The sequence below is a fragment of the Nomascus leucogenys genome, chromosome 5 (assembly GCF_006542625.1).
Source record: "Nomascus leucogenys isolate Asia chromosome 5, Asia_NLE_v1, whole genome shotgun sequence".
Classification (NCBI taxonomy): domain Eukaryota; kingdom Metazoa; phylum Chordata; class Mammalia; order Primates; family Hylobatidae; genus Nomascus; species Nomascus leucogenys.
The window spans coordinates 125,688,697-126,170,203 of record NC_044385.1 but is presented as its reverse complement, the minus strand read 5'-3'; the positions used below and the strand labels follow the sequence as shown (position 1 = coordinate 126,170,203).

Here is a 481,507-nt window from a genome sequence, read left to right as displayed (position 1 = left end):
GTAATCCAAAAGGGCGTAGGAGGAGGTGAAAAATGAAAGTAAAAAACAACTGTTTTCTATTTACAAATTTAAATAAACAGAACAGCCTTCCCCGCGGTGTTTGTCTAAGAGTAGCAGCGTTGCTGCTGTGTAGGTCATGAAAAGGTTGGTGTAGAGTTTAAAACTTCCCATTCTGTTAATTTCTTAAGGAACAGTCGTCCAGAGTCTCGGCACAAAAGCTCATGATTTAATGAGGAACAGAAACAAAATCTCTGATTGTTGGTGTTTCAAACTTCATTGGCGTCCTCTGGCAAGCACAAGTTGATCCCTCTGCAGCTTCAATACCCTTTAGCCTTCAATATAAGAGTACATGCTGAATAGGGAACAATGGCTGGTTGTTATGTTTATTTACCCTTACTACAAGCTGGGTTAACCTCTTCAAAACAGCTTTACTAAGCCCGTTAACCACACCACCCATCTGACCTGCAGCCGCATCTCTAATGTGATGCAAATCTCGCAGGGGCCACATGCACCAGCCCGGTGCATTGTGTCTTCTGAGACGCTACAAGTTTATGACTGAGGGAGTCCTGTCCCGGCCATACATTTCCAGGGGGAAATGGCCTCAATGGCAAACAGTTAAACGAGAAAATAAAGGGGGAGAATGGATGGTCTTGTGTTTCTGCACATTTATTTTTTAATTGCCGGTAACGGTTGACCCACAGCATTCACCCAGGATGACAGCTTTCGTGTTCATCATCTAGCGGTTCAAGGAGATGGATGTTTCGTTTTAGGGGTGGAGGTTAATAGCAACCAGTTTTGAAAGTTTATTTTTAGAAAGTGTCTTTTCAAGCCAATATAATACTTAGTATCCTTTTTTGATGCCATCTCTGTTGTTTTATCAGATTACTAGTGAAATAGAGATGACCCCTTAATGTTGTTACTATGTTTTAAAGGCCTGGCTTTTCTTAAAATTATCTGTGGTGTCAGCTGTATAAATGAAAAAGCAGGAAACATTTACTAACATGAGAAGGGTGGAGGGAATATGTCTATTTGGGAAAGATACGTTTCATTAAAGACCTACCTTCCCCTCACAGCCCATCTTTCCCCAGGATCTTACCTCCCTGTGAAATCATAAGCCCATATATGTAATACACTAAAAACAATAAAATTGTAAGCTTGGATCCAAAAGGAAAAACGTTCATTTTTTTAGGGGAACAACTGGCCAGTAAGACAACAACAACAAAATGGTGATTAACATGAACTGTAAATGGAGTCAGGTCCCAATCTGGCATCCTAACAAGTTGCTTTGAGTATTGTGGTTTGTCTTTAAGAAACCCACTGTATATGCCTCAGCCCACCTGATGAGAGCTTCATTTAACAGATCATTTTTCCTTGATGGAGGTGGCAAGCGTCACAGTGTTCTGGGCCTGCTTCAGTAATGGCATGTCGATCATACTCCCTTGGAAAGTAAAGGCTCCCTGGAAAACAGAGAACACGAACTTCCTGAAAGACTACTCGAAATTATAGGTTTCCTTTCTGTGCAAACTTGTGCAACAAGAACATTTTAGATTCCACCTGAATTATAGACTTTCCCACCCAACTTTTGAGAAAGCCAAAGTAAATTACAGAGGAAAGACTTCTTTTTTCCTCCTAAAGAGGGGAAAAAAATAAAAATCTTCAGCATTTTAATGGAGAGGAGAAACACATTGGACACAAGACAGCAAACTGTTCAGTTAACTCTTGAAATCAAGCAGAAAACAGCTGTGGAAGGAAAATCTAAATACTTCCCTATATATTTTTGAAATATTATGTAGAACTTTAAAAGCAGGAATATATTCTGGCAACTGATTATTGTTTTAAAAAATTGTACCGTCAGGCTAATGGCAAAATCTTACCTCCTTGCTGTAACATAATTGAGAGGTAATATGATAAGGTGATGAGAAAATGCAAGGTAGGATTGTACTGAGTACAAAGAGATGAGTCTCTTGGTACACACTTACAGAAGACGATTAGAATTACCAGGGACGGCCGGGAGCGGGTGGCTCACGCCTGTAATCCCAGAACTTTGGGAGGCCGGGGCAGGCGGATCACCTGAGGTCGGGAGTTCAAGAGCAGCCTGGCCAACATGGTGAAACCCTGTCTCTACTAAAAATACAAAAATTAGCTGGGCGTGGTGGCACATGCCTGTGGTCCCAGCTACTCGGGAGGCTGAGGCAGAAGAATTGCTTGAACCCAGGAGGTGGAGGTTGCAGTGAGCCAAGGTCACACCACTGCACTCCAGCATGGGCAACAGAGCGGGACTCCATCTCAAAAAAGAAAGAAATACCAGGGGCATGGGCTGTAACAAAGGAATCAAAGATCTGTTGAATGTTAAGATGGGAAGGCATCTCTGAAATCTCTTGGAATAGTCCCGTTTTACAGACTCATTTTTTAAAAAACTTCTACCACACTTATATAGACTGTGTCAAGTAACCTAAGCCCTGTTTTAGATGAGGAAACTGCGGCTCAGAGTAGTAAAAGAAGGAGAAAAAAAAGAAGTAATCTTCCAAGGTCATGTGACTAGGGAAAGCCAGAGCTGGGGCTGATGCTTGGGTCTCAGAGCTTCAAACCTTCATCAGAGATCCCCACATTAAGACGACAAGGTAGCTTCTTTAAGTGCATCAGCAAAAAGATAGATTAAATGGACAGAAAGCAGCATGCTCAGAACCCAGAGTTAATGTCTGGTTATTTGTGTTCTTTTCAACACTTCCTTTTGCTGCTTACAATGATAGCCCCTCATCCTAATCCACCCTGCTTTGACCTGTTGGCAAGGATGCTGGTGTGAGTGATGCTGGTGTGAGTGATGCTGATCCTTCGAGATCTGGAGGTGGTTGGGGCAATCCTAATGCACATTGATGATGGTCCATTTGCATCTATTGCAGCCCGTTTCTGGATTTCACAAGTACCACTTCCCAACAGTCAATGCTGATGTTACTCAGGGCTGCCGGGACAGGAGTGCTGGGCTCCCATGATGAGGGCTGAGAGGTAGTAACTTATGGTTATACATAGGATGGAAGTAAAGAAAAATGGGGGGAATACTTAGCAATGACTTTTGGGATTTATCATTCGATTGAGAGAGATTCTAAGCCTACTAGGATTAGAATTTTTACCAGCAGTGGTCAACCTTTTCAGCCTTAGAAATGTTGACTCTTACTCATATGAACACCTGTGTGGCCTAAATTCCTGTATTGTAAGTCACTTCCCAGCCCTCTCGTTTTTACTGTTTATACCCCTAGATTGTCCTTTCCATAATTTCATTCAGCCTCTAACTAATTTTGGTCACCTCTGTGACCAGGAGGAACTTTCCTAATTTGGTTGGAAGTTCTGAGTAGGTCCTGCAGGTTGGCATTACATGGAAATCCGGGCCTGGGTCACATGCTGTTTTACAAGGCAATCGTCTAGTTTTCTTATTGGAGTAAATGATGAAGACCAAAGCCCTCTTGGTTATCCACCCACCAGGTGGATTATGGCCCTGTAAAACAGCACATGTCCTGCTAGGGTTTAAACAATAGGCTGGGGAGACGAAATTAGCATAGATGCACACGAAATCAAAATGGTGCACAGAGAATCCAAACGGTGGCTGTGAGTCTGTGCCACATTCCCGAACCTGCTTTGGGTTCCATGTGCACATCAAAGATAAAAAACACTTCATGTAGTTTTTCAAGACTGGGAGATCATTTCTTCTATGGTAGCAGGTTTTGCTTGATTTTCTTTAATGAAGCTTAAGGTGCAAAATAAAATGTAGCATTTTTCTTGTTTCCTGCATCTCTGCAAATGGAGGATTGTAGTGTTATGAACGAGACTGCCTGGCGTGAATATCCCCAGGCTCTCACATAGCCACCTATAATTTAGGTGGTATTTTTTTAACATATGGATCTATAGGTGAGATGAAAAATAGTCTATTGGTCAGGATTTGGAAAAATGCAGTTCATCAAAAAGCTACTTGGATTTTTGAGGAGAGTTTGAAATCTTCCTTAATGATTATATTTTATATTTATTATATATTTTTTGAGACTGAGTCTCGCTCTGTTGCTCAGGTTGGAGTGCAGTTGTGTGATCTCGGCTCACTGCAACCTCCACCTCCCGGGTTCAAGCGATTCTCCTGCCTCAGCCTCCCAACTAGCTGGGACTACAGGTGCGTGCCACCACGTTTGGCTAATTTTTTTGTATTTTTATTAGAGACAGGGTTTCACCATGTTGTCCAGGCTGGTCTTGAACTCCTGGCCTCAGGTGATCTGCCCGCCTCGGCCTCCCAAAGTGCTGGGATGACAGGTGTGAGCCACCACGCACAGCCTCATGGTTAAATTTTTTAACACCCATGCTACTGTAATAATAATAGCTGTAAGTTTTTGAGCAGTTCCTAGTCTGGGGCCTGTTGCCTGGCACTTTACATACATTATTTCATGTGATGCTCATAACAACACTTTGAAGTAGATACCATTATCCATCCCCAGTAAAACTTTTTCTTTCTAGTTGTGGCAAAAACATAAAACATAAAATTCACCATCTTAGACGTTTTTAAGTGTACAGTTCAGTAGTGTTAACTCTATGTACATTGTGCTATAGATATCCAGAGCTTTTCCTTCTTGCAAAACTGAAACTCTGCAGCCTGTGCACGGTGGCTTACGCCTGTAATCCCAGCACTTTGGAGGCCAAGGTGGATGGATCACCTGAGGTCAGGAGTTCGAGACCAGCCTGGCCAACATGGTGAAACCCTGTCTCTACTAAAAATACAAAAATTGGCTGGGCATGGTGGTGGGTGCCTGTAATCCCAGCTACACGGAAGGCTGAGGCATGAGAATTGCTTGAACTCGGGAAGCAGAGGTTGCAGTGAGCTGAGATCATGCCACTGTACTCCAGTCTAGGTGACAGAGCAAGACTCCATCCTAAAAAAAAAAAAAAAAAAAACCCAAAATCCCTGAAACTCTGTATCTATTAGACAATTCTCCATTTCCACGTCCCCTGCCCCCAGCAACCACCATTCTACTTTTGACAAGGATCCCGAAAGTAGAATCCTTGGGTTTCACTCTGTCACCCAGGCTGGAGTGCAGTGGCATCATCACGGCTTACTGCAGCCTCGACCTCCCAGGCTCAGGCCATCCTCCTGCCTCAGCCTCCCGTGTGGCTGGGACTATAGGTGTGCACCACCATGCCCAGCTAATCTTTTATGTAGAGACGAGGTCTCCCTATGTTGCCCAAGCTGGTCTCAGACTCCTGGGCTCAAGAGATCCTCCTGCCTCGGCCTCCCAGAGTGCTGGGATTAGAAGGCATGAGCCACTGCCCAGCACCATTCTCCTTTCTGTCTCTGAGTTTGTACTCATCCTCTTTTAATAACTGAGGAAACTGAGGCAGAAGGAGCTTAAGAAATATGTGCAACTTAGCCCTATAGTTAGTAAAGATATAATAGAACAGGGATAAAGCTGACTCTAATGCCAAGCCTGTGCTCTTAGGGGCCTGGTGATTGAAAAGGGTTCTCTGAGTGTGTTCTGTGACTCCCTGAATCAGAACAACGGGCAGGGGGGACTTGTTAAAATGCAGATTCCTGGGCCCAGTCCCATGTGATTGGTGCAGAAAACCTGGAGGTTGACTAGGACTCCTCTGGTGATTCTAATGCACATTCACGTTTGAGAACTTCCATGTTTTAGCTCCCCCAGGTAGAAATGGTTAGGCTGGCTTGGATATGCAGGTCTATAAAGTGAAGAGTCCTCTTGCAGCCTTCTGTAAATGATGCCTTTCTCTTGTAAGGCATCCCTAAGATGCCAAATGACAGAATTTCCTTAGGTTAGTCACCACTTATCCATTCATCAATCAAGTATGGACCGAGCAGCTCCCTTGTGACAGGCCCTGGTGAGTCACTTGGGACAGTGAGAGGATGAGGCTTGGCCCTGCCCTCTGGGAGCTTACTATTTGCTGGAGGGGAGAGGGAAGGAAGAAGCAGGTGCTACCTGATGCCACAAGAATCGGAGAAAAGGCCAGGGTGGTGAGCACAGGGACGATCTGAGGGCCTGCCACAGGTGCACTTCTTCCCAATCAGGGCCATCTTTGCGGGACTGCACTGCTCATACAGATACGACATTGGGTACCTAGAGCAATGCCACGCATCTCTACGCATTGCCGTGGAAATCCAGATGCAATGGGCTTTTATTTGACAGTTACCTATGGTGTTATTTGTTGTAATAAATCACTGGTCAATTGCTTTGCACATCTTACTGTACATATGTCTATGATTTCAGACTCCTGGAGGTGAAGGCCTGTATCACCATGGCACACGTGTCTTCTGCGTAGGAAGGAAACAGTCACCATCGAACTGTAGTTTTTCTGACACCTCGGCCATTGCCCGTGGATCAGATAAGCACTGACATAATCTGACTTACAATTTGATGGTGAAGGTGATGATGACAGCGTGATGACAATAGTGATCACCATCTATGGGAAATTGTCATATATTTTGCATTTCTGGTACTTAGTACTTGACTTTTTTTTCTCCATAGTCCTAAAAGAGTAATTTTCTAGAAACCACAAATTGATGTAAGTCTTTCCCTATTCACTATGTTTCCAAATTAACTTCTGTGGACACTGAGGGGGTTCCTTCTGGCACATTCTGATGATGGTGTTGCTGTGGCTCCCTGAGAGGGAGTTCTCTGTGAGAATTAACGCTAATATTTGAATACAGCTGCTAGAGTCCCTCTTTTTTGGGGTATCACCCTTATACGGTGCTAAGTCTTTCTGCTCAATGAATGAATGACTGGCCTCACAGCAGTTCCCAGGGAATTCCTAAACTTCTAGCCAGTGTTGGCCATGATCAAATTTCTCCTCGAGATCCTGGCTGTGCCTTCTACTTGCTAAATCTCTCAGCCCAGCTGTGGCCTCCTGGGATACGGCTCTTCCTTACCTATGAAGTCAACAGCACCCTGAAACTCCTCAAAAAAGGCGGAAGATGATGCTCCCAGAGACACTCTCAAGGGCGCTGTTTTATTCTTCTTTCCTATTTTGCAACTTCTCCCACTTGGCAGAGTCCTTAGAAAGGCCCTCGTGTGCCCTTGGTTCCCTCTCAGTTTTGTTGTGACATTTATTTTAAGGATGTCCGTTTGGGTGCCAGGCACCCACAGCTCAGTGAGGCTTCCCAGCTCCACAGCTGGCTCCTGGAGCTCTCAGGGACATGGTGCCAGGATGTTTATAGGGGGTGGCACTTTTCTAGTTGGGAGCGTGCTGTTATCTTTCTAAAACAGATCTGATGGAATCATCCACTTGCTTTAACCCTGCCATGGTTTTCTTTGGACTTGCAGAATTAAGTGCAATATCTTCAGTGGAGACCCAAGCCTGCCCATGATGGGAACCTGCCCCCCTCAGCCTCGTCTCCTGCCAGTCCCTTGAGGCCTGTCCCCCAACACACACCGCCCTGCAGCTCTGCCACATGCCCTGTTCTCTCTCTGAAGGCTCGTTCCCTGTCTGGCAAACTCCTCCTGATGCTTCCAGATGTCAAGGTGTCACCTCTGTGAAGTGTTTTGAGGCCTCCTTGGTAGAGCAAATCCCTCTCCACCTTTTCCCTGTACAGCTCCTGGTATAGCCTGTGTTCCCATCTAGTGAGACTGTTTACACTGCTGTCTTTCACAATGCTGTGAGGCCCGTGGGGAGGCGCCAGGCCTCATGTGCCTCTGACTCCCAGGACCCGGCACCCAGCACCCAGTACCTGCCAGGTACACGGGAGATGCTCTGTGACCACTGACCTGGTGATGATGGAAACGGCTGAATGCAAAGCCAAGAGCAACAATACTGACCTGCCTGAATAGAGGGACACACGTTCCATAGTTGGTGATTTGGGCCATTCTTTTTCTTTAATTTGGGACCTTAGGGAAGGGACTGTAGTGGTTTGGGCAAAGCTTTGCTATCACACATACCTGCTGAGTCTTTAAGTCACCTGGAATATGCAGTGAGGCTTCATCCCAGCTGGTCTCAGAGATATGGGGCTCTGCCTCCCACCCCATCAAGCTGTGCAGGATGCCCTGGCCTACACCTGTGCCTATCAGCTCCCTGCACTGACACGGATGCAGAGCCTACTGCATACCTGGCGTGCTGCAGGCCCAGGGACCTACGACAGCAGGGAACAGGACAGATGTAGTCCCTGACCTCACAGGGCTTCCAGTCTAATGGGGGGAAAGACATTAAATAGACAATGATAGAAACGACTGTTACTTATGAACTGGAAAGTTTGCTCAAAAAGCAAGGCACGGCCGGGTGCGGTGGCTCACGCTTGTAATCCCAGCACTTTGGGAGGCCGAGGTGGGAGGATCACGAGGTCAGGAGATCGAGACTACGGTGAAACTCCGTCTCTACTAAAAATACAAAAAATTAGCCGGGTGTGGTGGCGGGCGCCTGTAGTCCCAGCTACTCAGAGAGGCTGAGGCAGGAGAATGGCGTGAACCCGGGAGGCGGAGCTTGCAGTGAGCCGAGATCGCGCCACTGCACTCCAGCCTGGGTGACAGAGCGAGACTCCGTCTCAAAAAAAAAAAAAAAAGGCAAGGCACAGGCGAGTTGAAAAGCAATTGATAGGGGACCTAACCTGATCAGGTGGGGCATCCTGTGGGACGTGATGTTTAAACTGACATGTGAAGGGTGAGGAGCAGCTACGCAGGGGAAACGGACAGCAGGAGGGAAGGAAGACAGACCAGGGCACATGATGGTTCTCTCTGGAGTGCGAGCTGGGTGACTGAGGGGACAGTGATAGAAGACAGAATCACCTCAGGTCTCCACAAAGCTTTCCATCTCTGAGCTCACCCTTCTCCTCTCCTTTATCTGCACGTGTCTCTCTGTGCCCCTGGTCTGGTAATATTCACTGGTCAGTTGGCCAACACTTGCTGAGCCTCTGGTAGGACACCATGGCTGACCTCAAAACTGGTAATGTTGGGGCCAGTGTGGTAGTGTAATCCCAGCACTCTTGGGCTGAATGGGGAAGATTGCTTGAGCCTGGTAAAGGCTGCAGTGAGCTGTGATCACACCACTGCACTCCAGCCTGGGTGACAGAGTGAGACTTTTTCACAAAAAAAATTTTCATGTTGGCTTGGGCTCAAGTTAACTCGTGCAAATGACTTAACAGTTAAAGGGCAAGTGAGTTTATGACGTTTGTGGTGCTTCAGGGCCAGGAGCTGCAGAGAGAAGGAGCTACCACAATGGCGTTTGTTTGGCCAGAGAAGGGCTTCAAGGAACAGGTATTTAAAAGTCAGCTTTAGAAGGTCAGGGATGCCAGGAGAGCCAGGAGAGTCAGGAGAGGGGCGTGGGGACTGGAAGGGGACACAGAGAAGTGTGCATGGAGTTGGCTTTCTTTGTTCTGCAGGAGCCTTGTGTCTCTGGTCACCAGTGACATAACAGACACACAAAACTAAGGGGTGTGGTAGGAGACACTGGATCTTTTTGTGGCTCTGTCTGTGGCTCAAAAGCTGTCTCCTAGAGCCTGAGGACATGCAGCCTACTCCAGCCTAAATTAAAGCAATCTGGAAGAGAGATGACATTTTAAAATATTGGTTCTGCTATTTTTTTTTTTTTTTTTTTTTTTTTGAGATAGAGTCTAGCTCTGTTGCCCAGGCTGGAGTGCAATGGCGTGATCTCGGCTCACTGCAACCTCCGCCTCCCTGGTTCAAACGATTCTCCTGCCTCAGCCTCCTGAGTAGCTGGGATTTCAGGCGCCTGCCACCATACCCAGCTAATTTTTGTATTTTTAGTAGAGACAGGGTTTCACCATGTTGGTCAGGCTGGTCTTGAACTCCTGACCTCATGATCCACCCGCCTCGGCCTCCCAAAGTGCTGGGATTATAGGGGTGCGCCACCGCGCCTGGTCGGTTCTGCTATTTATTAGCTGCTTGACTTTTCTTATGACAAAGCACATAAAGACAGTCTCTATTAGATGAAGCTGGACTTGAAACCCGGTGGGGTTCCTCTGTTCTTGCTACACGCACTAATGGGCCCATATTTGCTCCTTCCTGGACCCTAAGCAGAGGAAGTTGAACCACCTGTTTCCTTTCCTTCACTCTGGGTGTTTTTCCTCTGTCCAGAAGGTGGTCCGAGGATCCAGCGATTGGGAAGCTATGAGCTGGACTGGGCTGGCCTGGCCCAGCCCTACTTCCGAGTGGGACAGCATGGATGGATTGTCTGGCATGGCTTTCTGGGCGCCAGGGGAGGGTAAATCTGGGGGAAAGGATGTCAGTTTCCTTGAGGAGGAAATAGGAAGATTGTCTTGGCAACAATAACCTCTACTCTAGTTAACTATACCCTCAGTAAGCCCTGGAATATTAGTTTCCAAACTGAAAACTGGAGGAAAAAAAGAGGTTTCATTTGATAGTACTTTATACTATTACAAAATATTCTTTTTTTTTTTTTTTTTTTTTTGAGACAGGGTCTCACTCCCGTCTCCCAGGCTCCCAGTCTCCCAGGCTGGAGTACAGTGGCACAATCACAGCTCATTGCAGCCTTGACTTCCCGGACTCAGGTGGTCCTCCCACCTCAGCCTCCCCACTAGCTGACTAGCTGGGACTATAGGCATGCCCCACCAAGCCTTGCTAACTTTTTGTATTTTTAGTAGAGATGGGGTTTCACCCTGTTGTCTAGGTTGGTCTTGATCTCCTGACCTCAAGTGATTCACCTGCTGAGGCCTCCCAAAGTGCTGGGATTATAGGTGTGAGCCACCGCGCCTGGCCCAAAATATTTTCAAAGACATTTTCTCACCTATAGTACAGAAGGTATGATTATTTAGTTTTACAGGTGCAAACAATGGGGTTCAGTACTAGTTAATCTTATAAAAGAACTTAAGAGGACAAGACTAGAATCTAAGGCTTTTCACCCCAAATCTCAAATTCTTCTTATTAATCATTGTAACTCAAAGTATGGCTGATAACTGGTATTTGGGATAATTATAGAGAAAGTTCTAATCCAGCAACATATTTATTTTGTATATACTATGTATTTTAAATTATATTTAATGTAATTTATAAAAATAGCATATTTAAACTATTTCAGAAATATTATTACTTAAGATGAGGCTAAAAATACATATAGATAATGTACAGATAAGCAAATACATGGAATTGCAATTTTAACAAGAGAATTTGGGAAAAGGTAAAATATAACATTTTTCATCCTGGGCTTCCATTTGAAAGTTCTTATAATTTATTAAAATAGCAGACATGGGCCAGGCGCGGTGGCTCACGCTTGTAATCCCAGCACTTTGGGAGGCCGAGGTGGGTGGATCACGAGGTCAGGAGATCGAGACCACGGTGAAACCCCGTCTCTACTAAAAAATACAAAAAATTAGCCGGGCGTGGTGGCGGGCGCCTGTAGTCCTAGCTACTCAGAGAGGCTGAGGCAGGAGAATGGCGTGAACCCGGGAGGCGGAGCTTGCAGTGAGCTGAGATTGTGCCACTGCACTCCAGCCTGGGCGACAGAGCGAGACTCCGTCTCAAAAAAAAATAATAATAATAAAAATAAAATAAAATACCAGACATACTAGAATTCAATAATACAATATATGAGTGGCATTTTAAGTCTTAAAAACACCTAAAGCACTTGTTAGGAGGATTGAAGGCGGTGATATTTGGTCCTTGTATAACATCTGAATATCAGTAACCTTTTGTTTTATGGATAAACATCTTTAAAAATTGTAATGAAGGCTGGGCACAGTGGCTCACGCTTGTAATCACTTTGGGAGGCCAAGACGGGAGGATTGCTTAAGCCCAGGAGTTCGAGACCAGCTTGGGCAACATAGTGAGACTGTCTTCTCAAAAAAAAAAAAAAAAACAATTAGCTGGGTGTGGTGACACGCACCTGTGGTCTCAGCTACTCAGGAGGCTGAGGTGGAAGGATCACTTGAGCCTAGGAAGTCGAGGCTAAAGTGAGCCATGATCATGCCACTGCATTCCAGCAACAGAGTGAGACCCTGTCTCAATAATTAAATAAATACACAACTGTCAGGAAGATAGTAAAAGAATATGACTGAAGACTCAGAAAGTATAGAACGTGTTTTTCATCTTTTTAACACTTTAAATTGTAGTGATAATTTGATCGGTATTTTAATAATATTTTGAATTGAAATTCAGCAGCCATTCGTTCCTATTGCCAGATAATTTACGGATGCTAATGTATCTCTACATGAAATTTCTGAAAGTTCAACTGAAGTCGTTCAACACGGACACCAATTCACATTGTGCTAATCTATGGTTACCTATCATGGAATTCAGACGGAAGACACTCCATGGCCTTTGATGGGGAAGCCCTTTAAATAATTCATAAGAATGTAACAGTGGGAATATCGGGTTTGGGGTGGGATGGGGTGGTGTTCATTTTGCACCTGACTGGGAAGCACAGTGAAAAGTCAGACGGGAGCAGCATGCTGAGCAGCTGGGGAAGGCCCCGGAAGGCACAGGTTCAGAGAGGGTGCTGAGTTTGGGGGTCGTGCAGGAGGTTGGTTGGATTCTGCACCCTGGGCAGTTAGTGGATTAATTTTCCAAGCTCTGAAAGGTGCAGAAGCCTGAAGAAGCTCCTCTTTATCCCTCCCGTCCCCTCCCCCATAGCTCTCTGGCTGTCACTCAGAGGGCAGGGCCATGAGGGGCACGGAAGGGAGGCCTCTTGTATTCCTGGGGCAGCTCCACCTGCCAGGTCAGTGATGGTCTGAGCAGGCACGAGGGATCATCTTCTCCACACAGAAACAGGGCACTCTCCAGGATGGGCACAGCCTGCGGTGGCTCTCAGTAGCCTGTGGCTGCAATGAAGGGGAACGAAGCTCCCTGGAGAGAAAGGATCTGGCTTTTCTGGGGGTTTCCCTTAGAAGCAGCTTCATGCAGAGGTTAGGGATGTGGACTTTGGGCTCCATTACACCTGACTTTGAATCCAGGAATGCCTTTTCCTAGCTGTGTGATCCACAATGAATAAAGCTATCTTTCCCAGTCTTAATTTCTTCATCTGGAAAATGGGGGATAATATCACCCCTGTAGGGCTGTTGTGAGGATTACATAAAATAATATATGCAAGGGCCAGGTGCAGTGGCTCATGCCTGTAATCCCAACACTTTGGGAGGCCGAAGCAGGCGGATGACTTGAGGTCAGGAGTTCGAGACCAGCCTGGCCAACACGGTGAAACCCTGCCTCTATCAAAAATACAATTAGCCAGGCATAGTGGCATGCGCCTATAATCCCAGCTACTCGGGAGGCTGAAGCATGAGAATCGCTTGAACCTAGGAGGCAGAGATTGCAGTGAGCCGAGATCCCACTGTCGTACTCGAGCCTGGGCAACAGAGCAAGACTCTGTCTCGAAAAAAAAATTATATATATATATATGTGCAATGGCCTGTCACCTAACAGGCTCTCACAGTAAATGGAAGCAGTTATGCTACCAGCACTGTCACTACTGTGGCCACACCACTGTCATGATGGCCACAACTACTGTTAGGAGTGTGATGATCTCTCCTCTGGTTATTATTACCACTCCCATGACCACTGCCCACATGGTTACAGCTACCACCATTGCTACTGGTATTGCTACTGTTATTGCTGGCCAGAGATTATTTAATTCCACTTATCACAGAATGGCCCAGTGAGAAGCAGACTGTTTGAATTCTAAGTGGGTTTTATGATTTCAGAGTAGTTTTAAGACCTGCAAGAGCTTGAGAGACATGAGTGTTTTTGAAAATACAATGAATAGAAACAGGCTCATGCCTGAAGCTTCCTGTCCCCTCTAAACTCTTATAAATCACAGATTTAGTTGGCTCCTTAAGAAACTAGACTCAGGGATGCTATATATTTGGCAGAGCCTCAGGAGGAAAACAAATAAGCTTAGAAAAATTAAAAAACTTAGAATATCAGCAGAGGACAGATGCTAATCAAATGCAGATGATCTCAAGTCCAGAGCTTGGCTTACACTGAGGAGGAGGTACTGAAACGCAGGACACAGTTCTTTCAGCAGATGATGGACCAGAAAAGGAAGAGGTGTAGCAAAGATGATGGCTAGACACATTTGTTCAAAAGGGAGGACATTTCTTGGAATGTGGAAATTGAGTGGATGTAAAATGAATGGACAGCGTTAACATTTTGCTTTTTACAAAGGAAGGATGAAATTATTTACCTTTAGCTAAATAAATGGAAAGATGGGGCTAGAAAATAGAAAGATTTGTGTGTTGTTCTTGGTAAGACTAATTCAGGACTTTACCAAGAGTTCCAGGAAGTCGGGGGTGCAATGGGGAAGGAGAAGCAGTAGAAAGCTTGGAAGATGGATTTGGCAGGAGAAGGGCAGGAAAGGTCGAGGTGGCTGAACAGCAGGGAGGAGAGCTGAGGTGCATGTGTGTGCCAGTTATCTGCATATGTGACCATCCCGAATCATCTACTTGCCCAGGTCTCGGTCTCCACGGACCAGAGCCATGCTTACTTTAAACACTGATCGGAGAGACCAAGGTAGCCTTCTATTTTTAAAACTTTCCGGCCGGGCGCGGTGTCTCACGCTTGTAATCCCAGCACTTTGGGAGGCCGAGGCGGGCGGATCACGAGGTCAGGAGATCGAGACCACGGTGAAACCCCGTCTCTACTAAAAATACAAAAAATTAGCCGAGCGTGGTGGCGGGCGCCTGTAGTCCCAGCTACTCGGAGAGGCTGAGGCAGGAGAATGGCGTGAACCCGGGAGGCGGAGCTTGCAGTGAGCCGAGATCGCGCCACTGCACTCCAGCCTGGGTGACAGAGCAAGACTCCGTCTCAAAAAAACAAAAACAAAAACAAAACAAAACAAAACTTTCCTCGGGGTCTAAACATGTAGATGGCAAGATTTCTCTTTAAAAATATTCAGGCAGAATAATCAGGCAAGAGTAGGCAAGTCTTTGTTTTCGATCTTTTCACAAGGAAATCTGGAAAAATAAAGCCAAGTATGCTATGTAGAAAGCTATGTATTGAGGTGAAGACAATTGGATTTATAAGCGTATCAAAATCTAAGGGAGTTAACACATTAGCCATCAAATTAGGTTTTGTGCTTAATTTTCTCAATTTTTAAAGTGGCTTTATTGAGGTATGATTTGCATACCATAAAATTCACCCATTGTACGTGTATAATTCGTTGATTTTTTAGTAATTATGTTGAGTTCTGCTACTATCACCTCCATCTCAGATTTCTTTTTGAAACCAGAAATCTTGTTTAAAGATTTTTTAAAATTATTTTTAAAACCAAGACAAATGTGTAACAGGCCAAATGTTTAAATGTCTTTATTTAAAAATGTTTGACATCAAATTTAAGCTCCTATTGCCTATAAGAAAAGCAAACAATGAATGCCATTTATAGCATTTTGTAGCTAAGACCAATAACGCTAAACTTCCTCTATTTCATACATGGCAGGCTTATTCTTTCTTTGGAAAACAGATTTAATGAGTTAACATTAACTAGAAGAGACTGAAAGATTTACTAAAATACTGGTACATTTTTTCAAAGCACAATTGATGAATAACAACTGATGAAATAATTGATGGAAACATCTTTCAATTTTTCTAGAAGGCAGCAAAAGTATGTCATATATATTGTTAAAAGTACATCTAATAAATTTTTTTTAGCATTGTCAGGAATTTGGAAACCAGTTAGCTAAATAGTGTTTACTAAATGTGTTTCATGGACCTATTTCTGCCCAAGATGCTGCAGGGAGGTGCGTGCTATGGTAGAGAGAATTTTTTATTCCCTAGGATAGTGGTAAGAAATCGCCTCACTCTTTTTTTGAGGCCCACTGACCTAAAGTGGAAAAAAAAAAGAATTATAGAAATGGTTGCTTTATATTTTTAATAAAATTCAATATAAAAAGAACTACAAAATTCTGGGCTGGGCGCGGTGGCTTACGCCTGTAATCCCAGCACTTTGGGAGGCGGAGGTGGGCAGATCACGAGGTCAGGAGTTTGAGACCAGCCTGACCAAAATGGTGAAACGCCATCTCTACTAAAAATACAAAAACTAGCCAGACATGTTGCGTGCCTGTAATCCTAGCTACTCAGGAGGCTGAGGCAGGAGAATCACTTGAACCCGGGAGGTGGAGATTGCAGGGAGCTGAGATCATGCCATTGCACTCCAGCCTGGCTGACAGAGCAAGACACTGTCTCAAAAAAAAAAAAAAAAAAAAAAAAAAAGAATTACAAAATTCTTTAATGAATTAATGAATACAACCAAAAAATAAATAAATAAAAGAATGCTCTGAAAGTCTCTATTGTAATTAGCTACAGGAGAGAAGGCGAAGGATGGCATGGGGTGTGGAGATGATGTAGTGAGAAAGAAAAAGGTGTAAAGAGAAAGGAAATGGAGAATTGGAGAATTCAGGGCAAGGAAAACGAGGGTGGAACAGAAAGATACACACACAGACCCACCCATCCTTCCTGGGAGAAATACAGGAAGAGGAAAGAGAGGGAAAGGTGTCCAAGGAACAAAATGATCCTCTCCTGGCCATCACTTGTATCTTGCTGTCATAGGCACTGAACGCCATGGGGTGTGTGTGGTCACAGGTGTAACTGGGAGTGTGACTCTGGGGACCTGTCCTTTGATGTCCTTGAGATGACTTTGGGCTTTGGAGTAGATATGGCCTCTCTACCAAAGGCTCCCCAGGCTTGCTCTGGGAGTTTCCAATCTATGTTGGGAGACTGAACGACTGATAACTAATGACGTGAAGTGGGGTTTGCAGTGAACAGAGCCTAGAAGCCTTCCTGGCGCAGGGCTGGGGGACGAGGGCAGGGCAGCACTGAACAGGGAGGCGTGTGGGGAACGGCAGGTGGAGACCCTGGTTTCTCTCTTTCCTCACTGGTTTCTGCTTATCCTAAAGAAAAGACATACATTGCAACTACCCAAATCCAGACTTTGATTGTGACTGAGTGCGTTTAAGGCTCTATCTCGTTTTGGTCATGAGTGTGGGTATTCACTGTAATTCAACTGAAGCCACATTTATGATATTCCATATCTTTACTTACCAACTAAGCCTTGAATTCTGCTCACAGCCCTCTCTCCACCTTGGCCGTGAGTGACACTGGGCAGCTTCTGAAGCCTTGCTGGGTTTCCGTGCATTAAGTCATAAACTGAAGGCATCTGACTAAAAGATTTCTGAGATTTCATCCAGCTAAAATAATGACATATTTAAAATCAAAATTGGGCAAATAAAACCCTGAAAAATATAAACCTGGATAAAGAATATTTTGATTAAAATATCCTTAAGCGTATGTTATAAATTAAGGACAAAGCAAACAATTTAAAACATTGTCCGATTTAATCTACATTAAAAACACTCTTTTTTTTTTTTTTTTGAGATGGAGTCTTGTTCTGTCACCCAGGCTGGACTGCAGTGGTGCAATCTTGGCTCACTGCAACCTTCGCCTCCGAGGTTCAAGTGATTCTCCTGCCTCAGCCTCTCAAGTAGCTGGGATTACAGGCACCCGCTATCACACCCAGCTGATTTTTTGTATTTTTGGTAGAGACGGGGTTTCACTATGTTGGCAAGGCTGGTCTCAAACTCCTGACCTTGTGATCTGCCCACCTCGGCCTCTCAAAGTGCTGGGATTACAGGCGTGAACCACTGCACCCAGCCTATTAAAAACACTCTTATCTTCTAATACCAAACCAGCCATTTGCCACTAAAAAAGAAAAAGTGAAATAGGATATGATATGATTTCAATACTTTGTAGCAATTCATTACTTTGCTTTAAATGTTTAAAATTTCACAATTTTGTGTTAATCCATCCAATCTTAAAGTCATCATTGGCAGACTCAGATTTTCTAAGAACTGGACTTTTAAAAGTCAAAATTATGGCTGATCTTTCTGAAAATGTTAAACGAACAGGGAAATAAAGGGAAAAGTGCAATTACTAAGAATCTCTAAAACAGAGTTATGTCCCTTTATCTTTCATTTTCACTACAAACCTCTCAGCTCTGATTTTCGTGTTTCTGCTCACAAATCCAGAGGGAAGGCTGTGGGCGGTGGGCTGGATGGGTGTGAGAGGATACACTGTCGTCTAATAGTGGAATCAACCCTTTCAGTTGACAAAGACAACAACCACATCTTTAGATGGTTTATTTGATCTGCGTGAAAGAGTGGCAGTGGGATTTCTGGCACTTGAATAAGCGGAAACAATATTTTTGGCTAGAGAAACTTCTCCTGAGTTCTCTCAGGGAGGCTTCTAGAAGGCCATCTGGACCAAGCAATATTTCTTTTGTAAAACCCTGCATTTGGAAACAGAAATGAAAGGTGTGTGAGCGGCAGTCAGACACCTATGAAAATGATGTGCTTTCAATATTTTGGGAGGAGGGATGTATTACTGTTGGTAAAGTTTCTAGATGAAGAGACTTACATAAGAAAAAAAACTCTTACTTTCTGTTTTCTTTCTTTATTAAGAGATAAGTTTCCAGTTTATATTCCAGCAGAAGATGTACTTACTAATGTGAACTCATCAGCTTGCACTGTTTTTCTCTCCTGAGTGAAATGAGAATGTTGGTTGTGTGATGCTTACAGTTGTTAGGCCAGGTAGTGATCTTGTTTCTGACATTTGTAATTGTTAATTGAACCTACAATTTAAAGATGAACACTTCCCCTTCCTCAGTCTTTAGCCAACTTGTGAAGCTATAACGAAGGAGAAATGTGGAAAAAGCTAAACAAAATCCTTCCAAAACCAAACAAAGCACGTACAGCCAGGATACGAATCAAAGAGAATGTCTGGAAAACTGAAAATGAAGCAAAGCCATTATTTGTGGCCAGATACTGCAAAATATGAATATTCTAGCAAAGTATCTTTAAAAATTTGACACACATAATACATTGTGCTATTCCTTCACATTTTTCTGTTAGAGTCTCCATTTGGAAAGAAATAGTAAATTCCTATATCAAGATTTCCTGTAATTAGTGACTGTTTTAAAAAAGCAACTGACTGTGCCCTGTAGCTTTCATTTTTGCCTAAGAGTGATGAACATGGAAAGATAAAAACTTTAGCACTAAGTTCATAATATAGATTTGAGGAAATACACATTATCATACATACTTGAACGTTTATATGTTGTATAAACATGTATGCTATATGTATTTGTTTATATCAAATTATTTCTACTGATATCAATTAATATTAGATTATTATTTGCTTGAGATGTTTTCAAGTATCCAATTTTTATACTATATAAAATTCTTTAATGATAAAAAAGAACTATTGAAATCCTATTACTTTAATAAGCATATTCAGTTTTGAATGAAGAATTTTCAAATATTAATGGAATCACCATTATTACAAAAAAAGACATAAAAATGGAATTAACTTTTAAGAAAATCCTTCATAAATTTAAAGCAAATCACGTGGAAATGATTTATCCTGGCTAAAGCGTTTTACCAAATAATTTGAAACTAAAATAATTAATGGTATGCAGGTTGTATCTCAAAATACATTTTTCTGGAAGGATGGAAGAAAGTCAGTTTGATTAATATTGTGGATGGAGACCTTACAGCTGATGTCGGCTAAATTAAAAACATTTTAGTTTCTGGGAATTAACACAGGAGCAGAGATTATTTGGAATGTTTAAACTTTTTCCAACAGATTTTAATAAGATAAGATAACCTAGAGTCCCCAGTGTCAGTCTCTAGCCCTAACTCTGATTACTGGACTACTGTGCCAAGCACAATTTTTTAGCCTGAAAATACCTTTCAGTTTCCTGAAACAAAGCAGCCACAAGAATCACTGCCTGCCAAACAGGGACAGATGATATGGGCTGATTGTTATTTGTTTTAATGTAAAGTGACTGTCAACCAATATTATACCAAGGACACCAAACTTTATTTCCTTAGAACTTTTAATTAAAATAAACACCCCCAAAATTCTGTGATACCAAAGTCTGAACCCCAGTAATTTATCTGCTCATGGTCTAAGTAGTCCCATGAATTTTGCCATTTGGAGAGGACAGGAAGAAAAGGTAGAGCTTTTATGTTTGAATAATAGTAATGATTATTACTATAGAAAACACAAATGGCTCAGCACTAACTGTGAACTTCAGCTACACCTTTCTGTTTGGGCAGGATAGAATTTAAGATGACAGCAGGAAGAAGTGGAGAAAAGCAAAGATACATAATTTTTCCTTCTTGTGTCATTTCTACTTAAAAGCATTACTTGAATGAAATTTTCATCAGAGGGAGGAAAAAGGTCTTTTGGAAATTTGTGACTGTCACACTAGGACACAAACCATCAGTTTCCTATCTTTGAGAGAGTCATCTGTGCTTCGGACAAAATATCTGAGGGTTCATGTGTTCATCAGTGATTCACATTTGACATAAAACAGACTAGCTGTTTGTTGGAAGCAATACTTTATACAATTGTGCAACCTATTTACACAAAATCTTTACAAACAGAACCCACATTATTTAAACCCCAAGATCCCCTCAAGATCCAGAGTCACCTACCTGCAGATCCAATTTCTGTGGCCGGCCAGTTTATAGGCAAAGTGAAAGAAACACGCTAACTGGATAAAATAACCATATGTCCCTACTGGAAGCCCCATTACTTGAATCATTTCAACCTTGCTGGACAAAACACCAGGAGAATTTGCTGTAGGAAACAAACCTCCACAAATGGGGCAGGGAAGAAATTACCTAATAGTTAGTCTCCCCTCTGCTCTAATTTCTATGGTTCTGTGTTAAGAAAAGCCGTCCTGCCACACTGTTGTGAGAGCTTATGCCCCAACAAGAGGGCATTTCTAATTTAAAAAAAAAAAAAAAGTCCAGAATTGAACATTGAAGTTGCCATCATCAAAAGGTGTGGCAACTTTGGGAGCATTTTCCCAGGGAACAACGCTTTTCAAGATACAATGGAAAAGGGCCATTTTCCTCATTCAAAAACTTAAATGCTGAGCAAAGCAAGTGTTTCTGGTTTGACTTCTGTTTGTTGGCTACTGAAATTCAGGGAAAACTCTCCCACACCCCTATCTGCTTACAATGCCAACTGCCCTCCTTTGACGCTACCCAATGTGAAACCCAGCTGGGATGGGTCATAGACACAGTGCTGGCCCAGACTGGAACTCTGCTCTCTCGTTTCAATGGTCCACATGCTGCCTCAGTTTCCTATTTCACCAGGAGGTGTTTATGACATGCCTGTCCTCAGCTGGCACAAGGCTTGTAGCAGAGGTATAGAGCATTCAGTGTGGGTGTGTGTGGGCAGGTATGCGAGGAAAGGGGGTGGATGGGCGTGTGAATGAGAGTCCATGGCTCTTCGTTCTAGGTGAATAGATTTGTTCATGGGAATCTTGATTTGGGGTTAAGACACAAAAATGGACATTAAACACAAGGTCAACTTAAAATATTGTTTCTATGAAATGCATTACTTTTCTGATGGCCACTGTTGATGGGAAATGGAAGGATGCTATTTATCATGAAATTGGTATAAGTCCAAATTGGGTATTTCCAACATACTATATTCTGCCGTTGGATATTAAGTGTGAGTTTGTACAAAGATGAGCCTGCTGGTGTGTAAGTGTGTCCATGTGTGCATGGGTTGAACATGGACATCCTTAGGGAATGACCCATTTAATATTGTTGCCCACTTTGGCAAGTCCTGGGATTTTCAAGTGTCCTTGCCGCCAGTGAAAGGTGCAAGGGACATGTCTCACATGGATGTCACAGGTTCAGGTTCACCACTAAAAACCAGGTTTCCTTTTTTTTTTTTTTTTTGCAGGGGGGAATGTTTAATATTCAGAACTGTAAAAAATTTTCAATATTCTTTCTCCTAAGTAATTTTGCATTATAGGTATCAAAACTTTACTCCTTCTGGAAGTCACAGGCTGAGTTTAGAGATTACCTCTAGGATAGATTTATAAATATAACTTTCCCTCCTATCCTCTTAAAAAGAGGCAAACGGTATTATTGCAAATAACCTTTAAGATAATTAACTGACAATGCTGCAACTAGCATAAAATCTTCCTTCAGGCGACACCTAATTTAAGTGTTACTGGCACAAAGTGGAGACAGATTGTGCATTACCACTGCAATATTTACATAGCAGAAACCCACAGAGCAGGAAACGCGAGGCTCAATGATGCACTAAATTAGGAACAACCGTACTCCAGTGTTAATTTGCTTTCCATTCCATCCAAATCTCAGGTCCAGAAATTGGTACAAACACATATACAACCTCCCACTCTTAAATGACTAAACCGGAGGAGATTTCTGTACTTTTTTCCCCCCAAATTAAAATAACTTGAAATTTATTTCTTTCCTCCACAAGAACCATTTAGTCAAACTGTGTTTATTTCATTACGACTTGTTCTCACTTTGATCTGGGATTATTTTCATATGAATGCTGCATAGAAGTCTGTAGAGAAAAACTAAACAGACTTCTATTTTCTCTAAGGCTGCCAATATATTTTATGAAAAGAATAAAATGAGAGACCAGAGAGCCAGTTAGTGAAGTATTTAGGAACACGGGCAGGGCAAATCTACCTCAAGCAATTTTCTCACTGGTGAATGTTGTTCCCTCCCTTTCCCCCCTCCCCAGATACAATGAGTTTTCTTAAACCATTCACACAACATATTTGCTTCATTCTTCCCGACAATATTTTCAATACTACTTTCACCCAAGGCATTCACAAAACATTTACCTTTCCTAATTGTTGATGTTCTTTAAAGGCAGCAATCAGTTCTTCAGCCCACTTAATTTTTTCAGGGGAAGGAGAAAACTGCTCCTGGACCACGGCAATTTGGTTAGGGTGAATCACCTGCTTACCTACGAGAAGATTAATAACATCGGAACCACGAAACAACCAACAGATGTTCAAACAAAATGTTTCTATCGCATGAGGTTCCTGAAGGCCTCATAGACTGTATGTTAAATAACTAATTTAAAACTTTTTATTGAGAAAACAAAACAAAACCAAACCTGCAATCAGACAGGCTTTTCCAGAATACCACAGAAGCACAACTACAACAATGGAAGTAATTGTGTTTCCGACCCTATAGAAATGCCACCTTAGGGCAGATAATCTCTTATTTTTAGTTACAGGTGGGCAGACTAGGCAGCTTGTTGAATAACTGCTTTGGCTGGGACTTTAAAGGATAATGTCTGCAAATTAGAGGGATTATTTTGAGTTGAAGTAGAAAAAAATTAAATGAGAATTCTCTCAAATTTTATAAGGTGTCTTTTGCTTTGTTTGTAGAATTATACCTCTTTCCATGATTTCTCTTAGAAATGGTCTGCTGGTTTTCATAAAGCTTACAGATGCAGTCATTACAACTATGTTACTATCAAATACAGTTTTACAATAGTATATATATATTTTTAGATGAACATAGTTTATGTGTCATTTCTAACCCCTAATAGAAAATTGGATTTGAATGAAAATATTTTATTCAGTATGGTAAAATAGAAGGCAGATTTGAACACTGCAGCCTCTAGATCACTCCATTTAAAAATTAAAAAATAGATACTTAAAGTTTCTCTGTCCAAAAATATACCCAGATTTTCCCTTTTGGCTTATAGAATCAAGACTGGGTATTTCCCTCTTTATAGTACCCTACATATCCCAGAAGAAATCTTATCTCTGTAGAAATACCTTCCAAAAAGATTGATGATTATTTTTATAGTTGAAAGATTTTAAATGAAAACATCATATAAAGATAAGAGCCACAGGATTTTGTGAAATAATGCAGTCGTTAAAAAAGCAATTTAACAATCAGGGAAGTGTGGAATCCAATCAGATCATTAATAAAATGCAACATAATTTAATGTTATAATAATGATGAGATTATATTGTTATGTGATAAAGTTATGAACATAATTGACTCTTTAAAAATGAATGCACACTTAATGATCATTTACTCTGCTAAATATATTTGTTGGTATATCAATTTGCTTTGCTTTTGAAATAGCTATTTTAACATTTAGACAGCACAAATTATATCCTTGATGTTTTATATCCTTGCTGTCAATTCCTATTACTTGTCATTATTCTATTAGAATGAAAAAAAGGAATGATGCTTGTAAAACATATTTTTAGTGTTTCATGTAAAAGAGTTTAAGTGGATAAATATAATAATATTGTTTCTTTCCAATGGCATAATTAAAACATCCTCACATTGCTATTTCATTCTTTTCTGTCAGCATACTAATAAAATGTTAAACACTTATATAAATAAAGATTCTTTAAATTACCTGAGGAATAATTTCTGGGAACGAATAACATGAGGGATGACAAGAGGGCTTTTTTCAGTAGTAGGTATTGAGATTATATTAATCTAATAGTTGTCAGGATATTGTTAATAAAGGATGTCAGTTCTGGTAGTCATTTCCTACTAATTGTTAGCCCTGAATTTCATAATTTATGTACATAATTTACACCAATGCATAAAAAGCCAGATTTCATGGGAACTTCTTGGCACATGCACTATAATTTGAGGAGCAAAACATAAACTACTTAAAATATTGTGAAATCACTGCTAGCTCTCCATCCTCCAGTACCTATATTTTGGCAATGAGGCTAATTTTAAGATACATGTTAGGTTTTAGAAATGTGTGAGCATTCATATGTGAAGTTCTCTTTTGTCACATCTTATATATTCCAACAACTGTATAGCAGACTTTAATGCCATGCGGGAACCAGGCAAATATTTTATACAGAAGAGTTGTTATTGACAAGTTACTGAGAGGGTGCAAAATTGGAAGACATTAAAATTTATGACCATGAAATCCTTTTTACAGTACCGCTTGATATATCGTGCTTTAAATCAATACCTGTCAAGTCTTTTAGGTAACTGTATGATGGTGTCATTTTTGTCTTCTACGATAGACTGCAAAAAAGAAGAAAACCTATAGTGCTTCATATTTATAATCTTTCTTCTCAGCATGTAGCACTGGAGTAACTGTAATGACTAAGTTAGCTGTTAGAGCTTTATTCCAAGATTTAGTTTTGGTTTCTTTTTTTATAAAAAAATTCCTAAAGTTAATGGCCTTTTATACAGCCAGTGCATTGATTTAAAATCAATCAACATGGACTGTGACTCTGGGAAACGACCGCAGAAAAGAAACTACAGCTAACTTTTAAAAACTACAACTCATTAAAAATGTGTATCATTTTTAAATGTAAAGGAAATCCTTATAGCACAGACTTAGTCTTCCTTACCAGCGTTATGGATAACAAACACAATAGTTTCATTGGATTTTAAACCTTCCAACCACCTGCTTCAGATAAGGCATGTCTTCCTTCCTCCATCCTTCCCTCTCTCCTCCCCACTTTTCCTTTCCTGTTTTTTCTTTCCTTCTTTTTCTTCTCCTTGTGCAAGGCCCAAGGTATGGCAATCAAATGCCAAACAACTAGGACAAACAGATCCTGAGTGGTCTAAAATACTCATTAAAAAACACTTATTTTTAAAAACGACTACAAATAATCTCCTATTTTATCATCAGATTGATTACCTCTTATTGGTATGCAGAAATATAATTGGGGCAACAAAGACTTTCTCTCTAAAAATTGCAAACTGCCTACGAAGTGTGGCTCCCTAGTTATGGCCTCGTTCCCTTGAATATATAATGGGCACTGTGCCCTCTGTGCCTTCCCATTATCCTCGCTTCCCCCCCTTTTTTTTAGCGATTTAATACTCCCCGTCGTGGAGAGACAATAGTGCCAGGTCCATAAGCTCCTCGTGCTGAGTTGGGCACAGTCTAGAAATTTAAACCTGATTTGAAATAGCCTGTCTTCTGCGATTGAATTAGGGGCCAAGTTAATTCAGTCCTGTATCTTGGAGACACTCTCCAGCTCCCGGAGAAGTTCTGGGGCAAACATTTACCCCAGAGGAGGCAGAGGAAACTCAGATTCTGCTGGGTGATGGTGGAGGGGCCAGTGTCAGTGCAGTGCTTTCTCTTTTTTATCGAATTAGTTCCCATTTCAGAGCAACATCTGGCTGCCTGGCAGCCAGTGCCATACATTGCAGGCCAATAACATCAGGGTCTATTAGATAAATTTCATGGAGTTTTTCTCCAACTTTTCCATTTGGGTCACATCCTAACCAGTCGTTGGAAAGAGGCAGGAACAAGCACAATCGCATGGATGTGGCAGAGGACTCCTTTCTTCCTCAGTCACTATGCAACGCAGGGAGAATTCGTTTATTAATAGTTCAGATAATTGAAGAATATTTCCCTATACGGGATCACACTTATTTAAAAAATTGGGATCATATTTATTTTAGCTCTTTGTGTAAAAAACACAAGAACAAACTCAGAGCTTTATTTAATTCGAATATAACACTAGAATAGCTTCTTAGGTCATTCAATTTTATTTTGGACTAAATCATCATCCATTAAGATATTTTTTACGTTTAAGCCTGCTTTATGAAACGTTTCTTTTGGTAACCGGTACCTAGATATATTTCAAAAACAGTTATAACAGGAATATCAGGATGCTCATCTCTTTTCCTTATTATTCGGGTGCCTTTCTGATATTAATATTCTTAGAACTTTCAACAGAAGAACAGGTAAGAGTGAAGGAGCGCACTGTGTTCTTCCCATGGTCGTCAGTTTGTGTGTGTGCAACTGCATGTGTATGTTTGTGTGTAGACTCCTATTGTGGTTTTTCGAAAAATAGATCTCTGTTGTAAAAACACAATTTTCTGTTGCTCCCCTGGCTCATGGGGACCTGAGTGACCAGGCACACCAATCAACAGATACCTGCCTGTGGCCCAGACTGGACTGCAAGGGACCCACTGATCCTAGTGCCAGCCTATGCCCGTAGGTGTCGCCAGGTACATGGACACTTACTGGGAGGTGGGAGAGAGAGGAGGGGCTTGGAGTGGCAGAAGAGCAAAAAACTAGTTATGAGTAAAAAGCAAAACAAAACAAAAACCAAAGACAATACCACCAACACTTTTTTTCAGAAATGAATTAAATTTTGGATATTCTAGGAGATTTTTCTTCTATCCATCAACCAAAATTCTTATGGCGGTTCACTCAAAAACACTTTTTTAACAGCCTCATCCCTCCCTACAGGTCAGCCAAGACTACAACAACATGATTAAGAGGATGGAGAAAAAAAAAAAAAAAAGCAACTAAGATAAAGAGGAAGTAAAATGAGTGATTTGTTGACTTGCAGGGCCAAGGAAAACCATGCCAATGTGTCCGGCAAGTCCTTCCCCTGTGTGGCTTGCTCCTATTTCAAATAGTGGAGTAAGTATGGGAGATATCTGATGAGATTAGAAGTGTTTTGGGGTCAAATTTCTATTTTTCTGGAATGCTTGCTAATTTAGACACTGCTTTCTAAGACAGGAATCATACCAGTGAAGCCCATGGCGGCTCCTTCTCGTGACTGTCTAAGAAGCCCAGCTCCATCTTGAAAGTCAATGTACACCAGATCTATGGCTTGGAGACCAAAGGCTTTCGCTATGACAACAATCTTTTGCCGGGCGTAGAGAATATCCAGGGTTTCTTTACTGCTTGTTGCACCTGAAAATGGGATGTTAACAGAAAAAGGAGGCTTTAACTTTGGAAACCGCACCTAGACGCTTATTATAAAACCTCAGTTTGTACAGATATCTATACCTCCCTGGGAATTGCTCCTCCGCAAAATAATTCTTCAAATATAAATGAAGACAGGGATATGAGGAGGCCAAGCTAAACCTCGTATGTGCCTGTTTAACTGACAAGACATCTTTCAATAGAATTACTTCTACCTGCATTAAGAGAAGGCCCCTTCTCCATTCTGGGAGGCTGGGTCAGGGTCGCAAGGGACTCCTGATACATTTTTTTCCTTCGTATCGTGGTTTGAAAAGTGCCAGTCCAAAGACAGCACCACAAAAGGTGGCCCAGCAGCTATGCAGGGCAATGGTTCGTGTTTCACAGCAAGCACAGAACTGTGTGTGCTGTGATTGCCCTGTCCAAACGGAAGTTCTGAGCCAAATGCTTCAGCTTCAGGGTCTGTGTGGATGGAGAACTTGGGGAGATGGGAGGGCACTTGTTTTGAGAGGGCTGGAAAGCGTCGATATGCCTTCTGTAGCCCGCTGAACCGCTGGATACACAAATCTCCTGGAAAGACTCGTATTCAAATAAATTCAGTTTTTTCACCCTGAGGGGAGGGAAGTGTCCCTGTTTATATTTAGAGCATGCCAACTCCCTGCCTAGGGAAAGTGCCTGTCTTCAGGTCACCAGGGCTGGTTTCTGTGGCCTCGGCCTCTTTTCTAAATGCTTCACAGTCTCCAGTCAAACACGCAGACCCCTCAAGTGCAGCTCACAAGGGATGGTGAGAATCAGTGAAAATCAGCACATTTAATACTAAGAGTTCGGACACATATTGTAAGAGAAATTTAAGATCCATTTAAAATAATATTCACATACCGCATATTCTGTAGAAAACAATTCATTAAGGCAAATGTGAAATCACCTTAAATTTGCGTTAGAAATCTAGACAGCCCACAGACTGATGTGAAAACAAAATACTGAAGCAACGGTGAGGCTGTTCGCATAATGTATTTATTAGGGGCAAAGGAGATGCCATATATTCCTGAGCATGCCTGGGGCTGCAACAGGCTTTCTATTGCTCGTGTTTTTTGTAAATGAACAGAAGTAATAATGCAGTGTTCTAGAAGTTGGGCAGCTATGAGGAGCCCTAAATTATCAGGAAGTAGTGTCCATTCCATTGTCATGAAAAACCATTGTCACGGTTGGCAAATATACATTGTTATGTAAATGTCCATTCTTGAGGGGCAAAGAAAAAATATATACACACACATACACACACACACACACAGAAAAAGAGAGAGAGAGAGGTCTTTGACACCTATGCTGGCTCGAAAGTCTTCTCCTCCAAAAACGACTGCATCTAGAAAGAGACCTACTTGAGGCCCGACCTTTAGGGTTTCTTCACACACTGCCTGTAAAAGAGCAGAACAGAACCAAGTCTCACGGAAACGCGTGCGTCAGAGGGAAGAGGCACGGTGCATTTCAGTAACAAGACGACCTGACTCTTAACACAGTTTGGCTGAAAGCAGTCCTAAAAACGCAGCCCAAATTTACCCCTTTCAAAAGGTATTTAGTATCATCCAAGATAAGTATATTGTATATATTTGCTCTGTTTAATGGATTATATGAATATAGTTATAATGTTCAAATTGTAGTTCATCTCATTTTTGGAGAAACTTTGAGTTAACTCATTTTGCTTGTGCTATAAGTTATTTATGTCGTTCCAGAATTTGTTTTTGCTTTAAGAGACTCTCGTAAAACCACAGGGGAGAAGGAAGGAATTTTAAAATCAAACTAATTGAATTATTTGCATTAGGATCAAGCACATGGTCTCAGGATTAAAGACAGTACAAAAACCTGCAACTCCAGAGGGGAAAACAAAAATTCAAGTCATCCAAGATGTGTTCATAAAGCAACTTCGACATTTATATATGAAAGTCAAGGCAAATACCATTCGTTGTAGACATAACCGTGAATCTTGAAAGATGGAGATATAAGCTGCTAATATATGTGGGACGGAAAGAAACGAGGAACCGGTGGGGACACTGTTGATTAATTTCACACATTGTAAGTGCTTTTAAGTACATTATGGAATAAAATGGCGAAGCAGTGCTTACAATTAAATCACTGGATGAATCTGGTTGTATCTAAGGGATATGCTTTTGATTATAATCTCAGGATTCTGGGGCTGGCTGGAAGAATTTATGGTTAGTTGTGTAAACAAGCTGCTCACAGGACAAGGCTTGAAGCAGCTCCCCAAACATTTGCACTCGACCCCTTCTGCACATCCCAAGGCCTCAAAGTTGCCGCTCACACATTCTCTCTCCAGTACAGTTCGACTATGTTTTTTCTGTTGTTTTTAGTGATTTCTTTTCTCCTGCCCTCTGGGGGGGCTGGGGTGGGGGAAGGGAATCTAGGAACTCTGAAAGGGGGTGCTAGATTGATGTTTGCAGGTCAGGTGGAATGAGAGGCATATTTTGGAAAATAATATAAACGCCCCCTGATAAACGAGAAAAAAACCAGCTAGCTCTGAATTTGTTAAGGTAGGAAGTTTAGTGAAACCACACAACGGCTGAAAACACTTGGCTCAGCTAATATTCCCGCATGTATATTAGAAGATATTCGATGTTCTAATGTGGCAAACTGAAAAAATGTACTGCAAATTATTTGTGTGCATGAACTTACAAACAATAATCTTCTCTGCTAGACATTACTGATAATGTTGCTACAGAGAGGGCAGAACATTTCCCAATGAAAAGACAATTGATAGAAAAGAACATTTCAAAGTTAACTCATAAGGGTGACAAAATAAATTTTCATGTACATTTAGTCCATAAATGCAATAATTCAAAGCATATAATTACACAGTGATTAATTAAAATTGTTACTAGGAATATATAAATGCTTCATTTAAATATTTTGGACTGGGAAGCTTTTCCTTCTACTCAACTGATTTCACTGTTTTCTAAGATGCTGGTAACCTGGTTTTTGGACTATTACAGATAACAAATGGTGCTCAACGTTTCCTTTGCTTATAAATCCTTCTAGAAACACATTTTAAGAAGATGTTAAAATTGAAAGCAAAAGTTCTTTAGGTGATAAATAAAATGCTAACTTATTAACCATATTATGGCTTCCTTACCTTAAAATTGAGCAAACCCATTGCAGTTTCCACAAAAGGGATTAAATTCATTGGTTGTTCAAGTTTTCGGCTTTTTAAGTGGAATGAAAATTTGTCTGCAAACTAAAATCAGAAGTGTCATAGGTGATTAGTGGGGAAAAAATATACAATCACGGAAATGTAGACACAGAAGTAGTATTTAAGTCTTTGACCTGAGGAAGTAATATCCAAGCCTCTTTCGTCCACACAAAAGAATTTTTTTAAAAAATAAGAAGAAAGTCCAAAGAAAAAGGTAATGAAGTTCCCACCAAACTAAACAGTAAAATCCTAAGCATTACAATTTTTTTTCTCCCAAAGGAGCAACTTGAGGCCTAGGAGTTAGAACTGGAAGGAGAGAGTATAAACGCTTTCCCTGAAAATGCATTTACTTAAGACCTCTTGCCCTCGCTTTCGTTAAATGCAAATGATAGGCCCTTAAAACAATGAAGTCTTCCTCTACCTGCCATTCTGTTTTTGTTTCGTGCCCAGCACTGACATCATTGTAACTGTTCAGCAGCCTTCTACGTGGAGTCCATATTATTCATTATAGCACCATTACCCTTTGTTCAGAAGGTTTTTCTTCATAATTTTTTAGCTTACCTAGGAAGACCTTAAAAAGGAAGTTTAATTCTTTGAAGACCAAAGCTCGCCAATTTTTTCCATGAGACCAGTTCACAGCTAGCTCTGTGCTGCCAGTGGGGTAGCCCAAATTCCAAAATCTATCATCTGGAAACATACAAAAGCTCTTGCCCAGAGTCCTCCCCCGCCCTTCAAAAGGGGGAAAAAACACACTCTAAATTGTAAATCTATTATGTCTATCTAGATCTAATAAGATGTGGGGAGATAGAGAAGAAACACAGGTATGATAAAGATATTTTTGTAAATAAAGATGAAAACATATATATCCATTTTAAATTTAAGGAATATTCAGCCATTAATAGATATCAAAGGAAAAGGGAATTTTAATCATCTCTCCATTCAGTCTCAGTTGGGTAAATCATATCTAAGAGATTTGCATAAATATAAACCATCAAAGACTTTTCATCTTCAAAGGGGGTTTCAAGACCCTATAAGCTTTGTACTGTAATCATCACAGGTCACCACCCTGCAGGAATAAGGCTGCTATGGCAACATAAAAAAACTAATGCTTAAGGCTTAGCATAATATTCTGACTAATAGAAAGGAAACTCATTTGAAAAGCTGGCAGCCTATTTACCAGAAGCGGGATTAGAGGTGTTATTTCCCCTTCTAGCTGCCCCCTCCTTGCTGGTGCACCACCCCCCTAAAAAATCTAATCACTGGGATCTTTAAAAAGCTTTTGAGCAATTTGCAGTAACTTTACAATTAGGCTAAAATAAATCACAGCTTTCAGTAATGAAGAATTATTCCCAGTTGCTCCCACTGCCCCCCCTTCAAAGGGCATCATCATCACCTCCTTAGTAAGTTTTCAAGGGAAGGAATAACTCAACCAAAACAGCAAGAAGGAGCAGGGGGCGACAATTTAAGGGGATAAAATGTATAGTATTTGATGCAGATGAAAATAAAACATAATTTATTTCTCATTTATGCTAGAAAGTGGTAGCACAGTATTGGTGGTTTTGGTGTTAAAAATGTAGTAGGGATATTTTTTCTCATTAAAAAAAGAAAACTTGTGAAGTGACTTGCCCCATTCTTTGTGATGACAGTTATAACTACAAAAATCATGGACTTTAAAACCAAGTCAATGCTTTACAATATATTCCCTGTTCTTAGTGAGAACACCCCTAATGCCTTTTGTTTTTAAGCCAATGGGGCATTTAAAAATTAAATATTCTAGCCCATCCTCCTCCTCCTCCTCCCCCTCTTTCTTAAAAAATTGCATTAAGTACTAACACAAAAGGTAACTAGTGGAGAAGTTTCAATTAATTTTTTCAAAAGGAGACGATTAAATGTTTCCGGCCTGGTAAAGTGTTCATTTCAGCGAGGTGGAGGGGACTGGGGTAGGGGGAGGAGAAGAAGGGGGAGAAATCACAAAGAGATTGGGGAGGAGATGAAGTAGCAGGGCTCAGCGATTCTTTCAATTCCAGTGCACACCCAATAGTGTGTTGGAAGAATGCGCCCTGTTCGGGATTTGTGGGAGAATTGTCCCACGACAAAGGAGGCAGGGTTACGCTTGTTATAGTCCAATAAGCCGTGCCAGTCAAACAAGAACCCACACTAGCGACAAAAGGCGAGCAAGAGATTCTCACACAAAAGAAAACAAGTAAGCCCATCTTTCAGTTGTGCATCAGGCTCTGGGTTTTATGCTTCGCATAAATACAAACGGAGAGGAAAAAATAAACAGCCAAAAGGACTTCTGTTAACTAGAAGTCCTACTTAAATTTCTGTATGTGTCTCACTTCCAAGGATTTAAAACGGTGAACAGAAGCCATAGTGGAAGGCTGGCTGGGCTCCCCCTCCCCCATCTTAAATTAAGGGTAATAACGGTGATAAATAGGCATTAACTATGAGACCAAAAGGGAACAGTGACTTCAGAGTCCATTTCAATCACCTTAAGACATATCTGAATGGGCTCAGGACCTTCCAGGATATTAACATACTCTTAACTAGTATCTCCCAGCTTCTGAGGGTAACCCTGGAGAGAAGAACTCCAGCTTAGTCAATAAATAACTGCTCCTTGAATACGGGTCTTCAAGAAGGATCCAACACAGAGCTGTCCAAAATAAACTGTATAGCAGCAGCTACATATATAATTTTAAATTTTCTCATAGCTACATTGAGGGTAAACTGAAACAGGGGAATTTAATTTTAATAGTATCTTGTATTTAGCCCCATAGATCCCAAATATTATTTCAATGTGTAATCAATATAAAAATTTTCGAGATAGTTTACATTCTCTTTTTGTCCCCTTAGTGAGTCCCAAGTCTTCAAAATCGCGTGTGTATTTTGCACTTCCAGCACATCTCAATTTGTGCTGGCCACGTTTCAACGCTGAGAAGCCACATGTCATAGTGGCCGTGGCACTGGGCAAAGCAGACCTGACACATCGGGTGCATTCAGCAGGTGAGCAGTTTCATAGGTGTTACAACGATTCAGGGTATTGCTGTGGTGGCAGCCACAGCCTCAGAGATAATACTAGATGTGGCTTCCACGAAACCACCACTGCCCACTCGCCCCGACCACAAACGCTTCCAGTTTTCACACCTCACAGGCCCCAGAATGACATATTTTCTGCCCCAGAATGACACAGTGAAATGTTATTTAATTCGGTAGAGATCTGCAGAATAATAGCGACCCTCAAATAAAATCTAGCCCCTCCACCCTTTGTCAATTAAAACAATCATAGTGTAATTAGGCCCATTTCAAAAGTTTTCTTAAGTAATTTGACATGCCAGCCACTTTACATTTCAGGTTTTTATTGGCTGAAAAGTCTGTCATGAAACACAAACACACCTGTCAGCAATTTAAAAAGGATGCACTAGAGAACTGTTCAGGAAATAATATCAGTGCTAATTAAAACCACTAGTTAAAAGCTTCCTGTTCATTCCTCCAGTTGCCCTAAGGAGTGACCTTTTCCTCCCCTTCTTTGAGTTCATTTTTTCATATGCGGCAAATGTGCCCTCCCTGCCTGGGATGATTTCAGATGAATCTCAGTAAGGGCCACTTACGTCACTGCTCTTCCAGGTGGAGGCCTTGGCTTAGGGCCGGGCAGGGTGGAGGAAGGGATGAGATTCTCGGGCAACCTAGTTTCCAGGGATTACTCTGGGAGGGCTACTGAGGAGGCTGTTCTGGCCAAACCACACATCCAATTAGGAAGCGAAGCATCATTTCAAAAGTGCAGTTGTTTCACAGAACACTTTGGGCAAAGGCGAGTTTTCCTTGTGTGACAGAAACGGATCCTTGCGCTTACTGCTTTTTCTCAATTCCCTTCCTCTCTGCTCTGTGCATGCATTTTACAAACCTGTGGCATCCAGATCCCTTCTTCTTGCTACTCCTCCTTAGCTGCTCCTGAGTCTTAAGGCAAAGCATTAGCTACTCACCCACTGGATTTCTTCAGGACTTTCCACCTTTGGTAGCATCAGGCTGGAAGGAAGGACCCGGGATTGCAAAAGGGTCTCTAGGTCTTCTTCCACCAGACCACTGGACACTGAGTTGACTCTCACACATTTTTCAGTAGGACCCAGATCAAAGTGTTCAAGAGTTTTTACAATTCTCAGTCGAGCTTCATTCTATAAGTGTCAATAAAAAGTTTATTGTTTATTTTTATCATTGAGGGGAGCACCATCAAATGGTTGATGAAACTGTTATGTGGATTCAGAGTCTGAGCACCATTACTCTATCTACATATTTCCTGTCCACCAAATAAATAATATTTGAAAGAAGTCATCCAGTCTGAAAGGTGAGCAGCTGATAAGGCTTCATTCGCGATAGCTATAACATGGCGGAGACACACTGCAGTGCACACGGGTGTGCTTCTGCATGGAAGTATCGTCTTTCTCATTAGCATTACTTCCCAATGGGAAGGGGAAAATAGTTAATGGGTAATTTTTCACTGACTGAGCATTAAGTGCTAAGCATGGGTCTATGTTCCTTACCTGCACTTTCTCATTTAATAAACATAAGAAATTGGTTAACATCTAGATTGTGGCTGTCTCGTCTGTCAGCTTCTTCACATTAGGGAAAAAATAAGGATTTTTCTTTTTCCACATGCATCATGCTTTTTTTACTATTTTTTTGCAACTGGTTAAATCTTGACATTCAATTAAGAAGATGCTCACAGGAATCTGACAATGTGTACTACAAAAAAAGCTCCCACTTCTTCAGGTGGAAGGCAAGGAATCCCTTCACGAAGTGCTTGACAAATACATTTTTTTCTTTGACTTGACAGGCTCTGCTCCACAGTTCAGAAAAGCTGAAAGGCTGAAAGTCTGCTTCAGTATTTGAATTGTCCCCAGAAAAACTATATGAAACCAAGTATGTTATTTCTTGGCTTTGGCTTGGGGGTGATGAAGGTGGGGTGGGGGAGAGAAAGAAGTGCATGGAAAGGGTGAGGGCTGGAGTCAAGAGAAAGAAAGCACTTGGGGTCATTACTTCCTGCCAATTTCAGTTTCAAAAGCAAACTCTTCCAACTTGCCAACAGCCCTCAACAAATTCTCATTGTCAGAATGAACACTTATCAAAAGTAGTTTCATTTGGGAAAGGTTTTTATGATACTAATAAAACTTTAAAGCTTCTCACTGCTGATGAATGTAGTTTAAAAAAAAGGTCTCAACAATATATAACCATTTGAAAAGCAATACCGATCTAGGAAAATAGCAAACCAAAGCAGAGACAAAAAAGAATTATTTAAGCCAAATATTGAGTCTAAGTCCCAGCAACAAGACAACCCAACACGGTAGATTTAAACCAGACAGATGTGGGTCTATGAGCGGGGAGAAGCAAGGAAGGCTTCCAAATGTGGTTTGAGTTAAACAATGTGAGGAAACGGTAGCTTACAGTTGTCAGGTCAGATGGAAAGAGTACCTAAGACAGTTTAGGACTGCTCTGTGAAGTCCTGATTTACAGAGCTTCATCTGCCAATAATTAGGCCAAACTTAGACAAAAGCAAGAGAGAGCTCAGACTAGCTGAGGTCAGAGATGATGCAGCCAACAATGGCTTGGTTCCACATCATACCTTTGTTTTATTCCATAGATATAAAACTCGCCCACTTGCTCTACCATGCATTCTTTATTACAGCCATTAAATACGAAAATCTTCTTTTTTGAGACAGAGTCTCACTCTGTCACCCAGGCTGGAGTGCAGTGGCACAATCTCGGCTCACTGCAATCTCTGCCTCCCGAGTTCAAGCGATTCTCCTGCCTCAGCCTCCCGAGTAGCTAGGACTACAGGCACCCGCCACCACACCCAGCTAATTTTTGTATTTTTAGTAGAGACAGGGTTTCACTGTGTTGGTCAGGCTGACCTTGAACTCCTGATCTCAGGTGATCCACCCGCCTCGGCCTCCCAAAGTGCTGGGATTACAGGTGTGAGCCACGGTGCCCCGCCCTAAATAGGAAAATCTTACAGGTGAAGAGCAGAAGTTGGCTCAGTATCTTGCCTCTAAAGCTGTCTAGAGCTGCTGGGAGAAATACTTGAGCTCTGGGCTGGGCGCGGTGCCTCACACCTGTAATCCCAGCACTTTGGGAGGCTGAGGGGGTGGATCACCTGAGGTTAAGAGTTCAAGACCGGCCTGGCCAACATGGTGAAACCCCATCTCTACTAAAAATACAAAAATTAGCCGGGTGTAGTGGCACATACCTGTAGTTCCAGCTACTCGGGAGGCTGAGGCAGGAGAATCATTTGAACCCAGGAGGTAGAGGTTGCAGTGAGCCGAGACTGTACCTCTGCACTCCAGCATAGGACACAGAGAGAGACTCCATCTCAAAAACGAAAACAAACAAACCAAAAAACTGAAATACTTCCAGGTTTTTGGAAGGCACATTTAGATCCATGGCTGTGGAGAACCTAAAGCATGTTCTGCTCTGTGTAGCCTATGCAGCTACACAAAAACGAGATAAACGAGATTGCTGGAGTTTGTCAATGTAACTTCCAGGTTCCCTTTTAATAGCTAAGTCAGCCTTGCGAAGAGTCTACTGGGACAGTGTGAATGGAAAATTGAAGGGAACTCACTCGATTTTTTAGGCCATACTGCATTTTAAAGCTTAAATTATTTGAGTCATCATCTCCATCCTCTAATCTGCATGTGTGCTCAAGGATGTGGGATCCCCGGCAACATCAACTTCCTAAATTGTTAATGTTGGTTGGTGTCAAACAAAATCTGATCTCGAAGCTGTTTGGTTTCACTTGGATTTGAAGGGACTGTTTGTTCAAAGCTCATGTTCTAAACCTGTTTGTGATTTTTATCTAAAGTCAGATTGCCATGGTTTCAGCACATTCCAGTTTACTTAGCAAAATTCGGCCCTTGTGAAATTGGCTGCAAATGAAGTACTTAATTCCAATTTTAGGCATAATCTGATTAGTACTTTTCATATTATAATAATGAGCAGTGAATACTCAGCATTTAAAAAACTTTGGCTCAGAATGAAAACCAAGCTCTTTCCACTTCATCATTCTGTACATTTCCAAAAAGAGAGGATGGCTTTTGAGGTATATTGCCATACGACACCCTTATTAACAGGCTGTTGCTTATTACAATTTACATAAACCAAGTGTGCATCCCTCTGGTATATATCCCAAAACACTCAACAACTTCAGTGAATTTACCCCAACCAACGAGCATGTTGAATTTTTTTTTTCTTTTTGGTATTTTCAGGGTGAAGTATGTGACTGTGCTAGCAAACACGCCCATGCCATCTGTTGGGTTGGGAGGAAGGCAGTTTCTAAGAACAATAAAGTTTAGTTCTGGGTGTTCAGTTCAAGAGAGTCACAGTCCACCCAGTTGTGAAAAGAAAGAAATTCTGTTCATTTTATTCTCTCACTTTTTCCCACTCTCTCTGCAGTACACACTGTACTTCTCGCTAACAGCGCTCTCAGCTCTCTCATCTCCACCACCTCGTCCTTCACGCTTCACACTTTCCTTCTTTTTCTTTCTCTCTTTCTTTGGCTCCTGGTTGGCTCTGACCATCCCTCCAATATCCATCTTAGGTGGATTAGCAAGAGGCTGCCCGGCTGACCCCGGCTCTCAGAAGGGCTCTCAGGGTGATCTGCTACGACTATTAGGAGGTAAGTGCTTCCTGGAGAAAGGAGAAAAAGGAAATTAAGGTAAAAGCGGCCACCCCAAAAAGAGCTTTTATGGGGGCTTTTATATCCTGGGAGCAATACAGGTTGTTTAAAATGAGGTTTGAGAGGGACTGCATTTTAAACGTGTTAACACTACAGGACAGCCTTGGTGAGCCATTCTCACTGTGGAATGAACTTGTCCCCCAAGATCTGACAAGCTGGAAATGACTGAATAATGGAATTAAGGCCTTTATCAACAGTTACATTAGACCTTCGAGGAGACGAATTACCATAGTGTGTTCTGGATCATGTTTGATCCAGAGGTGGACTCTGCCCAGGTCATAGAGGAAGTTGGCACAGATTACAATCTTTGCAGGCCCCCATTCTAAAAAATGGTGTTCCCAAAGTTGCCGCATTCAATCGATATTTCGTGCCATGATGCTCAGTGCAGTGGACCAGTGGCTAATAAACTTGTCCTTATCCATAAGCCACCGTATTATGTGACTCTGTCTGGGCCAGGAACCAAGGCGTGCTATGATTTCAGAGACTGGATTCCTATCACCTGGGGAAGAGACACGCTCTGGTGACGTAAGAAAGCAGAGAAATCAACCATCACCAAAACCTGCAGACTCTGAAATTAAAGGAGAAAATATGCGTGCAGTTGGTTCAATTGGCATCCATTAAAGCTAATAACTAATCATCCTCGCAAGTTTCTAGCTCAGAATGATCAAATCTGCAAAGAAAACAACATCCGTCCACTTTTACACTCCAGTGGAAGAGGTGGTCCCTCGCGGCAGGGCGGCACAGTCTCGCCATCTGGAGAATAAATCGAGTGTGAAGTACAGTATAGTTTGGGACCAAGCTCCGTGGCGGCAGCTCAGCAGTCAGTTCATTAGTTCCAAACTTCCAGGGATTAGAGCGGCATCAATTCTACTGTCGGATAGGATGAGACAGACAGGATACGAGATTCAAGGGGGATTGTGACAACCAAGAGGAGCCCCTTGGGCTTATTTATAAAACTACAAAGTCTAAACATACCCAAATAAGTGCCTTAAATAATAGCATTATCACAGTTTCATAACATCTGAATTATCACCTTTCCCTTCGCCTCCCAGCCCCTGACTCAAACCTTGAATGTTAATGTATAGTTGTTTTCAGAGGAAATGGCAGAGACAGCCCTGGGTGCAACAGGAACAACGAGAAAGCTATGTGCGACCCAAGATTTGGTAATTAAGAAATAGGAAAGACTTTCTAGACTCCAGGGAGATCCACAACATTTGTGATGAAAGAAAAGTACAATGAATATTTTCATCCAGCAAAAGGCAATTGCCATGCCACGGATTCAAAAACGTCAGTAAATTCTATCCCTTCTGAATTTGTCCATCTCATCTGATTTTCATTTTATCTAATGTGTAAAATGATGTCATGTCACGGGCATGAAATGGTCCAAATTTTGAGCAGAAGGCCCCAGGAGCATCTCTGTGAAAATCTTATTGAAAATGTCAAGATCAAGTTTGGTTTAAAATAAAAAACGGAATGAATTTATTCTATTTAAGGATCGCCTTTTTCATGTAACTTTTTATCAATTTGTATTTAAAAACAGCATTGCTTAGGACACAGACCATCATCACTAGTCAATTATATTGGATTTTTTTCATAAATGTGTAAAAATTTACTGTAATAATGATCAGAGACTGTTGTAGTGACTGCATTGAAAAAAAAAGGCAAATGAATTCTCACTGATTTTTACAACCTGGTAGTATGTTTCATCAAGCAAGGTGAGTGTTGAGTTTTCTATCCTGTTATTTTTTCCACATGAAAAAGAAAACTTGGTTCGCCTGTTTTTGAAAAAAAGAAAACCTATAACAATATTGAGCATACTGTATGTTAACTGGCTGAAAATTGTATGTGCTGATTCATCTTACAAAGCGTTACATACCAGCCACCCTGTTTACTCTGAAAATGTAGATTTTGGGCAGAGCAAAGTTTTTGATATGTTAATCATAAAACATACATTAAAACACAGGTTTATAGTGAAATGCTAAACCAGCTTTCATTCAAAAGACTAAGAAGGCTGAGGATGTGTATAGATGGGTTGCTTATAATATATAATTGGTATTTCTGCCCTTCAGAGATATAATTGAAAAAGAGAAAACCTTACCAAAAAACTCCAACACTAAAATACAATAAATCTATTAAAAGAATTTGTTTTGAAGGTCTCCAACCAATTAAAAATATTTTTAAAGATGTTAGAACAATGGCTTTGAGTCATGCAAACTTATACATTTGTCAGAATTCATAGAACATATACTTTAAATTTATGCATTTCATTGTATATAAATTTCACCTCAAAAACACAAAGAGAACTGTAAACAAATATTGAACTCTAGTTATTCATATGCATGCACGAGTACTTAAGGGGAAGTGTACTGCTGTCTGCAATTTACTTTGAAATGGATATATTAATACAAAGCAAATCGATGGATGGAGAGAGGGACGAATGGATGGTCAGATACAGATTAAGTCAGGCACAGTAAACATTAATGGGAGAATACAGGAGGTGAGTATAGTATATTGGTTTCTACTGTACAATCTTCCAACTTTTCTGATGCTTGAAATTTCTGTAATAAAGTGTAGGGGGGAAAAGCACCCTAAAACACTGACAATTTTTGGAGCTGACTGATGAGTATATGGGAGTTCTTTATACTATCTCTTTACATTTGTATATATTTGAATATTTCCACAGTAAAAAGTTAAAAACTATTCTAGTTAATGACTGAAACATCACTTTAGTTGTTATTTGTGGGAAATAATTTTGGTGAAAATTATTTTTAGGTTTGTGATTTTGATAACAGCTTTAACGAGATAAAGTTCACATGACATACAATTTACCTAAGTGTACAATTCAGTGGCTGTTAGTGTATTCATAGAGTTGTACAGCCATTACCACAATCAATTTTAGAACATAAGCCAGGCCTGGTGGCACACACCTGTAGTCTCAGCTGCTTGGGAGGCTGCAGTGGGGGGATCACTTGAGCCCAGGAGTTTGAGGCTACAGTAAGCTGTGATTGCACCACTGCATTCTAGGCTGGGTGACAAAGCAAAAACAACAAAAAAAGAAGGTATGTATCACCCCGAAAAGAAACCTCATACTTCTTAGCAAGTCACTCCTGTTTCCCCAACCCTCCAGACCTAGGCAACCACTATTCTACCTTCTGCCTCTATAGATTTGCTTATTCTGGAATGTATAAATGGAACCATGCAATAGGTAGTCTTCTCTGACTGCCTTCTTTCACTTAGTATGTTTCAAGATTCATTCACGTTGTAGCACCTGTCCATACTTAATTTTTTTATTGCCAAATTATATTCTATTGTATGGATAGGTCACATTTTGTCCATTGTTAGTTAATGGACACCTGGCTTGTTCCCACTTTGTGGCTATTATGAGAAATGCTGCTGTGGACATTTAATACAGGTTTTTATATGGACATAGGTTTTAATTTCTCTTGGGCATATACTTAAGGAGAAAGTAGAATTCCTGGGTCATATGGTAACTGTGTGTTTGACCTTTTGAGAAACTGTCTGCTGTTTTCCAAAGTGGCTAAGCCAATTTCTGCTCCTGCTAGTTGTGTGTGAGGGTTCCTTTCCAACTGCTCCACATGCTCGCCAACACTTATTACCATGTGTCTTTTTTATTCTAGTCATCCTCGTGGGTTTCACCAAGTGGTCTCTCATTGTAGTTTTGATCTGTGTTTCTCTGATGACTAATGATGTTGAGAATCCTTTCATGCGCTTATTGGCCATTTTTATATCTACTTTGGTGAACTGTCTATTTAAATCCTTAACCCATTAAAAAACTGGGACAATATATATATAAAACAAAGTTTTCCTTTTAAATCATCTTTAAATGTACAGTGTGGCACCGATTACTTATGCAACACTGTCAACCATCACCACTATTTCCAAACTTTTTTTTTTTTTTGAGGTGGAGTTTCGCTCTTGTTGCCCAGGCTGGAGTGCAATGGTGTGATCTTGGCTCACTGCAATCTCTGCCTCCCGTATTCAAGTGATTCTCCTGCCTCAGCCCCCCGAGTAGCTGGGATTACAGGCATCCGCCACCACACCCAGCTAATTTTTGTATTTTTAGTAGAGACAGGGTTTCGCCATGTTGGCCAGGCTGGTCTCAAACTCCTGACCTCAGGTGATCCACTCAGCCTCCCAAAGTGCTGGGATTACAGGCATGAGCCACCACACCCCGCCTATTTCCAAAACTTGTAATCACCTCAAACAGAAACTCCCTAACCATTAAGTATCAACTCTATTTTCCCCTGCCCCCAGCTCCTGGTAACCTCTAATTAACTTTCTGTACCCATGAATTTGTCTATTCTAGATATTTCCTATGAGTGAAATAATACTTGTTCTTTGGTTCTGGTTATTTCACTAAGCATAATAATGTTTTAAGGTTCATTCATGTCATAACATGTATCCAAACTCCATTCCTTTTTATGGCTGAATAATATTCCATTTTATGTCTATCCCACATTTTGTTTATCCATTCATTTGTTGGTAGACATTTGGATTGTTTCACAATTGGTTATTGTGAATAACGCTGCTATGAACATTGGCATATGGGTTTCTCTTTGAGTCCCTCTTTTCGATACTTTTGGGTATATACCTAGGAGTAGAATTGCTGGATCATATAGTAATTCTACATTTAGCTTTCTGAGGAACTGCCAAACTGTTTTCCACAGTGGCTGTACCAATTTGCCTTCCCATTGGCAATGCACCAGGATTCATATTTCTCCACATCCTCACCAACATTTGCTATTTTCTGTTTTATTGATAGTGTTTTTGGTCACAGCCAACCTAGTTGGTGTGATGTGGTCGCTCAATGGGTTTTGTTTTGCATTTCTCCAATGGCTAATGATGCTGAGCATCTCTGTGTGTGCTTATTGGCCATCTGTTTATCTTCTTTGGATAATGTCTATTCAAGTCCCTTACCCACTTTTAAACAGGCCTGTTTGTCTTTTTGTTGTTGAGTTATAACAACAACAAAATAACAGTTCTTTAGATATTCCGGACATCAAATCCTTATCAGATAGATGACTTGAAAATATTTTCTTCCATTCTGTAGCTATCTTTTCATTTTCTTGATGGTGTCCTACGAAGCACAGAAGTTACAATTTACTAAAGTCCAATTATCTATTTTTCTTCTGTTGATTGAACTTTTGCTATCATCTTGAGACCACTGACTGCCTAATTGAAGGTCATGAGATATATGCCTATGTCTTTCTCTAGGAGTTTAATAGTTTTAGCTATAACATTTAGGTCTTTAATGTATTTTGAGTATATATATTTGTATATGGTGTGGGTTTTGGGGATCGTGATATTTTTGTTTTGTATTTTCACTCTTTATTTTTCAACCAAATACAATGGAATTCCCAAAGGAGAGAAAACTCCAGTGGAAAGAAGGGGCTTACTTCCGTTTGCCTCCTTGCCTGCCTTGCCCTGGCCCTGACTGGCAACTGGCTAGTGCTGGCTCTCTGCTGCCATAGCCCTATCCATCACCTTCCCCTCTCTTCCTCCTCTTTACCTTGCCCTTTTTCCATCTCCTCCTGGTGGATTTTCCTTAACCATATGTGCCAGGCCTTTGGTATTTCTGTGAAGACCTTGACAGGCATCCTTAGGGCCTCTGAGGCACCTGCGATTCAAACTCATAGGGCAATGTGGAGCTGGTGCTGAGAAGATGCCCCTGGTGGGCAGGCACTGCCGATGTTTTATGATTCAGTAGTGTGGCTTTGAGGTACACTTTGCACAGATTTTTTTTTTAAGAGACAGGGCTGTGTCAGCCAGGACTGTGTCAGCCAGGCTGGAGTGCAGTGGCAGGATCATGGCTTACTGCTGCCTTGAACTCCTAGGCCCCAGCAATCCGCCCACCTTGGCCTCCTGAGTAGCTGCGACTACAGGCATGCACCACCATGCCCAGATAATTATTTGCATTTTTTGTAGAGACAGTGTCTCAATGTGTTGCCCAGGCTGGTCTTGAACTACTGGGCTCAAGCAATCCTCCCACCACGGCCTCCGGAGTAACTGGGACTACCGACATGCACCACCACACTTGGCTGCACATAACTTTTAAAAAAGACAAAGTATTTATGTGCCACAAGCTTACACTGTCTTTCTCAATAGTTTTGTTTTTTTTTCCTTTTTTCTTTTTTTGAGATGGAGTCTCGCGTGTCTCTCAGGCTGGAATGTAATGGCACGATCTCGGCTCACTGCAACCTCCACCTACCGGGTTCAAGCGATTCTCTTGCCTCAACCTCCCGAGTAGCTGGGATTACAAGTGCCTGCCACCACGCCCAGCTAATTTTTGTATTTTTAGTAGAGATGGGGTTTCACCACATTGGCCAGGCTGGTCTCAAACTCCAAGCCTCAGGTGATCTGCCTGCCTTGGTCTCCCAAAGTGCTGGGATTTTAGGCGTGAGCCACGGTGCTCAGCCATCTTTCCCAATACCATTAACAACCGCCATGCTCAGATTTGTCTGTGGTTGTGGAATCTGCTAGCTCATGGCTCTTCCCACTTTTACTCTGTGTTTTCACAGCTTCAGAGGAGCAAAGTTAGAACTTCTGGTTTCCAGCAGGGCAGCAGTGGCACAGGGAGCCGGGACAATCTGTGGGCAGAGGAATGCGGAGTGGTGCCCGCTGTCTCCGAGGGGTCCCAGGGAATAGGTGGCAGAAGGATCCAGAGGAAAACTGAAAAACACAATCACTCATCTTGTTGTTTTATGTACTTATGGCCAAACATCCGGATACTTGAAGGCATTTAGGTAACAGAGGATGTGCCCTTTTTTAAAGAATGTTTGTGATTCCCAAGAGAAAACTTCCGGAATACCATGCCCAGATTCTGCCTGATGATGCTGGTCTGGTACATTTAAAACTTTTTATCCAGAGGGATTAATCAAATGCAATCCACTGCACCACGTGCTGGGGACAGGTGTGGGGGGATAGGGAAAAGATCCATAAATCACTCCCTGTTAAAGTCTGGGAATTTATCATCCAGTTGTGGCGATTAAGGCCCCATATAATGCGAAGTGAAGTAACAGTTGGTGTCGGTGGAACAGATCCTGGGGCCCTTGGGACTTAGAAGCAGGGGACGGCACCTCGGGCTGAGAAGGGGGTTGGAGGAGGGGAGGCTGGGACTCGGGTGGCCTCTGAAGACTGAACAGGATTTCAGTAAGTGCAGAGGAGGTGAAAGAGCCAGAAATTGGCAAAGAGCAGTGGCAGGAACAGTGAGGGAACACAGCAAGGCGATGATTTGTACATATGAGGCTACGGAGGGAGGGAGCTTGAACTGGGAGACAGACAGACAGGCAGACAGAGAGACAGGCAGACAATGGAGAGCCCCGAAGGGCAGGGGCAGCCCAGGACTTGGAGACACAAGGAATGAGGCTCCGTTCCATTGGGGAGAAAGGACCATGGTGGTGACAGGTCATGACTCACAGCTCAGTTGAGAAGTATCTCTGAGAAGCTGCCCTGCAGCCCTGCCTGCCTTCGGGAGGATCCACCCTCAAGTTGAGGGGGTCCCTGCTCACTCCACCAGCCCAAGAGCTCCTTCCTTGGAAAGAGGGTCTGGAGCCCCAGAGCTACTCAATGTTGTCTTTGGAATGAGTGTCTGTACGTGGGTTTCTGATGTGGGGTCCTCAGTCCGGGGCACTTAAAGAATTCTGGAAGCCCCACAGTATGGTGGCAATGCGGACCCGCTCCCTGGCACGTGCCTTCTAATTGGTCTCGCTTAGCCCGGGCTCAGTGAGGAAAGAGAAGGTAGCTGCCTTCCCCAACCGACTGGTACAAAGTACAGCCTGGAGCAAAGCTGCTCTCTCCCTCTCAACTTGCTATATTTATGTTTCCCCACTTCTCTGGGTTAGAGGAGGTAATTAACTGTTTTGGTTTAAAAGCCTCCTGCTGGGTCTCAGTCTGCATGGGAGAATAAAAGTAAACAAGCAAAAGGGAACAGTGTCATCAAAGGACCTCGCACCTACCTTTCTTCATTATGAGGATGAAAATGTGCCTTTTTCCACAGGTGCCATGAATTACCTGTGCAGGGCAGGGTCCGCCAACCTTTCACTCTTTTTAATGGTAAATCAAGAGTGATTGGCTCATAATTTAATGGGGCAGCCTTACCATGGTTCCACATCAGTTAACAGACCTGTCACCTGTCCCTGGCCTGAGCAGTTTAGAGTGATGTTCACAACATCTTTCAGCCAGTAACTCCCTCTAGTTCTCCAGCTGACCTGATACACATTACTGGAAACCGATCCAAATTGTCCCCTTCACACAGATATCAAAAACCAATTTGTTTAAAAAAAAAAAAAAAAAAAGCAAACTTTTTCCATTTCTGTGGAGGAAAACACTCATTTCCCTGCCCATCATCAGTTTCTGCAGGTATGAGTAGGGCCCGCTTGTCTCTGAGGATGCCCTGAGGTGGGTTATGACCGACTCAGCTGTACCCACGTTGCTGTGGGAGACTCCTGTCTGCATGCCAACTGCTTCTACAACACTTCTCTAAGGTGCTGACATAAAGAATCTTGTCTCCATACGTAGATTATAAAGTTTATCCATAGAAGTATAAATGTCTAATGACAAAGCACACATAGCCTTGCAATTAAACAAACTGAGCCAATGCTAATTTCAGCCAGTGGCAGAAGCCAGTCCTTGACTTCTTGTCTTTTGGAGGAAGTGCTGCCTTGTGTGGCACAGCAGCATCCCAAACAAGGATTCTTTAGATTCAGCAGCATGTTAATTAGTCTTCCTGGCAGACACGAATGAAGAAATCAGGTAACACAATCAGCTATGTGATGGCAGGAATAGAACACAAAGAAATACTTCTTGCAGGTACGTGATACTGCATCATTATTTTCACAAACTATTTTTAAAGTAGACAGGGCTTTAAAACAAAAAGGAATAAAAAATATCTCCACACAGGCTGAGCTTGCAGTGAGCCGAGATCACGCCACTGCACTCTAGGCTGGGTGATAGAGTGAGACTCTGTCTCAAAAAAAAAAAAAAAAAAAAAATCTCCACACAATATTTGGTAATATTGGTAATATCCATCAACATTCGTAATGTTGGTTCCACCTTTGTATGTTTTCATTTCTGTTGCTTAAATATATACTGAGTCCTTTAGATCATTTATTTTACTTATTTATTTTGTAGAGACAGGGTCTTGCTCTGCTGGCCCAGGCTGGAGTGCAGTGGCTATTCACAGGCACAATCAGAGTTCACTACAGCCTCATGCTCCCCCATTTATTTTTATTTATTCTTGGTTGTTTTGCTTGCTAATTATTTCCCAAAGAAAACTATAACTGAAAAATGGCTTTGTTTTTTTTTAGGTGGCAAATGTATAGGTATTTTTAAGGGTAGTACTTTTCCATCCTATTCTTTGTCAATTTTATTTTCTTCCAAAATCAACAAGGAAAAGAAAAATATAATGTGAAAAAACCAGAAAATGAAGGAGAAGAAGGACGGCCAGCAGGACACTTAATTTTTTAAAAAAGGCAGTCTCAGGATTGCTGGAGAATGGAGGCTGTTACAGCTAAGGGCCCCCCAGCAAGGGCCAGCCCCCTGGGAGGTGGCTTCTCTTCGCAGCCTGTCGCGGTGTGCCACAGTTCCTCTGAAGATGTGTATCGTGGAGCAAGTGGCAGAGCCTGCGTCATGTCACCTAGCTCACAAACACTGGGAGCTTCCGATCTTCTATAATTAAATGTTTTCCTCGAGCAAATGCTAATAAAACAATGCCGTGGCTGGCACCGCATTTGATTTCCTTCGCGCTTTCCACCTTCTCCTCTTGCCAGCTCTTCACATTGACTTTTTCTGCAGCTTCATTCCTTCACTGGTGCCAGGCAGGTGCACTGCACAACCACTTGGGTTTTCTTCCCTCTTTTTGCGCCCGGTAAATTTTCATAAAGCATTTAATGTGAGAACGAGCAGGTTAATTTCCCGTGCCGTTGAGCCAGGCGCCCTGCAACACTGCCATGTTTTGGCTTCTGAGTCAGAGGCCTTGGTCCCAGTGGCAAAAACTCTTGCCAGAGCCTTCTCTATGCAGACACCAGGTGTGATTTAGCATAACAGACTGTGTGACCGCTCAACGGCTTCTCTAAACTGTGCGTCAAAACGTAATTGTATCCTTCATGCAAGATGAAGATGGAAGTCTCCTGGGCTGGAAGTTCTGCCAGGAAGGGCCTCTGGACATACAGGAAGTGGGAAAATCACCCTACCTTACAACACATACCTAGTTTCAGGACCACTAATGTTCTCCTCCACAATGTTAGTACCTGGTTAAAATCCCCCATCATTATCACAACGCTGTTTTCCTCTGATGGTAGGTAGGCAATGAAGGATTTTTAAAAAACATAAAAAGAAGATGGAAAAAATGGAATTGTAAGGAAATTTAAAACCTCATTGAATCTGGTCTTTGATACCTAGTCAATGGCTTGAACCATGCATGAAGCCCTGGTTGACAGTGACTTTGAACGCCGACGCACTAGGTGTCAGCTCTCAGGCTATGGGGAAGACTTTCAGGGAAGAAGCCTAGCTTTGTGGCTGCCACAGTGTAGACCCGAGATGAGAACAGCCTGTTTTCGAAGATGGCAAGATTAGTGTGCCTCAAGAGAAGGGCAGGCCCGAAGCTGAAACACAGGTCGCCCCATGGGGAGAGTGACTGAAGTCACAAGAGGACACCGAAGATGATTTGAGGACAAGCTTAGCAAACACGACTGCCAGAATCACCAGTCTTTTTATCCAGACCACTGCCAGGGGGATCTTAACACTTAGTGATGTACAGGCAGCTAACAGAGAGGACCAATGGTGTCCCAATGGTGTGCCAACACCGGGGGCTTGGGGATAAAATGCATGTGCTCCAACGTTCAAAATCACCTGATAATGATGATGTCAATATATACACAGTCCTTTTCTAACTTTTCAAAGGGCTTTCATGCCTGTGATCTCATTTGCTCTCACAACAGTCCTGCAGTGTGGACAGCACAGATTTTATTATCCACATCTGCCTGAAGAACAGAGAGGTTAGGAGACTTCTCTGGAATCCAGACAACTAGGCAGCAGTTGAGGTGAGGGAGAACTCCCATCTTGGGCTCCCAATCTTGCATTTGTCTGCAGAACCCTTCCTTACACGCTCGAGGGTCGGTGAGTTACCCGATAGCCTGTAATAAACTATTTTGTTTTCTGCTTACACTCAGTAAACGAAATTCCGTGGTTAGCTGCCAGTAGCCCTGGCCAGTACAGCAACCACACTGCACATGCATTCTGTCACCTGCGTTTTTTACTCAGCCACAGGTAGGGTATCTCCTTATGCTCGACATGATCCACACAATCATTTCTAATGACTTCCAAGTATTCTATTGCATGGATAGGCCAATTCCCTATGGAGTAAGATTTAATTTTTTAGCCAGGCATGGTGGCTCACACCTGTAATCTCAGCACTTTGGGAGGCCAAGGTGGGCAGATCACCTGAGGTCAGGAGTTTGAGACCAGCCTGGCCAAGGGGGCGAAACCTCATCTCTACTAAAGATACAAAAATTAGCCAGAAGTGGTGGTGCACGCCTGTAATCCCAGCTACGTGGGAGGCTGAGGCAGGAGAATCGCTTGAACCCAGGAGGCAGAGGTTGCAGTGAGCCAAGATCATACCACTGCACTCCAGCCTGGGTGACAGAGCAAGGCTCTGTCTAAAAAAAAAAAGATTAATTTTTCCCCAGCTGTTTGCCATTATTATGTTCATTTCATTCAAGAAATATTTATTGAATATGCTTTATAGGCCAACTACCATTTTAGGTAATGGAGAGAACAGCTCCCTGCCTACATGGAACTTATATTCCAGTCAGGAAAACAGCTAAGAAACAAGTAAGCCAATAAACAATTGTAGACTGTGAAACTACAAGGATAGCAGAATTAACTAATGGGATAGGAGTGATGGGGGTGTACTGCCTGAGACAGGGTGGCAAGACAGCTTCTTTAGGGATGTGACAGTTGTCCTGAATCCTGAAAGATGATAAACCCAGCTGCAACAAATATCCCAGAACATTCATCTTAGAGTCCTTTTGTCTGACTGTTCCCTTAAGACAAATCCTGGAAGTGGAAATGCCAGGCCAATTACCTGCTCACTGAGGCTCCAAAGGAATGACCATGAGGCTCCAACTCTCACAGCCTCCTGCAAGCCATCCTGCTTCAAGTCCTCACTATGCTGATGGCTGCCTGTGTATGAGACAGGGACAGTCTCTTAACCTCACTGTGCCTCAGTTTCCTCATGTGAAAGATGGGGATAAGAATAGTGCTTGACTCAAGGGTTGATGAGTATTGAAATCGTATAACATAAGTAGTTAATAAATGTTAGGTTAAAAAAAATGCCTTTTTTTCCCCCGCAAAGGGATAGGGTTTTGCTATGTTGCCCAGCCTGGAGGGTAGCGGCTATTTATAAGCGCCATGACAGCTTGCTGCTGCCTCAAACTCCTGGGCTCAAGGGATCCTCCTGCTGCAGCCTCCAGAGTAGCTGGGAACACAGGCTGACACCACATTGTCTGGCTAATATATCCCTGTTTTAACGTGTAAACTAAAATTGCTTTTTTTTAAAAAAGGGCTGTACAGATTTAAACTCCCATTTCCTGTGCACACCCACTTGGGGTTGGTTCTGAGTTCATATTAGGTTGGCCCTGTTTTCAGTAACCAGATGTCCTTACATCAGCACTCTGACCACATTGAGGACTGGGAAGGTAGCTTATTTATAGCTCTTGTGTCCCTAGTGCCTGACCAAAAGGAAAGAACAGGAAGCTAGTCTTTTGGCACCAGGAGAGAGTCCCAGAAGGGGCAAATCAACTCACAGACAATGAGAGGCAGCCTGTTCATTGATGGGGTTCAGGACACACTACCCAAAATGTACATTTGAGAAAACAGCAGAAGCAAAAAGGTCTTTCTCTCACCTTTCCCCCACCCTTCTCCCCAAAGCAGTCAAAAACTTTCATTCCAGAGGTGTCCTCTCTATACCTGAAGGAAAGGAACATCCTTATCCTTGAAGACACAGAGATGCCAAGAAGAACCTAAACAAACAGGCCTTGCCAAATTCCCCTCGGTTTATTACTGTTAGATCATGCCCACCTCGTCCAATCACACTTCTACACGACTGTTGAGTTGCATCAAATCTAAGCATAAAAATACATAGGTGTTCCAGCTGGGCACGGTGGCTCATGCCTGTAATCCTAGCACTTAGGGAGGCCAAGGTGGGCAGATCACCTGAGGTCAGGAATTGGAGACCAGCCTGGTCAACATGGTGAAACCCTGTCTCTACTGAAAATATAAAAATTAGCCCTGGGCGTGGTGGTGTGCACCTGTAATCCCAGCTACTCAGGAGGCTGAGGCAGGAGAATCTCTTGAACCTGGGAGGTGGAGGTTGCAGTGAGCTGAGATCAAGCCAATGCACTCCACCCTGGGTGACAAAGTGAGACCCTGTCTCAGAAAAAAAAAAAAAAGAAAGAAAAAAAAAAGAAAGAAAAAAAAATACATAGGTGTTTCTGTTTCTTTGGGTCTTATTTGGGAAGGTTCCCATGTTGTCACATAAAGCTTAAAGTAATGTGTGTAGCCAGGCACAGTGGCTCACGCCTGTAATGCCGGCACTTTGGGAGGCTGAGACAGGCAGATCACCTGAGGTCAGGAGTTCAAGACCAGCCTGGCCAACATGGCGAAACCCCGTCTCTACTAAAAATATAAAAATTAGCCAGGCGTGGTGGTACGCGCCTGTAGTACCAGCTACTTGGGAGGCTGAGGCAGGAGAATTGCTTGAACCCAGGAGGCAGAGGTTGCGGTGAGCTGAGACTGTACCACTACACTCCAGCCTGGGTGATAGGCTGAGACTGTCTTAAAAATAAATAAATAAAATAAAGTATGTGTGTGTTTTTCTCTTGTTAATCTGTCTTTCATTATAGGTACCTCAGTCATGAACCTTAAGATGTGTGAGGAAAATGTATTACTTTTTCTCTCCTACGGCATCTAGTTTTAGACCTCTCATTTTGTATGAAATCAGATCTTAAAGATCTAGAGTCTGCTTTCCTCCAGGCACCATGCTCTTCAGGTTGCTGAATTCTTTAGGAATCCAGGTAGGCCTAGTATGCTCTCCACCTCTCGATAAAAAATTACAAAGAGCAACCTGCTCAATGCTTTTGTTCCAATTTAGAAACCTTAAGTCCTGAATCAGTTTCTCAGCAGAAACACAGGCTATGGGCTGTAGATGGTCCTTTACTCATTGCAGTGTGAAAGTACTTCATATTAGTATGAAATGTGACCACATTCCATTTCTTCCTCTGTCCATCTGCTGCTGTTATGGTTTAGGAGAGAGACATGATTTTAAAATGTGTAAGCTGATTTCTTAAGCCACATTTAATACGTTTGGGCAACAAACACTACCTTGGTACTGTTTAACTAAGAAGGCAGTAGGGAATACGTTTTTCTGCCTTTTTTCATATGCATATGTAACCTTTTTTTTTTTTTTTTTGAGACAAGGGTCTCACTCTGTCACCCAGGCTGGAGTACAGTGGTATGATCACAGCTCACTGCAGCCTTGACCTCCTGGGCTCAGGTGATCCTTCCACCTCAGCCTTCCAGGTAGCTGGGACTACAGGCACATGCCCCCATGCCTGGCTAATTTTTTGTAGAGACAGCGTTTCACCATATTGCCTAGGCTGGTCTCTAACTCTTGTGCCCAAGCGATTCCCCTGCCTCAACCTCCCAAAGTGCTGGGATTACAGGTGTGAGCCACTGCATCTGGCCTTTTGGTTTTTGTTAAAATTATTTTTAATAGAGACAGGCTGTCGCTATGTTGCCCAGGCTGGTCTTGAACTCTTGGCCTCGAGTGATCCTCCCACCTCAGCCTCCCAAAGTATTGGGATTGCAGGCATGAGCCACCATGCCTGGCCTGCATATGTAACCTTTTTGAATGGAGGTGGTTATGATTAAGATGGGTGAATTGTATATAGTGATTTTTTTTTTTTTTTTTTTTTTAAGGAAACGAGAGCAAGGGCTCAGGAGGAGAATGAAGGGACGAGGACCACAAGGACGGAGTTCCCGAGGTCTCCTGGTATCTCTGACCATCGCAGGGTTGTTAGTCTTGTCTCTATAACCAGATAAATGAGACAGACATTGAGGTTGGGACTGTGTTTAAAGCCCTCAGAGTTCCCAGCACGGGGTGGGGCACAGAGTAGGTGCCCTACCTGGGAACCCTATGCTTGTAAGATAGAGAATAGAAGGATGGTTACCAGAGGCTGGGAAGGGGTGTGGGGAGTGGGGGTGGGTGGGTGGGGAAGTGGGGTTGGTTAATGAGTACAAAAAAAAAAAAAAGAGTACAAACAAAAATGAGTACAAAAAAAAATATGTTGTTAGAATGAATAAGACCAAGTATTTGATAGCACAGCAGGGTAACTATTTTTAATTGTACATTTAAAAATAACTAGAAGAGTATAACTGGATTGTTTGTAATACAAAGGATAAAGGCTTGAAGGAGATGGATACCCCATTTTCCATGACGTGATTACTACTTTTTGCATGCCTGAATCAAAGTATCTCACGTACCCCATAAATATATATATATACCTACTATGTACCCACAAAAAAATTTTAAAAGATTAATCTTTTAAAATTCCATGCCCCCACCACCACTCTGTTCTCTTTCTCACCCATACACACACCCAATGGTGTGTTACACACACACACACACACACACACACACACACACGAAGCATTATTTCCCCATGTCTGTCAGATTCGTATAGCTAGGATTCTTTCTTGTATTTTGTAACCATGATCAGTAGGTTAGGTCCTGGAGTGAGAATCACAGAATCAGAGTCTTGGAGTTGGGAAAGGTCTTCATAGTTACCTCAGGAGCTCTGGCCAAGGCAAGAGCCCTGCCATCCTCTTGGCAAGTGGTGATCTGTTTCTGTGTAAACACAGCCACTGGTTGGACCTTCAGATATATGAGTGTGGTCCATATGTTTCCCTGGGTCTTCTGTCTTCGAACCCTCCTAGTTCTGATCATTGTCTCTCTGAAACCCTCTGATACACTTTCAACATCCTCTGCCCTCTTGAGTTGCCCTGCTCTGGACATACCCAGGTTTGGTGATGCCCCTTCTAAACTCTGAGCAGGCGCTCCCGCTGCTCTTCCAGATGCTATGCCCTGCCTGTAAGTGCATTAACTCCTGGCTGGCGGGCTACACTGGTGACTCACATGGAGATGGATAAAAAGGTTTAGTTGATTACAAATGTAACTCTTCATCTGCTCAATATGCTTAACAATATGGCCTTTAGTGTGGTCTTCTCAAATCTAACCATTCTTAATACCAGTTGCTCAGTTTTCCAAAAGGCTTTTAAGAATGTGAAATGTTTGACAATTTATAGTAATATGGGAAGATTACAGTATTTAACAAAAGTCAGTGTTAGCATTCTTCTAAAGCTGAAAAACAGTACATGGATTGAGAATTTTCCAGCAACCCATTTTTATGTGCCTTGAAAAATACGCCATACATGGTGGCATTTCTGAGATAAAAATTGTAGGCGTTGGGGACTCAGTTTCTACAAATGCAAGATAAACTCTAAGGTTCTTTCTGGCTTTAACATCCAACATTCTCTGTATAACCCTCCTCTGATCAGTTATCTCGAGAGAACCCCCCTCCTCCAAACAGTAGAGATACTCACCTTTGTTACTTCTTTTTGAATAAAAATAACATATTGCTGGCCTAATATTTCAACTTACTATGCATCTTATGGTAGGAAAATGCAAAATATCTAATGTTTTGAGTATCCCTTAGTTTTAAATATAAAAGCTTTCAATCTTTGTCATTTTTGATAAAAATTATGTTTTAAAAAGTTAGCTGAAACTTAATATTTACCTTTATAAATACATCTAATATATAATTACTTATGCATATTTGAAGAAGAGATAAAACCTATCATTTTTAAACTGTATTCAAGAAGCATTCGCAGATATAAAAGCATTGGGATTTTGAGAACTTAAAACCACTTGACAGAGAGGAGGGAAAATCAGAGACATCATGTAAAAAATAATATTTGTAATTTACAAAAATGTTTCTTATTTATGGTTAAGAAGCTTAGTACATGTTTTGGTATGTAGAGATTTCTGTCTCCACTCTTCTTGGGGATATCCACTTTATTTGCTTTGATGGGTGTGTGGTGGGGCTTGGACACGTGTTTCTAAAGGCTCCCCTTGTGACCATGCTGGACGGCCAGGGTTGAAAAGCTGCTGCGCTGGTGCACACATAAATGCCTCGCCTGTTGGGCAAACAGTGCCCAAAGCACAGAGAAGAAAGGCCTGCCTGAGAAGAGGAATTCAGCAGCCCCTTGAGCACGCGCCATGAATCCTCAAAGAGCATTTCCCCATCATGCACATCTCCACGAGGTAGCTCCATTTTACTAGGTGACATTTCTACTTGCAACACTACTGGCAAATATTGTGGCTAAAGCAACTTGAAATCATGATAATTTCTGCTCTTGGTTGGTGACCTATATCATGACTGTTTTTTAAACATTTTAGTTTATTTTCGAGACAGGGTCTCGCTCTGTCACCCAGGGTCTCACTCCACCCAGGCTGGAGTGCAGTGGTGCAATTATGGTGCTCACTGCAGCTTCGACTTTCCAGGCCCAAACAATCCACCCACCTCACCCTCACAATTAGTTGAGGGTACAGGTGTGTGCCACCATACCTGGTTAATTTTTCTTTACTTTTTGTATAGACAGGATCTCACTGTGTTGCCCAGGCTGGTCGCAAACTCCTGGGCTCAAGCGATCCTCCTGTCTTGGCCTCCCAGAGTGCTGGGATTACAGATGTGAGCCACCACACCTGGCCCTGACCCTTATTTTTCCAGTTCCCACCTGTGCACTGAAGAGAAGAATCCCATGAGAGCTGAGCAGGAAGAGAATGATATGCATTAAGTGGGGACCTCTGAGGCCAACTCTCCTTTTTTTTTTTTTTAATTATACTTTAACTTTTAGGGTACATGTGCACAATGTGCAGGTTTGTTACATATGTATACATGTGCCATGTTGGCGTGCTGCACCCATTAACTCGTCATTTAGCATTAGGTATATCTCCTAATGCTATCCCTCCCCCCTCCCCCCACCCCACAACAGTCCCCAGTGTGTGATGCTCCCCTTCCTGTGTCCATGTGTTCTCATTGTTCGATTCCCACCTATGAGTGAGAACATGCGGTGTTTGGTTCCAACTCTCCTTTTACAGCTAAGCAAGGACCACAGAAATGAAATAATCTCTCTAGCACCACCATCTTGGAAGAATTTAATGATTTAAGTGGCATTGTTTTCTGACTATAAAAGCAATATATACTTTTTATAGAAAAAGCTTAAACATAGGAAAGTGCATATAAGTATTTTAACAGATCCCTGTAATCCATCACACTGTGGCACCGTGGCATCACCGTGCGGAGCCCTGAAACTGGGACTTTGTCCTCTGAATCGGTAGTTACTAGACACTGTGACAATGGGTAAGTCCATTCTTCACACACCTGCATTTGGCGCGGGCCTATTTCCTCCTGGCCCTACCTCCTACCTTACTGCACTGTAGCTTCTGGAAGGTTACAAATTCCCTCACATCAGCAGCCACTCCCTGGAACACTGTCCGCTCTGTGTGCTGGAACTGAGGCTTGGCTTTGTCCCGCTTTGTGTCACCACCCTCTCCAGGGGAAGAAACGACTCGCTCCCCTGTATGCAGGGCCAGGGGTAGAGGCAGATATCTTCTTTCTTTTTCTTTTTTTTTTTTGAGGCGGAGTCTCACTCTTTCACCCATGCCAGAGTGCAGTGGCACTATCTTGGCTCACTGCAAGCTCCGTCTCCTGGGTTCATGCCATTCTCCTGCCTCGGCCTCCCAAGTAGCTGGGACTACAGGCGCCCGCCACCATGCCCAGATACTTTTTTGTATTTTTAGTACAGACGGGGTTTCACCATATTAGCCAGGATGGTCTCAATCTCCTGACCTCGTGATCTGCCCGCCTCGGCCTCCCAAAGTGCTGGGATTACAGGCGTGAGCCACTACGCCCGGCCGGAGACATCTTCTAGATCTGTGTCTCTGTCCTTCCTCCCCTCACCAACCAATGCTGCCCCTGGCAGAGTCCACACTGTCTGATTGTGTCACCCTTTCAAGTCCCCCCCATACTCATGGCTGGAAGCTTCTCCATGAAGCTCCAGGAGAAATCCCATCTCATGACTACATGTTCCCCAACACCCACCCTGAGGACTTGGTCATACTTTGGCCTCACTTTTCTCAAAATTGCCTCATCCCGAATTCTCAAGCCCTGAAATCCACCTCTCTAATGACAGCTCCTCCCTCAGCTGCCCCTTGTCCTTGTCATCTGGTTTACCTTCCTCTGTCTTCCAAGTCCTGGCCCCTGGGCGGTCAGCTCACTGTCCGATTTTCTTGCCAATCTACCACTTACCCTGGACTTCCCAGTTAACTGTGCACAGTGATACCTTCACAGCACCCTCAAGTCTTGTCTCTGTTAGTTCTGTTTTGCCTTGTCTGGGTCTGGGGTTTGGCTTGCTGGGGGAAAAAGGCCCTCATCATTCACTCAGTTGTTCAACTACTCAGCTGTGTTAGGCACTGTTCTAGGTCCTGGGGATGCAAAAATGCAATAAAGAGCAATGTAAAAATGCAGTGCAGGGTGATGTGCAGATATCACCTGTGGTTGCACAGGGGTGTGGCAGAGACAGCTGATGGCTCACAGCAACCATTCTCCCCTCTTCAAGTTTTGGCACTTCTTAAAGCCTGCATGTCCCAGCCCCACTTGCAGCTAGCGTGTGAATGGAACAGAAGTGGTGTAGGCAACATTCAACTCTTAAAAGGAAGCCACCTGCCCTCCACTCTCTCTTCCTCCATCTCAGATGCTGGAACTCAAACATGGTATGGTGAGCCAGCATCAGCCACGCAGATGAGGACGTCAGAGCAACAAGGCAGATGCAACGTGGGTCTCTGAATGAACATGGAGGAGGAGCACTTCCCACCTGCCTCGGACCACCTGGCTACCTCTTTCTGTACTGTTGGGTGAGAGAGAAATAAACTTCATTTGGTTTGAGCTACTGTAGCTTTGTGTCTTTTCTGTTGTAGCAGCTTAGCCTGCACACTGACACAAAAGCAGAGATGAATCACCTGCTCACAGAGCGTAGAGGCGATGGTGAGAACACAGTAGTGGCAGGGGCAAGAAAAGCATCTGGAAAGAGGTAGCCATAGAGAGACAGGCTCTGGGCTTGGGCACTACTTGACAATGTTTTTACTGATCTTGGAGAATTCCCTTTCTCACCGTGTGTGTTAGGAAGAGGGAGGTGTGTTCCAACAATAGAGGGAACAACAACAGGTAGAATTTGGGGGTACGTGTACATGATTGTTTTAGTTTAGAGGTGTTTGTTTAGGATCTCGATAACATCACCTCTTGATCATCAACATTCTGAACCAATTCAACAATAAGACAAAAGGGTCAGCAGGAGGAGAATTAGAACACTTCCTTCATTTCTGATAAAGGCTGGGTTGAGGACAGAAGTGAGTGAAACAGCCACATGGTCTTTTAATACTGGGCCATGGAGTTAGACTGACTTATCATCAGGCTGCAGAGGACCAAGAGTACCCCGTTCCCTAGAGAGTGGGCCCCGGGGAGTGGGGAATCAGTCACACTGCCTGTGAGCAGCCCACACCCTCGAGGAACGAAAAAGGAGGAGGCAGAGCTACACATGCCAGGATAGCCACTGGACGCGTCACCCCGGCTCTGCGGAGGTGTGGGCTGGGGTGGGAGAACCACAGCACTGCACCAGTGGAGCTCCCTCCTGAAGGAAGCAAACTTCAGGAAGGGGGAATGAGTGTTCCCTGCAATGCTGACTTCGAGGCTCCTGCAGGCCACCTGGGAAGGCCTTAGGATTCCTTCTCTCATAAGCCCTCTATATGAGTCAGGACTGAGTAATCTATTATGGGACAGGACCTACTCTTACGCCCTCCCAGGCTGTGGGCTCACCAGGAGTCCTGGCGTAAGCAGGTTGAGACAGTTACTTCCTGGGCCCACCTGCTTGACACTGGCTTGGCACCTTGGCAGGGATTACTTTATTTTCTCCCAAGGCTCCCGTGGTCCTGAGGGGTCTCCCAACCCTCTTGGAGCACCTTAAAGCTGCGTGAACCAGGCACTGGCCAGAAGGTTACCCTCTTGTGGGACTCTGGCTTTGTTCTGCCTCCCACTGCATGCTTAGCCATGCCCACCTCTCTCGCCAGTTATCCCTCCCACTTCCAAGGAGGCAGGGCTGGAAGTGCCCAGGTGTCCTCATAATAAGCAACACAGGGCCGGGCATGGTGACTCACGCCTGTAATCCCAGCACTTTGGGAGGCTGAGGTGGGCGGATCACGAGGTCAGGAGACCGAGACCATCCTGGCCAACATAGTGAAACCCCGTCTCTACCAAAAATTCAAAAATTAGCTGGCTGTGGTGGTGTGTGCCTGTAATCCCAGTTACTTGGGAGACTGAGGCAGGAGAATCGCTTGAACCAGGCGCTTGAACCAGGGAGTTGGAGGTTGCAGTGAACTGAGATCGCGCCACTGCACTCTAGGCTGGTGACAGAGTGAGACTCTGCCTAAAAAAAAAAAAAAAAAAAGCAAAACGGTGGCCCTTTCTTGTCACATTTGGTGCTCAGGGGCTCTGGCAGTGCCAAGTACCTAGGCACTCAGGGATGGTTTTGCCTTTGAGTATGTGTTGGGGGAGGTGACTGGAGGACTCTGCTGGCAGAGTTCTAATGATTTATTCATGCATTAATTCATTCACTCATTTTTAGTTTGTACTTTCCCATAAGTTGGGAAAAATGGGTTTACTACTTTCCACACCATTATGTAGCTATGGCAGCAATTCAAAGATTCTAATGTAATATAACATTTAGGGCTTATTTAATCCTTCTTCCCTTTAAAGAATAAGAATTGGTAGAATAAAAATATAAACTACTGGCCGGGCACAGTGGCTCATGCCTGTAATCCCAGCACTTTGGGAGGTTGAGGTGGCTGGATCACGAAGTCAAGAGATCGAGACCATCCTGGCCAACATGGTGAAACCCTGTCTCTCTAAAAATACAAAAAATTAGCCGGGTGTGGTGGCAGGCGCCCATAATCCCAGCTACTTGGAAGGCTGAGGCAGGAGAATCGCTGGAACCTGGGAGGTGGAGGTTGCAGTGAGCCAAGATCATGCCTTTGTACTCCAGCCTGGGCAAAAAGAGTGAAACTCCATCTCAAAAAAAACATGTATATATATATATATGTGTGTGTGTATATATATATGTGTGTGTGTGTGTGTGTGTGTGTGTATATGACAATACTTCAAAATCTCTTAAACTTTGCCATTAATATATAATGGTTATATAATGAATTCTTTTGGGTTTTTTTCTTTTCTTTTTTCTTTCCTTCCTTCCCTCCCCTCCTTTTCTTTCTTTTTTTTCCCTTTAACAGATTTGATATAACATATCCCAAATTCAATTTGCCTCCACTGGTGGTCCTGTGGAGCCATTACTGATGTTTTCCTCCCACTCTGTGACACCAAAGGATAATATGAAAGCCAAGCTCCTAATTCTAACTGTGACAAGTGGTAAATGGCTAGCTTGCCCAGTCCACTCAAGGGATGAGTTCTTGAACTCCCTTGGATGATAACTTCAGGACTAGAGAATTATGTCCAACAATAAAAGTCCTTTTCAGGGTGTTTCTCAGTTTTTACATAAATTTAAATACGCTGGTTCAACCCCACACGCAGTCTAAGTGTGTGTTGCCTAGGTACTTACCCCATCAGATCTTATCACTATTTAATGACATGCCCTGTCTATATGTTGGCTTCCTCTACCTGGGTAGCAGGTTGTAAGTATTTAATATATGTTGTTGAATTGAATTGCATAATAAGAAAAAGAAGTAGAGGGAAGGTAACGATGAGGTCTAAAGTGGGTTCTTTCAAGAGATCATTGGAGGATGTGGAGGGAGAAACAAGTGGTACGACCCAGTGGTCTCGCACCATGGAAATGCAAAGCTGCCAGGAAGAACAGAGACCACTACAAGATAATCGTTTTCAGTGTCTCCCTAATGGGAGTCAACCATCAAAGCAAAGTTTCTCAGATGCTGGAACTGGATTGTGAAAAGCAAATAAGAACACAATGTGCTGTTAAAAATCATTCCCTTGGAAATAAATACATCCAATATGGCCACAAACACTGTAAGCTATTCATCCTCGACTGGAAGCTAGTAAATTGATTAACATCATATTCTAACATTGAAATGAAGACTATGTTGGAAAACAGTTATCAAAAGACATATTGAGACAGAGCTCTGAGAATAGGCCAAGAAATTCGGCCAAAAGACCAGATAGTGAACTGTTTGATAAATGTATAATAAAACAGCAGGATTGTATTGATACTATTGCTCTATGAAGCTAAAATACCCTAAACCACACAGGTTGATCGAGTGTGGATCTGGTACAGAAACAAAGTTACCAAAACAAGGCCAGGGATGGAGGGATATCAAAATGGAGCCCCTTTTTTTCTGGTAGTGTGTGTTTCCTTCTACAAAAAAAAAAAACAAAAGGAAAGAAAATTGTGGTTCATCCAAGAAGCAGGTATTTACAGACAGATATTACATGGGCAAAAAAAAAATGCTTACTTTAAAAGATCTAATATTATCCTTCAATAATATTGTTAATGTGTTTTAAGACAGAGTTATTTTATTTTATTTATTTGTTCATTTTTAAAATTTTATTTTAAGTTCCAGGATATATGTGCAGGTTTGTTGCATAGGTAAACATGTGCCATGGTGGTTTGCTGCAACTATCGGCCCATCACCTAGGTATTAAGCCCAGCATGCATTAGCTATTTATCCTGATGCTCCCCCTCCCCCTGCCTCCCTGAGAGTTCTTTTATTCTTATTATTAGTCAGAACAACCATGATGTTAATTAGGAAAAGAGACCTTGCAGCTCCTGATTAATGATATTAATGATAATATATCTGAGGTGCATTAGTTTCTTAGGGCCACCATAACAAATTACCATAAAATTGGCAGCTTAAAACAACAAAAATACATTCTTTCATCGTTCTGGAGCCCAGAAATGTGGTTTCGAGGTGTGTGCAGGGCACGGTCCCTCTCTAGTGGATCCTCCTTGCCTCCTGCAGCTCCTGCTGGCTGCTGGCAGTCCCTGCAGCTGCCGCCACCCAACCTCTGCCTCTTCCTTCATGTGCCCTTCTCCTCTGTGTCTGTCTTCTCCTCTGTGTCTGTCTTCTCCTCTGTGTGTCTCTGATTTCTCTTAAAAAGACACTTGTCATTGGATTTAGGGTCCACCCAGATAATCCATGATGGTCTTTTCTCGAGATCCGTAACTTCATCGGCAAAGACCATTTTTCCAAATAAGGTCACATTCACAAGAGCCAGGGATTAGGACATGGACTTATCTTTTCAATGCAATCCACGACTGGATGGAATGAACACTTCTTTAAAAGAGTTATTAGAAAGCAGTATGTTAACAAAGGTAAGTTCTCCCTTTTCCATCTCTCCCTCTCCTCCCTAAGTCCCTTAAGAGGAACAGTGCCTGGACTATTTGAGGTCTTTGGTAAGATCTCTAGGGGTGTCACTGTGTCCTAGGATACAGAGCTTGGAACTGTCACAGACTCACAGAGTAGTTGAGTTGGACAGAACTTAGAGGTAACTTGGGGCAACCCTAATCTCACATATGACGCCTCTCTGCAACATTCCTGGGCTGAGGGGCACCCACACTGCTCCAATGTCTCCAAGTCCATCTTTATGTCCTTGGCTGGCTCTAGGTGCCACTTTCTATACCGCAGTGGTGCCTGGAACCACGCTGAGCCTCCTGGTCTTTCTGTGCATCAGTGCCTGTCCTTCCCATTGTGTTGTTCATCTCTACCAGGAGGGCACTGATCTAAACCACCGTCCGTAGGATGTGTGCATAGAGTAATTCTTTTCATCAAGAATGCTGGCTCTTCCACTTAGGCCTAATAAATATCTTTCATCATGCAGAAAATGCATTTTTAGATGACTGGTTGAGTTTCAGAATCACAGAATTTTAGGGCTGAAGAAAGCTCTACAATTATCTAGTCATTTTAGAAACAAGGAGACAAAAATTCGAGAGATCAACAAATGACTGAAGGTCACTCTGACGCCGGTGGGAGAGCCAGGACTTGAACGCACATCCCCTGAAGCCCATCCGAGAGCTTGTTCACTACATCACGCATGATACAGAATGTGACCCAAAGCTTGCTCCGGTGTGAATTACGCTTGACATGCTGGCCCCCTTGGTGCCACCCCGTGAGACCATCAACCCAATGATCATATTCAACAATATTTCCTGAGTGTGTGCTATGGGCAGACACGCTCTCCGCTCTCACGGAGCTTATACACTCAAGTGAGTAAATGATTAAACAGTACCTGAAAGGCTGCAAGGCTCTAATCAGCTGTCACATTTGGGAGTTGATTGGGACTGAGGTCAGCTTGTTCAGCTCCTGATCCTTCACTGTACCCTTAGAGGAAAGGTGACGTAACTGGAGCTAATGCCCCTACTTTAAAGGTTCCTAGAAGTGTCCAATGTCATCATTTGAGTCAAAAGCACCTATTGGTCTAGAAAATAATTCTCCTCACTTCCTTTCTAGTGCTCAACTCCAAGATAAACCAGAAACCCAAGATCAATAATGACAACAACAACCCTGCTTTTATTAAAACTCATCATTGCCCGTAAAATAAAGTAGATCTCTTGGGAAGAGTAAAGCCACCGACTAACTACTTGTACATGAGAGAGGCATTTTCTGGTTGACACAGTGAGAAAAAAGCCCCAGATGGCGGATCTTTTTGGCACGGACTTCCCTGCTCCGGCTGTCTAATGTGTTCCTTCACTGCGTTCATTCTTCCTGCAGCAGAACCGCCTTGGCAGTTTGCTTATTTCCAAGGAAGAAAAAAAACAGGAAGGTTTGCATCTGCAAGATTCCTACCTTCCTCCTTAGATGCTACAGTGCCTACTCACAAGAGGTGGTGACTAAAATGACCTGGAGCCTTGAGTAAAAAATTTCAAATCTCTGTCCCGTGACAGGTTCAACACAGTCCCTTCCTCGTAAGAAAGGAAAGGGGATTTGAGTTTTGGAGGACGTTACCTAGGTGGGATCTGATGCCTGATGCAGATTCTGAATGTATTTGAAAACAGGTTTTGGCATGTGGGGATGTAGCATGTTGCATGGCTGCTGGCTTCAGAGTACGTCCCGTGGGTTCGCAGCCTTGTCTTCCGTCACGAGGAATCCCTGCCAATCTAGGGTCTGCACACTGCTTCTGCCAGCCAATCTCTAATTTAGCATATGTACAAAGCCAATTTTTGGACACCATGATGGAGCCTGGCACCTCTGCCGCCCTACATATTTGCAAGGCTCACAGTGAAATAACAAGCAACGAGCAAGAAAGAAAAAAAGATGACATGAAAAGGCTTTCTAAATTCCCAGATAAATGGTGTATGTACTATATATGTGTGTGTGTCTCCCTCCTCCTTTTCCAACATAAGCTTACCCTATGCCTTTCCTTGTAGTTATTTCATTTAGGTTTTCAATCTGGGATGCACTTAGCAATAGCCAACACTGACGAAGAGAAAACCCTGCTCCCCACTGAGAACATCTGATTTTTAAAATGTAGAAATGCTGCTCTTTACAAAATAGGACATTTCCCTTTTAATTAGTTTCAAAATACACCCAAATAATTTGCCACTAGGAAATGATACCATTTTAGAGTACTTAAAAATAATTCCCATGCATGCAATTTGATGAGAGGCCCAAGCTAGTGAAACCTTCAGTTCTGAGATAAATTGAGCTGTTTCTGTGGGAACAGCTGTCATTACCATGGGAAAATTCCCCTAACCCACAGGCTTTCATCACTAACTTCACTCAGAAAACCTGTGTTTAAGATGTGTTTGTTGAAATATAGGGGAACAATTGCTAATTGAGTCTCGAGTGCACCCATCGGACTTAGCTGAAACTGTGGCTCTTCCTGCCTCCTTCCCTTCTATAGAGTTTTTGCCCATCATCTAGTTTTCGAACAGTTCTTCAAAAGAGAACAGGTAGCCACAAAAACTCTATGGTGTTATTTCATGTTGTCTTTGAAAATAAATACATATATTGTGTTTGTACACCCTGCAATCCGTGGGTCCTGCGTCCCCAGAAGGGCACCCCTCAGGAGGGGCATTTCAACTCTTCCCTGTGCACAAATGAAACGAAAATCTCTGAATCAAAGGGAAGGGGAGACTATATAATTTTCTAATGTATATTTCTTCCAACACATGGATTTGATTCATGACAATGGCCAACTTTTTGACTATTCTGGTGAGATCCCTGCTCCCCTGCGCAACTAAGCCTTGGCGGGTAGGCACGCTAGCATGGGATGAATGAACCCTCCCGAACCATACCCCATCCCCACATACGATGGCGCCTGTCGGGACAAAGCGAGAGTCTGAGCCTTGCATGTATAAATATAAATATTTCAAGAGCTTGGCTGCTGGCAAGCTTTGCACGGCATGCAGAAGCCAAGCTTGATTGCCCTGCCCTGGTGTGGGGCTCCCCAGGTGGCAGGGGCTGAGAGCGGGCAGTGTGGTTGGTAGGGGGTGGATGTGAGTGCCTCCAGTCATTCTGAGTAGCCCCTGGGCTGATTAGTGACAAGGGCTGACAGGCTCCTAAGGGGAGGTCCTGTCCAGTTTCTTTCTGCAGCGGGGATGATGGGCCATGCATGGGGTCCTGAGGCAGAGACTGGGGACTTTTTTGTGTGACTGTGACTACATTCCTCATCAACAAGACCACGCTCATGGTCTCTTTGGAGGCCATTGACTCACTGGAGGATTACCATTAAGGGACGTCTGCTCAGTGGCGCCAAGTCCTTTCCCCACCCCTCAGGGGCTCCGCCCAAGCCAGACAGAAGGGCAGGGCACTGGCTCTGGGAATTAGAGAGGGGAATCGATATGTGTATACGGAACACAGTCACGGACAATTGAAAAGGCTCACACGTAACCCCACTGGGAACTGCTTCCAACTGGAGTCTGTGGTAAATGACTCACGGAACCCAGACCCTGCCTCATCTGCCTGGGAATGGCCAAAGGTGAGCCTTGTAACGTTTGTGATTCAGACTTAAAGTGATTAAAATGTATATGAAGGGTTCCAGAAATGACCCTGTAGATAAAAATAATAACTTAAACAGGGAGGAGCGTTTCTCTCCTGAGTGATCTTGGAACCTGGAATTATGACATGACAACTTTTTCAAGTTTAGTGTCTTTCAAGGAAAGACACCTTCATTGACACCTAAAGCTTACAATGTGAGTCCCACTGCCTCGGTTCCTGAGACAACTCCAACTCGGTGGTGTATGGAGATTCCTCGCCAAGGGGCATGTGTTCCAACAGGGCGACCATCTCAGGGAGTAAGGAAAGGCTGAACAGTGATGAGAACCAAGACAGATACAGGATTAGAATGCAGATGATTTGAACTCCCCACTTCTGATGAGGTAAAATGGATCAAGATTTTTTAAAAGATAAAATATGTACCTTAGTTTTAGCAAAGCTTAGTAGATTTCAAGATCAGAGTTGGACTATGATTTGGGATTCATTTGCCTGGTTTGTTGTTCCAGTAATGCAGTTGGTTTTCCTAGTGAAAAGAAAATGTTTCATAGCCTGGATTGCTGAGAGTTGGATTGCAATAGAGTCAAAGAAAAAGGTAATCTCTGGATAGAGAGCAGCTGTATCAGTCAGGGCTGTCCAGAGAAACAGGATCCATAAGAGATACACAGATAGATAGATTGACTTATTTTAAGTAATTGGCTCATGAGACTATGGATTGACAAGTCTGAAATCTGCAGGACAAGCTGGCAGGCTAAAAACTTAGGTAGGCATTGATGTCATAGTCCTCAGGCAGATTTTCCTTTCCAGGAAACCCCAGTTTTGCTTGTAGGACCTTCAACTAATCAGAGGAGGCCCACTCAGCTTATGGAGGGCAATCACCTATACATAAATCAACTGGCTGTAGTGTTGACCACACTCACAAAATACCTTCCTTTTAATCAAACATCTAGTGTTTGATTAAATAACCGGGTACTATACCCTATCTAAGTTGACACTTAAAATTGACCATCACAGTAGCTTTCTTCCAAACTGTGAAGAAATTTAAATAAAGGCCTTCAGGCCCTGAAGAGTCCAGGCTTCTCCCTTCTAGAAAGATCCCATAAGCCACTGCCTACTATGAGAGTTATGATATACTGGCGGATCTGTAGCCCTTTGTCCAGTGGGGTGACGCTGCAGATTCTGCAACTTGTGCGGATGGTGGGCAGAGAGCGGACTGGGAAGCAAACTGAAACAGCGGGCAGGAAGACCCATCTATTTGATGATGTCTATTTGGGTTCTACCAGTGTCCATGAGGGACTTACTGCAATCACAGCCAGTGCAGGAATGGCAATCTGTGCCGCCCACCTGCCCAGTTCCTGACACACGTTCTCCCTCACCACATTCTCAGATATTCACTAAGTGGGCCTGTGAGCATGATGTGCTCTCAGCGTGTGCAGAGCCTCAGGAAACAGGATTACCAGCGTGCTGTACTGAGCCAACAAGTCATGGCGTTCTCATCCCAGAGAAGCAGGCTCCCTTCCCCACTAATTACATTCTAAATCATTCCTCTCATAATTTTTATATTAATAAATGCTTTAAACAGCAGATCATCCCTCATAAAAAAGGCGACTAAGCCAAAGGGGAAAAAGTACCTGGAACAAAAATGTGTCATTTTGATTCTTATCTCTAAGGTCAGCTAATAAGCAACATTTACAGGGCACCTTCTCATTCTTTATAAAGTGCATTTATGTGCACTTACTTGGTTTTTATCCTTGTAGCAACCCTAGGAGGTAGTTGATATTATTCCCATTTTACAGAAGACGGCACTGAGACTCACAGGGGTTAGCAGACTGTCCTGATGTCACACAGCCATCAGACTGCCAAGCAAGGATCTTCCGCCCCTAGTTCTACCTTGGGCTGCCCAGACTCCTCCAGGGCTTGTCGCTAGTGAGCAGCTCAGCCTCTCAAACCTTACCTTATGGAATTACATAAACATGGCTAGAATCTGCCTGTCCAATAAACCTTGAAGCTACTGCTTATGGCCATCTTTGTTGAAGGTAGCATACCCACAGACGGCCAGGTACCATTTCTTCTCCATGTGTCTTTCTTGGGTGCAGAGAGCTCTACTGGAAATCAGCGGGAGGCCTCTGCCCAATAAAGAGTGGGGGGCAGGGGGTGAGAAGCAGGATGTGAACCTATTCCATAAAGTGAAAACTGACAACCTAACAAATAATTAGGGAAAAATTCGAGGTTGTTTCCTCAGCTGATCATCACCGGCGGAGCCAACTTTGGATTAAACACTTCTGCTCAGTGGTTTTGACATTCTCAGTCAGGCATATCTTGATGAAATTAGAGATGCAGAAAATATTTTTTGATGGAGTGTGGGGACAAAACAGCTAGGAGGCAAGCCAATTCTGTGCGCGAACTTGTGCAGACTGAGATAAAGAGGAAAAGAAAAGGCAAGACAACAAGGGGCGTGTGCTCGTGTGAGTGTGTGTGTGTACATGAAGGAAGATGAAAGCAAGTGACAGAAGAGGAAAGGCAGGCTGGGCTGATACTAATTAATTAGACTTTAAGATCCTGGCAGCAAGAGGTGTGTTTATAAACAATCTTCACTAAAACATACCTTTCCAACTATTAACTGTTTTATTTGCCAGAAATAGTCTCTGCTCTAATTATTCTGTACTTGTTTCAATCCAAAAGTGTGGAGAGAAATACTAATAAGTGACAGTAACCATTCTTATGCTATAATACATATCTCTGCACAGAAGTTAACATTTCCCATGCTCAACTAATGAAGTAAGACCAATTCAAACCAATTCACAAAAGGATTAGCTGGGGCGGGGCGGGGGGGTGGCTATTAGAAGACTTTCAAGCTAGTAGAAAAAATTAGACCAAAAATAGAAGAAATAATAGAATTCCAACCATTCAGGAATCTCTTCATAGTATGCTTCTGCCAAGCCACCAGCAACCTGATGTTTTTCTACTGGGACTCATTTAAGTCTAGAAAAGTCTCATCTGTGAGGATAGAATAAATATTTCTTGCAGACCTGCCAAATCTTTTTTTACAAAATTATTTCCCATATTATCTTTTCCGAGGAACTGACTAGAGGATGTACTCCATTAAAATGAAGGAATAAACCAAGAAAGAAAAAGACATAAGATCCAATAAGCAAAAGACTCGACTCAGAAATCAGGCAAAAAGACTACCTGGATGACAGAATGGGAAACTACCAGAATGATTTGCTGGGCAGTCGGCTCAGATGGAGCAGTGGATGACAACTTGTTGGGGAAAAATAGAACATATAGGTTACTTGATGTATTTAAAGACACTTTACGGCTCTGTTGGAGAGTCCATAATTGAATTAGTGATAGATACACAGAAAAAAAGCAAATTGAATAGGTGAATGGATAAACAAACTGTGGAACATCCAGACAATGAAATATTATTCACCAATAAAAAGAAATGAGCTATCAAGCCACAAAAAGACATGGAGGAACCTTAAATGCATATTGCCAAGTTTTAAAAGCCAGTCTGAAAATGCTACAGACTGTATGATTCCAATTATATGACATTTTAGAAAAGGCAAAACTATAGAGATCAGTGGTTGCCAGTGGCTCATGGAGGCAGGATGAATTGGTGGAGCACAGGGATGCTTTCAGGGTAATGAAAATATCCTGTATGATCCTGTAATAATGGATACGTGGCATAACGCATTTGTAAAAACCTGTAAACTAGCCAGGTATAGTGGCTTTTTTGCACCTATAGTCTCAGCTACTTGGTAGGCTGGGACAGGAAGATCACCTGAGTCCAGGACTTCAAGACCAGCCTGGGTAATATAGTAAGACCCCATTTCTATTTTTTAAAGAAATTAAGAAAGAAAAGAAACTCATCAACTGTATAACACAAAGAATCGTAATGTAAACTATAGATCTGAGTTAATGAAACATTTTTAAAGAAATAAATAAATTCAAGGCAATTATTAACTTCAGGAAAAACAAGAAAGTAAACATAAGTATACAAATCAAACATGGCTCAGTTGTGAAAAAATTTACAAGGTCACTTTAAGTAACAATGAACATTGATATAATCCCAAAATATATTTATGTTGGAAGGATGAGGAAATGAGAGAAGGGTAAGAGAGCTCAATCCTCATCTTACATAGAAGGAAGTCAATAGATAATATCTTACATTTAAAAGTCAAGAAATAACAGTCTGACCATACTATCTAGAAATATGGAAGTAAACAGCAAGGAAGTTAAAACAGTTGAAAGTAATTTCATCTAGAAAGAAAGACTTGGGGAAGAACAAAGAAGGCTAATTTTCATTATGAGCTTTATTGTAACAGAAAAGAGACCCCTAAATCAGCTACGTTTTCCCAGTTCCTCAACACTTTGGGGCACAGTGTTTAGTCAGAGCTGTGATCACTTTCTGAGCACGTGGATTGTATCTTAATTTTCATCTCATTGAAAATGTGTACCATTTATCCAAGTGAAAACTGGGCTGGAGCATGACTGTGACCACCGCCAAAGAAATAGCTAGACTTGCTAAGGTCTGCTGGGGTGATTTGTGATTGTGTTGTGCTTGATCTTGTTGAGCATGGCTCTTTTAAGTCACCATACCTGCCCCTGCCAATGCACCAAACACCAACTTAAAGGGACTTTCAGCTTTTGTGAGTCAGTCTCAGCCTTACTTCTGAACCATTTCCTTGACTTCTTTCATGACTCTGATCCTGTCCCAGTTTTAAGCCTCCCAGCCACCAGTCATGCTGTTTTGCTCTGCTATTTACATTCTTCCCTACCTACTTTGGACTTGATGGTATGCCTACTATATTAGTTATTTATTGGTGTGTAACAAACCACACTGAAACACAGTGGCTTACAACCACGACCATTTTATTTTATTATCGGCAGAATGTATATTGGCCCATAGGCATGATTCTCCTGCTGGTCTCGCCAGGGGTCACTTATGTGGGTACAGTTATCTGGTGGCTTGACTAGGGCTGGATGATATAAGATGGCCCTACTGACTTGTCTGAATAGTGGTGCAGACTGTCACTAAGGACCTGTGTCTCCAGTAGGAGAGTCTGGGATCCTAAATTAGGTGGTAGAATTCCAGACGTGCAAGCCTGCATGTGTTCCACTGGCCAAGCCATGTGGCCTAGTCCAGAATCAGTGTGGGAGGGGACTACACGAGGGTGTGGAGATGGGAGGCATGAATCACTGGGGTCTACTACAGACATTTTCCTGGTTATACTCTGGGTTCCTGCTTGACATGTGGCTAGCAGCCCTCAAATAGGGACTGGACAGCTCTCTAGGAAATGGATGTGCTATTTTCTTCCCAAGTAGAATGCAAGCTCACTGGGAATTTATTTTTCAGTCCTTTATTGCCCATGCAAAGGAGAAAGCAAAGGTGATCAACTTTTATGAAGAGAACTAAGTCCTCCTGAGTCTGGACTCAATACCATTGGGCTAGGCCAGACCTGTGAGAGCTGGGGAGAAGAGGAGAGCTTTGACCACATATGTGTAGTACCTTGGTGTGCCTTGCAACACACATCAAAATTCCTTGGCTATGCCCTTCACAGACAGCAAAAAGCCTAATTTTCCATCAAAAGAAAAACAAAGAAAAGAAAATTAAATGTGTATTTATCCAACAACAGGAGTAATTTTTGATAAATTGTGACACATCTGTTCATTGGTATATTCACAGAATAATGTGAATTAAACCAACTAAATACCAGGCACTGTTAGGTGCTGGGCATCCAAAGATGAATATATTAAGTTCCTGATCTTATGATGCTCAAAGCCAAGTCGAGGATACCAATAAATATAGACATCCCTCAGTATCAAAAATCTAACCCATTCCTGAAAATGGTAAGTTTTGGATAGTGGGAGCCTGTATTCCATTATTAGGAATAGGACCAAGATTACTGTGTTCCCAGCCCATCCTCAAACCCCAATCAATTCCCTCAAATAACATTAGAAAGCTTAATTGCTTCCACCAAGCAGTTTCTACATCACATAAAGTATTTCTATATCATATAAAGCATTTAAAACACAAATCACCTAATTATTTAACATTGAATGCGCATTCACTGCATTTTGTACACTACGTGATACTGTACAGTAGTAGACACAATTTATGTTTTCCTTCTATGCCATATTAAACATGTAGGATAATGTACATAAACAATGAAACAACATGCTAAGGATCCTTCTTGGAAGACATTTTCACTTAATAACACAGGACGGACGCTTACGATAATGCACACATTTAAACAACACATGGTGCCATCCCAACCGGAGAACAGCTGAGCTCCTTCCGCTCCTCTAATCTGAGTTCACACGAAACCTAAATGTTTTTCCCAGCACACACATGCAAATTGTCGGAATTTTGATCCAGATGGTGAATTCTGGGTTAAATATTTCTGCAAATTGTTAGAGTGACTACTCCAACGGTGAGAATGTAGATGGTGCAATATTAATCTTGTACTAAGATTGAGACTGTGAAGCAACATGACAATGATCCCTGCAGAGGGTTACAGGACCAAAGGAGAAAACAAAACTGTCTCAGACAAATACAGCTAGGTAGACATTCTTTGGGCGGGGGTGGGGATTCAGGGGGAGGTAGGCAAACAAAGTATATGGAAGCAGTCCATGGATTGTTGGGCTGTTACTATGGTAAGTTTCTGAGTGATTGTTTCACTCTTGTTTGTGCAATAAAGACAAAAATTTTAAAATATGAGCATGTAGAAAAACAATGGATGCAAATATAAGTGTGAGTGCACGGGAGTGCAGTACCCCCTCACTGCCCCCTAGACACTCCTCAGTGCCTGGGCAGACCATGTGCAATGTTCACCTTAAAGCCCAGGTGCCTTGCCACCTGACAAGGCAAACTGCCCTTTGACCTCTGAGCTCATGCAGAAGTGTCAGCTCCCCCATCCTATGCTAAGAAACAGACACAGCAGCCTCCGCAAGACACAGCATAGATGGGACAACAGATGGAGAAGGTCCGACACTTGGGGAAAATCACCTGGGTGAGGTCTGCTTTAGGGAAGCTGGGATTCTCTGCAACCAGCAGCCACTGAGTGTAAATGTTCAACTTTATAGGTATAAATCTGTGATGGTTAATTTTATGTGTCAACTTGGCTGGGCTAAGGAATGCCCAGATCATTGGTAAAACATTTCTAGGTATACCTGTGAGGGTGTTTTTGGGAGAGATTAGCATTTGAATCAATAGACTAAGTAAAAAAGATCTGCCCTCACCAAGGTGAGCAGGCATCATCCAATCCGTTGAGGGCTCGAATAGAATAAAAAAGTGAGTAGAACGCAAAGGACAAATTCTCGCTCTTCCTGAGTTGGGGCATCTATCTTTTCCTGCCTTCAGAGCTCCTGGCTGTGGGGCCTTCAGATCTGCAGACTTACATATGTGGCCTCCCTGGTTCTCAGGCTTTTGGATTCAGATGAATCACACCACCTGCTTTTCTAGGTCTTTCGTTTGCAGACAGCAGATCGCAGAACTTTCCAGCTTCCCTAACCACATTAGCCAATTCCCATAATAAATCCCCTCTTATATATCTATATATATCCTATTGGTTCCGTTTCCCCAGACAACCCTGACAAATACTATATATATATAATTTTTTTCCAGTAATAATACAGGTACTTTGCTCTGTACAGTAGGTGACTGAGAGTCTATTAATTTTTTTTTTTTGAGACAGGGTTTCACTCTGTCATCCAGACTGGAGTGCAGTGGCATAATCATAGTTAACTGTAGCCTCAAATTCCTGGGCTCCAGTGATCCTTCTGCCTCAGCCTCCCCAGAAGCTGGAACTACAGGCATGTGCTACCATACCTGGCTAATTTTTTAAAAAATTTTCTTTTGTAGAGATACCATGTTGACCAGGCTGGTTTCAAACTCCTGGCCTCAAGCAATTCTCCTGCCTCGGCCTCCCAAAGTGCTGGAATTACAGGTGTGAGCCACCATGCCTGGCCTATTAAATTTGTGTAATTTAAATTATACCTTGGAAACATAAGGCACTCAATATATAAAAGTCCCCTTGTAGAGAATTTTTTTGTCTTGATAAGTTGGATTTTCTCAAAGTAGGATATAACAGCAACATCTCACACTTGTTTTAGACAATTACAGTGCATCAGCTTGATGGAATATTAAGCAGTCATTAACATTTATAATTATGAAGACTGTGGAGATGTAGAAAAATGTTTCTGGTGTGTTAAGTGAAAAAGAGCTAAATGTAAAATTATATTTAAACTGTTACTGCAACTAAGTACAAACACCCAGGGAAGGGCTGGAAAAGAACATGGAATAAGGAAAGCTTTTTTACACACACCACATTTCAATCTCAAGTGGATTAAGTGAAGCTTTGTAAAAAGCAAATCCTACATCACAGCCATAGAAACGGAAGAGGTTAAAATGACTTCGCAACACATTTCAGCTCCAGCAATGAGTTGTTGTAACAGAGGAACCCCACAATTAAAGAGGATTAGCATAATAGTAGTGCCTTTCCTGTTCATGTCGAATCTGATCAGTGGCAGTGTGTGTCCGTGTGTGTGTGTGTATGGGTGTGTGTATGTGTGTGTGTATGTGTATGTATGGGTGTGTGTGTGTGTGTATGGGTGTGTGTGTGTGTTTTCTGCTCCATGTGATCTTCAGGAGCCCTGGCTGCCAGTGGCTTTATCATTTTTAACCCGTAACTCCCACGGTCTTTCTTTATTAACAATCAACCCGAGGGTGGAGAAAGAACACAGAGAGTGAAAAGTTTTGTGGGCAGGAGCTGGAAGTAGTAAACATCCTTTCTACCCACACGCTATCAGCCTAAGTGTAATCCTAAGGTGATAGATAACTGCAGAGGAGGGGTGGAAGTAGATCTGTGTGCCAAGAGGAAGAGGAAATGGGTTCTGGTGACCAGCTGACTGATCTCTGCCACGTAAGTTCTCATATCTGATCAGAAATAGGGCAAGAATTGGAATCCAGGTCTTTCCTTCTTTTTTTTCTCCCTTCCTCCTTCCCTCACTTCTTCCGTCACTTCTTTCCTCCCTCCCTCCCTCCCTTCCTTGTCTTCCTTCCTTCCTTCCTTTTGAGACAAGTTCTCACTCTGTCACCCAGGCTGAGTGCAGTGGTATGATCACAGCTTACTGCAGCCTCAACCTCCCGGGCTCAAGCAATCCTCCTGCCTCAGACTCCCATGTAGCTGGGACTACAGGTGTGCACCACCACGCCCGGCTAATTTTTAAATTTTTTTGTAGACATGGGGTTTCACCATGTTGCTGAGACTGGTCTTAAACTCCTGGGTTCAAGCAATCCTCCTGCCTTGGCCTCCCGAAGTGCTGGAATTATAGGCATGAGCCACCATGTCCTGCCCAGTGGTTTTTCTTTACTTTAGCTCAGTGCTTAAGTTTTCACATCTTCTCTCTCTTAATCACTTTCTCTCTCTTCTCTTCTCTCCTCTCCTCTTTTCTCTCTCTCACTCTCGCATACACACATTAAAGCTAAAGATATATATGTTGAAATCTAAACAGGAGAGTTGTTCTACCTCTAAGAACACCCAATATACAATCTATGCTTCTTTTGAGGAAACACTCTACGATCTCAATGAAAATCATTCCTCGGGAAAGAAAGAGTTAGCAGGGATAAATCCTGGTGATGGAACAAGAGGATCTGGCTAAGAGCTGACTCAGCTGAAAAAGAAGGAGTGAAAGCCTACATAATTACATAGCCTTCACTCACATTTCCGGGGTCATTCGCATCTTTGTCAGGCATTATCCCATGGTTGATGGGTAGGAGGAAGTAAAACCCTATCCGCAGTGCACATTCAGGATCCCCATCACTTCCATGAAGCCCCAGCCTGAAGGCGCTAGAAAACAGCTGGCATATTTATCTTCTTGGGAGCCTTAGTCCATGTGGGCTTCTATAACAAAATACCATAGACTGGGTGGCTTACAAACAATAAAAATTTCTTTCTCACAGTTCTGGAGGCTGGGAAGTCCAAGATCAAGGCACTGGCAAATTTGGTGTTTGGTGAGGACTTGCTTCCTGGTTCGTAGATGGAACTTTCTCACTGTGTCCTCCCAGGGCCGAAGGGTTAAGGGAGCTCTGAGGAGCCTCTTTCATACAGGCGCTAGTCCAGTTCATGTGGGCTCCATCTCATGACCTAATCACTCCTCAAAGGCCCCACTTCCAAATACCATCACGCTGAGGTTTCAACACATGAATTTGAGGGTGACACATACATTCAGGTCATAGCAGGGCCCATTTTACGAGGCTACTGCCTCGCTTTTGGGGTTCTAAGACACTTGCCTGTTTTCAGAGCAATTTCACTGTGCTCCTGACCAGCAAAAGTAAGGGCACAGTCACTGAGAGCCAGTTTCAAGCAAAAACATCCTAAATAGCACATCAAAATATCATTTGGGGGTAAGCTTCAGCATCTTGGAAAACAGATATTTGTCCCAAGGTTGGCATTTTGATGTTAAATATTCTCATTTGTTAAACAGATGAGTTCAAATCAGAACAAATGACCAAATCTTATTGGTCCTTGGTGACTGTTGTTTATGCCAAATATAGAAGTTGTAGCCAGAGCTTAGACTGGACAATGTGAAAAAGAAAATTGCTATTTTATATTTCTCTGTGCTCTGCCAAATCTAACCAGTGCAATGCCTTGAACATTTGGGCACTTGGTAAATACTAAGTTAGTCATTGTGAACATAACTACTATGTTAAGTTGTTTGACTGGAATTCAGAAACAATTGAAGTATGGATAACTGTACCTACACAAAATGTAGCCAGGCTGCTCTGCTCTGAAAGATCTTTAACAAAACATTTTTAAATTTTTAATTAAATATTAATTAATTATTATTATTATTATTTTTGAGACAAGCTCTCACTCCCCCTCACCCAGGCTGGAGTACAGTGGCGCAATCTTGGCTCACTGCAACCTCTGCCTCTCGGGTTCAAGTGACTCTCCTGCTTCAGCCTCCAGAGTAGCTGAGATTACAGGTGCATACAATCATGCATGGCTAATTTTTGTATTTTTAGTAGAGACGAGGTTTCACCATGTTGGTCTCGAACTCCTGGCCTCAAGTGATCCGCCTGCCTCGGCCTCCCAAAATATTGGGATTACAGGCATGAGCCACTGTGCCTGGCCAATTTTTTTTATTTTTAGAGACAAGGTCTTGCTCTGTCACTCAAGCTGGAATGCGGTGGTGCCATCATCACTCACTGTGGTCTTGAATTCCTGGGCTCAAGGAATCCTCTGTCCTCAGCCCTGCAAGTAGCTGGACTGCAGGTGCATGCCACCATACCCAGCTATTTATTTTTTCTTTTGCTACACCTGGCTAATTTTTTTTTCTTTTGGTAGAGATGGAGTCTCACTATTTTGCCCAGGCTTGCTCTGATAGATCTCTGAGCTCTTCATAGGTCCATCTGTCCCCTCATCTACACCATCCCCATGCACCATCCCCACATGCCATTCACACACACGTACACATGAGTTATATCTTGCAGCACACAAGGTTTTAGCTCCTTTCCCAGATTTGAGTTTTAATCTGCTGTTCTTGGGAATGCAGCTCCCCAGAATTGTTCCATGGAGGGATCCTTTGTCCTGATTAAGAGTGGGTTCTGAAGTGACTCCCCTAGAGGCAGAGTGAGACCATGTGGGGTGTGTTACCTCTGGGACCACTCAAGAAACCTGTGCTTTAAGAGGCCCACCCTGGCTTGCTCACTTTTTTTTTTTTTTTGAGATGGGGTCTCACTCTGTTGCCCAAGCTAAGTGTAGTAGTGTGATCATGGCTCACTGCAGTCTTGACCTCCTGGGCTCAAACAATTCTCCTGCCTCAGCTTCCTGAGCAGCTGGGACCCACAGGCATGCACCACCATACTGGGCTAATTTTTGATTTTTTGTAGAGATGAGGTCTCACTATGTTGCCCAGGCCAGTCTCAAACTCTTGGACTCAAGCAATCCTCCTGCCTCAGCCTCCCATAGTGCTGGGATTACAGGCTTCAGCCACCACACCTGGCCTCTTTACTTTCTTTTTTTTTTTTTGAGACAGGGTCTTGTTCTGTTTCCCAGTCTGGAATACAGTGGTGTGTTCACAGTTTACTGCAGCCTTGACCTCCTAGGTTCAAGCAGTCCTCCTGTCTCAGCCTCCCAAGTGGCTGGGACCACAGGTGAATGCCACTATGCCTGGCTAGTTTTTTAATTTTTTTGCAGAGAAGAGGTCTCTCTCACCATGTTGCCCAGGCCGGTCTCAAACTCCTGGGCTCAAGCGATCCTCTTGCCTTGGCCTCCCAAAGTGCAGGAATTACAATCATAACCCACTGTGTCTGGTCTTCTATTTTTTGTTTCCATGTTCAAAGGGGCAAACAATGCCTTTGGGAAAACTCTAGGAGGCTTAGTTCCCATGCCCTGAATTCAGTCTCTGTTACTGACTATATGATCTTGGGTGAGTTCCTTGATTTTTCAGTGGGTTTACCAGCTTTTGAACCTGGGCTTGTTGTAACCTATAATATCTATATCATGAGGAGAGGGGAATGGCAATTTAAAAGCAGGTATTGGAATTCTTCACGGAGAGAACTGTCTTTTTGAAAATGTCATTGTAATAATCATCTTCAATATAATTTGTATAGAAAAACTTAGGGTGGAAAGAATGATCTTCAGTTAAAACAAGAAAACAAGCAAAACCTCGTTGGGCCGTTTGTGAGTGGAAAGAGAGCCCTCAGAGTAAGGCCGGAATGGATTAGTGAAAGAAACCAAATTTCGGTGCAAAATGAAGTAGGAAGAATGAAGAGGTTTTGGCAGTTGGAGAAGGAAAGGGAGAGGGAGTTCAGAGTCCAGAAAGGTGGCAGGACTTTGGTCCATGGGGATGGCCTATGGACTTTCCCATTTTAAGTAGCTTATTGTGCTATAAGATGTGATTCTCAGAGGCAGAAGGACTTGGGGACGGCAACATATCCAACATCTAGTTTACAGGGAAGGTGTATGGAGCACTTATATATAAGTATATATATACAGTACTACTGTCAGGCATTACGTTAAGCATTTTACATGCATATTCTGATTTAATCCTCATACCCACTCTGTGTGACAAGCCTGTCGCTATCCCCATTTTACAGATGAAGACACCGAAGCTTGCTGCAGTCAGTTAGTGGTAAGTTAGTAAGTGGTAAGTGGTTAGTCAGTAAGTTAGTGGCAGAGGCAGAGCCCAAATCTGAGTTTGACTGACTCCAAAATCTATCCTGTTGGTCACTAGAGCACACTGTCCGCATGAACACTGAAGATTGCAATACCAAGCTACTGAGCAGAAATTATTTGTGGTTTACTAATTAAGGACAATAAAAGCACCCCAGAAATGCAAAGTACTAAATAAATACTAGTATTACTGTTCTTGCACTTGACCACTGACATGTGAAGACAGCACTGTCATCTAAAACGGAAACGTGAAAGCCAGAAAGGGCTTATTAATGTCAGATGCAAATGATATGTTTAAATACTCATGTTTGCATTCCACTGGATATTTCTATTCCAAGGGCCATGTTCTCAGGCATGGGACCCCCATTAAGGTCAGGATCGTTTGCAAATCTAGAAAAAAAATATGGCAGTATCATTTCATTTTTTTTCCCTGAGACAAAAATAAAAATGGTTCACCATTTTGGTGCAGAATTTTGAAGCAAAAATCATGGTGTTTCTAACTACTCCAGATTAAAAAAGAAGAAATTATAGCTTTTCATTCTCCTAGCAGGATGTAACTAAGGTTTAGATGAGTGAACAGATGCATGCAAAAATCAGCCACGCGCATAGAAAACACTCATTTTCACAATCTGGTAAATCTGCTAGGTATGCATGAAATGGAGCCAAATCAATTTCAGCAGTATGTGATATCACAGCTTTGGCATGACAGGGCCCCTCCTTGGCCCCACTTGTCTCCAGGGCTGCTACCATCCAGAGGCTGGGTATTGATCACTCAGCACCCAAGGATCTGAGTAGTTCCGTAACTGGTGGCATGAGTCACCCCAGTTAACCGGCTGGTGTTACTTCCATCTCCAATCAGGGTCCAGCACGTGATTACGCTTTTCCTTTTCCCACTTCATGCGGAAAAGAGACCTTTTCTGAGCTTCTTGCTACTTGGTCCTTTACTCCTCCTATAGGGAGGTCATAGAACACAGAAATCTGAAAACCCGAAGTGTGTGTAGAAATCATCTTGTCCTGTTCTTTCATTTTATGGATGAGGTCCGGGGAGGAGAAAAGTCTTGCCCAAGGCCACATGGGCATTTAATAATGACCCGGCCACATTCTGATTCCCAAACCCATGTTTTTCTCACTGCAGGCTGTCTCCATTGGAAACTGTACTCAGACTACATAAAAGGGAATTATATAATTCTGTAACCCAAACATCTATGTCTATAAAATATTTATAGTGCAAACGGTTCTACTGAGTCTTCTCTGGGATTTCTTGTTTTTCTACTGGACTGTGAGTCCTCAAACCCATAACAATACGAGCGTGCAATCCCTTGTTAGAAAACCCTGGACAAATGTGTTTTGGACTTAAGTTTTTGGACTTTAAAATGGTAAGACGGCACCTAGACAGTCTATTTAATATCTCCCCTCCCCAAAACCTGGAGCAAAATGTAGGAACAGTCACACTATGAGGATGAAGTCTCAAACAGTCTCATAGCAGTTTAGATCAGGCTTTGCTGCCCAATGTGTCGGCTGCAAACTTAATAATAAAACTTTTGGTTTTCAGCTTTTCGGATTTTGGAATAGTGGATACAGGATTGTGGATTCATGCTACTCTCTTCATATGGGAAGCATTAAATAAATATCAGGGACTAGTTGGCTGGTATTGCTTTATCAATAAGAAGTGTGGTTTTTCCTGAAACTTGTCAAGACTTGTATTTCTCTGTAGATTTCAGTTATTCCAGTTGCCTCTCAGTCGGTTATATTCCAGATAACAAAATGGAACAGCCCCCAGAGAACTGGGTTTGGAAGCTGAGTGCCCTGTTTGTTTCGTGGATTTTTCATAAAACAAATCCAGCCAGGATCACCAGAGGGGCGGGCTGCTTTAGGAGGCAGCTGGAGGTCGTGTGTGGACCGGCAGTGGCACCTGTCCTCCTGGGCGTCAGTAAAAGCAGCGCAGAGAGCTCCTGCCACCAGGTCCCCAATGGGCAACTGATCCCGCCTGCCATTTCTGGGCTTTCTCTGGCTCCAACCGCTTCTCAGCTTCCTCCTTCTCATCAGATGGGCAGGTTTCCAGAGCTGTCAGATTTTCTTCTGCCCAAGTTAACAGGGACATTGATTTTGGAGGAAGGGAGGCCCTTCCTCCCACCCCCGTCCTTCCCTGGCTCCTGGCTGAGCCACGCCAGCTCTGTGGCATTGTCCGGTTTTATTATTACTGCCTGGCTGAGGCCTCCCTTCCCAGGTGGCCCCTGTGGCTTCCAGCCCCTCTCCACTTGGCATGTTGACATGCATTTTTGGTCTCCTAGGGAGAGCCTGCTTACCTGGATAATGGGCACTTGACCCCCTGGTTTCCAAAGTGGGCTTCTGTACCACAGCGGGACTTGCATCTGTTTTTATTGTTTTCTGGACTGTCACCAGGAGGGAGTCCTATAAACGTGACCTTGCTTGGCTGGCTTTGGGATTGATGGAAATCAGGTCACTTTGGGGGTTCTAATGGGCCTGGAGGTATGGGGTTTAGAGTGGCACCACAGGGTCCACTGCGTGTGTGGAAGAGGTCTTTGCTCCTTCAGAACCGGAATGCGGCTCTCCTAAAATTTGTTATCTGCCATGGCATTGTAGGCTCCTGTTTCTTTGAAAACTTTCCTAGGAAGGACAAGAGAATGGAATTTTGCTTAGAAAACTGGAATGGTCTTCTAAGAAAAAAGAACCCACTTCTGCCTTTTGGAGCCGACAGGGGGGCTATGTTTGGAGGGCAAGGAGGGAAGGAAGGAAAGGGAATTCAGTCTCTGATATCATCTGTCTCCCTCATCACCCTCCACTCTTCTCATTGACCATGGTGACGGCCTCCCCGTCCACACCTGCCCAGCTCAAATCCATTCTGCTGCATTCAGAATGCTATTTTGCAAGACACGTATCTCTGCTGCTCGAAACCCTTAGTAGCCTTCCATAACCCTTAGAATACATCTAAAAGCCTCACTGCAGTCCAAGTCCTGGATCACCAGGCCCCTGCCTTCCTCTCTAGGCTCATCCTGCATGACCCCGGGCTCTGGCCGTTCCAGCCAAGCTTCGCTTCTCACAGTTTCTCGGCAGTGCCCAGCTTCTCGTTGCCCCTGGGCTTTGGCATGTGCCTCCCCCTCCACCCACAGCCTCTCTCTCTGCTCCACTCCCCACTGTACCCACACTTAGTCTAGTTACCTCCTCTCCTAGTTCAAATGGGATTTCCAAAGGGATTCCCTCTCCACCCTGGAGTCCTGTTTTACACTCTCCTGTATTTTGTCTTCCCATCACATATGACAGTTCACAACCAAACTTTGATGTGAGTGGCCACTGGAATGATGTACGTCTGTCTCACCAGCCATAAGCCCAGAGAGGAGAGGAGCTACACTTACTTTCCCCACCTCTGTCACCTCTAGTGATAGCCTTGTGTTGCCAGAAAGTAGTTTCTCAATCATTATTTGATGAGTTACTGAGTGAATCATTTATCTAGCTAGTATGACTTCACCAACAATGTTACTCCCATGTGATAATAATAAAAAAATCTGCCTATGCTATTCTAATGTAGAATGGACATTTCCACTTGCCAGCAAAACTTGGGCATAGGTTATTCTTGAGCGTTTTGAGCTAGTCGGGATGCATGAGCTGATGTCCCCACTCCCTGGGAACAAGTCTGCTTGGTGGCTTCATCCAGCTTCATGTTGCTCTCTCAGGGACATTGAGAAGTTCCTTCAGGCTCTCTCATTGGCAGACTGGCATGTCTTCCCGAGTTGGCCAAGAGGAACATGTCATATTGGCAATAATGTCAGCAGACTCTGAGGCCACTAAGGAGAGCAGCAAGTGAAGGCTGGGAGGGAGCCTTGGAAGGCAGCTCATTACCAGAGGCGCCAGCCGTCACACCCTCGATGGAAGGGCATAATTGCTGAAAACAGCTAATCGCTAACAGCGTGACAGCCAAGGGGCCTGCAGCCATCCCTTTCTTCGCTTCAGGATCCATCCCCCCATGAGGGGAAAGGTGCCAAAAGAGGAAGCCAGGCAGGAAGACACAGATCTGTCTCACAGAAGGGGAATGTCTTCCCCCAACTTTCACAACACTTTGGGAACCCTCTCTTCATTTGTTACCAAGCTTGAAATCTTGATGCTGCCATCCAAATGAAGTGCCTCTGGACTTCAGAGATAGAACCTTGAGCCCAGCATCGGAGAGGATGGTCTTCCACATGACACTGGTCATGCACAGAAGGCAGGCTCCCAAAAGTAACATTTTGTGTTCAGGAGAGTTATGCAGACAAACAAGGACTGAACACCCCTTGTGTAGATACTCCTGAATACAGCTCCTACAGGAAGATTCAAATAAATAATACTCCCCGTAATTTATTTGTTAAATTATATTTATTATAAATATACTTATAGTAATTCATTAAAATAAGTGGATGGCTTCATTTAGCAAATGTCCAAATAGATATCAAATGGAAGTTGTCGTAGGAACTTGGGAGGTGTGTGTCTACAAAATTAACAGGCATATAGTACCAGGGTAAATTCAAGCATTTCTTTTCCCCCAACCCACCTCCCTCAGCCATCTGACAAGTGTCTTGTGTGTGTGTCCAGCTGTGCTAGATGCTCAGGACATGAACCTGCTTGTGGCCTTAAGGAGCTTAGTACTCATGGGAGAAACCCACAAATAAGTCAGCAACTGTACTTTAGAGTAGGAAGGACCAGGATCAGAGCTGTCAATTGTGAGTTTTTTGATGTATGAAGGCCGCTTTTGAACATGGAAAAGCTCATGTAGGTTACTTTGGTTTTTAAGTTAATATTAAATTCACTAAAATTACCAATTCAAAAAATTCACCTTCCTTAGGCCTTTGTCCTCCACCTCCAATGTTATCATCTTGTTTATAAATAAAATTGATTACTTCAGGTTGAATATATCTAAACAAGTTGAAATCTCAATTGGCACCATTTACAGCTTTATTAAATTCCCTTAAACTTTCAAAACTATATTCATGAATTTAATACAGTCATTTTCTTGTCCTTCAAAAGCTTGATCTAACAAGAAAAACCTCAAATACTTCAACACTGCTTCTAAGTCTATAATTTTTTTTTAAGTCTATAAATTATAGTACTATCTCTGGTGACTAAAGTTGCTTATGGGCCAGAGATCTTCTCCAACACAAAGGGCTCAGGTGACTGTTCCTCTACAAGAGGATCCTAGGCCAGACACAGTAGCTCACACCTAAAACCTCAGCACTTTGGGAGGCCGAGGCAGGCTGATCGCCTGAGCCCAGGAGTTTGAGACCAGTCTGGGCAACATGGCAGTACTCCATCTCTACAAAAATACAAAAAATGAGCCTAGAGTCAGGGTGTGGGCCTGTGGTCCCAGCTATTCAGGAGGCTGAGGCACGAGAATTGCTTGAGCCCAGGTGGTCCACACTGCAGTGAGCTGTGATTGTGCCACTGCACTCCAGCCTGGGTGACAGAGGGAGACCCCATTTCAAAAACAAACAAACAACAACAAAAAAATAAACAAACAACAACAACAACAAAAAACAAGAGGATCCTGAACCTTCCCAAGGTTGCCATGACCACAGGGAACTTCAAGTTCATATGCTTTGGACAGAGTTAGTCTTCTTGGGTCTAAACTACAATCTATCCTAATTCTTTCCTCTGCCTTGAAGAGGAATCTCTCACAAGTTGCTGCTAATTTTTTTAAAAATTCTTTGAACTCTTCTCATATTCTTCATATTCTGGATTAGGCCCAAGTTATTTTTCTTTTTCCTTTTTAAAAAATATTTTATTGTGGTGAAACATACCTAACATAAAATTTACCCTTTTAAGCCCTTTAGAGTGTACACTGGCAGTAAGTACGTTCATCTTATTGTGCAACTAACACCACCGTCCATCACCAGAACATTTTTCCTCTTCCTAAACTCCCTCCCCGTTCCTCCTTCCCCCTCTGGCCCCTGGAAACTGTCATTCTCCTTTCTTTATGAATCTGATGACTCTAGTACCTCATGTAAGTGGAATTATACAGGATTTATCCTTTTGTGACTGGCTTATTTCACTCAGCATAATGTTCTCAAGGTTCATCCATGTTGTAGCATGTATCAGAATATCTTTCCTTTTTAAAGACAAAGACACCGCATTTTGTTTGCCCATTCATCTGTGAGCAGGCACCTAGGTTGCTTCTACCTTTTGGCTACAGTGAGTGATGCTGCCAGGAACACGGGTGCTGGCTCTCAATGCTTATGGGTAACTGAATACCAGCCAGTGGATTCTGCATCAAATCAGACCTTCATGGCTTAGTCATGCACATGCAGGGAGCCACATCTCAGTAACAAAGCATAAAGAATGCACCTATCAACTACTAAGTTCTGAATAGATGTGGACTGGACTTTCTGCCCCTTCTTGCTCTATCTGAGGAGAAATCAATGGGTTGTGGTTTGTAACTGCAGGAGTCACAGGAGTTAGCAGTGGAGGCTGAACTGGCTGGAGACAGGAGGCTACTTTCCTCCTTGAATACCATTGCGAATGGGGTAGCCCCACCTCAACAATCCTGTGTGAACACCAGCTATAACTGGAAGCACTAGGGTAGCTCAAATGGGGTCTCTGTACATCCTTCCGCCCCTGCAAGTCCACTGTTGATCACCCGTCCACATAACACAAGAATGTAGACACAGCCATCTGGAGTTAAAATGCTGTTTAGTCTGACCAGATCACACCCATGTGTGAACCAGATGGCAGGCCTTGCCCTTGCACAAACTCTACTGCCCTTACTTCCGACTCCTAGCAGCTCAACTACCCAAGGGTAAGAGGTAATACAACTGCAGATTTAGAATATGATAAGAGGAGGAAAAATCAGACAGACGAATGGCTCTACATAATAACAGTGAAGATACCTAATCTTTACAGAGCATATTCCATGTGCCAGGCATTGTGCTAAAGTGGTTCAGATACATTACCTCATTTGATCTCTGAAATAATCTAATGAGGTAGGTACTACGGTTGTTTCTGGTTTTAAAGATCAGAAATCTGAGGCTTAACAAAATGAAATATAACTTGCCCAAGATTAAGGAAGTAACAAAGGTAAGAACGGAATCTACCTTTGCTTCTGGTGTTTGGTCTTAATTACAACACAATACTTCTAGGGTCATCCAATAGATAACTGGGTAAAAGGTGTAATGAGACAAAATACATGTGAAACACACTTACTAAGCATATGGAAACCATGCAATTAATTTTAAAAACTAATTAAGGCAACAATAAAGTATAATTATATATATACTAAGTAATAAAACAAAGTTAAAAGTAATACTTTATGTGGAGACACTGGCATACTCCAGTATTGCTGTTGAAAATGTATTATCAATCTTCAAAAAATCACTTTTGAAACATCCCTTTTATAAAACACTTCAGCAGTGTATAACAAAATTCACAAAAATGTTTCTACCCATTGATTTGGTAATTCCAGTCCTAGAAATGCATTCTAAAGAAATAAGTATAAGAGGAAAAAAGTTATGTACATGAAACTATTGCTAAAATTATAAAATCTTATTATAAAACAATTATAAAATAATAGTGAAAAACTGAAGACAATCTAAATATTCAATGGTAGGGGAATAGTTAACTGAATTGAAGTGAAATCATTAGATGCATATTATACATCTGTTAAAATAATAAATACAAAGATCTCCGTAGCAATCTAAAAAGCAGAAAATGAAATTTTAACAATGCAACCATTTAAAAATTATGGCTGCAAAGGGATCAAAACTGGAAAAGAATAGGGCAGTACTGAGGTGAATTTTGTGTGAGCTTGGTGGATTCAGAATTGTTTCTTCCCTTTTAAAGATATTCTTCATTGCTTTTAAAAGCAATAAAAATTAAAAATGTTAAGTACCTGACAAGACTTGTCCATAAAAATAAGGGCACCTGCTGAGTTGTTTTGATGATTAAATAAGTTAATGGATGCAAAAGCACCTCGAAATAATCCCTGCAGGCACTCAGTAGCTCTCCCTCTGAGTCCCCTCCCCCGCCCCCTCCTTCCTCCCAGCTTTAGTATCCTGAGGGCTTGGGAGCAACCGGGCACATTGGGGTGGTAGAAGTTTCTTGTCAATACCGCTCCCTTTCTCACAGAGAGTGTTGACTTCACTTCTTGTTTTTATCCATGACTTCCGGGGCTCAGTAGGCTCTGGACACTCACACTTTCTGACTCTCTTCAAATTAACTTGTTTTCTTCTCCTTGGTTATATAGGTTTTTAAAGTATATGCTATTAACAGTATGGCAATTCCTCAACAAATTAAACAAAGAACTACCAGATGATCCAGCAATCCCACTTCTGGGGATATACCCAAAAGAATTAAAGCAGGGACTTGAACAGACACTTGTACACCCATGTTCATGGCAACAGTATTTACAACAGCCAAAAGGTGGAAGGAACCCAAGTGTCTATTGACAGAGGAGTGGATCAGCAAAATGTGGTATCTACATGCAATGGAATACTATTCAGCCTCAAAAAGGAAGGACATTTTGATACACACTATAACACAAATGAATCTTGAAGACAGTAGGCGGAGTGAAATAAACCAGTCACAAAAGGACAAATACTGCATGATTCCATTTCTATGAGGTATCTAGAGTAGACAAATTCATACAGACAGAAAGCAGAATGGGAGTTGCCAGGGACGGGAGGGGGAAATGGGGAGTTACTGTTGAATGGTAAAGTCTCTGTTGGGGAAGATGAAAAGTTCTGGAGATGCTGGTGGTGAGGATTATACAACAATGTGAATATTCTTAATGCCACTGAACTACACAGTTAAAAATGGTTTAAATGGTAAAATGTATGTTATGCATATTTTATCACATTTTTTAAAAGCATATGGCATTAATATGGTATCCCTCACAGGTGATATATTAACAACTTACCAGTTACTATATTGACATTTATCAAGTATTTTCTGGAGGCGATGCCTTAGCTGAAAGATGAGGGAAAAGGGAACATTTCAGGTATAAAGGCAGGCGAGACAGAAAGACTACAGGGCAGGGAGACTTTCACTTCCCTAAAAACTGCACTGCAGCTGCACAAATCCCATTACTCTGTCTTCACGTATAGGATCTCTCTGATCATCAAGGGAGCATGGAAAAAAAAACAGTTAGAGGTGAAAGGTCAGTTTGGGTGGTGCTTATAGTGGCCAACAGGAGAGGAAGTCAGAAAAAAGGTGGAGGGAATTCAGAAAAACAACAGTGACAGTATAACCAACAGAGAAGCTCTCTAGATCCACCTGCTGTAGCCCAAACAACAAGAGTCTGCTGAATAGTTTAACGTCAAATCCAGATCTTTGCAAGAGCCCTTGGAGGCCATGTGGCCCAAACTCCTGCAGCAGGACTTCCTGATGAGTGGCTGCTGGGAAGGGGAGCTGCTTTGTTGATGAGGCGCTCGCTCTCTGCCCTTGTGCACTGCTAATTCTCAGACAGTTATTTCTCCTGTTGAGTGAAAGCTTACATCCTTTGTCGATGGGGTCTGTCCTCACTCCACCCTCTGAAACAGCACAGAACGATTCCACTCCCTTTTCTCTTTGAAGTCGTTTCTGTTTTCTGGTCATCTTTTCTTCGGTATTAACATCCTCAGCATCTTCCGCTGTTTCTTGTTCTCTAGTTCATGGCTACAAGACCTGCACTCCAGCCTTCGGGTGTGATTTGATCAGTACTCTCAACCTCCGTTAGCTGGACACTGTTCTCCAGTTAGGACTGTAGTCGAACCCCACTGTTAGTATGACCGTGAATGTCTATCTGACTCCCATACTAGATGGTAAACTACTTGACAGTTCATGTGCAAAGGACCAGAGAGTTTACTCATTTCACTGTTGATCAATTCAACCCACTGGACCCCCGCAAATCAACAAGTGAACCATCTCCTAAATGGAAAAGAAACAACATTGGCTGTGTTTTAGGCACTCTGGTAAGTGTTTTACCTGTATATTTACTTTGTTCCACACATCAACCCCAGGTGAGAAGTATTACTTTCTCCATTACACATATTAGGAAAGTCAGGTCAGTTCACACTGCTAAGAAGAATCAAATCCAAGGTATTGGACACCAAAGCCCATAGGCTTTCCACCGCAGTTCCTTTTCAGTTAGGATACATTGGGCTGGAAGATTGGAAACCCCAATCCAGACTGGCTTAATTAAACACTAACAACATTTATGTGACAAAATCCAGCGATGGGCTGGTGAAGCCAGCAGCTCAGCAGTGTCATCAAGGATGCCCATTCATTCTCTACCCACTCTCCAACCCACAATGTTGCCTTTGTTCCAGGGCAAGCTATCCTTAGTGACTGTAGCAACACATCCTTTTGTCATTGTTAGCAGAAAGGAAAGACTGATTTGCCATGGCCTTCTCTTAAGTGGAAGGAAAACCTTCCTGGAAACCTTCAGCCAGCCACTCCACATCTGTCACTGGTGATGAAAAGTCAGTGCTGGCAAGGACGGCTGAATTACCCCTTGTTGGTCTAGTCAGACTTAGCCCTTGAGCTTGGATGAGTTACCGACTTGCTTGGTTACAGAGAAGGGGGATAGATCTTGAGAGTCCACCACAATCATGCCATTCCCACCTCCACTAAGAGTAATGAAGTGGCACATGCTGGGACAGCATTGGGTGCTGGCAATATAGACCCAATCCCTGCCTGCAGAGTGTCCAGTCTAGTGTGAAAGGTAAGCGCTGTATGTGTATTTGAGGTTTGATGCATGTTACAGAAGAGAAAGTACATATAGCACATGTAGAATATACGGCCAGGAAGATAACTGAGTCTGAGTGGTCCTGGAAGGCCTCATGAGTTAAGATGTTCCCAGCAAGACCCAAGGATGCTAGGCAGAGGGAAGAGCACACAAGCAGCTTGGAGTGGAGAATACACTGTCTGTCTCTCACACTCCCATCTAAAGTCCTGGGGATGCCTTCCAGCCACAGACCAGTCATTTATGGAGTCATTCATTCACACATGCATTCATTTCACAAATATTTACCCGCAGCAAGTGAGAACTTGTATACTGCACTGGTGAGAGGGACTTAAGAAATGAGGTCTGTGAATGAGTGAAGCATTATACCTCCCCCCTTTCCCATTAGCCATCCTATTGTTTATCTGAACTTCGATTAGAGTCTGGACCCCCCCAAAATAAGTGAATTTCAAACTAAATGTGGTACATTCTGCTATGTCTAAAGTTTGAGTGAAATTTAACAATAACAATAACCAAAAAAGAGTTTGGAATTATTAAATTAAAATGAGGTTTTAAGATTTCTATGGACCAAATATATCCCCCCCAAATTCTTACATGGAAGCCCTAATCCCCAATGTGATGGGGGATTTCTTTCCTGGTCATGTGAGGATACAGAAAGAAGGCAGCCACTTGCAAACCAAGAAGAGAGAGCCCTCACTGGGAACTGGCCAGCACCTTGATCTTGGATGTACCAGCCTCCAGAACTGTGAGAAATAAATGTTTGTTCTTTAAGCCACCCAATCTACAGTGTTTTGTTACAGCAGCCCAAAGGGACTAGAAAAAGATTCTAAGTAAATTTCAGTGATGTGTGTTTTCTTTCTTTTTTTTTTTTTTCTTTTTTGAGACGGAGTTTCGCTCTTGTTGCCCAGGCTGGAGTGCAATGGTACTATCTTGGCTCACTGCAACCTCCGCCTACCGGGTTCAAGAGATTCTCCTGCCTCAGTCTCCTGAATAGCTGGGATTACAGGCATGTGCCACCATGCCCGGCTAATTTTGTATTTTTAGTACAGAAGGGGTTTCTCCATGTTGGTCAGGCTGGTCTTGAACTCCAGACCTCAGGTGATCCACCTGCCTCGGCCTCCCAAAGTCCTGGGACTACAAGTGTGAGCCACTGCACCCGGCCATATTTTCTTATTAGGTGTTTCTATCAACTGTCACATTACCTTCTTATAAACCTTAGCATATGCAGAAAGTGACAGTATTAACAAGAATAAAAACTGAAGGAGAGAAGGCACAAGCTGTTAGCCAAACAGAATTTGGTAGACAAAGCATATAAACTCCATTTTGCTCTTCTAAGAAATAGTCTATGTAACTTCAAGGAGAATTCTTTTTTTTCTATTACTTTCTTTTCCAAAACTTTTGTCTCTTTCCAAATCAATAATTATCAGATGTCACATTCAGGCTGATTAAAAAAAAATCCAACTGTCTACTGAAATGGCAATAAAAGAATGCCTTGGAACAGTATGGTTCTTGCCATGAGGACACCTATTTTTTCATTTATTTTGGTGATGGGAACTGCACTTCAACATTAATGTGTAATTAATATTACAAACTGTATTTGATAAATATCAAAGTAATAAGAATAGGCAGGGGGAAAAGGGAAAACATTAAGCCTGCATTTAAAAGTCTTTAACAAACATTCCTCACAGCTTGAGCTCAGATGCTCAGAGGCCAGGAGACTGGGGCACTCCAACAGGGACGTGTGGAGGGGGGGCACCTGGTGACAGTTGCCAAGAGCAGCTCAAGGCCTACAATAAGGGCGACAGTGATGTTATTTAAGCCTCAGCTTCCCCTTCTGCCCTCACTTACACCCTCAGAGCTCCTCCTTCCCCTACTGGGGCTGCTCCTATGAAATTTTGTTCTTTAGGAAAGACTCAGATGATTTTATCCTATCAGTTTGGGCCTTCTGAAGCAAGGGGGAAGAAACCTAATTATGTGGGTTTTTTTTTTTTTTTTTTTTTTTTTTTTTTTGAGACAGGTTCTCACCCTGTCGCCCAGGCTGGAGTTCAGTGGTGCAATCTTGGCTCACTGCAACCTCTGCCTCCTGGGCTCACGCGATTCTCCTGCCTCAGCCTCTTGAGTAGCTGGGACTACAGGCATGCGCCATCATGCCAGGCTAATTTTTGTATTTTTTGCAGAGACGGAGTTTCACCATTTTGGCCATGCTTGTCTCGAACTCCTGACCTCAGGTGATCCACCCACCTCGGCCTCCCAAAGTGCTGGGATTACAGGCGTGAGCTACCAAACCCGGCCAAACAATTATGTCTTAAGCCAAAAGGGATTGTATTGGCTCAGGTGAGCCTTTCCAGGCCAGGGATTTTGCTTCAGGGACTGCTGAAATCAGGCCCAAGCAGTATCCTCAGGACAGGATTTCTCTCCACCTCTCAGATCTGATTTCTGTAGGTGGCTTCATTTCTGGCTCCATTTGTTGGCGCCTGGACCTATCAGGCTCTCCCAGGCACTGGTTGCAGCAGCAGCACCAAGCTCACCTCCTCAGGTAAAATTCAGAGAGAAATGAACGCTTCCTTCAATTTCTCCCCAAAAAGCCTGATATTCACTCTGATTGGACTGGCTGAAGTCATGTGTCCTGGCCTGAGCCAATCATGGTGGCCAGTGGAATGCAGCGCACTGATTGGTTGGCCCTGAGCCCCAGACTCCACTGGGGCTGAAGCTACACCCAAACCATGTGGGCTGAGAAGGAATTGGGAGGCAAGGTCTGAAGAAGGAAAAAACAGATGCTGGTGAGGGGAGGACGACAAACTGCACGTTCTTCTACATGCAGTCATGTTCCTCCCTGGAACATTTCCTTTTGGCAGGAGCCAAAGCCTTAAAAGAAAAGAATCTCAACAGGATCCCTAATCATGGCATTTCCAGTGCTCTGTGGAGGAAGGCCACGTTCTGAATGGCCCAGCTTCCTTACACACCACACCGCTGCAGGTCCCTGGATGGGTGCACGCGACATCTGACCTGTTCTCCCACATAAGCAGGCAAACAATATGTGTGCTTCATGTGTAACCTGTACCAGAAAACCAGGTTGTTGACATGATTGATATCCACGTAATTAGCCACTTTGGTACATGTGATGGATCTGCACAGAATTATCTACCTCGATACCTATGTGATTGATCCCCATGTGATTATCTGCCATGTAGACACACCCTTCCCTGCTTCCAGCACAATTACCTTCCTCCAGATAGATGAAATTGAAGCCCACGTGATGACTTGCTCCAGATACACACATGATTGATGCCCATGCAATTATCTAACACAATGATATGCCAGTGATTGATGCCCATGTGATTATCTGCTAAGATGATACCCGTGCAAATGAAAATTGGCAAGTCTCGTAACCTCTAATAATCACCCTCACCAGCATGTGAAAGCCAACCGCTAAGACTCAAGAAAGGCTCTTTAAAAAGGCCACCCATGCCGGGTGCGGTGGCTCACGCTTGTAATCTCAGCACTTTGTGAGGCCGAGGCGGGCGGATCACCAGGTCAGGAGATCGAGACCACAGTGAAACCCCGTCGCTACTAAAAATACAAAAAAATTAGCCGGGCGTGGTGGCGGGCGCCTGTAGTCCCAGCTACTCGGAGAGGCTGAGGTAGGAGAATGGCGTGAACCCGGGAGGCGGAGCTTGCAGTGAGCCGAGATCGCGCCACTGCACTCCAGCCTGGGTGACAGAGCGAGACTCCGTCTCAAAGAAAAAAAGGCCACTCATACGCTATTAAGAGTGTATGTGTGTGTGTGTGTGTGAATGTGTATATATCATGCAATATACGTGTATATATTTATATGTATGTGTATAAATGTATATATGTGAGATATATCCATCTTTCTGGAGCGTTTGAAGTAAATCTTTGAATAGGACTATAAAAATTAAATAAATGTCAAAGTTCTTTCCAGCTCTATAATTCTCAGATTCAAGAGTTTAATAGTAACTGAAAAAGCATTACTGACTTCACAGAAAATAGCAGACATTTATTCAGCTTTACTGCCCAGCCTCCATTGCCTTTCCCTTAAAAACAAACGGTCTCTAAGTAATAGCATGTTTGGCCATTTCTCGTTTCCTTTTCCCAATTTGCTGTTCTTACTTTTGAGAAAAGCATGTAATATCCCTACACAATTTGATGATTTTCTTTGTTATGGTCAAAAAAAAATGCTAATCCATGAAGAGTCCCTTCCTGGGTTATGTTAATTCAGCTGCCTGTTTTATAATAGGATTATGTTTCCCAGGATTTAAAAATCCCACTTGTTAACTACCAAATAGACTTCTACAGCAGCTATAAAAATCTAATTTAATCCCTATTGGCATTAACAAAATAGGTGAGGTACAATTTATGTCTAACTACACTTAACACCCTACAACCTCCAATAAATATATAACATTTCTTTTGAAGTTATAAAACGAAACTGTTCAGTGGGATAACTGGAGTCTCGTGGGTCCAATCATGCAATATCTCTAAGGCAGAACAAATGTTGTTTACATACGGTAAGGATTACGGGGAAAGTTTGTTTAAACAGATTAATGGATGTTTACGTGTATTAATACTCTCTTTTACATCATGCAAATTCCAGTTAAAATGATCTTCATTTCTTTCATTGGAAAATAATTACGGAGGGAGCCAACTATTTGCTCTGTTACCATTTAGTTTAAGAATCTAATTAGGTTAGAATAAATTTCAGAATGGAACACTCACCAAACTTGAGGTAGGTGGCTAATACCACATTTCACTTTACAAAGGGGGAAGGCACTTTTTGCTGAGTGAGTGAAGATGATGGAGGGGGAAAGAGCCCAAACATGATCCCGTGGACCAAAGAGAGCAGTAAGCAGATTCTCTTTTGTCTTTGGGTCTTCATTCTTATATTACTCTCTCTTCCAAAAATGGAATTGAGATGACATTAAAGGGCCTTCTGGGAATGTAAAATTTGAGCGCAGTGAAACAGAGACATATTTCTTCTCCTGCCTCTCCCCTCCCTCCTTCTTCAGATAGGTGACTATGGGGAAGCTTATGGTAAGCCAGATGGGAACAGAGAAACGCTGGCAAATATTGTTTCAAGATGAAGGAGAGGAAAACAAGGAGGCTGACATGTAACATATCAAAGAATATCCAGGCACTCAAGTTGAACATGAATCTCAGGGCAGTCCAACCTCTTTAAAGATGCAAATTGCAGTCAAACACAGAAAACAGTAGGGTTCTGTTTATCCTTTCACAAAGGGTGCAAACTGCTAATCAGGCTCCATTGCTGGGCTGGCCACTTTGTTTATCAATAAACAGGAAGACAGTTAAGACTATAATTTTCCTGCCTAGTACTGGTAGCCAAAAGGAAATGCTGGCAGCTTGGTAGTACTGAGTTCCAGTTGCATCAAAACCCAATTATTATTGTAATAATGTATGGGTGTTTGCAAGTTGCACAGGCGTGCTACACATGTCCACAAAATCACGTGAAACATATTGGCAGAGAACGAGCTTGGTGATACACGGACTAAGGGGAGCTGTCAAAATAGGCCTGGTCCTCCAAGAGCTCAGCTGTGGAGTGTTGTTAAAACACACACACACACACACACACACACAAACAGCTAACATGGCAGACATAGAAATCTTTTATATATTAATACAACACAACAAAAACATGATTTGAATAAGATCAAACAACAAACAGGCAATAAATTCAGCTCCAAAACCAGAAATTTGACTGGAATATTTTCTAACTGCCACTGCAAGTTCTGTTAACATGGAATGCTTATATATCCTCTGAAAGAGACAGTTCAGAGTTATTTTCATGTCAGTGGAACTACCTTCCTGAGATACTATAAGAGCTTAAATCTTAAATATAGTGTAAGATCCCATATCTAACATATAACAAAAATTCAGTCATACATGTATTTAGGCATTAAAATTACTCAACTCATGACTCCAGTTCTTTAATTTCTGTCTCCACACATGCATCTATAGGAGACTAAGATGCACTCTGAACTCTATATAACTCCCAAAGTGGGGCATGACAAATATAAAACAAAAAGGGACTATAATTTCTACAACATGGTGCTTCTATCAATGTTGAAATAATAGCAAATTAATAACAGCTACCATATATTGATCACATGTAACCCATTTATTCATAAACTATTTGCTGAATACCTACTATGACTATGTCTCGGGCACCCTGGTAAGCAATGGGGGATACGATGGCACCCTCTTCATAAAGCCAAGAGCCTACCAGGGAAGCAGGTATGAAATAAGTCATTACATTAGGGTGTGGTGACTGCCCAGATGGAGTAGGTGGGCTGCCCAATTTTGCTTGTACCCGACCAGTCTACACTACTGTGTCTGACTCTCCAAGATGCCACCCCACAGCAACCTGTCTGGCAACTTGAGATGGGGAACCTTGGCTCACTTCTGCTAGGAAGATATTGGACAAGTGAAAATCCAGCAGGTTTTGTGTGGCCCTGTTAATAACTTTCATTAGCAAATGTGGTGATCAAAGTGCAGCTCTGGGATACGGACTGCCTGGCTTCCTTGCTTATTAGCTGTGTGACCTTGGGCAAGTTTGTTAACCTCTCTGTATTCCACTTTCCTCATCTGTCAATGGGGACAATAACAGCACCTCTTTCGTAGAGTTGCTATAAACGTGAAATGAGTTAACCCATGCAGAGCACTTAGAAATAGTGCTAGCACACAGGAAGTACTCCCTAAATGTTCTCTGGAATCAATCTCTGATCACCTTCAGCACCACGGTCAGTTCCATGGCCTGGCCCTCTTAGGAAGGAGAGAGGCTGGAAGGAACTATTGTGGTGAACTGCCTTCGGTTTAGGAATGGGCCAAAATTCAAGGAGGCCACTGTCCTCCAGCCAAACCCAGGAAGGAGATGTGTTAGTGCCCACCCCATCTGGGGCCCTCAAAGTTGAAGCCTGATGCATGCAGCATGTCTCCAGTGAAGCAGCCCAATCATGGCAGCCAGCACAGGGAGCCATGATGGCCCTGACCAGTGGAAGTTCCTAGATCTGTTCTCCCTAATCCTCTTATGCCTTGACCACAAATTTGGGCTCTCATACCCACCTAAGGCTCGCTTTGCTCTGACTATGTGGAACAGTTTTTTTCCACTTATTGGCCCTCTCTACTTTGCTTTTCCCTGTGTGCCTGTCCATCCACAGCTCTAGGAAAGAGAAGCTCTTGACAACATTCCACTCTGCCCTATGCCCTGCAGACCTGCACCAGTTGGGCCAGGTTATCAGCCTTCCCCTGCAAAATGGCAGGGGGCTTAGATGAAATGCTCAGCAGAATGCCTATTGGTGTTCAACCCTAGTTTCATTCTTCTACCCCGGGAGGCTCCAAGAATTCACCCTCCAATTCTTGAATAGACTTTGGGAAACCAAAGACAAAGCTGGCCTTTTATCTCCTGCCAGCTCCCTGGCTCATCTTTCTCTCTAGGCTTTTGAGCTCTTCTGACAGATGTCTAGGGAGAGTTTTTGTTTTTTTGTGTTTTTGAGACAGGTTCTCACTCTGTCACCCAGGCTGGAGTGTGGTGGCATGATCATGGCCCACTGCAGTCTCAACATCCTGGGCTCAAGCAATCTTCCCATCTCAGACTCCTGAGTAACTGGGACCACAAGCACATGCCACCATGCCTGGGTAATTTTTTTTTTTTTTAGAGGTGGGGTCTTACTATGTTGCCCAGGTTGATCTGGAACTCCTGGCCTCAAGTGATCCTCCCTCCTCAGCCTCCCAAAGTGCTAGGATTACAGGCATGAGCCACTATCCCTGGCCCTAAAAAGTCTTTTTGGTTTAATTATCTGGAGTTAATCAATAACTTGCCCAAGAGTATGCTGCTTCTTAGACTAGACTTGGCTGAGAATTCAGGGCCCAACTGTTAACTTTTGGAGGTTAATTTCTGACCAGTAAATGTTTAACACAACTGCATTACATGGAGGAAACTGCAAAAACATATTTGAAATAGCATATTTTTAGTAGAAAGGCAGGCTGTGTCTTGAGTTAATTCCTGACTTGACATTTGCTCCTCACGAGCCACACTTTCCTCCTGTTTTATCAGCAAAACACCACGCGTCCTGCATGGCTGGTACAGAATAAGATTTAAGCCACCACTACCACCATCCGGAGAAGCTTTGATGTATTTAAAAATCCTTGGCAAAAGTATATTATTGCTGAACTCTGTCTCTAAATCAGAATATTAAATTATGACTTAAAATACATCCACTGATTTATTACTAAAAACATAGTATTTAGCCTGGGTGTGGTGGCTCACACCTATAATCCCAGCACTTTGGGAGGCCAAGACAGACGGATCACCTGAGGGCAGGAGTTCTAGATCAGCCCGGCCAACATGGTGAAATCCTGTCTCTACCAAAAATACAAAAATTAGCCAGGCGTGGTGGCACATGCCTGTAATCCCAACTACTCGGGAGGCTGAGGCATGAGAATTGGTTGAACTCGGACGGTGGAGGTTGTGGGGAGCGAAGACAGCACCACTGCACTCTAGCCTAGGTGACAGCGTATGACTCCATCTCAAAATAATAATAATAATAAATGAAAATATAGTATTTAATACTTTGTTATAAATTGTGGCAAATGAAAATTTTAAAACCTGAAAAGAATACTATGTTTTGATATGAAGCATGTTCTCTGCATGATTTCACACCATCTCCTCTTTATTTTGGCAGTGGTTATACACACTTGAATCTTTTTTTTTTTTGAGATGGATTCTTGCTCTTGCCAGCCAGGCTGGAGCGCAGTGGTGCAATCTTGGCTCACTGCAACCTCCGCCTCCTGGGTTCAAGTGATCCTCCTGCCTCAGCCTCCCGAGAAGCTGGGATTACAGGCATGTGCCACCACGCCCATCTAATTTTTGTATTTTTAGTAAAGAAAGGGTTTCATCATGTTGGCCAGGCTGATCTTGAACTCCTGACCTCAGGTGATCTGCCTCCCTCTTTGGGATCTGTAATCCCAAAGTGCTGGGATTACAGGTGTGAGCCACAGTGCCTGGCCACATATTTGATTCTTTAGTCACAGATTTAGCAAACCAAAACCTCTTAAATTTATTTTGTAAAAATCACCTGTGGTCCTGGTCCAACGGAGAGATTTTAATTAGTAGCTATATTTGGAATAAGTAACTTTAATGATTTTCACCATAGTCTCCAAGCTATTTCTTACTTCATATTAGAGGAAATGGATGCAGTTTCCACATTTATAAAGCTTTGAATCATTTAAGCTGCGTTTTCTTTCTTTTTTTTTTTAAATCTTAATTTTGAGCTGGAGCTCAAAGATCTGTTTTATTGCCTAGGCCTGGGCTTTCTGTAGCCAGATATATCACATTATGGATCACACTCAGTCTTACTTAATTGGATTCCTAGGAATTGCAGGAAAAGAAATAACTGGCAATTTAAAGCCTGCATCTCTTTGTAAAGAGACTTTGCTGAGCTCATTAAATAGAAATTGCTGACTATTATGACCCTAATAGAGATATTTGAATCCTTGCATCAAGAGGATGCCTGGTTTGAAGAACAAAACAATGAGAAAAAATTTTTTGTTTTTTATTTATTTTTTAACAATTACTGTTCAAAAGGGGAAAGGTTATTTAAGGGTATGAAGAGATTAATAAAAGACTGAAAACACTTTACTACTTTTATAAAAACCTGGATAGGTTTTTATATCAGAACCTTTAAGGATCAAAAAGACCTTGCAGAGTTCCTAAGCACAGTTCAGCTTTCCACACTGTTCCAGAAAGACTCAGATATCCTAATTCCTATTGAAGACATCTCCCGAGCTCTTAAGTCTTTTAATAAAGGCAAGGCACCTGGGAGAGGAGCCTTCCCATCCTAATTTCACACCCCTATTGAAGAGGAGTTGGCTCCCCATGCCCCTGTATACATTTAATCATTCCCTGCACATTAGTTCACTGGCTCACTGCGGGAAGTACACACCTAGCCGCTCTACTAATTTATTTCAACAAAAGTGACAGCACTGAGGAATTTAAAAGTTAGCCAAATGGATTCGTGTATGTGTACAGTATGTCTGTGTAAGCATAAATGGGGCTTTAAGGTCTATGTAGTTTGTGTGTGTATGTGTGTGTGTATGTGTGTGTTATGTATGCACATGTGCACAAGAAGTGTAAATGAGAGCACAAAGTAGAGAGAATATATACGCTCAAGTAGAAAGGACCCTCCATCTGTATGGCAACTAAAGTAGTAATAATAAAGAGTACTAATAAAGTAATAATAAAGAGTAATAATAAGCCAATAACTTTGATTGATATTGGGTGTTTCTTTCTGAGCAACTCACACTGACAAATGGAGTGCCTCCCTGGTTCTGCAGTCTAACAAGTGACTACAGGAGGCCTTGCAGGAATTTCTGTTTGGGAAAGGCACTTAGGAAGGGGCTCACTGTGAGGGTCATAGCTGCACTCCCTTCTCTACAAGGTGGCCTCCAGTTGTTCTCACCTCCACAACCACTCACCTTCTTTTAGGCCTTGGCAGGAGAAGCATTCAAAGAGCATGGCCCAGTGGAGAAACTCCAGGGGTGGGGCATGGGGTGGGGTGTGGGGTGGAGGGGCTGCCAAAGCACTGACCGCCACTTAGAAGGCATTTGCCTTCTTCCTCTTGTGTTTCACAGTGGAAGGCAGCTGCAACAAGCCAGCCCTCCTGGCTGCCCCGAGGACTATGCCACGTGAAGCAGGTGGCTGAGAAGAGAGCGGCTGCTCTGATCCCCACTCAACCAGGTGCTTCCCTTGCCCCCTCTACTGAGGGTGGCCAGCTCTCCCCAGACAATCCCAGCCCACCCACAGCTGCCCTCCCATCCCTGTGTTTCCCACAGTGGGGAAGGGTCACTGTGCCTGGGTCTTGCTCAATGCCCAGCTTCCAGCCCAGCTCCCACTTGCTCCGAACTGTCCTCAGCCAGATGGTGCTGCCTTCTCTGGACTTTTTCTTATTCCCTTTCTTCCGAGAACTGCTCAAGTATCTGGCACAATAACGCAAAGTAAAAATCTATTTTTTAGCAGTTCAAGAAAACGATTTATTTTTCTCTCTGGCTTCTGGAGGGAAATAAATAAATAAAATATTTCTTAGATGGCTGTTTCCAGCCCCCTCATGTTAAGAAATCTATATAGGAGCTTAAGTGGAAAAGTGGCATTTTTCTGGCATTAGAGTCTTTTCTTTGTCTACCATAGTCAAGGGGGGAAGGTTAAAAAATAGCAAAATTGGCAAACTCCATGATATTTAGAGAGAAAACCTATCTGTCCCAATACATTACCCTGTGAGAGTCAGGACTCTACGGTAATAATCAATACCAGTAAGTCTTGGCATTTTAAAGCAATCAATCACCAGAGACTTGAACTGATGCTCTCAGACCCTTGTTTGGGAGCACGGTTAAGACAATAGCTATGTATGGATTTATCAAATGCTCACATAGCACTTATATGTGCTGGGCACAGCTCTAAACACTTTATAAATGTCAGGCCCCTTTAATCTAATTCTGTGGGGTGGAATACTACTCTTAGCGTCCTTACTCTTATTTTACAGAAGAGGAAATGGAAGTACAAAGATGTGGAATTAATTTCCCCAAGGTCACATTGTTAGGACAAAATGTTATCAGAATCCAGACACAGGCATAAGCAATATGGCTCTAAAGTTCCTGACTATCGAATTATGCTCCTGTATGTTAAAGAGATACCTTAAGGGATGTACTAATTACTCACTCTCTTAAATTTACTAAGCTTTACCTCTTTAAAAATAACACCACTGTTTTGTTTTGTTTTTTTTTTTAAAGACACTATTTATGTAGCATTTGAGAGTTTACAAAGGGCTTTTCTGTTTGAGCCTCACAGCTGGCCCTGTGGTGGGTGGTGTGCGTTTCATTATCACCAACCTCATGGGATAGATTAAAGAAACAGAGGCTCCTGAGACTACAGGACTCAAATTCCCTAGCTAGCAAGTGTCAAAACTGGGAAATTTAAATGAGTTTTCTGTTGCCAAGCACTCTACCCTTTCCACTAAATCAGACTGCTGCTATCAAATTAAGTTGCCCACAAGTGACATCCTAGACTTTATTAACTTAGGTTCCCAAGAAAAAGCTTTCCTCAAATCACAATTCTGAGTTACTCCTTTGGTTTAGACTCCGAATATATCTCTACTCTTTACAAACCAAATTAGAAAAAAATGAGATTATGTTCATATAAGTTGCTTCTGTGCTTCAGAAGGAAGCCATTTCTCAGGAGCCATCGGTGGGTATGCCTCACCCAAACAGAAACATACCTAGAAACGAAAAGTCACAGGATGTAGAAAACAGGACACTGATCACAACGGATAGGTGAAGGGAATCCCCAAAATGGTGGGGAAGGGAGGGTTCAGGATTCCAGTTGTGCCACTGCCTGAAGGACCAGCAGCCCAGACTTCAAGGGACTGGATGGTTCAGGGAGAGACTTCCCCAAGAAATGAACTGATAGAACACTGGATGCTTCTGAACATACGAAGGGGAGATTCAGACAAGTAGTCATGAAGCGGGTATTGAATTAGTGACAACTTAATAGAAAACTAAGCCAGAGTTACCCACAAAGGGAAACCCATCAGACTAACAGCGGATCTCTTGGCAGAAACTCTACAAGCCAGAAGAGAGTGGGGGCCAATATTTAACATGCTTAAAGAAAAGAATTTTCAACTCAGAATTTCATATCCAGCCAAACTAAGCTTCATAAGTGAAGGAGAAATAAAATCCTTTACAGACAAGCAAATGCTGAGAGATTTTGTCACCACCAGGCCTGCCCTAAAAGAGCTCCTGAAGGAAGCACTAAGTGTAGAAAGGAACAACCGGTACCAGCCACTGCAAAAACATAACCAATTGTAAAGACCATCAAGGCTAGGAAGAAACTGCATCAACTAACAGGCAAAATAACCAGCTAACATCGTAATGACAGGATCAAATTCACACATAACAATATTAACCTTAAATGTAAATGGGCTAAATGCTCCAATTAAAAGACACAGACTGGCAAATTGGATAAAGAGTCAAGACCCATCAGTGTGCTATATTCAGGAGACCCATCTCACGTGCAGAGACACACATAAGCTCAAAATAAAGGGATGGAGGAAGATCTACCAAGCAAATGGAAAACAAAAAAAGGCAGGGCTTGCAATCCTAGTCTCTGATAAAACAGACTTTAAACCAACAAAGATCAAAAGAGACAAAGAAGGCCATTACATAATGGTAAAGGGATCAATTCAACAAGAAGAGCTAACTATCTTAAATATATATGCGCCCAATACAGGAGCACCCAGATTCATAAAGCAAGTCCTTAGAGATCTACAAACAGACTTAGACTCCCACACAATAATAATAGGAGACTTTAACACCCAACAGTCAACATTAGACAGATCAACGAGACGGAAAGTTTACAAGGATATCCAGGAATTGAACTCAGCTCTGCACCAAGCAGACCTAATAGACATCTACAGAACTCTCCACCCCAAATCAATAGAATATACATTCTTCTCAGCACATCACACTTATTCCAAAATTGACCACATAGTTGCAAGTAAAGCACTCCTCAGCAAATGTCGAGGAACAGAAATTATAACAAACTGTCTCTCAGACCACAGTGCAATCAAACTAGAACTCAGGATTAAGAAATTCACTCAGAGCTGCTCAACTACATGGAAACTGAACAACCTGCTCCTAAATGACTACTGGGTACATAACGAAATGAAGGCAGAAATAAAGATGTTCTTTGAAACCAACGAGAACAAAGACACAACATACCAGAATCTCTGGGACACATTCAAAGCAGTGTGTAGAGGGAAATTTATAGCACTAAATGCCCACAAGAGAAAGCAGGAAAGATCTAAAACTGACATCACAATTAAAAGAACTACAGAAGCAAGAGCAAACACATTCAAAGGCTAGCAGAAGACAAGAAATAACTAAGATCAAAGCAGAACTGAAGAAGATAGAGACACAAAAAACCCTTCAAAAAAATCCATGAATCCAGGAGCTGGTTTTTTGAAAAGATTAACAAAACTGATAGACCGCTGGCAAGAATAATAAAGAAGAAAAGAGAGAAGACTCAAATAGATGCAATAAAAAATGATAAAGGGCATATCACCACCGATTCCACAGAAATACAAACTACCATCAGAGAATACTATAAACACCTCTATGCAAATAAACTAGAAAATCTGGAAGAAATGGATAAATTCCTGGACACATGCACCCTCCCAAGACTAAACCAGGAAGAAGTTGAATCCCTCAATAGACCAATAACAGGCTCTGAAATTGAGGCAATAATAGCTTACCAACCAAAAAAAGTCCAGGACCAGACGGATTCACAGCCGAATTCTACCAGAGGTACAAGGAGGAGCTGGTACCATTCCTTCTGAAACTATTCCAATCAATAGAAAAAGAGGGAATCCTCCCTAACTCATTTTATGAGGCCAGCATCATCCTGATACCAAAGCCTGGCAGAGACACACACAAAAAATAGAATTTTAGACCAAAATCCCTGATGAACATCAGTGCAAAAATCCTTAATAAAATACTGGCAAACTGAATCCAGCAGCACATCAAAAAACTTATCCACCATGATCAAGTGGGCTTCATCCCTGGGATGCAAGGCTGGTTCAACATATGCAAATCAATAAATGTAATCCAGCATATAAACAGAACCAAAGACAAAAACCATATGATTATCTCAATAGATGCAGAAAAGGCCTTTGACAAAATTCAACAGCCTTCATGCTAAAAACTCTCATTAAATTAGGTATTGATGGGATGTGTCTCAAAATAATAAGAGCTATTTATGACAAAACCACAGCCAATATCATACTGAAAGGGCAAAAACTGGAAGCATTCCCTTTAAAAACTGGCACAAGACAGGGATGCCCTCTCTCACCACTCCTATTCAACATAGTGCTGGAAGTTCTGGCCAAGGCAATCAGGCAGGAGAAAGAAATAAAGAGTACTCAATTAGGAAAAGAGGAAGTCAAATTGTCCCTGTTTGCAGATGACATGATTGTGTATTTAGAAAACTCCATTGTCTAGCCCAAAATCTCCTTAAGCTGATAAGCAACTTCAGCAAAGTCTCAGGATACAATATCAATGTACAAAAATCACCAGCATTCTTATACACCAATCACAGACAAACAGAGAGCCAAATCAGGAGTGAACTCCCATTCACAATTGCTACAAAGAGTAAAATACCTAGGAATCCAACTTAAAAGGGATGTGAAGGACCTCTTCAAGGAGAACTACAAACCACTGCTCAACGAAATAAAAGAGGATACAAACAAGTGGAAGAACATTCCATGCTCATGGGTAGGAAGAATCAGTATCGTGAAAATGGCCATACTGCCCAAGGTAATTTATAGACTCAATGCCATCCCCATCAAGCTACCAATGACTTTCTTCACAGAATTGGAAAAAACTACTTTAAAGTTCATATGGAACCAAAAAAGAGCCCACATTGCCAAGTCAATCCTAAGCCAAAAGAACAAAGCTGGAGGCATCACGCTACCTGACTTCAAACTACACTACAAGGCTACAGTAACCAAAACAGCATGGTACTGGTACCAAAACAGAAATATAGGACAATGGAACAGAACAGAGCCCTCAGAAATACCACACATCTACAACCATCTGATCTTTGACAAACCTGACAAAAACAAGAAATGGGGAAAGGATTCCCTATTTAATAAATGGTGCTGGGAAAACTGGCTAGCCATATGTAGAAAGCTGAAACTGGATCCCTTCCTTACACCTTATACAAAAATTAATTCAAGATGGATTAAAGACTTACATGCTAGACCTAAAACCATAAAAACCCTAGAAGAAAACCTAGGCAATACCATTCAGGACATAGGCATGGGCAAGGACTTCATGTCTAAAACACCAAAAACAATGGCAACAAAAGCCAAAATTGACAAATAGGATCTAATTAAACTAAAGAGCTTCTGCACAGCAAAAGAAACTACCATCAGAGTGAACAGGCAACCTACAGAATGGGAGAAAATTTTTACACTCTACTCATCTGACAAAAGGCTAATATCCAGAATCTACAAAGAACTCAAACAAATTTACAAGAAAAAACCCCATCAAGTGGGTGAAGGATGTGAAAAGACACTTCTCAAAAGAAGACATTTATGCAGACAACAGACACATGAAAAAATGCTCATCATCACTGGCCATCAGAGAAATGCAAGTCAAAACCACAGTGAGATACCATCTCACACCAGTTAGAATGGCCATCATTAAAAAGTCAGGAAACAACAGGTGCTGGAGAGGATGTGGAGAAATAGGAACACTTTTACACTTTTGATGGGACTGTAAACTAGTTCAACCATTGTGGAAGACAGTGTGGCGATTCCTCAAGGATCTAGAACTAGAAATACCATTTGACCCAGCAATCCCATTACTGGGTATATACCCAACAGATTATAAATCATGCTGCTATAAAGGCACATGCACACGTATTTTTATTGTGGCACTATTCACAATAGCAAAGACTTGGAACCAACCCAAATGTCCATCAATGATAGACTGGATTAAGAAAATGTGGCACATATACACCACGGAATACTATGCAGCCATAAAAAAGGATGAGTTCATGTCCTCTGTAGGGACATGGATGAAGCTGGAAACCATCATTCTTAGCAAACTGTTGCAAGAACAAAAAACCAAACACCACATGTTCTCACTCATAGGTGGGAATTGAACAATGAGAACACTTGGACACAGGAAGGGGAACATCACACACCGAGGCCTGTTGTGGGGTTGGGGGAGGGGGAAGGGAAAGCATTAGGAGATATACCTAATGTAAATGACGAGTTAATGGGTGCAGCACACCAACATGGCACATGTATACATATGTAACAAACCTGCACCTGGTGCACATGTACCCTAGAACTTAAAGTATAATTAAAAAAAAAAAAAGAAAACTAAGCCAGAAAAAAAAAAGGCAATTATGAACTCCACCTCTGTGGAAAACAATAGGTCAGGCAGAAATAGAAAGATAATCATTTATTACTATATAGTTCAGCTCTAAATAGTTTTTACACTGAATACTAACCTTACTAAAGTTAAAATATAATTGTATTGGGACAACTGGGGGATGGGCAAGGTTCACATATGGCAGAGACAAGGTGGAGAGGGAGGAATGATAAATCCTCATTCTCCATAGTGAGGAGTCAATATATCATGCCTGAAATAGAAAAAGAAATAATTAAAGAAATGTATTATTGCCAAGCGCAGTGGCTCACGCCTGTAATCCCAGCACTTTGGGAGGCTGAGGTGGGTAGATTACGAGGTCAAGAGTTCAAGACCAGCCTGGCCAAGATGGTGAAACCCTGTCTCTACTAAAAATACAAAAAAATTAGCCGGGCGTGGTGCTTGGCGCTTATAATCCCAGCTACCGGGGAGGCTGAGGCAAAGAACTGCTTGAGCCCAGGAGGCAGATGTTGCAGTGAGCAGAGATTGTGCCAATGCACTCCAGCCTGGGTGACAGAGCAATACTCCATCTCAAAAAAAAAAAAAAAATGGTCGGGCACAGTGGCTCACGCTTGTAATCCCAGCACTTTGGGAGGCTGAGGCAGGTGGATCACGAGGTTAGGAGATCGAGACCATGGTGAAACCCCGTCTCTACTAAAAATACAAAAAAATTAGCCGGGTGTGGTGGCGGGCGCCTGTAGTCCCAGCTACTCCGAGAGGCTGAGGCAGGAGAATGGCGTGAACCCGGGAGGTGGAGCTTGCAGTGAGCTGAGATTGCGCCACTGCACTCCAGCCTGGGCGACAGAGCGAGACTCTGTCTCAAAAAAAAAAAAAAGTACTATTTAGAAATATTGAAGAAACTGGCATACGAATAAGCTAGAACAGGTAAAAGGGATTGTCTCTGGAGAGGGGGAAACTGAATAATGGTTGGGGGTTGCTTTATAATTATTTGGCTTTTTAAATAATGTGTAAGAATGAATTTTAGACTAATTGTTTTAAAGTTTATAACCAAGCCTGGGCAACACAGAGAGACCCCATCTCTACAAAATAAAAATAAAAAAATTAGCCAGGCACAGTGGTGCACATCTGTGATCCCAGCTACTCAAGAGGCTGAACTGGGAGGATTGTTTAAGCCTGGGAGGTTGAGGCTGCAGTGAGCAATGACTGAACAACTGCATTCCAGCCTGGGTGACAGAGCAAGACCCTGTCTTTCAAAAAAAAAAAAAAAAAAATGCCAGGTGGAGTGGCTCACGTCTGTAATCCCAGCTCTTTGGGAGGCCAACATGGGTGGATCACTTGAGGTCAGGAGTTTGAGATCAGCCTAGCCAACATGGTGAAACCTCATCTCTACTAAATATACAAAAATCAGCCAGGTGTGGTGGTGCACACCTGCAGTCCCAGCTACTCAGGAGGCTGAAGCAGGAGAATCACTTGAACCACAGAGGCGGAGGTTGCAGTGAGTGGAGATCGCACCATTGCACTCCCAGCCTGGGCGACAGAGTAAGACTCTGTGTCTCGGAAAATAAAAAAAAAGTGTCAAAGGATGGGTACCTTGTTTTGGAATGGTTGATCATGTTCTCTGAAGTGCTATCCTACTGTAAAAATAGACACATTTCAACAAAAGTACTTTTTAATGCAATTTTGCGCTCAGTAGAATGTAAGAGAATTTTCAGCTGGGCACGGTGGCCTACACCTATAATCCCAGCAGTTTGGGAGGCTGAGGCGGGCAGACCACCTGAGGTCAGGAGTTTGAGACCAGCCTGGCCAACATGGTGAAACCTGTCTGTACTAAAAATACAAAAATTAGCTGGGCCTGGTGGTGGGCACCTGTAATCCCAGCTACTCGGGAAGCTGAGGCATGAGAATTGCTTGAATCTGGGAGGTGGAGGTTGCAGTGAGCCAAGATTGAGCCACTGCACTCCAGACTGAGCAACAAAGTGAGAGTCCATCTCAAAAAAAAAAAAGTAAGAGAGTTTTCCAGAAGCAGAGGAATAACGAAAAGCAATAGGTTGAATTCTGATTTGTGAAAGAAAAATAAGGACATGGGGAATCAAATACCTATATCAGACCTAGTATCAGAATACTAAGCCTTCAGACCGCTGCAAGGTTAGAGAGAGTAAATTGAGACTCCCACATTAGTAGTATCTCTGACTCTCAGTAGGAGCAAACATAAATTCTCTTTGGAGGAAAGCCTTCTCACTCTAAGCTCTTGAGATCTAAGAATTGATTGAATTAATTCCAGTGAATATGGGTTCATGATCCTTTTGTGGTTCATAAGCATGATGATTGACTTCTCATGCTATTGTGTGAGATGTACCTCCTTCAAATCTTGTTGCAACGTTGGCACATTACCAATCTGATGTGAATAAAATATAGATATGAGTTCATGCCATAAGTAAGAGTCAGCAGAAACAAAAAAAATGATTTAGATAGGTTATTTCAAAGAGGGCTCATGAGGCTATGAAACCAAGAGCTCTTAATGCTATGACCAAAGATTGAAGTTCTCTATAGAATGCCAAAGCACTCAATAATATTATGTTTTCTTGAGGCATATAAGACTTTACCACTCATAATCATGACATAATAATCCATGATTGTTGATGTGGGAAAGTAAACAAGTGTCCCAAAGTTTAACCAAAGTTTCTCTTCTTTAGATAAAAAATGATTTACAGCCGGGCACGGTGGCTCACGCCTGTAATCCCAGCACTTTGGGAGGCCGAGGTGGGCAGATGACGAGGTCAGGAGATCGAGACCATCCTGGCTAACAAGGTGAAACCCCGTCTCTACTAAAAATACAAAAAATTAGCCAAGAGTGGTGGTGGGCGCCTGTAGTCCCACCTACTCTGGAGGCTGAGGCAGGAGAATGGCGTGAACCCAGGAGGCAGAGCTTGCAGTGAGCCGAGATCGTGCCACTGCACCCCGGCCTGGGTGACAGAGCGAGACTCCATCTCAAAAAAAAAAAAATATTACATCCCAAAGTACTGAATTTATCAGATTCATAATATACCAAGCAGATATGTAGAAGAACCAAAAAGAACTTCCAGATATGACAAATATAATAATTAAAATAAAAAACTCAGAGGATGGCCCAGGCATGGTGGCTCACATCGGAAATTCCAGTACTTTGGGAGGCCGAGGCAAGTGGATCACCTGAGCTCAGGAGTTTGAGACCAGCCTGGCCAATATGGTGAAACCCCATCTCTACTAAAAATACAAAAATCGGCTGGGCATGGTGGTGCATACTTATAATCCCAGCTACTTGGGAGGCTTAGGCAGGAGAATTGCTTGAACCCAGGAGGCGGAGGTTGCAGTGAGCTGAGATCATGCCACTGCACTCCAGCCTGGGCCACAGAGGAAGACTTCGCCTCAAAAAAAACAAAACAAAAACCAAAAAACAAAAAACCTCAGAGGATGGGTTAAATGGATTAGACACAATTGAAGAGAGAATTAGAAAACTGGAAATTAAACATGAAGAACTGAGAATGTAACATACGGAAACGAGAAAATATGAGAAGATATTAAGAGAGAAGGAGGATAGAATGAAGTTTCCAACTACGTGTACTCAGCATCTCTGAAAGAAAGAATAGAAAGCAGAAACAGAGGCCATATGTGAAGTACTAATGGTAATTTTACAAAACAGATAAAAGACATGAATCTACAAATATAGGAAACACAACTTATACCAAGCAAAAAGGAAGTAAAAATGTAAGGCAGGAAGGGTGAGAGAAAAACAGTAATAAATAGTCACATTTTAGTAAAACTTCAGTATACCAAAGGAAAAAAAAAAGGACTTTTGTTGAAATGTATCCATTTTCACAGTAGGATGGCACTCTAGAGAACACGGTCAACTGTTCCAAAACAAGGTACCCATCCTTTGAAATTTTATTATAAACTTTGTTTTCCCCCCAAGACAGAGCCTCGCTCTGTCACACAGGCTGGAGTGCAATGGTATGATCTTGGCTTGCAGCAACCTCCGCCTCTGAGGTTCAAGCAATTCTCCTGCCTTAGCCTCCTGAGGGTGGGACTACAGGTGCACACCACCATGCCCAGCTACTGTTTGTATTTTCAGTAGAGATAAGGTTTCACCATGTTGGCCAGGCTGATCTCAAACTCCTGACCTCAGGTGATCTGCCTGCTTTGGCCTCCCAAAGTACTGGGATTACAGGTGTGAGCCACCACACCCAGGCCATAAAGACATTTTCAGAAAAACAAAAATGTAAACTTTATGATCAACCAACTTTCACTATAGGGAAATTCTGAAAGATGCACCTCAAGAGAAAGAAAACTGACCCCAGGAAGAAAATCTGAGATACAAAAAGGAATGATGAGCAAAAAAAAAAAGTGGGAAAACATACAAGATAATATAAAGAAATACTGTGGATAGGAATAATATAAAATGTAGAGGATTAAAGAGAGATAACTAAAATATTGAGCAAAAATAATACATACAGTGCAAGAGAAATAACTGGATTTAAAGTTTTCCAAGATTCTTGAGCTGTCCAGAAGAAAGATATGGATTAATTTTAGGCATTGTTAAGTGTGCTTAGTAAAATTTCAAGAGTAACCAATAAAAATTACAAACACAGTCCTAACTTATAAACCAAGAGAGGAAAGAATAGACTAAGAAAATAAACAAACTGGCCAGGCATGGTAGATCATGCCTGTAATCCCTGAACTTTGGGAGGCCGAGGCAGGTGGATCACCTGAGGTCAGGAGTTCGAGACCAGCCTGGCCAACATGATGAAACCCCCATCTCTACTAAAAATACAAAAAAATTAGCCGGACGTGGTGGCAGGCACCTGTAATCCCAGCTACCCAGGAGGCTGAGGCAAGAGAACTGCTTGAACCCAGGGGGCAGAGGTTACAGTGAGCCCAGATCGCACTACTGCACTCTAGTCTGGGCAACAAGCAACAAGAGCAAAACTCAGTCTCAAAAAATAAAAAATTTGGCTGGGCGCGGTGGCTCACACCTGTAATCCCAGCACTTTGGGAGGCGGAGGTGGGTGGATCATGAGGTCAGGAGATTGAAACCATCCTGGCTAACATGGTGAAATCCCATCTCTACTAAAAATGCAAAAAAATTAGCTGGGCGTGGTGGCGGGCACCTGTAGTCCCAGCTACTCAGGAGGCTAAGGCAGGAGAATGGCGTGAACTGGGGAGGCGGAGCTTGCAGTGAGCCAAGATTGCACCACTGCACTCCAGCCTGGGCAACAGAGCGAGACTCCATCTCAAAAAAATAAATAAATAAATAAAAAATAAAAAATTTAAAAATATATATATATTTTAAAAGGAAAGAAAGATGAAAAAAGAAACATGAAACAGGTGGGAAAACATTATGAAATATAATGGTGTAATTAAATTGAAACTCGTCAGTAATTATATTAAAAGTCAATGGATTAGCCGGGTGCAGTGGCTCACACCTATAATCCCAGCACTTTGGGAGGCCAAGGCAGGTGGATCGCCTGAGGTCAGGAGTTCGAGACCAGACTGGCCAACATGGTGAAACCCCATCTCTACTAATAATACAAAAATGAGCCAGGTGTGGTGGGCACCTGTATTCCCAGCTACTTGCAAGGCTGAGGCAGGAGAATTGCTTAAACCTGGGAGGCGGAGGTTGCAGTGAGCCAAGATCACGGCAATGCCCTACAGCCTGTGCAACACAGTGAGACTACGTCTCAAAAAAAAAAAAAAAAAAAAAAGACAATGGATTAACATTCTAGTTAAAAGAGAAATTGTTGGCTGGGCCTGGTGGCTCATGCCTGTAATCCCAGCACTTTGGGAGGCCGAGGCAGGATCACCTGAGGTCAGGAGTTCGAGACCAGCCTGGCCAACGTGGGACCCCCTTTCTACTAAAAATACAAAAATTAACTGGGCATGGTGGCAGGCACCTGTAATCCCAGCTACTTGGGAGGCTAAGGCAGGAGAATTGCTGGAACCCAGGAGGCAGAAGTTGCAGTGAGCCAAGATCATACCATTGCACTCCAGCCCGGGCGACAACAGCGAGACTCCTTCTCAAAAAAACAAAAACAAAAAAACCCCACTCAGAACCAAATGATTAAAAAAGGAATATGTTCTCACAGACCTATTTTGCTGGATCATAGCTATTTACTTTTTGCCACTCTCAACAACAGCTTGTGTCTCCTCCAGGTTGGGGATCTGCCACCATTTTTGTCTCCCTCCTGCCTGCCATGGCAACTAGTTGAGTAGGTACTCAGTATTTATTTAAGTATTGATTAGGTATTTAAATTTAAATACTTAAATAGTAAATAAATTTAAAGAATTATTTAAATATTCATCCAACTGAAATGGCAGCTGTGGAATCATGCCTCTTCCTCCTCAGCGCCTACTTTCTTGGCCTCACCCAGTGTCATGGAGTTACATCAGAAATCGGTGCATTACTTGGCATATTTTTACTGTGGCCCAGCAAGCAGTAGCTTAGACAGCCCCACACCTCCTCATGCATTTAACAATGAAAAGGAGGAGATAAGAGGGAGTGGAGGCAGTCTTTTTATCATCCGTGCTTGGGAAGGTGAGCTGGTAGTGCCATCCTTGACATGAAGGAGCTACTTAAACACAAATTGGATTAGCAGGACAGGATTAGAGACTGCTGGAAGGTATTATATACTTATAAACTGCTTTGTGGAAACTCCTATTGTTTTCATTATAAGCCCATACTTCAGAGAGTCAATCAAATGAAATATGGAATTAGTCTATTAATAAAAAAAGAGATATAAAATGAAGTGACTATGTTTTAATAATGCCAAGAAAGCTGAATTAGGCAATAATGATTCAGTTTAGCCAGACTCTAACTAGATAATGTGAAATTAAGAGTTTTAATATGGATTTCTTCTTACTGAGAAATAAACTCACTAAAAATGGTCTCTATGTCCTCCATCAAGAGAATAATACTCAAATAAGAAACATGATTAAGAGGTGACTTCAAGAAAGAAAAGAGAATATGAGATATTTGAGAAGTTTCAGGCTTATCTGGACTTTCCAGTGAATTGAAGCTCCTAGGTCTAAATGGATGACAATCCCAGTCCCAGGACACTGAAAGAGTCTGCAGATGGGAGCACAGAGCTCCTGTCAGTTACCTTGGAGAGATAATGGAGAACAGGAAGCTGACAAAAGATAAAAAGAAGCCAAGGCACTCGCTTTCCAAGAAAGACGAAAAAGGTGGATTAGGACATATACGAGCAAGTGAGCTGGAGGCTGGTTCCTGGCAAAAATTCTAGGAGTTTCAAATCTTGGTTCTGCTATTTAATGGCAATGTGACCTTGTACATATTTCAAAACATTGCTATAAGGATTCAATAGGATAACATATGTAAATGAGATAAGGTATGTAAATAACAATATATGTAATACAGCACTTGTAACAGAAAATTCTCAGGCTGGGCACAGTGGCTCACGCCTGTAATCCCAGCACTTTGGGAGGCTGAGGTAGGCAGATCACGTGAGGTCAGGAGTTCGAGACCAGCCTAATATGATGAAACCCCGTCTCTACTAAAATTACAAAAATTAGCCAGGTGTGGTGGCATGCACCTGTAATCCCAGCTACTCAGGAGGCTGAGACAGGAGAATCTCTTGAACCCGAGAGGCGGAGATTGCATTAAGCTGAGATCACACCATTGCACTCTAGCCTGGGCAACAAGAGCAAAACTCTGTCTCAAAAAAAAAAAAAAAGAAAAGAAAAGGAAGAAAGAAAATTCTCAGTATAGCGTTTTTGTATTTCCAACAGTTTACAAAGAGGTGCTAACAATGAGGTACTGACTTGGGGTTCCTCAAGAACAAGTCTCATTTACCTGACCTCACTTTCCTGGTTAGGTGGAGGTATTGGGGGAGAAGGTATTTTTGGACAAGTAGATTGGGAACATATCTTCATTGTGAAAAGGCATTTGATGAAAATATCATAATATCTGCATGAAAAGATTGGATTTTAGGAGAGTTAGGTTTCTGAGTAAGCACATTCATGGTATAGTTCATGAACTGGGTTGGGCGTGGTGGCTGGATGCCGTGGCCTGTAATCCCAGCACTTTGGGAGGCGGAGGTGGGCAGATCACCTGAGGTCAGAAGTTGGAGACTAGTCTGGCCAACATGGTGAAACCCCATCTCTCCTAAAAATACAAAATTAGCCAGCCATGGTGGTGCACGCCTGTAATCCCAGCTACTCAGGAGGCTGAGGCAGGAGAATCACTTGAACCCAGGAGGCGGAAATTGCAGTGAGTGAGCCGAGATCGCACCACTGCACTCCAGCCTGGGCAACAAGAGCAAAACTCTTATCTATGAAAAAAAAAAAATTCATGAACTGGATATCTCTGTGCCTCAATTTCCTTACTTGTAAAATGAATGTAATCATAGCACCTCATTGGCTTGTCATGGAAATTACAGCACCCAGCATATCATCAGCACTATATAAATCTCTGTTCAATAAATTGGAAAAGAAGTTTTTTAGCGGCATGCTTGTGCAGCACTTGGCCCCAACCTCTTCAAAATTTCCCAGAAACTTGTTAAATTTTCATATGATGTGCAGGTCAAATTCTCAGATGATATAAATGTTGGATAATGAATCAAAATCCAAAATGACCTTGACAGGCTAGGGCTATGATGTGAAATATGTGAGATAAAATTAAGTCCTAGATAGAGATTTTAAGAAAAAAAAAAAAAAAAAAACTTTTTTTTTTTTTTTGAGACAGAGTCCTGCTCTGTCACCCAGGCTGGAGTGCAGTGGGGCAATCTCGGCTCACTGCAACCTCCGCCTCCCAGGTTCAAGCAATTCTCGTGCCTCAGCTTCCCGAGTAGCTGGGATTACAGGTATGTGCCACCACATCTGGCTGATTTTTTGTATTTTTAGTAGAGATGAGGTTTTGACATGTTGCCCAGGCTGGTCTTGAACTCCTGGCCTCAAGTGATTCGCCTGCCTCGGCCTCCCAGAGTGCTGGGAATACTGATGTGAGCCACCGCACCTGGCCAAGATTATTATTATTATTATTTGGTTTTTGTTTTTTTTGAGACAGAGTCTCGCTCTGTCGCCCAGGCTGGAGTGCAGTGGCACGATCTCGGCTCACTGCAAGCTCTGCCTCCTGGGTTCACACCATTCTCCTGCCTCAGCCTCCCCAGTAGCTAGGACTACAAGCGACTGCCACCACCACGCCCAGCTAATTTTTGTATTTTTAGTAGAGATGGGGTTTCACCATGTTAGCCAGGATGGTCTCAATCTCCTGACCTTGTGATCTGCCCACCTCAGCCTCCCAAAGTGCTGGGATTACAAGTGTGAGGCACTGTGCCCAGCCTATTATTATTATTATCTTAAACAAAGACCAGTTTGGCTTTCCAGAAGTTTCTATGGATGAAAAAGAGAATTTTGGCCAGACATCATGGCTTATGCCTGTAATCCCAGCCCTTTGGGAGGCCGAGGCAGGAGGATCACATGAGCCCAAGAGTTCAAGACCAGCCTGGGCAACACAGCAAGACCCTATCTCTACAAAAAATAAAACAATTAGCTGGGTATGGTGGTGGGTGCCTATAGTCCCAGCTGCTCAGGAAGCTGAGGTGGGAGGACTGCTTGAGCCCAGGAGTTGGAGGCTGCAGCGAGCTATGATGACACCACTGCACCCCAGCCTGGGTAACAGAACAACCAAAAAAAATTTTTTTAATGAAATTTTAGCTGACTCTGAGCTTAGTATGCCTAAAATAGCGTGTCTAGCACATTGCAATGTCCAGCTGCATTAGGAGAATGAAAATGTCCTAGTAAAGACACTATGTGGACATATGTACTTCAAGATGGTGGGCACAGCTTGCCCATCATTAACTGTTCTTTCCCTTCTCCTCCTCACGTTTCCCCTAAGTGGTAGCACAGCTGCTACTAGTATGGAGATAAGGATGGCTTTGGAACCCAGATAAACAATAAGGAAATGTAAAGCAGAAATAGACTATATTTCCAACTCATTTGAGTGGCAGAAAACATTCTCAGGTGGGTATTGGAGGACAGCCTCAAGATTTGTGAAGAACTATAATTAGAAGTTTATCAGGGCACCCAATGGCTCACTGTGCTACAATGCTAAAATAAATTCCTCTCTAATCATGATTACTACAGGATTTATCTAATCTATTTCCTACAGGAAATCAAGCTACTCCCAGGTACTTTATCAACTTTTTTCTCATAATAAACCCTGTCCCTGACAAAAGAAGATATTGTCATCCCTACAGTATAGATAAGAAATTGAGGCAAAGAAGTAAAGTGAATTGCCATGGGTCACACAGAACTGGAATTACAATTTAGCATCTAATCTTGGAGTGCACTACACGAGGTATGGGAAGGAGCATACTGAAATCACATTATAGCCTTCAGAAAAAGGCCTATTTACTTTAATCTCTGGGAGAAGGATTAATAGTATTTTCCTTGGCACATGCCAAAGATGTTGAGTAGACATTTTAGATTCCACAGGCTCATTCTAATCCTTTTCCAAATACTTGGAAAGCCTTAGTTTGACCATTAGGAAGATACTGGAAATTAAATTTTTTCTTTAAAATTAGGCAAATATTTGCTAGAAACTCCAGAAAAAGCAATTAATCCAGAAAATTGTATGGTACAGCCACATTGTTTCCGGTCACCTGGGGCAAGAAACTTTCAAGTACGCATAAATCCAGACAGCCAGCTCCCTCATCCCCCGCCCCACGAACCATTCCCAGCCCAACCTCATTGTCTAGGGCCTGGATAGATAAAGGTCAAGCAAACTCATGTTTTTAACTTTAAAAGTTCCATGCAAATGTAAGTTATTGTTATAATGATTTATATATCTCAACTAATTATCAAATGAATCCATGTTCATTAGAAAAACATAGAAAACAAAGTTGAGCAAAACAAAATAAAAAGCAACTACTATACAATCACGCAGTAAGAGTCTTTTGTACCTATTTACAAATTGGTTATTTTGTTTTTTTAGAACTTTTTTGGAGACAGGGTCTCACTCTGTTGCCCAAGCTGGAGTGCAGTGGCACGATCATGGTTCACTGCAGCCTCAAACTCTCGGGCTCAAGTGATTCTACCACCTCAGCCTCCTGAGTAGCTGGGACTACAGGTACACGCCGCCACACCTGGCTACATTTTTTTTTTTTGGTAGAAACGGAGTTTTGCTATGTTGGCCAGACTGGTCTCAAACTCCTGAGCTCAAGCGATGCTCCTATCTTGGCCTCCTAAAGTGCTGGGATTACAGGCATGAGCCACCTCATCTGGCCTACAAATTGGCTATTTTCTAAGGCTCATCTCTTTGGTCAGGCCATGAGGAAATAAGCCAGAAGCTACAGCCAACCACTAAGGTTCTATGTGTCATTTCCCTTAAATTAGGTAGAGAAAATGGTGATTTATCTATGAAAAACTGTGCTTTATTCTCTTGACACGTATCCTAGAAAAGACCATTACTCAGTACACCTGGTGGTAAGAAGAAGAAATAACTTCCTAGTTGCATTTTATCAGTCTGAAAATCTTACACTACAATTTTAGAATTATCTAATTCAGTGGTCCCCAACCTTTTTGGCACCAGGGACCTGTTTTGTGGAGGGTAATTATTCCATGGGAAGTGCGGCGGTGCAATGGTTTCAGATGAAACTGTTCCACCTCCGATCATCAGGAATTAGTTAGATTCTTACAAGGAGCGTGCAACCTAGATCCTTCACATGTGCAGTTCACAACAGGGTTGTGTTCCTTGAGAATCTAATGCCACTGCTGATCTGACAGGAGGCAGAGCTTAGGCCATAATGCTTGTTCGCCCACTGCTCATCTCCTGGGGTCTGGCCCAGTTCCTAACAGGCCTGTACTGTGGCCTGTACTGGTCCATGGCCTGGGGATTGGGGACCCCTGATGTCACTCATTTACTTAGACCAGCAAATATCATGGCCAAAATTGATTGTCTATCTTTTTATCTATACATACACATAGTCTCATCTACTGAAGGTCATGATTTTAAAATATATTTTGGTGGGATTCTTCCTTTCTCTCAGAGAAAAGAGATACACATTTAGAACTTATATAAAAGTAGATCAAAGAATTGTTAATAATCAGCAAAAGATGAGTACGGTAGAATCTTTCCAAATAGCGGGCAATGTCACTATTCAGAAGAGAAGCAAATTTCAATACCTTTCTTTTTCTCATATTAAAATCATGCCATTACCTTTTTGTTTGCAGCCACTCCATCCTCACAGTCGAGCACTGCACAATCTACATTCAGGGATGGAATCTTCTTTATTTTCTTTTCATCATTTCCAGGTACATAAAGCACTGCCCTCCGGGGGATGTACTTGTGATTAGATGAGGAACTACATCCAAGTCTGGGGATATCAGCTGATAGAGACGCTTTCCTGCAAGACACATGATTGGGGTTAGTCCAGAATGAGATTTCTGTATTTATAAACTTGTGAAAAACTATATTTTAATGCAAAATTAAAATAGAACACATGGATAATCTCTTTTTTTTTTTTTTTTTTTTTTGAGACAAGGTCTTGCTCTGTCACCCAGTTTGAAGTGCAGTGGTGTGATCTCGGCTCACTGCAACCTCCACCTCCAGGCCCACGTGATCCTCCCACCTCAGCCTCCCCAGTAGCTGGGACTACAGGTGTGCGCCACCATGCCTGGCTAATTTTTTGTATTTTTTGTAGAGACAGGATTTCGTCATGTTGCCCAGGCTGGTCTTGAACTCCTGGGCTCAAGGGATCCATCTGCCTTGGCTTCCCAAAGTGCTGGGATTATAGGCATGAGCCACCACGCCTGACTGGATAATCTTTTAAAATTATGGTGGAATACAATCACACATAAAAACTAAGAAAACAATAATAGCAGAAATAATCAATGAACTAAATGTTATTTTGGCTGAGGTTTAAAAAATAGATAGGACTGTTTACCGACATCTTCTGAGAGAAAGAGGAGGGTGTGTGTATTTCTTCTTGGAAAACACTTCCAGTATTATTATACTGTCTAGATAGCATCCATGGAAAAAAAGGAAAGAAAATGTCTATCCAAAAGATACTAAACAATAATACTATCTACAATTATACCTAAAAGTAAAAAAGTAGAAAAAAAAAACCTAACGAAGTCTATGGCCCCTGCCCTGCCAATACATCTTTTGAAGGGCGAAAATCAGTGATTCACATCCAATTTTAACAAGACAAGATACACTGGTTCTTTTTGAGTAGGAAGGACAGTGAATGCCTCTATAATTGTAGGCAACTTAATTACTGGTAACTTCGGATTCTTCATCTATAAAAATAATACTCATTTTGTAGGTTGTTGAGAAGATTAAGTTAAAGGAAATAATGCACATGAAGCACTTAGCCAGAGCCTGGCAGATATTTTAGCTACTTGAAATGGTGGTGGGTGTAGCAGGAATACCAGCAGCTGCTGTTGTTATTAATGGAGAATCTCTAGCTGTCAGTAGCCCCTGCCTGCTTCTAAACTATGCTCTTTCTTTCCCTTGCCTATCATACCAAGTACAGTCTCTGGTAGAAATAAAAGGTGTTGACCAGAAGCTCCTTTGGCTTACCACCACCCTTGCCTGGTCCATAGTTTATCCTGTGAAAACCATGTTTAGCTCATACGATATGGTGAACGAAGATGAAATCAGCTCCCATAATCAGGACCAGTGATACAATTTGTGGGGCCCAGTGAAAATGAAAATGCAGAGGCCTTTGTTGATAATTTATTAAGAACTTCACAATGGCAACAGAATAATATTGTATCAGCACTAGGTATGTCTAAGAGCACAAACTACATGTCCATGAAGCCAACCCTGCCCATAAGAGATGAAGTTCTATGTCATGAAGACTGCCAATTAGGCCTTAGGCCACGTGTGGTGGCCCACGCCTCTAATTCCAATACTTTGGGAAGCCAAGACAGGCAGATCACTTGAGCCCAGAGTTTGAGATCAGCCTGGGCAACATAGCAAAATCTCAGCTCTATCAGGAAAAAAACTCAAAAAGCAAAAATTCACCAGGCGTAGTGCATATGCGTGTAGTCACAGCTACTCAGGAGGCTGAGGTGGGAGGATCGATTGAGCCCAGGAGGTCAATGAGGCTCCAATGAGCTGTGATCACAAAGCTGCACTCCAGCCTGGGCAACACAGCAATACCTTGTCTCAAAAAAAACAAAAAGGGCCCCGCGTGGTGGCTCACGCCTGTAATCCCGGCACTTTGAGAGGCCAAGGCGGGTGGATCACGAGGTCAGGAGATGGAGACTACTCTGGCCAACATGGTGAAACACCATCTCTACTAAAAATACAAAAATTAGCTGGGTGGGCGCACACCTGTAATCTCAACTACTTGGGAGACTGAGGCAGGAGAATCGCTTGAACCCAGGAGGTGGAGATTGCAGTAAGCCGAGATCGCACCACTGCACTCCAGCCTGGCAACAGAGCGAGACTCTGGCTCAAAAAAATAATTGCCAGTTAAGAAAAGTTAAAACCCGGCCGGGCGCAGTGGCTCACGCCTGTAATCCCAACACTCTGGGAGGCTGAAGAGGGTGGATCACCTGAGGTAGAGAGTTCGAGACCAGGCTGGGCGCAGAGGCTCACGCCTGTAATCCCAGCACTTTGGGAGGCCGAGAGGGGCGGATCACGAGGTCAGGAGATCCAGAACATCATCGCTAACACGATGAAACCCCGGCTCTACTAGAAATACAAAAAACTAGCCAGGCGTGGTGGCGGGCGCCTGTAGTCCCAGCTACTCCGGAGGCTGAGGCAGGAGAATGGCGTGAACCCGGGAGGCGGAGCTTGTCGTGAGCTGAGATTGCGCCACTGCACTCCACCCTGGGCGACAGAGCGAGGCTCCATCTCAAAAAACAACAAAAAGAGTTCGAGACCAGCCCGGCCAATATGGTGAAACCCTGTCTCTACTAAAAATGCAAATATCAGCCGGGCACAGTTGCGGGCGCCTGTAATTCCAGCTACTTGGGCAGTGGAGTAGCGAGAATCCCTTGAACCCGGGAGGTGGAGGTTGCAGTGAGCTGAGATCGCGCCACTGCACTCCTGCCTGGGCGACAAGAGCGAGACTCCATCTCAAAAAAAAAAAAAAAAAAAAAAAAAAGAGAAAGAAAGAAAAGTTAAAACCCTAGCATACTGATGTTTTACTCTCCCTAGATAAATAGCATGATCTTAAAAAATATATATGTCAGCTATATTCTTTACGAAAACTCTGGATATCAGTAGTTAACACTATCAAATACTTTGCACGGTTTTAACATTTCACCATGATTAGTGTGCTTGTGACTTAATATATCTCAAGAAAAATCACTGTCTTTTGGAGCCTTGCAAGTTTGTGTGGGGGCCCTCATTCCTTCTTGTAGCCAACCTTACCTTAAGGAATGCTAAAACTTGAGTCTGGGTCTTATTTTGCCACAACATAAGCACTGTATCAGGTGAGGTATGGTGAGATAGAGATGGATTTTAAAAGTGTACATGGCTTATGAAACATTTCATTTAATATAAAACATATTATGGCCAGCTAATTGAAGACTCCCTGAAATATCTGTCATCGTTTTTCATTGATTGAAAATATCTGGTTTATCTAAAAACAGGGAAAAAACATGATGATGTAACAGCAACAAACACATTTTACTTATCATTCACACTGGAGACTAGAATTTGCAACATATACATTTCCCTAAAAATAACAAGAAATGTTTGGGGCAAATTCTGTGCTCATCAGGATTTAATGTAACCACACATGTGAAAATCTAAGGGAGGGGGAAGATGGTGGAGTAGAAAGCACCAGCAATCTTGCCCATCCAGACAACTGCATTAGCAAAATCTTCCTGCTGTAACTATTTTGAAACTATCTGGAATCTATTGAAGGCTTGCAACTTCTTGGGGAAGGCTTGGATATTAAATAATAGTTAATTTTGGTCAACTTCAGCTCTTAGCAGAGTAGCAGCTACCCATCCCCCACCTCTCAGTCACATGGTAGGCAGCTGTGCCCACGTTCCTGGAGCAACCTGCACATAGCTTGAGGGAGCCAGGGTGGGCAGAAACAAAGACCCTGACCCTCCAAATATCAAGGATCTGTGCTCTGATCATTGATTGCTGGTTCTAATCACAGAAGTGCAGACAAAGAGGCTGAAAGCCACTGTTACTGTATCTCCCTCCAATGTTGCAAGCCCCTCTCCCTTGGGCTGAAGTGATCTCCAGGTAATTTAAAGGGCCAGCACCTCCCCCATTAATTTTTTGCTTTTTTCCCTTTTAGAAGCCAGACTGTAAAGACTAGGACATTCAAAAACAAACACATACATAGGGGAAGATAGAAATGACCATGGATGTCCAGAGAAAGGCTCAGAAAAGACCTGAGAGGCTGGGAGTGCTAGCTCACGCCTGTAATCCTAGCACTTTGGGAGGCCGAGGCAGGGGGATCACCTGAGGTTGGAGTTCGAGACTAGCCTAGCCTATATGGTGAAACAACGTCTCTACTAAAAATACAAAAAATTTGTATTTTTTTACATTACAGGCGCATGCCTGTAATCCTAGCTACTTGGGTGGCTGAGGCACAAGAATTGCTTGAACCTGGGAGGTGGAGGTGGCAGTGAGCCAAGATTGCACCACTGCACTCCAGCCTGGGTGACAGAGTGAGATTCTGTCTTAAAAAAAAAAAAAAGAGGTCGGGCGCAGTGGCTCACGCCTGTAATCCCAGCACTTTGGGAGGCTGAGGCGGGCGGATCATGAGATCAGGAGTTTGAGACCAGCCTAGACAACATGGTGAAACCCCGTCTCTACTAAAAATTAAAAAATCAGCGGGGCGTGGTAGCAGGTGCCTGTAATCCCAGCTACTCGGGAGGCTGGGGCAGGAGAATTGCTTGAACTCGTGAAGTGGAGGCTGCAGTGAGCCAAGATCGTGCCATTTTACTCCAGCCTGGGTGACAGAGCGAGACTCTGCTAAAAAAGAAAGAAAGAAAGAAAGACAGACAGACAGACAGACAGAAAGAAAGAAAGAAAGAAAGAAGAAAAGACTTGAGGAGACCTTACATTTATACCTCAGGCTTATATTATCCTCAGCATACACACAGTATACTACCATCAAATAAGTAAACAAAAACAGTGAGCCCAGGGAGGGGGAGAATCTGATTTCTAGATACCACACTATTAGATTCAAACATTCACTTTTCAACAACAAAAAAATCACAAGACATATGAAGAAAGAGGAAAATATGGCCCAGTCAAAGGAAGAAAAATAAGTCAACAGAAACGGTCCCTGAAAGAGACCTGACGGCAAAGACTTTAAAACAACTGTCTTAAAGATGCTCAAAGAACTAAAGGAAGAAGTGAAGAACATCAAGATAATGATGTATGAACAAAATGGAAATATCAGTAAAGAGACAGAAAACTTAAAAAGATACCACAAACCCCAGAACTGAAAAGTACAATAACTGAAATGAAAAATTCACTAGAGGGATTCAAAGGCAGATTTGGCAGGCAGAAGAAAGAATTAGCAAACTTGAAGAGAGGACAATGGAAATTATCAAGTCTGAGGATCAGAAAAAAGACTGAAGAGAAGTGAACAGAGCCTAAACGACCTGTGGGACACCATCAGGCAGACATACACACACACTGTGGGAATTCCAGAAGGATAAGGAGAGAGAAAAGAGTAGCAAGAGTATTTTTAAAAGATAATGGCTGAAAACTCTCCAAATGTGGTGAAAGACTTAAATACAAACATCCAAGAAGTTAAATGAACTCCAAGTAAGATGAACTCAAAGACACCCACACTTAGGCATATTAAAATCAAACTTTCAAAAGTGAAAGACTTCCAGTTCTGAAATGGTGGCATAGAAGTAAGCTGGCTTTAGTACCCATCCCTCCTCAACAGAAAAATAAAAACAAATACACAGTGCTGAAATTATCACCAGAAGGACTTCATAACTCAAATATGAAGATGAGACAGTTCCCAGGACCCCAGAAAAAACCCTGAGCAGATGGTAAGACGATTGGATTTCTACATCCATAACAACATTCCCCACATTATGCCAATCACCAGGCATGCAAAAATGTTTCCTCCAACTCACGGTTTCTACACTGGAAAAAGTGCAATTGAGGTGGACATTCAGCTTCTCTACCATCTTGGGTTCCCTGGCAGGAGGCCTTCCCTGCCTTAATCCATGGAAAGCACTGAAAGTGCCTGAAGGGAGAAATATCCCTGAGGACAGACAGAGGCAAAGCAGGGAGGTGGGACTACCATTCCCAGCTCTGGAATCTCTGTTCTGTAACTCAGCAAAAGGAGATGCCAGATCAGAGTGGCTGTTTAGCAGTACCACACTATAGGAGGTTTGTCCCACAGATCCCCTGGGCATGGACCCCTAGCCAGCCTTCCCACACTGCCAGGAAAACCCCCTGGGGGACATCCCCCATTCAGGAAGAGCAGCGTTCTGATAGTTTACTAACAGCTGAGGTGAACCTGGGTTTAAGGCTCCACCTAGAGCTGAAAAGGAGGCAGTGACCCAGCAGCAAAAAGCCTCTCAGCAAATATATCCAATAAAATACAAAAACAAGCCAGCCAGAGAAGACTGGATTAAATGAATAATCCTTCAATGCAAAGATGTACACATCAACAGGAAACAACAGCAAACAGGGAATCATGATCTCCCCAAAGGGACATAGCAAGGAACCAGTAACTCACCCTAAATGAGAGGATGATATGTAAGCTCCCTAACCAAGAATTCAGAATAGAAGTTCTAAGGAAACTCAGTGATCTTTAAGATACCACAGAAAAGCAGTTCAGAAATTTATCAAATAAACTTAGCAAAGAGGTTGAAATAATAAAAAGAAATCAAACAGAAATCTTAGAACTGAGAAATATGTTTGCAGAACTGAAGAATTCCTTAGAGGCTTTCAACAGAAGAATGGATCAAGCAGAGGTAAGAATCATTGAGCCTGAAGATGGGCTATTTGAAAATATGTAAAGGATAAAAAAAATCTTTAGAAACTGAGAATCAACAAAGATTGCCTACAAGATACAGAAAATTACCTCAAAAGACCAAATTTGCCAAATGAGTTGGCTCATGCCTGTAATCCCAGCACTTTAGGAGGCTGAAGTGGGAGGATCACTTGAAGGCAAGAGTTCAAGACTAGCCCAGGCAACATAGTGAGACCCTCTCTCTACAAAAAATGAAAACACTAGCAGGGCATCGTGGTGCATGCCTGTAGTCCCAGCCATGCAGGAGGCTGAGGTGGGAGGAGACTGCAGTGAGCTGTGATCACACCACTGCACTCTAGCCCAGGTGACAGAGTGAGAACCTGTCTTAAAAAAAAAAAAAAAAAAAAGACTCAACTGGGCGCAATGGCTCATGCCTGTAATCCCCGTACTTTGGAAGGCCAAGGTGGGTGGATTGCTTGAACCCAGGAGTTCAAGACCAGTCTGGGCAACATGGCAAAACCCTGTCTCTAGAAAAAATACAAAAAATTAGCTGGGTGTGGTGGCACGTGCCTGTTGTCCCAGTTACTCAGGAGGCTGAGATGGGAGGATTTGCTTGAGCCTAGGAGGTCAAGGCTGCAGTGAGTTGTGATTGCACCACTGCACTCCAGCCTGGGTGACAGAGGGAGTAAAAAAAAAAAAAGACAAAATTTAAGAATTATTGAGGTTCAATAGGGAGTTGAGCAAGTGCAAGGGGTGGAAAGCTTATTCAAAAAAAAAAAAAAAAAGAGAGAGAGAAAAACAAACTTTCCAAAACTTGAGAAAGATATAAATATCCAGGTATAGGAAGGTTAGAGAACACCAAACAGATTTGACCCAAATAAGACTACCTCAACACATATAATAAGCAGACTCTCAAAGGTCAAGGACAAACAGAACCCTAAAAGCTGCAAGAGAAAATCAGCAAATAACATATAAAGGCACTCCAATGTGTCTGGCAGTTCTCAGTGGACACCATACAGGCCAGGGGGAAGCAGTAGAATGACATTTTTAAAGTGCTTAAAAAACTGCCATCCAAAAATATTGTATTCAGCAAAGTTATCCTTCAAATATGTTTTTCCCAGGTAAATGAAAGCAGGGAGAATTCACCACCATCACCTGTCTTACAAGGAATACTAAATATTGAGTTATTCAATCTGAAAGAAAAAAACACTAAAGTGCAAAAAGAAAAAAAAAGAAAAACACTGGAAGGTATAAAACCCATTGGTAAAATTAAATATAAATACAAGGGTTGGCCATGGTGGCTCACACCTGTAATTTTAGCACTTTGGGAGGTCGAGGTAGCAGGATTGCCTGAGGCAGGAGTTCAAGGCAAGCCTGGACAACATAGCGAGACCTGTGAGACCCCATCTTTAAAAAAAAAAAAAAATTAGCCAGGTATGGTGGTGCATGCCTGTAGTACCCAGATACTTGGGAGGCTGAGGCAGGAGGATTGCTCCAGCCCACGAGTTCAGGGTTGCAGTGACCCATGATCATTCCACTGCACTCTAGCCTGGGTGGCAGATTAAGATGCTGTCTCAAAAAAAAAAAAAAAAAAAAGATAAAATACAAAAATTGACAAGCCCTTGGTTACACTAAGAAAAAGAGGGAAGACTCAACTAAATAACTTTAGAAATGAAAAAGGAGACATAACAATTGAGACCATGGAAATACAAAGAATCATTAGAGACTATTATGAACAACAATATGCCAACAAACTGGAAAACCTAGAAGAAATGGATAAATTCTAGCCATATACATCTACCAAGACTGAACCATGGAGAAATAGGAAAACTCAATAAACCAATAACGAGTAGTGATATTGAAACCATAATAAAGTCTCCCATGAAAGAAATCCCCAGATGGCCTAATGGCTTTATTGCTGCATTCTACCAAACATTTAAATAACAAATATCAATTTTACGCAAATGCTTCAAAAAAACTGAAGAGCCAGCCTGGACAACATGGCAAAACCATGTCTCTACCCCCCAAAAAAGAAAAAACAATTAGCCAGGCATGGTGGTACATATCTGTAGTCCTAGCTACTTGGGTGGCTGAGGCAGAGAATCCCTTGAGACTAGCAGATCAAGGCTGCAGTGAGCTCTGACCGCACCACTGCACTCTAGCCTGGGTGACAGGGCAAGACCCTGTCTCAAAAAAAAAATTTTTTTCTTTTTTTTTGAAGAGGACTGAATACTCCAATACTCCCAAGCTAATTCTTTGAGGCCAGCATTACCCTGATACCAAAACCGGAGAAGGACATAACAAAAAAAGGAAAACTAAGATGATGAACACAGATGCAAAAATTCTCATCAAAATACTAGCCAACTGACTTCAACAACACATTAAAAAGATCATTCACCATGATCGGCCAGGTGGGGTGGCTCACGCCTGTAATCCCAGCACTTTGGGAGGCTGAGGCAGGTAGATCATGAGGTCAGGAATTTGAGACCAGCCTGGCCAACATGATGAAACCCCGTCTCTACTGAAAATACAAAAATTAGCTGGGCATGGTGGCATGTGCCTGTAATCCCAGCTACTTGGGAGGCTGAGGCAGGAGAATCGCTTGAAGCCAGGAGGCAGAGGTTGCAGTGAGCCGAGATCGCGCCACTGCACTCCAGCCTGGGCAACAAGAGCAAGACTCTGTCTAGTAAAAAGAATAAAAAGATCATTCACTGTAATCAAGTGAGATTCATCCCAGGGATGCGAGGATGATTCAACATATGCAAATAAATAAACATGATACATCACATTAACAGAACCAAGAACAAAGACTATATGATTATTTCAATAGGTGCCAAAAAAGCATTTGATAAAATTCAGCATCGCTTTATGATCAAAACCCTCATCAAACTGAATACAAGAAGAACATACCTCAAAATATAGGGGTCATATATGACAGACCCATAGCTAACATCATCCTGAACAGGGAGAAATTGAGGACTTTCCTCTAAGATCTAGAACAAGACAGGGATGCCCACTTTTGCCACTTGTATTTAATATAATACTGGAAGATCCTGACCAGAGCAATTAGGCAAGAGAAAAAAATAAAGGGTATCCAAACTGGAAAGGAAGAAGTCAAATTAGTCTTGTTCACAGATAACATGATCTTATACTTAGAAAAACAGAGATTCCACCAAACAGCTGTTAGAACTGATAAAGTAATTCAGTAAAGTTGTAGAATACAAAATCAACATACAGAAATCAGCAGCATTTATATACACCAGCAGTGAACAATATGAAAAAGATATCAAGAAAGCAATTCTATTTATAATAGCTATAAATAATATTAAAAACCTAGCAACCAAATTTAACCAAAGAAATAAAAGATCTCTACAAGGAAAACTATAAAACACCAATGAAAGAAATTGAGGAGGACACATCAAAAAATGGAAAGATATTCTAATCTATGTTCACAGCTTTAATATCATTAAAATGACAATATTACTCAAAGCAGTTTACAAATTCAATGCAATCCCTATCAAAGTACCAATGATATTCTTCATAGAAAGGGAAAAATGTTCTAAAATTTATATAGAACCACAAGAGACTCTGAATAGTCAAAGCAATCCTGAACGAAACAAACAAAGCTGGAAGCATCACACTACCTGACTTCAAAATTTACTACAAAGTTATTATAACCAAATCCGCGTGTTACCAGCATAAAAACAGACACAGGCACATAGACCAGTGGAACAGAATAGAGAAACCAAATATAAATCCATGCATTTATGAGCAACTCATCTTTGACAAAGTCTCTACAAACATGCAGTGAGGAAAGAATTGTCTCTTCAGTGGTGCTGGGAAAGCTGGATAAATACATTCAGAAGAATGAAACTAGACCCCTGTCTCTCACCATACACAAAAATCAAGTAAAAATGGATCAAAGACTCAAATCAAAGTTTTAAAAACTTTGAAACTACTAGAAACAAGACACTGGAGAAACGCTCCGGGACATTGGTCTGGCCAAAAATTTTTGTGTAAGACTCCAAAAGCACAGGCAACCAAAGCAAAAAAGACAAATGGGATTACATCAAGATAAAAAAACTTCTGCACAGCAAAGGAAACAATAAAAAAATGATGACACAATCTGCTGAATGTGAGAAAATATTTAGAAACTACCCATCTGACAAGAAATTAATAACCAGAATATATAACGAGCTCAAACAACTCAACAGCAAAAAACAAAAAATCCAATTTAAAAATAGACAAAAGGTCTGAACAGACATTTCTGAAATGAAGACATACAAATGGCCATCAAGTATGTGAAAAAATGGTAACATCACTTGTCATCAGAGGAATGCAAATCAAAACTACAATAAGATACCATCTCACCCCAGTTGAAACAGCTTTGATCCAAAAGATGGTCAGTAACGAGTGCTGGTGAGGATGTGGAGAAAAGGGAACCCTTGTACACTGTTGATGAAAATGTAAATTAGTATAGCCACTATGGAGAACAGTATTGAGGTTCCTCAAAGAAACTAAAAAGAGAACTGTGCTGTGATCCAGCAATTCTACTACTGAGTATATATCCAAAAGAAAGGAAATGAATATATCAAAATGAGTATGTTCACTCCGATGTTCACTGCTACCCTATTCATAATAGCCAAAATATGGAACCAATCAAAGTGTCTATCAATGGATAAAGAAACTGTTAGGCCAGGCGCGGTGGCTCACGCTTGTAATCCCAGCAGTTTGGGAGGCCGAGGCAGGCGGATCACGAGGTCAGGAGATCGAGACCACGGTGAAACCCTGTCTCTACTAAAAATACAAAAAAATTAGCCAGGCGTGGTGGCGGGCGCCTGTAGTCCCAGCTACTTGGGAGGCTGAGGCAGGAGAATGGCGTGAACCCGGGAGGCGGAGCTTGCAGTGAGCCGAGATTGCGCCACTGCACTCCAGCCTGGGCGACAGAGCGAGACTCCGTCTCAAAAAAAATAAATAAATAAATAAATAAAAGAAAGAAACTGTTACGTGAATGTGTGTGTGTAAAATCTGCCATAAAAAAGAATGAAATCCTGTCATTTGCAGCAACATGGACGGTACTGGAGGTCATTATGTTAAGTGAAATAAGCCAAGCACTGAAAGACAAATATTGCATGTTGTCACTCATGTGGGAGCTAAAAATACAAATCTTGTGAAGATAGAAAATATATATATTTTTTCTTGAGTCAGAGTCTCACTCTGTTGCCCAGGCTGGAGTGCAGTGGCATGATCTTGGCTCACTGCAAGCTCCGCCTCCCTGGTCCACCCCATTCTCCTGCCTCAGCCTCCCAAGTAGCTGGGACTACAGGCACCTGCCACCACGCCCGGCAAATTTTTTTGTATTTTTAGTAGAGACAGGGTTTCACTGTGTTAGCCAGGATGGTCTTGATCTCCTGACCTCGTGATCTGCCTGCCTCAGCCTCCCAAAGTGCTAGGATTACAGGCATGAGCCACTGCACCCGGCCCCCAAAGATAGAAAATATTAACGGTTACCAGAGGCTGAGAAAGGTAGAGGAAAAGTGGGTATGAAGAGAAGTTGATTATGGGTATAAATATATGGTTTGATAAAGAAGTAAGAATAGTGTTAAACAGATCAGTAGGGTGACTATAGTTTACAATAATCTATTGTATATTTCCAAATAGCTAGAAGAGAAGAACTGAAATGGTTGTAGCATAAAGAATAGACAAATATTTAAAGTGACAGATATCCTGAGTATGGTGCTTTGATCTTTACAAAGTATATGACTGTATTAAATTATCACATGTATCCTGAAACTACGTATATCCATTATCAATAAAAAAGGAAATAATTTTCAAAATAGTAAGAGATACAAATCATCACATACAAGGTATCTTCAGTAAGATGATCAGCAGATTTTTCATCAGAAACTTTGGAAGCCAAAAGGCAATGGGCCAATATATTCAAAGTGCTAAAAGGAAAAGACCTGTCAACTAGGAATCCCATGTATGGAAAAACTGTCCTTCAAAGTGAGGGAGAAATTCAGATATTCCCAGATTTTAAAAAGCCAAGGGAGTTTGTCACCAGTAAGCTGCCCTGCAAGAAATGCTTCGGTGCAGAGTGAAAATGAAGGCCCAAAGGTATATGAAAACATGAAATGAAAAAATGCTGGACAGTAACTTGAACCCACATGAAGAAATAAACACCTTAGTAAAGGTAAATGCATAGGCAATTATAAAAGCTATATAAGAGCAGTGATAATGAAGTTGAGAACAGAAAAGCAACAGAGAAAATCAATGAAATGAAGAGTGGATTTTTTGAAAAGATCAACAAAATTGACAAACTTTTAGCTAGTGGGCTAAGAAAAAAAAAAGACTCAAATTATTAAAATCAGCAATGGAAGTGGGGATATTACTACTGATTCTATGGAAATAAAAGATCATAAGACAGTACTATGAACAACTGTATGCCAACAAATTGAATAACCTAGATGAAATGGACAAATTCCAAGACAAAACTGTGAAGAAACAGAAAATCTGAATAGCCTAGATAAACAGCAAATCTGACTAGTAAGGAGATTGAACTAATAATCAAAAATCTCCTTTTATAATTGGCTTAAGCCAATAAAAGCATTTAAAAGGTCTCAAACAGCAAAAATAGTGGAATGTATTAAGCTGAACTATATGAAATTGCTGATATTTGACCATTTTTGACCTACAAAATGGTAATTTTATATGATTCAACCTAATGTTTTGACTGGCAGTCAGGAGATGGGGTAGGAAGCATCAATTTCTTCTTCAATGAGAAACAACATAATAGCTACTTCTCACAGATGAAAGCTCATCGTGAAGAGTAAAACAAGTAGTCGGTAGATACAGCTACTATAGTATTAACTGCCACTTGTCACCCATGGGTGCTGCTGGTTGACATGGCCCAGCACCAGAAATTGTGTCTCATATCCTTACCTAGAGCTTGAGCTCTCTGAGGGAGTGGGGGTGGTCTCACATCTTTCTACATTGCTTGTTTCAGGGCCTGACATCAGAGGTGCATCACTCCTGTTAACTTGTCGCCTCACCAAAGCCACCTCTCCAGACTTGGGTGGGTAGAACTCACCCGCACCCCACTGTCCCTGTTCTTCTTGTGGAAGAGTCAAACGTTAGTGGTGACTACAGGTAGCAGGTAATTTTTATTCCCTCTCTCCTTTGCCATCCTTGAACCTTAATCCAATCCACCACCTGTTGCTTCTGCTCCTCTGTTCATCCCCTGCTTTCCATAATACATTTACATTCTAGTTTAGGGCTTCCTTAACCTTGACCTAAATGACTATGAAAGCTTCTTATTTATCTTTATTGACTCTATTTTGTTATTTTGTTCATGCATTCATTCATTCAGTGAGCACTTAGTAAGCACCAATGGGTGACCTGCTCTGGGCCTCCACTAGCACACAAGGCAGCACTTACATGCAAACTGGAAAAAGGTGCCCCTTGGTGCCTTCTAGCGAATGGAAGAGCAGAAAGGCAACTCTGGCTCCTGCTGCAGCATACTGGCCCAGCCCCTCTTGTGCCCCTCACCAGGTGCCCTCTCTAGGGCACATCCTGCACAACTGTATCCAGTGGCCCTGAGCTGCACTGTGCTAAGCATGGTCAGGAGGTGGCACAAAAAAAGGCATCCCCAGAGGTCCAGAGAGGGACACCCCAAAGAACAGCCTGTGAATCAGAGGCAGGACAGCACAAGGCCGGCACTGAGCAAGCTCTAGGGGAAAAGATCAAAGGCAACAAAACTGTTTGAAATAATATAAAGAAGAAACGTACAGGGAGGATTGGGGCTTCAGGTTCTGTTGCAGACTCTGTGGTCTGGAGGGGGGCTGTCACTGGGCAGGTGGCAGGAGCCCAGTCGTGGCAGTCACCGTTCCGGAGGAGAAGGAAGGCTTTACCACGCCTCCCTCCTCCCTTCCCGCTGGTGAGTCCTCTCCTTCCCCCATCCCCAGCTGTTCCAAAATCTGTTCTGTGCTTGAGTTGTGTTCAGCACTGTCTACAGCGTACGAATACAATTGCAGTAGGTGACAAGATGGAACTTGTTTTATTTTATCTTACATATTTGGAATTAGGGCCTCTAGACAGTCAACATATAACTGTATTCAAACAATATGCAAAGCAGGGGCTTAAGATTCATTGAAAAATCTGGTAGCCTTATGGTGAGTTCTCTCTAAAGAGGGACCTTTTTAGATATGCCATCCCAGAGGGGGGCCCCCACCTGGCCTTGTTTTTGTCTTCTCCCTTCCCCCTTCACCTGATGCCATTAATTAACCATTTATATAACAAGAGGCATAGCTGGCCTATAGCATGACAGGGGTTCCCAACCTGGGATTCAATATAATAGTCACCTGGGGAGCTTTTTAAAATTGTCAAATTCAGGACCCTACTCAGTGCCATCAAATTAAATTCACTAGTAATAGGACCCAGGCTTTTTAAGCTTTCTAGGTCCTTACCATTAAGTGAGCTGTTGCTGCAGGTCAGCACCATTGCTCTCTTATTGCTGTCATGTGAGAGCTAGTTAGAAATGCAGGATTTGGAGCCCATCCCCGTCCTTCTTCATCAGAGAATCTGCATATTGACAAGATTTCCAGGTGATACATATCACATAAATGTCTCCAGGTTATTCATTTTCAAACTTGGTGGCATGTTGGAGTCCCCTGGGGAATTTTCAAATATGCTGATGGCAGAGCCCCAGCCACAGACAGTTTGATGTAATTGGTCTGGGATAAAACCTAGGCGTTGGAACGTTTAAAAGTTGCCAAGGCGGCCGGGTGCAGTGGCTCACACCTATAATCCCAGCACTTTGGGAGGCCGAGGTGGGTGGATCACCTGAGGTCAGGAGTTTGAGACCTGCCTGGCCAACACGGTGAAATCCTGTCTCTACTAAAAATACAAAAAATTAGCCAAGCATAGTGTGGCCAGTGCCTGTAATCCCAGCTACAATGGCGGCCGAAGCAGGAGAATCGCTTGAACCCAAGAGGCGGAAGTTGCAGTGAGCCGAGATCATGCCACTGCACTCCAGCCTGAGTAACAAGAGCAAAACTCCATCTCAAAATAAATAAATAAAATAAAATAAAATAAAATAAAAGCTGCCAAGGTGATTCTAATGTGCAGCCAAGCTGGAGGGCAGCTGCACTAGCGAATGCCAATATAGCCACTGCCTTAATGCAAGAAATTTTGCCTCAATAAAAATTACTACGTGAGTCAAATGCTACCATTATGTACAAATAGATGCTGTGAAAGCAATGAAAATCAAGTTTCTGCAAATTTGAAAAAAATCTGTATTTAAAGTCTTTTGATTAAAAAATATATATAACACTTGGCCAGGTATGGTGGCTCATGCCTGTAATGCCAGCACTTTGGGAAGTCAAGGCAGGAGGATCACTTGAGCCCAGGAGTTCGAAACCAGCCTGGGCAACATATGGAGGCCCTGTCTCTATCAAACATTTTTAAAATAATTGGCCAGTGTGGTGGTGCAAGCTTATGGTCCCCACTACTACTGAGGCTGAGGTGAGAGGACTGCCTGAGCCCGGGGGTCAAGGCTGCAGGGGGCCATGATCACGTCACTGCACTCCAGCCTGGGTGACAGAGTGAAACCCTGTCTGAAAAAAATAATAAAATAACATTCAAACTGCAGTGATTCAAAATAGCAATAATAATCAAATAAGCTCATGTCCATTTGAAGACACAATTTAGTACATGACTTCTAAACCCAAGTGAATGGCTTCTTTACTTAGCTGGTAGCTAGTTCAAGGATCTCTGCTTTGCCTGAACATTATGATCATGTGGGAAGCTTTAGGGCCGAAGTGTCTAACCTTTTGGCTTCCCTGGGCAACAATGGAAGAGTTGTCTTGGCCCCACATAAAATACATTAACACTAGCCAATGAGCTAAAACAAACAAACAAACAAAAACAACAACAACAAATCTCATAATGTTTTAAGAAAGTTTACAAATTTGTGTTGGGCCACATTCAAAGCTGTCCTGGGGCACATGTAGCCCACAGGCTACAGGTTGGACAAGCTTGCTTTAGGGGCTAAAAAACCAGGCCACATTCCAAACCAATTAAATCAGTCTTAGGGTGAGTCCCAGGCCTCAGCACTTCTTCAGAGCTACCAGAAAGACTCCAAAGTGCAGCCAAAGATGAGAATCTCTGCACTAAGGGTTGTAAGTACAACTAAGGTGTCTTATTGATCCCAGAAAGGACTTGGGGTTGCTGAACATTAATAGTAACCAGAATTTAATCCTATTACATTTAGGCAGGGGAGAGAGGTATCAATCACACAACCTTCCACTGATCAAATGATAATTTTGAGATGAGCAAAAGTTTCCCTTGTTTGAAAATCACGTTGCTCCACATCCCCACCCCCTGAATCCATGGCCATCATTGTAGCGGTGCAGGGGTGAGAATGGGGTGAACACCAGGAAGTCCCTGCTGAACTAGGAGCTTCATGCTAGATTCTGATATCAAGTCCACAGTGAGATAATACACTTGCCTTCGTTAATGGAGAAGAAGTCTTCTAATCTCCAGCAGCTTAAGGGTCTGAATATAGAACTCTTAGGAGGCAGAGTGAGAAAGGAATGGGGGATTTGAAGTAAAGTCCTTGTCATGGGCAAGACAAAGCCCTTCAGATGGTGACAGCGGTTCAGTGGGGAGAGCCCAAGTAATGAGACCGGGCTGAAGGTTCTGCCTGGTCTACTCCCCCATCCCAGGAACATGCAGGACAGTGACAGTGGCTAGAGAGGTAATGGGAATGTCCAAGCTGAGGGGGTGTGCCAACTTCCCACTCACCCTTTGGGAGACTTCATGGGAGCTCTGCATCAACACGGGGCATGGAGAAGAGCAGACACAGCAATATGGATTGTTCAGGCAGAGAAGGGCAACAACTATCCATTCCCCGAGGATGGAAGAATCCAGAAGTTTCAACTGACCCTTTGGCAATGTGCCTGCAAGGGAGCTGTCAAGAGTCCAGGAGTGAGGGTGCCCATATCGGAGGTAACAGGCTGGCTGGTGTTGGGTGACGGACAGCAACAGGGAGAGAAGAGGCAGGAGCTGCCCTGTCTGCAGGGCCATGATCACACCTACTGGGCAAACCTCATGCATTTCCTGTACCCCAAGGACAGACCACAGGTCCAGTGACCATTAGTACAGCATCAGAGACCAGTCACCAAGGGCCAAGACACATGAACAACTTCACTGGAGCCCACAGGGAAGGCTGACATGACATGGTTTGTACACTTCCTCCTGGGCCCCCTGTGGCTCAGAAAAGGGGAGGGCGGAAATCATAACAATGAATAGCTACTTAAAAGAGATCATCTAGGGCCAGGCGTGGTGGCTCACGCCCATAATCCCAGCACTTTGGGAGGCCAAGGCGGGCAGATCACGAGGTCAGGAGATCCAGACCATCCTTGCTAACACGGTGAAACCCCGTCTCTACTAAAAATACAAAAAATTATCCGGGCGTGGTGGCAGGCACCTGTAGTCCCAGCTACACGGTGGGGGCTGAGGCAGGAGAATGGCGTGAACCTGGGAGGTGGAGCTTGCAGTGAGGTGAGATTGCGCCACTGCACTCCAGCCTGGGAGACAGAGTGAGACTCCATCTCAAAAAAAAAAAAAAAAAAAAAAAAAAAAAAGAGATCATCTAGGCTGGGTGCGGTGGCTCATGCCTGTAATCCCAGCACTTTAGAAGGCTGAGACGGGTGGATCACGAGGTCAGGAGTTTGAGACCAGTCTGGCCAACATGGTAAAACCCTGTCTCTACTAATAATACAAAAAAAAAAAAAAAAAAAAAAAGCTGGGCATGGTGGCCCACGCCTGTAGTCCCAGCTACTTGGGAGGCTGAGGCAGGAGAATCACTTGAACCCAGGAGGCGCAGGTTGCAGTGAGCTGAGAACATGCCACTGCACTCCAGCCTGGGCTACAGAATGCGACTTTGTCTCAAAAAAAAAGAGATCATCTAGAAGAGCTGGGCATAGTGGTGTGTTCCTGCAGTCCCAGCTATTTGGGAGACTGAGGTGAGAGGATTGCTTGACCCCAGGAGTTTGAGACCAGTCTAGGAAACAGAACGACACTCCATCTCTCCTTTTTTTTTTTTGAGACAGGGTCTCACTCTGTTGACCAGGTTAGAGTGCAGTGATGCAATCACAGTTCACGGCAACCTCCACCTCCCTGACTCAGGTGACCCTCCCACTTCAGCCTCCCAAGTAGTGAGTACCTGATACTACTGGCACGTGCTACCATGCCCGGCTAAGTTTTGTACTTCTGGTAGAAATGGAGTTTCTCCATGTTGACCAGGCTGGTCTCACACTCCTGGGCTCAAGCGATCCGCCCACTTTGGCCTCTCAAAGTGCTGAGATTACAGGCATGAGCCACCACACCTGACCAAGTCCTAATACTTTTTTTTTTTTTTTGAGACGGAGTTTCGCTCTTGTCACCCACGCTGGAGTGCAATGGCACAATCTTGGCTCACTGCAATCTCCACCTCCCGGGTTCAAGCAATTCTTCTGCCTCAGCCTCCCGAGTAGCTGGGATTACAGGCATTGCCATCAGGCCTGGCTAATTTTTGTAGAGATGGTGTTTCACCATGTTGTCCAGGCTGGTCTCGAACTCCTGACCTCAGGTGATCTGCCCGCCTCGGCCTCCCAAAGTGCTGGGATTACAGGTGTGAGCCACTGCGCCCGGCCAAAGTCATAATACTTTTGAGTCATCTAAGTAGCAGTCCAGACTTGACTAAGTGCAGAAAATAACTTGGTTCAGGGCTTTAGAAAGTCATAACATCACTCTTTAAATTCAAAATGAAGTTAAAAAGAGATTGCCACTAAAATAATAACTTGAACAGCACAATAAATTCTAAGTCATTTTAATAAATGTAGGTAAATGTATCAACAAATTTTAAAGACGTACTAATCAAACCCAGTATCAATCACGTATTCCATGCATTCCAGCTCCTGCCAGGGCCTTTAGGATGGGACTTACATCCTACCCTACATTACAAACTGGAGAGCTAACATACATGGGCGTTAACTGTGCCTTGCACGCACCTCTGCACTGTATCTTCCCTATCCTGGCCCAAGACACCATCACCTTACTCCCGACTGGTTCCTGGGGCCTCTGTCCCTCTCCGGTCCCTTCTCCACACCACAGCCAGTCTGGACTTTAAAAAACACAAATCAAATCATGATGCTCCTCTGCCTGAGCCCCTTCCATGGTTTTCCAGTGTTCTCATATTAAAAACCAAATGTCTCACCCAGACCGCAGGGTCCTGGCTGCCTGGCCCATCCGTCTCCTCTGCTTACCACCCTCAGTCACAGGGATCTGCCGCCAGTTCCCTGACACACCACGTCTTCCTGCCCACCTCGGGACCATCGCATGAGTGGTCCCCTCTCTGGAAGGCTCTTCTGGATCTCAGCATGTCTGCCACCCTCTCATCCCTCAAGGCTCAGCATACATGCTCTGTCCTCAGCAGGACCTTCCCCATGCCCCCTCCTGGGATGCTGTCCTCCAGAACCCTGCCCTTCCCTTCACAGGCCTTCCCCTTTTGAAATGAATTAATTATTGGCTTTGTTTACTTGTTCACTGTCTTCCACTGGGTTCAGAGAATTTTTCCTTTTTGGCTGTCCCAGACAGGAACACCCTTCCTGCTTGGTGGGGGTGGAGGCAGAGACCCCCGGGTCCTTCTCCCCATCCTTTGAAAGCTAGGGAGAGGCCACAAACACAAGCTTGGCCCATGAGATGCTGCAGGTGGGGCCTTTGAGCCGTGAGGGGTGACACAAAGAAAGTGTGAGCTGGTGAAGGAAAGAGGTGCCCACAGCAAGCGTCCAGGATGGCAGGAGTGAGGACAGCAGCGCAGGGACAGCAGCAGGAGGGAGCAGGGTAGACAATCTGGTTTACCCTGGCCAGACTGCCCTGGCCTGGGCTGGGCTGTGTTCTTAGGGGCTTGGTTTGGTCACTGCCCATTTTCCTATTCTCCAGCCTGTCCACCAGCCACCCAGAAATTCCTTTTCTGCAAAAATCAGCCCCAGCTGGTATCAGTCATGTGCAACTCCACAGCCCATGTGCCACAGGCCCCCTGTGGGCAGGGACTTGGTCTGCTTGGCTCAAAGCTGTACATGGAGCTCACAGCACCATGTCTGGCACATGCAGCCTGAATGACAGAATGGACTCCAAGCTAGGCTGGGTGGCAGGCTAGGGAATGTTCAAGGAGAAAGGGCCACAAGTTTCCATTAGCCTCTGTCCTCAGAGGGCTAAAAAGGTTATTGGTGTGATCATTTAATACTCTTCATCGGCTTCACCAAACTGTCTTCCCAATGGAGTTGTGCTAATTTACACTTCCACCAGCGGCATATGAGAGTGCCCGGCTTGCTCTCCCATCCATGGCCCTCTGCACTGTCTATGCCCAGGGTTTTGTATGTTGAGTGCGTTGTGAGTTGGAATGTGTGTAGTGAGCAAAGGTAGCTGTGGAAAGGGACTGGCGATCTGAACCCTGGGGAAAGTTTTATAACTTCCTGATTTGAGCAGAAATAAAACAGTAATACATGAATCATTTTAAGATCGTTGTTTCCTACCTTGAGCTGATCTATAGGCTATCATTTTATACCCCCCACCATGTGAAATACTACTATTTTTTTATTGTGGTAAAATATGTATAATGCAACATTTACCATCTGAACCACTGTCAAGTGTACAGTTCAGTGGCATTGAGTAAATTCTCACTGTTGTGCAATCATCACCAGAACCATCTATCTCCAGAACTCTTCATCTTGCAAAACTGAATCTCTAGCCCCATTAAACATGAATTCCCCATTCTCTCCTCCCCCCGGCCCTTGGCAACCGCCATTTGACTTTCCATCTCTATGAATTTGACTACTCTAAGTACTTCACATAGATGGAATCACATGGTATTTGTCCTTTTGTGACTGGCTTATTTCACTCAGCATAATATCTTCAAGGTTGACCGGGCGTGGTGGCTCACGCCTGTAATCCCAGCACTTTGGGAGGCTGAGGTAGGAGGACCACCTGAGGTCAGGAGTTCAAGATTAGCCTGGTCAAATGGCAAAACCCCGTCTCTACTAAAAATGCAAACATTAGCTGGGCATGATGGCAGACACCTGCAATCCCAGCTTTTCGGGAGGCTGAGGCAGGAGAATCGCTTGAACCCGAGAGGCAGAGGTTGCAGTGAGCCAAGATCACACCATTACACTCCAGCCTGGATGACAGAGTGAGACTCCATCTAAAAAAAAAAAAAAAAATTCTTCAAGCTTCAACCATGTTATAGTGTATGTCAGAATGTTCTTCCTTTTTAAAGCAGAATAATATTCCATTGTATGGATATGCCATACCCTGTTTATCCATAAATCTGTCAATGGACACTGGGGATGCTGCCACCTCTTTGCTAATGTGAATAACGCTGCTATGAACATGGCTGTACAAATAGGTGTTGGAGTCCGTGCTTCAATTCCCTTGAGTCTATACCCAGAAGTGGGACTGCTGGATCATCTGGTAATTCTATGTTCAATTTTTTGAGGAATTGCCATATTTCTTTCCACAGTGGCTATATCATTGTACATTTTCATTCAAATATTTTTAAAATTTTTAAGCTGTACCCATGTCCAGTTACCACTGAAGAGCTGTTTTACAACCAGAAAAAAAAGACATATCTTTTATATATCCTCTGGAAATTGTCTCCACAATTTCTAATAAATTTTGGTAAGTTTTTATTTGTTCTTAAACATAATTTTTTTCAAAAAGAGGGCATTATTTAAAAATAATACATCAATAAATTTCTTTCTTTCCTTTTTTTTTTTTTGAGGCGGAGTCTCCTTCTTTCACCCAGGCTGGAGTGCAGTGGCACGATCTCGGCTCACCACAACCTCTGCCTCCCAGGTTCCAGCGATTCTTCTGCCTCAGCCTCCCGAGTAGCTGGGATTACAGGTGCCTGCTACCACGCCTGGCTAATTTTTAAATTTTTGGTAGAGACAGGGTTTCACCATGTTGGCCAGGCTGGTCTTGAACTCCCGACCTCATGTGATCTGCCTGTCTAAAGGCTGGGATTACAGGTGTGAGCCACCGCGCCTGGCCATCAGTAAATTTCTATGTAGAATACCACACAAAAATGCTGTGGCCCTTTAGCTCCTTTAAAGAGATTTTGACTCTAAGGGCTGCTAACGGTTGAAAATAAACATTTCTTAGAGAAAAGTGTGCACATATCCACAGCAGTATGACAGATTCGTAATGGATTCCTCTACTTAGCGCTGTATCTCCAGTCCTTTGAGGGGGCTGAGGTGGTTGCAGGAGCATAACTGCGCTCTGTCACTGCCTCTTTCTCTGTTCTGTGCTAACAAAAACTAAATTCTGTGTTGTATGGCCTGTGGGTCTGACCTCGTCTGGCAATTCCAATGGCTACAGAAGAATCTGTAGTACTGAGTGAAGGTAAGAGCCTATTCACCCATCTTTCCCTACTCTCTTAAGTGACAGCAAATTTCACCTACCAATTTCAACCCGCTTTGACTATTAATAACTAGGTATTTACACCAGCATCTATGATAATTGAGGCCTACTTATGTTCTCACTTTGCTAAGTTCCCAAGTACCCTGAGAGATTCCTTCCCTATTTTGAAGAACTATTTTTTTTTGGTTACTATGGCAACCATGCAAGGAGAAAGGCGAGCTTTCCATGGACACGGGAGCAAAAGAACAGCTATTTGTCCTCCCACTGGCGGAACAGGGCCATTCGTGAGATTAGCATGTGGTGCCAATACAAATAAGCGTGCAGCCTGCTTCAGGAAGGCCGAGAAGACATTTTCAGAGCAAACTCTCTCCTGAAGCAATTATATCACACCTCAATCAAGTGCACTGTTTTGTGCTGAAATGAAGACACGGTCTTTTGTGCCCAAAGCAGATACACAAGGGAAGCCCGTTTGTGGTCCACGTGGGTTTGCTTCTAAGGAAGGACTCGGTACAGGATGGGGGCAACTCCTAGGCCAGCCTTCTGGCTATTGTGGGGTTCCTGGTACAAAACAGGGGCACCGGGGAGGAACGGCCCTCCTGGTCTACCCTGGCCACTCTTTTTGTCATGGAAACCCATGAAAAGGGTTGGACATCAGATAAAGGACAGGCTTGGCAAGAGTCAAAAAAAAAAAAGCAGAATCCGTATTCTTGTCCAGTTTAGTAAAGTTTGTGTTATACTGCCTCACTGCAGCATACTGCCTCCTCAGACCATCGGGACAGCAGGGGCGAGGGACATTCCTACAAGTGTCTCAATGACGGAAGTCTTTTTTCTTTTTTTTTTTTGAGATGGAATCTCGCTGTCGCCCAGGCTGGAGTGCAGTGGCGCGATATCGGCTCACTGCAGGCTCCGCCCCGCGGGGTTCACGCCATTCTCCTGCCTCAGCCTTCCGAGTAGCTGGGACTACAGGCGCCCGCCACCTCGCCCAGCTATTTTTTGTATTTTTAGTAGAGACGGGGTTTCACCATGTTAGCCAGGATGGTCTCGATCTCCTGACCTCGTGATCCGCCCGCCTCAGCCTCCCAAAGTGCTGGGATTACAGGCGTGAGCCACCGCGCCCAGTGGAAGTCTTTTTTCTTTTTCTTTTTTTTTTTTTGAGACAGTCTCGCTTTGTCGCCCAGGTTGCAGTGCAGTGCTGTGATCTTGGCTCAGCGCAACCTCCACTTCCAGGGTTCAAGTAATTCTCATACCTTAGCCTCTCAAGTAGCTGGGACTACAGGTGCACCAGACACCACACTGGCTAATTTTTGTATTTTTAGTAGAGGCGGTGTTTCACTATCTTGTCCAGGCTAGTCTCGAACGCCTGATGTCAGGTGATCCACACACCTTGGCCTCCCAAAGTGTTGGGATTACAGGCGTGAGCCACCGTGCCTGCCTGGAAGTCTTTTTTCACACAGAATGAGAGAGCAAACAAGCAACCATGTCAAAAATTAAAGTTGCCCATTATGCTGAGTGAAATAAGCCAGACACAATAGGACAGACATTCTGCAATTCTCACTTCCATGAGGTATCTAGAGTCATCAAATTCATACAGATAGAAACTAGAGGCTGGGCGCGGTGGCTCATGCCTGTAATTCCAGCACTTTGGAAGGCCGAGCCGGGTAAATCATGAGGTCAGGAGTTCGAGATCAGCTTGGCCAACATGGTGAAACCCCGTCTCTACTAAAAATACAAAAAATTAGCTGGGTGTAGTGGCAGGTGCCTGTAATCCCAGCTACTCAGGAGGCTGAGGCAGGAGAACTGATTGAACCCGGGAGGCAGAGGTTGCAGTGAGCTGAGATCGCGCCACAGCACTCCAACATGGGCGACAGAGTGAGACTCTGTCTCAAAAAAAAAAAAAAAAAAAGGAACTAGAGTGATAGTTGCCAAGGGAGAATTGGAGTTTTTGTTTTTGTTTTTGAGACAGAGTCTTGCTCTGTCACCCAGGCTGGAGTGCAGTGGCGTGATCTTGGCTCACTGCAACCTCTGCCTCTCAGGTTCAAGAGAGTCTCCCACCTCAGCCTCCCGAGTAGCTGGGACTACAGGCGCCCGCCACTATGCCTGGCTAATTTTTCTATTTTTAGTAGAGTTAGGGTTTTGCCATGTTGGCCAGGCTGGTCTTGAACTTCTGACCTCAAGTGATCTGCCCACCTGGGCCTCCCAAAGTGCTGGGATTACAGGTATGAGCCACTGCAGCCAGCCGAGAATTGGAGTTTTTGTCTAATGGGTATAGTTTCAGTTCAGTTTGAGATGAAAAAGTTCTGGAGATGGGTGGTGGTGATGGTTGCACAATAATCATAATCTACTATTTAATGCCACTGCACTGTATGCTTGAAAATGGTTAACATTTTATGTTATGTATATTTTACTACAATTAAAAAAATAAAATTACCCCATCTATTGGCCTTATCACATCCATGCTATCATTTCATAAACAAAAATGTATTGATCAGATTCAGGATAAAACACGTATTCAACAAATATTGAGTCCACCACACGCTGGCCCTCGCTAAGAAAGGCCTCCTAAGGTAGGCTGTACAAACACGGACCAGAAGCTACTGTCTGTTAGCACTTCATTGTCACTCACTGAATCTGCCTGGTAAGGCCACTGAGCCCTAGTTGTCCATGGCTTATGTCAGGGAAGTTCCAGGAACAGGAAAGACTCATACCACTGAGGTGACCATTCATGAATCCCAAATAAGAGGGCAAGTTTTCCATGAAAACAGAGAGCCCCATTTGTCTCCCGTGCGGGTTCATGTTTCTATAAATGTGGCCGTGGCAGCTCCTGGAGTGGCTCTACCTCACAGCACGTGGGCACCTGGTAGCTCCGTTGAGGGTAAACACTGACGCTTTTCTGAAAGGAGGATAAGCATGAGGAAAGAGTTGGCCTAAATCAGAGCGGCAGGAGGCAAGGAGGAAGACGAAGGCAGGAGAAAGGGCATTTGAGAGCAGGTGAGAGAGAAAACCAGAAAAAGGAGAAGGGGGCCAGCTGAGGGAAAGCCCGGGTGGATAAGAAAGTGGGAGGGTAGGAACGGAGGAGGAGGGGAGGAGGAAAAGAAAGGGAGCATGGGGGCGGGGCGGGGGGGAGAGGAGAGGAGCTTTTTGTTTTTCTGCAAAGCTCCTTGTTTTGTGTCGAAGAGGGAATGACAATGGCGCATGTGCCTGTTAGTGGGTATTTGCCTTAATCCCACTTTCTGGCTCTACTTTTGGTGAGAGAAGGAGGAGCAGAGGTTTTATCTGTCGGAAAAATGGAGGGATTTTTTTTTCCTGCCGTGACTCCGAGGTCAAGAGGGAAACCTGCGCTCCTTCACTGAACACGTTCAGGCACACAATGTGATTAGCATCTCTTCTGTTTCTGGGCTGCTTCTAGCAGGGGCTCCTGGAAACACAAAGGAGTCAAAGGATGTTGTTCATTAATAGTTAACTGTTAATGTCGCTGAGAACTTGGTCCAAGAATGACTGCTCAGGACTCTACCCAAGGAGATTTGATAGATGGATTTCCAAGTGTAATCCCAGCATCGGGAACGATGAGGTATAGCACCTGTCAAGTGCATGACATGGGAGGATTTGGTAAATTGTAATTAAAACAGAAAGGACATGCCAGCCTGAGTTCTCTTTGCCTCTGTAGAGATAATTAATAATTTTGGATCCTGGAACTCTGTGTGTAAGGAACAAAGAGGAAACTTGTTCCCTTACTGACCAATGAGGAACATTCAAAGCAGAGGCCCCTAGTTAGAATGCCCATTGTTGATCTTCCTAAGGGGATCTTATTCTAAAAACAGACGCAGAAAAGACAATATTTAGTGGCTAATGTATTGAAATAGCCAGTGAAGAGCACAGGACATATCATTACCATGAGACCACCAGAAATATCCACTAAACTCTTCCATTTAGAGATTCCATTAGTACTGGTGATTCTATGTAAAAAAAAAAAAAAAATAGTATTTAAAGCTGACATGACTATTTCCTAGCTTGTTCAGTTAGAGGTAACTGAGCATATGTGAACTAAAAAGATCAGTTTCTCCTTAACTTTTTTTTAAAGGTCATGAAAGAAGACTGTCAACCTGACAGATGTAACCATGGATTCTTTTACAGAGTTTTTCAAAAGCTCAAAGGCTGCTAAACGTGTCAAATTAATGCATCTCCCCCAAGACTGGGTACTTTGATATGAAAGTAATCATGGAAGAGCATTTTTTTTTCTTCTAGAGAATGGCTCTGCAATTTTGAGAAAATAGTTATTCCCACATCTGAAAAAAAAATTTTTTTTTGGTAACTGTCATGAAAATGACCTGGGTTAATGGAATCTCCGTTTTCTTCCTAGATTCTCTCAAAAATTCCTTTCAAGTGTCAATCTCAATGAAATGAGGCCAAAATGTTACATAGCTTAGAATTGTGACTTTTTTTTTTCTATTTAGCCACGGTCCCTTGATTATTCTGATTTGTAGATTTTTGGGAGAGTTTAATATTGATCACTCTCTAGCACTGAATAATTTTTAGAAAAAAACACAGTCTGAGTCTAATTGCCAGACCCATACCACACACACGAAAGCTGTGAATACAAGCTGTGATCACGAATCACGTGTATGTGGCTTTGATTGTATAGGGCCCACGATAAGATTAAGATTGTTTTTTCCTTCTTAATTATTCAGAGCTAAATGTGATGCAAATTAAAACTAAACATATGGATGTGATCCTGAAGGCTTTTCTAACATAGTTGGGTTTTGTTTTTGAAGTATGTTTAATGTGCTGTAAGCACTAATTCCTTTAAATAGCTATTTAAGGCAAGACTTCCTAGAACTTCCTCTAATTTTAAGGGAGCTTAATATTTTTTTTCTTAATTCAGTACCACACAGCAATGCCCCAGTTTAAAGTGCAAAACAGTTTCTTTCCCCTTTATTTTCAGCTCCCTGCCAAACCCACTCCTATGGAATATACACAGTTACTTAGTTTCCAGTGGAACTAACTGGTCAAATTCAGAGAGTAACACTTTTATTGTAAATACAAAGAGAATAAAACTGAAAATTAAGAGGTGAATCTTTTACAAGCTGTATGTCTATAATAATCTATGTTATGGTTTATTTGTGACTTGATTCCATTTTCTGTGACAATGGCAAGAAAGACAGAATAGGTCAGTCAGAGATGGAGAGAACCAGAAAATCTTTGGTGTTTGTCTTTTGAATTTGGTAGCTGACATTAAAAGCAAATTTAATCTTATATCCTCTCTAGCTAACACTGATATTTGTCTTCCCTTGGAATGTGCTAATGACATGCTAAGGGATAGGTGGCTGGGGAAGTATGTTGGGTGACAATCTCAAGTGGTTTCACGAGATTGAAAGGTTGTTGCAGGTTTTCATGGCACCAAATGGACAGTCTCCAAATGGTCCTGCCTGTGATTCCAGATGCAGCAATGCAGGTGGAGGACAGAGAAACACTGAGCTCCAAATAGGCAGCCCTGAAGCATCCAGGAACAGAGAGACCTACTACCTGGGATGCAGCTTCTGCCTGCTCAGCACACTCCCCATTGAGCCCTCTATTGCTCCTTTGGTCCTCTTTCATCTCATATCTTCTCTTTCCCTTGCCCTGGGTACCTCCCATCTCTCACTGAGTGCTAGGCCCCAGCTCCTAAATGCATTTCCATAGGAAATTTAATCCCCATCTATCTCTCTGAATTGGTGCTTACTCCTTTGGTCACTTAACTTGGATTAGGCGTTCTCCACTTGTACAGGTCCTAGAGAGCTTAGCGATTTTAGGTCTGAGGCTGGCACATCCCAAAACAGTCCCTTCAGTCATAAGAACCCTGCAGACTGCTGGCCGCTCAGATGGACCAGCCAGCTCCCAGTTGGTTTACGGCTGACTAGGTCACCCTTGCCAGATCTCTGTATGGTAAGAGAAGTTCCAAATACCAGAAGATATCTCAGAACTTTTCCCTCGCACTACAGTGTAGGTGTGATGAGTAACTATTCAAAAGTCAAATAAGGGAGCAAACTTTCAAGTGGTTCTCCCTGGCCTCCAACATTTTAAAGAAAGTGGAGTGTAGCTGGGCGCGGTGGCTCACGCCTGTAATCCCAGCACTTTGGGAGGCCGAGGAGGGCGGATCACGAGGTCAGGAGATCGAGACCACCCTGGCTAACACAGTGAAACCCCGTCTCTACTAAAAATACAAAAAATTAACCGGGCGTGGTGGCAGGCGCCTGTAGTCCCAGCTACTCTGGAGGCTGAGGCAGGAGAATGGCGTGAACCCGGGAGGCGGAGCTTGCAGTGAGCCGATATCGTGCCACTGCACTCCAGCCTGGGCGACAGAGCGAGACTCCGTCTCAAAAAAAAAAAAAAAGAAAGAAAGTGGAGTGAGGAAGCAAAATCTAAGAATTCAGGTTATCCTGAGTCCCCGCAATACCACTAGACTGCAGGAGCAACCCAAAGGCGCAGGAAAGCGACAGGATATTAAATTACAAAATACCAATATTTGCATTGTGATTCCCACTAATTAAGAAACAAAGATGTAAGTTGTTTGTTATAAACAACACCAGGTCTTAAGCAAACACCAAGAGCTCACCACAGAGCCGAACCAACCATTCTTCAAATCACAGCTGCTTTCCCAAGCGTTTCCTCAGTACAGCCACAGAGTATGCATTTTATCACACATGCTAATAATCCCAGTTATGGCGCCTACATTTTAATCATTTGTTCTGGGCTTGTTTCTCAAACAATTAGCGCTAATGAATGGCCAGAATACCTTGGATCATATATGTCTAATTGCAGTCAAGAGCGGTTCTTGTCTGCATGTACATTTCAATTTACCTCTGGGGATAATGTTTGTTAATTGTATTTCTTTATACGCAAGTGAAGAAAAAGGCAGCTCAGGCAAAAAAGGGACTAAGTGTTCTCCTCTTTCCCTTTGTTCCCACAAGAAGCTAAAGTCACTTCAAGAGGCACTTAATCCCATCATCCGCGGTTACAATTGCCTTGCAGCATCAATCAAAAAGAATCTGAAGTAAAATGATGCAGCTATATTGTGTAATTAAAAGCAATTCAGGTAGTTATTGCTTGGGGCCCTTTATGGCTCCAAATACTTAAAATGGCCCTGCAGGGATCCTAAACACTATAGTGTTTTAAATTTGGTCAGCAACAATCTCTCCGTGGAAAGGAAGGAAGATGCAAAGAAAAAAAAGAAAAAGAAAAAGAAAAAAACCCGAACCCAAACAAAAAGCCCGCTACCCTCTTCTAGTGCAAATTGTAAAGCAGAAGAAAAGAAGAGGGCTAGCAAAAGTGTGAAGTGGAAAAAACCTGCAACTTGCAGCCACCAAATGAAATAAACACAGAAGGAAAGGAGGAGGAGAAGGAAAACAGATGATGTTTTCCAAACCAAACAGTCCCTGTCCCAATCCAAGTTCTGCACTTAAGAAAGAAATGTGTAATAACATTGGCTGGGTCTCTTCAACATCCAACAGTCGTGTTGGCTCTATAATATAAAAATAAAGGCTTTCCGAAAATTCAAATTTATTAAGAAAATACAGGGTAAATTTATGGTGTGTCTAATTCCACAGTTACTTGTAAAGGCAAGACGTGAAAAGTACTTTTTAAAAGTTTGGGCACAGATTTCTAAAGCGATTTACTTAAATCATCTTTTAAAGGATTTTAAAGTGCTGAGACTTTTGGGTGTCTAATCTGGCTTTTAAAGCCAAGAAGAGCTTAACAGTGTTTTCTGCTGCGAACTTTAAAAGAATGAAGAGCCATCATTGACAGAGGCTGGCAACAGGCATAATTCTCTGGTTTTGTTTTTAAGTAAAAGCGTAACTCTTTAACAAATACAAGACTAGATGTTAAAATAACAATATGTGTAACTTTTATCCTCATTTCTCCTTTTATAATAAAAACAGCAAAGAAGGCTTCCTGCTTATTTATGAAAGAATTTCAGGAAAAAGTGCTAAATGCATGACTGGGTAAGCTGCTGAATGGTAAGGAATTTTCCAGAAAGACACCAGGTTTCTCCCAGTGCAAGGGGCGATCTAGAAGCAGTTGATGAGTGAAAGGGCTCCCGGAACCGAGTGCTCCACAGCAGCTTCAATAAACACGTTCCAAGGTACAAATTAACGGCAAATGTAATTGCAGCTGAAAACAAGTACGTGTGAACATGTCAGGGTCTCATTGCAAGTGAACATTCAAATCATAAAATGATTGTCAAGTGAGATATTTATACACAGAATCGCCCTCATTTTCCACATAAATATTCTAGCAACTTAAGTCAGTGCAAATGCTGACAAGTGACAAAGGCAAAAGTACAACCTCATATGAACTACTGATGCAGAATGGTAGAATGGAACAATGATGTTTCTGTCCCTAAGTAAACTAAACTTTAAAAAAAAAAGCTCTCATTGTAAAACTCTGCCTTACCATGCTTTTTCAACTAGATTGATCATATGGTTAGAGATACTACATATGCTCAGCTGGTCACGGTGGCTCATGCCTCTAATCCCAGAACTTTGGGAGGCCGAGGCAGGTGGATCACCTGAGGTCAGGAGTTCGAGACCAGCCTGGGCAACATGGCAAAACCCCGTCTCTACTACAAATACACGAATCCGGACTAGAGTGCAGTGAGCTGAGATCATGCCACTGCACTCTAGTCAGGGCAGCGGAGGGGGACTCCGTCTCCCGCACCTCCCCCGGCAAAAAAAAAGATACTACATATGCTCAAATGGTTTTGTGTTGAGAGGTATTTCCTGTAAGTTTAAACCTATTATTCAGCAGTCAGCCTTCAAGTATCCCCACAAAATCACAAGCCCTCGATGGATGGAGGTTAGGGTCTGCCATGCCGAACTGCCATGTTCTTGTCACTCTCTCCTTCTAGTGGCCTGGTAAGGTGACATACTCCCTGGGACTATGAAGAAGTGGGTGACAGAGGAGTGCCTTCTGGCTTATCTGAGCTTGAGTCCGTGTCTCTCCAACACCACCAAACTTCCTAGAGAATTTATTTCATAACAGGCATGGGTGCTTCTTTGCCCCATTTGTGCCACTGAAGTATCTGTTTTGTGTCCTACAGTTTTTTCCCACTAGCTTTAATATTCCTATCTGTAAGTACTTCTTTTAGGGAAAGGAAGTGTAAACTTTAACAAAGGACACCCTTTGGAATTTAGGAATACCCAAAACTGAACTAAGCAAGAAGGGAGAAAAATGAATTCATTGATAATGAATTTCAGGCAGAAGTCAGTACTTCAATTTGTCTCCAATAACAATTTTGAACAGGATTTGCATCGACAGGTGCTTTATAAATATCACATTTTTTCACTTTCGCACCCAGGTCCTGCACCATCCCTTGTCCCTAATGCTTTCCTGGAATTCTCCAGGGACGGTGCCCATCACAGGCTGCCAGGAGCAGCCCCACAACTGGGTCCTTCAATTCCTGCCATTGATCCAGCTGTGTGCACGCCATTAAATGCTGCCAGGTCAAGCTGGAGAGCAGGACTTGAAAATTCAGTGCTAATTACTGTGATTACAATCTGTGTCCCAAGCAGCCAAAGCCTCCAGGAAGAGTCTACGGGCGACCTGTCTACGAATCAAAAATCTCAGTTTGAGAGATGCAGAATCTATACGTGTCGACTTTCCAGCTCGTTAAGTCATAATATGGACGTCAAGTCGCTAATGATACCTTCTCCTGAATGCATATGAACTCAGGCAAGACCGGCACATAGAAAATACAAGACAGACGGAGAGGGGAAATGAGTAAGAACCCATGTAGCCACAAAAATGTCTAACACCAGATCCTGCAGCGTGATGCTCAGATGGCAATTTTCTTAAGATGTCTTGAGACTCACTGTATCCAAGCCAGCGAGTGAGTGGGCGCTTAAGGAAAGATGCTTACAGACATCATTGCCCTGCAATGTATAGGACAGCATTTGTCATGAGACTCTCAAGCCTCATGCTGATTGTGTATTTACCATTGAGCTCTCAAAGGCAGATTCACTAGAGTCAGAGGAAATGATTTCACAAATATCTCCTACGACATTAAAGGATCACAGAAAGAACTAATGCTAGAGAATGCGAAGATAGAGCGTTCCTGGGCATGTACAAATTTCTTTAAGTTTGAATCATTTGGAAATGGTTGAGAAACAAGACATACTTATGGCCATTGGGAAGCAGCTAGTTGCTCTGGAGTACACATGGCTCATTTTCCTTTCTTCACAGACTGTGCAGATATGATGGTCTCTGTTCAGGTTTTTACAAATACAGTTTTTTTGTTTGTTTTCTCAAGACGGAGTTTCGCTTTTGTTGCCCAGGCCGGAGTGCAATGGTACGATCTTGGCTCACTGCAACCTCCGCCTCCCAGGTTCAAGCAATCCTGCGTCAGCCTCCCAAGTAGCTGGGATTACAGGCATGCACCACCATGCTCGGCTAATTTTGTATTTTTAATAGAGATGGGGTTTCACCATGTTGGTTAGGATGGTCTTAGAACTCCTGACCTCAGGTGATTCACCCACCTTGGCCTCCTAAAGTGCTGGGATTACCCGCATGAGCCACCACACCCGGCCATAAGTACAGTTCCTCCAGGGCATGAAAATTAGAATGGAATTAACTGCTCTGAATTATCATGTAGAATCCTAAAGGGATTTCCATACCCACAGTGACATAGCAATTCTAGGCTTCCAGAACATGGCCAAAGAACTGAGTGTGATTTCAGATCTAAACAATCACAGGGACCCGTCAGCAGTTGGTGGGCATCCACAGGCTTTCCGTGGGCCCATAACAGGGATTCCGGAGGCAGAAAGGCACCTCGGGGGACACCCTGGCCAGTGTGGTCCTAAAACAGTAGGCAGAACCTGACCCATCATTTTTGAGCCTGGCCAGAGTCTGCCAACACGTGTTGAATACTACAGAGTCCTTCATGAAAATGACTTAAAATATTTTCCTTTCCTCCCCTCATTTCCTTTCCTCAAGTACTAAGTTCACACGGTGTGTCTAAGTGTGTTTATTTGAAAATGCAATCCCTTTTAAAGGGCTTGACTGTTTCACATTATGAACACTGAAATTAGGAGAAAAAAATTTCCATATAAAACCATTTATAAAACACCATTATTGGATGACTATTTCATCTTGTTATTGGTTTCTTATTTGACCTAAATAAATTTTTAAAAAGAGACGTGATCCTATGTTTTAAGATTTTGGTATCTTCGGAGAGCAGTTTTACTCTTTTTAAGAATTAAATGAAATCACAGTGTTAGCTTGGCAAAACACACCAACCCTGAATTTTTAAAAAGCCACTGATGTGTATTCCCTGCACTTTTTGAATCCTCATGACAATGTCTGTTAACAGCATGAGAGTCACAGCTGAGTGTCCAACTAGTCAGGGAACGCTGTGCAGTACAGTGACAGATGCAAGACTTGTCCCCCTCCCTCCTCCCAGGCGACTGCCCCCATTTTCATTTCCTTCCTTCTTTTCACAAGAATTTATCGAGCTCCACACCAGGCATCTCTGCCACTCATAAACTGAGTGATCTAGTAAAGTCTAAACTTTTGAATACCTAAGTTTTCGGGGTTTCCATTTTGTTTTTTACCATGTACAATCAGAGGCTGGCAAGTCCCCTTGAATCTCTGGGTCTGTTTAGTTTGACACTGACACAAGCTTATCACCATTGAGCACAAGGCCTTTTCCGTGGCTGCACTCAGGTGTGTTGACTGACTGACCAATGGACAGACGTGGCAGCCTCTACCTGGTTAATTGCAGGGACCATCCAAGTCATCATCTGGGGAAATGTCTCCTTTCTAAGTGGTCAAGAAACCCTTACATTTGATCCATTTCTCAGACAAATTCTAATAACAGTCTGCCCTATACAATGCCATAGCCACCATCTGTCCCCTACAGGCTGCAACACAGCTTACTCGAGAAAACAGCTAAACATAAAATGAACCAAAGATATGTTCTGATCAATACAAATACACAGAAGCCTATCCCAGAAATACTTTTAACCAATTTTATACAACCAATTGGTTCTTTCAAGGAGCCTTTAATTTACTCCATCCCTAATTAAGTTGTCACATGAATCACGAAGGTTTAAATATTAAGATAAAGGCAGATATTTCAATCAGGGAATACCCACCATGGTTTAATTAAAGAATTTTTGCATCTCACTTACAGAACATCGCTCCTTAAGTACTGCATGGCATTTATTTAAAATGTCCCGGAGGCAATTAAGCCCTTGATTAACAATAAAGTTTTCTTCCTTAACTTCATTCTCAATTACCATGAAGCTCATTTCTCATTGCCTGGGACTTCCTGCATGTGGTACTCAATAAATGTAACTCGTATGTAATTGCATATAAGCCACCAAAAAAAGGTTAGAAAAAATTGACGCGCACAGTAGCTAGCCTCTTATAAAAGTTGGAGGACTTCACTGTGGTGCAGTCTGCCTCCCTTATCACCTTCAGCTTACAGCCTAGCACATCTGTGTTGGGATGACTCCACTCTGGGTCATGGGACAAACAAGGGAAACTGGTGACCAGGATGCAATTCCTAACTCTTGACAGTTTTGTTTTTCTTGAGCTCAGGAGGGGAAAGCATAGTGATTAATGACACTCTTGCGCACATGACTCCTCTAGTCTGTGCTTCAAGGAGAAACAACCAGTCATGAGTCCCGAGACTCGCCAGCTCCAAAAATCTTGCCACTTCCCTGGAAAGGAGGTGAGAGGTAAGGAAAGCCTAACAGTGAAGAGCATGGGCTTTGGAACCCGGCACACCTGGAGTTGGTGACACCCTAAGCATGTTACTTAACCTCTTTAAATCCCAGATTCATATTAGGAGTTGGACATAATAATAGGATTGTTGTGAGAAGTCAGTGAAAAGATACATGTAAAACCCTTGATGAAGCACCTTGTGCACAGGAAGCCCAATTGATAACAGCGACTATGACTGAGAAGACCCTTGCCCCTTCCCCTCTGACCTCCATGGGCTAGACACTTGGGCCTGGAACACCGTGGCAGGCATTTTGCCACATCTAGGAAACACACTTACAGGGGGACCAGGGAGCTGCTGCTGTGCTAAGGAGCTGGCCCTGCAGAAAATAAAGATGGATTTGTATCAACTCTCTGATGCCCCCCATATTCTTCAGAACTTAACCCTCAGACAAGCTATATATAAATTTGGGCTTATCTGTGAATTTTTAATCAACACTAAAATAATGTTATGATTATCTATTTATATTGTCTATATCTAAAAAAGAAAAATCTAAAGGGTTTTTTTTTGGCTTTCATTTTATTTTAGTGTTAGACAATTTTTAGTCAGTATTTCATTGATTCAACAAATAGATACTGGGCACCTAAGCCAGGGTCTGGGAATATGAAAATGAGGACAGAATTCAGCCTTGGGGGAAGTTGAGGTCCAGCGAAGGCAACAGACAAAAAATGTGAACACTGGTAGAAACCAATGGCCTGAAGCCTGGTGGGGAGGGGCTCATTCAGCATAAGAGGGCAGTGGAGAGGGTTCTCAGAGGAGTGGCAATGAAATCTGGCCTTGGAGGGAGAAGCACAAGCTCCAGAGTCAAAGATGCATTATGGGAGCCACAGGGTGAGGAAAACAGGCAGGACCATAAATTTCATCTCCTCAAGCAGCACCACAGATTTTTTTTTCTCTTGAAAATGTCATGCATATTTCTAACTCTTATCTGTCGATTTCATGCAGGTAGACAATTCCCAGGCATAAATATTAGCTATTCAAAATCCCAAGACAGTGTCCCTTTCCGATGCTGTAGTCTGTCACAGATGGTTAGCAAAACACTGACCCCCATTATCCTAAAATTTTCTGAACCAAAAAAACCTCCTCTTTTGCTCTCCAATGAGATTTACTTATACTTTAAAATTTTATCTTAGAAATGTATAGGATGGCCGGGTGCGGTGGCTCATACCTGTAATCCCCACACTTTGGGAGGCTGAGGCGGCCGGATCACCCAGGAGTTTGAGACCACCCTGGCCAACATGGCGAAACTCCATCTCTATTAAAAATACAAAAATTAGCTGGGCGTGGTGGCATGTGCCTGTAATCTCAGCTGCTCAGGAGGCTGAGGAAGGAGAATTGCTTGAACTCGGGAGGCGGAGGTTGCAGTGAGCCGAGATTGCGCTACTGCACTCCAGCCTGGACGACAGAGCGAGATTCCATCTCAAAAAAAAAAAAAAAGAAATGTATAGGATATAGTAATTCTGTTTCAAATAAACAATGGTCTTCCTTTAAGAAGACCCTTCCTTTAAAATCAGAATTGTGTTGAAAAGAGATATAGGACTATATTTTGTATTAACTGAAATTGATGAGAAGTATGATTTAGGTATCTACAGTGTATTAGGGATACTGTATCTGTCTAACATACAGTATGCTAAGATAAAAGATACCAAGTCTTGTGCAAACAAACATATTCTCAATGGCAGATTTTTTTCTCTTTAACATTTATTAAATCCCTTATTTACATTATCTCACTTAATCCTTTAGACAGTCCTTTGAAGTAGGTACTATTATTGCTGCCTGTTTTATATATGGAAACACAGGTTTATTTTATTCTGTAAATTTTTAAACAGGCAGCTATTGACAATATTATACCACATTTCACAATTGTACAATTAATATCAGTTTTCTTAGGGCACTGCAGAAGCCAGAGCCTATTAACTCACATTCACATTAACCAGAGAAACTTCACTCTTAAAAAAAAAAAAAAAAAGTGCTGGGTGTGGTGGCTCACACCTATAATCCCAGCACTTTGGGAGGCTGAGGTGGGAGGATTACTTGAGTCCAGGAGTTCAAGACCAGCCTGGGTAATACAGCAAAGATGCCATCTCTACAAAAAAAATTAAAAATTAGCTGGGTGCAGTTCGGCCCGCCTGTGGTCCTAACTACTCAGGAGGCTGAGGCGGGAGGATGGCTTGAGCCCAGGAGTTTGAGTCTGCAGTGAGCTGTGATCACACCACTGCACTTCAGTTTGGGTGACAGAGCGAGACTCTGCCTCTAAAAACAAACAAGCAAACAAAAAACAACAACAAAGAACCAAAACAGAGATTCAGGCAAAGACAAAGAATGATGGTGAGAATATCTTTTTTTCCCTTCAAAATCATCTCTATTTGTGACAGCTTAGAGCAGCACTCAGCAAACTTCTGACTGAAAGGGCCAGATAGTAAATACTGCGGACTTTGCGGGCTGAGAGACAAATGGGAAGATGTTTTATATGCGCTGGTATAGCAAGTGAGAACAAAAATTTGGGGTTACGCTGCAGTCACTAACAGTCATGGGACAGAAAAGCTGAAAGCCCACCAAAAAACAGACAGGGAGACAGAAGCTGCACTGCTCCCCACCTTTCGTATGGACAGATATTCTAGGTGAAGTGTCCTTGCCATTGTGAAATTCAAAATAAAATTGGGTATATTTTATAGTAATATAGTTCTACTATATTTTATAGTAGACTTCTATAGTAATATAGTTCTACTTGTGAGAAGAATGGAAATCTTTTGGGGGGAACAGCATTTTGCTTAACTGGGGTTCAAAGGTAATGTTCTCTATCATCGAATCATTCATCTAGAAGACTCATTCTCAGGTAGAAGGCTGTACAAAAATGGGTGGTACATGGGATTTGGTTCATGGCCCCTGCTTTAGAATATATGCCTATGGGTGTAGCCATAGACAAATAAACATATAGGTCCTGATCTAAGTTACAGGGCAAAATGGTTAGGACTGAAGGCCTCAGCTATCAAATCCCAGCCCCGTGTATGGGCCCTGGTTATTATTCAGAGACATCAGTAAGTAGAAAGATTTCAGGGCTCCCTAATTTGGGAGGTTTGAAGTCATTGACACACCTACTAGTTTGCACTAAAGGAAAGTCAGTTTCGTATGAATTACAATGGCCAATGTTACATTCTCCTCCGTTTTTTTTTTAAATCTCAATTTCTCTTACTTTTCTTATTCCCCCTATGCTGATGCCAATCAATTTCTTTTAGGAAAGTTTTAACAGATCGGTTTTATGTTTTGAAGTATAGCAAGTATTTCATCCTCTCTTTAAAATACAAAACCCAGAAACCCAGGCTTTTGAGGGCTCTCTGCTCTTTGTGTGATCACAGGGGAGGGGAAGAGAGGGGAATGAGGTGAGGAGGGAGGTTATTGGCTCACAAAAGTCCAGACAGTATTTGACTAAAAAAATGCAGAGCAGGGGAGCAGGGCAGAAGAAATGAATCAGAAATCCCACTAACAGAGAAGGGTTATTTTTCTTCTAAAAGATTAAGGATCATAGGTTTTCGTGCTTACTCAGATGGAACGAGAAAAGATTTTAACCTCTGCCTCATTCAGTTTGGGTCTGAACAAAATAAAAGTCGAGCACATTCAAAACATCCATTAGAACTTTCTTCTGCCCTTAAGATGGTGAGACAACATCTGGTGAAAGATTTGGGGTTACGCTGCAGTCACTAACAGTCATGGGACAGGAAAGCTGAAAGCCCGCCAAAAAACAGACAGGGAGACGGAAGCTGCACTGCTCCCCACCTTTCGTATGGACAGATATTCTAGGTGAAGCGTCCTTGCCATTGTGAATTAAACTCCAGTTTAGCATCAAGCAGGACACACTAATTCCAGTTGTTCAGAAGGAACAGAGACGTGCGCATGGCTATTTTATAAGTGTCCAGAGGAGCATGGGCTGTTTCTGTTGAGGGAAGGAACCATATTTTCCAAATTAGTCCAAGGGGTAGTTGATGGGCGGAATGCCCATTTATCTACTTCGATAATGACCTGGTGTTCCCGATGACTAATAATGCCTTCAGGAAGTAGTTAAACACCACTATGTTGTATACTGGTGGTGCACAGATAAAAAGCAAGGGAAATAGGCAAATGAGGAGAAAAAGGAAGTTCAGGCAATAATTTTGACAATAAAGTGGAAAAAGTTTTAAGCATTCAAATTACGACGGGTTCATTCCAGCCTTACCAGCCCTCTCTGTCTACAGGGACAATTTTGGACAAGTCTGTTAATTTCTCTGGTAGAGTCAATTTCCTAGTGATCACAGTTTTGTTTTTTTTTTTTAAAGTTCTGTTCTCTACCCATCTCTACTATATATTACATTATTGGGATTATGAGATCTTAAAAGTTAATATAAATCTCTGATCACATTAACAAGGCTGAATAGGGAGTAATCTTTGAGGAGGAAAAACAAAGACAAATAACTGATTTCAAGAGCCATGATTTTAGGAAGTACTCTTTCTGCTGACTCCAGCACTATACTTGACACATAACAGATGCGAATTAAATATATACATGAATAAATAAATGCAAAAGCCAATTACCTTCAAATTGGCTTCATACAAATTCCCTTTCCTTAATCATACAGTATCATTAATAATTATTTGTAAAGCATTTTAAAAATTAGAAAAGCAAGTAGAATTACCTATTTACTATTTACCTACAAACCAATGTGCTTCTGTTAATCATTCAAATGAAAAACACTGACACAGAAGTTTCAAAGAAAGCTGATGTATTTTTAAATATCTTTGGGTCAAGTATAAAGTTATCCTGTCGAGACTGATGGGCAGGGAAAAGGTAATGAATGCCTCTTATATTACAGCGCAGTATTTTCATATTTTCGTATCTTATTTTCATATCTTAACTCGATTTTTAAGCTGCCAAGATATTTGTAACACCTTGAGTTAATAGGTATGTTCCCTGAGATCAGCAACTGGCTACAGGTTTTAAAACTCATTTAAAATAGCAAAATTATAAAATAATGACCCATGATCACAATCCCCCTATCCACATAGCTTAAGATACACAGGAAACTGATTTCTCTCTGAAACCAAAGAAAGAAAAAACACCTTTAAAATAGGCCAGGCACAGTGGCTCACACCTGTAATCCCAGCACTTTAGGAGGCTAAGGAGGGAAGATTGCCTGAGCCTAGGAGTTTGAGACCAGCCTGGGCATCATGCTGAGACCCCATCTCTACAAAATATACAAAACTTAGCCGGGTGTGGTGGGATGTGCCTGTGGTCCCAGCTACTTGTTGCGGGGTATGCTGAGGCGGAAGATTGATGGCTGGGCCCGGGGAGGTTGAGGCTGCAGTGAATCGTGTTTGTGCCTCTGCACTCCAGTATAGGTGACAAGGTAAGACCCTGTCTCAAAAAAAAAAAAAAAAAAAAAAAAAAAAAAAAAAAGGCTGCCATATAATGCTGACATTTCTAAAATAATTTGGTGTGGAAAATCAGTAGTCTTTATAGAACATAATGCATCCAGAAAAAAGAAACAGTAAGAAAGAAGGGAAAAAGAAAAAACAAACATAGCCCCAAGGAAAACAAAGCCCCAGCAGAATGTGCTGCAGCTATCCCAAGACCCTGGTACCATTCGTGCAGGGATGCCTGCATGCCCTGTGCTCCAAAGTATGTCACCACATCAGCCTCCAGGGTAGAAGCAATTAAAGGACAGTTCTCACTGCAGAACTGAAGCCCAGTTCCTGAGATACGAAAACTAAGTGAAACCATTCTGGTGTGGAGTATGTTATTCAGTTTACTTCTTGGCTAGAAACAAAGAGGTTAAAATTGAGAACACAGGATTCTTCACATCAGGAGATGTCCGAGGCCCTTCCTTCCTCCCTCCGCCCCCATCCAGGGCTCCACTGTCGATGTGGCCCCAGCACATCTGTGACAGCCATCCTGCTAACACCTATCTACCCTCTGCTTCTGTCTACTCCGACTTTGAAACTAATGTATGGCCTTCTTTATCACCTAGCACAGCTTAAACAGTGGCCAATGTCTCTGTTCTACTGGTGAAACCATCAGTGAGTTTTATTTCAATGTTTTGAGGTATTCTTTGGCCTTTTTTTTTTTTTTTTTTAAATATAAGCAGCCACAGTCTTTTATTTATTTTTCTAGAGACAGAGTCTTGCTATGTTACTTAGGCTAATCTCAAACTCCTGGCCTCAAGTAATCCTCCCACCTTGGCCTCCCAAAGTGCTGGGATTACAGGTATGAGCCCCTGGGCTCAAAAAAACCAGGACCCCTCCTCTCCTCGCCAAGCCCCAACTTTTTTTTTTTTTGAAACAGTATCACTCTGTCACCCAGGCTGGAGCGCAGTGGCACAATCTCGGCTCAATGCAACCTCCACCCCTGGGGTTCAAGTGATTCTCCTGCCTCAGCCCCCTGAGTTGCTGGGACTACAGGCGTCTGCCACCACGCCCAGCTAATTTTTGTATTTTTAGTAGAGAAGGGGTTTCACCATGTTGTCCAGGCTGGTCTCAAACTCCTGACCTCAGGTGATCCACCTGCCTCGGCCTCCCAAAGTGCTAGGATTACAGGCGTGAGCCACCGTGCCTGGCCCAACCCCCCACTCTTTAGGGGAAAGAATGGGGAGGCTGCTCCGTGTGTTTAGCAGGATGGTCAGCACTGCCTCTGGGGCTCCCTCCCTGGTCCTGTGTCCATGCTCCTCCCGCCGAGACTCCAGGCGTGGTCCTCTGGCCTTCAGCTCCTGTCTATCATCTGCTCTGCTGCTCCCTGAGCCTCCGGAGTCCTCTGCTCAGAGGCTCCACTGTCCCCAGGCTCACCCCATCTCCATACCCAGAGGGAGCCACCTTGCCCCTCCTCTTGGCCTGGCATGGCCTGTCTTGAGGAAAGCCGGAAGGGAAAGTGCTGCCAGGGGCTGTTCTGTATTCTCACTAAGAGTCCAGTCAGCCAGGACACCCAAAGCTTTCTGCTCTCCCTGTGACTCGCTCCAGCCACCTGGGCAGTGCTGGGCTGCCCCCACGAGCGTGCTGCACCTCCCCCGGGCCTGACAGGTCCTCAGTGCACTTGCAGGCTGTGGTGGTAATTGGTTCTGCCACAAGTGTTAGTCAAAGTTTAAAAGGAAGATCTAGATACCAAAGGAGTACATGGATGCAGAAAAGTGAGGCCTCAGCTGCCTAACCAAGAGGCTGGTTTCCTGAGTGTCCTGGGTGCACCTTGAGATCCATGGCCACTGTGACAAGGCCTTGGAAAGATCAGCAGCTCCAACAGCGGCCAGCCATCCTCCAGCCAGCAACTGGGTCACAGCACTGGCCACGCTGACGCGGGGCCAACAGTGGTGGAGGCACCGGCCATGCTGATGCGGGACCGACAGTGGTGGGAGCACAGGCAACGCTGATGAGGGACCGAGGGTGGGAGGGGGGGGCATGGGCAATGCTGATGAGGGACTGACAGTGGTGGGGGCACGGGCAACGCTGATGAGGGACCGATGGTGGCGGGTGCACCAGCAATGCTGACGCAGTACCAATGGTGGTGGAGGCACCAGCCACACTGATGCGGTACCGAGGCTGGCGGGGGGAAGGGCCCCACTGCCACAGGGCCGACGGTGGCAGGGGGTAGTGGCACCGGGGAGTCAGGAGAATACATGCGGAATACTCAAGTGCAGGCTGAAAGTGGTCCAGGATTCCGTCTTCCTCTTTCTCCTTTATTCCTAAACTTTATCAGTAGAAGACCATGATTTGCTAATTGACAGAGAAAGGAAAAGAATGTTTTCAGTGACTGCCGAGTGCCTTGTCAACAGGCCGATGGCCGGCTGTACTTTCCGCAGTCCCCTCTGGAGGGTAGAGAGCAGTGATGATGAATCTCCGGCCTTGCGTTCCTGCCTCCCATTTACACACATTTCTAAAGTCCACCAAACCCCTAAGATACTTAGCCCGAAGCAGATGCAAAGGCACACATCTTACTGACCAGATGAAATCACGCCTCAGAGATACATTTATCTCTGGCTGCCACCACCTCCAACCACCATTCCCTATGTCTTTTCCTTCAGCAGAGCTGATACTCAAGCAGATGACTGACAAAGCAGCCCAATCTAAAGGGCTGCTGAAGGAAGGTTTGGAGAGCCTTTTGGCTAAGATCACATGTATGTTATCCCCATATAGATGGCCAAGTATATTTGTTGGTCACCGACAATGTGTCAGGCATAACACAGCACAGATACTCCCTCCCCTCTTTAGGCCTCACACTTTTAAAAGACAAGAGAAACAGTCCAGATCATTCTTTTCAGTACTATTTGTTTCCAGCTGAAGATGAGAGAGATCTTTTAATGCAGCCCTTCATCCTGGTCTCCAGGAAGGAGACAACTGGATGGCCCTGGCCGTTCTGCTTTCTCTGGTTCCCACAGCAAGGCCCTGCAGAACTTCTAGAACACAATTACGAGGAAAGAAGCTCTCAGCATTCCAAAGCAGAAGGAACAACTGTCTTGAATATGTCGAAAATTGCTGTCTTTAAGGTATCAAGGAAGGACCCAGTTTATATTTACTGGGGTGGGGCTGGGCATGGTGGCTCACGTCTCTAATCCCAGAACTTTGGGAGGCTGAGGTGGGAGGCCTGTTTGAGCCCAGGAGTTTGAGACCAGCCTGGGCAACATAATGAGACTCCATCTCTACAAAAACAAAACAAAAAACCACACAGTAGCCGGGCATGGTGGTGCACAACTGTGGTCCCAGCTACTTGCAAGGACTGCTTGAGCCCTGGAGGTTGAGGCTGCAGTGAGGCGTGATTGCACCACTGCACTTCAGTCTGGGTAACACAATGAGACCCTGTCTCTATTAAAAAGGGAAAAAAAAAAAGAAGTTGGCTCACACCTGTAATCCCAGCACTTTGGGAGGCCGAGGGAGGCGGATCACGAGGTCAGGAGATCGAGGACCTCCTGGCTAACACAGTGAAACACCATCTCTACTAAAAATACAAAAAATAAGCCAGATGTGGTGGCGCATGCCTGTAGTCTCTGCTACTTGGGAGGCTGAGGCAGGATAATCGCTTGAACCCAGAAGGCGGAGGTTGCAGTGAGCCGAGATCATGCCACTGCACTCCAGCCTGGGCGACAGAGCGAGACTCCATCTCAAAAAAAAAAAAAAAAAAAAAGAAAAGAAACATATGTATATTAAGTATTAATAAGTACCCAGTTTATATTTATTGGGAGAGGGGGCCAGTATGGTGGCTCACACCTGTAATCCACTCCCCCCACCACCCGCCCCACCGAAACACAGAGCTTTGGGGAATACCCTCACAAAACTCATGAAAAGAAATATAATGGGATCTGTAATATTAATACTAATATTGTCTATATTTTTATTTTTTGAGACAGTTTTGCTCTGTTGCCCAGGCTGACGTGCAGTGGCATGATCTCTGCTCACTGCAACCTCTGCCTCCCAGGTTCAAGCAATTCTCCTGCCTCAGTCTCTTGAGCAGCTGGGATTACAGGAGCTCACCACCATGCCTGGCTAATTTTTGTGTTTTTAGTAGAGACGGGATTTCACCATGTTGGCCAGGCTGGTCTTAAACTCCTGGCCTCAAGTGATCCACCCACCTCGGCCTCTCAAAGTACTGGGACTACGTGTGTGAGCCACAGCACCCGACAATAATGCCTTTAAGTAGAGACCAAAAGGTACCTATCATTCCCTGTCCTGAGATAGACAGGACAATGTTCTTCAGCTGGTGTTTACTGCATAGTGTTTACTCCCACACTGGCCACAGGAGAAATAACTAGTTATATCTAGACAAACCCAGGTGTCTTGCTTGCCTGTCTCTCAAAGAAAATGGCTCATTTGCTAGATGGACTATTTTTGTTACTTCTTGGATCCTAGATCTGACCTGAAGGAGGTTTGTTGGAGGCAGAGTGAAATGTGTTTGTGTTTATTCCTTTTTTTCTACTTGGTTTCAGGAGATGAAGCACCCAGAGGACCACAATCCTCGGATTTTATGACAAGACCTTCTGCCCTGCCTGCCCTTTGAGACCTTTATCTGAAAAGGAATCTGCAATCCTGGAAGAGAGGTAGAGGCAGGCTTGATTTAGTTAAGGAAGTTCTTCTCAGCAATTACCACGCCGATTCTGTGGAAAAGCAACATTTGGAAGACGAGAGAAATCCACTGTAGGAAGTATTAGAAATACCTGCAATTAGGCTTCACACAAGCAAACGAGGCAGGTCTATTCCCCAGGCCTAACAAGTCTTTGAGGTATTGTGCACAGGAACGAAGTTTTTTTTGCTTTTTTTTTTGAGACGAAGTCTTACTCTGTCACCCAGGCTGGAGTGCAGTGGCATCATCTCGGCTCACTGCAACCTCCGCCTCCCATGTTCAAGTGATTCTCCTGCCTCAGCCTCCTGAGTAGCTGGGATTTCAGGCGTGTGACACCACGCCTGTCTAATTTTTGAACTTTTAGTAGAGATGGGGTTTCACCAAGTTGTCCAGGCTGGTCTCGAACTCCTGACCTCAGGTGATCTGCCCGCCTCAGCCTCCCAAACTGCTGGGATTACAGGTGTGAGTCACTGTGCCCAGTCAAAACCAGGTTCTGAATGTACATCCTTGCACTCCTTTTTTGTGGCACAGAGCAAGTGGTAACCAGGTAACTTCCCTGGCCCTCTGCCTGCATGAAGGAAATAAGAATGTAGGTGCCTGAGGCCCTACAGACACTACTGCCTTAGGGATAAGGGGCTGGGGAGGGGCGCTCATGGGGGGACGCACTGAGGGCCAGGTCTGTGCCAGCCGCTTTACCTTATTCAGAGTTAATTCTCACACCGACCCCTGAGCTGCTGGCTCTTCCCTTTTCAGGGGAGGAAAAGTAAACGACAGCCTGTGTCCTCGCCATGACACCACTCTGCCTCCATGGATCTCTCCAGTTTTAAGTCTGGGGAAATCTATCAATCACACAATTTCAGTTAGCATTCCAAGAACTAGGGGAAGGCCCGAGTAATCTATTCAAAGGCCTGCTTCAGAAAGAACACACCATCCCCATGGAGAGTTAAACCTGATTACTAAGAAGCAGGATACTTAGGTGTTTCCGCTGTTTTACATAATCACTGTAAATATAAGCTACAGACTAATTACAATGATAATTATGACAATGAGCCTGGCATGGAGGAAGAGTTTAATAAATAATATTTGACGAATGAATGAGTTCATCTTTGAGTTCTTAATCTTGAAACATTACCAGAAAGAACAAATGAGAAGTCTAACATCTTAATTTGAAAATAATAATTTAAGAAAATTCTTATGATTGGCTATTAAACTTTTAGCACAATAGCAGTAATTATCATGAAACATACTCTAAAATTAATTCTGAAATCTTGCCTTAATGTGTTTACATAAACATATTAGATGTATACATTCATGAAATCAACCCATCTACACTCAACTGAAAAACAGATGCTTCAACTGGAGAAAAAGGGATTTTATCTATCCATATCCAAAGCTATCTTAAATTAGGACTTTTAACCTGTTGCCTTCGTGCGCATGTGCAGTAGCTGGATTAACAGGAGAGAAAGCAACAGCCCAAGAACCGACCCTCCTGCATCAAATGAGTAAACCAAAAAGGAAAGGGGATTTACGCAAACACCACAATGCCTCCCTGGGAGCCGTTCCAGTCCACTAGAACCAAATCCACCCTTTCAGCGGCATGGAAATGTATGGATACCGAACAGACCTTGCATTTACAATAAATAAACATTACATACATTTTCCAAAATGAGCTTATAAAACACAACAGGTATGGGACTCAGTTTAACTAAGCACTTTAGACATATCCTAACACCAAAACAGTTAACCTTTCCCACTGAGTTTCTATAGCATACTACTAGAATGTCCCTTCATCTCTCTGCTGCCCTCTCCACAAACAAGAAAGCTGGTCAATAAAAGAAAACAAACGACAATAGAATCCAGTTTTCTACCTGATCCTGACCATCCTGGGGCCAATCTTCAACTTTCCCACAACAGCCCCAGTGAAAGCTCACATTGCTAGCCCTCACTTTTCCTTTTCTTTTGTTCCCCTTGAGAGCAGTTCCTGAAACTTACCCAAGCTGTGAGCATCTGAGTAAGAAGCAGGTCCAGAACCTCAAAAAAAAAAAAAAACCCACGGTGTTACCACAGTAAATCACCATCTTACTGTTCGGTCTTCTCTTCTTTTACATCAAGATTTGTTTTCTGCCAGCAACCTGAGAGCGGGCTCTTTCCTAAGCCGAGATCCCAGATCACGGTCATGTGTAGAGGCCAGCCCTGCTTGTCAAGGCTTAGAGAGCTTTCTGCAGTGCGTGCCTCTTCCCCATAGCCAAGTAGGCCCGAGAAATGCTAATACTCAGCAGGACGCATCAAGAACTTTCAGCCTCAGCAATGGCTAAGAAGAAAGTATCACAAATTGACTGAAATTATCTATAGCACAAAAGAAAAGAGAAGGAATTAATCAAAGTCTCTCTCTTAATGCAATGCTTGATTGAACTACCCCAATCCCTTTTTAAATAGGATACTGGTGGCAAGTGACCCCAACGACACGCCCTAGAGAGGTACACAAGGAACACTTGTTCCATTTTTTTCTTTTATGACCTCATTAAGGAGGATTTTGAAGATTGTTCCCGAATATAAGAACAAAGTGTCCTAAGACATCTCTAACTTTTTATGTCTTTAGCCTTTTGCTGCTGCAATGGCCTTTGCGTCTGTGTTTGTAACTCGGTGCGTTCTGCTCGTGCTCGCCTCCCCACCAAAACAAGAACTGAGCGAGAAGTCTGCACGAAAACAATCACAGCTGTACCCTCTAAATGCAGAGATGAGCTGGTTTCTTACACCAGAAAGTTTTGCCAAGACCAACTTGGGAACCATTCTTTTTTTTTTTTTTTTTTTCATCTTCTCCAAGTCGGAGCTGCCATTAATTAGCTCTGGGGGCTGTTTCCAGGCTCTTATCAAGGGAGGGTGCCGGCTGCCAACCCTGCCTGGTGTGAAAATCTCCACCGCCAGGAACATTTTCCTCAAAGTGTTTGTTGATTCCACGCTTTGGTTTAATATGCAAGATTATATTTTACAATCAGAAACAAACAAACAGATTTATAACCGAAGGCTTGAAAGGCAAATAGGGGAAAATCAAGCAAAGACTGAGCCTAAATGTAGTATTTTTATTGACTTCTTAGAAACCAAATAACCTGGCATATTAGTGTGTGCATTCTGCAACAGACATTCAGCCCCATTGTACTACTTAGAAGAGAATAAAAAGAAACCCTACTGTTTGAAACCCAGCGGAACATCCCCACAACAGGGCACAACTGTTCCCTCATGCATGAATGGGAAGGAGATGAAAGAAAAGATGGACTTCTGAGGTACAGCAAAAAACAAAGACAACAAAAGTGCTGACCATGAGGGAATGACACAACTCATTGCAGCGAAAAGGATAAGAGAAAGGAGCTCAGACAATGGTGAGGACAGCCAAGTGACACGGAGGAGAATTGAAAAATCTACACAAGTGTCTTTTCTCTCCGCCCTTGATGAAAAACAATTAAATGTTGGTACATCTGTCACAAAAAAGATCACTGAAACCTGTAACCATCATGATGAATGGTAACTTACCTACCCAAACTGGAACTCTCCAGTTAAACCTTGTCACCTCTGTTTCTTACTTACCGTTACTAAAATGAAAAGTTTTCATTTCTGTGACAATTTATCACATCTGAATATGCTGTAACAAATTCTTATAGAGAGACTAAGGGGCATTGAAGATGCCCGTGTACCCATGGATGGGAACATGGATACGCAGGTTTAAAACACTCCACGGAAAAGATGGGCCTCAAGAAATTTCCAGAGAGAAACTACGGATTTTCCTCTTGACTCACATTACGATTACAGCCCTATTTAATCTAAATTTCAGATTGGTTTTCATCCAGCAGCAGCTCCAACATTTTGGCTTTAAGAGTCGTTGATCTCAAACCCTACTGCCAAGAAGATATTGTTTGTAAACATTTAATATGAATGAAGAAAGCTCATGATTTAATGCTACTTTTAGGTAAATGCAGTCATTGGTATGTGATGGCAATAATTACCTTTTGATGTTTCTGTTTTTCTTAAACAGAGCACACCTGTCCACACTTCACTAACGCTGAGCCCTGCTAATGAAGTGTTCAGTGAGAAAATCCCATCTACCAAATATATGAAAAACCCACCATATGAAATCCCCACTAGATGTTTATTGCTCCGGAAGTCCACCAGCCTGGGAAAGTCACACGGTGTTTTAAAGCCAGCTCCTGGGCCTTATTCCTGGCTTGATAACGTGCAGCCCTGCACAAGAGCCAAAAAGCAGTTATTGACCCTGTCAGAACGCCTGATTAATGGATAAACGCTGTAATTGATTAGCAGAGAAGTGTGAATTAAAACAGGGCATGGCATCAATAACCAGCCTCTGACAACAGCAGTTGACGTACAATGTAAAACAAGAGCCTGCAGCTATATCTCATCAAAGGCACACTTTTCTTAAAACAGGGGGAAAGGGGGAAGTAAACAGGCCTAGTGTCCTGTCCTCTTGGTAATGATGCTGTGTGAAGCCACCAGCAAATGGCATGGGAACTCAGTCATCAGTCCACCTTCATATATCAAGCAGTACAAAGCAGTTAAACATTCCTATTGTTTTGGGACTTAAAACAAAAGCATAGAAGAAGCCCTATTCTCTTTTCATTTTTTCACTGGGAACTCTCCACGTATAACCTCAAAGAAAAGTGAATTCTGCCTGATTCAGTGCTCCTGGAGAGGTAGGAGGCACGGCTCACTGGAATATTGCTTCTATCTGCTACTGGAAGTGAAAAATGCATTCATTCATTCATTCACTCATTCATTCATTCATCCAGCATCTTGTATGAACCAGTGACTGTTCAGGGTTGGAGAGTACAAAGATGAATAAGGTTTGTGGCAGGCTGAGTTGATGCAGACCCACTCCTGCTGAAATTACACACAGCTACTGGAAAATCTAAAGCAACTTAAAAAAAAAAAAAGGTTTCATGCATAGCTCAGCTTGACAGAAAGAGGAAAGAGAGATTCCCAAGTGCCAGAAACAAAGCAGAATCTCCAGGGATGGGAGGAAACCTCCAGCTGATGTATCCACCGAGGGCTGTCAGCCCTTGAAACAATAAGTAGGGGTCAGAGTGTCAACACCCCTGGGGACAGAAGACACCAGCCAGGCCTGTGCAAGATGAGGGGGAAACTGGACCAAACCGGACCCCTTAAGAAGCTACCCAGTCCATGAAAAGGGAACTGGAAGACCCATGCTCACCAAAGAAACAGGAAGGAGGCCTGAGCTCTGGCTTGAGCTCTGAAAAGTAACTAAAAGCTTTTGTATGAATCATCTGAATCAGGAACCTGTGCTAAGAGCAAATGCAGGGATTAAGTTGACACCACCCAGATGGGTTGGAAATCACAAATAGAGAAATTAAAAAAACTTGTTCAAGACCCTAAAATAACTGAGCCTTGGTTTGCAGAAGAAAAAGGCAAAGCAGTGCTCCAGAAACGTCTCCACAATCCAGGGCACCTGGACTCCCCGAGGCAAAAACAACCCCTGCTGAAGATGAGCTCACAATAAAAAATTCCAACCAGGCCAAGAACGAACCTACCACGCCAAAGGTCAGCAAGTACAACATGCGGGCCAGTGGGTACCTGGGAACTGGAAACAAGTGAAAACCTAAAAAAGAATCTGATATATGTGTTTAGAGTTATTAAAGTGATACAAGATGGAACAGTAACCACTGAAAGAATAGGACATGATTGAAAATAAAAATTGAGGGCGGGGGAGGGATAGCATTAGGAGATATACCTAATGTAAATGACAAGTTAATGGGTGCAGCACACCAACATGGCATATGCATACATATGTAACAAACCTGCATGTTGTGCACATGTACCCTAGAACTTAAAGTGTAATAAAAATATATATATTAAAAAAAGAAAATTAAAAAAAGAAAAATTAATTTGAAAGAGAACCAAACAGCAGATTTAGAAGGAGAAAAACCGAGTCACTGAAATAATAAGTAAATTAGTAGATTATATACGGCCAATAAAAGAATTAGGAGCCGGGAGTCATGGCTCACACCTGTAATCCCAGCACTTTGGGAGGCTGAGGCAGGCGGATCACTTGCGGTCAAGAGTTCGAGATCAGCCTAGCCAACATGGTGAAACCTCGTCTCTACTAAAAATACAGAAAATTAGCCAGGCATGGTGGTGGGCGCCTGTAATCCCAGCTACTCAGGAGACTGAAGCAGGAGAATCGCTTGAACCTGGGAGGCGGAGGTTGCAGTGGGCAGATACCACATCACTGCACTCCAGCCTGGGCAGCAAGAGTGAAACTCCATCTCAAAAAAAAAATAAAAATAAAAAAGAATTAGGGAACTACGGAATGGATGCAGGGAAATCATACAGAACATGGCACAGAGAGGTAGGAGATGGAAGATGTTAAGAAACGAGGGAACATGAGACCTTACAACAAATGCTAAAGAGAGAATAGAAAGAATGAGGACGTATGACTGAGATGTTTTCAGAATGGAAAGAAGCATTTAAGTTCTCAGACTGAACAGCACAGTCAGGAGCCAGATAAACAATCACAAATCAACACCTAATAGTGAAACTACAGAACACATAGAGAGAAAAGACAGATTACCCATGAAAAAAGAACAATTTTTTTTCACAGTAGAATGTTACTAAGCAGCAAAATCAACCCAAAATTAATGGAATAGTATTTTCAAAGTATTGAGAGAATACAGCTTTTAGCCTTGAATGCGACTAAGCAATCATCCAAGAGGAAGGGCAAAATAAACACGTTCTCCAGGTAAAGGCTGAAGAAAGTTACTATTGTTAGACCTTTACTGAGAGAAGTGACCAATGGTATATTTCAGGATAAAAAGACTCAATCCAAGGCCGGGCGCGGTGGCTCACGCTTGTAATCCCAGCACTTTGGGAGGCCGAGGTGGGCGGATCATGAGGTCAGGAGATCGAGACAACGGTGAAACCCTGTCTCTACTAAAAATACAAAAAAATTAGCCGGGCGTGGTGGCGGGCGCCTGTAGTCCCAGCTACTCGCAGAGGCTGAGGCAGGAGAATGACGTGAACCTGGGAGGCGGAGCTTGCAGTGAGCCGAGATTGCGCCACTGCACTCCAGCCTGGGTGACAGAGCGAGACTGCGTCTCAAAAAAAAAAAAAAAAAAAGACTCAATCCAAAAGAAGAGTGGGATCCAAAGGAGCGATGGTGAGCAGAGAGCTGTAAACATGTAAGTAAATCTAAATGAGCCAGCAATATCAATTATAATGTTGTCTCATTTAAAACAAAGTACTGAAAAAAAAATGAACCAAAAAGTTAAGTACTAGACTCTGATAACATGCTACACAGGTAACACGAAAGACTGGGAGTGAACATCAGAACCAAAATATTCCGAGGCATTTTGATCAGGAGAGCAGAGATATATCCATTAACTTTAGACTCAAATAAAATATGCATATTCAATTATAAATGTAATCACCAAAAGAAAAAATAGAATGTATAAGTTCTAAATCAATAGGAAGAAATAAGCAAAGTAGAATAAATAAGAAAACTATAATAAAATAAAATAATAAAACTTAAAAAAATAAAGAGAACTAAGTACAATGAAAAACAGGAAAAGGGGAAATACAGTAAGTAAACAGCATAGTATATAAAATTAGTAAAATACGGTAGTAAAACCAAATTTGATTACATTAGCAATCACAACAAATGTGAACAGATTAAATATACCTGCTAAAAGACCACGATTAAATTTAAAGAAAAAAAAAGTTTCAATTAAATACTGTTTATAAAAGATACATCTAAAACAGAAGGACACAGAATGGTTGAAAGTAAAAAATAAGGCCGGGCGCGGTGGCTCATGCTTGTAATCCCAGCACTTTGGGAGGCCGAGGTGGGCAGATCACGAGGTCAGGAGATCGAGACCACGGTGAAACCCCGTCTCTACTAAAAATACAAAAAAAAAAAAAAAAAGAAAGTAAAAAATAAAAAGTTGATTAAAATAAAAAGATATTGTCAAGCCAGGTGCAGTGGCTCATGCCTGTAATCCCAGCACTTTGCGGGGCTGAGGTGGGGGGACTGCCTGAGGTCAGGAGTTAGAGACCAGCCTGGCCAACGTAGTGAAACCCCATCTCTACTAAAAATACAAAAAATTAGCTGGGTGTGGTGCCGGGCACCTGTAATCCAAGCTACTAGGGAGGCTGAGACAGGAGAATCGCTTGAACCCAGGAGGTGGAGGTTGCAGTGAGCTAAGATAGCGCCACTGCACTCCAGCCTGGGCAATAAGAGTGAAACTCCGACTCAGAAAAAAAAAAAAAAATTCTCAACAGGTATTGCTGAGTGAGTGACTGAATTAATTAATATCAAACAAGATAGAAACTAGGGCAAAAACATTCTTAGTTATAGAAGATCATTATCTAATGATAAAAAGAACATTTTATCAGAAAGAAATATTTCTCAAATTGCAGACATCTGAAATAATAAAATTATTAGAATTACAGAAGTAATTGATAAATTCACAACCAGAAGCAGAAATGGACAGATCTAATGGACACAAATTTAGTAAGACTTGAACAGCATGTGAAGAAGCACTGCCTCATAGACAGGAGTCCAGGAAATACCAGCCCAAATATGCTGAATTGGTTTGCTGGTTACTTCAAGCTGAAGGCATTTGGGAAATAGCAAATGCACAGAGGGGCTTTTCCTGAATCTCCCTTATCCAATGAAATGCAGATTCTCCAGAAGGAAGCCAATTGTCATGAAAACCCTCTCTAGGTTTTTTTTTTTTTTTTTTAAATCTATCAGGAGAGGTTAACAGGCAACAGGAGTCAAACATAGAAGAGGCTGGAACTTGGCACCTGGTCCGGACAGGCTACTGCCTATTTTTGCAAAAGCCCATGCCCCTTTTCATAATCATTTACTCCCTAAGTGGCCCCTACTTATCTCCCCATTCCCCCAGGAAGGGTGTAGAAAAGCTTCTGTGGCTGGGAGAGGTAGCTAATGCCTATAGTTTCAGTACTTTGGGAGGCCCAGGCGGGAGGATCACTTGAGCCCAGGAGTTATAGACCAGCCTGGGCAACTTAGGGAGATCTGTCTCTACAAAAAAAAAAAAAAAAACAAAAACAAAAGCAAACAAACAAAAAACAGTAAAAGAATGCTAAAAACAACTTTATGGCAATAAACTTAAAAACAGAGAATGTGAACTATATTCCAGATAAATATAAGTAATCAAAACTACTGTAATTCAATAAATGAAAGCTAGGAAATCTGAAGAGATCCTATGTTATTAAATATGCTGCGTTAGTAGTCAAGACAGATACACACACACACACATACACACCCAAGTTGTACAGATAATTTCTAACAAGTTTTAACAAAAGCCTTTAAGAAACAGATTATTCAAGGCAGTGAATTCACAGTGGCTCACCCATGGAATCCCAGCATTTTGGGAGGCTGAGGTGGGACGATCACTTGAGCCCAGGAGTCTGAGACCAGCCTGGGCAACATGGCAAAACCCCATCACTACAAAAAATACAAAAATTAGCCAGGCATGGTGGCGTGTACCCGTAGTCCCAGTTACACTGGAGGCTGAGGCAGGAGGATCCTGGGAGCCTGGGAGGCAGAGGATGCAGTGAGCTGAGATCGTGCCACTGCACTCCAGCCTGGGCAACAGACCAAGACCCTGCCTCAAAAAAATAAAGAATAATTCTTTAATTTTTTCTTATTTTTTTGAGATGGAGCCTCGCTCTGTCGCCCAGGCTGGAGTGCAACGGCACAATCTCAGCTCAGTGCAACTTCTGCCTCCTGGGTTCTAGCAATTCTCCTGCCTCAGCCTCCCGAATAGCTGGAATTGCATGTGTGCACCACCATACCCAGCTAATTTTTGAATTTTTAGTAGAGACGGGGTTTCACCATGTTGTCCAGGCTGGTTGTGAACTCCTAACCTCAGGTGATCCACCTGCTTCAGCCTCCCAAAGTGCTGGGATTACAGGCATAAGCCACCACGCCAGCCCAAGAAACAGATAATTCATATCTTATACAAGCAGTTCAAGAAATTAAAGAGGGGGGCTGGGCGCAGTGGTTCACGCCTATAATCCCAGCTCTTTGGGAGGCCGAGGTGGGAGGATCACCTGAGGTCGGGAGTTTGAGACCAGCCTGACCAACATGGAGAAACCCCGTCTCTACTAAAAATACAAAATCAGCCGGGCATGGTGGCACATGCCTGTAATCCCAGCTACTCGGGAGGCTGAGGCAGGAGAATCGCTTGAGCCTGGGAGGCAGAGGTTGCGGTGAGCCGAGATCGTGCCATTGCACTCCAGCCTGGGCAACAAAAGTGAAACTCCATCTCAAAAAAAAAAACAATGATAGACTGGATTAAGAAAATGTGGCACATATACACCATGGAATACTATGCAGCCATAAAAAATGATGAGTTCATGTCCTTTGTAGGGACATGGATGAAACTGGAAAACATCATTCTCAGTAAACTATTGCAAGGACAAAAAACCAAACACCGCATGTTCTCACTCATAGGTGGGAATTGAACAATGAGAACTCATGGACACAGGAAGGGGAACATCACACTCCGGGGACTGTTGTGGGGTGGGGGAAGGGGGGAGGGACAGCTTTAGGAGATATACCTAATGCTAAATGACGAGTTGATGGGTGCAGCAAACCAACATGGCACATGGATACATATGTAACAGACCTGCACATTGTGCACACGTACCCTAAAACCTAAAGTATAATAATAAAATAAAAATAAATAAATAAATAAATAAAATTACATGAAAGCTTAAAAAAAATAAAAAAAGAAAGAAATTAAAGTAAGAGGGAAAGTTTCCCACATAATTTTTTCCCAGTTCATTTCTGAAAAAAGCATAAAAACCGAAGGAGGCAAAAACAAGTATAGGCTGGGCGTGGTGGCTCACGCCTGCAATCCCAGCACTTTGGGAGGCTGAGGTGGGTGGATCACCTGAGGTCAGGAGTTTGAGACCAGCCTGACCAACATGGTAAAACCCTGTCTCTACTAAAAATATAAAAATTACCCAGGCATGGTGGCAGATGCCTGTTATCCCAGCTACTCGGGAGGCTTAGGCAGGAGAATCATTTGGACCCGGGAGGCGGAGGTTGCAGTGAGTCGAGATTGCGCCATTGCACTCCAGTCTGGGCGACACAGCAAGACTATTAAAAAAAAAAAAAGAAAAGAAAAGAAAGAAAAATATAGGCCAGTCTCAATTTTACATTTCTATAAAATTCAGAATTTCAGCAAACTGAAAAACGATGTCTGCCGGGCATGGTGGCGCACATCAGTATTTCAGCTATTCGGGAGGCTGAGGCAGGAGAATCACTTGAGCCCAGCCTGAGCAACATAGCGAGACCTTGTCTCTTAAAAAAAAAAAAAAAAAATTACACCAATAAAGCAAGGACAATTTAACATTACAAAACACTTTATTGTTCACTTCATTAACAGATGAGAAAAGCCTTTTGAACATCTCAGGAGATGGAGAAAAAGCATTTGATAAAATTCAATACTCATTCATAATTTAAAAAAGAGTTTATAAAGTTTGCTAAATAACATGGCAGATTATTATCAGTATTTGTCTCTGCTTTCTTTCTAAACCACAATGAAGAGGGGAGGAGTATAAATCCACAGAAACAGATACAACAGAAGAATCAATCCCTTATAAGAGATGTTAACAAACCACTGGAAAATGGAGAGTGGATCAACAAGTGAAAACACTGGCTACTAACTTCCTGCAGCCCTGGGACCTGAGAAACATGACAGGCCAAAAGCATCAAGCTTATTTCTACCACAGGACTCTGGAACAGCTTAGGAACTAGAGATTCCTGGTATCTCTGAAGGCAGGGTAGAGGGTTGGAACAAAAGGATTGTTTGAAAATCTGTATAGGCCGGGTGGGGTGATTCACACCTGTAATCCCAGCACTTCGGGAGGCCAAGGCGGGTGGATTCCTTGAGCTCTATAAATAATACAAAAAATTACCTAGGAATGGTGGCATGCACCTGTAGTCCCAGCTACTTGGGAGGCTGAGGCAGGAGGATCACCTGAGCCCTAGAGGTCGAGGCTGCAGTGAGTTGAGATCACACCACTGCACTCCAGTCTGAGTGAGACTGTCTCAAAAAAGAAAAGAAAAAGAAAAGAAGAAAATCTCTATAAAGAGCACTTAGACCTTAACCTGTCCCATTCCAAAAGGGCAAAGGAAGTAAATCCCTGGAGAAATGGAACCCCAAAAAGCTTTCACTTTGTGGAGGCAAAACACAGTGAAGGGGAGGAGTTAGTCAAAAGCTGAAACAGGGGCTGAGTCCAGGTATGGAATAATGAGAATTCCCCAGTTGCCTCCTAGCCTTGGCTTCTAGAATGCTGGAAGCCAGGTCTAATCCCCCGAAGCTGGAGAGCACAGGATACCTCTCTGAAAAACAGAAGACCCCAGGAGAGCAAGCCTACAGACGTTGATATGTGGTGATCCTCTGGTGAAGCTGGTGGGCCCCCAGCTGATAACCTTACAGTGAGGCCCATCAATTCCACACACAAATAACTCTCTATTGATGGTTAATTTCCTCATTTTTATTTATTTATTTATTTAGAGACAGAGTCTCGCTCTGTTGCCCAGGCTAGAGTGTAGTGGTATGATCTCAGCTCACTGCAACCTCTGCTTCCTGGGCTCAAGTGATTCTTGTGCCTCAGCCTCCCAAGTAGCTGAGATTACAGGCACCCGCCACCACACCTGGATAATTTTTTATGTTTTTAGTAAAGATGGGGTTTCACCATTTCGGCCAGGCTGGTCTCGAACTCCTGACCTCAAGTGACCCGCCCACCTCGGCCTCCCTAAGTGCTGGGATTAGAGGCAGGAGCCACTGCTCCTGGTCCTTACGTTCCTCATTTCTATTTTTATTTTTTATTTATTTATTTTTGAGACGGAGTCTCACTCTGCACCCGGGAGTAAGTGCAGTGGCGCAGTCTCCACTCACTGCAACCTCTACCTCCCCAGTTCAAGCAGTTCTCCTGCCTCAGCCTCCTGAGTAGCTGGGATTACAGGTGTGTGCCACCACACCAAGCTAATTTTTGTATTTTTAGTAGAGATGGGGTTTCACCACGTTGGCCAGGCTGGTCTTGAACAGCTGACCTCAGGTGATCCGCCCACCTCGGCCTCCCAAAGTGCTGGGATTACAGGTGTGAGCCACCGCACCAGGCCAGTTCCTCATTTTTAAATATGGACTGATAGTCAAACACCACCAGACCTTTGACAAAAGTTACCAGCTTGAAAGATAAAAACCGAAACAACCAACCAGGAAGAGCACTCAAGAGAAACAGATGACGCAGAGAGCAGAACAGAGCAAAAAACAGAACAAACAGAGAAATACGATATTATAATACATGCAAAAACAGGAATAAAATATCATGTATAAAAGAAACATGGTGGGCTGAGGTAGAGGATCACTTGAGCCCAGGAGGTCAAGGCTGCAATGAGCCGAGAATGTACCACTGCACTCCAGCCTGGGTGACAGAGCAAGACCCTGTCTCAAAAACAAACAAACAAACACGGCCAGGTGACACGTACTCACACCTATAATCCTAGCATTTTAGGAAGCTGAAAGCAAATTGCTTGAGCCCAGGAGTTTGAGACCAACCTGGGCACATAGCGAAACCCTGTCTCTACAAAAAAATATATTTAAAAATTAGCCAGGTATACTGTCTTGTGCCTGTAGTCCCAGCTACTTGGGAGGCTGAGGCAGAAGGATCATTTGAGCCCAGGAGGTTGAGGCTGCAATAAGCCGTGATTGCACCACTGCACTCCAGCCTGGGCAACAGAGCAAGACCCTGTCTCAATCAATCAATCAATCAATCAATCAATCAGAAACATTAGAGAACAGGAAAAAGCTATCAGAAATAAAAATTTGAGGCTGGACATGGTGGCTCATGCCTGTAATCCAAGCACTTTGGGAGGCCAAGGTGGGCAGATCACCTGAGGCCAGGAGTTCAAGATCAGCCTGGCTAACATGGTGAAATCCCGTCTCTACTAAAAATACAAAAATTAGCCGGGCATGGTGGCAGATGCCTGTAATCCCAGCTACTCAGGAGGCTGAGGCAGAAGAATCACCTGGACCTGGGAGGCGGAGGTTGCAGTGAGCCAAGATCACACCACTGCACTCCAGCCTGGGCGACAGACCAAGACTCTGTCTTAAAAAAAAAGAGAAATAGAGAAATACAAAGAAAGCTCCTAGAACTAAAACACATAAATTTTCAGACTGAAAGGCCTATGGAACACCTACATAATTAACAAAAACGATCCCATCAGAGTACATTAATGCAAAGTTTGAGAGGACTAGAGAGAATGAGATCTTCAAGAGAGATCTTCAAGAAAGAGATTTTCAAGACAGAAAAAAATTCACAGAAAAAGGATCAAGAATCAAAATGGAACCATTTTAAAACAATGGCAGCATTAGAAGCAAAAAGATAAGGGAGCAATGCCTTTAACATTCTTAGGGAAAATGTTTTCCATGAAGTCTGAAGAACATCAAAGACCTTTTCAGACATACAGTCTCAAAAACATTTAACTTTCACGAACCCTCTTTTCACATAACTACTAGAAGATATACAGCCCTGAATGAGGAAATAAGCCAAGAAAGAAGACATGGTTTCCAGATACTGGAAATACAGAGTACAAATGGAGCAAACACCAGGATTATGGTGTTTTATAAACAATGGAAGTTTTTTTTTGTTTGTTTGTTTGTTTGTTTGAGACGGAGTTTTGCTCTTGTTGCCCAGGCTGGAGTGCAATGGCACGATCTCGGCTCACCACAACCTCCGCCTCCCGGGTTCAAGTGATTCTCCTGCCTCAGCCCCCAGAGAAGCTGGGATTACAGGCACGCACCACCACGCCCGGCTAATTTTGTATTTTTAGTAGAGATGAGGTTTCTCCATGTTAGTCAGGCGGGTCTCTAACTCCCAACTCAGGTGATCTGCCCACCTTGGCCTCCCAAAGTGCTGGGATTACAGGCGTGAGCCACTGCGCCCGGCCTAAACAATGGAAGTTTTAGAAACACAGAAATGCAGCTGGCCTAGAAAGCAGTAAGTTCAGGATAGAAGACTCCAGAAGGAATTCCTTTAAAAACAAAATCAAAAGTAGTAAAGGTATATTGCTTAATATTGACGACTTTGTCCAAGAGTTTGAAGAAAAAATTAGTTTTAGCAAAAGAGTCAATTACTGGCCAGGTGTGGTAGCTCACACTTGTAATCCCAGCACTTTTGGAGGCCAAGGCAGGGAGATTCTTGAGCTCCAGACTTGGAGACCTACCTGGGCAATGTGGCAAAACTCTGTCTCTACCAAAAAAAACCTCAAAAAAATAAAAATTAGCTGGGTATGGTGGCATGCACCTGTATTCCCAGCTACTTGAGAGGCTGAGGCAGGAGGATCGCTTGAGCCCAGGAGGCAGAGGTCACAGTGAGCCGAGATCATGCCACTGCATTCTAGCCTGGGCTATAGAGCGAGACCCTGTCTCAAAAAAAAAAAAAAAAAAAAAAAAGTCAATTGCTAACTCCAGGGGGACAAAAAGTTATATGAGAAAGGAAAATTGTAGTGTACTGTATGGCTCAGCTGTGAACACTGCTTTCCTTGGCACAGTATAAACACTGAAGTGTGTATCAGGGATATGATATGACAAAAGAGAACTGTCTTCAACTTCCATAGGAGAAAGTCAATGGTACTATAGACAGAATGTTTCTGTCCCCTACAAAATATGTTGAAGTCTTCATCCCCAATGTGATCAAATGTGGAGGTGAGGCCTTTGGTAGGTGATTAGTCATGAGGACTGAGCTCTCATAAATGAGATCAGCACCCTTATAAAAGACAGACTCCCTCACGCCTGTAATCCCAGCACTTTGGGAGGCCAAGGCGGGTGGATCACGAGGTCAGGAGTTCTAGACCAGCCTGGCCAAGATGGTGAAACCACGTCTCTACTAAAAATACAAAAAATTAGCCGGGCGTGGTTGCAGGCGCTTGTAATCCCAGCTACTCCAGAGGCTGAGGCAGGAGAATCGTTTGAACCCGGGAGGCGGAGGTTGCAGTGAGCCAAGATGGCACCACTGGACTCCAGCCTGGTGACACAGCAAGGCTCTGTCTCAAAAAAATTAAAAAATAAAAAATAAAAAAAGCTGGGCATGGTGGCTCACGCCTGTAATCCCAGCACTTTGGGAGGCTGCGGTGGGCGGATCACCTGAGGTCAGGAGTTCAAGACCAGCCTGACCAACATGGAGAAACCCCGTCTCTACTAAAAATACAAAATCAGCCAGGCGTGGTGGCTGGGAGGGAAGCTGAGGCAGGAGAATCACTTGAACCCAGGAGGTGGAGGTTGCATGCCGAGATCGCGCCATTGCACGCCAGCCTGGGCAATGAGAGCGAAACTCTGTCTCAAAAAAAAAAAAAGACGGACTCCCTCACCCCTTCTGCCATATGAGGACGCAGTGAGAAGGTGTGCATCTGTGGACCGGGATGCGCAGGTGCTTCCTTAGCACCAGACACTGAACCTGCCAGTGCCTGATCTTGGACCTCCAAGTCTCCAGAAGTGTGGGAAATAAATTTCTGTTGCTTATAAGACACCCAGTTTATGGTATTTTGTTACAGCAGCCTAAATGGACTCAGACAAATAGGTAACTGTGAGCAGTGGCTCACACCTGTAATCCTGGCACTTTGGGAGGCCAAGGCAGTCAGATCACTTGAGGCCAGGAGCTCAAGACTAGCCTGGCAAAACCCCTCTCTACTAAAAGTACAAAAATCAGCTGGGTGTGGTGGCAGACGCCTGTAATCCCAGCTACTCAGGAGGCTGAGGCATGATAATCACTTGAACTTAGGAGGCGGAGGTTGCAGTGAGCTGAGGTCACGCCACTGCACTCCCTCCTGGGCAACAACAGCAAAACGCTGTCTCAAAAAAAAAAAAAAAAGGGTTAGACACTAAGAGAAGCTGTGAGACTTGTTGATAGCTTGAAGGAGATGTGCTTACAAAGCAAAGGTTATTTTCCACTTCATCTTTGGCAGAAATGTATGTGAAACATCACTGTAAGCTATGGGTAAGAATTCCACAAAGGGACAGAGTCAAAAACCAAGAGAGGGGCTAAATGGTGTACCAAGATTCCCCGAGGACAGGGAAGAAACTAGGGGGGCTGACACTGGAGAAGAAGAAGGACACCTCTCATTTGGGAAGGGAAGATAAAGAAAAGGACTGGGGAAGTGCAGGGGTTTGGGAAAAAGCAATATCCCTGGAAATATAGCCCCTCTTTTATTTTTCTTCCCTACCTGCATAAAAACTCACAAGTTCCCTCTTGTCCTACATTGTCTTCATAAGTCTCAATGACAAGGACCACTGAAAAAAATGCTGTGCAATATAAATAATAACAGCTTTATTATTCCCCCAGCTCCACTGGGGCAGAGAAACACAGCAGACGGTCCCTGGGAAGAACAAATGCCATGTGCGGCCCCGTGACTGCCTCGTCCAGAATGCATCTTTGCGACATTGCTCTGGGCCTCTGGAGAGGATGGAGAAACACTGTCCAATCTCAAGTTTCTTTAAAAACAAACAAATAAAAACACAAGTCACCATTTAAAAATAGGTAAGGGTGGGCTGGGCACGGTGGCTCACGCTTGTAATCCCAGTACTTTGGGAGGCCAAGGCGGGCGGATCACGAGGTCAGCAGATCGAGACCATGGTGAAACCCCATCTCTACCGAAAATACAAAAAATTAGCCGGGCGTGGTGGCGGGCGCCTGTAGTCCCAGCTACTCGGAGAGGCTGAGGCAGGAGAATGGCGTGAACCCGGGAGGTGGAGCTTGCAGTGAGCCGAGATCACGCCACTGCACTCCAGACTGGGCGACACAGCGAGACTCCGTCTCAAAAAAAAAAAAGAAAAAAAAAAGGTAGGGGTGAAACCAGCTACTGAAATGCGGTGGCAAAGCTCTCTCCCCAACAGGCTCTTTCCTACTGCTTCACTCCACAAAGCTGCCTCTCTGCATCCCCTATTTGTTGAAAGAATTCACACATAAGAGTCTACAAAATAAACGCTCCTCATCGAAAGTTTGGGAGATAGGTGAGCAATCTCTAGGAGTTAATTTTGAAGGGGTTACACTCTTTCAAAGAAAGAAAAATCAAGCTTAGAAAGTGAGAAGAATATGCTAAGAGAAAACAAATTCTATCGTTTCAACTGCAGCTCTTTAGAAAGAGACACAGGAATGAAACGGCCAGGGAACTTCTGGAGCACCTGTTCTTGCTAGGAACCTTTTTGTATGCTCTTTTGTGAAAAAGAAAGAAAAGGACAGGAATACAAGCTGAGAAGGAGCAAATGTATCTCCCATTGGCCAGGACACGGACAAAGGCAGGTTCTTGGGTCAATGAGAAACACAGTAGCGGAAGACAGTGCTGCCAGCTGTGTCTTCGGCCAGGGCTGCTGTGACAGAGAACCACAGACTGAGTGGCTTCACTGACAGACATTTATTGCCTCACAGCTGTGGAGGCTGGAAGTCTGAAACTGAGGTGTCAGCACGGCTGGCTCCTTCTGAGGACTGGTAAGAAAGGATTTGTTCCAGGACCCTCTCCTTGGCTTCTGGATGGCCATTGTCCCTCTATGCATGTCTATCTCTGCGCCCAAATTTTCTCTTTTTTTAAGGACACCAATCATATTGGATTAGTGCCCAACCTAATCACTCCTTTTTTTTTTTTTTTTAGATGGAGTCTTGCTCTGCCACCCAGGATGGAGTGCAGTGGTGTTATCTCGGTTCACTGGAACCTCTGCCCCCGCCGGTTCAAGCAGTTCTCCTGCCTCAGCCTCCCAAGTAGCTGGGACTACAGGCGCTCGCCACCATGCCCGGCTAGTTTTTTTGTATTTTTAGTAGAGACAGGGTTTCACCATATTGGCCAGGCTGATCTCAAACTCCTGACCTCATGATCCGCCCACCTCAGGCTCCCAAAGTGTTGGGATTACAGGTGGGAGCCACCATGCCCAGCCTAAACACTCTTCTTAAATAATTACATCTACAATGGCCATGTTTCCAAATACAATCACATTCTGAGTACTTGTGGTTAGGACTTCAACATATGAATTTGTGGGGAGGCAGCACAATTCAATCCATAACAACAGCTAGTATTTGCTGGGCTCTTACTGTGTGCCAGGTACTATGAATGAACGTCTCATCTAACCCTCTTAACCTATTATCTTCATTTTATAAATGAAGAAATGAGGCACAGAGAAGCTAAGTAATTTGCCCACGGTCAACGAGCTGGTAGAATTTCAGAGCTGGAATTTCAGAACCTGGTCCTCGTGGGCCCAAGGGGCTAACCACTATCCGTCCATTACTCTATATCATCTCAGTGTTCCACTCATTCAGGTATCTTTTTAACAAAATCAATAAATATGCATAAGCGGCCAAGTGAGTGAGTGAATAAATGAAGTATATGAATGGGAAATAAACAAATTAGGTGGATGACTGAGAATTTCTACACAGTAAGGTGGGACCACTGTACAAAACACCCAGCATCAGGCCGGGTGTGGTGGCTCACTCCTGTAATCCTAGCACTTTGGGAAGCCAAGGCAGGTGGATCACCTGAGGTCAGGAGCTTAAGACCAGCCTGGCCAACATGGTGAAACCCAGTCTTTATTAAAGATACAAAAAAATTAACTGGGTGTGGTGGTGGGCGCCTGTAATCCCCGCTACTTGGGAGGCTGAGGCAGGAGAATGAACCCAGGGGGTGGAGGTTGCAGTGAGCTGAGATTGCGCCACTTCACTCCAGCCTGGGTGACAGAGCAAGACTCTGTCTCAAAAAGCAAAACAAAACAAAACAAAATACCCAGCACTCTTGTAGAGTCCCTAAGTCCAGGGTGAATGCTAAATGGAACCTGGCTGAAAGCATATCAGTTGTGGGTCCAACAGAATCTGTGTTCCGTGGTAGAAGACACAGGCATTCATGATTTGTGCTTGCCTCAACCCTAATGAAACAATTCTGAAATGACTTTCAAATGTAAGGGAAATGAGATTTGCATAGCTAGCCTGGGAAAAGCATAATATGGGCAAGTGTACAAATCACCAGGCTTTATCAATACCCTCACACCAAGTCAACTGTCATTGCAGCAACAACATGACTGTCATTACAGAGAGAACTGTTTCTAGTAACTAGTATTTCAAACTTTTTAATGTGTTTTATTATAAAACATATCATTGTAAATGCTCATTCAAAATCATTAATCCAGGCTGGATGCAATGGCTCAAGCCTGTAATCCCAGCACTTTCGGAGGCCAAGCGGGGGCAGATCACGAGGTCAGGAGTTCGAGATTAGCCTGGCCAACACGGTGAAATCCCGTCTCTACTAAAGACACACAAAAAAATTAGCCAGGTGTGGTGGCGCGTGACTGTAATCCAAGCTACCTGGGAGGCTGAGGCAGGAGAATCGCTTGAACCCGGAAGGCAGAGGTTGCAGTGAGCTGAGATTGCACCACTACACTCCATCCTGGGCAACAGAGTAAGACTCTGTCTCAAAAATCAATAAAATAAAATAAAATTGCATAATACTAGCACTTAAAGTACTCAAATTCAACTACTGGTGTTTGGAAGAAAAAAGTCTAGGCCGGGCGTGGTGGCTCACGCTTGTAATCCCAGCACTTTGGGAGGCCGAGGTGGGCGGATCATGAGGTCAGGAGATCGAGACCACGGTGAAACCCCGTCTCTACTAAAAATACAAAAAAATTAGCCGGGCGTGGTGGCGGGCGCCTGTAGTCCCAGCTACTCAGAGAGGCTGAGGCAGGAGAATGGCGTGAACCCAGGAGGCGGAGCTTGCAGTGAGCTGAGATCACGCTACTGCACTCCAGCCTGGGTGAGAGAGCCAGACTCCATCTTAAAAAAAAAAAAAAAAAGTCTAAAGAAGAGAAATAATTTGAACAGTATGACCTGCTCAGCCTGCACGTTATTCATTGAGGGTAAGAAGAAAGATGACGTCACTCTGTGAAAGTCATTCCAGATAGTCAAGGTTCTGTGAGATTCTATCTTGTCTTGGGGGCTTAGTGTGATGCCTAATATGTTTAAAATCAAATTTCAAGCCTGGACAACACAGCAGGATCCGTCTCTACAAAAAAATACAAAATTTCACTGGGCTTGGTGGTACGGCACCTGTAGTCCTGGCTACTCAGGAGGCTGAGGCTTGAGGATGGCTTCAGCACAGGAGGTCAAGGCTGCAGTGAGCTGCAACCACTACATTCCAGTCTGGATGACAGCACAAGAACCTGTCTCTAAAAAATAAATAAATAAAAATAAAATAAAATACCAAAATGCTCCTTTTCCTCCAGTCTGACTCTAAATGCAGCCATCTTCTCCTTCTGGAGCTCAGCTGAAGAAGCAGAGATGCGCTCCAGTGCTGGAGGGAAAATAGGTAATCAAGTTAGGGACATGTGGATCTACTGTAACATCATGAGCGATTTGGACTTCACTATATGTGATTTTCCCTTTACTATTGACTTTAGACTGAATGCCCAAGAAGGGTGCACTTACTACATATCACCTTCCGTAATACTCTATTGACAAGTTTTGGTCTCAGAAAAACATGGTACCGATAATCCAAAATTACGAGGAATCCGAAAGCCATCTCCACCATAGCACAGCCACCGTGCCTACCTGACTGTGACCTCGAAATAACTGGAACCCCAGGAGACCCTCAGGATGCAAACCAGGCAACAGTGTCCTGGAGGGTGGAAGAATGAATTTACAAAGAAGCTTGGCGCAGTTTTTGTAGTTTTGCTCTTTTGGCTATACAGTGTTTGGTTCAGAGGCATTTTATATGCTTCCCAGTGGCATTGACTTTATTATGTTGTTTTTAAAAATTGGGGCAAAATACGTTGGGCATGGTGGCTCACGCCTGTAATGCCAGCACTTTGGGAGGCCAAGGCAGGTGGATCACGAGGTTAGGAGTTCAAAACCAGCCTGGCCAAGATGGTGAAACCCCCATCTCTACTAAACATACAAAAATTGGCCAGGCGTGATGGCACGAGCCTGTAATCCCAGCTACTTGGAAGGCTGAGGCAGGAGAATTGCTTGAGCCCAGGAGGCGGAGGTTGCAGTGAGCCGAGATCGTGCCATTGCACTCCAGCCTGGGCAACAAGAGGAAAACTCTGTCTTTAAAAAAAAAAAAAAAAAAAAAAAAAAATTGGGGCAAAATATACATAACATGAAATTTAGCATTTTAACCATTTTTAGGTATACAGTTTTGTCCTTTCACAATGTTGTGCATCCATTACCACTATCTACCTCTAGAACTTTTCTATCACCCCCACTGAAACTATAAGCCCACTAACGCCAATTCCCCATTCCCTCCTTCCTCCCAGCCCCTGGTAACCACCATTCTCATTTCTGTGCTGTGAATTTGACTACTCTAGGTACCTCATATAAGTACAATCAAATATTTGTCCTTTTGCATATGGCTTATTTCACTCAGCACATCTTCAAGGTTCATCTGTGCTATAGCAGGTATCAGAATTTCATGCTTTTTTTTTTTTTTTTTGAGATGGAATTTTGCTCTCCAGGCTGGAGTACAGTGGCACAGTCTTGGCTCACTGCAACCTCCGCCTTCCAGGTTCAAGCGATTCTCCTGCCTCAGCCTCCCAAGTAGCTGGGATGACAGGCATGTGCCACCACACCTGGCTAATTTCATACTTTTAGTAGAGACAGGGTTTCACCATGTTGGTCAGGATGGTCTTGAACTCCTGACCTCAGGTGATCCGCCCACCGCAGCCTCCCAAAGTGCTGGGATTACAGATGTGAGCCACCGCGCCTGGCAGAATTTCATTCTTTCTTAAGGCTGAATAATATTCTTGCGTGTGTGTGTGTGTGTGTGTGTGTGTGTGTGCGTGCGTGTGTATACCACATTGCAATTACCCATTCACCTGTCGATGGACACCTGGGTTGCTTCCATCTTTTGGCTATCAAGAATAATGCTGCTATAAACATGGGTGTACCCATGTACCCAGGGACACAGTATCTGAGTCCCTGCTTTCAACATTTTTCAGTATATGCTTGGAAGTAAAATTGCTGGATCATAGTTGTGGTTTGCTTAAACATAATGTTGCAAACATAATGTTGTAAACAGATGCATAACTGCGGTGTGCTGGACACAGTGGAGGGAGCTGAGATTTCAAATTGCCCTAGATAACCAAGAGTTGCCTTGTTTTTTGTCTAAGTTTGGCTCACGTAGGATGCTAGGAAGGATTAAAGACTATGTTTAGGATCCGTGCTCAAGATGACCTGTGCATAAGAAAGAAGTCCGTCTGCTGACAACAAAGTATTTAATATTCTAGGACAATGAAATGTACTACCATCACGTGCTACTTCATTTTAAATTAATTATATCGACTTAACACATTTATTGAATGCTGACTGTCAAATGGCCCCCAAACCTGGCGTGTGCACCTGGTTCTTCTAAGTTTGTACACAGTTGAGCACCTGGCTCATAGAAAGTACTCAACACACGCCAGTTTCCCTGTTCACAGGTCATAGTGTAAATACTTAACCCAGTAAAGAAAGAAATGCATTGTTGTTAGACAAGTTACAAATCGATATAATCATTATATGAGTCCTAATTAGCATCCAAATTAGTTTGCAATCATGATTTAGGTTTACAGGAAATCAACCTATGGCACCTGGGCTATTTTATAATGCAGAACTAGACTTTAAATGTTCTGAGGACATCCGTATAACTGGGTCACTGGACTTCCAAAAAGAGAAAGTAACCATCAAAGTAATATATTCCAAGAACATCTCTGTATCTGGGTCACTGGACTTCCACAAAGAAAATGAAACCATCAAAGTAATATAAATAAATCTTTCCCTTACTCTTTCCTGAAATGTGTCAGATAAAGGAAAAAGATATCTGAAGGCTTGGAGGAAATGAATGACAACACTCATTCAGAGTGACAACCCTCATTCAGAAGAAAGATCTGAATGTCATTAACAATATAAAGAAGTCTCCTTCTCTTGTTAATGGCTTGAGTCTTTACATAAGCAACTTTTACATAAATAACTTCCACAGGTGCTTTTTTCCTTTACCACATTCTCTAGAAGTCACTGACAACTGCAAACACGGGAATATATCCACATGCATAAGCTTAGGTTTTGTTTTATAACTGTGAAATTTATGAGACATAACATTCTATAAATCTTTATGCATGCTATACCTTATCTTATAAATACAAGCTTTTTTATGTCTGTTGACATAAAAGTAGGAGTTTCCAACCAGTGGATAAGAGAAGATTAAGGTCAAATTTTTCATTCTGCTCTAAATCCAGGAGATGAGCTTACAAATAAAACAAACAAATGCATTGTTTAAAGGAAAAAATATAGATAATCTTTCTGAATACATCGCCTGTGTAAAGGACATGTATAAAAAATGAACTAATTTTGGCCGGGCACAGTGGCTCATGAATGTAATCCCAGTGCTTTGGGAGGCCGAGGTGGGCGGATCACGAGGTCTGGAGATCGGACTACTCTGGCTAACATGGTGAAATCCCGTCTCTACTAAAAATACAAAAAATTAGCTGGGCATGGTGGCATGTGCCTATAGTCCCAGCTACTTGGGAGGCTGAGGCAGGAGAATCACTTGAACCTGGAAGGCGGAGGTTGCAGTGAGCCGAGATCGTGCCACTGCACTCCAGTCTGGTGACGGAGTGAGACTCTGTCTCAAAAACCAAGCAAACAAAAAAACTAATTTCAAAGGCATCCACACACTAAAAAACAAAGACAAGGTGGGAAGAAAACAAAAACCTGTTATCACACTAAGAAGCTATGGTCACTTAAATTTAAAAAGGGACAATGGAGATGGTGGCCCCAAGTGATCGCCTGCTTTGGCCTCCCAAACTTCGGGGATTACAGGCTAGAGCCACCTTGTGCCCGGCCCCGGAAACACAAATCGGATGGCAAGCCACAACATAAAAGAATAAATATAGAGCTAGTCCTGTTTGCATAATAGACTGCATTCGGTGAAATTTGCACTTCAATTAGATTACCTGAAGTGCCTTTTAAAGTGCTTAATAGTCTAGGACAATGAATATAGCACCCTTTTCTTTTGAAAAGATACTGTATTCAAGTGGTTCCGAAAGGTACCAAAGAGTTCATGGTGGAAAGTATTCCTCTCACCCACTCAGCCCCTTTGTCTCTACTTCACCTCCAGGAAGGTAACTGATGTTGTCAGCTTCTTATGAAGCAGAGCAACGTGCTTAGATATAAATCCAGAAGAACTAAAGGCATGTGCAGGTGACCACAGTAAAGGAGATGGAGCCAAAAAGGGCTATTTTTCAAGGAGCATCTTAATCTTTTTCCTCCTTGCCCCTTAAGGCAAAAAGCCTCTAGGCTCTCAGAGCTCTATTTTATCTTGAACTTGCAGAGCATTCTGCATGAGCCTTCATTTTTCAATAGTTTTCTTTCTTTCTTTTTTTTTTTTTTTTTTTTTGAGATGGAATTTCACTCTTGTTGCCCAGGCTGGAGTGCCATGGTGTGATCTCAGCTCTCTGCAACCTCCGCCTCCCAGGTTCAAGCGACTCTCCTGCCTCACCCTCCCGAGTAGCTCGGATCACAGGTATGCGACAACACGCCCAGCTAATTTTTGTATTTTTTAGTAGAGACAGGGTTTCACCATGTTGGTCAGGCTGGTCTTGAACTCCTGGCCTCACATGATCCACCCGCCTTGGCCTCCCGAAGTGCTGGGATTACAGGCATGAGCCACTGCGCCTGGCTGTGAGCCAATTTTTTAAGACCCCCCCCCCCCCCAAAATAAGTAAATTAGGTTAAATAGCAGACTTAAAAAGATGTGGGCTTAGTGGGATGGCACATACCCGTGATCCCAGCACCTTAGCATTTTGGGAGGCCAAAACAGGAGGATCACTTGAGGCCAGGAGTTCGAGGCTGCAGTGAGCTAACATCATGCCACTGCACTACACCTGGGCAACAGAGCAAAACTCTGTCCCTAAAAAACAAAACAAAAAATAAAAGGTGTGATGAAAACAACTCCTAACACAGAGTAGACAATCAGTCAGTAGCTGCTGAATGTCAGTGTGGCTCTAAAATCTGACACACCTGGGTTTGAATGTTGGCCGCTACTTACAGGGGAGAGGGGGTATCACTTCACTCCTTTGTTAATAAAGTATGTAATCTCAGCACTTTGGGAGGCCAAGATGGGCAGATCACCTGAGGTCAGGAGTTTGCGACCAGCTTGGCCAACATGGTGAATCTCCATCTCTACTAATACAAAAATTAGCCGGGCAAGGTGGTGCACACCTGTAATCCCAGCTATTCGGGAGGCTGAGGCAGGAGAATCACTCGAACTTGGGAGGCAGAGGTTGCAGTGAGCTGAGATCACACCCCTGCCCTCCAGAGTGGGTGACAGAGTGAGACTTTGTCTCAAAAATAATAATAATAAAATAAATAAATAAATAAGAAGTGATACTCAAGCCTTTGTTAAATGGGAATAAAACCACATCCTCAGGCCAGGCACGGTGGCTCATGCCTGTAATCCCAGCACTTTGGGAGGCTGAGGCAGGCAGATCACGAGGTCAGGAGATCGAGACCATCCTGGCTAACACGTGAAACTCCATCTCTACTAAAAATACAAAAAAATTAGCCGGGCGTGGTGGCGGGCACCTGTAGTCCCAGCTACTTTGGAAGGCTGAGGCAGGAGAACGGTGTGAACCCAGGAGGCAGAGCTTGCAGTGAGCCGAGATCCCACCACTGCACTCCAGCCTGGGTGACAGAGCAAGACTCAGTCTCAAAACAAAAACAAAAACCACATCCTCCCACAGCTGCTGCTATCTTACTGGATTTAAATGAGACAATATATGTAAAAAGGTAACATTTCCTGATATGTATTAAGTTCTGGGAAATGGCAGCTATCTTTATTTTTGTTGTGGGATATTTACAACCTCCTATGTCCTTTTGGTCACAGAGATTATTTAGAGACTTGGTTGCCCCTGAGGGCACCCAAGGCTGTCACTGCAACATCTCTAACCTTGCACCATGCTGGGATGAAGTGACAATCGGCCTGGGCTCCTGGATGTCTTAGAGCATCCTCTGTAACATCACTGAACCAACGTCAACTTCCTCTGAGTGGAGAGGAAAAATTCACACTGGAAAACTGACATCGACGAAGAAATTTTGACAATCAGAGAGGGAAAAAAATCCAACTTTTCCATAATGAATACTAAATCATTTGTTTTCAAGTTCTTTCATGCTGTGTTCAGAGAGACAGCGTATATTGCCAGTGTCCCATTGTACCTTAACGCCAAAAAGAAAAGCACTCAAATGTTGATTCTTGAGGCATTATGTTTACTTATCACACCCTGCAGCAAATACATATTTGAGTTCTCTGAAGACTGGCCCACTCCATCCACAAAACGCAAAGAGCCAAGACCAGTGAGGCCCTTCAACGTTATATTGTGAAAGGGACATCAAGGCTTTGGGGCCCCTCAGCTGCTGGGAAGAGTTGTGTGAGTTAGCCTGGAAACTTGAGGGAGTCAAAGCCCCAGACTTCCCATCACAAACGCCACCACAGGACGGACCTTGCCTCCTCGTCGTGGGTCGTGTCCAACCTGGGGTGTTTACAAGTAGCCATTTAGCTCCTTCCTTGGTGCTGTTGTTTTGTTTTGAGATGGAGTTTTGCTCTTGTTGCCCAGGCTGCAGTGCAATGGTGCGATCTCCGCTCACCGCAACCTCCACCTCCAGGTTCAAGTGATTCTCCTGCCTCAGCCTCCCGAGTAGCTGGGATTATAGGCGCACGCCACCATGCCCGCCTAATTTTAAGTAGAGATGGGGTTTCTCCATGTTGGTCAGGCTAGTCTCGAACTCCCGACCTCAGGTGATCCGCATGCCTCGGCCTCCCAAAGTGCTGAGATTACAGGTGTGAGCCACTGCACCTGGCCTTGGTGCTGTTTTTACACCGTGGGTGTGTTTGTTGTTGCCCTTCCCGTGAAGAAGAGAAGAAATGGGAATGCTAATGCCGGTTTTCATTGCTGGCTGCAATTTGAAATGGGAAAGTGCAGTAACATTAGGTTTATTTATTTATTATTTTTATTTTATTTTTTATTTTTTTTAGATGGAGTCTCGCTCTGTCGCCCAGGCTGGAGTGCAGCGGCACGATCTCGGCTCACTGCAAGCTCCGCCTCCCGGGTTCAAGCCATTCTCCTGCCTCAGCCTCGAGTAGCTGGGACTACAGGCACCCGCCACCACGCCCAGCTAATTTTTTTGTATTTTTAGTAGAGATGGGGTTTCGCCATATTGGCCAGGATGGTCTCGACCTCCTGACCTCGTGATCTGCCTGCCTCGGCCTCCCAAAGTGCTGGGATTACAGGCATGAGCCACCACGCCTGGCCACGTTTTTTTTATTTATTTATTTATTTATTTATTTAGAGACCGGAGTTTCGCTCTTGTTGCCCAGGCTGGAGTGCAATGGCACAATCTCAGCTTACCACAACCTCCACCTCCCAGGTTCAAGCGATTCTCCTGCCTCAGCCTCTCGAGTAGCTGGGATTACAGGTGCCTGCCACCACGCCCAGCTAATTTTGTATTTTTAGTAGAGATGGGGTTTCTCCATGTTGGTCAGGCTGGTCTCAAACTCCCGACCTCAGGTGATCCACTCACCTCGGCCTCCCAAGGTGCTGGGATTACAGGCATGAGCCACCGCGCCAGTCCCAGGTTCATTTTTTAAAACGTCACTGTTTAACATTTCCTCCATGTTAATGATGAAGGGAAAAAAAAATCTTACTCCGAAAAATGACTCTTTCATAGAACATCAGGGTTAGTTTCTGAGTGGCACGTTTTAAAAACATTTAATCAGTAATCTGAATATATGTCAACACCTTCTGGCGGTGTGCTATAAAATGTGAACCTTGTCAACAGCAACAGAAAAAGGTGACACACTTGGGACACAGAGCTTTTATGCTGACACACAGTAATAATATAATTTTAAAATTTATCATCTGTTTAGCTGCAAGCAACAACAATTAATCTTTTTGACAATTCATACAATGCTTTAAATAACACCTGGGCAGAAAAACAATACATTCTAATTTTTACTTTCATCATCTTCCAGGGCTTTATAGCTACAAATGCGTATAAAGCCACACACAATAAATTTTGTGATTAGGATTAAAATGTTAGCAAAAAATATTTCCCTTGTCACCGCATGCCCCTCCTTGCCTCAGTTAATAAAATTACTTAACACGAGAACTGGAAGTGAGAGCAAGTCCCCGTGGAAATGTGGGTCTCCAAGGGTTCATTTCTGTCACGTCAAATGACATTTTATTCCCAAATCATTTAACCTACGACTTTGCATTACTACTTATAGCTTGAACCTAATTCTGATGGGGACCCAGAAATGACACTGATCTCTCAACTAGAAACTCCATCAAGGCATGGTAATACTGAGCCCATCTGATTTAACAATTAAAAAAAAACAGCAGCCAGGCGCTACTCGGGAGGCTGAGGCAGAAGAATAGCTTGAACCTGGGAGGCGGAGGTTGCAGTGAGCCAAGATTGTGCCACTGCACTCTGCACTCCAGCCTGAGAGACAGAATAAGACGGCATCTCAAACAAAAACAAAAACAAAACAAACAAACAAAAAAACTCCAGCATGGCAAAACGTCTTCAAAATGTTCAGCAGCATGAAAACACGTATGTGTTGTAAAGATTTGTTTCATGTGTCCTGTGAGACTTCCTGAAATTTAGTATTAGGCCACATTAACAACCTTAATTAATCTCTTTCCTATTACACATGAAACCAAATGCACATTCCCAAATATACCTGTTGGCCCAGTGCCCTGCTGCCCTGGTGCTTTAAAAGCCTGTGGGGAGGCCGGGTGAGGTGGCTCAAGTCTGTAATCCCAGCACTTTAGGAGACTGAGACAGGTGAATCACTTGAGATCAGGAGTTCGAGACCAGCCTGGCCAACATGGTGAAACCCCATGTCTACCAAAAAATATAAAAATTAGCTGGGTGTGGTGCTGGGTGCCTGTACTCCCAGCTACTCAAGAGGCTGAGACACGAGATCTGCTTGAACCCAGGAGAAGGAGGTTGCAGTGAGCCAAGATCAAGCCACTGCACAACACAGTGAGGCCCTGTTTCAAAAAAAAAAAAAAAAAGAAAGGCTGGGTGCAGGGGCTCATGCCTATAATCCCAGCACTTTGGGAAGCCAAGGCAGGAGGATCACTCAGCCTGGCCAACATGGTGAAACCCCATCTCTACCAAAAAAATACAAAAATTAGCTGGGTGTGGTGGCACATGCCTGTAATCCAGCTACTGAGTGGGGAGAATCACTTGAACCTGGGAGGCAGAGGTTGCAGTGAGCCAAGATTGCACCACTGCACTCCAGCCTGGGTGACAGACAGAGACCCTGTCTCAAAAATAATAAAAATAAAAAGCCTGTGGGATAAAGCAGAGCCAACATCAGCAAGAAAGAAGACGCAAGTGAGAGTGAGTAAATCAAAAGCTAATGACATTTGCAGATAAAACTACGGGCGGATCGTTGCAAATAACAGTAACCCCACTGTCTGCACACCACTTTACAATTACCCTTCCAAGACATTGATTATACCCATTTTACAGATGAGGAAAGCAGAGTGCTACAATTCAGGGGCTCTCCCAATCCAAATCTACATCCCATGTGTTTTGTAATGTCGCACACCCTAAACATCAACTAAGATCCCACAATAATAAAGAAGCTAAGAGGGCTTGGCCAAATGCATAAGGGCATTACAGGACAATGGCTGTGCTTTGGAAAAGCAGTAGCAGCAGAAATACCTAGAAAAAGAGAAGCTCTGTTGAAACAGAGAAGACAGGGTCAAAAGATGCAGTATGTTACAATACATAACTGTACATTTATAGACAAAAATAGAGACTTAAACTGTCTACAGATATTTCCTTATCTTCTCATCTTTCTTTTCATCTTTTTCTTTTTAAATTTAATTTGTGTGTTTTTTTGTTGTTGTTGTTTCATTTTGGTTTGGTAGAGATGGGGTCTTGCTATGTTGCCCAGGCTGGTCTTGAACTCCTGGCCTCAAGCAATCCCCCTGCCTTAGCCTCCCAAAGTGCTGAGATTATAGGCACAAGCTACCATGCCCAGCCTCATACTTTTTTTTTTTTCCTTCTTTCCCAAGTCTAGGCCTCCTAGGTATGTAATCAAATCAGTTTTTACCATGTGCCATGTGTCTTATGTATCGGGACTTGAATCGTAGATTTAAATTTCAATAACTTTTACTAACAATCTTTGTTATAGGACCACGTGCAGTGGCTTACGTCTACAACCCTGCACTTTGGAAGGACTGCTGGAGTCCAGGAGTTTGAGACCAGCCTGGGCAACACAGGGAGACCCTGTCTCTACAAAAAAAACTAAAAATTAGCTGGGTGTGGTGGCATATGCCTATGGTCCCAGCTATTCAGGAGGCTGAGGTGGGAGGAACTCTTGGGCCTAGAAGGTTGAGGCTGCAGTGAGCCATGATCATGCCACTGCACTCCAGCCTAGGCAACAGAGTAAGACTCGGTTTAAAAAAAAAAAAAAAGTCTCTGACATGGTTTTGGTGTCAGACTTCTATACATCCCATAACTTTGTCCACACATTTATTAGCAAAAAACTATAGAGTCTTATCTGGAAAAGACTTGCCAGAGGAGAGCTTGCTGTTCTACATGGAAAGTCAGACTTTCTTTAGTGGCCTCTCTGACTCAAGGACCATCACTCTAAATTTCTATTTAAGAGTCTCAGCAAAAACTGCGTAAAGGCTTTCTTTGTTCTTTGTTACTGTTGGGGCTCAGAACACGATATCCCCAAATATGCACCTTGTCCTACTGAGTACTGTAAACTGAAAGAAATCAAGAAAACTGCAGAAGTAGGAAGGTCACCCTCTGACCTTCTCCCTCCTCCCTTGAAGACCCTCATGTGACCGGTGTCCTGCCCTGTACCCAGAGAAATGTCACGCCGGGGACAGTGGCTCATTCCTGTAATCCCAGCACTTTGGGAGGCCAAGGCAGGGGATCATCTGAGGTTAGGAGTTCAAGACCAGCCTGGCCAAAATGGTGAAACCCCCTCTCTACTAAAAATACAAAAATTAGCCAGGTGTGGTGGCATGTACCCGTAATCCCAGCTACTCGGGAGGCTGAGGCAGGAGAATCTCTTGAACTCGGGAGGCGGAGGTTGCAGTGAGCCAAGATCACGCCACTGCGCTCCAGCCTGGGCGACAGAGGGAGACTCTGTCTCAAAACAAAAAGAAAAAAAAAAAAGTCACACAGGAACACCAAGAAGAATCTGAACAAACAGGCCTTGCTAAGTTTATTACGCTAGATCAAACTCTTTTGTTCTCTCATCGTATTTCTGCATGACTGTCCACAAAAACACGGGTTTCCCTGGGTCTTTGAGGCTTCATTTCAGAAGCCTCCTGTGTCACATATAACTTGTATTAAATACATTTGTGTGCTTTGCTCTTGTTAACCTGTCTTTTGTTATAGGGGTGTCAGCCATGAACTTTGCAAGAGGTATGGAGAAATCTTTTCCTACTTATAAAAGGAACTGAGGCCGGGCGCGGTGGCTCACGCCTGTAATCCCAGCACTCTGGGAGGCCGAGGCAGGCGGATCACGAGGTCAGGAGATCGAGACCATCCTGGCTAACACGGTGAAACCCCGTCTCTACTAAAAAATACAAAAAATTAGCCGGGCGAGGTGGCGGGCGCCTGTAGTCCCAGCTACGCGGGAGGCTGAGGCAGGAGAATGGCGTGAACCCCAGGGGACGGAGCCTGCAGTGAGCCGAGATCGCGCCACTGCACTCCAGCCTGGGTGAAAGAGCGAGACTCCTTCTCAAAAAATAAAAATAAAAATAAAAATAAAAGGAACTGATCCTCCAGCAGAAAGGGACCCAGTGACAGGTTCCTCCATACCCCAGCTCTGAAGAGCTTCTTGGGAAGCTTCTTTGAAACAGTAAGAGGAACTTTTAAATATGGATATTTTATTTTTAAAGTTAGAATTCTGGAATAATTGGAGCCCAATGAGGGGATTCGTGGCCTACCCAAGCCATATTGCTCTCGCGGTGGGATGGATGAGGAACCTGAGGCCAAGGACTTCGCGAACATGCTGAAGTCTGTTGAGGCCCCCACGATGGCTAACCACTTTCCCATCCCTACAGGGCAGAAAAATCACTTCCCCACTGAGGAGTTCTTTCCCCCAACTTCCAAAAGGAAAAAAATTCCCCACACTTAATCAACTGATATGCAAGTTTCCTTGTAACTGTTATTATCATTTAGGTCTAAGGTCTGAAACAGAACTACCCAGCCAGCAGGGAAAGCACTGATGTCCAGCGCACATGCGCAAGACAGCAACTCTTAAAATGTGTTTAATTACAGGGAGCCCCTCACAGCATGGAGCCAGGACACACAGATCTCAGAAAGCAATTTTCCATTTAGACGTGCTCCTCGGCTAATTAACGAAGTAAGCGGGCCAGCAATCTGGACAAGGAGACAAGGAGCACCCCACATGTTACAACACAGGTAAAGGTATGTGTGAGCCGGAATGGAGATGGAAACTGCTGGAACCAAATGTGAAAAACAGCCATTTATAGCGGTGGCCCTGATGGATGGGTAAGTGCCTGGCTGGTGAATGACATGCTGCCCTCTCACTTTGAGGCTGAAACGTGGAAACACTCTGGCCATCTGCTGTGTCTGCGGAGGTCCCCAACACAGACTTGGGGAAGGAAAATGCACGCTTTGGTTGCAGCTGTAACACACACATGTGCACAGCGAATGTGTGTGCACTCTTGGCTCTGCCAGGTTTGCAGGCTCGACCCTCAATGACTGTTTTTCTCCAATTGTTCTATCAGATTCCCCAGGTTTTTACAGGAATTGGTTTGTGTAGGGGGTGCAGGACACACAAGGGAGGGAAGACACAGAGCAGCCACTGATTTTCAAATGAGCCCAATTCTACTGTGACCACTGAAATGCCTCACAGATGAAGGAAAGAGGTTCCAGTGCCTTGATGGAGGTTTGCGCCAGCCATAAATCCTGCTTAGCTTCCTTCCATTTACAGTTTATTGCATTAACATTTCTTTTGTGCCGGCTGCTGCTGGGAACCTATTGTAAATTTGGGCAATTACGACTTTTGTTCCATCTGTCCCTCCCCTCCTCAGTACTGTAACATCAAAGGTGGCCAATTCAGTAGGGGCCAGCTCTCTCTTAAATCCAACCTGAAATACATGTTAGAAATCACAGGCTCCGAGTGAAAGGTAGCAGAAGAAATCAGAAAGATGCTGCTCCAGCCTTCTGAGATAGTCTTAAAATAATCTTTCTTAAACCTCCTGCACAATGCTCCCAAGTCAAAGCCTGGATAGGTATCTTAGTGCCTCCTTGTCCAAATCCCCCTTAAAGTAGATGTATGAGTCATTACTGAACCATGTCAAACAGGGAGTGTGCCCCCAAATACTGGGGTTTCCACCAGCCCTGCCTCTGCTTGGGTTTCAGTAGTACTTAAAATAATCTCTCTTAATGTATCTGCATAAGCCAGAGTGGGTCATATTCACTGCTGCTGTGGGGATGAGGCAGCCTGAGGAAATCCCAGGATGCTCGTGAAGGCCCCACAGCAGATAAGGAGGGTGTGCACCCAGCTGGAAGGCTTGATGGATAATACCGAGCTGCCTCCATTCCTGATAAGCTGTCACTTGCTACAGGGAAGACAGAAAGAGAAAGCCTGTGTTCCCAGGTATACTGGTGATTTTAAGGGAAGGAGGATGTTGCATTGGTCAGTTTTATTCTCACCAGTTTCCTAAGAACCTACTTCGTGCCTTGGTGAGTGCTGGACTGTGGAGGATACAAAGATGAAGGATAATCCCTGTCTCAAGAAACTTATAACCTAATGGAGGAGACAGATCTTTTGTTTTTTGAGACGGAGTCTTGCTCTGTCCCCCAGGCTGGAGTGCAGTGGCGCGATCTCGGCTCACTGCAAGCTCTGCCTCCCGGGTTCACGCCATTCTCCTGCCTCAGCCTCCCGAGTAGCTCGGACTACAGGCACCCGCCAACAGGCCCGGCTAATTTTTTGTATTTTTAGTAGAGACGGGGTTTCACCGTGTTAGCCAGAATGGTCTTGATCTCCTGACCTTGTGATCCGCCCACCTCAGCCTCCCAAAGTGCTGAGATTACAGGCTTGAGCCACCGCGCCCGGCGAGGAGACAGATCTAATGATAATGAATATAAGATGCTTCATAATTAGTTTCATAACACAGGCACAATAACGCTATATATCCCAGTTCCTCAAAATGTTAAACATAGTTACCATAAGACCCAGCAATTCCACTCCTAGATATATACCCAACAAAAATGAAAAATGTATGTCCAACCAAAAACTTGTACACAAATGTTCATAGTGGAATTATAGTGGCCAAAAAGTGGATATCCCCCCAAAAATATCTATCATTGGAATGGATAATGGGGTATATTCCTACAATTGAACATTACTGGGCCAGAAAAAGGAATGAAGAACTAATGCATGCTACAACATGGACAAACCTTGAAAACATTATGCAGAGTGAAGGAAGCCAGAGATAAAAGGGCATATTTACATAGTCCCATTTATAGGAAATGTCCCGAACAGACAAATCTATAGATTTAGAAAGTAGATTAGTGGTTGTCAGGAGAAAGGAAGAGGGGTGCATAGGGAGTGAACCCCAATGGGTATGGGGTTGCTTTTAGGGTAAGGAAAATGTTCTAGAATTAGATAGTGATGATCACTGCACAACTTTGTCAACAGACTGAAAACCACTGAGGTGTGTCCTTTAAAAATGTGAACTTTATGGCTGGACATGGTGGCTCACGCCTGTAATCCCAGCACTTTGGGAGGCCGAGGCGGGCGGATCACGAGGTCAGGAGATCGAGAGCATCCTGGCTAACACGGTGAAACCCCATCTCTACTAAAAATTCAAAAAAATTAACCAGGCGTGGTGGTGGGCACCTGTAGTCCCAGCTACTAGGGAGGCTGAGGCCGGGGAATGGCGTGAACCCGGGAGGCGGAGCTTGCAGTGAGCCGAGATCACGCCACTGCACGCCAGCCTGGGTGACTGAGCGAGACTCTGTCTCAAAAAAAAACAAATGTGAACTTTATGAGAGCTGAACTATGTCTCAATACAGCGATGATTTTTAAATGCAATGGGAGGTTAGTGCGGGGAGTAATTGTGACTAAGGGGCAGGGCTGGCATATGTAATGCGTCTGCTGGCATTAAGCACAACTTGTGGATTCTAAGCGCTTTCTTAAAATGAAAGAATGAGTGAAGAAAACAAATCACTAGATTTACTGTTCACTTCCAGACTATCATATCCATCCTGGCTATGAAGGATGTACACTGAGTTTCTGCGTTCTGAAACTGTTATTACTTAGGCACAATCCACAGAAAGAGCAGTCTGAAAACTCAGGGACTCGGAGCTCTGTGCAACACGGCTTTCAGGATCCCAGAAACTCTCGCTCTGTATTCCCACCACCCTGGGCTGTTTCTTCATCCCATGGGTCCTTCTGCATTTATTTGTCCTTTGCACTGTGAATGATTTGGAGGCAGTGACTACGCCTTTTATCTCTATATCCCTAGAACCAGCAGCACATAGAAGGGACTTGCCAGGTGACTGTGGAAGAAGGGAGGAAGTTGCTATTAGCTTATGAGGAGCTTATAGTCTAAGTTTCAAGCTTTCTCATTTCTCCATTTTCTTATCACGTACAGTGATTACACTAAAAATACTCTGGTACTCTAGTGCTGGTTTTTTGTTTTTTGGTTTTTTTTTTAGGTCAAAATGGGTCACATAGTGGCAATTTCATATGGCTCAATCTAACAGAAAGAATGTCTTTCGGGTCCCACTTCATGATACAAAATGGTTTTTAAACTTCGTTCCCTGAAGATCCTTTGGGGAGCACAAACAGAGAGGTAATGGGGAGTGATTTTGATCCCCAGCTGTCCCCTTCCCCCCCAAATTTTTAGAGTTTCTATGTAAGAGTTGGTTTGAACAAAAGACTTGCGTCTAAAAATTAGTTTGTAACTAATTTATTTATAGAATTTATTTATAACTCTAGATCAACTTAGATATTCATTAAGAAAATATCCCCCAAAACATGTTCTTTAGATCAAGGAAATAAAAAGTAATGCTTAAGCTTTTTGCTTTCAGTTCGCTGGAAAGCCACAGTGCTTACACATTTTTATGCTGTCTACCATCAGTGCATCTAGGGAGGTGCATCTATGGATGAGGCTATCATGTGGGAAATTCTTGACTGGGCAGTGAGAGACGGTTAGCAACTCAAAGCAAGTAATCCAAGAGTTAATCAGGAGAGACACTCAATCCAGAAAGTGCTCATTAACCCAAGCCTTTCTGCATAGTGTCCCTACCACCCTGCTGCCTCTAACTAAACAAAACACGGTAGGTCTCAGTGTGAGAGAGCGCTTTTGTTCACATAGGAGGCTGACAGCTATTTGCGATGAGGGGTTTTTGTTTGTTTGTTTGTTATTCAAATAACTTTTTCCCCCTGAGGAAACTGAAAGGGAAAATGTCAGAAGTATGTGATAAATGATTTTTTAAAATAGATGGGATCTCCCCAGTTGAACTGAAAAGTAGGTATTGAAAAAGAATCCATTTCTAAATGGTAGATTTTCATATGTAAGTTTGATACTAATTCTTTCAAAAGAGTTGTGCCTGTGAGTCAGATAAATGACAGGAAGGTCTGTCTAAATACCAGCATCCTCAGAAGGGCAGCTGTTCAGAAACATTCTCAAATCATGAAGATAAATAGAACCGGAACACTGATGATTCCATCAACTGATGGTGAGGGAAGCATCCAATTCTATCTTAACCTCCAAGCTGTGCAGTATTACGGTGCTTCCTAAAAATACTTTTAAACAAATACACAAAAAAGCCCATGTTTGCTGGGAATGGGGGAAGTTGGTGATTAGGGTTGGGGGGCACAGGGAAGAGAAGTAGAGAGGAAAAACGTACACCAAAATCTACCTTCCTTTTTTAAGGTTCCTTTTAATCAGATCTTAAAGCAAAGACAGAAGCTGAAAACATTTCTAGTAAATAAATAGCAAAGAACTCTGAATGCTTAGCCGACCAGAACCCCGAAGGAGCCCGCCTGGTACTGCCAGGCATGACTGCCTTTAGTGGATTTAACAATAAAAAAGAAGATGGCGCCAAAGACCAAACTACATGCAACCTTCCCTTCCCGCAAGAAAAGTGGATAAAACTTTCTGCTGCGGCTGGGGGAGGAGGCAGGGGACCAGTCCAGAGAGATAAAATGCTACTTAACACAACAATGTGGATAGCATTTAGGCCACATGCAAATTTCATCCACAGAGCTTGCAAATGGCATGCAATTTACTGCTCAGAGGATGTAACCTATTTGAGTCTAGAGAGCTAATTAATAAAACAGTCTAAAAAGAACACAGAGTTAATCGCCATCCATCTCCTGGGCTATTTCAACTTGTTTTTTTTATAGTTGCTGTTAAACAAAATTCTAAATATTGTTATAGCAATCAGTTATTAGTTACCTTAACAAGATGCAAGTTTGGTGTTGGTCAAAGTTAAATCCTTTTTAAAAAAAAAATACTTGAAAAAGTTGAAGCTGCTCTTCTCTTTAGAGCTTGTTCTGTGATGGATAAAAATTGCATCTATAAAGGTTTCAAGTCAGGTCACATTTAGAAAGTAATAGTAAATAACAGTGACTGGTAAACACAGTCCTAGGTCTTCCTTGCAAATGCTCAAGTTGAAACAATTGAATAGTCTTCAAAAATCATACTCTCATTTACAGATATGATTGGGCACATGGGATTTCAATCATGCTCCTTCATTGCTGAGAATCATGGAATTAAAATGGTAATAATTTTTACCTCTCACTTTTCTCTTGCCTTTTTCTTCCTTTAAGCACTAAGTAATTTTTGCTTTTCACTGATAACAAGAGAAGTTAGAGCCAGATTATTTTCTCTGGGACAACCTGTCAGTGATTGCAAGAATATAGTTCAAAACATCCTGCAACTGCTATATGTGTAGCCCACCCTAAATCCTGTCTCCCCTGAAGCTTGCTGAAGGAAAGCGTGATGCCTCTCCATTCTGACCTGGTATGTATGCTTCTGCAATCCTGAAGCTGAGAATGAACTATATCCACTTTGTAGTAACGAAGCTTAAAATGTCAAAGATTCTGTAAGAGATTTTTGAGTGGAGGAAGATACTTGATGAATTTATATGAAGTCCCAAGGGCTACATGCTGGGACCCTAGATTCCAGCCAGAGTGTACTTACTAAGGACAGGAAGGGTGATGCTTGGGGTGTGAGGCCGATTTTATTGAGAGTCCTTCCAAATCTGAGTGGGCAGACCTGGAAAATGCAGGTTTCACCTTGGCCTCATTCCCAAAGGTGCATCTGTACCACTAGCTTTTGTCAGGATGAATGATGGTGCTGAGTAATTTCAGGAAAGCAACTCATCTGCCCAAATATGACTGCCAAAATATTCAGAATAATGTAGCTTAGCACTTCAATATAATTTTACTTTCTGACTTCACAAATAAGGAAGAAGTTGCCTTTTGGACGCTCTATCTTTTGCACTGGCTTTAATTCCCAGGGAAGGCCACTATCAGATCCTCCATTTCATGCAGGAGCTGGAAGAGATGTAAGGAACGTATTTCTTCTCTCTCTCTTCATGTCACCACCTTCTCATTTCCAGTTCACTTGTTATTCTTAAAGAGTAATGTCAAGTTTGTACACACACAAAAAAAGAATCGGACTAAAGAAAAGCCAAATAAGTAATATAATTAGTAAATATGCTAATTCAGATTAAAATGTAAGTCTTTAAAAAGTTCAATTTGTTATATGTAAAATTATTTTAATGACATATTGGAGAAAAATCTGGCATTATGCTGCCAAGAAGGCAATACATTTAAGGCAATCTTACAAAGTATATGAAATCACAGACTGTAATATCCTGCAACTATTTTAATTTTAAAAGCTCAGTTTATAAATATATACTAATATTTTTCTCACTTTTAATCACTCCCCCACTGTTTTGGCATAAGAGCTAAAATAACCTGAAACGGCCCCCTAAAACACACACAGCAAGTCTGTTACACAGATCTGGAAACCAAAAAAATGTATGAAGGAAGGAGTTTTCAATAATCTGAAACAGAGTAGCAAAAAATGTGTGTGGTTTCTAGCTTTTCACTACTAATAAAAATTTTTCCTGGGAAAATTTTACTTTAAAGCAACTCTAAATGAAAATGCATACAATTAAGGGAAAGACCATTGCTTCAAACAGATTGACTGTCTTTAACAAGTTTCTCTCTTTCTAGCTACTCAGATATGCTATATTTCCTAATTATCACCTTTTAAGGGCCATCTGGGCCCATTCCTCCCCATCAGGGGGCAATTCCATTTGCATTGTTCCTGGGCTTAGTCATGATCAAGTAGTCTGGTGGTCAAGTTCATTAGAAATTAGAACAGAAGCATTCAACCCAACACAGTAAACCAAGTATCTGATACTCAGGCACCCACAGGAGAGATGATAAGCATGTCAGACATATTCTCACATAACTAACAAGTCTTCAATGTGCATTTTATCCAATTGCTTAAAGAAACATTCAGCCTGGTCCCTGACCAGGTATGTAATGAAGATTTGATTAAGTCTTCTCACACCGCAAAACATTTCTCAATTAAGGCAATGTAAGTATAGTCCCTTATGTCTTTTGGTTCAAAAGTCTATTAAAAACCCTTTAATGGTTCCCTCATTTAGCCTACCATTCACAAGCAGTATACTACTTCCTTCCTGTAGAGAACACACAAGAATTATCTTAATTGTATTTTCTGTGAAACAAACGCACATTACAGGAAAAAGCGGATCCAGCCCTCAGTCCGATGCTGACTAGCTATGGGTCCCTCTGTCCTCCCCAAGAGATCATCCTATAATTCACAAGCTCTTTACAAACCTGTGTGTGTGCCAAAGGCATGCCTGGCCCATGGGTATGCTAGATAGTTCAGGCAGCTGCTCTTCAACAGAGCTGATTGTAAAAGGTATGGCTAATTCAAGGCAGGCATATAAAAGGTTTCCCGCTTCATACCTCATAAGGTCTGATACATAAAACCCAGGAAATCGTTACCTGCCTCATCTTGCAATTTCTGAGCCTGGCTTGCAATGGCCATCTTAATCCGCAACACCAGCCTATTGAGATTGAGGAGGAGTGCTCCATGCTGAGACCTACAGCCTCTTGGAGCTACACCTTAGTCTTGCAAATGAAGACAGCTGCAGCGGGCCCTAATCTATGCAAGGCAGGTGTAGCCCTGGGGCTCTCTGCAAGTGACCCTTGGAGCTATTAGGCGTGGGAAGTTAAGAAGTTACAGTTATAAAAAGAACTATTTCATAGCCTCTCATTATCGAGGTTACTAAGCTTTCTAAAGGAACAATGGCTTATTTCCTCCCATTTGTGCCTTGATATCCCCCCCTGCCCTTCTGAAATTCCCTATTTAGACAGTTCCTAATTCTGACCCCAGCTGGGACACTTTAAATTGGTGGCATAGCTCGTCCCCAACTGATGCCATTCGTTCAATGCTATGTTGAAAATTTGAATCTGCGTCAAATTTTCCATTTTAAAAACCTATCCTAAAATCCACTATCCAGACAGAAGTGGAGATTTCAGGAGAAAGTAATGCTTACAGAATCATCCCAAGATTCAATAATGTATATAAATGTACTTTAGTACTGCTTAGTAAATTAATCTAAAGCAAAACATTGCATCACTGAAACTGAGCCAACAACAATTCACTCAAAAAGCAGTCACTGAGTCTCTCCCTCTCTCTCTCTGTTGAAACAAATACTTCTATGTCTGAGGCCAGCTCCTGGCCTCGAGTGTCCCCCAAAGGACTGTGGAAACAGAACTCCAAAGATGTTTCTCCTTTAGGAGGAAATGGCTGTGTCACTGTGTTACCAGCAAGGCCACCAGATGCTCAGAGGGGAGGTGGTGCTGATGCTGGGCCGAGCCGATGAGCTCAGCACTAGGAGCTGCCAGCTCCTGAGAGTCAGGCCCTTGTCAGTCTGGGAGCACAGTCCGAATGGAGCAGCTATATATGCTCTGGAAGAACTCAGAGCATGTAGCCTGGATTGAAAGAAGGTCTCCTCCCAGGGCTCTCACCCTTTTCTTAGCTCAGAGTGTCCCTGAAACAGCTCCACACAAATTCCTGAGAACTGCCACACTGTCTTCTCCAGCATAACACAAAAAAGAATAAAGGGGGAAATTTGGTCCTGGAGTCAAAGGTGGGCTCTGAATCTGTTTGACTGTATAGCAGGAATCACAGCACTCTTATCCCAGGGATGCAGGAGAAAAATGTCTACGAGATTCTTTTTCTTTTTTTGAAACAGGGTCTTGTTCTGTCAACCCAGGCTGGAGTGCAATGGCGAAATCTCGGCTCACTGCAACCTCCGCCTCCCCGGTTCAAGCGATTCTCATTCCTCAGCCACCTGAGTAGCTGGGATTACAGGCACACACCACCAAACCCAGCTAATTTTTGTATTTTTAGTAGAGGTGGGGTTTCACCATGTTGGCCAGGCTGGTCTCAAATGCCTGACCTCAAGTGATCCACCCACCTTGGCCTCCCAAAGTGCTGGGATTACAGGCTTGAGCCACCGCGCCCGGCCGCTAAGAGGTTCTTGAGAGAGAAGGACTCAGCAAACCTTAAGGCCATCCTCTTATCCACTGGGAACAAACCCCTCACACCACCACCATCTAAAGGAGTGAAGTTTTGCTCAGATGATGCTTAAATTATATCGGTTTCAGTAGAGGAGGTTGCTGAAACCCAAAATCATTGTATGTGATTATAGTGAAACTTTGTCATTCAAGTTCATTTTTTTAAGTTCAATTTTAAGGCTTACTTTAAAAATCCGGGAGCAGATATATTAATTTTGAAATAAAGATTATAAATATGTTGAAACATTGGCTTTTCTTGAAGAATTATTTTAATTTTTTATTAGTTCTACTGTATTTTTTCCACCCTTCACTTTTGGAATACACATAATAGGCTTTTTTCCCCCCTTCAATTTTTGTAGAACTGTTGAGTTTTCATAAAAGTACAAAGTTTGAAACAAGTACAGAAAGCTTGTAAATGTATCAGAAATGCCGTGCTATACTTCCATACCCATTACTTCTAACAATTTCACAAGAAGGAGCACATTTTCGTGAGTTGTGTGATGTTTTAGCAACAAGACTCCTATGGACTTTAATGGAAGTCACACAGCTAAAACTCCATGCACCACTTTGAAAATTTAAGAGTAATTGCTAAGTCCCCCTTAGAGGGTCATAGAAATATTAAAAACCAAAGTATTTTGCTAAGAACTCCAATTACGCCTGAAGGCTTACATCAGATTTTATCAAATGATTGGTCACATATATAATGTACTCTAATGCTGTTTTATTGGTTGGTTGTTTTCTTTATAAAAGACGGTCTTTGTGAAGTCCTGCCTGAACAGGAACATACAATACAGTAACCTTCAGTTCAAGTGTTCACTTCAACCCATGGTTCAGTCTTATGGGATGGTAGGAGTGGGAAACAAATGGGCTTGGGAACATTTTAGCTTGTTATTTATTATTTCAGAGGGGATCATTACGCTCACTGCATCATCGGACTGGTAGATTTTGCAGAAATACATGAAGCTGTTGAACATAACCAATCTGCCCTGGTGAACATTCAACCTCAGAATCCCTTGTGACTGGCTGGGTTAAGAAGGCTGATCCTTTATGGGTGAGGTAGTGGTAGTAGCCTAAGAACCCTGTCTTAGTAGAACCTGCCTTCCTTCCAGAATCATAACAAGGTTCATTCATTTGGTGGGAATCCAGCTTTTCTATTTAAATTTTTTGTTTGTTTGTTTTTAGATACAGTCATGTGCCACATAACTTTTAGGTCAACAACAGACCAAATATACCACAATGCTCCCATAAGATTACACTGGGCCGGGCTCGGTGGCCAAAAATACAAAAATAAGCTGGGTGTGAGGCCGGGCGCGGTGGCTCACGCTTGTAATCCCAGCGCTTTGGGAGGCCGAGGCGGGCGGATCACGAGGTCAGGAGATCGAGACCACGGTGAAACCCCATCTCTACTAAAAATACAAAAAATTAGCCGGGCGTGGTGGTGGGCGCCTGTAGTCCCAGCTACTTGGAGAGGCTGAGGCAGGAGAATGGCGTGAACCCGGGAGGCGGAGCTTGCAGTGAGCCGAGACTGTGCCACTGCACTCCAGCCTGGGCGACAGAGCAAGACTCCGTCTCAAAAAAAAAAAAAAAAAAAGCTGAGTGTGGTGGCATGCACCTGTACTCCCAGCTATGTGGGAGGCTGAGGCACAAGAATTGCTCAAACCTGGGAGACAGAGGTTGCAGACTGCACCACTGCCCTCCAGCCTAGGCAACAGAAAGAGACTCTGTCTCAAAACAAAAAACAAAAAACAAAAAAACCACAAACATGCCGGGCCCGGTGGCTCACGTCTGTAATCCCAGCACTTTGGGAGGCCGAGGTGGGCAGATAATAAGGTCAGGAGTTCAAGACCAGCCTGGTCAACACGGTGAAACCTCGTCTCTACTAAAAATACAAAAAAAAAAAAAAAAAAAAAAAAAAATTAGCCAGGCATGGTGGCATGCGCCTGTAATCCCAGCTACTCAGGAGGCTGAGGCAGGAGAATGGCATGAACCTGGGAGGTGGAGCTTGCAGTGAGCCAAGATTGCGCCACTGCACTCCAGCCTAGGTGACAGAGCGAGACTGTCTCAAAAAAAAAAAAAAAAACCATATATATACATATAGCAATACAACCATATACAGTACATAATACTTGATAATAATAAATGTTACTGGTTTACGTATGTATTATGCTTTACATTTTATCTTCATTTTAGACTATACGCCTCCTTATTTAAAAAAAAGTTAACTGTAAAATAGACTCATGTGGGTCCTTGAGGAGACATTCCAGAAGAAGGCATTGTTATCACAGGAGACAACAGCTCTGTGCGTGTTATTGCCCGTAAAGACCTCCATCTCTCCTGTGGAGATGGAGATGGAAGACAGTAATATTGATGATCCTGACCCTGTGTAGGCCTAGGCTAATGTGTGTGTTTGTGTTTTCGCTTTTAACAAAAAGTTCAAAAACTATAAAAAATACAATTTAAAAATATAAAAAAGCATATAGAATAAGAGATAAAGGAAAATTTTTGTACAATGTGTTTGTGTTTTAAGCTTACTGTTATTATAAAAGAGTCATATAGTTAAAAATATATATAAAGTTTACAGGCTAGGCGTGATGGCTCAAACCTGTAATCCTAGCACTTTGGGAGGCTGAGGCGAGCGGATCACAAGGTCAGGAGTTCGAGACCAGCTTGGCCAACATGGTGAAACCCTGTCTCTACTAAAAATACAAAAATTAGCCTGGTGTGGTGGTGGGAACCTGCAAGCCCAGTTATTTGGGAGGCTGAGGCAGGAGAATTGCTTGAACCCGGGAGGCTGAGGTTGCAGTGAGCTGAAATTGTGCCACTGCACTCCAGCCTGGGTGACAGAGCAAGACTCCAACTCAAAAAAAACCAAAAAACAAAAAACAAAATATATATATATACACACACACACACACACACTTTATATATATATACACTTTTATATATATACACTTTTATATATATATACACATATATACACACACATATATATACACATATATGTGTATATATATTATATATATATATATATATATATAAAGCACATAAAGTAAAAAGTTGGGCCGGGTGTGGTGTCTCACACCTGTAATCCCAGCACTTTGGGAGGGCGAGGCAGGTGAATCACCTGAGGTCAGGAGTTCGAGACCAGCCTGGCCAACATGGCGAAACCCCTGTCTCTACTAAAAATACAAAAATTAGCCGGGCGTGGTGGCAGGCGCCTGTAGTCCCAGCTACTCAGGAGGCTGAGGCAGAAGAATCACTTGAACTCGGGAGGCTGAGATTGCAGTGAGCCGAGATCACGCCACTGTACTCCAGCCTGGGTGACAGAATGAGACTCCGTTTCAAAAGAAAAAAAAAATGTTATAGTAAGCTACGGTTAATTTACTACTGAAGAAAAATTTTTGTTTTTTTTTAATAAATGTAGTATAGCCTAAGTACATAGTGTTTACAAAGTCCACAGTAGTGACAGTAATGTCCTGGGCCTTCACATTCACTCACCACTCACTCACTGACTCACCCAGAACAACATGAGGTCCTGCAAGCTCCATTCATGGTAAGAGCCTTCTGTGGGTGTTCCATTTTAAATCTTTTATGCAGTATTTTTACTGCACCCTTTTTCTGTTTATATATGTTTAGATATAGAAATCCTTGCCATTGGCTGGGGGCAGTGGCTCACGCCTGTTATCCCAGCACTTTGGGAAGCCAAGACAGGCAGACCACAAGGTCAGGAGTTCGAAACCAGCCTGGCCAATATGTTGAAACCCCATCTCTACTAAAAATACAAACATTAGCCAGGTGTGGTGGTGGGCGCTTGTAGTCCCAGCTACTCAGGAGGCTAAGGCAGGAGAATCACTTGAACCCAGGAGGCGGAGGATGCAGTGAGCCGAGATTGTGCCACTGCATTCCAGCCTGGGCAACAGAGCGACACTCTGTCTCCAAAAAAAAAAGAAAAGAAATCCTTACCACGGTGTTACAATTGCCTACAGCATTCAGTAGCTACATGTTGTGCAGGTTTATGTCAGAGGGGCAATAAGCCATACCACACAGCCTAGGTGTGCAGTAGGTTGTAACATCTAGGTTTGTGGAAATACATTCTGTGATGGTAGCACAATGATGAAATTGCCTAAGGATGCATTTCTCAAGACGTATTCTCATTGTTAAGTGACGCATGACTGTAATCTGAAACTAAAAGAAAAGATGCAAGGAGGCAGGGAGTGGTGGCTCACACCTGTAATCCTGGCAGTGTGGGGGGCCAAGACAGGTGGATCACTTGAGGTCAGGAATTTGAGACCAGCCTAGCCAACATGATGAAACCCCGTCTCTACTAAAAATACAAAAAGTAACCAGGCGTCGTGGCACATGCCTGTAACCCCAGCTACTCAGGAGGCTGAGGCAGGAGACTCGCTTGAACCCGGAAGGTGGAGGTTGCAATGAGCCGAGATTGTGCCATTGAACTCTAGCCTGGGCGACAGTGGGAGACTCTGTCTCAAAAAAAAAATGCAAGGATAGCTAAATAATTCTTGAATTCTCCTTACCCAGTCTTACCAACCGTTAGCACTGTTAACATTCTGCCACATTTTTTTTTTTTTTTTTTTTTTTGAGATGGAGTCTTGCTCTGTCCCCCAGGCAGGAGTGCAGTGGCGCGATCTGAGCTCACTGCAAGCTCCACCTCCCGGGTTCACACCATTCTCCTGCCTCAGCCTCCCGAGTAGCTGGGACTACAGGCGCCCGCCAACACGCCCGGCTAATTTTTTGTATTTTTAGTAGAGACGGGGTTTCACCGTGTTAGCCAGGATGGTCTCGATCTCCTGATCTCGTGATCCGCCCGCCTCGGCCTCCCAAAGTGCTGGGATTACAGGCTTGAGCCACCGCGCCCAGCCCTGCCACATTTCTTTATCATTACTGCTCTCTCTGTCTCTCTTGGTCTCTCTCTCTCCATATGTATAGATGCAGATATAGATAGGTAGATATGCATAATACATACAGATATATATTTATTTTTATATATTATGCACCCGTATTTTTTCCCTGAACCATCTGTAAGTTATATTCATTGTGCCCCTATACTCTTAAATGGTTCCCCAAACCAAGGACACTCTCCTACACAACTGTATTGCAATTATCCAAATCAGAAAATGTAACATGGGTACGATACTAGTATCTATTCTACAGGCCTTATTTAAATATCACAAATTATTCCAATAACGTGTTTTATCTCCATTTTTTTTTTCTGGCTCAAGATCCAATCCAGAATCACTCATTACATTCAGTGACGATGCTTCTTTTTTTATTTTTTTTTTTATTTTTTGAGACAGAGTCTTGCTCTGTCCCCCAGGCTGGAGTGCAGTGGCGCGATCTCGGCTCACTGCAAGCTCGGCCTCCCGGGTTCACGCCATTCTCCTGCCTCAGCCTCCCGAGTAGCTGGGACTACAGACGCCCGCCACCACGCCCGGCTAATTTTTTGTATTTTTAGTAGAGACGGGGTTTCACCGTGTTAGCCAGGATGGTCTCAATCTCCTGACCTCGTGATCCGCCCGCCTCGGCCTCCCAAAGTGCTGGGATTACAAGGCGTGAGCCACCGCGCTTGGCCAGCACTACTTCCTTCTTAGGACTTTGTTCACAGACTAAAGACTCCACTCATAATCTTCTGATGTTATGGCGCTGGTCCAAAATAATCACAAAGGAAAAATTTTAATTTATAGGACAACTCAAATTATCTTTTTCTTCCTTTCATGGGATAGGAAAGAGTGTGTGGATGGGCCACAGTAAAACATCATGAAAAATGTGGCAGTTTGTTTATTGGGTCCATGTCTGATGCTAATGCTACTAAGGTTTTAGGCAGTGGGAGAAACCCAGTGGTCTGTCCTAAGGCCAAAGACTGGGCCCTTAGTTTCAGCAGCCATCCACGTCTTTGCTACTACACAGAAAGAGGGCTAAATATGGAGCATAGGTATTCCATAGGCACACGGCAACAGCATCAGGGAACACACTCAGAATCCTTCTATCCTGGTGGGCCATTCTGTAATGGAAGCACATTGGATAACTCAAGGTCTCACTTAGGTATAAAACAAACAAGCTTTTCAACTGGTGATGACAAACTCTGGGTTCTGGATTGAGGATGAGAGGTTTGTTTTCTTCTCTGACCAGTCCTAGCCCATTATTTTTGGAGGCCTCATGTAAAATTACCTTTTATAAGGTTGATCAACTTAGATATCACTTTTATTTCATTGCAACAGGAAGATTAGTTAGGCAACTCTGCTATCCCACCCTTACTAATGCCATCTCATCAGGCTAAGTTATGTACCTTCTAACTTGATTCACAAAACAGTGAAAGTAGAATCTAGGAAAATTGGAGTATGTTTTTATGGAAGGGTGGACTGCATCATCGAAGAGTTGCAGGCAAAACCACAGAGAAGTACAAATGGTGCTCTAGAAATTAAAAATCGGTGTCAGATACTATCCTGTGAATGTGTGGAGGAAGACGATGTTTATAAAGAATGCTTTTCATTTGCTGTCATAGGCACTGCCATATTGAAATTCCCCCATTAATTAGTACGCCAACTTTAAACTGACACTTCCCACGAAAACACGAGCCAGTTTTCAAAGTTGTGAATGCAAAAGTTTCCAGTACAAATACTGAAAAGTACAAACTGAGCATCCTAAATGTTTATATTAACTATTGCCCCAAGAAGATAACATGGTCATTTAATATTATTTAATGCCTAAGCACATGCATTAGACAGTAACATACACAGCTCTTTAGGATGCTGTTTCTCACATCAGGATCTAGTTGGCCAAACATTTCCTTTGAATGACATTTAATAACGTGCACCTGGAAATCTGAGGGCAGCTGTGGCATTTTCTATGTAATTAATGGCTAGAGGAATCCATAGAAATGCTTTTCTTCCCATTTCTACCAGACATTTCCCCCCCCACCCTCTCCTTCCCATTTTGGAAACAGAAGAAATATGGCTTATATAAAGTGGATTGTGGTTACTCATTACATGACATTTGGACAGATGTGTCATTTGCAGATATAACAGGTCTGTGCTTCACCATCCCCTACATAATTACTCAGATCACCATCTGAGGAGCTGTAAGAGTGATTCGCAAGGAAAAAGAAAGTCCCAGCACAGTGGAGATCTGAGTAACACTGGGAAACAGAAACACAGATTCCCCAGGTGAGGAAGATGGATGCTGAATACCCTAAAAGGTCATGTTAAAGAGGAGTTCTGTGACATTAAGAGCATTTCTTGAGGCCCAAAAGTTCGATTCTCCTTTTTTAACATGTATCCAGGGCAGAATTTAATTAGCTTATACAATTTTGGTACAATTAGCTTATACAATTTTTCTTTTTCTTTTCTTTTTTTTTTTTTTTTTTGAGTCAGAGTCTCGCTCTGTCGCCCAGGCTGGAGTGCAGTGGTGCGATCTCGGCTCACTGCAACTTCCGCCTCGCGGGTTCACGCCATTCTCTTGCCTCAGCCTCCCAAGTAGCTGGGACCACAGGCGCCTGCCACCACACCTGGCTAATTTTTTTTATTTTTAGTAGAGACGGGGTTTCACCGTGTTAGCCAGGATGATCTCAATCTCCTGACCTCATGATCTGCCTGCCTCGGCCTCCCAAAGTGCTGGGATTACAGACGTGAGCCACCGCACCCGACCTATACAATTTTTCTAATGAGCAATATATTAGAAATACAAACAAGTTAAAATATTCTGAGTGAGAAAAACAATGGTTGTCTAAGTGTCCAGCACATACTAGGTCCTCAATAAATATCTAGTCAGTGAATAAATGCTAATAGAATTATCCTGTACTTTCTGGAATTTTTTTTTTTCTGTACTTTGCATTTTTAAAGAGTTAACCTAAATTAAAATGTCAGGAGACTGAAATATTTCATGCTCTTTCTGCCTACCTTTTAATTATATAAAAGATGATTGTAACAAACCCACAGTGTAAGTCTCCTCAAACAAAAAAGATAATAATACTTTCCTGATTTCAGTTTGGTTGCAGAAAAAAGGCAAATTGGTGCATAATTAACAATTTGTTGGTGTAAATTCATCTGCATCTTTTAATTGGTGTTAATTAGATTAGGACTAAAATTTCTTTAATCCTCTATCTTGCCTTTTTTGATGCAAACTAATTTTCTCAGCTGGATGTCAAAGTTTCCCATTAATTACACTTTTCTAAAGGGAGCTTCTTCAACACTGTAGACTCAAACATACAGACCAAGAGCAGATTTCAGCAGAGCTTGGAATCAACCTTTTGGGAAAAATAAGGCATGGTGAGAAGTGAGACTTAGGAGATAACTAGTGAATTTACCCAAATTCACTGGTGAATCAAGGCTTCCACAATTAGCAAATCAGGGACTGTCTGATACATGAGAGCCTCCAGCATTTGGTAGCTGTAAATAACACCCTGTAACACAACTCTGCCACAGTGCAGATGTTAGAGCAGACCTTCTGAAACAACAATGACAAAATGTTCAGCCGTATGGTTAAGAAGGCAACTTGCTTCCAAATCTCAACAATATCAGTAACACCGTTGCCTTTTACTCTGCATTACCCAGGGGCCATTCATAAGGCTGGCATGGCTATTTCCAGTGGAAAACACGTGCAAATGTAAACCATCTTAAGTGAATTAAGTTCCACATTTCATACGGTTTCCTCCAAATATTGCAACTCTTCTACAACGGTTAGCATGTCAGGAGGAAAAGCCACAAAATACATTCAATATCTTTTATGGCAAGGTGACCTGAAATAAAATTTTATGTAGTCAAGGATTTCTGATAGTTCTTTATCCACAGCTTTCCTCTCACTCTGTAGCAGTGATGATTGAAACCCGATGTGTACTGCAAAAAAGGGCTATAAATCTTTTTATGTACAAATAAAACAGTAGCCATTAAATTTTGCTATGATGTCTGAGTAGATATTCAGCATGAAAACATGATAAAACAACTGTAAACTGATTGTGATCAAATGTAATTACAATGACTTGTCTCCAATGAATGACATGAACTAAATACAGTCACAGACTTCTCCAAAATTACTTTGGGCAAAGAACCAAGAGAACACTATATCCTTTCTTCACTAAAGGCATTTTGCCAAATAAATCGCAAACACACAAGCTTTAATAACTACTGCCAAAAAAGCACTTGGGAACTCATTATGGAAACGTTTAAAACACACACAGACACAGACACGTGCACTCATATTTAATAAAAACTCTTCCTCCATATTAATATAATTTTACTGAAAAAGCCACGTGTTTTGAGATTTTTAATTGGTGCTCCCCAGAAGTAAATCTAAGGAGTGATCGGCAATTACAAGCTTTTTTTTTTTTCTCTCAAAGTCAATGTATTTGGCTGCCATTTCTGGCATCTTTATCTTGGAGAGGTTATAAGAAAATCTACTTGGATATTTTTATGCAGCTAAAAGTAAACAATGATCTGGATTCTGAAATAATACGATCTTTTCAATATGCCAATGCAGGGAGATTCTCTCCCTCATTCTCCGCCCTTTTTGAGATGACTTACTGCATTACCTCCAGGAACAGAAAAAATAAAGATGACCATATACACAGGAGTCACATTCAGCAGTAATTATGGCTGACACAGGTCTACGAACCTAAGGACCTGGGAAAAAAAGGGGACAGTTTGTGCTCTCAGCTCTACTTTTGAACTTTGTCCTTTTTTTTTTTTTTTTTAACCTGTAGTCCTGAAATTGTGGCAGTATTTACCTATACACCATTTGGGAATATTATTAAGAATGAAGGGCCAGGCACGGTGGCTCATACCTGTAATCCCAGCACTCTGGGAGGCTGAAGTGGGTGGATCACCTGAGGTTGGGAGTTCAAGACCAGCCTGACCAACATGGAGAAACCCCATCTCTACTAAAAATACAAAATTAGCTGGGCGGGTGGGGCATGCCTGTAATCCCAGCTATTCGGGAGGCTGAGGCAGGAGAATCGCTTGAACCCGGGAGGTGGAGGTTGCAGTAAGTCAAGATTGTGCCACTGCACTCCAGCCTGGGCAACAAGAGCAAAACTCCATCTCAAAAAAAAAAAAGAATGAAGAAGGCCAGGTGTGGTGGCTCATGCCTGTAATCCCAGCACTTTGGGAGGCTGAGATGACTTAAGGTCAGGAGTTTGAGACCAGCCTGGACAACATGGTGAAATCCTGTCTCTACTAAAAAAAAAAATTAGCCAGGCCTGGTGGCAGGTGCCTGTAATCCCAGCTACTCGAGTGGCTAAGGCATGAGAACAAGCGAGGTGGAGGTTGCAGTGAGCCGAGATTGCACCATTGCACTCCAGCCTGGGTGACAAGAGTGAAACTCTGTTGGAAAAAGAGGAGAGGACAGGAAGGGAGAGGAGAGGAGGGGAGAGGAAGGAAGAAAGAGAAAGAAAGAGAAATAGAAAGAAAAATAAAAAGGAAGGGAGGAAGGAAGGAAGTCCGTCTGTGGCCGGGGTGGTGGCTCACGCCTGTAATCCCAGCACCATGGGAGGCCGAGGCGGGCAGATCACCTGAGGGTAGGAGTTCGAGACCGGCATGGCAAACATAATGAAACTCCATCTCTACTAAAAATACAAAATATTAGCCAGGTGTGGAGGCACAGTGCCTGTGATCCCAGCTACTTGGGGGGCTGAGGCACAAGAATCACTTCAACCCGGGAGGTGGAGGTTGCACTGAGCTGATATCACGCTACTGCCCTCTAATTCCATTCCTAAGTATAACCCCAGAAGAAATATACCCATATAACAATGTGTACAGAAATGTTCATAGCAGCATTATTCATAATAGCTGAAAAGTAGAAACAACCTAAATGTCCAACAACTAATCAATGAATAAATAAAATGTGGTATATATTAGTACATACAGTGGAATATTATTTGGCCTGAAAAAGGAATGAAGTACTGCCACATGCTACAACTTGGATGAAGCTTGAAAACATTATACTAAGTGAAAGAAGCCAGTCACAAAAAGACCACATACTGCATGATGCCATACATATGAAGAGTCCAGAATCGGCAAATACAGAAAGACAGAAAGTAGACTAGTGGTTGCCTAGGACTGAGGGTTTTGGGGGAAAAGGAGGAGTGACTGCTAATGGGAACAGGGTTTCTTTTGTGGCTGAAGAAACAGTGATAGAAATAAAATTAATCACGGTGATGGTTGCACAACACTGAATAGACTAAAAACCATTAAATTCATTGAACTGTATACTTTAAATAGGTGAACTGTATGAGATGTAAATTATATCTCAATAAAGCTGATATAGACACATAAAGTATATGCACATATAGGGTATACGTATATAAGGTAGAAATAGTCACATCTGTAATGCAGTGGTCCTGGTCCCCTTTATGTATGTGACAGTAGAAGATGCAGCGTCAACATTAAAGCCTGATGAGTGCTCCAAATACTGTTTTATTTAAATATTGTCTGCCCCTGAAGAGGAGGAATATTAGGAAAAATCCATTCCATGCTTCTACCAAATCTGCTCTCGTCAAGGTCACCCATGACCCCCACGTGGCTAAATCCAATAGCCCAATTTTTGTTTTTTTAAGAGACAAGGTCTGGTCTGGCTATGTTGCCCAGACTGGAATGCAGCAGCTATTCACAGGAATGATCATTGTTCTCTGCAGCCTCGAACTCCTGGGCTCATGCCATCCTTGCATCTCAGTCTCCTGAGTGGCTGGAATTATAGACAAGCACCATTGCATCCAGCTTTCAATAGCTGATTCTTGGCTTCCTAGTTATCTGATCCAGTGACAGCAGCATCTGGCGCAATCACCCCCTCCCAACTTGCTGTACTGTTTTCACTTGGTTCCCAGGACACACACTCCTTGGTAATCATCCTATCTTACTGCTTATGACTTCTCCATCTCCTTTGCTGGTTCCCCCCTCCACTTCTTCTTACGCATCCCTTAATGTTGGAGCATCCAACATTAAGACAGAAAATAGATTAGTGGTTGCCTTGGGCTGAGGTCTTTGTGGGGAAATGGGGTGTGACTGCTCAGTCAACTCTGGGTCCATTCCTAAGTGACCCCACCCAGACTTTAAATACCGTTTCTCTGCTAACAGCTCCCACAGGTACATCTCCAGACCCAGCCCCTCTCCCCCAAACTGCCTACTTCATACCTCCACTTAGAATTCTAGTAGCTATCAGCTGGGCATGGTGGCTCACGCCTGTAATCCCAGCACTTTGGGAGACCGAGATGGGCGGATCGCGAGGTCAGGAGTTCGAGACCAGCCTGGCCAATATGGTGAAACCCTGTCTCTATTAAAAATACAAAAATTAGCCAGACATGGTGGCACGTCCCTGTAATCCCAGCTACTCAGGAGACTCAGGCAGGAGAATCGCTTGAACCAGTGAGGCAGAGGTTGTGGTGAGCCAAGATCATGCCATTGCACTCCAGCTCAAAAAAAAAAAAAAAAAAAAAAAAGAATTCTAGTAGCTAAAAAAAAAAAATTCTAGTAGCTATCTTAAATTCAACATGTCCGAAGCTGAACTCTTGACCTCCACCCCACCCCAACAAAAGCATGCTCCATTTATTGCCAAACCCATCTTGAAAGCCACTCTTTCCCTCCAGTCACACAAACCAAAAATCTTGACAGTCATCCTTGACTCCTCTTTTATTTCCAACTGAGAAACACTCAACCTACCAGGAAATCTCATTGATTCTGCTTCAAAACATATCCCAGGTACATCTCACTCAGTTTGAGACACCATCAGTTCTCACCCGTCTCACAGCAACTATCTCCTGATGGGTCTCCCCACTTCAACCCTCGTCTCCTACAATGGTATTCTCAACATAACTTCTGGAGGGATCTGTTTAAAAACTCTGCAATGGCTCCTCATTCCACCTGGAGTAAAGCCAACATCCTTCCAGCGATCTGGCCTCTGGTTCCCCCTCTGGTCTCACCTCCATTGCTGTGGACCCCTCTCACTCCACACCAGCCCACAGCCCTCCTTGCTAACCATGGACACACAGGGCTGCTCTACCTAAACCATTCTTCTTCAAAATTATTCAAGGCTAAGTCCTTCCTCTCCTTCCAACTTTTGCTCAGATATTACCTTCTCAATGGGGCTTATCCTTACCCCCTATTTAAAATAGTATCCTGCTTCCCCTCATTTCCTTTGCCCCTGTTGCACCATTGTTTTTTTCTTTTGAGACGGAGTCTCACTCTGTCACCCAAGCTAGAGTGCAGTGGTGCTATCTTGCCTTACTGCAACCTCTGCCTCCCAGGTTCAAGTGATTCTCCTGCCTCAGCCTTCTGAGTAGCTGGGATTACAGGTGTGCGCCACCATGCCCAGCTAATTTTTGTATTTTTAATAGAGACAGGGTTTCACCATGTTGGCCAGGCTTGTCTTGAACTCCTGACTTCAGGTGATCTGCCTACCTCAGCCTCTCAAAGTGCTGGGATTACAAGCTAAGTTACCATGCCTGGCCCCTGTTGCACCGTGACACTGTACACTTTCTAAAATTCTCCATGACCAACTTATTTCTCTCTGTTGTTGCCATCAGCCTGCTAAATTGTACGCTCTAGGGGGGCAGATTTTGGTTCTGTTTATGGATGGATCTCCGCAGTGCCCTGAACATGGTGGCCCCTCAATACCCATTGGGCGCATGGATGAAGGACTGCTGAAGATCCCATGCGCCCTTCCCCTGCCAATATCTGGCTAATGGCAACTTTAAGGGTTAAGGGCATAAAATTTTGCCACACAGATTTTCAAACAAAATGAACAGTGGAGAAAAATGAGGTAAAATGTTATTGTTGCTGTTTAATATATATTTTTTGAGACAGGGTCTTGCTCTGTTGCCCAGGCTGGAGTGCGGTAGCACAATCACAGCTCACTACAGCCTCAACCTCCTGGGCTCAAGTGATCCTCACACCTCCCAAGAAGCTGGGACTATAGGCACACACCACCACACTTGGCTTTTTTTTTTTTTTTTGTAGAGATGGGGTTTCACCATGTTGCCCAGGCTGATCTCGAACTCTTGGGCTCAAGCGATCCACTTGCTGAAGCCTCCCAAAGTGCTGGAATTATCAGTGTGAGCCACCACGCCCAGCCCTGTATAATATTTATTATAGCCCTGAAATACACTAGGTGACAGAGAAAAGAGACTCTCAATTCCATGTCTTGTGGATGTTTAGATACTTATAAGAAAAACTGATAGGCAGCTAGGCACAGTAGTGCATGCCTGTTGTCTCAGCTACTCTGGAGGCTGAGGTGGGAGGATCACTTGAGCCCAGGAGTTTGTGGTCGCAGTGAGCTATGACTGCAACACTGCAGTCTGGCACTCCAGCCTGGGTAACAGAGTGGGACTCCGTCTCAAAAAAAAAAAAAAAAAGAAATTCCCAAAGAAAAGATTCCAGGAGTCACCTAGTCACCTACAGTGTATTTATTCTTCCTTCAGAAGGGCTCTAACAAGAGGGACAACAGCTAATAACAATACAGCTCTGTATAAAGGAACTGTATCATCGACAAAAACATGTGAGACATACCCATCACTCAAGAATCACCCAGGAGGCCTGTAGTGCCTGCCTCAGAGGTGACACCCTAAAGGAGACAGTGAAGGGTGGAGTGAGGGCGAGAACGTGAGAAGGGGACTGTGTGCTTGGGAAGGAGGTGCACAAGTCGGGGACAAGGGCAGTCTCTCACACATCCCTTCTCACCTACCAGTTTGAGTCCCCATCACCTACTAGGAGGACTTTTGCGGTAGCTTTTATTATTATTATTTTTTTTTGAGAAAGAGTCTTGCTCTGTCACCCAGGCTAGAGTACAGTGGCGTGATCTCGGCTCACTGCAACCTCTGCCTCTTAGGTTCAAGCGATTCTCCTGCCTCAGTCTTCCAAGTAGCTGGGATTACAGGCACGCACCATCACACCTGGCTAATTTTTGTATTTTCAGTAGAGATGAGGTTTCACCATTTTGGCCAGGCCGGTCTCAAACTCCTGACCTCAAGTGATCTGCCCACCTCAGCCTCCCAAAGTGCTGGGGTTACAGGTGTGAGCCACCGTGCCCAGCCTACAGCAGTTTTCTATTCTTAGCTTTTCTGTTTCAGTCTCTCCCTTGCCTTCACCAAGCACTTAAATCTATTTTGTCCATGGCTATAGATCAATCTCCTTAAACTGCAATCATACCCTCCCCTGATCAAACACTTTCAGTAGCAACTCCCTGCTCAGTTCAAACTCTTTGGCCTGCAGTAGGGAACACAAACATTATACGAGAAAACAAAAAAACAAAACTTGACAGACTGTGATAAATGCCATGAAGGAAAGAAACAGGATGCTGTGAGAGAGAATCATGGCAGGGGGCTGAGGATAAGAGTCCTAAAATAGGATGGTAGGGAAGGCTTTAGGGCCTCAAGAGGAGAAGGAGCCAGCTACAGAAAGAATCCGGCAGCAGAACCAGCTAGTGCAACAATCCTGAGGCAGGAACTAGCTTGCTGCATACTGCAGGCACTGAAAGGAGACCAGTGTGTCATAAGGGCAGCGGACAAGGGAGAGAGTGGCATAAGATGTTGCTGGAAAGGTCAGCAGGAGCCAGCAATGCAGGGCTTTTGTGGCCACAGTAAGGAGGAGGGATTGTATTCTAAGTTCAATGGGATGTTTTGAAAGATACGCAGGGAAGTGACATGATCTGATTCTCTGGCTTGCTGTATGAAGAACAGAAGAGGAGCAAGCATAAAGACCATGGAAAATACTGAGATGTTTCATGGCCCAGTATTCCCAATGAGCAGAGACCTCCCATGGGTGGAGGGTCGAGCTGAATGGCAGAAAAGGACCACGGAAGGTCTAGCTAAGATCAGGGGGTCAATTTTGCAATTAAATCGTATTTTTGTTGTTGCTGTTTTGGCCAAAAACAAATTGTAAAATTCAAAGAAGTCAGTAATCGAGGAAATTTTCACAAATATGAAATGTTAAAACATTCTTGTTTTTCATTTGGATAGCTGAAAGAAGGGGAGAGCAGAGATTCCTAAATCCTAAAACAGGCCAGTAGATGCCTGTTTTTAGAGCACGTGTCTAGAAACTGCAGGTAAGTTTTGTTTCAGGAAACATAAACAAGTTATGTTTCAGGAAACTGCCGTGGGAAATTCCATGTAAGATAACTTGGATGGTGAAGAACTTCTTAAATTTAATTTTTACTTTTTTAGAGAACTACTTAAATTTAATTTCTACTTTGCTCAGGCTGGACCGCAGTGGCTATTCATAGACGCAATCATAGCTTACTATAGCCTCAAACTCCTGGGCTCAAGTGATCCTCCCACCTCAGCCTCCCAAGTAGCTGGGACTATAGGCATGCACCACTGCACCCAGTTCTTTTTTTTTTTAAGATGGAGTTTTGCTCTGTCACTCAGGCTGGAGTGCAGTGGCACAATCTTAGCTCACTGCAACCTCTGCCTCCCAGGTTCAAGCAATTCTCATACCTCAGCCTCTTGAGTAGCTGGGACTATACAGGTGCATGCCACCACGCCTGGTTAATTTTCATATTTTTTTTTAATAGAGATGGAGTTTCACTATGTTGGCCAGGCTGGTCTCAAACACCTGACTTCAAATGATCTGCCTGCCTCGGCCTTCCAAAATGCTGGGATTACGGGTGTAAGCCATGGTGCCCAGCCTGCACCCAGCTCTTTAAAGTATCATTTATACACATGGAAATTTCTAACAGGCCCCTTGCTAAAACAATAGAATGAAAAAATATGCCTATAAGGAAACTTAACAGATTGAGTAAGCCCAAACTTGTCTTGCAGTTCTAGGAACCCTGTCACTAATCATGAGATATATGCTGTGTGGGGTGCAGAACATTGTTTCTATCTCAGTTGTGAGTAACAGCTCTTAAAAGCTAAAAATAGGGATCTTCATGGGGAGTGAAGAAGAAAATGTACAATATCCATGCAATTGAAGGCAGGCTCTCAGTAAACTAAGAAATCTTTTCAGAGGTAAAGAAAATGAAGTAATGATTTGAAACTACCACCCAACTTTACATTTCCTATTTGGAAAGCTAAGGTTCTTTGGAATATCTAACTTTTTCAAGGCTTATGACACCCTCCCTTCCTATCCCACCTCTCCCCTCTCTCCAATTCTTAGAAAAATGACTGCGTAACGTGCTTGTGGAATTTTTGCAAATGGCTAGAGAAGGCTCTGGAAGGAAGAAAGGACAAGCTACATGTTCTTCACATGTCTCCATGCCCCTAATGCCTCACTCCCCATTCAAAGCTGAGGACCTGGCTGGGCACGGTGGCTCACACCTGTAATCCCAGCACTTTAGGAGGCTGAGGTGGGCAGATCATGAGGTTGAGAGATCAAGAGCATCCTGGCCAACATGGTAAAATCCCATCTATACTAAAAATACAAAAAAATTAGCTGGGCATGGTGGCACATGCCTGTAGTCCCAGCTACTTGGGAGGCTGCGCAGTAGAATCGCTTGAACCTGGGAGGCGGAGGTTGCAGTGAGCCGAGATCACGCCACTGCACTCCAGCCTGGTGACACAGTGAAACTCCATCTCAAAAAAAAAAAAACAAAAAAAAAAAACGCTGAGGGCCTATAAAGGCACCCCTAGATCTGCCCACACTTCTTGGGGATCTGCCTCCTGCCTTCTCCTCCCAGAACCAGCTTGTCCTGCCCTGGAGCCCCTAGTGAATCTAGCTTCTACACTCTTCACCTAGATTAACACCTTGATTCAATCATATCATGGCCTTGGAGTGTGGTTTTATCCCTTCATACTATTTTCTGGATTGGCTCCAGCACCTTGAACCTGGCCAAGTCACCCCCAGCTTGGCATCCCAGAAGCCAGGCAGGCTGGGGTTGCTGTGCCATTGTATCATCCTCATGCCCAAGGAGGGGATTTAGACATCAGCAGTGACGAGCGATAGTTCTCATTTTTCTTCTATCTACCAAAATACATTCATCTTGTTCAAATAGCCAATATTCCTTTTTTTTTTTTTTTTTTTTTTTTTTTTGAGATGGAGTTTTGCTCTGTCACCCAGGCTGGAGTGCAGTGGCATAATCTCAGTTCACTGCAACCTCCACCTCCCAGGTTCAAGTGATTCTCCTGCCTCAGCCTCCCGAGTGGCTGGGATTCACAGGTAACCGCCATCTCACCCAGCTAATTTTTGTATTTTTATTAGAGATGGGGTTTCACCATGTTGGTCAGGCTGGTCTCGAACTCCTGGCCTCAGGTGATCCACCTGCCTTGGCCTCCCAGTGCTGGGATTACAGGCGTGAGCCACCATGCCTGGCCACCAGTGTTCTATTAAAGATACTTTTTTTTTAAGACAAGGGCTCACTTTGTTGCCCAGGCTGGAGTGCAGTGGCATGATCTTGGATCACTGCAACCTCTGCCTCCTGGGCTCAAACGATCCTCCCACCCCAACCTCCCAAGTAGCTGGGACTACAGGCATGTGCCACCATGCATGGCTATTTTTTGTATTTTATGTAGAGACGGGGTTTCACCATGTTGCCCAGGCTGTTCTCGAACTCCTGACCTCAATGAATCCTCCCACCTCGGCCTCCTAAAGTGCTGGAATTACAGGTGTGAGCCACCATACCCAGCCTCCAATGTTCTATTGAAGATGAAGATTTATTTTTGCTCCTCATTTTTCATACCTAATTACTTGGCAAGCATTAATAAAAAATGATGGGCAAACCTTTATTTCTCAGGTGACCAGAGAATTCTTCAAATGCATCTATCCTTTTGTTCCAAAACAGACCATTTGCCAACTGGAATAGTAGAAAGATTTTTGTTTTTAGAGGGAATCAGGTGAGCGCGAAATGAGTTGACTAGTAAAATTTAAGAGCGAATGTTTATTTTGACTATTAGAAATATCTGAATCGAAAAAGTAGATTTGTTTTTTAGATAATATCAAATGTATTCCATAACTTCATCAAAATAATTTTCAATGCATGCACCACAAGTTGCTTCCCTTAAAATGTTCAATTGTACTCTGTAAACACCCAAAACTACTAGGAAATTGAGGCCAGTTGACACATTCTCTCTCTGTCTTACTGATTACACAGAATCCTAAACCTGCCACAGAGTTAGATGCAGGTGGTCTCTCCACTCTTCTAGCAATTGTTTATTTCTTAAAAAAAAAAAAAAAAAAAAAAAAGCAAGATTCTTTAAGTAGGACTATACTGCAATCCTTTCCATAATGTCCCTATGTGTATGTGGGTGGGGAGGGGGAAACTGTGGCTCTTGCATGCTTACAGCAGATTTATCATGAAAATGACAAGTTATGAGCTTGATGTTCTTCCACTCTGTTTACAGCATACGTGGCTCCATCCTCAAAGGATGGTTACATGTGGCGTTTCTGTGGAGAAGTTGTTGTTATAAGTTCTCACCATGTTCTACTACAGCAGTGACTTCTGATGGTCCCCCAGTCCCCAAGACCCCCAAAGCCCCACATCTTCCAAAAGAACCTCTCAACACAACTTGCTTCTCTGCTCACTTTTGGGTCTATGTGAAGGTCATAGATCCTTAATTTAGGAAGAAAACCTCTCTAAAGCAGACCTCTAACGTGTCTTCAGCGTGTAGACACTCAGGTGGGCACAAGACATTTGGACCTGTGTTCTATGCAGGGTGAGAGGCATCCACTGCTTTCCACAAGACCCCCAAGTACAGGCAGCATCACATGATCCCCAGAAAAACTAACACAGAGCAGCCCAAATACCACCAGGAACATCTTTAAAGACAGCATGGCATTTTTACTTTTGTTAACATAGGTGGGTTTGTCCATCTCTGGTGGCTTTTTGGGACAGTAGAAATTTTCACATTAATACTGTAAATTCTGTACCATATTTTGACACCTGCTATATCTGATTCAAATGCGGGAAAAAATACCATGTGTGCATAATGAAAAATCATTCATTTTTCCCTTTCTTATCCCAGCAGGAATAGAAAGCAATTCCAAGCCACTCTGCAAATGTATCCAAGGTTAGAGACTCGGGAGCTGGCTAACATCTTACATCCCAAATGACTGAAGCATTTCAGTAGGCTGACTGGCTCGAAATAACAATTTAAGAAAGTGGGGGGAAAACCTATAGGGAAAAAAACCCCATGAGATTTGTAAGAGTTGTGGTGAAGAACAGGTTTTTTCCAGAGCCATCCCAGAGGCTTATCACATTGGAGCCCATCTTGAGCACACCCACCGAGTCATCCCCATGCAGTGAGGGTCAGGCTGCCTAAAGCCACTCAGGTGTGGTCACAGTCAGCACTTGGCCCCTTATTGAGATCTAAGCTTCTTGGCAGGGGCTGTACTGTGTCTCGGCGATGTCAGTGTTCACCCCCACCTCCCTGCACCAGGCCCTCCCCGTCCATCCCCTCTTCCCTTAACCCCCGTCACTACCACTCTTCACGCGTGCTTCTGGGCCTTGTTGCCTCAAAAATATCCCAAAGCCCAAGGACCACCAGCCCTTCTTCCCCAGGTTCCTTCTAGCAAGTAGTCCTGTGTCCAAGAGGCCTCATCATTCTTCTTACTCTCCCTCAGCTCCTCCAAGTGAAACCCTCAGTAAAGCCCTCCCCAGACATATCTTGGAAAAGATTAATCTCTCAGATTAACTGAATGAGCTCAAATATAAAAATATTTTTTAAAAACAGTAGGGTCGTTAAAGAGTGACAGATTTAAGCGCCATCTGGGCTCGCTGGTCAGGGTGGCGCGAATTCCATCAAACGGCTGAACGGTGCACGATCTGAGAATCCCATCTGTTTTATCTAACATGAATCAGTCCAACAGTTTGACCATTTTGATGTTAGAGTTGTTTAAATAAAACCATGGACATATAATACCTCCTCTAAACTTCTAGAATGCAAAATGTATATTTGATTATCACAAAGACAGAAATTAAGCTCGATTCGATTCTCAGAGTGTCTCCAGTGAAATTCCAAATAGACTGCTTTTCATGAAATGATTATTTCCCCAGAGGAGTTTTGGGTTTTTTTTTTAACCTTTGGGACCATATGTGGAGACTTTTCTTAGGGTTACTGTGTAAAAGTTTAATAATTTTTTTCACTAAAAACTATATTCATAAGATTTTGGACCTTGTAAAATAGGAAAATTTGTTTTCTTTATATTAATTCTTCCTCCTCTGCTGCTGCCTCAACCAAAGTATTATGAAAATAATATGAAACTATTATGAAAAATATTCAAGAATATCACTTAGACAATTTTAATTATTAAGAAACATGTATTTCTTTTTTTTTTTTTTTTTTTTTTTAGCAAGTAAGGTCTTTTCCTAGTTTTTATAAATTGCTTTTAACCTTTAGCACTTTGGACTGCTTCCCTGTCTTGCTGTGCTATACTAATTCTTAGAAACACTAATAAGATTTTCCTGTGCCCACTAATACAGTTCTGTTTCTGAATGTCGGCAGTGAATTGCCTCAAAACAAATACTTACGCCATTTAATCTTTAACAAGTGGGAGAAAAAATTATTTTTAAATAAAAATATATATAACAAATATATTTTTAAACATATTTTGGCCATTTTGGGATTTTTAGAAGAAAAAAATCATATTTTAACCAAACCACTTTTTAATTGAAAAACATCCTTCTGCTATAATATTGTGATTATAATTTGTCTTAAAAATTAAAAGGAAAGTGTTATTCTCCTATTTTATTATTATGCTATAATTATGGGGCATATTATGGTATTTTATAAACATGAAAACTAAGCAATCATAAAAACAAGATTCATCTAATTGTGTACTAAAAAAGGAATTGCACATTATCAGATGATTTTATTCTCCTGGCTTTTTTGGTCATATTTTATAGAGATCATGTGGAATCAAAACAGCCTCTTCGTTCCAAATTTGTGTTGTTTTCTAGCCATTTTACATACCAAATCTATTTCTTAAAATGATTTTCTGGCAATACAAAGCTGGCACTATGTGGCATGTTATGAATGTGTGCATTTAGTGTTTCTTCACCTACAAAACCAGGATAATAATATCTTCCTGCAGAACTCATTCAAAGATTATATGTAATAGTGTTTATAAAAGTACATGGAAATTATAAAGTACTATGCAAAGGTATCTTTAGTAATCATAATAGCAATTTAATATTTTTATAGAGCAAAAACTACTGAAAAAATAAAACATCCATTCTCCAAATCTCCCTTGTGATTAAATAGAGAAGCATGTTTATATGAATTATTTCTAAAGCAGCATTTTGCAACTGGCTTGAAAGTATTTGCTTCAGGGAATTACAAAGATTCTAAAGAAAAATTGTCTCTACATTTCACAAATTTGAAAATGTAAAAGCAAACAAATTGTCAGAAATTTTTTTTTTGTAACCTTTATTTTCCTAAAAGTTGCTGTAGCCAGTTCAGAATACTAGGAACAGAGGAAAACTTTTGTCCAAGGGGATCGGTCCCAGAGCCAAAGAGACATCAAGCTCAACATCTATGACCACTGATTTATCTTGGTAAATGTCAGTGGTCAAGAGTTATAATCCATTTAAGTCACAGACTAAAGCAAATGCTGGAACCACTGACTTTTTCTCTTTTTCCTTTAAGTTTATAAAATAATCATAAAAAGAGAGAAAGAACTCTTGAAAGATAAATGCTATTTACAAAGTTCTTAAGGAGAAACATTGTACTGATTATTAAAGTTTCATTAAATTTGCAGTTTTATCTCCGTCTGCATCACCTGAAACAAAATAAATGGTTCTAGCATATGGCTCCTGGTCTATTTTCCCCTCTTTCCCTTTGGTAGCCAGGCCCGTAATAAGCTCCGGAGAGCAGGAGTAAAACAGGGTCCCTAGGGGCCCAGATTTACTGAGGATGCAGCCGCTCAGGTTGTAGGTTGTCCCTGTGAGATGCCAGCTGGCTTCCGCACAAAGGTGACAAGCTCTCTTTGTTTGTTGCTAATCCCTTTGGTTTTCTTAGTGTCCCCAAGTCATGCAGACACATACTGGACACTTTCATCAGGTAGACACACAGTATTGATGCTTGGTCTGGACAGGCAGGATGGTGCCCACAAACCGAGGCATGTCCCCAACTCCACAGCCTGGAGTGCTCATTCAGTGGGCACACCAAAAGAGGGCTTGGTGACACTTTCTGATAAGATGGTTCTGCTGACCAGCAGTGGAATGTGAGGGCACACTAGACATGGGATGGGGATGGGCAGCAATGGGCGCTGTGGGTAAAGGTACCAAGCACTTACTGTTCAGGAAGAACTACTGCAGAGACATTCTTCCTCAGCCACGTAAAGTGGCCCTATTCAAGCAGCACAACTCAAGGATGCCAACTGGAAAACATTATTTATACCCACGCATGGGGCTAGTATCAAACGGCGCCCTGTTTGCTCCAGTTTCAGACACTGTTCAATCAATGGATGCCTATCTTTAGGGTTTATTCAGTAGAAGAAAGTATTCCCCTCGGGGTTTACCTGAGCAGCTCACCATGAGTTAAGAGAAGTGCTGAGTTTACGCTGCTCCATTTTCATCACAGCACATTCCTTGGCAAATCATCATATTTCAAAGCCACAATTAATTAACTGCATCTCATTCCCCGTATTTGGATACATTTGAGTAATTTTATTTAACCTTGGTTTGAAGAACATATTTAGTGTCCTGCATCTAGCCTGAGATGTTTGTTCTTTGTACCAGCAGTGACCATCTTGGACCTCAGCAATGTTTGAAGTCCTTGAACAGTGGCCGGTTGCAAAGTAAATATAAGCAACAAACCACATTACAAGTGAGAAGAATGCTGATAAGGGAACAAGGAAAGTTCTCAAGCAATCTGAAAAATACTTAATTCTTAACAATGTCTCATTATCCCTTACCAAAACTGGTGTAATGCTCAGTGAGAATGGGTAACTATTTTACAAATATGCCATACTTTATAAATTATTAAATTGGACAGTAGCAAAGGAAAAGTGGTATCCATTTGTCAGGCTATCCCATAAATCTGTACTTTAAAATGTGACAATTTGTCAAATTTGTTACTAGTAATACTAATAAAAAAATAAGGGTTCCTCTAAAAATATTTGTTTCTGACTCACTATAATTATTGCCTGACCAAAAAAAAAAAAAAAAAAGTTTTAAAGACTTGGAATACACAAATCTATTTTTTAAAGCATAAATTCAACGAAATAGAACCAATAGTCTAACATCGGTAACTAATCTGATTCTCTATGAAAGAAACTACAGGAAACAGATACTAGAAGAGATTTAGAATCTATTTTTGCTCAAGGGAATCAATGAAATTCTACTCCTTTAAAAAATTATTAATAGCTTGTGTCAGATTTTTAAAAAATAATTCTGAGTGTTAACATCTACTCAAGTTACTCAAAATCACGCGGCACAATTAAATCTGTGCTGAGAGGGATCTTAAATCCAAAACTTTTAAAACTTCTGGGGCTTTTACTAAAAGCATCACAAAGTAAACGACAACCAAAGTAAACCTCTTTAAAGGGACAAAATAGCAAGGAAAGGTCAGGGAGCCAAGGGGGTCAACAAAGTCCTTCTTCCAATTTGGGGTCATTCTTCCCTCCAGCACTGATTGGTCTCCCAATAAATTCCACATTAGCTCCTCCCTTCAGCTGCGGCAGAAACACTTGAACTGCCTTCTCTCTCCACAAAAGTTTAGTTTGCTGATTGGGCCTGAAACAAAGGGATGACAGCAGGGGCACAATTTATAAGGGGGCAGGGGAGGCTGACAGGCTATTGTGCTCTGGAGGCATCCACAAGCTGTTAATTCTATTTTAACATCGTTAATAAGACTGTTAACACATCAGACTTTGTTTAGAGACCTTGAAAACATCAACAATCAAATGACCCACCTGAAATAAAATAGCAACCACTTTGGAAGGATGAAAATCATACTTTAAAAAAAAGTCCTTAAAACGGAAAGACTAAAGAAAGGAAAAAGGAAATCTATTTCCGTAACAAACGCCCCAAATTCTTATGTTTAACATACTTGGAGCATCCTTATTATTACTCTGATTATATCATCTTCAACCTATGGGTTTTCAAAATAAAACAGTTATATTAAAATGGAATCACTTCCATGTGCATATGCAAAAAGGGATAAAAAAATAAATATACAGTTTTAAAAAGACATTTAGAGTGAATAACTCGTCTGACAGAGTAACAACAGTTAATTTTGCAATAGAATAGAAAAATGTTTTGATCTCAGTCTTTCAAGAAGTAGGAAAACAATCTATTACAAAAAAGAAGCTGTTTGATTGTACCCTCATGTCTAACTAAAAAAACTAGAGTAACTACAGTAGGAGTAAAAAGTTCTAATTCATGGCTTAAGGGAATTACAATTTTCTGGAAATTCTTCCACTTTTTTTTCTCTTTTACTTTGCTTTGCTTTAGGAATTAAGACTATTCAAAGTAAAGAGTATTATGCTTAAAATTAAGGAGACCAAATAACTTGGTAATCAACATTCAACAATCAATATTGTTAAAGAAGAAATTATTTCGTTTGAATTCTTCGGTGTAAATGTATGTTTTGTCAAGAAATTTTTTCAATTAATATAGCCTATTTTTTATGGGATGGTCTACTAAAATCATTAAAATTGACACTTAACTATTTTTTTCATTTAAAGTGAAAAACCCAAAATATATTGCAAGAAATTTGTAGCAACATTTTTTAAAAACAATTTTTTTGGACACTGTATCTGAAATCTAACGATGGAAAAAATCCGAAGCATTCTAGATGTGACTTAAAGTACTGATTTTTCAACACACTGCAATACACATTTCTACATGTTAATTTTAAATATCCTTGCCTGTGATTTAAAGAAACAATTATTCAAAACTCTTACAAGTAACTGGTAAGGAAAATTTTAAAACCATGAGAAATTACAATAGAATCAAATTATGTAGACGGGATACATAGCTTTTTAGAACAGAGCAAAGAATTCTAGGGAATATTTAAATATTTTGAGTCCTTTGAGTGTGGCTGTTTGTTGGTGGCCATTGGTGGGTTAGAATTGGGGGAGTTAGTGAATGAAAGACTAGAGAGACTATTCGCAAACACAGACGTTAATATGAGAACACAGGGGTATAAACTTAATGGGTAGATGCGGAGGCAACTCTAAATGCATCCCTGCATTGAACACAATACAGAGATTGTGTTCTCAACAGGTCAAAGGACCAATGAGCAAACACTGGTACAAGGCTTGGGGACTTGGGGCAACACAGTCCGTGAAAGCATCAATCACCACACGTTTTTAAAAGTGGAAACCGAGGCAGTTACCCTGAAGGATGATCGACGAAGGAATAATATTTGGCTACCACTGTTCAATTGCCTTTCCTAAACACAATGCTGTGCTTGTTTCTCCAGCTTCCTGCAATCTTTCATGTTTTAGATACACACATTTCAATCCAAGTATTTCAGTTGCCATAACAACTTCATAAATTTGTTCTCAGATGTCCTTTTTAATCACATCATTTAAAACAAGCTGGATGTGTCGCTGGAATGCCTCAATTTATTCCATTCGCACCTAGCTCCTAAGGAGTCTGGTATTTGTTTCTTTTTCCCTAAGAAGCTCAAACACCTGAAAATAACATCGCTATCTCCTCTCTGCCTCCACAGGCAAGGGAAGCTTTTTTTAAAAAAATGCGTGTGTGGCCCTATTATTAAGTTTTTTTAAATCCAGGTGATATTATGCCCAGAAATCGCCCCCTGGTTCACAGAAGAGAGACTGCTAACGCCACCCAGATCTGTACAGCAGGCCTCTGCCCAGAGAATGCTGCTTTATTTCCACATATCAATTATTTATGCCGCCAAACAGGTTTTTGATAGAATCCTAGTGGTTTTAATTGGCTTCTGGTGACTATTACTATATAATACCTTTAAAATATCATCTACCTTATGATGGCAAAACAAAACTATGCCAATATGTAAGTTTCAACAGCATGCATTAATTTTTAAACTACTCCCGGATGTTTTAGGATTTCATGCCAATAAAGAATAGGGCATAGTATTCCTGGCATCATTAAATAAATGACTTTTGCCAACATCAACAAGCAAACAATAGAAAACAGGACTCCACCAACAAATGAAAAGGGGGTGTCAAAAAATTCAAGCCTGGCTTTTTGCATATGTAGTGAAACTGAAGGCACTTCCCCAGCAAGTATTGAAATGCACAGATAAGAACACAAAAGGCCTTGAAGTGGTTTGAAGGGTCGCAATTTGCTATTAAACACAGCAGATGGAAACCTGTGAAAGTCCACTTAACTGAACTTTTGAATGCTCTGTGTAAAATCAAGAGTGATGCACGTTAGGGCAATCAATGATTCTACAGTTTTATTTTTTTAATTGCACTCTCGGTTAGAGGAGAAATACACACACACACACACACACATATATATATATATATACACACACACACACACACACACACACACATACATAGCTTAGAGGATGAGTTAGAAGAGGAATACTAATCCCCTCCCTGTCGGAAATTAAAATGCAAGGGTGAATAGCATGCAACTAAGTACCAGCAAAGAGTAAATATTGGTTATGTTTAGGAAACAGCATAAAAACAGATGTGATATAAAGTTAGACCTTTCACTTCAAAAAATACTAAGCAACTAGTTCTTTGCCACTGGGGGAAAAATCTCTTTTAATTATGTAAAAAGTGAAGAGACGGTAGTAGGATTCTTTACCTTTGAATACTAAATTAGGAAACAGCAGCATCAAAGGCAGGCTTGATCTGTTTTGCCTGAAAAATTAATAGGCTTTACAAGTCCTTTGCAATGGAGTCTAGAACTGCATTAAAAAAGAGGCTCTGGTGACACCAACAGTCCCAGGAACAAAATGCAGCTGTGGAGGCGGGTTGGGGGTTGGGAGAGGGTTTTTGTTGTTTGGTTTTGGGGGATTTTTTTTACTTTTCTTTAATCAAAATGGATAAACCCGGCTGCCGAAACTCCGCAGAGGACCTGCTCTGCCCGAGGCTTCCTCCCCACCCCATCCCCTTGTTCCTGTCCACACCCTGCCCCGCTGCCTGTGGCCGAGGCCTGTCGCCGGGCTGGAGGGCCTGGCCACCCCAACTCTGCGGTTTCAAAGCGCAGAGAGTTGAAAGGAGGGGAGGCCGGCGTGGGGGAGAGGGACACCGGAGGAAAGGCCTCAGTCAGAGTACCCGGCAGCCTCGGGGTTTCGCGCTGGTTCCCTCCCGGTCCCTCCTGGAAGTGGGAGGCGGACCCCACGCTTTGCAGCGGAAACTTTCTGGGAGCCTGTAAGACTCGTCACCCGGTCCGCGCTCTCTCCAGTAGTGGGAGGAGCGCTGAAGGTGGTAATTACTATCAACAAACCTAAAATTCTTTCTCTTGAGAGCCCCCACACTATTCACCCCGAGTGGGCCTGCGGATGAAGCTGCTGGTGCCAAACAGGGTAGGAGGGGGCGCCACGGCCGTCCCCTGCCGGCGGCCCCTTGTGAAACCGGGCCGGTTGCTCTGCAGAACGCACGCAGGCGGCCTCCTGCTCGCACATCAAACTGGCATCCTCGTCTTTTGTCCATGACGTCCCTGTGCCCCATTCTTGCAGCCGAGAGGGGCCGGGGCACCAGCGGGCAGGGAGGGCTGAGCGCCCCGCCAGGTCAATAGCAGGAAACCCCGAAGGCAGGGCGAGGAGGGCACGGGCTTGGGTTCTACCCCGGACTGCGAGGAAACATGGAGACTCAGGGCGAGCAGCTCCTAAGGAAGCCGACTTGGCTTCCGTTCCTGGGAAAAGCGGATCAAGAAACTCGTGAAGACCACTATTTACAGATGAGCCACAGCAGAGCTGCTTAATTCACTCAATAACAAACCTTAATTGCTCAAAACAAAGCAGCTAAGTCTCTTTAGAGTGCTTCAAAGGCCCTTCACATTGTAACTTGCAGTATAAAATGTATGCAGTATTTCCAAAAAAGAAAAAAAATTCAGAATCAAGGATAAAGTTAGAACTTTACCTTCATCTTCTTTTAAAGAGTTTAATTTTTTCCCCATCTCCCCCTCCAATTAGGTCAAAATTTAGATGATGTTATGATCTAACTACAATCTGTTTATTTTACTGCCTTTTTAAAAGAAAAGAGACATTTGTGCCTTAATCCTAAGAAGCCCCAAATCTGAATTTAAAAGAATAACATTACTGGACAATTACATGGGAAGTCAAGAAAGATTTTTGAAAGAACTATCACAAGACAATATTTATATAGAATTCAAGCATTAGCGGTGAGCCTGACACAGCAAAACCATTGTATTTTCCACTAGTTTTGTTTTGCTCTATACAGCTGTGTTTTCACAGATGCAAAGCCATGTGTCTCCACCAAAAGGTTTAGCCCTCCCTTCAGATGTGAATGCGGATCAAAGGTTCAAACGCAGAAATACAAGATCCTTTTCCCTTTGGAACATGTTTTTATTTTTCTGCAGTGGCTGCAAACCAGAATTTCCATCTGTTGTCCTTCTGCAGTATACAGGTTAACCCTAACAGTGGGGCTCGGAGCACTGTTATCTCAGCTAAGAAGTGCACAGATGAAGCACGTCTGCATGTACCATCAGAGCAGCTCCCCAAGATGTCCACGCAGCTAAGACAGAATTGAACCAGGCAGGAGGAGAATCCATTTTAGTTGACATACAGAAATTAATTTTCATTTCTGTGCAACATCAGAATGGATGAATTTAAGATGGGGTTTTGCTTTTACACCACATGCACCTTGGTAAAGATAACATCAACCATGATTTCCTGTCTGTCCCTCCTCCTTCCTAGAGCCAGCAGTATGCAATAAGACATTTTGCATTTGAATCTCAGCTTGCTGAAAATTCTCTAACAACAGAAAATGATTTGATAAAACAACTCACTAATTTTAAATATCTTACAACCCATAATTTTGAATGGAAATTAAAAAAACATTTGTTACCTATTATCCTTTTAATAACATCCTCTCAATTTCCATTTCTTTATCAAACATACCCTCAGAGTAACTGAAGAGAGAAACAGGTTTCTCTATTACCTACTCTAAACATAGATTTACTGCCATGTAAACATTGGCTTAGGAGAACAGTAAAAATGCGGCAATGCAGCTAACAAGGTGGGAGGCTTTGAAGGTATTTCTGCCAAATTTTTAAGGTCACTAAATGTTAAGAGAAAAATGAACTAGAGAGGAACATATATATATACCTATCTGTAGAAGATCAAGAGAGGTTAGAGGGACAAATGGCGGGATGACAGATACAAAGCTTTGGCTAGTTCGTGGGAAGATTTTACAGAAGCCCAAAGTGGAAAGTGCCATGGACCCGACTGAACACCAATGTGTGAGTGCCATCTAGTGGTCTGCCTAGAACTGCACCCTGGTCTACTCCCTGACAAACACGCCACCCTAAGGTCTGGGGGTTCTCCACCCCATTTCTCCACCGCATCCTGGGTCACTCTAGCACTCCCAACCCTTCTATCCAATTACTGTACCTTTTCTGCTCTAATTACAAAATAAACTAAAAAACCAGGAAGCCTCAGAAAACAAAGCAGGAAGAGTGATCATCTCAAAGGTGGGGGTGGGTCTAGCAAAAAGAAAGTGGCCTCACAGGTCTCCCCGCGAGACTGTCACAGAGCTGCGCAGGGAGGCTTAAAGGGGCTGGCTCCAAGACAATAAGGAATCGTCTTGACCGCACCTGCGAACCTGACTAAATGAAAAGAGCGCCCTGCCGCCTACACATGCCCTCTCTGCCCTCAGTATGTTAACCTTTCTGGGGGGAAATAATTAGCTCGATGACTGGGCAATGGTTCACTCATCAATATCTCTTCCTAGGTGCTCTGTAAAGAGTCAAGTCCAATGTGACGTAGGTGGAGCTAGTGTTCGTGATGTCAGGCCATCCCTGCCATCTGACTCACAGGCACCCAGACAGGGCCACGTCGTCAGCTGACACCAGGTCCCACAAGCAAGGCCCACACAGCTTCCCAGGCTTCAAATACTTGCTCTGATTGTCAGCTTCATGGCAGATCAAGCCACCAACGTGTTATTTAGTGGGATGAAAGAGGACGCCACCCCAGGCTCTGCCAAGCACACCCCCTAGTAGCGCCCCTCCAGCCACCAAAGTGGCAACACAGCCTGGGAGAAAGGCCAGAGCCCACTGACTTGCATTTGTGTCCCAGCAACTAGAGGTTGCTGAGCTGTCTTCATTCCATAAGTCACACCTTTGCATGTGGGCACGTGAAAGAGCATACATCATCTTGCCAGTAACGACATGCAACACCAGGCCAGGTGCGGTGGCTCATGCCTGTAATCCCAGCACTTTGGGAGGCCGAGGCAGACGGATGACCTGAGGTGAGGAGTTCAAGACCAGCCTGGCCAACATGGTAAAACCCCATCTCCGCTAAAAATACAAAAATTAGCCGGTCATTACAGGCAGATGCCTGTAATCCCAGCTACTTGGGAGGTTGCGGCAGGAGAATCACTTGAACCTGGGAAGCAGAGGCTGCAGTGAGCCGACATCACGCCACTGCACTCCACCCTGGATGACAGAGCAAGACTCCGTCTAAAAAAAAAAAAAAAGAAAGAAATTCAACACCATAGTGCTGGGCCATCACTCCCATGGGTTCTTAGGCCTGGTGGGGAAGGGGGTTCTTCTGACAGATCAGCCACTGCACAGAAAGAATGGACTTCAGAGCGTGATCTCAGCTCACTGCAACCTCCGCCTCCCAGGTTCAAGCAATTCTCCTGCCTCAGCCTCCCTAGTAGCTGGGACTACAGGCGCCCGCCACCATGCCCAGCTAATTTTTTGTATTTTTAGTAGAGACAGGGTTTCACCATGTTAGCCAGGATGGTCTAGGTCTCCTAACCTCGTGATCAACCCGCCTCAGCCTCCCAGAGTGTTGGGATTACAGGCGTGAGCCACGGCGCCCGGCCTGACATTTTAATTTTGTTAAAATGCTACTTAATCTAAAGACTGTGACTTACCTTTCATCTGGCACATCACTGGCTTTGAGGTTGGAGGCTATGAGCTTTGCCCACCTTCATTTTCACCCAATACCCTGTACACAACAATCAAGTAATATATAGATGATGTGATTGCTTTGGAGACCTTGATAGTGAGTTAAACTATAGTGAAACGGAAGCAGCATAATATGGTGGGAAAGAGAAGACTTGGGAGAAGAAGATTTGGGTTGGAACAGCCCACTCTACTGCGCTGGGGCTTGGGACGAGGGTACGGAGGAGGACACAAGTCCCAGCCAGCCCCTCCTCTTTGCCCCATATATGTGTGACATGCCAGCCTGCACATCCAAGCTCCTGGCCTCACTCCCCACTGCCAGCCCAGCCTCAGCTACCCCTCAGGTCTGGGGTGCAAATGCTGCTACTCCACTCTCTAGGATGGACCCAGGCAGAGGTCCATGGATGCCCGCTAATGAAAACATTTCCCAGCCTCTCCTGCATCTGAGTGTATTCATGGATCAAAGTTCTGGTTGATGGGATGTGGTCAGGGTGAACAGAAATACAGTGTCCCCATAAAGGAAGGCATGTGTCCCCCTACCCCACGTGGTGGGGGCAGACCAAGCAGCCGCCTTGGGGAAGATGTGTGCCATGTGCTGAGGTTGGCAGAACCATAGCTAAAGGAGCCTGAGACCTCACTGAGCCATCGTTATCAGCCCTGCACCACCCACCCGTGTTTCAAGTGAGGGGGGAAGAAATTATCCGTGATAAAGTCACTGTATTTGGAGATCTTTTGGCCATAACACCCGAACCTGTATCCTCACTTATATCCTAGTTATGGATGAGTTGAATGAAAATGGGCATGTCCAGCCCATCACACCCAGCATATCACCCTTGAATCAATTGAAATTTGAGCAGGAGAAGGAACAAGTGAACCAAAACCACACTGTCGGCGTCCTGGGAGATCTGGGCCATTATGAGACTCAAAAGTGGAGGAGAAGGTTAATAACCGGCAAGGATGAAGAAAAAAAGAAAAAGCTAGAGAACAAATGAGAAGCCAAGAAAAGGAGAAAAAAGTCCCAGTAGCTTCTCATGTGGTGTTTCTGAATTTCCAAACAGATGCACGTAATTAAGTAGGTTTATTTAAACATGAAAGATCATTATTTCTTTGGATCATAATAAGGCTGGTGAATAGGCACCATGATCTTTGGATGAGTAGAGGGAGGCAGAGACCCCTGCCAGGAGTTACAGGTGAGTTGCTAGGAATGGAGGTCTGGAACCTAAGTGTCCTAAGTGCTCCCCCTTAAATACAGGACTTTTTTTTTTCTTTTTGGCCGGTCCTCCTTGTCCCCAGGCTAACAGCCTCATGACACAGATTCCTTAGCAGTGGCCTGCTACTTATTCCTGGTCTTTAAAAAATAGTACATCCATCATGATACTCCCATTCTGAAACATCCACAGGTGCTCCTAGTGCTTACAAAACAACACCTGATCTTCGCCTAGAATTCAAGGCTGTCTACAACTGGACCCAAACACCCAACCTCACTCTCCACTGCTCCCCTCTACCAACCTTGCCCTTCAGATTGGCTTGTCTTTTCCCAACACACGGTACACATTCCTGCCTCCCATGATTTTCCTCAGATAGCCCCACCTCCCCCAGGGCCATGCCCTGCTACCACACACATGCAAAGCCCACCTGTCGTCATGGGAGTGTTATTTACTGCCACCAGCTCATCTGCTTTTAGGGTGTGTCTCCCCAGCTTATGACTGCAACTTTTCCCAACTTTGTGTCAGTCATACAAGGTGGCCAGCACAGCCCTTCCACTTGGGAGAAGGGTATCCCTTATTTTGATTTGATTGATTCTTAAGAAGCAATAAGCTTCAGTAGCATCCTCACCTCTGACACCCAGGCGAGAGCCTGCCTGTTATGTGGAGGCCTCTGAGTGGCTTCTCCCTGAGTATGGAGGTGAAAGAGGCCACAACACCACTTGCGATTTGGGTAGCACTGCTGGAACACTCGGGACCCTTTCGCACCTCATCCATCCATGGCTACTCTGGATCCTGCACCCACAGGTCCTACTTTTGGCAAATCAATGCTGGCTAGCAGGGACTATAGTATTATTCCTTCCCAGGATATCTGCTTTTTATTTTATTTTTTAAATTGAGACAGGGTCTCACTATATTGCCCAGGCTGGTCTCAAACTCCTGAGTGCAAGTGATCCACCCGCTTCAGCCTCCCAAAGTGCTGGGATTACAGGTGTGAGCCGGGTCTGGCCAATATCTGTATTTTAATGGACAACTTCCCTTCTTGCTCAGAACACTTGGCAAATCACACCAGACAGGCCAGCTGGGGCACTGGAGCACTAGAAATGGAAGGTTTAGTCCTGTGGTGAACAGGCACTGGCTGTTGACTATCCCAAGACACACTTCACCTCCTGAGGAACTTGCCTCATCCTACCCACAGTTTACAGTGTGCTGGGATTATCATCAAGGAGCCCAGCTCTCCCAGAGCCAAAGGGTGGGCCCTATTAGCCCAGTTGGACACTCCCTCCCCGGAGCCTGCATCCTGAGCAGTGTTACAGACTGAACACCCTGGCAGCACACTGTTCTCGTGGCTGAGCAGGGACACAATGGAGAAGGATTCATGCTGGCATGCATACAGTTGCCTTCCACCGACGGTGTGAATGTGTCCATATCCTTCCAGGAAACCCCCCTCTTGCCAAAGCCAGATGTGGTGTCTGTTGCTTACAACCAAGAATTTTTTTTTTTCCCCTGGAGATGGAGTCTTGCTTTGTCGCCCAGGCTGGAATGCAATGGCATGATCTCGACTCACTGCAACCTCTGCCTCCCGAGTTCAAGCAATTCTCCTGCCTCAGCCTCCCAAGTAGCTGGGATTACAGGCACGCACCACCAGGCCTGGCTAATTTTTTTGTATTTTTAGTAGAGACGGGGTTTCACCATGTTGGCCAGGCTGGTCTCAAACTCCTGACCTCGTGATCCACCCACCTCTCCTTCCCAAAGTGCTGGGATTACAGGCGTGAGCCACTGCGCCTGGCCATGACCAAGAATCTTAACTGATGGAAAGCCACAACCCAGAATTCCATTTCACTCAAAAAATATTTATTCAATTCTTTTTTGAGATGGAGTCTCGCTCTGTCAACCAGGCTGGAGTGCAGTGGCGTGATCTTGGCTCACTACAACCTCCGTCTCCCGGGTTCAAGCGATTCTCCCACCTCAGCCTCCCAAGTTGATGGGATTACAGGCATGCATCACTACGCCCAGCTAATTTTTGTATTTTTAGCAGAGATGGGGTTTCGCCATGTTGGCCAGGCTAGTCTAGAACTCCTGATGTCAGGCCACTAGCCTTGATTTCCCCAAGTGGGATTACAGGCGTGAGCCACCGCACCTGGCCTATTTATTCGATTCTTGTCATATGCTTGGCACCAAGACAGATGCTGGGCCTGCAATCAGGTACCAGCAGTAGCGCTATGACCTAGGTGGTTAGATCTAACATGGGAGACAGCACAGGGTACAAAGAGCAGAGATCACATTGGGCAAAGCTACTGGAAGGCAGAGGAAGGGTGTCTGCTGGCCCACGGCAGTGTGGGTGACTGCTAAGTCATCAGAAGAGGAGGGGATATTTGGTCAGCAAGATCTCAAGGAAGATGAGAGGCGGGCTCTGTAGGGAGAAGCAGCAGCGTGAGCCATGGCAGAGACAGAAAGGAGCTGGAGTATCTCATCACCCTGAGAATTTTAACGTGATTGGAAGGTCAGAGACATGGGGTGGGAAGATGATTCTGGGAAGGTAATCTTGGGTTAGGGTGTAAAGAACACCGTAAGGTCTTCATTCTTCAGTGTTGAGACTGACTGCTGCTTGTGGAGAGGAGAGCAATGATGTCTGTGTTCAGAAAGCTACTTCTGGAAGATGGACAGGAGAGAGGAGAGACCCAGGAAAAGACCCACAATGGCCGGGAGCCATGTTGAGATGCACAGAATCCAAGGGTCTGGTGGAGTCAAGAATGATTCCAAGGATTTCAGCTACAAGACGAGGAAAGGTGGTGCTAGAGTCCATGGAGGCAGCCTCCAGCACCCTCCAGCAGCCTCTGTGCCGACCTTACTCTCCAGAAGAGCACAAGTACCTTGGCCAAATCAAAACTCATGTTGCTGCCAATGAGAATTTGGCAACAGTTTCTGTCACCCTGGGCAAGGAGGGGAAAGTAGATGGGCAACTGAGGTTTCTAACACTCTTATTTCTTCCCCTCTTGAAAACTTCTTTTTCTGTGACAGGATCTCATTCTGTTACCCAGGCTGGAGTACAGTGGGACAACCATGGTTCACCGTAGCCTTAAATTCCTCGGCTCAAGCAACCCTCCTGCCTTAGCCTTCCCAGTAGCTGGGACTACAGGTGTGCGCCACCTACCAGTCTGATTTTTTTTTTTTTTTTTTTTTTGAGACGGAGTCTGGCTCTGTCGCCCAGGCTGGAGTGCAGTGGCGCATTCTCTGCTCACTGCAAGCTCCGCCTCCTGGGTTCACGCCATTCTCCTGCCTCAGCCTCCCGAGTAGCTGGGACTACAGGCACCTGCCACCACGCCCGGCAAATTTTTTGTATTTTTAGTAGAGATGGGGTTTCACCGTGTTAGCCATGATGGTCTTTATCTCCTGACCTCGTGATCTGCCCGCCTCGGCCTCCCAAAGTGCTGGGATTACAGGCGTGAGCCACCGTGCTCGGCCTACCAGTCTGATTTTTAAAAAAATTTTTTGTAGGGATGAGGTCTTGCTATATTGCTCAGGCTGAAAACTTTTTTTTTTTTTTCATGAAGCATCATATAACTTTTTTTTTTTTCTTTTGAGACAATGTGTTGCTCTGTTGCCCAGGCTGGAGTGCAGTGGCACATGATCACTGCTTACTGCAGACTCCAACTTCTGGGGTCAAGTGATCCTCCCATCTCAGCCTCCTGAGTAGCTGGGACTACAGGTGTGCACCACTACACGCGGCTAATTTTTGTATCGTTTGTAGAGATGGGGTTTCGCTATGTTGCCCAGGCTGGTCTCATGCTCCTGGCTCAAGCAGTCCGCCCACCTTGGCCTCCCAAAGTGCTAGGATTATAGGCGTGAGCCACAGCACCTGGTGGACTCATAGAACCTTTAATACATAAGTCCCCCATCAATATTCCAAATTTTCCCCACCCTTCATCTTATCGGCAAATGAGTAAGATTTTTCAAAGAAACAATGACATCGCAAAGGTACACCTACTTAACTGTATAACTGTTTAGTTTTTCTATCTTCATGACATAATTTTTAGAGGTACTTCTATTCTTCACAGGACTGCACCTGCACCAGCATATGAAAAATGGGTGCCAATTAGTAGTATTTTAGTTAAAACCGTTTCCCCACATCATTGTCTTATGCTAGAAGCGAGCTGGCATGAATAACAAAGGGTTACTATTAATAGTACAACACAGAACGCAAGCAGAAAACTTGAGTGAAATTATGTTTTTTAAAACCCACTGTTTAGTGCCCAGAAAAGGGACAGACTGTGCAGCATCTGTGCTGGGGGGAGATGGAACTAATAAATCATTGCCATTTTTACTACACGCAGGCAGAATCTGATGTACATCCAAAGCCAAACACATTGGCTGTCCGAGAAAAATGATTTACGTTCCAGGGCTTTTTTTCACTCAATTGAAAGTTTATGCATTTAGCATCCTAGATGATTTTATTAATTTACATCTCCTGTAATTATTAACAGTTTTTAAAAAAAAATTTGGGGATGGGTTAAATGTATGAATGAAATATAAAAAATATATATATAAATATATACATATCCTTATGTTCAAACATAAAATATTCATTTCAAAGTCCAACTTGCAGATGTAAAGCCATGTAAAACATAAGACTGAGCTGGAAAAAAAATGATACCTTGATGTGTATATAAAAAAAATACTAGTGACACTAGGTAGCTAACATTCTATTATCAGTTCAAGAAAGGAGTAAGAAAAGTGTATTTTCTTATTGAATTAATTTGACCAGAATCAAAGCAAGTGTAGAAAAGACCCTAAACACTGATGACAGTGCAATATCCATCTTCAATAAATAACAAGCTTATGATGATTTCTTATGCTTTTAGCACATCTGGCTGCCCTATCTACTCTGGAACACAGAAATGTAAGAAAAAGGAGCCTTTAAATAGTAACGCAGGCAGCTCCACTAATCAGATTATCATCATAAGGTACTGACAGCAAGAAAAGTCACAAAAAACCAGGGCTGGCAGGAATGTTGTTTCAGAATTCAACGAACAATGGACTATTTATTTCGGCATTCCATAATCATTTTGCCTACACACTCTTGTTAGAAAACTGGTAAAATTCAGAAAAGCAGACCTGGAAGGACTGATGAACATTCGGAGCCTTCTGAATAGTCCATGGCATTGAGATTTTTGTCCGAGGACTTGAAAAGTTAAAGGCATAGTCCTGCCAATTGTGAGATGCCCTCTCTAACACAGACCACCCACAACTACGGATTTTCCATCTGGTGAACAAAACAGACAGCTCCCTAATTATTTTTAAAAAGGATTTTTTCCCCCCTAACATACTTTCTTTATTTGTCTGTGACCTGGAACTTAATGGAAAACCTGGTGCATGCCAACTTCATTTCTTGTAATGAAACATCCTTTTTTATTGTTTTAACTGGTTTTAAAGACACTAAGATAGAAATTATTACCCCCAGAGCCAACACACCAAGCCACCAAGACAATTCCAATGAACTGTTTCCTCTGAACAGAGAATATCTTGTTTAAATATTAGCCACTGAAGTTTTCTCTCACAACCAACAAGATGAAAATAGGAGGGAAATTATTTGCAATCGTTCTCAACTGGGCACCCATACTGCTAGTGTCAAAATCTATGGCTTTTCCAACAAGATGGCCACCTCTGCCAAAAGCATGCTCAGAAATGCCAACTGTAATTAAAATCTGGCACCTGTCTTGGGCACCAAATTTGCTTCTAATATCTCCATGTTGAAATGTGTCTCAGCTTCGAGAGGACTTAAGATGCTTCTTGCCCTCTGCCCTTTGGAAAAACACTCGAGTGGAAAAATTGACGGCTGTTATCCCCAAAATTACATTTTTTACATTTTAACTGTCCTAAATCTTCTCTGCTTTCTTTCTCTGAATCTGTTTGTTTAATTAGTCCCAAGAGAATCAGCATACATTCCCTTCACACATTTTGTTTTTATAAACCTCAAGAAAAATAGGCACTGAAATAAGTTCTTCCCACTATGGAGTTGTGACTGGGGGCGGGGCGGGGGGGCATGTGACAGATGTAGATTTTGCAGGGCCTTAGATACTATAGAATTGGGAAGCTCTAGGTGGGGCGGGAGCCTTCCCTAAGAAGGTTTTTCAGAGCCACACGTCTTGATTTGAGGCACATTGCTTTGGACCTCTCTGCTGCCTATGAACAAGCTTGTGTCCTACCTATTGTTTTGTTGAGCTGGGGCTCTCAAAATTCTAAGTGGTTTTTTGTTTGTTTTGTTTTTAAAGACTGTAGCATTTCTCAAGAAGAAACTTCTTGTGATCTTTCTTATAAGCCTTTCAAACACTGGCCACCCGGCCCCCCTTAGGTGTGGGCAGAGTGGTCCTCAGGCCTATGAACACCATGGATGGTGATGCACTGCACAGCCTGGCAGCAACAAGCATTCCCAAAGTACGGGAGGCCAGAGTATGTGGAGGGCCCAGCAGCAGCCTCTCCAGAGGGGAAAGGGCACTGCCCACCTCTCTCCCTGCTGTATCCCTGGGCCTAGAAGAGCGTCTGGCACAGAAGGTACTGAGAAGTGGCTATCGCAGGGCTAGCAGGCAGATCTAGGGTATGCTTGCCTTTGTAACGAGTTCCTTATATTAAGATTTCTGTAACCAGCCGGGCGTGGTGGCTCACGCCTGTAATCCCAGCACTTTGGGAGGCCGAGGTGGGTGGATCACGAAGTCAGGAGTTCAATACCAACCTGGCCAAGATGGTGAAACCCCGTCTGTACTAAAAATACAAAAAAAAAAAAATTAGCCAGGTGTGGTAGCGGGCACCTGCAATCCCAGCTATTCAGGAGGCTGAGGCAGAGAATTGCTTGAACCCAAGAGGCGGAGATTGCAGTGAGCTGAGATCATGCCACTGCACTCCAGCCTGGGCGCCAGAGTGAGACTCCATCTCAAAAAAAAAAAAAAAAAAAAAAAAAAAAAAAAAAAAAAGATTTCTGTAACGAATTGGCTCCCATGGCTCCCGTGGTCAGAGGAACCTGACCCAGGTGAATTATAAATCATCGTAAATGCAAGAAGATGCCCTTCTCCCTGGTGAGAAGCACAGACATTCATCCTTTGGACACACATCCTCATTAAGCCTCCCTTTCAGGAGCTCCATCCTTCAGCAACCCTTCTTCCCCCAGGCCACCCCAAACTCCTATAACACATCACTCACTCTTCATTAGAAATTAAAAGGGGCTAAAGGAGTTTGATGACTGCTTAAAGTACAAGTAGATTTGCCACTGAATACAGAAAAAATATAAAAGCAGTGCCTGATTATGACAGGATCCTGCTCAAAATAATTCACCAATGAGTTGCTTCTTTGGAACTGAAAATGAATTTTTCCCCATGGAAAAAATGTCACAAATGACGGTTAGGACCTCAGGATAGCTCACAATAGCCCACTGAACCCCACAATGTCCCAGGGTACCACTATTTTAATAGCATGTTAATGGGAAACAGAATCCTAAGTTTAAATTAGGGAATTTCTCGGCCACAGGAAAGAAGATGATACCCTGACATTGCTGGTGGCTTATTCATGCCTCACACCCTTAAAGAAGGCCCTCTCCCTGGATCAGAAATTGCCCTAAGGCCCCAAAAGCACAGGCGACTGAAGCAAAAATAGACAAATGGAATCATGTCAAGTTAAAAAGCTTCTGTACAGCAAAGGAAAGCAATCAACAAAGTGAAGAGACAGCCCACAGAATGGGGAAAAATATTTGCAAACCATCCATCTGAGAAAGCATTAATAACCAGGATATATAAGGAGCTCAAGCAACTCAATAGGAAAAAAAAACCTAATAATCTAATTTGAAAACTGGGCAAAAGATCAGAACAGATATTTCTCAGAAGACATACAAATGGCAAACATGCGAAAAGGTGCCCAACATCACTGATCACCACAGAAATGCAAATCAAAACTACAATATCACACCCCATTAAAATGAGTTTTTTTTTTTTTTTTGAGACGGAGTCTTGCTTTGTCGCCCAGGCTGGAGTGCAGTGGCACAATCTCGGCTCACTGCAAGCTCCACCTCCTGTGTTCACACCATTCTCCTGCCTCAGCCTCCCAAGTAGCTGGGACTACAGGCGCCTGCCACCACGCCCGGCTAATTTTTTGTATTTTTTTAGTAGAGATGGGGTTCCACCGTGTTGGCCAGGATGGTCTCGATCTCCTGACCTCGTGATCCACCCGCGTCAACGTCTCAAAGTGCTGGGATTACAGGCGTGAGCCACTGCGCCCAGCCTAAAATGACTTTTATCTAAAAGATAGGCAATAACAAATGCTAGCAAGGATATGGAAAAAAGGAAACCATCGTACACTGTTAATGCGAATGTAATTTAGTACAACCGCTACGGAGAACAGTATAGAGGTTCCTCAAAAAACTAAAACTAGAACTACCATATGACCCAGCAATCCCAATGCTAAGTATATACCCAAAAGAAAGGAAAGCAGTGTATTGAAGAGATATCTGCACTCCCATGTTTATTGCAGCAGTATTCACAATAGCAAAGATTTGGGAGCAACCTAAGGGGCCATCAGTAGCTAAATGGATAAAGAAATTGTGGTACATATACACAATGAAGTACTATTCAGTCATAAAAGAGAATGAGATCCTGCCATTTGCAACAATATGGATGGAACTGGAGGACATTATGTTAAGTGAAATAAGTCAGGCACAGAAAGACAAACTTCAACTGTTCTCACTCATTTGTGGGAGCTGAAAGTTAAAACAATTGAACTCATGGAGACAGAGACTAGAATATTGGTTATCAGGGGCTGGGAAGGGTAGTGGGGCGGAGGAAGGAAACTGGGGATGGTTAATGAGTACGAAAATCTAGTGAGATAGAAAGAAGTAAGTTCTAGTATTTGATAGTACAACAGGGTAACTACAGTCAACAATAATTTATTATACATTTAAAAATAACTACAAGAGTATAACTGGAATGTTTGAAACACAAAGAAATGACAAATGCTTGAGGTCAGAGATACCCTATTTACCTTGATATGATTATTACAGATTGTATACCTATATCAACATATCTCATGTACCCCATAAATATATACACTATGTACCTATTTAAATTTTTAAAATTTTCAAAATAAATTGTCTTAAGGTAACAGTTTCCAAATTTTTTTTACTGCAACCCACAGGAAGAAGTGTATTTATTGTGAGAGCCTGCACATACATACATACACCACATATATATACATACGCCACATATAAAAAACCAAAAGCTTCATAAGACAAAATGTATGATGGGCTCAGAATTGAATAGTTCCTATTATGTTATAGTTTTTCTTTTTTTTTTTTTTTTGAGATGGAGTCTTGTTCTGTCACCCAGGCTGGAGTGCAATGGCATGGTCTGGGCTCAATGAAACCTCCACCTCCTGGGTCCAAGCAATTCTCCTGCCTCAGCCTCCCAAAAAGTTGGGATTACAGGCGCCCACCACCACGCCCAGCTAATTTTTGTATTTTTAGTAGAGACGGGGTTTCACCATGTTGGTCAGGCTGCTCTGCAACTCCTGACCTCCTGATCCACCTGCCTCGGCCTCCCAAAGTGCTGGGATTACAGGCGTGAGCCACTGCGCCGGGCCTATGGTTCATTTTTTAAAACGCTCATTGTGACCTAATAAATTAACTTCCCAGATGACTCATGGGTTTGGACCCACAACGTAAAACACCACTGCCCCAAACAATCTGAACCGAGGTGCACAGAGTAGCAAGTTGTGGCTACTGACATTGAGTCTCAACTTCCTCAACCGGACATTGAAATTATAATTATGAACAGAAATATAAAATTGAGACAATTTCTTGAAAATGTTTCAGAAATTCATATGCCCCTTGGTTTCAGGCTTCTACCTGTTTTAGCTCCTCCTTTTCTATCTGGTTGAAAATGCAGGTGTTGGCCGGAAACCTGAGGATAATTATAGACCCTAGATGACAAAGACAGAGATGGCAAATCATGGTGATGAAAAGCCTGAAGATCTGTAAATCAGAAAAACAAAATTCCTGGTTATTCAGAATACACAGACATCATTCCAATCAAAACTTGGCCTTTGGCACTGGAGCAGTGAGGCAAACTGGCTGGTCATGAGAAGCAGGCATTACTTCTGGCTGCTCCAGAGGAAGTATGGAAGCAGAGCGTCCAAAGCCTTCGAGCCCCTTGGTCTTGGTACAGACCTACTGCCTTTCTCTCCAGAGGACAGTCAAAAGATTCTGGGTTAGGAACGCCTCTGGAGACTCTAAGGACACTAAGCAGCTTAAAAAGGCTTCTATGAGCCCATGAGTAAAGTCCTCATGCAGGCCTAACCCAGCATGCAGTTGAGCTCAGTGTATTAGAAATGAGAGCAGCCTGTGCAACATAGTAAAACCTTGTCTCTACAAAAAATAAAAAAATTAGCCAGGCGTGGTGGTGTATGCCTGTAGCTGTAGCTACTTGGGAGGCTGAGGTGGGAGGATTGCTTGAGCCTGGGAGCTGTGACCTGCAGTGAGCTGTGATCGTGCCACTGCACTCCAGCCTGGGCAACAGGGCAAGATCCTGTCTCAATAATAATAATAATAATAATAATAACAACAATAATAAAAAATAGAAATGAGCCAATACTCTGATTTTCACCCCAAGATGGATTCAAGCAACATTCCCAAGACCACCGCCAGCCCTCTGGCAACCAGCTTTGGCTGATGGTGACTGAATATGCTCAGTGCCCAGGGTCACCCTCACTAGAGGCACGCCTTAGCCAGAGCACAGCACTGAAGAGTCAGCGTGCACAGGGCTGAGGCCACTGCGCCCTGCAATGAGAATGGGCTCCCCAACCAAATCTACCCACGGCTGGGGTCATAAGATGAGAATCCTTCCCAGCAATCCCTCAGATTCCTCTGTCCTTGTGTCTCAGAGCCTGGTACCCTCACAAGTGTTCTTCCCTAGGGTGTCTGTCCTCCTTGAGACATGTCCTGTGAGTTTTCATCCCATATGTGGTTTCTGCATTGTCATATTTTAAATCCCATACAAGAGACTGCAGGACATTATTTCCAAATTTAATTCTAAATGGTTTGAATGACATTTCCAAAAGGAAAATGCACCAATCTCAGAAATGTTTTACTCCACTGAGTTCATCTTTAACTTTCCATTTCTGTACTTTCTTTCCTTCTTGTGTTGGACTATTTTTGTTTTTAAAGATGGAGTCTCGCTCTGTCACCCAGGTTGGAGTGCAGTGGTGCAACCTCAACTCACTGCAAGCTCCGCCTCCCGGGTTCACACCATTCTCCTGCCTCAGCCTCCCAAGTAGCTAGGACTACAGGCACACGCCACCACACCCGGCTAATTTTTTTTTTTTTTTTGTATTTTTAGTAGAGATGGGGTTTCACCGTGTTGGCCAGGATGGTCTTGATCTCCTGACCTTGTGATCCGCCCGCCTTGGCCTCCCAAAAGTACTGAGATTACAGGCGCCCGCCACCGCGCCCGGCTAATTTTCTGTATTTTTAGTAGAGACGGGATTTCACTGTGTTAGCCAGGATGGTCTCCATCTCCTGACCTCGTAATCCACCTGCCTCGGCTTCTCAAAGTGCTGTGATTACAGATGTGAGCCACTGCGCCTGGCCGTGTTGGACTATTTTTAAGAAATAAAGTAATTTTTTTGGTATAATAAATAATGGGAAGATGCACAATGTCAATACCAAACTTAAATAGCTTTGATTCATTTGGGTTCCCACCTTCATCCACTTATAATTCATTTTAACCTATAGGTTATAAATGACTAATTACTCATATTTTAAAATCATCAAAAAACTTATATCATTGAGGTTGTATCAACTACAAACAATGTATGACTGTAGGCTTGCATTGGTGATCTGAGAAAAGGCTCCCAGCAGGACTGAAGTCAAGAATTTTCAGAGAACACTCAATAGAAAACTGTTACATACTTCTCACATTTTCATTTGATGATATGATTCATAAAACCAACTAATGAGAATTCTATGTTAGAAAAACAATATATGTGAACCAAAGTAAAACTAGCCACTAATTTTTTTGTTAAGTCCTCCCATAAAGAGAATGTTTTCCAGAAATGTGTTAGCAGGAGTAGCTTGGATCTGCACTGTTCATCATATGTTCGTATATATCCACGTGTGCATTTAGGTGCCTTGGTCTATATCTGCATACATGCATACAAATTTCCTGAGCAGTCAAAATCCTATTGGTCGTAAGACAAAAGAGCAGGGGCACTGCCCATGAAGTTATCAGTTCCAGGTCTTCACTTTCTAATTGACCACTTCAGGGCTACTTTTGTCATGTGTCAACTTGAAACCCACACTCAGTTTTTCCTTTTAGACCATGTTGCATCTGTAATACAGCAATGTTTCAGACATACTGTGGCATGTTCTCCTAGGAATGTTTCTTTAGAAGCAAAGCTTAACCAAGGGTGAAAAGGAGGGGAACCTGTTAAATGTTTTCACAGCTATCAACTACTCAAAAGAACACTATAGGAAAAAACCACATTTTCACACTTTAAATATTTTCCACTACCCTTAGCAATAAGGCAAACTATTTAAAACAAGTAAATATAGATTTAAATAAAACACAAAAGGATATTTGATACAATAAATACCCTCAGCCTAACATTAGTGAACCTAGTGAAACATTAAAGATAATATTTTATGACAATGAACATACAAAAACCATAGTGAAATGTACTTAGCTCCAAGATAAATGATTTTTTAAAACCATAATGTGATCAGCAAATATATTAAATAGTTAAGTATGCAATTGTCCAATCTATTCAATTGGCTTTGTGTGAAAAAAGAAATAATTATTTTGAGTTAGGTACTTTGGGCATGAGTTTTCATGATTAAAAAACAACAAAAAATGAACAAATTCAAGTTACTTTTATAGTATCAAGAGAGATTAAAGTCAGATTATTCTGTTTAATTAAAGTCTAAACTACACAGAGAACAGAAATGTTCAACTATGTATATGGCAATCACATGCCTTGAATTTTCCTGCATAATTTCACTTTTGAATATTTTATCCCATTATCTATTTCCTGAATATATTCAAATCATGTACTCAGGCTATGCATACAATTTTTTTTAAAGATAAGGTCTTGCTATGTTGCCCAGGCTAGAGTGCAGTGGTACAATCATGGCTCACTGCAGCCTTGAACTCCTGGGCTCAAGTGATTGTCCTGCCTCAGCCTCCTCAGTAGCTGGGACTACAGGCACATGCCACCACGCCCAGCTAAGTTTTTAACGTTTCTTTTGTATAGATATGGTCTCGCTATGTTGGCCAGGCTGGTTTCAAACTCCTGGCCTCAAGCAATTCTCCTACCTCGGTCTCCCAAAGTGCTGGTATTACAGGTAAGAGTCACCACATCCAGCCCAAATTTGTGGTTCTAAAAATAGAGTCGCTTCTGTAAGCAAAAGGGATGAGCTTTATGTTTATCTTAATTATTGTTTTTGTCTTCTGTTACACATAAATGCATTTACATGGCTGCTAAACCATCGGAGCACTCCTTTAAAAATGACTCTAAATGCTTATGTCCCTGGATTGGAATTGGCCAAGGATTTATTGTTATGGTTACCAACAATGCATAATTAAAGCATAGTAGGGTTATTTTAGCTTGCTTAGAGGCTTATATTCCAAAGAGTAATGGAAAGTACAAATAACAATACACACATTGTGCGGGCATTAATGACCATGCTGCGTGTCCACAGAGTGACCACAGGCCCCGGCTTGCCTGGATGTCCTGGCTGGCTCCTGATGCCCCAGCATCTATAACGTACTCCTTTCACTCTCAAAAATATCCAGATTGAGGCCGGGCACGGTGGCTCACGCCTGTAATTCCAGCACTTTGGGAGGCCGAGACGGGCGGATCACGAGGTCAGGAGATCGAGACCATCCTGGCTAACACAGTGAAACCCCGTCTCTACTAAAAATACAAAAAATTAGCCGGGCGTGGTTGCAGGCGCCTGTAGTCCCAGCTACTCGGGAGGCTGAGGCAGGAGAATGGCGTGAACCCGGGAGGTGGAGCTTGCAGTGAGCCAAGATAGCGCCACTGCACTCTGGCCTGGGCGAAAGAGCGAGACTCCTCCTCAAAAAAAAAAAAAAAAAAAAAAAAATCCAGATTAGGATGATAAATTCTAACCTGGATATTTCATCTATATGAAGATTCACAGATTGCCGGTTTTCCAATGGCCTTTATCGTTACATCACCAGGATCTTCAAGCAGATGCTTTTTTCAAAATGCAGTTGACTCAGACCTAAAATTCAGCCTCAAGTGAAAAAGCATACATAAGAGACAAGGCGGGCATGGCCTTCTCGAAAGAGCCCCAGTTTTGGAACAGGACCTGTGGTTGCGATCCCAGCTCAGCCCCTTAGTTTGGTACTGGGGAAGTTCTATCCCCCTTCTGCTCCTTGGCTCTCTGATCCAGCGATGGGAGGGGTAACTGATGGATTGGCAACCTGTGTGCCATCTCATGGGGACCTAGGAGTCATACTATACAGGTTCAAATCCTGACTCTATCAATGCTAAGTTACCTCAGGCAAGTAACATAACCTTTCTGTGTTTTGGTTTCCTCCTTGGAAAAATGGTAACAATAAATAAAACTTATCTCACACAGTTGTTGAGAGTGCTACATGAAATAATGTTGAAAATGTTAGCACAGTGCCCAGAGCATAGTAAGCTCTCAAAAAATGTACACACGTATGTGGCTACAGATTTTATTCTTGCTAATATTTATTTGTGGGACTGTTGGGCAGACACTGTTCTGATCACTGCGAAATCCCTGATATCTAGCACAGAGTCTGAAACACAATAGGTAGTTAATAAATATTTGTTCAGATGATGTTGTGAAATGCATAAGGCACACATATATTGTGTGTGTATATGTCTATGTAATATTTTACACAAATAAATAACTTTCAATAATTTGGAGTAAGAAAAGAGAAGCCCGTCTGAATTAGTAAAAAGAAATGCAAAGAGAATTACTTGTCAACCACAGAAAGCAAGTAGAAGGTTAACAGGTGTAGTTTAATAGCATCAATTAAGCTGGGCACAGTGGCTCATTCCTATAATCCCAGCACTTCAGAAGGCGGAGGCAGGGGGATCGTTTGAGCCCAGGCATTTGAGACCAGCCAGAGCAACATGGGGAGACCACATCTCCACAAAAATTAAAAAATAAAAATTAGCCAGGTGTAGCTGGTGCACACCTGTGGTCTCAGCTACTCAGGAGGCTAAGGTAGGAGACTCACTGGAGCCTGGGTGGTCGAGAATGCAGTGAACCGTGATTATGCCATTGCACTCCAGCCTAGGCAACAGAGCAACACCTTCTCCCCAAAAAAAAAAAAGCACTGTTGAGCTGACTTGACTGACTTGACTTGGATAACCAGATAAGAATGATCTGTAACTGGCTTCTTTGTATGCAAATTAATGCATCTGCTATGTTTAAAAATTCTCCTTGAAAGCTTTTCAGAAATATGAATGGATGTATATATATGGATACACACAGACATCATTCATAAATATATATTCACACTTCGTAGGAATTTTATGGTTTTATTATTATTATTATTATTATTTGAGATGAAGTCACACTCTCTAGCCCAGGCTGGAATGCAGTGGCGCGATCTTGGCCCACCGCAACCTCCGCCTCCCGGGTTCAAGCGATTCTCCTACCTCAGCCTCCCAAGTAGCTGGGATTACAGGTGCGTGCCACTGCACCTGGCTAATTTTTTTTATTTTTAGTAAAGACAGGGTTTCACCATGTTGCCCAGGCTGCTCTTGAACTCCTGACCTCAGGTGATCCACCCGCCTCGGCCTCCCAAAGTGTTAGGATTACAGGCATGAGCCACCGTGCCTGGCTATGGCTTTAAAAATTACATTCTGTGGCAATTTTTTTCTTCTTTACCACATTTCACTGGCAAGACAGGGAATATGCAACATGCTGGAAAGACCAGATTTGAGAGAAATGGCTTAGGGCAGTGATAACACTGATTGATCCACCTCCAGAGATGGGTCTTCATGGAGTATTTTCAACACAGAGAGAGGAGGGGCTTAATTGGGAATTCTTCCACTCAACCTTAGCACTTTCATCTTTGGGTGAGCACAATGGCAAACTGGGTAGCCTCTATTACCCCGGCACTTACAAAGATAAAGTTTAAATTAGGTTGGACGCAGTGGCTCATGCCTGTAACCCCAGCACTTTGGGAGGCGGACAGATCACTTGAGACCAGGGGTTCAAGACCAGCCTCGCCAACATGGTGAAATCCCGTCTCTACTAAAAATAAAAAAATTAGCCAGGCATGGTTGCACCTGACTGTAGTCCCAGCTACTCAGGAAGCTGAGAAACAAGAATTGCTTGAGCCTGGGTGGGGGATGCAGTGATGCAGTGAGCCAAGATTGCCCCACTGCACTCCGACCTGGGCGAGAGAGTAAGTCTAAAAAAATAAAAGTTTAAATTAGACCGCAACCACGCTCAGGACCTGTCTTGCTAATACTCCATCTTGCCACTGTGACTATAATGGAGTGAGTTAGGGCATGGAGAGAATCCAGAACCACTAATTTTTCCTACTTACCCCTCGTAGAACCATCATATTATCTGTACCCTACCCAAGAAAAGAAGATCCAAGGCATACGGTGCACAACAAAGTTAATAATATCTGCTACTACACATGAAAGGTCTTACTTTAAACCTTGCCTCTTAAAATCAGAGATCTCTCTCTAAAAGGAGGGGGCCAGGAAGGTAGTGATTGATACTCAAACAGCCCTGGCAAGAGGAATGGCTCAACAGTGGGGAGCAGGTGTCCCAGGTGCCGGGGAGCAGGTGTCCCAGGTGCCAGGGAGCAGATCCCACTGTCCAAGCAGAGTTGGCCACATGAACCTGTGCAGAAGGCACTGGAGGCCCTGCCCAGCCCAGATGTGCTGGCATCGCATCAGCTGAAGACAGGCCCACCAGGTCCCACCTCTGTTTTCAAGCATCAGGAGCTAACAGGTGACCTTTCTATATAGACCACTCAGTATTTTCTTACGGACTTTAAGACCTTGGTAAATATTAATAATTCTATTTATGCATACATTTAATGATCTGCAGCAAGGGTGAGCAATGAAGAACAGGTTAACATAACTGCGGTAAAGTGTTTGTAAAGGTGCAGGTGGCATTTTGCTTGGGGAGATAAAATTGTTATTTCGAAAACATAATTTGAAGAGTCTCTGCTGAAAATATATATAAAGCTTTGAATTTCACATTACGTGAAATTCCACAATTAGAGTTAATATAATCACTCTTTTAACTTAGCAAATGTACTCTCTTAAAATGCAAACTCATTAAAAGTTGAATTCTACAAACATTAAGCACTGCTGGTCTCAAAGAATGTATAGTCTACTGGGAGAGAAAAACATTTAATCAAGTAAATGTTTAATCAACACAGTGTTTAAAAAAGTGTTGTAAGAATAAAGCTTTAATAGGAACCACGCCAAGCACTTTATATATATTTAGTCCATCTGTCTCAGCAAAGTAAGCAGTAGTATTGTCACCATAAAGATGAGGAAACTGAGACTGGGGAGATTAAATAACTTGCCTGAGCTCATACAGCCAGTAAATGGAAAGACCAGAATTGAGACCAAATCTGTCCAACTCCAAACCCTGTCCTCTTCCCCCAGTCTTCATGGTCTCTCCAAGAGTAGGACAGAGCATTAACAAGAGTTATGGGAGGCCGGGACAGGACCACTCAGTCCAGCATGCTAGGGAATAGGTAAGGCTTCTAGGACACAGCATCTCTGGAGGCGAGAATGATTTGCTGTGTGAAGAAGACAAGGAAGGAACACAGGAAAAAGCAATAAGCTGCGCAAAGCCAGGAGGGCTGAACATGTGGAAGGGGAGGCTGAATGGCCAGACCTGACCACCTGACCTCACTGGGAGATGAGGGTGGACCCTCGCATGTGGAAAACAAGGCTGGACCTGGGTAGGGGCCAGGCTAGGAAGGCCTGGGCTAAAGACAGGACCTCACTCCAAACACTGGAGAAGTCTCAATTTGATCCTGGAAAAGGTTGAGGGCATGGCGGGGGGCGGGGGTGGGGGTGGGTGCGGATTATAAAAATGATGACAGAGAAACGCAGCACATTTGAGAAGGATTTGGGTCAACTGACCTTGTTAATGACCCCCAGGTACATTTCATTACCAAGACCTAATGAAACGTACCTGGGGGTCATTAACAAGGTGAGTTAAAAGGCGGACTATCAGGCTGCCGGCTTGGGTGACAGAGCACAAGATGGTGTCCTGATCACCCGAGATGGGGAATCCAGGAACAGAACCAGCCCTGGCGCCCTCTTTAGCTGCCTGCCTTGGAGTAAGATTAAGCCAGACAGTGTGTGGGAAAAGGAGTGTTCAGGAGGCCATTTTAGAGCAAGATGTGCCTTCCCGGAGCTGCGGCCTGAATGAGTGGGGACATCTGGGGATGGGGAAGAAGACCCAGCAATGGAAGGAAGGTGCCCGAGGCCAGAGAGCGCGATCTGATATCTCCTTCACAGCCTTTGTCACGTGACAGTGTCCTGCCAATAGGGTAGGAAAGAAACCCAATCCTGACTCCCAGTCTACATGTTCTCGATTTCTGTCATATTCCTTATAAGGGAGAAACAGAACATTATTTTCTCATCTTGTATCAAGTATCTCTATTTTTCCTAGCTATTTCATGACATTTAAAAATTTATTTTAAAAAATAAGTAATACATCCACATTAAAAAATATTCAAACGATCGAAAGAAGCACAAAATAATAATTTAGTCTCCTTTTTCATACTCCAAGCTCTCAATCTCTTCCCCTTTTTCACGGGGAAGGTTATCACTGTTAAAGTTTTCTTGCGTATCCTTCCTGAAAAAAACTGAATACCTTTATACGTACTTTCAATTATACACACAGGGTCATACTATATATATGTGCACTGCTTTGTACATGTAATGATATGTCTTATTTGTTCACACAGTAGTATCGCTTATTTGTTCATGTAATAATCTATGCTGAGAGGCAGTCTGGCATAGCGGCTGAGACAACAGCCTCTGGAATCAGAATGCTGGGTCTGAATCCTACCCCTGTCACTAACAAGGTGTCTAACAATGAAGAAGTTACGGCCGGGCGCGGTGGCTCAAGCTTGTAATCCCAGCACTTTGGGAGGCCGAGGCGGGCGGATCACAAGGTCAGGAGATCGAGACCACGGTGAAACCCCATCTCTACTAAAAAAAATACAAAAAATTAGCCGGGCGTGGTGGCGGGCGCCTCTAGTCCCAGCTACTCGGAAAGGCTGAGGCAGGAGAATGGCGTGAACCCGGGAGGCGGAGCTTGCAGTGAGCCGAGATTGCGCCACTGCACTCCAGCCTGGGCAAAAGAGCAAGACTTCATCTCAAAAAAAAAAAATAAAAATAAAAAAAAGAAGTTACTCTGTAGCTCAGTTTCCACCTCTGTAAAATGATGTTAATAATGTCTCATTTCATAGGATTATTGTAAGCGTTATCAGTCAATGTATATAAAGCATTCAGAATACCAATTGCTATAAATATTATTATTACTATTACATGTTTACATCAACACAGGTAGATCTATCTGATTATTTTCTTCATCATTTCTGGTTCATTTCTTTTTATAGATCGAAGTTATCATCTGGGGTTATTTCCCTTAAGCCTAAAGAAATTCCTTTAGCATTTCTCATAGTCAGATTCTTTGCAACAAATTCTCTCAGTTTTTGTTTAATTGTAAAGGTCTTTATTTGGGCTTCAATTTTGAAGGACAGTTTTGCTGGACACAGAACCCTGGGTTGATATTTTGTCTTTCAATACGTTTACCTGCTACTCTCCACTGTTTCTGATAGGAAGTCTGCTGTTAGTTATATTATTGTTCCTTCTGTGCACCTTCTTTTTTTCTCAGGCAGCTTTCAAGACTTTCTTATTTTTGGATTTCAGCAGTGTGGCTCTCATGTACGTGTGTGTTTTAATTTATCTTGCTGAGTGTTTGTTAAGGGATCAGTAAGTTAATGGATTTCACCAAATTTGGAACATTTCTGGTCATTATCCCCTCAAATACTTTTTCTGCTCTAATCTCTTTTTTGCTTCTGGAACTCCAACTATACATGTTAGACTGCTTGGTACTGTCCCACAGGTCTCTGAGGCTCTATTTGCTTTTCTTCAATCATTTTCTTTTCCTCAAACTGAGTACATACGATTGATCTATTTTTCAGTTAACTTTGTCTGCTATTGAGCTTACTGGTAAAAAATGCTATTTAGTTCATGTATTTTCAGCTCGCTCTTTTCATAAAATTCACAATTTTCACCATTTTAAAGTTTAAAATTCGCAATGCTGTACAAGCATCACCACTATCTCAAGAACACTTTCATCAACACAAAAGGAAACCCCATATGCATTAAACAATCACTTCCCATTCCCTCCTCCCCCCAACCTCTGGCAACCACTAAACTTTCAGCTCTTTTTCATAGCTACTTTTTTTTTTTTTTTTTTTTGAGACAGAGTCCTGCACTGTCACCCAGGCTGGAGTACAGCAGTGCCATCTTGGCTCACTGCAACCTCCACCTCCCAGGCTCAAGGGATTTTTGTGCCTCAGCCTCCCAAGTAGCTGGGATTACAGATGCGTGCCACCATGCCCAGTTAATTTTTGTATTTTTAGTAGAGACATGGTTTTGCCATGTTGCCCAGGCTGGTATCAAACTCCTGACCTCAAGTGATCCGCCCACTTCTGCTTCTCAAAGTGCTGGGATTATAGGCATCCGCTACCACACCTGGCCTTATTTCTTCTCTTCTTTTTTTTTTTGAGACAGGATCTTGCTCTGTTGTGCAAGCTGGAGTGCACTGGCATGATCTCGGCTCACTGCAACCTCTGCCTCCCATGTTCAAGAGATTCTCCTGTCTCAGTCTCCCACACCTGGCTAATTTTTGTATTTTTAGTTAGAGACAGGGTTTTGCCATGTTGGCCAGTCTGGTCATGAATTCCTGGCCTCAAGTGATCCACCCACCTGAGCCTCCCAAAGTGTTGGGATTACAGGTGTGAGACACTGCACCTGGCCCATAGCTACTATTTCTAAGCTGATACTCCCTATCTGTTCATTCATTGTGTATATATTTTTATTAAGTCTTTGAACATATTTATGGTAGATGCTTTAAAGTCCTTGTCTATTAATCGTAACATCTCTCTCATCTTGAGTTTGGCTTCTATTATCTACTTTTTCCCCATTTCTACCTCTATCTAGTGGGGTTTTTTTGTTTTTGTTTTGTTTTTGTTTTTGTTTTTTTTTGAGACGGAGTCTTGTTCTGTCACCAGGCTGGAATGCAGTGGCACAATCTCGGCTCACTGCAACCTCCGCCTCCCAGGGATTCTCTTGCCTCAGCCTCCTGAATAGCTGGGACTACAGGTGCCCACCAGCACACCTGGCTAATTTTTTTTTTTGTATATTTAGTAGAGATGGGGTTTCACTAAGTTGGCCAGGCTGGTCTTGAACTCCTGACCTTAGGCAATCCGACCGCCTCGGTCTCCCAAAGTGCTGGGATTACAGGCATGAGCCACCATGCCCGGCCTCTAGTGGTTTCTGATAGGATACTGGACAAGATGATTGATATGTTATAGAGATTCTAGATTCTGCACATTTCTCTGAAGACTAATTTTTGTTCTAGCAGACAGCTAACTTGGCTGAACACAAATACCAAGTTCTGTCTTCCCTATGGTAGGCAGTGGCCAAGACCTTTGCTTAGTTTTTTTCAGGCTTAAGGCTGCTACTTTTTCACCAGGTTTGCAGACACACAGTTTAGTAGCCAACCAAGGATTTGTGCCATTTCATATACAGATTTGGGTGTTTGTCCCCTCTGTAGCTCCCTCCTCTCTGGGGTTTCCCTCCTAATTTTCTGACTGCTCTGCCAGTTTCTACCTCTGCCCTCTAACATCGCAATACAGTAAGGCTGAGGCTTTTGGCCACTTAATTAGCTTTGGGAGTACCTTCAGGTTAAAGCTACAAACCTGCAAACCTTATCCACCGCAGTTTGTCTTTTGAGGTAGATTCTCCCCCAGTTTCTGCCTGATTTTGCTTGCTTTCTGGTGACTTACAATAGTTTTTAAAAATACTCTGTGTGGGGCCATGTGCAGTGGTTCAAGCCTATAATCCCAGCACTTTGGGAGGCTGAGGCGGGTGGATCACGAGGTCAAGAGATCGAGACCATCCTGGCTGGCCAACATGGTGAAACCCCGTCTCTACTAAAAATACAAAAATTAGCTGGGCATGGTGATGCGTGCCTGTAGTCTCAGCTACTCGGGAGGCTGAGGCAGGAGAATCACTTGCACCCGGGAGGCAGAGGATGCGGTGAGCCAAGATCATGCCACTGCACTCCAGCCTGGGTGACTGAGCGAGACTCCAACTCAAAAAAAAAAAAAAAAAAAAAAATTTGGTGTGAATCTTACAAATCTACATAAAATACAGGGGGATTAGTACAATCAAGCTATTCTACCATTTATGGGAACTACCTTATTCTTTTTAACAGCTACATCATTACTATGGTATGACTATCCCTGTATTTAATGAATCTTCAATTTATGGGCATTTTATTATATATACACACATATATATTATATATGTATGTAATATATGTATATATTATATATTTGCATATATATGTGTATACATACACACACACACACACACACACACACACTCATATACATAAATATTTGGAGACAGGGTCTGGCTCTGCCACCCAGGCTCGAGTGCAGTGGTACTATCTCAGGTCACTGCAACTTCTGCCTCCCAGGCTCAAGCAATCCTCCCACCTCAACCTCTGGAGTAGCTGGGACTACAGGCATGTGCCACCACATGTGGCTAATTTTTCTATTTTTTGTGGAGACAGGGTTTCACCATGTTGCCCAGGCTGGTCTCGAACTCCTGAGCTCAAGCAATCCACCTGCCTCTGCCTCCCAAAGTGCTGGGATTACAGGCATGAGTCACCACACCTGGACTTATTTTTATTAATGTCTTTTTGGTAACGGTAAAAGAATCCTCCTTTCCAAAGATGTCCAAAGTAGGTGGCTGAAGTGTAGTGGTTCAGCAAACACGCTTCAGAAACAGGGGTCTGGCTCCTGCTCCACCCCTTAGTACGCATGTAAATTTGGATAAATTACTTAACTTCCCTGAATCTCACTTGCTTCATCTGTAAAACAGGCAAAAGAATATTTCCTCATGATAATATGAATGTTATAAAGTACAGTGCTTGGCATATAGAAAGAGCTCGGGAGACTGTAGTCTTCTCCAAGAATAAGAACAGGATTTAAGAGAGGGCAGAGCTGGGGTTAAGATCAACAGTACAGGGCAAATGGGAACAAGAGGGCTCAGCTGGAATGGGAGGTCACAGGGGAAAGGTGAAAGAACAAAAAGAAGAAAGAAAAAAGAGAGGCCAAAAATAATATGTCTTTATACTAGGTAAGATTTCATCAAACGCTTTTCTTATTCAGAACTACTTTAGTCAAAACTTGTGAAATAGGCAAAGTTCATCCTTGCCAGCACTCCCCTGCCCCCAACTTCTCCACTTTTAGCACTTCTCTGAACCCTCTGGTGCCTGTGTTATAAATAGTCATGTTTTTCAGGGACTGTACTGACTGACCAGCAGCCCTACTAAAGAGCCTTCTTCAACTCCAGGAACACCACTTCTCACAAAGATATTAATATTTGCATGATGAGTGACTCCGGAATAAACAGCAAAGAGGATTTTTTTTTTTTTAAGGAATGGATTTGAAAGAGGCATTTGGCAATTTATCAGGATGATATCTCTCTGAAAAAAGCATTGCTTAAGGGGCTTACATGACAGTTAAACAAGAAATGCTCCAAGCTGCTTCTGAAACAGAAGATGGGGCTTTTATCCAGTATCAAATGTGCTTCTGCTAGATGAGAAAAATCCACTTCCAGCTTAGGCCCCCATCCTCCCAGGGATGCAAGGCTACCTAGGCAGAGAAGCCACGTCCAACTAACTTCGGGCACTTCTCAGAGCTGGTGGGGCAGGGGTGAGCAGAGCCTCTTCGACAAGACAACTGAAGAAGGCCCTGTACCTGGTGACTGAACAGGTCCGTTGGCAGAGGTCACCCTCAAACCAGTAAATACCATCTCCAAGGAGAGGCGCTAGAACACTGTGAGATCCTCACAAGAGGGTAAGCACAACGTCTCCTCTGTAAAGGAAGAAGTCTTAACAAGTGGGCTTTAAAAAGGAACCCTGAGCAATAGGAGCCCAGGGACCACAGGGTGCAGTGGTTTCACCCAGACGACACGATCTCCTGGGCTGGGGCCACCTCTCTCCAGCCCAATCCCATCTGTGTCCACTTTAAAGAAACGGACTTTGAGATGAAGGACAGACATTTTAAAGGCCGACCCTTCCCTCTGTGGGCGCCCTCTTGAGCTGCCCATAAGAATCAGAATAAATGCTTCCTAGTGGCCAGAGAAAGAGACAAGCAGTGAAGTCCACAGTACAGAGAAGGAGCTGCAGATGGAATCAGCATCTCTCGATGCCATACGACCCAGGAGCAGGAGGACCACCCAACCCCACAGCAGGGAGAGCGCTGCCCAGATAGGGGAGGGGATGAGGGCCAACCAGGGGCAATCAGGTAACCTAACACCTGGAGGAGGGAGAAGGCAGATAGAAGGGGACTTGGAGCACTCAGATTTCAACAGACACATTTGTACTTGTCAGGAGGCAACGTCTACAGAATGGGTTCTTGAATTCTTCTCTAATCGTCTGGTTTTCTTCATGGTTTCGGATAAAGAACCACTCTTAGGATGGTGAAGAGAAACACTGAAGCTGGGATAGCCCACTGCCAGGGCCATTTGTCATTTCCACAGGCCAAGAACCTGGACGCTGTCCCCACATTGGGGAACCCTCCAATGCATAAGCCAAATGGGAACTGGAAACACTTCCTTGTTCCCCCAACCCCAGGGCTCTCTCTGCCTGTCACACACGCCTACCCCAGCAGTGGAATTCAGAGTCTGTGAACAAGGCAGCAGGAACTGGGCAGCAGTCGCTGTTTCAAGGTGAAAAAACCCTACATTAGCTGCGACACTTACCACAGTCAATTTTTTTTCAACTAACACAAATATTTACAATTTTATTCTTACACTTGTAGCAAGGGTCCCTCCCTTTCTCTCCCCACTCCCATCCACAAAGGCATAAACAGAAAATAACAATATCACAATAACCAGGAGGAAATAACTGGCCATTGTACCTGCCTTTTATAGACAGATGTTTCTTGGGATTTGCCCACAACACTTAAAGGCCCATTTGTGATTCTGATAACCTAAGACTTTAAACTCTATTACACACTGATTGCTGTCCAGAGCCTCAGGCTCCAGTTTACAAGCCTGTTCTGCCTTCCTGCAGGCTCTCTATGCTTATAAATGACACCTTCCAGTGTCTTAAAGTATGAAAGGCAGCTAGTCCTGAATTCTCAGGCTGCTAATGGTTTCACATAAAATGAGCTCCTACAATTTTATTACCACCCTGGTGCAACTTCACAGGTGAGGAGCCACCAGGGAAAGGATGAGGCCATGTCTCTCACTCCTGGCCTTCTAACTTTTCCAAGCACAAGGAACTTTTCCACTCAATATTGCAAATGACTGCTCCAACTCCCAAGGCTGCTGATTAATCCAAACAAGGTCTACTATGTCACTTAAAGAAACCGAGAGTAAGTCATCAAGTCGTCTCTCTGGAGAGAGGGGTGATGTGAATTCACTTCCTAAATTCACAGCTGTAAAGCTGATTAAGCCACTGATCCTCTCTATTTTTACTTAAATGTATACATTTAATGGGTATCGGTTCACTTTGCATGTTGGGAAATAACTAGTGGAAAATATTAAATTTCACATTCCAATCAGATATGCCAGACACCAGTTTTGTCTACAGGCTCACAACACAAAGATTATTGTACTTGGAGAAGTGATCGTGCTAGCTACACAAGTAAAAATGTTCCGATGGGTTTTGTAAACTTCACGTTTTAGTACCTCTGCATTTATATGAAGTTTTAATAACACACAACATGCCAAATACAGCACCAGTGGGCTGCTTCTGACAGAAAACAACTCCCAAAAGCCTTTAAAACAGAGTTGATTACCAGAAAATACATGAAATTCACATGTGCAGGTATATCTTACTTTCAGCATTTTCTTCACTTTGACGGTGATTTATGGCAGGCTAAATACGTGAATGCAGGTCTGAGATTATGTAGCAACATTATTTCTCCTGGGGAGAAAAACAATCTAAAACCATACAAACTAATTTTTCAATTTTCAAAAGCGGTTGACTAATCAATGCTTAGTAGGGGAAACCTTAGTTTTTTAGTCTCTTTTAAAAACAGAAAAAGCAAATTAACTTTTAAATGCCAAGTGTGAAAAACAGTTCAATGTGGCAGACTCTAGCTTTAAAACTTAAAAAAAAATTCAAATTCAAATAAAACAAAATGCCACATAAGTGGCTTACATAAAAAAGCCTTCAAAACCCAACAAAACTGAACTTAAAACTCTCACACAAAAAATTTTCCTTTTTAAGACCAAAGATCTTCCAAGACCATTTGTCATAGGCTTAGAAGTGGTGAAAACTAAACCAGCTGCCAAAAATTATTTACTTTGTAGCACCAACAACTAAGGATATAACACCCACTAACTGACCTGCTGAGAAAATGCAAGGTTAATTTATTCTGCATGCTTTTGATTTTACTTTCTGTTAAAACAATACTCATCATCACATTCAACGCTTTCTTTAAGTATTTTATCTTCATCAAAAATAAAGACGAGAAAGGAACACAGAAAAAAAAGGAGGGAGTGGCAAGAAACAAATCCAGATGTCTGAGTCAGAAATTAAAGATTATCCCATTAATTAAATCTATGATAAAGTACTGATGAATAATCTTTTCCTCTCAAAAGTGTCGGATTAAAAAATCAAATGATCACAATATTTACTACATTTCTGGCATATTTTTATGCACTTTTTTCCAGATTCAAAAGCACCAGCCCAAACACAAAACCAGTGTGAACTCCGTGGACAGAAAGTTCTGAGCAGCACCGGTACTAGATGAGTCATTACTGCAGACAATCCTGCAAGTGTAGCCACCACTGGAGCCAGCTTATTAGTCCCGAAATATATAAATTCTTTGTAACTGAAGCTCTGGAATGTCATGTCTTAAATCACATCCACCTGGGACTACATTCTGATGACCAACACGGGTAGATTACTGGAACTTGAAAACCTCAGTTTTTTGGTAATTGACATTTAAACTGTTTGAAGTTTCTCATTAAAGTCTCTTAACAAATTAACTGCAGATGTAGGAAGCAAAGTATATAGTACACAGAGAAGTGAACTCACCTGAAAGCTCCAAATAACTGGCAGTATTTAAATGTACATTATAAGTACATTAAGGTGAGCATGAACTGGCCCCATAAGCTGAAGAGTTCCACCACGTTTTGTCTATTCCAATTAGGTTTCACAGCGCACTGCGAATGTAATTTAAGTAAAAGAGAAAGGCAAGGGGTTCAAACGACATGGGACTAACACTTAGGCCAGGTTACAGACTGAAAGGCTAACTTGATGGAGGCCGAAAGAGATTAAACATCTCCACTGGCTCCTTGTTGCCAACAGGATGTAAATCTGAAGTCAGTCCCGGGCTGGCCTAGGAATCCCTTCACAGTCTGGCCTCAACCTCCCCCGCTCTCAACATCATGCCCGGCCCCTGGGAATCCCATACTCCACAATTACCTGCTCATAACTTCCCTACCGGGCCTTGTGCCCTCTGCCAAGAACACTCTTCCCTCTGCCATACTTTAAACTCTGCCCAGAGGGCAGCTTCCCTGGGAATGATCCAGGTGCCCTCCAAAAGCCACCCCCGCCTCTGTATCTCCACAGCATGTTGCACTGATCCCTGCTTCACCACTGGCCATGGCATCTTCGTTTCATTCAACATTTACTCAGGCTCTACCACAGGCCAAGGTACTGTACTGGCCACTTGAAGACTAAGACACAATAGTGGTGGAATTACTCCTCCCAGGTCTCTTCCATGCAGCCAGCCACCTCACACCGCACACTTCTTAGAAAGCAGGCAAAAGGAGCCCGTTCTCACATGAGATGTGCCAAAGCACCTTCTGGAACCTGGCACAGCAAAGATCCTCAGGAAATGTTCTTCCCTTCTCTCTTCTTAGGAGCTGCCCCAGTAATGCTCGGAGCCTGGGAGGCATGACTCCCATTCTTGTCAGAGGAATGTATAAAGGAGGGACTGCATAATACAAAGATGTGCCATAGGTGCCTCTTACTTCATACTACTGGTAGGTTTTAGAATTTTTTGTTACAAAAAATTGCTCTAGGAAATATTTTTCCATTTACCTATGTAATACAATCAATAAGTTCTGCAAGAAATGGCTTGTCCTGACTAAAACCCAGATTTAAAAGTATTTTTTTAAAAAAGGGAAAATCACATCAAGTAGTAAACCATATGGTTGTGAAGTTTCTTATCCTTCATTAAGAATAATCCCTCAAATTATTAACGTTTTTACTAATTCCCCCAAACCAGTAATTAATAAAATGCACCTGTGTCAACAGTCCTGTTTCCACCTTTGTAAATCACTTCCTTGGCGGAACCCGGGGCTCCTCAATTAGCACATTAAATGTTTGCGGAGCCTAAACGCTGCTAATCCCTGCTGATCACTGGCTAGTTGCTAATGCTTAGTGGTTCCCACAGAAAAAAATGTGTGGGGCCATGCGAGGTCTCAGAGCCACTCCGGTCAGCAGTTTCCCGCAGGTTCCCAGAAGGGACACGGGTGAGTAAACATGGCGCCTGGTCCTCAAGGAGCTTACAGCCCGATGGACATCAGACGAACAGCACAACTCCCAAGTCAGGGACTCAGCCCAAAACAGGCCAAGGTGCTGAACGAGCTCCGATGGAGAAGGCACGAGAGCCAAGGAGCTCTTCCACACGCTGGCCATAAGGAGGCAACAGAACTGAGCCTATGAGTCCACACTTTCTATCATGCCTAATTTCAGCAACAACCTAGAGTGTCTGGGGTGAAGGTGGGGGAAGGATGAGAGTTGGGGAAAAACCAAAAACAGAATTTCAAGATAAAAGCAAATGTTATTTTGGATCCCGCTAAGATGCCTCCACTGAGCTGGAAGACCTTGATTTTCTTAAAATACAGCTTCCTGATGCTGAGCTGGTCCTGTGTTGAGGAAGGGCTGTGTGTTCAACAGGTGAGAAGTTCTGAAATAAACAGAATGTAGGTAGGACAGGGAACTGGCTAGCGAGGACCTTTAGGCCACATGGACTCAGACTGGCCAAGCTCTCCCGGGGATACCTCAGCGCTGGGGTAAAGCCACATTCAGACATTGAGGTTTCCCCTCTGCCCACAACTCAACTGCATAAACCAACAATGTAAACCAGTTGTACGGAGGATGCAGCGTTTATACGTTTGAAAACTCCTTCACAAAAGAGAGAATACTGAGGAATCTAAAAACAGCCTTGGCCTATGTTCAAAAATTCAAGCCAAGAAGGAAACTTCAGATGTGATATCTTAAAATTAGCAGGAATGTTTAGACAAATCTATAATCTAGGAAAACATACATACACCCACACTCATGCATAAAAACTTTGCCTTTCCACCCGCTCATGTCAAATAGATAATTAGTGATGGATTCTGTTTACTGTGACCATATGATGATGCAGTCATTCAAGAATCATTTAATCAGTGCCTACTGTGTCAGGCACTGTGCTGGGCACAGGAATAAAGGGTGAACGTGGAGTTTCCAGCCCAGTGCAGGAGACCAAACAGGGAGATGCACACATTTGTGGCTGGTGACAAATCCTAAGTGCAATGAAGAATGGGTGCTATGAGGGAGGAAAAAGGCAGAGAAGGGAGGACATGCTTCAGGTGGTCACCCCTGCACCAAAGACATGGCGTTTAGGTATCTGTCTGATGTTGTTTTTTACATCCACTGTTTATTGGTGTTCTTATGAACTATGTACACGCCATACCTAGCATTCAATGCATCACCTCATCATTTCTTTCTTTTTTTTTTTTTTTTTTTTGAGATGGAGTCTCACTCTGTTGCCCAGGCTGGAGTGCGGTGGCACGATCTCGGCTCACTGCAACCTTCACCTCCTGGGTTAAAGCAATTGTCTTGCCTCAGCCTCCAGAGTAGCTGGGTTTACAGGCGCGCACCGCCACGCCTGGCTAATTTTTTGTATTTTTAGTAGAGATGGGGTTTCACTGTATTAGCCAGGATGGTCTCGATCTCCTGACCTCGTGATCTGCCCACCTCAGCCTCCCAAAGTGCTAAGTACAGGCGTGAGCCACAGCGCCCAGCTCATCTCATCATTTACTTCTAAATGGACCTTAGATCTGAATCCCCTGAGCCTCAAAGCCCACGGTCTCTGGACCTAAGGAGGGAAGTGTTAAAAAAAAAAAAAATAAATAAATAATAAACGAAAGTCCATGGGTGTTTGCCTTCCCTGCTTGAGGGAACGGGAGAAGGCCAATGACGCTAGGTAAGTGGACTGAGCGAGGAGCATGGAAGGCAGTGAGAGAAAGAGGTAGGAGGGGGAAGATCATACACTCCTCGGAGTCCAAGGTGGGGGCCAGGGTTTATTTTAAGTGCAATGGGAAGGATGTGAAGCAGAGAAGTGAAATTAGACAATTTGTACATTTAAAAATGATTTGGAAGAAACTGCGAGAATACAACTTCACACCTACTAGGATGGCTGCAATAAAAACAATGGAAAACAGCAAGTGTTGGCGAGGATGTGGAGAAATCAGAACCCTTGTACATTGCTGGTGGAATGTAAAATGGTGCAGCCACTGTGGAAAACAGTTTGGTGGTTCCTCAAAAAGTTAAACATGGAATTACTATATGGCACAGCAGTTCCTAGGTATAAACCCAAAGGAACTGAAAACAAATACCTGTACATGAATGTTCATAGCAGCACTAGTCACAATCGCCAAAAAGTGGAAACAGCCCAAATGTCCATCAACTGACAAATAAATTAAAAAATGAGCCAGGTGTGGTGGTGAGTGCCTGCAGTCCTAGCTACTTGGAAGGTTGAGGCAGGAGGAATCACTCAAGCCCAGGAGTCCAAGGCTACAGTGAGCTATGATCATGCCACTACACTCCAGCCTGGGTGACGGTGCCACTACACTCCAACCTGGATGACAGAGCTACATCCTGTCTCTAAAAAATTTAATTTAAAAAATAAAATGTAGTACTATATCCATACAAAGGAACTGGTAAATGCACAGAGACAGAAGATAGACTGCTGGTTGCCAGGGGTTGAGGAGAGGAGGGAATGAGGAATGACCGCTCAATGGATACAGAGTTCTGCTTTAGGGTGATGAAAATGTTTTGGAACTAGATGGAGGTGACGGTTGCACAATATTGTGAATGTACTAAAACACCCTTGAATAGTACACTTAAATATTGCTTGGAGGGGCACCCATAGACATAAACAAACCTTTTTCACAGTGGTCCAGATGACAGATGACCACTAGGGTAGGGGCAATGGAGACAGAAAAGAACAGATCCAAGAGATATTTTTGGAACCAACAGGTCTAGATGATAGAATGTACATCTTAATATCTATGCTGGCAGCACATAACATGAGAGGCAATGAGGGAACTCAGCCCATTAGATGGTCATTCCAAGAGTTCAAACCTGAATCTAGAACAGTGGATGGGTATGCAGAATAATGGCCCCCAAAGATGTCCACGTCCTTATAGCCAGTATCTATTGATATGTCAGGTTACATGACAAAGTGGAATGAAGGTTGCTAATCAGCTGACCCTGAGTTGGGGCGATTGGCCTGGGTTATCCAGGTGGGGCCAATGTAATCACAAGGGTCCTTCTAAGTGGAAGAGGGTGGCAGAAGCAACGGAACCCGAGAGATGGCAGCAATGGGGAGAAGAATTCAGTCCACTGGGGCTGGCTTTGAAGATGGATAAGGAGCCAAGAGCCAAAGAATGTGGGCAGCCTCTAGAAGTTGAAACAGGCAAGCAAACGAATCACCCCTAGAACTGCCAGAAAGAAGGCTCTCCATCCCTGTAAACACCTTGGTTTCAGCCCACAAAACCTAGGTCAGACTTCCAACCTGCAGAAGCATAAGTTAACAAATCTGTGTTAACTTAACCGGGGGTGTCCAATTTTTTTGGCTTCCCTGGCCCACACTGGAAGAAGAATTGTCTTGGGCCACACATAAAATCCACTAACAACAGCTGATAAGCTAAGGGGAAAAAAAAATCGCCAAAAAATCTCATGTTTTAAGAAAGCTCACAAATTCGTATTCAAAGTCATCCCAGGTCACATGTGGCCCACAGGCTGCAGGGACAAGCTTAATTTAAACCATGATATTTGCGGTAATCTGTTACAACAGCAATAGGAAACTAATACAATGGAAAAAAAAGAGTTGGCACCTGAAGGGGAAAATCAACAGGCCTGGCAACAGATGGGGTGTGGGTGGGAGAGGACAGGAGGCATCAAAGACGACTGGGAGTTCTGCATCTCGATCACCTTAACACAGGGAAGGGTGGCAAAAGTCAGCAGAGAGGTTAGGGCTCTCAGGGATGAGGCAGATGGCTGGCTGAGGTGTCCAGGGAAAGAAGGCTTCCAGGAGGAAGTGGCGCTGATGACCCGAGAGTGTGGGGCATGGTGAGTGGCGCATGTGGGCCACAGGTAAGCAGCCTGGGGGAATATGGAAAGATGGAGGATGGGTGAGGAGGTGAGTACATGCCACGCTAAGGGGCCTGGACTTTATGCGGCAGGTAACTGGAGATCATTGGGAAATTTATGCTGTCCAAGGGGGTAGGCACCATGATCAGAGTACAGCGTTAGGAAGCTTAAAAAGCGTATTTATGTGTTAAGGGGTGGGGAGAAGAGGTTTAATGGTAAGGATTCTCCCAGTCCCCTGGTGCAGGCATGTCACCAGATTACCTGGCAAATCCCTGATGTTCTGCAGGACAAGTACACACTGATGATTCAAACGCACAGCTTGGGCCTTTGTCCAGAGGACATGAGGGGTGGCAGAGACACTCCAAGCCTCTCCTATACCCATATTCTCTTCCTGGTAGAGGAGAAATTCTCTTGACTGGCTGACTCCTTTGCAGTTAAGGTATCTGCAGAAGACATTTTCTTTCTTCCTCTCTCTCTCTCTCTCTTTCTTTCTTTCTTTTTTTGAGACAGAGTCTCGCTGTCACCCAGGCTGGAGCACAATGGCGGGATCTCAGCTCACTGCAACCTCCGCCTTCCGGGTTCAAGTGATTCTCCTGCCTCAGCCTCCTGAGTAGCTGGGATTAGAGGTGTGTGACTATAACGTTTCGCTAATTTTTGTATTTTTAGTAGAGACAGGGTTTTACCATGTTGTGCCAGGTTGGTCTCGAACTCCTGACCTCGTGATCCGCCCATCTCGGCCTCCCAAAGTGCTGGGATTACAGGCATGAGCCACCGTGCCCAGTGAAGGCATTTCTTAAAATGTACAGCACGTGGGAAGGGCTACACATCTGACATGAGCACTGCTTGTTTTCTTGGGCTCACTTGTCATCCCTGGATGGACTGCCGGCTGATGGGCCATAGAACAGGCAGACCCTACAAGAGCACTGTGGCTCTGGGCATTTGCAAGCCAGCTTGAGGGTTCCAAGTGAGCAAGGAACCCAAATGGAGCAGAAAAAAACTCAAAGAGGTGAGATGTAGGCAGAAATCAGGTATCCACATCTGAGTCAAAATCAGACTAAAATTTAGGATATCGACCTTCTCTTTCTCCTGAGTTCTTTTAGGTTCTGCATCTCCGTACACCTGAATTATTTTAGAATCCTAACCCCTAGGCGCTGTGCTGTGTCCATCATAAGTCACTGGAACAAAGTGCCTAGTAGCACTCCCTGCGGCAGGGAGAGACACAATGAGGGCGCCGCCCCTTCTGAGGACCTAAAGGGTCAACAACACACAACCAAAAAAATCTCCCTTAATGTCAGGAGAAGGCGGTAAAACCAATTGAGTGTAGGCTGTACCCATAAGTTTGGGGGAGGCAGAGCTTTTATCTTTAATCTCTGGTCAAATTGAGCTCAAATGGACCAAAATAACTTAGAGCTCAAAAAGCTATATATTTTATATTTCTGAATTCCCCAAGGTCGTCTTACTTGAGGGCAACAATTCCTTTCTAGACTTTGGAATGTCAACTGGCAGGAAGAAACCTGTCCATCCTCCTTTGGGTGAGAAAAATAAGGCACAATCTAGATAAGGGCCTTGAACAAGGTGAAGGGCCAACTGCGGGTCAGCATTGGACTTGAACCCCAGAGTATCTATCCAGGAGCTTCCTGCCTATAGCAGAGTTAGTAACTTGATTTTAAACTTGTTTTTGACAATTGTAAGAAAAACCGAAAGAACACCTGAGGATATTAAAACAATTCTGATTTTTAGGAGCTAGAATAAGTTTCTACCTTAATATGAACTAAAAATATTTTCCTAAAAGTAGAAACCACCTGTCTTAGTCTGTTTATGCTGCTATTTTAAAAGGTATCACACACTGGGCTAATTTATAAGCAACAGAAACTTACTTCCCACAGTTCTGGAGGCTGGGGAATCCGAGATCAAAGTGCCAGCCTTGGTGTCCACGGAGGGCTGCTCTCTGCTTCCAACATGGCGCCTTATAGATGAGTCCTCACATGGTAGAAGGCGGAAGGGCAAGACTGGAAAACTCTCTCTGAAGCCTCTTTCCAATGGTACTAACCCATTCATGAGGCACAGCCCTCATGACTGTTACAACCACTTCCTACAAGGCCCCACTTTTTAATACCACCACAATGGGAATTAAGTTTCAACATGAATTTTGGAGGGGATACCACATTCAAGCCATAGTACTACCCAGGAGTGATCTGTGACTGGCTAGTGTAATTCAAAGAAATCCACTTTAGGCTTAAACTTAAACATCATATTTCTGTGCTCCACAAAGAACACGCACTAACAATAGCCAAAAGGTGGCAGTGACTCAAATGTCCATCAACAGATGGATGGATAAATAAAATATGGAATAGGCACACAATAGATTATTCAGCCTTAAAAATGAATGAAAATCAGATACCTGCTATAACATGGCTGCACCTTGGAAGATATTATGCTGAGTGAAATAAGCCAAACACAAAAGGACAAATATGTGATTCTATGTATGTGAAGTATCTAGAGTAGTCAAATTCACAGTGAAAATAATGAGAATGGTGGTTACCAGGGACTGGGTGGGGGGAAGGGAACAGGGAGTTAGTGTTTAATGGGCACAGGGTTTCAGTTTGGGAAGATAAAAAAGTTCTGAAGATGGATGGTGGTGACAGTTGTACAACAATGTGAATGTACTTAATGCCACTAAACTGTACACTTAGAGATGGTTAAAATGGGCCGGCCGTGGTGGCTCACGCCTGTAATCCCGGCACTTTGGGAGGCCGAGGCGGGTAGATCACCTGAGGTCAGGAGTTCGAGACCAGCCTGGCCAACATGGTGAAACCCCGTCTCTACTAAAAATACAAAAAATTAGCCAGGTGTGGTGGTGGGCACCTGTAATCCCAGCTACTCGGAGGCCAAGGCAGGAGAATTGCTTGAACCCAGGAGGCAGAGGTTGCAGTAAGCGAGATCGCACCACTGCACTCCAGCCTGGGGGACAGAGCGAGACTCCATCTCAAAAAAAAAAAAGTTAAAATGGTAATTTTGTTATGTATAATTTACCACAATAAAGAAAAAAAATCCACTAAATCTTTAGAAACACTCAAAATATTTCATTCCTAAATCTGTTCTTTTTTCTTTCTGCAAATTTATATCAGGCACTGCCAAGGATTGTTTTAGGTTCTGGATATATAATAGCAATGGAATAAACCAAGTCCCTGCTCTCATGAATATCTGGGGGCTGGGGTAGAGTACAGGCGGACAATAAACAAATAAGCATGTGATATGTCTGGTGGAAATGGGGCAATAGGAAAAAATGAAAACAGCAGCAAGGGGACAGGGTAGTGCAGAGGCTGGTTAGCAGGATGGAGGCTATGTTGTACAGGGTGGTCAAGGAAGACCTCTCTGATCTGTGACATTTGAGCTGAGACACAAACGGACAGAGTGCTTCAGGCTGACGACACAGCCCAGAAGAGGAGGCCGCTGAGGCTGCAACAGGCTAGGGAGAGAGGAGGTCATAAGGAAGGCTGGGGCACAGAGCTACTTCTTCAGTTTCTCATAAACTTTTAAAGGGACCGTTTATAGGTCAGTATAGAAATATTTCCTCTACCATCATGTGTCTTTCATTTGCCTTAAAATGAACAGAAAAAACAACTCTTACATCTTCTGAAAGAGGCGTTCGTGAAGGCAGCCCGCAGACTGCAGAGACTGCATGCATCTCCCATTGCTAGAGCGCCCTCCAGTGCCTCACTACGAAAACAGCATTTGGCATGGGGTTTTCTGTTTGCTGTTTTCATTTCCTAAACTTTTGTTTTTGGCCACAGAATAATGGGGGCATATCAACCCTCTCACAAAGAATACTGTGAGATTAAGTAAGAAGACAATTCAAGTGTATGCTTTCAAACAAGCCTGCACTACTTCCAAAGTGGTACAAAGTATATGTGTGCAATGATGTTTTTAATGACCATATAAACTTTAAAAAGGTCCATAGAGAGGCCCTTATTAGGAAAAAAAAAAAGTGCCAATTTTTAGCAATGTAGAACTGTGAGTTAAACGGTGAACACAGTCTTCTGCTAAACTAAGACCCTCATTTTACTGGGGGTGGCAATGGAACAATGAAGTAGCAAGTATTGTCTTTTACACTTTTCAATATTTGGGGTTCTGAATATTAATACTGAAAAGCGTCCTGCAAATATAGACACCAGGGTCATTCTTCCTTCTCATTTAGACACAGGAGAAACAGTTAAGACAGACTTGCCCACGCCAGTATTCTGTTAAAATAGAATCCTTACTTTCTAAGGAAACTTTCATTCCTTTATATTATTATTATTATTATTATTATTATTGAGACGGAGTCTCGCTCTGTCACCCAGGCTGGAGTGCAGTGGCGTGATCCTGGCTCACTGCAACCTCCACCTCCTGGGTTCAAGCAATTCCCCTGCCTCAGCCTCCTGAGTAGCTGGGACTACAGGCATGCACAACTACACCAGGCTAATTTTTGTATTTTTAGTAGAGACGGGGTTTCACCATGCTGGCCAGGCTGGTCTTGAACTTCTGACCTCAAGTGATCTGTCCACCCCAGCCTCTTAAAGTGCTGGAATTACAGGTGTGAGCCACCAATGCCCAGCCCATTCCTTTATTATTAAATAGAGCACCTCTGCCAATCTCAAAGACTTAAGAGAAAGATGTTAACATGTGGTGTAGTTCAGAAGAGGTTCATAGCCATTTACAGAAACACCCATAGGCGGGCCCAGTGTGACAGCCAAGGCTGTCACGGTAGCCAACAGGCCTTTTTAGGTCTGGTGCTGCCAGTCAGGTGACCTGCGTGACAGTCTGTGCCTACTTCAGTGTGCATGGGTCTCCTAATGCAAGGAAATGGGACAGATGAGCCTCCAAAAGGCATACACTATCCAGGGATACATCAATACACCCTTGTGGAGGGTGATTTGACAGCAAGCATCAAAAGGCTTCAAATGTCTGTACCCAGCAAGTTCACATACAGAAATTTACCTGCAAATACTTAAGTAAGGGTATCCACAGAGATTTGGGGATAGGAACATTTTTCTCTGCATTTCCCAAGAAAACCTGGAAACAGACTAAATGAACAACTGTGGTTATACACATACAAATATATATGTGCTAGAGTCATGTGGAACAACAGTGAACATCATCACTGCTCCTAGATTAGGTCAACATCCTTAAGTGTAAACAAAACATAAAATCAGCTGGGTGTGGTAGCACATGCCTACAGTCCCAGCTACTAGAGAGACTGAGGAAGAAGCGCTACTGGTGCCCAGGAAGTCAAGGCTGCAGTAAGCTATGATAACACCTGCAAATAGCCACTGTAGTCCAGTCTGGGCAACATAGCTGCATCAGTCTTAAAAACAAAAAAAAAAGCCAGGCACAGTGGCTCACACCTATAATCCCAGCACTTTAGGAGACCGAGGCAGGCAGATCACGAGGTCAGGTGTTCAAGACCAGCCTGACCAACATGGTGAAACCCCATCTCTACTAAAAATAAAAAATAAATAAAAAAATTAGCCGTGTGTGGTGGTGTATGCCTGTAATTCCAGCTATTCGGAAGGCTGAGGCAGGAGAATCGCTTGAACCCAGGAGGTGGAGGTTGCAGTGAGCTGAGATTGTGCCACTGCACTCCAGCCTGAGCAAGAGTGAGACTCCGTTTCAAAATAAACAACAACAACAAAAAATCAAAGCAGCTAAATTAACAGCTATTCTAAACCTGGTTTATGGTAGGGAGAATGGGGTGAGAAAGGAAGGAAGGAAAGAAGGAGGGAATGAATCTCAAGTCTGCATCATTCAAGTGAGTTATTTAATTGATACGCTGTAACACATTCAAGTAGCAACATGAAATAAATTAAACCTGTTTGAATTACAGTGGATTTAAATTCATACCCAAGTGACCTATATGAAACCACAAATATTATTTCCTTGATATCTTCTTTATTGTCTAATAAAATTCTAAACCTCACAGGATCGTGAGCAATGTGTGGAATTAATGAGCAATGTGTAATAGCAGAACACAGCTCCAGCTGCACTCAGGGTAGAAAAAAATGTTGTTTTTATAATTAACAACTTTTTATATGTGAAAAAAATTAATTAAAACTACTAATAGCTCCCCCCCAAGGAGCCCAGCTTGCTTTTCCCAGCCTTCTTAGAAACCTGCCTTCCTAAATTTCAGCCACCAGCACCTATGGGCTTCCTCACAGGGAGTCATACATAAAATAGCAACTCCTACACAGTGACCACCACCACATTTAGTTAGGAAACTGTGTGATCAAAGGCTGTTTTCAGAAAGTATATCAGTGAGGGCATGGCTGTTCCAAAGCTATCACTGGAGACTGCTGAGGCTGAGCGGTGTCAGCTGCTCTGAGGGCACTCCCTATGGATATGGGTCATGTCTTGAGACAGGCTCACCCACAGCCATGTCTATGTCGTCACCTTGGAGGCTTCAGGTGTGCCTCCTGAGAACACACCACCTGCAGACATCCTGTTATTAGCAACTGACTACCATGAAATACTTCTAGACAAATGCAGCACTCGCGCCACTCAAACATTCTGCAGAATACAGGCACTAAGGAGAGTTCCCTGCAAGGACAGAGTCTTCTCAGTGGCCACAGTTACTCAGTCGAGTCGGGTAAAGCATGTGGCATGAAACTGTCCTCAACTTCCCTCTGGATCCATGGGACACAGAGAGGGAGGGAGAGATCTCTGCAGTAAAGGGTTGATCTTCAGGTCCCAGCCTCCCACTGACTCCTTGGCCTCTCCCACAGAAAGCATGTGCGTGACCTAACGTCCTCTAGATGGCTCTGGTCCACGGTAAAACTCTACCACAGGATAACGGTATGTAGGAGCAGGAGCCCCACACAGCTGCAACAGAGCCAGAGGCCAAGGTGAGGCCGTTCAGCAGGCACGGCACAGCTGAGTTGTTGGCAGAGACCTCCCGGGCAGGTGTAGCTCCCAATTCCGGCCCAGCCACCACAGCCAGTTCTTGCTCACCAGTTTGGCTGCTGCCCACTGGTTTTTGCTCAGGGAAATCCGATTTCCCACCAATTCCACTGTCCAGCCCAGGCATGTCCCCGACCCCTAGGCTACTCCCGGTCTGCACAATGTGCATACAACTGCCTTCCTGGTGTTGCCCGCTCCCACAGGGTCTCCTTCCTTCTTTTCTCTTCAGCCCCACTCTCAGCAGTGGCCCTTCTTTCTCCATTAAAGCATTCTGAATACTCTCAGTTCTAGAATGGAGGCCATTCCAGAAGACTCTTGCTCCAGTTCTTGAACCTGTGGTCTACCATCTTGGACCACTGGTCTTTTTATTCTTTCTCCCAGCTTCTGTCAATTCCTTTCCTTCTGGGCTCTGTATCCTGCCCTGCACTCATCCCCTCCAACTCCATCCTCCTCCCTGTTCCTAATAAGTACCCATCTTCATCCATAGCCCTTTACTTCTCTACCTCTATGGTGAATGGCCATCCTGGTTTGCTGGGACCTAAGGCGTTTCTGGGAACATAGGACATTCCATGCTAAACCCAGGACAGTCCCAGGACACTGAAAGGATTGGTCCCTCTGCCTTCCAAGGCCATTAACAATGACTTTCTGCCTCACAATCCAAAATATCATTTTTGTTTACACATCCCCTTTCTCACCATGCATTTGGGCAACTGAATTCAACTTCTAATGATACCAATAAACATTTTAAAATATCTAACACTTCACATTGGCCTTTTAATACCAGTTCAAGCAGCAAAGAACACATATTCATCCTTACTCTGAGTTAGTTCTTTTCAATGTGATCATTTTTCCATTTCTCAGTCATGTTTACCCTGCCTCCTTTTCAGGGAGGTTTCTCCCCTTTCTCACTCATTGCTTCCATTCTTCTCTGCCTTTCTCTCCCCATCGCCCCCTCTTCTCCCACCTCCGTCCTCCTTTGGGTCCCTTCCCTCCCTTTTTCCCTTAGTGGCCTCACAGCAGTACAGAGGAACAGTAGTGGTTGTCACAGTAACCTCAGGAGGCTTCAAAGATGAAGCCAACCCGGGCCGGGCGCGGTGACTCACGCTTGTAATCCCAGCACTTTGGGAGGCCGAGGCGGGCGGATCACGAGGTCAGGAGATCGAGACCATGGTGAAACCCCGTCTCTACTAAAAATACAAAAAAAAATTAGCCGGGCGTGGTGGCGGGCGCCTGTAGTCCCAGCTACTCGGAGAGGCTGAGGCAGGAGAATGGAGGGAACCCGGGAGGCGGAGCTTGCAGTGAGCCGAAATTGCGCCACTGCACTCCAGCCTGGGCGACAGAGCAAGACTCTGTCTCAAAAAAAAAAAAAAAAAAAAAAAAAAAAAAAAAAAAGATGAAGCCAACCCTACAAAAGGCCTATTGGGACCCTGACAGGTCACCCCATCCAGGCCCCTCAGCCACCTTCCACGGCCCCACTGCTTCCTCACACACTGTCCCCTTCCTGTTGACCCAGAGTCTCAGGTACTTAGCTTGTAGTTGTCGCCTCTCTAAACTGTCATTTTGTCTTTACCAGATTCCTCTCCACCACGGCACTGCAAAATGTGAAGTACCTTCCTGGCACATTGCTTGGCTGCTACCACTGAACACATACAGCTAGGGAGCCCTTTTTCTTTTGGAGTCTTACTACGGAATATTTTAGAAAACAGAGTATCAACATAAGAAATGAAAAGAGATTATAGGTATCAGAAATCTTGCAAAATTTGCTAGAGGGAATTAAAACAATCCTTAGAGGGAATTTTATTATTATTATTATTATTACTATTTTTAATAGAGCCTTGCTCTGTCACCCAGGCTGGAGTGCAGCAGTATGATCACAGCTCACTGGAACCCCAAATCCCCAGGCTCAAGGAATCCTCCCACCTCAGCATCCCAAGTAGCTAGGATCACAGGCACGAGCCACCACATCCAGCTAACTTTTAAAAATTTTTTTGTAGAGACAGCATCTCACTATGTTGCCCAATCTGGACTTGAACTCCTGGCCACAAGTGATCCTCCCACCTCAGCCTCCCAAAGTGCTGATATTATAGACATGAGCCACCGAGTATGGCTGAAAAGTAATTACTGAGTGCTTATATTTAGAAAGTAGACCCCGGATGGGTGTGGTGGCTCACATCCGTAATCCCAGCACTTTCGGAGGCCAAGCTGGGTGGACTGCTTGAATCCAGGAGTTTGAGACCAGCCTGGGCAACATGGCAAAACCCCATCTCTGCAAAAACTACAAAAATTAGCCAGACATGGTGGCTAATGCCTGTAGTCTCAGCTACTTGGGAGGCTGAGGCAGGAGGACTGTGTGAGCCTAGTATGTGGAGGTTGCAGTGAGTCAAGATCGCATCAGTGCACTCCAGCCTGGGTGACAGAGCGAGACCTTGTCTCAAAAGAAAAAAAAGTAGAAAGGTCTAAAATTAATTATCTAAATTTCCACCTTAAAAAACTGAAGGGTAAATTAAACCCAAGGTAAGCTGAAGGTAGGAAATAATAAAGATGAGACAGAAATCAATGAAATAGAAAACAGAAAAAAAAATAGAGAAAAATCGATAAAATGAAAAGACGGTTCTTTAAAAAGAGCAATACAACTCAAGCCAGACTGATGAAATAAAAAACAGAGGAAAAAGAATTACAAATATCAGGGATGAAAGAGGACACATCACTACGGATGACACAAACAGTAAGGAGATGACAGACTAGAGGCAGGGGTAAGGATTAATTGCAAATGGGCTCAAGAGAATTTGGGGGATGACAGAAATTTGGAGGGGGGCCTAAAACTGGATTGTAGTGACGGGTCTATAAACTTACTAGAAATTATTTAATCATACACTTACAAAGGGTGAATTGTGTGGTATATACCTTTGTAGAGCTGTAAGAAAAGGGATAAGGAATCAGCATGAACAACTCTAGGCACGTGAATTTGACAACTTAGATGAAATGGACATTGTCCTTCAAAGATACAAACTACCAAAGCCTACTCAAGAAGAACTAGATAATCTGAATGGCAATATGTCTATTAAAGAAACTAAATATGTAGTTTAACACTTTTTCCACAAAGAAAACTGCAGGTGCAAACATTTACAGGCAAAATCTTACCAAATTTACACAAATTGTTCCAGGAAATAGAAGTGGGAACTCTCCAACACATCCTATGTGACCATCACCATCCTAATACCAAACCCAGACCAAGGCAATATCAGAAAACTATAGGCTAATATTCCTTATGAACATAGATACAAATAATTTTAACAAAATTTTAGCACATGCAATCCAAACAATACATCACAATCAGTGGGGTTTATTCCAGGAATGCAATGGTCAGCTTAACTTTTAAAAAGTCTATCACTGTAATTCACCATATTAACACACTGAAGAAGAAAAGCCTTACAATCAACACAACAGATGCAAAAAAAATTTATAAATTCAAATCCACTCTTGATCAAAACTATGCAGGCTGACTACAGCAAAAACGACAGAAAAAAGACCTTTGAAAATCCCATCCTCCATAAAATCAATGAGAATATTGGCAAAAATTGTCAGAATCAACTTTTTCAGAATTCTAGAAATTAAAGACTTGCAGCAATATAGGGATCATTTAAGAAAAATGGATGAATCTCAGTAAGAACAGCAATTGTCGTGGGGGTTTAGTTTACCCTATCCCTCTTCCCCAGCTCTGTGGTAGACTTGAAAATCAATAGCCCCCATCACAGTGAAAACCAGCAGCACGGCAGCCACTAGAGGGGGAAAGCCCCATTTCTGGAAAATGTCACTATTTGACCTGTCTTGTGGTTCCTTGGAAGACCCTACTTGTAAAACTGTCGTTAATTGACCTCACTCAGAGCTTGCACAGTGGGAATAGTATTTTCCCGGAGGGCATTTGTCCAAACAGTCAGAAGTACTTATTTACCATCACAGCTACTTGAGATGGAAGATAACAGGGTAAACAACAGGCTAACCAAAACACTTAAAAGGCAAAAATGGAGAACGAGGTATCCATAGAGAGCTCTGAAAAGTTGTGACATGTTCCTGAGACTCTAGGAGGCCATGCACATGTGCAGGGCTGTACACCTGCTAAGAAAAGACCCTAAGTGCTCCCGTCTAGCTAACCTTCAGTCTCTGTGGAAGCAGGAAGTGGAAGCAAAGGTAGAGTAGCAAACTGTGGCTGAATGTTGAAGACATGTCCTGACACACACAGAGTCCCTCAGCAAAGACTAAGAGACTTACTGGTTTCAGGAATTTAAGGAAATCTTTGTCTAATTGTTAGACTACTAAGCTAAACAAGCAGAGACCTCGGTGGTTGCACATGACAAAGAATACAATGCAGAATTAGTTTATTAAAGTCACTAAGCAAACAACAACAACAATAAACCCTGGGAAAAGGGAGAAATCTGATTTCCAGAGTTGCCCCATTATATTACTTAAAATGTCCAGTTTTCAACAAAAATATACAAGACATGCAAAGAAAAAGAAAGTAAGACCTATACACACAGGAAAAAAGTAGTCAGTACAAACTGTCCCTGAGGAAGTCCAGATGTTGGACTTACTAATTAAATCATCTATTTAAAGTATGCTCAAAAAACTAAAGGAAACTATGCATAAAGAACTGAAGGAGGCCAGGTGCAGTTGTTCATGCCTAGAATCCCACTGCTTTGGAGGCCAAGGCAAGAAAATCATTTGAACCCAGGAGTTCAAGACTACCCTGGGCAACACTGCAAGACTCTGTCTCTTCAAAAAATTTAAAAATTAGCTGGGCATAGTGGTGTGTGCCTGTAGTCCCAGCTACTGGGGAGGCTGTGGCAGGAGGATCACTTGAGCCCAGGAGCTGCAGGCTGCAGGGAGCTACGATCTCACCACTGCACTCCAGCCTGGAGACTCTGTCTCTAAGAGAAAGAAAGAAAAAAAGAACTAAAGGAAAGTATGAGAATGATGTTTCAGTACACAGAGAATATCAATGAAGAGATAGAAACTACAGAAAAGGGCCGGGCATGGTGGCTCATGCCTATAATCCCAATACTATGAGCGACAGAGGCAGGCAGATTGCTTGAGCCCAGTTCAAGACCAGCCTGAGCAACACGGCGAAACCCCATTTCTACAAAAAAATATGAACAATTAGCCAGGTGCAGTGGCGCACACCTATAGTCCGAGGTATGTGGGAGGCTGAGGTGGGAGGACGGCTTGAGCCCAGGAGGCAGAGGTTGTAGTGAGCCAAGATTGCACCACTGCACTCCAGCCTGGGTGACAGAGTGAGACTCAGTCTCTAAAAAGAAAGAAGTTCTGGATTAAAATGAAAATGATTTGAGCTAGAAGAGGGAGGAATCAGCAAACCTAAAAACAGGTCGGCTGGGCACGGTGGCTCACACCTGTAATCCCAGCACTTTGCGAGGCCAAGGCAGGCAGATCACGAGGTCAGAAGATCGAGACCATCCTGGCCAACATGGTGAAACCCCGTCTCTACTAAAAATACAAAAATTAGCTGGGCATGGTGGCACGTGCCTGTAATCCCAGCTACTCGGGAAGCTGGAGCGGGAGAATTGCTAGAACCCGGGAGTCAGAGGTTGCAGTGGGCAGAGATCGCGCCACTGAACTCCAGCCTGGTGACAGAGGGAGACTCTTTCTCAAAAAAAAAAAAAAAAGACAGGTCAATTGACATTGTCCAGCCTGAGGAACAGAAAGAAAATGGAAGTCTCAAAGTCCTGTGGGGTTCCATCAACTACACCAACATATACGCAATGGGAGCCTCAGAAAGAGAAGAGAGGGGTAAGAGAGTAGACTTTTTTGAGAGAACAATAGCCAAAAACTTCCCAAATTTGAAGTATACACATCCAAGAAACTCAACAAACTTCCAAGAGGATAAACTCAAACAGATCCACACACATCAAAATAAAACCACTGAAAGACCAAGACAAAGAGAATATCTTGCAAGCAAAAAAAAAAAAAAAAAAAAAAAGACTCATCACTTACATAGAACCCTAATAACATTAACGTCTGAATTCTCATTAGAATAATGGAGGCAAGAAGACAGTGAGATAACACACTTTAAAATGCTCAAAGGAAAAAAAAATGCCAATCAAGAATCCTATATTCAGCAGGCAGACATGTCGAGAACAGAGCCAGTGTGCTAAGCGGGGTGAAAAGCACTGTGAGTTAACCCCCAGTGTACTGGCGTGGGGACTGTGTGTGCCCACTCGCCCCACTACTCAACAGGCCACAGAGGCTGGCCCCCTCAAAAGGAGCCAGAAAAGGACCCTTCTGGACCAGCCTGGATACGCTGCCTGAGCTGCTCCTCTGGGGCGAGGGGTGACTCCCCTGTGCCAGGGGCAGTGGAGGAAATGGGAAAGTGGCATGCATAACACTAGGTGGGTCCTCCCATAGGACATGGGTGACTGAAGAGTCACAGTGCAAGAAGACGTAAGAAGTTCAGACTCAGGCCGGGCACGGTGGCTCACGCCTTTAATCCCAACACTTTGGGAGGCCGAGGCGGGTGGATCACCTGAGGTCAGGAGCTCGAGACCAGCCTGGCCAACATGGTGAAACCTTGTCTCTATTAAAAATACAAAAATTAGCCGGGAGTGGTGGCGGACGCCCTGTAATCCCAACTACTCGGGAGGCTGCGGCAGGAGAATCACTTGAATCCGGGAGGCGGAGGTTGCAGTCCGCTGAGATGGCGTCATTGCACTCCAGCCTGGGCGACAAAAGCGAAACTCCATCTCAAAAAAAAGAAGTTCCAGACCACCAGGCCGGCCATGGTGGCTCACGCCTGTAATTCCAGCACTTTGGCAGGCTGAGCCGGGTGGACTCTTTGACGTCAGGAGTTCGAGAACAGCCTGGCCAACATGGCGAAACTCTGTCTCTACTAAAAATACAAAAATTAGCCGGGGATGGTGGTGCACACCTGTAATGCCAGCCACTCGGAAGGCTGAGGCATGAGAATCGCTTGAACTCGGGAGGTGGAGGTTGCAGTAAGCCGAGACTGCACCACTGTACTACAGCCTAGGTGCTAGAGCGAGACTCTGTCTCAAAAAATAAAAATAAATAAATAAATAAAGAAGTTCCAGACCAGGAGCCATACACTTAGTGTTTGAACCAAACTCTCTCATTACTGGTCATAGGGCTTTGAGAATCCTTAACCTTTCTGACTCTGTTTTTTCATCTTTATGAACACGACACACAACTTCTTCACATGGTGGTCAAGGGAACCAAATGAGACCTTGTATGTGCACGTACCTAGGCGATGGGCAAGTGCTAGACCAGCGGTTCTCAAAGTGTGGTCCAAAGACACCTGAGGGGGTCCCTGAGACCCGTTGAGAGGGTCTGCTTGGTCCTCCCTTTCCCAACTAATATCTGCATCTGCATGAGCCCAGAATTTCTTTCAAATACTTCCTCCAAAACAGCTGATATGAGACTCCAGCTGTCCTTTATTAAACCAAAGAAATTTTCAAAAATATAAAAACCATGAGCCAATCTTCTCACTTTTCTTTTGAGAATAGTTATTCATTAAAGTGTTATTTGTATTAAAAGTTAATGGGTTTGTTATTAAGTGAATACTTTTTAAATTTCTGGTTTAATTCCTCATGCCACAAAAATCAATAGATATAAGCAAAAGCTTTGGGGGTCCTCAAATTATTTTTAGACGTGTAAACCGGGTCCTGAGACCAAACCGTTTGGGAACCGCTGTGTTAAACGAACCGCAGGTGTTCTTCACCAGGCAAGCCGCCTCTCAGAGATAGATTGGCGCGTTCACGTTTGCCATTTGTGGGAGGCAGGCAGTTTTGTTTCCTGGGGCTGAGTCCAGGTAACTCGACTTAAGGTGTGTACCCATTTTCCGGGTGCAACAAGGGCCCTCCCAAAGGGAGGCGCGGTCGGCAGCGACCTTGGACGAGGTCGAGCCAGCGCGTGGGAAGCGCATGGTGCTCCCGTCCGGCTGGGATCCCGTGAGGGCTTGGGGAGGCCGCGCCCGGCCCGCGGGGCTGCAACGGGAGCCGACCCGCGGCGACACGGGCCGGGAAGGCGGGGAACGGGGACCTGCACTCACAGCCTCAGCAGCACCGCCGCCGCAGCTCCGCGCGCCGCCCTCCGCAGCAGACGTAGCGCCATCTTCCCGACGCGCGCGCCCCGCCCTTTGCCTTTAGACACGCCCACCCCACTTTCCACGCCCCCACGGCCACACCCGGGTCCCTGTCCCCGCCTCTCTCTGTCTTCGCCCCGCCCCGCCGGCCCCGCCCATCCCCGCCAGCCACGCCCTCCTTCCTCCCAGCACCCGCTCCGCCCCGCGGCGAGTCCCGAGGTCAACTGCCCTTCCCGGCCAGGGCTCGGGACCTTCGTCTCCGCTGTCATGGGGGACAGAGCAGAGGATCTGAATGGATGGCGCCTCTTTGAGGGGCCTCTCTGGTGACCGAATCCAACTTTCCCTGAGCTTCTGAGTTTTTGAGGCAACTGTTGACAGACTGCGTTTTCCCAGCCAGAAGAGCCAACATTTCTAGGGATTTCTTCGCAGCTTTGTTGTTAAAATACCGCCTAACACTTTGTGAGCCCTACCATGTGCCTATCTTGGTTAGCAATTAATCTACAGTGGTCAAAGAGAATGCAGGAAGGCTGCATCCTGGAACACACGTGCCTGCAATAGGTCAGAGCAGCTGTTGGCACTCTCTGGGCAGGGAAACTGACAGCAGCTCTTTACTCTGCCCCTTGCAGTCGTTCTGCAGCGGTGAGAACACCGAGGCGTTAAAACAGGCTGGGCCCTGCCCCTGCCTCTTCTTTCACCTTCCCTGATCCAGCCGGCCTCCACCTGCCGACCTTCACCTGCCCGGGCCCATATTACCCCTTAACCATGTCTTTTCCTTGGCGCGCGGCATATTTTTTTCAGCTGTGACTCCGTTCCATTCATGCTCTAGACTTACACCTGAAACCGTTTCTCAGAACCTTCCAGTGGAAGCTGACTTTTGCTCTTGGATGCAAAAAGTGGCCGTTTAAACAAACAAAAGCCTGTTCAGCCAGAGTGGGTTCCAAGATTTGGAAAAGTCCAGGTGACCGGGAACATGGATGCTAAACTTCTGCTGAGCCTAATAATTATTGTTATATTCGATACCAATAGGAGAGACTGCTCGACCCCTTGGTGCCCTCCCCCAGCTCCCACGCCTGTTCCACCTCAGGCCTTTCCTGTCTATTCCAATTTGGTCACTTTCTTGTCATCACCTTAGTCCCAGCCAGTGCCCGGCCCAGCCATAGTGAAGCCTGAGGCAAAGGCAATTTCAGTAACACCAATCCTGTCTTTAATTAAAATTTTGATATTTTGTTCATAATGGGATTTTTCCATTATCTTGGTTTTTAGTTTAGAATATTACTTTTTTTTTTTTTTTTTTTTTTTGAGACAGTCTTGCTCTGTCGCCCAGGCTGGAGTGCAGTGGCACGATCTCAGTTCACACACTGTAACCTCTACCTCCTAGGCTCGAGTGATTCTCATGCCTCAGCCTTCTGAGTAGCTGGGACTACAGGCAAGTGCCACCCCTTCCAGCTAATTGTTTTGTATTTTTAGTAGAGATAGGGTTTCACCATGTTGGCCAGGCTGGTCTCGAACTCGTGGCCTCAAGTCATCCATCCACCTCAGCCTCCCAAAGTGCTGGGCTTACAGGCATGAGCCACCACACCAGGCCAATAATACTTATCTTTTTTTTTTTTTTTTTTTTTTTTTTTTTTCTGAGACGGAGTCTCGCTCTGTCTCCCAGGCTGGAGTGCAGTAATTACTGAGACTTCTCCTTAAATTTTGCATCCCAGGCTGGGCCTGCACTCGCTTCACTCAAGTCTGATTCTGGACATCATCATCCTTTACCTGGATTATTTCAAAGCCTCCTTGCTCCCATTCTTCCCTCCTACAATCACCCCTTTGCCATAAAACCTGGCTGACCTTTTAAAAGCATGACGCAGCTCCTAGTTCCAGAGTTGACTTGCTGTGTGACTTTGGTCAAGTTTCTTAAGCTCTCTGTTTCCTCATCTATAAAATGGAGGTATAAATACCTCATCACCTCATAGGGTTGTTATAATGATAGACTGAGTTTACACATACATAGAGAGAGACTGCACACTTAAAATCTAAGCAAGTTCTCAGTAGTGTTAACTATTCCTCATTATTATTGTCATTGCATCACTTCCCTTCTTAAAACCCTTCAGTGGCTTTAGAATAAAATCCGAGTTCTTCCCCATGACCCTTAAAGCCTCACATGTCTGGCCCCTGCCAGCCTCTCCAATTTATCTCCAGCCCCACTCGTCTTCTGTCTGTGTTTTCTAAGTCCACGAGGCTCTCTTCCACCATGGGGCCTTCACACATGCCGTTCCTCATCCCCAGAATGCTCATGGCTACACCTGCTCGTCATCCAGGACCTTCAGCCTACGTGCCACCTCCTCACAGAGGCCTGTGCTAATAACCTAAAGATCCCCCACGGCCCCTCGCATCTATTTCACTGTCACAGTGCCTGGTCATCTCCACCACAATGTCGATATATGAGTTTGTGAATTTATTAGGTTGGTGCAAAAGTAATTGCGGTTTTTGCCATTCAACGTAATGGCAAGAACAATTTCATCTTATATGTATTGAATACCTGCCAGGTATGAGTCACTGAGCCAGGTGCTGGGTACAAGGTCCCTGCTCTCAAAAAACTTACAGAATTGAAAATAACGGCAAAAACCGCAATTACTTTTGCACCGACCTAATACTTCTTTATTGTGCCTTTCCCCAGCAGTTCTCACAGGGTGGGGTGGGATGGGATGACTAACCATCTATCAGGTGGGCTTTGGGATGCAGTATTGTCGTTTAGTGGGCAGGGCTAGTGATGTGCTGGGCAGCCCCCTTGGGAGAAAGGCTGTTGGTGTCTTGACTTAGAAACACCTTCTGTAGGATGAGAAGCAGGGACCTTATATGTCTTTGAGACCTTATAACTTCTTTGAGAGCAGGGACCTTATATGTCTTGTCGCTGCTGTGCCCCCAGCACCTGGCTCAGTGACTCATACCTGGCAGGTATTCAATACATATAAGATGGTGGCTCACGCCTATAATCCCAGCACTTTTGGAGGCTGAGGCGGGCGGATCACCTGAGGTCAGGAGCTCGAGACCAGCCTGGCCAACATGATGAAGCCCTGTCTCTATTAAAAATACAAAAATTAGCAGGGAGTGGTGGCGTGCGCCTGTAGTCCCAGCTATTCGGGAGGCTGAGGCAGGAGAATTGCTTGAACCTGGGAGGCGGAGGTTGCAGTGAGCTGAGATCACGCCACTGCACTCCAGCCTGGATGACAGAGCGAGACTCCATCTCAAAAAAACAAAACAAAACAAAACAAAATATACATATGATGAAAATGTTCTACCAGCCTCATTACAGTTGAAAACTGCTATATAACTAGTTATCCTTATTTAAAATGCCTTGGATCTAAAGTAGGTCCTACTATGTCTTATTTGCTAATTGGTTCAATTTCAGATTCTTCTGGAAGAAATTGTAGCCGTGCCCATTCTCATCAGCAATGGTATGGGGTTGTTGAGTTTCTTCACAAGATTACTGACTCATGCATTTTGCTAATCAGTGGGTAGGTTAACAACTAACTGTTTCCTAGTGCTAGTACATGTTAAAATAAAGCTTTATTAACTTTATCTACATAGTATGTGGGTGTCTGGAGGACACATGTATTAGTCCGTTTTCACACTGCTATAAAGAACTGACTGAAACTGGGTAATTTATAAAGGAAAGAGCTTTAATTGACTCACAGTTCAGCATAGCTGGGGAAGCCACAGGAAACTTACAATCATGGTGGAAGGGGAAGGGGAAGCAAGGCACCTTCTTCTCAAGGTGGCAGGAAGGAGAATGAACACAGGAGGAAGGACCAAACTCACTGAGTGAGTTCTCCGATCTCTGATCTCGAGAACAGCATGGGGGAAACTGCCCCCATAACTCAGTGACCTCCACCTGGTCTCTCCCTTGACACGTGGGGATTTGGGGGATTACAATTCAAGATGAGATTTTGGATGGGGACACAGCCAAACCATATCAACATATTTCCAAATATAATAGAGAAAGAGATCCAGAGTTCCCCCTTTAGGGCAGTCAAATCTGTCTTTACTCACAGCTTCCAAAACTGAAAAGAAAAGAAAAGAAAAGAAAAGTACCAATTTTCCAAGTGCATTAAGAGAGCATATGAAATTTAGTAGGGTGAATAATTCCGAAATTCACTATCCTGTTGAGTTGAGCAGTCTGGAGGAATAGGCACTTGGCAGAGACGTGGGAAAGAAGGATGGGGCGGGAGCATACTAGGGATAGGGAGCAGCCCCTTATGCTCTAGAGGTTTGATGTTTCTAGCCTACTCATTCTAGGTTTATGCACGAGGCCCCTGAAATAAAATACAAACTAACAAAAGAAAAACATACGAATGTATTTAATGTAAATTTTACGTGACATGGAAGCCTTCATATGAAAATGAAGACCCAGGCTGGGCGCGGTGGCTCAAGCCTGTAATCCCAGCACCTTGGGAGGCCGAGGCGGGCGGATCACGAGGTCAGGAGATCGAGAACATCCTGGCTAACACGGTGAAACCCCGTCTCTACTAAAAATACAAAAAAATTAGCCGGGCGTGTTGGCGGGCGGCTGTAGTCCCAGCTACTCGGGAGGCTGAGGCAGGAGAATGGCGTGAACCCAGGAGGCGGAGCTTGCAGTGAGCCAAGATCCGGCCACTGCACTCCAGCCTGGGGGACAGAGAAAGACTCCGTCTCAAAAAAAAAAAAGAAAAAAGAAAAAAGAAAATGAAGACCCAAAGAAAAAGTGAAACGTATATTTTTTCATGCTTAGGTTTAATGAAGAGTGGACAGTCGTGGAGAAATATGATTGGAGGGCAAAAGCATCTGATCTAATTGTGATAACCTGGAAGGAACTTAGCAAGGCCTGTTTGCTCAGGCTCTTCTCTGTGTCTTCACAGACAAGGATGTTCCTTTCCTCCACCTAAAGGTGGGGGAGGCACTTAATCCAATGAGAATCTTATAACCGCCAGGCGCGGTGGCTCATGCCTGTAATCCCAGCACTTTGGGAGGCCAAGGCAGGTGAGATCAGGAGTTCAAGACCAGCCTGGCTGACATGGCGAAATCCCCTCTCTACTAAAAATACAAAAAAATTAGCTGGGCATGGTGGTGCACCCTGGTAATTCCAGCTACTCAGGAGGCTGAGCCAGGAGAATCACTGGAACCCGGGAGGCAGAGGTTGCAGTGAGCTGAGATCGCGCCACTGCACTCCAGCTTGGGTAAGTGAGCGAGACTCCATCTTAAAAAAAAAAAAAAAGTCTTATAACCTGCTTCAAGGGAGAAGGGCAGGAGAAAAGTCAGACAGTCCTTCCTGCTTCTGCTGTTTTTCAAATGCCAAGGTGCCATATTTCAAGGAAGTGTGTCTTGAACCCCGTCAACCACAATAAAAGAAAATTTAAAAAAAAGTTTTGTAGACATAGAGTTTCACTCTGTCACTGAGGCTGGAGTACAGTGGCATGATCATAGCTCACTGCAGCCTTGAACTCCTGGGTTCTAGCGATCCTCCTGCCTTGAGCCTCATGAAGAGTTGGAATTACAGGCACCAGCCACTGAGCCTGGCCAAACAACTTTTCAAAGAAGTCATCTGTGTAGTGAAAGAGGTAGACAGATAAATGGGGAAAGGATGGGTTCTGTGGTCCATGGGTGGTATGGGGGAACGGGTACAGAACTGCTGCAATTCCTTCTGCGTGAGGGGGCAGGGAACTGGGGGGCTTTACAGAGCAGGGAATGGAGACCTGAAATGTGGTGGAGACTGAATCAGTGAAAGTCTTCAGAGGAAGAGTAGAGCAGGCAGAGAGAACACAGCGGGGATCCGAGGGATAGTCTGGGGCCAGACTGTAAATGACCTGAATGCTCAAATCTTAGCCAATGTGACTCTCAACAAATACAGGTCCCCTGAAGAAATGAGTTACATTTTCACCATGTGGTTTTGTAACTGTGATGATCTTGTAATTGTAATTGTGATAGTGAGTAAATAACTCTCACTTAGAAATATTTGGGTTTTGTATTGGCTCATTTTTTGGCAAATAGGCACACCCAAGGAGATATTGGACGAAAACATCTAATCAACCTATGGTTTACCGTAACATGTAAATAACTGTCACGTTGCAAGATGCAGGAACGATTAGGAAAATGAAGCTGAATTCTTCTTTAGTGATCAACACCAAAGGCTCTTTATCAGAAGCTGGTTTTTCCTTCCTTTTGGTGTCTGGCCGATACAGGTTATTTTCACCAAAGTTGAGTCTCAAAGGCTGAGCGGGACCTGTGTCACTGATTTAAGACATCAGAATACTGCACTTAGAAAGAGGCCTATTAGAAGTTCTGTGGAATGATTTTTAAACAGTGGCACAGATAGAACTCCACTCTGAGATCATCCATCCCTCCTGCTGCTATGATACAAAACCCTCCCAGCCTCACCTCCTGGCAGAGTCGCCTTTGATAACACTGATGACTCTGTCTGGCCTCCTTGGGGAGAGAGGAGGGGACTGTCTCTCAAATTTAGGCCAAATGCAGAATAACTAACGACCACCTTGTGGCCTTCCGGGCCGTAGCTTCCTCTCTCTAAACTAAGGGAGTTCGTCTATGTGACCTCTAAATCCTTTTCTGATCTCAGCCCCCAAAGCTGTGCTGTAGCTCCCCCTAATGTCAGCAGGCGGATGGTTACCCCCACACGGCTCAGGCCTCTCCGGAGCCCCCTTCCCTGATTCCCCCTTCCTTTTTTCATAGCACATCTGCTTCTAATTACTGAAGAATGTACTTAATATATGGTGTCTCTGTTGAACATAAGACTTTTGGGGGAAGGGGTTTGGTCTGTTTTGTTCACCAATATATCCCGAGCACCTGAAACAGTGCCTGGTGCCTGGCACCTGGTGGAGACCTAAAACATATTTGTTGAGTTCAAAGTGTTGAATCTTGAGGCATCTTCTGCCAAATTTATTTTTTTCATAACTTCCCCTGTTGTTTTTCACTTACCTTGTAGGTTGGTCGTTATCTTGTTCCCCAGTGCTGATTCTTAATTCCTGTTGTTTTGTAGGTTGGTTGTTATCTTGTTCCCCACTGTAGATTCTTAATTCCCTGGTGTGGTCGACTGAGTGATTGCCCCATAAAAATGTCCACATCCTAATCCCCGGCACCTGTGAATATGTTACTCTGTGTAATGAAGTTAAGGATGTGATAAAGTTAAGGATCTTGAGATGGGGACATTATCCTGGATTATCTGGGTGGGCCCAATGTAATCATAGGTTCTTCATATTGATAAAGAGATAGAAATTATAGAAAAGGGCTGGGTGCAGTGGCTTGCACCTCCAATCCCAGCATTTTGGGGTGCCAAGGAGGGCACATTGCTTTAGCCCAGGAGTTCAAGACCAGCCTGGGCAACATGGCAGAACCCTGTCTCTATTTTAAATTATAAAAATTAAAAAAAAATTTCAAAGACTGCTTTTCAGGCCATTTATAAGTCCAAAGTGACACTCTATGATTTAAATGACCACAAATCCCTCTGTTGATGTCTGGCAGAATGAACAGGCTTTTGCTTTGACCAGAGCTTTCTTGAATACAAGAGTTTTTAAAGACAGTAGCTTCAGTAATTTTTCAAGATGGACTTGGAACCCCTTGTCTGTATGCTGTTTTAAAAGGGTTCTCCATTAAAGACTTAAATGTAAAACCCCAAACTATAAAAATCCTGGAAGACAACCTACACAATACCATTCTGGACATAGGAACAGGCAAAGATTTCATGGGGAAGACACCAAAAGCATTTGCAACAAAAGCAAAAATTGACAAATGGGATTTAATTAAACTAAAGAGCTTCTGCATAGCAAGGGAAACTATTAATGGAGTGAATGGACAACCTATAGATGGGAGAAAAATTTTGCAAACTATGCATTGACAAAGGCCTAATATCCGGTATCTATAAGAAAATTAAACAAATTTACAAGAAACAAACTAACAACCCCATTAAAAAGTGGGCTTAGGACAGAACGGACACTTTTCAAAAGAAGACGTTCATGCAGCCAACAATCATATGAAAAAAAGCTCAGCATCACTGATTATTAGAGAAATGCAAAACAAACCACCATGAGATATTGTCTCATACTAGTCAGAATGGCTATTATTGGCCAGGCGCGGTGGCTTACACCTGTAATCCTAGCGCTTTGGAAGGCCGAGGTGGGCAGATCACTTGAAGTCAGGAGTTCCAGACCAGCCTGGCCAACATGGTGAAACCCTGTCTGTACCAAAAATACAAAAATTAGCTGGGTGTGGTGGTGAGCACCTGTAATCCCAGCTACTAGGGAGGCTGAGGCAGGAGAATCACTACTTGAACCTGGGAGGCAGAGGTTTCAGCGAGCCAAACCTCGCTGGGTGGCAGAGCAAGACCCTATCCCCACCCCCCAAAAAGCTATTATTAAAAAGTCAAAAAACAGCAGATGCTGGTGAGGTTAAGAAGAAAATGCAATGCTTATATGCTATTGGTGGGAGTGTAAATTAGTTCAGCCATTGTAGATGACAGTGTGGTGATTCCTCAAAGACCTAAAAACAGAAATATCATTCAACCCAGCAATCCCATTACTGGGTATATACCCAAAGGAATATAAATCATTCTATCAAAAAGACACATGCATGTGTATGTTCATTGCAGCACTATTCACAATACCAAAGATATGGAATCAGCCTAAATGCCCATCAATGGTAGACTGGATAGCAAAAATGTGGTACATATACACCATGGAATATTATGCAGCCATAAAAGATAATGAGATCAGCTGGGCATGGTGGCTCACGCCTGTAATCCCAGCACTTTGGGAGGCCAAGGCGGGTGGATCACCTGAGGTCAGGAGTTCGAGACCAGCATGGCTAACGTGGTGAAACCCCGTCTCTACTAAAAATACAAAACATTAGCTGGGCCTGGTGGTGGGCGCCTGTAATCCCAGCTACTTAGGAGGCTGAGGCAGGAGAATCACCTGAACCCAGGAGGCAGAGGTTGCAGTGAGCCGAGATCACGCCATTGCACTCCAGCCTGGGTAACAAGAGCGAAACTCCGTCTAAAAAAAAAAAAAGAATGAGATCATGTCCTTTGCAGGAAGATGGATGGAGCTGAAGGCCATTATCCTTAACAAACTAACACAGAAACAGAAAACCAAACATGGCACATTCTCACTTATAAGTGGGCACTAAATGATGAGAACTCATGGGCACACAGAGGGGAACAATAGATGCTGGGGCCTACTCGAGGGTGGAGGGTGGCAGGAGGGAGAGGATCAGGAAAAATAATGTATAACATACACTAGGCCTAATACCTGGGTGAATAAATAACCTGTTCAGAAAACTCCCATGACACAAGTTTACCTATGTAACAAATCTGCACATGTACCCCTAAACCTAAAATAAATGTTAAATAATTTTTTTAAAAATATATAAAAATAAAAGGGCTCTCTGCCCTGAATTGTTTAAGTAGGGATGCAGAGCATTATCACTGCCTGAAATTATACTATTAATACATATTTATATTTATTGCTTGCCATTACTGTCATTTCATTTGCTTATGATCTGTTACTTCCATGAGGGTGGGAACTGAATTTACTTTGTTTGCTAATGTATTTCAATGCCTGAATTGATGCCTGAGACTCCGTAGGTACTAAATAAGTATATGTTGAATGCATGACTGAGAGTTGACTAGTGATGAAAATGCAAGAAATTGTTGAGCAACACTTTGGGCTACCTCTGAGAAGAAATAAATGATTGCAATCCACATGCAGTTTTAAATGATGAGATTAGAAAAGCAAAAGCAAGCCATCTTGGTTTGTTAGTTGTGAGTGTCAAGAGGCAATTAAAAAGGAAACCTGTTGACATGTGAAGGATGAACTGAAAAAATAAATAAAAGAAAAATAAATTAAAAGGAAACATGTAAGCATGGGGGGTGGGCACAGTTCTATCCAGCTTTAGAAGTTAGCCTTTGGCAGCTGGGCGAGTTGGCTCACGCCTGTAATCCCAGCACTTTGGGAGGCCGAGGCAGGCAGATCACAAGGTCAGTAGATCCAGACCATCCAGACGGTGAAACCCCGTCTCTACTAAAAATACAAAAAATTAGCCAGGCGTGGTGGCGGGCACCTGTAGTCCCAGCTACTCGGGAGGCTGAGGCAGGAGAATGGCGTGAACCCGGGAGGCGGAGCTTGCAGTGAGCCGAGATGGCGCCACTGCACTCCAGCCTGGGTGACAGAGCGAGACTCCGTCTCAAAAAAAAAAAAAAAAAAGAAATTAGCCCTTGGCTGTCTCTTTGCAATTCAAGTATTGGGGAAATAAAAAAGGACATGGGGCCATTATAAAAATCTATTAAGAATCTTGGGTTTTGGCCAGGCACAGTGGCTCATGCCTGTAATCCCAGCACTTTGGGAGGCTGAGGCAGGAGGATCACGAGGTCAGGAGATCGAGACCATCCTGGCTAACACAGTGAAACCCCGTCTCTACTAAAAATACAAAAAAATTAGCCAGACGTGGTGGTGGGCACCTGTAGTCCCAGCTACTCAGGAGGCTGAGGCAGGAGAATAGCGTGAACCTGGTAGGTGGAGCTTGCAGTGAGCCGAGATTGCACCACTGCACTCCAGCCTGGGTGACAGAGTGAGACTCCGTCTAAAAAAAAAAAAAAAAAGCCAGAATCTTGGTTTTTGCCTTACGAGTCAGTGGGAGAGGCCCCTGTCTTGGCCACTGTGTTAGTCCGTTTTCAGACTGCTATATAGATGCTACCTGAGACTGGGTAGTTTATAAACAAAAGAAGTTTAATTGACTCACAGTTCTACATGGCTGGGAAGGCCTCAGGAAACTTACAATCATGGCAGAAGGTGAAGGGGAAGCAGGCACCTTCTTCACAAAGTGGCAGGACAGAGAGAGAGCACAAGGGAAAGTGCCACTTTTAAAACCATCAGATCTCGTGAGAACTCCCTCACTATCACGAGAATAACATGGGGAAAACCACCAGGTTTCTCACCAGGTTCCTCCCTTGACACATGGGGATTACAGTTTGAGATGAGATTTGGGTAGGGACACAGGGCCAAACCACATCAGCCACTACTAGGCAGCCCTTTTAAAAAGAAATAATCATAACATAGGAAAGAATTTATGTACAAGGTGATTCATGGCATCATTTTTTATAACAAAATATTGAAAAAATAAAAATGTCCATCAATAGGGAGTCAATGTTTACAAATATGGTACACAACACAACAGAAAAGTATTCAACTATAAAAAGAATAAAAAGGATTCACTGCACATAGTAATATAGAAAGATCACCAAGATACATCATTACGTAAAAAAGACAAGGCATGGAACAATCATATTTTGTTCCATCTTCTGTGTGAAAGAAGGAGGATACAATAAAAATGTATTTCACGGTTTTTTCTTTTGTTTTGTTTTTCTGAGACGGAGTTACGCCCTTGTTGCCCAGGCTAGAGTGCAATGGCATGATCTTGGCTCACTGCAACCTCTGCCTCCCGGGTTCAAACAATTCTCCTGCCTCAGCCTCCCATGTAGCTGGGATTACAGGCGGCTACCACCACGCCCAGCTAACTTTTTGTATTTTTAGTAAAGACGGGGTTTCACCAAACTGGCCAGGCTGGTCTTGAACTCCTGACCTCAGGTGATCCATCCACCTCGGCCTCCCAAAGTGCTGGGATTACAGGCGTGAGCCACTGCTCCCGGCCTGTTTTATTTTTTTATAGTGGTAAACATACATAACAAAATTGGCCATTGTAAGAATTTTAGATGTATAGTTCTATGACATTGAGTACATTCACATTGTTGGGCCACCAACATCATCATCATCCATCTCCAGAACTTTTTCATCATCTCAGAGTGAAACTCTGTCCCCATTAAACATGAACTCCCCATCCCACTCCCCGCAAGCCCTGGCAACCCCCATTCCACTTTCTGTCTCTGTGAATTTGACTGCTCTAGGAACCTAATGTAACTGGGCTATATTTGTTCTTTTGTAACTGGTTTATTTTACTTAGCATAATGTCTTCAATGCTCACTCATATTTGCCTGTATTTATCTTTTTTTTTTTTTTAAAACTCTGAAAGGATACAATTGTGCTGATGACAGGGATTACCTGTCAGGGAAGTAGGAATAAAGCAAGAGAAGAAAGGGATGGGAAGAAGATTTTTAAAATATCCTTTTTTGTCATTTAAAATTTTTTTAGCCACTTCATATATTACTTATTCAAAATGCCAAATTTTGAACACCATGAGCAATAAAGTGAAAGGAAGAAAAAGGAAGCTTCAGTCTTTGCTCAGTGAAGGTGTAGGTCATTAGCTGGACCTGACCCAGAGCCCCTGGCGCATCTTTGTGGCCACTGAGTTTTTATGTTGGTTCCATATCCCATGATGGATTAAAAACTCCCCAAGCCCAGCCTGTGTTTTGCACAGGGTGGGGGGCCCAGTGACTTGCACAGTTGACAGAGAGCTGGCAGCCTCTGCAGAGGTGATGCTTGGTAAGACGCGTAATGTTGAACCATATAAAGAAGGCTGTTTGGCTAAGACCCTCTGGGTTGTGTGGAATTATCTTTAATGCACCAGACAAGAAGATTGTTAACCAGCCTTATTACCAACAATTTCTTATGACCATGGTAGGGCAGGCAGATGATTTGAGGATTATCGGGACGCTGACAAATCCCCTGGGCCCTGACAATCTCATTTAGAAAAGAATCAAATCTGTTTATTGCTGATAATAGATGGCATGCCCCCAGGTTTGCTTGTAAGTAATATGTGCATTGCTTTTTATTTTTTTCTTTTAGCAACAGGAGCCAAACTTGGATTCATCCTGATAAAGTAGACATTTGGGACTTCGTGTGATCTAATTCCTCTGAGCTGTTCCTTAATCCCCATTTGCTAAACCTTTGCATCGCTGCCCACAATGGCATAAACCACCTTGATACAGGATTGCAAAATGGTCCACCCAACAAAGGAGCCTCATAATTGCTGATGTGGCTGAGATTCTCTAGTGCACCCTTCCTTGTTTTTATTTGTTGTTCTAAGAATTATTTAAGTAAAAGAACAAAGCAAATCTTAAACTTGTCTCTGTGATAAGGTGAACCTCGGAAGGCAAAGTCCATTTCTTCATTCATCTCTGCATTCACAGCAACAGATACAGTGGCTCATATATAATAAGTTCTCGAAAATGTTTGTGGGATTGCCTCATTCATAAACTATCATAATTGCTCCAGTGAAATGTTCTCAGATATATGAATTTTTGTAGACAACATTTGGAAAACCAAATAGAGATTAATTTTAATTAGATCTGTAAATCCCTGGGATTTATAAGAAATAAAATGCCAGCCAGGCACGGTGGCATGCATCTGTATTCCCAGCTACTTGGGAGGCTGAGGTGGGAGAATCACTTGAGCCCAGGAACTCAAGTCCAGCCTAGGCAACATAGTGAGACCTCATGCCTTAAAAAAAAGAAAGAAGGAAGGAAGGAAGGAAGGAAAGAAGAAAGAAAGAAAGAAAGAAAGAAAGAAAGAAAGAAAGAAAGAAAGAAAGAGAAAGAAAGAAAGAAAAAAGCTATATGACAACATCTAAACCTATGCATATTGCTAGTATTTCTTACTTTTTTTTGAGACAGCTTCTCATTGTTGCCCAGACTAGGGTGCAGTGGTGCGATCATAGCTCACTGCAGCTTTGAACTCCTTGGCTCAAGCAATCCTCCCATCTTAGCCTCTTGCGTAGCTGGGACTACAGACACATGCCACTGCACCTGGCTGAATTTGTTCGTTTTGTAGAGATCAGGGTCTCACTATGTTGTCCAGGCTAGTCTTCAACTCCTGGCCTCAAATGATCCTCCCACCTTGGCCTCCCAGAGTGCTGGGATTTATAATATTGCTGGTATTTAATCTTATCCATAATATCGCAATGAATTTTTCAAAGTATCTGCACAAGAAAAAACTTCTAAGCATATAAGTTAACATCTCCTTTAGCAGGATCTGCTTGAAGCTTGAAGGTCTTTTGACTGCTTCCATAGGTAAGTTGCAGATAAAATCTCTTACACAAACTCCAGACTCAGATACCTCTAGATGTCTATACTGTCCTTCTACTCTGGGGATCCATTAGTGCCAGCCTCAGGAAGAAGGCATTTACTGGCCTCTAAACTCATGCTTTCTCATGTTTCTTCATTCTAATTTTCTGCCTAGTGAAACAATATTGTTAGCCATATGATTTCCAGCATCAAACAAGGCCCCACATGGGGATTTTGTTACTAGTTTCCCTAGACTTAGAGAAGTTTTACAATTTCTCAGGAAGAAAGACCAAACCGTTAAACATCTATTTCTTCTGTTAAAAAAAAATCCCATTTAGTATTATAAGTAATAATATGTTTATTATAGACAAATTGAACTTGCAAAAATAAGTAGGTACATAGGCAAAAAGCTAACACCTGCTATGGTTTGGATGCACCCTTCAAAACTCATAGTGAAGTTTCATTGCCACACGCTTAATAGTCCCAGCTAATGTGGGGGCTGAGGTGGGAAGATCACCTGAGCCTGGCAGGTCAAGGTGCAGCGAACCACTGACTCTGGACTGGGTGACAGAGTAAGACACCATCTCAAAAAAAGAGATGAAGTTCAGCCCCCATTTCCTCTCAGTCTCACACACTCACTTGCCCTTCTGCCATGTTAGAATGCAGCACAAAATCCCTCACCAGATGCCAGCACCATGTTCTTGGACTTCTCAGCCTCCAGAACTGTGAGGAATGCATTTATTTTCTTTATAAATTAATGTTTGTTTGTGCTATTCTGGTATAGCACTAGACAATGGACTAAAACGACATCTGGGGCTGGGCACAGTGGCTCACACCTGTAATCCCAGAACGTTGGGAGGCGAAGGCAGGTGGATCACCTAAGGTCAGGAGTTCAAGACCAGCCTGGCCTACATGGTGAAACCCCATCTCTACTAAAAATACAAAAATTAGCTGGGTGGGGTGGCAGATGCCTGTAATCCCAGCTACTCAGGAGGCTGAGGCAGGAGAATTGCTTGAACCTGGGAGGCGGAGGCTGCAGTGAGTGATCATACCACCTCACTCCAGCCTGGGAGACAGAGCAAGACTCCATCTCAAACAAACAAACAAACAAACAAAACTAACACTGGAAGGTAAGTTCATATTCTGTCTTCCTTATAGTCATGTCTTGTATTCTTTTTTTTTTTTTTTGAGACAGAGTCTTGCTCTGTCGCCCAGGCTGGAGTGCAGTGGCATGACCTCAGCTCACTGCAAGCTCTGTCTCCTAGGTTCACACCATTCTCCTGCCTCAGCCTCCCGAGTAGCTGGGACTACAGGTGCCCGCCACCACGCCCGGCTAATTTTTTTTTTATTTTTAGTAGAGACGGGGTTTCACCATGTTAGCCAGGATGGTCTCGATCTCCTGACCTCGTGATCTGCCCGCCTCAGCCTCCAAAGTGCTGGGATTACAGACTGCGCCCGGCCGTCTTGGGCATTTTTATTCTAGTGCATTTATATATCTCTAGGAAGATATATAAACACGCATATATAGTTCTTAGCAAAAGTAACATCACATATACATACAGTTTTGAAACTTGCTTTTCTCCCCTCAATAAATCACTGAAACATATATTTAGGTAACACTGTAAAACCCATACACATGAGAATATTCAGATGTTTGTGGGAAAGAAGAGAAACAAAATATATATGGAAAAATACTAAAAACCAATCTACAGAGAGTGCCTATGTAAGCTGGGAAAATAAGTTCAGAGGTTTATGAAGTTAGTTTCCTTTAATTCAAACTTTTTTGCTCTGGTAAACTTTGAAAAATATTTTCACAGCATATGTTCTTTATAAGAATACAGCTGGGAAATTCTTCCACTGTCATGCAGTCTTAAGCTTAAAGTTTGCAAAATATAGTTTTTGCTTCTTCTTTTTCTTCTTCTTTATAAAAAGCCTTTTAATTCAACTTATTGACCCCAGTATTTTTGCTACATCCATTGCTAGGATCAAATCATTATACTTTTCAAAAGCGTTCCTTTAACCTGAGGTCAAACGAATGTGAAATAGGAGGAAGTTATAAAAAGACTGAAATCTAGAACACCCATAACCCTGATGTACTTTATCCAAATTTTTATGACTTTGAAGTGCACTGAATACAGAAAGAATGCAGAGCTTTTATTTTCCAGCCAGAGAAACCACACACAAAAAAAGAATAAAAAAGTATTTCTTTCTCATTTCTGTAGCCAACCTCTCAATCCAAAAAAAGGAAGTGGGGGAGGATCCAAGTCAAGCCAACAAAAATAAACTGTTGCCATTGTTTATAGAGAAAATAATTCCTAGAGATATTTTTCCCCAAAAAGCCAAAAAAAAAAAAAAATCACAAAGAGAATCCCTGGCTCAGTTATTTCCTAGAGGAGAAATTGTTTAACATTTGTTTATTTTGTAAAAACTACCAATAACAAGTGGGCCCAGAAAATTCCTCCCTCTTCCTCATGTGGTGGGAAAGCAGAGACCAGGCGAAACTGGGCCTACTGTTGGAACATTGCTCACTGTCTGGAACTGCCCAATCCTGCCTGACTTCTGTGAGATTCCCAAGATCCGTGACAACCTGAAGTCCCCAAGGGAGGGGTTTGAGTTAGATGGATGTGGCGAGGCCAGACAATGGTCGGCCTTGACTTTCCCTGTTGTGGATTGGATTGAAGGCTCCAATTCTTGCCTCTTCTCTGCCTCCACATCCTTGTCGTGATCTCAGTGTGGGAAGAATATGCCTTTCTGTCCCTTAACTTTGAGCTCTGCCAGTGACTGTGTGCCATCTCCAGCTGCAGCCTTGCCCTCTTGCCCTGCAGCCATCGCTGTGAGAAGAGCACGTCAGAACCCGTGATGGAGAGGAGGTTGCCCTGCAGTGAAACAGAGCTGCCACAGCTGCCCAGTCTGCTGCGGAGCCTGCAGCCCAGCCCAGCCCGGGTCAGCCAAACTACAGCAGACTCATGAAGGCATCAGCAGTAATAAATACCTATTGTGTTAAGCCCCTGAGTTCTGGAATGCTCCACATTGCTGCATTGTTATGGTAATACAAATGAATACATACTTTTAAGTAAATATAATAATAATAATAATAATAATATATTATTATTATTATTATTCTGAGATGGAGTCTCACTCTGTCACCCAGGCTGGAGTGCAGTGGCGCCATCTCGGGTCACTGCAACCTCCACCTCCCAGGTTCAAGCGATCCTCCAGCCTCTGCCTCCCAAGTTTACAAGCACATGCCACCATAACTAGCTAATACGGGTATTTTTAGTAGAGATGGGGTTTCGCCATGTTGGCCAGGCTGGTCTCGAATTCCTGACCTCAAGTGATCCACCCGCCTTGGCCACCCAAAGTGCTGGGATTACAGCGGTGAGCCACTGCACCTGGCCAGTTCTTTTAATACTTGTACTGTAGGGAGTTTAATATGTGGCTATGTATAGGATAGACTGAAGTAGGGAACAGATAGGATCATGATCCAGATGTCAGGTAATGGACCCACAAACAAGTGTGGAGATTGTGGATATGGGAAAGAACAGGAAGAGGAAAGAGATAGACAAAAGGTTGGCTGCAAGAAAGAAGGAAAAGGCTAAATTTTCATGCTTGGGAGACGAAGGAAATGGTGATAATTTTTGGAGAATTTGAACTTTGGAGATAATTTTAGGAAAAATAATAAGTTTAGTTTGTGTCATCCTGGGTTTGAAGTGACAACAGTTTAATCTAATGGTAGTGTGGTGTAGTGGAAAGGGCTGTGGTTTTCAAATAGACCTGGCTGCTGATTCTGGCTTGGCCTCTTACAGGGTGAGGGGCTTTTCTGAGTAACTTAAACTCTCTAAGCCTCTGTGTCCACCCCTGTATCAGCCCTCAGGTTTGTGAGGACTGGGCAGGTGGGTAGTGAGGTAGGCATCGGTGGGCGTTTGGTCTTCTTAGCATCTTTCCTGTTGAGAATGCCACTCTGCTGGTTGGTGGGGCTGTAATTTACATGACCAACTTCTGTGTCACCATGATGGATCCAGGCATGGGCACATGACCCAACCAGCCAATCAGAGTCCATTTTGGGGAGATGGATATGAACGTTTGGTGAGAAAGGGGTCTTTTCTTCTGCTATCAAGAGTAGTAAGATCACTGTAAGCCTCATAGTATTATCTTCTAGGCTGCTCTGGGGAGAGAGATTGCCTGAGAATGAAGCTCACGCAGAGAAAAGCAAAGATGAGAAATGGAGAAAAAGAGGACAGAGAGACCCTTATTAATATTGTTTGAACTCTTTGATCAAATAATGTCATTCATTGAACTTTGCAGCTGCCTGAACTAATATGTGTGTATTTTTTTAATTAAGGGCATTTTAATTTGATATTTGGCTCTTGAAACCAAGAGTCCTGACTCAGCAGGTATTCACGTAATAGTATGGGAGGCCGAGGTGGGCGGATCACTTGAGCCCAGGAGTGTGAGACCGGCCTGGGCAATATGGTAAAACCCTGTCTCTATGGAAAAATACAAAAATTAGTTGGGCATGGTGGTGTATGCCTGGGGGCCCAACTGCTTGGGAGGCTGAGGTAGGAGGATCACCTGAGCCTAGGAAGGTTGAGGCTGCAGTGAGCCATGATCATGCCACTGCACTCCAACCTGGGCAGCAGAGTGAGACCCTGAAAGAAAGAAAGAAAGAAAGAAACAAGAAAGGAAAGAAAGAAAGAAAGAAAGAAAAAGAAAGAAAGAAAGAAAGAAAGAGAAAGAAGAAAGAAAGAAGAAAGAAAGAAAGAAAGAAAGAAAGAAAGAAAGAAAGAAAGAAAGAGAGAAAGAAAAGCTAAACAGCATTCAGTGGGGAATGGCCCACTTACAACTTGCCTGACTTCATATTCCCTTCTTCCTGCAAATGACTTACAGCCACATGTCAGCCAAAAAGGGATGAAGAAGTCTGCATCATTGAAATAGATGTGGATTCATGGGCTTTTGAAAGGAGATATGAAGGGGTTCACACTGTGAGATATGAAGACATACTACAAAGACATAATAATAATAATAAAATGTGCTCTTGGCAGAGAAACCAGTAAGTAAACCAGTGGAGCAGGGTAAAGAGCTCAAAAGCAAATCTGTTGACTTATGAGAGACAACAGCACAAACCCGTGTGGGAAGGACAGGTTATTCACTAGATGGTGCTGGGAAAACTGGTTCACTCTATGGAGAAAAAGAAACACCACATGCAAAGGTCAGTTTTGGATAATCCCAAATCTAAATGTGAAGGTAAAAATATAAAATCAATAGGAAAAAAGATGCCCAATAGTTTTGGTATCTTGAGATTGAGAAGGACTTCTGACATCAACTCAGAAGGCACAAGCTGTGAGGCAAAAAATTGATGAATTTGAGTCCATCAAAATTACATTGTTCTGCTCAAAAAATGACACCATAGACAGAGTGGGGGAAGATAATCGTAATGTCAGAATCCAGCCAGAACTTCAAGTGAGACAGATTTGTCGAGAACAGCGAACTATGGCCTACCGGCCAAGTCTGGCCCCTCCACCTATTTTTATAAGCAAAACAAAAGTTTGGCCACAGCCATGCTCATTCATCATGTACTGTCTCTGCTCTTGAGGTGAAATAGCAGAGCTGAGCTGGTGCCGCAGAGAACTTCTGGTCTGCAAAGCCTAAAAAAATATCTGCTACCTGGACCCCTTACAGATAATTTTATCAACACCTCATCTAAAATATACAAGGAAATCATCTAGAAAACAAAGAAATTGTCTGGACCCCAGTAGAAAAATGAGGCAAAAATATGAAGAAATGCTCAATCTCACTATTAGAGAAACGCAAATTATAGAAACAATGAGCTACCACTTTACACCCACGACATAGGAAAAATTAGAAAGTCAGATGATAGCAATTGTTGACAAGGATGTAGGAAAATGGATATTATTATGCACTACAGATGGGAGTGCAGACTGTGTAGTCTTCTGGGGAACAGCCTAGCAGATCTCAGTGAAATTCATCTGTGTACGCCCCATGACCCAGCCGTCCCGGGGTGTAACGCTGAGAAACGTATAGCCAGGTCTGCGGGAGAATGTGTACAGGGATGTGCATCCTGGCCGTTTGTGGTAGCTGGGCCCTTAGAGTCAGCCTCGTAAGGTGAAGTGGAGGAGAGGAGAAATAAACTGTCACTCGTGCTTCCTTGGGGAGGGCTAGGCAGCAGTTAGCAATGAACAAGAGGCACATACAGCCACATGGCTAGATATTAAAAACATACTGTGGATGAGAAAAGACAGACACAGAGTGAGACCCACAGCCCAACACTGTGTGTATGTAAAAGTGTGTATGCTACATACACAAAACAATGCTAGGTCTTTTTCGTAATTCTGTACATGTCCAAGCGCATACACCGAACACATTGCAGGAGATGAGGTAGTAGAGTAGAAGTGGGAGGGGGTTTTGGAAACTAAGAAACAATTAAAATAAAAGAAGAGAAGGGCCTTCCATATACAGATGATAAGAGTGGAACGAACTTAATTCTGTGAATCCAAGGTCCAAACATTTGGCTGTGAACTAGAGGATCTTCAGAAAAAGCAGCAGCTTCCAGCCTGTAATAAGACTTGGGTGGGCCGCAGTGGCTCACGCCTGTAATCCCAGCACTTTGGGAAGCCGAGGTGGGCGGATCACCTGAGGTCAGGAGTTCAAGACCAGCCTGACCAACATGGAGAAACCCCCATCTCTACTAAAAATACACACACACGCAAAAATTAGCCAAGCATGGTGGCCCATGTCTGTAATCCCAGCTACTGGGGAGGCTGAGGCGGGAGAATTGCTTGAACCTGGGAGGCGGAGGTTGCAGTGAGCTGAGATCACGCCATTGCACTCTAGCCCGGGCAACAAGAGCAAAACTCCATCTCAAAAAAAAAAAAAAAAAAAAAAAAAAGACTTGGGTGAACAGACAGGGCTAGAGATGAAGAGTTGAGAGTTCTCTGTAGAGTGTTGTCACTGGAACTCTGCCATGCGTGCACTTTCTTTTTTTTTAATCAGCAAATCTTCCAGTTTATAAAAGAACAAATGACAGTTAGTGTGACAGCAGCCTACTGGGAATTAAGAAAACCTGACATGAAATCAAGTATAATTGTCCCAGGGAATGGAGGAGGTAAGACTAAACCCGCATTCCTGAGGAGGTTGTTGGGCCAGACTAAATTTTTATCCTGGCTTGCCTGACTTCCTTCCCTGACAAAAGCCAGAAGTCTGAATTTGGGATTGACTTTAGAAGTAGCAAATTTAGAAGTTTCAGTAGATGAGGGCAGAAAAGTGACTTAATTTATGTACAAATAAAAATAGGAATAATGAAGCAAAAATATAGGCTGTGTGGGGAGGTTGTCATATATCTGAAAATTAAAACATGTGATTCAAAATATGGGAGATTTCTCGAAGAACTGAAAACAGAACTACCATTTGACACAGCAATCCCATTACTGGATATATACCCAAAGGAGAACAAATCATTCTACCAAAAAGACATACACTCGTATGTACATCGCAGCACCAGTCACAACAGCAAGGACATGAAACCAACGTAGGTGTCCATCAAGGCAGGTGGATTGCCTGAGCTCGGAAGACCAACCTGGGCAACACGGTGAAACCTCGTCTCTACTAAAATACAAAAGAAATTAGCTGGGCATGGTGGCATGCGCCTGTAATGCCAGCTACTTGGGAAGATGAGGCAGGAGAATTGCTTGAACCCTGGAGGCAGAGGTTGCAGTGAGCCGAGATAGCGTCACTGCACTCAAGCCTGGGTGACAGAGCAAGACTCTGTCTCAAAAAAAAAAAAAAAAAAAAAAAAATATATATATATATATATGTGAAATCATGTCCTTTCTAGCAACATGAAGGCTTTGGGCTACAAATGATCCCATCACCCAGGTAAAGAGCATAGTAACAAACAGGTAGTTTTTCAGCCCTTGGTTTCCTCCCTCTCTCCCCACTCTAGTAATTCCTGGGGTCTATTGTCTCTATCTTTGCATCCATGTGCACCCAATGTTTAGCTCCCACTTATGGGCGAGAGCATGTGGTGTTTGGTTTTCTGTTCCTGCATTAATTGGCTTAAGATAATGGCCTCCATGTGTGCACTTTCACAGGTCATGTGTCTAATTGGACTGGCTCTTCCACTGTGGAGTGTCCCATTTGAATCAGTTATTGACGTATGGCCTCCAAGCTCCAGATCCACCCTTCCTGGCCCTGCTGGTGACATCAGGGATGGACTCTGTAAATGTGTCTCCCTTGCCACCTGCCACGACGTTACGTTTTGTCAGTAGCCAGCCACTGAGGGACACTGCACGTGGCAGAGGCTTTCTTCCTGGTCCCAGTGTTTTTCCTCTTGCTCCTGCAATACGGCAGCTGATGGGGCCAATGGGAGACCCGGAGATGCGAACCCTCCTGGAAGGTTCACTGTCACCCCAACAGGAGGCTTCCTGGAAAGTTTCCCCAGCACCCAGCAGGTGGTTTTCTGCTTGCCAGCCATGGTCTGCAGCACCTCAGCAAACTCTTATCCCATCCAGTGGCCACATCTGTCATCAACGATGTGCATCTCCGCCTTGGAGGAGAGCCTTCATCCAAGCTTGTCTTCCTTGAATATTTTGCCTCGGCCCTAGAAGTAGTGTTTTTTCTCTACATCTGCTGTTCCTATAATCTGTCTTGTTTCGTTTTCTAATTGAAGTCCCTTTCTGGTCCTGCTTATATGAGTGGCGGTGACCAGGTGAAAAGGGAGAGGAATCAGCTGGCCCAGGGAGGGGTCACCTCCACCACATTCCACTCACACACAGAATGGAACACACAAGCACAGAGTCAACAGTTACTGTGATTAGAAGTTGGTAGCATGGGGTGGCCAGGTGCAGTGGCTCATGCCTGTAATCCCAGTACTTTGGGAGGCTGAGGTGGGTGGATCACCTGAGGCCAAGATAAGCCTGACCAACATGGAGAAACCCCGTCTCTACTAAAAATACAAAATTAGTGGGGCATGGTGGTGAATGCCTGTAATCTCAGCTACTTGGGAGACTGAGGTGGGAGAATCACTTGAACTGGGAGGCAGAGGTTGCAGTGAGCCAAGATCACGCCATTGCACTCCAGCGCAGGCAACAAGAGCAAAACTTTGTCTCAAAAAAAAAAAAAAAAACAGGGGTGTTGTTAAAAAACAATGTAGGCTAGGCTGGGTGCAGTGACTCATGCTTGTAATCCCAGAACTTTGGGAGGCTGAAGCGAGTGGATCATCTGAGGTCAGGAGTTCAAGACCAGCCTGGTCAACATGGTGACACCCCGTCTCTACTAAAAATACAAAAAAAAAATTAGTCAGGCGGTTGTGGTGGATGCCTGTAATCCCAGCTACTAGGGAGGCTGAGGCAGGAGAATCACTTGAGCCTGGGTGGCAGAGGTTGTGGTGAGCCGAGATCATGCCACTGCACTCCAGTCTGGGAGACAGAGTAAGACCCTGTCTCAGAAAACAAACAAACAAGCAAAAAACAAAATACAGGCTCCTCCCAAACTAGGGTGCATGAGGGGAACTTGGTCTGTTTCAATCCAAGAGGAATTAGAAGGTCAAAAGTGGCCTGGGAAAGCCAGAACCATCAGGGATGGAGGGAGGAGGAAGGCCTGGGGGTGAAGGCTATTTGGTAACTGGGGTGAAAGGATTATCCTCTCCATGCTGGGATCCCCCAAACCTCTCTGGTCTTGGAGGAAGGGGACAGACAACTCTCTGCAGACAGGTCAGGGGCTGCCAGATGCTCCAGGCAGGGGGCTGGAGGGGGTTCACAAAGGCATGCCCTCCAGGAGATGATGGCGCTGCCTCCAAGCTTCTCTGCCAGGGTGCTATGGCCCTTGACATCCTTGTGATTCATGCTTGATCTCCATCAGCTTCTCCTTGATGACGTCCTTAGAGCTGGCATAGGTCACTTAGCTCTTAGAGGGTACAGACTCAGGGCCCCGGAAGATAAACTCCAGATCTTCCTCCTTGCTGTGCTTGGTCTCAGGTTGCGTCATAGAGGGTGGAGGAGTAGTCCTTGTCTGGCAGCATCTTGACTAAGGTGGCATAGGGCCATCAACAGTCTGGCCTGCACCACCTACTAGGATCTCCTTGCCCCTTCCAGGGTGACATTCTTCTTGGCCTCATTATGTCAGAAGAGCACTAACTTCTTGAACTGCTTCACCTCCTCTGAAGTCAACAACTCGTGTGCCTTCATGTCATCGGACACCTTGATGTCGCCATCAGAGATAGCCACACTGAAGGCCATGCTTCTGGAAGTGAAAGGGAGATGTCAAAGAGGGCCAGAGAAGATAAGAGCTGTTGCAGCTGCTGCTGGAATCCTCTATTTCGGGGTGTGTGTGTGTGTGTGTGTGTGTGTGTGTGTGTGTGTGTAAGACAAGGTCTTGCTCTGTCACCCAGGTTGGAGTGCAGTAGCGCAATCACAGCTCACTGCAGCCTTAACTTCCCAGGCTCAAGCGATCCTCCCACCTTACCCTCCTGAGTAGCTGGGACTACGGGCGTGCACCACCATGACTGCCTACATTTTTAATTTTTTGTAGAGACAGTGTCTCCCTATGTTGCCCAGACTGGTCTCGCACTCCTGGGCTCAAGCAATCTGTCCACCCCGGCCTCCCAAATCATGCCTGATCTATTACTGTATTTGTTAGGGTTCTCTTTGCTCCTTTTACACACACGCACACACCCCAAAATAGACGATTCCAGCAGCAGCTGCAACAGCTGTTATCTTCTCCGGCCCTCTTTGACATCTCCCTTTCACTTCCAGAAGCGTGGCCTTCAGTGTGGCTATCTCTGATGGCGACATCAAGGTGTCCAATGACATGAAGGCACACGAGTTCGTGATGGTTAATTTTATGTGTCAACTTAACCGAGCCACAGGATGTCCAGATATTTGATCACATATTTTTCCAGTGCGTCCGTGGGGGCGTTTCTGGAGGAGATGCACCTTTGAATTGGTGGACTGAGTAAAGCAGACCACACTCTCCAATGTGGATGGGCCTCACCCAATCCACTGGAGGCCTGGATAGAACAAAAAGTTGACCCCAGCCCAAGTAAGTGGGAATTCTTCCTGCCTTTGGACTCAGGCAGAAACATTGGCTCTTCCTGGGTCTCGAGACTGCCAGCCTTTGGACTGGCACTACACCATCACCCTTCCTGGGCCACCAGATTGGGACTTGCCAGTCTCCATACTCTTGTGAGCCAATTCCTTATAATAAATCTCTTTCTGTATCTACATATAACACTAGTATTGTAATATGTGTCTACATGTTTTATATCTATATATACAGATACCGCTTAATAGATACATAGATATATATAATGGATAGATATATCCTATTGGTTCTGTTTCTCTGGATAACCCGAATATGGTAGTTAATTCCCCTTTTACTAATTTAAGAACTCTTTATGTTAAATGTTCCCTGTTTGCATTACTGGTGTGCTTTCTGTCTCCTGACTGGGCCCTGGCTGCTACACCATCCTTACAGTAAAACAAGAAACAACAACACAAAACAAACCTTTCCTGTCTTTCTTACACTTCACAGCTGACATTCACTCTCCTTTGCCTCATCTTCTCAATTCATCGCAATCTGACTCTCCCAATTGAAATAGACATTTCATTGATAAATTCCTAATTGTCCAAAGAGGCACCTGACAGGACTTTCCTCTCTTAATCACCTCCTTCTGAAAACATTCTTCTCCCTGATTTCCTCATTGTGTTTCAGACCATTTCTTTTGAGGCCAATGTGGTTCATATACAGTAGGAAGAGTAAAAAGCTATTGGAGATTAGACAAAGCTATCGAAGTTGGACAAAGCTATTGAAATCCCAGCTCTGCCCTTTACAAGTGATATGACCTTGATCTCTGTGAGCTTGGTCAGCCTTCTCATTTGCAAACTTGGGATAATAATAATACGTAGCTTGCAGTGTTGTTTGAAGAATAAATAGGCTGGGTGTGGTAGCTCATGCCTGTGATCCCAGCACTTTGGGAGGCCAAGCAGGAAGGATTGCTTGATACCAGGGGTTTGAGCCCAGCCTGGACAACATAGCAAGACCCCATCTCTACAAAAAATAGAAAAACTTAGCTGGGTGTGGTGGTACAGCCTGTGGTTCCAGCTACTCGGGAACTGAGGTGGGAGGATCACTCGAGCCCAGGAGGTCGAGGCTGCAGTGAGCATTCATTGCACCACCGCACTCCAGCTTGGGTGAGAGTGAGACCCTGTTTCAAACATAAATAAACAAAGTAATTTATGTAAAGCACCAAGACATACAGCCTGGCACATAGTAGGTGCTCAATAAAGTTTAGTTGCTCTATTCTCCTAATGACCTCCATCTACCCCGTGGGTTAGGCTGGTGATACCAGGGGCTCCACTTTTCCACTCTCTCAACTCACTTTCTCTGAGCAATGTTACCACACTTGAGGCATTACGTACCACCACTTATCCGAAGCTGTATCTTCTTTCCAGACCTCTCTTCTCACCCAGATTGGGGGCTGATGTTGCCTGAGCCCCTTTCACACCCAGAAACCCCTGTGAACCACACAAATGTCAGGAGCATCTTGCCTGTGTCTTCAAGGGTCTTGCCACAGCTGATCGCACCACGGGCTGGTGCTGATCTTAGACTGGTCACGGTGCAAAGGCCCCACCCAAATGTGAGAGCTCTGTACGGACACGGGATGTAGAAAGACCCAATTAGAGCCTCTCTGTGTGCTCTTTGAATGTGAGACGGAGGGAAGGCACTTGGTATTGGCAGCCAGAACTGAAAGAAAACAAGAAAATCCAGGACATAGCTTCCTCGTGGCAACCAAACCTAGGGGTAAGCAGCAACATTGAGGGGAAGCAGAAATAGTCACAGTAGAAGCTGAGACATGCATGTGCAGGGGTTCCTGGAGCCAGTGGCAAAGCATGCCTGATACTGTGCGGGAGCTGCTGGGAGTCACTGCTCGTCATGGAGGGCACCCTGAGGCCCCATGGAGCCAAGGTGTTGGGACAATTTCCTGTCTCTTACTTTTCATTGCTTCGTTTCCCTCTTTCACAGAAATATATATATATTCACCCCCCCACCCCCGATTGTAGTTAAAAGACGCTCATAGCCGTCATTTTGCTACAATACATGCTGTCATCTGAAAAAGCTTTCTTTGCTCCTTAGAGCTTGACCAACACACCTTCAGAGCTGCAGACCCATCTAGACTCATCCACCATAGTGACTATAGGATATCCTTTTCTAGAGTCTGCTGAATGAATGAATGGATGAATGAGTGAATGAATGCAAACACACATACAAACAGGGGGATAAAGGAGGAATGAGCCAGACGGGACATAATGAAAAAGCAGGGAAGAATTAAGAAAGTGCAGAGCCACGGGCAGCAGTGATTGAAGCTTTGATGCTCAAGCATCTGTGAGCTCCTCGTTTCTGTAGTGGGGAGTAAACACAGAAGCAAAACAGGGCGTCAGTGGGCATCAGAATCACCCCATGGCTTCTCAAAACCCAGATTGTTGTCCCCACCTGCAGAGCGGACTCAGGTCTGGGGAGGGCCTGAGACTTTGAGTTTCTAACCAGTTCTCAGGTGACGCCTGGGGACCCACAGAGTCAGCAGAATTCCGAGAAGTGAATGTCTACAAAAGCCAAAGAGCTCAGAGGTGCGGCAGGAAGTAAGGGACAGGTTGAGGGAACTTTTACATTGTTGGTCCAGATAGCGATTTCCAGAGGACAGCAGATTTTGCAGCTTCCTGCCCCCTGAAAAAATACAAAATAAGGATTCCTGTCCCATTGTTAAATTTTGCAGGCAGGGAAGGCGAGTTGTCTTCATTCAAGCTCTTGTCACACTGTCCCCAGCACCTGGCCCCGACTAGGAGAACGACCTGCCTTGGTTAATGGGTCATTCAGCATTCAGTGTTGTCTCACTCAGAATCCTGCACTTTCAGCTAAAACCCACCTCAGGTCAAAGGCACTGAGTGCAATAAAGGCATTTGTGCTCAGAATCCAAATATCAATAGAACAGACACTAAAAATAATCAAAACCACTGAAAGGAGGCGAAGAGTCCTGTCCTGAAAACAGCTATTATCTGCCCATCCTCTAGGTTACAGTCAAAGTAGGACTCAGGAAGCAAAGGCTCTAGAGCTCCCTCAGATGGATATTTTTATCTCAATTCTATCCCCATGTCAGAGTGTATTTCATTACTTACTAGACTTGGGACATTATTGGTTGCCTGCTGTATGAGTTTCCGAGGGCTGCTGTACAAAATACTGGCACTGTGTGGCTTAGCAACAGATTGATTTGCTCACAGTTGTGGGGTCAAGGTCCTGAGATCAAGGGCCGTGCTCCCTGTGAAATCAGTAGGGAAAGATCCTTATCTCTTCTCCCAGCCTCTCACGGTTTGCCGGCGATCCTTGGCCTGCTTCGGCTGCAGCTGCATGGCTCCAATCTCTGTCTTAGCTATCATGTGGCATTCTCCTATTCTTATAGGGACACCAGTCATCTTGAATTAGGAACCTGTTCCACTCCAGTATGACCTCCTCTTAGCTAATTACAGCTACAAAGACCCTATTTCCAAATGACGTCATGTTCAGAGGTACTGGGGGGTTAGGACTTCAACATATCTTTTTTTGGAGGGGACACAATTAATATCGACCCTAGACCTTTACCGTTTTCTCTAGTCTAATAAATCCCAGATTTTTCCAAAAGCATATTAACTGATAGGCCTACAAATAAAAATACCCAAGCAGAGACCGGGAAGACCCTGCCAATGTGGTAATGGCTCGTCCCAACAAGTTATTCCTTGTGCATAATAGTTCTTGGGCTAAGCCACAGAATGTGCTCTTTTTATGTATTTACAAGATTACAAGATCTTGCTCTGTCACCCAGGCTGGAGTGCAGTGATGCAATCATAGCTCACTGCAGCCTCTAACTCCTGGGCTCAAGCAATCCTCTTCCCCCAGTTTCCAGAGTAGCTGGGACTACAGGTGTGCACCACCATGTCCAGCTAATTATTTTATTTTTTTTTGTAGAGACGGGGTCTTGCTATATTGCCCAGACTGGTCTCAAACTCCCAGCCTCAAGTGATCCTCCCACCTTAGCCTCTCAAAGTGCTGGGATTACAGGCATGAGTGACTGTGCCCAGCCTCTATTATTTCTTATAACTGCATATAAACCTACAATCATCTGTTAAAAAACAGAAAAAAGAAAAAAAGAAACAGAAATGACTTGCTGGGGTTGGGGTGGTAGGGAGGAGAGCTGGGTCCTGGTCTCCTTTAGAGTAACGTGCTTTGATTATGTAACAATTGTGGAGTTCTGGGTCCTTCTGCGGCTGGATCTTTCTCTGGGGATTGGGAAGGTGAGAAAGATAGGGCAGGGAGAAAGTGGGGGTGTTGCATTTACTCCCTAGACCACCCTACGTTTCTATGTGAACAGGACAACGAGCTGGCCCATCCTTCCCTAGGAGAATAACTGGTCACCCGAGCCCAGCAGCAACACCTCAGAACCTTCCAGAAAGCCCAAGAAATCACAAAGTCATGCTGCCAGTGGACCCACAGGTCAGCACCATGTTGCCAGCGGGATGTCCTCTCCTCAGCCACACAGAGACTTGGATTTGCCGCTTCTGAACGCAGGCTCCCATCCAGAGGAGATATCTGTGGGCCTTGCTTCAGCCATGTTCCCCCAGGATGCCTGGCCTGGCTCAGGCTCTCCCTGAGCTCCAGCCCCCGAGCAGCTTCTAAAACCTGCCTTTGCCAAGAGGCCCATCAAATTCTGTTTGGAGGCAGGAGGGTTTGTGCGCCAGCAGGACGGTTGCTATATTGCCCAGGCTGGTCTCAAACTGCCCACAGAGAGTTCTGGAATGTCCCCCATGGCATCCCATCCACTGGGAACCTTTGCCCTTAGGGGCTTTTGGGGCATTCACAGACAATGGTACTGTTGGCTTCCTGCTCCTCCCAGTGCAGAGCAGAAAACAAGTCATAGGAACTGAGGGCCATGCCTTGAGCTCTGCCCACTTCAATCAAGAGGCCACTTGGCTTTTTCAGCTAGGCAAGGTGGCTCACACCTGTAATTTCAGCACTTTGGGAGGCCAAGGCAGGCGGATCACCGGAGGTCAGGAGTTCAAGACCAGCCTGGCCAAGATGATGAAACCCTGTCTCTACTAAAAATACAAAAAATTAGCCGGGCGTGGTGACAGGTGCCTGTAATCCCAGCTACTCAGGCAGCTGAGGCAGGAGAATCGCTTGAACCCGGGAGGCAGAGGTTGCAGTGAGCAGAGATCACGCCACTCCACTCCAGCCTGGGCAACAGAGCGAGAGTCCCAGGAAAAAAAAAAGAGGCCACTTGGCTTTTTCAGAGAGCAAGAGGCATGATGGCAGGGAGTCAGGCAGATGACTTCATAAAGGAGACCAGTTCACTGCCCTCGTTGGCCTCCCCACACATTGTCTTAGGTCACCCTTCAACTGCTGCGTCCTCTCCTGTGTTTGATTGGTGTTTTCAAATGTTCAGCAGGAAACCAGTGGTGTTGGGCTTCTCAGCCAGCAGCTCCCACTCTATGAGGTCAACCTCCAAACTGGTTTCCACAGTAAAACCATCCTTTCCTCTGATTGGAAGGGATTTAGGCTCCCCTCAACCCCAATCAGCAACTTGCACCCTCAAAATGAACTACTCCTGCTGAGCTGCCTAGGAGCAAGATTGGGGGAGACACTCTCCTCTCTGCCAGTGAGTCACGCCCTCTAACAATTTCTGTCCTGCCCATATGGTCCCATTATGATTGGGGAAAATAAAGAAAAATATGTTACTCTTTATAATGTATAGAAAATCTAAATATTATAGCAAATCTGGTAAAATCAACATAAATATTGCCAATGCCAAACCACTGTGTCTGTGTGACTAGAACATGATGAAGGTCACAGGTAGTCCAGGCTTATTGTCCATCTCTACCCAATTCCCTTTCCACCGCTTGTTCCTTGCCCACAGAATTTCACATATATTTATTCACATGTCACTATAGCAACCTAAAGATAAAATATCTGAATGTAAATGTAAGAAAGGATAAAAGTAGATTGCACAGATTCTTCAGCGCTTTGAAAATAGGCTGCATTTCCTTCTGTTTCTACGTGACGGTAATAACCTGGACCATGCTTGCCCAGGAAAACAGGACAGGGCAACCCCTGGGCACTGGGGTGCTGGGTTGGGCCCCTCCCCAGAGCAGCCTCCACCAATGCCGCCCTTGAGCCAGCATGAGGAGGTGCCTTTGCTTCCTGGGGCCATCCTGGGGACACAGGAGGATGTTGTAGGGGCATTGCTGGAACCTGGAGCCTGCATGGGAGGTACCTGAGGTGCGGATGCCCTCGGCCCCACCCTACCTGAGCACAGGTTGGGGAGATTCCTAACCCTATCCCTAACCCCATCCCTAACCCCAACCCAACAAAAGGGCATTGCCTTCAAACCAGCCCAGGCTGGCTGCTCCAGAGCCAGCGATGAGCCATCGCCCTGCTTCCAGGTGAGTGGAGGACACAGCCCCCTCCAGGGAGCTGCATCGAGTGTGCTGAGAAGGACCTGTCCTCCCTACCTGTCCACACTCATTTTCTGATTTTTGTTTTTAATATAAAAAGAAGCTTCTCGTTCCACTGTTACTCATATGGTTTTAAAAACTGCCCTGATTGATAGAGTTTGAAAAGAAAAAAAAAATTCACACTGGGGTGGAAATAAACTACAGGGCGACTTCTCCCAAAATGAAGTTTTTCAGATGAAACTGGGGGCTGGGAGAAGGAGCTCCAGGACAGCATCCCTCTCGGGAGCAGAACCGGAAGGCCCGCGTGCATACAGACGGGCACCTGTACATCACAACCAGACACGTGTTTTTTTGTTTTTTTTTTTAGACGGAGTTTCACTCTTGTTGCCCAGACTGGAGTGCAATGGCACAATCTCGGCTCACTGCAACCTCCGCCTCCCGGGTTCAAGCAATTCTCGTGCCTCAGTCTCCTGAGTAGCTGGGATTACAGGCATGCACCACCATGCCCGGGTAATTGTGTATTTTTTTTTTTTTTTTTTTTTTTTTTTGAGACGGAGTCTCGCTCTGTCGCCCAGGCTGGAGTGCGGTGGCGCAATCTCGGCTCACTGCAAGCTCTGCCTCCCGGGTTCACGCCATTCTCCTGCCTCAGCCTCTCCGAGTAGCTGGGACTACAGGCACCCGCCACCACGCCCGGCTAATTTTTTTGTATTTTTTAGTAGAGACAGGGTTTCACCGTGGTCTCGATCTCCTGACCTCGTGATCCGCCCGCCTCGGCCTCCCAAAGTGCTGGGATTACAAGCGTGAGCCACTGCGCCCGGCCTGTGTATTTTTAGTTGAGACAGGGTTTCTGCATGTTGGTCAGGCTGGTCTCAAACTCCCGACCTCAGGTGATCCGCCCGCCTCCGCCTTCCAAAGTGCTGGGATTACAGGCGTGAGCCACCGCGTCTGGCCCTGTGTTGTTTTTACATTGCTTTTCAGAGATAATTAATAAGGGGGCCACATTTCTGGGTAGCAATGGGCGAAATTAGATGATGCATTGATTAGTTGGTTTCTGACAACGCATTTATTAGAGACGTTGTCATTATGTACTGACTGGGTGGTTGAGATACGGAGCAATGGTTTCCTCTTCACATTTTGTATACGCTCATTTCTTTCCCCCAACAGGTCCTAAGAGGTGGCTTATGCTTCTGTACATATTTATTAAGTATCACAGAGGCATCATGCAGTAACACCGTCAGCAATGCTTTGTATTAATGTGCTGAACATCCTTTACATGGTAAGAACACAATATCCACAGCTGCCTCTCAAAAACCCACGCACCAGGCTGGGCATGGTGGCTCACACCTATAATCCCCAGCAATTTGGGAGGCCGAGGCAGGAGGATCACTTGAGGCCAGTATTTCAAAACCAGCCTGGGCAACATAGTGAGACACGGTCTCTACAAAAAAAAAAAAAAAAAAGCCAGGTGTGGTGGTACAGGCCTGTAGTCCCAGCTACTCAAGAGGCTGAGGTGGGCAGATTGCTTGAGTCCAGGAGTTCAAGACTAGCCTGGACAACATAGGGAGATTCCATCTCTACAAAAATTTTAAAAATTAGCCAGGTGTGGTGGTGCAAGCCCGTAGTCCCAGCTACTCAGGAGGCTCAGGCAGGAGGATCACTTGTTCCTGGGAGGTTGAAGCTGCAGTGAGCTGTGATGGCACCACTGCACTCCAGCCTGGGTGACAGAGTGAGACCGTGTCTCAAAACACAACTACAAAAAACAAGCCCTCACACTGGTTTTGAAACTAAAGATCATTAATACTGTCATCAAATAGGAATCCAAATAAGAGGGTTTCAAGGACCTAAGTTAAAAACGAAGGTTCGGCTGGGCACAGTGGCTCATGCCTGTAATCCCAGCACTTTGGGAGGCCGAGGCGGGTGGATCACCTGAGGTCGGGAGTTTGAGACCAGCCTGACCAACATGGAGAAACCCCATCTCTATTGAAAATACTAAATTAGCTGGGTGTGTTGGTGCATGCCTGTAATCCCAGCTACTCGGGAGGCTGAGGCAGGAGAATTGCTTGAACCCGGGAGGCGGAGGTCGCGGTGAGCTGAGATCACGCCATTGCACTCCAGCCTGGGCAACAAGAGCGAAATTCCATCTCAAAAAAAAAAAAAAAAAATGAAGGTTCAACTTCTGGAAAGATACCTAGGGGATGGGTAACAGTGGCTGTCTCCAGGAGAGAGGACTCGGTGCTTGGGACATGACAAGAGTCTTAGTTTTTTCTTTATTCTTTTGTGCATTTTGCATTTTACCTATTCCAAAGGAAAAACTGAATTAAAATAAATAAAATATTCAGAATCTAAGTTGAAGCCTTAGCCACTGAATATCCCCATTAAAATGCCTTTCCTTAAACCTTCAAAAGAAAGGAAACCAAGCTTTGCTTTTTGAAAGAACCCCCCCACCCCACATTTCAATAGCTGTGTATAATTCCTTTAAGGAGCCCAGTCAGCGTGCGTGGGAGTTGAAAATGCTTTTAATCGTTCCCCCTCAAGTTTGACAGAAGTGTGGCAAGAAGGGCCATCTGTTTTGCTTGAATGAGAAGCGACCCAGCATTCTGATTTCAATTAGCCTCTTTGTAGCTTTCTGTTTGGGCTGGTTCCATGGGTAACAGTTCAGCTAAGTGTGGAGAGGAGCGGGCCAAGTTCTGCCGGTGCTGATTTGTTTTAACAACTGTCAATGAACGTAGAACAAGTGTATGAGGCGATGTTGTGGACGCACAGTGAAACACATAATTTTACGGAATCAAGATAGCACGTCCTAGAGTCTGAGAGCTAAACAAAATATTGAAATGGTGTCTTTAAATCATCCTATTAAACGATGACTGAGAGATTTAAAGTCAGTATCACTTCTCATCTAAATTCCTAGTTTCAGTCAATAAATATGCACCTCCTATGTGCAAAGTAGTGTTATGCCCTGGGTGTGAGCCAGAGACAAATAGAAGGGGCCCTTCCTGCCTGTGAGAAGTTCGTGATGTATTTTGGAGGACAGGCCAGCAGAGGTAGACAATAATATGAATGATAGTGAGATAGGAGGAGAGCTGGCAAACGTCAGTGCATTAGGAGTGCAGAGTGCACAGGATGGGGAGACATTACTCTGGCCCAGGGCTCTATACTGAGATGCTCAGGGGTCCTAGAGCCGGAGTGAAACACACCCTCAGCTAACACTACAGCCTGTGTCCCTTCATGCCACCTCCTCTTGCACTTTACACACACACACACTCCCTCTCTCACACACACACGAGTGTGCATTCACGTACACGCACCACAGATATATTGGGCAGGAGGAGGTTGACGAAGGGGGTGGGTGGCTCTGGAATGATGAAAGCTAACCCAAACACGCATCTCTGCCTCTAGTTGTCACTGTCTGCCAGCATGTTTGCCAGAGTAGGAAGGGATTTTTGCTGGGGCTACTTTGTGCAATTCCAGCAACAACCAACTCACATTTCTCCAGCGTGAAGCGAATCCATTACACCCAGGTGTTCCCAGTCCTTCCCATGTAGGTTACCGATGTCCGGAAAGAAGATTCTGCCCCTTCGATTCTGTAGCGTCATCAGTGTGTCAGCATGTCTCCTCTCCTCAAGGGGCTGGCAAAGTTCTTCCAAGTCACATCATCCAGGGCAGAGTAGTGGCAAGTCTGGAAGGTCGCTCTGGGTCCTGGTGGTGGTGGCCACCTGAGAGGGGACCTGTAGTGTGGCTGTGGCCCCGTGGCAGTGTCTTGGGATGAGTTCTAAGTCCCCAGCTCCTTTCCCTTGGCAATGCGGAAGCAGGAAGCCAGCAGGAGTGCCCTGCAGTGTGGCTCATGCCAGTGTGGCTCACATCAGCTTACAGCTGGCTATGAGCCGTTCCCAGTCAACAGAGTCACTGCCTCAGGTCACCACTGTCTATGAAATGGTCCTCGTCAACTGTGGCACAACTTGCCTGGCTTTAGCATGAGCCAGAGGAGCCTTGTTCTCTCTGACTTGGACAGCCTATGATTTTCTTTGATAATAATGCTAACCCTAAAACATTTAGCATATTTTTAAAACCTGATTTAAATTTGAATGTATACAATGTCATTAATTGTAATCTATCCGTAAAAACCTTTTAAAAAGCGGACTCTAATCCTTAAATATATCATTTCCAACTTATATCTCATATTTAACTCTTTTCAGAGAAATTAATGACCTGTGACCTATTATAGTGCTATTTATTTATCATGGTCAACACCATTCACGTGGCCTAGACCACTTTTGGCTAAAAATATCCGAAGGAATTAACAGGACTTTTTAGAGCCATGCTTTCTTCTTCACTACATAAAGGAATTAATTATGTTATTATTATTATTTTTTTTTTTTTGAGACGGAGTTTCGCTCTGTCACCCAGGCTGGAGTGCAGTGGCGCGATCCTGGCTCATTGCAACCTCTGCCTCCTGGGTTCAAGCGATTCTCTTTCCTCAGCCTTCCGAGTAGCCGGGATTACAGGAACCCACCAACACGCCCAGCTAGTTTTTGTATTTTTAATAGAGACAGGGTTTCACTATGTTGGCCAGGCTGGTCTCAAATTCCTGACCTCAGGTGATCCACTCGCCTCAACCTCCCAAAGTGCTGGAATTACAGGCGTAAGCCACCGTGCCCAGCCGAAGAATTCATTATTAATGAGAATGTCAAATAATCATTAGGTCAAAAAATAAAAGGGAAAAAAGAATCAAATTTGAGCATGCAGATATGAAGTTCAAGAGAGTGAGGTGAAGAAATCCAGTGAAGGCCAGGCGTGGTGGCTCACGCCTGTAATCCCAGCACTTTGGGAGGCTGAGGCGGGCGGATCACGAGGTCAGGAGATTGGGACCATCCTGGCTAACACGGTGAAACCTCATCTCTACTAAAAATACAAAAAATTAGCCGGGTGTGGTGGTGGGTGCCTGTGGTCCCAGCTACTCGGGAGGCTGAGGCAGGAGAATGGCATGAACCCAGGAGGTGGAGCTCGCAGTGAGCCGAGATCACACCACTGCACTCCAGCCCGGTTGACAGAGTGAGACTCCGTCTCAAAAAAAAAAAAAAAAAAAAAAAATCCAGTGGAATTCCAAAAGCAAGAGAATGTGAAGAAACAGTGATTTTTAGTGTTTAGACTTCAAATTACATAGTAAAGGAGAGAACAAATCAGTCATAGGAAACAGGTTTGGTTCCATCAAAATATCTAAGAAAAGTATGATTTTCTACATATAGAACCTTGTAGGCAGATAAATTATGGTCACCATCTACTTGGGCTACAGAACACAAAATATAAATATGAAAAAACTTTTTTTTTTTTGAGACAGAGTCTTAGAGTCTCGTATCGTTACTCAGGCTGGAGTGCAGTGGCGCGATCTCAGCTCACTGCAACCTCTGCCTCCCGAGTTCAAGCGATTCTCTTGTCTCAGCCTCCTGAGTAGCTGGGACTACAGGCACGCACCACCATTCTGGCTAATTTTTGTACTTTTTAATAGAAATGGGGTTTCACCGTACTGGCCAGGCTGGTCTTGAACTCCTGACCTCATGATCCACCCACCTCAGCCTCCCAAAGTGCTGGGATTACAGGCATGAGCCACTGTGCCCAGCCAGAAAAAACATTTTCTTAATGACATACATTTACATATTAATGAAGCCCCAGAATGTCCTGCTATTCATAGGGAGAGATCTTTCTTTCTGAGGGTTTTTTTTTTTTTTTTTTTTTTGAGATGGAGTCTCGCTCTGTCACCCAGGCTGGAGTGCAGTGGCGCAATCTCGGCTCACTGCAAGCTCCGCCTCCCGGGTTCACGCCATTCTCCTGCCTCAGCCTCTCCGAGTAGCTGGGACCACAGGCGCCCGCCACCATGCCCAGCTAATTTTTTGCATTTTTAGTAGAGACGGGGTTTCACCGTGGTCTCGATCTCCTGACCTCGTGATCTGCCCGCCTCGGCCTCCCAAAGTGCTGGGATTACAAGCGTGAGCCACTGCGCCTGGCCATTTTCTGAGGGTTTTAAAAGGTTTAAAAAACGTTTCCAAATAGCTGAGTTTTTTTTTTTTTGAGGCAGGGTCTCACTCTGTTGCCCAGGTTGGAGTGTAGTGGTGCAATCATGGCTCACTGCAGCCTTAACTTCCTGGGTTCAAGTGATCCTCCTGTCTCAGACTCCTGTGTAGCTGGGACCACAGGCACATGCAACCATGCCAATTTTTTTTTTTTTTTTGTAGAGATGGGGGCTCACTTTGTTGCCCAGGCTGGTCTCGAACTCGTGGACTCAAGCAATCCTCCTACCTCAGCCTCCCAAAGTGCTAGGATTACAGGTATGAGCCATTGCATCCACCCCACCAACCCTGCTTTTTTTTTTTTTTTTTTTTTTCCTGAGCAGCTTTGGTTATATTGAAAACAAGACTTCTCAAATAAAACAATTATCTGATTACAGAACACAAACCAAGCCCAGGAAAAAACCCTTTATCCTCTATGGGGTATAATTCTCCAGTTGCATGCAGAGGCCTTGTCATGGTGCCAATACCCTTGTTGCCTTGTTAATCTCCAGGCTTTGTCTGTCAGGTGTGGGAGCCCTGGCCAGAGGAGTGCCACCCCAGACCCTAGACACTGAGTTCTGGAGGGAGATCCCCTGAAACTATTGCTATGGAATAAAAGATGAAATGCTCCTGATTATTGTAAGTACAAAGTTGCATGCAGGATTGTGTAAAGACAATGCCAGGTTGGGCTGCCAGAATGAGCCAACAGCAGGTGATGTGCTTCCCCCTGCAGAGAGCCTATGAATGGGCGTGCAGTCAGGGAGGTTTCACATCACCAAGATTCCTATCCCAGAAAAGCAGATGTTCATAGCTCTGGGAATGGAATGCGACCCTTGTGGGGAGCCTATAAACGGACGCATGGGGGGCGCCTGTCCATATGGATAAGATAGGGCTATAAATGCCCTCATCTTGCCTTCTAGGCCTCTTTAGGGTTAAGGCATACTCCCTTCTGAGAATTTCTGGTCTAACTGGTTGTCTAGCTTTACGTCCTGTTTCTATGGATTGTTTGTAACCAGCTTTTGCTGCAACTGTTACTGCTGATTAATATCTTGCTAATCATTGGTTATGGAAAGACTGTTTTTCTGCTTTAAGGCTCTGTTAAAAATTACTGATGCACACACTATATTGTAAATTCTTATCTCTGTATACTGTGCTTCTGCATACAGATGTTATGTTAAAGAATTACTTCATCCCCATCTGATCACCTCACTTCACAATCAAATGACTCTAAATCCTTCACTAACCTACCCGCACCCTCACTAAACTTAACAATAAATGCTGGTAAATCCAGTGCATTGGCGGCATCGCAGGACCAGAAGGTGGTGACCCCCCAGGACCCAGCTTTCACCATCTTGTGTGTGTCTATTATTTCCCAACCTGCTGATCCACCTAGGAACAAGGAAAGAGCCCCGATGCATTGGAGGCTGCTGGCCAGATCCCGCAATAGAGTTCCTTCTGGCGGGGGTCACCGACATAACAGTGATCCAAGAGTGAATTCCCTGTGGCGCTTGGTTCAGTGGATGGTTTTGACTTTACTGCCGAAAGGATTCTAGTAAAGAAAAAAAGAATCCTGTTGTTGTCACTTGATACAGCATCTTTAGAGGAAGTGTATTATGGGCCAAATTGTTTCCTCCTAAAATTCATATTTGAAGCCCTAACTCCCAGTACTTCTGAATGTGACTGTGTTTGAAGATAGGGCCTTTAAAGAGGTGACTCAGGTTAAATGAGGTTATATGTATTACAGGTGGGCTCTATCAGTCTGACTGGTGTCCTCATAGGAGGAAATTTGGACACACAAAGAGACGCCAGGGATGTGCATGCATGGAGAAAAGACCATTTGAAGACACAGGGACAGGGAGAAGGTGGCTGTGGGCAAGCCCAGGAGCGAGGCCTCAGGAGAAACTAGAGCTGTGGACACCTTGCGCTTGGACTTCCAGCATCCAGAACAGAAGAAAATACATTTCTGTTGTCTAAGGCACCCAGTCTGTGGTGCTTTATTATGGCAGCCCTTGCGAACTAATACATGTATTAAAACAAAACGAGCCAGGAGTGGCGGCCTGCACCTGTAGTCCCATCTACTTGAAAGGCTGAGGCAGGAGGACTGCTTTGAGCCCAGGAGGTCGAGGTTACAGTGAGCTGTGATTGCACCACTGCACTCCAGCCTGGGCAAGAGTGAGACCCTGTTTCTAAACACAGACACACACACCCCTAAAACAGATCTATATTAAAATGCTTTGTCTTGATGTTTTTATCAGGTCTAAAACAAGGCTTTTGGCAACATGAGACTCATACATGGTCCAGAACTTTGAAGCAGCTGCATTTGAAAGACTTTTAGGTTTTCTTCACTTGTCACCAAAATGTTACAAATTCCAATGTGCAATAGAATTTGTGTATTAAAACAAATTTATATGACCAATGTCGGAAATAGTTTGCTTAAGGAAGCCCTTAATCACTTCTATGTGTCTTAAGAAGTTTTAAGATTACGATTTTTATGCTTTCGTCACACCTATAGGAGGGCTTTTTTTCGTTTTTTGAGATGGAGTTTTGCTTTTGTTGCCCAGGCTGGAGTGCAATGGTCTGATCTTGGCTCACTGCAACCTCCGCTTTCTGGGTTCAAGTGATTCTCCTGCCTCAGACTCCCAAGTAGCCGGGATTACAGCACCCGCCACCACGGCCAGCTAGTTTTTGTATTTTTAGTAGAGACAGCGTTTCACCATGTTGGCCAGGCTGGTCTCGAACTCTTGACCTCAGGTGATCCACCCACTTCGGCCTCCCAAAGTGCTGGGATTACAGGCGTGAGCCACCGCGCCCAGCCAAGGAGGGCTTTTTCTAATTTCCTGGGTAGATCACATGAACAGGTGGTTTTCATGGATGGCTTGGGTCATGGAGGGAGGTGGACAGCGCAGGGGTGTGGTTTGTGGCAGCTGTAGCTGGTTTCCCCGCGGAGGAACATGCATGGAGCAGGGAACCAGCCAGTGTCGCTGCAGCAGTCCAGGAGGACGTCACCGCAGGCGCCAGGGGTGGAGGGGGTGGGCAAGAAGCCATGGATCTGAGGACTTGGAGGATACTCGGTGACCGACTGAAAGGGGCACCCAGGGGAGCTGTGAAGCTCCGCTCAGGGGATGAAGCAGCTAATGGCCCCACCGGAGACAGGGCCTCTAGGGGAGCGGCAGCTGGGGACGGAGGGCAGGTGTGCTCACTTCTGTACACCATGCGCTCGCTTTTGTACACCATGAGTGATCCCGAGGACCACGCAGGCTGTGCGGCAAGCAGGTACTGTGTGTGGAGATGGAGGCGCTGACTCTAAACACGAGAGTGAAACTGGACAGAGAACACCAAGTGAGAAGTAGGTCAAAGAGGGAAAGACGGAATAGGGCAGCAGCAACTCTCGCTGCAGGCAGAAGTGGAGCCCCCAGAGGAGACTGACAGAGGCGGAACTGCGGGGAAGAGAAGTGGGCAAGCAGCGTCTCCTGTTTTAACGCACTTCTCCAGAACACGTGCAGGGCAAGCACATGTTTGTGACAGTCTCCTTGGGATTCCAGGCGGAAGGTTCAGACCCAGACTATGAGGAACACGGCTTTCAGGACAAGGTTTCCAAGAGAGACCGAGTGTCCTGTCAGTAAAGAGCTGGTAAAATTAGGGCTGGACCAGGTGATGGGGGCGCTGGAGAGCTCGGCAACAAGGTTCCCAGCAGAATCCTTGGAAAGCAAGAAGCCGATGGCAAAGCCAGGTGGGAGAGGCAAGGAAAAGAGGGAGAAATCGGTCAGACGGGTTTTCATTAAAAAAGAAGGAAAAAAAAAAAAAAACAATTAGCAGAAAGTTGGACGTGTTTTAAAATGGAAAGCATGGAGAGGGAGGGTTTGAACACGGAAGGGAAAATAAAGAGGAAAGACTCTCGAACAGACAGGAAGAAGGCGGGGTGAGGCTGTAACTAGGTTCGAGGTGAAGGCACAGTTGCAGAAACTGTGGGAGACACCAAGGAGCTAGGGCGCTGCCTGAAAGCCTGGACGGCCTTCTTGATGTGCGGGGCAAGGAGGCAAATGCAGACAGAATGCCGCCCTTAGCCAGCGAGCAGGACAGCCCTGCAGCACGGCTGGGTCTCCAGAAATGACCTGAGCAGACAGAAGGCATGGGAATGGCAGAAGGCCATTTCTCCAGCAGGAAAACAATGCAGTTACCTAGTTTCCCGATCTTGGCGACACGTCCCCCTCCTTCGCAGCTGCCTGCGGCTATCATGGCTCATGGAGAAGACTTCTCCCAGGGGTTCGTGGTCACTGGGGTCTCACAACATGCGCAACACAACTGTTTCTGTCCCAGGCTATACTCAAGCTTTAAGGAGATGGACCCCTGCTTCTAACCGCCTGCCATGCCGAGGGATGCTTTCCTGGAGAACTTTCTGGGAAAGCCGCAGCAGCGCACCCCTCAGGACGGCGGGATCCAAGCCCTGGAGAGGGGTCTTTTCTCCACCGCCCTCCTCACTTGGCTCGCCTTCCTTGTCACTGTCTCCTTCCTCGGCTTTCCGCCCTCTCTCCCTCCTAAGTCTTTTCCTTTATCACTCCAATTTCATTTTCCCAATTGCCTCTCCACTGTTTACGTGTGAAATACGGTTACTTAAACATATGAAGAAAAAGGCCGGGCGCGGTGGCTCACGCCTGTAATCCCAGCACTTTGGGAGGCCGAGGCTGGGGGTGGGGGGGGGGGTGGAACACTTGAGGTCAGGAGTTCGAGACCAGCCTCGCCAACATGGTGAAACCCTGTCTCTACTAAAAATACAAAAAATTAGCTGGGCGCAGTGGCGGGTGTCTATACTCCCAGCTGCTCGGGAGGCTGAGGCAGGAGAATCACTTGAACCCAGGAGGCGGAGGTTACAGTAAGCCGAGATAGTGCCACTGCACTCCAGCCTGGGCAACAAGAGTGAAACTCCGTCTCACAAACAAAACAAAACCAAATGAAGAAAAAGTTACACCAAATCTATCAGCTGACTTTTAAATCACTAAGCTAACTGTTCACTAAAGGAAAAATAAAATGGAAGAATCTTAACTTTGGCCAATAAAAACTAATCTGGTGTCTGAATCAGGATTTTTAAAAAGTAAAACCTTCTCTTTGTTGAGTCAACCAGCCTATCTCAACAGCTCCTTAAGCGAATTACAGTTGGCCTTCCTTATCTGGGGGTTCTGCATATGCAGATTTAAGCAACAACAGATCAAAAATGCTCGAAAATAAATTTTAAAAAACCAATACAATAAAAATACAAATGGAAAATAGAGTATAGCAAGTATTCACAGAGCACTTGCATTGTATTAGGTATTGTGAGTGAACTGGAGATGTACATGGGAGGATGCTCATAGATTATTTGCAAACACTTTGCCGTTTTTATATCAAGGACTTGAGCATCCATGGATTTTTGGTAACCACAAGGGTCCTGGAACCAATCTCCCATAAATACTAAGGGACAACCCTACCCATAAAAAATAAACACAAGAGATACATAAAACTGAAAGAAACTCTTCTATCTTAAATACTCCATGTGAAAAATGACCAGAGCTCCTCCTTTACTCTTCAAAACCAACAGGTCTGTTTTTTTAAAAAAGGACAGTGACATAAAATTATTCAGTAAGGCTGGGCGCAGTGGCTCACCTGTAATCCCAGCACTTTGGGAGGCTGAGGCGGGCAGATCACCTGAGGTCAGGAGTGTGAGACCAGTGTGACCAACATGGAGAAACGCCATCTCTACTAAAAATACAAAATTAGCCGGGCGTGGTGACGCATGCCTGTAATCCCAGCTACTCAGGAGGCTGAGGCAGGAGAATCGCTTGAACCCGGGAGGCGGAGGTTGTGGTGAGCCGAGATCTCGCCATTGCACTCCAGCCTGGGCAACAAGAACGAAACTCTGTCTCAAAAAAAAAAAAAAAAAAAAAAAATTATTCAGTAAGAACCCAGCAATATCATATAAATGACAGCTAGTAATTTTAGTTGTAAGTTTAACGACAGTATCTGATTTGCTCTCCTAAGCAGCAAGCAGAGAGACCCTAAAATACAAATGAATATGCTCACAGATACAAGCAGACTGATATTTCAGAATCATCCCCCATTCCTATATTCTACATAAATGGATTTCAATTAGTCAGATGAATGTGAAAGACAGTGCATTTCTTAACTCTTAGAAGTAAAACTGTTTGTGAAATCTAAATTAAAACAATGAAATCATAAAGATGAAGACTTGCTAGTCACTGCTAACGTACAGGTAATAAAACCTGACTTAAAATACTGTGTTTTGAAAAACAAGTCAAAAACAGAAACTCCTTAACGACAATGTAGTAATGCCCACCTTAAGTACTTGCAGGTAATTCGTCTGTCTAGATATGCATGACTTCAACCTCCTCTACTGCCTCACAGTGAACATTTTAGACAATGCCTTACACAGTGAAATTCCATTCAGATCAAAACTCAGAAAGTGTTACATTAACAAAATCCAGTAAAATCTGATAAAATAGTATAAGTCATTTCAAAACACTCTGGTAAGTAGCTCTGTATTTACAGAACCTCCTTGAATATATAATAGGTAATGATGCAATGAAGACATTTTTATAATATTTATTAAGATAACAAATTTATAAATTGAAAGACTCAGAGGCACATAGTTTAAAAGGCCAATACCATGGGAATAATGAAGTCAACACAGAAAAGTAAGAAGATATGAACAGTTACAACCAATACAAGATTTTCTTTAAAAGCCACATTCCCCTGGTGAACACATCATAGGAATCATCCTTCAAAATTACCATGATAAAAAGTTATTTCCTTCAAAGAAAAATAATTCTTTCCGCCTGCCGAGCCTAGAAAATCCTATTTACAATGCAGTGTCCTGCCTTTCATCAGTATTATTTAATATGGCCTCCTCTATTCTGCCATTAGAAGTATGGAAAATTTTATAGCTACTGTATTTACAAATGCACATAATATTTAAATTTGCTCTTCATTGAGAACAACCGAATATATACTTAATCAAATCACAATACAAATGCTTTATAGTGTTGAAGACACATCTTATGGGGGAAAGGTGTATGGGAAGAGGTTTATTTAGAATTATGGTGTTTCTGAAGGATTACTAGGCCAATAATTCTGATAAAACTCAAGGTAGTCACAAAAACAGGTCTTTGTTGATGAAGAGTTTAATTTATTTCTGTTTTAACTGGACACACTGGACTTCTTCAGTCAACCTTCACCACACTGTATATTTTGGTAACAAACCAAAAGCATGCAAAGAAGCCAATTGTTCCTATAAGAGAAAAAATAAAAATAAACCCCTTTTCACAGGAAGTGTCATACTTTACACAAAAATACAGACTTACAATGACTGGTTCCTTAAAAAAGTCGCAAAACTATAAACTATTACCCACCAGGAATATACTACAGATCTATGAGCACGTCTGAAAAATATATGACCACCTCAAATCAAGCTTCTTACAAAAATTGGTAGAACTTTTTTCTACTATAAGATTACCTAAGCTTCCTATAATACACATTATTTTCCTTACTACATAGAAAAGACTGAAGGATGTCAACTGTCCTTTCCTATTTAAGAATATTTTATAACAAAATGGAAAACGCTACTAGAATTTTTTAAGGTATGAGATGAATACATTAACACAGGTTCAAATAATGATTAAATGGGGATATTTTCTAAGTACAGTTGTTGGAAGTTATCAGTCTTCAAAGAATTATAATAACTCAGTAAGTTTTTACAAAATGTTAAAAGTGACATGATTAGGATAATAACAAAAATGCATCCTAGCTGAAAATGAGAGACGGCATGGTAGCAGAGAACAGAGCAGCTCTGTCACGAACTGTGTGTGTTATCCTTGGGCAAGTCCACTGACATCTCCAAGCCCATTTATCATATTAACTAGGGAGAAATTTATCTGCTCTCATTGCCTCCACAGACTGTTCTGTAGAGTAAATGAGATAATTCATGAAAACAATGTATGGCTTGATTTTCAGGTATCAGTCTAGGTCCCAAAGACTTTGAATGCTAGATGGGGACACTCTTTCAATGAGACAAAAATGAGGTTCAAAGGGGTTAAGTGACTGTCTCATGGTCACATGGATGGTACTTGTGGCCAGAATTCAAATGCGTTTTTTCTGACTTCAAGCATAGTACTCCTTGCACATGCACACATAAGGGGCTATAAATAATCCTTGTATAAATTTTACATTTAATGTCCCAATGGTTTTCAGCATTGTTTTAAATGCAGTACTCTGAGAAAATATTAAAGGAGATTTTCTAAATCAAGAGACTATACATGGGACATTACTGTGGGAAATTACAAACATCATTATATCCATTCTTACATTGTACATGTATTGAGGCCCTACTATATGCAAAGCACTATGTGTGTTTTGAAGGACATACAAATACACTTTTTGCATAGTCAAAAGGATTATTATTCAGGCTAGGGCTGGGGTTAATTTCAGAAAAGCAATAATGAAAACTCAATATATTTATATAACTTTGTACTTGCATAAATTTCAAGATGACAAACAATATTTTAAGATGAGAAGAACATTTAATCACTATCCAGGCAACTCTAAGAAACTTAAGTTTAGTTACTTAATTTTGTTCTTAATATGGAATATATGTACGTTCTAAAAGTGGCGTCTTTCCTTTTGTGACAGAATAATTCTGTTTTGTAAAATGGATTGACTTAAATACAATAAAATGGCATTGCTTTGGAGTACTGAAGCATATACAGACCATACCCTATTTTAGAGAAAGGTAAGGCATTTAAAGGGCTCACTACTCCCTTATCCAGAACCCTTCCACCTGTTCACTAAAGGAAAAATAAAATTGAAGAAAGTGAAACACACTATAAGTCACTGGTTTAACTGGTTGGTTCAATTTGATATGGCTCCATAATTCAGATTACAAAATTCAACTCTGAATGAATGAAAATATAACATTTTAAAAACCAAAATCAGCTGGGCGCAGTGGCTCACACCCAATCCGAGCACTTTGGGAGGCCGAGGCAGGCAGATCATCTGAGGTCAGGGGTTTGAGACCAGCCTGGCCAACATGGTGAAACCCTGTCTCTAATAAAAATACAAAAATTAGCCGGGCGCAGTGGCGGGCACCTGTAGTCCCATCTACTTGGGAGGCTGAGGCAGGAGAATCGCTCGAACCTGGGAGGCAGAGGTTGTAGTGAGCTAAGATTGTACCACTGCACTCCAGCCTGGGTGATAAGAGCGAGACTCCATTAAAAAAAAAAAAAAAAAATTGGCCGGGTGTGGTGGCTCACGCCTATAATCCCAGCACTTTGGGAGGCCGAGGCAAGAGGATCACGAGGTCAGGAATTGAGACCATCCTGGCTAACACGGTGATGCCCCGTCTCTACTAAAAATACAAAAAATTAGCCGGGCGCGGTGGTGGGCGCCTGTAGTCCCAGCTACTCGGGAGGCTGAGGCAGGAGAATAGCATGAACCTGGGAGGCAGAGTTTGCAGTGAGCTGAGATTGTGCCACTGCACTCCAGCCTGGGCAATAGAGCGAGACTCTGTCTCAAAAAAAAATAAAATAAAGAAAAATAAAAATCAATAAAATTTAAGTGATGGTTAAGCTATCATTTTCTGTATCATATGTCTGGAAAAAACAACAGATATTCACAATGATTGTTATTTTTTGTGTGTAGGCTAGGAATAAATTATTCTCTATATGCATTTACGGACACACAGAGCACAAAAACAGTCATTCCTTGTTTCACTGGCTACTGCTGTTTTATAGATGATTTATTAAAATTTACAGCCCTGCACCTAAATTTATCACGCAGCACCAAGACACGCACCCCACCATGTCTGATCAATGACCTGGAATACAGAATCGATGGAAGTGCCTTAAGCCTGAGAGAGCAGCAGAGGCCCTTCAAAACCCGATTCCAGGCTCTGAAATGCTAACAGGTGAGTGAAAGGTAGAACAGTTTTAACTGGGGGGAAAAAAAAAATTTTTTTTCTTTTTTCTTTTTGGCTCCTGCATTTTATTCCATAACATGCATGATGAGCTAAAATTTTAGATGCACACTTCGTGCAGTACTACTTGTGACAAAGAAAGGTGCTATAATTCCTTTTTTAAGTTCAGTCACTCACGTGACAAATGTTTACCAAGCACCCTGGGCTGTGAGATAGAGAAAACTTTTATCTAGTTGGATAGAGAAGATATATACAGATATAAAATTAATACCAATAAAATACACACTATATCCTATTCAATGCTTGAATTTTAAAGTGGAGATAAAAGCTTCTAGATTAAGGAATGTCCCATTATCTTTCCTTGATATCCCCTACCTACTCTCAGTCTCATCTTGACTTCACCTCCTCAATCTCTACTTATTCGTAAACTTAAGTCACTATAGCTTCTACCCTATTTCTGAAGTGGCAAAAAAAAAAAAAAAAAAAAAAAGACTGTGTGTACCTTTAAGAGGTTAACAGAGGAAAACCATGAGCTGTACTGGCCCACGCGTCCCTGAACCTTTACCACAACTATGACCCTGTTTAGCCTTCTTCCCCTAGCTTCTGTTTCATCATCTTTATGCAACTCACAGGTGGGCAGACCCAACTATGCCTAGTTGTCCTGAGGACTAAATATGGGAGCACTAACAGAATAAGCCTTCATGGGTTTTTAAAAAGACAAACATTTATAAATTATTTGTCTAAAAACTTACAAAATAAAAATAATCATTTAAATTCTAATTTTACCTGTAAAAAGAAAGAAGATCAAAACCATTATCATGGTATAGCCAAAGTACAGAATTGTGCTTGCTGTTCCTGTGATCTGCAGTTTTGAAAAGAAGTAGTGTATTGCATATATTAAGAAATAAACTGCAGTGAAGCCGCTGGTAAGGAATGAACGCCATTGCCAATGATAATCCTAGGTAGTAAAGAAAAAAGAACAAGAATTACATTCCAATTAATAGATAAGATGTAGCTTACTAAGGTTCAAAGCAAGCATAATAAATGAGACAGTCCCCAATCTAATTTCTGCTATCAGTTCCAGGGTCTTTCTCCTATGGAACTTCACCCATTCCACTCTCCTCACTAAAGGTGCTAAGAAGCACCCATTGTCTTTGGTGGGGCTGCTTAAAAACTGGCTAAAAATGTGTGGAAGCAGCTTAAACTGTTTATGAATAATAAAGCATTAGGCTGTATTTCAAAATGTATTCTTCCCAAAGAAAAGCGATGCGCAAATAGCTTACAACTTACTCACAGGGCTTGACATTAATATTACTTGTATTAAAGTCTGGTCAACTCTGTATTAGGAAGAAGATTATTCTATTAAGGCCTGGTTGGAATCTAATTTCAGTTATTACTAACATAATTTAAACAAGGCAGATGATTAAAATAGCTCTTCTGCTTTTAAGTGGCTTATAGCTTAAAAGAAGATCTTTTAAAGGAGAACACTTCATCTCTCTTGCCCTTTGGAATATGTGAAAAACAAATATATTCGAAAAGCAAACTAAGACTAGAAAATCCTAAATACACACACACACACACACACACACACACACACACAAATGCAACAGCTAATCAACAAATGCAGCAAAATTGCAGGGTATAAGATCAACATACAAAAGTCGGTTTTGTTTTTACACACCAGCAATGAGCAATCTGAGAAGGAAATTTAAAAACCCAATTCCATTTAAAATAGCACCCAAAAGAATAAAACACCTAGGAATAAATTCAACCAAGGAAGTGGAAGACTTGCACAATGAAAACTCTAAAATTCTGCTGAAAGAAATGACAGAAGACCTAGGCAAATGAAAAGACATCCCGTGTTTACGTACTGTTAGACTTAACACTGTTAAGACAGCAACACTCTTCAAAATGATCTACAGATCCAATGTAATCCCTATCATAATTCCAATAATCCAATGATTCCATTTTTGCAGATTGGAAAAGTTAATCCTCAAATTCAAATGGCATTGCAAGGGGCTCCAAATAGTCAAAACAATTATAAAAAAGAGCAAAGCTGGAGGACTCAGCCTTTTTGATTTCAAAACTTACTACAAAGCCACAGTAATCAAAATAGTGTGGTACAGGCCTAAGGGCAGCATATAGACCACTGGAATAGTATTGAGAGTCCAGAAATAAACCCATACATCTATGGTCAATTGATTTTTGACAAGATTGCCAAGACCATTAAATGAGGAAAGAACAGCCTCTTCAACAAATGGTGCTGGATAACTGGATATCCACATGTCAAATAATGTAGCTGGACACTACATCACATAAAATACAAAAGCTAACTCAAAGTAGATCAATGACTTAAATACATGAGGTAAAGCTATAAAACTTAGAAGAAAACGTGGGGGTAAATCTTCATAACCTTGATTTTGGCAATAATTCTTTTTTTGGTGGGGGGGTGGGGTTGAACTCTGTTGCCCAGGTTCTGGAGTGCAGTGGTGCAATCATGGCTCACTGAAGTCTAGACCTTCTGGGCTCAAGTGATCCTTCCACCTCAGCTTCCCAAGTAAGCCACCATGCCCAGCTAATTTTGTTATTTTTTATAAAGACAAGATCTCACTATGCTGCCCAGACTGGTCTCAAAATCCTGGGCTCAAGAAATCCTCACGCCTCAGCCTTCCAAAGTGTTGGGATTACAGATAGGCGTGAACTACCACACTCAGCCCTAATTTGACAATAATTCTTAGATATGACACCAAAAGCATAAGCAACAGAAGAAAAAAAAACAGATAAATTTGACCTCATCAAAATTTAAAACTTTTGTGCAAAGGACATTATCAAGAAAGTGAAAAGGATAATCTACAGAACCGGAACTGCAAATAACAATCTGATAAAGATCTACTATTCAGAATAAATAAATAAACTCTTACAACTCAACAGAAAGACAAATTTAAAAATAGGCAAAGGACTTGAATAGCTATTTCTCCAAAGAAGATATACAAATGGCTAACAAACACAAATACAAATGCTCATCATTAGTCATTGTGGAAATGCAAATCAAAACCAGAATGAGACACTGCTTCACACCCATGAGGACAGCTACAACTTTTTCAAAAATGGAAGGTAAATGTTGGCAAAGATGCGGAGAATTGGAACCTTTGTACACCACTGCCGGTGGGAATGTAAAACGGCACAACCACTGTGGAAAAGTCTGGCAGTTCCTCAAAAAATTGAACAGAACTACCATATGACCCAGTGATTCCACTCCTAGATATATACCTCAAAACCAAAAACAGGTACTCAAATGAACACTTGTACATGAACGTTCACAGCAGCACTATTCACAACAGCCAAAAAGTAGAAACAATACAAATGCCCACCAATGGATAAATGGATAAACAAATTTATTGTTCTGCCATAAAAAGGAATGAAGTGGCCAGGTGCCGTGGGACCATCCTGGCTAACACAATGAAACCCCGTCTCTACTAAAAATACAAAAAGAAATTAGCTGGGCATGGTGGTGGGTGCCTGTAGTCCCAGCTACTCAAGAGGCTGAGGCAGGAGAACAGCGTGAACCCAGGAGGCAGAGCTTGCAGTGAGCCGAGATCGCACCACTGCACTCCAGCCTGGGCAGCAGAGCGAGACTCCGTCTCAAAAAAAAAAGGAAAAAAAAAAAAAAAAGAAAAAAAAAAAAAGGAATGAAGTACCACTATACATGCCACAATACGATGAACCCTGAAAACATGCTAAGTCAAAGAAGCCACACACAAAAGGTCACATATTATATGATTCAATTTGTAAGAAATGTCTGAACAGGCACAGCAGACAGAAAGCAGACCGTTGGCTGCTAAGGCCTGGGGGAAGTGAGGAATGAGGAGCAACTGCTTAGCAAGTATAGGGCTTTAATTAGGGGTGATAAAAATATTCTGGAACTGAACAGAGGTGGTGGTGGTGCAACATTGTAAATGCAGTTAAGTGCCATTAAACTGTCCACTTCAAAATGGTTCATTTTCTGTTATGTAAATTTAACCTCCATTTTTTGAATAACACACTAAGTTTAATAAAGTTAGATTTTCCTCCAATATAGACAGTAAATATTAAATAATAGATTTAACACAACCTAAATCTTTAAAATTGAATTCTACCTATTACATAAGGATACTATCATTTTGGTGCTGCCATGAATAGAACTCATTACAATGTGATTATAGAAACTTTTTAATGAACTTTCTTACTAGTTTACTTTTATTAAATTTTCAGTCTAAAATTTTTTTGTATTTTTTAATATATTATTTTATATTCTTTGATCTCAGGCATGATATAAATATTTGTATCACAAAAGTATTAATTTTTAAGTCAGTTAAAAAACAACAGTAAAAAGCACGACATAGTATTCTCAGAAAATTAACAAGTTAAAGTCTCTAATAGTAATTTCTAACTAAATATACCGAACTGGGATATCTTAATCCTAAAGAAGGTTGCATTTGATTTAGGAATACAGGTCAACACCTATCATAATAAACATACATCTACAGAAATTATTTTAATTAATAATATACAAATTGCAATATGCCAAAGTTATAAATACTGTCTACAAATTAACATAATACTGGTAATACATACCTCTGCACATAGGTGGAAATAGCAAAGAAGTATAGTTGCTTCAGAACAGGTAATAACCAAAATGATAAACACCAGAAATAGGAAGCCAAACATGTAATACATCTGGTGTGACCTATAATCAAACACGTCAAGAAGAAACTATAAATACTTTCAATCTGACGCAATACATAACACAATCTCTTCACTCTTCTTGAACTGAAAAGGTTTGCTTTTTCTCTCAACTAACCAAACAAGATGAATTATCATAGGTTGGGATGGTGATGGGGTGGGGAAGGGGAGGAGTAGGAAGGATATGTCAGTATCACTGACTTTACCTTCCTGCTCAGGGAGGCCTGAAACTGCTACTTATTTACATATGGCTAGTCTACTCGTCTCCTGGTGAGCCAGAGATACTTGATAAAAACTGACTGAAAAGGCAGAGCCAACTAAGAATAGGTAACCGTTTCTTATCACGTATAATAAAACCAGTTGAATTTGGAAAATTAGTATAACGATTGAGAAGCAAAGATATGTTCTAATCACTAAAAAGCTCAAATTTAGTTCTAACTTTCTGTAACCTCCAACCTTGGTACTTTCTGTGACATACGTCAATGTGATCCAATAACAATCATGATATAACACTATATATAGATATACACACACACAGAATGGCTCAAAATGACTATTATGAGTTTTTACATGTGAACAAGCAATCGGAGAATGAAGGCATCTGAGAATTGCAAAGGACTCTGCAGGTCATCTAGACCAATCCCTTCACCAATCCCCTCCAACAAGTGCTCAGAGGATCTTCTCTGAACAGTGCAGATTAGTTAGGGACATAGGTTTGGAGAAACTTCAGTGAATTTTCTGTCACAGGGTTGCTGTGTAACACAGGCAAATTACTCAACTTACAAAGCCTCATTTACAGCTCTGTAAAATAGGGATAACACTCACCTCACAGAGTTCTGAGAATGAAGTAATAAGAATTAAGGAAGAGTAAGAATTAACAAGCTTGAATTCATATTATACTAGCTGTTATCATTATTGTTCTTCTTCCCACATAGAAAAGATAAAAATAAGCTTTTGGCTTTTAAGATCTCTGGTTACTGAAGAACTGCTTACATTTATAGGATACAAATAGTAACCCATATAAACAAACAAAAAGCAATATTACATATAATGGTAATGAGAATAAGAGGACTTTGTCCTTAGCTTACCAAATACTATTCAGAATGAAGAAAAGCTGTATAAAGATGCAGCCAAAGGGCAAAATCCCTCCCATGATAATACCAGGCAAGGGCTTCGTGTAGAATGACTGTTCAGGAATCTGACGTGGAATCTGATTGGTTCGAACTGGGTGTTCAATGGCCTTCAGTAAAGAAAGGAAGGCAGAATTCATAATTATGTATCTGTCTTAAATATTCTTCTCCGCACAAGATTATTTACCTGCTTTTTTTCAGCTTCCATGCTGTCACTAATGGCAATAAAGTCTGCTTAAGACATCAAACTGAAATTTGTCTTTAGAAGCCATCAACCAGGTACCATCAGGTACAATACTCAGTCTGTCTACTGGAACAAGTTAATACTGTCTCCAGCAGTGATCCACTGACTAATGGCTTTAGACACAGGAAAAAGTACACAGGAGATAAGCGAATACTTGGAAAATAACAGTTAATAAAAAGGTAGAGTTAGGCTTTTCGTTTTCATTACATATGTAGTGTAAGAAATCAGCTGGTTCTGGAATTTTGGTCCATGTATTTTTATTTGGAGGTGGGCAATGTCATCTTTATTAAAATTGCTCAATTTTACTAAGACTTAAGAACATGAAAACAAAAATGAATGGTTGTATGAAGCTTTACGACCATAAGGAGTTGGTGATGTTCTCGACTGTTCTCCCTTTCATGACACACTACATGGCGGTATAAAAATCAGTGGAACCTAAAGTACATAAGCAGCCACATGAGGGGGGAAGACAGTACAGATGTAGAAAGTCATTTTCTTGTACGAAAGCTCAAAAATATCCTTCTATAGTTTTTGTGATGATAAACCAAAATTTAAAACTTGGTATTTTCATTAAGACCATACTTCCGCAGACTAGATTATTATTTTACATGTAGATACATGAGTATACAGGAAGAGAATCATGTATATCAACTTTTATTTATTTCCCAGGCTAATATTAAATAGAAATACCATAAACTTCAACCCAGCAAAGTTTTGGAATTTCAAGTAATTGTTTAATCAATGTAATTAAAAAATTCAAACCCTGTCAGTACACTACTTCTGAGGTATAAAGTCATAAATTAAACAAAATGCCGAAGAAGTTTAAAAAAATCCTTCAGCAGCCAGGCATGAAAGTGCAGTGGAGGCTGTGGAACAGTGCCAGCTTCCGCCAGGGCCTTCCGGGTCCTGCTCACAAAGCGTACTAACCACACAGTCTTTCTTTTACCCTGCGGACTTGATATTTTCAGAAAAGGACAGGGATACTGAAGTGCGGTTAGAGAAGGATACCGATGAGACGGAAGAATAAGTTTTTTTTTTCCTTTTAGCCTGAGGGCAGGAGTGGGCAGCAAAGTGAGAGAAGGCCCACTGGAGGGTGAGAGAGAAACCGGAGGAAGGACTGAAACCTGATTATAATCTTCCTTAAAATCCAATATTAGCAGGGAAGCAGATACAATTTATTTCCAGCAGTTACAATTTATTTCAAAGCTACATATCAACCACAAACATTTGCTACTCTTACTCTGCAGCTACTTTTCTTATAGTGACTTCTTCTCTGTTTACTTAGTTAAGCTTTATGCACTTTGGGAGGCCGAGGCAGGTGGATCACCTGAGGTCAGGAGTTCAAGACCAGCCTGGCCAACATGATGAAATCTTGTCTCCACTAAAAATACAAAAATTAGCTGGGTGTGGTGGCACATGCCTGTAATCCCAACTACTCGGGAGGCTGAGGCAGGAAAATCACTTTAACCCCGAAGGCGGAGGTTGCAGTGAGCCGAGATGGCGCCACTGCACTCCAGCCTGGGTGACAGAATGAGACTCCATCTCTAAATGAATGAATGAATGAATGTTTTCATTAGTTTATATCAGCATTTCTTTCCCAATTAATCTACATTAGCTTCTCTTTACTTAAAAAACTTTGAAACCTAAGTTTAGATCTGTAACCTCTACCACGCTCCTAAATAATACTACTATTTTAAAAATATTCTATGAAATCCAGATCCTAAAGGACAAGTTGACATCTTTACACACTTTTATGATATCTTTTGAGATGGCATATGCTAATTTCTGCAGCTAAAATTCATCTGAATAAGTTAACACCTATAAACTTACATTCTTCTTAAAACCAAAGTATGCACCAATAAACGTCAGAGGCACAGATATGCAGAACCAAAGGGCCAATATGGCAACCAATGTTCCAAAAGGAATAGCTGCTGAAGATCCTTCTCCCCAGAGGATCAGATTCATTATAAAGAAGTCAGCAAATACAATCCTGAAAGACACAACAGGCTTTTGGGTAAAACCAGAGATAACAAAATGCAACAGTAGTATGTAATTAATATTACAACTTCTATGTTTCTAATATATATATACAAAGAAAGTGGAATTGCTGCATCACAGGATGTGTGAATGCAAAACTTGACTAGAAACTACCCAATTGCTCTTCAGATTGGCTTTGCCTAACTTAAACTCCTCCCAGCAGCCTATGAAAGTCAGTTTTTTACATGTTTTCATTACACTTGGAATTGTCAATTCTGTTGTTTTAATTTGTATTTCCTATTGAAAACTGCAGCAGGCATCTGGTGTTTGCCAGCTTTTTTGGTTTTACCTTCTGTGATGGGCTGCTGACATCCACTGCTCAGTTTTCATTTGACCTGCATGTCTTACCAAGTCATGTATATGAGTTACTTACATATTCTACTTACTAATTCCTTGTTAAATATCTTGTCACAGTCTGTGGCTTTTTTTGAACCCAGACATCTAAATGTGTGTAGTTAATTTCCATTCAGTCTTTCTTCTGAATACATTTTTTAAAATACGGTTGTAATCATACAATATTCACTGTACTTCCCCTACATAGTTTTTAAGTGCAACCACTTTCCCCTTTATCCTTTGTGCACTCTGCTTAAGAGAAGAAAGCCTTCCCTAACCTGGGATCATGAAGATGCTCTTCCATATTTTCACACAGTAGTTACGCCTGGTGCATTTAGGTTTGACTCCACCTAGGACTGACGACTTTCTCCCTTCATGAAGAGGATCAGCTGTCCCAGCATCACTTATCTAACAGTTCCTCTGGCTCATGGTGCCACATCTAGCACGCTGCCATGGATACAGGGCCTACTTCTGTATTCTCCATCCCAGCAGCCCCTGGACTCTCCAAACACTTTCACAATGCTTCATCTTTTCATTAAGAAACATGGCGAATTTCCATCTCTTTCGAATTAATAATCTTGTAGGCTTGTCATATGGATTGTGCATACTTTGAGAGGTTACTTCAGGTACTGTATGGGTTTTCTGTGAATAGAGCCCTCTTCCAGCACAACTACCACTACCATTAAAACATTTAACTGGTTAATGGTGCTGTTAAGGATCCTGGAATATTAGTTGATACCTAGCCATTTTGCCAAACTCTTTTTATTAATTCTACAAGTTTTACAGTTAAAATGTGTTGGTGTTCTTCGTATACAAATAATGTCATCTATAAATAATAAGATGAAATCCACCTTTTTGTTTCCTCCTTTAGTGTGAACAGAACTTAAATAACAAGCCATGAAAGAGATTTACTGAGAATGTCCCCAGTAAAGTTTTATTATCAGTGATGTTGGTTCTGAATTAGAGATAAGATTCTTTTTAAAAGAAGGAAATATTTCTCTATAAACTTTTTTTAAAACCTGAAAACAATGCTCAATATTATCAAAGGCCACTCTACTGCATCTGTTGCAGTAATTATATGCAGGTGTTTATTTATGTAGAATTGTATGACTAGATTTCCTGTTATTAAATGATCCTTCTATTCCTAGGTGAACACCAAGTCCCCCTGCCCCTGAATACTTGAGTTCTTAGCACGCTCTATTCACCTGCTGGTTAACACCCACTGTTAAGAATAGGATGAAGAATATCAATCACAGAAGGGTTGATCAGAGACATAAAAGAAGATCCAGCACAGGATAATTTTTATGAAGCCAAAAAAGGAAGGAGTTTCAAGGAGAAGGTATTCCAATGTTAGACAATACAGAGAAGCAGAGACAGGGAAAATGGTTTCTGGATTTGAAAATGGGAACATTATTGGTAAACTTAAAAGTTTCAGTAAAATGATGGAGAAAAATACGAATGACATGGCTTTACACTGTAAATGTTTACTGAGAAAATGAGAAGAAAGGAGTATAGACTATTTTTTTTAAGGCACTTTGTTGGGAATAGAAAAGAAATGAGATGGAAATAAGAGGGGAAGATGCTTATGATCTCTTTTTAGGGGAGACATGAGCATATTTGGAGGAATAAAAGAACCACATAAGCAGAACATGTGAGAAGGGAGCAATGGAAGATGTGTGAGATTGGAGGGAGAGGTGCCTGAAAAGCAAGATTCGGAGATTCTGCAGGAAATCACAGTCTTGGTAAGAAAGGACACCTTCGTGAGTTGACAGAGGGAAAGAAAACAAAGGACACGGCTTGAGAAAAGCATTGAAATTTGAATAGAACCAATAACTGAAAAGAACGTGAGTCTTCGGTGGAGGTGATAGAGAGAATATTTATCCCAAATGTGTATTAAAATGCTGCTGGCATCACGCTTGCATTTCTAGTCTGCAAATGGAACAGTTCTGGTTTCTAGACTTCCTCATCTTTGGCTTTCTTTATTGCTGTAGCCTGTTCATGTGTCAGTTCTTGCCCACCAGAAATGTGCAGGTTTGAGAGGAAGTGGGTTCTGTTTCTAGGACCAGAACCACATCAGATAATTGAGAGGAGAAGCAGTTCCAGAGAGTGAAGGATTTTTGTTTTGTTTTGGATTTGTGGTGGCTGCTTTTTTTAAAATTTTTGGTGTATATTACTTTACTTAATGGAATAAACTCTAAAAAACGGCAATGCTTTGGATAAAAATGGGAAAACATATGCTTGCCTGAACTATCTTCAGGATTCCTTCCTGTGCTTGGGTCAAAAGCTTTAAATGCAGCCTACAGAACAACATGTCAGACTGACCACTAAAAACCAAGAAATAGAGAGACTTTGAAGAGAAAGAATTAAAACATTTCTCATGTCTAAAGGTATTTTCCCCAGATAAGACATGTGGTAATCATTTGGCAAATGTTTATAAAATACTTACTTTACCCCTTTTCAAAACTTAAATTTACTTAATTCTTAGGTACATGATTTACAGACACAGAGGATTAAAGACTCAACAACTAAAAATCTGGGGACTAACATGTAACTATGTTAAAAAGTAATTCTTGAAAAATTCACTTACCCAGGACAAAGAAATGATGTTAATAAAACATTTGTTTTCCACTTCTCACCTCCAAAGGCTATAGAAGAAAACAAAAGTGGTATAAATACAGATTTTCTTTAAAGCAAACCAAATATCCATATTTCAAGTCTGATACTTGCCAAACTGTCAGACAGCACTGAGTACTCATTCCTAGAAAATGGTACTAGCAAATATGATGTGATATTCCCTTATTAAATAATCCAAATCTGAGACATACAGCATGGGATTCCTTAGATAAGTCCTGCTCTAGAGAATCAGAGGCAAGTCATCAAGATCAGTTCTTCTTTTCCCCTCACAACCAAAAGAATCCTTAAATCCTGAGCTAGTATCAATCAATGGGCCTAGGCACAGGAAGGGCACACGGGATTCTCACTTGTCTTGCAGTCAGTTTCAGAATTTGTTATAAAACTAGGAACCGTCAGGCCTGATGTGCAACCCATTCACATTTCCACAGTAGGCCAACTCTTCCTCTAGCACTGTGGTTTCCAGGAGGAACTGTGGTTCCTAGGAGGTGCGTGTGTCAGATGAGGCAACTAAGAAGAGTAGAAGGGTTATGACCATTTGACAGAACACGTTTGCTAATACACGTTTTACTCTCCTTTGCCCCTCTCCAATTTGTTTTTTTTTTTTCCAGTTTAAAAAATTCAAATACTAAAGTAGCTAGAGTAAAAAATGAAAGTATACCTCTGCTCCCAGTTTAAAAGTCAGAAATGAAACTGGCTGAGATCTCAGAACAGCTGTGATTTTTAAAAAAGTTCTAACATAGCTGATAGGCAAGTTTAAGTGCCACTTGCCCTAAAAGAAAATAATGAAATTATACATACACATAAAATCATATATATGCATCATGATTTGAATTCACAGTGTTTCTGATAAACAGACTGTTATGAAATGATTAATTCTGGGTTTACTACAATTCCAGTCAAAATTCAAGTAATACATGATCTGCAGCTGGGAGACCAGAAGGATGGGGAGGCATTAGTGAGAGGAGCGCAGATGGGAGCAGGGTGTGGGAAAGCGGGCAGCCTGGCCGAGGAACCGACAGAAAGCCAGTGTGGCTGAAATGGTGAGAAAGGGGGAGTGTGGCATGAAGTAAGGCTGGTGTGGCAGGCAAAGGGCTGACTGTATTTTGTATGCATTAAAATCCATATGATGACCCTAATCCTACCTCCTTTAGTAAAGGAGAACAAAGAACGTGACAAAACTCACAGAAATTAAAACACACATACATACAGGGCTTCACATACTCAAGAGAGAACTGTGTCTGACAAGGTCTAAGTTAATCTTCTACCTGGGGCTGAGACTACCCAACCCCACGTTCAGGTCGTCCATGTAACTCTACTGTGTTTCACCTCAAAACTTTTTCATATTGCTAGACCATGGGGAATCACTGTATATCCCAGACAAGACTGTGGCATTCCCGAGGAGGCCAGCTCTGGTCCCTGCTGACCCTGCCAGCTGCTTTCTAAGCCATCCAGTCCCATCTCAGCCTTACTCTGTGGCCCTGACGCTTTTTTTTCATTGAACTTTATTTTACTTCTAGAAAGCAAGAACACAAGAGATTGTGACTAATGATATTACAAAGGTAACTTTCCAGCTCTCCAAAATAGTGAGATCTTCATTTACTTGAAACAGTTTATTTTTATAAATATTAAATTGATACAATGTAAGTATGACTTCTCATATGTAAGAAAAGGTACACCTAGATATACTACTTGTTTTAGTGAAAAAAATCAGTGATACTCATTTGTACACTTTTCTCCTTTATTAGTCTATATGTGTGTCTATGGACACAGCAAATCTAAGTTGTTCAGCTCAACCTGTTCAGCCAAAGCTTAAAGAAAAAAGACGGAGGGGATAGTGGGTAAATGGCACAATTTGCTTGTTTCACTAAACATTTTTGAACAAATAAATCTTGGGATAGTCACTCATGTCACAAAAGGAATCACCAAGCAGGCTCCTTTTAACTAAGAACAGACCCCTATGAGGCACACTATTTACAGAGCATCACCATCTGATACCCAGGTCAGACCCACAGCTGCGGCAGAGTCCCTTCCTGATCAGATGTCAGTCACAGTGGCTTTGACTTACACTTATAGAATCTGGCAGCAACATAGCCTGCAGGAGTGCCCAGCAGCACCCACAGGACCACAGCACACGTCATCAATGCTCCTCGGTTGGCAGGCGACAAAAATCCCAGGCAAGCGAAAACTAAAACACAAATCATGAAAGGTTGTACATGTTATTACTCTGTTTCCTTTGCTGTGAAATGATAGAGAAACCCTCTCATTTTTTAAACAAGAAAAAAGTACAACTTCATGAAAAATCATGTGCTCTCCTACCACGCAGCTCTACTCAATCTTAGTAATATTTAATGTACTGCACCAATCTCATCATACATGAGGCAAACTTGACTTTGGAAGTTTCTTGTCAGAGTCCAGAAGACCTCATCCTTCCTGTGATCAGGGGAGGCTGACTGGATGCTCAAGAGTGCATTTGGCTCTTCTGAGATTCAAGTACAGCCTTTAAAATTGACACAAATGAAAATGTTTCCACTATGAAATATTCCCACTTTTCTTTCATTAAAAAACATGGGGGACCTCTGGGGGTAAAAAAAAACCCAAAACCTTACAACATTCAAACATAAGAGACATACAGAATCTAATCAAAGAACAAAATGAAGGAGAAAGATTTCATAGGGCCATTAGCTTTTCGCAAATTACTGAAGGACCTGGTCAGCAATGCGGGGAAACCCTGGCCCTACCTCATTCATGTGGTTAGCTTTGTTTGTTCCTCCCTATATAAGCCTTCCTACTAATGAGAATTAAAACGCTGTATTATATTCATAGAAATTCCCAGCTTTAAGCTGGGGCTCAGAAGTTATAAGGTGCTCAGAATCCCAAGGTGAGTAGGATACTGCCGAGAAGAGTTTCAGGAGGCTTTCTAAACCCAGCAGCAAGAAAATCCCCATTGTTTCCCCCAAAACGTGCATGACCAAGCACATTTGTGAGCAAGCACACACTCACAGACCTCTGACAAGCACCAGAGTCATGATCAGCAGGAAACACATCAGGGTAGCTTTAGAAGATGTACCAGGATTTCAGCTAAAATGCAACCCCCTTCTCCTCCTCGACCTGAGAAATGGACTGCCCTTCAGCAGAAAGTTCCTATTTGAGGACTTAAGGAAAATGATTCCCATCGTATTCTATCCTAGACTCTCTGAAACTTTCCTTCCTTAAAAGTTCATTTTTCTAGCTGACCCCAATAAAGACCAGAGTGTCACAGAAGACAGCTGCTAATAAGATTTGAAAGCAGGATTGGCTGGGTGCGGTGGCTCACATCTGTAACCCCGGCACTTTGGGAGGTTGAGGCGGGCAGATCACAAGGTTGAGATCGAGACCATCCTGGACAACATGGTGAAACCCTGTCTCTACTAAAAATAGAAAAATCAGCCGGGCATGGTGGCAGGCACCTGTAATCCCAGCTACTTAGGAGGCTGAGGCAGAAGAATCACTTGAACCCAGGAAGTGGAGGTTGCAGTAAGCCAAGATCACGCCACTGCACTCCAGCCTGGTGACAGAGCGAGGCTCAGTCTCAAAAAAAAAAAAAAAGGAAAGAAAGCAGAAGTTTATCTTCAAGCATTCATTCTGCTCTAAGTCTAGTTTGGCTCTCTGTCATCCAGTGCCTTCACCCTACCTTCTGTCCAAACCTTTTTTATCACACCTTTTCCTGACCTATTCTCTTTAGTATGACTTACTTCTCTTTAGTATGACGTAGTTACAAATTCTAGCTCCACCTATCAAAGTTGTATCTCCTTAAGTTGCTAGTAGATTAAAAAAAAAAAGATATCCCAGTCAGTCTTCAAATTGAGCCTGAAGGTATGAGTCAGTGGTTCCCAAACTTATTCAGTGCCAGACATTTGGAAATGATACTGCTCTTTGCAAAGCATTTATATAATTAATTTTATCATAAAAATTTGGAACAACTTTACTAACAAAAATAATTATAGTATTATGTATTTAATATGTAATCAAACATAAAAAATAAATGTTTACTAAAAAATTATTAAAGGTTAGTTTCTGAATTCTCCCAGTATATTCATTTGTTGCTATTTATCAGTAGGAGGCATCAATAAAGTAAAATACATTAAGGTAAAATTTAGAAAATTCTATTCATAAATTTTTTATCTTCCAAATAAGGAAACCGGAAGACAGTGGAATTAACACATACCCAGAGGTAGTTTCAGAACAACCCCTGTGACTATGAATACCTCTAAGGAACATTTATTTAAAAAAAAAAAAAAAAAGATTGTTCTAGTTGGCAAAAATTTAAATACAATTTCTGAAGTTGCTGAGGTAGCTCAAAGAAGAGAATCTTTTTATGGAGGAAGGAAGGTCTTTCCTACACACTCACTTTCTCTAGAGGAGAGAGATCCTGCTTCCTAAATCCTCCTCAGATGAGAAGCGGCTACACAGTGCTTCCTGCCCCATCCCTTCTTTTCCCACCCTCCTCCCTCCGTGAAAGCCAAGAATATCCTGGAACCCTAACCAGACTGTGCCTGCCCACGATGGCTAGGTAAAAGAGACCCTAAATGGTCCCGGTTCTGGGCTGTTTAGACTCAGATGCTGATGGTCTTAAGGACCTGTTCATCTCCAGCCCGGTGCTTCCCTGACAAAGGCTTGGTCTAGGAAGAGCTGAAGGGAGAAACCAAGAGTCAGTCTTCGGGTGCAGCTAACCCTGCCCCAAGTCACTTAGATTTTGAGAACCTAAAGGACTCTCAGAAATAATCTGGCTTACCTACCCACTTAGAAAAACTGTGGGTTTTTTTTTTTTTTTTTTTTTGAGATGGAGTCTTGCACTGTCACCCGGGCTGGAGTGCAGTGGCACAATTTCAGTTCACTGCAACCTCCGCCTCCCAGGTTCAAGCGACTCTCCTGCCTCAGCCCCCCAAGTAGCTGGGATTACAGGCACCTGCTACCATGCCCAGCTAATGTTTTTGTATTTTCAGTAGAGAGACGGGGTTTCACTTTATTGGCCAGGCTGGTCTCGAACTCCTGATGTCATCATCCGCCTGCCTTGGCCTCCCAAAGTGCTGGGATTACAGGCATGAACCACCACGCCCAGCCAGAAAAACTGGTTTTTAAGCAATTACTGTATTTAGAAAGTATTTTCTACTTGAAAATTTTCAGTTAACACTTACATAGAGTCACAAAGGTCATAATTAAAATCTGTGTCCCAGATCCTAGAAAGACTGATAGCAGCATCCCTTTTCTTGGAGGACGGAATATATCACCATGAACAAGTTTCCAGCCAAATTCTTCCTGGGCATCTTCCTAAAAGGGGAACGAAATCAGTTCAATTGTCTTATGGTATCAACAAGACAACTATAGACAGTTTGTTCACTGTTGAATATGCTGTTACAGAAAAAAGTTTTTTTTAAACTTAAAAATGTTAGTATCTATTTCAATTTTGAAGAATAGAGCTTGACTCATCTCATGGAACTTAATATGGCTTTGTTGAACTGTCTTATATGTCAGTTCCTTGAATTTATGACATTAAGGTCTGCAAATATACTTATTGAGAAACTTTACAAATACAATGTGATTGCTACCTAGTTCTACTCTAAGTCAAGCTTTGTGATCTGACTTGATGACGATTTTTAGTCACATTCTATCCTATTCATCCTACTCTTAATTATCTCCACAATAAGCAAATGACATTAGCTCTCATATTCTAGCTACTTTGCTAATACAGTAAGCATGGATGTAAACATTCATGAGCACCAACTATAAGCTCGGCTCTGTTTAAAACACCAGATACCACAGTGAGTGTAACAGAAAAACTCCTACTCTCAGGAGTACATGATCTCATTGGGAAGGCAGACAATAAACAAAGTCAGTCAGGAAAGTATACTGTACATTAGATGGTAATAAGCGCTATACAGAAAAACAGGATGTATGGGTGTGTGCAGGACAGGATGTAACTTAAATGCGATGGCTGGGAGGGGCTCAATGGGAAGATCACATTTTGTAAAGATTGGAGGGAGGTAAGGGAACTAGCCATGTAAATGAGGGGCGGATTAGCAGATAGAACAGTGAGCTTCGTGAAGGCTCTGAGGTGGGAACCTGTGTCTGCCTGGTCTGAGGCACAGCAAGGTAGCCGGCACCGGTGCAGCTGAGTGCTGAGGTAACGTGGGGCCTTACAGGCCACTGTAAAGCCTCTGACTCTTGCTCTGAGTGAATAGAAGTCCCTGGAGGGCTGTGCTCAGGAATGAAATGATCTGACTTCTGTTTGAGCAGTTTCACTCTGACTGCTGTGCTAAGAGATGGGAAGTAGGACAGGGGTGGAAGCAGGGTCGCCACTGGCCCGGTTCCACATGGCAACGCTGTGCAAATTAAGATAAAACTCCATTAACAGCAATTATGTGGAACAGCCAATTATGAGCAGAGTATTTTAAAATCACTTTAATAAGACATAAAATCAATAAAAATCATAGGAAAGAGACTATAGAGTACAAATGTTAAAAGCTTATAAATATTCATATATATTTTTCCCAATCAGAACAGGTCAGAGAGGTTGGGGGAGAGGAGGCTGAAAAAGCTGGGGGAAGAGAATACAATAAAAACCTGAGTTTTGTGCATTCATTCCAAATTACTGTGATTCTTGTGAAAATTCTTTTATTATGCTGCCATGAAATGAAGAGTAGAAAATGTGTAACATTGTGCATCTTAAAAAGTTTGAGACTAAAGAGGCTGGGACATGCAATTATTTTAAATATACCAAAAAGCTGAAATGATACAACTTTGTTAAAATTAATTTTAAAAAATTAAACAACCACACAAATAAAAATTGCTTAGGAGTTATTCCATTCAACTTTGTGGTTTCACAAATGGGTATGTGTCAGGGATGGAGAAATCTTACAGAGTTGTAACTGTGCACCTACACCCCATGCTGCACCAGTCCATTCCCACACAGAAGGCTGTGAACAGGTCAGCTCCCAAGGCTGTGCTGACTCCATTTCTAGAGAGTATCAATTCTTTTTTTTTTTTATTTTGAGACAGAGTCTTGCTCTGTTGCCTAGGCTGGAGTGCAGTGGCACGATCTTGGCTCACTGCAGCCTCCACCTCCTGGGTTCAAGCAATTCTCCTGCCTCAGCCTCCTGAGGTAGCTGGGACTACAAGTACCCGCCACCACACCCAGCTAATTTTTGTGTTTTTAGGAGAAATGGGGTTTCACCATGTTGGTCAGGCTGGTCTTGAACTCCTGACCTCAGGTGATCCGCCCACCCCGGCCTCCCAAAGTGCTGGGATTACAGGTGTGCACCACCGTGCCCGGCCAAGAATATTAATTCTTAAGTATCACTTTCTTATTTGAAAATGTGAATTCAAGATAACTTTTGAGAAGAATTTCTTTCTTTTTTTGTTTTTTTAAGAAGAATGTTTTAAAAGCAGATTCTAAAGCTATTATTTTACCTTTTCGCAAAATAACAATAAACAGTGTCCTTGGAAGACTAAAGACTAAAATGTTTCCACTTACTGTAGAGTCCATCTGATTATATCTGGCAATATCTTTGTGCAGTGTCCGTAACATAATCATAGCTACCATTCCAGATAAGAAAAGGACAATGACCAGGGAATTCATAATGCTGTAGAAATAAGCAAGCACATCATGAGTCATCTGCAGCTTAATCCTAGGAACAGTAAAACTCTTTTAAAAACTGTTTACTGAGTAACATTAAAACAGTCTTAATCAAAATCAAAATGAAAGCTACCTAAAATCCAACAAATTCAATGAACTGTGTTCTTTCATGTTTCCCTCCATTAGATAAATAACATTACATACCTATCATAATACAGTTTCATAGTCTGTTTAGAACTAGAATTTTTTGGTACATGGTCAATATTATGAAATAACTACTGTGCCCAAATCACTGCCACAACAAAGGACTGGCTTGTGCCCTCAAGAAATTTACTGAAGAACAACTTTACTCAGTAAATTAGTGAGTGTCAAAAAGATCAGACAGCAATAGGAAAAGGAGGGTTATGGCAACATGAACAGCTTTCTAGATGAAAGTTTTGAATCATGTTTGAAGGGGATAATAATAAAGTCATAGCAACAACAGCGGCTTCTGTTTTTGAACACTCTTATGTGCCAGACAATGTCCTCAAATGCTCTGTCCCATTATGTCCTTTAATCCTCACAACAATCCCATGAGATGGGTATTTCTAGATAAAGAAACAGATGCTGAGAAATTAAGGGACCTGCCATGACTCACAGACAGTGGCTGAAAGCCAGGATTTGAACCCAAGGCCAGATTTTTGAATAAAGTAGTGAGGATTTGAGAGTAAATGAGATGTTCAAAGGGACAGAGGGTAGAAAAGTAGAAAGCAAAAGCAGGCTAACTCTGTACTCTTACCTAAACCACTGAATGTGGGTATGAGGCATAGACTCCAGAATATAGTCCCATCTAGATGCCCATCTGATCTTTTTATCTTCCTAGAGGAGATTAAAAAATCTCTTTAAGTAAACATCTGCTGACAGCACATTAAGAACAAAAAAAATCCCACTCAAAGCTTGCCCTTCCATTGAGTCAACAATTGCAATTTCTAAATTATCTAACTTTGGTTAGTCCTGAGATTCGGAGAGTTTCAGATTTACTAAAGTCTAGGGGAAATCAGAGTAAGATTATGCAGCCAAAAAAAAAAAAAATTCCTAGTAATACCTACTAAAAGTATTGCTTTAAATTATAACTAGATGTTTAGATGTCAACATTTAGAGCTATATGTAGGTTATTTATTTTTTTTTTTAAAGAAAATAATGGAATGGAATGGAATAATTATTCTTTTCTTTATGCCAGGGGCAGCTAAGCAGACCAGTCATCCCAGGCACATTGAGCTCTTAATATCTAGAAATACATACTGTTTACTGCACCAGGTTTGCAAAATGAAACATTATACGGGGATATTAAACATCACAACTATATTGGATTGCCAAAAGTTTTAAGAAATAGAGGTGGAACACTGCCTAAGATTCTTGCATTTTAACGATAAACTTGCATTTTAAGAAACTTCGTTAATACTCTCTTCAATTTTCTAAGACAATGTCCCAAAAGGAAACTCTTCATTTAAAGTTCATAGTTAAATCTTGATTTTAAAAATGGTGAAAAAATAGAGGTAGAATACTAAGATTCTCATAACAATGAATTTGCATTTTAAGAAACTTCGTTAATGAAAACACTCCCTTCAATTTTCTAAGACAATCTACCAATCGGAAGTTCTCCATTTAAAGTTCACACTTAAATCCTTTAAAGTATGGTGTTGATTTCCCAATGGTTTCTGAATATATCTCTGGCATTTCCATCCCGTCCCCTATGCCTATTTTCTACTTTTGTTTTATATGTATCTCTTATGCTTAACACTAAATCAGGCTCAAGTCTCCAACTTCCTCTATACTCTCATTTAAACTAAGACTCAGTTACAAGAGTGATTATGTTGCTTGGTACACTGACAAACTATCCTAAAAATCAGCTCATTAATAGCTTCTTTATTTGACAAGCATAATCAGTAACATTTTAATTAGTTTAAGTAGTACAAATTTAAAATCAATTTCAGAGTTATACTAAAGATAACAACAGACTCACCTCGAAGCTAACAGAGTAAGTATAGGCAATTTTTATCTCCCCAGAAGCCTTGTTACTTATGTCCATGGGAGGCCCTGAGCAGTCTGGTTTATCTATATGGGTATGTTTGAAGCTGTGGGAAGAAACATTTTGGCAAGATGCTGATAAAGTACAATTTTTTTTAAATGAGGTAAAGTAAAGGTTACAGATTTTGTACGTATTTTAAAATGCTGTTGACAAAGGTGAAATTATTCACGTCATATTTAATAGCATAAATATTTACTTCATATAAATATGTGTACAAAATTATAAACATACTTTTGAAAGCACTATACTTGAAGAGCATTTAAATAATCTTTTTTTTTTTTCTTTTTGGGACAGGGTCTTGCTCTCTTACCCAGGCCTGAGTGTGGTGGTGCCATCACAGTTCAATGCAGCTACAAACTCCTGGGCTCAAGTGATCCTCCCACCTCAGTCTCCCAAGTAGATGGGACTACAGGTGTGTGCCACTACACCCCATGCCCAGCTAATTTTTCATTTTTTGTAGAGACAAGGTCTTGCTATGTTGCCCAAGCTGGTCTTGAACTCCTGGGCTCAAGCAATCCTCCTGCCTCAGCCTCTCAAAGTGCTGGGATTACAGCATGAGCCACCATGCCTGGCCTTTTTTGTTTGTTTTGTTTTGTTTTTGAGACAAGGTCTTGCTCTGTCACCCAGGCTGGTGTGCAGTAGTGTGATCTCAGCTCATTGCAGCTTCAAACTCCTGGGTTCAAGTGATCCTCCCACTTCAGCCTCCTACAGGCACGGGCCACAGTGCCCAGCTAATTTTTAAATTTTCTGTAGAGACAGGGTCTCACTATGTTGCCCAGGCTGGTCTTGAACTCCTAGGTTCAAGTGATCCTCCCACTTCAGCCTCCTACAGGCACATGCCATCATGCCCAGCTAATTTATTTTCTGTAGAGACAGGGTCTCACTATGTTGCCTAGGCTGGTCTTGAACTCCTGGCCTCAAGTGATCCTCCTGCCTTGGCCTCTCTAAAGCGTTCAGATTACAGGTGTGAGCCACTGTGCCTGGCTAAATAATCTTATTTAAAAAAAAAAAATATTGATGGAGTTTAACTGCCATCTTATTATGTCATGTATTTCTTTACCACCAGTGCTTGAGAAAAAGGCTAATACAATGGCAGAAAAAGTCATGAAAAAAATGAAATATTAAAAAAAAAAAGATCTCATAAATAACCAATATGTACGTTCATGATAAAAAATAATAAACAAGTTGAAGAGATCTCTTTCAATGGCTAGTATTTCATACTGGCATCTAACACTGCATAGGGGCTTGAGAAATCACAGTACTTGTCCACTCATTTGGGCCTCTGACCAGAGGAAAGCCACAGATTATCTGAGGCAGTGTTCTTTCCACTACGAAGGAGACCACTGTCCCAACCACTCAACTTCTCCTTCCCCACTGACATGTGGAAAAGCTGTCAAAACCTCCTGACTGAAAAACAAAACACAAAGGCAGCTTGGCTTGACCGCTAATCATGACAGGAAAATAACTATTGGTATGGTTTTCTGGACAACCCATAACTCAATAACAAATCACGCCAAAGGGAGTTTTAGTAAAATCAATCCTGAAATGTCAGAATATTAAGGAGTAATTGAGCCCCAAATACTTATTCTTTGGGTCTAAATTTCACTTATACTTGTTTACTTTTTATCATTAATATAATTACCTTTTTGGTTCAAGTTTAGCAGCCACTAATCTTGCTCCCATGGACCCAGTTTCAACAACATGATAGTATATTTTGATGTCAACATGGTTGAAGATGTAAAATGTATCTCTTTCATGGAATTCTGACTGCGGAACAGAACTCAGAAGTTAAAGGTAGAAAATTGACTACATAAGAGCCAAAACTTAAAACTTTAAAATGGGCTACAACAAGAAAGAAAATTTAAGTTTGAATGGAATTTTAAGCCTTTCACATTAGCATGTTTCAATTTTATACTTATACTCTTTTTAAGCCAAAAATTAATTGGGGAAGGTATATGCTTCTTAAAGTTTTTTTTACATAAAATTTAATAAGTACCAATTCAAAAGAACACTAATCTAGTATTTTCCAGCCTTTCACTTAAAATGAAACAAAATAAAATTTAAAATATTATGATCACACTAACGCTTAAACATTTAAACACTTTTCCTGCCTGGAAGCTTGTAAGTTTGGACTAAACTCATAACCTAAATTATTCAAGTATCTCTGGTCAGCACTCACAAAAGCACTAACTGATATAATCAGTTTCATGATTAACTCATGCTAACTTCCACTGAATCAGATCCATTAACAGATTTAAATCAGGTTGATCTGATTACACAAAATTCATTTTAATATATATCCCCACCTAGTCCTAATTACCTTCTATAGTAATGTCTCTATTTGATTAATCTATTTTTAAATATAAAAGAATGGCCTCAAAGACAGATAGGTCTTAAAAAGGGTATAATATCTGACTTCTGCAATACAAATTTAGTTAACTTATAATGAAGCCTTTTTTGACACTCTACTATGTACATTTTGTAATATGTAAGATTTATGAGAGTTAGGACAAAGTTCTAGACCTTACCATAGCATTTAACATACAACAGACAATCTCAGTGAATGTTGAACTGAATCTGAATTATTCCAATTCTAAAGCTCAATTTATACATTACTAATCTGCTGTAAGTTTAAGATTGAAGTAGTTGTACTTCAGAACATCTGAACTGTACACTCATTCAACGAATATAACAATTTTTTGTCCAGGTAAAGACTGAATTCTATCAAAAGCCATGTTTTAAAAAGCAGCAAAGAGTTTATCATGAACTTACATTAATAACACAGGCATCTTTTGCATGGCCTTTATCTGTAATGTAACAGCCAATAGGAAATCCAGGATTACAGAACCTCTGACCATCTTCAACATCATAACACCATGTTACAGGCATATTATCCACAATCCTACACACGGAAAGAAGAGTTAAGTTAGAAAAGAACTGACCAAACATGACAAAGAATTACTGCCTAAATCAGTGTCATCACTGATTACATATAAATATGTAAATGCCTTAAGATTCCAAAAACCACAAAGAATGTTAATGAAATGTGCTATTTCATAAGCAATAACAATATGCCAGTATCTGATACACTGCAGTGATGGGAAAAACTACAGGCTGGTCCGAGTGCAGTGGTGTTTACAACTAATTGATCACAACCAGGTACAGCACTGCTTTACTTGACTAGCCTTAAACCAAGAAAAAAACAAAACAAAAAACTTTGTACCTTTTTTGAAAGGATGAATGGTAGGTAGGAAAGAGTTTTATAAACGAATTTATTGTAATTGCTAACTTAACAATACTATTTAGACACTTCACTGTAATTTACCTTTAGCAGAACACTCACAGCTCTAAATAGGTACACAAAGCAATATATCTAGTTCCTCAGGAACAGTTTATTAAACAGTAGAGAAGGAAATGCCTCTTACTACTCAGGTTATTCAATAAAAAAGTAATACAACTGCAAGATATAGGAAGATATTAAACTAAAGGGCCAGGAGGAAAAGTGAAAGTTACACAAAAAAATTCTGTTAAAACTATAAATCCAAGTTATTTCTACAAGAAACACTGTTACAAAGCTAGGGAACCAAATCTTTCAAGTTCTATAGTGAAAAAGAACTTAAATAATAAAAGCAGAAAATAAAGTTCTGTAGCACCATATAACTACATTACAGTCCAAGCACGTGGCCCCCTGTGCCCAGAGTACACTGCGGGATACAAATAAAAAAACTACTCAAAATATAGCAGCTATATTAGAGTCATAAGATGACACTCCAGGGCATGTTTTATTTGTTAATTAATGTGTGCCTTAGGAAGTAAAATTATGATTCTATATTCACCCAAGGTGTACCTTAATGACCTAATAAAACATGTCTCGTCACCTTTAAATGCTATTTAATAGTACCCAGTGTACAAAATTTTAGAATCACCTATACTATTAAACTGCTTATTATTATAATCAGCAGGCTAGTGGTTCCAATGAAAAGACTATAAAATATTAGAAGCATAAACGCAGTTATATAAAATAAATAATTCAGATTTTCTGAAAGCTTAACGAATCTGTTAATTGCTTCAATTTTTTAGATAGAGATGAAGTTCAATTAATGAATATATACTAGCAATATATAGTATCTTCATGCTACCATACTGGAGGGAAAGTACTACATAAAAATTATAGTGCTAGTTACAAAATGAGAAATTAAGGGGTAATTTAGGTTTTATAAAAGCCAACATCCTAAACGTACCATTTATATAATACCTTGACATAATAGCTTTTTCTGGCAATAGGAAGCATTTTTTTAAAAAAAATCCCTTTGAAATAAATTTAAGAAAACTTAAAGGATATCTTTTTTTCCCTCGAGACAGGGTCTTGTGCTGTCACCCAGGCTGGAGTGCAGTAGTACGATCATGGCTTTCTGCAGCCTCAACCTCCCAGGCTCAAGTGATCCTCCCATCTGTGCCTCCCGAGTAGCTGGGACTACAAGTGCATGCCATCACACTTGGCTAATTTTTAAATTTTTTTTGTAGAGTTGGGGTCTCACTATGTTGCCGGGGCTGGTCTCAAACTCCTGGGCTCAAGTGGTCCTCCTACCCTGGCCTCCCAAAGTGCTGGGATTACAGGTGTGAGCCACCATGCCTGGCCAAAGAATATGATTTTCAATCACTGTCTTCCTAAATTAACAAGTAGTATTTATTTAAATTTCTAATATCAAAAAAATTAAAACTCTTATTTCCAATCTGACAGACTGAATAATGGGAAGACTCGCAAGGATAAAGGCTGAATGACTCCCAACTTTTTATCATGAAGAACTCCTTTCCTTTACTTCTGTCTGCTCTCCAAGGACTCCATTTGAAACAGTTCTACCAATCAAGCTTCATTTAGTAATAACTTGTTTTTCCAATAAATTAATTCCAAAAGTTTCTAATCAGAATAACCCATATTGTCACAATGCACTCAGAAAATTACAGCCCAAAGCAAAGAAACTTGGCATTTAACAAGTTGGCATTTTTTTCTTTTTTTTTTTTTTGCAGTTACAAGATTTAATAGAGTGAAAACAGAGCTCCCGTACAAAGGGAGGGGACCCAAAGAGGGTAGCCCACAGTTGGCATTTCTATGTAGTTTTAACATGAGTACATTTGTACTATTCATTAGGATTTTGAATTTTTGAAAACAGCACATCATTCTCCTTTGCTAACTTGGTGGGATCTGGGATTGGAACTCACTAAAGTATCTTCAAGACCCCTTTATAATTCAATAAGCTATACTCCAGTGGTTCTATGATACTAAAAAATTGTAAGTACTCTGATAACTAATTATATTTTTATAAATAAAATGTCATCAAGATTTGGAAACTCAGGCAAGAAGTATAATCACAAACCACACAGAGCACAGCTGAAGAGAGTTTTAAGTGTCTGGTGCTGGTATCAAAGCAATAGTTTCAGGAATCACAAAATAGCTTAGCAGCTACTGACAGAGTAAGCCAAAAAGATCCTCAAATTACGTTCTAAAGCCCCAAATAAGAATAAAAAGTATGGCCGGGAGCGGTGGCTCACATCTGTAATCCCAGCACTTTGGCAGGGCGAGGCAGGTGAATCACCTGAGGTCAGGAGTTCGAGAGCAGCCTGGCCAACATAGTGAAACCCTGTCTCTACTAGAAATACAAAAATTAGCCAGGCGTGGTGGCAAGCACCTGTAGTCCCAGCTACTCAGGAGGCGGAGGCAGAAGAATCACTTGAACCCGGGAGGCTGAGGTTGCAGTGAGTCGAGACTGTGCCACTGCACTCCAGCCTGGGCGACAGAGCGAGACTCTGTCTCAACAACAACAACAAATAAAAAAAATAAAAAGTATTCGTCAATTTATATAAGAAACTATTATTAACTGTTCTTTATAGTGAGAATAATAAACTAGAGCATGGTTCCAATGTCATGGGGGAGAAATTATGATAGATTCATGCAGCGAATTATGAAATTATGAAAAAAATGGAGATTATAGATTTACAAATGTTACCTGACCTGAAAAAAGTCCATAATATTTTCTTAAACAAAATGAGCAAGTTGCAGAATAATGTGTACAACAATATTTTAGTTGCATTATTTTAAAAAGGGACACACCCTTTTCTATACCTCCATATGCACGGTAAATATAGAAACATACATGAGAAATAATAGTGTTAGTTCTGTAGAATAGAAATGAGGCTGAGAGTGACAGAAGACTTGCTTTTACTTAATATTTTCTTGTACTGCTTGTGTTTTTTCATCGGCATGTATTGCTTTATGATTTACAAAATGACTATGCTCTCCCCAGTGTGTCTTAGTGCAAAGCATAAAATAAAATGTGCTATATTCACAATCAAACTCCCTAACAGAATACTGTAAATTCCCATGGGTACATGGTATTTTACGTGTCAACTCTACTGTATATGCTTAAAATCAAGTTATACAGTAAAATCTTTCTGAAATAGGTCATGGACAGAATATACTCAAATAATGGTTTCAATAAATTCATCAATGTGAATCAACATTTTCCAAATGTATACTGAACTGATTTAAGGGTTACACTTAAAATCATCAACTTTTCTGATTCAACTGCAAAATCATTATTTACCAGCACTTTCCCAGGTAATTTTTTAAAGCAGAATACTTTAAGTTTGCAACTGACATACCGATTACAAATCATTCAGTAAACTTTACTGTCTGATGCTGTCTTAGTTTGTACATTATTTTATTTATTCTTTCTTGTTATTAAGCATCTTGGCATTATAATGAAATCTTTGTTAACTGCATCATAAATTAGTTAAAAACATCTCTAAGTACTTTCCTGTCAGGAGGCTACTGAAGAACTGCTTCTATTACCTTCGGGAGCAAGACTAAACAGTATTCTTTGGTTCAAGCAATTCTCCTGCCTCAGCCTCCCGAGTAGCTGGGATTACAGATGCCTGCCACCACACCCGGCTAATTTTTGTATTTTTAGTAGAGATGGAGTTTCGCCATGTTGGCCAGGCTGGTCTCGAACTCCTGGCTCAGGTGATCTGCCTGCCTTGGCCTCCCAAAATGCTGGGATTATAGGCATGAGCCACGGTGCCGGGCTGCCTAAACAGTATTCTAAGCAGAGGGTAGAAGAACGAGCTAAAAAATCACCCACAGACCTTAAGAGTCATTCTTTCAGTCAGTCAACAAACTGACGGCTATTGCAGTAAACGCAGGTGGATAGGGCTAATATGAGAAGGTAAGAACTGAGGCTTAAATATTATTTTGAAGATGACAAAGAAAAACACCAAGGGAAATTTCAATTACTTAAGAACAAGTAAACATATCCCAAGTTGATATGCAATTGATATGCATTGATCTAGCAAATAAGCAGTATTCCTATGGTAGTTTAGGGGAAAAAAGCTCTTCATTTACCAGAAACCAAAGAAATGGGGAGACAAAGGAGTCTTTAAAGTTCCTATTTGCACTGAGGGTCAGATGAGAAAGAAGCTGACACAAGCATAACAGGCAGGTTTCTAACAGCACTATCTCCTTCCTTCCAACAGAGCCCCACTAGCCTACACGGAACCCAATCTTATGGGGTTCAGGTAGATGTTACCCAGGTCTGGCAGGTCAGAATGAATCCTTCCCATCACAAACTAGTTCATGGCTGTGCACAGGACTCAGCAACCCAGGGTTCTATGCGTATGGGGGTTGGGTGGGGTGGAGGAGGAGGAAAACTAAGGGGTAGGAGGGAATGCAAGGCCACAGGATCTGGTCAGGTCTCAGCTCAGATCCACGGTTCCTAACCTCACTGGTGTGAGCAAACAATGTGATCTAAAATACTGACAGGACAAATATCCAAAAGGAAGTGCATGAAGACAGTCCTCCTGTTCGCCACTGAAAGCATCTTACACTTTCTAGAAAAGGCAAAACATATGGAAACTATGATCCCCACAGAATACAGGCATTTCCAAGCAAAATTACTCAGAAGAATAGCAATGGTTATACTTCAAATGTTGGATTTTGAAAGTCTTTAAAAATATTCTGGCCGGGCGCGGTGGCTCACACTTGTAATCTCAGCACTTTGGGAGGCCGAGGCGAGTGGATCACGAGGTCACGAGATCGAGACCATGGTGAAACCCCGTCTCTACTAAAAATACAAAAAAATTTGCCGGGCATGGTGGCGGGTGCCTGTAGTCGGAGAGGCTGAGGCAGGAGAATGGCGTGAACCCGGGAGGCAGAGCTTGCAGTGAGCCGAGACTGTGCCACTGCACTCCAGCCTGGGCGACAGAGCTAGACTCTGCCTCAAAAAAAAAAAAAAAAAAAAAAAAAAAATTCTATGTTTGACCGGGTGCAGTGGCTCACATCTGTAATTCCAGCACTTTGGGAGGCTGAGAGGGGCGGATCAGGAGTTCGAGACCAGCCTGGCCAACATGGTAAAACCCCGTGTCTATTAAAAATACAAAAATTAGCCAGATGTGGTGGCGGGCACATGTAATCTCAGCTACTCAGGAGGCTAAAGTGCAAGAATCACTTGACCCCGGGAGACGGAGGTTGCAGTAAGCCGAGATCACGCCACAGCACTCCAGCCTACGGAACAGTGCGAAACTCCGTCTCAGAAAAAAAAAAAAAAATTCTATGTTTGAATATTGTATAATAAGTACATACTACTTTGGAAGGAAAAACAGGACAGTTTTAAATGCTTTTTGATTCTGATACAAATTGGTACAGAATTTGTTAAGGTTATGTCATGTTTACAAAATAAAAGGCTAAGCAAAATGTAAGCGTTTTATTTGAGGTTGATGCTATTTATCAAACAAAAGTTAAGTTTTGTTTTCCTGTGATTTCTTTTCATAGCCCACAAGTATAAAACAATGTTTTCACTAGAAGACTGACCCAGGCCCTTTTCCCCAAAGCATAATATGCTACTGTTAACTATTCAGGCATACTTCGTTTTATTGCACTTCACTTTATTGTGCTTTGCAGATATGGTGTTTTTTAGAAATTGAAGGTTTGTGGCATCCAAAAAATGTTAAGCAAATCTATCAGTGCCATTCTTTCTTTTTTTTTTTTATTTTTGAGACGGAGTCTCACTCTGTCACCCAGGCGGGAGTGCAGTGGCACGATCTCGGCTCACTGCAAGCTCCGCCTCTGGGGTTCACGCCATTCTCCTGCCTCAGCCTCCCAAGTAGTTGGGACTACAGGAGCCCACCATCATGCCTGGCTAATTTTTTGTATTTTTAGTAGAGATGGGGTTTCATCATGTTAGCCAGGATGGTCTCGATCTCCTGACCTCGTGATCCACCCGCCTCAGCCTCCTGAGTGCTGGGATTACAGGCGTGAGCCACCATGCCTGTATCAGTGCCATTTTTTCAACAGCATGTGTTCACTTTATGTCTTTGTGTCAGCCTTTTTTTTTTTTTAAGCAATAATGTATTTTTTAATTACAGTACTTACAGAGTTGTTTTAGACATAATGTTATTGCACACTTAATAGACTATATATAGTATAAACATAACTTTTATATGCACTGGGAAACCAAGAAAAATTTTATGTGACTCACTTTATTGTGATATTTGCTTTATTGCAGTGGCATGGAACTGAACCTCAGTATCCCCAAGGTATGCCTGTATGTGAATAAAAATAACTACTCTATGTACCAGATCTATGTATCAAAAGAAGTACCAGATATTACAGTAATCTAAACACAGTTAAAAGACGATACTTTAAATGATGTTGTCCTCTTTAACTAAGAGTCACTACTTCAAGCTACGACCACTAGTAACAAAAAAAGGAAATCAATTAATTTGCTATATTTTACACAATCAAGTAATTTATATAGTCAATGCAACAGAGATTTCATATGGAAAGGATAAACCCCAAAATCAAAAATATTCATGCCTTACCAGTGATGTTGATAATTCAATAACATGCTTTTTTTCAAGAATTCTAACTTTTGTTTGTCTTCAGCTTTCTCTGTATGGTATGTTTTTGTACAAACAAGCTTACAGGTCTCCTCCTTATTAAACGTAAACTGTATTAAAAGGAAGTGGAAAGCAAATTCAGAAAAACTATCTAGGTTCTTCATAACAATATCACAAATAGAGTAAAAGTGTTAGTCCCATTAAATTACTTAAGTGCATTAATACTGGTAATAAATAAATTTTTAAATTCCTCATAGCTCAATCATTTAAATTTTAATCGTATTGTGTTTCTCTAAAGACTTGTCATCAAGTTTTCCTTTGATACGTTCTTTTTGGTAATTTCAATTGACTTACCTTTTAAATGTAAATAAGTTCTAGAAGAGAAAAAAAAAATCCCATGTAGAACAAAAATGGAACTTTAGTCTCTCCTAGTAATATCCCACGGTCATGCCTTAGGAATTCTGGAGTTGATGGCTTTCTAGTAACAAGCAGACAAATTTTTATGTTCAAATAATCGACAGATGTTAAGTGCCCTCCTTAAGTGTCAGGTGATAGACATTCAGCAGTGAACAAGAGAGCATGTGATAATATAAGAAAAAGTGACATTCAGATGTCTAAAATCAGGGTAAACATGACTCCAGAAGGCTGAAATTTACCAGCTATACAACCAGCCATAATTGTATCTTTTAATAAATTCAAACTTTATTACATAAGGTGGTAAAAAAAACATGGCATGGTTCACTTCTAAGCAGCCCACTCTTTCGTATGTATGTATTTATTAACATCCCTAAAGCAGGTGCAGTGAAGCAGCTAAGTGAATGTTTAAGCATAGTCCACTGCTGCCACCTGTCAGCCAATGCTTTCAATCTGTCTGCATTGCTATTTCCAATACAGCTGTATCTGTACCACTAGTTGATATTTTAAACCTTATATGAACCTTACTCATTCTTAAAAAGTGAAAAATGGAAAAATAGAAAAGTATACACACTAAGGAATCAGAAGCACAGACACCAAACTTAAAGTAAGTTAAGCAGAGAGAGACAATATTACACCAAAACGGCAAATCTGACACCTCAATCCAGTGCTCACTTCAATAGGTGAGTCAACCTGTGTGTTCAATTGTGAAGGAAATAGCAAGACTAAAGTGACATTAATGTAGTAACAGGTAACATCTGTTTAGTGCTTCCTATGTTCCATGTACTTTGTATATATCAAGCCTCATGTAATCCTCCAAACAACCCTTGTCCATCTTTTATGGATGAGAAAACTGGAGCACCAAGTCACACAACTGAGCATCAGCATAGCCAGGATCTGAGCCAAGCGAGTTGAGCTCCGGAGAACATGCTCTTCAGCACAACACCCTACGGCCTCTCCCTGTTGGGAATTTTATAATATTTTAAATCATGTTTGGTTATGGATGGAATTGTATTTTATTTATGTTTTGCTAAGGATTTTTAAATATTCTTAGCTCCCAAGGGAAACAAATCCTCCTTGTAACACGCAAGCACAGCACTGTTCTGTTTCTATTTGGGAAAACGTGGGATTATAATTTTTCCTGAATTATTTCAGTGAGGATTTAAACTTCTCCTTGGAATAATTCTGAAAATCAAAATATCAATCTAGAGTCAGACCTGGGTACAAGTCAACTCCATCTTGTTAGGAGACCAGGGAAAGCTGCATAACCCTGCCTCAGCTTCAGTTAACTTATGTGTAAAATGGGAGCGGTACCTGCCTTGCAGGGTTGTCGGATTAAATACAGAATGTGTGTGCAAAACACCTAGCATGCTGACTGATGAAAATTGGTATTCACTAAATAACAGTTATTGTTATGTATCTCACCACCAGCTTTTAGCAAATAATGGAAAAATTATATCAAAGTTCATATCTGAGGGAAATCATATAAGGGGGCACACTCCTGGCAAGACTTCTCCCCCATGCAGCCTGAGACCATCAGGACTGATGTGGTTTGGCTTGGTGTCCCCACCCAAATCTCACCTCCAATTGTGATCTGAATTGTAACCCCCACGTGTTGGGGGATGGACCTTGTGGGAGGTGATTAGATCATGGGGGCGGTACCCCATGCTGTTCTTGTGATAGTGAGTAAGCTCTCGTAAGATCTGATGGTTTTATAAGGGGCTTTCCCCGCTTCACTCTGCACTTCTCTTTTCTGCCGCCATGTGAAGAAGGACATGGTTGCTTCTCCTTCTGCCATGATTGTTTTCCTGAGGCCTCCCCAGCCATGTGGAACTGTGAGTCAATTAAATCGCTTTTCTTTATAAGTTACCCTGTCTCTGGTATTTCTTCATAGCAGCGTGAGAACGGACTACTACACATTAGGACTAATGGGCAGGACTAATCCCATTGTGCCCCCTACCCTCTGAATACTAGTCACCACCAGAAGTCCAGGATGTCCATGTCATCCTTCCATTCCCACATTTGAATCCCAAAATGTATCCCCCTCAACTGCTTAATCCCTTCCACTATGCCCTGAAACTCATGTGTCACCAGTAGAACACCCTCTAGTTCCTCAGTCTCTTCTCAGAATGTTTTCTGGAGCCTGTTCTGATGGAAACCTGGCTGTCCCTGAGGGATGCTGCCTCACTGGAGTCTTGCTGGTGGTGCCTGTTTTCTCTCATAGGCCCCAGCGCTGGGCCAGACCATTCTCCCTCCTCCAGAAACCTCTAGCTTTGACTCCCATGTGATCAGACCACACTGCCCCTACTCCTTCCTGTTCTTGTCATCTACCAACCCCAGGTCACTGGCTCTCAGCTCCTGGCTCACTGTCACTGCAACACTCCTCCTCGCTCCTGATTCTTGGTGATTATATTTATATAAACGATCCTTCCAAAACAATGACCTTTTGATCCTCTGCCCTCTCCTCCAGCAACTCTGGTCTTCATCCAACTTCAAAGCACTCCCTCCTCTGGTCACATTCCACCCTGCCTTTATCAATGACAGCAGTCCCAGCCGTTATCTTCATTTCAAGCTTCCCAGTGTCAAAGCACCTCCTCCCGTTGCTCCAACTCACTGGCTCAAATGTTCATCACCTCCAACAAGCCCTGGACTCCACTTGAATCGACAGATCCTACAGTCTTTTCACTGTCTCTTACTCCTTTTGTGGCCTCACATGCCCCCTGTGCAAGCTCAAACTCCAAGCTCAACAGTACCTCCATCTTTCATAACATCCAAGGATGTCCTCACATCCTGTGTTCTTCTCTCATTTTTTTGGTATTCACTTGTTAAAACCACAAACCTGGTTAAATCCAACTCAGCAGCACAGCTGGAAATAGCTGGAGATACACAATTAAGCACGCTGGCTGCTGTTACTTCAAACCATCAGCTAGCCAGAGGGTCCCTGATGCAGCCTAGAAGCTGCTCCACACTCCTGCTGTATTAGCTCTCCTGGATCCTACTTGGCTGCTGCCTCCCTCCTCACTCACAGGTGGGGTGGCCATGCTGCCTACTTCACTGAGGAATCAGGAGCAATTGCCACATTTACCTCCCAGCATCATGCCCCATGTCTCTGCCTTTCCTCCAGTTACCACGGATGAACGAGCTCATTGAGGCCAACCTCTCCAACAGTACACTGGGTCCCATCCCTTCTTGTCAGAGCAAGGATACCCACAGCAATCCTTCCCTCTCCTAAATCATCACTTTTCCCATATCTGCTGATCACACTCATCCACATACACACCTTGCTTAAAGATCTATCACAAGTCCTCTTGGCCGGGCGCGGTGGCTCACGCCTGTAATCCCAGCACTTTGGGAGGCCGAGGTAGGCAGATCACAAGGTCAGGAGATTGAGACCATCTTGGCTAACACGGTGAAATCCCGTCTGTACTAAAAATACAAAAAATTAGCTGGGCATAGTGGCGGGCGCCTGTAGTCCCAGCTACACGGGAGGCTGAGGGAGGAGAATGGCGTGAACCCAGGAGGCAGAGCTTGCAGTGAGCTGAGATCACGCCACTGCACTCCAGCCTGGGCTACAGAGCAAGACTCTGTCTCAAAAAAAAAAAAAAAAAAAAAAAAGATCTATCACAAGTCCTCTTTGGGGCGGGTGCCTTGGCTTATTCCCAGCACTTTGGGAGGCCAAGGTGGGCAGATCACCTAAGGTCGGGAGTTTGAGACCAGCCTGGCCAACATGGCAAAGCCCTGTCCCTACTAAAAATACAGAAATTAATTAGGTGTGGTGGCAGGCACCTGTAATCCCAGCTGCTCGGGAGGCTAAGGCAAGAGAAGCACTGGAGCCTCGGAGATGGAGGTTGCAGTGAGCTGAGATCACACCACTGCACTCGAGCCTGGACGACAGAGTAAGACTCTGTCTCTAAACAAACAAACAAACAAATAAACAGTCCTCTTTGAACCATGCCATCCTCCAGCTACCATTCTTTTTCTCACTGCCAGTAAAATAAAAGTCCTCAAGACAGCTGTAGATGTGTCCACCTGCAACTGGTCTTTCCAATCTCTCTCCACCTGGCTATTCTATCATGGCTGCTTTCTCATCAATGACCTCCACATTGAAGGCTAAACCCAAGGTCAATCCTCTGTCCTTATCTCACCTGACCCATCAGTGACAAATCAACCAATCCCTCCTCCTAGAAACACTTTGTTGCCTTGGCCTCCAGGGACCACATTCTCCCTGTTACCCTTCTTTCTTATCAGTGGCTCCTTCTCAGTATCCTTTGCTAGACTCTCCTCATCCTCCTGACCTATAAAACCAGGTGCCCCAAGGGTCTAAGCCTCACGCCTGTAATTCAGCACTTTGGGAGGCTGAGAGGGGTGGATCTCTTAAGGTCAGGAGTTCGAGACCAGCCTGACCAACATGGTAAAACCCTGTTTCTACTAAAAATACAATACCAGGAGCCCTTGGAGCACCTGGTATTATAGGTCAAGAGGATGGGGAGAGTCCTGTGCCTCTTTGAATCTTGTCTTCTTCATCTATACCCACTCCCTTGGGGATCTCTTCAATTCTGTGGCTGTAAATACCACCTATACACTGATGATTCTCAAATATATACTGTGTATATATCCAGGATGAAGCCCTCCTCCAAACTCCAGTAGCATATATTTGGCTGTTTATTCAGCATCTCTGCTCGGACACCTAATAAACACCTCTCACTTACCACATCCAAAACTAACTCTTCCCCATTCCCCAGCCTGGCTCGTCCCACAGACTGTCCCATCTTAGAAAATAGAAACTCCACACTCCACATCCCATCCCTTGGCAAATTCTGTCAGCCACCTTCAAAACACAGCCAGATTCACAGATTCTGACCTCTTCACCACCCCCTCTCCCCTCCCGAGACAGATCATACTTAGATGAGGGAGAAGGCCTCCTACTGGTCTCCTGGCTTCTCCCCTCGCACCCCCACAGTCCATTCTCAGTACAGCAGCCAGGGTGACCCTGGTAAAATCGAAGCCTACTCAAAACCCTCCAGTGTTAACTAACTAACTTGCTCAGATGTAAAGGCCAATCCTCACAGTGGCCTCTGAGTCATTCTATAATGTGGTCCTGTTACTTCTCTGTGCTCATTGTCTACTATGCTCTATCTTGCTCACCTGCTCAAGTTGCACACCTTGGGGCCTCTCTTCAGCTAGAACACCTCCCCCACATATTCACATGGCTCACTCCCTTACTTGCTTCAGGTCTTCTGCTCAAATGTCACCTTCTCGGTATGGCTTTTTAAATTTAAGACTTTAAATTCACCTTTGCAGTAAGCCTATTTAAAATTAGAAATTCCCCACACACCTTCCCAGATTTATTTTCAATAGTTGTTTCATCAGTAATTGAAACATATATTCTGGTAATTTATTTTGTCTCCTTCTCCCCATCAGCATAAAAGATCCATGAGGACAGAGATTTTTGTTTTGCTCACTGCTGTATCCCATCACAGTGCCTGGCACATGAAAGGTACTGAGCAAATGTGTTAACTGAGTGAATGAATATGAGTGCTTAGATCTGAGATGAGATTTTATGGTCCTATGAAATGTGGTTCCAGCTTCACATAATACACACAATGTCTTGCACTGTTGTTTTCCTGACCTAAACAGAAGCCAAATATAAAAGACGGCAAAGCAGACTGGGATTTTATTTTGTGGCTGGTTGTTACCTCAGTTTTTACAGCAGATCTAAAATAAGATAAAGCTGGGTGTAGTGGTTCACACCTACAATCCCAGAACTTTGGGTGGCTAAGGCAGGAGGATTGCTTGAGCCCAGGAGTTCAAGACCAGCCTGGGCAACATAGTGAGACCCTGTCTCTCCAAAAAATAAAAAAATTACCTGGGCATGGTGGGCATACCTGTAGTCCCAGATAATCAGGAGGCTGAGGTGAGAGGATTTATTGAGCCTGGGAGTTCAAGGCTGCAGTGAGCCGTGGCCCAGCCCAGGCCACAGAGTGACACTCAAAAAAAAAAAAAAAAAAAATAATAATAAATACATACATAAAGATAAAAATCCTTGAAAATAAAGAATCAACAGTGAAATGAAAAATATTGGTCAATACATTTATGGCTGGCTTACACCTTGGCCTTAAAATGTGCCTGCTCTGTCCCTTTAAGTTTGGGGCTTAGAGAATTTGTTTTGGTACAGATATGGATCCTGAAACATTCCACAAGACTCAGGGAAAATGTTGGGTACACAATTTCTCCATTCTAAAGCTCTCCTTTTATTATATTTAACCTCAACTTCTACAACAAAGGATTAAATCTGAAAAGCACTAGGCCCCAAAAAGGGTCCTGTGTATGAGCAATGAACAGTCCTTGCACAGAAACAGAAATGTGCCCAATGACGTCCTACTAAGGGGAGTAACCTGCCTTCAAAGTCTGCCCCAAGGGGCAACACCTCTCCATGGGTTTGAGTATTTTGCTGGGTTTCCCTCTGTTTCCTGCTAGGGACTCCTGCTGTCTTCCCAGTTCACTAAGGGCATTACTGATGTTCTTCTCACCCATCATTTCTCAAGGGCAAGACATAAATAGAGACACGGGGCTGAGAGGCTGCTGGAATATTTAAGATTGTAAAATTTAATAAGCATGCCTGAAAACAGTCATCTGCTATAAGAAGAATGCAATATCATTCAAAGTAATCTTCCAAATATCCCAAGAGGGAAGAGGTGTTTCACAAATTACATGCCTGCCCTGCTCAATGGCACCCATGTCCATATACTTTGTGTTCCTTCCTCCTCAATGACTTCATCCCATTAGGCCTTTGAATCTACTATGTTTAGGAAACTTTAAAAGTTACTGGCAATTTTAGGGTAGACAATTTCAGATTAGAATATTTGAAAGGGGGCCGGGCGTGGTGGCTCATACCCGTAATCTCAGCACTTTGTGAGGTCAAGACAGGCAGATCACCTGAGGTCGAGAGTTTGAGACTAGCTTGGCCAACACGGCAAAACCCCGTCTCTATGAAAAATACAAAAATTAGCTGGGCATGGTGGCACATGCCTGTAATTCCAGCTACTTGGGAGGCTGAGGCAGGAGAATCACTTGAACCCAGGAGGTGGAGGTTACAGTGAGCTGAGATCTTGCCACTGCACTCCAGCCTGAGCAATAGAGTGAGACTCTGTCCCGAAAAAGAAAAAAAAAAGTATTTGAAAGGCATCAGACGGTGGCTCACGTCTATGTCTATAATCCCAACCCTTTGGGAGGTTGAGGCAGAAGGACTGCTTGAAGCCAGAAGTTCAGGACAAGCCTGGGCAACAGAGTGAGACCTTGTCTCTATAAAAAATTTAAAAATTGGCTGGATGTGGTGGTATGCATCTGTAGTCCTAGCCACTCAGGGGAGTGAGACAGGAGGATCACTTGAGCCTAGGAGTCTGAGGCTGCAGTGACCTATGATTGTGCCACGTCACTCCAGCCTGGGTGACAGAGCAAGGCTCCATCTCTTAAAAAAGAAAAGAAAAAAAAGAATATTTGAAGAGGATATATTTACGGTCAGAAACGATCAACTTGTAGTGGATTAAATGTGCACAGTGGTTTCTTTTCCCCCAGGGCTTCACAGTGTAGGTGCAGGTGCTGGAGGGAGTAAGATGGTTGGTGAGACGAATCTAGGCTTCGGGATTTGCTGGACAGATAATAAATGTTGTGCTCCATGTAATAAAATGTTGAGTGAGATGGGGGTGCCTCGCGAGAAAGCAGGGAAGGTGGGTATGTATGAGGTCTAAGACACAGCAGAGACGCGAAGCCAGGAGAGGAAGCTGTCGGGCTGGGGAATAGCACCTGGAGTCAAGTTAGAGCCATCGGAACACACATTCTCATGTGGACAGATGCCCACGGTAGAGAGTTATAGGAAAAATGCAAAGTGTGGCATATAGTATGTTAAAACAAATAAGTAAATCTAATCTATTTAATATAAGCTTATAGGTGTATGAAAATTTTCAGGAAATTTTAATAACAAACTGTGAAGTGGAACTGCACATTTATTATTATTTATTCTTCTGCATCATTTAATTTTCTTATATGGTGATACATTATTATAATGAACTACTTTAATGTTTCTAAAAGCAAAAGACCATTGTTCTTTGTATAGTAGGAGAACAGATACGAAACAAACAGGGACTATGCAATGTGGAAGGGTAACAGGCTTAAAAGACAATAGATTTAAAGGCAAAAGAATTCTGAGAGATGATGAAGTACAAATGTTGAAAAGAATACCTTATATTGTTCTTAGTTTGGTTTCACTGGTATTCGAAAAATGTACCAAAGATGTTCCAAATACATCAAAATAGAAAGGTTAGGCTAGGCATACTGGCTCAAATCTGTAATCTCAACACTTTGGGAGGTTGAGGCGGGCAAATCACTTGAGTTCAGGAGTTTGAGACCAGCCTGACCAATATGGTAGAACCCCATCTCTACTAAAAATACAAAAAGTTAGCCGGGCATGGTGCTATGCACCTATAGTCCCAGCTACTCGGGAAGCTGAGGCACAAGAATTGCTTGAACCCAGGAGGCAGAGGTTGCAGTGAGCTGAGATCTCACCACTACACTGCAGCCTGGGCCACAGAGCAAGACTCTGTCTTGGAAAAAAAAAAAAAAAAAAAAGAAAGATTAGCTTCCAAAAATCCCAGTGCGGGAGCCCAGGCAGCATTATACGTGCTAACGGAGAGTGTCTCTAGACACTGCTGGAAAACGTGCTAACGGAGAGTGTCTCTAGATACTGCTGGAAAACAGGGGGAAAGAGACACAGAGCAGCTGAGACAACCTCTCATGACTGGAAGCTGGGTTCCAGGACCCGGGTTTCAGGACCCTCTGTGAAGGAGGCAGAGCATCTGAGCCCTGCCCCTTAAGCCACCGTCTTAACATTCCTAACATTAGTTGCGTGAATGTTCATTAAGACAGACTTATCAATGACACACTGTGAGAAGGGGAAGGATCCTTCTAACTTTGATTTTAAGAAACTATTCCTAGATGAAAAAGAGAAATGAACTCTTCCTTCGCAATGATAGCTGAGTTATCTCAGGCTTTTCTTAAATAACAAAAACAAAAGCTGTAAGTAAATAATTATTATGTAACACTAAATACAAACCTTATATGGTGAAGGTTCAATTCTTTCCCCGAATAGTACCTGACCAAGATTTTCAGATGGGCGCTTTCCTTCTGATGCTTGGCAAAAATCAAACCTGGGAGAAGAATATTTAAATTTTTACACATAAAAGGGAATGATGAAATATCAAACACCTAGCCAATCTTGAGAGCAGATTAGGTACTGATCATTCTAGCAGCTCTAGTAGATGAGTAAGAAATCTATCCATACTCCAACTCCTATGTACCACATCTCCCCCCATAAAAAAGCAAAACACCTAAAATTATGCCTTCGAATATTTTTTTCTAAATAACATTCTCTTATTAGAATGCATATTACAAGATCTTTTAGATGGACTCACTATAATTTATTTTTGTTCACTCCAATAAAATTATTTAGATCCTTATTATTCAAGCAAATTTTGCATAACTTATCTCCTTTCTATATCTAATTCAAATCTTTAATTAAAAATGACATTTCAGTAATGTACGTCAAGTCTACCTGCAGTTCTGTCTCATCTCAGTACACTTGCCAACGCATCCCAATATGTGAAGCACAGCTAAACAGACCCTCTGTGAAGAGTGCTGTGGAGAAGATGTAGTCAGTCACCTATCAGATTCTCTGTGTTGTAATTCCCTTGTGTTACTAACCAACTTTAATAAAGTTCTGTTTAAACATTACAGCTTAATTTCAGCTTTGCCACAGAAAATTAAAAGGGCAGTTCTGTGCTCACCCTGGAATGATATGGGGAATATCCGAGATCAGTACAGTAATAGTAACAGATTAGTGAGATTCCTAAAGAGGAAGGTGGGTCTGGTGATTTAAAAAAAAAAAAAAAAAAAAAAAAAAAAAAAAAAAAAAACCTGGGGCTGGGAAGTCCCCAAATGAAGATTCTCCACAGATCCACTGACTTTTCCTAAGAATATCCACAAAGATTTAAAGATGTTTAACAAAACAAAAACTAGAAAAAAATTTAAGTATCCAATAATTAGATGAATTACAGTCTACCCATTCGTGTATTTTGTATTCTTTTCTTAGACATACTTAGGTATATGAATTCTTTAGGATAGTCTTAACTTTTTTGTGTATGCTTTTCTCTACAGCAAACTATTTTCTTTTAAAACTCTTAAATAGCAGAGAAATTAAACTAAATTTTAGCAACAGTTTTAGACCCAATATGGTATACAATGGTCAAACGAATAAAGGATATTCATGGAGCGTTTTTTACAATATCAAAAAACTGGGCCAGGCGCAATGGCTCATGCCTGTGATCCCAGCACTTTGGGAGGCCAAAGTGTAAGGATCACTTGAACCCAAGAGTTTGAGACCAGCCTGGGCAACATAGTGGTACTCCATCACCACAAAAAATTAAAAAAAAAAAAAAAAATTAGCCAGGCATGGTTGCATATGCCTGTGGTCCCAGCTATTCAGGAGGCTGAGATGAGAGGATCACCTAAGCCCAGGATGTTGTGGCTGCAGTGAGCCATGATCGCGCCACTGCACCCAGCCTGGGCAACAGAGCAAGACCTTGCCTCAAAAACAAACAAACAAAAAACCTGGAAATAATCAAATGTTGGTAAATAGGAAACTAGTGAAACTAACTATACATGGAATCTATAAAATTTCTAAAATGGGAATAATAACAGATACTAAAAAGAGTGAGGTAGCTATGTATTGACATGGAAAGATGCCCACAATACACTCAATGAGAAAAACAAGGTGCCAATCAAAAATAGTAGTATGGGCCAGGTGCAGTGGCTCACGCCTATAATCCCAGCACTTTGGGAGGCCGAGGTGGGTGAATCATTTGAGCCCAGGAGTCTGAGACCAGCCTGGCTAACATGGTGAAACCTGTCTCTACTAAAAATACAAAACTTAGCCGGATGTGGTGGCATGCGCCTATAATCCCAACTACTTGGGAGGCTGAGGCAGAAGAATCGCCTGAACGTGGGAGGCAGAGGTTGCAGCAAGCCAAGATCGTGCCACTGCACTCGAGCCTGGGCAATACAGTGAGACTCTGTCTCAAAAAATAAAAATAAATACTATGAATCCACTTCTGTTTAAAACAAAAATGTATAAATGTGATTATATAGATTAGACTATTCAGAGAAAAAATGTGGAGGTAGACATCAAAGTAGTTATTTCTGGGAACTGATTATGAGGGACATAAAAATTTTGTTTAAAAATATGTGGAGCTGGCTGGGCGCGGTGGCTCACGCTTGTAATCCCAGCACTTTGGGAGGCCAAGGTGGGCGGATCACGAGGTCGGGAGATTGAGACCACGGTGAAACCCCGTCTCTACTAAAAAATACAAAAAAAAAATTTGCCGGGCGTGTTGGTGGGCGCCTGTAGTCCCAGCTACTCAGACAGGCTGAGGCAGGAGAATGGCGTGAACCCGGGAGGCGGAGCTTGCAGTGAGCCGAGATTGCGCCACTGCACTCCAGCCTGGGCAACAGAGCGAGACTCCGTCTCAAAAAAAAAAAAAAAAATATGTGGCGCTATTTATAATTTTAAAACGTTAAGAAAACAAAGTAGCTTTCTGTTTAGTCAGACAAAAAAGGAAATCCATTGTTTAGTCAGTGCTTCTGTTGTATTACAAAGAAACATTAAAAAAAAGATCACATTTTTAACCACACCTTGGAAGAGTACACCTTAAAAAATATTTTCAGGCCTCGTACATTTTTAAAATGCCTATCAATTTGTCCATAACTGTGAGAAAACAAAGTTCTCAATGTACAAAATTCTGATGAGTCACACAAAATTTTACATAAAAGCCAAGCTGAAAAACTTACGCTGTGTATTCATAAGGAAGAACTGATTCCACTGAATCAAGTCTGTTCACAAATAGTTCTATTTCGGCCTGAAAATAAGGAAACACAAAATTAGAATATAAACAACAGGACACAAAGCCTTAAGTCATGCTTAGAACTGAAAAACAATTTGACATGTCTGAAATGTAAAATGTTATAATTCCAGTCAACTTTAAACAATTCTCTTACAAATCCATTCACTGAGTGGATTTATATACATTTAAAATATACCAAAATAGGGCCAGGAATGGTGGCTCACACCTGTAATCCCAGCCCCTTAGGAGGCTGAGGTGGGAGATCACTTGAGGCCAGCAGTTTGTGACTAGCCTGGGCAATACAGCGAGACCCCATTCCTACAAAAAATTTTTTTTAATTTTTTAAAATTAGCGGGGCACAATGGCATGAGCCTGGATTCCTAGCTACTTGTGAGGCTGAGGCAGGAAGATCACTTGAGCCCAGGAGTTTGAAGTTACAGTGAGCTATGATGGCGCCACTGCACTCCAGCTTGGGTGACAGAGCAAGACTCTGTCTTAAAATTATTTTTAATATTTAATTTTAAAAATACACTAAAATAATTTTCAGAGTTGCAAATGTCTCCAATAGTTTTTAAATGCTTTCTAAATTTTCTAAAAAATTAATAAGATATTTTAACTAAAAGCATTTATCATATTAATATAGATGCTGTTTTTAAAAATCTGGTTTCCAAATTTGGTATTACACTCTGCAGCACAAAAATTTTTATTTTTAAACAATTTTTTTAGCATTTTCACAGCAAGCAACCAAGAAATGCTGCCAAGTTGGTTAGAAATTTCTAGATTAACTATACTGGAAATACAATTCCATGCACACGTGTACTCTTAAACACACGGGGATAGACAATGATCACATGGTCTAACTTTGAAGGACCTCTTCCATCAATTTAAGAACACTGAACCACAAGGTAATAGCAGTGAAGATGGTGGCAATGACCAGATCAAGCTCAACAACAGGGTAGAGGGAGATAAGCTGTATCAACTTCCTGGGAAATATAGGCTAATTTTAAGCTACACTTTCCTACTGGAGCTTCCAAAATTTCTCCCAGGTATAGCTGAAGTTCTACAGGACCCATAACACTGACCTACCCTCTCAAAAAGGAGCTCAGGCTACTCATGACAGAATTTACTAGCTGAAGAAGCCAGCAAGTCATGTGTGCCCTGAAGTACTTTTGGTGCTAATCAAAAAATGATTAAGAGCTGTTTAGCTGGGACAAGTATTTATTTTATAGAGTTAGAGCTGTACACTGCCTTTGGACTAGTCATGAGGCTTCTGGGAGTGCCACAGAGCCACATTTGTCATTTTGATCTCACTTACTAGTGCTGTCAACAGTCCTCTACACTTGCTAACATCCCCCAAAGCAAGATGAGATGGCTGGTGTACAATTAAATCAATAGTCCATTGCCACCAGAAAGGCAGCAACACACAGCACGCAATATTACAGGTTCTGTGGCCAGACTGCCTGGGTTCAAATCCCGGTGCTATCACTTGTCTAACTGTGTGACTGTGGTCAAATTATTAAACATTTGACCACATGGGTCAAATGTGCTTCATGGGTGCTTCAGTTTCCTTATCTGCAAAACGAGGATAATAGTATTTCTCGGCTGGCGTGGTGGCTCATGCCTGTAACCCCAGCACTTTGGGAGGCCAAGGCGGGTGGATCACCTGAGGTCAGGAGATTGAGACCAGCCTGGTCAACATGGCGAAACCCCGTTTCTACTAAAAATACAAAATTAGCCAGGCATATTGGCACATACCTGTAATTCCAGCTACTGGGGAGGCTGGGGCAGGAGAATTGCTTGAACCCTGGAGGCGGAGGTTGCAGTGAGCCAAGATCACACCACTACACTCCAGCCTGGGCGACAGAGTGAGACTCCGTTTCAAAAAAAAAACAGTATTTCTCTCATAGGGATAGGGAGATTAAATAAGTTAACGTTTATAAAGTACTCCAAATAGTGCCTGACACATGAAATGCTATGCATTTGTTAAAATAAAATCAAACAAATTTAGTAAAATTCAGAAGAGGGAAGTGTTCATCCACTAAAATGCTCACCCAATATTCATGCTCTACAACAGAGGGCATTAGCCTTTGCATGTAATACCAAAAACAGTATCGTATGTGGCCCCTACACCTCTACTCAAGTGAAATTATAACTCAATGGCAACACAGCCTTCAACACAGCTAAAAAGGTAATAGGACATGATATTGTAGCACTACAGCATGCTTGAATTAACACAAATACATACAACCGTTGTGAAGGCAAAATTCCCATTTAATGGCTTTCTTTGCCAAAATAATTTCCACTAATTAGAAAGGGTCAACACTGCTATGAAGATATGTCAGAATTCAAACGATCCATTTAACATAAAGAAGACTGAGGCCGGGCATGATGGCTCACGCTTGTAATCCTAGCACTTTGGGAGGCCGAGGCGGGTGGATCACGAGGTCAGGAGATCGAGACCATGGTGAAACCCCGTCTCTACTAAAAATACAAAAAATCAGCCAGGCGTGGTGGCGGGTGCCTGTAGTCCCAGCTACTTGGAGAGGCTGAGGCAGGAGAATGGCATGAACCCGGGAGGCGGAGCTTGCAGTGAGCCGAGATCACGCCACTGCACTCCAGCCTGGGTGACAGAGCGAGACTCTGTCTCCAAAAAAAAAAAAAAAAAAAAGACTGAAAGGTCTCCAAAACACTAGTCCAGTTCCTATCGCTCGATTTCCTTCTAGGAAGGAATGTAGCTATTATACTCTACACAACTTTCCTATGTTTTGTGTTTCAAAATCTGTACAGCACTGTCAACACATAGGCCATGTCCCTCTTGCTACAATTAAGCGTATTCCTCACTCTCAACCTTTCTCAGCATGAAATGATTAAGAAGCAAGACTTTGAAGCTAGGCTGCCTGGGTTTAAATCCTGCCCCTGACACTAGCTGTGTGATTCTAGGCAAGTTTCTTCACTTCCCTGTTCCTCAACGTTCTGATCTGTAAAACAGAAGTGATAATAATCCCTACTTCAAGAAGTTTCTGAGAAGATTCAAGAGCAGCACCTGGCACAAAGTACCATATTTACTATTATATAGCCATGTCCAGCAGAGTTTTAAGCAATGATGGAAATGTTCTTCAAACATGGTGGCCACCAGCCACATGTGGCTATTGGGCACTTAGAATGCAGTCAATGTAGCTGAAGAACTGAATTTTAAGTTGTATTTAATTAAATGTAAATAGTCTCAGGAGGCTAACGGCCTCTGTGTTAGACCAGAAACAGAAAGAACAGCACGGGAAAGAACAGCATGATGCTCAGCACCATTTACAGCCATGTGTCACTTAACGACAGGGGTGTGTTTGGAGAAACGTGTCATTAGGGGATTTTGTCATGGGACCATCACAGAGCATACCTGCACAAATCTAGATGATGCAACCGACTGCACACCTAGGGTATATATATGGTGTGGTCCATCACATACTTAACATGTGATTGTACTAAATACCATGGGCAACTGTTAACACAATGTTATTTGTGTAGCTAAACACATCTAAACATAGAATAGGTACAATCAAAATGCTGTCTAAAAGGAGAAAATGTTACACCTGCATAGGGCACTTACCATGAATAGAACTTGCAAGGCTGGAAGCTGCTCTGGGTGAGTGAGCGGTGAATGAATGTGAAGGCCTAGGATATTACTGTACGTAACTGTAGACTTACACACTGTAAATTCGGGCTATGCTAAATTTTTAAAAAATAAGGTAATCACACTACGATGTTACAATGGCTATGATGTCACTAGGCAATAGGAATTTTTAGCTCCATTATCATCTTATAAGGCCACTGGTCTGTCGTTGACTGAAACGTTATGCGGTTCATGACTGTATACGGTGTTTCTTCATCTATTTAACATTTTTCCTCTAGTCACTACAATCTTTTCTTTTCCTGGAAAAACGACGCTAGTTTTATTAGTCTATCCAAGAGGCTGGCAAACTTTTCCTGTAAAGGGCCAGAGAGTAATCTTAGGCTTTACAGGACATTGGGTCTCTGCCACTGCCGTAGTGCAAAAGGAGCCGTAGACACTACATCCACAAGTGAGCATGGCTGTAGCCCAGTGAAACTTTCACTTACGGCACTGATATTTTATTCTCATGTAATTTTCACTCATCACTAAATATTATCCTTCTTTTGATTATTTTTCTCCAACCACTTAAAAATGTAAAAACAATTCTTAGCCTGAAGGCCCTACAAAAACAAGCAGTAAGCTGGATTAGAATTCTAGTACATACTTCAGCACTGTTTTCCAGGTACTTTTCAATATTATTTGAATTCAAATCTCAGAGGGTCGAACACAAGGCATAAAGTTTGAAAGCCTTAGGCCATGTGAAAAATTTTAGGACACTGTCTCAGGGCATACAAATTTAGGGTAAATGTTTCTCCCATTTCTACCCAATTGATTAAGTAATACAAATTTTTGCTTAGCTTATGATGTCCTCTCTGAAGTTTCATGGGACAACTTTTGGCTCTAAGAGTCTAAGATTGAGGGAAAACATTATTCTTATTTTCTGCACTCTCTCCTATCTCCTTTGAGTCTCAATCTTCTGAATCACCTATCTCCTTGATCATGCCAGCTGCTCTTCTCAGGACCTTGCCCTATTCTCATATCGTTCTTAAAAGGCATGTCATGGAGAATTATAGCAGAGTTTAAGATTTACATGTTACGCATCACGAGGTCAGGAGATCGAGACCATGGTGAAACCCCGTCTCTACTAAAAATACAAAAAAATTAGCCAGGCATGGTGGCGGGCGCCTGTAGTCCCAGCTACTCGGAGAGGCTGAGGCAGGAGAATGGCGTGAACCCGGGAGGCGGAGCTTGCAGTGAGCCAAGATCGCGCCACTGCACTCCAGCCTGGGCGACAGAGTGAGACTCCGTCTCAAAAAAAAAAAAAAAAAAAAAAAAAAAAAAGATTTACATGTTAAAGTTTCATGTAAGTATAGAATAATACTGTTACTTTCATTAGACTTTCTACCCAGAAGCTTACATTCTTCAAGGACAGTTCTTTATTTCCTTCCTATGTTCTACACTGATAGCTTGGAGCTCATCATCTCAAAAACATGGTAACTGTTTCTCTTCAGATACACTTTCTCAATTCGTCCTTGACCAAATTAATTTACTTTTTGCTGTCTCATATAACTTGAAGAGAGCTTCTGAAAATATATTTTCATTAGCTTTACATTATGCTACATACAGAGATTTGTACCACTGGCAAATTAAAACATTTCATGTGCATTCTCTTTTCTAAATTTAAAACCCAAATTAGCCTCAAGCACCAGTCCTGGAAATCTCCACTGTCAGCACTCCCCATGGATTTCTCTCACTCCACCTCACTCAGCCCTTAAGCCAACCCACGCCACACTTCCTTTAAATTCCATTTTAACCTTTAAAAAACAATGGTGTCAAAACTTTAGAAATCAAATTCATTGGCTCCTTCTAAAACTACAGCAAATCTTCCAGTAACTTTAGAAACCAGGAAAACTTCTTTTCCAGAAACCATGTTAATCTTCTGTTTATATAACTTGGTGTCATTAAACCAATTACTATCACTCTTATTCCATTTTAGTGCATAGCCCAAGGGGGGTTTTCACACCCTTTCCTCCCTCATTTTCTTATCTACATGTTACTAGTTTTTATCCATCTACATTTGGCATTTCATCTAATATGTCATACCCATTAAATTTACCTTATTTGTCAACCCTTCCTGATCTGATGAAGCAGCTTCCAATTCTCCTCCTTAGAAAGAATGTATCATCAGAATGCTGGGTTCACTTCAAATACTAGGTCTACTCTTATTAAGTGCTCTTGGGCAAGTAATAATTTTGAAAGTGGGAACTGAATGATATCATAATAAAATAGAAAACAGTACACACAGAAGCTGGTCCATAATTGGCACGCAATAACTATAACAAATAATAAACACAGCAGCTGTACTCTATTATCTTAAAGAAACTGGCCATTCCTGAGTCTGAATAAAGGTTTATCAGTATAAGGGTTTCTGTGAAAGGCTCTTCCTTCCTCTCATCTCCCATCCATCCAAGTAGTGCAACTAGGCTATTCCAGTGTTTTTAAAGGACACTAAGACAGTCAGCCTCCTGAACCTTGTTAACGCCTATCCATTATAATCGTCTTGGCCACTAGTCTAGGGAAAAGGAAGATAATAACTATCATGCACAATTCTGATAGTAGCCTCATGAACTAGGGATTCTTTGCTTCTTTAACATGAGGAAACAAGTTAAAAAGCTGGACTGCAGAAACAAAGTAGGTAAACTCAACTGTTGCTACCATAACTTTTTATTTCTGATGCTTTTATTCCTCTACTTTTCTCCCTTCTTTTCTCTTCTGACACCTTTCCACACTACTTTTGTAAGAAAGTCTATCATAGATATCAACACTAAATTATGGACCTATTTTTGATGTTCAGCAAAGTAATCAAACACAGCTTGAATATTCAGTTAATCTTAGCTTTCATAGCATTTCCATTCTTCCTTTTCTAAATTGTGAGAATCTGAAATTTTAAGAATTATCATCTCACACATGCTGAGGAATGTGAAGTCAATTAAAATTAAAGTCAACCTTAACACAGAATATAGAATAGAGCCATTTACAATATATTTGTAAATATGCTACATTTGCAATAACTCTAAATATCAACTCTTGCAGCAAGACAAAGAAATTTCAAAAGTGTCATATGAATGAGATCCTCCTAATATGGCAGTGGAACAATTGTTAACAATTGGAAGAAAGGAAATGAGACTGCCGGGGAGTTTATATGGTTTAATAAAGGGCTTCAAGCTGAACCATGTGAAAGTATGCCACAGATGTCATGACATTCACCCCTATAAAACATAAGGACACACAAATAAGACAAGTATGAAAAAATGTAAACAATTTTTTTTTTTTTTTTTTTTTTGAGACAGAGTCTCGCTCTGTCGCCCAGGCTGGAGTGCAGTGGCGCGCTCTCGGCTCACTGCAAGCTCCGCCTCCCAGGTTCACGCCATTCTCCTGCCTCAGCCTCTCTGAGTAGCTGGGACTACAGGCGCCCGCCACTACGCCCGGCTAATTTTTTTGTATTTTTAGTAGAGACGGGGTTTCACCGTGATCTCGATCTCCTGACCTCGTGATCCGCCCGCCTCGGCCTCCCAAAGTGCTGGGATTACAAGCGTGAGCCACCGCGCCCGGCCAAAAAAATGTAAACAATTGTTGATTCTAGGTGGTCTAGGTGAGTGAAAGGTGATCATTACAATACTCTTTCAACTTTTTTGAATTTTGAAAACTGTCACAATTAAAAGCTAGAAAAAGGGCTTTAAAGTTGAGAGTAGACCTTAGTCTCACTGTAAAGCAATAGAAGGCAAATGAAAACAATAAGAAAGATTTAAAAAGTAAAATTTAGGGTGGAAAACTGTTCCAGGAGCAGGAACGATGATCTCAGGAGAAGCCAATTTATTAAATAGGAAAAAATAGTAGAATTTGCAATATATTTGAAAACCAAAGAACATTCACAACAACAGATCCTGAAGACCACAAGAAACTCAATCAGCCAACACATGTATTTAATGCCCACAAAGCCCTATACTAGACATTTTGGATGATAATACAAATTCATGGACACTTGCCTTCAAAGAATTTATAATCCAGATGGAAACACAAGGCATGTGTTTGAATATATGTCCTTATCTAAATCTCATGTCAAATTGTATTCTCCAGTGTTGGAGGTGGAGCTTGCTGGGAGGAGACTGGATCATGAGGGTGGATTTCTAATGAATGGTTTAGCACCATCTCTCTTGGTGCTGTCCTCCTGATAATGAGTTCTTGTGAGATCTGGTTGTTTGTAAAGTGTGGCACCTGCCCCCACACTCTCTCTTGCTCCTGCTGTAACCGTATGACACGCCTGCTCCTGCTTCATCTCCTGCCATGAGTAAAAGCTCCCTGAGGCCTCCCCAGAAGCAGAGTGATGTCGGTGCATGCTTGTACAGCCTGCAGAATCGTGAGCCAATTAAACCTCTTTTCTTTATAAATTACCCAGTCTCAGGTATTTCTTTATAGCAACATAAGAATAGCCTAATAAAGGAAATTGGTGCCGAGGATGGGGTGTTGTTATAAAGATACCTGAAAATGTGGAACTAGTTTTGGAACTGGGAAACAGGCAGAGTTTGGGGGGCTCAGAAGAAGATGGGAAGATGAGGCAAAGTTTGGAACTTCTTAGAGACTGTTTAAATGGTTGTGACCAAAACGTTGATAGTGATATGGACAGTAAAGTCAGGCTGCTGAGGTCTGAGATAGAAATGAGAAGGTTACTGGGAACCTGAGCAAAGGTCACACATGTTATGTCTCAGCAAAGAGCTTGACTGCATTCTATTCATGCCCTAGGGATCTGTGGAACTCTGCACTAAAGAGTGACAACCTAGTATATCTGGTAGAAGAAATTTTTTTTTTTTTTTTTTTTTTTTTTTTTTTTTTATATATATATATATTTTTTTTTTTTTTTTTTTTTATTTATTTATTATACTTTAGGGTTTTAGGGTACATGTGCACAATGTGCAGGTTTGTTACATATGTATCCATGTGCCATGTTGATTTCCTGCACCCATTAACTCGTCATTTAGCATTAGGTGTATCTCCTAATGCTGTCCCTCCCCGTCCCCCACCCACAACAGTCCCGGAGTGTGATGTTCACCTTCCTGTGTCCATGAGTTCTCATTGTTCAATTCCCACCTATGAGTGAGAACATGCGGTGTTTGGTTTTTTGTCCTTGCGATAGTTTACTGAGAATGATGTTTTCCAGTTTCATCCATGTCCCTACAAAGGACACGAACTCATCATTTTTTATGGCTGCATAGTATTCCATGGTGTATATGTGCCACATTTTCTTAATCCAGTCTATCGTTGTTGGACATTTGGGTTGGTTCCAAGTCTTTGCTATTGTGAATAGTGCCGCAATAAACATACGTGTGCATGTGTCTTTATAGCAGCATGATTTATAGTCCTTTGGGTATATACCCAGTAATGGGATGGCTGGGTCAAATGGTATTTCTAGTTCGAGATCCCTGAGGAATCGCCACACTGACTTCCACAATGGTTGAACTAGTTTACAGTCCCACCAACAGTGTAAAAGTGTTCCTATTTCTCCACATCCTCTCCAGCACCTGTTGTTTCCTGATTTTTTAATGATGGCCATTCTAACTGGTGTGAGATGGTATCTCACTGTGGTTTTGATTTGCATTTCTCTGATGGCCAGTGATGATGAGCATTCCTTCATGTGTTTTCTGGCTGCATAAATGTCTTCTTTTGAGAAGTGTCTGTTCATGTCCTCTGCCCACTTTTTGATGGGGTTGTTTGTTTTTTTCTTGTAAATTTGTTTGAGTTCATTATAGATTCTGGATATTAGCCCTTTGTCAGATGAGTAGGTTGCAAAAATTTTCTCCCATTCTGTAGGTTGCCTGTTAATTCTGATGATAGTTTCTTTTGCTGTGCAGAAGCTCTTTAGTTTAATGAGATCCCATTTGTCGATTTTGGCTTTTGTTGCCATTGCTTTTGGTGTTTTAGACATGAAGTCCTTGCCCATGCCTATGTCCTGAATGGTATTGCCTAGGTTTTCTTGTAGGATTTTAATGGTTTTAGGTCTAACATATAAGTCTTTAATCCATCTTGAATTAATTTTTGTATAAGGTGTAAGGAAGGGATCCAGTTTCAGCTTTCTACATATGGCTAGCCAGTTTTCCCAGCACCATTTATTAAATAGGGAATCCTTTCCCCATTTCTTGTTTTTGTCAGGTTTGTCAAAGATCAGATAGTTGTAGCTATGCGGCATCATTTCTGAGGGCTCTGTTCTGTTCCATTGATCTATGTCTCTGTTGTGGTACCAGTACCATGCTGTTTTGGTTACTGTAGCCTTGTAGTATAGTTTAAAGTCTGGTAGCGTGATGCCTCCAGCTTTGTTCTTTTGGCTTAGGATTGACTTGGCGATGCGGGCTCTTTTTTGGTTCCATATGAACTTTAAAGTAGTTTTTTCCAATTCTGTGAAGAAAGTCATTGGTAGCTTGATGGGGATGGCATTGAATCTATAAATTACCTTGGGCAGTATGGCCATTTTCACGATATTGATTCTTCCAACCCATGAGCATGGAATGTTCTTCCATTTGTTTGTATCCTGTTTTATTTCATTGAGCAGTGGTTTGTAGTTCTCCTTGAAGAGGTCCTTCACATCCCTTGTAAGTTGGATTCCTAGGTATTTTATTCTCTTTGAAGCAATTGTGAATGGGAGTTCACTCATGATTTGGCTCTCTGTTTGTCTGTTATTGGTGTACAAGAATGCTTGTGATTTTTGTACATTAATTTTGTATCCTGAGACTTCGCTGAAGTTGCTAATCAGCTTAAGGAGATTTTGGGCTGAGACAGTGGGGCTTTCTAGATATACAATCATGTCATCTGCAAACAGGGACAATTTGACTTCCTCTTTTCCTAATTGAATACCTTTTATTTCCTTCTCCTGCCTGATTGCTCTGGCCAGAACTTCCAGCACTATGTTGAACAGGAGCGGTGAGAGAGGGCATCCCTGTCTTGTGCCAGTTTTCAGAGGGAATGCTTCCAGTTTTTGCCCATTCAGTATGATATTGGCTGTGGGTTTGTCGTAGATAGCTCTTATTATTTTGAGATACGTCCCATCAATACCTAATTTATTGAGAGTTTTTAGCATGAAGGGTTGTTGAATTTTGTCAAAGGCCTTTTCTGCATCTATTGAGATAATCATGTGGTTTTTGTCTTTGGTTCTGTTTATATGTTGGATTACATTTATTGATTTGCGTATGTTGAACCAGCCTTGCATCCCAGGGATGAAGCCCACTTGATCATGGTGGATAAGCTTTTTGATGTGCTGCTGGATTCGGTTTGCCAGTATTTTATTGAGGATTTTTGCATCAATGTTCATCAAGGATATTGGTCTGAAATTCTCTTTTTTGGTTATGTCTCTGCCAGGTTTTGGTATCAGGACGATGCTGGCTTCATAAAATGTGTTAGGGAGGATTCCCTCTTTTTCTATCGATTGGAATAGTTTCAGAAGGAATGGTACCAGTTCCTCCTTGTACCTCTGGTAGAATTCGGCTGTGAATCCATCAGGTCCTGGACTCTTTTTGGTTGGTAAGCTATTGATTATTGCCACAATTTCAGAACCTGTTATTGGTCTATTCAGAGATTCAATTTCTTCCTGGTTTAGTCTTGGGAGGGTGTATTTGTCGAGGAATTTATCCATTTCTTCTAGATTTTCTAGTTTATTTGCATAGAGGTGTTTGTAGTATTCTCTGATGGTAGATTGTATTTCTGTGGGATCAGTGGTGATATCCCCTTTTTCGTTTTTTATTGCATCTATTTGATTCTTCTCTCTTTTCTTCTTTATTAGTCTTGCTAGCGGTCCATCAATTTTGTTGATCTTTTCAAAAAACCAGCTCCTGGATTCATTAATTTTTTGAAGGGTTTTTTGTGTCTCTATTTCCTTCAGTTCTGCTCTGATTTTAGTTATTTCTAGCCTTCTGCTAGCTTTTGAATGTGTTTGCTCTTGCTTTTCTAGTTCTTTTAATTGTGATGTTAGGGAGTCAATTTTGGATCTTTCCTGCTTTCTCTTGTGGGCATTTAGTGCTATAAATTTCCCTCTACACACTGCTTTGAATGTGTCCCAGAGATTCTGGTATGTTGTGTCTTTGTTCTCGTTGGTTTCAAAGAACATCTTTATTTCTGCCTTCATTTCATTATGTACCCAATAGTCATTCAGGAGCAGGTTGTTCAGTTTCCATGTAGTAGAGCGGTTTTGAGTGAGTTTCTTAATCCTGAGTTCTAGTTTGATTGCACTGTGGTCTGAGAGACAGTTTGTTATAATTTCTGTTCTTTTACATTTGCTGAGGAGAGCTTTACTTCCAACTATGTGGTCAATTTTGGAATAGGTGTGGTGTGGTGCTGAAAAAAATGTATATTCTGTTGACTTGGGGTGGAGAGTTCTGTAGATGTCTATTAGGTCCACTTTATGTAGAGCTGAGTTCAATTCCTGGATATCCTTGTTAACTTTTTGTCTCGTTGATCTGTCTAATGCTGACAGTGGGGTGTTAAAATCTCCCATTATTATTGTGTGGGAGTTTAAGTCCCTTAGTAGGTCACTCAGGACTTGCTTTATGAATCTGGGTGCTCCTGTGTTGGGTGCATATATATTTAGGATAGTTAGCTCTTCTTGATGAATTGATCCCTTTACCATTATGTAATGGCCTTCTTTGTCTCTTTTGATCTTTGTTGGTTTAAAGTCTATTTTATCAGAGACTAGGATTGCAACCCCTGCCTTTTTTTGTTTTCCATTTGCTTGATAGATCTTCCTCCATCCCTTTATTTTGAGTCTATGTGTGTCTCTGCATGTGAGATGGGTTTCCTGAATACAGCACACTGATGGGTCCTGACTCCTTATCCAGTTTGCCAGTCTGTGTCTTTTGAGTGGAGCATTTAGCCCATTTACATTTAACGTTAATATTGTTATGTGTGAATCTGATCCTGTCATTATGATGTTAGTTGGTTATTTTGCTCGTTAGTTGCTATAGTTTCTTCCTAGTCTCGATGGTCTTTACAATTTGGCATGTTTTTGCAGTGGCTGGTACCGGTTGTTCCTTTCCATGTTTAGTGCTTCCTTCAGGAGCTCTTTTAGGGCAGGCCTGGTGGTGACAAAATCACTCAGCGTTTGCTTGTCTGTAAAGTGTTTTATTTCTCCTTCACTTATGAAGCTTAGTTTGGCAGGATAGGAGATTCTGGGTTGAAAATTCTTTTCTTTAAGAATGTTGAATATCGGCCCCCACTCTCTTCTGGCTTGTAGAGTTTCTGCTGAGAGATCAGCTGTTAGTCTGATGGGCTTCCCTTTGTGGGTAACCCGACCTTTCTCTCTGCCTGCCCTTAACATTTTTTCTTTCATTTCAACTTTGGTGAATCTGACAATAATGTGTCTTGGAGTTGTCCTTCTCGAGGAGTATCTTTGTGGCGTTCTCTGTATTTCCTGAATCTGAATGCTGGCCTGCCTTGCTAGATTGGGGAAGTTCTCCTGGATAATATCTTGCAGAGTGTTTTCCAACTTGGTTCCATTCTCCCCATCATTTTCAGGTACACCAATCAGACGTAGGTTTGGTCTTTTCACATAGTCCCAAATTTCTTGGAGGCTTTGTTCATTTCTTTTTATCCTTTTTTCTCTAAACTTCCCTTCTCTTTTCATTTCATTCATTTCATCTTCCATCAGCGATACCCTTTCTTCCAGTTGATCGCATCTGCTACTGAGGCTTCTGCAATCTTCGCGTAGTTCTCGAAACTTGGCTTTCAGCTCCATCGGCTCCTTGAAGCCCTTCTCTCCATTGGTTATTCTAGTTATCCATTCTTCTAATTTTTTTTCAAAGTTTTTAACTTCTTTGCTGTTGTTTTGAATTTCCTCTCGTAGCTCAGAGTAGTTTGATCGTCTGAAGCCTTCTTCTCTCAACTCATCAAAGTCATCCTCCATCCAGCTTTGTTCCGTTGCTGGTGAGGAACTGCGTTCCTTTGGAGGAGGAGAGGTGCTCTGTTTTTTAGAGTTTCCAGTTTTTTTGGTCTGTTTTTTCCCCATCTTTGTGGTTTTATCTACTTTTTGTCTTTGATGATGGTGATGTACAGATGGGTTTTTGGTGTGGATGTCCTTTCTGTTTGTTAGTTTTCCTTCTACCAGACAGGACCCTCAGCTGCAGGTCTGTTGGAGTTTACTAGAGGTGCACTCCAGACCCTGTTTGGCTGGGTGTCAGCAGCGGTGGCTGCAGAACAGCAGATTTTCGTGAGACCACAAATTCAGCTGTCTGATAGTTCCTCTGAAAGTTTTGTCTCAGAGAAGTACCGGGTTGAATGAGGTGTCAGTCTGTCCCTACTGGGGGGGTGCCTCCCAGTTAGGCTGCTCAGGGGTGAGGGACCCACTTTAGGAGGCAGTCTGACTGTTCTCAGATCTCCAGCTGCGTGCTGGGAGAACCACTACTCTCTTCAAAGCTGTCAGTCAGACAGGGACATTTAAGTCTGTGGAAGTTCTTGCAGAGTTTTTGTTTGTCTGTGCCCTGCCCCCAGAGGTGGAGCCTACAGAGGCAGGGAGGCCTCCTTGAGCTGTGGTGGGCTCCACCCAGTTCGAGCTTCCTGGCTGCTTTGTTTACCTAAGCAAGCCTGGGCAATGGCGGGCGCCCCTCCCCCTAGTTGATCTCAGATGGTGCTAGCAATTAGCGAGATGTGGGCATAGGAGAGCCAGGTGGGGCACATTCCTAGTGTGCCGTTTCCAGGGTGGAAAAGGCAGTTAGGGTGGGACTGAGATATTCCAGTGGTCTGCTTCCCTTCTTTGACTAGGAAAGGGAATCCTGACTTGCGTTCCGAGTGAGTCTGCTCGCCTGGGCTCGCGCACAGGGCCACGCTGTGCACCCTGTAGGCCCCTAGGAGATGAAACAGTACTCAAGAGGAAAACCTGGTGGCTGGGCTGGGGGAGCTGTCTAACCTAGGTTGCCTATTCAAGGTACCTGCTTTACCTGTAGCTGAAGGGTCAAATAAATGATTTAAAGCTGGAATTTATATTTAAACAGGAAGCAGAGCATAAACATTCAGAAAATTTGCAGCCTAACCATGTGGCAAAGAAAAAAAAAAGTTTTTTCTGGAGAGAAATTCAAGCAGGCTGTGGGGCAACTACATGCTAGAGATATCTGTATAACTAAAAGGCAGCCAAGTGCTAATATCCAAGACTATGGGGAAAAGGCTTCAAAGGCATTTCAGAGACCTTTGCAGCAGCCCCTCCCACCACAGGCCCAGAGGCCCAGCAGGACTGAATGGGTTTATAGGTCAGACCCAGGGCCCCACTGCCCTGTGCAGCCTTGGGATCCCAGCATCCAGGCCACTCCTGTTCCAGCCATAGCTCAAAGAGGCTGAGACCTCAGGCTGCCACTTACAGAATGCAAGCTGTAAGTCTTGGTGGCTTCCATGTGGTGTTAAGCCTGCAGGCACACAGAGTTCAAGAGCGAAGAATGCTTGGCTGCCTCTGCCTAGATTTCAGAGGATGAGAAAACCTGGGTGCCCAGGGAGAAGCCTGCTGCAGGGATGGAGCCCCCACAAAGCACTTTTAGTAGGGCAGCGTGGAGGGGAAATGTGGTGTTGGAGCCCCAGAGTCCCCGCCAGGGGACTGCCTAGTGGAGCTGTGAGAAGGGGGACATTGTCCTCCTGACTCCAGAATAGTAGATTCGCTGGCAGCTTACACCCTGTGCCTGGAAAAGCTACAGGCGCTGAACAACCTGTAAGAGCAGCTGTGGGGGTTGAACCTTGTAAAGCTACAATGGTGGAGCTGCCCAAGGCCTGGGAATATTTACCCAATGCCTATAGCCCCTTTGTGTCTTGGAAGTAAGTAACTTGTTTTTGCTTTTTTTATTTTACAGGCTCATAGGTAGAAGAGACTTTCCTTGTCTCAAATGAGACTTGGGCTTGGGACTTTTGAATTAATGCTGAAGTGAGTTAAGATTTTGGGAGACTATTAGGAAGGCATGATTGTATTTTGCAATGTAAGAAGGACATGAGATTTGAGTATTTTTCCCCACTCAAATCTTATGTCAAACTGTAATCCCTAATGCTGGAGGTAGGGCCTGGTGGGAGGTGACTAGATCATGGGGGTAGACGTCTAATGAATGGGTTAGCACCATTCCCTTGGTGCTGTCCTTATGATGGTGAGTGAGTTCTTGTGAGATCTGCTTGTTGTAAAGTGTGGCATCTCGCCCAACAGAAAACTCTTTCACTCCTGCTTTTACCATGTGACATGCCTGCTCCTGCTTCACCTTCTGCCGTGAGTAAAAATTTCCTGAGGTTCCCCCTACAAGTCGAGCGACGTCCGTGCCATGCTTGTACAGCCTGCAGAACTGTGGGCCAATTAAACAACTTTTCTTTATAAATTACCCAGTCTCAGGTATTTCTTTATAGCAACACAAGAACAGCCTAATACAGCATATATTTAAAAAAAAAAAAAAAAAGTGACAGCACTTATTTATATGTTCTTGGAGTAGCTACTGAATCTCTGTGGGGGGTGTGTGTGTGTGTGTGGTGTGTGTGTGTTTGTGTTTTGTTTGTTTGCCTTTTTTTTCCACTCTAAACATCTTTATTCACTATCCAAAAGAGTTAAGTCCACCTCCTCCCAGAAATTTGCCTTAAATAGAGATGGACAACTCTAGATTATCACTGATGTGACTAGAAAGAGCTTCAAGGGTTACTTGCTTCACATTCCCACTTTCAAACTGTCCCCACCTAGGTTATTTCAAGCATGCAAAGTTTTGACAACATGAAACATTTTAAGGAAGTTGCAAAATCCTATGTCACTTAGAGAAAGCAGGACTGATTACAATCCTGCACTACGAAATGTTTTATGGAAGTGGTTTTATTTACAACTCTACAGCCTTCCTTTTAAATTTCTCTCCCAAATGTACAATTTTATTTCTAGTCCTGATCTGCCGATTCCATACCTGATCCCAGCTATGGTCACAACTAGTCTATTTTTTTGTTTTAACAAGGCACATGGGCCATGCCACAGGACTATACTTTTTCCCGTTTCCTGGTTCCTTTGTTTCTGCTTTTATTCCCAACTTATTCTGCTATCATCACATCTGTCCCACCCCACACTTACAACTGGATTTTCAAGGGAGAAAGAAATTTCAGTGAAGAGATGTGACTGTACAAGGGTCATGGCAAATAACAAGTCACAGAAGGTTTTGAGATATGGAGGCCATAAAAAAGGAAATCTATGGAAGCTTCAACTCCTTAATATTAGAGCAGTCCACAGTGGCGCCTTCCTGAAGAAGGGAAGTCTTAACTCAGGCACAATAAAAGTCTCAAGAGCAATGCTGGGCCTCACAAATGCTTATTTATGAGCTCTGAGTTATCCAATCAGCAATGCCCAGAAATTTATCTCCTAGATAATTACCAGGGTTCTTTCCCCAAAGCCCTGACAAACACAATTTCAATTTTAGACTGTAGCAACAAAAGACGTAAATATAAAACCTGACTACTTAAAAATTACACAGACATGTCAAGGCTGCAATGAGCTATGACTGCACCACTGCACTCTAGCCTGGGTGACAGAGCAAGACTGTTTCTAAAAAATAAAATAAAATGAAAATTACATATAATAGATACAGAGTATTTTCTGGAACTGTCAAAGTCCAGGGTGATAAATGGTCAGGGGTCCCCAGGGGAAAGGCAAAGAAGAAGAAGAGTGCTCAGAGTAGAAGGCAGTGGCGAAGAGCCTAGGCTTTGGACTCAGTCTTGGGCTTGTTTGCATTCTGGCTTTACTACTTACTAGCTTTGTACACTTGAGACAGCTACTAAATCTTATTAAGCTTCTGTTTCCTCATCTAAATATCATAGGGATGTTATGAAATTTAGCTAAAGCATATACAACACACAAATCGTAGTCTTTACCATTATTATTAGCAAAGGGCAATAAACACGTTTGAAAAGTGAGAAGAGGAGCAAAAAAAGAAAAAATTCACAAATTTCCTCCAAAGCCTTTCATAGATAGTTAATTTGAATGAGAATAGAATGAAATTGTTGGACACAAGTAAAGCAGCTACAATTAACTACAAAACTTACTGAGAGACCATGGTGACAGGAAGCTACAGGAGAGAATACGGAAGTAAGGGTTTGGGCAGCTGGGCTCTAAGGCTGACAGTGCACAGACCAATCTCTGTAGTGCCGATGCGTGTTTGTGTGCTTGTGTTGGCGGTGTGAGGTGTGGAACATATGTCTGTGATTTGTTTCAGATGTTCCAGTTTACACCTTTGGAAGTTCAAGTTTACACCCACCTTGGTGAGGGGCCACAGGCAGAAAGACACAATTTTATTCACAGACTTTTGTTGCTTTCTTCATTCGAACTCTCAGATTCACTATAATGAACAATCACAGTCTTAAAATAATTTTACTTAAAAATTTAATTTCTGAAAGGCAAACTATCTCAGTTTCACACACCTTTTCAGAAGAAGAAGAAACAATTGTTGGAATGTAGATTTACCATAGTCAAAGTAAGTCCTTCCACTGCTAGATTTCAGATTTGAAACAGCAACACCCAAATACTAATGAGTTCCCAGAAGCTAAGAATCAATGCTCTTATTCCAGAGAAAAGTATGAGAATGTGAAACTACATATCGATAAATATTTATCACTATACCAATAAATACACATACAAATTTTTTTTTTTCTTTAAATACTTCAAAATCTTCAAACTACTTCTATGGTCAAATTAAAACAGGTACATATATATTCATTCTGTGTCTGTTTGGATCAACATTCAGGACTATTTTCTTAAAGTTGACTCATTCCAATATTTATACACAACCGCTCCCAGAATAACAAACACAACTTATAAAATGCTTCTAAAAATAACTACCAAGAAAGGAAAGTATGACTGAGTAATTTTCCTTTTTATTAAAAAGTTGTTAAACTAATTCATTTAAACATTGTTTTTAACCACTAGGGGGTATAATTGGTCATTTTTCCTTACAGCAAGGGAAAAAAAATCTTAATTTTTCATCTAAGAACGTGATCTATCCATCAAACATTAAAAAAGTGGCAGACATTTTAGAGAATTAATACTATTTTTAGTTCTTAGTTCTGAATTCTGGTTGACAACCCAATAATTACTTGAAAGTTAAAAGCCGCAAAGGTGAACTGCTCACTAATCTTCACCTCTTAGCCATCAGAATGCCACTTGGCACACTAAGATTTGATCTAAAGCTAAAAAGAACAAAGCTAACTGAAATGGTCAGAACTTTTACAAACTAAATTAGAACTGTGTATTTTATCCTGGAATATCTATTCACTTATAATCAGGGCTTTATTCTACTTATTTCAGTCACATAGTGTCCCTTGATTTTAAGAAAGTAAAGTGAATTCTACAGGAAAGGAATACCATAGCTCAATCTTTTATTACTATGGTTTCAAAACCTAACAAAATAAGGCAAATAAAAGAAAAATATTAAAAGACACAGAAATTTCAATAGCAATGAAAGTAAAACATTTAAAAAGTGTACAGGCTGGGCGTGGTGGCTCACGCCTACAATCCCAACACTTTGGGAGGCTGAGGTGGGTGAATCACCTGAGAGCTCAGGAGTTCGAGACGAGCCTGGCCAACGTGGTGAAACCCCGTCTCTACTAAAAATACAAAAATTAGCTGGGCATAGTGGCAGGCGCCTGTAATCCCAGCTATTCAGGGGGCTAAGGCGGGGGAATTGCTTAAACTCAGGGGGTGGAGGTTGCAGTGAGCCAAGATCGCGCCACTACACTCCGGCCTGGGTGATAAGAGCAAAACTCTGTCTCAAAAAAAAAAAAAAAAAAAAAGTCTTAGGGATCATCACATCACTATTACATTGATAAATAAAAATTAAAATAATGTGGCAACACAAGGTATTATTTAGTTAAAGGAAATCAAATCTATCATTGTTGAAAGAAATCTGGCAATACTAAACAGAACTAAAAACTTCTTCTTGTCTTTACCTAGAATTTTCTATTTGAGGATATGCAAATAATTACTGCTAAATACACTGTAGCAAAGCTATTCATAATAGAGAAAAATTGGGCCCAATCTAAATGCTCTACAAGTAAGAATGGTTAGGCAAACCATAGATCGTACAGGAACAGAATGAAATAGTATAGGCTATAAAAAGCAGTAAGAATGTGCACCTCCTCAATATCCAAATGCACGCACATGTAAAATAAGTTAAAAAAAGGAAGCCATGAAAACATACTCACAGTATCTATGAAGGTTAAGAAAATTAATCAGATATTACAGCAATATAAATAGAATTTTATGTTCACTGGACTCCTGTTTCTCTGCCAGTAAATTCAACGTAAGATAATTTTTAAAGAGAGAAAATTACTAAATCCTCAGCGTTCTTCTGATTCTCTCTCAATTTACATCCTGAGCTAAATGCATGAGACAAAGCTTTACAGTATATAAAAACACTCTACTACCTAAATTGTATATAAGTTGAAGATATATTTGTTTCATCTCTACACTATCACAACAATGACAAATATTGCACTTTTCCTCTAAGAAATGCAAAATACCTTTCAAGAGGAATATGTCATAATCAAATATGATTATCCCTACTTCACAGATGGAAAAACTGTTGGTAACACTACCAATGACCTGCCCAATTTCTCCAACTTCAGATTCACTAATTTAACAGCATCTTTTGGAAAGAATTATTTCCATTTCACAACTCTCATTTCTAACTTTTAAAAGAAGTTCCTTCCACTTTTCTGAATAATGTGTATAAGACCGTCCTCCTTAACAAATACGAAATAGATGAGAATAAATTATTAACATCCTGATTGAAGTAATACAAATTTCAACTGTTTATTGTTATTTATAGCATCTTCTTTGAAAGGCAAAGAAAATAAATATTAAAGTGTATTTCAAATTCTCTACACCAGTTAGTCATATTGTAGGAAAAAAGCTGAAAGTACACCCTCCTGCTCTTCTAAGAGTTGTTTCCATTAACCAGATGTGAGTGTAGCTGGCAATAAAGATAAAAATCCAAACATTTCAGAAAAAATGATCTACTCTGCCTGATTTATCCATATACCTATGAAAATTAAACATTCAAACTGACACCCAAGATTAACTAAAAAATAACTAGAATACAACCTAGCCACTTACCAAAGGACCTGCTGAGAAAACAATCATCTAACTGGCAGACCACCTATAAGTTTCACTTATTCATTTGCTAAGTCCATCTCAAATGTCACTTCTTTTTTTTTTTTTTTTTGAGACAAGGTCTCGCTCTGTTGCCCAGGCTGGAGTGCAATGGCGCGATCTCAGCTCACTGCAACCTCCGCCTCCAGAGTTCAAGTGATTCTTCCTGCTTCAGCCTCCCGAGTAGCTGGGATTACAGATGCCCGCCACCACGCCCGGCTAATTTTTGTATTTTTGGTAGAGACAGGATTTCCCCATATTGGCCAGGCTGGTCTTAAACTCCTGACTTCAGGTGATCCACCCGCCTCGGCCTCCCAACGTGCTGGGATTACAGGCGTGAGCCACCACGCCTGGCCGTGTCACTTCCTCTATAGAGCTTTCCCTAAAGACTCTAGTCCACTGATGTTTCCTCATTTGTGTTTTAGCACACTTTGGACATCATCCTGTGTAATAGATCAGATTTCAATAATCTGTTCATAAGCTTATGACCCTTACTTTGAGGTTCCTAGAGGGCAGGAAATATATTTTTCAACTTTGAGGCACTAGGAATAGAATATACAACTCCTGTTAAAATTAAACTAAGACCAAACACTAGGCCTTAAAGGTTGGTTACTAAAATATTTAATGGAAAAACCAGTGTACTTGCAAGTCTAGATCTCCCTTCCACTTGGAAGCACAAGTCTTTCAGTCAGAATCCTCAAAAAGGAGTGACGGCTTCTTGCACTGCAGAGTATGAACTTAAGTACTGAAACGCTAACTGCAGACTTGAGTAAACCTTAAATATCCTAAGATATTTTTTCAGATACAAGGTTTTGCACAGATGTATAAACATGTCATTCAGGATAGCTGACAACCTAAAAAGAAACTGCAAAATGTTATGAAAAATTTAAGCTTAATGCCCTAAAATAACCACAAAATTCACAGCTATAGTAAAGCTAACTGTAATAAAATAAACACCAGCTTAAAAAAAATAAACTTAATAAATAAGCCTATTTATAGATTGTAAAAGTTTGTTGAACGATTATTTGAATTGTTAAAATCATTAAAGGTTTCAAAGAGATCCTCATCCCCCAAATGTTAAGTTTTAAATAAACTTAACAAAATAACTGTGTATGTATACTGTAAAGCCCTACACCGTATAACCTAAAAGCAGATTACTTTATTGACGCCTCTTTTACTAGCAATTAAACTGAAAACCTTGAGTGTGAATGTTGTAAGATATCAAAGTTTTCAAGACTTGCCCTAGGAAAATACCAGTTTCTCCCATCATTTGCCCCTTTTTTAAGTGTTTAAAACCATCTCAGAGAAAATAGTGAGACCTCGTATCTTTTTTTGTGTATTAAAATCTTTTACACTTAAAAGTCAGAAATCTAGTGTCTCAACCATTACAGCAACTTTTTATTAATGCACTTTGTGCGGTTCTGGGTGTTATATTCCACAAACAAGGAACCAACTTCTAATCGTGAAGCGAGATATCAAAGTCCTAGAAAGAACAAGCTCTCCTAACCAACTAGGAGGTTCCAGGAAAGTGCAATTAAACAGGAAGCAATGAAGTTAAAAGCAAATGGAAACTGTAACTAGGCTGAGTGTTGCTCACATGCAGGGAGTCGGTCACCTGCTTCCTCAGCGTACATGATACAGGGCTGTGAGCGAACACTCACGCGTGGACCTGCATATATCCAACTCCAAAGCTCTGAGGCGTGAAGCCCAACTCCAAGGGCGCTCCACGCGCTCTCTATTCCAGGAAAACTGAATACAGCTGCTCGTGCTACTTGGCCCGCAAGACGGGAGGCGAGTCTGAGGCCCACTGAGTCCTCCAGAAACTACCCTTGCAAGGGCTGTTCCAGAGCCCCCCACCCACAGCCCAGCGGACCCCAAAAGCTTCTGGGGAAACTCAGGCCCACCCACTGCTACGCCCCCTCCCCTCGCTCCCACCCGAGGATCAGCTCCCCCGGATAGGGACGACTTCCCCTTCCGACAGTGCATAAGAGGGCTCGTCAGGCCTCACCCACCTTGCACTCGTCGCTCTTTTTTTCTTCGTCGCAGAAGTTGACGGGCGCCAGGCCGGGCAGGTAGAAAGCGCCGCTCCGGCGCGGGCCAGGAACCGCCCCCAGCAGGAGCAGCGACAGCAGCAACAGCCGCGGCCACCGAGGTGGAGACAACACCGGCAGCCTCGCGCCCATGATAATTGTTTCGGGGAAAGGGCAATCAAACCTAGGGGGTGAAGAGGGAGGGAGGGGTGGGGAGGCTCGGAGACGACTACAAGGCCGCCGGAGATAAAGGAAGCCGGCCCCCGGACGGCTAGTTCCGGTTGCGCTAGGAGATACCCTGGGTCCCGCAACAGAAAGGGAACCGGACCGCGACAGAGCATGCGCACCGCCGTCTGCACATGCTCAGTGAGAACGGTCGCAGGCACCAGGAGTTGTTTCCGGGAGGGAGCGGGTGCCAAATCCACTTTCCGGGTTTTCCGAGCGCCAGCTGAGGTGGTTACTGCAAGAGGTGGTTACTGGGAGAGCTGTTCCGGCGCTCAGGTTCCAATTCCAAATTACAAATTCCGATCTAGAGCTCCCACGCTTGGGGGCTGTGGAGCGCTCGCCAGCCGCTCCTCGTTTGCTGCTGGGTCTTACGAATTTCTCATATCCATCATACAGTTTCTTTATCACACTGTCCGCTGCACGCCAGTCCCTATGACAGAAAGCACCTGCTGATGGAGGCGGAGTTAGTGGCGGAGAGAAAAAGTTCGGGAGACACCTGGTTGGGAGCAGGCTAAGGAAACAAATGGGGAGTAATTAGCCACAAATCCTCAAATAGCTACTCAAAGGCATTTTCACGGACAATTTCCAAACATTGGATGCAGTGATGCATTCTTGTGTTGGGCAGTGATTGTGTGCACACATCTCTTTAAGGGAGAGTGGAAATGGGGTGAGGAGGAAAACGGGAGTAGAATAGAGGGTAGCGTTGACATTTATATTCTTCGAAGAGAGACCCGAGCATACCTGAGAGCTCAGTGAAGAAAGTAGTTCTGGCGAATCGGATTAATAGGGTCTGATCAGCCTTTAGCAAGATTCTATCACTTTTCCCACTGATGATGTGATACGGTGTCCGCGTGTGTAAGTGCACACACGTGTGTGTGTGTGTTGCATCTTCTGAGTATTTTTCAAGGAGAAGCTTTTTAGTGACCTGAAAAAGTCAATTCAGTTAGCCACTAGAGTTCAATCAAAAACTTCGGAAGAATGCATCATCTTAAAGTACATAAGAGAGAATCATGACCTCCAGCTCAGAATTCAAGAATAAGCAAGTTTGTGAAATAGTAAGCTCAGAAAAGTTGAGGGCCAGTGAACTCCTATTTAAAGTTCTTGCGGGTGTTTGTACTTTTTTCCCAGGTAAGGTTTATAACTTTCATCAGATTTTCAAAGGGACCTAGGATGCTGCAAATTGATCCATATAGTGGGGTAGCCAAGTTAATCAAGAGAGAACTGGGAAGTAGAAAAGAACGTTCATCTTAAGGTTGTTGTGAAGATTAAATCAAAAATGGAGGGAAACTGCTGAGCACATAGCTTGGCCCAAGGAATGGCACTTTTTTTTTTTAATAACAAAAACTAATCTGGTGGGGCCTGAGCAGAAAATTGTGCCTAGGTGGCTTCCCTTTCATGTCCTCTCCCTCAAGTAAATCAACATATTCGCTGAACTTTGGGATAGGGAAAAATTGTAAAATATTCTGTATTTGGAAGTCATGGAGATTTCCAATATAACAAAAGGAAGCAGACGTTTTCTCCAAATATTAAGAGGAGGAAACAAAAATTAATATTTTTGCTCACTGTCTTCTTTTTCTACCACCACTAAAACTTGACCTTCGGCCGGTGCGGTGGCTCACGCCTGTAATCCCAGCACTTTGGGAGGCCGAGATGGGCGGATCACGAGATCAGGAGATCGAGACCATCCTGGCTAACACGGTGAAACCCCGTCTCTACTAAAAATACAAAAAAATTAGCCGGGCGTGGTGGCGGGTGCCTGTAGTCCCAGCTACTTGGGAGGCTGAGGCAGGAGAATGGCGTGAACCCGGGAGGCGGAGCTTGTGGTGAGCCGAGATCGTGCCACTGCACTCCAGCCTGGGCGACTGAGCGAGACTCCGTCTCAAAAAAAAAAAAAACAAAAAACTTGACCATCATTATATCTCACTGCCCTCATCCCAAACATTTCCTCTCCCAGTTTTCCAGGAAACGGCATCGCTGCCCATCTCTTCTCAGGCCCCAACCCTGGAGGAGAACCTAAATTTCTCATTTCCTCACTTGCTACCTCCAGTCCTTCAGCAAGTCCCGTTGGTTGGGCTGCTAAACTATGGACTAAATCCTTTCAGTACTTTCCATGCCCATAGCTACCACCCTGGTCCAAGCCAAATTCTTAGTTCCCCTGGACTTCTTACTGCAGTAGCGTCTCAGCTTCCACTCTTGGCAAAATCAATTTTATAAAACCTTGAAATCCCTTAATACCACTCGTCTGCTTAAACCTCGGCATCCCACATTTACCACTATCAGGAAAGATCACGTTTGTTTGTTTGCTGTCTCATTCCCCCATTTATATGTGAATTCCAAGGGTAAGGGCCTGCTCCTACATCCCACACCTCTACAACCACAGAGCCTAGAGACCGCAGGCGCGGGGAAAGCACTCCGCGACCATCACTGGCCAGGCCACACGAGTGCTGGATCTAAATTTGGAACTGGACTTTCAGAGCTGAAATAAACCTGAGGTTTTCCAGAGGCTTTTAACCTTTTACAGCCAAGGATGCGCCTAAGAAGGGAGAGGCTTCCGTGACTTCCTGCAGTAACGCAGCCACTATAGAGATTGAGACCACAACGGCTTGGGAGTCTAAAAGTCTGCAACCTTTTCCACTCCAAAGCTCGATGTTTCCTCAATCCCCCGGGCTCGGCATCAGCAAAAACCCGGAGAAGCGGAGCCTTTCTCAAAGAAAATGACCTCCAGACTCATGCTTCCAACTCGACCGGTGCACGTATCTCGCATGCGCAGAGCCAGCCGGCCGCACCTCGCCAACTCCTATTCGGACACGTCATCTAGGTCGGCCGGGGTCCGGTGGGAGGGGCCGGGGGCGGGGCTCGGATGCGGGGCGGAGTGGTCCCTCTACTTCCGGATCCAGCCTCTCCTGGCCAATGCCTCACTTGGGGTTCCTTGGTTACCTGGCTGCGGTGTCTACCCGGTGCCGGGGCGTGGCGGAGAGAGATCGCCCCGCCCTCCACGCAGGCCACGAAATGGAGGCCCTGCCCTGTGGGTGTTTGTGGCCTGGGTGCTGTCGTGCCGAAAGGCGAATGTTAGAGTGACAATTCCAGTTGCAAACTGGAAAGAAATGGAGTTTTTCCTTCATTCTCCCTATGATCATGACGGTCCTTTTCTCAAAGTACTAATACTTTTAATGGGACTGTAAAACTTGAGGGATATGACCCTCTCTCCTTCAGATTGCATTTGCCAACTCTGATTTACCGCCAATAATATGGTGCTGTCATATTCATAGAGACAGAAAGTAGAGCAGTGGTTGTAGAGACAGTCTACGGAAGGAGGGATGGGGATTTACTGTTTAATGGCATAGTTTCAGTATGGGTTGGTGAAAAAGTTGGGATGAATGGTGATGACTGCACAACAATGCAAATATGCTAATATCACAGAAGTGTACACTTAAAAATGGTTAGATGGTAAGTTTTCTATTATGTATATTTTACCACAATTTTTTTTTTTTTTTAATGCAACAGAATCTCGCTGTTGCTTAGGCTGGAGTGCAGTGGCGTGATCTCAGCTCACTGCAACCTCTGCCTCCCTGGTTCAAGCGATTCTCGTGCCTCAGCCTCCCAAGTAATTGGGATTACAGGTGCCAGCCACCACACCCAGCTAATTTTTGTATTTTTAGTAGAGACGGTTTCACCATGTTGGCCAGGCTAGGCTGTTCTTGAACTCCTGAACTCAGGTGATCCGCCTGCCTTGGTGTCCCACAGTGCCGGGATTACATGCGTAAGCCACCACGCCCGGCCCCACGGTTTTTTGTGTTTTTTTTTAAATTTTTTTTTAATGGCATTTGTGTCTTTTTTCTTTTTCTTTTGTTTTTGAAACAGAATCTCGCTCTGTCGCCAAGCTGGAGTGCAGTGGCACCATCTTGGCTCACTGCAACCTCTGACTCTCTGGTTCAAGCAATTCTCCTGCCTCAGCCTCTCTAGTAGCTGGGGTTACAGGCACGCACCACCCCACCCAGCTAATTTTTGTATTTTTAGTAGAGACGGGGTTTCACCATATTGGCCAGGATGGTCTCCATCTCCTGACCTCGTGATCCACCTTGGCTTCCCAACGTGCTGGGATTACAGGTATGAGCCACTGCACCCAACCTAAATGGCATTTGTTTCTTCTACTCCTCTCTGCCAAAATAATTTGGACAGCCTTTTCTGAGTTTCTCATGACGACTTCTGTATAAGATTGTCGGATATAGCAAATAAAAGTACAGTATGCCCAGGTAAATTTTAATTTCAGATGATCAATGAATAATTTTCTAGTTTAAGTACATTCCAACTATTCCATGGGACATAAGAGTATTTTATCTGATCACCCTACTTTTGTGTCAAGTTAAAATTATTAGCAAAAGTTCTTCCGTTTTCAGGAAATGCACACTGTACTCTAGTAGTGAGGCAGGAGAACAGGGTCTGGAAGCAGGGAACCTAAGGCCGTTTCACACTGACTTCCTAGAGCCATTTGGAAAGGAAAACCCTAACTTTCCACTCCTAAGTAACAAAAGGCCCAGAGGCCACTCCCTTTGCAAACCCCCACCTTTTCTGTGCCGCAGCTGGAAAATTGAAAGTACCTCTGACCTCTGATTGGTTGCTTTCTGCAACTAATCAGATGTTTGCATAGAGTGTAACTTTGTAACTTCACTTCAGCCTCTGATTGGTTGCTGTCCCCAACCAATCAGACTGATTGTGGGCCAAGGCTTCGTTTGCATAGAAGTGCTACTTTGTAACTTCACTTTAGCCTCTGACTGGGGGCCACCACTTCATTTACATGGGGTGAGCACCAAGTAAGTGGCCAATGGGAGACCTCTAGAGGGTATTTGGACCCGAGAAGATTCTGTATCTGGGGCCCTTGAGTTGCTGCTTGGCCTGCTCCCACACTGTGAAGTGTACTTTCACTTTCAAAAAATCTCTGCTTTCCTTACTTCATTCTTTCTTAGCTTTACTGTGCGTTTTGTCCAATTATTTGTTCAAAATGCCAAGAACCTGGACAACTTGCTGTCCGCAACCAATCAGACTGATTGTGGGCTGAGTCTTCATTTGCATGGAAGTGCAACTTTGTAACTTCACTTTAGCCTCTGATTGTGGGCCACCACTTCATTTACATGAGGCAAACACCAAGTAGGTGGCCAATGGGAAACCTCTAGAGGGTATTTGGACCTGAGAATATTCTGTATCTGGGGTTCTTGAGCTGCTGCTTGGGCTCACTCCCACACTGTGAAGTGTACTTTCACTTTCAATAAATCTCTGCTTTCCTTGCTTTGCTGTGCGTTTTGTTCAATTCTTTGTTCAAAACCCCAAGAATCTGGATGACTTGCAGTCAAGACCCTCTACCGGTTTGGTGAGCCAGGTAGGAGGGAAGCCCAAAGTATGGGATTTATTTTTCTCCTTTCTTCTTTTCCTTTCTGCTACATACAGGGGAATCTTTCTCTCTTTCTTTTCCTTTCCAACTCGGGACTCTCGGTGGACAGTGCCTAAGCATGGCGACAACTGCAAGTTTCTGGCCAGAACCTCTCTCTGGTGAAACTGAAAGGCTTCCATGAGGAAGCGCCTGAGTAACACCACTGGGTTCGGGTGAGGGACCTGAGTCCTTTTCCTTGTTTTTGTTTTTCTGAGTCCTATTCCTTTTTTCCGAGTTATTTCCCTTTTTTTCTTTTCCAGTCTTTCAGTGGCTGTTTTCTAATAGCTCCTTGGCAATTGAGGGGAACTGGCCGGGGCCACTCTCTGGTGTTGTCTGAAGGCCAAGGAGTGAACAGGGATGGCTGCCCTGCCTTGAAGAGGGAAGGACTCTTTTCTATCCTTTCCAGCTATAGTCCCTGATCCCTACATGTGATGCAGTTGGCAGCGGAAGCTCATCCTGGGCGAACTCACACACATTTCAGGCGACTTAAACATTTTCTTGTGCTAAATTCTTCCCTTCCCCTACTCATCTGGCTAAAGGACAGACTATGCAAACAAGGTTATATAAGTCAGAGGGTCTAGGCATGTAGGAGGTGGTCTGTGTGGGGCATGGAGTTGGGGAAATTCATGAAAGGCAATTTATTGCCTAAATTTAAAGGGTTAAAGGGTTGCTTTAAGTGGGATAGAAAAACCTTAAGGAAAGTTCATAGTAGGTCCTCAGTGGTGGAGTGTTGCGGGAAGTCAGGGACCCCGAATGAAGGGATTGGCTGAAGCCATGGCAGAAGAACATAAATTGTGAAGATTTCATGGACATTTATTAGTTCCCCAAATTAATACTTTAATAATTTCTTATGCCTCTCTTTACTGCAATCTCTGAACATAAATTGTGAAGATTTTATGGACATTTATCACTTCCCCAATCAATACTCTTGTGATTTCCTATGCCTGTCTTTACTTTAATCTCTTAATCCCTTCATCTTCATAAGCTGAGGAAGATGTATGTCGCCTCAGGACCCTGTGATGATTGCGTTAACTGCACAAATTGTTCGTAGAGTATGTGTGTTTGAACAATATCAAATCTGGGCACCTTAAGAACAGGATAACAGCAATGTTCAAGGAACAAGGGAGATAACCTTAAAGTCTGGCTGCCTATGGGCCAGGCAGAACAGAGCCATATTTCTCTTCTTTCAAAAGCAAATAGGAGAAATATCGCTGAATTCTTTTTCTCAGCAAGGAACAGCCCTGAGAAAGAGAATGCGTGCCTAGGGCTAGTCCTCTAAAATGGCCGCTCTGGGGATGGCTGTCTTTTACGGTTGTAGATAAGGGATGAAATAAGCCCCGGACTCCCACAGCGCTCCCAGGCTTATCAGGACGAGGAAATTCCCACCTAATAAATTTTGGTCAGACTGGTTGTCTGCTCTCCCTGTCTCCTGATAAGATGTTATCAATGACAATGCGTGCCCAAAACTTCATTAGCAATTTTAATTTCGCCCCAGTCGTGTGGTCCTGTGATCTCACCCTGCCTCCATTTGCCTTGTGATATTTTATTACCTTGTGAAGCATATGATCTCTGTGACCCACACCCTATGCATACACTCCCTCCCCTTTTGGAAATCACTAATAAAAACTTGCTGGTTTTACGGCTCAGGGGGCATCACAGAACCTGCTGACATGTGATGTCTCCCCTGGACACCCAGCTTTAAAATTTCTCTCTTTGTACTCTTTCCCTTTATTTCTCAGACCGGCCGACACTTAGGGAAAATAGAAAAGGACCCACATGAAATATCAGGGGCTGAATTTCCCTCAATAGTGGAGGGAACCATCCCAAAGCAGTGCCAGCCCCCATCTAAGGTCAGAGACATCTGACAGACTAAATCAGGGCCCTAAAGTAGGGACGCCCCTGGGGACCCCACTCTGGGTTCAGAATTTTTTCAGGAGGATGCCCTGGTAAAGTTTGGGTCACCTAATGGGCCCTCTACTTTTCAAAGTCCTCTTCTCTATTCCAGGCCACTATGGGCAACTCTCTATCTATTCGACCTGATTCCACTATGGGCAATTCTACACCTCTTCCCCTGGATTCCTCACTTGGCTACATCATCCACCATTGGAATAAATTTCACCCTGACACTCTAAAGGGAAAATGTATAATTTTTTTTCTGCAATACTCTTTGGCCCCATTATGAGCTGCCCAGCCCCCAACAATGGGCAGTCAGTGGTAGCCTTAATTATGACACCATCCTGCAATTAGACCTACTTTGCAAGAGGCTGGGAAGATGGTCAGAAGTCCCATATGTACAGGCTTTTATCAAAATATCAAAAACCAATATCAAAAACCTAACAATCTGTGAAACTCCCAGAACCCACCCCCCCAAAGGAAAGTACTAAGGCAGAACTAGCTATTATAGATGACCCTCTTTTACAAAGGCTAGCTGTCTCTCAGGGTGAACAGCAACCACCCCCATAAAGCCCCTTGCCAAGTGCTCCTGAGGCTAAAACCCAGGAGCAAACACCAGGGACCCTACTAAATCCCCCTCACACTTGGAGAGGAACACCATGTTCAATTCTCTCTCCAGCCCTGCTACCTCTTAGGGAAGTAGCAAAAACCAAGGGGCCAGTCCTAGTGCAGGCCCCCTTCTCTATAATTTATATATACAGTATAAGGAAAAGCTAGGAAACTATTCTGAGAATCCTAAGAAATTTGCAGATGGGTTCCAACCTTTGACCTTAGCCTCTGATCTATCATGGAGAGATGTTCAATTCATTCTAGCAACCTGTTGCACACCCTCAGAAAAGGAATGAATCTTTGAGGCTGCCCACCTGCAAGCAATGAATTATTTGCCCAAAACTCTCAGGGCAATCATCCCGGCCCAGACACAGTTCCCACTATTGATCCTAATTGGGACTATAACACTCCTGAGGGAATGAACAACTGGGCTAAATTTCTTAAGGCTCCCCTTGGAGGAATGAGAAAGGGAATAACTAAAGGCAGTAAATTATGATAAAGTAAGGGAGGTTACACAAGGCAAGGAGAAAAATCCAGCCATGTTTTATGGCAGGCTGGAGGGAGCCTTTAAAAAATATACTAATCTGGACCCTTCCTCTCCCCAAGGCAAAATATTAATAGCACAGCATTTCATTAGCCAATCTGCCCCAGACATTAGAGATAAGCTCCAAAAGCTACAGATGGGGCCACAAACTAATCAAAATCAGCTTATTTATATCACCTTTATGATGTATAACAATCGTGACCTGAAGGAAGGAAAAAGGGAACAGAGTAAACAAAATGGCAAGCCAAAAGTATGGCAGCCATCATTGGTGATGCCCTGAATGTCCAAAGAGTGTCTAAGGGAAACTCGAAGAGCCGTAAAGATGATGCCAGCAAAGGCTCTTGCTTCAAATGCAAGAAAAGAAGACACTGGGCAAAGTGTCTTCTTTTGTACTAAGTCCCTGCCAGGCCCCTGCCATCAGTGCAAGGGCACCAGTCATGACCCCTGGCACTGGAGAATTGACTGCCCATGTTCCCACTGAGGGGCTCAGTCAGTCAAAACTCTAGCAGTGCGAAACGAGGAATTAGATGAAGACTGAAGGGGCCTGGGGTCTTCCTCATTGCCCCTGTCCAGGAACATTGTAATTACTACTGAGGAGCCCCAGGTAACTCTGGACGTCATGGGCACCCAAATTCAGTTTCTTTTTGATGCAGGGGAAAATTACTCTGTTCTTACTGCTTATGCAGGAAAGCGTTCCTCCCAGTCCACAAGTGTTACGGGAACAGAACGGAAGCCACAAACAAGTTTTTATTTTATTTTATTTTATTTTATTTTACTTTAAGTTCTGGGATACCTATGCAGAATGTGCAGGTTTGTTACATAGGTATACATGTGCCATGGTGGTTTGCTGCACCTATCGACCCATCATCTAGGTTTTAAGTCCCACATGCATTAGGTATTTGTCCTAATGCTCTTCCTCCCCTTGCCCCCAACCCCCCAACAGGCCTTGGTGTGTGATGTTCCCCTCCCTGTGTCCATGTGTTCTCATTGTTCAACTCCCACTTATTAGTAAGAACATGCAGTGTTTGGTTTTCTGTTCCTGTGTTAGTTTGCTGAGAATGATGGTTTCCAGCTTCATCCATGTCCCTACAAAGGACATGAACTCATTCTTTTTTATGGTTGCATAGTATTCCATGGTGTATATGTGCCATATTTTCTTTATCCGTCTATCACTGATGGGCATTTGGGTTGGTTCCAAGTCTTTGCCATGGTAAATAGTGCTGCAATAAACATACGTGTGCATATATCTTTATAGTAGAATGATTTATAATCCTTTGGGTATATATCCAGTAATGGGATTGCTGGGTCAAATGGTATTTCTGGTTCTCGATCCTTGAGGAATCACCACACTGTCTTCCACAATGGTTGAACTAATTTACACTCCCACCAACAGTGTAAAAGTGTTCCTACTTCTCCACAGCCTCACCAGCCTGTTTCCTGACTTTTTAATGATTGCCATTCTAACTGGTGTGAGATGGTATCTCATTGTGATTTTGATTTGCATTTCTCTAACAACCAGTGATGAGCATTTTTTCATATGTTTGTTGGCTGCATAAACGTCTTCTTTTGAGAAGTGTCTGTTCATATCCTTTGCCCACTTTTTGATGGGGTTGACAAACAAGATTCTTTACTCCTCCTTTGTCAATTTGAGAAACAACTCTTCCAACAGGATTTCCTAGTAGTACCAAGCTGCCCAATCCCCCTATTGGGAAGAGATATTATGGTTAAAATGGGGGCAGTAGTACAATTTAAGCATCACCCATTGAAATTGCTGATAGTCAAAAATACAGTGTTCCAGACCACATTAATAAACAGGTTAACCTGCTGGCATTGGTATACTGGAAAACCAGGGAAGGCTAAAACAGCAGTGCCAGTCAAAATACATTTTAAAAACCTCAGCTAGTTTCCCAATTGAAAATAATATCCAATTAAGCAGGAAGCAAGAAAAGGCCTAGCACCCATAGTTAAGGTATTACATGTTACATGGGCTCTTAAAACCCTGTAATTCCCCCTGCAATACCCATTCTAAAGCCTTTGGGGGAATACCAGTTAGTATAGGACCTGAGAATAATTAATGAGGCTGTTATCCCTGTCCACCCACTGGTGGCAGATCCATATACCCTCATGGCTCAGGTACCAGGGGATGCAAAATGGTTCTCAGTCCTAGACCTAAAAGATGCCTTCTTCTCCATCCCTATGGCCCCAGTACCAAAACCTTTTTGCCTTTGAATGGGAAAATCCTAATATGAGAGGAAAACAGTACTATACTTGGACAGTGCTCCCTTAGGGCATTCAGGATAGCCGCTATTGGATTGCCCGAGCCTTAGAGAGGGATCTGAAGGATCTGAAAGTGAAAAATGGGAATATACTCCGGTATATGTATGACTTTCTTGTGTGTAGCCCAAACCCAGGAGGTTTCTGACCAAACTACTATAAAAACTTTGAATTTCCTGGCAGACAGGGGATACAGTGTCCAACAAGAAGGCACAGATTATCCTCCAACGGGTGCAATATTTAGGGTATGTCTTAACACCCAGAGCCTGACAAATATCCCCAGAACGAGGGCAAGCCATAGGTGGTGTGCCCCCTGCCCCCTCCTCAGCCCCCGCACCCACCACACCAAGTAGCAGCTTTGTTCCTTTTTGGGAATGGCCAGGTTTTGCAGAATATGGGTACCAAATTTCAGACTCATAGCAAAGCCCCTATATGAAGCAACAAAGGGGCCTGAAAATGAGCTAATGGAATGAACCCCAGAGTTGAGAAAAGCCTTTGCCAAGTTAAAACAGGCTCTCGCTCTTGGCATCCCAGACCTACCTAAGCCCGTCTCTTTGTATGTAGCAGAGAAGAAGGGCATAGCTGTGGGCGTAGTAGCCCAGACATTAGGATCAGAACCCAGACTAACCACTGACTTTCCAAAGAAGTTGGATGGAGTGGCCTCAAGGTGACCAAGTTGCCTGTGGCCAATAGCAGCCACTGCTATGTTAGTGGAGGAAGCCACTAAAATCGCTCTGAGCCAACCACTGGAAGTTCTCACCTCCTCATCAGGTTAAGTCTGTCTTAGAGATAAAGGGACACACCTGGATGACAGGGGAAAGATTAACCAAATACCAGGCCATGCTCCTAGACAATCCAGATGTAACCCTTAAAACCTGCAACACTTTGAATCCAGCTTCAGTGCTGCCCACAGGCCCAATAACTGATCATTCCTGTGAGCAGGTCATTGCACATACATAATGTTAGCCAGCCTGCTTTAAAAGACCAGCCTCTCCCAGATTCTGACGATGAGTGGTTCGCAGATGGCAGTAGTTTTGTGTCTAATGGGGTTTGACACAGCACTGAGCTGGATATGCAGTAGTAATTATCGAAGCCCAGCCACTGCTCCTTGGCACATCAGCACAAAAGGCTGAAATCATTGCTCTTACTTGAGCATTAATGTTGGGACAAGGAAAAAAGCTTAACATCTATATGGATTCTAAATATGCATTCCTTGTGGTTCATGCTCATGCTACAGTCTGGAAAGAAAAGGGATTTCTAACTGGAAAACAGTCCTCTATAAAGCCTGGGCCTGAAATTCTTCAGCTATTGGAAGCAATACACTTGCCAAAGGCCTTAACTGTAATTAATTGTTAGGGCATCAAAGGGACTTAACCCCTATAGCACAAGGGAACAGAAAGACTGATAGAGAACCAAAGCCGCATCCCTCAGGGTGCAATCCCAACAGACCCTAGCCCTACTTCCTTTCTATGATTCCCCAACAGCACCTGAGTACACAGTACAGAAAGAACAGTTAATAAAGGAACAAAGGGAACACAAAAAAAGGATCCTGGTGGTATATGGGGTCAAAAACGTATCTCCCTCAGACTCTGAGGGGAAAGATGACATGCATTTTCCTTTATAAAGGTGTTCCCTTCTCCTCTACCAGGAAGACCTGAGATGGCACTAAAATGAATCTGCCTAACAAACCTTACTGCACAATTCTTATCTACCATACATTTCATAGTCACCTTCCCATAATTGACTGCCCTTAGGAACCCAAGTCCCTTTCCTTTGACTAGTCACCTCTCCACAATTTATTGCCCTTTGTTAAAATGGTATATAAGCTCCTATATTTAACTACATATTTGGGTTTTCACTTCTTATCTTTGAAGCTACCATGTATGTAAAAATATTAATAAAATTTGTGTGCTTTTTCTCCTGTTAATTGTATGTCTTTTATCAACTTAAATTACAGGCCCCAAGTACATAATTAAGAGAGTAAAAGTTTTTTCTCTCCTACACCTCCCTTCCCTGTTAGTCTAAATACTGCAGCATGGAAGTAAAACTTATCCTGAACGACAGGCTTATAAATGCAACTAGTGCCCGGGTACAGTGGCTCACACCTATAATCCTAGCACTTTGGGAGGCCGAGGCAGGTGGATCACCTGAGGTCAGGAGTTCAAGACCAGCCTGGCCAACATGGAGAAACCCTGTCTCTACTAAAAATACAAAAATTAGCTGGCATGGTGGTACACATGTGTAATCCCAGCTACTCAGGAGGCTGAGATTGGAGAATTGCTTAAACCCAGGAGGCAAAAGTTGCAGTAAGCCAAGATCACTCCACTGCACTCCAGACTGGGCATCACAGCAAGACTCCATCTCAAAAAAAAAAAATAAAATAAATGCAACTCATGGTAGATTGGAGCCGAGGTATGAAAAACGTTAAGCTTTAGGATAAATAATGGTTCTCAGGACATAACTTAGCTAACATAGAAGCTATTTATAAGCTAACATAGAAGTTGCAACCAGAAGGGGGATTCTTTTGTCCGGCAGAACCTGGAAAAATGAAAGCCACAGAGGCAAATACTAAAGTATCATTCAGGAAAGACGAGAGTGTAGCTCTCTAGACGAGTGATGTAGACGGATATATTCTAATCATAAAACTAATTCTACTTCTTCCAAATTTATGCCCACAAACCAACTTTCTGCTTCTTTCTTGTCTCGTATGCATTTTTAACTTAATAATCTTTAAACACTTTTATTATAAGAGTTTTTATATTCTGCATAGAAACACTTTGTTAGCTATATGAATTGCAAACATTGCTTCATTAAAAGATTCCTAGGGTCATGAAAGAAGGCAAACAAAGTACTAATATTGTGGTTCACTGCTTCACTTATAAGACAAAATGCGTACCATTTATAAATCTATAAACAATGTCACAATTTGAGGTTGAATGTTAGAATTTACCCAGTAATCTAGTATTTCTGTAGAAATGTCAAAAAAAGGGCAAAATTATGTAGTACAGAGGAGTGAGTGGCTGGAGGTTGTCTAGACAATGTACCCACTGGATGTCATTATCTTAGTGAAAAAGAGAAAGAGAAAAGCAGTCACTGACATGAGGAGTTGGCCTGGTTCTTACAGATAGAACTTGGCATTCTCCTGTCAAATATAAGCAATTTCACAGAACATGAACATTAGACAAGGCCGTGCTGTGATGTTGATCTAGCAAGACAAAAACACTGTAACCCTCTGTAATCCTATCTCAACAATCCACTGCAACCCGAATGTGGTCCAAACCACAAAATGACTAAACATCCCCTGTCTTGCCTAAGGGTAGTGACTGCTGCCTCTTTAGCAATCACAACTTCAGCCTCAGACTAGTCCGCCCTCCTTCTAGATAAGTTATTAGATATCTAATTTTAAGAATTACCCCCTGCTTCCTGACAGCATTTGATCCAGAGCAAAGCTCCACCTCTTTAAAACACTCCCCAAACCACAAAACACAAGCTCAATTCTTATAAATTTCTTTCCAATCCCCTCTTACTGAGATGTCCCGTGGTTCCTCATACTGTGCATTCTCTGTTGCTGCAACAAGGAAGTAAACCCAACTACAGTCGTGTTCCTGATGGTCTTCAGCTGAAGAGCATTGACACTGCAGAATCCAGGAGAATCCAGGACAATTCAAGAGCTGGAGACAGCTTACTTGTCAGGACACTAAAAATAGACCTATCTCTCAAGGGTGAATTTGTATTAGCCACAGACACAGAAACTGGTGGATAAGTAACATTACTAATTTGTTAATTAATGAAAATGAAATAAAGCTCTAGAAGAGTCAGAAAAGGCAAATGTATAGAGTGAGAAAGTAGATGAATGGTTTCCTGAAGGTGGGTGTGAAAAGGGGGATTAAATGTTAAAGGGCATGGGTGGTCTTATTGGGGTGATAGAAATGTTCTAAAAACTATTATTGTGATGATCACACAGCTTGGTAAATTTACTAAAAATCATTGAACACTAAAAATGAGTGAATTGCATGGTATGTAAATTATAGCTCAGTGAAGTTGTTAAAACAACAATGATAATCCAGAGGAGAACAGCTACTTGAATCCAGCCAGCAAATATTCTTCTATAGATAGCCAATGGTCAACAAAAATGAAAACATGTTCAATCTTATTACTCATCAAGAAACTACTAATTGAAGCCTCAATGAGATGCAGCAATACAAGCATTAAAATAGCTAAAATTTGAAAGACTGACAATTCCAAGTGTTGATAAGGATGTAGAACAACTAGAATGTTTATACACTGCTGATGAGAGTGTAAATTTGTGGAAAATTGTTTGGCACACATATTCTGTAACCCAGAAATTCCACTCCTAGCTCTAAATGCTTACATATATTCACTAAAATATATGTTCACCAAAACAGAACTGAAATGTCCATCTATAGTAGAATGGATAAAGAATTTGTAGTGTAGTTTCATAAAATTACTATTAAGCACAACAGCATATATCCATCTCACAAATATGATGTTAAGCACAAGAAGTTAAACACTTGTATGATTCCATTTATATAAAATTCAAAAACAGGCAGAACAAATCTGGAATGTTAGAAGTCAAGATAGTAGTTTCCTTGTGGGAATTACAAGGATGTAGTGAGTAGGAGAGCCTGGGGCTTCTGCAGTGCTGGTAAAGTTTATGTCTTCATCTGGGTAGTGGTTATCTGGATGTGGTCACTTTGTGATAATTCATCACACTATACACTTATGATCTGTATATTCTTCTGTATTTATGTTACACTGCAAAAGAATTTACTAAAATAGATAAAATTATTGTGAAAAAGTTGATAATCACTGAAATTGAGTGTTGGGTACATGGAAGTTGATTTTACCATTCCCTCTACTTTCGTGCATTTGAATTTTTTCATGATAAATACAAACTTCAAATATGTATATATGTTTGCACATATCTGTATGCGTATGTGTGTACGTATATAGGAACGTGTATTTATGTATATGTATATGTATTTGTGAATGTTTGAGTTCCTCCTTGTCTTGCCAATCTATTCAAAAGTGAACAAGATTTCCCAGAGACCATAGCAGTATGAATAGAACCAGGTGATTGTTTTATACCAGACATACTAGGTCAGTGTGCTTAGATAACATTAACCGACAAAAGCAATATATCTAACATGTAAGATGAACATGTAAATGCATGTATTAATATAAATATATTGACTATGTATGTAACTGTAGATATAGATAAAAATATATTGAATGAAATGTAGACAATCTGACAGTGTCTTTTTTACAGTCCAAATCCTATTAAAATGAACTTTGGTGGCCGGGCGTGGTGGCTCACACCTGTAATCCCAGCACTTTGGAAGGCCGAGGCAGGCAGATCACAAGGTCAGGAGTTCCAGACCAGCCTGCCCAGCATGGTGAAACCCCATCTCTACTAAAAATACAAAAAATTAGCCGGGCATGGTGGCATGTGCCTGTAGTCCCAGCTACTTCAGAGGGTGAGGCACTGACTCGTAAGGCAAAAACCAAGATTCTGGCTTTTTTTTTTTTTAGATGGAGTCTCACTCTGTCACCCAGGCTGGAGTGCAGTGGTGCAATCTCGGCTCACTGCAAGCTCCACCTACCAGGTTCACGCCATTCTCCTGCCTCAGCCTCCTGAGTAGCTGGGACTACAGGTGCCCACCACCACGTCTGGCTAATTTTTTTGTATTTTTAGTAGAGACGGGGTTTCACTGTGTTAGCCAGGATGGTCTCAATCTCCTGACCTCAGCTGATCTGCCCACCTCGGCCTCCCAAAGTGCTGGGATTATAGGCATGAGCCACTGTGCCTGGCCACTGTTCACCATTTTTTTTTTTTTTTTTTTTTTTGAGATGGAGTCTTGCTCTGTCCCCCAGGCTGGAATGTAGTGGCGCGATCTCAGCTCACTGTGAGCTCCACCTCCCAGGTTCACGCCACTCTCCTGCCTCAGCCTCCCGAGTAGCTGGGACTACAGGTGCCCACCATCACGCTTGGCTAATTTTTTTGTATTTTTAGTAGAGACAGGGTTTCACCGTGTTAGCCAGGATGGTCTCGATCTCCTGACCTCGTGATCCACCTGCCTCAGCCTCCCAAAGTACTGGGATTACAGGCGTGAGCCACCGTGCCCAGCCAAGTTCACCTTCTTTAAAAGGACAGATTTTTTTTTTTTTTAGAAATGTTTTCCTATAAATATATTTTTATTGGAAAATACTCAAATAATGAAATATTTATCATTTAGTTTAATATAACTTTAGATTCCAAATTATGAGTTTATCTACAAGTATTTATCCTATTACATTTAACTAATTATTTCATTTTAATTCTTTACCTAGATTATTTATGAAAACTGTGATAGTCATCATGCTATGGAACTGCCCTTGCAAAATTGTAACTGAGACAGTGAAAAGATTTGACCTAACTGACTCCATTTTGCTTTTAACCTCCAAGTCGTCCTTGTTCATTCCTGGGCATAGGCCAAACTAACTTTGGGAGGAACTTAGTTTATAGTTTAGTTTGAATCAAAGATGATAACAAACCTTACTGCCTGTGGACTAGACCACCTAAAGCCATAAGATTAGAAGTTATGGTAATCTTACTAAATTCGAGATGTAGCTATTTTTATTAAACCAATATCAATGTCTTATTTATAAAGACTACACAAGTAAAGATCATTCTGTTTTGGGCGGGTTTGTAGTTTTGTAACGCCTATGCCAAATTTTGATGCTTTATAGTATCTGGTAGGGATAAGTATGGGTCTCCAAAAAGGGAGAATTATTATGAGGCTAGACCATGTGATGCTCTTACAGTGCACTTAAAGAAAAAAACATTGTTTTAACAAACATATTTCTAAGTGTCTAAACCACACTCTTCCTTAAAAACCCAAGGGTAGCCTCTGTTGCAATAACTATTTTAGTTGAAAAACACACCAGGTAACACAATACGAAAGTAAGCAGTTTAAGAGCTGAGATGAACTTGTCTGTTTACATTCTTGGGGTTCCATAAGGAAAAACAGGTTTCTCCCTCAAAGGGAGTCTGGCGCCTTCTCAGTTTTCTTTAAGGAACCCCAGGCTATTATAAACTATTTTAGGTCACCCATGCTACAGAGAGTGCAAGAGAAAGGAGACACAGCAGAAGTAAATGAAGAAAACAGAGTTCAGTCAACTGAGAAGAAATAAACTTTTGCTGAAAAAGAAGACAAGGTCCTAGGAGAAAAACAAAAGCAAAAATATGAAGGCCTTTTAAATACAAACACACACACATGCATACATACACACACACACACACACATACACGCACACATACACCCACATGCACACCCACATGCACACATACACACATGCACACATACACACATGCATACACACACATGCACACATACACACATGCACACATACACACACACTTCTTGAATGTTAGTTTTTAATTAAGCTGACTTTTCACCATTGAGCTCCTTTAAAAAAAATCTTTTAAAATCTTATTACCATATTTCAGCTAGGACAAATTTCTGCTATTTCAGAAGTACAGCCATTGCTCTCTCGGTTGGGCCTGGCTAGCAAAAAGGTGGTCTTGTTATGTAAATAAAGCCCCTTAGTAGTCAAAAGGAAAAATCTTTCCTTTTTTTTTTGTTTCCTTTTGCCGGCCGTTTTTCTCCCCCACCATACTGTAACCTTTTGTCTGTGTGTCGGGGACGGGAATTTAGCCACTTCAGAGGCCTTGTTCCCCATAGTTTGGAACTTTCCTTTGGATTTGATCAAGCCGGATAGAGTTGATCAAACCCAATGGGAAAAAGACTGAAACAACAACAAGAGCAGAAACAAACAACAACAACAAAAAACCCAGTTAAGCAAAACAAATGATCGCACAACTTACATAACTACTGAGTGCTCTAGTGGTAAGGAGAAATTAAGACAAGCTGGTTGTTAATCTTAACTTTAGCCAAGACAAACCCCGATTCAGTTACTTACCTAGGGATGGATCTCAGGCTGAAGACTGCTCTCTACCACCCTAAAAGCAGGAAAAAACCCTCATCCTTCTTGTTGGAAGTGAGCTCAAACTCCATAAAGGAGTTACCTGCCTTCCATTGTCATGGAAGCAGGAAAAACTTGCCTTCCTTGTTGGAAGCAAGTAAAACTCAAAAAAAGAAAAGGGAGTTGTACAGCAAAATAAACTTTAGATCTTGACCAAATTTGGGGAGATCAGGGATTCTCTGGAGAGGGTGCTCCCAGACCTCAGCAAATTGTCCTATTGGCTTGAGCCATAAAATTAGCTTATGCTGGTAACAAGCACCAATAGATTTGTCAAAGGTCAGGGGCACCTCCACTCAGAATCCTTTCGTAGTTACCAAAATTTGAACCCAGAAAATTTGAGACAGGTCTCAGTTAAATTAGAAAGTTTATTTTGCCAACTTTGAGGTCACACACTCGTGACACAGCCTCAGGAGGTCCTGATGACATGTGGCCAAAATGGTCAGAGCACAGTATGCTTTTATACATTTCAGGGAGACATGAGACATCAATCAACAGATGTAAGGTGAACATTGGTTCAGTCCAGAAAGATGGGACAACTCAAAGTGGGGAGGGGGTGTCCAGGTCATAGGTAGATAAGAGACAAATGGTTGCATTCTTTTGAGTTTCTGGTTAGCCTCTCCAAAGAAGATAATCAGATATTCATTTATCTCAGTGAGCAGAGGGGTGACTGAATAGAATGGGAGACAGGTTTGCCCTAATCAGTTCCCAGCTTGACTTTTCCTTTTAACTTAGTGATTTTGGGGCCCCAAGATATTTTCCTTTTACATACTTTTAAACAACCAGATCTCATGAGGACAGTACCAAGAGAATGATATTTAACCATTCATGAGAAATCTGCACCTATAATCCAATCACCTCCCACCAAGCCCCATCTCCAACACTGGGGATTACATTTCAACCTGAGATTTGGATAGGGACAACATCCAAACTATATCAGACTGGGTCTTGCTATGTTGCTCAGGTGGGAAGTTTGGCAGTTTCTTACAAAGTTAAACATACACTTACCATATGATCCATTAATCCCACTCCTAGGTATTTAAACCCTAGAGAAATGAAAGCTTATGCTCACACGAAAATTTGTGTGTAACTATTTATAGCAGCTTTATTCACAATCACCAAAATTGGAAACAACACAAATGCCTGTCAACCAGTAAATGAATAAACAAACCATGGGAACAGTTATACAATGAATAGTACTTAGCAATAAAAAGGAACGAACTATTGACACATACAACACCATGGATTAATGTCATACATACTGAGTCTTAGGAGGTTACATTCTCTATGACTCTATTTATATGACATTTCAAAAACCCAACACTATAGTGACTGAGAACAGATCAGTAGATGCAGAGATTCAAGGGACGGAGGTGTGACTATCAAGGTATATAAGAGGATAAGAGGGGATTTTGAGGGGGTGATAGAACTGTTGGATAGTCTGATTTTGGTGGGGGCCACACAAATCTATACATATCTTAAAATTCACAGGAAGATTTTTAAAAATATATATATATAAACAAAAAAGAATGGAAAGACACACATGAAAATACTAACAGTGGGTTATTTCTTTGCAGTTGAATAAAGGTGATAGTTGAATAAAGGTGATTCCCCCCGTTTGACTATGTAATATTTCTATTTTTAGAAATAATGAACACATGTTTTCTTTGTAAAGAGATGTCATCGGCCGTGCGCGGTGGCCCATGCCTGCAATCCCAGCACTTTGGGAGGCCAAGGCAGGCGGATCACCTGAGGTTAGGAGTTCAATACCAGCCTGACAAACATGGAGAAACCCCATCTCTACTAAAAATACAAAATTAGCTGGGCATGGTGGTGCATGCCTGTAATCCCAGCTACTTGGGAGGCTGAGGCAAGAGAATCACTTGAACCCAGGAGGCAGAGGTTGGGATGAGCCAAGATCATGCCATTGCACTCCAGCCTAGGCAACAAGAGCGAAACTCCATCTCAAAAAAAAAAAAAAAAAGAGAGAGAGATGTCATCGTATAGAAAGGTAATATACATATTTATTTACATATGTAAATATATTTTGCTATTGGACTAACTTGAGTGATGCCTGGCCTTGTTTCGTACTGGTTCAGCCTTCTGTGGGTAAAGGAGCTTCACCCCATTATTGGAGAAACATCTTTTGGATAAGATGTTTCTTTTACTTATAAAAGAACTGGCAGTGCTCTCATCTCTCCATCAATCTTCTGCTTTGCCATGGGCCATAGTGCGAAAAGTGCTGGCCTCTACTGCCTCATTAGGTTTCCCATTAGCATCCATTAACCAACAACTTTCATTTCTTGGTGTGCAGCCAGCGTTCCTCAGGAAATGAAAAAAAACATCAACGTGATGATGCCATCATCGACTAAATATCGGTTTCCCGTCCTCATCAAGTCTGGCTTGTCTTGCAGGACTTTCATCAAGTATTAAGTATTAGGAAGCTCCCAGGAGTTCCAATGGCACTTGGCTTGTTTGATTTTGCTTTACAAAAATAAACAAAGTTACGCTGGGCAAAATTTTTAAATTGTTTTATCCAAAGATCTAGAGAGAAGAATGTAAACCAAGTGCATTTGGCCTCCTTAGTCAGTTTTTGCAGCACCCACGACAGAATTCTGAGATTCTGAGAAGCAGCATGGACCTGAGAAGCACACCCCTATGGGAAGATGGCAGTCAACACTCCCAGCCACGCTGGGGGATCCCAGCCTCCCGCATCCATTCCTGCCATGACTACCAGCAGCAAGTGAGGCCACAGGCATCACAGGGCAATGCTGTTTCTCAAAAATCCACAGTTGTTATCAGACACTATGCTTCAAGTTGGCAATTTGGTAGAGCAATTGTCTGCCTTTGAGAATGACAACACACAGCACAAGGATATCACTAAAGGCCATTAACATTAAAGATTTGGCCTTGACTTCCATTATTAGTTCTGGAACTTAAAATAAAATCAAATAATTCTTTTTTTTTGTTTGTTTTGTTTTGTTTGAGATGGAATTTTGCTCTTGTCACCCAGGCTAGAGTGCAATGGCATGATCTTGGCTCACTGCAACCTCCACCTCCTGGGTTCAGGTGATTCTCCTGCTTCAGCCTCCCGAGTAGCTGGGCTTAACAGGCACGCGTCACCACGCCTGTCTAATTTTTGTATTTTTAGTAGAGATGGGGTTTCACCACGTTGGCCAGGCCAGTCTCAAACTCCTGACTTCAGGTGATCCACCCGCCTTGGCCTCCCAAAGTGCTGGGATTACAGGCGTGAGCCACCGCTCCTGGCCCACAATCAAATAATTCTATATGCTGCGACAGCTACCCAAACATATATGTTAGTGCATAGAAAATACTCTGGAAGGATACACACCAGCTTAGTGAAAGCAGGTATTAAGATTGGAAGTGAGAAGTCTTTAAATTTATCTATAACTCTTGAAGTTATTTATATTATTTGTGTAATTTAAAATTAATTTAAAACAACCTAAGTTTTAGAATCTTTTTTTTTTTTTTTTTTTTTTTTTGAGACAAGGTCTTGTTCTGCCCCCAAGGCTGGAGTGCAGTGGTGGGAACACAGCTCATTGTAGCCTTGACCTCCTGGGCTCAAGTGATCCTCCCAACTCAGTCTCCCAAGTAGCTGGGACTACAGGTATGTGCCACCATGCCCAGCTGTCTCTTAAATTTTTTGTAGTGACAGGATCTTGCTGTGTTGTTCAGGCTGGTCTGGAACTCCTGGGCTCAAGCGATCTTTCCACCTTGGACTCCCAAAGTGGTGGAATTGTAGGAATGAGCTATCATACCTGGCTAGAATCTTGTTTTTTTGTTTTAAAGATGGATAAATTCACCATTTTGTCATTGTATAAGAGCAGGTGTTCTGAGGAGTTAAAGACAGATGGATTTGAGAGGAGTAAGGGTCTTCTATTACTTCCTCAGCTGTGGAAGTCTTGAGGGGTACACAGCACCCAAAGAAGGAACTGGGGTTTTATTGGCACTGAATAGAGAAGGGAGCTTGGTAGTGGAAAGGACCGTGGAGAAGTGGTGCAATGGGAGTCGATTTCTAGAGAGACTCAAACAGTCCTCACATGGGAGTCTGTCTGTTCTTCCTGCTGAGTGAATGTGAAAAGGAAGAATATCCAGAAATAAAGGGAAGAGAAAAAAGAGCACAAGGGAAAAGAGAAGAGAGGAGATTGGGCGGGCGCCTGTGGAGGGCAGTTTATGAAGACAGGAAAGCAAGCAGCTGGCCACGGTAGGGGACAGTCTCAGAACCAACCCCACCATAGAAGGGTGGAGATTTCACATAAAGGAGCTTGAGGGGCTGTATGAGGCCTTAGAGAAAGAGCATCACTCAAGCTGTGCGCCAGCTCAAAGAAAGGTAGTGGCTTTTCCCTCCCTCCCTTCCTTCCTTCCTTCTCTCTCCTCCATCCCTTCCTTCCTTCTTTCCTTCCTTTCTTCTTTCCCCTTCCTTCCTTCCTTCCATCTCCTTCCTTCCTTCCATTCTCCTTCCTTCACTCCCTCCTTCTTCCTTTTCTTCCTACCTTCTTTCCCTCCTTTCTTCCTTTCTCTTTCTTTCTCTTCCTTCCTCCCTCTTCCTTCCCTCTATCCTGTGTTTTTTCCTTCCTTCCTACCCTCCTTCCTTCCTTCTCTCCTTCTTTCTTTCCTTTTTCTGGAGAATCAAGAATTAGGACCTTTCAAAGAGGCCATGCCAGATAATGCAATGATGTTTTATTAGGAAATTACAGTCAGCCATTCAGTGCAGGAAAATGAGTCACTATATTAGGCTAAAAGCAACAGAAATTCACAAAAGTAACAGGGATGAATGTTCTACCAGGAAGGGAACAAGTTACTAAAATAAAATGCCATTGTTCTTAAATATAACCCACTTCTAACTGTGCAGGATTTCCAACAGAGAAATTCAAATTCCCTGATGATGCCCTTAAATTCTACTATTGTTTTTATGCTGGGTACAATGTGACATATTTTAATATAAAAAGTAATATAATATTTCATATGACCCTCTTTTGTATACATAGTTGTATTTTTCCCCTTTATTAAAATTGAATATATTACTGTCCAAGACATTATTAAAATGACGTGCATACTCGGTGTCTCTCAGAAAATAAAGTTCCAAGAATGATGATGGGTCATTTGACATTTGAAGAAAAGCATCTGTTTTTGAGAAAATTTTCTTTCCTTAATACATTTGTTCATTGAATTCACTCACTCTTTCAGGTGTTTTGCATAGTTCTCTCTGGTAATAAAGTGAAAGAAATTTACCTGAAGATCAAGACTGTTTCTTGGCCAGGTGCAGTGGCTCATGCCTGTAACCCCAGCACTTGGGAGGCCAAGGCAGGCAGATCACTTAAGGTCAGGAGTTTGAGACCAGCCTGGCCAACATGGTGAAACCCCGTCTCTACTAAAAATACAAAAAATTAGCCAGGAGTGGTAGTGCGTGCCTGTAATCCCAGCTACTTGGGAGGCTGAGGCAGGAGAATCGATTGAACCCAGGAGGCAGTGAGCTGAGAGCGCCCCAATGCACACTCCAGCCTGGGCGACAGAACGAGATGCTATCTAAAAAAAAAAAAAATCTGTAAAGACTGTTTCTTGTAAGTTGCATTGTCATCATAAAGCTGAACAGGGACTCAGAGCCCCCGGTGGCATTGAGGACACAGAGCTTGAGAGAGAGACTTACATGGAGGGGGACATAAGAGGACAAGCCGAGTTCATAAAAATTACTTTCCTAGGATTCCCCATATTAACTCTTTCCAGCTCGCTGAAGAGAACTGTAAAGGTTTCCATTCTGTTGAATAGAAAACATGAACCGAGTGAGGTGCTCTGCTAGGGAGCTGTGGGAGACGCCAGGCCGGTAGTGTACTCGTTATCCTCTGGGAGTTTGCAATAAAATAGGGGAGAAGAAGGTTTTAGTCTGGTTTTTTTTGAGGCAGGATCTTGCTCTATTATCCGGGCTGGGGTGAAGTGACAGCATCATAGCTCACTGTAGCCTTGACCTCCTGGGCTCAAGCAATCCTCCCAGTTCAGCCTCCCAAGTAGCTGGGACTACAGGTGCATGCCACGGTGCCCAGTGGGCTCTCACTATGTTGCCTAGTCTGGTCTTGAACTCCTGGCTTCAAGGGATCCTCCCACTTTGCCACCCCGAAACACTGGGATTACAGGCTTATACGAGCCACCACACTCAGCCAAGCAAAGACTTTTGATCGAGACTCTCATTAGAGACAAGCAATGGAAGCACAATAATTAGGGGCACAAACAAAGTACAACTGGTCAACTGCAAGATAAAGAAATATGGTCATTTGACCAGGTAGGTCTAAGAAGTCAATGAGTAGGATGTTAGCAGGTCTCTGAAGGTGGTTAGAATGTTGACTGATGAGGTACTTAGAAAAAAAAGGGAAGAGATTCCCGTGCTGGATCAGGCACAGAAGATGAAGAATGCAGGGTGTAGAATGGCTTGTTTAATTGGCCTGGCCTTGGGTGCCAGATGGTGTGAAAGGGAGAGGCATGCAGTGAATGGTGATGCTGAGAAAACCAGCGGGAGGCAGATGCAATGTCTTGAAGCCCTTTTGGATCTTAGTATTTATTGTAATGGAGCGCCACTGAAGGTTTTCAAGGAAAGAAATGACAGATTGATATGTGTTCTTTAGGAGTCTCTAGAATAGACATTGCAACAGAGCCATGACTTGCACAATGCCAAGGAGACCATTCACAACTCCATGCAATACAATATGAATGGCACCTTCTGGAATTATGTGGTAGGCAGGCCCGGGGAGTGGAGATGTCAGAGACAGTGATAGAGGTAGCAAGTAGGGATCTTTGATTGCAAGCAACAGAAACCGACTCTGATTAACTTAAGGAGGAAAAAATACATTGGAAGGATGGGGGTCATTCAAAGAGTCAAAAGACAAGAAAACACTTAGAGGAATCAGAGCTACCTCATAGATCTAATGGAGAATCTCTTCAGGATATTGCCACAGGGACAAATCACTTTCCATCACTTCCAGTCTTTTTGACACTCTACTCAAGAGTCAAGTTCCAGGGAGAGAGGCTGATTGATTTATTTAAGGTCATGTGCTCTCTCCTTGGCCAAGAGAATATAAGGGCATCTTGGCCGAGTGCTGTGGAGCCCCTGGGAACAGTTCTCAGGTGTGGTTTAGCCAATTTCTTTTTTTGTTTATTTTTGCTTTGGCCAATTTCTATGAGACAACACTGCAAAGATACCATCTCAACGCTTGGCACAAAGGAAGTCCTGAAAAAAGTGATATTTTCCCCTTTTTCCCTGCAGGGAATCTTTGCAAATGTACCCCTTTACTCGAGATAAAGCATTTTTATTTATTTATTTATTTATTGGAGATGGAGTCTCATTCTGTCGCCAGGCTGGAGTGCAGTGGCGCGATCTCGGCTCACTGCAACCTCCGCCTCCCGGGTTCAAGCAATTCTCCTGCCTCAGCCCCCCGAGTAGCTGGGACTACAGGCGTGTGCCACCACGCCCAGCTAATTTTTGTATTTTTAGTAGAGACGGGGTTTCACCATGTTGACCAGGATTGTCTCGATCTCCTGACCTCGTGATCTGCCCACCTCAGCCTCCAAACGTGCTGGGATTACAGGCGTGAGCCACCGCACCCACCCTGAAATAAAGCATTTTAAAACATGCTCAAAGATTGAAAAAAGCTCTATGAGGAAAAACGTGTTTATCATACACACACACACACACACACACACACACACACACACACACACACGTGGTTGCTGTGGAGCTAGCTGAGTTCCTCCTTCATTTGCAGTGACTAACTTTATTAAGGCATTAGCAAACCTAGTTCCAGGAAAGCCTTGCCTTTCGAATGAAAATATCCAGGATTAGGTGAACATAGCTCGAGTCGCCCTATATGGATAATGACTCAGATTAGATATCCAGCTGTCAGTAATGCTAGTGTTTGCTTGGGTTTATGAAATATTTTATTGGTCTAGGCATTTTGGTTTTTTTTTTTTTTCATTCTCCACCTGTTTGTGGGTAGATTTTTATGACTGGTATCAAATTCCTTATTTTACATGTGGACCTATATTTCATGCTTGATATTTGATAAAGGAAATTGAGCTGTTCTTTCTATTGCTTTAAGAGCAGTAGATCCTGGGGGTGAATGCTGTTGTGTGACACATCATGACCAGCAAAAGCACAAAAGAAATGAGCTTTGAAAAGAGAGGTAATTCCTTCCTTCCTTCCCTCCCTCCCTCCCCCGCTCCTTCCTTCCCTCCCTCCCTCCCCCGCTCCTTCCTTCCCTTTCCTTTCCGGCCAGTCTCCCTCTGTTGCCCAGGCTGGAGTGCGGTGGCGGCATAATCTCGGCTCACTGCAACCTCCCTGCCTTGGGGTCCCGTGATTCTCCTGCCTCGGCCTACCGAATACCTGGGATTGCAGGCGCACACCACCACGCCTGGCTGGTTTTTGTATTTTTGGTCGAGACGAGGTTTCGCCGTGTTGGCCAGGCTGGTCTCCAACTCCTGACCTCGAGTGATCTGCCCGCCTCGGCCTTCTGAAGTGCTGGGATTACAGACGGAGTCTCGCTCACTCAATGCTCAATGTTGCCCAGGCTGGAGTGCAGTGGCGTGATCTTGGCTCGCTACAACCTCCACCTCCCAGCCGCCTGCCTTGGCCTCCCAAAGTGCTAAGATTACAGCCTCTGCCCGGCCGCCCATCGTCTGGGAAGTGAGGAGCGCCTCTGCCTGGCCTCTGTGCAACCTTCCAAGTGTGAAGTGACAGCCTTCATTGTAGAATGAATGAAGACACTGGCACTGATTATATAACACCTTGGCAGCTATCTCAAGTCGTTGATGGTGGAAGTATTGGAATTATAGAAGAAAGCAAACACACAAATTTGACTAAAGGTGATTTTGTGACTTCTTTCTATTGGCCCTGGCAAACCAAGCTTATTCTGGATGGAAATAGCCTTGAAAAGGTCATATATATATGAACGTATCTGATTTTTTTTCCCCGTATAATTCTTACTTTGTGCATTTGATATTCAGTTGTGTTTGTAATCACGGAAAAATAAAAGCATATAAAAAAATAAAAAAATACATAAAAAAGAATGCAATAAAAAAAAAAAAGAAAAGAGAGGTAATTACCTAAAATTAGATCAAGCCGAAACTGTTCTGTTAGGTAAATCCTGCTGCTACATTGCCTTTAGCAAGCTAAGCATGGGATAATATTATGTTCTACCAAAAAAAAAAAAAAAAAAAAAAATCTAAAACCTTAGCCACAGGAGAGTGTGCTGAATATCTAGTGTTTTCAAGCCTTCTCTTATTTTTCTTTATTACTTTCCCGACTTGAAAGAAGACATGGCAAAGTGTAGGGACAATTGATTTAGGGCATGGGAAAGAGTAACCCGATTTTTTAAAATGTTCTCATAAATCAACAAATTAGTCTCCTTGAGATCATTAAGTGATGTTTTTGAGAAATTAGTGGCCTCATTCTAGAACCTAGTGGACAGGCTGTGTTTTCAAAGCTAACAGCTTGTTCTAGTTGCCTTGCTTTAATTGAAGGCTTAGTACCTCTACCAAAAGCTTCAAAGTAACACGGGCATTGAGCTTCCCCAAGAAAAGGGCAGTAAAACAAACAATGTAGAAGCAAAGAACCAGGTGTCTTGGCAACATTGTAATTATGGCTGCTTGTGACTTTCTACAGGGATTTCTTCTTCAGGACTATGAATTTGGCCCATCGGGAGAACTTTGGCTAGCTAATATCTGCTGGGGAAATGTATGGGATCAGATCTCTGATTTATGAGATCCCTTCCAAGTGGGATCTGATAAATTATTAAAATAATAATTTTGAAATCTGTAACAAACTGAGAAAATACTTCTGACGTAATGTTCCATGAAAGAAGCAAGATTTAAAAAATAAACTTTTCTGTGATTACAACTGTGAAATAATTACGGATATGTACAAACAAAGTCTCTAAAACAATAGCTAAAAATGAAAAAGGCCAGGTGTGGTGGCTCACATCTGTAATCCCAGCACTTTGGGAGGCTGAGGAGGGAAGATAGCTACAGCCTGAGTTCAAGACTAGCCTGTGCCATCAGCAGTAGACTGGATAAAGAAAATGTGGTGCCTGTACACCATGGAATACTACACAGACGTGAAAAAAGAATGAGATCATGTCCTTTGCAGAAGCATGGATGGAGCTGGAGGCTGTCATCCTATGCGAACTAACATAGCAGCAGAAAACCAGATGCCATATGTTCTCACTTATAAGTGGGAGCTAAAGAGTGAGTAGATATGGACACAAAGAAGGGAAAGACAGACACTCGGACCTACTTGAGGGTGGAGGGTTGGGGGAGGGTGAGGATCAAAAAACTACCTATTGAGGGCCGGGCGCAGTGGCTCACGCCTGTAATCGCAGCACTTTGGGAGGCAGAGGCAGGCAGATCACCTGAGGTCAGAAGTTCAAGACCAGCCTGGCCAACATGATGAAACCCTGTCTCTACTAAAAATACAAAAATTAGCTGGGCATGGTGGCACACACCTGTAATCCCAGCTGTTTGGGAGGTTGAGGTAGGAGAATCGCTTGAACCTGGGAGGTGGAGTTTGCAGTGAGCCGAGAATGTACCACTGCACTCCAGCCTGGGCAACAGAGCAAGACTCCATCTCAAAAAAAAAAAAAAAAAAAAACCACACATACAATCCCAAAACCCCTACCTATTGGGTACTAGGCTTATTTATTACTTGAGTGATGAAATAATCTGTACACCAAACCGCCATGACGTGGAATTTACCTATATAACAAACTTGCACATGGACCCTTGAACCTAAAATAAAAGTTTTTTTAAAAAAAGACTAGCTTGAACAACATACAAAAAAATTAAAAAAATTTTTTAACAGAAAAACATTTAATTTCTGGTGAGATTTTAGAAAATGCTTAGTTGATTTTGCCTTAATTCTGTTGCAGTTGATGCAAAAAGCAAAAGAAAGGCAGGGTGACATTCAAAATATTTTGTATGCTGTATTCTACGCTGTGGAGGCTGCTCCAATAAGCAGCTGTAGTAATTACAGAGGGCACCAGATGGTGGCACGTAAACACAGCTTAGAGAGCCAGGTGGACACTGGGCTTTTCCCACTGGGGTTCCAGAGTGGCCTCTCCCCTTCCAAGGTCTGGGCCCAGTCTGTCTGGGGGAGTGTCAAATGTGGATGGGAGCTGTTGGAGGCCCAGCAGGTTTCTGGAGAGGGGTAGACACCAGGGCAGCCCCTCAGAACGCCCTACCTCAGCCCAGAGCAATGGGTGTGTTGGAGGCACTTGATGTGTTCAGGCATCATCTCATTGCCATCTAGTACTGTAGTAGTTCCAGATTTTAACAAGTGGCACAGCTGTAACCATGCCAATGAGCTGACAGGAGCCCTGATTACCAACAGTCTTGAAAGAGAGGGCCTGAGAGAATGCTTGCAAAAATCTTACTATAATCCCAGCACATGGGAAAGACTCCATAAATGCTGGCAGTTGTAATAGGATAGCAGTCCTGCTTACACTTTTATTATTATCAATAAGCAAAAAGCACACACCCTAGAGATTTTTTGAGGTTCCTTGAGGAGCGGATGGATGTCGGGTGTGGCCATCAGCCCCAGCGCTGAGAAGGGCTTATACAGACAGAAGCATCAGGTGGTATGATGACTTAGCTTCCCTGGCCTTTCTCCCCACTTCTGCCCATCAGTCGTTACCTACCTCAGGACCCTCTAGTTATTAACGTGGAGAGGGGGACAAAGAAGGGAAATGCAGGTAGTTGAACCTGAGAGATGGTGCCAAATTGTCTTTTAATAACAGTTTTTTCTTCCAAACAACACAGAAATGCATGTCTGTACACAACAGGGACAGGATTCAGGAATTAGGAAGCCCCAACGAGAGTGCCAGGGGCACCCCAGACAACCAGACACAAGGCTATGGCTGACCTTCTAACCTTCTCACTTCATAAAAACAGAACAAGTTCCTTCCTCAACTTGATACGTTAGCGTTTCTTGTAAATACATTTCCTGTGTCTAGTTCATCTTACTTCATAAACACAGACATCTGCTTTCAGTTTTGTTAAGAATGTGCTAAGAAACTTAGTTGAAAAACACAATAAAGGATCCACAGAGGTCTGTCCTGACAGAACGAATTAGTGTTCAAACTAGTTCTGGAGGGAAACATTCAACGCCACAGGGCTACAAGCCAGCATTCCGGCTCGCTGAAGAAAGGCAACACTCGACACCCATGACCATCAATCCCACCCATCGGGGTGGAGCATGGGGGATGCCTTCCATTACAGACTCAGTGTGACCCATCTTCCCCATCCTCCCACAAGGAGTCAGAGCCTTGGGAAGATGCCTGCAGAGTCATCACCACTGCATCCTCATCATGACCTGTATCTATAGATTTTTCTCCCTTCAAGTACTATAATTGCCCACAGAACTCTGCTCTTTCTATTGACTGACATACAGTATGTGCTTACTATGCGCTAGACATTGTACTAAGCAGTTTACATGGATTATTTCACTCTATGCTATTAGGCAAATAGTCTTATTGTGCCCATTTTACAGAAGGAAAAACTGAGGCTATCAACGGATGGATGGATGGATGGATGGATAGATAGATAAATAGATGAATGGTGGGTAAAGCTGAGATACAAACCCAGTCTTAACCATTAAAACTGCCTTTATGAATAATAATTAAGACAAAATAAATTTGAACTTCTTTAATTCAAGTCTACTGAATGATAGTGATAAGTATAAAATAATAATCATATCAAACACTTATAACAATCTTATAAGATAGGAGCCATAATCATATCTGTTTTACAGAAATGCCTAAAGTATTACTGGCCCTTTCAATGAAACCACATGCAGAAGAAGGAGAAACACACATAGACACATAGGCACACAGAACAGAGGCAATCACATGTGCATTTGGAGCTGGATGCAGAAGTATACTTACAGGCAGAAGCAGACTGCCTTAGGTTGAGCTGTTGTAACTTACAGGCAGAAGCAGATTGCCTTAGGTTGAGCTGTTGTAACTTACAGGCAGAAGCAGATGCCTTAGTTGACTGTTGTAACTTACAGGCAGAGCCTTAGGTTGAGCTGTTGTAACTTACAGGCAGAAGCAGATTGCCTTAGGGTTTGGAGAGCTGTTGGTTGTAACTTACAGGCAGAAGCAGATTGCCTTAGGTTGAGCTGTTGTAACTTACAGGCAGAAGCAGATTGCCTTAGGTTGAGCTGTTGTAACTTACAGGCAGAAGCAGATTGCCTTAGGTTGAGCTGTTGTAACTTACAGGCAGAAGCAGATTGCCTTAGGTTGAGCTGTTGTAAGCCTAGGTTGAGCTGTTGTAACTTACAGGCAGAAGCAGATTGCCTTAGGTTGAGCTGTTGTAACTTACAGGCAGAAGCAGACTGCCTTAGGTTGAGCTGTTGTAACAAAATACCATAGACTGGAAGGTGTTATCCAGGTGGATAGATTATCCCTCTATCCATAGATGCCTTAAGCAACAGACATTCATTTTTCATAGTTCTATAGCCTGGGAAGGTGCCAGCAGATCTGCTTCTTTGTGAGGGCTCTTTCCTGGCTTATAGACAGCAACCTTCCTGCTGTGTGCTCACATGGCCCTTCCTTGGTTTATGTAAATGGAAAGAGAGAAAGCTCTGGTGCCCCCACTTATTATAAGGGCACTAATTTCACCATGTGGCTCCCATCCTTGTGGCCTAATCTAGGCCTAATTACCTCTGAAAAGTTCCGCCTCCAAATGCCATCATATTGTGGGGTAGGGCATCAACATATACATTTTGTGGGGGACACAAACATTTAGCTCATAACATAGATCTTATGCAGAAATCACAGAGGGATAGCTACACAGAGAAAGTGGATCCTAGTCATCCATCCATCAATCCACCCTTCTATCCATTGATTCATATGGTCACTTACCCACAAACCCATCCATCCATCCATCCATCCATCCATGCAATTAATGTTTGTTTATTGTGCATCACCCTGAAGCCAGTGAGACCACGAACCCACTGGGAGGAACGAACAACTCCAGACGTGCTGCCTTAAGAGCTGTAACACTCACCGTGAAGGTCTGCAGCTTCACTCCTGAAGCCAGCAAGACCACGAAGCCACCAGAAGGAAGAAACTCCGAACACATCTGAACATCAGAAGGAACAAACTCCGGACACGCTGCCTTTAAGAACTGTAACACTCACCACGAGGGTCCGTGGCTTCGTTCTTGAAGTCAGTGAGACCAAGAACCCATCAATTCTGGACACAGCATGATCTTAGCTCACTGCAACCTCTGCTTCCCGGGCTCAAGCAATTCCCCTGCCCCAGCCTCCTGAGTAGCTAGGATTACAGGTGTGTGCCACCACGCCCGGCTAATTTTTGTATTTTTAGTAGAGACGGGGTTTCACCATGTTGGTCAGGCTGGTCTCGAACTCCTGACCTCATGATCTGCCCACCTCAGCCTCCCAAAGTGCTGGGATTACAGGTGTGAGCCACCGTTCCCGGTCACTACATATTCTGAATGCTTAAACACCTGAGAGAACTCAGAAAGAAAACACACATGGATTGAGAACGGCATTAAGTTCTTTCCCAATAAGTTATTTCCCAATTTATCTGCATTTGTCTGAGTAAAGAAATACATTTCTAGTTGCAAAGTGAAATTATAAGCAGGTTCTTTCCCTTCGAAATTATTTTTCATCCTTCTAAGACCCAGTGGGAAAATATGGGAAGAATTCATTTCCAAACAAGGCAGTTAAAGGTTACAACTTCTAATCATCAGGAGCCAAAGCCTGCTCATGCATGCTGATGGTGGACAGGGATGCCAGGGTCCTCAGGGAACTCATGTCCCCCCTCCTCTGGTCAGTGGAGAATCATTGCATTGACCAGTGAACCTCAGCAGTTTCTTTTTTTTTTTGAGACGTAGTCTTGCTCTGTCGCCCAGGCTGGAGTGCAGTGGCGCGATCTCGGCTCACTGCAAGCTCCGCCTCCCGGGTTCACGCCATTCTCCTGCCTCAGCCTCTCCGAGTAGCTGGGACTACAGGCGCCCGCCACCACGCCCGGCTAATTTTTTTGTATTTTTAGTAGAGACGGGGTTTCACTGTGGTCTCGATCTCCTGACCTCGTGATCTGCCCGCCTCGGCCTCCCAAAGTGCTGGGATTACAAGCATGAGCCACCGTGCCCAGCCGAACCTCAGCAGTTTCAACGTAGCAATGCAGATGTCCACGGGCTGTGCTGCTGAAATGGCCTTTGTGTCTTCCCTCTTACGAGCGGGCTGAGTGTGGCCGTTATCCTTCTAAAGAGAGGTCTACAAAGCAGCTGGACTGGGGTTACAAATTCATAGAGAATAGGCAGACAACTATGGGCTGGAGACGCCCAGGAAAAAAATATCCACTGGCCATTTAAAATACTAAGCCAGGAGCCAATCACATATTTATATTAAAAATAGCAAGCTGCCCAAATCCAAATGCTTTATTGTAATCAAGTTGCAACAGCAGACTTCCTACCTAGAGATATCAAATACTTAGTGGGTTATTTTAGTAACCAAAGCAAAAAAGTCTCATTACAAACATGTATTTATTATGTGGACAAAGGGGTATTGTCCTTGTACTCTCTTATTAAAATACTCTTCAGTGAAATAGTTATCATTAATCCCATGTCATAGATGAATAAAGTGAGGTTTAGTAAGAAGTTTACTCAGTTGTTTTAAACATTTGCCAAATCAGATGACTTCCTTCTCTGAAATAGGCCTATTTTTTTTCTCTCTCTCTCATGGAAAGATTTAAATTACACATAAATTGGGAGAATATACAAGAACTCTCCATGTACCCATCACCCAGGCATAACAAGCATCAAGTCATGGGTCTCTCTCTGTCACCCAGGCTGGAGTGCAGTGGCGTGATCATGGCTCATTGTAGCTTTGACCTCCTGGGCTCAAGCAAGACTCTTGCTTCAGTATCCCAAGTAGCTGAGACTACAGGCACATGCCACCATGCCCAGCTAAGTTTTGTATTTTTTGTAGAGACAGGGTTTTGTCACGTTCCCAGGCTGGTCTCAAACTTCTGGGCTCAAGCAATTCTCCCACTGTATTGGTCCATTTTCATACTGCCTTAAAGAACTGCCCAAGACTGGGGAATGTATAAAGGAAAGAGCTTTAATTGACTTACAGTTCAGCATGGCTGGGGAGGCCTCAGGAAACTTACAATCATGAGAGAAGGTGAAGGGGAAGCAGGCACCTTCTTCACAAGGCGGCAGGAAGGAGAAGTGCCAAGTGAAGGGGAAAGAGCCCTTTAAAATGCCATCAGATCTTGTGAGAACTCACTCACTATCACGAGAACAGCATGGGGGAACAGCCTCTTGCATGAGGCAGAGCAAGACCCCATCTCTTAAAAAAAGGAGGGCATGGGGAGGGACTGATTTCTCTTTGCCAACCTAGGCCCTTATGATTGGCCATGGGACTTCCAGTCATAATTCTAAGTGAGGGTTTCAAACACATTTAATGAGCACTTTCTTATTTATTCTTTAACAGAAACATTAAAACTGCAATGGAAGAATAATTTTTAGATGGAGAAGTTTCTCCCAAAATTTGCCAAATATTATGCAATGTCTTTTCTTACTGCAGTATGTATAACTTATCTTCTGAAAAAGAAGATGTATTACTGCGACTTAATACCAACACAACAGACACAGTTTGTTCATCCTATTTGTTCTTCACCAGAAAGGAAAGAACATTAACTGTATTTGACTTATAAGCTGGAGGAACATCTGACCAAGGACCTTTCAGAACATAAACTTCTCTCAGCAAGCATAATTGGAAATTAAGGTCTACCGGTTTTTGTGTCAGTTTGCTGTAATAACAAATGGCTCTGGTAGCAGAGGAAAACTTTTTCCTCTATTCTTTCATGTTCCACGCCTGAGGCCTGTGAATTAAACTGACAAAGATAGATCAAAAAGAGGAAAACGTGAGAGTTTATTTATGCATGTAATACATATACACACAGAAGTCAGTGTGTAACTCTGATTTCAGTGAGTGAGTAACTCAAAGGAGTGGATAGACAGGCTTATATACCGTCTTAGAAGGGAATGAGTAGGAAAAGAAAGGCACTTATGTGAAAACGACTTTCCAGAGAGGTAAATGGGGCTGGGTGTGGTGGCTCACTCCTGTAATCCCAGCACTTTGGAAGGCTGAGATGGGAGGATTGTTTGAGCCCAGGAGTTCAAGACCAGCCTGGGTAACACGGTGAAATCCCGTCTTTACAAAAAATACAAAAATTAGCCAGGCATGGCAGCACGTTTCTGTGGTCCCAGCTACTTGGGAGCCTGAGGTGGGAGAATTGCTTGAGCCTGGGAGGTTGAGGCTGCAGTGAGCTGTGATCATGCCACTGCACTCAGCCTGGGCAACAGAGCAAGACCCTGTCTCAAAAAAAAAAAAAAGATAAATGGGTTTTGAGGAGAACAAACAGGAGATAAGGAAGTTTGTGATAATGTTTTTCTATACAGTTATGAGTGATATGCCTCCTCTTTCACATCTCCTTCAGGACAATTAAACTTCCCTGGAGAGAGGATTTGGGGTCGGTTTATTCACGGTCTCTTTTCTTGAAGTAAATCCACCCTGAAGAAGCATTTATGACAGACTTATTTTCCAGAAGTTGCTGCTTTTAGTCAGATAAGAGAAGCTCTAAGAAGGCTTTTTTTTTTTCTAACTGTTGAACTGAAATGCCTTTTGCTTAAAATAATCTTTATACCATCTCTGGGGTTCCGAGTGGGTTTCTCCATCACCAAATCTCATTAGCTTCTAACTGTAAAAATCTGTTTCTCACTCAGACCACACATCGGCTATGTCTTGCTGACAATGCTGCTCCTGTGTCCTCTTCATTCCTGGACTCAGTCTGAAAGGGCAGCCATCAGACTTGTCATTTTGTTGTGGCGAAGGAAAAGAGAAATGACTGAGCCATGGCTGTTTCTGAGAGCTGCCGTTTGGATGTGCAGTTTGTCACTTCTACTCACTACCATTGGCCAAAGCAAGTCAGTTGGCCAAGTCTGCTATTAATGGCAGCAGAGAAGTCTATGCCTTCTATAGACAGGTCATGGCAATGCTCAGAGAAACTGGTAAGGGAATCTTATTGGTAAAGGCAGTGAACAATTGGAAACAATACATTAATATAATTTATCAGTCTCCAAAGATTTACTCTTGCCTTTCCATTCTGCTTAGAAAAATTTCAGAGAAGTAAGGCTTGAATTGGCCTTTCAAGGATGATCCTAGGCAGGGGTAAAATAGATGCTAATGCAGGAATATTTGGAAAATAAGAAAAAATCCCAAAAGGCCAGGTCACATGGAGTGAAGAGAAATGGTGACCATAAAGTTGAAGATTTGGTGGGGCCAAATAGTGAAATTGGGACAAATGAGACATTTTGGTTTTATGCTTTTCAAACATTTCCACCAAAGCCTTCCTGATGGCCAAGGGGAATTAGTACATTTCCTGAGGTTTTGAAAACCATCTTTGAAGGTTTGAGTGACATCTTAAAAAGTAACAAAAAGTTTGCATTCTGCTTCAGAAATATTCAATTTGGTTTTATTATGAAAACAATGTTTTACTCACCTGAAAATCTTCAAAGAAAATTGACGCCTTGAGAAGTAGCCCCATATTCAGCCAGGTCTGTGCTCTGATTTGATATGCTTTCTGGCAGCAGACTGAGTGCCCCACTGGAGAAGTCTGCTTCTTTCCCCTTTTCTCCAGATGTAAACACCTTCCAAACAAAAGGAGAAGAAAAATATACAACCTCTCTTTGTGACATACAAGTTCTGGTATAGATTATCTTAGCTATATTGTCTCGATCCCTTTTTCTTTGGCTATTTATTGTTACTCCATCTGTTTGCCCATTACAAATGGGGAATTAAACTCTGCCGTTGTGATTATACTTCCATCAGCCCATTTCTCCCTTCATTCACACATGTTGTTACTGCTGTCTGGAATATATTTGCATGGTGCCTTCCACCTTGTCACCTGTCTTCCAAAACAATCCCTATTTACCTTTTTAAACCACCTCAGGCTGAGAGCAGTGGCTTACACCTGTAATCCCAGCATTTTGGGAGGCCAAGGGGGGAGCAGATCACCTGAGGTCAGGAGTTCGAGACCAGCCTGGCCAATGTGGCAAAACCCCGTCTCTACTAAAAAATAGAAAAATTAGCTGGGCATGGTGGCACACACCTGTAATGCCAGCTACTTGGGAGGCTGAGGCAGGAGAATCACTTGAACCCGGGAGGTGGAGGTTGCAGTGAGCTGAGATCGTGCCACTGCACTCCAGTCTAGGCAACAGAGTGAGACTCTGTCTCAAAAACAAAACAAACCCACCTCACCACCTCTGTGAAGGCTTCCCTGACCCTGGCATGCTAGTCACTCTCATCCTGGGGAACTGCCACTGTGCTACTGTGTGAACAGAAATATGGCAGCATCTACAGAAACTAAAAATGCAAATACCCTTTGATCTGCCAATTCCACTTCTAGGAATCTTTCCTACAAAATATTTGTTCCTGTGTGCGAAAGCGTATGTACAAAGAATGCCCAGTGAACTGGAAAGTGAAGGGACTGTCCATCAATGTGAGAATTGTGAAATAAGCTGCAGCACCAGAATACTACGCAGCCGCGGAAAAGAACGAAGTACGTATATGTACAGATCACCCAGATTTTGTTAAGCCAAAAGGTGAATCACAACATATTATATAATTAAAACATACAATGCCATGAAAATTTCATATGAGTGCAAAATGTTAGCAGAATGCATATTAAATTGTTACAGTTGTCACAACTATAGCACAAAGGAAGTTGAGGTTGGTGGTGACAGTGCTGTAGGACTTCACTTTTTACTGCAGGCACTTTAGGGTTGCTGAAATCTTTTATGACTAGAGCATATTTGGATATTGTTTGCCATAATTAAACAAACTAAAATGCCTAAAACTAAAGTAAAATAATACCAATTTATTTTTTATTTTATTTTATCTTTTTAAGACAGGGTTTTGCTCTGTCACCCATATTGGAGTGCAGTGGCACCACCATGGCCTACTGCAGCCTCAACCTCCCAGGCTCAAGTGATCCTCCCACCTCAGCCTCCCAATTACCTGTGACTATAAGCATGCACCACTATGTGTGGCTAACTTTTTTTTAATTTTTTTTTTTTTTTTTTTTTTTGAGACAGAGTCTTGCTCTGTCACCAGGCTGGAGTGCAGTGGCGCAATCTCGGCTCACTGCAAGCTCCGCCTCCCTGGTTCATGCCATTCTCCTGCCTCAGCCTCTCCGAGTAGCTGGGAATACAGGCGCCCGCCACCACGCCCGGCTAATTTTTTTTTTTTTTTTGTATTTTTAGTAGAGATGGGGTTTCACCGTGGTCTCGATCTCCTGACCTCGTGATCCGCCTACCTCGGCCTCCCAAAGTGCTGGGATTACAAGTGTGAGCCACCGCACCTGGCGCTTTTTTTTAATTTTTGTAGAGACAAGGTCTCACTATTTTGCCCAGGCTGGTCTCTGACTCCTGAGATCAAGCAATTCTCCCACCTTGTCCTCCCAAAGTGCTGGAATTACAAGTGTGAGCCAATGCTCCCAGCCTCCAATTTATTTTAGCATATTTATAAAATTCAGAAAAAATGAAAATAAAAATCACCGGTAGAATTGTTACTTTCTATAAATAAAATCATTTAAAAGTTGTTCATGTGCAATATTCTTTTCTTTTGATAAGCTTCACCCTGAAATTAAGACACCCAGAAGAGAGTATTTTATGAAACTCACCTCCAAATAGCTTTCATTAGTTGACTTAATTTTGTTCGCAGCTAATAAAGTACAATCTCCAAACCCTGATGGTAAACACAACTGACTACAAAACTGTTGAGGGAAAACTATGATAGAAACCTGGGCTACTAAAAGTTCTAATGCAAGATAAATTTCTGGACTTGTGTTTAAAAGAGAGTTTGACTAAAACTAATGACTTTATATGACCTAATTCAACCAATCACATTTGGCATTCCTGTAGTTTATCACCTGCTTTCATCAAATCAATAATCTTGGTTATATAAAGCATGCTTCAGTCGTTTCCATTTTCTTTTGTCATCAGGAGGACTGAGTAAGAGCTGGAGTAACTAATGGAAATTCCTTTCATTCTTCGTCAAGCTGAGTTAGAGGTTTCCTGAAGCTGAGTTGCTATAACCCTATAAATTGTTAAAAGCCTCACCCCCAGAAGGCTACGCACTGCAACGTTCTTCCCCAATGTACTTGGCTTTATGCATGCCCTGCACTGCACTCTTCTTTATTAGCACTGTTATATTATTCATTTTAAAAGTCACATTCATTTTATAAAGCATCTTGGGACTAGGATGCTTTTCCAATCCACTTTTGTTTGGATGACTATGCCATTACTGTATTTATGCCTCAACAACATCAAGAAATCATCCCTAAGGGCACCATGTAACATGTATAATGTTACCAGATTTAGAGGTGCTGGGCACTCCTGTGATCTGTAAAGAACACCCACCGCTGTCCTTATGGAGAAAATGAGGCCCAAGGCAGTTAGGTCACTTGTCCCGCTCATAGCCATCAATGTCTCATGGATTTCCAACAGCAAAAGTTGTTTTGCAGCCAGCCAGGCACTTGGTAGTGTGTGCCTATAATCCCAGCTAGTGGGAGGAGTTCGATTACAGCCTGAGCAACATAATGAGACCCCATGTCTTTTTTTTTTTTTTTTTTTTTGAGGCGGAGTCTCACTCTGTTGCCCAGGCTGGAGCGCAGTGGTGCGATCTTGGCTCAGTGCAAGCTCCGCCTCCCGGGTTCACGCCATTCTCCTGCCTCAGCCTCCACCAGGCGCCTGCCACCACGGCGCCTGCCACCAGGCGCCTGCCACCACGCCCGGCTAATTTTTTTGTAGAGACGGGGTTTCACCATGTTAGCCAGAATGGTCTCGATCTCCTGACCTCGTGATCCGCCCGCCTCAGCCTCCCAAAGTGCTGGGATTACGGGCATGAGCCACCGCGCCCGGTTGACCTCATCTCTTACAAAAAAAAAAAAAAATGTTTTTTTTTCCCAGTAGCAGAATGGATTCTGATTTTGAGGCAATAAGATGTCTGTTAATGGAGACAGATGAAGAGGCAGACTGGTTCTGAATCCCTGTGCCTGTTTTAAGTCTTTCTGTGCCATTGCTTAAAAGCCTTATTGAAAAATAATTTACATGCCGTAAAATTCACTCATTTTAAGTGTACAATTCAATGATCTTTACTACATTTACAGAGCTGTGCAGCCATCACCACAATCCTATTTGAGAACATTCTCATCACCTTAAAAGATCCCTTATGCCCATTTGCAGTTTACTTCCCCCAGAAGAAACTACTTGCATTGGAATCCTTTTCTTGGGGTCTGATTCTGAGGGAACCCAAAAGAAGACACTCTCCACCATGGTGTGCAACACATAGTGAGCCTAACGCGGACATCCATTCCACTCCAACCTAGATCTGCCACGCTCATCAGTTCATCCCAGACACATCAAAGCCAGGTGCTATCATCAAAAAAACAGATAATAACAAGTGTTGGTGAAGATGCAGGGAAATAGGAACCCTCATAGCCCATCAGTGGGATTGTAAAGTGGTGCGGCTGGTGTGGAAATCAACCTGGCGGGTCCTGAAAAGGTTAACACAGAGTCATCATGTGGCTCCACCACTCTACTGCGCAGTAGATACCCAAGAGAACATATGTTCACACAAAAACTTCCAGACATCTGTTCCTAGCAGCATTATTCATAATGGCCCCAAAGTGAAAACAACCGAAAGTCCATCAACAGATAAACAGATAAAATAGAGAGGACTTCCTTATTTTGCTGACTCAGGTTGACCCCAATCTGATGTTTTTTGGAAGACTGCCTCATCTCAAAGTTTAGTTTGATTAGGTAGAACTTAGCAGAAGTGACTCTATCCTGGTTTGGCCTGGTCTACCGGTGGCTACCTAGTATAGGAGGCAAGTCCAAAACAGTGGACTCCCATAAACTTTTTTTTTTTTTTTGAGACAGAGTCTCACTTTGTTGATCAGGCTGGAGGGCAGTGGCATGATCTTGATTCACTGCAACTTTAACCTCTTGGGGCTCAAGCAATCCTCCCACCTCGGCCTCCAGAGTAGCTGGGACTACAAGCACATGCCACCATGCCCAGCTAATTCTTGTATTTTTTATAGAGATGGGGTTTTACCATTTTGCCCAGGCTGGTCTTGAACTCCTGGCCTCAAGCGATCTTCCTGCCTTGGCCTGCCGAAGTACAGGGATTATAGGCGTGAGCCACTGCACCCAGCCTTTATATACCATTTTAATAAAGGGAAATAGATTGCAGAGAGGCGACTCAACAAAGGAGAAAGGGAGGCAGGGTTTGGGCTTCTAGGGTGGAAAATTGTGGAAAGGTGACTAGAAAACATATGGTGAATAAGGTTTGTTTTGCAGTTAAAAGCCATTTGGAGTTAGTCTCCTCGTGGTATGAGAGACATTAGAAGAGGAGGATACTTTACAAATGGAATTTTATGTCACCTTTACAAAGGGAAATGTATGGCCTACTTGTAAACAGCAGAAGGAAAGAGAGTTCCTTTGGTGTCTGCTGTTTCTTAATTGCCCTCAATTCAAAATAATCTTATGCTACAGTGGCATATTTTGGAGGTGGCATATTCTGATCCCCTCCAAAAGACTGGAATGGAGCAACAAGAGGAGCTGAATCCACTTGCCAATCCACTTGCTAATCCATAGAAGCCAGGTAGTTCAATCAATTAAAATAAAAACATGATTCCAGATTACTTTCTTTGTGCACTTAATTACTAACCCTGCATGGTAAGCAAGGCACTGTCTGGCAAGGACAGTCACAGGCAAGATGCCCATCCACTGTCAACATGATGATGCCATGTTAGGACTAATATTTTCATGAGCTCAGAAATGGGTGAGGGTGAGGGGTCCCAAATTAGGGTGCATGGCCTTCTGGTGAGTCTCAAGAATTGGAGGTGTGAAAAGAATTTGTTTTTTATTATTGAGCAGAGCGCTAGGGCTTGAAACTGGGAGCCAGTGGCGTGGCTCTGCTGGTTGGGGAGTTTTCCCTGAGCAGCCTGCTGGGAGTGAAATTGAGTAGGAGCTGCTGCACTGGTCAATTTACCTCCCAGCAGGTCCAGGGCTGCAGACCTAAAGCCAGCCTGAGCCAGGGAGACTGAACCTGGACTGGGGCAGGAGGAGGAGCGTGGGCTGCGCTGCACGGCTGGGGCTCGCTTTGTTACAAGATGCATTGATTCTTAGCAAACTGCTTCGCTTGTCTCTGGGGCCTGAAGCTTTTTTTTTTTCCAGAACCCAGAACCTTGATTTTTAGTGATCTCACAACAGGCCTGGGCCACAGCAGGATGTTTTTTGTGTGATCTAAGTCTTGGAAGCAGGAAATAAAAACGGAGAAAAATATTGCTGCACGCACCTTCAGTGGTAGAAAAAAAAAATGTGTATTCCAATGAAAAACTATGCATCATCTCTAACACACTCTTCTGCCTTGTTAGAGTAGGATTTTTTTCCTTCTGATTCTGAGTCATATTCTGAGCTATTTTACAACTCTGCAAACTACAAATAACAGAAAACAGCCATGTGAATTCTGTCCTGTCTGACAGAGGTCCGGCTGACTCCCCTCTCCAACCTGTTAAAAAGAAACAGTTTTTAGGCTGGGCGCGGTGGCTCACACCTGTAATCCCAGCACTTTGGGAGGCGGAGGCGGAGGCGGGCGGATCATGAGGTCAGGAGATCGAGACCATCCTGGCTAACATGGTGAAACCCCGTCTCTACTAAAAATACAAAAAATTAGCCGGGTGTGGTGGCGGGCGCCTATAGTCCCAGCTATTCAGGAGGCTGAGACAGGAGAATGGTGTGAACCCAGGAGGCGGAGCTTGCAGTGAGCCGAGATTGTACCACTGCACTCCAACCTGGGTGACGGAGCGAGACTCCGTCTCAAAAAAACAAAACAAAACAAAAAAACAACAACAAAAAAACAGTTTTGCCTCGTTCATAATTCATTTCAACAGTTCCTTTACACCCATATCAACTTGTGCTTCTTGACTTCTTTTCTGAGCCCACTGTAAAATCTGCCTGAATTCCTCACCAAAGGAGCTAATTTATAAAACACTTAACATGTGTGTGTTGTAATATATGAATGAAACTCTAGATTTTCTCTTTTCCTGAAAATTATCTTTAAACAGCCCCACTCTGCTGCTTTCTATGTCTTTCTAGGATCATGAGGTCACATGGTCTGGGTAGGTCTCCAAAGGGGAAAGTGTGTATTTTGGGGGAGCAGGAATGAATGGCGACTCACATTGACTAGATACTTAACTGTCTACTGATGACTTCATAAACACAATTTAATTATCTCTTTTCTTTTTTCTTTCTTTCTTTTTCTTCTTTTCTTTCCTTTCTTTCTGTATTAGTCCATTTTCATGCTGCTGATAAAGACATACTCGAGGCTGGGAAGAAAAAGAGGTTTAATTGGACTTACAGTTCCACATGGCTGGGGAGGCCTCACAATCATGGCAGGAGGCGAAAGGCACTTCTTACATGGTGGCAGCAAGAGAAAAATGAGAAAGATGCAGAAGTGGAAACCCCTGATAAACCGATCAGATGTCATGAGACTTAGTCGCTACCATGAGAACAGTGTGGGGGAAACCACCCCCATGATTCAATTATCTCCCACCGGGAGGTCCTTCCCACAGTACGTGGGAATTAGGGAGTACAATTCAAGAGGAGATTTGGGTGGGTACATACAGCCAAGCCATATCACTTCCTCACTTCCTCCCTCCCTCTCTCTTTCTTTTTTTTTTTTTTTTTTAGAGATGAGGTCTCGCTTTGTCACCTAGGCTGAAGTACAATGGCACAATCATCGCTCACTGCAGCCTCGACTTCCTGGGCTCAAGCAATCCTCCCACCTCAGTCTCTCAAATAGCTGGGACTACAGGTGCATGCCCAGCTTGAATTTAATTTTTAAAACGACCACATGCAACAGCAATTGCTACACCATTTTATGGAGTAGGAAACTGATGTTCGGAGTTAATTTCAGAGACCAGTATTTTGTGGGGATAAGTATTATTTCAGTGATAAGCATTATGTAGAGACAATGTTCAGAAAGAAGTAATTTGCCCAATGCAGAGGCAGAAAAGGTATGATACCTTTCCTCAGCTATCATAAGGGTCATGGTTGAAACTCCTATAATGAAAGAGGGAGTTAACAAGGGAAAAGCTTAACGGATTAATTTAATCAAAGTTTTATATGATACAGGAGCTTTCAGAAACGAAGACCTAAAGACCCAAGGAAAACTGTTTTTATGCCTCTCTTCAATGAAGAATGGACAGCCATGTAAAAATGCGATTGGACAAAAGAGAGTGATCGAATTGTAATAGACTGACAGGAGAAACCCAGCAAGGCTTATCTATTCAGATGCTTCTTGGCCTCTGTGTAGCAGACCTTCCTCCTGGGTATGGGGCAGCACCTCTGGCATGAGGGTCCTCCAGGGAGGAGGGAGGAGAGAGAAGGGAAAATGTGGCCTCCTAGGCTTTATGGCTTGCTCTAGGAGAGAGGAGTTTGAATTTCTATGATCTGCCTTAGGGAAGAGGAATTCTGGTTTCTATGACTTGTTTCAGGGGAGAATGAGGGATAGGAGACAGGAAGATGGAAGAAGGTCTTAGAGCAACTTTGTTTCTGAGGCTTTTACAATCTCCTTTAGTTCAAGGTACTCAGCATGCCAAGGCAGCAGATTTAGGAGCATCATTTTCTGAGCCCCAGTATTCCCCTGTCTGAAACTTCTTGGGAAAAGTCCAGAAATAGGGTTGGTGGATTGTCTCACAGGCCACTGAACCAGTCTCTCAGTTCCACGAATAGCTCAGTTCAGTTAAACACTTAACAGCTGTGTCTCATTTTAGGTGGTGGTTTTGTAGATGGGCTTCCACCTCTATGTGGTTACAGCAATCAAGTATTTAAGAAGAGGCATTTCTATGAAAACAAAGAAAAACAAAGATTTGTGATTAGAACAAACTATAAACTCAGTTTTTGAGTCCAGAGTGCAGCCAATCAAGGGGATTTTTAGACGCTAGGCTCAAAACATCTTCAGCTGGAATAAGACCAGTCAGTGGGAATCTGACAGATTTTCCTGGTCTGCAGTTGGCATCAGGTGTCTTAGTGAACTTTCCGAGTAGTTCATACAGTAACACCGTGAGGCTGTCCATAAATAAGCTATTGAGGTGCTTTCCCTGAAGTTTACATCAAGTGGACCAACTTCAGCTCACAGGGATCCGGAAAGAGAGTGGTCTTAATTTCAATAATTCCAAGCCAGGGGATGGGTGGAAAATTGGAACATTTGTTTGGAGAGTTGTAGTCAGATACTGGAGGAAACTAAAAAATTTAGGATCCAGTCTAGATTTTAGGTAGATAATGAACCCTCAAAAACAATGAGGTAGAGTCTAATAATGAGTGCGGTATAGTCTCTTCTGCAACAATTTTTCTCTCTAGAGTCACTCCCATTTCTACCAAAGATAATTAAAGGAAGACTGATTTGTTTGCAAAATAGGTTTAGTCTCATGAATGTTGGCCTGATTATTTACATAGCTGCAGTGAGAATAGTGATGGGCCACGTAAAATTTGCTTTGCTGGAACTTTTGATAAGAAATCTCAAGCTGGACCTCCCAAGGTTAGGAAGCCAAAGTAAGGACTTACCATCAGACTATGTCTATAACACTTATAGATTTGGGTGAATTCTTCTCTTCTCGAGGGCCCCAAAATATCGTGAGGTTCCTGAGCCTTCCAAGAAGTGACAATCCTTACTCACCTGTAAGGCTGGGAACCCTCAGGCCATTTTTTCCAAGGGCATCTTTATTAGCTCCGTAAAGTCAACCTTAGTTCCTTAAAGCTACCTGGTCATATCTGAAAATATGACATTCTAGTCAAAGCCTTGGTAATATAACCAGGGTTTCTAATTATATCCTGTTATAAGGAGAACACAGTCTAATTGAAGTTAGGCAAATAACTATATTACCATAAAAATAAGAATACTCACAAATAGCTACTACATTCTGGAGGGATGAGGTAGGGAGAAAAAGTAAATGCCTCCATTTTTGTTCATAAAAATATACTTTGCCAAATTGATGTAAGCTATAGGTAGCTTAAAAGAAAAAAGTTTTCTTGGCTGGGAGTGGTGGCTCACACCTGTAATCCCAGCACTTTGGGAGGCCAAGGCGGGTGGATCACTTGAGGTCAGGAATTCAAGACCAACCTGGACAACCTCGGGAAAACCCGTCTCTACTAAAAATATAAAAATTAGTTAGGCGTCGTGGCACTTGCCTGTAGTCCCAGCTACTCGGGAGGCTGAGGCAGGAGAATCGCTTGATTCAACCTCTGGGAGGCGGAGGTTGCAGCGAGCCAAGATCGCGCCACTGCACTCCAGCCTGGGTGACAGAGCGACTCCGTCTCAAAAAAAAAAAAAAAAAATCAGCAATGTTCCAAATAAAAAGTCATTAAAAAATTATCCTCATCTGTTCATTCAGTCTCACGTAGTTAATTCTTGTTCTGCTTGATGTCGGGAGAGCAGTTTCATAAAGCTATCAGTTTCTTCATTAGAGTTCTAGAAATTCTTATCCAATCTAATGGTGTGATCTTAAAGAGATTCGAAACTTGTGTTCAGGAGTACTCATTAGTCTTTTCTATGAATCTCCATGAAGAGAAGCAATTTGACATGGTAGCTGATTGTAAATGCTTTTAGAGAAGAATCAAAACAATAACTAGATGACAAAGACTTGAAATAGCCATGGTTAGAATTCTGATGAAAGTTCATTATAAACAGCAATTAGCAAGGAAATTTGGTTATTTTTGTGGCATATAGCATTTAACATAGTAACTAAAATTATGACCGATAACATTAGATTTCTAGGACTCTCATACAATTTTTGGAACACTCATATGAATAACATACCCATACATATAACTTGAATTTTTTTTTTTTTTTTTTTTTGAGACGGAGTCTCGCTCTGTCACCCCAGGCTGGAGTGCAGTGGGCGCAATCTCGGCTCACTGCAAGCTCCGCCTCCCCGGGTTCACGCCATTCTCCCTGCCTCAGCCCTCTCCGAGTAGCTGGGACTACAGACGCCCGCCACCACGCCCGGCTAATTTTTTGTATTTTTAGTAGAGACGGGGTTTCACTATGTTTGCCAGGCTGGTCTTGAACTCCTGACCTTGTGATCTTCCCGCCTAGGCCTCCCAAAGTGCTGGGATTACAGGCATGAGCCACCGCGCCCGGCCTATATTCCACTTTTGCGGCAGTGTACTATTAATACTAAAGCTAATTTTAAAAAAAACCTTAAACCCAGGCAATCTCAGTCAGCTATGATCACACAACATTTTTGCAAACCTTATTATAACCTTTAAAAAATATCCGGCTGGGCTGAGGCGGGCAGATCACGAGGTCAGGAGATTGAGACCATCCTGGCCAACATAGTGAAACCCCCATCACTACTAAAAATACAAAAAATTAGCCAGGTGCAGTGGCGGGAGCCTGTAGTCCCAGCTACTCAGGAGGCTGAGGCAGGACAATGGCGTGAACCCTGGGGGGCGGAGCCTGCAGTGAGCCGAGTTCGCGCCACTGCAGTCGGGCCTGGGGGACACAGCGAGACTCCGTCTCAAAAAACAAAACAAAACAAAACAAAACAAAACAAAATATATCCATTGGCTTTTCTCTTTTTTGAACAAAAATGCATTCTTCAAACTTTCCTTATCAAACACATTCTTTATTTCCTTGCATACAGAGCTGTTTCCCTTATAAGTTTTAATTCTATTTATTAGTTATAATTTTTATTTCATAATAACCTTAATTTCTAGTGAAAACTATCAAGCATTGTGAATTGTCTTCTATCAGCATTCACCATTTCATAATACCTAGAAAGATGTTTCCTCGATTTTTCATATATCTTAACAGAAACAAATATATTTAGTTTTTCCCATATAAAAACAAGATGCCAAAGTATATAAACTTAAGCTTATGCTTATTCACTGATATTTCAGTATTTTAACTTAGAAATGACTCAGCCATTTAACACATACCTATTACTTAATTTCACTTGAAGGTTTCAAGTTACCAAAACTATTTTTGAAACTTCTTTTTTTTTTTTCTTTGAGACGGAGTCCCGCTCTGTTGCCCAGGCTGGAGTGCAGTGGCGCCATCTCGGCTCACTACAAGCTCCGCCTCCCAGGTTCACGCCATTCTCCTGCCTCAGCCTCCCGAGTAGCTGGGACTACCTACAGGCGCCCACCACCATGCCTGGCTATTTTTTTGTATTTTTAGTAGAGACGGGATTTCACCATGTTGGCCAGGATGGTCTCAATCTCTTGACTTCGTGATCCGCCCACCTCAGCCTCCCAAAGTGCTGGGATTACAGGCATGAGGCACTGCGCCCGGCCTTTTGAAACTATTTTTAAGTAGACATATATTATTATAAGACATATATTATAGGCTGGGCATGGTGGCTTATGCCTATAATCCCAGCACTCTGGGGAGCTGAGGCAGGAAGATTGCTTGAGCCCAGGTTTGAGACTAGCTTGGGCAACATAGTGAGACCCTGTCGCTACAAAAAACTTAAAAATTGGCCAGGCATGGTGGTGCATGCCTTTAGTCCCAGCTACTCAGGAGGCTGAGGCAGGAGGATTACTTGAGCCCAGGAGCTCAAAGCTTGCAGTGAGCTATAGCTATGATCAGGCTATTGCCCTCCAGCCTGGGTGACAGTGTGAGAACCCTGTCTCAAAAAAAAAAAAAAAAAAAAAAGACGTATATTATAATTATTATTGAAAAATTCTTCTACAAACTTTTATCTCACATCTTACTCAGTTCACTTATTCTTAACAATTATTCTTGAACAGTTCATGAACACTTTATGAGATATTAAACAAAGCTAGTCACTATCTTATGTATTTTTCTTGTTGACATATCAGGCAAGCATCAAAAATATCACAAAAGCAAAAAAACTAAAAAGCTAAACATAGTTCTTCCCTCTCCTTTTTTTTTTCCTAATGACAATCATCTCTCTGAAGTGTGTATTTTCAAAAGATAACTACCAAATTCTAGAGAAGACGGGTGGGAAATTTAAGTCTCAAGGGCACCGGGAAAGCCTCTTATCAGAGGTTAATCTCACGGAGGCTGTGGACTAGATTTTAGGCTGGTGACTGAGCAGACATCTAGGGGCTGTCTGAATGTTTCCAAAGACCCATGTGAACGAACAAGATATTCATTTCTGAGAAAACTGTTACATTTCCCTCTAATTTGGTCTTAAGGCTCTCTTGAGAGTCGCTATAAACTGGACTTCACTAGAGAATTTTGCAAGGAAGTCCACAAAGAAGCCTGGGAGAAGGTCCTGAATCTTAACTAAAGTTTAGCCGTAGAGACCAGAATCCTTCTTACCTTTTTACCTCTGATGTTTCCTTTCAGCAATTTTCTAGCCACTGACCACCAGGTGGAGGTGGGGGCTCCAAGCAGAACGTATTTAAAGGTACAAGGGAGCTGTATAGAAGCTCAAAGTGGACAAAGGAGGGAGGAGAGCAGAAGCAAATGGAAAGAAGAGGTCTTCCAGGAGCCAATTTGGGGCGATCTCACATTTCCCGAAAAGACTAATGAAGTTCCATATTATCCTTAGCAAAAATTACGCCAACAAGAAAGGAAGCGGCTGAGGGCCCGAGATGTAATTATCAGGGGTTCCAGAAGAGATTTTCAGTCAACTGAGAAGTTCCCATGGGAGAAGCAGGATCCCAGAGAGAGAACAAGAGCAGACAGGCCTGAAAAAAAGCACGGCGTCAATATCATCTTCCAATCAAGCCGACTTCTGACCATAGAGCTCTTTAAAAAAAAAACCCTAGCCGGGTGCAGTGGCTGACTCCTATAGTCCCAGCACTTTGGGAGGCTGAGGTGGGTGGATCACTTGAGGTCAGGAGTTCGAGACCAGCCTGGCCAAAATGGCGAAACCCCGTCTCTACTAAAAATAGCCAGGTGTGGTGGTGCACACCTGTAATCCATCTTACTAGGGAGGCTGAGGCAGGAGAATTGCTTGAACCCGGGAGGCAGAGGTTGCAGTGAGCTGCAATCTCGTCATTGCACTCCAGCCTGGGCAAAAAGAGTGAAACTCCGTCTCAAAAAAAAAAAAAAAAAAAATTCCTTTGAAATATTGCACTATCAGATTTTAGCCAGGACAAACAGCAAATATTCCTGGCAGTATTGTACTTTTCCTCCTTTTTAAAAAAGAAAGAAAACCAAAGGTATCTACCAAGTGACTTGGGATCAAAACCAATAAGCCTTTTATGACTTAACCAAGGATGCGTGGAGACTCTAAAGAAGCGCAGAGACGCAGCCCTCTCAAGATCCAGCCCTCCCAAAGACAGCCAGAAGAAGGGGGATAGGTAACTCCCAGAGCCGGCAGCAGCTGGCACGCTAGCTGCATACGGGGTCCCACCCACGTTTCTCTTAGGCTCTCTTCTTGGTGTTTCTGTAAAACAAAGACCATCTCTGAGAGGGAAGGATCATAAAACAAGAGTTCTCATGGCAAGAAAAAATCACCAGAGTCACAATCCCCAAGAACTAGTTCATACAAATAATTTTCTCCTGCTAATCTGAATTTGCAAAGGAAGGAATAAAGAGAAAATTTTACCTTCCTTTCTCACCCGGGCACTGCAAGCAGAGATCTGGGAGAGCTGGCCTTGGTTAAAAAAAAATTTAAAGAGTCTTAGATTTTCCTTGCAGGCATTCTGTCAATTGTCCCAGGATGGCGTCTTCAGGCTCTGCCATGCAGTCAGGTGTTTCAGGCACCCCAGGGTTGGTAGCAGAAACTGTAGGGATGGAAAAGTGTGATCCCTTTTTCCCCATCATAAGGGTCACAGCCAACACGGCTCTAACAAGGCAGGTTACCCAGAGAAAAGCATAACAACTTCATTATGTATTTATTTATTTAATTTATTATTATTATTATTATTATTATTTGAGACGGAGTCTTGCTCTGTCTCCCAGGCTGGAGTGCAGTGGCACGATCTCGGCTCACTGCAAGCTCCGCCTCCCAGGTTCACACTATTCTCCTGCTTCAGCCTCCCGAGTAGCTGGGACTACAGGCACCCACCACCATGCCCGGCTAGTTTTTTTGTATTTTTAGTAGAGACGGGGTTTCAGCGTGTTAGCCAGGATGGTCTCCTGACCTTGTGATCCTCCCGCCTCGGCCTCCCAAAGTGCTGGGATTACAGGCGTGAGCCACTGTGCCCAGCCTATATTTATTTTTTAAAAAAGTAGAGATGTTGCCCAGGCTGGTCTTGAACTCCTGGGCTCAAGCGATCCACCTGCCTTGGCCTCCCGAAGTGCTGGGATTACAGGTGTGAGCCACTGTGCCCGGCCACAAGTTTATGCAATCAAAGTTTTACGTGACACAGAGCCTTCAGCAAGAAAGTTCTAAGACCAGGGAACACCGTTTTGATGCTTAAATTCAATGAAGAGTGAACAGCCATGCAGAAATGGGAGTGGACGAAAGGGTGTGATCTAACAGCGAGAGACTGCGTGGGGAACCCAGCAGGGTCTGTCTTCCAGATACTTCTCGGCCTCTCTGTGCAACATTCCTTCCTCCTGGGTGTGGGCAGAACTTCTCTGGAATGAGGGTCTTCCAGAGAGAAGGAAGGGTGATCTTTCTAGCTTTCACGGCTTGCTTTTTATTTCTAGGAGAGGAGCTCTAGTTTCTATGGCTGCCTTGGGGAAGAGGAATTCTGGTTTCTATGGCTTGTCTGGGGGTGATGGGGGCGGGTGGCAGGTCAGGAAGGCAGGAGAAGGTCAGAGAGACGTTGCTTCTGAGGCTTCTTCTGAGGCCTTCCAATCTGCTTTAGCTCACGGTTCTCGGCCTGCCAAAGCGCCATACTTTGGCGCGTCGTTTTCTGAGCCCCAACACCGGTATCATTTAGGATTTACATTAGGATTTGAAGTCGTAGCCATTGAAACTAAAATTACGCCATCCAGTTGGGTGTGGAGGGAGCCCTGCTCTATGTAGAGTTTTGGGGTTTGGGGACGATTTCTCCCCTATATCCTGACCACAGGGATACCTTGGGGCTGAGACGCACTTCTGCGATCCTTAGGAAACTCCTGTCAATTCAGAGGCCTCACCCAGCAAGTTGAATGCCAGAATTAGGTGGGGCTCCCCCTAGGAGTGCCTGGTCCTCCTTCTCCAATCTTGTTCTTCCAGGCGGAAAGCTGCGAATTTGCTGTCTCTGGAGCGCCGTGGGTTCTGGGATAGATGATGGGAGAAAGAGAAGGAGAAAAAAATGTCCTACCTTCGAACTGGCCTCCAGGTCAAAATTGCTGCATACCATAAGCAGGTGACTAGCTCAGCAAGTCAGTTCTTTGGGATAACTGAGCAAATATCAAAGCCATCAGACTCTCAGAAAACGCTATTTGAAAGGGTTTTTTGTTTGTTTGTTTGTTTTTTCAAAGAAAAAAAGGGCTGCAGTACACTAGGGGCGTCTTTGGAGAATGTTCTGTTTGGGCTGAACAGGAACCTAGAAGGTCCTTCTCTCCTGCAGGGCACCCACACTGCTATCATCACTATAGATGCACACCAGTGGGTATTTTGTGTACATCTGTAACATGTTCAGGCTATTCTTTTATTATTATTATATTATTATTATTATTTATTATTATTTTTTTTTGAGACAGAGTTTCGCTCTTGTCGCCCATACTGGAGTGCAATGGCGCCATCTTGGCTCACTGCAACCTCCGCCTCCCAGGTTCAAGCGATTCTCCCGTCTCAGCCTCCCAAGTAGCTGGGATTACAGGCGCCTGCCACAATGCCCGATTAATTTTTGTGTTTTTAGTAGAGACGGGGTTTCACCATATTGGCTAGGCTGGTCTCCAACTCCTGACCTCAAATGATCCATCTGCCTCGCCTCCCAAAGTGCTGGGATTACAAGCGTGAGCCACTGCGACTGGTCTATTCTTTATTTTAATTTCCATTTTATGCTCGTTTCGTATTTTCACTAAGACGTGGGAATTACAAAGTAGTTCCAGCTATGGGCTACAGTTTAAAAATAACTTCAACACCAACTGTTCATGTCAGCATTTTTTAATGGTATGGAAAAAGATATAAATGTATTTATTACCACTGAATTGCACACTTAAAAATGGTAAAGATGGTAAACTATGTATGCATATTTTACCTTGATAAAAAAAAAAAAAAGGAAAAAATGGTATGGAAAATTTAAGTCAACAAACAAATAGGAAGGCAGGCCTGAAAGTATTTCCGTATTCTGATCACATAATATTCTAAAAACAATATGAATTTAAAGCACATTTCTGTATCTGCAATAGAGGGAAATACAGTAAAATGATCAGTGTTAATTTCTGGGAAACTTTGCCTAGGTGCTCTAGTGCCCTCTTCTGGATATATTGGAGTACTGCATCTCAGGCAGAACTTAATGGAACCGCTTTGGCATTCTGGTGAAGCCTGCAGACCTCCTCCCGGAATTATATTTTAAATGCATAAGATAAAAAGAATAACAAGGAAAATCATTATATTGAAATAAAGTTATGAAAATATCAAAATGTTTAAAAAACAAATTTATAAGTTATTTATTACCCAACTAAGTTAAAATATTTAGCTTTGGGTCTAATAACCACTATAATTTCAAACTAGTGACTAGCTTAAACAACATTTGCAGATGTCTGCAGCAGCCATAATCTTGCATGAAAATATCCGTGATTTCTATTGGTGACAAACTTATACACAGTGTGTCTATGGGTTCCCTAGGGCTGCCTAAAAAGTTCCACAAACTAGGTGGCTTAAAATAATAGAAGTGTATGGTCTGACCGTTCTGGAGGCTGGAAGTCTAAGTGCAACGTGTCAGCAGGACCATGCTCCCTCTGCAGCCTGCAGAAGAGGAGGCTTTCTTGCCTCGCCCAGCTTGTGGTGGCTCCAGGCATTCCTTGGCTTGTGGCTGCACCCCTCCAATCTCTGCCTCTGTCTTTCTATGGCCGTCTTCTCTCTGCGTCTCTCTCTTCTTATGAGGACACCAGCAGTAATAGCATATAAATTAATATAACAAAAATGTAATATAATAATATAATTCAGGACACCCTGAATTGTATCCCTGGAGCATAGATTAAGATCCTCTAGAAGTCATTTTAAGTTAATAGGTATTTCTCATGTTCATACCCCGTCCCCAGGAGAATCTCAAGGAATGTGAAGACATGAAAGATGCACCTCCTTCCTTTGTGGAAGTTTTCTGTCTAAGTGGGATGAGATTTATACATGCAAAACAACCAAGAACACTACCCAGCAGTGTGAGACTTTGTGGCATGAATTTCAGTGTTTCATCCCTCCAGAGGCCCAGAGAAGGGAGAGGCTGTGTGGATGGGAGCAGCGGGGCACGTTTTATGAAGGCCAAGGGACTTGGTTTGGGTGTAGGATGCTGGGAGGATGGGACCCATCAGGACATATGTCAGGGGGTGGAAACAGCATGAGCCAAAATATTAATAAAATCTCAGGGAACGCAAGTTAAGCACCACAAAAAGATTTAACTCACGCAAAAATGAAACTTGGAAGAGTGCACCACATTTAAAATCAATGGATTGATCTAATCTCCAGAAATAAATAAGAAAATGATCTTGCATAATCAATTATGCTATTACAATTAACTACTCACAAAATGAGAGAAAAACATTCTGCTCAAACATTGTGTAATTTCTACTTCATTCTACAAATATTCCATGCAAAGGCTTAATTTCCCTAGTAGATAAGGAGCTCTAGATACAAACCAATAAGAAAAAAAGAACAACAACAAAATGGTCAAAGGAAGTGACCTACCTACTCACAAATACAAGGCACAAAAGGCTCTTAAACATATAAAAAGATGTGCAATCTTACTCATAAGAAAAGTACAAATTAAAATTATACTCATGTCATTTTTATCTATTAGATTGGCAAAGATTAAAACATTTCATAATATACTGTGTTGGCAACTCTTATTTCTTGTAAGGGGAGGGTATAAATTAGTATAACCTCTTTAGCAGTCACTCTGGCAATATTTATCAAAATTGCAAATGCACATACCTTTTGAAACCTTTTGAAAATCCGCTTCTTTTTGTTACAGATACCCTTGCCTGCATGAATATTACTTTTGAAAAGGTAATTAATTGCTCTTTGGCTTGCAAAAGACTGGAAACAAAATGTCCACATAGCACATCTATACAGTGAAACAATAGGCAACTGTAAAAGGAAAAAAGAATAAAGGAATTCCTTTAAAACACTACTGTAGGTGGGGAAAACTGTGTTCCTTCTACCCTTCTAGATTCTCAACTGGGGCCCCTGTAACAAAAGACAGATGAACAAGAGAAAAGAATACAAATTTATTTAAATGTTACCTGACATGGGATATATATATATATAATATAAATATAAATATATATTTATATATTATAATATAAATATAAATATATATTTATATATTATAATATATAATATAAATATATATATATATTTATATATAATATATATGTATTATATTATATATAAATATAAATATATATTTCTATAATATATATGTATTATATTATATAAATATATATTATATATTATATAATAATATATACATTATATAAATATATAATATATATATTTATATATTATATAAATATATATTTATATAATATATAAATATATAATATATTTATTTAATATATAAATATTTATATATTATATAAATATATATTTATATAATATATAAATATATAATATATATATTTATTTAATATATAAATATTTATATATTATATAAATATATATATTATATATATATATATTATATAAATATATATATATTATAATATAATATATATATATTATATATATATAATATATATATTATATATATAATATAAATATATATTTATATATGTGTAAAGTCCAGATTATAGATATATCTATAGATATACAGAAATATATATTTATATATCTAGAGATATATTGTATCATATATATAGATTTATTATATCATATATATTTTATAGAGAGATATATATAAATAGGGATATATAAATAAATAGAGATAGATAGCTATATTGCTATAGCTAAAGGATTTACAAATGACATATATTAAGCATACATAAATACTACATGCTCTATAAATGGTAGCTATTATTACCCAGTCATGACTAACCTGTACTATGTTATACAAAGCAGGAGCAAGTTTGATTGATGTGCCAAAATGCATAGTTCAGACACTGAAAAACGACAGGCCGTTAGGAAGGAGGGGATCGATGTCGACAGGAAATAGGAGTAGACTTTACAAATAAGTGAGATGAAACCTGATCAAAAACCTGACAGTTCATTTGGAAAAAATGTCATTACCACCTTGAAATATTTGCAGAGATAGAAGATATAAAATTTACAACGCGCATTCAAGCTTGATTAAATATTAGACCACTATGAGAGATTTGTTATCCATATCAAGAAAATCACTTGAGTCATGAGATTATACCTCCTAAATATAGCTTTGATGGCGACAGATCTATATAATTCTGAAAAATGGATCCTGTTTTCAAAGAGGCATTCGATTATGGATAAGAGTTTATCCCAATAAAACACCGTATGTTAGAGGCCTTCCTGAAACTGCAGTAACAAATTATCAGAAACTTGGCAGCTTAAAATAACACAGAATTATTCTCTCATAGTTCTGGGGGCCAGGAGTCTAAAACCAAGGTGTCTGCAGGGCCACATTCATTCCAAAGGCTCTAGATAAAAATCTTTCCCTACCTCTTCCAGCTCCTAGTGGTTGCCGGCATTCATTGGTGTCCTTGGCCTGTAGCTGCAGAACTCTAGTCTTAAAAATATTTACAAGAGTATAAAACAATGCTACTCTTCTCACGCATTATGTTTGTGTTTGAAAATATAGTTTTTTAAAATTAAAATTTCATTTCATGTTAAGCATATAAATAAAAATTTAAAATTTGTGTTTTAATTTAATACAGTAAATGTCAACAGAAAAAAACGCAAAAACACAAATGCTCTTTGAGATTCTCCATGCTTTTTAAGAGTTAAAATAATCCTGAGACCAGAAGGTCTGAGAACTAACAAGTTAAGAGAATTTGATTTATTGATTTTTCATGTCTGATTTATTAAAGACATAGATGTTTCCTAAGAACCTCAGAAAATCTTCCTCATTAGATTTGTAATTCTGTCTTTTGAAGAATTTGAGAGAACTGTATTTTTTCCTGTGTAAGTGTAACTTAAAATATCCTAGGGAATGTCTGAAGTATATAAGTAGTGTTGATTATCTAAGGTAAATCAATTTGTATTTACAAATTAATTCAACGTTCATGAAAGAATCAGTGATAACTTTGTTCATATTTTTGTATAGCATTTACTAGTTTGATTTTATAAATTTAATAAGATTTTTTGCAAATGAAATTGATTTCTTGACTTCTTGCTAGTTTATTGTTGGTATATAAAACACTATTAATTTTTGTATGTTGATTTTGTATCTTGCAGCTTTACTGAATTTATCAGTTCTAAGAGTTTAAATAATTTAAATAGTAAAGGCTATATTTTTTAAAAGTTTAAAATTAAACTTTTAACAAGTTACATGTTATTTACAAGACAAGTAAGCATAATAATCCTTTCTATGCACAATAGAAATTCAGATATTAAAATATATATCTAAAACCCGTTAACAGGTGTTAGGAACATAGACAACTAAGAAAAGTGGGCACAGGACAGGCACATTTTGATAAAGGGCCAAGAGATATGAGAAGTGTCTCCAGGAAGAACCCAATAAGTAGCATCTTGGGGGTGGGGTTGTCAAGGAGGGGGTATCACAAGGCCCCTGGTAAGTGCCAGGAAATTCTAGAGAGGAAGAAAGCCCAATAGAGGCCGTAGACATTGAGGATAATCTTTATCAACCTCTTAGGTATTAATCCTTTGTCAGATAAATAGTTTGCAAATATTTTCTCCCATTCTGTAGGTTGCATCTTCACTGTTGACACAGGAAGGGGAACATCACACACCAGGGCCTGTTGGGGAGTAGGGGGCTGGGGGAGGGATAGCATTAGAAATACCTAATGTAAATGATGAGTTGATGGGTGCAGCAAACCAACATGGCACATGTATACCTGTGTAACAAAACTGCACGTTGTGCACATGTACCCTAGAACTTAGAGTGAAAAAAAAAAAAAAAAAAAAAAGAATGGGCCCCCTGGCTGGGGTAAGATGGTATATTTTTTAGGTTTTAATTTTTCATTTCCATGATTATTAGAGATGTTGAGCATTTTCTCATATATTTGTTGGTTATTTGTACATCTGCTTTTGAGAAATGTCTGCTCATGTCACCTGCCCACTTTTTAGTGGAATTATTTAGTTTTCTGTTGTTGATTTGTTTGAGTTCCTCGTAGATTCTGGATATTAGTGCTTTGTCAGATATATAGTTTGCAAATGTTTTCTCCTATTTTGTAAGTTGTCTGTTTAATCTGTTAATAGTTTATTTTGCCCTGCAGAAGCATTTTAGTCTAGTTAGGTTCCATTTATGTATTTATTTATTTTGTCACATTTGCTTTTGACCTTAGTCATAAATCCTTTGCCTAGGCCAATGTCCAGAAGAGTTTTTCCTAGGTTTTTTTCTAGAATTTTTATGGCTTCGGGCATTAAAGTCTGTAATCTAGCTTGAGTTAATTTTTGTATATGATGAGAGATAGGGATCCAGTTTCATCATTCTACGTGTGGCTATCCAATTTTCTCAGCACCGTTTATTGAATATGATGTCCTTTCCCCAGCATATGTTTTGGTCTGCTTTGTCAAAGATCAGTTGGTTGTATGTATTTGGCTTCATTTCTGGGTTCTCTATTCTTTTCCATTGGCCTATGTGTCTACTTTTATACCAATAGCATACTGTTTTGATTACGATAGCCTTATGTATAATTTGAAGTCAGATAATGTGATGCCTCCAGATTTGTTCTTTTTGCTTAGGATTACTTTGGCTAATCAGACTCTTTTTTGGTTCCATATGAATTTTAGAATTGTTTTTTCCAATTCTATGAAAAATTATATTGGTAGTTTGATAGGAACTACATTGATTGTAGATTGCTGTGGACGGTATGGTCATTTTCACAATATTGATTCTTCCAATATATTATAAGCTTGGTCTGTTTTCCATTTGTTTGTGTCATCTGTGATTTCTTTGATCAGTATTTTGGAGTTCTCCTTGTAGAGATCTTTCACCTCCTTGGCTAAGTGTATTCCTAGGTATTTTATTCTTCTTGTGACTATTGTAAATGGGATTGAGTTCTTGATTTGATTCTCAGTTTGGTTGTTACTTGTGTATAGCAATATTACTAATTTGTGTACATTGATTTTGTAACCTGAGACTTTACTGAATTCATTTACCAAATCTAGAAGTGTTTTGGAGGAGACTTCCGGGTTTTCTAGATATAAGATCATGTCATCAGCAAACAGAGATAGTTTGAATTCCTCTTTTCCAATTTGAGTGCCTTTTATTTATTTCTCTTGCCTGATTGCTCTGGCTAGACCTTCAGATTCTTTCCATGGTAACCACTGTAGTGTCTCGTTTTTTTGTTTCAGATTGTATTTATTTGGGTCTTCTCTTTTTTTTCTTGGTTTGTCTGGCTAATGGTTTCTTGATTTTGTTTATTTTTTCAAAAGGCAAACTTCTCATTTTGTTAATCATTTGTAATTTATTTTAGTTTCAATTTTATTTTTTTTGCCCTGATACTTTTTCTTTCCTTCTACTAATTTTGGGTATGGATTGTTCTTGCTGTTTTAGTTCTTTGAGATGCATTAGTAGGTTATTTGAAATCCTTCTATTTGTATGATATAGGCATTTATTGCTGTAAACTTTCCCCTTAATACTGCTTTTGCTATATCCCATAAGTTTTGCTGTGTTGTATTTCTATTATCATTTACTTAAATAAATTTTTTAATTTTCTTCTTAATTTCTTAATTTACCTATTGGTCACTCGGGAGCATGTTATTTAATTTCCATGTATTTGTAAAGTTTCAAAAGTTCTTGTTATTGATTTCTAGTTTTATCCTATTGTGTTCAGAAAAAAAATACTTAATATGATTTAACTCCTTGTAAATTTGTTGAGACTTGTTTTGTGGCCTAACATGTGGTCTGTCCTGGAGAATGTTCCATGTGCTAATGAAAAGAATGTGTATTCTGCAGTTGTTGGTCCATTTGGTCTAAAGTACAGTTTAAAACCAATGTTTCTTTATTGATTTTTTGTCTGGATGATCTGTCCAATGCTGAGAGTGGGATGTTGAAGTCCCCAACTATAATTCTATCATAGTCTGTCTCTCCCTTTAGTTCTAATATTTGCTTTATATATCTGGGTGCTCTGGTGTTGCGTGCATATATATTGACAGTTGTTATATCTTCTTGTTGAATTGATCCCTTTATCATTATATAATGAACTTCTTTATCTCTTTATACAGTTTTGACTTAAAGTCTATATTATGTCAAATAAATATAGCTACTCCTGCTTGCTTTTGGTTTCTGGTTTTTTGAGATATCTTTTTCTATCCTTTTATTTTCAGTCTACATGTTTCTTTACAGGTGAAGTGAGTTTCTTGTAGTACGATATAATTGGGTCATTTTTTTTTTATCCATTCACTCAGTCTATACCTTTTAAGTGGAAGATTTAATTCATTTATATTCAAGACTAGTGTTGATAGATGATAAATTACTCCTGTCATTTTATTAATTGTTTTCTGATTGTTTTGCGTATCCCTTTTTCCTTTCTTCTTACTTTTGTGTTTATCATGGTGGTTTTGTGGTTTTCTTGAATTAAAAGGGTTTTCCTTCTATCCTTTGTTTATCTGCTCTATCAGTGAGCTTTATACTTCTGTATGTTTTCATGAAGGTGATATAATAATCTTTGACTTCAAATGTAGTATTCCCTCGAGCATTTCTTGTAAGGCTGATCTAGTAATAATTAATTCCCTCAGGTTTTGCTTGTCTGGGAAACACTTTATTTCTCCCTCATTTCTGAAGGATAGCTTTGCTAGGTTCTTGTATCTGTTTCTGTATTCAATATATTGTAATATGTTGTTTTGGTTAAAGTATATAAAGAATATTCAGATTAACAGAGATAAGTATTTGGAAAAGGTAGTAGTATTTTTAATTACCTTTTCAAATAATTATGGCTATTCTTTGATACTACACCAGAATTCCGTAAGTGATAGTTTCATAAAAGTTAGTCGCAATTTGGAATCTGAAATCATATTAATGAACCTTTTGTACTCTGTTACATTAAAATCCAATGGTCTTTCTTGCGATTAAAATAGATTTTTTTACCTATGTATGATTTTGTAACATCATGCATTGGTCATTTGGAATATATTGGTTCACTGAGTTAATTAATTCTTCCAAATGTGGACACATTTTATTTCAAAATATCAAAAAAAAATGTCAGTATCACCCCCAGTCTCACTAAGTGCTGGGAAACTGTTGAATTCACAGTGACAGACTCAAGTATCTAATTTTATCTTGAGAACTGAAATTGTATGATTGGCAAAAAACTGCCGGTTGTTTTCTTAAAAGTTGCAGGCTCCTAACAGGCAAATAACATGTGAAGGGGGAAGCATATAGCAACTTACATTATGAAAATAGTCTTGACTGCAAGGATGCCCTGAAAGGGTCTTGGACAACCTAAGGAGTCTAAGGATATACTTTGAAACTCACTCTTTTTTAACTGCTTTAAACATTTAAAAGCAGAGAAAGAAAAAACAGGCAAAGAATAGACTAGCTAGAGAACTTACTGTAATACCTATGTGTATCCAACTTCCACAAAATTATAAATTTATTTATCATTTCTATTCTTACTTGAAAACCTTTTTAAGGATGCAGTTTAATCCCTTAACTAAGAAAGCAGAATACCTTTCTTGGGCTTGCAACAGCAGTTGGGCTTATGATATCAAGTACCAGGGCTGAGAGCTTCTTCCAGGATGATTCAATGTAAGCCATTCCCTGAGCAGCTTCTTACAGAAAAATAACTTAGCAGATGTAACTTCTTTTTTTTTTTTAATTTTATTATTATTGTACTTTAAGTTTTAGGGTACATGTGCACAACGTGCAGGTCTGTTACATATGTATCCATGTGCCATGTTGTTGTGCTGCACCCATTAACTCGCCATTTAGCGTTAGGTATGTCTCCCAATGCTATCCCTCCCCCATCCCCCTACCCCACAACAGTGCCCGGTGTGTGATGTTCCCCTTCCTGTGTCCCTGTGTTCTCATTGTTCAGTTCCCACCTATGAGTGAGAACATGAGGTGTTTGGTTTTTTGTCCTTGCGATAGTTTGCTGAGAATGATGGTTTCCAGTTTCATCCATGTCCCTACAAAGGACATGAACTCATCATTTTTTATGGCTGCATAGTATTCCATGGTGTATATGTGCCACATTTTCTTAATCCGGTCTATCATTGTTGGACATTTGGGTTGGTTCCAGTCTTTGCTATTGTGAATAGTGCCGCAATAAACATACGTGTGCATGTGTATTTATAGCAGCATGATTTATAGTCCTTTGGGTATATACCCAGTAATGGGATGGCTGGGTCAAATGGTATTTCTAGTTCTAGATCCCTGAGGAATCGCCACACTGTCTTCCACAATAGTTGAACTAGTTTACAGTCCCACCAACAGTGTAAAAATGTTCCTATTTCTCCACATCCTCTCCAGCACCTGTTGTTTCCTGACTTTTTAATGATGGCCATTCTAACTGGTGTGAGATGGTATCTCATTGTGGTTTTGATTTGCATTTCTCTGATGACCAGTGATGATGAGCGTTTTTTCATGTGTCTTTTGGCTGCATAAATGTCTTCTTCTGAGAAGCGTCTGTTCATATCCTTTGCCCACTTTTTGATGGGGTTGTTTGTTTTTTTTCTTGTAAATTTGTTTGAGTTCATTGTAGATTCTGGATATTAGCCCTTTGTCAGATGAGTAGATTGCAAAATTTTTCTCCCATTCTGTAGCTTGCCTGTTCACTCTGATGGTAGTTTCTTTTGCTGTGCAGAAACTCTTTAGTTTAATTAGATCCCATTTGTCAATTTTGGCTTTTGTTGCCATTGTAAGTATTTCATATTATCTCTGATAAAAAGCATATAACTACATTTTATAAACACAGCCTTGTACCTGAAGATTTAAGTCCATTTATATTTGTCATAATTACTAAATTTATAAATTAGATTTATTTGTACCTGGTTATCTTGTGCTTTTGTTTGTTCTCCCTTATTCTATACTTCATTTCTTCTCTCTTCTCACCTTCTTTTGGACTGTTTATTATTTTCTCATTGTTTTTCCTCTTCTATTTTGAAAGTTGTATACACTGTATTCTAAAGGAAAGCAGTATTTTTATCCTTCTCCCCCCAAACACAAGAAACTCAATATTATTCTCTTCCCATCTGTATGCTATTGCCAAGTATTTTAGTCCTATCATGCTTTTCTAACTCCAAAAGATATTTTAATTATGTTTCATTCCATCAATATTAGCTTTGGTTTACCCACATTTGCCATATTCTTTGTTCTTTAATCCTTTGTTTACATCAGACTTTCCATCTGGGATCATTTTCTTCTGCCTGAAAAAAATAGCCTTTAGAATTTTCCTTACTGGGTGTTTAAATGTTGCAAACTCTCTGAGTTTTGGGTTGTTTAAAAGTGTCTACTTAGCCCTCCTATTTGAGAGATGTGGAACCTGGGATTCAACTTCTGCATCAGTGTTTTTATTCCTCTCAGTACAGATCTGCCATTTTCTGGCCCCCATTGTTGCCATTAAGAAGCAAGCTATCAAATTAAGCATCACTTCTTGAAAGGTTGTATGTCTTCTCTCTATGGAGGACTTTATCTTCTCATGGTTTTCAGTTTTCATTTTGCCGTGTCCAGGAGTGCAGTTCTATGCATTTATCCTGCTTTATGATTATATTTATAGCTTTATTTATTTATTATTTTTTTTTTTGGAGACAGAGTCTGGGCTCTGTTGCCCAGGCTGGAGTGCAATGGCACAATCTTGGCTCATTTCAACCTCTGCCTCCCAGGTTCAAGCGATTCTCCTGCCTCAGCCTCCTGAGTAGCTGGAACTACAGGCATGTGCCAACACACCTGGCTAATTTTTGTATTTTTAGTAGAGACAGGGTTTCGCTATGTTGGCCAGGCCAGTGTTGAACTCCTGGCCTCGAGTGATCCACCCACCTCAGCCTCCCAAAGTGCTGGGATTACAGGATTGAACCACTGCACGCAACCATAGCTGGGTTTTCTCAATCTGTAGATGGCTTTCTAAAAACCTCTCAGCTGTTCTCTCTTCGAATATTGTTTCTACCCGATTCTTTCTTTCTCCCTGTCATTCTCACATCAGACCTGTGTTAGTCCTTTTCATTCTCTCCTCCATGGTTCTCAAACTCTCCTGTTTCTCATCTTGTTTTCTCTCTATGCTTTATTCTTGTGGTTTCTTCAGGTTTGTCTTTAAATTCACTATTCTGTCTTAGGCCATATCTTACCTTCTGTTTTTAGAAGCAAGGTAGTTCTTCCAGAAAAGAACTGCACTTGGTTCCGCTAGGCAAGCAGCACTACTACCAGCCTGGGATCACTTTAAACTACATTTTTGATGGTATGTTTTTTAGACAACATAGATTGTGTGAATTTGGGTTACAAACCATGTGAGGGCCAGTGTATAGTTGCAAATTCCCAAAGGAGACTTTCCCTGTGTACTCAGTGATATGGTTTATATCTCATCTTGACAAATCTCATCCTGAATTGTAGCTCCCATAATTCCCACAGGTTATAGGAGGGACCTGGTGGGAGATAACTGAATCATGGGGGCAGTTTCCCCCATACGGTTCACTTGGTAGTGACTAAATCTCATGAGATCTGATGGTTTTATAAGGGGTTTCCCTTTTTCCTTGGTTCTCATTCTCTCTTGTTTACTGCCATGTAAGACATGGCTTTTGCCTTCCACCATGATGGCAAGGCCTCCCCAGCCACATGGAAATGTGAGTCCATTAAACCTCTTTTTCTTTTAAATTACCCAATCTCAGGTATGTCTTTATCAGCAGCGTGAAAACAGACTAATACAGTCAGTGACTCCAGATAGTATGTGTCCTCACTGTCCCCTGGGGAGAGGGGCAGAGAGCATGTTTATTTGTAGGGTATAGGCTTTGGGGTCCAGGGTTTATATGTGGGGGTGGGGTTTCTATTAAATCACAACCTGGTTGGGCCCTAGTCTTTGTCTCTGTTTTTCCATATCCTGCAAGACCTTGCGCACCCAGGCTCAAATTCATGGCAAATATCCTCAATGCAAAAGTTGTCTCTGCTTTTGTTTCTGGGTGCCTGTCTCGATTCAGTTTTTAATCTGAGGATTCCTTACTTTCTTGCCAGCTTGGAGACATATTTATGATGGTGAATTTTTTGTTTGTTTTCATTTTATCAATCATTTTAATTGTTTTTAATGGAAATGAGTCAAACTGTATATATAACCCACCCTTATTTTTTAAAAATTCACAAGAACAATGAGAAGATAATACAACACGAACATAGGTGCTGCTGCTACGGAAAATTACAGAAACCCACTAGAGTGAGCAATGGATGGAGCTGAGGCAGAGCCACAGCCGCCTTTCTCAGGATGTCAGCTGTTGCTAGGGAAACCAGCTGAATAGAGGGCAATTACCTAAGGAAGACTCTGAGGAGAACTTTGATAAACTGGTCAGCAGGTTATAAGAACACATGCATCTTGTTTTATGATTGACAAGTGTTTCTGTAATATCTGCAAGACCAGCCTCTAAGTAAGTGTGGTTTACTATTTTATTCAGCAATAATTTAATAAGTGTCCACACCATTCCCGGCTCTAGATGCTTAGTGAATGTTCGATGAATTCTCTGCATTTTCAGAGACATGAAAAAAGGCATCCAAGTGGGCAGCCTTGATTAACTGGTCATCCATGTCATTGACTCCAAGTTTTTAAAAAAATGCAATAGGTGGCCGCAGTGCTCGGAACACAGAAGCTTGAGGCGGATTGTGGTGTCACCCAGAGCAACTAGACCAACATTCCAGTGTGGGCGGTGGTGGCGGCCGGCAGGCAGTGAGAGGAAGCCCGCTAGGAGTGCCCTCGTTCCCCGCCTCTCTGGATGAACCAGACGGAATAAGCCGCGCCTCCCGCAGGGGCTGCGCCTCCATGAATCCCTAGTTGTTTTTTTTTCTTTCTCTCCCCTCTCCTCACCCCCACTCCGAGCTCCGTCCCGCCTTCTCCCTTCGCCGTGGCCGCCACGGCCGCGTCCATGTGCGGAGTCCATACCAGCGCGATGGTGTCCAACCCCCAACGGGGGGAGAGTCTGCTCAGGAACTGCAGGGGGATTCCCGAAGTCTTCCGTTTTCTGAGAATGTGAGTGCTGTTCAAAAATTAGACTTTTCAGATACAATGGTGCAGCAGAAATTGGATGACATCAAGGATCGAATTAAGAGAGAAATAAGGAAAGAACTGAAAATCAAAGAGGGAGCTGAAAATCTGAGGAAAGTCACAACAGATAAGAAAAGTTTGGCTTATGTAGACAACATTTTGAAAAAATCAAATAAAAAATTAGAAGAACTACATCACAAGCTGCAGGAATTAAATGCACATATTGTTGTGTCAGATCCAGAAGATACTAAAGATTGCCCAAGGACTCCAGATGTGCCAAATAGTGACCCTCGTTGTTCTCCTAGCAACAATAGATTGAAGGCTCCCTTCGTCAGCGGCGGCCGCGTCCATGTGCGGAGTCCATACCGGAGCGCGATGGCGTCCAACCCCCAACAGGGGGAGATTCTGCTCACGGAACTGCAGGGGGATTCCCGAAGTCTTCCGTTTTCTGAGAATGTGAGTGCTGTTCAAAAATTAGACTTTTCAGATACAATGGTGCAGCAGAAATTGGATGATATCAAGGATCGAATTAAGAGAAAATAAGGAAAGAACTGAAAATCAAAAAAAAAAGAAAAAAAAAAAAAAATTAAAAAAAAAAAAAAAAAAAAAAAAAAACAAAATCAGAAAAATGACATATGTTGTTCAGACCAGAAGATACTAAAATTGCCAAGGACTCCAGATGTCAATAGGACCCCGTGTTTAGAAAAAAAAGCTCCTTTCAGGGGCCGGTATGTGGAGCCATACGGAGGCGATGGGAAAACAGGGGAGATTCTGCTCACGGAATGCAGGGGATCCGAAGTCTTTTTTGAGAATGTGATGCTGTTCAAAAATAGACTTTCAGATACAATGGTGCAGCAGAAATTGGATGATATCAAGATCGAATTAAAGAAAAATAAGAAAGAACTGAAAATCAAAGACGGAGCAGAAAATCTGAGGAAAGTCACAACAGATAAAAAAAGTTTGGCTTATGTGGACAACATTTTGAAAAAATCAAATAAAAAATTAGAAGAACGACATCACAAGCTGCAGGAATTAAATGCATATACTGTTGTATCAGATCCAGAAGGTATTAAAGATTGCCCAAGGACTCCAGGTAAAAGATTTCTCAGAGTTCCTCAAATGAATATTATTATTGCCATTTGGAGACGGCTAGTAAGAAGAGCTATTCCTACAGTAAATCATGCTGGCACCTTCAGCCCTCAAGCTCCTGTGCCTACTACAGTGCCAGTGGTTGATGTACACATCCCTGAGCTAGCACCTCCAGCTAGTGATTCTACAGCAGTGAAACTGGACTTTGATCTTGAGCCTGAACCTCCTCCAGCCCCACCACGAGCTTCTTCCCTTGGAGAAATAGATGAATCTTCCGAATTAAGAGTTTTGGATACACCAGGACAGGATTCAGAGACTGCTTTTGATATTGAGAATGACAGAAATAATATACTTCCAAAATCTCAATCTGAATACAAGCCTGATACTCCTCAGTCAGGCCTAGAATATAGTGGTATTCAAGAACTTGAGGATAGATCTCAGCAAAGGTTTCAGATTAATCTACAAGATTTCAGGTGTTGTGCTGTCTTGGGAAGAGGACACTTTGGAAAGGTGCTTTTAGCTGAATATAAACACACAAATGAGATGTTTGCTATAAAAGCCTTAAAGAAAGGAGATATTGTGGCTGGAGGTGAAGTAGCCATCCTGATGCGTGAAAAAAGAATTTTCGAAACTGTGAATAGTGTAAGGCATCCCTTTTTGACGAACCTTTTTGCATGTTTCCAAACCAAAGAGCATGTTTGCTTTGTAATGGAATATGCTGCTGGTGGGGACCTAATGATGCACGTTTGTACTGATGTCTTTTCTCAACCAAGAGCTGTATTTTATGCTGCTTGTGTAGTTCTTGGGTTGCAGTATTTACATGAACACAAAATTGTTCATAGAGATTTGAAATTGGAAAACTTATTGCTAGATACAGAGGGCTTTGTGAAAATTGCTGATTTTGGTCTTTGCAAAGAAGGAATGGGATATGGAGATAGAACAAGCACATTTTGTGGCACTCCTCTATACCTTGCCCCAGAAGTATTAACAGAAACTTCTTATACAAGGGCTGTAGATTGGTGGGCCCTTGGCGTGCTTATATATGAAATGCTTGTTGGTGACACTCCCTTTTGTGGTGAGGTTGAAGAGAAAATTTATGACAATATTGTAAATGGTGAAGTAAGGTATCCAAGGTCCTTATCTACAGTAGCCACTTCTATAATGAGAAGTCTGTTAAGAAGAAATCCTGAGCGGCGCCTTGGGGCTACTGAGAAAGATGCAGAGGATGTAAAAGAGCACCCATTTTTCTGGCTAATTGATTGGAGCGCTCTGATGGACAAAAAAGTAAAGCCACCATTTATACCTACCATAAGAGGACGAGAAGATGTTAGTCATTTCGATGATGAATTTACCTCAGAAGCACCTATTCTGACTCCACCTCGAGAACGAAGGATACTTTCGGAAGAGGAGCAGGAAATGTTCAGAGATTTTGACTACACTGCTGATTGGTGTTAAGTTGCTAGACACTGCGAAACCAAGCTGACTGACTCACAAGAAGACCTCTTAAAAATAGCAACCCTTCATTTGCTCCCTGTGCCACCAATAGCTTCTGAGTTTTGATTTGTTTTGTTTTTTTTAGCTGAAACACGTGAAGATTTGTTTAAAAGTACCATTCTAATACTTCTTCAAAAGTGGCTTCTCATTGTACTTCAGCGTAAATATGAGCACCGGGAACAGTTTCATGGAGTTTAAGTTGAGTGAACATCGGCCATGAAAATCCATCACAAATACTTTTGGATCAATAGTCTATTTTAAAAAAGAAAGAAAAAAAACCGCTTTTTTATAGTCCCTAGCTTTGCCATATGCCCGCCTTAAGTGGAAGGAAAATTAATCCCTTAACGATGTTTTACAAAAAGCATTCCAAGCCCTTTTTTTCTTTTTGTAAAACATAGTTAAGTGACTAATTTTCCTTCCACTTAAGGCGGGCATATGGCAAAGCTAGGGACTATAAAAAAGTGGTTTTTTTCTTTCTTTTTTAAAACAGACTATTGATCCAAAAGTATTTGTGATGGATTTTCATGGCCGATGTTCACTCAACTTAAACTCCATGAAACTGTTCCCGGTGCTCATATTTACGCTGAAGTACAATGAGAAGCCACTTTCGAAGAAGTATTAGAATGGTACTTTTAAACAAATCTTCACGTGTTTCAATTAAAAAAAAAAAAAAAAAAGAAGAAGCTAACACCAGTTAGCACGTTAGGGTGATTATACCTCAGGAATAGCAAGCTGTTAAGTACCCATACTGAATTAACTATTTAATCACAGCGAGCTCATCTCTGAAAAATTGTTCAGGTGTAAATCTTACGAGAAACATGAAAAAGAACACTGATTTATGGAGAGTTGAGCTAAAAACATTTATAAATATTTGCTGGGATGTTTTAGCATCTTTTCATTGTACTCTGAGAACAATTAAAATTGTCCAGAGATGATTTATATTACCTTCCAAATTGTTTATTACCCAAGATCCTTTGGGAGTAAATCTTATAGAAAGGGGGAGCAATATGTGGTTTAAAGTTATTTTAAAATGCCAGTTAATTTCCTTGGCAAAGGACAATAGAGGAAGTTAGCATATTGTCTGGCTTTAATTTAAACAGCGTTAATACAACATTAAAATAAAACACTAAATACTTTTGAGGTACAGTCTGCTCACTTTTTCGGTTCTCAAATAGCAAAGAAAGTAATGTCTAAAATAGGCTTTTAGCATTAAAAACTGACAGCATTTTGTAACTACACAGTGTACAGAATTTTTTTTAATTGAAGTCAAATCACTAAAAAAATTAGAAGGCAGGGTCTATTTACACAATGAAGCTGAAGAAAGCACTAATTTTTTGTAGTTTAAAATATATATATTTTTTAGTCAGATATAAAATGTTAAGCTTTATAGAGTGTAAATATATTTTGCTATTACTGTATGTGTATGTGACTGCTCAAGCACTTTGTAAAGAAATTTGGATATTTTAGAATGGTACACTATGCATTCAAATGAAATGTGCCTTTCACTATGTCATTCTAAAAAACAAGTGTTTTTTTGCGTCATAAATTATCACAAATGCGCAAATTAAAATCTATATAGATTGAAATTTGTAAAAAAAAAATGCAATAAAATTTGACACAATTTAAAATCATTTCTCAATACACAAGAGGGACTACATTTGTTACAGGTTTCCTGCAGTCTTTGGTCTTCCAAAGATTTTTGATCTTCCAAAGATCTTTCCAAAATATGGGGTACTTTCACCACTCCCCAACTGAGGGAGCTTACTGATTTCATTTCCTTTCTGCTATAGACACAGGCAGTATTACAAACTCCCAACAAAACAGATGTCAGTATGATTCTTTTAGCAATGTTAGTAGAATACATTTGGCCAGATTCAATGATTTATTGTCTCCAAGTTTTCACAGAAGTGGATTCCTGATTTTGATGGAGAGCTCAGGGAGCATTGCAAGTGACCTGTATGCCGTCGTGAGTTTCTCAACTGGATCCTAAATCTGGTTGTAAAGTATATCAGATGATGAGGACTTCCAGATTCTAGCTGGTCTGTAAGGACTGGCATCTTTCTATTCAGATGTCTCCATATGACATTTCCTCATGCCATCTGTCTTGGGGTTTTCTTTTCAAAAGTAGTAACACCGCTTCAACTTTTAGGAACTTCCCAAATGTTGCCTCCAAATGCCAACAGCTTTTGAATTTATGGATGAGAGTTTGCTTCTTTTGCTTCTCTTCCTCGCTCTTCTTTCATCCTTTTCTCCTTTCCAACCTCCCTCCCCAACTTCTTATTCTTTTCTCTTTCTTCTTTCCTGTCCCTTTTTTGCTATTGCTATTAAAAAGTGAATGATTCCTTTAGTCTTTCTTGGAGCTTTTCACTTCTTTTTCTTCTACTGAATTTTCATCTTATACCCTCACTTTATTAAATTGTCTATTTTTTTGTGCATAAGAATGATGATTTCTATCTAGTCCAGTAAGACTGTGGCCATTGGATGTACAAGACTATCTATTTTGGCCGATTTGATTAATTATTCCAGAAATTCTTTTTAACATTATTACTAATTTAGCACAATTATTCTTCTTCTAGTTACTTTATATTAGATAAACATGATCATAAAAAGTGTAGAAAGAGTTATCTGTATAACTTTATTGGTTAGTCCACCTGAACAATTATTTTCTGTTAGTTTTTACTGGGTTTGACTTAAATAGATTTTTGTCCTCTTTTCATTTTAAGTTCTCTATTTGTTTTTCCTACTTCTAGTCTCTTCTCACCATGTTGTTTAGATTCTGGGTCTTCATAGTCTAAGTTTAAATTATTAAATTCAAAATTCAGTTTGTAAATCACTCTAACCTCATTTCAAGTGCTCAGTAGCTGCATGTGACTCATGGGTCTTGTACTGTGTGGTGCAGATTATAAATGCAGAAAGTTCCATTGGAAAGCACAGTTCTATATTCCTCCCAGTTTTTCCTTGCACCACAGAGGACAAAGTTCTAGTGCCAATGGAGAATAAACCTTTTCTGTGTACCCAAGTTATATTTTCTTCTCAGATATAAGGCATACTGTTCTGTCCTGTTTCTGTTTTTGTCCAAGACAACAACTTTGTCCATGGGAGCACCTTGAAGGGCATAAGGCAGACGTTGAAGGGCATGACACAGATATTACCCTACACACTGTGCTTCAATGTGAAAAAGCATGTTTTAGTTTATTTTCTGTTGCAAATAACAGTGTATACCTAAAATGGTTAATTTAAAAGAAAAACAATGTGTTTCTTACAGTTAAGGAGGCTGGGAAGCCCAAGGTCAAGTGGGGACACACCTGGTGAGAGCCTTCTTGGTGGCAGGGACTCTCTGTCTTTGGGTTTAGGGCCCACCCTAATCCAGTATGGCCTCACCTTAAATTGATTCCAAATGTTAAGACCCTATTTCCAAATGAGGTTACTCTAGGTACCAGGGGTTAGGACTTTCACAGACACATCTTTTGGAGGGACACAATTCAACACACTGCTGGGGTGAAAAGGTTAAGGGCTTCAGAATATTTCTTTTGGGAAAGAAGGCAAATAGCTGCTGAATCTTAGTTGACATAGATTTAAAGTAAAAAAAACTCATACACAGTGCACACTATACATGAAATATGCTGTCAATCCAAATAAAATAAAACGCTATCCTTATAGGACTACGAAAGGGAGGCCACTTGTCTCTTCAACCCACTCTGGGTTCTAAAATCCTGAGTGTAAGAAACAGGTAGGAGCCACCCTGCTCAAAGCCCGTATATAACACATTGAGAAATTTTATAACTCAATACTTCATAAATATACTGGAGTAATTTTAGAACAGTTGAAATGAGAATTATTTTATATTTAACAAGGCATGCATACACACATGTATTGATATATTGATACAGTTTGGATATTTGTCTTGGCCCAAATCTCATGTTGAAATGTAATCCTCAGTGTTGGAGGTGGGGCCTGGTGGGAGGTGTTTGGGTCATGGAAGCAGATCCCTCATGGCTTGGTGCTGTCCTTGTGATAGTGAGTGAGCTCTTGTGAGATCTAGTTAAGTTAGTGGCACCTCTCCCTTCCACTCTCTCACTGGCTCCTGCTCTGGCAATGTGATGTGCCTGCTCCCCCTTCACCTTCCACCATGATTGTGAGCTTCCTGAGGCCTCCCCAGAACCCAAGCAGATGTCAGCACCATGCTTCCTGTAAAACCTGCAGAACTGTGAGCCAATTAAACCTCTTTTCTTTATAAATTACCCAGCCTCAGGTATTTCTTTATAGCAGTGCAAGAATGACCTGACACACATATATACATTCACATATATATATATATATATTTTCATATATTCATGTATATGTGTATACACTCACACATACATTTAAAAACATTCATCTTCAAGGCTGGGTGCGGTGGCTCATGCCTGTAATCCCAGCACTTTGGGAGGCCGAGGCGGGCGGATCACGAGGTCAGGAGATCGAGACCATCCTGGCGAACATGGTGAAACCCTGTCTCTACTAAAAATACAAAAAAATTAGCCGGGCATGGTGGCAGGTGCCTGTAGTCCCAGCTCCTGAGGAGGCTGAGGCAGGAGAATGGCACGAACTTGGGAGGTGGAGCTTGCAGTGAGCGGAGATCGCACCACTGCACTCCAGCCTGGGCAACAGAGTGAGACTCCGTCTCAAAAAACAAACAAAAAAGCATACATCTTTGAAAGTTATATGTAGTGGGATTCTTATATAAAATTTCAGTTCTTGCAAAGAATCTAGGCAGACCCCTTAATCAGTGTGTTTTGAGAAAGAGTCTTTATTCCGGTATAGCTTGGATCTCTTTTCCTGTTGCATCATTCAAATTCCACTGATTCTCTTCCACGAGTCCCATGACATCTTGTCTCATGCCATTCTGCACGAGGATGGGACTTTTAAAACACTGTGACTATCTCTAGATGATCTTCAGTCATAGCCTATGCAAAACACAGTCCACACTGAATATAGTTGTTGTGGAGTCTTTGCTTCCTTTCTCTACACCCTGCAAAGTGCCGATGCTTTTTTACATATTAGTCAAAGGGATAATATTTGATTCTTTCCTCGATTTTGCAAGTTTCTCTTTAATGTGAGCTGAGGTCTTGCGTATGTTCTCTCTGCCAGCTGCGCTATCTCTGGGATCAGCATCCTGCACTGAGTTCCTGGGAGGAGGATATAAAATTTCTTTTAATAACAAAAGCCACTACCTGCTTAGAATATGGGCAAAGGCATATCCATCGCTCACTCTGATCAGTTTGTCAGAGCGAGCTACACATAGCTTCGATAACTTCAAGGCTACAAGTGTGATGTTAAAGCATACCCAAGTTGACAAGGACTGTCTTCCCTCACAGAGGTTTCCTGGTATGTGTTTGTCCAGAACTGTTCTTGTCATCGGATTCATCATTCTGAAATTCCTCTATACAAGGGTTATGGTTTTATTTTCCCATAAAAGAAACCCACTGGAATGTATTTCCATAGGTAAAGAATCTCTTGCTTTGTTAAAACCACATTTAATATATCCTTTAATATTAGTAGATTAGAAATACAAGGAACAAATATAAAGAGATGAAAATCACCTTCATGTATTTCTTTTTCAATATAAGGGGTAATCAAAGACATAGAGAAGAGTAGAATTGCGTATGGTAGGTCATCCACAGATCCTTCCCACATCTCACTCTGGCTTAATAGCATTCTGTAAAAGGTGATAAATAGTCTGATTCAACTTCTCCCTGAACCCAAAAGAAGTGCCACCAGCTGCGATCTTACTGGAAGTTGGAGTTCACTTCAAAAGCTAAGCTGATCATAACTTGAGCCATATGCAGGGAAATTTATAATTTCAACATTTCCCATTAGTAAGAGTTTGCTTTGAATTAATCTTTGGCTTGGCAGGAGTACTTTTTACCTAAGTGTGGATGAGTGCGGGTGGTCTGATGTTAAATTTACAGTCAACAACACTCAAAGAGACATTTTAATAAGGTTGGGTTTCTCTCCTCAAGTATACCAATAATGATTGAAGTGAGAATATTATATGTGATTGAGAATTGGGGAAGAGTTGCACCCAAGAATTTCTAAGAATTGCTGGTCATTGAACATCTTAATTCATGGACAGACACAGAAGACCACTGAGTGAGTTGCTGAAGGTAGTGAGCAGAGTCAGAAATAATATGTAGGGCCTTATATGCGCTACTGTCCCATTGGCTAAATGGCTATCCTGATTTAATGTAACTAAATCATCTCACAGAAACATGGTGTATAAGCAGAGTAGAGGAAGGAAATCAGTATAATCCAAACTCCTTCCTTATTTCTGTTTAAACCAGTCATTTTCCTAATTATTTGAGTACCTAACTTATTTTTTTATATATACCGTAGGTTAGAGAAATGTTTTGGAGAGGTAACACATGCTAGTACCAGTTGTTGTCTAGTTTGTACATAATCGAATTTAAAGCACTTGGTTTTATTCATGACCACAGAGCTAAAATAAGGCTTCACTTACCCCCATTAAATGTTTCTATTTAACATGGCAGTTTCTAAAAGATACAAGATGATTCATGGGTTTTATTATTTATTTGGATTCTTAAGAAATAAATTTGAGATAGAAAAGGTCCTGATATAAAAATCTAAAAGTCAATAGATAACCTATTTTATAGCAGTTTTTGAGTTGGTTTTGGAAATGAGTTAGATGGCAAATATGTAACAAACATATCTTGGCTAAATGGAATCACCAGCGTGTAGCACAGTGTATTTCCCAAAGCAGGCCTAGTGAGTGAATAAATGAGATTGAGTAAAATAACTATTTTTTAGATCTTTACTGTATTAATGGATATCTGCTTCATTGAATGGAATGACAAGTTGCATAGATAGAAGAACATTTCTTACATGTTTTCAGGGTAAAATAATTTTACTGTGGATTAACATTGTATCTTTGGCTGTATGTTAATACAGCTTTCAGAAGGACAGAATGTACTAATGTTAATCAGTTTCCAACTGACTAGGCAAATAAACTAATCAAGGAGGAACTTCAAAGTCAAGTGGAATTGCTAAATTCTTTTGAGAAGAAATACAGCAATCCTGGCCCTGTATATGACTGCTTGGTATGGCATGATGGCGAAGTCTGGAGGTAAACTTCATGTATTTTATAGATCTTCATTTACAAATATTTTCTTTTCTACTCTGAAAAACATTAAATGCTCAGAGCTGCACAGAATTTTGGTTTATTCGTGATGATATCACTCAGCAAAATCATTTGAGGGCCAAATTGGCATCTAGGTAGTTTTGGACAAGCCCCTTGAACTTCTAGTTATAATTGTTAACACTAAACCTGACTTTTATCTGATTTAAATAAACTAAATAAACTTATTTCATTAATAATTTATTAGATGTTGACCATCCGTATATTTGGAAATGTTTCCTCATTGTTAATTGAGATAGTGCTGCTTCCAGGGCTTTGTGAAAATTAAATTTGATGTTTCTAGATATAGTAAGCAATCAATGTATGCTATTGCTGCTGCTGTTTCTATTACTAAAACTAATAATAGTAATAATGCGATTTATACCAAGTTACCCATCATGTACGTTTTTCAGTTTCTTTTTTAGTGCCTTATACACTGCATATGTGCTGCTTGGAGTTGGTTAGTCTGCATGAAAACAGGAAGACATTGTTAATACAGATATTTAGCCATATGTGTGCTTTAGGATTTCTGCAAAAAAAAAAAAAAAAAAAAACAGGGACTATTTTTAAACTCGTAGTCAAGAATTACTTGTAGTGTGCGTCCCTGCTTATATGCAAAGAATTGCATCACAAGGTGGGGCACATACAGATCATGCCATGACTGCTTCCTCATTGCTCTCACAATTGTTCACCTCCACTGTGCACCCTTCTTAAAGGAGGGTTCTCCTCCCACGTGTGCAGGTACTAACTCATCTTTCATCAAGGGTGTATACAGTGTTCAGTTGCATCAGAAATTTCTGCTCAATTTGGGGATGATGGTGTTAATAAAATAACTGCACGTAACTCTTTCAATCTGGATGATATTAAATATTAATGCACTTTTGTGTGTATTCATATATGTCGTTTTGTTGTGTGCACATGCATACACGTTTTGAAAAATTATTTTCCAGAGGCTTTATACAGAATAATAAACCTTGATACATCCACCATCTGGGGTAACATGATACAGTCACACTCAGTGATAAGCCTTAGGTGCGTTTTAGTGTCTGAAAGGAGGCAAGGTTAAATTCAAGGAAAATGCTAAATACGAAACAGAGTATATTTAGGAAAGTATATACTACAAAAGAACTTAAAGAAATACTAAAATATTAGCAGAGATTGAGTAGTGAGGCAATAGGTGGTTTCATTTAAAGTGTTGGCTCTAGGTTCTGAAAACACCGCAGATTACTTTGTCCTAGGAAAAGGAATCTGAAGTCAGGATGTCCAGGGTACCAGTGTGTGTTCCACAAGATTTCCTTGGTTTTCAAGGTACTTGATAAAGTGACTCACTTGTAGCGGTTTGTTGACAACTATTCTAAGGGTTTTGTTTAGAACTTTTGAGTTAGAAACGAAATTTAATCTAACATTAAATGAAGTAAAATCTGAAATCTCAATAACATTTTAGAACATTTTATTATAATAAATGAATATAGCATAATTATACTTTCAGGTGGACTAGATATAATGTCACTTTTTTGCATAATACAGTATATCCTATAGGCCTTGATCTCAGAGTTCGATCCAAATTTTTTGAAGACAACCTTGAAGATCCCAGGGTACATAAGGTTAATCCAGTCCTGTCTGCAGATGTTCTCATTTCACATTTCAAAAATGCCAACCATTTCTGAAGGGAGGGAAAGTGACCCATTCTTTAAGTACCTTGGGTTTTTTGTTTTGTTTTGTTTGATGACGAATGTCCAGTCTGTGCTCTCCCT

At 42.5% G+C, this 481,507-nt stretch overlaps 3 protein-coding genes, 1 long non-coding RNA gene, 2 other non-coding genes and 1 pseudogene across 6 annotated transcripts in view; 5 read left to right on the top strand and 2 right to left on the bottom strand.

Moving 5' to 3' along the window:
• Positions 1-204: 204 nt before the first annotated feature.
• CLYBL (citrate lyase beta like) lies at positions 205-289,252 on the bottom strand. Its single transcript, XM_030812467.1, has 9 exons — positions 289,191-289,252; positions 119,605-119,791; positions 34,638-34,826; positions 30,601-30,702; positions 28,777-28,870; positions 27,279-27,446; positions 22,618-22,742; positions 1,338-1,457; positions 205-332 (listed from the first exon to the last, which is right to left on the bottom strand). Exons 1-8 carry the CDS (start codon positions 289,250-289,252, stop codon positions 1,362-1,364), a joined length of 1,023 nt encoding a protein of 340 aa, XP_030668327.1. The 3' UTR covers positions 205-332; positions 1,338-1,361.
• On the top strand, positions 109,694-109,797 carry LOC115835319. The gene has a single exon (XR_004030305.1). It is a non-coding gene; the product is annotated as a small nucleolar RNA U13 (small nucleolar RNA).
• Positions 109,867-109,993, top strand: LOC115835304. The gene has a single exon (XR_004030292.1). It is a non-coding gene; the product is annotated as a small nucleolar RNA SNORA25 (small nucleolar RNA).
• On the top strand, positions 203,007-203,878 carry LOC105739818. The gene is made up of 2 exons (XR_001115800.1): positions 203,007-203,424; positions 203,622-203,878. It is a non-coding gene; the product is annotated as an uncharacterized LOC105739818 (long non-coding RNA).
• A 44,004-nt stretch (positions 289,253-333,256) lies between the features above and the next one.
• TM9SF2 (transmembrane 9 superfamily member 2) lies at positions 333,257-402,918 on the bottom strand. The gene is made up of 17 exons (XM_003270144.4): positions 402,515-402,918; positions 379,682-379,749; positions 376,893-376,986; positions 367,352-367,479; positions 360,251-360,380; positions 359,121-359,245; positions 357,413-357,524; positions 356,189-356,268; positions 355,309-355,417; positions 352,973-353,105; positions 349,864-349,983; positions 347,752-347,809; positions 344,625-344,784; positions 342,509-342,660; positions 341,313-341,424; positions 337,485-337,656; positions 333,257-334,019 (listed from the first exon to the last, which is right to left on the bottom strand). Exons 1-17 carry the CDS (start codon positions 402,683-402,685, stop codon positions 333,952-333,954), a joined length of 1,992 nt encoding a protein of 663 aa, XP_003270192.1. The 5' UTR covers positions 402,686-402,918; the 3' UTR covers positions 333,257-333,951.
• A 66,983-nt stretch (positions 402,919-469,901) lies between these two features.
• Positions 469,902-472,609, top strand: LOC115835071 (annotated as a pseudogene).
• A 6,077-nt stretch (positions 472,610-478,686) lies between these two features.
• Positions 478,687-481,507, top strand: part of LOC115835070 (tripeptidyl-peptidase 2-like) — a 5,554-nt gene continuing 2,733 nt past the window's right edge. The window contains exons 1-2 of the mRNA XM_030812466.1: positions 478,687-478,725; positions 479,578-479,702. Coding sequence (XP_030668326.1) covers positions 478,687-478,725; positions 479,578-479,702 — 164 coding nt within the window. The remainder of the gene's footprint in view (positions 478,726-479,577; positions 479,703-481,507) is intronic.

Coding starts and splice junctions, on each gene's coding strand:
- CLYBL (XM_030812467.1), bottom strand. CDS start 289,252: ATGGCGCTACGTCTGCTGCGGAGGGCGGCGCGCGGAGCTGCGGCGGCG. Junction 119,792..289,190: donor GCGGCGGTGCTGCTGAGGCT/GTGAGTGCAGGT, acceptor TGTGTCTTGCAG/GAAAGCGTCTCTATCAGCTG. Junction 34,827..119,604: donor GAGTGGCTGCAAACAAAAAG/GTAATGGCATGA, acceptor TGACACTTATAG/AATGAAGCTCGACTGAGAAT.
- TM9SF2 (XM_003270144.4), bottom strand. CDS start 402,685: ATGGGCGCGAGGCTGCCGGTGTTGTCTCCACCTCGGTGGCCGCGGCTG. Junction 376,987..379,681: donor CTTCCTTATGAATACACAGC/GTAAGTTTTTCA, acceptor TTCTTCTCCCAG/GTTTGATTTTTGCCAAGCAT. Junction 355,418..356,188: donor ACCCACATTCAGTGGTTTAG/GTAAGAGTACAG, acceptor TTATTTCTACAG/CATTATGAATTCCCTGGTCA.